Source organism: Saimiri boliviensis, chromosome 5 (assembly GCF_048565385.1).
Source record: "Saimiri boliviensis isolate mSaiBol1 chromosome 5, mSaiBol1.pri, whole genome shotgun sequence".
Lineage (NCBI taxonomy): Eukaryota > Metazoa > Chordata > Mammalia > Primates > Cebidae > Saimiri > Saimiri boliviensis.
In genome coordinates, this window is record NC_133453.1 from 89,809,952 (window position 1) to 90,324,023 (window position 514,072).

General features: G+C 41.0%; 2 protein-coding genes, 1 non-coding gene and 2 pseudogenes across 6 annotated transcripts; 3 read left to right on the plus strand and 2 right to left on the minus strand.

The window, feature by feature from the left end:
* Nucleotides 1–87,034: 87,034 nt before the first annotated feature.
* On the minus strand, nt 87,035–275,611 carry LYPD6B (LY6/PLAUR domain containing 6B). Of its 4 annotated transcripts, XM_039470206.2 has the most exons (7): nt 275,124–275,243; nt 182,241–182,311; nt 146,139–146,210; nt 97,634–97,785; nt 93,676–93,774; nt 89,312–89,442; nt 87,035–87,733 (listed from the first exon to the last, which is right to left on the minus strand). In XM_039470206.2, the coding sequence occupies exons 4-7, from the start codon at nt 97,746–97,748 to the stop codon at nt 87,569–87,571; spliced, it is 510 nt and encodes a 169-aa protein (XP_039326140.1). In that variant the 5' UTR covers nt 97,749–97,785; nt 146,139–146,210; nt 182,241–182,311; nt 275,124–275,243; the 3' UTR covers nt 87,035–87,568. The 4 variants fall into 4 exon arrangements, with proteins under 4 accessions (XP_039326140.1, XP_039326141.1, XP_074255808.1 ...); XM_039470207.2 differs by lacking the exon at nt 146,139–146,210 and having other exon boundaries at nt 275,124–275,244; XM_074399707.1 differs by lacking the exon at nt 182,241–182,311.
* On the plus strand, nt 229,552–246,247 carry LOC141584504 (thioredoxin pseudogene; annotated as a pseudogene).
* Nucleotides 275,612–286,864: 11,253 nt separating the features above from the next.
* KIF5C (kinesin family member 5C) lies at nt 286,865–441,095 on the minus strand. The gene is made up of 26 exons (XM_039469948.2): nt 440,556–441,095; nt 390,807–390,897; nt 383,431–383,504; nt 375,110–375,214; nt 370,861–370,909; nt 370,523–370,578; nt 369,738–369,825; nt 365,587–365,711; nt 362,728–362,832; nt 362,209–362,357; nt 351,696–351,844; nt 340,212–340,387; nt 334,467–334,535; nt 331,983–332,189; nt 329,765–329,911; nt 322,056–322,244; nt 319,484–319,601; nt 317,033–317,109; nt 315,862–315,971; nt 313,901–314,002; nt 313,615–313,675; nt 308,597–308,668; nt 305,565–305,669; nt 303,305–303,521; nt 302,018–302,131; nt 286,865–290,572 (listed from the first exon to the last, which is right to left on the minus strand). Exons 1-25 carry the CDS (start codon nt 440,679–440,681, stop codon nt 302,025–302,027), a joined length of 2,874 nt encoding a protein of 957 aa, XP_039325882.1. The 5' UTR covers nt 440,682–441,095; the 3' UTR covers nt 286,865–290,572; nt 302,018–302,024.
* A 48,371-nt stretch (nt 441,096–489,466) lies between these two features.
* Nucleotides 489,467–489,617, plus strand: LOC120364517 (U2 spliceosomal RNA; annotated as a pseudogene).
* Nucleotides 489,618–507,071: 17,454 nt separating this feature from the next.
* Nucleotides 507,072–507,178, plus strand: LOC120364375 (U6 spliceosomal RNA). The gene has a single exon (XR_005579637.1). It is a non-coding gene; the product is annotated as a U6 spliceosomal RNA (small nuclear RNA).
* Nucleotides 507,179–514,072: the final 6,894 nt, after the last annotated feature.

Genomic DNA, 514,072 nt, shown 5'->3' on the forward strand with positions numbered 1-514,072 from the left:
GCTCAAGCAATCCTCTCATCTCAGCCACCCAAAGTTCTGGGATTATAGGTAAGAGCCACTGCACCCAGCTTCTGTGATTCTTTAATTATGTTTTGAAATTTCCAGGAAATCTTTTCCACAAAGTTAGATGTTTTCTGTTGGTCTAAATCAGTGACACAGCTGGTCACTGATGTTCCTTCAAGTGTGGTACTTACATGTACTTACATGAGGATAGCTCTTATTGCTGACCTCCATAAATAGTTATGTCTGCTTAATGTAAATGGTACTGCAGGTGGACTGTGCTTTTAGAAAAATTGATTTTGAAGATATAGACTTACATGTTTACTTAATGTGGAGGTTTTAAAAGAAATCCTTCACTTTATAAATGTATTTCATATCCATTTCCTAACACATTTATAAGATTTTATTTATAAACAAAATTTAGGGCATGCCAGCTATGTAAAAGTTAGGGACCCGGCACAGTGGCTCACACCTATAATCCCAGCACTTTGGGAGGCCAAGGCAGGCAGATCATGAGGTCAGGAGATTGAGACCATCCTGGCCAACATGGTGAAACCTTGTCTCTACTAAAATTAGCTGGGCATGGTGATGCATGCCTGTAGTCCCAGCCACTCAGGAGGCTGAGGCAGGAGAATCGCTTGAACCAAGGAGGCGGAGGTTGAAGTGAGCCAAGATGATACCATAGCACTCCAGGCTGGTGACAGAGCAAGACTCCGTCTCAAAAATAAATAAATAAATAAATAAATAAAAAATAATAAAAGTGGTGCCTTGGCTGTGTTACATTATCTTATCTGAAATACTTAAAGAGCACTTACAAATGTTTTTATCACTTTCCTTTAACTTACCTACTGGGAGAGAAATATATAAAAACACTGAGAATCTGTTATGAATTCTCACTGTAACTAGGGGAACTTGCCCTTAAAAATTAAGATGTTTTTCTAAGATTACAGAGGAACTTGGGGCAGGACTAAGGCACGGACATGAAGCATCATGATTTTACCTTGGGGTGCTCTTCACTGGACTCCACTGAAAACAGGCCTATGATTTTTTTAAAAAATATAAACATTTCTGGCATAATATGATGTTACAAAACCAATGCAGATTTCCAAAATGTCTTTCAAATGAAGACTTCACTTTCAGCAGTGACACAGTTGCTTTATATTATAAAAATACTCCCTAGGTATTTTTTAAAATTTTGGCCTCTGTCATTAGCAATTACTATTGTCTGCCTATTTATTATCTTTGACAGATTGTAACTCCATTGCAATTGCTGGAATTGGATGGGGGACTTCTAAATAGCTTTATTTTAAACTGGGTAGAGACCTAAAATCTAGAGCCTAAGAAATTTGTCTGGGATCCTCTTTTCTATTATCCTAATAGAACAACTTTTGTATGTGACTTTGTTTGCAAAGCACCTTGCTTCAGTTGGTCAGCATCACCCTATTTATGGCTTTCATAGCTAAAGCTTTGAAGTGGTTTTGGTAAGCCCTATTGGTAGTTTGTACTACAAGGATTTTCATCCCTGATCCAGGACTCTCTGTTCCACACACATGTCACCAGGATAACATGCGTGATAGTCCCATCCTTCTCTGGCACTTTTACTAGAAAGCCATTTCTCAGGTCACAAAGAGTGAATGAAACCTTAGAAAACATCTAATCTACCCCCCTTAGATTTATGCAGGAGAGAAAAGAACCCTGGAGAACCCAGATCATTTGTCTCTGAGAATGCCACATTGCTTGTGTTACAAGATAAAATTCATCAAAATGTCCCTTATTTGATGCTTAGAGTAATTAAGACACGGGTGATGGAAAACAATTTAGAGGCCTCCTCTCCCTTTGCTGTGGCATTGGCAGTCTCATGAGGACCCCATCATGGTAGTGAAGGGCAAAGAATACAAGAGAGGAAAGGTTTTGTAAGACAACAAGCTAGCCTGATGGAAACAGAGATTGTTCATTCTAACTTGAGAAGAAAAATATTCTAGGAAAATAATTTCCAGAATCGTGGCCTAAAAAGATAGAATGATGTGTCTAAATTAGACTTTATCAGTTATTCAGAAGTAGTTCTCTCAGGGTGTATGGCATGTCCCATGTCAGAACCTGGCCTCCCAAAACCATGTGTTGTCTCTGTGCTCAGAGCTCAGACCTCCATTGATGTCCTCCTGGGGAGGTGACGGGAATTGTGTTGTCCAAGTGGGGAAAGTGTATCTGAAAAGGAACTCTGCTAAGTTTAGGCAAAATGAACAAAATGCCACCAGGATGTAGCCATGATGCAAAAAGAGGGGCTAAAAATAAGTCATGCCCTCAATACATCCATTCATCTTTGAGAAGAATTCAAAATAAACTTGCTGTCTTGCTCCTCTTCCATCTACAGAGGAGCATGACTGTTTGGGTTCCATGTAGTCTGCACCCAGAGTCTGAGCACACCCCGTCCACCTCCCCATTGATGTGCACCTGGTGATGGTTACTGGTCCAGCTTCACAGCTGCCTGCTGGCTAAGCTTTCCCCTGACTCTAGCTTCTCCCAGCCATTAAGAAGCTCTTGTCAACAACAAGCCACCCACATCACACAGTGGCATGTGAAGACCAGTTGTTTGGGGAGAGGGCTCACACTTGAGAAGCCTGGCACTGAGGTGCTTTGAGTGGAAAGGAGCTGAGTACATGTCAGTGATGGGAGAGAACACTTCTGGACTCACTCATGACTCATCCTGGCTCAGTCCTAGCACATGTCAGCACTGGGCTCACTCCTACCTTTATAGGCTTTAAACTCTCAAAAGGTTGGGCCCATCCTTGACTTTAAATGTTTAATTACTCAATAACCTTGTGTATCTTTTGCCACAGACCTAAATACTACATTCTCCTTGATGCAAGGCAGCCTGAGACCACGTGAGATGTACAATCAGACCTCCCCTGAATGCCCTTCTTTAAAGTCAGATCATCTTGACAAAACTGAAAGGTCAGCCAGGCACAGTGGCTCATGCCTGTAATCCCAGGACTTTCGGAGGCTGAGGAGGGCAGATCACCTAAGGTCAGGATTTCAAGACCAGCCTGGCCAACATGGCAAAACACTATCCCTACTAAAAAAACAAACAAACAAAAAATAGCCAGGCATGGTGGCATGCACCTGTAATCCCAGCTACTCGAGAGGCTGAGGCAGGAGAATCACTCGAACCTGGGAGGCAGAGGTTGCAGTGAGCCAAGATTGTGCCACTAGAAATAGGAACACTTTTACACTGTTGGTGGGAATGTAAATTAATTCAACCATTGTGGAAGACAGTGTGGCGATTCCTCAAGGACCTAAAAATAGAAATCCCATTTGACCCAGCAATCCCATTACTGGGTATATATCCAAAGGATTATAAATCATTCTACTACAAGGACACGTGCACACGAATGTTCATTGCAGCACTGTTTACAATAGCAAAGACCTGGAACCAACCCAAATGCCCAATGATGATAGACTGGATAGGGAAAATGTGGTACATATACACCATGGAATATTACGCAGCCATCAAAAACGATGAGTTCACGTCCTTTGTAGGGACATGGATGAACCTGGAAACCATCATTCTCAGCAAACTGACACAAGAGCAGAAAATCAAACACCGTATATTCTCACTCATAGGTGGGTGTTGAACAATGAGAACACATGGACACAGGGAGGGGAGCACTACACACGGGGGTCCGTTGGGGGAAAATGGGGGAGGGGCGGGGGGGTGGGGAGGTGGGAAGAGATAGCATGGGGAGAAATGACAGATACAGGTGAGGGGACGGAAGGCAGCAAACCACACTGCCAAGTGTGTACCTATGCAACAATCTTGCATGTTAATCACATGTACCCCAAAACCTAAAATGCAATAAAAAAAAAAAAAAAGATTGTGCCACTGCACTCCAGCCTGGGTAACAGAGCAAGACTCTGTCTCAAAACAACAACAACAAACCCTGAAAGGCCTATTTGGAGTATTCAGGAAAAAAAAACATAGTGGTATGTTTCAGCCAGGCTAGATCTGAAGATATTGAGAACAACCAGAGTATAGGTCTGGCTTCAGATTAGAGGGGAGAGAAGACTCCCCTGGGAAAATAATGTTTAATCCAATACTTGGAAAATGAGAATGTGTCAGGCTAGTGAAAAGAGTCTTCTTGTCAGACAGGCATCAGAAGATCATGGATGCTGAATTTTAGGAAAGCTGTGAGATCAGTCTTGAGAGAAAGTAATTAGCTGTAGGTAAATATAACTTGGAAGTTGGGTACCAATAGATCCATCCATGATTAATTTTTGTAGGCTGGTCTTCACTAAGGCTGCTTCTATAATTATTACTGTTCATCTTTGATGGTTGTAGCCCTCCAGCCTGTTAGCTAATATCTGCCCATTAGAATCATCTGGGGTTGGAGAGCTTTGAAAAACTAATGTTTTAAAGTACTCCAGACCAATTTGATTAGCTGGACTCAAAACCACCTTAATTTTAAAGATAGTGGGACAGCGAAGGCTTCTTTCCATAGAGAATAATTCTGGAGTACCAAGGCAACCTACTACGAATAGGATTTTTGCCAGGGTCCTCAGAGCCCTTTTTCAGTGGTCCTATCCAGTAAACAATAGGATGGACTAATAGTGCCCCAAATTCTCAGAAGACAGGGAATTAACCCTTTGGTACTTAGAAATGTTTTTTGTTTGTTTTGTTTGTTTTAGAGACAGGGTCTCACTCTGTCGCCCAGGTTGGAACACAGTGGCACAATCGTGGCTCACTGCAGCCTCCAACTCCTGGGCTCAAATAATCCACCTACTTCAGCATCCTGAGTAGCTAGGACTACAGGTGTGTGCCACCACACCTGACTAACATGTTACTTTTTTGTAAAGATGAGGTCTTGCTATATTGCTCAGACTGGTCACAAACTCCTGGCCTCAAGTGATCTGCCAGCCTTGGCCTCCTAAAGTGCTGGGATTACAGGCGTGAGGTGCTGCACTTGGCTGTGGAAATGAACATGCGATTCAGTCTAGGAAATGCCTCTTTTGAGCAAAACTCTGGATACTTTTACTTTATTTTTCCACCTGCTATCTGCTGCACTTTACTCCTGGTACTTACACAAAGGGAATAATAAAGTTGAAAAAACTGGATCTGTCCAACCCACATTCACACATCATAAAAGCAAAACAAAGGAAAATGGACCTAAAGCCTACTTCTCCCTCCAGCTACTCTCTCTCTTTAGGACCCTCTATAGCCAAACCTCTTGAAATACTTTTGTGATCACTGACCTCATTTCCTTACAGTCCACCCACTCTTTATAGCACTCCAATCTCTCCTCTGGCCTCACAGTGAATTCACCCAATTCACTAACGATGGACAAGCTGCTCAGCCCAATGGTCATGTTCAACACTTCGCCTTGTCCCTCTTACTTGAAATACTTCCATGGGCTTCCATGAACCACCCACTCCTAGGAGCCTTCCCACTTAGGAAACCTGCCTTCTATACAAATTTCTATGTCAGAGCTCCCCAAATTTGGTGCTAAGCCTCCTTCCCACTCTTTTATCTTTCCTAGGGGACTCTTCCATGCCTGTTATTTAAATTTCCAGCCACTTGTCAGTGGCTAACAATCTCTCTCCCTCAGACCCCTTCTATGAATTCTAGAATGCTCTCCCCAAATTATCTACTCAACATTTCATTTGTATGACTCCTCAGATTCAAGCATCTCAAATGTAAGATTGATCAAAACCAAATGTATCATCCACTCCCAGGCTCAGTGTGTCCATCTCAGTGAACAGCATTGACATCATCTAGTTGTGTGGACTGGATACCTGGGTTTCTCCTTCACACTTCCCTCTACTTCCCCTCCCAGGTCTAATCTGCTGCCAAATCCTGTCAATTTTTTCTCTTTCAAGTCTACCCACTTCTTTCCATGTCCACATCCACCCCTCTGGTCCCAGCTATGATCACATCTTGCCCAGCATCCTTACTGATCTCACCCATCCTTTCTAGCCATATGTCAATCAATTTTTCATAGCCAGAAGTATATTTTAAAATGCAAACCTGATTAAATCACCCATCTGCTTAATACCATTCAAGGATTTCATATTGTTCATGGCATGGAAAATGATGCCCTATGGCCCAGCAAGTCCCCCTGCAGTGGCCACACAGCCTTCCTCCATGGCCTCATGCCTGTTACATGCCCTGTGACATGAAATGTACCTGCCAATGCCACTCTGCTTTTCTTATTTTTTTTTTTTGAGATGGAGTTTCTCTTTTGTTGCCCAGGTTGGAGTATGATGGCATGATCACGGCTCACTGCAACCTCTGCCTCCCAGGTTCAAGCAATTCTCTTGCCTCACTCTCCCAAGTAGCTGAGATTACAGGCATGTACCACCATGCCTGGCTAATTTTTATATTTTTAGTAGAAACAGGGTTTCACCATGTTGATCAGGCTGGTCTCAAACTCCTGATCTCAGGTGATTCACCCGCCTAAGCCTCCCAAAGTGCTGGGATTACAGACATGAGCCACTGCACCTGGTCTCTGTTTTTCTTTACATTTCTCTTCTTTTCTTTCTTTTTTTTTTTTTTAAACACTGTGCTCCCTCCAGCCTCAGCTCTTTGCACAGTGTGCTTTCTTCTACCAGGTATACTCATCACCCTCTCTCTGTTGACTTGGTGACCCTCTTTATGCTCTCTGTATCTCAGCTCATTATCACTTCCTCAATAACATCTTTCCTGACACCCCCAGATTAGTTCAAGCCCACTTGTTGCCTACTCTCATGAAACCCTGAACTTTCACAGTGCTTTTTAGTTTGTCTTTGGGTATGTTGGGGAGGGAAGTGTTTGTGTCTGTAATATCAGTGCCTGGCTCTCCTTTTAGCTCTAATTTCCATGGAGCCAAGACCACTGTCCGCTTTGCTTATCATATGCAGTGATATTGCCATGCGCCACCCAGATTTCCCTTCAGGAATGACTTGTTTCCTCATTGTTAGGGTAGCACTGCTTCAGCAGCCCTCTGATAGTAGTCCTCCTCACGAACTGATGGGGCCAAGGAGAGTTGCCTCACCCAAGGCCATGCCCCCTTCTGTGGAGACCCTATATGCAGTCATGGAGCAAACTAACAATATAAAGGTCCAGACCGCCTCATCTACCTTGGAATACCTTTGAAGGCATATCCCATCTTCAGACCTCACAAGGGGTTGGTTGTGGCTTCAATGAAACTTCATTGCAGCCCAGCTCCCCTCTCTGTTCAAGCCTGCATTTGTCACCTCCCTTCCACAAGTGCCCATGCCAAGAGTGGTTTCTAATCAATCTCTTGCACACTAATCTCTGTCTCTTAAGAATCCTAACCAAAATGGAGATCCAAGATGGCCTAGGAATAGCTCTGGAGTGCAGTTCCCAGCATGAACAATGCAGAGGGTTAGTATTCATCACATTTCCAAACAAGCTTTCACTGTCCACAGACCAGGATATTCCTGGGCCAAAAAGCACCACGAGTTTTCAGCACAGCTGTTGCAGCCCGTGCGGCAGGTTGACACACAGAAACTCACACCAATCTGGGCGGCCATTTCAACTGGCACCTGGAATGTTTGGGAGACAGAGCCACCCATTCAACTGAAAAGGAGGGGGCAGAGACACAGAACCAGGTGATCTGGCTTGGCGAGTACTACCCTCACAAAACAAGCAATCTGAAACGCTCTAGATTGAGAGTTTTGTAGCAAGCACAGCTGGACCTGAGACGGTCCAGCTCCATGGGGTAAAGGGTGTCCACCACTACTGAGGCAGTTCACACAGCAGCTGGGCAGAGTCTGCAGCAGCTCAGCAACACTTCCGCTGGCAGACTGTGACTAGACTATTGCCGTGCAGAGCAGGGCATCTATGAAAAAAGGCAGCAGCACTTCAAGAACTTATAAATAAAGCTGACCTTACTAGGACAGAGATTCTGGGAAAAGAGGCGGTTGTGAGTTCCACTGCAGCAGACTTAAAAGTACCTGCCCAGCAGCTCTGCATGGAACAATGAAGCTCCCAGCACAGCACTTGAGCTCCTATAAGGGACAGACTGTCTCCTCAAGCAGCTCCCTGACCCCCATGTACCAAAAGAGACACCTCATAAAGGAGAGCTCAGGCCGACATCTGGCAGATACCCTTCTGGGACGAAGATAATAGAAGAAGAAAACAGCAGCAACCTTACTGTTCTGCAGCTGCCGTGGGTGATCCTCAGGCTAGCAGGGTCTGGAGTCGACCTCCAGCAGTCCTGCAGCAGAGGGGCCTGACTGTTAGAAGGAAAACTAAGAAACAGAAAGAAATAGCTTCAACATCAGCAAAAGGACATCCACTCAGAGACCCCATCCGAAAGACACCAACTACAGAGACAACAGGTGAATAAAGCCACTAAGATGGGAAGAAACCAGTGCAAAAAGGATGAAAACACCAAAAACCATAATGCCTCTCCTCCTTCAAGGGATCACAACTCCTCACCAGCTAGGTATCAAAGCTGGATGGAGAATGAATCTGATGAATGGACAGCAATAGGCTTCAGAAGGTGGATAATAACAAACATCTCAGAGCTAAAAGAACATGCACTAACCCAATGCAAAGAAACTAAGAACCTTGAAAAGTTAGATGAAATACTAATTAGAATAAACAACTTAGAGAAGAATATAAACAACTTGATGGAGATGAAAAACACAGCACGAGAACTTCATGAAGCATACACAAATTTCAGTAGCCAAACTGACCAAGCAGAAGAAAGGATATCAGAGATTGAAGATGAATTCAATGAAATAAAACAAGAAGACAAGATTAGAGAAAAAAGAGTGAAAAGAAATGAACAAAGCCTCCAAGAAATATGGGATTATGTGAAAAGACCTAATCTACATTTGATGTAAATTAATGTAATTAACGTCACATTAATCTGGATGTGACAGAGAAAATGAATCCAAGCTAGAAAACACTCTTCAGGATATTATCCAGGAGAAATTCCCCAACCTAGCAAAGCAGGCCACCATTCTTGTCCAGGAAATACAGAGAACATCACAAAGATATTCCTCAAGAAGAGCAACAACCCCAAGGCACATAATCATCAGATACACCAGGGTTGAAATGAAGGAAAAAAATGCTAAGAGCAGCCAGAAAGAAAATTCCAGTTACCCACAAAGGGAAGCCCATCAGACTCATAGTGGATCTCTCTGCAGAAACCCTACAAGCCAGAAGAGAGTGGAGTCCAATATTCAACATCCTTAAAGAAAAGAACTGTCAACCTAGAATTTCATATCCAGCCAAACTAAGCTTCATAAGCGAAGAAGAAATAAAATCCTTTACCAACAAGGAATTGCTGAGAGATTTCATCATCACCAGGACTGCCTTACAAGAACTCTTGAAAGAAGCACTAAACAAGGAAAGGAACAACCAGTACCAGCCACTCCAAAAACATACCAAATGGTAAAGACCATCAACACAATGAAGAAAATGTATAAACTAATGGGCAAAACATCCAGCTAGCATCAAAATAGCAGGATCAAATTCACACATAACAATATTAACCTTAAATGTAAGTGGGCTAAATGCCCCAATCAAAAGACACAGACTGGCAAATTGGATAAAAAGTCAAGATCCATCAGTGTGCTGTATTCAGGAAACCCATCTCACCTGCAAGGACAAACACAGGCTAAAAATAAAGGGATGGAGGAAGATTTATCAAGCAAATGGAGAGCAAAAAAAAAAAAAAAAAAGCAGAAGTTGCAATCCTAGTCTCTGATAAAATGGACTTTAAACCAACAAAGATCAAAAGAGACAAAGAAGGGCATTACATAATGGTAAAAGGATCAATGCATTAAGAAGGGCTAAGGATTCTAAAAATATACACACCCAATACAGGTGCACCCAGGTACATAAAGAAAGTTCTTAAAGACCTACAAAGAGACTTAGACTCCCTCACAATAATAGTGCGAGACTTTAACACTCCACTATCAATGTTAGACAGATCAACGAGTCAGAAAATTAACAAGGATATCCAGGACTTGAACTCACATCTGGACCAAGTCGACCTAATAGATATCTATAGAAATCTCCACCCCAAATCCACAGAATATACATTCTTCTCAGCACCGTATTGCACCTACTCTAAAATTGACCACATAATTGGAAGTAAATCACACCTCAGCAAATGCAAAAGAACAGAAATCATAACAAACAGTCTCTCAGACCATAGGGCAATCAAATTAAAACTCAGAATTAAGTAACTAACTCAGAACCACACAACTTCATGGAAACAGAACAACTGTCTCCTGAATGTCGACTGGAAAAAAAATGAAATGAAGGCAGAAATAAAGATGTTCTTTGAAACCAATGAGAACGAAGACACAACATACCAGAATCTCTGGGTCACATTTAAAGCAGTGTCTAGAGGGAAATTTATAGCAATAAATGCCCACATGAAAAGTGAGGAAAGATCTAAAATTGACACACTATTGTCAAAATTGAAAAAGCTAGAGGAGCAAGATCAAAAAAACTCAAAAGCTAGCAGAAGACAAGAAATAACTAAGATCAGAGCAGAACTGAAGGAGATAGAGACACAAAAAACCCTTCAAAAAAATCAATAAATCCAGGAGCTGGTTTTCTGAAAAGATCAACAAAATAGACCACTAGCCAGATTAATAAAAAAGAAAAGGGAGAAGAATCAAATAGATGCAACAAAAAATGATAAAGGGGATATCATCACTGATTCCACAGAAATACAAACTACCATCAGAGAGTATTAAAAATAACTCTATGCACATAAACCAGTAAACATGGAAGAAGTGGATAAATTCCTGGACACTTGCACCCTCCCAAGCCTAAACCAGGAAGAAGCTGAAACCTTGAACAGACCAATAACAAGGACTGAAGTTTAGGCAGCAATTAATAGTCTATCAACCAAAAAAGTCCAGGTCCAGATGGGTTCACAGCTGAATTCTACCAGATGTATAAAGATGAGCTGGTACCATTCCTTCTGAAACGATTCCAAACAATCCAAAAAGAAGGAATCCTTCCCAAATCATTTTATGAGACCAACATTATCCTGATACCAAAACCTGGCAGAAACCCAACAAAAAAAGAAAACTTTAGGCCAATATCCATGATGAATATAGCTGCAAAAATCTTCAATAAAATACTGGCAAACCAATTGCAACAGTACATCAAAAAGATAATCCATCATGATCGAGCAGGCTTCATCCCCAGGATGCAAGGCTAGTTCAACATACACAAGTCTATAAATGTAATCCACCACATAAACAGAACCAAAGACAAAACCCACATGATTATCTCAATAGATGCAGAGAAAATTTAACAGCCCTTTATGCTAAAAACTCTCAATAAACTAGGTATCTAAGGAACGTATCTCAAGATAGTAAAAGCTATTTATGACAAATCTACAGCCAATATCATATGAATAGGCAAAAACTGGAAGCATTCCCTTTGAAATCTGGCACTAGACAAGGATGCCCTCTCTCACCACTCCTATTCAATATACTATTGGAAGGTATAGCCAAAGAAATTAGGCAAGAAAAAAAGGGGGGTATTCAAATAGGAAAGGAGAAAGACAAATTGTCTCTATTTGCAGATGACATGATTATATAAATTTAGAAGACCCTATCATGTCAGCCCAAAATCTCCTGAAACTGATAAGCAAATTCAGCAAAGTCTCAGAATACAAAACCAATGTGCAGAAATCACAAGCATTTCTATACACCAATAACAGACAAACAGCCAAAGCCATGAGTGAATTCCCATCCACAATTGCTACAAAGAGAATAAAATACCAAGGAATACAACTAACAAAGGATGTAAAGGACCTCTTCAAGGAGAACTACAAACCGCTGCTCAAGGAAATAAGAGGGGACACAAACAGATGGAGAAACATCCCATGCTCATGGTTAGGAAGAATCAATATTGTGAAAATGGCCACACTGCCCAAAGTAATTTATAGATTCAATGCTATCCCCATCAAGGTACCAATAACCTTCTTCACAGAACTGGAAAAAAACACCATAAACTTCATATGGAATCAAATGAGAGTCTGCATAGCCAAGACAATTCTAAGCAAAAAGAACAAAGCCAGAGGCATCATGCTACCTGACTTCAAACTATACTACAAGACTACAGTAATCAAAACGGCATGGTACTGGTATCAAAACAGAGATATAGACCAATGGAATAGAACAGAGGCCTCAGAGACAATGCCACACATCTACAACCATCTGATCTTTGATAAACCAGACAAAAACAAGCAATGGGGAAAGGATTCCCTGTTTAATAAATGGTGCTGGGAAAACTGGCTAGCCATGTGCAGAAAGCAGAAACTGGACCCCTTCCTGACACCTTACACTAAAATTAACTCCAGATGGATTAAAGACTTAAACATAAGACCTAACACCATAAAAACCCTAGAAGAAAACCTAGTCAAAACCATTCAGGACATAGGCATAGGCAAGGACTTCATGACTAAAACACCAAAAGCCAAAATAGACAAATGGGACCTAATTACACTCCAGAACGTCTGTACGGCAAAAGAATCAATCATTAGAGTGAACTGGCAACCAACAGAATGCAAAAAAATTTTTGCGATCTACCCATCTGACAAAGGGTTAATATCCAGAATCTACAAAGAACTAAAACAGATTTACAAGAAAAAAAAAAAAAAATCCAAAAGTGGGTGAAGGATATGAACACTTTTCAAAAGAAGACATATATGAGGCCAAAAAACATATGAAAAAATGCTATCACTGATTATTAGAGAAATGCATATCAAAACCACATTGAAATATCACCTCATGCCAGTTAGAATGGCAATGATTAAAAAATCTGGAGACAACAGATGCTGGAGAGGATGTGGAGAAATAGGAACACTTTTACACTGTTGGTGGGAGTGTAAACTCATTCAACCATTGTGGAAGACAGTGTGGCACTTCCTCAAGGACCTAGAAATAGAAATTCCGTTTGACCCAGCAATCCCATTACTGGGTATACACCCAAAGGATTATAAATCATTCTACTATAAAGACACATGCAGATGTATGTTTATAGCAGCACTGTTTACAATAGCAAAGACCTGGAACCAACCCAAATGCCCATCAACAGTAGACTGGACAAGGAAAATGTGGCACATATACACCATGGAATACTATGCAGCCATAAAAATGATGAGTTAGTGTCCTTTGTATGGACATGGATGAATCTAAAAACCATCATTCTCAGCAAACTGACACAAGACCAGAAAATCAAACACTGCATGTTCTCACTCATAGGCAGGTTTCAAACAATGAGAACACAGAGACACAGGGAGGGAAGCATCACACACTGGGGTCTGTTGAGGGGGCCAAGGGAGGAACAGTGTGGGGGTGGAGAGGTTGGGGAGGGATAACATGGGGAGAAATGCCAGATGTAGGTGACGGGGGGGATGGAGGCAGCAAACCACATTACCACATGTGTACCTATGCAACAATCCTGCATGATTTGCACCTGTATGCCAGAACCTAAAGTATAAAAAAAAAAAAAGAAAAACATAAATTTTGCCAAAAAAAGAAGATAGGCATATGAGCAGTGATTATTAAAATAGACAATTATAAGAGAAAACAGGTGAACTGAGTTATTATTTTCATCACAAGTTTAGCTGCCCAAGCAGGTCAAGCCTGCAATCCTATGAACCAGTTCCCCAGAAGGGAAACACAAAACCCTAATCAAAGACTCACAAAACTAAAAAGCAACCGTTTCATCCTGCAAAATAATTTCTAAGATGACAGAAACTATGGCAAGAAGAAATGGGCTAAGATCAAGAATAGAGGAATGAGCAAAAGAGCTCAGAGAAAAAAGCATTGGTTATATTGACTTTACTCCTCTCAAAATCTTTGATGGAAAAGATCAGCTCTAATGGTCAGTTAAGTATTTATACTGATGCTACTGGAGGCTCTTTGAGGTTATAGTAGGTTATTACTGACCAGCTCAGGGAACTAGCTTGCAGGGACTGGCCTTTGTTTACACCTCCTTTATTTATAACCCCCTCCTGCTGCTCATGGGATCCATCAGGTGCCTATTCAAGGCATTGAATTTCTACAACCCCATCATCAGCATGGGGAGTTTTCTCTCCATGCATCTCAGGGAATTTTGCTTTATGACATCATTTGATTTTCAGTGTCCCATCTCCATTGATTTCCAAGGCAAATAAACCTACTAAAGCTCATTAGAAAACCAACACTTTGTGCAGTTACAAAATCACCCCTATCTATAGGGCATATGCTCTTAGGTATTATTAGGTATTATTCTACCACAACTGGATAGATTTTTATCATTGCCATGTTTATAATAAGAAGTAAGCATGTTAGTCCAGTCTCCATATCACATAAAAAAATGCTAAACATTACACTTGGGAATGGGTTGCTTCTTTTCACAAATTCATCCCTCTTTGCCTTTGTTCACAGTGCTGCCAAATGTTGTCCCTTCGTCTGAAGCTAATGGATGGTGCCTCCACTTTGTCTACTCTCAGCAGCTGTGACCATCATCTAAACAAATACATAAATTGAATTAATGTGCAATGAGTGCTCACAGTGTCCTGGACTATATTAAAAATGATGATTGATGGCTCTGTGGATTAAGTTCCTATTTTCTTTGAAGCTCAAAATCTGCATGAGGAATAGATTAAAACTATCTCACACATAGTTTACCTCCCTGCTGTGAACTAGCAAGATGGATAACTCATAAGAGTACTATATCTGATTATGGGGTTTATTTCTGTACTAACCTGTACAGGTATGGATGAAATTTTGAGAATTCATAAAACTTGAATCAAAATAACAAGACCACTATGTGAAGCTCTGATCCTGTCAGGAAGATGTTAAGTTTCCTCTTGATATTTCATTCCAGACTGAAGAAGCTATTTCTGTATTAGTTGGGACTCACAGAAGGCATGCTATGATGGGGTTTCTGAGGAAATTGTAATGAAATAAATTTTTGCAGAGATTTGGGTGTGATCAAGGAAACCTACAAGCAAACCTGAATATTCCAAGGATAGTACCAGGGCAATTCATTACCACCCTGAGACCTGAGCCCTGAAAGAGTGAGAGAAGATACATGTCACTGGATCCTGGGAGAACTGAAAGAGAGTAAGGGGGATTGCTGGGGAGGCACGATCATCAGGGAAGGATGCAGCTACTGCTAGGGCTGCAGTTCCAAGCAGAGGAGGCAGGGAAGACATACTCTGACCTCTCTCCTCCTACTCTTCCATCTGTCACATTGCTTCCCATTGGCCAAGTTCAGCCAGAAACCAGAGGGCAATGGAACCCAGATGATGGAGCCTGTGGAGGTCCGGATAGAGGAGGGTAGAGAAAGAATTTGAGGAAGAGCAAAAAATGAATGACCAACACAATCACCATCTAGACTGACACAAAATGCCACCCTCTATTGAGCTGTCTTTTCTTGATCTAAGACAGTATTTCCTCAAATATATTCCAGATAGGTGCTCTGTGTTGGGGGATTTGATGAGAGGAGAATTTCTTGTGCATACATTCATTTGGGAAACACTGGATTAACACACTAAATTCTGGATCAGCGCAGTAAACAGAACTCTTTACTCAAGACGTTTTCAAAGCTACAGTATGTACATAATTTTTTAAATAAATAATTATTGAGAGTTATGATGAGCTAGGTTCTGGGCCAGGTGTTAGTGATACAATGAATAGGACAGGCACCCACACTTGCAGTACTCACAAGCAAGTGGGAGGCAGACAATAAACAGCAAACCAAAAACTAATTACAAAGTGTCTGATCAAGCTTCCCATGGGGATGAAATGGGCAGCAGCATCTCTCACACATTCTTTAGCTTCAGAAACCTTGAGATTGCAACACTCTCTTTGAGAAAGACCACTCTAAGTTTTTATCGACTATTGGTTACATATTTTGGTCTGGAATTTACATGATTAAATGCTTGATGCCCAGTTTTTGATGACAGCTTTTCACCCTGCAGGCCTTACATAGTCAATCAAAGAACACATCTGGTGTGTATGGAAAATGGGTCATGGGAAGGTAACACAAAAAAAGGAGAAGCAAAATGAGAGAACACAAAAAAGGGGAATCTTAGTTTCAAAGCCATTTAAATCAACTTAGTATTTTTCTGACAAGGTAGATTTTTCATTGGAGTCCATCCTGTAAGGAAAGATAATATTGTTACTGAAATTACCATTAGGGTGGATGTGCATGAAGAAGGTAAACCTACTACCAGGTTTTAGAGCAAAGTCCACAAGGGTTCAACAAAGATGGAGAAAGCAACTTTTGGGGGTCATTTGTCCATAACACACATTTACATGACTTTTTGTTGGAAAGAAAGCTTTTCTTTTGTTAGAAAGAAAGTGTATGGCCTGTTTGTCATAGATATGGTTTGGTGCCCCACCTCCATTCTCTTGACTGGACCCGTGCAGGCCGCCCCCGCTGTGAATGTCGCTTGCTATTGCCTCCTAAGAGCTTGCAGCTACCCCTTCTCCAGCCTCCTCTGTCCTCCCACATTCAAGGGATATGTGCTTTTGAGAGTTTTATGCCAAAGCTGCCAGTGAATCAGGCCAAGGCTCCACTTGCCCTTGGCCATGTCCTTGCTGACTCTTTCCCCTTCATTCTTTCTCTGATAAATTATTCCCAAATAGCCTTCCCATAGTTGTGGTCTCCTGTTTTCTTCAGGCTCAACAGGAAACTGGAATCAGTAGGGATTTGGAAGAAGACACACAGCAAGGTAATGCCAGGACATGAAAGATAACATCAGCCTCTTTATACTCTGCTCACTAGTCTTTCCATTTGCCCCAGTGGAGATCTAGCTACATTTGCTCATTTAATATCTTTCCATTTTGATTTATCTTCAAAAAGAATATATGTACAAAAAAGCTTATTGAACTAGCTGTTCTCCACATCTATGAGAAGCTACTATCCACATTTATGACAAGCTAAGCTATTTAGATCATTTGTCACCATGATTCTCCTGTTGACCATTGATGCAAATTATAGGCATAAGCATCTATGAAGAAAATTTAAAATGTGAGCTTCCAAGACCAGCACTCCAGCGAACTCTTTAAAGTGATAGCAAAGGTTACAATCCTTAAAGAACCTTTGCCGCATATTAAATGTTGTTAGAATATATAAGCATTTGCATTGCATGTTATGATTTATAATACACTATCACAAATATTTCATTCATCCTCCCAGTAACTTTGTGACCAGAGTGAGTATTGGGGTCTCTATTTTATAAATGAAGAAACTGAAGTTCAGGAATATTATGTCTAATAGTTATTAAATTGCACAGTGAAAATTTGACAGTTTTTTTATTAGCAAATTTTGAGCCTTTCTACTTTATTGCCTGTTTTATCTACTTTATCACATTTGGTCATTTCTTAAATTTTTAGACATTATAACATCAGTGTATCATTTAGCTATCATAAAACTCTGTAGTGCTATTTGTATTCTAGAACACAGGACCTTCTAGAATTTCTATGGGATAACAAAATAGGCTGCATAATCAAACATTTATCCTATTTTTAGGAAGTTGAGGCATCGAGATCTTTATTTCTTTCCACTTCTTATAAATTTGACTTGAGTTTCTATAAAATTAATGTCCATTGATTTCTTAGAAAACAGTGCATTCCCTACACAGAGGGTTTGGTTTTCAGAACCAAACAGTACATCATTATTGATTATGTACTGCCTTTCCTTAAGAGCTGTTGAGAATGTGAATACTTTTCTAAACGGTTACTCAGACATAACACTTTAATTCATTTCCAAAATTCAGCCTGTCTCCTGGCTACCTACAACATAGTTTACTTTAGAAATATCAATATATTGCTTAAGCAAAAAAAAAAAAAAAAGTCAAGCAAGAAAATATTGCCTAAGTGTTAGGTTTTATAAACAGAGAAAATACATGGTTTTAACTTAGTAGGAGAAAATGGAAACCATTTCTTCTCTGTGGCTTAAAAGAATATACCCTCCATGTACAGTATCTTCTTGAGTTTTTGCAGTTAAAAGTGACCGTGGGAATGTTGATGAGCTAGAGAGAGAATACAGAAATATTGAGGGCCTCATGTATATCTTAAAAATTATCATTCCAAGTACCTTATGCACTTCTAACTCTGGGCATGCATGAAAGAGCCAAGCAAATTTCATGTAATTGCCATACTCTAACAGCTCCAGAGGGAAATTACTGATCACAGTTATTTACTTAAACAGAAATGGGAAACTAAAGTAACCTCAGGGTCACACTAAAACAGTCCTTGACTTGGGTTAAAACTTCAAAATTAATGGGAAAGAGCAGGCAGTGAGGCCATTGGGGTGCACTGAGCAGCCTCGCCATAATTAAAGACCCACAGGCAGACAAATGACATTACCCACTGTCTGGGAGGGGAGACAGTTTACCCACTCCATCAGAACTCTAAACATCAGTAGTTGTGAGTTCTTGCCACACACTTCTATGCCATTAAGAAAGCAAGCTTCCTTCAGTGTTGGTGATGAACTAATGGTCATGGGCAGTCTTTTAAAATTACTTTTAAATTTCAGCAATCATGTTATTAAAGGATTTAAATATTATCCCATGCTTAGCATAAGGCTTCAGGCACCACACACAAAACATATCCATGGACCAGGCACAGTGGCTCATGCCTGTAATCCCAGCACTTTTGGAGGCTGAGACGGCAGATCACCTGAGGTCAAGAGTTCAAGGCCAGCCTGACCAATATGGTGAAACCTCATCTCTACTAAAAGTACCAAAAATTAGTGGGCTATGGTGGCCTGTGCCTGTAATCCCAGTCACTATGGAGGTTGAGGCAGGAGAATCTCTTGCACCCAGGAGGCAGAGGTTACAGTGAGCCAAGATCACACCACTGCATTCCAGCCTGGATGATAGAGGGAGACTCTCTATCTCAAAACAAAAAACAAACAAACAAACCCAAGGTTAATACAAGAACAGCTAACTTGATTCTGATCAAGGCTACTATTCCCTCAGCTTTTCTGGTTTAGAGAGTGATAACAGCCCTTTAGAGAGCCATAATAAGAAGAGATTTTATTTTCACTGCACTTTCTCACATAACGTTTGCAAGGCACAAGTGCTCTGAGAAGTTGAATAACGAGAAAACTGAGTCAAAGTTGAAGAATTACTTGCCAGTTGAAGAATTTTTCCTCTATCAGAGAAACAGAGCCAACTTTCCCAGGTGCAATGGAGCCTACTTGTCAGTAGAAGTGTTTGGGATGAGCCAGCCCCAAAGATGCCCACTGTTCTTCAGTGAAACTGACTCTCAGCAAGCACCTGCAAATACTCATTTTTTGAGTTTCTGATTCACCAGCATCTTCGTTTGTCATGGATATCTACTTCATTTCCACTTCATACTTTTTTTTTATGTGCAATATCAAATTGCTTAGAAGTACTTACAGAATTCTAGATGTGATATCTGGAAGATTTGAATTTTTAAAGTTTCCCATTCCCAGGCACTAATGTTCACGCTATCTTCTTCCCAGTATAACTCAATTGGATGAATAGAGAAAACTAGGATTCAAATACCCATATCATGGGCAGACTACAGAAACATCTGTATAGAACAAGAATTTCTGACAAAATATATGCTTGCTTTCCAATTATTACATTGGTTTAATATTTTAAAAATCAAATATTTAAGTGAGTTCTTAAACATGCAATTCTAGCATACTCTGCTGAGTACAATAGCAATTTTAATATGCCACTTGGTTGATTAAGCCATGTGTACACAAGATCACACATGACACATTCCTTCAAGGTTGCCTCAAGTGCAAGGCCTACAACCACCTCCCCAGACAGTAGGATCCGAAGCCTATAATTTCTTCCAAAATCTTCTGTGGCTCTTTAAATGAAAGCTTTAGACAGTATACAAATTAAGTTACATCAGAAAGAGGCATACAGAAAAGAAGTTGAGGAGCTACCCTAAGATTAGTCTACCATTCTCATTTTAAAGAAATCTACTCTGTATCTTTACAATTAATAAAAGAAAAGGAAAATTACTCATTTCAGGAAAGTAAAATTGGATCATTTGTGCCTTCATGTTTTTAAAATGACTCATAGGTGTTTTTTTTTTTTAATGAGTGTTCTCTTTGTTTTTTTGAAATAAATATCATCTATTCTAAATGTAATGCTTCATCAATTAATCCAAGACCTAAGAGCATTAATTATCTTAGCAGCAAGTCAAACTAAAACACTGATTACAGACATTTAAACTTTGACCCTAAGAAATAGTTACTCTTCAATATGATTCATTTTATTTTTTTCTCCAGAGGTCTAATCTTTCAACCCTTCCCAGACAACCTATAATTCTGTTCCTTTGCCCTCTCTGAAATTACCCAAGTGCTGTCTGCCTTCAGGGGAAATTTATAGCCCTAATGGCAGAAGCGGTGAAGGTCAGCTGAAAGCTTTAGGTCTGTCTACCCAGAAACAAGGAATTCCTAAATAATTTCAGCAGTCCTAAAAATAATGACCGGTTTCAGCAACTCGATGACAGATAAACTACTACCCTATATAGCAAAAAAAGTTTGTTTCTCCACTGGGAAGAATTCATTTGCTGAGTTTTTCTGTATAATGACGATTACTGTGGGCAGAGTCAACGTGACTGACCATGTAACATCATAAACAAGCCATTAAACCACAACCGCATCTCCTCGAGTTTGTGGGGTGATTGTCATTGCTCCCTTTTAAGTGCACACAGTGATGGTTCTCATGCCAGATCTTTCACTTGCTTTCTTTAGGGCCGGGCAAGGCACTGTTTTGTCATCCATCATGAAATCTCTTCAGACCTGGCCTCCCAGCTTCTCTTAAAAGTTGTCTGGGCTGGGCGCGGTGGCTCAAGCCTGTAATCCCAGCACTTTGGGAGGCCGAGGCGGGCGGATCACGAGGTCAAGAGATCAAGACCATCCTGGTCAACAAGGTGAAACCCCGTCTCTACTAAAAATACAAAAAGTTAGCTGGGCATGGTGGCGCGTGCCTGTAATCCCAGCTACTCAGGAGGCTGAGGCAGGAGAATTGCCTGAACCCAAGGGGCGGAGGTTGCGGTGAGCCGAGATCGCGCCATTGCACTCCAGCCTGGGTAACAAGAGCAAAACTCCGTCTCAAAAAAAAAAAAAAAGTTGTCTGAGATGGTTTCAGCTAAGTTCTTTTGAGGATTTGGTCTTGAATTAGGTTAATATCCATAAACTTTGTGAGCTAGAAATTGACTCTGTTAAAGTCAATTTTCCATTACATGAGAGGGGTTTCTCTGTGGCTCTCCCCGACTTCCTACCCTGCCGGTGGGTCAGTGCATCAAACATTAAAAGACTAGATGGTAGGGGAATGACAATGTGAAGGGACCAGAGGTTGGTGAAAGTACCTGTAGCTCAATGTCCTTCACGTGGCATGACAAAGGCAGATACTGATAGCCGCTCATTTGGTGTTCACTAAGCCCATTTGTGATTAACTCCTCAGTACCTTCCATATTCTTCCCTTACTAATTATGTGCTTAAATTCTAAAAACAAACCTTGTCACAGGCATGGCACCACATTTGTGAACAACTCCACAACTATCTGTCTAAACAGTGGTTCTCTTAATCAGTGTTTCAGTCTCATGGACATAAGGTAGAAAAAGAAACACACCAGTAGCATAAACCAGGGATCTGGAATATTAGAGAGTTGAGTTCCCAAAACTTGATTTAAATGTGCAGGTGGCATCATAAAAAAAATATATATTTAAATAGAGAACTACTCCATACGGTCTCCTTTCAGTTTCAATTTCTAGAATTAGAATTATTCAAAAAGTACCAAATGAGACACCATCTAGAATTAGAATTATTCAAAAAGTGCCAAATGAGACGCCAAACACATACTGCTCATGATCTCTGCCCTCAAAAAACATTCAATTACACTATTTTCCATAAAATAATCACAAATCATTCTCTACCATTCCTCGGCCCTCCTCTGCCTGTCTCAGGGGTAACACTGACTTCCTCCCTTGGTGTATACAACGTCAGGGATCATCTGAGACTTAAAACGTCTTCCAGGAATTGTTCCTTCTTAAATTTCTTTACTGTTTTCACCAACCCTATTATGTTCTGCTTCTCTAGTTTTCTACAAACTTTCCCCAGTCATTTAGTATTGTTCCTTTTTTTTTTTTTCCCAAGCTGGATTCATGTACAAATTAAATGACACAAACTGTACATACATGCGTGAGCTGTTTGGTTTATTTTTGACCTTGCTTTGAGATAAAATGCATTCAGTTTTAACAACTAATTATTTTATATCATCGTGCTGGTATGTATACCCCCAGAATACACACAGAAGAAAATTTATTGGTTTTCTAAATACGAGGCCATTACCTCACTAATTGCTATGTTTGTTTAGAGCTACTTATGCAGGCCTGAAGGTCATAATTTAGCCTGGCTTCCTTAAATAAGTTTCTGCCTCATTTTTCTTCTTTCATTTAAACCTTCTTTGTCCCTTTTTCCACCCTCCAGTTTGATTATTAATCACTTGTCCTTGTTTTCCACCAAACTTAGATTAAATTTCTTAATAAGTCTCCCAAATACTAAATCAGCATTTCCTATGCAGCAAAAGACACATTCATTCGCGTTGTGCTGAGGATTTGCCATCTATTCAAAATAACATCTGCCTCCAAAAACAAAAGTCAGACATATGACTTTTGTTGGTTTTTATATTTTTTGTTTCTGGCTTTCTCAGAAGCTCTGGATTTATTGCCCCATGACTATGATTTCGTCCCTTCTTCATCTTTGTATTGTTGACCCTTCCATCTATTCACTGACACAATTACTTTTCTTCAAAAATGGAAATAAATCTGCCCAACTTGGGATGGAATTATAATTTATTCTTTCAGTTGACTTCCTTGATTAGTTCCTCACTCTTCTTTAAGAGAAGCGAATTTTTCACATCATCTCTTTGTCCTTGTCTACTAGAGTGAACACCCTAAGTAATTTGACAAAAGTCAAAGATAGTACTGGTTACACACACATTTTTCTGACACCCAATAAATTCTACACTAGTTCTCTAAGGTTTAATCAAGATAACCTTTCTAGTTCTTGGCTGAACAAATGAACTTTTCTTGATGTTTTCCAATGAAGGGAACTAGCATTTACTGAGTTCCTTCCCTGCATCTGTCATTATACCACATTAATTCATTTAATTATTGCAAATGGACTCATGAATTATGTACTATTATTCCTATTTTGCAAATAGGAAATTGACCACCTCACAGGTGAAGCAACTTTGCACAAATTACATAGCTGCTAAATAGCAGATGGAATTAGTACCTGCGCCAGCCTGACTTAAGAATAGCTGCTTTGTCTAAAATATATCACTGTCTCTAAACCAATTCTACCTTTCAAGAAACAAAAGAACAAGACCTACCAACCAACCTTCTCCCCAAGTAAGAATAATTAATAAATACAATTCACATTTTTTGGTAATGGCTCACCATAAGTTACTCTCAGGCAAGCTAGGGCAAGCAAGTCATTCCATAAGTGTTCATGCTAGAAAAAACTTCTTATAAAATCATTTGTTATCTTTAATTTCTAAAGTTTATTTAGATCTCTATTCATACTATTCTTATAATTTAGTATCACCAACACCTAGCCCCTTGAACCTAACCAAAAACTATTAGCTTGTTCTTAAACATTGTTGACTCTGAGTATATACAGCATATTTGTGTTTACAAAATAAGCATCAACCATCAGAAAATTTTAAAACAAACTTTTTAAATTTATCTGTATAATTCATCTAACATTAAATAATTGGATATGTATTTGAAAGCATCTGGATTTTCAACTACATGTCTTATTTTCTCCCAGCTCTTAAGCATATAAATTCTGCTTACCATTACCTCTTATTTTTTCTTCCTTTATAGAATTTTTTTGTTTTGTCTCCTTCAGTCCATTCCCACAAACTTAGCTCATAGATTTTTATCCTTTTATTGCTGTAAAACCCTCTGCCTCTAATTCATCCAACATACCATAATAACTATTGTAATCTTTTTAAAGCTTTGCTTTCAGCCTTTTACCTCCTTGAACAAGCATTTCCAATTTCTACCTGTTTCATCAAATATGAAATTATTCTAACTGCTGAGCTCTCAGAAATCATGCCCTGCTCCCATCACACTCGTTTCTCACTGTTCCTCAGCACAAAACCTTCACTTTGATTAGGCCACTTCTCTCTCTGGGTTCATTGTGAGTCTTTGCTATGTAGCCTAAGTCCCAGAGCTGAGCCAATGCCATGTGACTGTCTTGATCTAAAGCCTTCTCCACATCCTACTCCTGTTGTGTAACTGGATATGCATATGATGGAATGAACTGCTGGTAGACAGTCAGAGCCTAAAGACCGAAGATACCAGGTAGCCTGGAGAAGGTAGAGGGAGCTGTTCTGCCAGGGAAACTAAGTGTCAGTAATCCTGAGAGGGATGAGGAGTAGAAAGAAGGGGAAAGGAGAGAGGAAACTTATGGAAAAGGTGTTAAACTAATGTTACCTTTACTGGAACAAGGGTCTTAGAGAAGTAAAGCATGAGTCCATTTCTGGACTTTAGGAAGTAACTGGAGATCATCAGATGTCAATGAACTAACTGGAAAAGTTTCTATTTTTCTTGTTTAGAAGCAGAGAGTTTAGATTCTCAAGAGAGACTTACCCATACCTGTGGGCAAGGTAACTGAAGGCTGCAAAGGTCAGAAAATGATAATATCAGGGTACCAAGTAGAGCATTACAGCATTTAATTTTCCAGGGGTGATTCAGCAGCTTTAAAGAGGACCATCACATGAGACTGATTTCCCCTTTCATGGAGGGGAACGTTTGCTCAATCTCACAATGCCCAATGTCTTCCCTGTAACACCAGAACTGTTTCCAGGCTTATGTACAGCTGATGTCTTTGTTTATGAAAGTGTGTGATTGCAGGGGGATGGTCTTCAATACAAATCCTAAATCTGGCAGAGCTAGGCCAGAACTAGGTCTTGGAAATTTTTTTCTCTTGAAACTCATGAATCTTTTTATTCAACTGATATGAATCTGGATATCTGTGGGTAGAAATTAATCTTCCTAGAGCTTCAGAGTGCCAAGAGGAATTTTGTTTTGGAGTAGTTGGATGGCATCAAAATAATCCTAGAGTTGCTATTCATATTATTACCCAACATCTTCTCTGAAGAGGAAGGTGGGGTCCAGAAGTTTATCAGCAAATGCTAAATCTCTAACAATAGCCTTAACCAGTCTAGGCCTATCAGACTCACAGCAGATCTCTCAGCAGAAATCCTACAAGCCAGAAGAGAGTGGGGTCCAATATTCAACATCCTTAAAGAAAAGAACTTTCAACCCAGAATTTCATATTCAGCCAAAATAAGCTTCATAAGCAAAGGAAAAATAAAATCTTTTGCGAACAAGCAAGCACTCAGAGATTTCATCACCACCAGGCCTGCTTTACAAGAGCTTCTGAAAGAACCACTACACATAGAAAGGAACAACCAGTATCAGCCTTTCCAAAAAATACCAAAAAATAAAGAGCATCAACATAATGAAGAATTTACATCAACTAATGGGCAAAACAGCCAGCTAACATCAAATGACAGTATTAAACTCACATATATTATTATTAATCCTAAATTTAAATCGACTAAATCCTCCAATCAAAAGACACAGCTAAAACCCATCGGTATGCTGCATCCAGACCCATCTTACATGCAAGGATACACAAAGACTCAAAACAAAGGGATGGAGAAAGATTTATCAACCAAATGGAGAGCAAAAATAAATAAACAAATAAAAAGCAGGAGTCTCAATTCTCGCCTCTGATAAAATAGACTTTAAAGCAACAAAGATCAAAAGAGGCAAAGAAGGACATTACATAACTGTAAAAGGATCAACGCAACAAGTAACGATCCTAAATATATACACACCCAATACAGGAACACCCAGATACATAAGACTTATAAAGAGACGTAGACACCCACACAATAATAGTGGGAGACTTCACCATCAATATTATAAAGATCGACGAGACAGAAAATTAACAAGGATATCCAGGACTTGAACTCAGATCCGGAACAAGTAAACTTAATAAACATTTATAGAACTCTCTACTTTAAATACACAAAATACACACTCTTATCAGTACCACATCACACCTACTTACAGGTTTAAATGAAATATTCGTTGGCTGCTTGTTTGTTATTTTCTTCCCTCACTTTTTCCTGTCTCCACAATTATTGGTATAAAAGAGGTTTTCAATACCCATTTTTAGGCTGCATTCTAGCCTGGGCAATAAAGCAACACTTCTGCACTTCCGTTCTCTCTCCCTCTTCCTTTTTTTTTTTTTTTTTTTTTTTGAGACGGAGTTTTGCTTTTGTTACCCAGGCTGGAGTGCAATGGCGCAATCTCGGCTCACCACAACCTCCGCCTCCTGGGTTCAGGCAATTCTCCTGCCTCAGCCTCCTGAGTAGCTGGGATTACAGGCATGTGCCACCATGCCCAGCTAATGTTTTGTATTTTTAGTGGAGACGGAGTTTCACCATGTTGACCAGGATGGTCTCGATCTCTTGACCTCGTGATCCACCCGCCTCGGCCTCCCAAAGTGCTGGGATTACAGGCGTGAGCCACCGCGCCCGGCCTCCTCTTCCTCTTTCTTCCTCTCCTTCATTTTTCTTTCTTTCTCTCTTTTTTTTCCAAAAAAAAAAAAAAAAAAAAAAAAAAAAATCAGTCTAGGACTGGCCGTATTCTAACTTGGGACAGGAGTTTTAAACAGGCACTTAAATCATGCAGTCAGCATTGAGAATTCAGCAAAAGGTTTATTTTCCAGCGTGATGCTCCTGAGGAAATGTATAGGCACAGCTGATGAGTTCTGTCAAATTACTGAAACTCAGGCCAGGCGCGGTGACCCAAGCCTGTAATCCCAGCACTTTGGGAGGCCGAGGCGGGTGGATCACGAGGTCAAGAGATCGAGACCATCCTGGTCAACATGGTGAAATCCCGTCTCCACTAAAAATACAAAAAATTAGCTGGGCATGGTGGCACGTGCCTGTAATCCCAGCTACTCAGGAGGCTGAGGCAGGAGAATTGCCTGAACCCAGGAGGCGGAGGTTGCGGTGAGCCGAGATTGCGCCATTGTACTCCAGCCTGGGTAACAAAAGCAAAACTCCGTCTCAAAAAAAAAAAAAAATTACTTAAACTCTTAAGTCCCAGATTCCTCAACAATAAAATGTGTACAATTACAGTACCATGGTCTAATATTATTGTGAGAATCAAATAAGATCATACATTCAAAGACCTGAGCACATTTTCTGGCACATGGCAAGTGTTTTATTATGAGAAGCTATGTAACTTTTTTGATAATGCATCAATATCCCCTTTTTTGGTTCATTGTTGGGAAATACAATGTATTTTATAAGTAACTAAAACCTCATTTTGTATTAAAACTTAAAATTGCCAACTTTTTTAGTTGAAAGTATTTCTAAAATGTGTTTCATACATTGGTATTCTTCTTAATCACATAAAATTAGATCAGATTTGTTCTAGGAAAAGGGCAGAGGGGACTTTATGAAAGAATATTGTACTTTCTGGATTTTCAGTTGTATGTTTAAAAAAAAAATAGACCCCAAAGTAATGTGGAAAAGGAAAAGAATTTCAAGATTAATAACAAATTTGTTTCAATCTTAGTCTTTATTTTCATCTTCTCAAAACACCTCTCAAGCCCTGAAGGGAAGGAGTTAAGTTTATTTAACAAACAACTATTGGGTGTCTACTTTGTGCCAGGAATTGTTCTAGATGCTGAGTAAATAGTAGGACATAAAACAGGAAAAATATCCCTGTTCTCATAAAGCTTATATTGTAGTAGAGTCTTACATTCAGATAAACAAATAAACAAAATGCTTTATGTAAGGTATTAAAAGATAGTAAGTGCTGGGTGGACTGCTGCAGGGTATACTTTTCAGTGAGCAGTCAGGCAAACCCTCACTGGTAAAGCGGTATTTGATTAATGTCATATATTTGTTTAATATAGTTGTTGCCTGGGCATCCAATTTTAGGCCTGATATAAGTTACTGAAATCCAGATGTGCCTGTAGCCTTTGCCCTGGTTGAAACCGCCCCTTCCTGTGTGGTTGTTTTTGAGATAGCACCCTTATTCATCATCTCAATGACCCAAAACTCAACACTCTCCACAGACGCTGATGGTGATTTAAAAAAAAAAACCTCATGGCCAATGCCAAAGTCATGTAAACAAGTTCCCACTATGTGCATGTTTTCCTAAAACTAGACAATCTACAACTTGAGAAGGAAAGCCTAGAGGATACACCATGTGGAAAGGCATAGTTCCACAGATTCTTTCTCACCCTAGTTGCACTTTCTGCCACAATTGGATTCCTCCCATAAGCACCCCTAATTTCTCTGGGACATGTGCATAATAAATTTATTATGTTTTATGCCTTTTGGTTTCACCTCCTCATTGCATTTTACCTGACACACACAAGAACTTAGTCCCCTCCCCAACAGTCTCCCCTGGAGTGACTATCTGGACTTCGGCTACTCTCAAGAGAGAGATCTCAAGACACAATTAGAAAAGATCACAACAATCAAAGACATGAAGGAAATGCAGGAGGATGAGTATAGAATAATGGAGAAAGAGCATTCTAGGCAGAGGAAACAGTACAATTAAGGCCCTGAGGAAGGTAGAACCTCACCTGTCATCAAGGAACAGCAACAGGGAAGGAGATTGTGATGAGGAAGACAGAAGAGAGTGGTAGGAAATGAGGTCAGAAAAGATTTTTAGAATATGAAGTTTATTTTCAGAACTCTGGCCTTTCCTCTGAACCAAGAGAAAGTCCCTCCAGTGTTTTGAACAGAGAAATAATTTGACTTAAGTTTTCAAAAGGTCTTGAAACTCCAGCTGTTGAAAATAGACTCTGGGGGAAAGGGTAGGGACAGAGATCAGTATAGTCATCTGGGTAGGGGGAGGTGGGAGGTGGGAGATGGTGTGGCCAGGGAAGTGATTAAATTCTCCATGTATTTTGAAAGTAGACTTGCTGATGGAACTGGTGTAGGATCCAAGAAAGAGTATCCACAATGACGCCAAGATTTTTAGCCTGAATAATTGGAAGAATGGAAATATGATAAACTGAGATGGAGAAGACTACATATAGAAGAAATTTGAAGGGAAGAAAGGAGCATGGTCTAGGAATATGTTTAACTTGAGATGTCTATTAGATATAATAGACAATGTCAAGTAAGGCAATGTCAAGTAAGGCATTTGGATATCTGAATCTGGAATTCTACAGAAAAATCCAAAAACAGCTCCTCACATTAATAACCAATTTTTTTAACAAAATCATGAAAATAATTAAATAGGTAAATAGGCTCTACTGGAAGTGGATATTTACATAGACAAAAAGTAAACTTGGGTTCCTACCTAACACCATACCTATACATTAATCTGAGGTAGATTATACACCTAATTGTAAAAAATTGAAACTAAAAATTTTTAGAAGAAACATGGCAGAATATCTGTACCACCTTGAAGTAGTTAGATTTATTAGACTAGACATCGAAAAAAAAATTGTAGTGTGGAATATTTATAACTCAAACTTAATCAGAATTTGAATGTTCTTCTAAAAAAATAAAAATAAGTCTCAGTATAACAAAATATTTTCAATGTATCTGGATAAATAGCATGCATCCAAAATAGAGAGCTCTTAAAAATCAGTAATAAAAGCAAAGACCTGGAACCAACCCAAATGCCCAACGATGATAGACTGGATAGGGAAAATGTGGTACATATACACCATGGAATATTACGCAGCCATTAAAAACGATGAGTTCACGTCCTTTGTAGGGACATGGATGAACCTGAAAACCATCATTCTCAGCAAACTGACACAAGAGCAGAAAATCAAACACCGTATATTCTCACTCATAGGCGGGTGTTGAACAATGAGAACACATGGACACAGGGAGGGGAGCATTACACACTGGGGTCCGTTGGGGGGAAATGGGGGAGGGGCGGGGGGTGGGGAGGTGGGAAGATATAGCACGGGGAGAAATGACAGATACAGGTGAGGGGACGGAAGGCAGCAAACCACACTGCTATGTGTGTACCTATGCAACAATCTTGCATGTTCATCACATGTACCCCAAAACCTAAAATGCAATAAAAAAAATTTAAAAAAAAATCAGTAATAAAATGACAACCACATTTTTAGACAGAACTCTTGAATAGTCACTTGATTTAAAAAGGTATAAAAATAACCAATAAGCATGCCAAAATGAGCTCAGCATCATTAGTCATCAGGAAAGTACAATGATAACACCCAGTTACTACTTCAAACTCATTAGAATAGCTAAAATGAAATTTAAAAAATAATTTTTAACGTTCATGGGCACATGATGTATATATTTTGATATAGGCATACAATGTGTAAATAATCACCTCAAGCATTCATTGTTTGTGTTACACACATTCCAGTTGTATTCCTTCAGTTATCCTAAAATGTACACAAATTTTTGCTGACCATAGTCACCCTGCTGTGTTATCAAATACATCTTGTTTATTGTATCTGACTATATTTTTGTGCACATTAACCATCCCCATCTCCCACTCCCAACTACCCTTCCTAGACTCGTGTAACCATCATTTTACTCTTTCTCCATGAGTTCAATTGTTTTAAGTTTGAGCTCCTACAAATGAGTTAGAGCATGCCAAGTTTGTCTTTCTGTGCCTGGCTTATCTCACTTAACATAATCTCCTCCAGTTCCATCTATGTTGTTGCAAATGGCAAGGTCTGATTCTTTTTTACGGCTGAATAATACTCCATTGTGTATATATACCACACTTTCTTTATCCATTCATCTGTTGATGGACACTGGTTGATTCTAAATCGTGGCTATTGCTAATAGTGCTGCAGCAAATGTGGAAGTGCAGATATCACCGATTTCTTTTCTTTTGGACATATCCAGCGGGGTTGCTGGATAATATGGTAGTTCAATTTTCAGTTTTTTGAACACCCTCCATTCTGTTCTTCATAGTAGTTGTACTAATTGCCATTATCAGCAACAGTGTATGAGCGTTCTATTTTCTCCACATCCATACCAATATTTGTTATTGCCTATCTTTTGCATAAAATCTATGTTTACTGGGGTGAAATGGTATTCATTGTAGTTTTGATTTACATTTGTCTGATGAGCAATGATGTTCAGCGTCTTTTCATATAGCTGTTCACCATTTGTGTGTCTTCTTTTGAGAAATATCTATTCAGATCTTTTGCCCATTTTTAAATTGGATTATTAGATTTTCTCCTATTGATTGAACTCCTTATATGTTCTGGTTATTAATTCATTGTCAGACGGATAGTCAGCAAATATTTTTTGCCATTCTATGAGTTGTTCCTTTACTTTGATGATTGTTTCCTTTGCTGTGCAGAAGCTTTTTAACTTGTAATCCTATCTGTCAATTTTTGCTTTGGTTGCCTGTGCTTGCCGGGTAACACTAAAAAAAAAAATTTGCTCAAACCATTATCTTGGAGAGCTTTCTCAATGTTTTCTTTTAGTAGTTTCATAGTTTCACATCTTAGATTTAAGTCTTTAACACATTTTCTTTTTTTTTTTTTTTTTTTTGAGACGGAGTTTTGCTCTTGTTACCCAGGCTGGAGTGCAATGGCGCGATCTCGGCTCACCGCAACCTCCGCCTCCCGGGCTCAGGCAATTCTCCTGCCTCAGCCTCCCAAGTAGCTGGGATTACAGGCACGCGCCACCACGCCCAGCTAGTTTTTTGTATTTTAAGTAGAGACGGGGTTTCACCATGTTGACCAGGATGGTCTCGATCTCTCGACCTTGTGATCCACCCGCCTCGGCCTCCCAAAGTGCTGGGATTACAGGCTTGAGCCACCAGATCTAACTTTATTTTTCTGCGTATGGATATCCAGTTTTCTCAGCACTATTTATTGAAGAGATTATCCTTTCTCCAGTGTATATTCTTGGTAACTTTGTTGGAAATCAGTTTATTGTAGGTATATGGATTTATTTCTGGGTTTATATTTCTGTTCCATTGGTCTATGTGTCTGCTTTTATGCCATTACCATGCTGTTTTGGTTATTGTAGGTCTGTAATATAAAGTCAGATAATGTAATTCCCCAAGTTTTGTTCTTGCTCAGGATGGCTTTGGCTATTTTGGTTCTCTTGTAATTCCATATAAATTTCAAGATTTTTTTCTATTTCTGTGACGAATATCACTGGTAATTTGATAGCGATTGCATTGAATCTGTAGACTTCTTTGAGTAGTATGGATATTTTAACAAGAGTGATTCTTCTAACCCATGAACATGGGACATCTTTCCATTTTTCTATCTTCCTCAATTTCTTATATTAATGTTTTATAGTTTTCATTGCAGAATTCTTTCACTTAGTTGGTTATATTTACCTTGGTATTTTATTTGTAGCTATCATAAGTGGAATTCCTTTGATTTCTTTTTTCTTTTTTTTTTTTTTTTTTTTTTTGAGATGGAGTCTCACTCTGTTGTGCAGTGGCACAATCTTGGCTCACTGCAGCCTCTGCCTCCCAGATTCAGGTGATTCTCCTGCTTCAGCCTCCTGGGTAGCTGATACCACAGGCATATGCCACCATACCTGGCTAATTTTTGTATTTTTAGTAGAGATGGGGTTTCACCATGCTGACCAGGCTGGTCTTGAACTCCTGACCTCAAGTGATCTGCCTGCCTCAGCCTCCCAAAGTGCTGGGGTTATAGACGTGAGCTATCACACCGGGCCATCTTGATTTCTTTTTCAGATTGTTCACTTTTGGCATGTAGAAATGGTACTGATTTTTGTAAATTCATTTTTCATCCTGAAATGTCACTGAATTTATCTGTTCTAATAATCTTTCAGTAAAGTATTTAAGTTTTTTAAAATATAAGATTATATCATCTACAAACAAAAATAAGTTGACTTTTTCCTTTCCAATTAGGATGCCCTTTACATCTTTCTCTTGTCTGATTGCTAAGAATTCTAGTACTATGTTGAGTAATAGTGGTGATAGTGGGCATTCTTGCCTTTTTCCACATCTTAGATAAAAGGCTTTCAGTTTTTCCCCATTCAATATGATACTAGCTGCAAGTCAGTTGCATAAGGCTTTTATTGTGTTGAGGTATGTTCCTTTTATATCCAGTTATTTAAGGGATTTTATCATGAAAAGATGTTGAATTTTACCAAGTGTTTTTTCAGCATCAATTGAAATAAACACATGGTTTTCGTCCTTCACAGTATAGCTAAAATTAAATTTTGGCTGTTAATGCCAAATATTAGGAAAGATGCCAATGTCTAGAAATAAACTAAATGTGCATGAATACGTGCATGGATAAAACAAGTGTGAAATACTCACACAATGAAATTATACTCACCAATAAAAAGAAGCAAATTATTGACTCATGTAACAATATGGATGCATATCAAAACATTTTGCTTACTGAAAGAAGTCAGGCCAAAAAAAGTACATACTATAATAAAATTGTTTGCATAAATTATAAAAAAGAAAACTAACTTAAAATGTTAGAAAATCAGAAGCATGACTATTACCTCTTTAGTTAGATAGTGTTGACTGGAAATAACATAAGAGAATTATTAGAGGTTAAAGAAATGTTTTCTATCTTGGTTTGGGTGTCACTTACATGAGTGTATATACTTATTAAAACTCATCAAGCTGTTTAAGTTGTGTATGTCTTACTGAATAAAAAGTAATTTTTATTTCATTTTATTTTACTTTTTTATTATACTTTAAGTTCTGGGGTACATGTGCAGATCATGCAGGATTGTTACATAGGTATACACTTGCCATGGTGGTGTGCTGCACCCATCCCCCTGTCATCTACATTAGGTATTTCTCCTAATGTTAGCCCTCCCCAATCCCCTCACCCCCTGGCAGGCCCTGGTGTGTGATTTCCCTTGTGTCCATGGGTTCTCATTGTGTCCATGAGTTCTCATTTATTTATTTATTAATATAAATCTCATTTATTCTCATTTCCCTTGTGTCCATGGGTTATCATTTATGAGTGAGAACATGTAGTGTTTGGTTTTCCGTCTTTGTGTTAGTTTGCTAAGAATGAGAGTTTCCAGCTTCATCCATGTCCCTGCAAAGGACATGAACTCATCCTTTTTTATGGCTGCATAGTATTCCATGATGTATATGTGCCACATTTTCTTTATCCATTCTATCACTGATGGGCATTTGGGTTGAAGTCTTTGCTATTATAAATAGTGCCACAATAAACATATGTGAGCATGTGTCTTTATAACTGAATCTTTTATAATCCTTTGGATATATACCCAGTAATGGGATTGCTGGGTCAAACAGTATTTCTAGTTCTATATCCTTGAGGAATTGCCACACTGTCTTCCACAACGATTGAACTAATTTACACTCCCACCAACAAAAATTAACAGCATTCCTATTTCTCCACATCCTCCCCAGCATCTATTGTCTCCTGATTTTTTTAATGATTGCCATTCTAAATGGCATGAGATGGTATCTCAATGTGGTTTTGATTTGCATTTCTCTAATGACCAATGCCGATGAGCTTTTTTTCACATTTGTTGGCTGCATAAATGTGTTCTTTTGAGAAATGAATGTTCAAATCCTTTGCCCACTTCTTGATGGTTTTTCTTGTAAATTTGTTTAAGTTCTTTGTAGATTCTAGTTATTAGCCCTTTGTCAAATGGGTAGATTGCAAAAATTTTTTCTCCTTCTGTTTGTTGCCAGTTCACTTTAATGATAGTTTCTTTTGCTGTGCAGAAGCTTTTAAGTTTAATTAGATCTCATTTGTCTATTTTGGCTTTTGTTGCCATTGCTTTTGGTGTTTTAGTCATAAAGTCTTGCCTATGCCTATGTCCTAAATGGTACTGCCTAGATTTTCCTCTAGAGTTTTTATGGTGTTAGGTCTTATGTTTAAATCTTTAATCCATCTGGAGTTAATTTTTGTATAAGGTGTAAGGAAGGGATCCATTTTCAGCTTTCTGCATATGGCTAGCCAGTTTTCCCAACACTATTTATTAAACAGGGAATCCTTTCCCCATTGCTTGTTTTTGTCAGGTTTGTCAAAGATCATATGGTTGTAGATGTGTCATGTTACTTCTGAGGCCTCTGTTCTGTTCCATTGGTCTATATCTCTGTTTTGGTACCAGTGCCATGCTGTTTTGATTACAGAAGCTTTGTAGTATAGTTTGAAGTCAGGTAGCATGATGCCTCCAGCTTTGTTTTGTTTTTTGTTTGTTTGTTTTTGCCTAGGATTGTCTTGGCTATGTGGCTCTCTTGATTCCATATGAAGTTTAAGGTGTTTTTTTGTTTTGGTTTTTGTTTTGGTTTTTTTTTTTTTTTTAATTCTGTGAAGAAAGTCAATGGTAGCTTGATGGGGATAGCATTGGATCTGTAAATTACTTTGGACAGTATAGTCATGTTCATGATATTGATTCTTCCTAACCATGAGCATGGAATGTTTTTCCATCTGTTTGTGTCCTCTCTTATTTGTAGTTCTCCTTGAAGAGCTCCTTCATATCCCTGGTTACTTGTAGTCCTAGGTACTTTATTCTCTTTGTAGCAATTGTGAACGAGGGTTCACTCATGATTTGGCTCTCTGTCTGTTATTGGTTTATAGGAATGCTTGCGATTTTTGCACACTGATGTTGTATACTGATACTTTGCTAAAGTTGCTTATCAGCTTAAAGAGATTTGGGGCTGAGATGATGGGGTCTTCTAAATATACAATCAAATTGTCTGCAAATAGAAATAAGAAAAGAGGAAATCGAATTGTCTTTGATTTTAAAATAAGTCTACTCTGTACAGCTAGCCAAAGTTGGCCTCCCTGTCTTCCACATAAGCAGTTTACCTCCCTGTTCTACCATGCTATCATGAGATTCTCCTCAAAGAGAGCCCATAAGCAGAGTGTAGGCCTCCTAAGCCCTCTTAGGTGCTGTTACCTGTTCTTAGATCTTGAGATGTTGGGAGATGAGAGGGAAGAATTTATAGAAAAGGCAGAATTAGTGTTTATAGATTTGTCAGAGCCTAGTTATTTCTTCCAGGATTTTACCTTTCCCAGTTGTACCTAAGGTTAAAAATAACTTGATTTAGGTAGTTCCACATGATGCAGAGCAAGCTTATGAAATGTGCATGTTCCACAAGCTGTTTTCCAAAGAGAGGAATATACACTTGCTAAGTAATTGGCTCAGTTATTTTGTGAGCCAATTTAAAATTGTATTCCTTTTTAGATCGTCTCTATTTTGAACAGATCACAAATAAGGACTGAAATTTACTACGCAACATCCAGCTGGTAGAACAGGGTCTGGGTTTTCTCCATTTTTCATAATAACCCTGTTCAGTCTGAGAGACAGGCTCTGATTCTAAGAATGTGAGAGAATGCTGATTTTTTTATAGACTGAATTCTTTATGAGTATCAATCATTTAGTGAAAGTCTCAGAGGTTTTTGAGATCTTTAAAGAAGTTTGACTCACATTAAGTAATCCCAAATAACTTACTGAGTTTCTAAGACTACTTTGTAGTGTCTTCTCCCTCTCACCTTATAGTCAGGCTGATCACAATTATTTCTATTTTTTTCAGCTTCATCAAGACATAATTGGGAAATAAAAATTGTATATATTTAGAATGTACAACATGATGTCTTAATAGATGTATACATTTTGACATGACTACCACAATCAAGCTAATTAACATAGCGTCACTTCACATAGTTACCTTTTGTGTGTATGTAGAGAACATTTAAGATCTACCCTCTTAGCAAATTTCATGTGATACAGTGTTGTTAACTATAATCAGCATGCTGTACATTGGCTCTCTACAACTTAATCATCTGCATAACTGAAACTTTGTCCTCTTTGACCAGTATCTCCCTATTCCTTTCACCCCAAGACCCTGGTAACCACCATTCTACTCTCTTACTTCTATGAGTTTGACTTTTTTTTTTTTTTTTTGAGACGGAGTTTTGCTCTTGTTACCCAGGCTGGAGTGCAATGGCGCGATCTCGGCTCACCGCAACCTCCGCCCCATGGGTTCAGGCAATTCTCCTGCCTCAGCCTCCTGAGTAGCTGAGATTACAGGCACGTGCCACCATGCCCAGCTAATTTTTTGTATTTTTAGTAGAGACGGGGTTTCACTATGTTGACCAGGATGGTCTTGATCTCTTGACCTCGTGATCCACCCGCCTCGGCCTCCCAAAGTGCTGGGATTACAGGCTTGAGCCACCGCGCCCGGCCGAGTTTGACATTTTTAAATTGCACACATAAGTGAGATCTTGAGGCATTTGTCTTTCTGTATGTATCAGGCTCGTTTCACTTGGCATAACATCTTCTGTGTACATCTATGTTGTCACAAATGGCAGGATTTCCTTTTTTCTAAGGCTGTATAATATTCCACGCAATCATTTGTTGGTATATTCATGGTTCCAAGATCCTTGAGGTTATTTTCTAAAATTTGTTAAGGGCCGGAAAACTAGAAATCCAGTCAAGCATTATAAATTAAGCGCATATTCAACAATAATTGAAATTAGTATAATATTGATGCAGAAATGTATTCATTAATACAGCATAGAAATTGAAGAAAGTGCATATATAAGAATTTAAAATATTTTAAATAAATGAAAAAGGAGTGGATTATTTACTACATAGGCAGGGTTAAAAGACTAATAATTTAGGATAAATAAGGACATGTTACTATTTATAACAAAATTAATTCCAAGTTGATTAAAGTTTTAAATGTACAAAAATGACGCCATAAAAACAGAAAAATATAAGTGACTATTAATATATTCTTGGGATGGAGGTGTACTTTCTATCATACTCAAGGCAGAAATAAAGAAAAAGAAAATTGATTTACAACATAAAACTGTAATGATTTTATCTGTGTAGAATGAATAAAATTATAAGGCAATCAACAGAAAAATAGCTATACATTTATGGTACCCTAAGGATTAATGAGTTTAGTATGTTTAAAAATTCAATATAAAAGTTGCCCAAGTGAAAAATGGACAAAGAACATGCAAAGGCAATTCATGAAGGAAATATGTTTGCCAAGGGTAAGTATTAGAGAGACTCTCCTAAAGAGGTATGTGGACATGGGATTTATGACTACCATCTGGGTAATGTTATGCTTTTCCCAGCCCCCTTCATGGCTCCTGAATGGATAAATTTGCCAGTTAAAAGAATAGCAGAAGAGAAGGATTTTTATTGATGAAGCAATATTTTCACTGGTTTTCCATTAGCCCAAGACTACACTTATAAGACAAGTAGCTTAAGCTAAGAATGCAGACTATGAACATGGAGTAGATGAAAGTTCCTTGGTGTTTACAGCCTAGAATCCATAGCTTTGTTCTCATTTATGCAATTGGCCTAAGTTCCGTAAAATAAACAGTGCTATGAACTGAATGTGCTTACATACAATTTTTATGTTGAAATCCTGACCCCAATGTTATGGTATTAGGAATAAGGGCCCTTGGGAGGTAATTAAGTCATGAGGACGGAGCCTTCATGATGGAATTTGCATCCTTTTAAGAGGGATGCCAGAGAGCTCTCTGGTCTTCCTTCCACTCTGTAAGTACACAAGAAGATGGCCATTTGCAAGCTAGGAAGCAAGCCCTTACCAGAACCTGGCTATGCTGGCACCCTGATCTCAGACTCCCAGTCTTCAGAATGATGAGAAATGAATGTCTGCTATTTAAGTCTCCCAGTCTATAATTTGTGATAGCTGCCCAAACTCACTAAGACAAACAGCCATAGACACCAAACATTGTCTTCGATGTCTTTGGTGCTAGGATAAGGGTGTGAAGGCAGTTCAGTGGAGTGATCAAACAGAAGGGCCTACACTATTCTAAAGTCATAGCTACTTCATTTTGAATCCTGGCTCATAATTTGCAATCTGAGCTCTTAATCTCCCTGAGCCTTATCTTCCCAACTGTAATATAGGGATAATATTATTAACCACCTTCTAAATTTATTACGAACATTTAATGAGATCGTGCTTATAAAGCACTTAGCATATTGTCTGATAACATAGAAACTACTCAATATTGGCTTGTTGTGGAAAAAGAACCTTATCCTTGTTATGGAAAAAGAACTTTAATTCTCTACCGTGTGAATAAAAAAAAACGGCTAAAATATTACAGGATGATTCAGGTTGCCTTTATGTGGACATTCATGTGGCATCTTGGGACAAGTACAGTACTTGGGATCAGGAGATCTCATTTTAGTCTCGACTCTGCCTCTAACCACATGATCTCATTTTGGGCCTCAGTGTTCCTATCTGTTAAAGTTGTTGAACTACTTATTGCTATATACCCTTCTTGGTCCAATGTTACACCCTGGAGAAATGCAAAAGAACAGATAAATCAGGGTCTTTAACTATGGTTATATCTATAGTAGTAACAATTAGGGTCTTTGAGCTATAAGTCGAAGTACTTAAAGCCTAAAAGAAAGTATGTAGTTGCTTGCCAAATAGCAGGAAGTATATCAATCTGTTATAATACTGACTATGTCACATCAATCAGAAGTTCCAATTAGCAGTTAAACATCTTTGATTAATGTTTCAAAATAATAAAAGGAGTTCATTTAATGTGTTATGAGATCTGGAGAGCTCTTTAGTGGTGAAGTTTTGAACCACTAGCCTGTGTGCTTAGCATTAAGATATCCCAGCCACTAAGAGTTTTATAAGAAAGCAGAAGTCGGTGCTAATTTACAATGCAGAGCACGTAGCAATGATAATAATGAAGATACCCAATAGTGTTGACCATTTATAGCAAGCCCACAAGTATCTAAATATCTTGTGTACATTATCTCTTTTAATCCTCACAACAAACTCTTTAGTATTTCCATTTCACAAATAAGAAAACTGAAACTTGGAGTACAACTAGAATGTTCATAACACAAAGAAATGATGAATGCTTGCATGATGAATACCCCATTTACCTTGATGTGATTCTTACACATTGTATGCCTGTGTCAAAATGTCTCACATACCCCCAAAATATATATATACCTACTATATACCCATAAAAATAATTTTTAAAAAGCATCAAACTTAAGAATGGGACCTACTGGCATCTAAATAAATGAATCTATAAAACTGCAGTGTTTTCATATACACCGTGGGATACTATGCAGCCATGAAAAAGGATGCATTCATGTCCTTTGCAGGGACATGGATGAAGCTGGAAACCATTCTTAGCAAACTGACACAAGAACAGTAAACCAAACACCGCATGTTCTCACTCATAAGAGGGTGTTGAACAATGAGAACACATGGACACAGGGAGGGGAACATCACACACCAGGGCCTGTTGTTGGGTGGGGCGGTAGGGGAAGAATAACAAGGAATAGGGAGATTGGGGAGGGATTAACATTAGGAGAAATACCTAATGTAAATGACGGGTAGGGGGCAGGCAGAGATTCGGCAAACCACCATGGCATGTGTATACCTATGTAACAAGCCTGCACAATCTGTACATGTACCCCAGAACTTAAAGTATAATTTTTTAAAAATTGCAGTGTTTCAAGAATCAAGAAGTCTACAAAAAATAGTTTGAAAACATTTATATCAAATGTATCTCTTTTTGTACAAAGTATTGATAATATGCATATGAAATAGCTCTTACTGTTGAAGTCCCAATTTTTAGGGGGATCAGGGGTTAGTAAAACACATAAATAACATACTGTTGTCATCTAGAAAAATTAACTGGATTACCCCCCTTAAGAATTATTACTGGGACATTTTTAATCTACTCATGATGTCTTCTTGCTATTCTACACCCTCTAGGTTTGTAAGTTGACATAATTAGTGCAAAAGTACAAAAATAAAAACATGAATTTTAGTATTAACCCAAACAAAATATAATTAAGGAAGTAAATCTACAGCAGATAAAAAGAAAACCATGTAATGTTTTGCAACATCCAAGAAAATGGCTTTTGGACTATCTACTATTAGGAAGTATTTTGCTCATGTTCTCTTCTCTTTACTCATTTATATATTCATTCCCTAATTATAGGGAACCTGCCAAATATACAGACATGTGACCCTGAGTTAAGACAGATCATGGAAAACTGTTGGTGCTGAATTGATGTTGAACAACTGTTATCATGATTAACCTCTAGAGGTGTCCTTTGATCTCCAAATACAGCTGCAAAAAGTGAAAAAGAAAGAGAAAAGTCAACATTGGCCACCTAGGGCTTTATCTTTTGGTCAGAGGGTTCAAGGTGGATTTACCAATTCATCTTTCACAACTGATTCTAATTATGCCTCTGAGTCTCACCCACCATTGGTGTCATCCTAATATCCCCCCAAATGCAGAGATCACTTTGAAAGTGCCCTAAACAACTCTCTCTAAATTACTAGACTTACTCACAGTTTCTTTGAAAATGACTTTCATGTGAAAATGCTCCAGCAACATAAAAGTTAATCACCCTCTATCATAATTCGCATCTAGCAGCAGGGTAAAAAGGAAATTAAATTCTTCTTCATTCTTTCCTACAAAATGAATTAGAACCTCACTCAGTCTTCTCCACATTATAGGTAGAAATGGAGCACACCCAATTCTTCTCTTTTTACTTTTTTTCAGAAAGCAAAAGATTAAACACAGAGAATGCTGTCAAATTTTCCTAGTTGGAGAGGGATTCCAGGGAGAGTTGTATTTCTGTTAGAGGTGTATTGTGAAGGTCTGAAAATACAAGTTAATGAGAGGTTACTTCTCTAGCAAACAAGATGCGACTTATTTGCATCTTCAACATAAACCATGGAAAGCTACATAATAAGTCTGTTACCCTAGATCTTTTATTGTCAGTGTTCAGCAAATCCTTAATGTTCATTTTTTAATAATGAGGCTCAATCCCCAAGCTTTCTTCTATTTCAGACTTTTTCATTGACTGGCCTGAGTGTGAAATAGAAACCTTGTGCTTTACTAACTTCAGGGTGCTCAGCTTGAGCCCTATGAATAAAATATGACTCTGATCATTAAAATGTAATAAAAGCTGGTACTTTGAAGCCTTAACCTAAACAAGCTTGCTCTCTGATCTTGGGGGCAAACTTCAGCTGTTCTCTCAGCAGGGCCTCCTCTGCAGAAAGCCCAGGCACCCTAGAAACCACTGCAACCTGCTAATCTGTGACCTGCAAAGCTAAACACACAGTCAGAGCCATTTCCACAGTGAGATCTCCCAGTGCCTCTCAGTGTCTTGTCATTTTCAGGCTACCAGAGCCTTCCCAATTTCCTGCCAGAAAGAACAGTGCACGAGGCAGGTGTCAGGCTCAGGTTGTGGAGAGGTTAAGTTTGTAGTTTAATGTCCTTCATTTTTATCTTCCTAAAAATCTCTTTCCAGGAGAACAGAACAAGGTGACTTTTCAGTCAGCTCATTCTCTAAGGGAAGGTTGAGCAAATGTTCATGAAGATTGGTCAATAGGATTGAAAGAGAAGGCCCTCAAGTAAATAACAAAGAAATGGTTCACCATCATCAAGTTATGCTCTTGGAATTTCCTTTTTATTGGCGCTAATGTAACGTACTCAACACTGGGTGAGAAATAGCCTCAAACTACTGCTGTTGGTGCTACTGCCAGTACTCCCCAGAAAAGTTGTTGAACACCCAGAGAAAGCTGTCCTAAGACTTGTGCTCCCATGCTGCAGGGAAAAGTCCAACTTTAGCTCACATCCTAGAAGGTAAATCACTTCTGTTCAAGGGAGCATAGTTCAAGATTTCTCTCCCATTATCACAGCATGGACAGAAAACAGAACCACTTGACTAGGGAAAAAAGATTTTATTGAAGAAAAAGGAGGCAGTAAGTAAACAAATAACCCCAGGTGCTTCTCAGAGAAAGGGGAAAATAACTTAGCAAAACTAGTGACTAAACTCTTATTTTTAAAGTGAATTTGGGGCATCATGTAAAAAGAGTGATAACTTCTGGGGAAAAAATACATAAATAAAAAACAGAGTGTAAATTTAAGATCCCAAACATCCTAGTACTAGGGAGGTGTGACTATATGAAATTGCTGGGGTTTGAGTCTACCAAATACTAGTAACTGTCAAGTTTTTACTCACAATACACAGCTAGCAGCAGAGGAAAAAGTAACTGGTAGCCAAACCTCCTGCTAGCCCCGCCTTCCACACTAAGCAATATCTGAATTTGGTATGGGTTTTTGAAGCAAGCAGCCAATCTGTGATCTAACTCTTTTTTTTTTGAGACGGAGTTTCACTCTTGTTATCCAGGCTGGAGTGCAATGGTGCGATCTCGGCTCACCGCAACCTCCGCCTCCTGGGTTCAAGCAATTCTCCTGCCTCAGCCTCCCGAGTAGCTGGGACTACAGGCGTGCACCACCATGCCCAGCTAATTTTTGTATTTTTAGTAGAGATGGGGTTTCACCATGTTGACCAGGATGGTCTCGATCTCTTGACCTCGTGATCCACCCGCCTCAGCCTCCCAAAGTGCTGGGATTACAGGCTTGAGCCACCGCGCCCGGCTTGTGGTCTAACTCTTAATGTATGCTTATCTCAGATTTGAAACTCTGATGAGCAAATTTGTTTAAGAAGTTTGATCAATAGCTTGAATCTTTTAAAGAGATCAAATCAGCAGATAAGATGGGGTTAAGATGTTGTTTAGATATAACACTGTCAAAGTTCTGTGTTCAACTGAAATATTATTCTCCACATTAGCTCCTTACTAGGCAGGGTGCCCTAGTAAAGCATAGCAATCTAATCCCAAAGTTATGCTGATATCTGGGAAATATCTATATCATTGACTTAATTTTCCTCTTTCATTTAAGCTAGAGTCAGGAAGGCCGGCCTTCAAACCACATCTAATCCTTGTTCTCATTTCTTCCAGCCTACAAGATGATAAAATTTTTAACAGCACAGCTGAAACACAGAGAATAATCCTTCAGTGCTGGGTGTAATGACAACCTCATTAACACAGAAGTGACATTCAAAATGTTTGCCAACCAATAAGCATGGATTCCTGAAGCAGGGATCTAAAGACTCTCTGCTGGTCCAGGGATTAACCCTTTGGTCATTGACACTGAGGAGTTTGGTTCCTGAAAAGGGGCTAAGACACCAGGAGCAAAGAGGGCTGGGTGGGTGGGTGTACATCTGGGCTGACACCATCTGCTAACTCAATATTTCAACAGCCCCTACAACTATACCACTTCGTCCTGGCTGAATCTAAGAAGCAAGTGGCTCACAGATTACAGAAGAGAACTAGAATTGTGAAATTTGAATATCCATAGAATCAAAACTTTAAATGCCTTGTTTAATGTACCTGATAGTTAACCACTACCAAAACTTCCTTCAAAATGCCTTTGCTTCTCTTCAACCCATCTCCCCCTTTCTCTTAACTCTCTCTCATTTTTCTCCATTATTTATCTTCCATTTGATACTTTGAGTCTCCCATTACCTCTTCCCTTAAACAAAAAATAATAACTTTTACATTGCTGTCTTTCTTTGCTCCTTTTCTTGGCTGTTTTCCCTTTCTCTTCTACTTCCCCTCTTATCACTTCTCTCCATTCTCTAAAATGTACTAAACTACTTTTATTTTTGAAGTGTTTTTTCTAAGTCATTGTGGCTCACTCCACTTAAGGGCTATATGTAAGAAAATATATACATAAAAAGTAAAGTGAAAAATAAGCCTTTGTTTTCATTGTGTGCAAAAGAGGAAGGTGTCATTTCAAAATTACTAGTTTTAAGATTTCCCACTTTGGCCTCCTTGGGTGCATTATGAAAGACATCCTGTTCTTAACCTTCCCAAATCAACTGGCTAGACATTCCCATAAATCACTTACTTGCATTGTTCAACCAAGGTCATAAGTTTGGCCACTGGGATGCTTACCCCTCCTTAATCTTCCAGCTGCACCATCTACCCTAGTTCCAAATTTTCACAGCCTTGGCAGAACCTAAGGATAACAGTCATATCCCTTCCAACTGATAGCAGCCTAAGTAATAAAAATTAGTCAGCAAATTTCAAGAGATACTGCCAAGGCCAGAAGATGGCATGCACAAAATGAGGCAGAATCCTCCAAATAAAGCAGAAGAGGATTGTTGGTATCCCAAAGCACAGCAGCACCAAGTACATCTTGCCATCCTGGTTCTGTTTGCTTTAGGTTGATTCCTTGCCCTTTCCCCACTTTGTTCTGTTTCCCTGCTTCCCAGGACAGTTGGCTTCTGGCTGGGTTGGCCAATAGAAGACACTGTCCGGAGGAAGGAGAAGCCAGTATGTTTCTCCCCTTTCCTATCTATTTTGGACTCTTTCCCCTCTACTCTTCTGCTTTAGACATAACTCTGGCTTGGCAATCCGTTCCCTGGTTGGTTTTTCAGACTTTTCCATCTTTTGTGAAATCAATTCCCTGTATCAAATTCCCCATTTTAAGTGCTCACAATGGTTTCCATTATTCTGGATTGACTTTGACCTTCATACTTCTCCTTTGGAACAGCCACTTTCCTAACAGGCAGCACCACTCCTGCCTACCTTCGCTCCCCTAACACCCCTCACTCCACACTTGCACATACACTCAGTCAACACCTACACAAATATACACCTTCCTTTCTGGCATTCTAGTTCAACTCCTGACATAACAAGAACTCTAGACCTACCTTTTCTCCACTATAGGAAATACAAGGCCAGGGTCTGGAATCAAGCAGGGCTGTATTCAGAGCACAGCAGAATAGGAGCCATCTCACCAGCACCCATTGTCTGTGCCTAACCACAGCCAAGTCATTGTAAACTCACCAAACAGCAAAAACTTCCCTATAGCCCCCCAAACAGATGCCAAATAATCAGAAAACCTCATGAGCTAGCATGTGATATTTCATTTGAATGTGTTCATTTTATTTTTTGCAGGGGGAGATGGTCCATTTATTTTATTGATTTCTGAAAGGGAACGTAAGCCAAAAACTAGTGAAGAAAAATGTAACCACATCAAAACTTAAAACTTCAGAGCATCAAAGGGCACAATCAATGGAGTGAAAAGGCAACCTATAAAATGGAAAAAAATAATTGCAAATTGTGTATTCTGATAAGGGATTCATACCCAGAATACATAAAGAACTCCTATAACTCCATAACAAAAACCCGACTAGACTAAAAATTGAGCAAAGAACTTGAATAGCTGTTTCTTCAAAAAGATGTACAAGTAACCAAAAAGCACTGAAAAGATGGTTAACATCAATAACTATTCCTGGGCAAGACGACTGAATAAAAACACCTCCAGTCTGCAGGTCCCAGTGAGACCATCGCAGAAGACAGGTGATTTCTGCATTTCCAACTGAGATACCTGGTTCATCTCATTCGACCAGTTAGACAGTAAGTGCAGCCCACAGAGGGTGAACAGAAGCAGAGTGGGGCATCTCCTCACCCAGGAAGTGCAAGGGGTTGGGGAGCTCCCTCCCCAAGCCAAGGGAAGCCATGAGGGACCATACAATGAGAAATGGTGCTATCCAGCCCCGATACTACACTTTTCCCATGGTCTTCACAACCCATAGAGTAGGAGATTTCCTTGGGTGCCTATTCCACAGAGGCCCTGGGTTTCAAGCACAAAACTGGGCAGCTGTTTTGGGAGACACTGAGCTAGCTGCAGGAGTCTCTTTTTGTATCTCAGTGGCATCTGGAACACCAGCGAGACAGAGTCGTTGTTCACTCCCCTTGAAAGGGGGCTGAAGCCAGGGAGCCAAGTGGTCTTGTTTAGCAGATCCCACCCACACCCAGCCAAGCAAGCTAAGATCCATTGGCTTGAAATTCTCACTGCCAGCACAGCAGTGTGAAGTCCACCTGGGATGCTCAAGCTTGCTAGGGGGAGAGGTGCCTGCCATTATTGAAGCTTGGGTAGGTGGTTTTCCCCTCACAGTGTAAACAAAGGAAGTTCAAACTAGGTAAAGCCTACCACATTACCTCAAAGCCACTGTAGCCAGACTGTCTCTCTAGATTCCACCTCTCTGGGGAGGACATCTCTGGAAAAAAAAGGTAACAGTCCCAGTCAGGGGCTTATAGATAAAACTCCCATCTCCCTGGGACAGAGCATGTAGGGGAAAGGGCAGCTGGGGGCACAGTTTCAGCAGACTTAAATGTTCCTGCCTACCAGCTCTGAAGAGAGCAGTGGAACTCCCAAAGCAGCACTCAAGCTCTGCTAAGAGACAGACTGCCTCCCGAAGTGGGTCCCTGACACCTCCCAGCAGGGATCAACAGATACCACACATCATACAGGAGAGCTTTGGCTAGCATCTGGCAGGTACCACTCTGGGACAAAGCCTCAAAAAGAAGGAACAGGCAGCAATCTTTGCTGTTCTGCAGCTTTGCTGGTGATATCCAGGCAAACAAGGTCTGGAGTGGACCCCCAGCAAACTCCAGCAGACCTGCAGCAGAGGGGCCTGACTGTTAGAAGGAAAACTAAGAAACAGAAAGCAATAGTATCAACATGAACGAAAAGGATGACCATGCAAAAACTCCATCCAAAGGTCACCAAAAGCAAAGACTAAAGGTAGATAAATCCACGAAGATGAGGAAAATCTAGCATAAAAATGCTAAAAATTCCAAAAACCAGAATGCCTCTTCTCCTCCAAAGGATCATAACTTCTCACCAGCAAGGGAACAAAACTGGACAGAGAATGAGTTTGATGAACTGGCAGAAGTAGGCTTCAAAAGGTGGGTAATAATTAACTTCCAAGCTAAAGTAGCATGTTCTAACCCAATGCAAGGAAAGTAAGAACTTTGATAAAAGGTTAGAGGAATCGCTAACTAAAATAACCGGTTTAGAGATGAACATAAATGCTCTGCTGGAGCTGAAAAACACAAGAACTTCATAAAGCATATAAAAGTATCAATAATAGAATCAATCAAGCACAAGAATATCAGAGATTGAAGATCAACTTAATGAAATAAACTGTGAAGACAAGATTATAGAAAAATGAATGAAAAGGAATGAACAAAACCTCCAAGAAATATGGGACTATGTGAAAAGACCACATCTGTGTTCGACTGGTGTACCTGAATGTGACAGGGAGAATGGAACCAAGTTGGAAACACATTTTAGGATATTATCCAGGAGAACTTCCCCAACCTAGCAAGACAGGCCAATATTCAAATTCAGGAAATACAGAGAACACCACAAAGACACTCCTCGAGAAGAAGAACCCCAAAACACATAATCAACAAATTCACCAAGGCTGAAATACAGGAAAAATTGTTAAGGGCAGCCAGAGAGAAAGGTAGGGTTACCCACAAAGGGAAGCCCATCAGACTCACAGCAGATCTCTGCAGAAACACTACAAGGCAGAAGAGAGAGGAGATCAATATTCAACATTCTTAAAGAAAATAAATTTCAACCCAAAATTTCATATGAAGCCAAACTAAGCTTCATAAGTGAAGGAGAAAAAAATCCTTTACAGACAAGCAAATACTGAGAGATTTTGTTGCCACCAAGCACACCTTACAATAACTCCTGAAAGATGCACTAAAAATGGAAAGGAAAAACCAGCATTGACACTATGAAGAAACTGCATCAACTAATGGGCAAAATAACCAGCTAGCATCATAACAACAAGATCAAATTAATTCACACATAACAATATTAACCTTAAATGTAAATGGGCTAAATGCCCCAATTAAAAGGCACAGACTGGAAAATTGGATAAAGAATCAAGACCTATTGGTGTGTTTTATTCAGGAGACCCATCTCACATGCAGAGACACGTATAGGCTCAAAATAAAGGGATGGAGGAAGATTTACCAAGCAAATGGAGAGCAAATGGAGAGCCAAAAAAAAAAATAATAATAATAATAAGCATGGGTTGCAATCCTAGTCTCTGATAAACCAAACTTTAAACAAACCAAGATCAAAAAAGACATTACATAATGGTAAAGGAGGACATTACATAATGGTAAAGGGATCAATGCAACAAGAAGAGCTAACTGGCTGGGTGCAGTGGCTCATACCTGTAATCCCAACACTTTTAGAGGCCGAGGCAGGTGGATTACCTGAGGCCACGAGTTGAAGATCAGCCTGTTCAACATGGTGAAACTCCATTTCTACTAAAAACATAAAAATTAGCCAGGTATGGTGGCATGTGCCTGTAATCCCAGCTACTTGGGAGGCTGAGGCAGGAGAATTACTTGAACCTGGGAGGCAGAGGTTTCAGTGAGCTCAGATTGCACCACTGCACTCCTGCCTGGGCAGTAGAGTGACACTTGTCTTAAAAAAAAAAAAAAAAAAAAAAAGCTAACTATCCTAAATATATATGCACCCAATACAGGAGCACCGAGATTCATAAAGCAAGTCGTTATAGACCCACAAGGAGACTTAGACTGCCACACAATAACAGTGAAGACTAATACCCACTGTCAATATTAGACGGATCAGTGAGACAGACAATATTCAGGACTTGAACTCAGATCTGAAGCAAGTGGAACTAATAGACATCTACAGAACTCTCCACCCCAAATCGACAGAATATACATTTCTTCTCAGCACCACATCACACTTATTCTAAAATTTACCAAATAATTGGAAGTAAAACACTCCTCAGCAAATGGAAAAGAACGGAAATCATGACAAACAGTCTCTGAGACCACAGTGCAATCAAATTACAACTCGGGATTAAGAAACTCACTCAAAACCACACAACTACATGGAAACTGAACAACCTGCAACTGAATGACCACTTGGTAAATAACGAAATTAAGGCAGAAATAAATTCTTTGAAATCAATGAGAATAAGGACACAACATACCAGAATCTCTGGGACATAGCTAGAGCAGTGTTTAGAGGAAAATTTATAGCACTAAATGCCCACAGGAGAAAGTGGGAAAGATCTAAAATGGAGCCCTAATATCACAATTAAAAGAACTAGAGAAGCAAGGGCAAATTCAAAAGCTAGCAGAAGACAAGAAATAACTAAGATCAAAGCAGAACTGAAGGAGATAGAGTCATGAAAAATCCTTCAAAAAAAAAAATTAGTGAATCCAGAAGCTGCTTTTTTTTTTTTGAAAAGATTAACAAAACAGACCGCTAGCCAGACTAATACAGAAGAAAAGAGAGAAGAATCAAATAGACACAATAAAAAATAATAAAGGGAATATCACCACTGATTCCACAGAAATATAAACCACCATCAGAGAATACTATAAACACCTCTACAGAAACTAGATAATCTAGAGAAAATGGATAAATTCCTGGACACATACACCCTCCCAAGACTAAACCAGGAAGAAGTTGTATCCCTGAATAGAGTAATAGCAATTTCTGAAATTGAAGCAGTAATTAACAGCCTACCAACCAAAAAAAAAAAAAAAAAAGCCCAGGACCAGACAGATTCAGAGCCAAATTCTACCAAAGGTACAAAAAGGATCTGGTACAGTTTCTTCTGAAACTATTCCAAACAATAGAAAAAGAAGAATTTCTCATACTCATTTTATGAGGCCAGCATCATCCTGATATCAAAACCTGGCAGAGACACAACAATAAAAGAAAATTTCAGGACAATATCCCTGATAAATCCCAATGCGAAAATCCTCAATAAAATACTGGCAAACCAAACCCAGCAGCACATCAAAAGGCTTATCCACCATGATCAAGTCAGTTCCATCCCTGGGATGCAAGACTGGTTCAATATACACAAATCAACAAACATAATCCATCACATAAAGAGAGCCAATCGCAAAACCCACATGATTATCTCAGGAGAAAAGGCCTTTCATAAAATTCAACAGTCCTTCGTGCTAAAAATTCTCAATAATCTAGGTATTGATGGGATATTTCTCAAAATAATGAGAGCTATTTATGACAAACCCACAGCTAATATCATACTAATGGGAAAAAGATGGAAGCATTCCCTTTGAAAACTGGCACAAGACAAAGATGCCCTCTCACCACTCCTATTCAACATAGTATTTGAAGTTCTGGCCAGGGCAATCAGGCAAGAGAAAGAAATAAAGGGTATTCAAATATGAAGAGAGGAAGTCAAGTTGTCTCTGTTTGCAGATGATGTAACTATATATTTAGAAAACTCCATCGTCTCAGCCCAAAATCTCCTTAAGCTGATAAGCAACTTCAGCAAAGTCTCAGGATACAAAATCAATGTGCAACAATCACAAGCATTCCTATACACCAATAATAGACATTTAGCCAAATCATGAGTAAACTCCCATTGACAGCTGCTACAAAGATAAGAAAATACATAGGTATACAATTTGCAAGGGATGTGAAGGACATCAACAATGATAACTACAAGCCACTGCTTGAGGAAATAAGAGAGAACACTAACAAATGGAAAAACATTCCATGTTCATGGATAGGAAGAATCAATATTGTAAAAATGGCTATACTGCCCAAAGTAATTACTGAGTCAATGCTATCCTTATCAAGCTACCACTGACTTTCTTTACAGAAATAGAAAAAACTATTTTAAATTTCATACAAAATCAAAAAAGAGCCATATAGCCAAGGCAATCTTAAGCAAAAAGAACCAAGCTGGAGGGATGATGCTACCTGACTTCAAACTATACTACTAGGCTACAGTAACTAAAACAGCACCATACTGGTACCAAAACAGATATATAAACACAAATGTTCATTGCAGCACTGTTTACAATAGCAAAGACCTGGAACCAACCCAAATGCCCATCGATGATAGACTGGATAGGGAAAATGTGGTACATATACACCATGGAATATTACACAGCCATCGAAAACGATGAGTTCGTGTCCTTTGTAGGGACATGGATGAACCTAGAAACCATCATTCTCAGCAAACTGACACAAGAGCAGAAAATTAAACACCGCATGTTCTCACTCATAGGCGGGTGTTGAACAATGAGAACACATGGACACAGGGAGGGGAGCACTACACACTGGGGTCCATTGGGGAGAAATGGGGGAGGGACCGGGGTTAGGGAGGTGGGAAGAGATAGCATGGGGAGAAATGACAGATACAGGTGAGGGGAAGAAAGGCAGCAAACCACACTGCCACGTGTGTAACTATGCAACAATCTTGCATGTTCATCACATGTACCCCAAAACCTAAAATGCAATAAAAAAAATTACCTCAAGATGGATTAAAGACTTAAACGTAAAATCTACAACCATAAAAATTCTAGAAGAAAACCTGGGCAATACCATTCAGGGCATAGGCATGGGCAAAGACTTCATGACCAAAACACTGAAAGCAATTGCAACAAAAGCCAAAATAGACAAATGAGATCTAATTAAACTAAAGAGCTTCTGCACAGCAAAAGAAACCATCATCAGAGTGAAAAGGCAATCTACAGAATGGGAGAAAATTTTTTGCAATCTATCCATCTAACAAAGGTGTAATATCCAGAATCTACAAAGAACTTAAACAATTTTACAAGGAAAAAAGCAACCCCATCAAGTGGGTGAAGGATATGAATGGACATTTCTCAAAAGAAGGCATTTATGTAGCCAACAAACACATTTAAAAAAAAGCTCATCATCACTGGTCATTAGAGAAATAAAAATCAAAACCACAATGAGACACCATCTCACATCAGTTGGAATGGAGATCATTAAAAAGTCAGGAAACAAAAGATGCTGGAGAGGATGTGGAGAAATAGGAACACTTTTACACTGTTGATGGATACTCAGTTCAGCCATTGTGGAAGACAGTGTGGCAATTCCTCAATGATCTAGAAATAGAAATACCATTTAACTCAGCAATCCCATTACTGAGTACATACCCAAAGGATTATAAACCATTCTAGTATAACAACACATGCACACATATATTTACTGCAGCACTGTTCACAATAGTAAAGACTTGAATCCAGCCCAAATGCCCATCAATAATAGACTGGATAAATAAAATGTGGCACATATACACTATAGAATACTATGCAGCCATAAAAAATGATGAGTTCATGTCCTTAGCTGGAAACCATCATTCTCAGCAAACTAACACAGGAACAGAAAACTAAATGCTGCTTGTTCTCACTCATAAATGAGAGTTGAACAATGAGAACACATGGACACAGAGAGGGAACATCACACACACTGGGGCCTGTTGGAGGGGGGTGGTGGGAGGCTAGGAGAGGGCTAGCATTAGGAGAAATATGTAATGTAGATGATGGGTTGATGGGTGCAGCAAACCACTATGGCATGTGTATACCTATGTAACAAACCTGCACATTTTGTACATGTATCCCAGAACTTAAAGTACAATAAAAACAAATAAAAAAAAAAAAAAAAGACGTATGCTTTTCTAACTCATGAGGTCAGTATTATCCTGATACCAAAATCTGGCAGAGACACAACAATAAAAGAAAATTTCAGGACAATATCCCTGATGAGCACTGATGTGAAAATCCTCAATAAAATATTGGTAAACCAAATCCAGCAGCACATCAAAAGGCTTATCCACCACAATCAAGTTGGCTTCGTCCCTAAGATGCAGGTTAGTTCAACATACACAAATCAATAAATGTAATCCATGACATAAACAAAACCAATGACAAAAACCATATGATTATCTCAATAGATGCGAAAAGGGCCTTTGATAAAATTCAATACTCCTTCATGCTAAAAACACTCAATAAACTAGGTATTGATGGAACATATCTCAAAATAATAACAGCTATTTAAGACAAATTCACAGGCAATGTAATACTGAATGAGCAAAAGCTGGAAGCATTTCCTTTGAAAACCGGCACAAGACAGGGATGCCCTCTGTCACCACTCCTATTCAAGATAGTATTGGAAGTTCCGGCCAGGGTAATCAGATGAGACAAAGAAATAAAGGATATTCAAATAGGAAGACAGGAAGTCAAATTATCTATTTGTAGATGGCGTGATTATATATTTAGAAAACCCCACTGTCTCAGCCCAAAATCTCCTTAAACTGATAAGCAACTTCAGCAAAGTCTCAGGATACAAAATCAATGTGCAAAAATCACAAGCATTCCTATATACCAATAATAGGCAAACAGAGAGCCAAAACATAAGCTAACTCCCATTCTGAATTGCTACAAAGAGAATAAAATACCTAGGAATACAACTTGCAAGGGATGTGAAAGACCTCTACAAGGCAAACTACATACCACTGCTTGAGGAAATAAGAGAGAACACAGACAAATAGAAAAATATTCCATGCTCATGGATAAGAAGAATCAATATTGTGAAAATAGCCATACTGCCCACAGTAATTTATAGGTTCAATGCTATCCCCATCAAGCTACCATTGACTTTCTTCACAGAATTAGAAAAAAACTACTTTAAATTTCATATAAAAATCAAAAAAGATTCCATATAGCCAAGATAAAGAAAAAAGTAAAAAGAACAAAGCTGGAGGCATCACGCTACTTGACTTCAAACTATACTACAAGCTACAGTAACCAAAACAGCACAATATTGGTACCAAAACAGATATATAAACCAATGGAACAGAACAGAGGCCTCAGAAATAATGCCACATAACTACAACCAACTTATCTTCGTCAAATATGCCAAAACCAGCATTGGGGAAAAGATTCCCTATTTAATAAATGGTTTTAGGAAAACTCGCTAGCCATATGCAGAAAACTGAAACTGGAACCCTTCCTTACACCTTATATAAAAATTATCTCAAGATGGATTAAAGACTTAAACATAAAACCTAAAACCATAAAAACTATAGAAGAAAACCTAGGTAATACCATTCAGGGCATAGGCATGGGCAAAGAATTCATAACTAAAACACCAAAGGCAATTGCAACAAAAGCCAAAATAGACAAATGGGATCTAATTAAACTAAAGAGCTTCTGCACAGCAAAAGAAACCATCATCAGAGTGAAAAGGCAAACTACAGAATGGGAGAAAAATTTTGCAGTCTATCCACTTGACAGGTGTAATATCCAGAATCTACAAACAACTCAAACAAATTTACAAGAGAAAAACAAACAACCCCATCAAAAAGTGGGTGAAAAATATGAACAGATCCTTCTCAAAAGACGACATTTATGTGGCCAACAAACATATGTAAAAAAAAAAAAAAAGCTCATTATCACTGGTCATTAGAGAAATGCAAATCAAAACCCACAATGAGATACCATCTCATGCCAGTTAGGGTGGCCATCATTAAAAGTCAGGGAAACAACAGATGCTGGAGAGGAGGTGTAGAAATAGAAATGCTTTTACACTGTTGTTGGGGGGTGTAAATTAGTTCGACCATTGTGGAAGACAGTATTGTGATTTCTCAAGGCTCTAGAACTAGAAATACCATTTGACCCAGCAATCTCATTACTGAGTATATATCCAAAGGAATATAAATTATTCTACTATAATGACACATGCACACATGTTTATTACAGCACTGTTCACAATAGCAAAGACTTAGAACCAACCCAATTGCCCATCAATGTTAGACTGGATAAAGAAAATTTGGCACATATACACCATGGAATACCATGCAGCCATAAAAAAGAATGAGTTCATGTCCTTTACAGGGACATGGATGAAGCTGAAAACCATCATTCTCAGCAGAATGATCAACACTGCATATTCTCATTCATAAGTGGGATTTGAACCATGAAAACATATGGGCATAGGGAGGGAACATTACACACCAGGGCCTGTCAAGGGATGGGGGGCTAGGGAAGGAATAGCATTAGGAGAAATACCTAATGTAGATGACAGGTTGATGGGTGCAGCAAACCACCATAACACATGTATACCTATGTAACAAACCTGCACATTCTGCACATGTATCTCAGAACCTAAAGTATAATAAAACAAAAGACAGAAGAAAAAATTAAAGGCTTCAAATAGTTTTAAAACTTGCAAAAAAAATCGCTAATCACTAGGAAAACGCAAAAAAAAAAAAAATGAAATATCACCTCACAGCCATAGGATGTTTACTGTAAAAATGTACAAAATAACAAGTGTTAGCAAGGATAAGAAAAAATTGGAAGCCTTATTTCCTGTTGGTGGGCACTATGTTGTAGTGCAGGTACTATGAAAAACTATATATATAGCAGTTCCTCCAAAAACTGAAAATAGAGTGACCATATGATCTGGAAATTTCACTTCTACATATCCACCCGAAAGAATTGAAAGCAGGGTCTCAAAAAGGTACTTGTATACTTATGTTCATAGCACCATTATTCACAATACCCAAAAGCTGGAAGCAATGCAAATGTCTATCAACAGATGAATGTGGTATATGCATACAATGGATGAAACAGGAGGACTGAAATAAGCTAGTCACAAAAGACAAACAGCATTATACAAGGCACCTAGAGTAGTCAAGATCATAGAGACAGAAAGAATGGTAGTTGCAAGGGCCTGCAGGGAAGGGATAACAAATGGGTAGTAGTGCCAACTTCCCATTTTACAAGATGAATAGAGTTCTAGGCATTGGCTGCACAACAATGTGAATGCACTTAATGTATCACTAAATTTACACTTATAAAAATTGGTATGAAGGAAAATTTTGGTTACTTGGATTTTACCACAATTTTTAAGAATTTAAAAAAGGTTTTTAAAGGAAGAAAGTGAAACTACCATACACTTGAGAATTTATTTTAGAGCCCAAAATAATGGATTAAGAAATATTGGATTTCTGTCATATTATATTTTTTCTTCTTCAGAGATTAGGTAATTTATTGGATTGAGGCTTGGTTAGATGTGTGAAACTGGCCAGAATTTCTTAGATGAAGATGACTTTGAAGATGTGGTTTGCAAATGCTGATTTGGTTTTAGATTTTAATGGATAACACACACCAAATAAGTTTATTGCTATGCAGCCAATGCTAGCAGCTCTGTCCTTTGGTTAAAAAAAAAGAAAGAAAGAAAGCAATATGATATGATAAGAGGAACATTAAACCTGGAGTCAAATCTGGGGCAACCTGGGCATGATGGTTCATGCCTGTAATCCCAGCACTTTGGGAGGCCAAGATGGGTAGATCACCTAAGGTCACAAGTTCAAGACCAGCCTGGCCAACATGGTGAAACTCCATCTCTGCTTAAAACACACACACACACACACACACACACACACGAATTACCTAGGCATGGTGGCACATGCCCATATCCCAGCTACTCAGGAGACTGAGGCAGGAGAATCACTTGAACCCTGGAGTCGGAGGTTGCAGTAAGCTGAGATTGTACCATTGCACCCCAGCCTGGGTAATAGAGTGAGACTCTATCTCAAAAAAAAAAGAAAGGAAGGAAAAGGAAAAGGGAAAGAGAAGGGGAAGGAAAGGGGGAAAGGAGTGGGGGAAAGGAAAGAGGAAAGAAAGGGAAAAAGGAAAGGGAAGGGAGAGAAAGAAAGAAATCAATCAATCAGGGCCTGAATCTTTATTCTAGCACTTGTGACCCAGGGCAAGTTAAACTTCTCTAAGTCTCAGATTCTTCCTCTATAAAATAGGGCAGATAAATCCTGTCCCCCTCTGTGAATTCAGTAATTCACAGAGTTACTGAATTTCATTATTTCCTTGTTAGGAGCCTCCAATAAGGAAAATGTGTATGCATATACTTTATAAACTGTGAATGTGATTTCAAAGAAGGTGTTAATATTATTTCAACTTACAATCCTTGGTTTATGTTCTCTTTTAATTATTTTTATATCACTTTTCTAAATCAATCTGTTATTTATTAGTTAACTTAAGCAATTTAGCACACAATGAAGACCATAGTAAATGATTAATACCAGCCTTAGGAAAACTATCTTCCAATCTTTATTAATGTGCAGGCACACATCTCTAATTATAATTACCTGTTGCCTGCCACTTTATATTCTATCTTTTACATTTAACATTATACACCATTCTCTGGTATTAACATGCCATGTAAAATAACTATGTCACTGCAAACCATCAACATGCTGTAGTTTGCAACATGGTTCCTGAATGAGCCTTGGTCTTCAAATACCAACCATTAAACAGAAATCTTTAAAGGAAAACCTATGTGCTGGATATGCCCTCGTACAAAAGTACTAGACTACATGATGGGGCTGAGAGCAGAGATGGTATCTACCTCCTTGTCTGAGAGAATTCTGAGGCAGTAACTGAAGGAAGACAGTAATGATGAAAATATTTCCACAGGACAGACCTGAAGCCTGCCAACTTACTAACCAAGAAGCAAGACTAGATTTATTACAAGTCAAAGACCAAAACAGTCCAGCAGGGAGCAAGGAGACTATATGCCAAGTAGGCTACAATTTCAGTAGTGGAGTTCATGAAAACTTGGGTTTGAGTTCTTATTCTGCCTCCAGTGGGGACCAATTACTTACCATTGGTACTTCACCTCTGTAAGTCTTCATTGTTCCATCTATAAGTAGAGATAATAGTAGCATCTTACCCATAGGGTTGTTTGGAAAATCAAATGCGGTCATACCCATAAAACATTCAGCACGTGCTCAAAAACTGCAGATATGAAATTAAGTTTGGCACTATGTTTCTATATGTAATCACACACAATATAAAGGCTAAATGAGGTCTCTGTGGAAAGTACAGTCCAATCAACCTTGTGGGAATCAGATCTACTCAATGAAGGGGTGCCAACTGAATCCCTTTTTAGGGATGTTAAATGTTTTACAAAAGCAGCACTTTGTTTGCATTCAGTCAGTGAAAGGATAACACCTGTATCTTCTACTCTAAACCCCTGACTGTCTCCTAGGTGCAGATCCAAAAATTCCAATCATCTAACATTAATAAAGCAATGTACCAGCCAGCCCTACCTCAAGTCTCAGAAAATGTCAGGTTGTAATTCATCCTTCATTAGATAGCAGTCATTATTAGCAAAGGAAAATATCAAAGTCCGCTTCTAGATGTTGCAGAGTTGTTAATGCAAGGAAGGTTTATCCACATGTGAAAGCAAATTCTGCAGCCTGAGGAAGGAGGTGCCATGAAAGCAGCACTTTTCAAGGAGATTCACAGAGTTACTGAATTCTAAGGATCTGAAACTGTCCAACAAGCCATGACACCCAGCAGCTTCAGAATGTGTTTTTTCCTTTAATATTGACCCAGGATTAAAAGTCAGCTCCTTGCTTCACCGGGCAGACAAGATAGTTTCCAACATGTAGAAAACATTGAGGAGCTGATGTAAGGAAGGGAACTTTTACAATGTTTCTATTTTTTCCAAAATTTGTTCATTATAGGCATATCCTTTGCTCTCAGAATCTAACTCCTAGGTGTATACTCAACAGAGAGGCTTCAAATGTGCCCTGAACACATGTACAAGATAGTAATGGCAGCTTCATTCCTAACAGCCCCAAGGTGGAAACAATCCAAATGTCCATGATTGGAATGGATACATAAATTATAGCAGATTTATATAAAGGAATAATAGCAATAAAAATGAATAAACTACCACAATATACAATATAAAGGAATCTCCCAAACATAATTTTAAATCAAGAAGTCAGACAAAAAAGCATTTATACCATATAACTGCTTTTGTAAAAAGCTCAAAAATAGGGCAGCCTAATCTATGGTATTGGAAGTTATGACAGTGGTCACCTTTGGCTGGGGAAAGGGCAGGGGGAAGAAGGGGACAGGAACCGGGAAAGTGTCAGTGAAGTTTTGGGATGCTGGGAAGGTTCAATTTCCTGATCTAGATGGTAGTATACGAGTGTTAACTTTGTGCTCATTCATCAAACGCTTTGATTTGTGCATTTTTCTATATGCATATTTCAATTAAAATTTTTATCAAAACAGATATTTACTTCATTGCAGTCTTCTTAAAATTTTCTGTATTTTATGTTTTGAATTTTTTTTTTTTTTTTTTTTTTTTGGAGAAAAGTGGTCTATTTAAGCAGAGAAAGAGAAAAAGGAGAGAGAAAAAGATGAGAGAGAGAAAGCTTCCATGAAGACTGTGGAAGGGGACCCAAAGATGGAATCCCAGAGAGGAAAGCAGCTTCCACACTGAGTGGAAGGGGACCCCAGAGAGGGAATCCCTATTTTGAAATCTTAAAACATCTTTCTGGCTAGAGAGAAGCTGCCCTTCTTGCGGCTGGTCAATTCTCAGAGGTAACAAAGGGCCCAGCCTGGGTCACGTCTATATGCAAACTAACCAAACCAGAGCCACATCTCCTCTATCTGGCCATGTACCACAGGGAGTAATATTCTTTTGTTTAGTCATCCCTAGGCCAGGTGCCAGATAACCAGGCACCACACTTAAGTCCAAAGCCTGTGGAAATTATTCAAGCTAGCCAGTCCAAAATTATTTACCTGACCTTGCCTTGCCTTCTTCCAGGGAACCACAATGAAGGCAGTGGCCTAAACTCTTCTGCCTTCTCACCACCTGGTGCCTTTTTCATGTGGCCCTGTGTGATGTGGCATGACATTCCTCTTGTCTTTAGAATCTTCAAGCGTAACAGGCTTTGTCTTTCTGAACTTCTCCTATATCTCTTCTTATGGACACACCCATCTCAAAAAAGAATGAGACTGACCATCTCATAAAAGAATTCAATGTTTATCACATTGACTAATACATTTAAAAAACAGAGACCTTGTCTTACTATATAGAACTGAACAATTCAACCTAATTTTCTTATAATGAAACCAAGAAAATAAAGCCATATGTTGAAGTTGCCAACTGAGGCATTAAGTTAAACTTCCTTCTTTAGTCCAAATAACCTGATCTGAACCTCTAATCTAATAATTCATTATTACCATCTTTAAGTTACATTATTTTTATTCATCTGATTTGACAAGTTTCATATATTTGTTATTGCTCTGAAACTACTTTCTTTTCTCATATGTACTAACAATGTCTTTTAAGTCTTGCGGCGTATCCCACCTATCTTAATAGGCCAAGATTTAATCAAAAAATTCATTTTCATATTTCATAGTTGTGTTAATGTGTTTAATATATTCTCTCTGAAAGTTTCCAGCTTCAACAATGCTAATGTTTCAGACTCTGCTGATGAAACGCCAGTGTTGGAGTTTCTTTTTATAGATGTCTTTCTGGCTTCCTGATCATTTTAGTTGCCTTCTTTGGACTGGGTCCACATTATGTTTTTCCTAAGTTCTCAATGTGCAGTGATTACATAGCAGGTGAGGGAGCTCTGCATTGAAGAGCCTCCTTCTCTTGCCAAGCCTTTCCTGGGCCTTTCTGGCAGCTTTAAGGAAGAGAGCAAGTTGTCTGGTTGGTCTGGACCAAAGCTGTCAGCTCACCTTTCAAACATGTTATTTTCAAAATGCATTATTTTTATTTTCCACATTGAAGCCCCTCTGCCTCATTTGAAACACTCTAGAACAGATCCTTCTGTTGGCTTTCTAAAAAAAAAAAAAAAAAAAAAAGCTACTAGATATTCCTAGAGTTTGAGTATTTTTGCAAAGTTGGCAACTTCTGTTCCCCCATTTTCAAAATAATTATAAAAGACATAAAAATGTATAGGCCCAGCACCAGCTACTACATGACCTCACATTTAGCCTTGCTGGTCCAGAGAAGTACTTATGTAATTCTTAGTTTATATTTGATGGCATTCATCTGGTTTCTTATCCTTGATAGTATATTTTTCAAAGCTTACAATAATACATTTTTAAAAGATTTTGACATGAAATCTTGTCTGACCTTTCAAAAATCCAATACATATATCTAGTAGTTGACACATTTGAATAATGATAAAATAATAATTCACATTGGAAGCTTATCATGTACTTAGCCCTCTTGCTAAGTGATTACATGGTTTTTATCTCTTTTAATCTTTTCAAATATCTGATGAGATAAGTACTATCACCATTCCTGAGGTCACCTTTTTCTCCAATGGCATAGTCAGAATCCTGGTATGACAGATGCTGTCCACACTCTGAACACATTACTACCCCCTTTTCAGCTATTTACTCCTTAAATAATTGAACAAGATACTACAATTTGTATGAAACATTATGAATCTTCATGATCTCATCTTAAAATTAAAGCACCAAAGTGCATTTCAAAGCTAAATTGAAGTCATTTTTGGATTAGGAACACTCTTAAATAATCTGCCACCATTAGTATTGGTAATCAACATTTGAAGATAAATAGTAACAATTAGAAGAGTAATTGGAAAAAATATACTTGACCTAAAGTTTTGTACAAAGAAAGGAACAGAAGGAATCCCCCCTTTTGTCCCACTTCCCTGCTGCATGTGAATGTGGTTCTATTACACTGAAGATATTGCTAGCAAGCAAATATGTAGGCAGGCATATTTGATGTCATTATATTTATTACTTTATTTTTTTCACTATTGTCCTCTCAAGTGAGAAAATAATGGGACTAATATGCCAGCCACTTATTTAATGTTAATTTAATATATAAATTGTACTTTAATTTTATTATTTTATGTTTGAGATGGAGTCTTGCTCTATCTCCCAGGCTGGAGTGCAGTGGCGTGATCTTGGCTCACTGCAACCTCTGCCTCCTGGGTTCAAGCAAGTCTCCTGCCTCAGCTTCCCAAATAGCTAGGATTACAGGTGCATATCAGCATGCCCAGCTAATTTCTGTATTTTTAGTAGAGACGGGGTTTCACCATGTTGGCCAGGCTGGTCTGGAACTCCTGATTTCATGACCTGCCTGCCTTGGCCTCCCAAAGTGCTGGAATTACAGGTGTGAGCCATCACGCCTGGCCTGTACTTTAATGTTAAAGGACCATTATAAATGCCCAGAATCTGGTCTACAGAAATCTCAAGAAAGAAGAACTTAAATTTTCAGAGGAAAAGTTAAGGGCCAAGGAATCACCAAGAACATTATGCTAATGTGTACAAATACTTATAAACAGAGTCCACTAAATTAGAAGCTTTGAACTAAATCGGTAAGATAAGTGAGGGTCTCTATGACAATATTCCGCTAAGACTGCTCCTCTAAAACAGGCTCAAATGAGGACAAGGAGATTTTAAAAGGCTTAATTTGAAGCAAGCTCCAAAAAGAAGCCTGATAATGAAGAACTGCTGGACGGAAGTGAACTGGTATAAATTTCATTTTAGAAGAAGTATCTTCATGCTCAACATCATTAGCTCTGTGACTGAATCAAGAAGAACGCTTGAAAATTAATTACTCCTCTATTCAAAAATGGAGATAAGCCAACACACACAGGCCAAGAAAAAGCTCGTTAGCCAAGTGTTTTAATGTGAAAGTTCTGAGGTCATGGAATACTCTGTGCATACTCAGTCACCTTTGGGAATTGGGCAATGAAGAAAGAAAGCTGATGGGACCTAAAAGACATATTTTCATCTCAAGTATAAGCCAATTTCACCAAGGTTGAACTGTCTCCTTGGAGGGGATGATAAGATATTCACCAAGAATAGCCTTTTCCATGAAGAAGAAAGAAAAAGAAGACCTTAGATCTTTTCACTGCATCTGCCTTACTTGTGCTAACTGCAGTTGCAAAGGGGAGGAGGAGGAAAGGCAGGAACAAAGAAGGGAGGGAGGAAAAGAAGAAGGGAGTGAGAAAAGGGTTGCCAAAGATAACTCTTCCTTCTTTGTCCAAAAGGCTACCTAACATTTAGTGAGGCTAAGAGTACGGCATGTGAATGTCCCACCACCGCCACATTGTATTCTTTTACTCTGCTATATTTTTTTCCCACAGTGCTCATTGTCATGTGCTGGCTGTCATGTATTTTCTCCACCACGATGCAAGCTCCATACAGGCAAGGATGTCGTCTCACTGCTGCTGTGGCTCCAGATCCTAGAACAGTGCCTAAAACACTAGGTGCTCAATAAATATTTGTGAAATGACTGAAGAAATGAGCGAATTGATGAGTTAATTAATTAGCTATGGTACCAGAATATCTTGTTTTTTCAAAATGTTAATATCTGGGCTTCCTTTCCCTCATCAGCCATATTGATAGAGAGGTGAGATGATTCTGACATTACATTTCCAACCCCAAGTCAAATTTAGGACCATTTTCTTAAGCATACACATACACAAGTTTTTGTTGCAAAGAAATTCACGGTAAAATACACACACACACACACACACACACTCTAGTAGAAAGGAAAAGAACAGGAATGGGCCATTTTTAGAAAGAAGAGAAATAGCAAAAAATACACCCTCTGCATTAAATAAATAAAATTAAAATAGAAATGAGATATATCAATTTTTTAAAACTTTGTCATTGGGATGCAAAAAAACAATAATCACTTTTGCAAGTGTACAGGGAGATGAGCACTTTTATATGCTGCTAGTAGGAGTGTCAAATGTTAGGTATTCTCTTCATACCACATAGTCTTGGTAGAGCTGTCAACCACAGTGTCCATGCTTCTGCCACAGAGGTAAGCCCACAATGGTCATAGGATCCACCAGAAGGAAGATAAGAAGTTGTGCTGGGAAGACTAATTCTTTCCCTGATGCAGTTAACTCCAGATGTAAAACAATGTTCAACTTATTCAGACCAATCAATGACCCAAGGACTAATCTACCATTCTTCAACTCGCTATAAGTAGAGCACCTTCTATGGACTTTTGGAGGAGGAGCAAGGAAAAGAACATTGTTTTTTTGAAGAGGCAAAGCCAAGAAATAATGGAAATAAAAGCAATGGAAATAAAACTACCCTGTAAGTGTCCAGATCCTATCAAACTGAAATCCCATAGAACCACATCCTTATCTAATAACATTGTAAGGTAGAAAATAAAAAAGAAAGTGCTTATTGAATGATGTGCCAGGTATAGCTGTGTGTGCTTCCTTCTTTAAAGACAGTAGCTCTCCTTCATAAGTTATAATAGATATTTATCAATACATATGCTGGGAGAGACATGAACAATTCGGTGTTCAATATCAATACTAAAACAATTTTAAATGGATTTTCATTTGCTTTGGCTGAACATAGGTTAGATAATGAGTCATTTTTTCAATAAAAACCATATGGATATTTTTTGTTTCACTCATCTTTTTTCTAAAGTGATTTCAAGTAAGTAAATGGAAATGTGTTCTCCTTTCAGTACAATTTAAAGAGAATCAAGAGCAATGTTCAGTTTTTAACAAAATATCCTCCACTGAAATAGCACACCAAGAATGTCATATCTATAAAGAAAATGTGAATTCTGAACCTAGGCACTTTCAGTGATGTAAAAATCAATTGTTGAGTCCCCAGACCTGGATGGTGGCAACAAGGGTAGGGGTGATATTGGTTCATCACTTTGTAGGAGTAATGGCAGATTTGAATAATCTAGGGTAAAGTTTGAGTTACATTTTTTATTATTTTCTCCATGCTTCCTCTTTAGGAATTCTGAAAATTACATTTGGTTGAATGGGAATGAGAAAAAAGAGAAGAACCATGTCTACTGCTGAGTAAAGGTTTATGGAAAGGCCTTATTTCTGTTTTTCCTTTCCTTCCTACCCTTCCTACAAATAACAGAATGTTCTTCTGAAAGTAAATGAGAAAAACAAGTCTTCACTTTCACCATCAAATCCAGAGCCACTGAACTACCAAAATCAGTTGGCTCTAGATCTGATTCTTTTTTGGCACGTACCTTCATAGTCATAAAATAGTTTAATGATTGAGTTCCAGTCACCATACAATCACTTTACATTACTGGAGACAGAAAAGTCATATGATTTATCATTCAAACTAGACTATTTTTATTTTATCCATTTTATTTATTTTTTCATTTCAATAGTTTTTGAGGTACAGGTGGGGTTTGGTTACTTAGATAAATTCTTCAGTGGTGATTTCTGAGATTTTAGTGCATCCCTCACCCAGGCAGTGTACACTGTACCCAGTATGTAGTCTTTTATCCCCACTCCCTTTCCCCTGAGTCCACAAAGTCCATTATATCATTCTTATGCATTCTTATATTCTCATAGCGTAGCTCCCACATATTGGTGAGAACATATGATGTTTGGTTTTCCATTCCTGAGTTAATTCACTTAGAATAATAGTGTCCAATCTCATCCAGGTCACTGCAAATGTTGTTAATTCATTCCTTTTTACAGTTGCATAATATTCCATCATATATATATCTCACAGTTTCTTAATCCACTCATTGATTGATGGGCATTTGAGTTAGTTTTATGATTTTTCTATTGTGAATGGTGCTGCTATAAACATGAATGTGCAAGTATCTTTTTTGAATAATGACTTCTTTTCCTCTGGGTAGATAACCAGTAGTGGGATTACTGGATCAAATGGTAGTTCTACTTTTAGTTCTTTAAGGAATCTCCACACTGTTTTCCATAATGGTTGTACTAATTTATATTCTTACCAGCAGTGTAAAATGTTCCCTTTTCACTACATTCACACCAGCACAAACTAGAATATATTTAAAAGTGAATGAAGCACTACTCATAATTATACCAGAACAATATGCATAAGCCAGAGCTATCTCAGAAAAATTGGGATATATGCTCACCCTACTTATTAGAGACAAAAGCATTTCCCAGAAGCCCTGAGAGTTTGAAGTGGGCTCCCCTTCTCTGAACACTTTGCCACCTATATAGTTAGCAAGGAAGAAGATGGGTTTATTGTTGAACAGGCAACAAAGTGTATCCACCATAATCCCAGCCATCAGTCCAGCTCTATGATAGTGAAACTCTATTTGCTCATCAGGTCCTAGAAATAAAAGATTGCCTGCTTTTCTGAGAAAAAAGTTGTAGGAGGAAGAGATAGACCTTTGATGGTGGTAATCATCTCTCCCCCTGGCTTAAATCCTTACAAATCCCATTATTAGATACAAAACCCTTTACTGTTCCATTTGAGTTCATATTCTCAGAGTGTAAAGAGGAGTACCCTATCCTTGGCAATGCCTGCCCTTGGCTTTTCAGTGAGCAGACATTCATTCCTTAGCCCAAAGCCCATGTATGCCATGCAAGCAAACAGAGACACATTTAACTCTCACTGTCAGGTTGAATGGCATTTATATTCTCAAAGTTGAGAATTCCAGAATAAATATTTTAAGACTTCATTCTAGTTTCATTCTCCAAGTCATAACAATAAAATATTGTCTCTTACATAATAACCATTCCATTTACAAAAAAAATTATTTGATGCAACTTTAAACCAAAAAGCCTCAAAGTCCTGAAAGGTTATTGAAAAGGTTGGAAGCAGTCAAACAGATATGCAATTAACATCTTTGTTGTCCTTTTTTGATGGCATTTGAACTATCTGAAAACATAAAATCAACATTCTGTTCTAAGACTTTGTTTCTTATGGTGTGAACACATACAGAACATGCCTTAAAAACTAAATGCTGAGGGCATTGAACCATTTCAAATTCAGTATGTTCACAACCAAAGGGGAAATACTTGCTGTCAGTTCTTGACTTCCCTTCACATTTATACAGTATGATGGTTAAGGTCCAAAAGCCAAGACTTTTATATTTAGGATGAGAAAATTACTATTAACCCTCATTTTTCTATTATTAAATCTTCATTTCTATCTGGAGTAACTGACATTGAAGAGTAGAAATGAAAGAGAAATGTTTTTACATTTGCTTAAATCTGATGCCTGACATAAGAAGGAAGGTGAGGTTACAACAATCATTGGCTAGAGCAAATGGTCATGAGGAGAATGCTGTAGGATGCATGTGTGTGCATGCGTACATGTTCAGGGATGATGCTGGTCACTCAAGAAGAACTCTGACTCAATCGCCACACTTCTAAGAGCTTCGGTTCCAAGATCCCTGAAAACAGGAAGTTAACCTATATGTCAACTACTGATCCTCTCAGCTTCTGAAATATAGAAAACTTTTTAAAAAATATATATTTTATTGTGTTTTAGGTTTTGGGGTACATGTGAAGAACATGCAAGATTGTTGCCTAGGTACATACATGGCAATGTGGTTTGCTGCCTGAAAACTGATTAAATAGAAGGCAATAGAAACTGAACAAGATTCTCCATTTTTAAAATAATTACAACCCCATCATTCTAAACTGATGACTTTTACTTAGTTTTTAGTGTGGATTAAGAGCCACCACTCTTATTCATTTTTATTTATTTTTTTTAGATTCTCACTGTGTCACCCAGACTGGAAGTACAGTGGCATGATCACTGCAAACTTAAACTCCTGGGCTGATGGGATCCTCCCATCTCAGCCTCCCCAGCAGCTAGGGCTACAGCCATATGCTACCATATTCAGCTAATTGTTGTATTTTTTGTAGAGATAGAGTCTTATTATATTGCCCAGCCTGATCTCAAACCTCTGGCCGATGTAATCCTCCCACCTCAGCCTCCCAATGTGCTGGGAATACCAGAAGGAGCCACTACACCGGGCCAGCACCTCTCTTTCCATAAATATATAACATGTCCAAGAAAAGAGAGAGCTCCAACTCAACTTTGGCTTCTGTGGGCATTTACGAAGGAAAATTGATAATCTCTTGAACATGCCTCCCAATGGTTGTGTATATTCTCTCCCAATCAATCTAGTTCAATGTTTTGCCCAAGCACTAGTACGTCACTATTATTTTCAGCCACATTGGATTAGTTAAAACAAAAAAGAAATTAATTCAAACATTTAAGAAACATTGTATTTCTCATGAATTAAACAAAAAAGCAATGCTGCTTTAGTAGTGGTCTCCTTCATGGCTCTTCTTTTTTTCATGCAACAAGAAATGATGTGATGAAGAAGATATTAAATAGAGAAGTACTTTTCAGGAACAGCAACTTTCTGAATTTAAATTATTGTCAATGATGGGGAGAAAAGAGCAAGGCTGTTTTGTACCTGTCAGACAAAAGAATTTTCATTCAGTACATTGCAAAGTAAATTTGCTACAGTCTCCTACTAAGATCTCAGGTTGAACACTAAGAGCATCACAAAGTCCACCTTCCACCTTGGAAGACTGAGCTTATTTCTCTGCTTTGCAGTTCCTTATACAGAGATCGCATATCAAACATGTCATCCCAGGAAAAGCACCAAAGTGAAATGCAGTCAGGATCCTGTCCAAGTGTATTATAGGGTTGACAGTCAAACAGACACAGGTAAAATTTTTCTTCAGCAATGGTCTCAAAAAGCCACAGGAAGATGTTTTGCTTGTTTGCTTTTAACAATCCTCATTTGTGTAGCCTAAAACTGTGTATTATTTGGCAAATGGACAGATAATTTTAGTCAGAGGACAAATTCCATCAGACAATGGATGATTTGCCCCACACTTCCTGAGCCTCAATGGTGGTTCTCAGGAAAGGCACACCCAAGTCAGCATTTAAGGGAGAAAGAGTTGGAAAGTAAAGTAACTCCAATAACAGGAAATAAATTCCCTACATAAGTAAAATTGTTCTCAGTATACAAGTTCACTCTATTCTCTTCTGGATATAAAATAAGTCTCTCCTCTACGATTAAAGACACCACCAACTGGGGTGCTCTGAGCTAGCAACACTAACACTTAATTTAAGAACTTCATAGCCGAGTCACCCTTCATACTCACAGTTATTGAAATAAACCTTCTCTGCTTCTATGTGGCTCTTTTGTCCTAGAACTTGAGATCCCCTTGTACCCCAGTGTTATATAGCGACATGAAAAAATGCTAAGTTTTTAAAGTTAAATGGAAAAAAAAATGTGATACACAGAAATACGGTGATGGGGTCATTCTTGAGATGTGAATACTAGTACTGTGGGTAGTACCAATATTTTTTTCTCCTTTTGAACTATTCCTAGGGTTCTTCAACAAGTAGGTTATTCTCATAAAGAAAATAAATGCATAAAAACTAATAGTCACAATAATTATATTGTCTATATATATTATAGAGTCTCATTCTGAAATAAAGCATCTGTATTTTTCTAAAATTTTATGCAGTTCTCTTCAGCAAATTTATTTCCTATTCAACTTTTGTCTTCATTTTTTTTCATTTCATTAGAATTTCCAGGTTTCTTTTATCTTACATTGGAAAGGGTTCTCTCTTTGATCCTTTTTAACAGAACATTTACACATTAGTTGAATATGAATAAATTATACATATTGTGTTGTAACATATAAATATCTTCCAAGTATCTATGTATTGCTCCTTTACAGAAAAATGTCTTGAAGGTAGGAAAATTATGTTTCTGTGCATCATGTACAGCTGTAACTATGAATGCTAAAGTGGAAAAGTAATACAGGCCTATTCTTTTACCTGAAAGAAAGTTTTATTTATCCATTATCTGTTCAAATGTTTCCAAAACCCATCAGCTGAAGTCCCAGAGTCCTGACTGATAAAGTGTGGAAGAGATGTCCTCCATCTGGGCTATTCTGAGAGCAAGGTCTATCAACTTTCTGCCGCTTCCAAAATATAACCTTAAGAGTATGCCAGTGGAATACTTGATTTTTTAGGAAGACTGCACACCAATGAGCCTGCCAGGCCAGTTAACTACAAAACGTACTTCCAGCTAAATCATTTAAGCGTGCCCTCTGATGCACGGCAAGCCCTTTTAAATACAGTTTCCTCATTGAATTGAAATTATTCACACACACCTCTATCACTCCGGACATGAGGGCTCCATGAGGACAGAATTTCTCCTTTTCCTTCCTGCTCAGTCCTTATCAGAGTGCTTAGTGCAGAGTTAATATTTATTAAATATTCAAACTTAACAGTATAATTATTTGAACTTTTAGATGAATAAGGCTATGACCAGGAAAATGTTTTTTAAATCAGACCTGTGTGACAGACACAGATTAGCCAAGGCATGACACTTGGACATCTTCCTCTGCCCAGTCCTGCTCCCCCAAGCCCTTCCTCTCACAAGACTTGATCCCTAGTTAACACTGTGCATCTCAAAGTCTGTTTCAGTTTTGGCTTCCAGAAAATCCAATCTATGACTGCTGGGAAATAAAATAGAAGACAAAGTAGACTTCAAGGCAAAATAATGGCCTCTGATCTAATGTCACATTCTCAAAGAGGCCTTTGCTGAACCCCTCTCTAAAACAGGTCCCCTCGATCACTCACACATACTTCCTTCCTCTTCATTCCCCGCATATGGCCTTTTCTTCGTGGCAATATTTCTTCCTGAATTGTCTGCTTGCTTACTGTCTCCCTGTACTAGAAGATAAATTCCATAAAGCAGGGACTTTGACTTCTTCATTGCTGTATGCTCAGCACCTGAGAGCACTGACTGGAATATAGTAAGCATTCAATAAATATTTATTGAATGAATAAACTATTACCACATTTATTATCTTGGAAGCATAAAGGGAAAACATAGAAGCCAGGTTCTGTATGTTGAAATTTTGATAAGAGTTTCTTATGGCTAAACTTAAAAAATATATAAGCGATATTCTAAATCGTCTCAGCTGTTAATTGGATTCAACAGTTGTAACTATAAGCCTTTGTGCAATCATGGAAATAATTACAAATTCACAATTCCTGAGAAAATAAAAATCTGAGGCATTCCTAAGAGGATCATCATCTACCTTTCCCCACTACTGTATTTGGGTTTGTTTTTCACATCACCCTTGTCTTGTTTTGTTGTTAAAGAAAACTTCAAGAGTACTTGTTTTAGGAAGCTCTCATGTTGTCAGAGGCTAGAGACGGAGATTTTAACAGAAGGAAAATGCCATGCAAAGAAAGAGAAGGATATGACATTATTCTGTGTGGGCTCAGTCTATTCATTAATCCACTTTAAAAGTGTGCATTCACTTTTTAAATTAGGTATGTAAAAAGCACAGCAACATAAAGATAACTTGTAAAGCCTTGGAAGTAGATTCAACCACCTAGGAGAGAGCTGCTTTTCAACGCTGGCTGCTCACTAGAGTTTATATTGTATCCCTCTATGCTTCACCTCTGCCACTTCACACTCCTTACCTGGTATTTCCTTCCTCACACTCCTCACTTCACGCTTCCTGTTTCCCACTCACAAACGGAAATGTTTACCATGGTATAATTCTATTAGCCTTCCCATTTATACTATGTGCCATTGTTGTCATCTCTTTTCCTTCTATATTCATTATAAACTCCACCTTAAAATGCTGTTTTTCTGCTTTTATTTATTTACTTATTTACTTTTGTGACAGACTCTTACTCTGTCTCATGAGTTGGGGTGCAGTGGGGTGATCTCAGCTCACTGCAACCTCCACCTCCTGGGTTCAAGCGATTCTCCTGCCTCAGCCTTTTTAGTAGCTGGAATTACAGGTGCACACCACCACATTTGGCTAATTTATTTTGTATTTTTAGTAGAAATAGGGTTTCACCATGCTAGCCAGCCTGATCTCAAACTCCTGACCTTAAGTGATCCGTTCATCTCAGCCTCTCAAAGTGCTGGGATCACAGGCGTGAGCCACTGCACCTGACCTGTTTTTGCTTTTAAATAGTCAGATGTCTTTTAAGAAAATTATAATGGAAAACCATATTCTTTTGTTTAGGTGATAGATTGCATACATTGTTCAATATCCATAGAACAAAATACTACACAGCCACTAACCCCATCATGTAAGTAAAGTCAGTGATATTGAATATAATCCTTTTCTATTATAGTAATTGAGAAACGGTTACAGAATAAAATCTATAATATGATTTCAGTTATTACAGAATCCACATACATTTAGAAAATTGTATAGGAAACATATTCTTTAAAACCTTAACATCATCTGTTTTTGATCCAGAAACACTAGAATGTTTAATTTTTTTGTTTTCCCCCTGGTTTGATATTCAGGTTTATTGCAATTTCTAACAAAATCTCATAAGATGTTTTATTTCAATCATTTTGGGGGATACAAGTGGTTTCTGGTTACATGGAAAAGTTCCTTAGTGGTGACTTCTGAGATTTTGGCGCACCTATCATTGAGTCAATGTACACTGTACCCAATATGTGGTCTTTTATCTCTTAAGTCCCCAACTTTCCCTGTCAAGCCCTCAAATTCCAGCTTATCATTCTAATGGTTTGTGTCCTCATAGCTTAGCTCCCACTTACAAGTGAGAACATGTGACATTTGATATTCCATGTATGAGTTACTTCACTTAGAATAATGGCCTCCAGATCCATCCAAGTTGCTGAAAAAGACATTATTTTATTTCTTTTCATGGCTGAGTAGTATTCCATGGTGTATATATACCATATTTTCTTTATCCACTTGGTTGATGGACACTTAGGTTGGCTCCATTTATTTGCAACTGCGAATTGTGCTGTTATAAACATGCATGTGCATGCGTCTTTTTCATAAAATTTTTGTTCCTTTGGGTAGATACCCAGTAGTGGAACTGCTGGATCAAATGGTAATTCTACTTTTAGTTCTTTAAGGACTCTCCATACTATTTTCCATAGTGGTTGTACTAATTTACATTCCCACCAGCAATGTAAAAATGTTCCCCTTTCACCACGTCCATGCCAACATCTACTGTTTTTGACTTTTTAATTATGACCATTCTTGCAGGAGTAAGGTGGCATATCATTGTGGTTTTAATTTGCATTTCCCCAATTAATGATGTTGAGCAATTTTTCATGTTTGTTGGCTGTTCATATATCTTTTGAGAATTGTCGACTCATGTCCTTTGCCCACTTTGGATGGCATTACCTGGCTGATTTGAGTTCCAGCAGCTCTTTCTCTCTTCCCTCAACCCTTTTCTCTCTCTCTCTCTCTGTCTCTCTCTCTCTCTCTCTCTCTCTCTCTGTCTCTCTCTCTCTCTCTCTCTCCCCCCCCCCCCCCGCTCCCCCGCCCTCTCTCTCTCTCCCCCTCACTCTCTGGAAGGAGTCATAGGGACATGTTCATCCAGTGAACAGCAGCCCAGAAAAACTGGGAGTTAACACCCCAGGAGCAACACTCAACTCTTTGAAAATGGGTGGATAAATGTCTCAACTTCCTTTCTTCTCAAGGAGACAGTTCATAGGTGTGGTCCACAGTTTCTCAAAAGGTCCCAGGAAGACTGAACCTCAGGTGTCCATGGCAGTAACCTACTCATTTGCTGTCTCCTTCCTTCCCTACCTTATCTTGCTTCCTCACTCTCTCATGGGCCTTCCTAGAACTTTCTTCCCTTCAAACAAAGAGAGACAGAGAAGGGGGAAAAAAAACTGACTTGTACCCAAATCCTTGCCTCAGGGATTGCTCTGGGAGAAACAAAACTGAAAGAGGTGTACACTATGAAAAAGGATGCTTCTGTTTAACCTCTTCACACACTTGGCTTCCTACTAGATTTAACTCTTCAGAGAAGAGGACTCAGTATTCTTTGCATCTATCCTATCCTGATATTTAAAAATTAAAAAGACTTTATCAGGTCTTTAAATATTTATTGAGTAAATGAAGGAGCTACCTGAAAATGTCCATATAAGCTACCACATTTTCTGTCTTACAAGTAATGTGGGAAGTTTATTGGGTAAAAGCAAATTGGTGACAACTATTATAGCCAATGAATGGGGCCTACTTCTAAGAAAGATGTCCACTTTGCTAGGCCTGACAAGAGTTCACTGAAGAATTTCTAGTGCACACACAAGGGCACATGCACACTCGCACACATGCAGATACATGCAACCACACTTACATACCCATATATACATGCACACGACTTCTCCCAGCAAGGCAACGCCATTACTATGCATGCCAGGAACGGAAACAACACAGCTCAGGCAATATGCCTTTTCATTCCACACAAAAACATTTGACAGAGCCCATCTGGACTAGTGAAACAAGCTTAGAGAACTGACTAGCTGTTGTCAGAATGGAAAAATATCCGAGACCCAATATTGAAAGACAGTAACTTCTATCCCTTACTTCTTCTGCTAACTTTTGTATCTTTCTTTTTCTACCACCACCCCAAATTAACTACATCTCTAATGGGTCAAAGAATGGTCCAACATCAGTATGTTTTTCCATCTTAGCTAATACAGTATTTTTTGTATAATCATTTTTGAGGTAAAGACGCCATAATGTACCATCAGGGTGGAAGGCGGGTCTCTCGAATGTAGTAGATATTCCAGTGCAGTCCTACTGAGATGAGGCAGCTTCTAGAGCAGGAACAGAGGCCTGGGAGACAGGCTATAAACCCAAATGGGAAGAAACTCCTTCTATTTTGTGTGTCAGATACAGATGGAACTTCAAATAATTAAAGCATTAAAATGTTCGATACATTTCAGGTGGTTAGGGGTGGGAGGGGAGGGAGGAGAAATAAAAAACCTTAGACAAATTAAATTTAACCGAGTTTAACTGAGCAAGGACTTGTGAGTTGCTCAGCCTCCCAAACCAAGTTCAGAAAAACCTGCCCTGCTGCGTGGCCAAAGGTGTATGCACAGGAAAATGCAAGCAAGGTACAGAAAATGGAAGTGAAGTACAGAAACAGCCAGATTAGCCAAATCAGCCTTTGCCTTCCTTGAACGTGATTTGAACAGTTGGCCACTTGTGATTGGCTGAAACTCAGTGATCGGCACAAAAGTAGATTACAGTCTGTTTATACATCCAGTTTGGTTACAGTTCACTATGTACGAAGAAACCTTTACAATGTGTAAAGGGGCAGCTTTAGGCTAAAGTCAAGGCTCTGTAGAGTGACCCTGTGCAACCACCTTACAAATCAGTGGTCAGTTATTATGTGCTCTACTTCCTCATCAAGATGACCTAAGCTTCAGTAAAGTTGTGCTCAAACTTTGCAGTGCAGTCTCAGGGCGAATTAAGAGAGAGGATTAATGTAATAAGGCTATGCCCTGCCCTCTAAGTCCTGAGTGGTGTTAACAGGAGCAAAGAGCAGGAGAGCAGAAAACAGTGTGTTTAAATATTTGGGAAAACAGAACAAAAAGACCCAGGCAACCAGTTCTACAGAAAACAGCACTTCAGAGCAGTTTTTAGAAATGACAAGAATCACATTGTGATCGTCAGTCCCCAGCCCTTTCAGCGTGGTCATGGCTGACCATTCACGGAAGTCTTCAGTTACGTGCTGCTGGAATCTATTTTTTCTGCATCATGACGACACCAGATTCCCCAAGACACTCCCTTGGTAGCAGGCTAGCCAGAAGTGACCTCTCCCTCTCTTGAGAGTCCATTGTAAATACTGCCCAGACATTTCTCATCTCCCAACTATTTGCCAGGAAAAAATAAATATCACTTATTGATTACAGTGCTAGTTTATTGCAATGACCAAGGTTAATTATTTGTTCATTTTAACTAGACTGATGTGTTTACATTAATCATTAGGGTCCAGGAACAAATTTTATGGAATTTGAATTTTCAAACACCTTGAATTTCTCCTCAATCTTGGCATTTCAAAATATAATTCATCAGTCTCTGAATTCTTTTCTGCCACTTGGACATCAGCCTGTTGGACATTGCCTTTTACTGTAAATCCATTAGGGCTAATCCATGTTAAATTTAACATCCATGATATTAAATTCTAGTTCTTCTCCACATAAATTTCTAGAGCCCCTTTCCCTATACCAACCAAAACAAAACCTACCTGTAGATTATTGAAATGCATTAAAAATTGAATATTGGATTAGACTATGTTTCTGAAATGTTTATATTACGGCACTTTTCTGAAGAAGCTCTTATACACTGATAGTCCAAATATCTTGACCTTCAAGAAACATGAGTGACAACCCTGTAACCAGCCCTTGGCCTAATTCAGTTGAATCCCAGAGCTGACATTATTTATGGCAACATAAGCAGTCAGTTGGAAGAATGCCCAGGGACCCTGGCATCATAGGAACTTAAATAAATCAAATGATCCAGAAAACCAGGATTATGTGAGAGCTCCACTTGAACTGCCAGCTCCCCCATACCCATTGGCAAATCCAAAGGGCAGGGAGGACCTTCATCTATTACAAGGGAGATCAGGGCCAGGGAGAATGAGGGAGCCCAGCCAGGCATGCCCAGTGTTTAACGACATAGAGACCTTGTAATATGGTAGGGGGCGGAAAGAGAGCATGCCCTCCGGAAATGAGAAATGCTGATGAGAGTGTTTCCAGCACAAACTTGGCTTAGAGAATCCAAGCTGTTCCTCAGAACCTTGCCCTGAAGCTCCACTAAAGCATACTTGCATATTTAATCACGTTTTGGCTTTTATTATTTCTATCATTTTACTAAATACCTTTATCCCTGTGGCTTGTTTTTTAAAAAATGTGGTTATCTTGCATTCTCAAACATTTCTCAGAAATTTGCCCTTAGGATACATAAATTCTACCTGAATATTAAATACAACCTTACCATCAAAAAATTCAGGATAAAGACCAAAAGATCTAATTGAATATTGACCACATAAAAGCTATCTTGTTTATTCCTTTTATATTCTTTCTTAAAGCAAATTTAAGCAATCCAGCCTGTTTTTCATGAGACAGATCTTCCAGCAGTATCAGCATGAAATTAGAAATGCTGCATTAGGATATTTAGATCATAAGTCTCCAAAACTGGAACCACATCTGTTTGCTGGTTCAATGAAGGCTTGGAAAGACCGATGAATATTACATCAGCATAACAAACACCAGCAAATATGCAGTGAGTTACAACTCGAATGCATTCAAGACAGACTGCACTTCCTTAAGAGTAAATTAGTCACTGTACATCTAAATAATCTCTAATGTTCTAATTCTCTATTCCAGGCAGAGTGACCTGGACTTGTAGCCTCTTGCTTCATTTCATGAGTAGGTGTTGATTTGAAAACTAAGAGCAATTAATAAAAGGGGCTGGTCCCAAAGGAAAAGCAAGCATTCTGGGCTGTCAACTCTCTGACCTCCTTCTTTGTGTCTCTGGATATTACTCTTGTAGAAACACAGCCCCTACAGGCCAGAACAATGGAACAAAGAGCATTTCCCACCAGTACTTATTTTCACAGTTTCGAGTCACTGAAAATGTGGTAGCTGGCAAGTCATAGTCTTATTAGTTAAAATTCAAATGCTGATAGAATAAATTTGAAGATAGGAAAGGTTTGAATATGGAAGTGAGAAGAGAGAGCATGAGAGAAAAATGTCCCTACATTGCCACATTTAAGTTTTAAAGGACCCTCAAAGGGGTATCCCCACTTATTACTGGAGTGCTGACCAATCACAGTACCTAACCCATTCACAGCCACTGTTAAAGGAAATTGCCCACCTAGCTGCTGTGGGCAACACCAGGGACCTATGTCCCCCTCACCTGGAAGCCATGCTGCCATGCCCACTATCAGACCAGTTTCCTGGAGCAGAAGCAGCCAGCCTCTAGACTGGACAGGGGCCTCGGTAGGAACCTAAAGTGGACATGACTTTCAAAACAAGCAAGCACGAAGCAAATCCAATTATGCAGTAGGAGCAAATGCAGAACAGGTGCAAGATTAAAAAGCGACAATGGCCAAAACAGCCAGAGTCATGAGGGGTTTAAACATCTGAATAAGCAGAAGCTACATCGCAGAGGGAGGGTCAGGGAGTCAGTTCCTGGGAGGAGGGATAAAATTAGAAGACACCAAAAAGAAGTTTAATTGGAAAGTAGCCACATTAAAGGTATTGTAGTAGAGAGAAGATCCAAGCTCTTCTGCCTTACAAGGGTCTTGAATCCCAGTGGGCCTTTAGTTTCAGTCTGAGAGAGAACTGGCTAAACCACATTCTGTTCTGCCCAGGAGGCCTGGTTTCTACATAGCCTTGTAGCTGAGAGACTTGCTTTCCTTTTTCCCCCACATATAAAAACTAAGACTCTGATAAGCTGAGCTAATGCTTTTCTGGTGGGCATATTAAAGTCTCCTTATGTAACAAGCATCAAGGACAGCATAGGAACACTCCAGATGAATTTACTTTTAACTTCCAAGTGCAATAGAACTGCTACCCATCAACATCTTTGAGAAGCAAGCAAAAGAAGGATAATTAAACCCAGCCTTTCAAATAAGCTTAGTTGCAAAGGTTACAAAACACTGAAGAGTTGCCAAACTTGGTGAAATCAATTTCCATTTTGTTGCAGTATGTGTCATGCAGAGACTGCTGAAACCAACAAAATGAAAAGCATTAATAATTGCTATTAATAGCTTATACAAATTAATTTATTTGCCTAAAAAAATTAGCCAAACAATTTGCTAAATGGAATCCTGCATTATATAGTATGAAGCATAGACTTCCTATTGTTTTTGAAAATAAGGCATTTGAAGATGAGGAAATCTAAGCAGTTGATGAAAATTCAATGAGACTCTCATTGTCAAGAAGTAAATTTAATGGAGTGTAGAAGGGACATCTTAGTGACATCAAAACCACAGAAAAGGTAGTGAATAAAATATAACTGATTTAAAATGAAATGGAAATAATCTAAGTTTGTAGTTGTTTTGCAGCACTTGCTGACTACCAAATACTTAAAATAGTCACTATTTGATTCTCCTGCAATGCCTAGGAGGGAGATGGAGAATAAATAATAACTACAAATGGGAAATCAAATGCTAGTGAGTTAAGTACTTTGTGAAAAATATTTCACAGATTCAACTCAAAGAGGTATTTACTGTTGGACAAAGCCATGGTTTGCCTGTTGGTTTAGTATAGGAATCAGTGCTGGGCATGGTGGGAGGCAGCAGGAACAGGGAGTCAAAGACCCTCTCTGCCCAGTTTTTTGTTTATAATCGCATCTCATCATATGCGCAGGCCATGTTCACTTCTTCAAGGACTGAGTTACAAGATTTGATGACTGTTAGACTCGGCTTCTTCTCCATTCTTCCTGTTCTTCCACCGTTAATGTTTATTAAGGATTCCACAGACCTTGGTTTCTAACTGCTAACTACAAAGGATGAATATATCACAAGTTGGCTGAAATTACAGTCTTAGAAATTTATAAAAATGCAAAACTTCAGTTACATGGGGCAAAACCAGGAGCCAGGAGACTCTGACTCTCAAATGGGATAACAAGAGAAGGCAAAACCATTTCCTAGTCACATCTTATAAATTACTTGCCCTCACACCTAGTGACCTATACAACATCCTCTACCCTACCTCCATTCAAGAAAACCACAAATAGTAAGCTATTCTTATTCAACTACTTGACCCCAAACGCCTACCGTGAACCAAACATCTAGTGCGTTAGGGCATAAGTCATTCAAATCCTAGCTACTTATACACTCTCAGAACAGAGCTGCAAGAGCCAAAGCTCACGCCCTAAGAGTAAACTATTAGGCCAGGCTTGACCCCTAGATTTAAGGTACTGCTGAACGCTAGCAGAGATCTCAAGAGAGCAAGTATTGCCAAGCCCCTCCACCTGTGTGGTTTTCTTTTTCATCTGTGCAAATCTGAGATTACAATTCCCCTCAAGGCACTGCGGGCCTCTCTGAGTAAAAGAATTAAATGCTTATTAGGATTCTGCACGTGTGCCCTGGGAACTGCATCCCACATACCATGGCGCTGTCCTTGCATCGTTAGTGCAAACACTTACCCACGTCTGACACGGACATCAAACCACTTCAGGTAATTGCATTTCCAGAGCAGCTGATAATGAAACGGGAAGATTCAGCCTTATCTTTTGCCTCGCTCAAAAAGTAGATACAATCTAGCATTTTTTTTCCCCCTTCACTAATCAGTCAAAAAAGCTTTCCCTTAACTTTTGACTGTTTTCTCTCTAATCATGATCTCTGAGTTTTTAACCATGTTCATTTGGTTGCAATATCTGCTTCATTATCTTATTTAATCATGGATTATCTTTCCAATTAATTAAACTCACTTTTCACTTTGAAACTTTGCATTAAAAAGAAAAATACAGATGTCATGTAGAATTATTCCACTAATCTATTACATCAGCCAAATAATAATTCCTTGCCCTTACACAGTTAAAAATGAGACATTGTTACAACCATAATCAAAATCTTTCTCTTTCTTCAATTCCTGAATTATTCAAGTCAGGTAAGTAGAAAAGTGCCAGATTCTAAATACCTCTGAAAGAAAAAAATCCTCCAAAATCAATGTTAGACATTTAATTTAGGATTAATTAAAGGAAAAAAAATACCACCAAAACAAATGTGAGTGTATTCGTCTGTTTTCACACTGCTATAAAGAAATACCCAAGGCTGGGTAATTTATAAAGAAAAGAGGTTTAATTGGCTCACGGTTCAGCAGGGCTGGCGAGGCCTCAGAAAACTTGCAGTCATGATGGAAGACGAAGCAAACACCTTCTTCTCAAGGCGGCAGGAGAGCAAAGAGCAGGGAAACCCGCGGATTTTAAAGCCCTCAGATCTCGTGAGAACTCACTCGCTCTCACGAGAACCGCCTGGGGGAAACCACCCTCCTGATCCAATCACCTCCCTCCCTCCACATCTGAGGATTATGGGTCTCTCCCTCCACACGTGCGGACTATAATTTGAGGTGAGACCTGGGCGAGGACACAGAGCAAAACCAAATCACTTCAGTGGGTTTACCTATGTTAGTCAAAATACTGCATTAGTCCTTATTTTACATTTCCGCTTACGTATATATTCATTTCCTTTGTTGGATACGATATCTATAAATGAATATATATATACATATATGTATATATATATTCATTTCTTTTGTTGGATACGATATAAAATGAATACACGATATATATTCATTTCCTTTGTTGGACACGATATAAAATGAATATATAATATTAATTATATATTCATTTCCTTTGTTGGATACGATATAAAAGGATTTTCCTTGAGGATCTGTTCAGATCTCTGACAAAAAGGCATCTTCTCAGTCCATGAATAAACTTTGGTTTAAATTTATTAGTTAAAATGAGGATAAATCTTAATATTCAGGACTCATCTCTGACTCAGGATTGATTTCACAGTACATCTAGTAATACACAGAAATAACAAATGACTGACTACTTCAGAGAATTCTTCAGAAGACATATGCAAAGAGAAAAAACAAGAACATACAATCTTCAGGAACCACTGGCTTCTTGATTGGTTTACAATTGAGCCCTAAGGAGAGTCGTGCATGAGTTGGATTAATATCCATTCTAGACACTGAACAGTGAACAAATATAAGGACAAAACCAAAGAAAAATATATGAAGCTTCTCTTTAAAGCAGTTTTTCATTTTCTGCCTCTGCTCACCTGAGGATGATGGCAACAGGTCTGTACAGGTAGGAGCCTATGATCTTGCAGTGGTGTTTCGGAAGGTTTAAGGTTGATTCATTCAGCATGCATTTATTAAGTACCTAGGATATACCATGTGTTTTAGGAGTCAATATCTTGCCCACCCTCCTGTTTTTACAGGTTTCCCCTCATATCTCTCTACATTTGTAAGGTTGTGCTGGCTGCATAGAGTGTATTCTGTGGAAACCGGACGCTCAGTGAAGCAATGTTTCTCTCATGGAATAGCTTGGGAAGCGCTGCATACTCTTCCCCCACCCCTGCAGATTTACCATGTACATTAATCGAAAGAGAGCACAGTGGGAATTACAGCAAGCATGGGAGCTTCTCCATCTGTGTCTGTTTCTCACTAGCTGTGTGCTTTGGGCAAGCCCATACAACTCTCAGAGGCAAAGGCTCCCTCTCTTATCTCTGACTTGATGGCATTGCCTCAGCCACTTTAGCAATAGTCTCAACACACAGCCTCGCCTTGTGGGAATCTGTAGTATATAATTCTGGCTGCTTATCTAGATGCATTTCTCCCTGACTCCTTTCTCATTCTTGCTTTGTTCAGATCTCTAGCCTCCACCGTGAACCACACATGCAGCGGGGACACTGAGCTTCCTTTAGCTGAACTAAGCCAAGGGTGACCACAGCTTTCTGGCTGGTGATTTGCTGGAAAGCTGGGTAAAGGCCTTTAGACCTTTTCTTGGAGAGCTTCCAGAACCATCCCCCTGCCTGTTTCCCTGGGCACTGGGTGGGCAGTATGGCACAGCTATAGCCATCTAGTTACCAAAGGATATGAGGGAAGTGAGAACCAATAGAACAGCACAGGATGGGGCTAGAAGCACTGGACTAAGCACCTTGAAGTCCCCTTTCTCTCTTTCTCTCTGAACCTCCAGTAATGTAAGCCAAGAAATTCATTTATGCCAATTTGGGACTCTCCGTTATTTGTAGTTGAAGTTATCTGATGGATACAGTATTCTATAAAAGATGCCCTCCCTAACTGAGGATCCTCAAAAATCTAATTAGAGTTTATCTTCAAGACCCAAGTGCCCCATGTTGCGTGTCCTCTTTTGGAAAATACTTGCATTGGAACTGGTTTTGGGTCTGTGCTTAGGCCCTGTGGATGGGCTCACCTTGACCTTCGCTTTGCATGGGTTCTTACTGCCACACTCAGCTGTGATACCCAGGGACTCCAGTCAGTGCTCAGAACCCTTGACATCCTGCTTGCCTGGAAGGACCCCAGAATCCCTTCTCTGAGCGCCCACTCGTCCTAGGCAACACAGAGCCACTCTCAACGTGGCAGCTCTGTCAATCCAGTGTCCTCCACATGTTCCCAGTCCCTTAGCTGGAACCAGTTTTCAAGAACTAAAAAGTCCTTGTATGGTGGTTTAGGAGACTGTGAGCTCTCCACGCAGAGCTCTACGGCCTTACGCTGAGAGCCTGGGTTATTTTTTCTAAAAAATGATACCCTAAAACTACCAGGGTGAGGATCACCAATATCAGAATCAGATGCTTTTTAAAAATGAAGAGTCCCAGACCTGCTAAATAGTATTTCTGGCATTGAGCTGCAGAAGCCCTATTTTTCACGGCCCTAACCATGATGATCTCAACTCTGGATCACCCTAGAGACAACTCAGCTTCCATTCTCAGCATCTGATGAAATAAAAGCCAAGGCAAGGACTGAAGGGGGCTGGGCAGGAGATAAAATTGTGAGATTGAAAGGAGAGTGGGAAGAGTAATAGAAAGATGCTGGACTGTTTCAGATACACTGTAGGGGAATTGTGCCTAAAGAAGGACTCAAATCACAATTGTTTTTCACTTTCTTGGACTTCTACCTTTGTACACTTGTGAGCATTTGTCTTCTGGCATGACTTGCAGCCAGACACAACCAGCATCACCATGTAACCCTCTACAAATCCTAGAGTCGACAACACAGAATGAGGCAAAAAATAAAATGTCCAAGATCTGAAGGTCATAGCAAACTTTGTAGCTGGTGATCTACATGTCACAAAAGCTTCACCTAAGGATCATTTTACAAATGTAAAACGTATCTTCCCGATTCCGTGCCACATCTCACCTTCCAAGTCCACGCGTGCCCTCATTGCTCATTTCATCCTTTGCATGGCTTTATAAGTTCCTTCCCAGTTTGAAAGACAAACCAACGCACCTTCACCTTCTTTATTTTTCTTATGAAATATATCTTACCCAGTGATTGACATGACAGAATGCAGATTGTATGGAAAGTAATGCCAATAATTTCTGACTGCTTTCACTCAGAATTGAATTTAGGGGGAGTTTACTCATGGGTGGGGAAAAGGTGTTAGGTAACTTTTTTTTTTTTTTTTCAAGGAATGATTGATGGATGGAATTCAAAGTTTATTGTAGAATGTAGATCTATTCAAAGTGGATCTCTGACAGGCCATTCCCTCAGATCCTCCTCATATTCATAGCTAATCCCCTTGTCTCTTTTATACTAACATGTTCCTCTTCTTTCCTCACTCCACTACTACAATTCTCATTGACATTTTGACACCAAAGTATGTCTCATTTTCTTACTCACTAGAGGCAAATTAAATTAATCTGAGACCTGGGATGCTTGGCCATTCCAGGTCCCTATGCAACGGACTTTAAACATCTACGCAATGGACTCTAATGATTGAATTTATGTTTTGCATTCTAACTTTTAAATTACATTGAAGATACTACAGATTCAACTTAAAGTGCATAGAGCTTTCAGGTTAGAACTCAAAGGACAGGTGTTGGAGTCTGGGCCTTCTGATCATTAACATCACCTCCATCTTTTATTCTTTCCTTTGGTGGCTCCCAGAGTGGCTGTGTTTCGGAATCACTTGAGGAATTCTTTTTAAAACTACAGATTTTGTTTGACTCAATGTAGACATAAAGAATCTGACTTTGTGAAGTGGGGGCCCAGGAGTCTGATTTTATTTTTTTACGAACTCCCCCAAGTGATTATGCAGATACCAGGGCCACATTTACTGAAGACGTTTAGGGAGCACTTCTATCTGGTCCAGGGGTTCATAAACTTGCACATGCACCAGAAGCACCTGGAGGCCTTGTTAAGTAACAGGTTGAACCAGCAGAGTTTCTGATTTAATAGGTCTGAGGTGGAGTCTGACATTTGCATTTCTAACGAGTTACCAGGTGATGCTGATGTTGCTGCAGTGGGGCCACACTTTTAGAGCCATGCCTGTAACTGAGGTTGCTTGTGCATGAGTTTGTTACTCATTAGCATATCTATTATGTGGCCAAGGACCAGGCCTCAGAAGAAGGAACGATCCTCTCATGTCAGAGGTAACACCTGGAGGAGCATTATAATCACCTGAGAGCTTTTGTTTGTTTAAATTTAACTTTCAGATATTGGGGGTAGGCTTGAGTTTCATCTCCGAGCTACTGACTCAGTATCTCCAGAATGCCCTGGGAATCTGTTTTGTTTTGGAGTTACTCAGAAGATTCAGATTTATTACAAGGATTTGAAACCATTTCCTTAGATGAGCCAGTCTTGTGATTTCATGAATAACTTACACAAAAAATTTTTTATTTTATCTGAAATTCAAATTTGATGGAACATGCTATATTTTTATTTCTAACCCCCTGTTCACTCAGCGGCCTTTGCCAGGAGTTCGTTTCCTCTGCACTCCCTCCTTTGCTCAACATACCTCAATTTTAAATGCTTAAGGGAGCAGAGGTAAGACGTGAAACCCATATGAACTTGATGTTCAGGGTGAAGAAGAGAAAATTAAGATATTTCCTCAGGAAAGAAAAAAAACATGCACAAAAGAAACTCATTAATCTATACAGCAGAAACAAAATCAGGAAAAAAAAAAAGTGCTGTCTGCTAATGGTTTTCTACCAGACAATTTGTCAATTACACAGTCAAAAGAAACCCTGGGGAATAAAAAGATGCCAAAGATGCTATTAAAATTTCCAAGTGAAGCCATATATAATTAATTTCAAACAAGTATAAGCTATGAAAACGCAAATACTTCAAGGTGCTGAGTGAAAGATTGGATAAACCTACATTAGGCTTCAAAACCGATGCTTCCAGGTGAGTCCAAGTTTGGGCCAGAGACAGGGAGGTAATGATGTCTGCTCCCTCCCTGTTTGATAGGACGCTAAAGAGCCTTAAGATGAAATGCTCCCTGTGCGTCAAGGATGAGAAGAAACATAAACATAGCTCAGCTCCTGACATCAGTACATAACTACTAAGATGGAATCAACTACATGAAACAATCAAAACAGAAGAAAAATTCACTGACTCAGAAGACAAAGAAAACAAGGGAAGTGATTTGGCAAACCATTGTTCAGTCTGAGTAACCACGATTAGCACCATGGTCCCTGCAAATAAAGCAGCTTTCTCCTTAAGCAGTCTTGACATCCCACAGGTTAGGGGTCAGCAAACTTCCTGAAAAGGGCAAGATAGTAAAGCTTTTAGACTTTGCAGACTGTACAGTCTCTGCTGCATCTCTGCAACCCTGCCATTGCAGCACAAAAGTAGACACAATACATAAACAAGTGGCTATGGCTGTGTTTTAATAAAAACTTATTCACAAAAATGGGTGGTAGAATGTATTTGGCCTATGGGCCATAAGTTGCCAACTCATGTCACAGGTGAGCCCATGTGGCAAGGATAACGTCATTAATAGAGTCTACAGAGCACCCAACATTCTAATAATGGATATTTCATTAGGAGAAAACCCCATTCCATTAACTCATCACTATAAATACAAGGGCAGAGTGTTTAAAGGTCATCCTGAAGTGTGACTGAAGGCAGGAAATCAGAATTCTAGAAACGGGAGGAAGATGCTCATTTGAAATTCCAAGATTGCATTATAGGTGGAAAGAGAAGAGAATGGGACCAAACATTTTAGCATGTGTTTACAGAAGTTCTCTTGGTAAACATGGCATGCATACAGAATATGACTGAAAAAGGAAAAGGGGCACCCCCCCATCCCCACCTTGCCACTTGGTCTGACTAGAGCTTTTGAAACTGCTACTGCTCAGGGTGCATCATATGACAAGGTGTCATCTTTCTTTGTTAGGTTTTTCAGATATTCTCAATTCACTAAGTTGGCTTTAGCATCTTAAAATGCATCCTTCCTCCAAAAGAAAAAAAGCTAAGTAGCTTTAGCACAGTATTTTATAGTTTAACACATATCACCAATGGTGCATGGATACAAACGTGAGTGACCTACTTTATGATCCTGGTAACTGTTTTACCAGAGGTCTCCACGTTGGTCAAGAAACACACATGCATGCATTTACACTGTAGAATTTAAAAGCTTTATTTCCCCCCACAATTAGCAAATAGATTTCATACTCATTCAACTGAAAGTTTTCTTCATACAGTTGCCTTTCTCATTGACTATGCTGTTGGTGGGGAAAATTGCTTGCTCGTGAGGGGGAGGGTTAGACTTCATAGAGACGCTCTGAGCTAATCACATAAACAAGAGGGTTTGACCTGGCAGCCTCTGAGGGAGCCAAAGAAGTCAAGAAATCCTTTCAGCTAAAGGCCTAGCCAGGTGGGACTAGTTGCCAGGATCCTCTAGCTCCCTTTGACCAGGAAGCCTGGAAGTCAGACCATCTCCTCAGGCCCCACCAAATTCCCATCCTCAATCCTGTGGCCTCACGTGGGAACATTTTATCAAAGAAAACCTTTTTTTTTTTTGCCTTGGGGTCCAATGCGCACTCTTCACCAAGTGCAAGACTGATCTTCACTCCAAAGTTCACCGTTTGCACAGTTTTTGGCTTGTGCGTTAGAGGCTGGTCTCTGTCTCTCCTAGGAATGGTGGCATCATAGCAATGGAAGCACAAAGACCCCGGCGAGCACTGGTAGGTAAGGTGTGGGGGCACTGCTGCCAGATGTTCTCTGGGCGTGCATTACAGCAAACACTGCATTAGTGTGATTGGTGGGTAATTCTACATTGCAGATCATTCCTTCACAGCAAGACCTACACTCCTGTTACAAAAAGGAGAGAGGAACAGACAGTGAATAACAGGAACAGGGAAGGGGCAAAAGAAAGGAAAATAAAAGAAAGGCTTCTTCAGCTCCATCTGAACACAGACAATTGTAGTTGATTGTCGAATTTTGCCTCATTTAGGCTCTTGGGTACCCTTCCCCCACCAATGCCAATGGAATGGAAAGGAAAAACCATGCTGAGTCTTCTGTCCTGTGATTTCTCCTCATCAAATGCAAGCATTAGCAAGGCAAAGAGGAAGAGAAACTGACTAAGTCTGTTCGATTGAGTCCACAAATCTTCTAAAGGTTTGTGAGGGAAAACATCGAGGCAAAGCTGAAAGCTAGGAACCTTTTGGATTAGTCATTGATTTTCTTCCTCAGTGCTACTCGTTAGGGGATAATAATGACTCTATTGTCTATGCTAACACCTGATTCTTATCATTACAGCAGCAGTGGTTTGCTAATTATGGTTGCTGAGTGGTGTAAGAGGAAAAAAAAAAAAAAAAAAGCTTGTCCTTAACAGGTGTTTTCAGGGAATGTTTTCAGGTAATACCAAAGTGTGCCAAGTGCCATGCCTCAACCTGATAAACTCAGCCATTCATAGAGGCTTCTAGGGTGGCTAGGTACGATAAAGGCATCAATTCTAGGTATCCATATCAGTGGTTCTCAACCCTGGCTGCACATCAGAATCACCTCAGCGAACTTTTTAAAAAGATCCTGACATCCAGGACCTACCCTGAGGTTCCGTTTCAACTGGTCTGGAAAGCCTGTGGACCTGCATCCCTCAATAACAAGCAGAGCTTGTAAAAGCTACCCAGGTGATTCTTGTGTAGCTAGAGCTAAAAGCCACTGATATAAGAATCATTTTCTGTACTTACAGGGTAAATCAAATTCTAAAACCTCATGAAATGAACATACTTTCAAGTAATTTTTTTCTCAAGCATTTCAGAATTCCAAGCATATAAAGGAGTGAAATGCTCATTTATAATGATAGAATGAGAATATTAAAGCAATCAATTGATCTAAAAGGCACCTAGAGTTCATCGTATTAAACTGAGGCTAATCCTTCAGACTCCCTTCCTCATCTAAGCGCAGACAGTGGATAACACAAGGTTCCCTTCATAAATGCTGTCACCATAGTCCTCTCGCCACCTTCCAGGGTACCCTTCCAGCATTCTTGGTCACTCCTGGCCACGAACAGAGCAGGCGAGCTGGACCCTGTAGGGTTCACCATTTTCTTGTGGATGGTTTGCTTTCGTGCCACCAGAGCTGGCTTTACACCGTTCACCCACAGTCTGAGGTTTAGGGTCTAGCTCTGGAGTCTGAGAAATGCCATGTGTTTGTAGTAACATTATTTTTTGTTGAAGGAGAGAAAGTCTTCAACTGTTCTTTTGTCTCTATTTTATCTTTGTTATGGAGTCTTTCCTCAAAATGTAAACATGGTCAACATATTACTTATCCTTCCTGCCTCTCCCATGATCTATGACTTATAATTACTAGCATGAATGTTTAGAGAATAAAACACACACACACACACACACACACACACATACACACACACACACACACGATCCTTACCGTATGTTCAGAATCTCGGCTGTGGTGGCAACCGACAAAATGACATTCACTTCTAGAGGCACACTTTTTGGTGATGGATGTGCTTCTTCCATGGCTGGTGAAGTGATGAACTGTCAAACAGTACTGTGTATCTAGGCAAGAGGAAACAAACAAAAAACAAAACGAAAAAGGCAATTTCATTATCCACATTACAACAGAGACCTCTCAACAACTACTGCAGAAAGGACTCAAGTTCAGGATGATCCTGAGGTTTCTGGGTGAGACATTTCATAGCAGTGAGCTCTGAAGGTTCTTAGGTGGTATTTTTGAAAAGACACCAGCTTCTGAAGCACATGTGTGTTTTGCAAATGAATGTAAATGGGTCCCCATCCTGTGGTGTCAGAGCGGAGGAAAAACTGCAAGCACATTATCAAAACATGGGTCTGCTCATTTGATATGAAAATATTTATGTCTCTGGTTCTCTCTTTCTCTCTTCTCCTGAAGCACGTTCTCAGAATCTAAAATAAAATGACAATGTGAAGGTAAAATGCAATGGGGTCAGAATACTTGTTGCATTATTCATCATTTTTCTCTTATATACTAATAGGCCATGTGGTGAGCTGGAGTGAAAAGCAGGTGCTTCGAATTACATCATGATTACCTTCCTTGCTCATGTATTAAATTGTAAAACCCATAATTAATTTTGCACCAACCTAATAATTCCTATTCTGGTTTTAATTCTACTAACGTGTTAGACTTTTCTCATCAGTGCATTTCTATTTTTTCTCCTCCTCATTAATTAGCTCTTACTTTTTCTGTTTCCCACTCACCACACCTCCTTCTCATTATAACTATAGTACCCCATTGCTACCCAGAGTTATCCTTAAGGCTTTAACCACTCACATTTTATTACTTAGGGTTCTTTCAAGAAGTTTCATTCAATGTTCTAGGACATTCTTCTTTGGTTCTGTGTCTCTTTCATAGGTACCAGAGGACAGTGAAATGCTTCTTAGTTTATTGATCAGAGATTACAACAGCAATGTCACAGAATGAGGAAAAAATTGGATGAAAGTTGAGAAGACTGGGTTCATGGAACTGCCTTCATCACAGGTGAGAAAGTCATGTTAGATCTTCTGAGCTCATTTTTTTTTTGTAGCAAAACGATGATAGATAATAAGTGCCTTGATGCTTTGATAGGGTTGTAGTATGCTTTAAACAATATGAACAGTAGCAAGCCCATATTGCATGTGCACCATTAGCCAGGTACTCTTTCTTCTAACGCGTATTCAAGCAGTCAATCCTCATCATGTCTTATAAAGTAAGTTATATTAGAATCCTCATTTTACAGGTAAACTGAGGACAATTTCTTGCCCATAGGAAGAAAATAGTGAAAAGTAGGATTGTAACCCAGGAGGTTTTCTAGGGCTTGCACTCTTAACCAGAACATTATTCCACCCCTTAGTACACTTGATATTAAACCAGGCAGCAATTGATACAGTTTGAATCTATGTCCCCACCCAGATCTCATATCAAATTGTGAGCCCCAGTGTTGGAGAGGGGGGTGATTAAATCATGGGGGTGGATCCTTCATGAATGGTTTAGCACCATCCTCTTAGTGCTGTTCTTGTGATAGTGAGATCTCATGAGATCTGCTTGCCTAAAACTATGCAGAACCTCCTCCCTCTCTTTCTTGCTCCTGCAACCACCATGTGAGGTGCCTCATTCTGCTTTGTCTTCCGCCACGATTGTAAGTTTCCTGAGCCCTTCCCAGAAGCCAAGAATATGCCAGCAACATGCTTCCTGTATAGCCTATAGAACTGTAAGCCAATTAAATCTCTTTTCTTTATAAATGACTCAGTCTCAGGTGTTTCTTTATAGCAATGCAAGAACGGACTAATACAGTGATATAATGTAGAGTGCCCTACAAGAGTAGGTGACTTCCAGATTCAGAAAGAAAGGGAGCCACTAAAATTCAGGAGTAGACATTTCAATTTTTACTCCAAACAAAGAAGAATCAAAAACTGGTAGCTGCGTATGTTCATACAGAATGGCACACATGCTAAGGCAGCCCTAAAATGTCAGCATAAAAGCCAAGGTAAATAAAACAAGAAATGTCATTCTTGTCATATCCTGTTACACTGAGAACTTATAACAAGACCGACAGACCACAAAAGTGAAGCTGTGAAGTGAAAAGGAAACCTGAGATGACAAAGAACAATAGCCGTAGGCCTGTTTGTCCCAAGAAATGGTTGACAATCACTCCCCAAAATGACAAAGTCAAAAGTAAGAAATTACACCCTCAATTAGAATTCCAGGTGGTTAGTATCTTTGGGACCTGCCTGTCTATAGTCAAGAACGTCATGTCATGCCATGCTGGAATGCTGGGCCATTCTGTATTGAGCCCATTAAGAATCAGCCTCTCAGATAGATGCGGCAAAGCTGACGCTCTTCCACCCTTCCCATCTCTGCTGTTTTCTTGGTAGTGGAAAGCTGCAGTTTCTTTTTTGGTTCAGCCATGTTTCAACAGAGAAGAAATCCTAAAACCTAGAAACAGCCATGCGTCTCCTTTGCCTGCATGCTAAAATGGCTTTGGTCAAGTAATGACAAATTGAAACATTATGCTTAAACCTAGTAGGAACAGTGTTTCGGTACAATTCAGAACAATGGCATGATCCATGAAGATAAGGCCTAACAAGCTGGACATCAGTGATGCAGTTTACTACTGTTCTCATCCTTGCCACCCAGGTTTCAAGGCAACTTAAAGCAAATTGTTAAAGGATGATACTCTCTGAAATAAATTAGTAAAGAGAAACATCAACAAAGCTTGAAAACCTTGAAATAACAAAGATAAATTTCTCTTGAAAATGTAGAAATAAATCCCAAATAAACACAATCATACATGCACATATACTCATAAGCACACTCACAATTTAAGGATGATCCCTCAACAGAAATGTAAACAAACCTCAAAAAAAAAAAAACACACACACAACATATTTTGGTAATTAATTATTCTTGAAAATAAATTTTAAAAAATACTGTCCTTATGGCTGTCACAACCATCTGTGCTAATTTATGGCATAAGATTCTCAGGGGTAGTAGGATTCTCCAGTGTGTAGTATGTATTGGCTCCACACATTGCCTTTAACTGGAAGAGGTAAGGCTGTGCCACTACTGTAAATAATGTGGTATTGGAATTTCCAGAAGATTCACGATAACAGTAGATTAGAACTAGTTATCTCTAATTCTGTAACAGTTTGTTTTTCTTGGTCTTTTATATCTGAAAAACCTAAAAAACAGTACATCCTAAAATCTGAACAACCCGATCTCCTCATAAGTAGGGTTTTAACATTTCAAATAATCCATGAGCACAGTCTGTCTTCTTTGCTTACAGTTCGTATACATTCAATCATTTGTCTCTCCATCTCCTCTGCTCCTACCAACCTAGTCCAAATTCTCATCTTCTGTCTGAAGATGAGAGTCCTCATTTGCTGTTCCCTTCTACTCTTGTCCCCAACCCTCCATTCTCCACACATCAGCCAGAGTAACGTTTTGGAACACAACTGCTATGTATTCCCTAGCTTAAAACTCTCTACCACCTTCTCATCACCTTTACAACAAAATCCAAACTATCAGAAAAATAAGCTCCTGCGTGTCCTGGCCCTTGCTTCCCTCTCACATCCTTCCTCCATCTCCCACTAAGCCTCTGCAATCAGTCTCCTTCCTGTTCATTGAAGAGGCCAAGTCAACTATCACCTTTGAAAACTCTGCATTTGCGACTTCCTCTTCCTGGCATCTTCTTCCTATAGATGGCAGCTTGCTGTGTTTACTCAGGTCTTAGTTCTAAGGTACACTCCTCAGGGAAGATTTCTCTGACTATCCTGACTATCTAATCAGAGGTTTCCATTCGTTCTGTCAGCAAATATTTACTGAGTAAACATGGGCCAGGCACTGGATTAGGCACTGGGATATATCAGTAAACTAAACAAACTAAAGAGATACTTGGAAGTTTGTTAAATGAATGAATGAGTTTCCTAAATACCAATGTATCTCAAGACTACGGAAATTATCCTTTGTTTTGAGATGGTATTACTTTTCTAGAGGTATCATCAAGCATTTCTGAAATTCCGAGAATGCCTTAATCAATATTGTGGTTCTATGTGCTCTCCCTTGTAACTAACATTTAAGAAATTCTTCCTTAAGGCATTCAACTTCAAACTGAGGCTTTGATACCAGTTTCTAAGAACTCTCAATATAGTCTGATGTCAGGATAGTCTCAGAAAAAAAAATATATATATATATCTGATTCCTAAAGAACACTGTCAAGTCAGGAGAGATGCAAATGAAATGAGATCACAGAAGTCTTCCAAACTCAGCACACTTACTTTGTGGACACCATTTGTCTTCTGCCCATCGATTGCAGTTATAATTATCCCCTGCATTTTCACAAGTAAAGCACTTGAAGCTATTTGGAAATGGTGTAGCTTTAAAGAAAAAAGCAAAGTGAAACAGTAAGTTACAGAAGAAAAAAATTTCAAACATTGAATATGGCATAAAATTAGCAACTTTTAACAGATGAAACAAAACTTAGAAGCTTTTATCCTTATAATCTCTGTTTCTAGGGAGCTAGATTTATCCATCAGGCTTTTGGAGAATTTTCTTTATTCCCTTTTGTTTAAATATTTCTTCTAAGAATTACTACTATAGAGTAATGAAAGTGATCCCACCGCTGCTTTGAAAGATGCATAGTATTTTTAGTATTTTTCTATTATCATTTATAATTTGGGAATAAGTAGGGGTTGAGGAGGGGATCCAGGGCGGCAGAGGTATTGGAACACATGTGCCATCCCTGAAAAGAATTGGAGTCAGATTAACCTGAGTTTGAATTCTGTTCTTCCCACAGAATAGTTGTGTGATTTTTTAAAATTCTAAGACACAATAACATTTATATTAATAACAATGAAGATTCTCATGACTTGCAGAGGTATAATGAGGATTAAATGGGAGGTTGTGAGAAAAATACCTTGTAGAATTTCTAGCACATCATGCTTGTTTCTGTCCATGTGCACTTCCAATACAGCTACCTTTAACCTCAAACAAGAAATCTCATCTAATATATGACAATTATTACAACGTTAGACCTTGGCCAGGAATACATTTAATATGAGGATGACAGTAATTCTTAAGCCCTTACAATTAGGACAGATTGTTATAGAAAGAAGTATTTCTGAGTTGCTGGCAGTCTGGACTGAGAGCAACTAGTATGTTCTTCTTGTCTTTATGATTTTTTTTTTTTTTGCCTTGTATCTTGTAATTTTAGTGGACAAGAAGAAAAAAATCAAGTAATTTGACAGTTCTGTATAGACCAGGTATAGAACGCTGTGTAAAACTTTCAATTTTCCCATTTTCAGAGAATAAAACAAAGACACTGTTTCATTCTCTATCACAAAGACAGTAACCATCCGAGTAATATAACTAGAAGTTGGGGTGAAAAATCAGGAAGCAGTGGGTATTTCAGATAAAGGGGAGGATATGCATGGTAGCATAAAACAAGAAAAAATATTAAAAGCTGAAATGTGGAGGAAAAGAAGTTAAATATTAAGAATATATTTAAGTTTGCCTATGTTCAGAAGTGTATTAGCAGGTAAATAAATAAATAATAACATCCATTTTCACCAAATAAATCAGTACAGTTAAAAAATACTAATAGTCAGTGCTGGTAGGTAAATGGTTAAATTATAAATTGGCACAACCTTTTTGATTTAGTAATTCCAATTCCAATTCCAATTCCAGGAAATCTATTCTAAGGTCATTAGCCAATTGAAGAGAAAAGTGTATTTAAAAAAACTTTCAATGAAGAATTATTTAACATTTAATTTGCTTGTGACTTTTTTTTCTTTCTGATATAAAGTGTGGGGGAATAGTAAAATAAGCTACAGACCAGCCTTATGAGTTTTTAAACACAGAAGGCATTAAACTATCTTCAAGGACATTGGGAAATAGTCAAAATACGTGTAAAAAGGAAAAAAGTGTAAAACTAAATTTGTACGATCTCAGTATATCACATATTTAACTACACATACACAGAAAAAAATGCTGGAAGGAAATATTTCAAAATGTAAAGAAAAGCTCCTTTGAATCTTTAGGTTATGAATATATTTTACTTTCTTCTATCATTTTCTGTCTCTTTGGAATTTTCTATAATGAACATGTATTACTTTTTTCTTTTTTAAAATGATTTTTTCTCATCAACAGATTGTGCTAAGCTTAAACATTTCAAAATTTGTAGATAAGTTACAGTCATTGAAAATGATGTCTGTGCCATGTCTTTCAGCTATCAGTATACAATTATTACCAATTTAGAAATTTATAATGGTAGTTCAAGGTGTGTATGTGTAGTATATGCATGTATATGTACATGTGTGTAGTATACATGTGTATGCACACAGAGATTACTGTCCCAAATAATAAAACACAACATAAAGAACAGTAGTTATATAGATCTCATTTAGGAGTAGTATAAGGGGAGAAGGATTTTATACCTGACTATGTATAAACAGTATCAGAGAGCTCCTTAAAAAAAAAAAAAGGGAAAAAAAGATAAAAGATATAAATATATTCTACATATCACCCTCTTGACTATTAAATCTCTGGAGAGGTGATTAGGGATATGCAATTAAAAAGCCTTTCATCATGATTCTGATACTCTTCCAGGTGTGGGAACTACAGGCATTCACATGTACACCAAACAATTTTTTATTTATAGGAATCACTCTCTAATAGAGTATAACAAAGAAGTTTTACTTGTCTGAAAAGAAAGGAGGGGTGATGACATATGTATACAATCACATATCTATACATATGTATATAAAATGTATTAATATACATATCCTGTCAATGATATACACTAATATTTGCCTATCTTTAAACTATTAGTAGAAAAGTTCAGTAACCTTTGCTAATGGGATTATGCATTGTAGTAATGAAAATCCAGGTGATATTTCTAAAGACCAGCATTTGGGTTGGATCCAAGTCTTTGCTATTGTAAACAGTGCCAAAATGCATAATGGCCAAGCAAATGCCCATCGATGATGGACTGGATAAAGAAAATGCGGCACATATACACCATGGAATACTATGCAGCCATAAAAAAGAATGAGTTCATGTTTTTTGCAGGGACATGAATGAAGCTAGAAACCATCATTCTCAGCAAACTGACACAAGAACTGAAAATCAAGCACTGCATATTCTCACCCATAAGTGGTTATTGAACAATGAGAACACATGGACACAGGGAGGGGAACATCATACACTGGGGCCTGTTGGTGGGTAGGCAGGGGATGGGGAGGGATAGCAGGGCAGGGGGATTAGGGAGGGATAACATTAAGAGAAATGCCTAATGTAGGTGACAGGGGGATGGATGCAGCAAACCACCATGGCATGTGTATACCTATGTAACAATCCTGCACAATCTGCACATGTACCCCAGAGCTTAAAGTATAATGAAAGAAAGAAAGAAAGAGAGAAAGAAAGAGAGAAAGAAAGAAAGAAAGAAAGGAAGGAAGGAAGGAAGGAAGGAAGGAAGGAAGAAAATCCAGGTGATATGTCCTTCCAAATTTCAAACATAAAAACCTGTTTTCAAAATTGTTAATGGCTATTTGAAAGAATTAATAAATCATGCAGAAACATTCCACAGCCAATTTTCTTCCCCAGTGAAGACATAGAGAAAAAACAATAAATTTCCTCTACTGTGCCATGATTAGGAATGGTGTTCAAAAAGCTTTTTTTACAACAAGAATGCTTTTAAAACTTCAGCAGGAAGACAGACCACTTTAAAGAAATGGTGAAAATTTCTCAGCCAGGCGTGGTGGCTCATGCCTATAATCCCAGCACTTTGTGGGGCTGAGGCAGATGGATCATGAGGTCAAGAGATCGAGGCCATCCTGGATAACAAGGTAAAACCCCGTCTCTACTAAAAATATAAAAAAAAAAAAATAGCCAGGCATGGTGATATGCACCTGTAGTCCCAGCTACTCAGGAGGCTGAGGCAGGATAATCACTTGAATCCAGGAGGCAGAGGTTGCAGTGAGCTATCGCGCCACTGCACTCCAGCCTAGGGGACAGAGCGAGACTCCATCTCAAAAAAAAAAAAAAAAAAAAAAGAAATGAAGAAAATTTCTCTTACCATATGATTAACCACAGAAGTTATGGAAACTTTGTTTTCTTCTAGGTATAAATCAAATGTTCTGGGAAAGACGAAGTTACAATAAATGGAAAAGGGGGCTTCATATGAACACTGTGACCTCACAGCCATAAACTAGGATGGCAACCACCACTACTTACGATCAAGAGGAGGCCTCACATTATAGAAGTTGATATTCTTGGCAAATGCCCAGCTTTCTGAGAAGATAACGATCTGGACAACAGCTACAGCCAGAGTGTGACAGAGGAGCAACATGTTGACCTTGTGTGCTGGGTGGTCCAAACTCTTCTATCTGCGGTGAAAAGACACGCTGGGTCAGTTTCTTTACATTTTACACATCAGTGGGTGTGTGTTTTGCTTCTGTTTGGAAAGCTCCATTATTCAAATATATCCAACCATCTACCTGTTTGTAGGGCCAGGACCTGTGAGTGAACTGCATTATTTTTGATCAGATGAAAAGTAAGTAATGACCGCCTTCTACTGGTCAGGTCTCTGCACTAGCCAGGTGTACTTTAGCAGAACACTCAATGGCCTTTTGAGTTCAGAAAGAACAAGCAGCCAGAGCTGGCCTGGCTGCACCCCCTTCCCTCAGTGCCTGAGGTTAGCTGGTTTCCTCTTGCTGAATCACCAGATCTCTTAAATTAACCATGGTTCTGAGGCAAGTGAAGCCAAAGTCACTGGACCACCTATCTGTCAGTTCCATTTCCTTAGTAAACATTTACATTTGATAAATTTGCAACTCTTTCAAAACCTGGAAGAAACAATAAAAGTGGGAGCAGTGAGAAGGACAGCAGGGAAAGGAGAAGGAGTTTGGGTCATGAAATCTCCGCCAGAGCCCAGAGCACACAGATACTGAGAAGAGAAACAAGAGTGGCTGTGAACTGCCAGCCCCTTCTGTTTCTGTCACCTTGGGCATAAGAAGCTGCCAGGAGGTTCTAGAAGAAACAGAATAAAAGTTATCTGAAAAGCTGACAACCATATAATATTAGTCCTGGTCCACAAATACTACTCATTACATTTATATAGACTTTAAGTAGACAGGGAAAAAAGCCAACGAAATGACAGGCATGCACATTAGCACTAAGTAAAAGATATGACATCTTACGCCCCCGGCTCTACTCCCCCAGAAGCCGACCTGGTAGCAAAAAAATTTATAATGTCACCACTGACAGTTTTCCATTGACAAGGGGGGGTGTGGGCAGCAGACAAAGTGTGTAACTGGGAGTCCAAAGACTTTGGTTCAGGTGCTGGCCCTGCTATTTATTAGCTGCCTGACCTTGGGCAAGCTCTTTAAACTCTATTAACCTCAATTTCTGCATCTGCAAAGAGGCTTATTAATACCTACACTGCCCACACATTTAGGTAAATGTGAGCATCAGAATATAGGTGAAGAAAGGATCACAGGATTGTGTACATAAAAGAACTCATCAAAAAAGTTCTGTGAAAATATTGGAATACTAGAGTTCAATAATATTGGCTGAACTCCTTCTTGCTGAATCAGCTGGTTACAGTGGGTTTAGGGATTTTTCCAAAGGAAAAAGGTTTGATCTCTGCATATACAGGCATAATCCTTCACATGCACATTTTGTTTGAAGCCAGAGCAATAATGCATAGATTCTGGGAATTTTCTTCTCTCTCTGATTGCGGGTATTCTGATTTTGCATGTGTCATGAATATGCCTACCTATGGGGATGGAACTGAATTGTTAGACGATATGTAGCCACAACATCCTCTCATCCCTATTGATGGTGTTTGCCACTGATAGTACTGAGTTTCTAAGAAAGTACTTTGAGTTATAAAACAACAACAACTTTCATGAGTAGGTTTCAAAAAAAAAAAACAATAGCTAAACTTTCTACATGACATGATACCTCATGTACATAATCATACCTAGTGAGTTATAAAAATATATATAATTCTTTCCCGATTCATTTTAGAAACGAAGATTGACCTTTCAGTTATCGGATTTCCAAATTCTATTCTTATGCTCTTTCTGAAGAAATGGACAGTTAGCAAACAATATTATCCCTTACATTCAAGTAGTTACACTGATACAGATTCTGCTTCTCCTATTCATTTATCTGAGTTGGTCTATTCCATAGTCATTATTATACACTTCCTTTATAACAGTGGAGACCCTTTGAGTGGGGAGACTAATCCCTTTTTCACAATCTCATAATAACTGTGTCCTAGTAGCTATCCACAGGTGTTCTTGTGATATGGAGATAAGGCCTAAGACACAGATTTCAGTGTCGTGTTGTCTATATTCAAATCTCTTTTTCACCACTAAGCAACTAGGGGACCCTAGGCAAGTTGCTGAAGAAATCCAAGCCTTGGCTTCTTCATCTGTAAAACAAGCATAGGATAGTACTTACCTCATAGTTTTGAAGTGAGAACTGAAAACGACCCAGTGTATAGGCACTAAGCACATAGTTTGCATGCACTGAGTCATCGAGCTGAGCACATATGCTGAGCACATGGTTAAAGCTCTATTTACTGAGAACTTTCTCCTCAATAGTAAAGGGCATTGGCTCAAATACCTGCATCCAAAACTGCTATGTGGTGCAAGTTACTTAACTTCCCTGTACCACAATTTTTGTATCTATAAAATGGGAGTAATAATAATTCCCACTTCATATGGTTGCAGGAATTAAATTAATACCTACAAAGCACTTAAACTAATTAGCTATGTGTGTGGAATTTTGCTAATTTTTACTAAGTGAACACTTACTATTATGAACAAATCACCAGTTTGGTATCACAAACCAAAAATTTGGTTTTCTCATGTAATCTCAGTGTGAGACAAAGCCCCATTCATTCATTCATTCAACATGTTGTTATTGATAGCTAGTAAATAAAAAGTTATTGTTATCACTGGCTCTCCAACGAGGTCTTGACTCTAATGCAAATTGTACTTTAGAGGGAGAAGACAGGCAATACATGTGGACAAAACTTAATTTCAGATAGTCATAAGTTTCATGAAGGAAACACAGTAAGGTGAAACATCACTGAACAGAAGGTACTGCTTTATACAGACAGTGGCCCCAGTATGTCTCTGTGAATAGGTGACATTCGAACAGGTAAATTAAATGATGGCAAAGAATCAGTCAAGCAAAGAATCAAGGGAAAAGTAACCAAGGTCCTAATATGGGAAGAAGCTTGCCTCATGGGGGGAACTCAGAAAGCAGCCAGTGTGGCTGAAACATGAAGAGACAGGGGACGAGACAGTCAGGGAGTCGGCGGGGCCAGATCACACAGATGCTTACAGGCCATGGCAAGAGTTTTGAGTCTAGCAAAATCAAGAAATTGTTTAATTTAGACCATCTGGTTGTGAAAAATGCCAAGAATGCTTTTTCTCTGTCAAGTAATTGGTCCCAGATTCCTAGCCTTATTTCTGGTTCCTGGATTAAAGGGATACAAATGATAGTGAACATAGAGGAATACAGAATTCAGATATACCGCAAAGGTCTCTCTAAGCATAAATGATAGACAACTTAAAAACAACTGATTGAAAACAACAAGAATTAGACTTCTTTTCTGGTTCTTCCATCCTTGAAAATAGCACTGTAGGGACCCTAGTGTCACTGTCATTGTACAAGTGAGTAATCTGTGGTTTAGTGTCAACAGATGTAAAGATCCCAGCACGCTGCCCAGAACATAGCATCCTCTCAAAAAAACTTCCACATAGCACAGCCTAGCCTGCTAAACTCGAAAACTAATGAGAATTATACCAAAAAAATTGCTTCTATATAGACAAAATGTATTTTCATTTCCATTTTTAGCTAAAACAGCATAGAATTATTCTATCAAAATTCTGCAAAACTGCCAAAGTTTTGCCTGTCAAGTGAGAAAAGTACTAAATAAAAATGTCTTCTATTTCCAAAGCATGCTTTCTAATCTATTACCATCTACTCCTTCTTCCTGAGCACCTATATCTATCTCTATCTGTTCTTCAGTGTGTAGGTTTGTGTTAACATGACTGTTTTTATTTTTCACAACTCAAACACATTAGGCTAATAAAAAAGTAAATGACTAACCATAGTAGCTGACAGTTGTTTTACATTTAGAATCATTTCACAGAGACTCTGAACTAAAAATTATCTGCTGAGACTTTGTTGAGCAGGCTTTCATTGCAGTCTTTGTGGCAGAACAAGGTTTACAAAAGAGCTTATATTTTGCTCTGGAGAGGAAGAAATCTTTCATATGGATTAGATTAAACCATTCAGGTTAGTTTCTCTGAAGCTACCACATAGAGCAGTGTTACTTCTGCATACGGGAAGAGAGGTGGCCTATGAGCATCTTCAAGGTTATTTGCAAAATTATGTGTCTAGACATGTCTCCCCTCTGGGTGGAATATCTCAAGGGAATCCACATAATTGATTCTGGAGATCCACATAATGGTTAAGAGTGGCTGCTTGCTGTTTCAGAATATGGCTATAATGATTTGGCTTCCCGTGACTTAGACATTTTCATATTTTGACTCTAAAAGAAAAAGTTCCACATATATATTAGGTATTTGATCCACTTCATGAACTCAAGGGTAGCTCAAAACATTTTTCCCAACACAGAGTGTATTACCTTCATCCATCTTTCCCACATAGTAGGCCTGGTCCGAAATCCTTCATTGATGGTACTGATCTTTCCTGAGTTTTATGAGTCCTCCCTTTAGAAGATATATTAATACTTGCTTCAGAATGCAGAGTGCTTCTTTGCCAGAAAGAAGGAATTTCTGCAAGGCATATTTATAGGGATACAGCAGGGATGAGGAATTCTCAGGCTTCCAGAGAACAGCAGGTAACCAGATTTATAAAGTTAGGAAACCCCACCTGAAACTTTGGCCTACTACTGACCAGAATCAAGGACTTACCTGGCTCTTGGTCCAGAAGCATGACTATTTCCCAGGTCTAAACCCTGGTAATCATCTCATCCAACATGTGGCATTTTATGCTTTCAGGGAAAAGACAAAGTTAATGGGGTCTTGAGGAAGCAACAGGGTCTTCAAGAAGCAACACATCTTTGACATCATAAACTCTTTTGAGGAAGGAAAATGATCCACATTATTTTTTGTTATATTCCCCAGGCCATGCTCAGTGCCTGCCAGATACTCAGTAAATACTTTATGAAATAGAGCCAACCTCATTAGCAATGACCTATAGAGAGTGCCTTAGTTAGTAAGCAAGACAAAAGTTGTGGGCAGTAAAGAGTAGGTAGAGTATCCAAAGATGATAAAGAAATGATGAAAGGAGAATTGAAAAAGAAGAGACTAAACAAAGGTGGCAAATACTGGCATTTCTTGCACAATTGCTAAAAAATGAGTCAGCAAGCATAAGGCCAACTTCAGCTGCCAATAAAACAAATGAAATAGATAATGTAAGGGGAACAGTTCTACTCAGTCCAACATGCCTATCAGCACTTACATTCGCACCTTCCTGCAAGCACCACTTCCCTCACAGAAAGACATTTTAAAGACGATCTTTAACAGTTCTGGCTTCCTGTGTAAAAAGAATAGAAGGCAAAGTGGAAATTCAAAATGAGAGCTGAAATTTTACTCAGAAAGAATGGAATAGACAAAAAACCTCCTCTTACAAAGGGAAATTAGCCAGAAAAGTTGACTGTTTACAAGAGTTTTGCTACTTGCTTCTGGCTGTTAGGCCAGGTTGGCAACTGGATATATTCTGGTTTCCATTAAATTTAGGAAAAGCACTGGTAGGGCTTAGCCAAGACCAAATGCTCACTCCCTTCCTTGTAGAGGAACTGAAGATTCAGTTCCTAACCTTCCCTGGGCATTGGAAACCCAGTTCCTATGGCTTCAATTTCTGTCTTTGCTAATAGGTTCTCTATTTCTGGTACATGGAGAGCTGATTTTCCCCACACGTTTAAATATGAATTATTTTAATTTAAATATATTTAATCTAACACTCTATTCACTGGAAGCAGAATGGGAGAGAGAATTCAGTCTTACAATCAACCCCATCATCTCGATCTGATGATATTAGCTCTCTATAGAGCAAACAGACTTTACTCTTGGGTAACAACATTCAACACGGAAAAATAGAGTCATGATTCAGCCTTAGCTTTCACTACAGCTTGTTCAAATCTTGAAAGTAGTATAATTATAAGTTGTGCATTTGTACCAGTTACTGTACTGAGCACACTGTCCCTGTGCTCTCATAAATTACTGGGACCAAAAAGTCAACATGAGCCACTGATAAGAGGTGACTGACAAAAACTAATGCAATCATCTTTGAGAGGAGGAATAACAATGAGCTTTAGATTCACAAAGACCAAGAAGAAAATTCTGTTTTACATTTATTAGCCAGGTGACCACAGAGTTAAGAAATAGTGTGCCCATTTGCCAGTAAGAAAAATGAGTCTTAGAGTCACACAGGAAACTAAGTTGTGGTGTGGATTGAGCACAATTATGTAAGTAAAATACATTTTACTTAGATGGGGTTCAAGAAATCTTAGGTGCCTTCTTCTCCCATTTCTCCCTCCTTCACCCTTGCTTTTGACATTATTAGCAGCAGAATAGAGATCAGATCAGGGGCATAAATATTCAACTTCATTACATATTGGCTGGACAAAATCTGGTCAACAGGATTGAGTTCTGTGTGCTGATTTATCTTTTTTTGTTTTTTTGGAAGTATCAAAAAAATTATTTATTTTTTCAACAAGTAAAATATTTATTTAATTTTTCAGTGAACAGAATACAAAATGAAACCAAAATGCTCCTACTTGTATTTACAAGGTAGCTGTAAAGTTATATTGTGACTTGCAATATTATTATTATTTTTTCATAAATATATTTTATTGCATTTTAAGTTCTGGGATACATGTGAAGAACATGCAAGATTGTTGCATAGGTACATGCATGGCAGTGTGGTTTGCTGCCTCCATCCCCATCACCTATATCTGGCATTTCTCCCCGTGTTATCCTTCCCCAACTCCCTACCCCCCACTGTCCCTCCCCTAGTCACTCCCCCACAGACCACAGCGTGTGATGCTCCCCTCCCTGTGTCCATGTGTTCTCATTGTTCAACACCCACCAATGAGTGAACACATGTGGTGTTTGATTTTCTGTTCTTTTTTTTTTTTTTTTGAGACGAGTTTCGCTCTTGTTGCCCAGGCTGGAGTGCAATGGCGCGATCTCGGCTCACCGCAACCTCCGCCTCCCCTCCTGGGTTCAGGCAATTCTCCTGCCTCAGCCTCCTGAGTAGCTGGGATTACAGGCACGTGCCACCATGCCCAGCTAATGTTTTGTATTTTTAGTAGAGACGGGGTTTCACCATGTTGACCAGGATGGTCTCGATCTCTTGACCTCCTGATCCACCCGCCTCGGCCTCCCAAAGTGCTGGGATTACAGGCTTGAGCCACCGCCCCCGGCCTGATTTTCTGTTCTTATGTCAGTTTGCTGAGAATGATGGTTTCCAGGTTCATCCATGTGCCTACAAAGGACACAAACCCACCGTTTTTTTATGGCTGCATAGTGTTCCATGGTATATACATGCCACATTTTCCCTGTCCAGTCTATCATCAATGGGCATCTGGGTTGGTTCCAAGTCTTTGCTATTGTAAACAGTGCTGCAATGAACATACATGTGCATGTGTCCTTATAACAGAATGATTTATAATCCTTTGGATATATACCCAGTAACGGGATTGCTGGGTCAAACGGAATTTCTTCTCATTTCTTAAGAAGATTTAGAAATTCTCTCTATTGCAACCAAGAGGAAGTTGAATGACTGCCGAAGTCCCTTCCACTTTTAATATTCTGTGATTTTTACGGAAAGAGATTAATGAAGAATTCTAGTTATTCTATAAAGGGTCATAAATGTAATACAGCAGTCCTATCACATTTCAGATTCCTGCTGTACTGCTTTAAATAATATAAACTTACAAAAAATCTCATCAAGCACAGGATCAAGAACTCATAGAAATAAGTAACTCATTTTTAAGTGTAAAGCTGTATGTTTTGCGATGCCAAAGATAGAAGTTTTTCTGCTTTCCACTACAGGCAACCTGATCAAAAAGAATGTCTAAAGCAGCAATGAAGTTAAAATAATTTCATTATGCAAATCAATTTTAAATCTAATCATGAATGAATACACGGCCCATTAGTGTATAATTTGGGTGGAGAAACAGTTCAATCAATTTTAAAGACATCTTTTTAAATGTGGTTCAAATTTTACAAAGAAGCTAAAAGACTCTTCTAAGGTAACAGCTCTTCAGCTGCATTTCTGTCGGACAGAATTTTACACATTTTTGGAGAGGGCTTTCATGATACCAGAAAGGTATCATGGTAAGAGCTCCACACACAAAATTTAAAAGCGGTCAGGCACAGTGGCTCACGCCTGTAATCCCAGCACTTCGGGAGGCCAAGGCGGACTGATCACGAGGTCAGGTGCTCAAGACCAGCCTGACCAACATGGTGGAACCCCATCTCTAATAAAAAATACAAAAAATAGCCACGCGTGGTGGTACATTCCTATAATCCCAGCTACTTGGGAGGCTGAGGCAGGAGAATCGCTTAAACCTGGGAGATGGAGGTTGCAGTAAGCCAAGATTGCACCACTGCACTCTAGCCTGGGCATCAGAGCAAGACTCCACCTCAAAAAAAAAAAAAAAAAAAAGCTTAGATGTTTAGGAATTAGAAACTCCCTTTAAAAAGAAATCAAGATTGGTTTGTCATGATTTATCCAACTATTTGGACAAATGGTAGAAACCTAATAAAAACATGTTGATCACATTGGAGAGTCTCCTTCATACAGGTGGAATAATTTTTACCCTGTTTGCTTCCATAAATGATTTTTGGGAGGCTTATGCCAAGTCATATATGCATGAAGGCTCTTAAAGTACTGAATAAAAGCCATATTGGATGATAGAATAGAAAAGATCCTAATCCCTTCCATGAACAAAGCACTCAGCTGTGTGTTTCCCTTTGGTCTGCACTTCCTGGAAGCCAGGAGAGACATGGGACACATTGATTCTCACTATTTGAAAAAAGAGAACTCTTCCTGATACTTAATTCTCAAATTAATGAATCATACCAGTTACAATATAGTGGGCACCAAACAACATATGAATAATGCCTGGAATTTGTTTTGAGGATCTCGAAATGCATCTATCATTTGGCCATTTCTTTAAAAAAGCCAAGGACATAACATTGAAAGGTAATTCTATACAGATCCTTCTGCTATCAGGAATGTAAATGCAAGATTTGTTGTTGTTGTTTTTTCCATGAGAGAGGAGTGTTTTATACTTGAAAGATATAGCTGGACAGATGTTCGGCAGGAAAGCTGCTCTGTTTACTCAAGTCATTTCTTTTAATAACCAATCAAGCTCTCCCAAGAGAAATCAAGGCTGAAATGTTCGTCAGTTAGCTAAGGGTCCACTGCTTGACATAGGTTGAGTGGAGGGGTGTCTCATGATGCCATTGCACTCTCTAATACATGGCACTCAATTGAGGAAATTCAGCATTCAGGGTCACTCAGTGTGTAAGGTGACAGCTAGCACTTTTGGACTTCGTTTTGTCTCAGCTGACATAGAAAAATGATCGTAAAAATAAAGTACTCATACAGATGAGTTTCTCACTTGAAAAACTTCTCTGTATATGTGTATGGATATGTATATATGCGCATACACACATACATACATTCATTGAATGAATGTATTGCTTAAATACTATGTGCCAGGTTGTAAAACTGTCCCTAGAACTCTGTTTAACAGACAGTATTCCCTATCATCTCAGCTGCCTTCAGCACCCACATGGTAGGTGCTTTCAATTGGGAGAGATGCACAATGCAGAATTGTTACTATGCATCTGTCTGGTCTTTTTATTCTGTCCTAGGGTTTTATGTCACTGAGCATTGTTTACAAAGCCCCCACTTGCTCAACTTTATTCTTGAATCTACATCTAGAAATATATTACCCAAGTAAAGAACATGTTTGTAGCTATCTATCATTTTGAAACAGGAGGGCATTTAAAAACAAACAATAAACTGCATGCTATAGCAAAAGAGAATCATGCTGACTTTTGCAGAGTCACAAAATCCAGAACAGATTATTCAAAGAACTCTCTGGAAGCTGACAATCTTATAAAAGCAATCCTAATAAAAAATTTCTGCATTCTGCATATATAACAAAGTTACAGCATGTCACTTGCTCCATAAATTGCCACTATTACCACTTGGAGCAGAAGGAAATGTACACATATAAAGATATATATATATATATATAGATATAGATATAGATATAGATATAGATATAGATATAGATATATATTTCATATTCCCAGAGGAAACTGAAAAATGATGTACATTAAATAGTATTTTAATTGCAACATGAAAATTTACATTAAATGGTTCACGATATGGTTCATGGTCTCACAAGGGTAAAGTCAAGTATAAATGCTGCCTAGTATAATGGCAAGAAACCAGCCTTTGGAGGCATTCAGGCCTGGGGGCAAATTCTAGCTCTGTCCTGGATCTACTGCCTCTAGCTGATCACTGGATTCCTCTAAGACTGTTTCCGTATCAGTAAAATAGAGATATCAGATACCTATATTGCAGACCGTTTTGTGGACACTAAAAGAGAATGAAAAATAAGCCCCTAACTATTTCCATTTTTGTGAAATTATTAAATCAATTAGAAAGCTCAGTGTAGAGATTTATTGTTCCTCTATGGATGAACATACAGGCCAATATCATTAAGGCCACACAAGAGCAGACAAGACTTAGGACTGAAATTCAATATACATATTTTCAGCTCTCAAATTCTATGATTATCTAAGCACATATAAGAGCAGAATGTAAAATTCCTCGGAAGACCAATTTTAAGAAAACTACTCTAGCACACATGTGAGAGCAATATTTAGGCCTCAGTGGAGCGTTTCCATTTATCAGCTTTCTGATAAATCTGTATGATTTGCCTATACTCATAAATAACAAACAGTAGTTCTCATAGCATTTGTTTTAAAAAGGAACAGGCTCTGTGCTTTCACACGTATCATTGTTTTATTGCTTCAAGCGTGTGCCACACTTCCCATCCTGCTTTGAAAGCCCAGTTCAAACCAGTTTTCATTCACAAAATCTTTCCACACCTACTCCAGCCCAGGAGTTAGTCTCTAGCCTGATAAAAGCTTGGAGTTTGCTGCTGGACACAGACCGTCCTTCCCTGCTTAGCAGTGGGTGGGGCAGAGATCTGGAGATGGGCTGAAGATCTCTAAGTTAATACAGACCTCATGCACTTGCAGACATTGCAAATTTTTAAAAAACAACTTTTCCAGCTGGCACTATAGGGGTATATCACCACACCCAGCTAGTTTTTCTACAATTCTTAATATTTTAGTTTCACTACAGAACCAATAATATAAGTAGAGGAACAATCTCTCCTACCAAGTATATAATACCCAAATAATAAGTGTCCAAGAAAAACAGCTATATGCTATTGGCTGTACAGTTTTTCAACTAAAAGCTGCCTGAGAGATTCCATGATTATCACAAGTAATTTGATCCGCTGAAGATTTACACTGGCAAAAATATAGATGTCACACTAGTATGATTTAGAAGTCAAAGTATTAATATTTATCTAATTAAACCTTAACGAAATTTCATATTTCTCTATTGGGGAAAGCATTTCCTAAGGTGATTTTTATGCTGCTATGTATCTTCTAGTTCATTTTTGTTCAGCCCCCACCCTGTCACAGTACTTATCAATCTTTTTTTAGTTACCAAGATTAAATAAAAATTTTTAATCAACTAAAAAAAAATGACTTTTCATCTTTTTACCAACAGAATTGCCATTTCCATTTTGATTGTGCATTTACGTGAACACTCTTTTAAGTTTTGTAACAATCTTTTAACACTCTTTTAAGTTACCCTTGTGGAGCTTCCAAGAACTCCATTTTCAGCAACTGAAGGTCTGTTCAACAATGGCCTAGTACATTCACCTGTGATTCAGCACACGCTGTGTTGGGCCTAAAATACACTACAACCACACGACCTTCCCAAGCTGTCCCAGTCTGTGAAAAGGAAACAAACTCTCCTTGGCTTCCCTCTTTGCTTCTCCAGAAACACCCTCTATCCCTCTCCACCCTACACTGTGCTCTGGGAAGCTGAGCTAAAGAACGCTCACATAATTCCCTTTCCACTGGCTGCTGGTTTGGTTTGTCCCGTAGCAGGTGCTGGTAGACTGGAAGATGGAAACACAGTGAGACTGGGTATTTATTCCCCTGACTCCATCCCTGTCAGGTTATCATTTTGTCCCACAGCTCCTAGCAGGTGGCCAACTCTGCAGCTACCATCTCCTGGATTCTGGTAACTGTTTTCTCCTCTTGTCTTCTAGGCCTATAATACAATACAGTGGAAAAGCTTTTCTCTAATGCCAACTCTGGAATCTCCTACTACCCCTAAATGTGGCCCACATCATTGTAAACAGTCCCTTTAATAACTCTCTCAAATAACACCGGGTTGTTCATACCAGGCGGTTTCTGCCATGACCCCGACTGAGCCTTGAATCTAGGCTAGAAACACCAGGAAAAGAGCCACTCTGGACCAAAGCATCGTGGTTTGTTTTAGTAGAGGTATTACAGGCAATGCTGCAGTGAACAGAGTAGCTTCTTTACTATGAAGCGTATGGGCAATTGTTATGATATATTAAGTTATAGGAAACCAACAACCAGATTTATGCTACAAAACAATCAGGGTAAGAAGGAAGACATTAGTAAGAAAATGAGAATATTAATGAGCAGTATACCAGAAGATAAATCTAGCTGAAGAATATTTTATAATCTCATACAAATACCACCACCTTACCCTAAATTTAGCTTTTTCTGCTTCTACCATCACTAAAGCACATCATTAAATAAGCGGAGATAGATGGGCAAGATTCTTGAACTTCAATAAAAGAGCTCAGAAAGATAGACACACATTAGTATGGACATAGCACTGAAGTCCACTGAGGCTATACTATATTCTGGGCTGTAGACTTTTATTGTACACTATAGTACCTATCAATACACGCACAGAGATGTAAGTTTATTTGAATACAATAAATTCACTGAAAACGGGAATCCCCTATTTGTGTGATGAGGTTTGGCCCTATAGTTTCCTTTCTAAGATCTAGTATTTCAAGAAACAACGCTAGATTCCTACTTGAAAATAGGCTTCTCACTTAAATTAAGAACCTACTCTTGAACTGCTATCTGCTTATTATTCTAGTGAACTCTCATCTTCCACAGTCCTAGACCTTCTCACTGAGACAATGTTCTCTGGAGCCTTGTGTGTCCAGGGAAGCCCTTTCCTGCACCTTCCAAATTTACTCGTACCCACCTTTCTTCATTTTCTTTCCTCTTCCCCCTCTTTTACTCCTTGCTACCCTCACTCAAATCCATCTCAAAGAGAAAAAAATGTTTAAAAAAGAAGTTCAGCTGGAAATGCACATTGAGATCTCATTCATATTCTGTACTGATTTCCAGACCATAAAACTCCTAGAGGAAGTGTTCTTTGATAATGCCTAAAATAGCCCCTCTTAGCTTGTGTTTTGAAAAAAGCACACCTTGGATGTACGTTTGAAAGTAGCGGCATGTAACAACAGAAAGAGGCCCCCCAAAAAGGGGTTTTTCTCTTTTTTATTCCTTTTTTATTAATGAATGTAGATATTCTTCTCACTAAAAGTGCCTAAAAGAGACTGGCCAAAGGACTTGGTGAGGGGGCCATCTGGAAGGTGAGAGGACTGGGGAAGCACCGATGACCTGAATTGTTCACAGTGTACGGGATGTGGAATCACTGTACCTGATGCGCAGCTCACATCCACTGATGGCAAAGATGACTTCCAGTCCACACACTCCCAAGTCTGGCCACTGTCTTCCTGTCTTCTGCTATGGGTAATAATCACTCCAGCAGCGAGCACAGCACCTGCACTTCAGGGCTCATCACTCCTTCATGTAACACTCCCTCAAAGGCCCCCAAAGATCGCCCATTACAATTTGTGCAGGATGGACACTTGGAACATAATCATTGAATAAATGCTTTCTTGGGGTTGACTTCACCATTCTCTTCAGTTTGCAAAGCCCACTCCCCTGGCTCTGAGGCAGATCAATTTCCATTTACTATTTAGTGTCTGCATTTGGGCAGTAGGCAGTTATCCCAACTTGAGGTCTGAGAGGCCTCAAATTAGCACATTCACAGTTATCCCAACTTGAGGTCTAAGAGGCCTCAAAATAACACATGATTCATCTTCAAAGAACTTTCCCATCCGAAACTAATTAATCCTCTCCACATCCCTGTGAGGTAAGGGTGTTGTGATCATCTCCAGGATATAAGCAGGAAATTGGGGATGAGGAGGTTAGAAGCTGTGCCAAGAGTAATTAAGGGTGTCTGCAGGGGAATGAAGTCATGATACACCAACCCCAGGCCATACCTCTACCTTTCACCATGCTTTGACCATCTGATCATTCTCTGGGCTTTGGTGAAGATGTAGACAGAGTCTAGGAGATATGATCATTTAAAAAAAAAAAGAAGGAAAAGAAAAGAAAACCCTGTATTATGACTTGCCCCTGCTAAACACTTGAGAGGTCTTTCCTACAATAAGTCGATATTAGAAGCCACTTCTTTGCTAATATCAAAGTATCCAAGAAAAAAAAAAAGAAGAAGCCATTTCTCTTAGTTTTTGTTTGTTTGTTTGTTTGTTTGTTTGTTTGTTTTTTACAATAAAAATGTGTCTTTAGGTAATTTTAATACTATCTCCTGGAAAGAAGTCTGAGAAAAATATACCTTCATCTGTCTTCATCTGTCTTTCTGGGAAGGGGAAGTGCACAGTGAGGCTCACTATCATGTCTTCAGAGGCACAAGTCAGTGCACTGGCAGACTTGAGGTTCAGGGTTGCTGCCTGGCCAGACCTGTGATCTGCCTGGAGCAGGATGATAGCACAGTCCTCCTTAACACATGTTACCAGGCCTTGCTTCTCTGCAGCATGTCTTTTAGCAGCTCCCCAGAGAACAGCATAAAGCAAACATTACAGCCATCTCTACCCCAGACCTTTCTCACTTTGCTGAAGAAGAATCAGGATTGGTGATTTCCCAGGGAGGAGCAAGCTTCAACCACCAGTACTGTGTCCTTTTTTCTTTACTGGCTCCTCTTCCTCCTCCCACCTGCCAGCTTCAGGTTTTTATGTTATTACTATTTACTTTCTCATGGTATGTTAGGATATAACTAATATATAACTATATAATAGCAGGATGCTATTACTAATACTTTCATTAGGGATCACATTCACTGTCACACATTTGACTCCCATTTCTTTATTGCCAATTTCTAAATCACCAGGCCTCTCCCTGACCTGAAAAGGCTTCATTATAAATTATAATTTTCTTCAACTTTTATATAGTATGAGTGAGAGTAGGTGACTATTTCATTCAGACAATGACTAGTCCTACTAGTGAAACTCTATAATGTGCCAATAATGAAAACAGTATAGACAGGACTAGCATATGAGCAGACAGACAAATGGAACAGAATAGAAAGTCCAGACATAGCTCAAATACATATACGAATTTGTTATTTCATAAACATAAACTAGTAAAGTAGGGATAGACTTGAAGAAGTTGAGTTGGGACAACTGAGTGGCCAGGAAAAAAATTAAGTTGGATACATACCTTATACTGTACACACAAAACCAAAGCCATAAAAATTTCAGGAAAGAACATTTGAACACAGAATAATTTTATTTTTTTAATTTTTTAATTTTTTTTTTTTTTTTTGAGATGGAGTTTCACTCTTGTTACCCAGGCTGGAGTGCAATGGCGCGATCTCGGCTCACCGCAACCTCCGCCTCCTGAGTTCAGGCAATTCTCCTGCCTCAGCCTCCTGAGTAGCTGAGATTACAGGCACGCACCACCATGCCCAGATAAATTTTTTGTATTTTTAGTAGAGACGGGGTTTCACCATGTTGACCAGGATGGTCTCGATCTCTTGACCTCGTGATCTACCCGCCTCGGCCTCCCAAAGTGCTGGGATTACAGGCTTGAGCCACCGCGCCCGGCCTGAATAATTTTATTAAATAATTGTACATGACTTTTTAAGGAATTGTTGGTATCTTAATGGTTTAGAGGGTATATTGTAAGAAGTCCATCCTTACATGTTTTTGGTACATATATAGGTGTACTTATGAAGAAAATAATATATCTGGAGTTTGCTTTAAACATTCTCAAAATGAGTAAGGAAACAGATAGTAAGATTCGCAAATATTCCTAATTGTTGAGGCTGAATGATGGGTAGCTGCGGTCGATTATACCATTTTCCCTATTTGTATGTGCTTAAAATTGTTCATGATGAAACGTGTTTTTTCAGTGCCAAAAGAAGATATGAGTGATTTCCTCGAAGTGGGGAGAACATCTTTCTAACCATGATTCAAAACACGGAAGTTATAAAGTTAAAGTTTGGTAAGGTCAACTATATTAGAAAACTTCTGTAGGTATAACAAAAAATTCATAAGCAAAGTTAAGAAACAAATAACAACTTGGAGAAAATATTTTCAACTCCTACACAGACAAAACAATAGATAATCTCACTAATATGGAAACAGCTACTAGAAATTAATAAGAAAATTATCAGAAATCCAATAGAAAAAAATGGCAAAGAAAGGTAAAACACATTTCATAGAAAAATCAATCAAATGGCCCTTATCATGAGAACAGTTGAGCATCTTTTTGAACAGGTAAAATGCAAATTAAAATTATACTTTATAACTTCCAGATTTAGGCCAAGCTTCCTAACACTCTCCTTTTGAGGAGACCACAGGAAATCACATTTTCATATATTGCTTAGGGGAATAAAATCCCTATGGAGCAATTTGACAACATTATTGAAATTTCAGACCCTTGACCCCAAAAATCCTACTCTAGGTGTTTTATTCTACAGGCAGATCTGCATACATGTATAATGATATGTTAGCATGATATCACTGTAGCACCGTATATACACCATAGATAATAGTAAATGTCTGAAAACAACCTGTGTTCATTAAAAGGAATATAGCTACATGCACACACACACACACACATACAAACACATGCAAACACACACACACATTACCTATTGTGTTATCTATGTTACCTCATATGTTATCTATTATGTTAGAGAGGCAACAGTGTGAAAAACACTATCTGTGTTTACTCATATATGGATAAATATACTCAGTAAGAATATCTAGGAAACTAATAAAAGTAATAACCTATCAATAACAAGGTCTGAAGTTGAGGCAGCAATTAAGAACCTACCACCCAGAAAAAAGCCCAGGTCCAGATGGGTTCACAGCCGAATTCTACCAGACATACAAATAGGAGCTGGTACAAGTCCTTCTGAAACTATTCCAAATAATCCAAAAAGAGGGGATCCTTCCCAAATCATTTTATGAGACCAACATCATCCTGATACCAAAACCCGGCAGAAACTCAACAAGAAAACTTCAGGCTGATATCTATGATGAACATAGATGCAAAAATCTTCAATCAAATACTGGCAAGCTGATTGCAACAGCACATCAAAAATCTTATCCACCATGATCAAGTAGGATTCATCCTGGGGATGCAAGGCTGGTTCAACATAGGCAAGTCTATAAACATAATTCACCACATAAACAGAACCAAAGACAAAAACCACAGGATTATCTCAATTGATGCAAAGAAGGCCTTTGACAAAATTCAGCAGCTCTTTATGCTAAAAACCCTCAATAAACTAGGTATTGACAGAATGTATCTCAAATAATAAAAGCTATTTATGACAACCCAACAGCCAATGTCATACTGAATAGGCAAAAACTGGAAGCACTGCCTTTGAAATCTGGCACTAGACAGATACCATCTCATGCCAGTCAGAATGGTGATGATTAAAAAATCAGGAGACAACAGGTGCTGGAGAGGGTGTGGAGAAATAGGAACACTTTTACACTGTTGTTGGGAGTGTAAATTAGTTCAACCATTGTGGAAGACAGTATGGTGATTCCTCAAGGACCTAGAAATAGAAATTCCATTTGACTCAACAATCCCATTACTGGGTATATATCCAAAGGATTATAAATCATTCTCCTATAAGGACACATGGACACGAATGTTCATTGAAGCACAGTTTACAATAGCAAAGACCTGAAACCAACCCAAATGCCCATCGATGATAGACTGGACAGGGAAAATGTGGCACATATACACCATGGAATATTATGTAGCCATCCAAAATGATGAGTTCGTGTCCTTTGTAGGTACATGGATGAACCTGGAAACCATCATTCCCGGCAAACTGACACAAGAACAGAAAATCAAATACCACATGTTCTCACTCATAGGAGGGTGTTGAACAATGAGAACACATGGACACAGGGAGGGGAATACCACACACTGGGGTCTGTTGGGGGGAAATAGGGGAGGCACAGTGGGGTGTGGGGAGTTGGGGAGAGATAGCATGGGGAGAAATGCCAGATATAGGTGAAGGGGAGGAAGGCAGCAAATCACACTGCCATGTGTGTACCTATGCAACAATCTTGCATGTTCTTCACATGTACCCCAAAACCTAAAATGCAACTTAAAAAAAAAGTGATGGCCTACAGATATAGAGGCAGGGATAAAAATATATATACAGGACAAGGGAACAGAAGTGAGAAAGAGACTTCTCAGAGTATAACTCATTTCATTGTTTTGATTTATAATCCATGTGAATGCATGACTTACTCAAAAATTAAATTAAAACAAAACAATTCCATTGGCTGTACAGCTTATGGTTAAGCTCAATAGTTCTCCTAACGGACCAGTGACTTGGAAAATCCAAACAGCAGATGGTACAAAATAGCATTTTTCTTTGGCTTTGAAATGCATCATTTAGAAACGGGTGTGGGGGGTACCTGACAATTCACCATGCTGATTACATTTCGCAAATTGCACTGGTAAAGTCCCCTGAGATCCTGGTGAGAACATATTCACAGTTGTCTGAAATTAAGAATGAAGAATTAAGAATGAAGGTAAGCAAGATGAACAGCCAGGAAGCACTACGCTGCTTCCCCAACAAGTTTATTTTCATTCGCCTATACGGTGTTGTGATTTGCTGGCTATTAGCAGCACTTTTCTCTTACGCTATAGACCAACAGGCACCAACTGTTTATCCCCCAGGTGTATTTCTATCTTGCCCCTACTCCTGACTTCAGATTCCATGTTTAGAAGGATTAATCTAAACTCTATGTAGAAGATAATTCATTGCCCATTTTTAAGATGAAAAACACATAATTGTCATAAAAAGTGATCCACGTGAGATAACTAAATTACTATGTAACATTATATATATATACATACTCATTAGCCCATATTGTTTTATTGCCCCTGAATGGACAATTTATTTTCTGCTTTTTGAAATATTAAAAATAGCTCCCTATCTTCCATGACTACATTTGAGGTTCTGGGACCCCAGATTCAAGAGGAGGAGGCCTGAGAATGCTTATCCTTTTGCCCCTGGCATGAAGTCTTTGTAGGAAGAGGGGGCTACCATCCACTCCAATAGGAAAGGAAGCAATGGTTCATTGTACATATATGTTAAGGAGGAAATTCCTGTTATTTAGCTTAGTAAAAAAGCTGGGCTATTTCTCAGCATTTCAGTTTCCTTACATGTAGAATCAGGTTTTAAAAGTTAGAGTATAACATTGAGCAAGTCATTGAATCTCCCAGTGCCACAGTTTCCTCATTGTAAAAATGTCAAAATAATAGAAAACAATGACCTCAAGTGAGTGAGTTAATTTGTCTCAAGGCACTCGGACTAATACCTGGAAGATAGGAAGAACTCCATAAATACTAGCTACCCACATGTAACATCTTAGAGGTGAGTATGTTTAAAACTACCTCTCTGGAGCCAAGCGACCTCCTGAAACATTATGAAATATATCCTCTGTCACCATTTTCCTTAGACTAATTAGCTATAATTCAAATGGAAAAGTATTGACTTTCACAACTTGAACTTTACTGGTGTTGAGTGATTTACATAATCCTGTAGCTAGGAGGTCCCAGAACTGCATTCCTTTCTTTGGCAAATTTGTATGTCTTCCTCCAAAGGCAATATTTATTCATCACATCTTGTCTGAGTAATGACTGTGGGCTGGGGTTAGGTGTGAATGTCAATCCTTTTCCCCACCCTCGGTGCAAGGGCTTGGAACATGGGAACAGAGGAAGACACCACATTCAGATAAAGTCAGAACCAACCAGCCCATGGCTTGACAAGAGTTTAGAAAAGATCCAAGGTAGGGCCTAGTTGTAAGTAAAAAAACAAGGCCTCCAATTAGCCTTCAGAATCTGACACTTCAGAGTCTCTACTTTGTATCACGGGGTTGCGGGGGGTGGGAGGGTGGATATTAAATTAATAATCTAGAAGTAACTGAGAGAAAATACTGTTTATAATCAGTAGTTTAAATGTGTACTTGTCTCTCTCCTATACTGTCTCTTCACACCATCCAAAGAAAAGACCATTTTACAAAAATGCTCACCCACGTCATTGAATCTTAGGAAGGAAAATGGAACCAAACTGTGTCCCTGACGGGAAACGAGAGGAGTAATGAATGTTTTCCCAGATAAAAGTTTGAAAAATATGTTTTGTCACATTCAAAACCTTCACCCATTTATTTCTTTCCTTACATTTTCCTTACTTAAAAGGCACATTTTAATTAATTTCATGAAATAATTCAGCGTATACCCTCCAAGGCAAGGTTGTTCAACCCATGGCCCGCAGGCCGCCTGCAGCCCAGGACGGCTTTGAATGCAGCCAAACTCACATTTATAAACTTTCTTAAAACATTTTGAGATTTTTCTTGCAATTATTTTTCCCCCATCAGCTATCATTAATGTTAGTGTATTTTATATGTGGCCCATTCTTCTTCTAATGTGGCCCACAGAAGCCAAAAGATTAGACACCCCTGCTCTAAGTAAACTAAATACATTTATTCAGTTACTCAACAGATATTTATGGAGCACCAATGATGTGTTGTGTCAGGCATCATTTTGTTCATTGATGCTGCCTGAGTTCCTGCTCTCAGGAAATCTTACTTCCCAATATTCTGCTGAAAATGTCTCTTCTACATTTCCTTTGGTTTACAGTGATTCTCATCTTCTTCTGTACAATGCCTTTCTCACACCTAGAAGATGATCATTTTAAAACAATTGTATCAAGTCATGGGACCATGGCAGAGCAGGCTAAGAAGTTATAGCCATATGAGCATAAATATTTAACTATATGCAATACACTTCATTTGGTGCATTATTCAAATTCTGGGCTTATACAAAAATGTTTCTGGAAATTACCAGCTGCTTCCTTTTGTGATCTCAGTAATTCTTAAAAAACAAGACTCAAAGGACCTACAAGAATACCTCGGAGATACTGTGGTTTTGATTCCACGAGTCACACAAATGTGTCGGTTTCCTGAGGCAGGCAAAAGCTATGTTTATACCACACTGGAATCTATTAAGTTGTACCTACCTTAATTTTAAAATACTTTAAAATGCTACCAATCATCTGAACCTTAAACAAGCTGTAATATTTTTGGTGGTGGAGGGTCCTGGCTCAGTGTTGATGGCTGCTGACTGATCAGGGTGGTGGTTGCTGAAGGTTGGGGTGGCTGTGGAAATTTCTTAAAATAAGTCAACAAGGAAGTTTGCTACATCAATTGAGTCTTCCCTTCATGAAAGATTTCTCTGTAGCATGTGATGCTGGTTAATAGCATTTTATCCACAGAGCATTTTTCAAAATTGGAGCCAGTCCTCTCAAATCCTGCCACTGTTTTACCAACTAGCTTTCTGAAATGTTCTAAATCCTTTGCTGTTATTTCAACAATGTTCATAGCATCTTCACCAAGAGTAGATTCCTGGTAAAGAAACCACTTTCTTTTCTCAGTCATAAGATACAAATCCTTATCCATTCAACTGTTATCATGAGATTGAAGCAATTAACTCACATCTTCAGTCTCCACTTCTAATTCTAGTTCTCTTGCTATGTCCACCACATCTGTAGTTACTTCCTCCACTGAAGTCAATGTCATCTATGAGGGTTGGAATCAACTGTTTCCAAACTGCCGTTAATGTTGATATTTTTACCTCCTCCTAGGAATCACAAATGTTTTTAATGGCATCTAGATGGTAGATCCTTTCTAGAAGATATTTTATTTACTTTGCCCAGATCCATCAGAGGAATCAGTATCTGTGGCAGCTATAGCTTATGAAAAATGTATTTCTTAAATAATAAGACTTGAAGGCTGAAATGACTCCTTGATCCATGGGCTACAGAATTGGTGTTGTGTCAGCAGGCATGAAAACAATATTAATCTCCTTGTATATCTCCATCAGAGCTCTTGGTTGACCAGGTGCATTGTCAATGAGCAGTAATATTTGGAAAAGAGTATTTTTTCTGAGTATGAGGTCTCAGTAGTGGGCTTACAGTATCCAGTAAACCATGCTGTAAACAGATGTGCTGTCATCCTGGCTTTGTTGTTCCATTTATAGAGCACAGTCAGAGGAGATTTAACATAATTCTTACGGACTCTAGGATTTTCCGAATAGTCAATGAGCACTGGCTTCAACTAAAAGTCACCAGCTGCATTCACCTCTATCAAGAGAGTCTGTCTGTCCTTTGAAGCTTTAAAGCCAGGCACTGACTTATTCTCTCTAGCTATGAAAATCCTAGATGGCATCTTCTTCCAACAGAAGGCTGTTTGGTCTACATAGAAATCCTGTTGTTGGCCAAATGCAGTGGCTCACACCTGTAATCTCAGCGTTTTGGGAGGCAAGAAAATTGCTTGAGCCCAGGAGTTTAACACCAGCCTGGGAAACATAGTGAGACCTTGTCTCTACAAAAAATAATTTTGAAAAACTAGCTGGGTGTGGTGGTGTGCACCTGTAGTCCTAGCTACTCAGGAGGCTAAGGCGAGAAGATCACTTGAGTCCAGGAAGTTGAGTCTGCTGTGAGCCACGATCACAGCACTGCACTCCAAGCTGGGTGACACAGTGAGAACTTTTTTTCCTTAAAAAACAAACAAATGAAAACCCTGTTGTTTAGTGTAACCACCTTCATCAATGATCTCAGCTGGATCTTCTGGGTCACTGGCTGCAGCTTCTCCATCAGCACTTGCTGCTTCACCATGCACTTTCATGTTATGGGCATGCCTTCTTTCCTTCATCCTCATGAACCCGCTTCTGCTAGCTTCAAAGTCTTCTTCTGCAGCTTCCCCACCTCTCTCAGCCTTCACAGGGTTGAAGAGAGCTAGGACCTTGCTCTGGATCAGGCTTTTGTTTAAGGGAATGTTGTGGTTAGTTTGGTCTTCCATCCAGACCTCTCACACTTTTTCTGTATTAGCAATAAAGGTGTTTTGTTTTCTTATCATTCTTGAGTTCAGTGGAGCAGCACTTTTAATTTCCCTCAAGAACTTTTCCCTTGTATTCTCAACTTGGCTATTTGGCACAAGAGGCAGAGCTTTCAGCGTGTCTCGACTTTTGACATGCCTTCCTCAATAAGAGTAATTATGTCTAGCTTTCAACTAAAGTGAGAGATATACAACTCTTCCTTTTACCTGAACACTTAGAGGCCGTAGGGATATTACCTGAACTAATTAGGGGGAGAGGGACGAGGGAATGATCAAACACTGGCACAGTCAGAATGTCCACAGCATTGATGGATCAAGTTCACCATCTTATATGGGTATAATTCATGGTGTGCCAAAGCAATTACAATAGTAATATCAAAGATCACTAGTCATAGATGAGCAAACAGGTATAATAATAATGAAGAAGTTTGAAATATTGTGAGAAGTGCCAAAACGTGATGCAGAGACCCAAAGTGAGCACATGCTGTTGGAAAAATGGCACCGACAGACTTACTTAAACCTTTCCACAAACCATCAATTTGTAGAAAATGCAATCTCTGTAAAGTGCAATAAAGCCAGATGCAATCTGACAAGATATGCCTGTATTTTCCATATCAACCTCCTTCTACTTACACTGATGTCATTTGCCTCCTTTTCTGCCAACCTCAAACTCACTAGGGAGGAGAATCAGTTGGAATTCCCTCTCCTTAATTGCTTCCTTTCCTTTTTCTACAAACCTTGCATTATTCCCCGCCTAGAACCACCTAAGCCAAAACCATAGTTCATTGAAATTAGTGTGATTAAGCAAATTATAAGCCAGATCAGGGAGTTGCTCTAATTACTCTAATCAGGGATAGGTTCCCAGCTCACAGGAGACCTGACTGGCCTAGAACTCTTGCTTCCTACCAGTGGATGGTGTGTCAGCAGATGGCAATCGCTGCTGCTATTTCACCAGCTTAATGGGAGACTGTTCCAATTTTGGGGTTCAGACCCTTATTATTCTTCAATTTCTTTAATTGGCCCACTGAAAAAACTTTTGCTTTTAATCCCCGAGTGCTCTAGAAGCCCATGCAAGAGTTGGGCATGGTGCCAGATTCTTCAACAGGAAGAAGAACACGTGTATGGGAGCTGCCGGTCTCCCTCTCTTACCATATTCAAGCTCCCTGATGGCAGGAGTCACCTTTCATCCCTAGAAATGAGCCTGACATGGGGCAGAGGCCCAAATGCTTCCTGAATATTTTGGAATAAAGAAAGAAGAGAAAGCAAAGTCATATTTTCTTTTAAGAGACACTTTATGGGACAAAGAATTTAATAAGAAAAAAATGCTTGCACAGGGAACATGCCTATCACATACTACATTTAAATGAGAACACTGAGAAGACAGACTTAGGAGTGTTCTAAGTCACATGGCCACCACTCCATACACACTTGACAGCAATGCATATCTAGTTTCTCATTATTAACTCCAAACAGTCAGAGGTGGCAAGTCTGTATAAGAAAGAGAAAAACATAGAGGTTGGAGTGCAGAAGGAAAGTACCAGGCTGATATCAAATCACAAGTTTACATCAGGAAAACAACAGCCAAACAATATCAACATTCTAACAAGCTTGATTTGGCTATAAAATTCTTCAAGGAAAATTCTAGAATTTCAGGATTATAATACCTTAATGAGGCCTACTAGGTGGTGGTATATTAAAATATATCTATCCCTTCTTATGCTTCTATTTAACTTTCTACACATTTTGGCAGTGGTAGCTCATGAGAGAAAACTGAGAGATGTTTCAAGAGTTCCTTGAAGAGGCTGGTTCCTGGGCCCTGCAGAAGGACAGATCTAAGAGAACCTGGCAAAGTTCACAGCTGCTCCACGGCCACACATTGATGAATGTAATCCATGTCGTTGACCTCCTTTCATGTGGGTAATTATGTTGCACACTGGATTAGAAAAGCCAGGTTTTGGCATCATCAATTCAAATTTACCTTTGGAATTTCTCTTAGTGGAGAAAGCATTAATCAAATAAACTTTTAAAACTGAAAATACAGGTATATACATATATGTGTATACATCCACATATACATATATGTATACGTATGTATCTTCCTCCTTTATTCATTGAATAAACATTCTTGAGCACTTACTGTGTGCTATGTGAGGAACTGGAAATAAAAATTTAATAAGACAAGGTCCATGCCTTGAAGTGATTTGAATATAGTGTGAAGGCACTCCATGTACAAACTGCAAACATGTGGCAGTTGCTATAGGGACAAAGAATTATGGAGCATTAATAACTCTACTACATGTACTCTACTAAAATGCCAGCGATTTCTGTAGCTTATAGTAGGTAGATAAGCATATTATTTATGCTGAAACCATGCAGAGATGTTCCCAGAAATAAGCACATCTGCAGAAAACAAATCTATACACATTGTAGATTGGCCAAGCAGAACAAACGTCTCAGGAAAATATATACTTACATATTTTCTTCAAAATACAAAAAAGAAGGCAGATGCACCAGTTGGGATTTTCTGCAGATGTCATCAGAATAAATGGATGGGGAGAGACAAGTGCTTCAGTTTGCAGCATGACCCGGTATCTTGCTGAGGCTGTCTATACACCCTCAACTAGGAACTGGGCAATCTCCTATGTACAGGATTTCCAGCAAACTGCATAGCTCTCTATCTCCATTTTTGGTTTAGAAATTTCACCCTTCCAACAAAGTTTAATTCTTCCAGAAGCATAAGGTACAGTAGATACATCAAGGTTGAAAGAGGGAAAAAAATTAAATTTTACTCATCACCAACTTACTCTTCGCAAATTAAATCTTCAATGTATTAAGTGGTACCTAGAATGCCTGTTTCACTGATAAGAATTTATCACAACATGCTCACCTTATTTTCCTAAAGGTATTCTAGTTATCTAAAATAAAAGATATCTTTCCCTGTGATCCAAAATGAAATAGTTTCCCCTTGCATGAGGAAGTATTTACCACCCACCTACTGAAGCACTAAGAGCACTCACTTTTATAATGGACATAACTTAATACACGAACCTTTGCTCATGGAAAGTATTTGACTAGAAAAAGTTGAATGCAAATTATGTGGGCTGTTACAATACATAATCCCTTGACCCTATCGAAGGGCTATTTTGCCATTTCTGAAGGAGCAGCCCCTTCAGTGAATAACAGCATTGTCTTGATAGTCTGAGATGCATTCTTACTCAAGGGACTTTCTCCCTGTTGGTTGAGAGCAACCACAGAGTTTTAGAGAGGTAATGCTGACTCAAGGACTGATAGCTGGACTCCTTCTAACCAGTCCTAGGACTGAGTTCCTAATTTTCAAGAGAATATCTCACCCAAGCAACTTATTTTCGCTGCTTCTTAAGGTCTTCCATGTCTGTTTTAACCTTAGAATTTCAATATTGCTTTGGGAGGATGGTCAGAACTTCAAGTATTCCTCTGATGATTAAATGGCCGCTGCTGCCAGCACATCAAAAATAGTAGGTGTTGGAGAATATCAGAAATCAAAGTTCTATTAAATAAATCCATATGAAGTATGCATTGTGTGGTCAATGCTTTGATAACCACCATGGAGTTTTTGTTTGTTTGTTTTTGAGACGGAGTGTCGCTCTGTCACCCAGGTTGGAGTGCAGTGGTGTGATTTCAGCTCACTGCAACCTCCACCTCTCTGATTCAAGCAATTCCCCTGTCTCAGCCTCCAGAGTAGCTGGGATTACAGTTGCATACCACCAGTCCTGACTAACTTTTTTGTACTTTTAGTAAAGATGGGGTTTCACCATGTTGCCAGACTGGTCTCAAGGTGAACCTGACCTGAGGTAATCCGCCCGCCTCAGCCTCCCAAAGTACTGGGATTACAGGCGTGAGCCACTACCCCAGCCAGAGTTTTAAACTATATGAAAACTCTTTGACCCAAAAATCTGGTGATACATGAAATAACTGGAGTAAGCACAGGGCAGGGTATGATGTAGAATTAAAATGAGTGCTATAGGGCACAGAAAATGGTAATGATTATACCTCATAAATACCTGACTATTAAAGAACAAAAATTTAAAAATATAAAGTGCTTAAATAAGATGAAATGCATTCACATACAATACCTTTTTGACACAACCACATGGTGAGGTAGGTGAGGGAGATATTATATTATTATTAATTTTTTTTTGAGATGGAGTCTCACTCTGTTGCCCAGTCTGGAGTGTAATGGTGCAATCTCAGCTCACTGCAATCTCCTCCCAGGTTCAAGCAATTTTCCTACCTGTCTCTTGAGTAGCTGGGATTACAGGTGCCTGCCACCACATCTGGCTAATTTTTTTTTATTTTTAATAGAGACAGGGTTTCTCCACGTTGGCCAGGCTGGTCTCGAACTCCTGACCTCAGGTGATCCACCTGCCTCGGCCTCCCAAAGTGCCAGGATTATAGGCATGAACCATCGTACCCAGCCTAGATATTATATTATTAACCCCATTTACAGATGAGGAAACTATCACTAAAGAGGTCAAGGTGCTTAGGCAAGGGCACCTTGCAGATACACAGCAGAATTCCAGATGGCAGCCATGCTGCTTTCTCCCGGCTCGGTAATCTTGCTGCCACATCACGCTGCTGCCTTTTGCTCGTCAAGAAAGGAAGAAGAGGGAATAACTTGAAGGGTGAACCATAACGGACATTGTTGAATAACAAGTAGGATATAAGATTTTCATGGGGAAAGGCAAATTGTGAGATGGGCAAAGAGCATGACCACAGGTTTAGAGGCAGAGAATAGGAGAAGAATGATTTCATAAAATGGATATGTATTCAAAGGAAGTGTATTCGAAGGAAAATAGGATGTGATAGGAAAATGGAATTACCCATGGAGGATTCAGAAAGTCAGGAGTTGAGTTTGCATCTTGCAAGCAATGAGACTGTTTCACAAAGGAGACTGCCAGGATCAACGCAGAGTTTAAGGAAGTTGATACGGTGTTCTGTGCTAGACGAGTTCGAGGGATGGAAGGTGGGAGGCAGAGTCTGGGTTTCTGGAATCCAGCAGGGAGTGGTTGGGGGCCTGATGTCGTTCTGAGATACCAAGGTGGATATGCCTGGCAGAATTCATTACAGATGCATTTGTCACCTGACGTCACTGAACAATAGCAAAGCTGAAAATTCTGGCTCCAAGGAACAGGGGATGATTGGTGTTTACAAACTTAACGTGGATTAAGCCATTTTAGGTTGGTTCACTTAAAACCTGTAAGATGCCCTGTCTCCAGGACTCAGGATTAACAAAGGTAAAATTACCTGCATTTTCAGCCTCTGTTTAATGTGACTTCCTGAACTCAGCCAGCCTGTTATTAGGCTGGAATGGAGGGGGCCTCATAGCCTTGTTGGAGTTCCAGTAGATGAAGAGGATTTGAGTGGGGTGTGGGATAGATACTCTGGGTCCCTCACCCCCATTTAATAGATTTGATTTTATAAAATTCCTTCTTTTAGGATCTTTCACAAAATTTTATTTGGGTAATAGCTTCCATGCCTTAACACATCTGAAAAGCCAACAATCCTCCCAGCCCTAGCCATAGACAGATTCGGAAGCAGGACCAGAGAGGTACAGGGTCTGGTCCAAGGTCACAGAGCAGGTGAGGCCCACTGAGGGGCCTTTATAAAGTATATTAAATTAGGCAACTGAGGACTCCAAGAACAAAAGTCATTTCGTGTACTTTGAAGCCCCAGGGCCAGGATTCTTTCCAGGCCCTTTCTGTGCCTGTGGCAGAGCTGGTTCCAAGATGCCCTACACAGGTAGCACACACAGCCAGGATCGAGGATCAGGATGTAGCTCTAAGCCACACGCAGCCAGGCTGGGCCTCAGATCGCGAGAAGTGGGACCAGGAGCCTGTTTCAGGGTTGAGCCTCCTGCACACAAATTAAGCTTAGGATGCTTCCAGTAGGAAAGAGGGTCTAGTTAACACTTCCTCTGACTCATTCATAGTTCAACACTTGCTGATTTCTTTTTTTCCTCACTTTAGTTTCCTTTTGGGTGCTAAGACTAAGGCCAAAACAAAAGTCCACCTCTACCACCACCCACAAAAACCACCTTAAAAAGAGGGCTGTTGTGCCCTGGGGAAGATAAAGAAGTGCTGTAAGTCTGGAATTCTCACAGTTACCAAAGAATTACGAGGGAGAAGCAGGGAATCGTTAAATCCAGCTGGTTTCACTTGCATAACAGCATAGAGCATTGTACCGCTCCTGCACTGCCTGCTGAATCAGGAAGTTTAGAGAGAAAGAAAACCAGCAGAGCCCCTAGGAAATCTGTCTTTTTCTATTCCAATCCTAAAAAAGTATTCCCCACACCTTTTCACGTAAGGCGAACCGTCACCTTAACTATGTTTATCGAGACAAAGTGCCTTTGCAGTGCTAGAGCATTTCTCTTCTTTGACAGCAAATACTGATTAAATCTTCCAGGAGAAGTTAGGTAAACCGAAACCCAGTTTCTTGCTGGTTACAAAGGGACAGATTTTCCATTTCTGATAGTTCCTTTCCTTTTCTTATTGTCAGGGAAAAATAGATAAAAGTGATCAAATTTTGTAGAAAATTTGAAGATATGGCTCCTGGAGATATGGCTGTTTATGTTTTAACCTAGGTTGAATGATTTCCTGCTGCTTTTCTGAATTATCTAATCTTACTAAAAGAATTCCTAAACCAACTATGCTACCTACTACTAATTTAGAAAAACCAGGGAGAATGTAGTTGATACACAGACCGACAGTGCCAGGTGAGCACTCCACTGGAAGGGCAGCACGTCACCCTTTCAGGATGGGGAATGCTGAGGGGCCTGTGACTTTGCTTGCAGTGATACTAGTGGCAAGAGACTGTAAGTTATGAATTAGCAAGTCTCTGTACACTAATTAACTCCTGGATATTCTGAATGCCTGGTTTAAAAGATAACAAATCAAAATGACCTTCCAGGCACTCACCAACCCTGCTAACAGAAACACCCCAGTTAGAAATCTGGGTGGGGAAACACGTTTGTGGCATATATGCTGATCTGAGCAATAGAGTCTGTCTTTTTAATCACCCCTGTTAGGAATATAAAACCTCCTTAAAATAAGTCACACAGCTTTCTATACATCATAAGTAATTCACCAACGTAAAAGCTCCAGATTTTATCATTATCGGCACTGTCAGCTAGCTACTAAGAGTTATTGAGATGGGTAGACTTGGTTTGAGGGTTAAAACATTGTGTGTGCTGTCTCTGAAAATTATCTGCAGAACTGCAGAGCTTTCTAATTCATACTGAAGACCCATCATTATGCCAGGAGAAATTGAGGCTTTCAGGTCCCCAGCCTGATAACTCAATACACAAGCCTCCCTTCGGGTTCTTCCTGAAGGACCAGCATTTAAGCATAACCGTGGGAGGTGGGAGCAGGCCAGCCAACATGGACTCCTCTCCTGCCTGCAGCTAGCTAGTGATTCTGAAGTCAATGTGTACAGCTGGGACTTTCTTTCCCCACTCCCAAACTTGGGAATCTACAGATTGGCTAATGAAGGAAAAATAAGTAATCTCCTGACCACGGTAGTAGACAAAAATGAAAACTGATAGACATATACTTTTATTCTTGAGCTCAATTTTAAAAAGCAATCTTCATCCCACCAAGCTCTAAAGGGCTGCCTCTCATTCCATCAGGGAAGGTAGAGAGCATGTTTGTGCAGACCGGCCTGGCCTCTGACAGATTTATTGACAAGACCCACTGGCTACAGTAAGTACAGGGATGCATCATTTGTTGAGAAAGAGAAGGATATATACCACTGACAGGTTTTTAGGAGCTCATAAAACAGCCGTTAGGCTTAGAAGATCGTGTCTACAATGTATTAGGATCAGGAATAAAGCATTTAAGGCATTTCTCAATTTTAACAGAAAACAAAATTTCGAAAGCAAGGTGAGTTAGCTGCCAGTGTCTGAAGTTGATGGAAACTCAGAGCCCCTCAACTCTGACAGGCTCTGCTCTGTGAACGGGGAGTATGCTGCGCAGTCTCAGTCATTTTGTTGTTTTGTTGCCAGCTAAAAGGACACAATGTTTCGGGGAGCACTGTTGAGTCTCATGGAGGTGGGGGGAGTAAAGTGATAGGAAACTCACTTTTAGTTAACTTTTCACTGACCTCTAGATCACAGTGGTGGACAGAATGTTGTCATTACAAAATTTTTAAATAAGTTTCTAAAAGATGAAAAATAAATATTAAAGCCCCGACATGATTGGATGGCAAAGCGGAAAGAACAATGGACCGCTGTCTCTATGCTGAATCCACATAGAAAAGTTGTGCTGGAAGCCTAATTGCTTCTTGGCCTGAGTATTTAAACCTCTGGCCCCTAATGGAACACAAGTTATTCTTAAGGCTTAGTGTATTTTAGACTTAATTGGAGTCAAGGTTATTTTTCTCAATTTAAGAACTATTAGGAACTGTTTAATTTGAAAAAAATACTTCCTGGAGTCTCAATGTTCTCATCTATAAATAAGGACAGTAATATTTAAATTTCAGGGATATAGTACAGAGTAAATTATCCAAAAAATACAGTGAAAACTAAATTAATTAACTATAGAGTATGTTTTACAATGCCTAGCGTACACTAAGTGCTCAATAAACATTACCTTGCTTCCAGTTCTATTCACTTTCTAGTAGGGAAAAAAACAACTCTTGCAGAAAGGATACAATGCCAGGTTGTATAAGGAGAAGATGCAGTTAGAGCTTTCTTGTTGTTCAGGTGGGAGATTTAGTTGAACCACCATCAGTCCTATAAACAGGCTCTGCACATTGCCTGCTAAAGCTGCTCATTGCAGGGAATGCATAATGAAGCACTCGGCAGGAATGAGATTTGCTCACACAGCATTCGCCATCTACTCCAATCCCTTGCAGATCCCATAGCAAAGCATCCTGCTGTTGACTCCCAAAATGTTGGGCCTCTAAGCCAAAAATCAATATATGAGTTGTTTCATTACCCCTGGTAATTTACAGCCATTTTCTTTACAAAAAGCATTTCTACTGGCTGCCAAAGAAACAAGCTGAAGTGGGATTAAGAGACAGGAGAAAATAACCAAATGGGAGCAGAACAAAGATAATCAAATAAACATTCAAGACACTAAAAACATAATCCCAGCCAGCTTTGTGAGTTACCACCTTAGCCACATGGCTACATATTTGATGGGAAGAGAGATCCAGCAATGGAAAAATGAAAGCATTTCCCCACCAAATGAGTAGTTGAAAATGCATTTGGGGAAGAACGGCACTGGGGTTCCAGGCTGACTCTCTCCATGCAATGTTAATCAAATATATTCAGTCCACATGTTGGGGGCCATTTCTCTAACCACAGATGCTGCCACTTCCACCTGCAATCTAAAAACCCAGGCTGTGCAGTTGGGTACTCAGTTTGTCATAATAATAACTGAAACACCATTTTTCATGCTCTGCAGGATGCAAACACAGCTGAATTGATCCACTGAAATCTTCAAAAACAATTCAACTGAGGATGAAAGCAGGTAAGACATTTCGGAGAGATGTTTGGATAGTGGGTGTGTGTACAGGGAGAGGCACTTTTTGGTAGAGTTATTACTGGTTTAAAGCATGGGTGCTCCTCTAATTTTAAAGTTTGTCAGGTATGTATTCTATATGGCTGCACAAGACATCTTTTAGAATCAAATCCACTGCCTTCTGTAGAGTCTTCGGGGTGCTACCATGCTAGCATGTAGGTGGCCCTCAGGCAGGTCTTGTCAACTGCCTGTAGTCACCTGTTTAGCCTGAACACCCCACCAAACTAAAACAGCAGACATAGTTTGGAAGTCTGTGAATCAAATGGTTGTAGAAAGGGCAAGAAAGTCAGTAGATAACATGACCAAGTGCAAACCACAGGTCAGGGGTTAGGAGGTCATGGAGGCAGGCAGAGAGGTCTGTGCAGGGAGGTCTGGAGTCTAGCTCCAGGCAGCTTATCAATGGAGACTTTATTCCTTTCTTTCAGTACCCTGCCACACTTTCTGAAACTAATCATCCTTATTCTGTAAGGCCCAGCTCAAATTTTGTTTCCTTTGTCCTGAGCTCAGCAGGTGGTTATCTGTTCTCTTGGACATATCCATACCAGGTATTATTTATTCTCTTATGTTTATAAAACTCCATCTTTATTATACAGGTAACAAACAAACACAATTGTGTGCATACACATACACACAGTCACATGTCGCGTAATAATGTTTCAGTCAAGGATGAACAGCATATACAACAGTGGTCCTATAAGATGATAATGGAGCTGAAAAATTCCTATCCCCTATTGGCTTTGTAATCATAGCATTATAGCACAGCGCATTACTCACCTGTTTGTGGTGATGCTGGCGTAAACGAACTTACTGTACCACTTGCCGTATGAAACTATAGCACAGTTACGTACAGTACATAATACTTAATAAATGATTGCATTACAGGTTTATGTATTTACTTACTTTTATGTGTTTAATATACTTTATTATTTTAGAGTATACTTTTATTTATTTGTTTTAAAAAGTCAACTGCAAACAGCCTCAGGCAGGACCTTCAGGAGATATCCAGAAGACGGCATTGTTACCATAGGAGACGTCAGCTCCATGCTTGTTATTGCCCCTGCAGACTTTCCAGTGGGACATGATGTGGAGGTGGAAGACAGTGATATTGATAATCCTGACCCTGAGTAGGCCTAAGCTAATATGTGTATTTGTGTCTTAGTTTTTAAGACAAAAGTTTAAAAAGTAAAAAAATAAAAATAAAAAATTTAAAAATAGAAAAAATGGTGTATAAAATAAGGATATAAAGAAAAAATACTTTTGCATATTTGAAAAATGTGTTTTAAGGTAAATGTTATTACTTAAGAGTTAAAAAAGTTAAAAATATTTCAGTTTATACCGTAAGAGTTACAGTAAACTAAAATTAGTTATCCAAAAGAGAAAATATTTTTAATAAATTTAGTGTAGCCTAAGTATAGTCTTTTTAAAGTCTACACAATGTCCCACCCAGGCCTTCACATTCACTCACCATTCACTCACTCACTCATTTACTCACCCACAGAGTAAGTGAAGTTGCAGAGCAACTTCCTGTCCTGCAAGTTCTATTCATGGTAAATGCCCTAGACATGCAGACCACTTCTTATCTCTTATACAGTATTTTTATTGTACTTATTCTTTGTTTAGATATATTTGGATGCCCAAAGTCTTCCCACTGTCTTACAGCTCCCTGCAGTATTCAGTATAGTCATATGCTGTATAGGTTTGTAGCCTAGGAGGAATAGGCTATACCATATAGCATGGTGTATACTAGGCTATACCATTTAGGTTTATGTAAGTGCACTCTATGATGTTTGCACAATGATGAAATTCCTTAACAATGCATTTCTCAGAACATATCCTTGTCATTAAGTAACACCTGACTACACACTCGCACATACACACAGAGAGGGAGATGAAAGAGATTATGCACAGAGTATTATAATTATATATCTCCTACCTTCACTAGACTATAAACTTAATGCTTTTATTTCCAAATCTTATTTTAGGTTCAGTGGCACATGTGCAGGACATGCAGGTTTGTTACACAGGTAAACGTGTGCCATGGCGGTTTGCTGCACAGATCGCCCCATCACTCAGGTATTAAGCCCAGTATCCATTAGCTATTCTTCCTGATTCTCTCCCTCCTCCCACTCCCCACCCTCGGACAAGAATCCAGCAACACAACAAAAACCAATCCACCACAATCAAATAGGCTTCATCCCTAGGGTGGTATGACATACACAAATCAATTAATGTGATTCATCATATAAACAGAACTAAGGACAAAAAACACATGATTATCTCAATAGATGCAGAAAAGGCCTTTGATAAAATTTAACATCCTTCATGTTAAAAACTCTCAGTAAACTAGGTATTAAAGAACCATTCCTCAAAATAATAAAGGCCATAAATGACAAATCCACAGCCAATATCATACTGAATGGGCAAAAGCTGGAAGCATTCTCCTTGACAACTAGCACAAGTCAAGGATGTTCTCTCTCACCACTCTTATTCAACATAGCATTGGAAGTTTTAGCCAGGGCAATCAGGCAAGAGAAAGAAATAAAGAGTATTCAAATAGGAAGAAAGGAAGTCAAACTATCTTTGTTGGCAGATGACATGATCCTTTTTCTAGAAAACACCATGATCTCAGCCCAAAAGCTTCTTAAGCTGGTAAGCAACTTCAGCAAAGTCTCAGGATGCAAAATCAACATGCAAAAATTACAAGCATTCCTTTATACCAAGCTGAGAGCCAAATCATGAATGAACCCCCATTCACAATTGCCACAAAAGGAATAAAATACCTAGGAATACAGCTAATAAAGGAAGTAAAGGACCTCTTCAAGGAGAACTACAAACCACTGCTCAAAGAAATCAGAAATGACACAAACAAATGGAAAAACATTCCATGCTCATGGATAGGAAGCATCAGTATCATGAAAATGGTCATACTTCCCAAAGTAATTTGTAGATTCAATGTTATTCCCATTAAACTACCATTGACATTCTTCACAGAATTCGACTATAAACTTTTTGAAAGCAGGAACCACATCTTGTAAATTGAGTACTAGACACAACATTGAACATTCACAAATGAACAATTCTCTGAATTAATAAATAAAGGTGCAGATTAATATGCAGATAAGTAGCTGGTTTGTAAGCAAGTAGAAAAAAAAGGAAGTGATTAGTTAGGTTTAGCATGTGTATCATAACATGAAGTTGAGCCAAACAAATCTCCCTTCTTTTGTGACATGGTTACAGGATAGTAAATCAGTAGAATTCCATACACAACCTAGATTTTGGCAAAGCAATACATAGAATATTTTATCCTTAGGGAAATTATAGCAAATTATGAGCTGCCAAATAATGTTTTTTAAATAGGTGAGTCTCAACTCTAAATGTGCTAACAGTATCCTGAAGAACTCTGTCATTTATTGTATTTAACATTTTTATCAATTACTTGAATGAAGAGAAGATGGCTTTTTAATCAAACTTACTGATAGCACAAAGCCAGGAATGTCAGCTACGATGTTTCAAGCAGAATAAAGATGCAAAAAAAAATGGTTTGACAGACTAAAGCATCAAGCTGAAATCAACAAGATGTTAAATATAAAGTTATGTTTCAAATAATCAACAACACAGGCGAAGAATAACCAAGACCTTGCTAGATAGCAACTCATCTATATGAATTTTAAGTAATTACAAATACCATGTCTTTTTAAAAAAATATAGTAATAGTGAATTGAACCTCATCCTAATCAAACAAAATTCTTCTTCACAATTGTATTAGTCAGGGTTTTCCAGAGAAATTGAATCAATAGAATATATATATATATATATATATATATATATATATATATATATATACACACACATACATTCTATTAAAAGATACTGGCTCAAGCAGTCAGGCAGAGAGAGGTAATTCAATCCTTCTCTGCCTTTTCATTCTGTTCGGATCCTTAATGGATTGCACAGTGCTCATCCACATAAAGGAAGAGGGCCATCTACCAATTAAAGTTTAGCTCATCTCTTCTAGAAACATTCTCACAGACACACCCAGAAATAATGTTTTACTAGTTATCCGAGCATCCCAGACCATCACGATGAGTGTGATCTTCTTTGGAATATTACATCCAGTTCTGATTAGGAGATCCACAGAACAGATGTCCTGGTTGTACCACTGAACAAGGCACAAACACATGCTGCATCAACTCTGACCTGAAATCACCTCTCCAAGAAGAGCTTTGTCCTTACAAATCCATGCATGTAGTCAGGTAGGTTTTGAAGCCCATGGTGACTGGTCTGAAGGAGGAGATCCTGCTACTGACACCTTAATGTAAGGAGGCTGATATGGTTTGGCTGTGTCCCCACCCAAATCTCATCTTTAATTTTAGTTCCTATAATCTTCACATGTCATGGGAGGGACCCAGTAGAAGGTAACTGAATCATGGGGGTGGCTACCCCCATGCTGCTATTCTTGTAATAGTGAGTTAATTCTCACAAGGTCTGATGATTTTATAAGGGGAGTTCCCCTCCTTTTGCTCATTCTTCTCCTTCCTGCCACCATGTGAAGAAGGACATGCTTGCATCCCCTTCCACCATAATTGTAAGTTTCCCGAGGCCTCTCCCACCATGCTGAACTGTGAGTCAATTAAACTTCTTTCCTTAGTAAATTACCCAGTCTCGATATATCTTTATTAGCAGTGTGAGAATAAGCTAATACAGAGGGATACGTAAAATGAGGCAGAAATAAGCCAAAAGGGCAGAGGATAGAAACCAGGGGCCTGGGAGCCATAAAGCAGGGCACTCAGATTGAAGACATGCAATTCAGGATGGAGGGGAATCACAGTGCCATGGGCTGTCACACAGAGCATTGGTTTTTATTGTAGATCCTGGGAAAGAAACCACAGAGCAAATTTCAGTACTAGAGTGTTTTTCCTTAAACCAACACAACTACATCTTCAATAGCAATACTGCCAATGTTCCTATATCTTTAAATAGTGGAGAAGAGCATTGAAAAATAATTTTCTTATTCAAAACCTTTCCCTGCAATCCATATGTTATTGTAAACATATGGCCTTTCTTGAGTCTTCCTTTCCATATACCCCTTTCCTCTCCACCCATAACATTCACAGATACAAACTGACAACTAGAAAATAGGCTGGGGATATACGATTTAAAAAAAAAAAAAAAAAAACAGTTCAAAAAAAAGCTCTCACATAAGGAATGAGAAAAACAGAATTCCTATCTTTGAGTAATAAAAATTGAAAGGGAAGGGGAATTTTACAGACCCAGAAAGTGATGAAATAAAGAGAAAGACATCAAGTCTACCCAAAAGGTAATAAAATATTTTATTTGTTTTTTGTTTGTGAAAAAGAAAATAAATCATTAAAATGACTGTCAGAATGCCTCAAGGAGAAGGGCATGGAATAGGACTTGGCGATAAATGTTGTGGAGAGTAATAAAAGAGTTGGTGTTGTTTCCTTAGCATTTGCCTGGGCTCAGCCTTCCCATTTCAACACAGGAATTGCAGGCAACGGTAAAGTCAACCCGCTCCTGGCCTTTCCATTCAGGCCTTATCAGAGAATCCCAGAGTGGCTGCTCCCACCTGCAATCAGGTCCTATCTCACACTGACCCTACAGGACATGCTGTCAAACTGCCAGGGCTTCAGGATCACCATTTGTTTTATTTTCACAGCCACTAATTATTTCATACATGCCTGCTTATAAAACATTTATTTTTCTTAGTTCTAAGGATTCAAGATGAAGAAGACAAGGTTCCTGCCCCAAGGAGCTCTGTCTAAAGTCTAAAGGGCCTTGGATTAATTCTGATGTTTAATGATGTATTTCAAGTGCCTGAAGACAGAGAAAGGTGACAGAATAGCTGTTATAATAGTGATTGTTGGTTTTATTTAAACCTAGGAAAGATTAGGTTAAGAATTTGTAGAAAAGAGGCATGATTTTCTATTAGCCCACAAACTTACATTCAGCATTTTGCCTGGAGTATTTTCTTTTGATTTTCTACATGCCAGGTTCTCCCATGAACTACGATGTTTCAAAATACAGCTCCTACTCAAAGCTATGTGTCTCTAGATCTGTAATGAAGACAAATATTACGACTGCTGAAATAAACTGAACCTTGAAATGAACTGAACACACATGCCTATCAATGTTGATTTCTATAACTACCTATACATTCAAATTTAATCCAGAACAATCCAATTTGGGAGACATTTGTCTCCCAAATCAGGCACGACAGGACCTAAGAATAGCACAGAGAACAATGAAGTGATAGAAGACATATGGTATTTGTAAAATGGAAATGACTCCAGCTGCCTTTCGATAGTCCTATCTATGATGGCACATGTCAAGTGTGAACCCCCTCTCAGCACTGTCACAAGAACAAGGCCTGAAAAAAGATTTACCAAAATCCCCACTGAATACTGAGTGGCTAACATGCAACATGACTATGAAATTACAGGCAAGAGGTACAGGCAAATCGCCATCCATTTTCATAGCTGTATCTTTGCCCTTGTGATCAACCAGACTAGCTGTAGGGTCTGGTCACTCATATAATCGTTCTGTACTGACCAATAAGATGGCCACTTTTGGCAATACTGACCAATACAATTTCTCAAATAGAGACATGTCTGAAGACCTGGGCCTATGAAATATCTTTCTGGAAGGTGCCACAACTTCTGTGTCCAAGGCACATTTATATAATTCATATTACTAATCAGAATCCTTGGCCCTAGACTCCCATTGCCTGGAGATTCTTATTCAGTGGAAACCAAAATGCACCAGCTTGGATGACTCAGGGGGAGTGGTAATGATGGGATGAGTAATCGTTCTCTTGAAGTTAGGATAAGAACAGTTGTTCATTACCTGACGGGACAGGTTTCTCAGGCTGGCAGGGAACAGAACAAATAAATCAATGTCGCTTTCCTCCCTAACATTTTAAAACCCTGTATTTAAAGTCTGCATTTCAGCTCACAACTCAAGGAAAGCAATCCCCAGAACTATCCATTTGGTCTCTGGTGATAACAGGAATCGACTGAAGATAGATGAAAAACGGAAGAGAAGAGATTTGTAACTTTAGTTTCAGGAGAGAAATCCTACAGGAACACTAGCTGGTTTTCTCTCTTAGGTCACTCACTTGGTTATTTTAGGAATCCCTTTTATACAACTAATGCAGTGTCTTTTTGAAGCAAGCCAGATGCACATGTTGACAAGGAACGGTAAAACCCTCTAACATGGAAGTCCAGTTTAAAGACTTGACCATTGAGAACCTTATCCCCTTCAGAGTCATGCTCCAATCAGACTTCCAGAGTAACACTTCTTCCTGTTTGGTCAACCAGGACTACCAATGCCTGCCAGCTTTGCTTTTTAGTAAGTTTGGTTGATTAACATGAGTTTGCCTTTGGCTTTTGCTAACATTGCCAATTTTGGGGAATCAGTGGTGCCCAGGAGAAGGACATGAGTGTGATGTGTGTGCTGAAAGTGGACAAGTGAGAGACAGCTGGGTCTCTCACCTAGACCCCCAAGAGTGGGTCCATGAATGAATTAGGGATTCTCATTTCCTAACTAATCTGAATCTTCTTACCATTTCCATATTGCATTACTCAATTTATCCTTTTGGAGGGGATATGTTAAAATATAGTTTAATTACAAATGAAGTACTATTAACAAACCTATAGAAAATACACTGATTTAATAGAGAACAAGTAACTGTCTACATAATTGTTGCCCATTAGAGTTCTGTTAGATAATACCTAAATAGGTTCTTACCATGTGTGGTTTGGGCAACAATCTGTTTGGGTACACTGCTAAGTCTCCAAAGTAAACTTAAAAAGGCTTGACCACACACTTGATCAAGGGATACCTGAGGCTTAACACAAAAGAGAAGCTGGACCCCTATGATCAGAGTGCATGCTGCAAGTTCCATTACTGTCCAAACACAGTCATTCGTCATCTATCCGGTGGCAGCACACTGGCGGTTATGTGATCTGCTGTCCAGTAATAACAATCTTTACCCTTTTTGTTCTAGCAAGGACCTACATTCAGAGAATAGGCATGGGGAAACACAGCTGATAACAGACAGAACTCAATATTCACAGTTTAAATATGGAAATGATCATGGTGAGAACAGGCAAATCGTGCATGGGCTTGTCATGTTTAGACACAGAAGAGGTTTTCATCTCCATTCTAGAAAGACTTCCTGAGGATGAAATTTCAAGGGACGCTTCAGGTTAAATTTGAAATGCAATGCTTTGGTTGGATTGTTGATAACAAGCTTTAAAGAAGGTGCCACTGAGGATTATGAGAATGTTGCTAAAGTGGCTGCTACTGTGGACTGGAACCTGATGGATGCATGTGCAAATGAGTAAATATGCCTTTGACCATTCAAAGCACCATCCCTAGCTTGTCTTCCTCGCCAAAAGCCAGCCTAGAGCAAGGTTCTTTTTTTCTTCTTTTTCCTTACTGCAAACTCCACCTCCCTGGTTCAGTTCAAGTGACTCTCCTGCCTCAGCCTCCTGAGTAGCTGAGACTACAGGCAAATGTCCCCATGCCTGGTTGATTTTTGTATTTTTGGAGAGATGGGTTTTCGCCACATTTGCCACGCTGGTCTTGAATTCCTGACCTCACGTGACCCACCTACATATGTCTCCCAAAGATTATAGGCATGAGCCACCATATCTGGCCCAAATTTCTTTAAAAACAAACAAACAAACAAAACTCTTTCTATGTTTATTATTGTTAAGCAATCATCTTCAGTGCAAAGAAAAAAATCAAAAGGAGGGGCTTCCACAAACTTTCATGTATTGTCGTTCCTCCAACACTGGTCATAAAACCAACAAGAAAGGTGAACAATGAAACCCAGAAATCCTAGGGTGAGTCAAAATTGCAGTGATTTAAAGGAACTGCCACATCTGAAACATCCTCTATGGGGATAAGGTGAATAAAACCTCCCTTTCAGGAAGCAGGATGACTTACTCATGCACATGAGGACCCTGGTGAACCACAATTTTCTGAGCCCACTAAATCATGCCTGCTTCCCCACTGTCCCAGAAGACCCAGCTGTCTCTCCTCTATACCCCACTGCACAAATACCACACTCACATCCTTCTCCTGGGCACCACTAGTCCCCCAAAATAGGCAATGTTAGCAAAGCCAAACTCATGTTGATCAACCAGACCTCCTAAAAAGCAAAGCTGCAGGCTTTGGTAGTCCAGATTGACCAAGCAGGAGGAAGCAGAAAGGATACTGGTATGTTTGCCAGATACATCACAGAAGGCAATTAAGTTTATGGCAGGGAAAAAAAAACAGCTCCAAAGTCCTCTGAAACAAAAGATGCTTCCTGCCTGTAGTCTGTTCTGGGCCATTCTGTCATAACGGCAGGCTGAGCTATTCAGTGGCAGCAGCCAACAGTAAAACACTGCTTGGAGAGAGAACCAGCCCAATCTCGGCTGCCGAGACCTGCCTGTCAGGTTTTCATTTCTATGCTAGGGGGATAAACTGTCCCAGCTGGTTTGAATAACAAAAGAGGAAAATGAGCATCTACAAGAAAAAAAAATGTTTAATGCAGAAGAGGATTATAAAGTCTTCAAGATTAGTTGAAGGAAAAGATTATGAAGTTAACAGAGTTTCCACTGGTATGGGAAAATATCCCTAGGATGTCATGGTTGACAAGCAAGAAAGCTGTCCTTCTGAGAAGTTCTTGATGTGGGAAGGTGAGCAATGATGGAAGGGGCCAGGCAATCTGCAGCCTGGGTCTCCCTCGTCCCCATCCCATGATATTTCCTCTCTAGTGGGGCTGTACATGTCCAGACTGCCCTTTTTCCAGCTCAGAGTCTAGCTGGAGTTCATATTAGGGTGAACATGCAAGTTCTCATGAGTGCAGAGTTGTAGCAAACACTCTCAATAGCAATGAAACAGACATCGATGCCAACCTGAGCCCACCTAAGATGATGAGGATGTCAGAAGGAGGCCAGTTGTAGAGTCAAGAGACAAGGATGGGATTTAAAGGAGAGAGAAGATGCTAGGCAACCAAAGTGACTTCCCTGAAGCCTTAGATTGGCAGTCTCTCCCTCACTCCAGAGCTAAATGGAGAGTGAGGTAGGACGATCCTGAGACACAAGTCTAGTCCTGTCTCCTAAATGTGTCCATGCCCCTCAAACAGAAAGGGTTCCCAATTTACAGCTGAGAAAACCGAGGCACAGAGAGATTAAGTAACTTCTTATTGCAACTCATATGGGTACTATGAGCTACTTTATTCATGGCTGAAAGGATGACCTCAAAAATGTCAGCAAAATTTGTCATTTTTCTTAGACAAACCACCTGTTCTACCTGGACACTGGACTGAATTAAGTTCAACAAACACTGGATTTAAAAGGCTATCAACCCACCCTTTGCTTGGGACAGTCCTCAAACAAAAAGCTAAATAAACACAACATTCTTTTCTCTGGGGCTCTTTCTGATTACTTGAAGCCTAAAAACAAGAGGCTATCTGAAAAGTTGTAGAAGGCATTATCAAAATCCTCATTCTTCAAATGCCTGCAATCAAAGAGAAGAATAAGAGCCCTCTGCCCCTACCCCTACCTCCAGGAAATACCACTGGGCTCAGGAGAATTACTCTGTGTTCCATGGGATTGTGAGTGTCTTTATTACATCTAATTAGGATCTCCCACAATGTGACAGAACCATGTTTGGTCACTTGGGTGTACCTAGGAAGGCCTAGCAACCATCTCTAAATAGCCAATCCCCCTGTCTCTAGAAAAACTACACAGTCCAAGAGAGAACTCTGCTAAGAGTCACAAAGATTTAATTTCCATTAACTCAAGAAGCATTAGGGTTAACATGTAGACTGAATCCTGACGTCCTGGGGTGGAATCCCACTTAGCTGCTATATGACTTCGAGGGGAGTTATTTAACCTCTCTGTGTCTCAGTTTTCTCACCGATAAATTGGGGATAAAAATAATACCTAATCATAAGATCTTGTCATGACCAAATGAGTTATGAAATATAAAGGACTTCAAATAGTGCTGGACATACAGTAAAAACAGTATTAGTGTCTGCTTGTGTTGTTATTAACTTTATTATATTCTTAGGTATATTACCAAAGACTCTGCTTTCCAGACTTCTCCCAGATGGACTGACAAGACTATCCCTTTTCCAGGATTTTTCGAAGACAAAATAAAATAATTTTAAAATAATTTCAGATTGCTTTTATATCAAAGTTAAGAGCCTGCAATAAATGTAAAATGGCTATGAATTCTTTGCAGCTACTCTGAGTTAGAGGTGGAGTCTATTTCCAATTCCCTCCCATTGAATCTGGGCTGGCTCTAAAACTTCCTTTGACCAACAGAATGTGGCAGAAGAGAGGCTATGTAATTTTTGAGTTTAGGCTTCAAGCTTATGGCTTTTTCTCTTATCCTTTTGCCAGAAAGTTCTGTCACATGAAAGAAGTTGAGCTAGCCTATTGAAAGGGGAGACCATATGGCAGAGATGAGTCATCCCAGGTGAGCTGCCCTAGATCACCTAGCTCCCCAGTACCAGCTAAGTGCAGGGTACGAGTGAGCCCAGGTGAAACTAACAAAAGAACCACCCAGCTGAGGCCAAATGGCAATGTTAGCAAGAGTGCCCAAATTGCTGACCCACAGAATCATAAGCAACTAAAACAAGCCACTATGTTTGAGGTAGCTTGTTATGAAATAGATAACTGATACAAGGCCCTACACAAATGTTTTATTATCAATAGCATTTCAAACACACACACATAAAACCAGGCCACTTGGTTATTTGCCAGCAGGTTTACCAACCACCACGTGGTGCTTCCAAGCTCTCATCTCACCGCTGCACCTAGGGCCAGTGAGGCAGCACATTCACTTGGAAAAAACTAAGACAAATTAGTGATCAGATTTGGAAAGATGGAGGCAAGCTTTCTGCACCAAGGCAGGGTACCAAGTTAGATTCTTGTAGAGGAATATCATAGGAATGCAGGATTTTGTTTGTTCCTTTTGGTCTGCGATACAATACGAAGCCAGAAATGCATGAATTTGGCTTCCTTGGAAGCAGTGTTATTCCAGAACAAGTGAATATTGCACAACAGTGTGAGTAGACACCTTCATGGCATGAGCCAACCAATTCAACTAGGGGAGAATCAGGGGAGCCAGTCAGAACCAATCATGTCATTTCCATGGTCCAGATCTGTGGCTCCAAGAATGCAGGAAGCTCTGAATGCCTCCATTTTATTCCGCTGGTCAAAGCAAGTGAAGGACTTCAGGATATGCCACTCTAAAACATACTGTACTCGTATGACTATTTTGAGCTGAAGGCATTTGAAAAAACAGCAAATGCAGAGAGAGGCTTTCTCTGGGCTGCTCTTATCTGCCTAAAGACAGACAGATGCTCCAAAAGGAACTTGGTTGTCATCAATTCTCTCCACAGAAGCTTCATCAACCAGGGGAGATTAACTCTTATTACAGGTAAGAAGACTAGAACACACACCCGATCTAGACAAACTCTGTCACAGACCACTGTGTATCTCCCATTTATTCTTCTGAGGGCCCATTCATCTCCCCCAAAAAATCATTTACTCTTCCCTTAGTTGCCTATATCCCTCCTCCCGTCTCTCCTGCGAAGAGAGTATATGAGCTCCAAAATCTGACTTCACTTTTTTCCTTATGCCCTTATGCATGTAATAAATTTGCATACCTTTTCTCCTGTTGATCTGCCTGTCGTCAGTTTATTTCATGGACCTAGTTGTTGACCCCAAAGGTTAGAGTAAAAGTCTTCCCTTCCCACCACAAGAGAATGATTATATTCTAAGCTGTGATTTTACTGTGACCTAAACCAAAGGTTATTTCACTCTAGGACACAGAGGGAAAATTTAGCCAGCTCCATAAATCAGTGTTCCCACCCCTGTAACATGAGGGAAGAACTGATACTCAACTTTATAGGGAAATTGCTCTGAAATATGTGATCAAAGGCTCTGGAAGCTTAAGTCCCCGTCTGTTATAAACAAAACTACCACATTTAAATGAAAATGATCTTATTCAGTTATTTGGTAAGCTGAACAGCCATGGGACTAAAGGTTCTTACACAAGCCCAGTAGCCTTTGTCTGTGCAGTACCTGTTTGTTCTTGTTTGTTGAGCTCATTCTTTGTAGTATCTATTTTGTGGATATGTCAGCATGGAGGAAAAAGTTGTTGAGGGTGCAGAAGTGGAAATGGCAAGAATTATATAAAAGTAAGACACTTCTTCTAAGAGCTTACAGGTCTGATCATCTTGAAAAGCAAAATTCCCTGCTTAAAGCATCTCAGAGTAACTCCACTGAGCCCAACCAAAATTGCTGAATCTATTGAAAGTGATCAGGTTATGAATCAAGAGAGTTCAGAACACTCCTGACTGTGTGGAATTATAGATCAGATGTGATGTTCACAGATGAAGATGCCATAAAATAAAGTAACTAACCCAAGAACTTGCAGCTAGCTTTGGTACAGAGCTGGATTTGAGCTCCAGGCAAGCAGGACCCCTGCCCCACCCCACAGAGACCCCTCTCAAGATACAAGGTATTTACAATGTGAGGGGATGCAGGTACCCCGTAATTCCAACTCAGTTGCTCAGAAAAAAGAAATCAGCTATCAAATAAGGCGGGGGCGGGGGAGGGCAGAAACTCTGCACTTACCATGTAGAAGCAAGTCAAGATTCTAACTTCTTGTGGTATAGGCTTGAAGTTCTCTAATCACACACATTTAATAGAGTACTCAGCAGCCATTAAAATAGGCAAAAGCACAAGAAATGACTTAGGTTATATTTAAAGTTCAAAACTTAAGTCTATAGAGAATATGTGAAAAAACTATATAGAAAGGGGAAAACAGCAGCAAAATACACTAACGTGTTCATGACGACAACTAGCACCTTTTAAAATTGGGTGATTTTTATTCTTAATTCTTTCTGCTGTTCTCCATAGGCCAAATATGCTTTAATGATCTTGAACTACTTAAATGCTCTTGAATCTTTTGACTACTTTTGTGCAGAAGAGATAGAATGTCAACTGCAGGTAGTGATCAGGGGCAAAAGGCAATGTGAGCAGCGATGAGTGTGAATATCGAATAAAGCACAGCCACGTGGGATTGGCCCCATTTTGTGCTGTTCAATGGGTTACATCGCAGTTCTTCCACTTTTTGGCTTGACTGTCTAACTTTGGGCAACTTATCTAGTCTCTTAGGTCAGCGTCAGTTTCAACTGTAAAAGGTGGATATTCATAGACCCTTCCTCACAGGAATGCTGTGCAGAGTGAGAGACAGAATCCATACAAAATGCCTAGTATCTGTTAGAGAGTAAGAAAGCACAAATGTTAACTGTAGTGATGGTGGTGATAGAGATGGTTAATACTAGAGTTACATTTTGTCAACATGGTGATCATGATGATCCTGACACTGTTTAACACTGTTACTAACAAAGAATTACATTTCCTTCCTTTGGAAAATGACCCAATGTTCCCATATGTCTTAAGACTAGACCGTCATTCCCCTGATCTTTGTGTCTTTTGGGTTTCTTACTAGCAGACTCTCAAGTTGAAGTTACAGCTCACACACCACCCAATACACCCCGGGGAAAAGAGTGATGATAATATCCAAATTCCTGCTTGTTGTCTTGGGCCTTATTAGGGTCATAAAATGTTATCCATTTAGAAAGGCATCTTAGTAGATAGTTTACAGAATTCTGCTTTGTACTTGAAACATATAATTATCATTCACAAACACAGGCACTAATAATTCAATCTGCTCTTTAGGCAAGAAACATAACATAAACATGGCCCTGGCCAGATCAGCTCATAATCTCAGATAATTTGCTTTGCATGTTTCCTCCCTCTCTTCCACCGATCAGATGCAAAGTGGGAGGTCTGTCTGCAAGGCAGAAGGCCTCTGGGCTGGTACTTGATAGTCTTGATAGCCAAGAAGACTACTCGGACAACCAGGGCCAGTCCCCAAAGCCTCACACAGGTGGCATTTGCTGCCTGCCCTCACAAAAACCGAATCTCTCATTTAATGTCTTCACCTAGAAAAATGGAGTCAGGCCTGACACACTAACCTGGTGAACCTGTGCAATAAGCACCATACCTAAAACCAAAAGGCAAAATGCATCAAGTAAAAAGCAATCATCAGTTGAACACATAACGTTCAATGTGCCCACATCCATCTATGCTGTCTCTCTTCATTGTTGGGGCAAGACTCTCGTCCTGTTTTGGATCAGTAAATATTTTCTAAGGCTTAACATGTAAAGGTCCTATAATTAAAAATGCTCAGTAATTAGTGCACACACGTTCTAGGTGTATTCAGCAATGTCACTTACTGCAGACACTTTTGAACATTGCTCCACACCCCCAACATACCCCCTATCTGCCACTGAGGTTACTCTGAGGAAGTTCTCTTTCAATTGACCAAATTAGCTTCTGTAGTAAGCAGAGAAGTCTTTGATCTACTGACCATTCACTAAGCATGGGGACCCCCGTCTTTGGTTCACCAGAAATGTAACTTAAGCTCAAGCCAAACTTCCAAACCACAGGACCACAGTGAGCAGTGAGAGCTTAGGATGGAAAACCTGGCAAACTGCCGAGGAGAGGGGAAAAAGACAGAGTCTCAGGACTTTCAGAAGTCCACTCCCAACTACCTAACCAGAGCTCCCAAACGAAAAGCCGAGGGCCGCTGTAACAGCTGCCATTCTTACCTTGAGAAACAGAATGTGGTTGTCAGGCTCCTCTCTGCAACAGTGAAAAGGTTTGCACTCAGAGTAATCAGCCTACCAGAAATAAAAAAGATAAGGTAAGAGCCACTGCTGACGATGAGTTACGTTCCTGAACAACTGGAATGTTTTCTAACAAAATGCAGGTTTCTCGATATTCGGAGACACTTCAGAACAGGACAGCAAGACAGTCAATTGAACAATCTCAAGGTGGGGCCGTTAACATTACAGAGAGTGTGAACTAGCGTTTTATTAACACACCTGGGCCCCATCTAATTAAGGATGGTAATAACTGGTGAAATCATACACTTCATCACGTCCCTCCACAAAAATGTCTGTTTACCAAAGAGCTGGCAGAACTCTCTATAACACTGGCATATATCAGGGTATTTGGCAGGTCGCAGCATTCACACATTCACACATTCAACACATCCACAATGAAGACTCTGTACCATTTAACCTGGTTTGGAAGACAGCCCTACCAGCTGATGAAATAATGACAACATGAGTCTTGAACCCAGATGAGGCGGTGGGAGGGAATTGGAATGTTTCCCTATATGCAATTCAAATGAGCAAATATAAAAGACAAAAATTATGCCCAATTTTAAGAAAATTCTATTATATATTTATATATATATTTTTGTAAGAGGTCTCACTCTGGCCCAGGCTAGGATACAATGGTATGATCGTAGCTCACCATAGCCTTAAAATCCTGGGCTCAAGCAGTCCTCTTAGCCTCCTGATAGATGGGACTTCAGGCATGTGCCACCGTACCTGGTTAATGTAATACTTAATTCTATGTGTCGACTTGGCTAGGCTATGGTGCCCCTCTGTTTGGTCAGAGCTTAGCCTATGCTGCTGAAAAGGTATTTTAAAGATGTGATTAGCATTTTAATCAGTAGATTTTGAATAAAGCAGATTATCTCTCATAATGTGAATGGGCCTCGTTTGATCAGTTGAGGCTTAAGAGAAAAGACTGAGGTCTCCCAAGAAGAAATGTTGTCTCCAGCCTCCCTTTAAACTCAAGATTGCAACAGTAACTCTTCTTGGATCTCCAACCTGGTAGCCTGCCCTGTGAACCTCAGACTTGCCAACCCCAACAGTTGCATGAGAAAATTTCTTAAAATAAATCCTTTTCCCCCTACTCTCTTTCTTTCTACACATATACAGACACACACACACACTCTCTAGGTCAGGGTTCTCTGAAGAACCCTAATTAGTACTAGTATGCCATCTAATTTCAAAAAAGGAATGAGTTAATTTACAAAACATATATACTATCTAAAGAAGACAACATAAAAAGAGGCTATAAGAACATGAGAAAAAGTCCACAGAAATGTATGTTGTAAGGTGCTAATTATTACTGATATGGTTCATAAATTAGGCTGTAAGCATGCTAGTAGCCAAAGCGAAGAAGAAAATAGACACACTCTGGTCACACTAAACATGATATAAAATACCATATACATACTCCTCATGAGTGTTAGCTTCATGTCATTGAGAAATTTTTTCCAAGTTGTTAACCTTCCCTACCTCAGGCAAATTCTTAAAGGATCCTTTACCACCCACGTTTGAAGTGCAGAGTAATTACATAACAATGTCTCTAAGTATACACAGTAGGGAGTCTCCTACAATGTCTTCTTAACATCACATATGACACCAAAGTAACATTCACTAAAGTGATCTAGCAAAGAAAAAAAAAAAAACCACATAAAAATCTGGACATCTGGTTTGATCCAGGGCTAAAAGTTACAATTTCTGGAAAAACTAATGAACTCCATATCCTTTGAGATATTTTCCATAAATTTTATTATTTCTTCCAAAAAAAGTTGGGTAGGAACTGGGCTACAACTGTCTGAGACTACAGTCCTGGTAACAGCCTGGAGTAGAAGTTTTCTCTATTGCTGATTAGTAGCAAATCCACAGAAAAACTGCCCTCAGGCAGGTTTTTAAGCTCAAGTAATATTATGTCTAAGTAACAAAAAGTTTAAATTTATATATTTGTATGTATATAAGTCTCAAATATCCTTTCTGCATTGGCATCAATATTTTAAAAGTTTTTTATTATGGTAAAACAAGCAAAATAAAAATTTATCATTGTAACCATTTTTAGAGTGTCTAATTCAGTGGTATTAAGTACATTCACAATGTTGTATAACCATCACCATTATCCACTCCCATAATTTGTTTGTCATCCCAAACAGAAACTCTTCCCTAATTCCCCATTTCCCCTACCCACAGCCCCTGGTAACCACTATTCTGCTTTCTGTATCTTTGAGTTTGTCTATTCCAGGTATGTCATATAAGTGGAATCATACAATATTTCTCCTTTTTGTGTCTGGCTTATTTTACTTAACACATTGTTTTCAAGTTTCATCCATGTGGTAGTATGTATCAAAATATCATTCCTTTTTATGGTTGAATAATATTCCATTGTAAGCATATACCACATTTTGTTTATCCTGGAATCAATTGTTACATAATTAATTCACCAAGTAATTATATAGTACTTACAATGTGAAAAGTCTTCTTTTTAAAAAATATTAACTATATTCTTAAGAACCGTATAAAAGAGGTAGAAGAGCTACTCCATGAGGAACCAGTTAATTATACAAATCCTAGTTTCAGAATCACTAGCAACAGCAAGAAAATAAAAGTCTGTTAAATAGTTTTTCTTCCCTAAGGGTTTGGTAAATCTCCCCACTCTAATCTTAATTAATGTGCTTCATATTTAATGCTGAAGCAGAGCTACAATATCCCCTGCTACGTGTAACTCTTCATACCATGTGCCTAAAGCTTAGAATGTGTCATTCCTGACCTCCCACCCAGTGATAATGAGCTTTTATCAAAAAGCTGATGTCAAGAAGTCAGACACTGCGGTACCCTGAAGCATTGGCTACTATCCCTTCAGGTAAAATATCATCCAAAAGCTTTTCATTTCTAGAGCATATAAATAAGGTAACCAGCATTCTGTGTGCAAACGTGGGTCTTCAGAAGAACACAGCTCTCAGCAAGAGAACCTAATAGTTGAAAGAAAAGGAGAGAGGCTCCACTGTTCCCTGGTCTTAACCTTCAACCTTCTGTATAGAAGAGCAGATGGCATGAAGCGGGAATGTCAGTGCACACCTGAGTTCACAAAACTGGCACCGTGTAACTCATCAAAAGATGTCCAGAGGAAGCCGACCAGAAACAACCATTTTTGTACACTGGCAAAGGAATTGCAAGCAAAATCAATAGCCATAAAGGATTCAGGCCACTCTGTTCAGCATAAACTTCGCAGCTGGGAGGATCTGCTGTCATCTCAGATGGTTAGCACTTGGCTGAGTTGAAGTCCATCCACTGCTTCTGTGTTCCGTTAGTTGGGAACGTATCATTCAAACCACAAAAGACGTTGTAGAAAATTACACAAAATTAAGTCTTGGGTTCTTCCTGTGTGTTTTTAAAGACTAACTTCTAGAGTAACAAGGTGTTTGGGTTTTTTTTTAAGACCAAATGAATACTGTTAAGATTGTTCATTTTAGTATGTAAGTAACCAGTCCTTTGCCTCTAAAACAGGAGACATTCCCACAGGGTGCTGACCCTGACAGACTGAAATGAGGATACTAATACAAAGGATCTCAAGTTAGCCTAATCAGGAACCCCCAGAATGAGAAGGCACTCAGCTCTCTGTCCCAAGTAATTACTTACCCCATCTCAAGGCATCAGTAATACACATTCTGGAGAGATGAGACGTACAATTTGAGGACTAAACTTTTAGCTGTGAATACCATTCCTACCCCTTAAGTGTAATTAAGTTAATTCAGGCCTTTCTGATGTACAACTCTCCCCAGACAAGTCCCATTGGCCTGAATACAATTCTCAAAGGTGAGAATCCCAATAATGCAATCAAGGTGTATCAGTTATGAGACTGAACTTGACCTTGTAGAATAACAATTCCCTTCTGCTTTGGGATGAATTGTGCACCCTGCCCCCACCCCACCACAGCAAGTTCATTTGTTGAGGTCCTAATCCCCAGTAACTCAGAATGTGACTATATTTGGAGAGTCTTAAGAGGTGATGAATTAAAAATGAGGTCATATGGGCGGCCCCCAATCCAATCCAGTAGTTGACTTGTGACCTGATAAGAAGAAATCAGGACACACACGTACAGATGGAAGAAAATCTGAAGACAGGGAAAAGACTATCCACAGGCCATGGAGACAGCCCTCAGAAAGACCCAGACTTGCTGACACCTTGGTTTTGCACTTTCAGCCTCCAGAACCGTGAGAAAATAAATTTCTTTTCTTTAAGCCACCTTGTCTGTGGGGCTTTGTTGTGGAAGCCTGAGCTAAGAAACCTTCCCTTTATCTTTCCCCTCTAATTACCAGGATTCCCAAGGAAGAGTCTGGAAAGGTCACAGAGACACTCTGTGTCCTACTTAAGAACCTCACTATCATTCATTCCCTTATCCCCAAGCAGGGTAATCTCTAAATTCAAAGAAAGTGACAAATAGGAACACCTCACAAACATCCTGAAGATCTCAAATCTGAAACAGGAGACCACTGCCTTCGCCATGCCCTCGGCTTTCCATAACATGGAAGCGTTCTGCACCCTTTTTAAATGTTCTGTGCTGACGAGATGTTGCCCTGCAAACAGCATCCAATCCTCATTCCTCTTACCTTGACACCCAGGGCTGGCTCAGATGCCTTAACCAACCAGTTTCCTCTTTCTGAAAAGAAAGGAAAAGTAGGGGCAAAAAATCTTTGCACATTACAGAAACAAGTCCAGAGTAAGAGATTATCAGCAACGAAAAGATTCCCAGTTGCCTCAAGGCTTGATTCACAAGTAATCACTTTGCTTCACTGGAAGGGTTCACACAGGAGAGGTGATTGATGTCCTTCGTTAGTGCTGGGAGCCATGAACACCAGAGTTTAATTTCTACAGCCTCCACAGACAACTTTTGACCTATAGCATAGGAGGGCATTAGGTCTGACTCCCCATCCTATGGTTCCAAGGGGATCGCAACGCATCCAGATGGGGAACAAAACAAAACGGACTGCTGGGAGGCAAGTCATAGTGACAGTGCTAGAACAAGGGATCACTTAGCCTGTCCTCATGTCCCAGGTCCATTCGACTCCCTGTTCTTGCTCACCAGCCTCTGGAAAAAGCCAATACAAGCTTGGCACAGCTTTACCAAGAGGTATCTACAAATGAATATGAAATTTCCTTTGTTATTAGAAGTAATGCCCGGCAGCGTTCCCTGGGGCAGCAAACAAGGCCCTTGGTTCTCTCCAGGTTGCAGTGATGAGCTGGGAGTTCTTGTCCAGGGCACATTCAGCCGCCGGGCAATACTGACACTTGCACCTGCCAAGTTCCAGCAGTGGAAGGAAAAGGAGAGGGCCTGATGCAATTAGCCAGGTGAACAGAGAATTTGTCAAACCATTTAGATAAGACAGTTCATGAATGCATTCAGTTCACATGACCAGGAAGGTGATTATGCTTCTACCCGCTGCTGATTCTGCAGGCTGCAAAGCATTTTCCCAGCAAGGAAGTAAGAAGTGAAAGGATGATTTCTCAGCCTGAAAACTCCAGGGCTCTTGTGTTAATTTAGCATGCATCATGCCTCAAGCCAAGAAGTAATTTAACTTTAAGGGATCAAGGAACACACCCTTGATTCTGAGTGACTTTGTCACAGAATCTCAAACTCCATGGTAATTTTTTTAAAACAAATTTCAAGTATCTAATAAAAAAAGAAACAAAGTTTCCATATGCCAGTTCAATATTCCTTACTTCCCTTACCAATTGGTTATGTATTAGCTTTCCTAAAGGGTTTTGTTTCAATTATCAGATTGTGAGTATTTCAGGAGTTCATATAGAATCCTATGATCTTGTATCTCTTTTGGTCCTTAGCATAGCATTGGACACAAAATAGAAACTCAGTAAATGCTCAATTACTGATTGCTTCCTGCTTTTGAATTAGGAGTTTTTCCTGGAGGGAAGCAAATCAACGGAACCGGAACCTGCCTCATTTTTAAATAACACCACTCCGCCACTCTTGCCCCCGACCCCATCCCCATCACCAAATGTTGCTAATATCAGCAACAGGATCTTCTCAATGAATATTCATCTTTTCAGTGGATCATATAAGGATCATAAGGAGTTTAGGATGGAGCTGGTTGGTAAATTCTTGTCCACTGTGTTTAAATCTGAACATAATCTGAATTAGTTTCCTAGGTCTGCTATAACAAATTACCATAACACTGGTGGCTTAAAACAATGGAAACCGATTCTTACATTTCTGAAGGCCAGAAGGCTATAGTTAAAGGTGCTGGCAGGGTTGCTTCATTCTGGAGGCTCTGTGTTCCCTCTCTCTCTCTCCTCCTAGTTTCTGGTGGTTCTAGCAATCATTGCCATGCTTTGGCTATGTAATGCCAATCTCTGCCTTTTCTTCACATACCCTTCCCCTTGTGTCTGTGTGTCCCCTCCTTTCTCTTACAAGGGCACCAGTCATTGGACCTAGGGTCCATACTCAATCCAGGATGAGCTCATCCTGAGATTCTTAATTACATCTGCAAAGGTACCAGGGGTTGAGACTTGGATTTTTTTTGGGGGGGGGGGGAGATACAAATCCACTACAATATTCTAAACCAGAAGATGTCTTCACCACAAAACTCCATCTTCTTCCCCATTATCTTCATATTATTAGAATCACCATCCTCCTAGTCAAGAGCCAGGCTGAATTCTTGAGTCATCTTCAAAGCCTCTCACCTTGTTACTCCTCATTGCTAATAAATTCCATAATCCGCAGTAATGAAGGAAAACTGAATCAGCTGTGCCCTGCACAAGTGATCGTGCCTGTCCTCTCTTCCATGCCTGCTGTCACAATCACCCAAGCCCCAGCTTGGATCACCTGTCTTGGACCAGGTCAAAACCTCTTCTTAACTGTTGTCCCAGCTTTCTTTACTGATCATACCACATACTGATCCTGATCGTGCCATGACACTGTCCACAAGCTTTCAGTGGCATCAAACCAAATAAAACCCAACCTATTCATAATCAAGCACCTAGATCTACTAGGATGGGTACCAAACTCCTCTCCCAAGCTTATTTTCCACTGCTCTCTTCCATTTGGTCCAAGCCCTGGTCAAAATAGATTACTGACTGTCCTTAAATAGAGCCTCCAAGTCTTGCAAGACTCTGCCTAGGATTTATTCATTAATTCAAGAAGGCCCTGTCTCAACCCATGCTCCTTGTTAATGTCTTACACAGAAAAGCCCAGCTCAAGACATCTCATCTGTAAGACCTTGTTCAGCTTTTATCAACCACACCAGATTCCTCCTTTTAAAACTTAGCAGCATGCCAGACAGAGGAGGGATTCTTGTTGTCTCCTCCCTTAGGGTACTTACTGCTCCATTAGGGGATTTACTGCTCCCTTAGAGCACTTGCCATAAGCCTCATGGCAGAATATGGATGGAACTGTTACCTACCGCAATGCCTAGGTGACTTAGCTGGACCCCTACCCCATTTTTGTTGCCCAATGCAATGTTTATCCAACATAGCTAAACTCCTACTGAGCTTGAACACTGCTTATTTTTAGGAAATAGTATGTCTGTGGTCAGAGGTTCCATCTTAGGCAGCTTACCCAACCTCTGAAGAACCTCTGGCTTAATTATAATCCAATTTCCATACTGATGGATACTCCCACCAGTGCCAAGACAGTTGACAATCACCATGACAACAACTGGATGAGATCAAAAAAGGACAAAATGGACGAGGCTCTTTGATTCCTAGAAAATCTCTCTCCCTTTCCAAGAAAAAGCATGAAGATGCCTCCCATTGTTCTTCACGCCCAGCCCCTTCATTAAGGATGCCCTATATTCTGTAACTTCCCACTTCTTAAGAACCAAGAAGTTGATTTGTGAGCTACACTTCCACTTGTCCAATTCCATGGCCATTGACTAAAGCCTCCAGTGCTTGACACTCACTTTTGATTTTATGTGTTGGCTTCATGACAATGAACAGGAACATGCTCCTTTCTGGGGTAACCAGGACCGCAGGTAATAGAACTCTGCTTTACTTATATATGTACACCATGACCTAGCACAGGGCCTTGCATATGTCATGCACTCATAAATATCTTTTATCAATATAAGATATACAGTATAAGTGAATAATACAGTCCTTCTCTTTAAGGAGCTTGAATTTGGAGACAGGGGAGAATGAGATAAGCATATAGATCATAATCACTATGATCTATACCATAATATTCTGAGTATCATAAAAGAAATATAAATGAAATTCTGTAGGGAACACAGAAAAGAAAGCTTTTGAAAAGAGAGGAGTTTTATGAAGGAAGTAGATTTTAAGATAGATCTTGAAAGAGAAACAATATTTCGATGAGTAAATGTCAGAGAGTGAGGGAAAAGAATTAAACACAGAAGCAAAAGCATCTGCAAAAGACACAGAATGGTGAGTAGTGGAAAGCCAGGCTAGAAAGTGAGGCTAGCATCTGGAATGCCACCATAAGGAATTTGAAATTGAGTCTGTAGGAGATGGGAGCCATGGAAGGCTTTGGAGCTGAGGTGTAATGTGCCACATCTGCATTTTCAGATGACCATTTACATGACATTGCAGAAACCAGGTTGGGATGTGCATCAGAATCACCTGGAGAGTTTCCAAATTGCTTAATATATACAGAAAAGTACAAATAACAATACAACATTTCTCCATACATAACAAAATCATGTTGATGTTTTATCACTTTTGCTTAGAATTTTAAGAGAAGTAAACTATATCTCTACTTGAGTTTCCCTTTTTCTTTCCCCAGAAATAAACACTTTCATTTCATGATTATCTTTCTAGTCTGCATAGAGAGAGAGAGGAAGAGAGAGAGAAAGATAGATGTATATATCTAACCTCTGCCTTCCAGGTTCAAATGACTCTCCTGCCTCAGCCTCCTGAGTGCTGAGACTAGAAGCATGCACCACCATACCTGGCTAATTTTTTGTATTTTTAGTAGAAATGGTGTTTCACTACATTGGCCAGACTAGCCTCAAACTCCTGATGTCAAGTGATCCATCACCTTTGACCTCCCAAAGTGCTGAGATAGCAGGCATGAGCCACCATGCCCAACCTAAATAGCATTGCTTTTTGTGCTAAAATTATATAAATGGTTCATATAGTAAATATTATCCTAAATTTGCTTTATTCACTGTAGAGCATTTTTCAAAATTCAGATTCCTATATCCCACCCAGATCTAATTAATCACAATCACTGGGCAGAGTTGTCCAGAACTCTGCAATTTTTAAAAAATCCTAGTTCATTTGATGCTACTAGATTTGCAACTGGGAGTCAGTGATATAGAAAATGAACTGGAGAGAACAGAAAGTACAAGTAAAAAGAACAGCCAAAATGGTTTGAAATCAAGCAAGCAAGAGTGAAGAAGTCCTAAGCAAAGAAGGCAGGGGACAGGTCCCAGGACACTGTGAGGATAAAAGTGACAGGACTTCATAACTAATTAGATTTTGGGGTGAGAAAAAGTTGTAGCTAAGAAATGGCCCTAAGGATTTTAACTTGAATGAATCAGATGACAGTGACACCATTAACAAAAATGTAAAAAACAGGAAGAACAGGCTGTGGGAGACAGAACTGAGTAAGTTTCAGACGTGTAAATCTGAGGCTTCCACAGGACCTTTGTGTCAATATCTCCAACAGGCATTCATAAGAACTAGGCTGGGTCAAGAGAGAGGAACTGGGCTCACGACAGAGATCCAGAATTCTCTGCTTAAAGGTAACAGCTGTACACATGGAAATGAGCATGTTTGGTTCCGAAGAGAGAGAGAGACAGAAGCCTAGCACAGGTCCTTCAGGGATGGGTATGTCTAGGAGAGACCCCCATGAAGTAGCTCTCAGATGAAGCAAGCCTATGAAATTGACTGTGGCCGGAGCAGAAGTGCAGTCGGGATCGATCAGGAAGCCACAGGAAGGATCAAGGTCAAGAACCCACAGTCACACAGTGTGAGGCTGAAGAGGGCCGCTGAGAGCAATCATTAAATTAGAAACGTGGCGAATCAGTGATCTTTCAAACAGCAGCAGCAATAATGTGGGGAGGAGTCAGAGTGTGACACGGGTTTGAAACACTGGAAACCGCAGTGTTAAACCACCCTTCGGGGTTGAAGGAAAGCAGAGGCCAAAAAAATTGTTAAAGGGTAATTATTTTGGGGTTTAGAAGAGGAGATTTGAATATGTTTCTAGGATGTAAGGAAGGAGCCAGTGGCAGAGAAACTGTAAAGAGATGAGAAAGTAAAAACAGATGAATTAAGGTCCTAAGGAACTAAGTGGGGATCAGATCAGGAAGGAGGAAAGGTCCTATTAAAACTGGCAAACCAGTAACATGCTTCCGCCTTGCCCATCCCAAACCCCACTTAAAACAATGCTGGTTAATGCTCTTAAATTTTTCCTTACTAACATAAAGAGAACAAGAAAGAAATAATTACAGAGGACTTTGGAAAACAGAGAGTAGAAGGCCAATTGGTTATTAACTTGGCTTATTATATTCTTTGCCCTGCCAACAGCTTGCTAACAAGACACCAAGAAGCAAGCTAACTTGTTCTATAGAATCCCTGAGGAGCTTGGCACCTAAGAACATGCATTGGCAAGAAGGCAGGGGTGAATCTTAGGCTGAAAACAAGGTGATTTTTAAACAGTAGACAATGCAACTTAGACCTCCAGAGCATCTCCTGAGCCCTACATAGCATGGCACTGATCCTACAGAAGACTAGGGCTGCCTCCTTTGGAAAAAAATTCACTAGAGGGTTCTCTGGACTTGAAAACATCAGGCAAAATGAAGCAGTGGTTGAAGTATGAGACTGAGACCTGGGAGATTCAGCCACAGTCTGAACATTGAAGCACCCCATTCCTGTAACAGCAGCATCCAGCTGCAGAAACACAAGCCTTCTCCCTGTGCCCTCCTTCACACCCAGCCTCCCTCCTCCAGGAGACTGGAGAATTCTTCTCTGGAGAAACTACAGTGCCCCAGAGGACACCATGTATATCCACCATCCAGCGCCTACAGGAGAGCCCCACCCATTCATACTGAACTTTTAGCTAAAAGACAGCCCAGGATCACCAGACATCGGAGGCAAACCTCCCACATGAAAAAGTGGGGCCAAAAATAACAAACAATACACGGAACTCAGAGACAATAAGGAATATGAAAACTACATATATATTTTTCTCCAAAGATAAAAATGTCATCTAGTTATTGTTTTATAGATGCAGTATTTCTTTGTAAAAGGAATAATGAAAATAGGGTAGGACTCTTAGAAGTAAAAAGAAGTTATCATAAATTTTTTTTAAAAATCAGTAGAAGGGTTAAAGATAAAGTCAAAGAAATCTTTCAGAAAGTAGAAACATTTGTGAAGAGAAACGGTAAGAGGCACAGAAGATCAGTGCACGAGCCAGATAAGTTCCAGAAACAACCAAAAGGAAGAAAAATATAAGGATAGAAATAATCAAATAAATATATATTTTTAATGTTCTACAACTAAAGTACCTGAGTCTCCAGTTTGAAAGGGTTCAGAGAAGGCCCAGCAAAATGAATGAAAAACTACACGTAACATGTTAACTTTGTGGTCTAAAGCGTTTAGCTATCAAGCCAATTCCTTAGTAGACCAAATCTTGTTATCGAAGTGTTCCCAAGTTATACCTTGATGTTTAGAAGAAAAGTATTTGTTATACCTTGTAGGATCTTCTTTCTGAACTTTTCATCCCCTGTAGTTGCCAATTCTGCATATACTAGTCCTCTAGAAATAGGTTAAACTGCAGCAACTTGATGGAACTCTCCATAGGGCTTGTTTTCCAAAGAAAAGTATTGTTTGGAGGAGCAGTTATTAGCCTACATAAGCATATCATAAGCTGTTCAAAAATAAGTCAGAGCCAGTCTTGTAGATGGAAATGTAGTGCTCGAGTCACATTGTGCTTAAAGTTGTAACAAATACAGATGAGTTAAAAGAAAAAATAATACATGTACATTACTGTGAAATTTCAGAACCAGAGAAAAAAAGAAAATTCTAAAAGTTTCTGGAGAAAGGGAAAAAATTACAAATAAAATGTCACAAACCAAAATGACATCAGTCTTTTCCATAGCCACAAATACAGAAAAGCATGGAGAGTAACTATAAACTCCTTAAAAAATAAAATAAAAAGTATTTCACTCTTTATTCAACCTTTATACTTGAGAGAGAATTTTTCTGATACAGAATTAAAGATACTTTTAGATCCGCAAAGGGTCAAGAATTTACTTCCTATTAAAAGATACATAGGAAAAAATCAGAGTGGGTGCACCAGCAAAACAAAAGAGTAAGCAAAGAGGATAACAGAGGATTCAGAAAACAAGAATATCAGAACAAAGACCCACCACAAAGAACCACCACAACTCCACACCAGGCATACACAGCAACTCATCCACATTAACACAAGAGGACTCAGGATTCCAAGCTGCTCTATAGCAATGATGTTTACATATGCTCGGCCAATAATAACCTCCAGGTAAAGTGAGAAGATATACAAGAAAGAGAGTAGGTGATCACAGTACATTGTTGGGTAAGCAGCGACAAAAATTGCAGAATTATAATAATGTCAATTGTTACCACTAATTTAACTAAAGCCTTTTGATGTAACAAAAAGTCATAGATCTCATGCAAAACCGATGAGACAAGAGTGGTCTATACACGTTATCTAGAAATGCAGAGAGCAACATCAAAAGAAACAGCTACAACAATAAAGGAAAGTGGTCTCTACAGAGCAGGACTAAGGGATGGGAATCACGAGGCTTCTGTTATATGCCCTTTAGAGGTTGCATGGAGAAAACGAAAGGGGAAGGATTGATTCATGGGTACTTTCTGAGGATGGACGATATGAAGGGAAGTTCAAGATGTTCTTCTACAGTTAGAAGTAGGGGATGTTATGCATAGGGAATGAAGTGGCGGGGGGGAGGGTGAGAAAAGCATTTAATCGAGGAACCCACCTTATGATGCATGTGATACATTTTTGTTTCTTGTGCTGAAGTCTTCCCTGGCTGCTTAGAATATAAATTCCTCAAAGGCAGGTACTTCCTTTGTACCTTCTATAGAGATTTGCATTCAGTAGTTATTTTTAAAATGTAAGTTGAATGTTTGAAAAATCACCTAAGATAAATAGGGCTAGCAATTACTATGCAGACAGGACATAGGGTGTGTCTGTCTGTCCGTCTCTGTCTGTCTCTGTCTCTGTCTCTCTCTCTCTCTCTCTCTCTCTGTGTGTGTGTGTGTGTGTGTGTAGGATTTGAGTACAGGAGACTAATCTTTGCTCAATAAACTATGAATGAAAGAAAAATAGCATATAAAAATCACACACAAAATAAACTCTTGGAAATCTTTCTAGAGAGCTTAGTTTCTTGGTTTGGGCTTTGTTTTTACCTACAAATGAAGAAAATAACATGTGAAGACACATAAATGGTCAAGTTCCTTCTATTAGGTTGGTGCAAAAGTAACTGTGGTTTTGCCATTACTTTTAATGGTGAAAACTGCAATTACTTTTGCATCCACCTAATAGACCTCTGGTCATTCCTGAGTCACTCCAAATGCCGGGAATGTTCTTCCTCCCCCCGCTGTTGTCAATGTATCCTTTAGGTTTCAGTTTAGCTGCTTTCTTAGAGGTCCTTCCATGCCCCCTTCTGCTTTGGTCAGTTCCCTGGGTTCTCTCCCTCGTACACCTCTACACAGCACTTAGTATTATTTTCTTTTTTTTTTTTTAAATTGCATTTTAGGTTTTGGGGTACATGTGAAGAACATGCAAGATTGTTGCATAGGTACACACATGGCAGTGTGATGTGCTCCCTTCCTCCCCTTTACCTATATCTGACATTTCTCCCCATGCTCTCTCCCCAACTCCCCACCCTCTGCTGTCCCTCCCATATTTCCCTCCAACAGACCCCAGTGTGTGATGCTCCCCTTCTGTGTCCATGTGTTCTCACTGTTCAACACCAGCCTATGAGTGAGAGCATGTGATGTTTGATTTTCTGTTCTTGTGTCAGTTTGCCGAGAATGATGGTTTCCAGGTTCATCCATGTCCCTACAAAGGACACGAACTCATTGTTTTTGATGGCTGCATAACATTCCATGGTGTATATGTGCCACATTTTCCCTGTCCAGTCTATCATCGATGGGCATTTGGATTGGTTCCAGGTCTTTGCTAATGTAAACAGTGCTGCAATGAACATTTGTGTGCATGTGTCCTTACAGTAGATCGATTTATAATCCTTAGGATATATACCCAGTAATGGGATTGCTGGGTCAAATGGAATTTCTATCTCTAGGTCCTTGAGGAATCGCCACACTGTCCTTCACAATGGTTGAACTAATTTACACTCCCATTAACAGTGTAAAAGTGTTCCTATTTCTCCACACCCTCTCCAGCATCTGTTGTCTCCAGAGTTTTTAACGATTACCATCCTAACTGGCGTGAGATGGTATCTCAATGCACTTTTGACTTGCATTTTTTTAATGACCAGTGATGATGAGCATTTTTTCATATGTTTGTTGGCCTTGTGTATGTCTTCTTTTGTAAAGTGTCTGTTCATATCCTTCGCCCACTTTTGAATGGGCTTTTTTTTCTTGTAAATCTGTTTTAGTTCTTTGTAAATTCTGGATATCAGCCCTTTGTCAGATGGGTAGACTGCAAAAATTTTTTCCCATTCTGTTGGTTGCTAATTCACTCTAATGACTGTTTCTTTTGCTGTGCAGAAGCTGTGGAGTTTGATTAGGTCCCATTTGTCTATTTTGGCTTTTGTTGCCAATACTTTTGGTGTTTTGGTCATGAAGTCCTTGCCTACGCCTATGTCCTGAATGGTTTTGCCTAGATTTTCTTCTAGGGTTTTTATGGTGTTAGGTCTTATGTTTAAGTCTTTAATCCATCTGTAGTTAATTTTAGTGTAAGGTGTCAGGAAGGGGTCCAGTTTCTGCTTTCTGTACATGGCTAGCCAGTTTCCCCAACACCATTTATTAAACAGGGAATCCTTTCCCCATTGCTTGTTTTTGTCAGGTTTGTCAAAGGTCAGATGGTTGTAGATATGTTGTGTTGCCTCCAAGGCCTCTGTTCTATTCCACTGGTCTATATCTGTGTTTTGGTACCAGTGCTATGCTGTTTTGATTACTGTAGCCTTGTAGTATATTTTGAAGTCCAGTAGTGTGATGCCTCCTGCTTTGTTCTTTTTGCTTAGAATTGACTTGGCTATGCGGGCTCTCTCTTGGTTCTTAGTATTATTTTTTATTATGTATTTGATTCAGTGCCTGCTTGTTCACTCAATAAGACTACAGGTTGTAGGAAGTCTGTGAGACACATGTTCATCCACTGTCCCATAGTCCTAGTCTTTGCAGGTCAGCCAGGCACTCTTGTCAAACTTGTGAGCCACTGCATCTGGCCTTCCTCAGCACTGCTGTGAACAAGAGGAGGCAAACTGGCAATGTAGAGGGTACAATGGCCCAGAGAGGGGGTTAATTTGGCCAACACAGTTTTTTAAACGGAAAAATTCACACTAAAGTCTATATTTCTAACTTCTATTGAAAAAGCAAAAGGGCTGGCCATTTCTGACTTACACAATAACACATGTCTGGAGACTAGAGTGAGAAAAGAGACTGGCCAAAAACGTATGAGCCTAGACATCTTCCTAAGGACAAGGTTCACAGCTATTATGAATTTGCAAAAGGTCTGTGACCCAGAAGGAGGTTAAGAGCCTTGAAACAGCCCCTCTTCCTATCCCAACATTTTATCATCTTCAAAGTGTTTTTCCCTCTGCTCCCCCCACATCTGTAGTTTGGCAAAGATCCTAATTTCACTCCTTTAATCTCTTTTCAGTCACTCCCTGCAGCCCTTAATCATTTTTATGAGTCTTTCCTAAAATCCTTCAATTTGTCCAAATCCAACTGTGAAGTTCTGCATTTCTTTTCCCCAGGAAGATGTAACACAGTTTAGAATTACTAAGCAAGGGTTCTCCTAAAAGCTTTTAGAAGAAATATCCAAGATTTGACATGCTAAATCAATTTTCACATGCAGCTGCTCAATTCAGAAAGGAAAATGCAGGGCACTCCAGAGAATGGGAGGCACTGGAATCTTGAATAAAGAAATTTCTTTTGCCTGCTTGTGTACTGAATTTGACAGGCAAATGGGTTAAGAGAGATTTGCTTTTGCAGCCATCTTGAAGTATCCCAAAAACAGAAGAAGAATGGAAACTATACATAGTTCCAAACACATGACTGAAATCATCTCTGACTATACACACACACTCAAAACACACCACACACACACACACACACACACACACACACACACACACATACACACAGAGGCCCATGTGTATAAATTTGCAGTCAGCCAATTAGCCAAGCCTGCCCTACTCAAGCTTGAAGCTCTTATAGTCACACCAAAGCATCACACAAGGCTGGGCATGGTGGCTCATGCCTGTAATCCCAGCACTTTGGGAGGCCAAGATGAGTGGATCACTTGAGGTCAGGAGTTGGAGAGCAGCATAGCCAACATGATGAAACCCTGTCTCTATTAAAAATATAAAAATTGCCGGGCGCGGTGGTTCAAGCCTGTAATCCCAGCACTTTGGGAGGCCGAGGCGGGTGGATCATGAGGTCAAGAGATCGAGACCAGCCTGGTCAACATGGTGAAACCCCGTCTCTACTAAAAATACAAAAAATTAGCTGGGCATGGTGGCGTGTGCCTGTAATCCCAGCTACTCAGGAGGCTGAGGCGGGAGAATTGCCTGAACCCAGGAGGCGGAGGTTGCGGTGAGCCGAGATCGTGCCATTGCACTCCAGCCTGGGTTAACAAGAGCGAAACTCCGTCTCAAAAAAAAAAATATATATATATATATATATATATATATATATATATATATATATATAAATTAACTAGGTATGGTGGTGCTTGTCTGTAATCTCAGCTACTGCTGAGGCAGGACAATCACTTGAACCTGGGAGGTGGAGGCTGCAGTGAGCTGAGACTGTGCCACTGTACTCTAGCCTGGGTGACAGAATAAGACCCTGTCACAAAAAAAATAAATAAATAAAACACAAACAAAGCATCACTCAGTATGATCTGACTGGAAGTAGTCATGATACATAAATAAATTCCTATTAGATGAGAATTCATTTCAATTCCTTCCAAAGCTTTTCAAGAGGCAGAAAAGCCTGTCTTTCAGAGATACTTTCCCCTGGGTTAATGACTTGGGTTACTCTGTTTATCACAAGTTAAAGACAGCTTAGCAGTTAGATTGATAATAGTTCTTCCTCCTCAAATTGCTTCACAATGGGATTTCTGCTTTGTTTTTTATTTTTGTTTTTGTTTTCTTTTGAATATGTAACATTTCGGCCACACAATTAACCCCAAACCTCCTGGAAGCAGAGTAGGCATTGGAGCTTTGGGCATAGCAAGGCTCAAAGAGAATCTGAGTCAATGATTAGGAACCACTGATAAGCTGGGGATGTGCCTCTCTGCCCTGGAGTGTCAGACTCTGTGGGGAGCCCTTCACCTGACCATCCCCAGCAATCCCACTGGAGAGATGAGGCCTCAGGAGAGGGCCCGTATTCGTGATTCAATTCTAGAACTTTCCACGTGTACACCTCAAGTTTCTTTTACCCTACCTGTGTTATGAAGAAATAAAAGAAATAATAATTTATAGAAGATTCTACAGTGTTTGAAATATGTTCCAGCAGGTAAGCACAGGGCCTTCTAATTCCACAGCCAGCAGCCCTGAAGTCTCTGATGCCTACTGTTTGTTACTATAGGAATTTTCCTGGAGGTGCTTTTCCTTCACACATCCTTGCGGTTGTTACTATTTGGGGTTTCTGAGGAGTGGCCCCCAACAGCCATAATTCGGCCAAGACTGTCTAAACTGAGAGGGTCTTTCATATCTAGGGCTTCTCTTTACTGGCCCTTCCAAATGATCTCTAACCTGATTATAACACTTACCTACATAAATGCCTCCAAAGGCTCCCACTGCTCCTCAGACAACTGCAAACTCATTTCACAGAGCCTGGCGTGGCCCGGCCCTGCTGCCCACCTCCCATCCTGCCATTCTCCCTCATCCTCTGTTGGCTCCGGCCACATGGCTTTCTTTCTGCCACGTGGTTCATATTTGCCACGCTACATCCTACTGCAGAGTCTCTGGATACGATATCCCCCACTACAGTGCCCCTTCTTCCCTTTCTTTTGCTCTTAACTCTTAGTCTCCTTCCTATCTCAGCGCATGTACCAGTAAGCCTGGAGGGCCTGGCCTCTCTCACCGTGGTTAACTCTTCCCAATAAAGGTTCACAGCACAGTCTACTCTTCACTCTCCCATGAGCACACTGTGTCACTGCAGTTTGACCCATGCTTGTATAATTACATGATTAATATCTGTTCCTCGCACTGGATATTAAGCTCTGTGAGGGTCGGACCATGTCTGTTTTTGTTCCCTCATATTATCATTGGCATAGAATAGAGGCTTAAGAATATCAGATGGACATGCAGATGAAAGCTTGAATATCCCGTCTCAGCAGGACGTTGTATTCTTCTTCCCTGTCCCAGTTTGCACACCTTATCCTCTCGAGTTTTCACCTCTGGCCATATGTTTCCTCCGTCCAGAAGGTCCTTGCCCCCAGCTGTCACCTGTTGTTTCTTCAGAGGTCTGCCTCCCCTACTACTGGGAAAAACCCTTGTACACCTTCCCAGATTCCTGAAAGCACTGCCTTTATGTCTCTTTCTTTTGACTGGCACCCTCACTTACACTGTGTCACTACTCTGTTTTGCATTGACCAGAATATGATATACAACACCACAGAGCTCCCTGAGACATCTCTGAGGGGCAAGGGATGCCAACTTCAAGTGAGGTAGCGTTAGCAGCTCATGGTACAAAGTGTTGCTGATATTAAAAGGGAGAAGGGAGGCCGGCAGATACATCCACCCCTCTTTCTCTCTCCTATGGGCTGCTTCAACACATAGCCCCTACTTGTGACCCTCCTGCATTAGCTGCAGAAGAGACAGATGTGGTTCTTCAGGCTTGCCGGAAGTCATCGGTCAGTGCAATAAAGCATCCCAGTATGCTCACTGTATCTTTCCCTGTCTCACTTCTCTTTTCCCTCACTCTCGCCCCCTGGACTTACACCTTCCAAATAAATTGTTAACATCTTAATCTTTTTCTCAGACTCTGCTCTCTTGAGCTGCCAGGCAGATATCCTCTGATATCCCAGGACCCCTTGAGAGTGCAACTGTATATATAGTCCCAGCACACAATGCAGTAGTTTGAGAAGAGTTTCTCCCTAAGTATCCTATAAATGGAAGAAGTTATTGGAAACTTTGCCTGGATTAAAGGAAGGAAGCTCATAATCCCTCTGCTTGATTCTGTAGTAAGAACCCACCATCAGTGGTACCAAGTTTAATTCTGAGAAGCCTAATTTAAAACTGCATTTCTCAACATTTTCAAATGACGAACCACATAGCATCTGATGGAGGCTATGAACCCCTCTTACCAGAAAAAATGCACATATGCATCTGTTCACTCTCAGTTTAGGGGGTTCTCAGGACTTCTGAAACCCCATCCGTAGATTTTATATTAAGGAACACAATCAATGCACAGTGATAAGTAGAGCAGTTAACACCAGGTTTCATAGGGAAAAGCAGAAAGAATAACCAAATCTTAAATAAAAATTGGGAATGGAAGATATGAAAGTTGGTATATTTGAAGGCATGTCAAGTGGAAAAGGCACTAAATGTCTGTTTCTACAGTATCTCCTCTTCTGGAGGTGGCTTCTCTAATTTTCCCAGTAAGGTGTTGTTGTCCCTCCTCTGAGTTCCCATAGCCTCATGAGTATGCTGTGATTCTTACTTATAAAATACTACTAGTCTTCTCCAGGCACAGTGGCTCATGCTTGTAATTCCAGCACTTTGTAAGGCTGAGGTGGGCAGATCACTTGAGCCCAGAAGTTCAAAACTAGTAGGGCCAACATGGTGAAACCTTGTCTCCACTAAAAATACAAAAATTAGCCAGGCGTGGTAGAGGGTGCCTGTAATCCCAACTACTTGGGAGGCTAAGGCAGGATAATCGCTTGAACCTGGGAGGTGGAAATTGCAGTGAGCTGAGATCATGCTGCTGTACTCTAGGCTTGGTGACAGGACAAGACTCTGTCTCAAAAAAAAAAAAAAATAGGAAAGAAAAAAGAAAAACTAGTCTTTCATCTAAAGGGCCAGATAGAGGCTCTACTTTGGACAGAAATGCCAAAAAAAAGGCAGTGCCCAAAGACCCCATCCCAAGTATTGTTTTCTTTCTTCTTCATAAAAATCATTCTGAACTCATGGGCCATACAGAAACTGGCAGAAGGCTGGCTTCGGCCCACAGGCCATAGTTGCCATTCTCTGCATTAAACTGAAGCCATTGATGAACGAATCTATCTCCCACACCATACTACAACCTCCTCTGAGGCAGAAGTCATCATCTATTTTGCCCTGGGGGCTCAGTCCTAACACAGTGATGAGTACACAGTTGGAGCTTAATATATGTATATTAAATGAAAGAATCTGCCACAAAGACCTCCCTTATCAGGCAGTTTGAACTGATCTCATCTCATCTCTCAGGACCTGCTGACCATACTTACCCAATTATGCTGAGTTATGTGGCTCTTCACTGGCTAGAGAGACCTAAAATGAGAGACTTAGAAAAACCAGAGAATCCTTTCATTGCCAATTTTTAGGTTATTTTTTTAGTTTCTGATGTGAGAAACATAAAATAACCACTCACTATGTATTTCCATAGCTAGCCTTTTAAAAGTAATATTAAAAGTGGGGATGATGCCAAGAAATCTGTTAAATATTCTTGTGCAGCTGTTCACATCTTAGCATTTAATTAGTTATAATTGCAATTTAAAAACAATTAAACTCTGTGGGAGTTATTTACTGCATCTTATGATAATTCTGTCTTTATGCTTCTCAGAAGAGACAATTGGAAGGAGAGACCTGGGTCTAGAACTTCTGCGATTGATAAGGCAAGTTATTGTTGCCCATAGCTAATTTCCCTTGTCATTCCTTTAGGGTAATGGTGGTGTGATTTCTCTTTTTTTTTTTTTTTCTTTTTTTTTTTTTTTGCATCACATGTTGCAATTATAGAACACAAATTTCTAAACTTTTCAAATGATATAGTCAAAACATGGTGTAGACTTGTAGTTTTCAGCATAAGTAGATCAAGAAGAACTACCATTGCTCACTGAAGCTCCCTGCCCAGATTATAAACTCATTGTCCTAAAAAGAAGTTTACCTACAATGAGCCAAGAAGTTGAGATGCAAAAACAAAGGGACAATTAGAGTGTGTTAATGGTCTCATCTTATAGAAAAAGAAAGCTACCAATTAAGTTAAACTTGGCTGGGAAATAAATAAATTCATGAATATTTTTTAAAGTGTAGTCCATAAATATAATATCCTCGATGGGCTCATGGGAGAGATAATGAAAAAAAGGAAAAGAACTAAGGAAATCTGAATAAATATGGATGTTAGCTAATAATAATGCATCATTATTGGCTCATTAATTGTGAAAAATTGATACTGTAAGATGTGAATAATAGCAGAAACCGAGTGTGAGGTATATGTGAACTCTTCATACTATCTTTTCAACTTTTCCACACATCCATAACTACTCTAAAGTAAAAAGTTTATTAAGTTTTAAAAGTAAGAGTACTCCCTAAAGAATATAATTAAGATATGTAGCTTGTAATCAAATGAAGAAGGAAAAAGCTGATTAAAAAAATATATTTAGTTCAAGGGGCAGAAAGCTGGGTACAGTAGTATGCACTTGTAGTCCCAGCTACTTGGGGGGCTAAGTTGGGAGGATTGTTTGAGCCCAGGGGTTCAAGGCTGGCCTGGGCAAAATAGAGAGATCCTGTGTCTAAAATTAACACATATTTTTTAAAAAAGACAAGAAATAAGAAAGAGTTGTCTATGGGGGGAGACTTTGATAAGCATTATATACAACAAACACAAAAGAAACTGGCAAAAACAAGGTTTGCATTTTAAGGATGCAGCATCTCCTATCCTGTTACCCTAATTTAATACTCGGCTGGCACCCTCCAATTCCCTTCTCACTCATATCTTCTTTCACTGGTATCCCAGGCCCCTTATCAGTGATCTGTGATTCAATCAACCAATTAACAAATATTAACTGAGCCCTGGTGTAAGACCCTCAGTAAATGCTACAGGATCCCATTCCTGAAAAAAGCAAGGAGGCTGCCCATGGGCCTTCTTCAGGTGCGCCTCCCAGGACCAGTGCAGAGCCAGCTGCACCCAGCTGGTGTTCAACATACATTTGTCCAGATTGTCTACCCTGATGAGTCTGCACCCGGCTGCATGATGAAATCACCCAGGGAGCTTTTAATAAATGCCAATGTCCAGAGCCACACCAACCAAGATTCCAACTTAACTGGTCTTAAGGTGGCCAGAACACCAGTATTTTTTAAAAGCTGAGCAGAAGTTTCCAATACACAGCAGGATTGCATATACAGGAATCTATAAGGTAAATGATAGCAGACCAAGTCTCAACGTTATCAGTTAATTATTGTGACGGTACAGGTGTGAGAGTTCCAAATTAATACTATTTTCTCTCCAGCAGCTACTAACTCATTGTGCAGACAAGACCGGAGTTACACAGCTGCAAGCCAGGGAACACCAAAGACTGCCAGCAAGCCACTAGAAGCTAGAAAGAGGAAAAGAAAGATTTCTCTACAGATCTTAGAGGAAGCATGGCCCTGGTGACACCCTGATTTCAGACTTCTAACCTCCAGGACAATGAGACAATAAATTTCTGTTGTTCTGAGCCACCCAGCTTGTTTTACTTTGTTAGAGTTGCCCTGGGTAATTAATATAGCTTCCAGTTAGGTATGGGGGGTAAAAGAAGAGTAAGAGAAAACTTAGAAAAGAAGAATAAAAGAAAACTTGATAATTCAACAGAAGGTTGGAATTTTTTTAATAGTCAAAAGAAAAAAGTAAGAAAGATTTCATACAACAAATGCAAAATAACATGGCAGAAATAAATTCAACATATCAGTAATTCAGAAACTATGGACACGTTACATTCACTTGGAATGCAAAATGTCGAATGGCTTTACAAATCTGATTCATTGCTATGTAATTCCTAATGACATTTCCAGAAAAACAGAACAATATGATAAAAAATATGTAAAAGATATAGAAAATGAAAAAGACACACAAACTTTTTTTTTTTTAAAGCTGACATGGTAATACTGGTATCAGAAACAAAGGGAACAATTTATAGTGGCAATGCACCAAGAAGATGTCCCTAAACAACATAGCCTGCAAAAATTTAGAGGAAAAACTGACAACTATAAGGAGAAATGGAAAATCCCACAGTGGAAAGTTGGTTGGACTACAGATGATATGAACAACGTGACCAGCAAGATGAATCTAAAAATATGCTTAAAACCTTACTCCCTATGGACAGAATTAACATTCTTTTCCTTTTTTTAAGTACATGGAGTATACATAAAATTAACCATGTACTAGGTTTCCAGGAAGTCCCAATAAATTTCAAAGAATCAGGGTTACTACAAACAACATTCCTTGACCAAAATGCAATATTTTTTTCTCTCTGAATTCAACTTAACTTGGAAAGAAATGTGAGTTAAACTACAATGAAATTGGATTTTTCAATGATATTGCAAATACAAAAGAATAGTAACACCCTGTGTTGGTGAGGATGTGAGAAACGGGATGCTTGGCCATGGCAGAATGTATATGAACAGAATTTGGAAGTAGGTATCTATATACATTTCCCCTTTGCTTCCAATCCACTTGCAGGAATTTTTCTTATAGATACACTTAACAAATGTATAAGGATTTTCATCACAATATTGATTGTTACAACAAAAGATACAAAAACCTTAATGTCCATCAAAGTGGGAATGACTACAATCTTCTCCTATAGTTAAATATTAACAAGAATTAGGCAGCTCCATGCTTCCTAATATGGAAGTGCTCCAAGACCTGCAAGATGCAAAGCAACATATATAGTCACAATCTTAGTATTTATAGAAAAAAAGGAACATTTACATTCTAACAATTCACTATGGATTGTTCCCTTTGTCTCTGGTATCAGGATTACCATGTCAGCTTTTGTTTTTAATTGTTTGATGTGTCTTTTTTATTTTCTATATCTTCTATATATTTTCTATCATTTTGTTCTGTTATTCTGGAAATGTCATTAGGAATTACATAGCAATGAATCTGATTTGTAAAGCCATTCAACATTTTGCATTCCGAGTAAATGTAATGTGTCCATAGTTTCTGAATTACTGATATGTTGAATTTATTTCTGCCATGTTATTTTGCATTTGTTATATGAAATCTCTCTTACGTTTTTCTTTTTACTATTAAAAAAGTAATGTGCTTCTAGAAAGAAGTACAGGGAAACAGGAGAGACCTACTTTCACTAAATACCTTTTTGTAAGACTTGCATTTTTACCATGTTTATGAATTACTATTTAAATAATAAATAGGCAGATGCCTCTAGTCATTTTATTTATTTATTTTAAATGCAACATCTAAATAAAATGAAGTCTCTTGTGATAAGCCTAATAAACTTAGTGCAGATATTCCAAATTCCTTTGCACAGTCCTTTTAAATTTCTTTATGGATGAACTGTCAGGGCTAACTTGCCTGTGCACTGAAACCGGCAAACACATTCAACAAGGCTTTCAAGGAGGTCATTACCTGATTGGCACATGCAAAGGTACTCAGAAAAAACTGCAGGGCAACAACACTGCAGACAGAGGTAAGTCTGCTTCCTTTACTAGCTAACCAATGTGATGAACCCTGGCTATCTCCCTGATTTCTCTCCCTCTGTCCTCCATGTGAGTGCATCAAGTACATTGGGGCCCTGCCTCAGGACCTTTGCACACATGGTTCCCATCTCCTTGAATGCTCTGCCCCAGACAGTCACATGGCTTACTTCCTGATTTCACTCAGCTCTCTGCCCAAATGTCACTTAGTCAGAAAGGCCTGTCCAGACCAGCTTATCTAAAAAAATTCTACCCTGTCAATCTCTTACCTGGTTCTAGTGTTTTCTTCATTACTCACCACCACCTGATGATTTTTGTTGGCCTTTCACATTAGAAGGTAAGCTCCATGAGGACAGGGACTTTGTTACTGTTATCTACCAGTGCCTAGTAACACACAGTAGGCACCAAATAAATATGTGTCTCTATCATAAAATTTGCAGATGGGAAATCTAAACATTGTTTTCTCTTTATGTTTTGGGCAAACTCCTTCTACAGTGTTTGTTTATTTTTGCAAACTGCAGCTTCCTCTCATCTTTTTATACCTAACTAATGATCAAAGATAGAACAAATGGAGAAGAGTTTTCTCTGGAGAAAGAAAACTCAAGGATAGAGAGAAAGAACTTGTGCCATAATGCTGGATTTTGTGAAAATTCACCAGGCCTTTATTTTCTTGGTCACCCAATCGTAAAAGTGAGAAAAAAAACCCTTCTTTCAGCCAGTGTGGGAAATACAACACCAATGCTACAAAAGTACTAGTATTCTAAATACAAGGATGAGCTTAAAAAATTATTTGAATCTAAGAGTATGGGAGGGACATTGGCCCTCATGGTCCAGCAGGTTTGAGTCAGATCTACCTAAGTCCCCGACGATCAAGGATTCAGCTGCCATGCCCTGAACGGCCACCCCCGATTCCCACAAGTTCCACTGTCTATGAGACTTCTCCCATTTACCTTCTCCGGACCGCATTTAGCACTAACCTATGTGAAGGAATCATGGGGACAGAAGGAAGTCTCCTCACCCTGCCACTTCCCAGCAGCCCTGCCCTGAAGCCACGCCCCACACTTTGGTTCTTTAATGGAGCCCCAGGTCATGCAAAGCACTGAGCCAAAAGCTCGCTCATTGCCTTGGCATCACCAGCACTGACCGAGAAAAAACAGTGTTAGGTGTGGGCTTCAAGCCAAATACTCAGGGTCCCCAGCCCTTTCCCACCACAGCTTGTCACCCAGGAAATACAGAACAACCTGTCCAATCCCTCCCACATGCACATGGTCCTTGGGAGCAGGTTATATACATTTGTGAATTTATACAGAGCCTGGTGTCAGCCCAATAAACTACTTCTGGAATTCAGTTCCAGTAAAGAAAAAAATCCACCCCCAATCAACGTAAAGAAAGGAAGGAAGCAGGAAATTGTAAAAAGAATTCAGTCTTCTCTTCTTCCCACCCATGGGCTTTTCCAGTCCCTAGAAAGTGCTTCTTACAGTCTAACCTAATTCCTTCTTGAACCAATGTAAGACTTATCTGTCTCCCATTTTCATGGGAAATGGAGAGGAGTTTGTAACTATGATCCATATGACATTATCTTCAAATACTTAAGTTCTCTCTCTGTCTTCTCTTCTCTAAGATAAACAAGCTCTCTTTTTTAAGTCCACAATAATCATCCAATTTATTTCATAGCCCCCTTGATGTTGAAACACTGCAAATTTGAATGAGAGATTTTTTTTAAAGTCGTTACATTGCTGTAAGTTCTGCTCCTCTAATTCCTATACTTTCCCCATTATGATACCTCTTTGCTTGTTATATTTTAAACAGTGCAGGGAATGAGAAAAGATTTGCCTTGCTAGCTGTCATCACTGACCCTGGGTTGCCTTTGAAGCGTATGCTTACAGCATTTACCTAAAATTATTAAGTGCTTCAGTGGCATTATTACAAGATGGAACAGGAAGAGTGCCAGCCTAATGAAGTGGCAGATTATATCTGATGGTCTCCATCTGAAAATCAGCACAGGCCAGGCTGTGTGCTAATCAAGCCACCAAGGGCCCTTCACCCTTGGACAACAGCAGCCTTTGAGTACACCTGAGAGGAAAATGAGCTGCCCTCTTTCTAGTGCTAATAAGCTTAGTGGAGAACAGGTTATGTTTCATGGGAAAAGCTGTGCTCTCCCCTTCCAGGGCAAGCATCCAAAGTATAGGGACTCCAGGAGGCAATAAACCATTCTTTCCTGAGCTGGAACTCGAACCACTTTTCTGGAAGGCTGACGCTGTGACCTTGAGTTCAGGACTGCCAGCACTTCACAGTGCTACATGTCATAGGGTTTCCATGTATCTTTGAATGAGCTATGAAGATTTACATTTGGTTCTGAACTTCCTAGTAAACAGCAAGGGGAATATAGTTTACACAGTCTTCATATTATATTTTTTAAATATTTTTAAAATAGAGACACACATATATTTCAGAGATTCATATTTTCTTATACACAGATAAGCCAGATGTACACTTAAATGAGCCCTTTGCAATCTCTCCGAAGCCCCTGTAGGTCCCTTACTTGCAAATAGAAAACCACTGGAGTACATAAGACAGAAGAGAATTTTGCTTTAGAAAACTGCCAAGATTGTTTTGGAGAATGTTAAACACATTCTTCTGTGTGTTCTTAAAGTTCTCTGCTAACGGCCATGTGCGGTGGCTCACACCTGTGTAGTGCCAGCACTTTGGGAGGCCAAGGTAGAAGGATTGCTTGAGGCCAGGAAGTTCAGGAGTTCAAGACTAGCCTGGGCAATATAGCAAGCCTCCATCTCTGCAAAAGCAATCAAAAATGAGCCAAGTGTGGTACACACATCTGTAGTCCTAGCCACTTACTTGGGAGCCTGAGGTGACAGGATCGCTTGAGCCTAGGAGGTTGATGATACAGTAAGCTACAATCATACCACTGCACTCTAGCCTGGGTGACAGAGCAAGATCCAGTGTTACTTAAAAAAAGGAAACCTCCTCTGCTGAAAACCCATGCAAAAGGCCAGTGCCCTTTTCTTTATTTGCTGGGTGGAAAGATCTGTTGGCCACACATGGATTTTCCCATCCACATCTGCACCTGCTTATGTGGCAAAGATCAAAGTCAGTAGCTTCTTCTCTACATCTTTAACAGCCAACATGAACATACTATGGAGTCACCTTCATTCACAAGGAGTGAATGTTCAGCAATACATAAATTGTTTCTCAGCAAGTGGTCAGATTCCCCTTGCTAATAATGTGCAACTAATTCTAGACTTCCTTTCTCAGCCTAGGTTCATATTTACCAATGGCAAAAGTCTGAATCCATATATTCAAACAAGAGTTCAGAGAATAGAAAAGAGAATGTAATTTGTGTTTTATAAAAAAGTAATTTCATTGAATAATGTCATCACACAAACTCAACTCAGGAGGAAAGAAGCCACAGTATATTATTCTAGCTTCTCAGCAGAATAATATATTTATGGAGACTCAGAGGAAGCAATAAGGCTTCTGAATTTTGGAATTTAATGATACTTTGTAAAGAGTGAAAAGATTCACTCCTAGTGTCAGCCAGGTTGAAGTGAAACAGACAATTCTACATGGCATTAAAGGTAATGGCGTTGATATATCGTACCAAATTGCCCCAGAAATATTGTATTAAAATTCAAAATATATATTCCTTTGACCCAGCAAGTTTACTTCCAATAATCTTTTATAATGAAATAATAGAATATTTCTTTGTAAGGTGCAAAGATATATGTATAGGAATTTATTTATAGTACAGATGTGTTGTTTATGAAAGAAAAAATAAAAACGATCTAAATATCTACTAATAAAAATTTGATTAAACAAACTCTGGTGTATTTAAAGAACTATAAGGATTGTTTCACTCTTGTATGCATAAATATTTATTGAGCATCTGCTATGCTGCGCATGGTTCTAAGCACATGAATTATATCACATAAAATATACAAAAATCTCTGCTCTTGTTGAATTTATATTCTAGACAAAATGTTTTTAAATAAAATTTTAATTGGTAAAATTTGAAATGCCTATATATTTTTAAAATAGAGACACACATATTTCAGAGATTCATATTTTCTTATACACAGATAAGCCAGATGTACACTTAAATGAGCCCTTTGCAATCTCTCCGAAGCCCCTGTAGGTCCCTTACTTGCAAATAGAAAACCACTGGAGTACCTTAAAAATAAAATAATAGCAGCCTGAACTTTGGAACACACTTAAGTGGATTCAATCATGGCTTTGACATATACACTAACTGCATGAGCTTAACTATTTAATTAACCTCGCACATCCAGTTTCCCCTCTTTGACTCATAGGATTACTATAAAGTTCAAAGAAAAAAAATAACTAAAACCCTTCACACAATGCCTAGAAAACAGCAGATGCTCAATAAATGTCTGCTGTCCTCACTCTCTCCTTAGACTGCCTTGGAATTCAGAACACAACTACTCACTGCCTTTCTCTACTAATTTGTTATCCAACTTAAAAGGAAATGCATCCATCCAAAACATTTAAATGAAGAATTATTGTTGCTGGATCAAAGGATTTTTAATTTTCCTCTCTGTCCTCTTTCTCTATCTCAACCCATATATACACAGCAAAAATCAATCAATCGTCTTTCCTTCAGCAACTACATCTTTGTACTTACTAGCACAGTTCCTTCTTCATAGAAGAAGCTGCCTAAAAATATTTTTTAATTGGGCCAATATTCATTAGCCTACTTTCACCAGTATTCACATTTGTTTTCACAAAATAATTATTTTCTCACAAAGCTTTTAATCCAGCGAGGGCAAATGCCTCTGCAGAATCTGGGGGAACCACATCCTTCTGAACGGCAGCACACTCACGATTCGTTTTCTGTTGGACGTTTTTCCTTAATTCGTACACTTCACCTAATGCTTCAGCTCGTGAGCACAGTAAAATCTTTCCATAGAGTATCTATTAGACAGTTGCAATCACGAAAATAAAATCCAGCGACACAAAATAAGATGGCTCGTGGACCCATTGCCATCTGGGAATGAGATGTTCTAATGGTGAATCTGCTAAGAAGCTAATGAAGACTCGGAATCTCTGGATGCTGGAGTTGGCCTCTGGCTGTAAGGTACTATCAAACGCCATGGTAATTCTTTCATTTAGTCCAGGGCACTGGTAGGTTATGAAATATTGAAAATGATGTTTCTTATGAAACTCACTGCCTTTATACCATGTTTCATCAGATACTTTCAGAAACTTAGCACCAGTGGGAGAAAAATATAACTTCTGAAATAAAGCTCTGTTTAGACTTCTAAGCATATGAAACTGTGAAACCAATGCATTTTTTTTTGCTTTGATTGCCAGAAAGTTCCAAATAAGATATAAATTTTAATAACTCATTCATTCTTCTATGTAGTCAATAAACACACTCGAAGCCCCTATGACGTGTCAGCCACCATGCAAACTGCTGGTAATTTTAGGCTCAAGAACACAGCGTCAGCCCTCCAGAATGTCATGGAAAGATACTGTATTAGCAGGTAGCCATGACTATGATTAGGCATCCATGAGATATTCTGGAAGCACAGAGAAAAGGTCCCACTCCCAGCCTGGGGTGGAGAGGGATGGCAGGGAGAATCAAGGAAATTGTCCCCTTAATATGACATAGAATATCAGCTCTGGCTCTTAGTAAATTACCTCTCATTTGATTTCTGATGCTTCCCAATTCTTTCCTTAAAAATGTTTTAAGCCTCCATAGAAATAGTTTGGAAAAAAATACACATTTTTTTTCCTTTTTTTTTTTTTTTTTTTTTTTTTTTTTGAGACGAAGTTTCACTCTTGTTACCCAGGCTGGAGTGCAATGACGCGATCTCAGCTCACCGCAACCTCCGCTTCCTGGGTTCAGGCAATTCTCCTGTCTCAGCCTCCTGAGTAGCTGGGATTACAGGCACGCGCCACCATGCCCAGCTAATTTTTTTGTATTTTTAGTAGAGATGAGGTTTCACCATGTTGACCAGGATGATCTCGATCTCTTGACCTCATGATCCACCCCCCTCGGCCTCCCATAGTGCTGGGATTACAGGCGTGAGCCACCGTACCCAGCCCTTTTTTTTTTTTTTTTTTGAGACAAGGTCTCACTCTGTTGCCCAGGCTGGAGTGCAGTGGCACGATCTCGGTTCACTGCAGCCTCCACTTCCTGGGTTCAAGTGATTCTTCTGCCTCAGCCTCCAGAGTAGCTGGGATTACAGGCACCTGCCACCACCCCTGGCTAATTTTTATATTTTTAGTAGAGACGGGGTTTCACCATATTGGCCAGGCTGGTCTTGAACTCCTTACCTCAGGTGATCCACCCACCTTGGGCTCTCAAAGTGCTGGAATAACAAGTGTGAGCCACTGTGCCAGGTCAAAAATATACATTTTTTTATTCAAATATACTCATATTTAAATATACACACAAAGCTCACTAAACAATATCCTTTTAACCTAAAGGAATTCTCAAAACTTACAAAAAAAAAATAGTTTACAATGGACATTACAAAGGGATCCTGGGAAAATCAGTCATAACTACAAGTAATTTTTTTTTTTTTTTTTGAGATAGAGTCTTGCTTTCTCATCCAAGCTGGAGGGCAGTGGCGCAATCTTGACTCACTACAACCTCTGCCTCCCAGGTTCAAGCAATTCTTGTGCCTCAGCCTCCCAGGTAGCTGGGATTAAAGGCATGCACCACCATGCCTGGCTAATTTTTTTATTTTCAGTAGAGATGGGGTTTCACTACATTGGCCGGGCTGGTCTTGAACTTCTGACCTCAAGTGATCTGCCTACCTCAGCCTCCCAAAGTTCTGGGATTACAGGTGTGAGCCACTGAACCCGGCCCTACAAGTAATCTTCAAAGAGTTGATGGTTGCTGTAAATATTTTCCATGATTCTAAAATAACTTTGTCTTTAAAATATTTTATGAATATAGCATATTCTTAACCTTGCATACCTCACTATTCTTCACTCCAGCACAACAATTCCAAAGATCTTGATCAAGTAGCCCTGGGCTGGTAGACAGTGATTGACAACCCAGATTGACTACATGGTCTCAAGATGGATCCTGGCTTGCTTCCAGATTTGACTAATGCAAAGCTCTTGCATTCCTTTGCCTCCTCCTATACCAACTTTTCCCTCTGCCACATCATATACTAAGAGAATGGGGTTGTTGGCATAACTTCAAGTTATATCATTGATTCAAATCTATCTCCAAGCAAACCTACTTTTATTTCAGATGAATACTCTCTAGTGATCTGAATTGCAGGAGCAGTAAAACAACTCTACATTTATGTAAGCATTCCCATCCCCCAAGGAATAGTTTTCCAGGCCTAAAGATACCTTAGAAGCGATAAAGAGTTTGGTAAGCCAGAGTCTTTTTTGCGGCCTTCTAAAAAATCAGAATTCCATGTAATTGAGATATGATGAATTTGGAGCTTAACAACAAGAACTGCTTTAATAAAGTACAATCTAGGCATAATTTTCATTTAATAGTGGCCACCTCATAAAACTATGGTTAAAATGAGAATAGCCAACTTACAAATCTGAAGCGGCGAGGTAGTAAGCTGTGACTGCAGAGAAGAGCCGCAGGGAGAAGCTGACTCCATCCCACTGAGTCCTATGCCTGATCCTTCTCGAGCTCAAGTACACAGGGCTCTCTCTCCTTTCTTCAGGTGTCTGCTCAATGTCCCCTTCTCAGAAACACACTTCACAAAATAATACCCCCAGCATTCCCCACCCCGCTTCCCCACTGGCTTGCTTTGCTTACTCTTCTTTCCTTCTTCCTCACCTTCCTTCATTTATTTGTTTTTACATGACACTTGCCACCATCAGAAACATATTGCTTGTTGGTCTTTCCACTCCCCTCAACACAACATATCCCCAGCGAACAGGAACCGTGATTTGTTCGCTACCATATCTACAGCATCTGGCACCAAGTAGGCATTCAATAAATACCTGCTGAATAAATTTTCTTTCTTTTACTCTTTCAGCTCACATACATTCTCCCTGTGCATCTCCATACGGACACCAAAGCACAATGAAGGTAGAAAGAACATTCTCTGACCTCCTCTTCTCCTTGATTCTAGCAAAGAAAAGGACTCTACAAAAAGTCAATGTCAATTGAAGCAAGTGCCCTAAAAAGTTCTGCTAATCCTGCAGTAATGCATCTAGGACTATACCTTACAAGACCAATGTGTGAATGTATTTCAACTTAGTGGTTTTGATGCTCTTGAGACGCCCACTCTGCATGGTTCCCAGAAATATTCTCTAAGAGTTTCCCAAAGGGAGGAGAAATCAATAGCAATGCCTAGTTATGATTTTGAAGTCAAACAGATTTACTCTGGCTTCACTGACTCCCTTTCCAGCACCTAAAGTCAAAGGGCAGAAAAGAAGGAAAGGTACTAAGACCCAGTGATTATTAATAAAGTGATATTAATGCATATATTGCTTAGCACCTTTCCTGAGTCTTAATACCTCATTAAACTGACCACAGAGCCTTAGTACCTTTCCTGGGTCTTAGTACCTCATTAAACTGACCACAGAGCCCCAGTTTCCCAAGGTTACTTTGCAGTTTAGAATCTCTGTAGCCAAAGACATTCAGTGTCCTGAATAAGAGTCTATGGGACCCTTTAAATCTTAAGTTTGGCTCAAGAGGAAGCAACCCAGACGTACATAGAAATGAGAGGCTGTGGGCCACTTAATTCACTGGAGATCTAGAACCTAGTAAACAGAAAACTCTGAAACAAAATTAAATCAGCAGTACAGTTTCTGATCCATAATTGTTCTTGGTCTGTTACCACAATGGAATGCACCACAGAAAAAAATTTTGAATAAATAATAAATAATAGCATCAGTTCCTGGGAGCTGAGGGCCTTGGGCAGACTTTGAGACTTCTAAGTCTCAGTATCCTGTTTTGGTGCTCGCTACCAAAGTGTCCTACTAAACTGCCTGCCAAGCAGCAATGACGCAGAGCCCTAACAATTCATTCAACAAGCTACCACAAACAGAAGGCTAATTTATGGGGCAGGGCCAAGCGCAGTTAACAAACTGCACATCTGTAAGATGGAAATACGTTGTCCCCAGTCTTGAGCAGGAACTCTCCTTGCTAAGTAGCTCCAAAAGCACTTCAAAGACTTTCTCCTTCTTGGTGTGTAGCTGCCAATGAGTTCACTTCACTTCCATCTGTGGAAAAGGAGAGGGAAGCAAAATGTGGGGCTTTGGCCCTGCACCCACTAGAGCTGCCAGGGATTGAGAAATCAAGCTGCCTCTAACCTCTTGCCTGGAGAAAGGACCTAAGCAATCATGTTCCACTTGGCGTTAACCTATGTACCTTTCTGTGTCCCTTTCCTTTTGCCCAAACTGAAACCAAATCATGGTACACGAAAGGTGAGTCCAAGTATGCATGTAATAAATACTTGCTAAATGGATTTTCTTCATTTCACTCTTTTAGCTCACATACATTCTCCCTGTGCTTCATACTGACACCAAAGCACAATGAAGGTAGAAAGAACATTCTCTGACCTCCTCTCCTCCTTGATCCTGGCAAAGAAAAGGACTCTAAAAAAGTCAACATCAATTAAAGCAAGTGCCCCAAGAAGCTCTGCTAATCCTGCAGTAATGCATCTAGGACTATACCTTACAGACCAATCTGCGAATGTATTTCAACTTAGTGGTTGAAATGCTCTTGAGACACCCACTCTGCATGGTTCCCAGAAATATTCTCTAAGAGTTTCCCAAAGGGAGGAGAAATCAACAGCAATGCCTAGTTATGATTTTGAAGTGAAACAGATTTACTGTGGCTTCGCTGACTCCCTTTCCAACACCTAAAGTCAAAGGGCAGAAAAGAAGGAAAATTTGTCCCAGGTTCCTGCATTCCATCTAAAATGCTGCTTCTGTTTCCTGCACACAGGGAATCTGGCATGGCCCTGAAAAATTTACCTTTTCAAAACCCCCAAAAACTAAACTTCATGTTAGGCCCAGCTCTTCTTTAAGCCTTCAGTGAAATAAATTCTGTCTGCCCCAGTTCATTTGATGACATGCAACCAGCCCTAACTTGCCTATGATTGTTTAAAAAAAAAAAAAAGTGAGCATGACAGTATAAAAAGGACCCAGCATGCATGGCTTTGCTCAGCCCCATACTGAGTAGCTTTGGCATGTCTCTTCCCCTCTCCCAGTCGCAGTTTCTCCATTAAAAAAAAAAAAAAAAAAAAAAAAAAGCCCAAATAACATGACTAAAATGATTGCCTGAGAGTGCTGTCTAAGATTCTGTGGTTCCGTGGATTTTTCTGAGATGCTTCCCTCTTTGAAAGAAGTATTTTCATCATCTATTCTTTCTAGCCTCTCATTCTGTTTTAACTCCCAAAGACTTTGCTGGTCAGATGTCCTTTGCTTTATGTTGGGAAATTTTCACTATGACTCTTCAAATCAGTCACACAGGAGACTAACTTAAGATCCAGAAAAGAGATCTGACAACTTTCTCATCCCTTGATCATTAAAGTTAGGGAGGAGAGAAATGGTGCTGACCAGCCACACAAGCCCACTATATACTTGCTTTTGGGATTCTGAAGATGGTCCCTTTCTAACTCTGGGCTTACAAATAAATTATTGTGCAGAAAGCTTGCAGCTTTAAAGTAATTACTGGCCTATATCACCTTCCCAAGACACTTCACTCTTTCCTCTTTCCCTCCTCTTTTTCTTTCTCATACTTGCTTGCTCTTTCTTTATTTCCTTTTTTCCTTCCCTTCTCCTTATCCCTTGTCTTTTTACTCAGTCCTGCCAGTACAACTAAGGAGGTTATTTAGGCCTATTGGTAATCCATAGGAAAATAAAATCAACAAAAAATTGCTGCTTATCTTCAGTGAACAGAAGAACCACAAAATCAGGGCTCAAAGCCATCTGAAGCACTTTCACATTGACAGCATTAAGAAACCTACAATGTAAAAGCATACAAGATGAAATGAATCCACAATCGCAAATTAAACTCAGCAGCTACCTCTATGTCAAAATATTCTGAGACACAGCTTTGTGTCAAAAGTTCTTTCATAAAAAGTCAATATGATTAGGGGAAGATACTGAAACCACATTATTTAACCAATGAACAAGCAGCATAATCCCTGAGATTAATGAAACTCCAATGCTTAATATATTTTTGCTAAGCATGAGTAGCTCATGTGGTGAAGATTTATAGTTAAATAAAAAGATCTTCTCTGCATCCACTTGTGAACATAATACTCACAACATCCATGTGATTAACAAGAGCAGCCTAGTCCAGGAGGGTTGCCAGCGGCCTGCAGAAGTGTGGCATATCTAAACAAATGAACATGAAAAGGTATCATTACGATGGATACTGTAGACATTTGGGATAAAGAGATTTTAAGTAAGTAGGGGGTTTTAGGCTGGGGACACATTGAAAAGAGGTCCTTAGGCTTAATAACGTTTCATAACCACAAATCAGGTACAAGAAAGACTCAGATTTTGTACAGCATCCTCTTGTCCTTGGGTAGAAAGATTTGGCAGGACGTAGATGGAGCTGATATACATTTTCAGTGTCTGCAGGGATTAGGAAGGCGAATGCAGTCAATACTCCTTTCCTCAGTCACAGAAAGTCACTTAATCCAGCTCTGTTATTAGTTAGTGGGCTAGGCCTAATACCCTCTTTTAGATGCAGAAGTTTTTGGTTATGAACATACATCTTGAACTTTACCTCCAGGTATAAAACAGAAGTTGTCAGGTACCTAAGAGAAATAACTAACTTTTGTCCCTCCCGGATTAATTACTCCATGGATACATGCCTAAATAAAGACTCATTATGATATGGCTATAGGACCCAAGCCAAACCACTCTGTCCTCTTCTCCTCCACTTCAAAAGGCATTTAAGGGGTTTTTTTTTCCCCTAGAATAATAAAAATGTCACACATCTGGAAATGTGCCATATTGAGAGTGAAGGCTAGGGGAAAGATCAGTAGATTGGCACAAACTATCCTCAGCAACAGCCTCCTGGGGGAACAAAGCTTCCTCTGTGTCCTGATCAATCCAAGGCTCAGAAAGCCACAGACTTAAAAACGGGAGGAAAAAAAAGCTGTCATTTGGAGTTCTGGTCCACTTGGGCTCTTAGGGACCTACAGGGAAGAGGGGGATGTGCCCACTTAATTGGAGCACAAAGCCTGCAGTACCTAGGCTCCTGGAGCAAAGGTGAGGACCTGGGATGAAGTGGAAGCAGACGTCCAGGCACCTGTGTATCTACTTCTACCTTCTTCATTCCCAGATACCCTGGCCCCATTGACAGGTCCCAGGTTGACCTCCATTCAACAGCCAATACTTACAGAGCTTCTACCTTGCACCAGGCAATGAATGAGAATGAGCAATACAAAGATGAATTACACAGGCTCTCTGCTCTGCCTACAAAGCCCCATCAAGAAGGCTGCATAAAGTCCATCATCAGTCTCACCTACCTCATCACAGCACCAGCAACTGGGGATGCTGCATTACATACACACACCACAGGAAAAGCTTTACAACTCTAAACAGCACTTAGAACTCCTCACCACCTCCTCAAAGGAGACACTTGCCTATTACACAACTGCAGCTGCCTTCCGTTGACTTAAAGATTATCTCCAGTTACAAACCAAGCGGAGGAAACCCATGAAGCTTATTAGTCACTTGTACTTCAGCAGGAAGAAGGTCACTGCATCCTTCCCAAAGAAGAGATTTTCAGATAGAGAGTTTGAGGAGAAGTTCCCTAAAGAAGTATGGATTAGGACACTTATCCAGAGGGAAGCCCAAGCCTGGCCCTTGTCGGAAGCGATTTAGGCCACATTCTCAAGAAACATCCTGCTTCCTATATTTTGTAAATTCCCAAACTTGTTGAAATCATTTGTATCCTAAGCAATTTCACCCGCTACAGCTCTTACATTTATATGTTTGCTTTAGCATCTTAAAAGTCTATAGGAGATGGCTTTCTCAAGAACTGTCCTAAACATATAAATGTTGGTTATTCTTACCTTGCATGTCTCTGTCAGATAACCAGCAGAGGACCTTTTCGTGTTTAAACAATGTGCTGTACATGCTGAGTTTTAGGAAGCATGCAGTCAACTCCCCAAATCTCACGTGCCCTTTGCTATTCATTCACTCAACATTACATTTCAACCAGTCACGGATTACGCATCATTTTTCATCAGAAAAGAGATGAGGTTCCCCAGGCACATTCTCCTTTTCCTCATTTGTGAAGTTAGGGCAGATGGCCTATCTAATTCTCATCAGATTTTCTTATGGTTACAACCAAGAGGATCAGAACACTAGGTAAGATTTTTTAAAAACAGAGCAGTCTCTTAAAAGCAAAGAAAAAGCAGGTGATATGTTCTTTCCTGTCATTCCTTGTGCACCTGAGCAATGAACGATATGTAACCTTCTACAATGCATCCTGTTGCTATTTTCTTGATATAAAGGCTCTGTAATTTCCCTAAGAAATTTTGACTTGTTTTGTAAGGTTATTTTTTGAGAGAGAAAATTTAGGAAATGTTCACATTGAAAGACGTTCTTACCGCTATTCATTGGGAAATGCTTAGTGCCTCACACATTTCTTTCAATAGTCTCGACCCAGTGAGACAAAAACACTAAAGACTGTCTTGATTAACACCAAATAAAACCCACTTCTATCTCCACTTTCCATCTTTGTGAGACTCTCCCATGTAATTACAGAAACTGCTCAACAATAATGTGGAAAAGATGCAATACCAATGATTAGAACTAGGACAAGAAAGTAGTTTTCAGAAAGTATCCCTAAAGTCCATGATCTGGATCTATAATTTGAACCAAATAACTGCTCTGCTAATTAAAGACCGACCTGTCAGGAGATTGAAAATGCTATTTGATGGAACATCCCTAAATGCCATACCCAGATCTCTATCAAAACATCTAGAAAATGCGATTCAATTCCAGGAAAGCTTATTACATGCTAGATGTAATAAGCTTTGTGACTAGGTACGCAAATAAATATTAGACTCAAGCTTGATTTTCAAGAGGCAAATAATGACAACATCAGATCCAAGAAAAAAGAACAAAAAGATTTTAGAAGCAATACGTGACGTTTTTTCTTTTAAGAAATCTTGTGAATGATGTATGTTAGCTGAAAAACATATCTTTTAAAGGAGTTGAATATCCAAATGTTGGGTCCCATCTATTTCTTTAAAAAAAAAATCATCATTTACCTATGCGGTACTATATTTTGAAGATACACCTCTGGCCAATGACCTTAGGGTGATCGGTCCAAAAAAAAGATCATGAGGTAGAATGTGAAAGGGTGCTGGGTATTACGGCCCCATTGTATACCTGTTACCCGTAAACCAAGAGTAGAGTAGTCCCAGGCCTCATTTTACACTTAGGCTCAAGTTAGCTGTAACTGAAAGGAGACAAGGAACTGGGGATGTTCTCTAAAGAGATCCATTTTTCTGCTCATAGCACGTATTCTGCAAGGTCTTCTTGCTACAATATAACAAGATCCTGGGTGAATACAATAGCCTTACAATGCATTTATGACCACCAAAAATTTAAAGAAAATATCCCAAGAAAGTACATAGATACACACACATTCATATATATATATACAAGGAGGAAGGGAAGGAAGGAAAAAAGGAAGGAAGTATAAAATCAAAATAGGAAGTGGCAAGCACATACACAAGCCAGGGTTGCCCTGGGAGCAGGCTCTAGAGCAGACCTCTCGAACCAGAGACTGAGCACCAGGGCCCTTGCATGGTGGAACAGCCGAACCTGAGACGTGTGTAATAAGTCAAGAACCTTAAAGACTGCTAAAACAGTCCCAGGTCAGTCCTGATCCCAAGTTCCAGGACACAAGAAATACAAATCTTCTCTGGTGGAAAGCTCTCAGTTTGAGCCCTTGATATTGCTATAAATTAAATTGTATCAAATATAAGCTCACACAAAAATGTTTTCAAAACACAAGAACACAAAACAATGTAAGTGAGAGTTGGCATAAATGATAACTGAATTACACCCTCGATTACCAAATATCTAATATTCTTAAACATAGAATATTACTACATGTAAAATATTTCAAATAATAAAATATGAAATATCAAAATGAAAAAACAAAAAGAGACTTTAAGAAAATGACCAGCAAGATTTGCAAACTAGCCAAAGAGAATCACAAAACAACAGCAGTATAAAATCATTAAAACTGAAAACTCAATGGACAGATTAATCCACAGACTTATATAGCTGAACAGAGAATTACTGACCTGACAAGACTTACAGAAAAAAAATGATCAGAGTGCAGTACAGAGAGAAAGATAAAGAGATGGAAATTATTCAAAGGCTATTAAGAGGCATGAAGCACAGAAGAAGGAGGTTGAACACAAGTCTAATGGACATCCTAGAAGGAGAGAATAGAGAATGGAGAAGAGGCAATTTTGAGACACAATGGCCAGAGTTTTTCTAGAACTAGTGAAAGACACCAATCCAAAGATGCAGAAACACACTACATCCCAAGCAGACGAAACCAGCAGTACAGCTGACCCTTGAACGACACAGGTTTGAACGGCGTGGGTGCACTCATTCTGCCTCTGCCGCCCTTGAGATGCAAGACCGACCCTTCCTCTTTCTTCTCCTCAGCCGACTCAATGTAAAGATGACCAGGATGAGGATGTGTATCCACATATTCCACTTAATCAATGGTAAATGGGCTTTCTCTTCCTTAGGATTTTCGTAATAGCATTTTCTTTTCTCAGGCTTACTCTACTGTAAGAATACAACATATAATACATATAGCATACAAAATAAGTATGAATTGACTGTTTATTGTATTAGTAAGGCTTCTGGCCAATAGTAGGCTATTAGTAGTTAAGTTTTGGGGGAGTCAGAAATTATATAAGCATTTTTGACCATGCAGAGGGGTCAGCACCACTAATCCCTGCATTGTCCAAGAGTCAACTATATTCCACATCTAGATACATTGAAATGATACTACAGAATACCAAAAGCAACCACAGTATTAGGAAGGCAGCCAGAAAAGAGATCAGCATTAGACTGGCAGCTAATTTCTCAACAGCCATAACTGCAGTCAGATGATAGCAGTTATCTTCTTTTCATTTTCACTTGCATTTCTTTAATTATAAAGAGTTTGAGCATCTCTTCACAAGTTCAAGGATCAGTTATACTTATGCATCTGTAAACAGACAGTAGTTATCTTCAAAGTGGCAGAAGAAAATCTAAGTCTTAACTAGAACACCCAATGAAGAAATTTTTTAAGGATGAGAAATAAACATATTTTCTTATAAACAAAAACAGAGTTTACTATCAACAAAACTTCACAGGAATTTCTAAAGACCATACTTTAGGAAGGAGCGGATAAGCCCAGAAGGAAGTCAAAGAGCAAAAAAGTTGGTATATAGATAGGTAATTTTAAATGAGTATTTAAAAATTGTGTCTGTAAAACAAAACTAACATTTACATTGTGATGGTAAAAGAAGTCATAACTGAAATATCAGACAACAATAGCATATAATTCAAGAGAGAGAGTGATTGGAGTTAAAGTACTCCAAGATGCAGAGTTGTTTGAAAATGGGGTTAGGATATCAACTTTATTCACAGTGGGAGAAAATGGTATCACGACCCTAATTCACCAAGACCCCGCACCAGGACTCCCTCACCACTTTCCTTCCCAGCCTAATGTATCCTCGCCAAGCCTGCCTTCCCCAGTTGTGATGGGGGAGAGATTGACTTGTTTCCTGACAGAACTAAATTCTCCAGAGGAGGAATCCCATGACCCCTGGAGGCAGGGTGGCTTCTCTAGGTACTTAGAGAAAAAAAAAAAAGCCTCCAGGAGGAGGAAAGAGTGTTTTGGCAGCTTAAACTTTCAGCTGTGTCTAGAGAGTAACGGAATCTGTAACTTGCAGGCCAGGTGTGGCTTTGTTTGTGAAGGGCTTTGTCGGGGCCAGGCAGTATTCGACTTTGGCAAACAGGCTTGGAGATTAGTGATTTGTGAAGTTCCAGCACTGACTGCTAGGTAAGATGTGTTTGAGTTCCTGGGTTTTACCAATCCAGAGGTCTGGGGTGGTGGAAATGAGGCAACATGAGAAGTTTCTGTTTCACTGAAAGAACCCGATTTCCTCCTGGAATTTTTCTGCTAGATGTAGTCTGACCACATCGACCCACATCAACTTTCTTCTTAGAAAATAATAAACCACAGAAAGACCATCCTTCAAAGCCTTCTTTGTAACCTAGTTGCTGAGCCTGGGTCTACCTGAGTGTTAGGCTCTAGGACAGTGACCCACAGAAGCGTCTTGTGGCCATTTCTTCATCACGTTCCCTGACAACTTGGACAGTGGGCTTGGTACAGGGAGGGGGAGGTGCGGAAAGAATTGGAGCTGAACAACATTGCAATTGGAACTCTAACTCGTGGAATCGGGCTCCTTTTTACATAATCCTAAAGCAAGCAAGTAGAAAGGTCAGTTGGCCAGGGAGAAACTGTGCAACACGTTTAAGTGCCAGTTCTAAATTATTTATGAACTATATAATATTTGCATGGGCTCTATTTCCAACAAACTCCATTAAAGGAATTAGTGAGCAGTGGCAATAACGGTTAATAGCTGCCCAGCTAACACAACTTCAGAACTGTTAGAAGTGATGCTACTCTTGTGGGTTGTTAAGGACAACCCTAGTCGAGAATGCTGAGTTACTGCAGCATGCACACCTGTTCATGGTATCATCACTTAACATCATGGGTTTCAGAACCCCTGCCAAAAAAACAGATCATGCACTTACCACCAAACACACAATTACTATGTAATTACCTGGGTTTCCCACCTGTACATAATTGCCCTGAGCATTGATAACAATTATCTGCTATATGCAAAGAGGAGATGATGTTCTCTGCCCAGTGGAAAAACTCATTGATAATTACAAGGTAGTTGGTCTCAGCCCCAAAAAGGACTATATATCGGCATCTCTCAAGAAGTGTTGTATTTTCAACAAATCAGAAGATTAGCGAGTAAATATTTATGAGAGTTTATTATGCTGCTTGGTTATGGTAGAAATAGGAAGAATGGCCCTTGGCTTCCATAGGAGTTGGTCCTTATCTAGAAAAGCATAGAGTAAAGGAGCCTGTGGGGTCTTCTTGGATAACATCAGGTGAGTATCACGTTTCCTAAATGTGTGCCACTAAATCATCCAAAACTTCATGAATTCTTGGGGTGAAGAATCATGGTCTTTTACAGCATTTTAAGATAGTTCTTTTCTTCCTCCCTCCCTTCTCTTTTCCTTCCTTTTCTAACAAAGAGGACACAAAGGCCAACATTACCAGTTTGGTGCCCTTTCCTCCACATAGTAATTGGCCAACTGCAGTTATGTACAGATCTCTTTTTAAAGAAAAATCTTCCCTTGAATTTCCATAATGTTAACTCTAATTATCATTATTAGAGTGTTACTTAGAAGACAACCAACATGAAACCAGGTCCAAAATCCTTAGACATACTACCCTTAATCTACCCAAACCACAGAACAGGCGTATAAATACAACCAAAACCATAAAGCCAATAGCGTTCAAGTTAATAGCATGAATTCAACAATGTTGGATGTTCTGCTGAAACCACACTGCTGCCCAGATGAGATGTATGGTACTGATCACTGTGGTATAGATTCTCTGGAGCTCAGCAAGCATTTGTTCCATGTTCCACGTGATGACTGAATTCTCCTGCCACCTTCCTTTCTGGAACTACTATGAAACCTTTCTTCACCAGCCTGCTGTGTGGGCATTTGGTCTTTGAATGTAAACAGGGCTTTGGGATCAAATTAAATCTACCCTGATCTTTTCTTAAGAATGCTCCACATTGAAAGGGGTCCTGCTTGACGCTAATTTGAACACAAACCTAATGTAGGTGCAGGTACTGAAACCACGTCACAGTACTCAGTTACAAGGCAGTCATCCAAATGATTCAGAATATGCCTATCTTAAATTCTTACTGCCATCCAAATAAAAGCAACATGTGAAAATCTGTATAGAGGAGTCACAAATCCCCAAAGTCCATAAATGTTCAGAGGCCCTCAGCCCCCGAAGCAAGAAACTGCTCTGTGGAATGCTGTCTGGTGACTATGTGCTTATATAGACAAGCTGCCCTGAGTACACACTGAAATGAGAAACACACGTCCATCAAAATGTGGGGGTGGGGTGGGGTTAGGAGCTGGAGCAGTGAAACAGCTATTATAAAGAATTAAATCAGAGCTAACACAAGATGACTAGAAAGACAGCCACAGAGCAAGCACAGAACCCATGGACTTGACAGTCTCAAGCGCTGAGCCCCAGCTCTCACGCTGTGACCCGGTTTTCATAGTAAAATGGATGCAGTATTTAAGGCCTTTCTGGAAGATTGCAGTCCAGAGGGATGTGGAATCTCATGCTTGAGATTCCACTAAATAGGTCCCCCATGCTGCTATTGAAACAAACTTCCACCATTATGGTGATAGTCTCTTTGGGTCTGTTTGTTTCTCGTTTGGGGTTTTTCCACTTGCCCCTTCACCTCCACCAGCACTGGATCCATTACTGGCCCTGCTCTGTGTTCCAGGAGGGTGACTCCTGAAGGGAGCACCACCCAGGGTCCTGTGCCAGGTGACTTTTGTTTGGGTTCTGCCAATGCGAGACACTAGCATGGGACTGGAGGGAGAGAGGAAGGGGAGGCTGAGGGGTTCCCTCCCACTCGCTGGGGGCTTCAGTGCAGCATCTCTAGTGAAAGCTTTGTCCCTCTACAGCCCCGGCTCCAGCAGGCCCTGCTTCTCCATGGCTGCAGCTCTAAGTGCTCATGGAACATTATTTTCTTCCACCACCCCTTCAGCCCAGGGCTGGCCATGAGCCCTCAAGAAACACTATGTCCCTCTCTCATCCCTTCAGTCCAGAGCGGGACGTGACTTTCCACTGCTCGAGTCCCTTGTTTGCTCTTTAACCCTGAACGCACTTCTGTGAGTATAGCCCTTCATGACATCCTCTTCACTGGAAACAATGGGGTGAATTCTGTATTCTGCTGGAACTGTTACAATCATCAAATCTGGTCAGTCAAATCGGCACTATGCGAACTCCTAAACACAGATTAGAGTTTTGAAAAATAACCACATAAAAAATGTAGAAAAAGCACTCACCATCTCTCAGGGAAGCAAACCCATAAAGATAAACAACAAAAGTGAACTGGACCCTCTAAATCCACTCTTGAAAAAATTTAGCTTCAGAAAACAATACCTTAGGAAATTAAAAAGCCATCTTCATGAAGAAAACTAGTATAGTGTCATCTACAGCAGAGAAGGAAATTTTAGAAATAAACTATATGTCCTGGGAGGGAATTGTTAAATTATGACATATCAACTTAATGGACTATGACGCTACCTTGAATTATTATTAAGATTTTGCCAGGCAGGGTGGCTCACACCTGTAATCCCAGCACTTTGGGAGGCTAAAGCAGGTGTATCACTTGAGGTTGGGAGCTTGAGAGCAGCCTGGCCAACATGGCGAAACCTGTCTTTTCTAAAAATACAAACATTAGCCGGGTGTGGTAGCACACACCTGTAGTCCCGCTACTTGGGGAGCCAAGGCAGGTGATCCTGATCTTAGGAGGTGGAGGTTGTAGTGAGCTGAGATGATGCCACTGCCCACTCCAGCCTGAGTGACAAAGCAAGACCCTGTCTCAAAAAAAAAAAAAAAAAAAAAAAAAAAGACTTTGTAGCATAGCAGCAAAAAATGTTTATATTAATAAGTAGAACAGATATTTGGATGTGCATCAGAATTTTAAATTACATAAAAATATATAGGCATGTTCCTAAAACTTAGATGACATTTCACAAAACTAAATCCTACATTGGAGAACTCAAAATTCTAAGTACTACGCATGTCTTTTCTAAAATATCCTTAAAAATAAAACAAAGGAAATAAAACAAAGGACATAATCGAGACCTCATGGCTATAGCTCATGACAGCAGAGGTGCATTCTGGGAGCTCAGGGCCTCCCAAAACTATACCCTGCCTTCCAATCAATAAGCAGCCTTAAGCAGAACATTTAGCTTCAGTCTCCATTCCTTTTCTCTGCAATAGGATGACTACTGACCCACTCACAATAATGTGAATTTAATAAAGCCTAACAGGACTGCAAATTGTTTTTTGCTTTCATCCACATGCCTCACTATACCTACTGTCTATGTATCCTGACTCTAGCTGGGACAATTTTAAATGAAAGCATTTCCTTAGATAAGTTTTGTTGTGCAGTGCTTGTGATCTCTGTTTCAGACATTGCACACTTTCATTAGGAAGTGGTAGGATGAACATTACCATTTGGGGGCCTTCATTGGAGGTTTTAAAATATGTTTCATGCACCTCCTTAAAGAGATCCTATCTAGCACAGTGATAACAGATTGATGACCATGACCTTCTTCATACTCTTCTAACTCCTTTTAAAATGAAATCAAAGCTCTTGCTGCTGGTGTCTACGGGCCCAGTGCCAAGGCAATGTAATGAAGGCTACATATCATCCCTCACCCTCAAGACCGTCAACTGAGTTCATCATTAATGTGTTCACGCCACCAAGGTACATGTCAAAAGACAGGAAAATCCAAGAGAAATGTACTTTCCCCATTCCCAAGGCCTATTTTCTTTAAACAGTGATTGTCAGAAAGACAATGTCTTCATGTGGAAGACAAATATGATATCACAATGACATTATGACAAAATGCTTTTACAGACATAAAGCTTCTTATGCTGGTTTGATAGCTTCCTAAACTGTACATTTTAGCAGAGTTTTTTAAACTAAAACATTTATTGGTCTAAAATATATATTAACTTGAAATATTGCTATTCCCATTTCATAGCCAAGTGATAATAATTTTCTTTAATTACACATTAACTCCAATGTATTACCTGGATAGGCAGTTATTGTTTTAACAGGGTCAAGATTAATGAGCAGGTGTTCCACTATAATCCGAATGAAAAGAAATAGAGGAATTACACATGATTCATTTTCTTACTTCTCTGAGCTAAATAATATTAATAAAACTGCCACCTTACATTTATAAAGCACTTTTCAGTTTCAGAGTATTTTTGTATCTGGGATTACATTTCCTGCATTTTTTACCTTTGATAGATCCTTTCAGATAATATACAACTCTACCACTTTTCAACTTTCTGATGCCCAAACATTGTGTTTGTGTGTTTATATCAATGGAATACAGTGAGAGACAGTAGATTAACCACAGCCTTTAGAAACAGACAGACCTGGGTTCAAATCTCAGCCCAACCATTCACTACATGACCTTGAATAAATTATTCTGAGTATCAGTTTTGTCATAGTTAAAATGGGGTCAGTGAAAGAGCTAAATAAGATATCACTTATGCAAAAGATCTGGGACAAATCTGGCACATAGCAAGACTCAAGAAATAAAGTGGTTATTGCTGTTATTAGCAGCTATTTCTACTCTGTCTTAAACATTTTCCTGCCTCTCTCTGACTTGTTTTCCTCAAAATATTTGGATTCAGAGAGGTATGCAGGAAGCAGAAAATCATGAATAATATTAGTCCCAAAAAGTGTACCAGAAGGAACTATATCAGGACAATCTCAGGGTGTCCTCTGCCCTGAGGGCCTTAACTCGAGTGAAGAGTCTGCAAAAATTCATCCATTTTCTTTCTGCTTAACTGAGTGTAAAGTTAACAGTGCTTTGTTTAAATCTGGTATTTATCGATTGGCATTCCTGTGTTCTCAGTTTAAAAGCATATCTCAAACCCAAGAAAACATCTCAAATAAAAAGCGTTCTTTGGTTACTGTGGGTAGCCAGCCTTGGTAACAGTCCCCAGTGACTGCACCCCGGGTACTCACAGCTATGTTACCAACCCAGCACCAACACACACACTGAAGCCCAGCTAGTCTGTTACACAGCCAATAGAATTAGGTGGAAATGATGATGCATAATTTCTGAGGGTGTCATAAAAGACATTGGAGTTTCTACCTTGGTCTCTTGGATTACTTGCTCTGGGGAAAGACAGACACCAGATCTTGAGGACACTCAAACAGCTCTGTAAAGAGATCCACATGGAGAAGCACCAATTTGCTAACCCCAACTGCTAGCTTAGAAATAAATGCTCCAGCCTTTGGGTGACCATGGCCCTAGCCAACAGGTGATTACAACCTCCCGAGAGACCCTAATCCAGAATTGCCCAGCAAAGCCACTTCTGAATTCCTGAATTCAGAGAAACCATGAAAGATAATAAGTGATTATTGGTTCTTTACAACACTAAATTTTGGAGTACTTTGCTACATAGCAGTTGATGACTATTACAATAACAAGGATAATTTGGCAAGATTAAATTGGAACAACTTAACCCTTCACCATATAGCTACATAACCCAAAGAACATGGACAAAAATGACAGATGAGCAACAAGGTCCTGCTATACAAAGGAAAATGGCTTTAATATACAGACCAGGCTCATATATTAAACATAACCACTTCACACATTGACAAACCCCCAAAATGCCACACTAATTCCAAAAGGCTTTAAAATAAGGAATGAGGCCAGGCATCATAAATCGCACCTGTAATCCCAGCACTTTTGGAGGCCGAGGTGGGCTAATCACTTGAGGTCTGAAGTTCGAGACCAGCCTGGCCGCCATGGCAAAACCCCATCTCTACTAAAAATATAAAAATTAGCCAGGTGTGGTGGCATTTGCCCGTAGCCCCAGCTACTCGGGAGGCTGAGGCACTAGAATCCCTTGAATCTGGGAGGGAGGCAGAGATTTCAGTGAGCCAAGATCAGGCCACTTCACACCTGCCTGAGTGACAGAGGGAGACTCAAAAAGTCTCAAAAAAAAAAAAAATGACATACATGATTATATAAAAATGTAAAACATCTATGAAAAACTATAAATATAGTAAATATAAAGACTATAAAGTAAAAATCTAATAACAAATGAGGAAAATTATTAGCAATGTAGGATAGACTGAAGGTTACTAAAAGAAAATGTATAAATCAATAAAAAGAAATAACTCAATAGTAAAACAGCAGACATGACTGAGAGATTCAAGTAAACAAGACGAGGCCCTAAGCCTGAGCTCTGGGGCACTAGAGTATTTAGATACTAGGAAGAGGGAGACTGCAAAGGAGACCAAGCAGTGGCTACTAGGACAGAGGGGAAACTAGAAACTTCCGACGTCCAGGAAGCCAAGGATCAAAGAGTTTTGAAAAAGAGAGAATGATGAAAAGCTCCAAACCCTGTTTACAAGGTCAAGGAAGATGAGAACTAAACATTTACTAGATTTTGCCACATGAAATCGCTGGTAACAGCCACATCATCCAATTTCTCTTCCTATTGTCTATAAATGTTTGTTGAGTGCCTATTATAGGTCAGGCACAGTACTTGAATTGAGCTCCCATCCTTTTATGTTGTAACTGCCAATATGCCATGTCTACTAATACAGTTTGTTCCTTCAGGTTCCTTCCAGGACATGAGAGACACTTGGGTCTGGGGGGATGAGAAAAGAGTCAAAGTGGTCAGATTCAAATCTACTAGGTGTCAGAAAATGGCATAACAGCAAATCAGTAGTAAATAATATTAGCAGAAGGTTAGGAGATATCTCACTAATAATCACAATTAGCAACTTTAAGAATTCTTTATACTAAAGCATATAGTTAGGCTAGGTTCTGCTGCCATAACAAACAACCCCTCAATCTCAGTGATCTGGCACAGTACAGTAGTTCTCCCCTATCTTTGTTGGAGACATTCCAAGACCTCCACTGGATGCGTCGAACTGCAGATAGTGCCAAACCCTACATATACGATGTTTTGTCCTATACGTACATACCTATGATAAAGTTTAATTTAGAAATTAGGCACAATAAAATATTTAAAACAATTAAATAGAACAAGTATAACAATATGCTATAATAAAAGTTATGTGAATATGGTCTCTCTCTCTCTCTCAAAATATCTTATCATACTATTCTCATCCTTCTTGTGATGATGTGAGATAATAAAATGCCTGCGTGATGAAACGGAATGACATAAATGACACAGGCATCTCTCTCTCTCTCAAAATATCTTATCATACTATTCTCATCCTTCTTGTGATGATGTGAGATAATAAAATGCCTGCGTGATGAAACAGAATGACATAAATGACACAGGCATTGTGATGTAACGCTAGGCTACTATTAACTTGAACACAAGCACTGCAATACTGCCTCAGTAGGTCTGATAAACAAGATGCCTACGGGCAGGTAAAAGCATTGATATAAAGCATATATAGCATATAAAGCATGGATACACTGGACAAAGAAATGACTCATGTGACATTGAAAGATTTTGTCACACTACTCAGAACCGCTCCAAATTTAAAATTTATACATTGTTTATTTCTGGGATTTTCCATTTAATATTGTCAGACTGAGGCTGACCATAGGTAATGGAAACCTTGGAAAGTGAAACCATGGATAAGAGAAGACTGATATATTGGTCTATTTCTTGCTTCCTCAAAACCTACAGTGGGTATAGTCATCTCTCCTAGATAAGTACCTTTCATGTGTTGTCTTAGCTTCCAGATAGCTCTAAACTATGAAACACTTGCAACTCTAAACATTTCCACAATCACCACAGCACAGGAAGAGAGTCCTAACAGGTATCATATAAGCAATTAAATAATCTGGCTCAAAAGTGGCTCATGTTCAACCACAACTCAATGGCCAGCAAGAGTCACATGACCTGTCCAATTGCAAAAGTAGTCAGGAAGAGGAATCTTCTCATGAAGATAAACTAGACGTGGGTGAGCATTCTAAGTCTCTACCACAATCACAATTCTAGTTTTTAAAGGATCTGACATCTAATCATCCATTTGACCACAAAGATATCCCAGTAAGGTAAAGAACTTCTTAGAATTTCCAGATGTGGAAATTGAAACATCAAAAGTTTAAACAATTTATCTAATTAGTGGTAATATTTAATTTAAAGCACTATAGGCTGGGCATAGTGGCTCACACCTATAATCCCAGCACTTTGGCAGGCCAAGTGACAGGATAGGATCACTTGAGGTCAGGAGTTCAAGATCAGCCTGGCCAACATAGTGAAACCACAGCTCTACTAAAAATACAAAAATTAGCCAGGTGTGGTAGTGAGCGCCTATAATCCCAGCTGCTTGAGAGGCTGAGGCAGGAGAATCAATTGAACCCAGAGACAGGGGTTGCAGTGAGCTGAGATCTTGCCACTGCACACCAGCCTGGGCAACAGAGAGAGACTCCATCTAAAACAACAATAATAATAATAATAATAATAATAATAATAATAATAATAATTTAAATCACTATGTGAGGATTGCCTCCCAGCTTTATGAGCTTTCTTTACACAAGTCCATGTTAACATTAGCTAGGGAAAAAATTAGGATCACTGGTATCTGTAGTCATTATGTTATATCTAAAATATTTTACAGAGTAGAATATTACATGATTCTCCGAGAACATTATACAAAAGAAGACCCTTTGAAATAGCTAGAATTAGTCCTTTCAAACATAGTCTTGGCAATGACTGGCTGACATTAAAATTAAAGCCAAAGAGGCTTAGGATGGAAGAACGCTTGGGTTTTCCTAAGAACACTTGAACCTCCTGTCTCTGCATCTATCACTAAAGATTAGCCCTTAGAACAGTAGTGTGTGAACCACCTTCATGTTAGAAATGAACTTTAAATTTCAACATTCCCTACCGTTTTAATTCGGAGGCTGCTGACAGCCCAGCTCTAATGGAAACTAGTCTTTATAACTTCTGTGTTAAGCCTTAAGGTACAATTTCCTTCTCTCAGACATGGGGGGTCTTGATATGGTTTTAGGACAGCAGGGAAAAATAGCATTGGGGGTTCCCTTTATCATGAGTGATTTAATTCAGCAGCACCAAATGCTAACACTTTCCCAAAAGAAATGTATATCCTGGATTCCTAGATCAAAATGAAGTATCACTTGGCATTGAGATAAAAGCATTGCTTATAATGATAAGACTTTTCTCCAAAGGTTATGTTCTCAGAAAAAGAGTTGAAAGAGTGATTAGTTATAAGCTCTTATTTTTTTTTCAATCCTTAAATTCCATACCTTAATCCTTATTTTAGAGGCAGGTATGTGAATAAAGTACTAAACAAGAGCCTTAACTGGTATCAGGTCAAGCCCTTGAAGTTCTATCCACAGCTTCCCTTCCCTTTGCTTTGTTGAGCTTTCAAGGGGAAAGAGGAAGAAATGGAATGTCCAATGTCAAGATAAATGGGCACATACCCAAATCTAACAGTTGTCAACCACCTACTATTCTGCCTTAGAAACAGACAAGCGTTTTCAGTTCAAAACTCTACACCTTCTTGCATATACCTTACAAGGCACTTTATGTAGTGAAGATAATTTCATCTCCTAAAAAGTAAGCATGGAGCTCATGCCAGGAAGACAACTGAATTCAGTTTTTCTGGCAGTCAGAAAAAGCCCTATCCAGAGAGTGCGGAGAAGGTGAGAAGGTGCCAGATGAGTGTTCCAATGGAAACAGCAAGAAATCTGGGTTTTACTCCTAGATCAGTCAATTACCAGCAATTTCTACATTTTTTCTTTGAAACCCACCAGAGAATAGAGTGAGACTCAAATAGAATTGCATATACACATGAAAGCACTTTACATTTGAATAGTGCCTTACAAATTACAACATATTTCACTTAATATTGTTAACCCTGGTCTATATGAAGAGCCCGTCCTTATATAGGATGGTTAGCCAGGACAGAAAGCTTTGTAGTAGAGTCTCTTCCCATCCCAAATGCTATTTATCTTTCTTTTACATCTAAAAGCTGACCTTGATATCCTTTTACATCTAAAAGTTGACCTTGATATCCTTTTCATCTCATTGACCCTCCATCCTACACCCCATCATAACACACAAATCTTTGAGCAAGCCCATCCAAGAACATTATTGTGTCCTGTGAAAATTTTTAAGGGTTCCACATCCCTTAAGTAGGAGGATCATATACTTCAACACCCAAACTAGGACACTTCTGAAAGTGAAAGGGAACTCTATGCATAATGACAGACAATAGAGAAACTAAAACTATCTTTACAAGCCACTTCCTTATAAATCTTTAGGTCTTTGCTGAGGTACAACTTAGGGGGCAGATGAAACCTTAAAGGAGATTTATAAATAAAATTTATAAATGTTTATAAATAAACATTTTCATTAATTTATTTTTTTGATGTGTTCCATTTTCTCCATCTGATTTTTCTGACAGTGGGTATCATGTAAACTTTCATTCCTCTCCTACTGTACCTTCTAACTGCCTTCTCCTGTTCAACAAGTCAGTAAACAGGGCAGAACAAATACATATCACCTGGTGTTTCTATTTTAAAAGAACTCTTTGCTTATTTTGGCTTATTGGTTCTATAAACATAGATATTATACTGAATGGAAAATAACCATCAGTTATATTCCCATCACCTAGAACCAAACACTGCTAACATTTCAGCAACAGATGTTCCAGCTTGTTTACAATAATTAATTATACTAGTAATGTATGAATATTTTTGTCCTTTTTAAAACATTGGAAAATATAGAAAGTTTGAAGAAATAATAAAATAATGGCTCAAGAACCTACTAATTTCCAGGCACTTTACATTAAGTCATTCCATTTAGATCTCATACTAACCATTAATGATGGTAGTATTTTTATATACATATTACAAAAAAGGAAATCAAGGGTAAGAGAAATTAAGCAGTATGTATGGGAGTCAGATTTTGGTCCCAAGTACTTCCAGATTCAAAAGCTCATTCTATTTCTACCATATGATATTATTTTTAAGGTTTTATGCATTTCTTCCTGTCTTTTCTCTGCATAATTTTTGTTTGTTTAACCTAACGTGCTATGTATATCACATTCTATCTTCATATGTACTTTCACATATTCAACCTTGTGAAGATTGCATCTCAACAAGAGCACTGCAACTTGATTGGGAAGAAAAAATCAAACAGTATATAAAGTTATAAAAGGCAAAGTACAGTTTTCCTCTATCTTCTCCATACCAAGGTCCACTCTGTCTTTCAGAGGTAACTACAGGGAACTTTTTTTTCACATCTCCTCTAAGACACCTAAGTAAGTCAGACATGCATCTGCTTACAACCCATTTCTGTGTTCCCCTTTACAATACAACCTCAATGGCTGCCTATGCTCACTGTTGTCACTTCCTCTCCTCCATTCTCTCTTAATCCACTCCAATCAGACGTTCATTCTTACCACTTCAACCAGACTGCCCTTGTCAGGTCCTAATGTCTTCCACATTGCCAAATCCCAAAGTTCTAAGACCTTATTTTCCTCAACTTTGAGCAGCAACTGACATAGTATATCACATCCTCTTTCTTGAAACACTTTCTTCTCTTGGCTCCTAGGATATCACTATCTTGGATCTCATCATACCTGTTTGGCCATTTCTTCTTGGTCCCCTTAAATGGCTCTTCCTCCTCTTCCTGACCTTTAAATGTTGGACCACTCCAAGCTTTAGTCATCTCTCATTCTCTGTCTATGCTTACTTTCTATGTGGTCTCATCCAGGCCTAACCTTCAAATGCCTTCTATATGCTGATGATGCTCAAATTTATATTTTTAGGGCAGACTTCTCCCCTGAACTTCAGATATGTGTGTTCAATTGCCTCCTTGACACTTTATAGAAAATCTCAAATTCACCATGTCAAAACTTAACATCTAATTCTCCCCTCCCAATCTTCTCCATCCCAGTAAATGTCAGATGAAGAGACAAACAACAATAACAAAACCTTGAAATCATTCTTAAGCTATCTCTCCCCACCCCTGATCCCACGATCTAATTCATCAGCAAATCTTGCTAGCTCTAACTTCTAAATACAACCCAAATCAGACTGATTACTCATCACCTTCACCATTACCAACTCCTTTGGCCTGGATGATTATAGTAGCTTCCAACTTGATCTCCCTGCTCTACCCTTTACCTGCAGTCAATTCTCCACAAAGCAACAAGGGTTCCCTTTAAAAAGGTAAGTCAGGTCATGCCATTACCTTTCTCAAAACCACTAAATGGTTTCTATCCCCCTTTTAATAAAACCCACAGTTCTCACCACCTTCAGAAAAGCTTACATGATCCTTCATCCTCCTGGTGGTCCCTCTGAGATCACCTCCTACTATTCTCTCCCTTATTTTCTCACCACACCCCAGCACACTAGCCTCCTTGCCCATCTTCATGAATGCTAAGACCATGCCCTCCTCCTATAATTCCACCTCAGTACTTCATATTCAATTTACCTGTAATGCCCTTCTACCAGATAGCTACCAGCCCCTCTACTTCACTTCATTCTAGTCTCTGCTTGAATATCACCTTTTCGAGAGTTCTTCCTAGACACAGAATACTGTATCCTATTCCACTCCCCACTATTCTCTCCCTTTACTCTGCCTTATTTTTCTTCAAAGTACATATTACTACCTGACATATTATATAACTATTGTCTGTCTCCAGCCATAGAATATAAACTCTTTGAGAGGAAAGATGTTGTTTTATTTGCTATTCTGTATTTGATGTCCATCACGTTGTCTGTACTCAAAAAACAGTCATTGAATAAATGAAACATATTGATAATCTCTATATATTTTTACATTAAGATGGAATTACATAATACATAAGGTTATACAAATTGTCACCTTCAGTAGTCAGATTGAAAGACCTCATAACTCATGTGTCTTATGATATAGTATTCAGAAGGGACTTCCCTCAATACTGGGGAGTACATAGCCCTAGACTAAATGCTGCTATAATCCTGCCTAGCAAACATTAAAAGAATATCAAATTTTCCAACAAATTTAACTGCATCCTAAAACAAAGTTCAAGAATATTTACAAGAATGCAAAAATATCCAGCACCCAACAAGGTAAAATCTACAATATCTGGCATCCAATCAAAAATTAGTAGGTATGATAACAAGCAGAAAAACAGAACCATAATGAAAAGAGAAAATGAATCAAAACCACCCAGAACAGACACAGATGTTAGAATTATCAAAGTCATTGAAACTATTATAACTGTACTCCATATATTTTGAAAAGTAGAAATATACAAAAACATTTAAAGCCCTGAATCAAACATTTGCAAATAAAAAACCTCTGCAATGTCTGAGATGAAAAATACATCTGATGGGATTAATGGTTAATTAGACATTGCAGAACAAAAGATTAGGTGACCTGGCAATATAGTAATAGAAACTATCAAAAATAAAACAGAGAAGGAAAAGAATCTTTTTAAAAGAGGAGAATATGGCCAGGTATGGTGGCTCACGTCTGTAATCTCAGCATTTTGGGAAGCTGAGGTAGGTAGATCACTCGAGATCAGGAATTTGAGACCAGCCTAACCAACATGGTGAAATGCTATGTCTACTAAAAATATAAAAATTAGCTGGGCATGGTAGCAGGTACCTGTAATCCCATCTACTTGGGAGGCTGAGGCAGGAGAATCACTTGAAGCTGGGAGGTGGAGGTTGCAGTGAGCCAAGATCGTGCCACTGCACTCTAGCCTGGGTGACAAAGCTAGACTCCCTCTCAATAAATAAATAAACAAATTGGAATTATCTTAATAACTGAGAATGGAGAACAGAAAACGTACTTGAAGATACATAGGTTAAAATGTTTCCAATTTGATGAATATTATAAACTTAAGATTTGAGACAGTAAATGAACCTTGTGCACAAGAAACATAAATCAAACTATAGCAAGGCACATAATAATAAAACTACTCGAAGCCAGTGATTAAAAAAAGAATTTAAAAGTACCCAGAGAAAAAGGGGACATTATGCACAGAGAAACAAAGATCAGGAGGACGACAGAATTCTTATCAGGAACAATGCAAGCAAGAAGACAGTAGAACAACATCTTTAAAGTGCTGAAAGAAAAAAAAAAAAAAAAAACTATCAACCTAACACATATTTCAAAAGCCAAAGTGAAATAAAGACTTTCGGACCTACAAAAGCTTTAAGATCTGCACTACAAGGACTATCAAAAGAAATCTTTCAAATTAAACTGACACCAGGTGGAAATATGAATCTACATAAAGGAATGAAAAGTACCAGAAGTTGTAACCACATAGATAAATGCATAAAATTTTTACTTATTATTTAACTCTTTTTAATAAATACCTGACTGTTTAAACAAAAATAATAATGTATTGTGGGGATCCTTACATATGTATAAGTAAAATATACGATGACAAAATAATATAAAAGCTAGGGGCAGGGAGAAGGAATTTATATGCTAAGTGAAGTGAAACAATATCACTTTAAGGTAGACAATGGTAAGTTAAAGATGTATGCTATAAACTCTAAAACAACCATTAAAATAAAACAAACGTGTAACTATCAGTCAATAAACAAGCTAAAATGGAATTATTTTTTAAAAACTGAATCCAAAAGAAACCAGAAAAATAAGAAAAGGGCAACAAAGGCCAGGCGCAGTGGCTCAAGCCTGTAATCCCAGCACTTTGGGAGGCCGAGGCGGGTCGATCACGAGGTCAAGAGATCAAGACCATCCTGGTCAACATGGTGAAACCCCGTCTCTACTAAAAATACAAAAAATTGGCTGGGCATGGTGACACGTGCCTGTAATCCCAGCTACTCAGGAGGCTGAGACAGGAGAATTTCCTGAGCCCAGGAGGCAGAGGTTGCGGTGAGCCGAGATCGTGCCATTGCACTCCAGCCTGGGTAACAAGAGCGAAACTCCGTCTAAAAAAAAAAAAAAAAAAGAAAAAGAAAAAGAAAAGGGGAACAAAGAACAAAAGAGGTGATTACAAAATAAATAGAAAATAAATAAAATGAAAAACTTAAATACATCAAAAATAACATTCAATATATGTTCTAACACCCCCACTGAAAGTCAGAAGTTGTCAGCTAACTAAAAAAGAAAGACCCAATCACATGCTGCTTATAGGAAACACATTTTAAACATAAATAGGTTAAAAATAGAATGATGGTAAAAGACACATGATTCTATCACTAGTCAACAAACAAACTGGAGTGACAATGTGAACATTAGGCAGTATATATTTGAGGACAACAAAGATTTTCAGGGATGAAAATATCCACTTCATAAAGATAAAGAGGATATGACAATCCTAAACATTTACAAACCTAAAAACAGAGCTCTACAATATGTGAAACAAAAACTCATTGAACTGTAAGAGGGTATTCATCCGTTTTCATGCTGCTGATAAAGACATACCTGAGACTGGGAAATTTACAAAAGAAAGAGGTTTAATGGACTTAGAACTCCATGTGGGTGGGGAAGCTTTACAATCATTGTGAAAGGCAAGAAGGAGCAAGTCACATCTTACAGGGATGGCAGGAGAAAGAGATAGAGCTTGCTTGCAGAGGAACTCTTTGTAAAACCATGAGATCCTGTGAGACTTACTATCACAAGAACAGCACAGGAAAGACTTGCCTCCATGATTCAATTTCCTCCCACCAGGTCCCTCCCACAACACATGGGAATTCAAGGTGAGATTTGAGCGGGGACACAGCCAAACCATATCAAAGAGGACAGAAACAAATCCACCATTATAAGTAGAAATTTAAGTACCTCTCTTTCAATAATTGATAGAACAAGTAGAAAAACAGTAAGTAAGGATATACTATCAACTAACTTGATTTAACTGGCAGTTGTAGATCCCTCCACCCTTTAAAGCAGAATGCACATTCTTTTTACATGTATGTGGAAAAATGACCAAGATAGAATATATTCTCTGCCAAAAAACCAGGTCTAAATAGAGTTAAAATATTCAAGTCATAGAAAATATGTTTTTTGAATATAACAAAGTTAGACTAGAAATCAGTTACAGAAAGATAGCTAGGAAACCCTCAAATATTTGGGAATGAAGCAACAAATCTACATAAACCAGGCATCAAAAAAAAAGTTTAAAATAAAATTTAATATTATGAATTAAATAAAAATTAAAACCTCATGTCAGAGTTCATGGGATATTGCTAAAGCAGCACTTGGGAAGAATGTTATAGTACTAAACGTCTATGCAGTCGTCCCCCCCTTATCTGCAGGTTCACTCTCTGCAATTTCAGTTACTCATGGTCAACTGTGATCTAAAAATATTAAATGAAAAATTCCAAGGATAAACAATTCATAAGTTTTTTAATTGCATGCTGTTCTGAGTAGAATAATGAAATATCACACTGTCCATCTTCATCTCACCAGGGAGGTAAAACATCCCTTTGTCCCACATATTCACACTGTGTACACTACCTATCCATTAGTCACTTAGTATCTTTCTCAGTTATCAGATTGATTACTGTGGTATCTCATCATATAGGCATTTTTTTCACCTCACATCATCATAAGAAGAAAAAGGATAAGCACAGTACAATAAGATTTTTTTAAATTGCATTTTAGGTTTTGGTGTACATGTGAAGAACATGCAAGATTGTTGCATAGGTACTTATATGGCAAGATTAGATACAATAAGATACTTTAAGAAAGAAAGACCACATTTTTATAATTTTTATTATAGTACATTGCTGTAATTGTTCTATTAGTTATTCTTATTAATCTCATTACTGTGCCTAATTACAAATTAAAATTTATCATAAATTCATATGTTTAAGAAAAAACATAGTGCATATAGGGTTCTGCACTATCCATCGTTTCAAGAATCCACTGGGGGCCTTGGAACATATCCTCTGCGGATAAGGGGGGATTGCTGTCATGAAATAGAAAAAAAAAGTTATCAAATCAATGACCTCAGCTTATAACTTAAGAAAGTTAAAAAAAAAAAAAAAAAAAAAAAAGGCAAGGAGCAAGGAGAATTAACCCCCAAAATAAGCAAAAGAAACAAAATTAAAAAGGATGAAGCAGAAAGAAATAAAGAAAATAGAAAGCAGAAAAACACTAGAGAAAATAAAACCAAATGCTGGTTCTTTGAGATCAATCATTTTATAAACTTCTATACAGATTGATTAGAAAAATAAGGGGGAAAAATCACAAATTTTCAATATCAAAATGGAGGAAGGAAAGAGTTAAGAGCACCACATATTCTACAGCTATTGGAAATGCAGTAAGGGAATATTACAACAACTTTATACCAATAACTTCAAAAACATAGATTAAATATAAAAGTACTTAAAAGATACAAACTACCAAAGGTTACTAAAGAAGAAACTGGCAACCTTTGAATAGCCCTATATGCATTAAAGCAATTGTATTTGTAGTTAAAAATCTTCCCATGAAGAAAACACCAGACCAGATGACTTCATTGGCAAAGTCTATCAAATGTAAGGAAGACATAATACCAACTATATACAAACTTTCAGAAAATTAAAATGGAGAAATACTTTCCAACTTATTCCATGAAATCAGCGCTACTCGAATACCAAAGCAGAAAAATACATTATAATAAGAAAACTGCAAACAAATAGTCCTCATAAACATAGATGCAAAAGTTCACAACAAAATTTTTGTGAATTGAGTCTAACAATACATAAAATAATATATCATGACCACACAGGTTTTACTGCAGAAATGCAAGGCTGGTTTAAAATTCATGAAAAAAAATCAGTGTAATTTACCATGTTAACAAACTTAAAAAGGAAATCTATATGATTATTTCAAGAGACACAGAAAAATAATTTGGCAAAATTCAACATCCATTCCCAATAAAAACTCTCAGCAAACTACAAACAGAATGCGATTTTGGGACCTAATAGAGTAACTATGAAAAACCTACAGTTAATATATTATTTACTAGTGAAAGATTGAATGCTTTCCCTTATGAGGAGAAACAAGGATGTCTGCTCTCACCGCTCAGTTCAGTATTGCACAGGAGGATCTAGCCAGTGCAGTAAGTCTAGACAAAGAAACAAAAGGCATCCAGACAGAAGTAAAACTAACTACATCGGAGCATGCCATGATAATCTGCATAGAAAACCTGATGGAATCCTCAAAAAGGCTACTAGTACTACTAAGTGGCTTTAGTAAGTCTGTAGGAGACAGTAAGATAAATACACAAAAATCAACTGCATTTCTACATACCAGCAACAATCTGGAATTAAAAATTTTTAAGCCATTATTGTTTATAAATACCTCCAAAAATAGGCCAGGCACAGTGGCTCACGCCTGTAATCCCAGCACTTTGGGAGGCCGAGGCAGATAGATCACGAGGTCAGGGTCAAGACCAGCCTAGCCAAGACGGTGAAATCCCCTTTCAACTAAAAACTCTAAAAATTAGCTAAGCACAGTGGCAGGCACCTGTAATATCTCAGCTACTTGGGAGGCTGAGGTAGAAGAATTGCTTAAACCCGGTGGCAGAGGCTGCAGTGAGCTGAGATTGCATCACTGCACTCCAGCCTGAGCAACAGAGTGAGACTATGTCTCAAAAAAAAAAAAAAAAGAATTGGCTTGCCACAATATCACTTTTTATCAACAATATTACCTCATTATTATTTTAAAATAAATAAAAGAATGAAAAACAAGTTTAACAAAACACCAAAAATAGAAACACTGAGGGGTAAATCTAACAATAATGTGAAATAGTTATTCACTACACAACACTGCTGAAACAGAGTAAAGAAAACTTAAATAAATCCTGAGTTATTACATTGTTCATGGACTGAAAGACACATATTATTATACTAAAACTGCAATCCTCCCTTCATTATTATACACACCATACAATCAAATTCCCAGCAAGCTTTTCTTTGTAGAAAGTAACAGGCTGATTTTTATTCCAAAATCCATATCAAAATGCAAATGGACCCAGAATAGTCAAATCAACTACTTGATTTTAAGACTTAACACATAGGTGCAGTAATCAAGACAAGGGCAGCCCATTGATCCATGGAACAGAATAGGATACAGAAATAGATATATATTGACAAATATATGGATGGCTGATTCTTGACAAATGTGTAATGGCCATTCAAAGGAGCAAAGGATAGACTTTTCAGCAAGTACTGCAGCAATTGGATATATATTTGCAAAAAGTTGAACCATTCGGAATAATAATTGTTGAAAGTTATGGATATGATAATTATCCCAATTTGAGCTTTACACTATATATACATGTATTGAAACATCACATTGTACCCCCAAAATATGTATAATTATGTGGCAATTATACATTTTAAAATTACATTTTAAAAGAAAAACAATAACTCAATTATTCAAAATGAATCATAGACAAAAAAGTAAAACTTAAAATTATAAAACATCTGGAAGAAAATACAGGAGAAAATCTTTATGACTTTGGGTTAGGCAAAGATTTCTTATGTATAACACTAAAAGCAAGATTCAGTAAAAATTCTGATAAATTAAATTTCATCAATGTTTAATCCTTCGGCTCTTTGAAAGACATTGTTAAGGGAATAAAAAAGACAAATCACAGATTATAATAAAAGATTGGCAAAGTATGTATCTGATAGAGGATTTACATATGGAATAGATAAGAATGCTCAAAACAAACAATGAGAAAACAACACAAATTTTTAAATGTGCAGACACCTTACCAGAGAAAATGGTATACAAATGGTAAATGGCACATAAAGAATGCCTGACATCATTACTCAGTTGGGAGATGCATCCTCACCAACACACAGTATGTTAGCCATTTTATCTCTTAAACCTACAAGATAAAATAGCTAACATACTAGTGTTGGTGAGGATGCAGAGGAATAGAACTCTGAATATATTGCTTTTGGAACATAAAATAGTATCACTCTTTGAAAAACACTATATACACAACTACAAAATGTTCTAGCCATTGCACTCCTAGCTGTTTATCCAACAGAAAAGAAAATATATATCTGTACAAAGATCTGTACACAAATGTTCATACTAGCTTTATTTGTTATAGCACAAAGCTGAAGCCAACCCAAATGTCCATCAACAGGCAAATGGATAAACAGATTGTGGCATAAAGATAAAATGGACTGTTAAAAGACAAACAATAACTTAAAATGGATCATAGATGCAAAAGTAAAGACTTGAAATTATAAAACTTCAGTAAAAAATAATGATATGCATGGCCAGGCATGGAGGCTCACACCTGTAATCCCAGCACTTTGGGAGATCAAAGCAGGCAGATCACTTGAGATCAGGAGTTTGAGGCCAGCCTGGCCAACATGGTGAAACCCTATCTCTACCAGAAATACTAAAAATTAGCTGGGTATGGCAGCATGCATGTGTAATCCCAGCTACTTGGGAAGCTGAGGCAGGAGAATCACTTGAACCTGGTAGGCAGAGGTTGTGGTGAGCTGAGATCTTGCCACTGCACTCCAGCCTGGGCAACAGAGCAAGACTCCATCTCAAAAATACATATATACATATACAACATGTATGAATCTCACAAAAATGATCCCAAGTGAAAGAAGCCAGACAAAAATGAGTATACATCATATTCTTAATATAAAATTCTAGAAAATGCAGATTATAGTGGCAGAAAGTACTTCCCTGCCTGGGCAACAGGGCAGGAAGAGATGGGTGGGAGGTAGATTTCCAAGGGGCACAAGAAAACATTTGGGGGCAATTAATGTGTTCATTATCTTGACTGAGGTGATAATTTCACAGATCTATATTACATATGTCCAAACTTAGCAAATTGTAGACTTTAAATATGTGCAGTTTATTGGAGGTCAATTACATCTCAAAAAATCTGTTTAAAAATAATAAGATGAGGTTGCCTATTTGAGGGTGCCCTTTTGCCAACCTAAATTTTGGCCTCATTGCAAAAATTTTCTTGAACAGCATTTAGGAACAGACTGACATTGTTAAGCTTAATGCTCTGTGAAATAGTCTAAACTAATTGTTTCAAAAGCCTGTGGCAGCAGTTTTCTGAGATTATATCAGAGGACACTTTTCTTCTTTATGTAAACATAAGTTAGCATTGCCACTAGATACCGCGCAATGCTTTCACTGCATTCATCTCCACCGTGTTTGTGCCAACTGCTGAATGTGTTATTTCACCTAACGAGGACCAAAAACAATGCCTGGAATTCCCCCTGTCATGCCTGTCATGATACAGTGTGACTTCTGCAGGCAACAGTTCAAGGGAGACAGCAGATTTGAAGCACAGGTTGACTGGGTGGTGTATGTGTACGCAGAGTACGTTCATGTGTGGGAAGGCTGAGAGACAGTGAAGGACACAGACACAGAGGGACATATAAAAGGACCGAGTCAAGTATGAATTAATAGATATGTTCCCCTTCTGGAAATTCCTTCCTTGGCTGGGCATGGTGGACTTTGGAGGCCAAGGGTGGAAAACTTAAAATTATAAAACTTCTGGAAGAAAATACAGGAGAAAATCTTTATGACTTTGGGTTAGGCAGAGATTTCTTACATATAACACTAAAAGCAAGATTCAGTAAAAATTCTGATAAATTTCATCAATGTTTAATCCTTCGGCTCTTTGAAAGACATTGTTAAGGGAATAAAAAAGACAAATCACAGATTATAATAAAAGATTGGCAAAGTATACATCTGATAGAGGATTTACATATGGAATAGATAAGAATGCTCAAAACAAACAAGGAGAAAAAAACACAAATTTTTAAATGTGCAGACACCTTACCAGAGAAAATGGTATACAAATGGTAAATGGCACATAAAGAATGCCCGACATCATTACTCAGTTAGGAGATGCATCCTCACCAACACACAGTATGTTAGCCATTTTATCTCTTAAACTCACAAGATAAAATAGCTAACGTACTAGTGTTAGTGAGGATGCAGAGGAATAGAACTCTAAATATATTGCTTTTGGAACATAAAATAGTATCACTCTTTGAAAAACACTATCTACACAACTACCAAATGTTCTAGCCATTGCACTCCTAGCTGTTTATCCAACAGAAAAGAAAATATATATGGATCACTTGATGTCAGGAGTTCAAGACCAGTCCGGCCAACATGGCAAAACCCCATCTCTACAAAAAAATACAAAAATTAGCCAGGTATGGTGGTAGGCACCTGGAATCCCAGTGACTTGGGAGACTGAGGGAGGAGAATGGCTTCAACCCAGGAGGCAGAGGTTGCGGTGAGCCGAGATTGCACCACTATACCCAGCCTGGGCGACAAAGTGAGACTGCATCTAAAAAAAAAAAATCTTCCTTGTAGAAAAAATATGAGGCCAATCACTTGACTTCTAAATAGCTGCCCTCCCTCCTAAATCTTCTGGTCCCACCCTCAGGAATTCAAAATCCACAAATCGATTCCTCAGCTTTTGCTTATGGAACAAGTCTACAAACAACAAACACACGTGCATACTTGTGCATCCGAAGCCCAAATCCCTCCAAAAACAGTGCAAATGTTTCCTTTTATTTGCTTCTTAGCAGAAGTTGTCAGGAACCTGTATTACTGTGAAGACCTCTCTTCCTCACTCTCAATGGTTCCGTCTCACACTGTGTCTCTTTACACTATTTCACTGTTTCCTAAATTCAGCTCTGCCAGTAGTAGCTTGGATTTGATTAGAACAATGAAGATGGCCCATCATTATTGTTTACCAACTACTTTTAAAAAGTGATTTATTTCATATATTTATTTTTTCAATGTGCCTTTAGTTCTTTAAATAGGAAGCCATTATCCCTTGGTAAAGGTAGAAGGTAATTCTAAAAAGAAATACAATGAACATTCAAGCTGTGAGTAAATGCCTACAGAATTTTCCAGAAGCCTCCAGGTCTATATGCAGCTCTTTCTTTGCAGCTAGTATGTCTCACTAAGGCATCTCTAGCACTTGCTGATACCCTTTTTTAACAAAGGGCTACTTTACTTTCTTCTTAACTAATAAATAGGACTGAAAGAATTTTAAAAAGAGAGTAACTGGTTACACTTGTTGAGTGTGCACCACCTGAAATCATCTCAAGCCATCCGAGTTCCCGCCTCTGAGAACTCATTGAGAGCCTGTCTCTCTGAGCCTTATGGCCAAGATGTATTCAGCGTTCACATAAAAGTCTGACCTACTCTGAGGACCTGGGTGTAAGTAAGCATTAGGACCCCACCAGCCCACATGCGCCTTTGTCCAAATGAAAAATAGTGCCAGCTCTGGGCAGATGAGCCCTGCTGTGTTCGAGGTTTGAAGAGAGGTGCCTGTGGGAGGATTTGAAAGGACCTCCCTTGCTCCAGGCCAACTTAGCCTTCTGCAAGGCAGCACGAGGTGGATCTTGGCCCTCCTTCAGCCCTGGGCTGCATGCCCTTGAGCAGTGATCAATAGGCTCAACTATGCATGATGGCTTGCCAAGCATTATTTAAGCTTCAGCATTTTCACCAGTTACTATAAATTCATAATTCAGTGGCTTTTAGGGCTTTTTAGGGCTACCCGTGATGTCCCTCCTACTGCATCCAAATTCCTTTCTATTTTCTTCCTTTAGTGGGTGCAGTTCCTCAATATGGGGATGCAGAAGGGGGCTCTATTGGAGAAAAAGAAAACATTCACAGTTCCCTTGCGAGTTCCAGATGTTCCCTGGTTTGGGCTTATCCTTGCTCACCTTGTCACCTGCTACATTCAAGGCTGGCTCTGGAGGAGAAGCATCCCCTCATGGAGATGGCCAGGTTTCTTTCAGTCGTGCTGATATTGAATAGCTGAGAAATTAGCCCAATTTGGAGGTATGTCTCTTTTGCCAATGGCATACACTGATGAACATCAAGTCAAGGTAAATTACTGAAAGCAGCAGAACTGACAAGAGGGTCTGTTGTTTAAGTAAATACATTCTGACTGTCTGAAGACACAGCTCTGACCTGTAAGATTAGAACACTGACAAGGGTTGGCTCAAGCAACAAGAGGTGGATTAAAAATGCTGCAGAGAGCTGACGGCAGGAGGGGCTGGGTTAGTATTAGCACAGACAGGAAGCAGATTTTTTTTTTAATTTGTTTTGCTTCTTATACTTTGAATTCTAGGTCACTTACAGCTCAGCCTGCATGATGATTTTTAAAAGAGGTTTCTAAAACATAAGTTCAAAAGTGAATTTGTTTAGCCTTTTACAATAGCTTACGTAAAGCCACCAACTTAACAAGTCCACATAAATAAGTCAGACTTGGTTCATAAAAACCAGTGGGAGTTAGAGGGATTGATGAGAAGGAACTACACTTGTCCAAGCACAGGAGCATTGACTGGTTAGCTCTCTTTGAAAGTAAATCTAAAAGGTCCTCTAGCTCAGTCTTAGGGCTCATGCCCATTGGTGACAGGGCAAGGGGATCTAGAAGATAAAAGCAAAGGTCATCTGTGCCAACCCCTACTAAAACAATGCCCCACGCCCAGAGGCAAACGACCCCTTCTGCCTCTAGTCCAGATTTTTTTCTGCCAAAGCCAAAGGATAGATACCTAACAAAGATCCTAAAGGAACTACTTTTGAATACTAATTTTGAAAGAAGAAAAGAGAAAAAATAATCCATCTAAACCAAAAGTGTCAAAGCAGCATCAACTCATAAGCCAATGTCAACTGATGAGCAATGACTGCTTTGAAAACTGAGTTAAGAAGGGTTCTGGGGTTACACCTGGGACCAAAAGACAAGGGGCTATGTTTGGTGATAACTTGAAAATATGGAATGACCCAGTTTAGACCATCACATTCCACCACAGCCCATCCCTCCCCAGCAGCCCTTGGCCAGCATCAAAAATCAATCTTTCCCTAAGAGGAAATAAGTTGGTATAAACGTTCTCTTTAGAACAAAAAGATGAAACTGAACATGATGACAAACTGCTCATTGAGACGAGCATCAATGAAGCAACGATGAGACCCCCCGGGCTGCCAGAACAGCTCTGTCAGGCCCGCGTGACCCCAGAAAACACCTCCGAACCAAAGCCCCTGGCTGCCTAGTTTTTAAATATCACACTGCGGTGTCGACAAGCTGACAAGTGGTCTAACTCTAATCATAGACAGTCTGGTGTAGTTTCATCTTAAGTGCTAGTTCTCTTTTCACTTTTGGGACAAACAAGGTCTTAAAGGTCTCTGGGTTTAAAACTCATATTCATGAATATCAGCCCACTAGAAAAGGAGACATTCAACCCTAGAATAGGCATTGCCCTGGTGCCATAGACAAAGTTTTTGGGAACTCTTGGAGGCCTGAGATAGGCCTAACTCCCTGCTGGTTATGATGACTCACTTCATTATACAGAGAATGTGGTATTTGACAGTCTTAGCGTTCCACTGGCTTCCAGGCATGAGCATCTCAGAGCACAGATTCCTCCTGCTGGCCCTGCTATGACCCTCCCATGAGGGGGCCAAGGATCCTAGGTACAGGAACTTGTCACAGCCTGGATATGACACATTTAACTCCTGCCCAGCTGAGCTTGTAAGGGTCCATCAGTCTCCAATGGAGGTGACTCTGAGTTGCTAGTTTAGCAAGTAAAAATATAGGAAGCTCAGCCGAATCTGAATTTCAGATAAACAACAAATAATTTTTAGTTGTTATTTACTATGATTCGGCTTTAGTTGGTGGCCTGGCATTTATCTGGCAGTTCAGAGACCTACACTGGTCTGTGAAGAAACAGATGTAAGACATGTGCCTCTGTCGTTTCCTGAAGGGATTTACTGACCCCTCCCTAGCTCAATGGGCCACGACAGCCAAGCTTGGTTTTTTGCAGATTTCACGAAAAATGGAAGGTGGACCTTCAAAAGCTAAGCTCATCAACAGTTGTATTTGGAGGGTGTTAATGGTCATTGGACATCAGGGAACATTTACTTAAGCAATTGTTTTGGCAGCTGGTCAGGAATTCAGGAAGCATTCTAAGCCACTGATCATTACTGTGACAGTTCAATATGTGGGAAAGGCATTTGGAAGCCTTGTAAAAGTGCAGGATGTGGTAGCACATCAAAGCCCTGTCATCATGCATTTGTCTTAAACTCTGCACCATAAGGGAGTATGATTTTTAAAAAGAGAAAGAAACAGCACATGTACATATACATACGTAGATATAGAAAACAAAGTTTCAATGTACTCATACATACAATAGGTAAGCTTAACTTACAGAAGCAATGCAAGAAATCAAAGCCATTTTTTTTCTTTTTCTCTTTTTTTTTTTTTCTGGAGACAGAGTTTCACTCTTGTTGCCCACGCTGGAGTGCAATGATCTCAGCTCACTGCAAACTCTTCCTCCCAGGTTCAAGCAATTCTCCTGCCTCAGTCTCCCAAGTATCTGGGATTACAGGCACCCACCACCATATCTGGCTAATTTTGTTGTATTTTTAGTAAAGAGAGGGTGTCACCATGTTGGCCAGGCTGGTCTCAAACTCTTGACCTCAGGTGATATGCCCACCTCAGCCTCCCAAAGTGCTGGGATTACAGGCGTGAGCTACCACACTTGGCCCAAAGCCATTTTTAAAAATCTCCTTGGTCATATCATATACGACTCATACAGGGAAAGCAGAGGTCAACAACATGGATCAAAGTCACTCTAAGAATGTAAAAGTTAGAAAAACTTAAGAAAATTTAAGTCTTAGAGATTCAAAATTGAACTCAGAATGTATAAACATAGCACGTACTCAAAAAGGTGTGCTGAAATCATTCGGGGAGCACAGGAGGGCTGGGTCTATTATCTCCTAGAATTTTCTACCTCAAAAAGTGGACAAAAGACAAAGTTATAACAAGTAAGTAATTATTCAAAACTTTTATTTTCAGGATCTTTAAAAGATACTGCCCAAAGTAATAAAAAAAGTATAATATTTCACTCAATGATTTTCAATTATATTAACTTCTATTTCCTCACTAAATACACCGTATGTCTATGCATTAAAAATCATTTGAGTACATGATGGAATGACAAAAATAGCCCCCAAAACTTGAGTTTAGATTTAAGCACACTCACATTCTCACTGAAGGATCAACAGCCATTGACTATTCCCAAAGTTAGTAAAGCAATTGAATTTATTTAAGTTTTTTTATTGCCTATGCTATAACTTTGTATAAATCTCTGATAATATTGGATCCAAAAATTCTGCCTTCTCTTTTACAATTATTCCTAGTTACAGCTACTCTGTCTTCCGAAAGAAAGTGCAAGGATCCTAGGCCAGAGGAACGTGTCACAGGCTGAGGATGACATGTTTAACTCCTACCCAGCTAAGATTGTAAGGGCCCGGCAGTCCCAAAGCGGAGGTAACTTTCCCTGAGTTGCTAGTTTAGAAAATAAAAATACCAGATGCTCAGTCAAATCTGAATTGCAGATAAACAACAAATGATTTTTTAGTTGTTATTTACTGCAATTCAGGTTTAACTGAGCGTCCTGGCATTTATCTGGCAACCCTACTTCCCTCCACAACGTGTTTCTGTGTGTGGTGTATACAAAAAGATATTCCTCCCTAACATCCTGTCGGGAAGACTGCAATGTAAGCAGATGTAAAGTTGAAGAACTTTGCCAGTGTCTGCACGTCATTTTTTTTTTTTATTGCATTTTAGGTTTTGGGGTACATGTGAAGAACATGCAAGATTGTTGCATAGGTACACACATGGCAGTGTGGTTTGCTGCCTTCCTTCCCCTCACCTGTATCTGTCATTTCTCCCCCCACCTCCCCACCCCCCGTCCCTCCCCCATTCCCTCCCAACAGACCCCAGTGTGTGATGCTCCCCTCCCTGTGTCCATGTGTTCTCATTGTTCAACACCCGCCTATGAGTGAGAACATGCGGTGTTTGATTTTCTGCTCTTGTGTCAGTTTGCTGAGAATGATGGTTTCCAGGTTCATCCATGTCCCTACAAAGGACACGAACTCATCATTTTTGATGGCTGCGTAATATTCCATGGTGTATATGTACCACATTTTCCCTATCCAGTCTATCATTGATGGGCATTTAGGTTGGTTCCAGGTCTTTGCTATTGTAAACAGTGCTGCAATGAACATTCGTGTGCATGTGTTCTTATAGTAGAATGATTTATAATCCGATCTTCGACAAACCTGACAAAAACAAGCAATGGGGAAAGGATTCCCTGTTTAATAAATGGTGTTGGGGAAACTGGCTAGCCATGTGCAGAAAGCAGAAACAGGACCCCTTCCTGACACCTTACACCAAAATTAACTCCAGATGAATTAAAGACTTAAACATCAGACCTAACACCATAAACCCTAGAAGAAAATCTAGGCAAAACCATTCAGGACATAGGCGTAGGCAAGGACGTCATGACCAAAATGCCGAAAGCATTGGCAACAAAAGCCAAAATAGACAAATGGGACCTAATCAAACTCCACAGCTTCTGCACGGCAAAAGAAACAGTCAGGAGAGTGAATTGGCAACCAACAGAATGGGAAAAAATTTTTGCAGTCTACCCATCTGACAAGGGGCTGATATCCAGAATTTGCAAAGAACTAAAGCAGATCTGCACGTCATTCTTGAAAGCCTCATACTTTAAGGGCTTTCAAAGTGGCTTCGTCCTGCACTTCCAGTAGGAGAGGTTCTCTCGACAGGGGCGGTGGCGCAGGGCGGGAGCAGAAGACAGTAGCACGTGGTGCCGTGGGAGCAGCGTGCCTACCAGTCTTTCGGGATCCACTCCTCTCATAATGCACAGCTCCTATGGCATTTTATGAATAATAATAACGTGTTGCTACCTTTGAGCACCTGTTTACTATTGGCCAGAAGCTAAAATTGGCAAATGTGCTTGGATGCCTCCCATTGAGAATGGAGATTTAGCTCCACATTTTGAGACCAGCTCAAAACTACTCCAATAAAAACGAGTGGTTGTAAAGGTTCCATTCAGACTTTTAAAAACTTATTTCCTTTGGGCCAGGAAAAAGCAGCCGACCTTTCTTTTTCTTCATCTTGAGCTTAAAACATTTTCTCGGTTCCCTTCTGCTCTTGATGAGACCTTTATCCACCCGCAACTATGACTCCCTCAGTCAGCAACTTGTTATCTTTTCCCACCTGCAGAGAGTACGTTTAGGAAAAAGACAACTAAGAAGAGAAAGAAAAAAAAAATCAACCACCCAGGGATATTCAGAGGTTTAATTATTGCCTGGAAAGCAACAGCCTTTCACAGCATCTTTAAGACTGATTTTCATAATTACTTACTGATTAAAACTGGGACTTGCAACAGAGTAAACTCATTTCCATATTAATATTAAGTCATGATTAATGTGGCTCAGGACCCAATTCAGGTTCTGAAAACGTGAACTAAGTGGAAACTGAAGAAATTTAACCCATAGGGATAAATTTGCTACTTGTCTCTCAAATGATTTTCCATTCAATAACCAGCATTCAACAAACTTACATTAGTGCTGTGATAACTCACAGAGGGAGTTCAGGCAGTTACTTCACACCATCCTGAACACACGACCTCCACAGACCTGACCCATTTTTCTCTCCCTGTCCCTCCCCACTGGTTCTAATGCTTGTTTTTGTATCATCTCTATTTCTCTGTGTGTCTCTGTCTCTCTTTTTCTCTCTGTCTGTCTCTCCATGTCTCTTTCTGTATTTCTATATCTGTCTTTGTCTCTCTCTGTGAGCCATTCTCTCTTCTTCTCTCTGTCTTCTGGTTGTGTCTCTCGACACTCTCTCTGTGTATCTCTATGTATGTCTCTCTCTCTCTCTGTGCTTCCCTCTGCCTCTCTACGTGTGTCCTTCTGTGTTTGTCTATGTCTCTCGTCTCTCTCTCTCTGTCTCTCACTGCTCTTCACTGTGTGTGTGTCTGTCTCTCTCTGTCCCTCTCTGTGTCTGTGTCTGTGTGTTCTTCTCTGTGTCCCTCTCTGTGTCTGTGTCTGCATGTGTGTGTTCTTCTCTGTGTGTCTGTCTCTCTCTGTCCCTCTCTGTGTCGATGTCTGTGTGTGTGTGTTCTTCTCTGTGTCTGTCTCCCATCTCTCTCTGTCTGTCTATCTCTGGTCTCTCCATCTGTCTGTCTCCTGTCTCTTGTCTTCTGCCTCTCTCTGTCTCCCATCTCTTTCTCTGTCTCCTGTCTCCCACTCTCTGCCTCTTGCCTCTTTCTCCCTCCTTCCAACACCCTCCTTGCGTCACATCTGCACCCTCTCCCTTTCACTTACTTGAGATCTCTTGCTCCATCCTGTGCTCTCTCACATGGCCCAGTTCGTGGTTTTGCTCTCACTCCCTCTCTTCCTGCCCCCACAGAATCCAACAACTTCAGCACCAAACATAAAGCAATAATTAACTAGATTAACTAAGAGTAAATAATTTTTATTGTTTGATCCAAATGCGTACAAAGCTCTAAGCATTGCTGTGCTTAACCAAAGTCCCATGTGGGGAAAAAAACAGCTATACTCACTGTAAGAATTAGATGTCTTCACCTGTATTTATTGGAGAGTACAGACTCACAATGAATGGACTGCATAGTACCCTTTTTAAAAAGGGTAATGTCCTTCCGACTTTTGCCTTTGTTTTATTTTATTTATTTATTTAGAAATGGAGTTTCACTCTTGTTGCCCAGGCTGGAGTGCAATGGTGCGATCTTGGCTCACTGTAACCTCTGCCTCCTGGGTTCAAGCGATTCTCTTACCTTAGTCTCCTGAGTAATTGGGATTACAGGTGCCTGCCACCATGCCCAGCTAGTTTTTGTATCTTTAGTAGAGATGGGGTTTCACCATGTTGGTCAGGCTGGTCATGAACTCCTGACCTCAGGTGATCCGCCCACCTTGGCCTCCCAAAGTGCTGGGATTACAGGCATGAGCGCTGGCACCCGGCTGCCTTTCTTTTAATATATTAGCTATGGTTTCCATGCCATAATCTTCAAAAACAAAAATTCTTAAACATTAAAGATCCCACAACAAGCCAGAATAATAATATTATAATAATAATTTCTTATTGTTTTGATAGCAATTGTTGAAGTTGCTACTTGTTAGATGACTCATCCTCCTTAAAATTCCTTCAGTAAGAGGCAAAGCAATGCCAAGCAAACAAATGCAGCCACAATATGATGGGGGGCTTGAGTAACAAGTCAGGTCTATCTGTTGACAAGAATGAGAAATGAAATTTGGGAATGCTAATGGTGCTTATATTCATATTTTCTATAAATATTTAGTTTTAAATATTTTAAAATTAAAATCTATTTTTGTTTATTCTTCTTCACAAAGAATCATATTTTCTATATTTAGTTTTAAATAATTTTAAAGTAAAATCTATTTTTGTTTATTCTTCTTCACAAAGAAGAATCTAAGGCTAATGAATGCTCTGAATACCGGTCTTACAGGAAATGTGTAATTACTCTACTGCTCTAACAGGCACCACATCCAGAACCTAATCCCTAAATTGTTAACCATAGGGCAGCAGTCTCTGGACAACCTGTTCATTTCCACCAGCCTGGGGTTCAGGAGGATTTTTCAGACAATCCTTTGGATACTTGGTTTAACAAATCTAATTATGATCTTTAGGCACACAATGTTTTCCTCAACATTATATCATGTCCCTGGCATTCCCGAAGCTAAGTTACAAGGCTTTATTCAATTTTTCAAATTTTTTCCAGAGTCCAATCATTCCTACGTTATTCACCCGCATTTATTTAGTAAAATTGCATATCGATAGTCAAATCCTTGCTTAAACATTTAGAAAAGGGAAAAAAAAAGGTGGTTTTACTCTATGAACTATCTACTATGTCTATTCATTCATACACAAGGACCAAAAATAATTAAACCAGTACCAAAAATTAAGTAGATAATTATTATCTTATTTGCTGGAGAAACTCTTCTCATTTATTATACTGTGCTTATTTTATCCATTTCTTGTTCCACCACTTTCTATCCACTCCATAATATCAAAGTGATATTCTATTTGAATACATCAGGTATTAAAAAGGAAAAGTCAAAAAAGCTCTGGTTCCATTATAGTTAGAATGATAAAATTGATGTAAAAGAATTTCAAAGTGTTAATAAGAATTACAGATGAAGAAGTAAATGCATCACCAAGCTGGTAGAAGAGCTGGGAATAAATGTAAGAAAATGATTTAAAGTGACCATCATAAATTGGAGAAAAATCAGATTATTCAAAGAGAAGAGCTGAATAAGCAAAATAAAATGCAAATTCTTAATATACAAAAGAAATGTACAAGGAAATTCTAGGGGGAACAGAAAATCACAAATTGTTTTTAACGATCATAGGTAATGAAGGCAACATGATATTGGAACATACATGCAGAAACAGGTAATAAAGAGACTCAGTTCTGTCCAGATAGTGAATAGGTACAGCTCAAAATGTCAAATTCAAAGGAAAATTCCTGAATTTGATCTTTAAAGAGATGGCCCATAGGCACTTAAAAAGTAAAGATCATTGGAAACCACCATGGATTGTCTCAGAACGGACAGGAGACTACCCTTACTTCCTTTTTGAATAGCATGTCCAGTCTTATAAATGGAAACACTGGCAGGACATCTGACAGTTGATCGTGTGATCCCTTTAGACCAGGGCCCATTCCTGCCCTGGCTGCAGCAGCAACAGGCCTTTCTTCCACATGTGCATCTGGACCAATTCAGACTACATCAAACATCTGCTTGAATCTTGGAAACCGGCCTCCACCATCAATGCCTTACATTCTCCACTTTGATCCCGGCCAAAAATGTAAACTCCTACCTATGCATTCCCAAACTCTCTTCCTCATGCCTGTCCTCCCTGGCAACCATATTTCTCTGCTCCCTGCCCTCCAAACCTTTCCACTGTACCTTCTGACAGCCTTGTTCCAAGTCAAACAGCCCTTAAGCATCTATAGCTCTTCTCAGAATACTGTTTCCAACTCCTGACTTAAATTGAAATCTGACTGCCTTTTAGAGATATTGTTCATTTCTCTGCTGATGCCAACTATTCCCTCCTCCCAATCTAAGACATGTCAATTAGTTTGTCTGTGAGTGACAGAATCCCCAATATAGCAATGGCTTTAGAAGATAAAACAGTGTATTTCTCCCACACATAACAGTAAAAAATACCTTGAGGTGGGCTTCACAAACTAGGAAGAATCCAGGTTTACTATTATCTTGCTGGCCCACCATCTTCAGCAGAGTATTCTGCCTCATGGTACAAGAAGGTCGTCACTTCCCAAGAGAGGACAAATGTAGTGAAGTTAGCAAGAAGACAGAGGGCTTGTTTTTTCTCTCTTTAAGGAGGCTTTGTGTCAGTTGCATGTACTACATCTGCTTACACCCTATTGGTCAGAATGTAATCACATGACCACACTAGTTGCAAGGTGGTCTGGGAAATGTAATCTTGCTCTGGGTAGCCAGGTGCTCAGCTAACAATTATGTTTATACTTTCAAGGGAGAGAAGATATGGAAAGTCAACTCACAGTCTCTGTCTCAGATGTGAATATCTTACTCCCTGAGCTACTTCCAGATTATATGTCTGTCTTGGTTTATAAAGACTGCCTCATCACTTCCACATGCTCACTGATACGTGGTCTGTGGTCTCCATGACATCCTAAGTCTAAGGCAACTCTCACTACATGCACAGAGCATACTCAGCGTCCCTGCAACACAATTATTCTACTTACTCAATGTTGAGACTTCCACTTCCCTTCCTGTTCTGCCTTCACCTTCCCTATCCACACATTAAACCCTGTCATCACTTTTGACATCTTAAATTCACCCTCCATCACCACAATCACAACCACCAATCACAATTTCCTATCCTTCCAGCTTTCTCACTCTCTGCCCTGACACACATCAAGACCTCTACTCCTCTAATAGCTACATTTCTCCCAATCCATTAGGCTTTACCTCTCTCATTCTCCCTCTCCTTCCTTCCCACACCCGCCACCCACCCTTCCACTTGCAGCCCAATCTGGACAACACAGTTGTTCACAAGAACTATCACCATCAGCCCAGATTCCCATAGAATCACATCCCACCTTGCCAGCAAACCTCCATCTTAAATTAATTGTTTCTAAAGCAGTAGCCCTCAAAACTGGCTTAAATTTGTCACGTTATCTTAAAATCATCCTTTTATGCCACTTTTTCTTCTACTAAGGCCTGTAATTCCTCTATATTTGCAAAAGTGGCACAGTATGTGATTCACTGGAGACATCTAATAAATGTTGATTGGTTTATGTGTGGAATGATGGATAGATAAATCAATTGATGACAAGAAGAATATAAACTGGACTATAGCAGACTTAGGTAGATTTGTAGATTTGTACCTACTTAAAAAAAAAAAAGAATGCCAATCATGATGACTATAAACCCAAGGGAAGTAATGAGAGGTATTGTTCATTACTCTATCCTTGGATTTGTCCTACTCAGACATATGAATGAGGACGCTGTTGGCATGATCATTAAAAATACCAGAGACCTGACACTAAGAGAGTAAAATAAATGCGGTATTCCAGAGCAAGATTTGAAGGCTCTCAATAGGCTAAAATAATGGTCCAAATCTTTACTCTTGATATATGTAAATATATGTATATTCTAGGAAAATAATCTTTATATATAATCTCAATCTTTACACATAATCTTTTTATTCTTTTATATCATCTTTATATATAAATTTGTATATATTAAAATAAGGACAAAAGTAAAGTCCTTCATTTCATTTAGGTCCTTTACTTAGATCCAAAATCCCAACTTCACAGAGGCAGCAACCAAATGGAATAAACAGAATCATACACATGAAGATATATCCTACAGGGTTTCACTTTATTGCAAGGTTCAGTATAAATCAATAGTTTCCCAAAAGCTAATGCTACTTCATTCTGTCTTAATAGACATAAGACATCAAGAAGTGAGACCTACTTTAGTCTGTGTATAATCACACTTTAAACACTGTCTTTAATGCAGAGAACTCACATATTTTCAGAATAATTTTAATGAACCAGAACAAATTCAAGGGAAAGTAACCACACAAAACTCAGGGAAAGTGCGCATGTGAAATCACTGTTGTAGCTGTTGCTATGCTTAACGCACTGACATTGCCAAATGCTGTGGTTTTACACCCTTGTGATTTCAAAATGATCAATGCCTGTCACTTAGTAGAAATCTATTAAATAATTAAATGAATAAAGACAAATGCTTATAGCTCTTATATCAAGTTTTTAAAGATTTAAGACCCTTCAATTTGCTTAATGTAACCAATATCTTTGAGTCCTCTGCCTGAGTTATCACCCCTAAGAGTCTGAGATTGCTTAAGAAAAAAAGGGATATTTTTTCAAAAAAACAAAAATACTATATGTCTCCATTTATGTAATTCTTATAAGCAGAATTTTGGTAAGTCTAGTTTAACATGAACAATCCTTCAGGAAGAGACTAACAGTATTGACAATATTAATTAAGATCATTTCCTAACATTCTATGAATACCTCTGACCTCTCTCACTTGAGCCCAAAGAAAAGAATTCTAAAATGGAATGGAGTGATTCAGAAAAGTTGATTCAATTGTATTATTCACATGCACATTGATTTCATTCGGCCATATAAGTCATTATGATCCTCTGTTCAGTTGAAAACTATATCAGAGCCATTCTTGGAAAATCAGTCCACTTGCCAAAAGGGAATATAATCGTATGTAAGTCTGTTATGTTAATGGTTAAGCTGGATTTATGCCCTTCAAAAGGTGAATTCACATATATCTGAAATACAAAGTCTTTTTTAGGTATGTCACCTGTTATCATTAATTCAACATCTTGTGATGACACAAAATCCTCACCGCATTCGAGTAATAGTAAAATACACAAAGAGAACTACAAAACTGACTGAACTTTCCAATACAGAAATCAATGCAAAGCCATAGATTTTGGGTTCCCAGAATAGGTTGTCTCCATCCCTATCACAATATTAGATGCATTTAGTAGAGGAAGAACATGAGGTCAGATCTGAGTACAAAGGGCCAGATTTCTACCACAGCTGTGAAAAATAAATATTTGGCTGCAATAACAACGTTCCAAACACTCACCCATCCAGCCTCTGCACAATTAAGCAATTTGATTTTTTAAACAGATTTACTTTTTTAATGCTTTTTTATTGAGCCACTGAAATATTTTGAACTAAATACTTTCAAAGGCTTACAGCTACAGGATGAACAAGACTGCACAGCAACAATTAAAACCAACCAGCAAACAGAAAACCAGGAGTTCTTAATAGACAAATGGAGCTGTCAGAAATTTACTTCCTCTATTTATTCAAAATGAATGCCTTCCTTAAATTTTCTACCACATCCATTGAAGCATAGTATTTTCAAACAATAAATACATAGAGTATGAATTGATCTCCCTGAAAATATATCAACATCAGATTTGAATATTTTAATTATTTTATAGATTCTTTTGTCCACATTAAGCATAAAAAGGAATGGAAGAAAACATCACTAGATTAAAGAGCTTAGCTATGAGTTAGACCACTGGCAAACGCATGGAATGCATGTTAACAATCATCCGTCCACAACCTGCAGACACAACTAATCCTAGCACTTCCCACTATATCCAGAGGCAGCCTCCCTATCCTCAACCCAGCATTCCAACTGGCCCCTTCCAATGTGAAATCAAATATGTGAGTTAACCCCAAGTTTGATACACCATAGATTTCTATACAAGAGAGAAGATGAACTAATCTCCTGGAATGTTCATCCATGTTTGAAAGACTCTTTCATGTTCCACTGCATGCCAAATGACTCTTTCAATATTTAAAAATAACATTCACAGAAGTCTAAATTTGCACACAAATTTATGTATAGCCAGGCACTATACTACACACTTTACATGCATTCTATCTTTTCATCCTCATTACATTGGGTACTAGTATTATCAGCATTTTAAGGGAGAGGAAACTGAGTCTTTGAGAACTCTTCAAAAGGAAGTATATGGTAGTTCTGTCCAGTCTTCATTCCAAAAATTGGCTTTTAGTCACCACACTGAGTACTGTCTCCCCTTTTCTTCTCAAAGTCTCAAACCGTCTATTTTATAAAACCTTTAACAGGAGAATTCCACAAACTTTATTTGTCCTGTGTCTCTTGGCCCTAACAAAGTTAAATACTACTGGAAAAATCCCCTAAGCTGTCAATGCCACAGCATTTTGTTTAGTTGTTGCATATGGTCCTACCACTAAATCTTTTAATATTGTATTTAAATTTCATTGAATATTATTATATATGCTTAGAATTCCCTCATGATAAACTTTTAGGAGGGCTGTCATGTGGTAGAGCTATGCAGAAATGATCATGTCCCTACACCATTAAAAGTGGAATGGGCACCACCAGCAAGGGGCAGGAGGAGAGGCAGTGTGGCTGGGACTTGCTCCTGGAGAGCAGTACTTTCCATGTAACTCTTGGTCCAAAGAAGAAAGAAGCAACCAAACCAAGAAGACAGCAGTACGCTCACACAACCAAATTTGGAAACTAGAAAATCAAAACACTTGGACAAAATAACATGTATGATAGGAATGTATCTGTCTGGATTTTCCTCCCCCGGCCAGCATAACTGTATTCTGGATTGTTGTACCCTAGCCTACACTGAAAACACAGACCATAAGCAACTAAGAAAACATCCCCAAATCCTAAATATTTCAAAGAAAACCTCTAAAAGAGTTATAGGTTAGTCTATTTTCTAGATGCCTTAGAAAGTTCTAGAAGTCACTCATCATCACAGAGGAGAAGCTTAGGACATACTTGACACTCACAGAGAACATAACAATTCCAAAGGTGAACAGTAGGGGACAGAAAGTCAGGGAGGGGGACAACAGAAGGGGGTTACTGGCCGGGAGGGAGCAAGGAGATATGAACCCTGTGCTTATGAAGGCCAAATGTGGATGGGAGTTGAAAGGGACCAGAAACTAAAGCCCTAAATTCTTTACCTGCAAAGAGAGAAGTTGGATGAGCTTCACCTCCTAGGAGTGGCCCAGAATTGCAAACCCTGCCAATAAAGCAGTAGTTTTCAAATTCCATTTGCCTAAAATCTCCTGAGGCACATGTTTAAAATGCAAATTCCTGAGCTCTATTTACATAGGCTCTGATTCAGTAGATGCACAGTCTAGGGCCTAGGGATGAACATTTTTTAGAGCACTGTGTGTGATTCTGATACAGGTAGACTAGGCTGAGAGGCTATAGAATATCCTTTGGGCACTAGGTCCCAATTCTGCTTGCTGCACCAGGTAACTGTGAGTACTTGTTAGTAGGCAGGAAAAATTCTGGCAAAGTGCCTCGGATATGGAGAATTTGCATAACAAATATACAATCTGCTGTCAAAGAAGTATAATTTTTGTTTGTTTCTTTGTTTGTTTGTTTGTTTTGTAGAGACAGAGTCTCACTCTGTTGCCCAGGCTAGGGTGCAGTGACACGATTACAGCTCACTGGAGCCTTGAACTTCTGCGTTCAATCAAGTTTCCTGCCTCAGCCTCCCAAAGCACTGGGATTACAGGCATGAGCCATCACACTCAGTCATATTACAACTATTAAAGAATACTTAATGACTGCTTCCTTTACATATCTAAAAAATCTAAAAAACTTGCAGAAGAAAAGGAGAGCATGAGATAAGTATTTTTTTCTCAATAAACTCCATTATTATAGATCACTCCTTAACTTTGCGATTGTTCCTATTTCTGATACTTTTTTGCCAGGGGACGGGAGAAGGGAAAGTTGCACACCAGAGCACAGTTTAGGAAGCTTGTTTTTAACAGTGTATGTTACAAGTATATTCATGATTTTTAATATTGGAAAAAAAAATAGGATCTGTTTCTTTAGCTCCTGTTATGATCTGACTGTGTGCCCCCAAAATTCACATGTTGAAGTCCTAATACCCAAATGCTTCAGAATATAACTGTATTTGGAGATAGAGTCTTTTTTTTAAATACCTTCTTACTTCACTGAGAGGAGATAGGGTCTTTGAAGGGGTAATGACATTAAAACAAAGTCATTAGAGTAGGCTTTAATGCAATACGGTGGTTATCCTTATCTAACAAAAAGAAAATTTAGACACAGATGGTTTCAGAAAGAAGTTGATGTGAAGACACAGAGAAAAGACAGCCATCTGGAAGCCTGGGAGAGAGGCTGGAGAGAGAGGCCTGGAAGAGATCCTTCCCTCACAGCCCTCAGAGGAAACTAACCCTGCCATCACCTTGATCTTAGACTCCCAGCCTCAGAATTGTGAGAAAATAAGTTTTTGTTGTTTAGGGCACCAGGTCTGTGATATTTTGCCATGGCAGCTCTAGCAAACTAATACTCCTCCCCATAGAAAAAGGAAAGCTGTCTTTGTTCATCCAATACTTTCCCTAGGACAGTGCATCATCCCTTACCCCTTGTCTTGGCTCTGATGGGAGGGCAGCCTTGCTCAGCGTTGACCCCCTGAAGTAAACCAGCAAAATGAAGGAGACAGTATCACCAGGTTTAAAATTATCTCTTTGTGATACATTGAAGCTCATGGAACTACAGCTGCTCAACTTCCTGCAGCTCCTTCTCCCTTCTTCAGTCTGGAAGAGCAGGATGAGAACTGGGGAGGTGAGAGCTGCTATGAAACAAGACCCAACATCCACAAGTCCAAAGACCAGCCCACTCCTCTCCTTGCCTTTCTGATTAGGGGAAGAATGGATGGCTGCTTTCCATTCTCCAGATGTAGCCTCCTTTGGTTTTATTATTATGAAATGGCTTCAGATGCTGATAGGCTATTTTACACTGGGACGAGTTCACACTGGGGAAGTGTTTACGTGTATAGCAGTAGGGGAGTACATTCTGGAAACATTTGATTTTGGAAGAAAATGGGCTGTATTCCATCCTGGTCAAAACACTTCATCAAAGGTGCATGCATGCATTGAAAAGGCTGAGCCTTCTACCTGCCAATGCTCTGGATTTTGGTGGAGTTGTTCTTAATGGAACTTTCTCCTGCTATGTGCATTAACTGAGGCATTGATAGCCTAACTTCCTCTTGCAGGTAATCCAGTCCTCACTAATCAGCCTTCTGAGCAGAAGACTGCCTTCCCATCCTCTCCCGCTAGTCTGTGATCATTCTTCTTCCATATTAGCGCTAGAAAAGTTGGAGAAAGGATAATGCTTCAAATCACACAAAAACGACTTAAGAAAAGTTACCTTAAAACATACGACTTACTAGACGAATTCTTCAGTCTTCACTTTAGCAATATTTATTTATCACCAAATTCTTTCTAAAATTCTACAATGTTATAACTGGCTCAATGAATGTTGATTCTTAAAGAGAACTAACTCCCCACATTCACAGCCATTGCTGGGACATTCCAGTTTTTAAGCTTGTTGCCAATAGTTAATAAACTACTTTAAAGGACTCCACTCTCATGCAAGCAGAACTTGTCAATTACCTAACAACTTCCTCAAAGGCAAAATAAATCCCAAAGAAAAGTCAAAACTGGAAAAAAATAAACAATTTTACTGAGTCACCCTTCCAACTCCAGATGAGGCAGGGGACCAAACTCTTCCCTTCGTTTCTCTGGAGTTTTGGGTTTCGGTTCCCACTGAATGGGCTTTGCCACCAACTCAGGGTGAAAAGCACACGTAGCAGACAGACCTGGCAGACGAGGAGATGAACAAAAGGCCACACAAAGGCACACTCTCTGAAGATACTGAGGGACACTAACATGTGGGGTTTAGGCTCATGGATTGCAGCGCCAGATGGCCTGTTTGCAAGCCTAGCTCTGGTAAGTCTGAGATGTGTAACTGCGCAATGGACAACCTCATTGTGGCTCAGCTTTCTCATCAGTATGGGGAGTATAACACATCAGCACCTGTGGCAGAGGGTGGTCAAGAGGATCAATGTGTGAACAGCTAAAAGAGCTTGAGATGCTGGCTGGCACATACTAACTGGTAAGCAGTTTTTGCTGTTGTTGCCTTCCCTGTCCTTGAAATCTAATCTACACTTCATCTGGAGTTGATATCCTTGTCTGTCTATGGCTACTCCTTCCCAGCCACTAACACTAAATCACAGTTAGGCTGACTTTGAGAACCAAGAATTCCACAACTAACTTTGAGACAAAATGGATAAACAGAAGACACTCAAGGGCAGACTAAGGCTAAGAGCCTATGGGAAAGATCAACTAAGAGGGAAGAAGACACAGGGAGAACAGCTCACATAACACCACAGGTCAGCAGAACATCCTCATTAATCTGAACATTGCTCCGTGTAATCTTAGATTTTAAAATATGAATGAACTCATGTTTTTTTAAAATACGTTTCCTAGCTCTGTCCATCGGACAGAACTGTGATGACCCCTGTTAGCAACAAGCCCACCTGGTATCCACATCTGGGTTTCTTAATGCATTCTCCACACAGTGCGCCCAGAGATTCTTGGAGTAACAACTGATTTCAGTTCCGGGATGGAAACGTGTAAGATATCCCAGGACATGTGGTGGTGCCAGAAAACAAGGCACTATCTGTCACAGGGGCTCAATTTGAAGGACAAGTAGAGTGTCAAAAATAATAATGTCTGTAACTGATCAATATTAAATGAATAAAAATAAATGCATAATGATACTCAGAAAAAGCATGAGTGAAGGAAACCCTTTTTTACAGAGGAATGCCAGTAACTCAGGTAGAAGGAGTGAAAGAATTATAAAATCTTAATTTTACAACTCCAGTGGAGTAGCTAATGCAGGCTACTTGATTCAAAGGAAACTTAAAAACTGGATCGGAAAGTTGTTGGGAAACAGCATATTTGCACTTTGCAAAATATCACCCCACAGACTGTTACTAATTGCAATTTGTTTATTTTTATTTTTATTTTGAGACAGAATCTCGCTCTGTCACACAGAATGGAGTGCAGTGGCATGATCTTGGCTCACTGCAACCTCTGCCTCCTGGGTTCAGACGATTCTCCTGCCTCAGCCTCCCGAGTAGCTAGGACTACAGGTGCCTGCCACCATGCCCAGCTCTTTTCTTTTTTTCATATTTTTAGTAGAGACGGTTTTACCATGTTAGCCAGGATGGTCTCGATCTCCTGACCTTGTGATCTGCCTACCTTGGCCTCCCAAAGTGCTGGGATTACAGGTGTGAGCCACTGCACATGGCCAAAAGAGTATTTTTACAGTGGAAAGATCCAGTAGTCATCAGCTCAACATCAGTAATATTGAACAGCAGGGCTTCATGCCATACGAATTTCACAGCATCACCTATGATGAACATTCATCATCGGATGAACAAAGACAGCTTTCCTTTTTCTATGGGGAGGAGTATTAGTTTGCTACAGCTGTCATGGCAAATTATCACAGACCTGGTGCCCTAAACAACAGAAATTTATTTTCTCACAATTCTGAGGCTGAGAGTCCAAGATTAAGGTGATGGCAGGGTTAGTTTCCTACAGCAAGTAACTATAACAAAACTGTTTAACCTGAATCTACTCACCCCTGTAAACCTAGCTTCCAGTTTACAGGAAATACACAGGATAGAGGAAAAGTAAAGAAACCATCAAGAAATCCGTAATATGGGGCATTCTCAAAGACAGCTAGGCCAGACTCTTCAAAAAGTTCAAAAAGAAGGTATAGAAGCTGTTACTGCTTAAAGAGTAGCCAAATGTAATGCATGAATCTTGATTTTATCCTAGTGTTGGAAAAAGCTAAGATGTTTTCAAATAAGCAGGGAAATTTGAAGATGTGCTAGATATTATTAGATAATAAAACAGAATCATTGTCAACTTTCTTACTTAAAATATTACGGAAATGTAGGCAGACTGTCTGTTCTCAGGAGATGCATCTCAGGTATTTAGAGGCAAAATGCTATGATGTCTGAAACTTAAGAGAGAGAGAGAGAGAGAGAGAGAGAGACAGAAGAGCAGACACAGCAAAATGCTAACCGTATGCTGGTGCAGCACACAGGCATGGTATGCATGAAGTGCTTTCCTTTTTTAGTAACTGCTCTGCAGGTATGCCCCCCTGTGCCATTTCATTCCCATTCAAGGGCACTTTATTCAGCCTCTCCAGACTTTAGCCCAGAAACATGGATTTTTGCATTGGCTTCATTATCTGACAGCAGGAGCATCTGCTCTACGTGCTGGCATCAGGTTTCCTGTCCAGAGGCACACCCAGGTGCAGCCAGGGAGTCTGTGACAAAGCTGTTCCACACCCTGAATTCCTTATTTCCTACAGGCAATGGGGTAGAAAGAGAAGCCTGAATTATGGCTGTACCCAGGCAGGTTCCTCTGACAAGTGTTTCCAGCTGCCTTACTACATGGTGATTATTAACCACATAATGGAAGTCCACCCAGCCTGCACCCTCCACTGCCACAAGAGGAGTCCCAAATGATTTCCAATAATAGCAGTGCCAACCACAGTTCTTTAGTACTCATTCATGCCAGACACCATTCTAAGTGCCTCACATTTACCATAATTCATGGATTTCCAGATGGGGTTAATCTTCACCATAGTATCATTAAGTACTACTATCAAGTACTGAATGGAAAACACTCACTGTTGGCAAAGGCCAAAAAAAAAAAAAACAAAACTGCAGTATAATTTACATTCAGAAAGCTAAGTCATCTTTGCTAGAAAAGGCAGGAATTGGTACTGGGGATGGGAAGAACTTCACTATTTCTCTCCTAAAAACCATTCATGTAAGCCCCCCTCAAATTCTTGCATGTCTAGGCATCCGTAATCATTTATCATGAGAAAGAATATATCACAGTCAAAACCACAGCTTGCTTCCTGACGTGGGTTTTGTCCACCATGGCAGTCAAAGGAAGAGAGGTGAAGATCTATGACCTCATCCAGCTGTTCCTCCCAAGGCCTCCTTAATCGGTCATTTTGCCAGTGCTCACATCTGCCTTTTCACATTAATGTCAGAAAGTTCAAAAGACTTAACCAGATGTTTCCCTGCTCAGAATTACTGCAGACAGTTATTAAGGGGGAGAAAATAAGCTTCAAATATCCCATGGAGAGAGAATAAAGTAGGGTGAGGAAACCTTCAAACATCGAGGAAGTTAGGCATTTGAATCTGTGAGAGCAGCAACATGAACATGTATAGAAAGGAAGTGTGGGGAACCATGTGGAAAGTGACTGCAGCACTTTACTGTAACTACATAGAAGACAGGATTTTGCATTACTCAAACCGGAAGTCTTCCTTGGGATATCATACAACCATCGGAATAAACGAACTCTCACTATAGGCAACAAGATGGATGAAGCCTCACATAATGTTGACCTAAAGAAGTCAGACACTAAAAAGTACATATTCTAAGGCTATATGATATTTATTTAATTTTTTAACTAAAAAAAAATTAAATGTGTTTTAAAATATGTACATAAAATCCACCTCAAGCAAAAAAATGCTTGATGCTGATAGACTTCAGAATAGCAAGGAGGGTGTAGGGATTAGGAAGGACATGGCAGAGAGGTTTGCTGGTCAGGTTCTGTTTCTTAATCCAGATACCAGTTACCTAGGTATGTTCCATGTGAGAATTCATTAAACTGTATACCTCTATCTGTACACAGAAAGCTGTTCCACACACTGAGTTCCCTGTTTCCTACAGGCAATGGTGGGGAGGTGGGTAAGGTAGGCCTGAACTTTTATGAGCTTTACATTAAACATCAGTAATATCTAAATTAAATTTCTGTATGTATGCTATACTTCAATAAAAAGTTTAATTCACAATATGAAAACAATTTAATATCCCTACACCAAGAGATATCTGACTTCTACTTCTGAAACAACCTCAGAAATGATGGTATTACTTAAAATCATCAGCTTAAAGAAAGTGAAGAGCTTAAGGCAATTGGGAGCCAACATCTAGTCTGTATGCAGAGTGAAATTGACACAGTCTCTACCACAGCCTTACAAATACCTCTACAGGCATTAGCAACAATTTCTGGGGGAAGTAATTACAAAGGCCTTTGATCTCTATTATGTCTTCCATCTGGGATTTCAAGAAGCCAGTAAACAAACAAGGCCCAGCAGTCCTCTGACAGAGCCACCTGTCTTCATCTGTTTTACAGCACCAGGTCCAGATCCAGTCACCTTTCCATGGTAGCAACTAAATTCAGGAAAGAACCTAGAGGTTACTAAGGTCCTCGTATAAGAACATCATGACTTAAACAAGACTTATATTAGTTAACTCTCATCTACTCTTCATAAACAGGATCCCAGTCAGAGAGCAAATCCACATGTCCTATGTTGGCACTGCCTAATACACTGGATTCCTTTTTTTTTTTTTTTTTTTTTGAGACAAAGTCTTGCTCTGTCACCCAGGCTAGAGTGCAGTGGCATGATCTTGGTTCACTGCAACCTCCATCTCCCAGGTTCAAGCAATTCTCCTCCCTCCGCCTCCCTAGGAGCTGGTACTACAAATGTGCGCCACCATGCCTGATTAATTTTTATATTTTTAGTAGAGACAGGGTTTCACCATGTTGGTCAGGCTGGTCTCAAACCCCTGACCTCAGGCGATTCACCTGCCTTGGCCTCTCAGAGTGCTGGGATTATAGGCATGAGCCACTGTGCCCAGATAATATACTGGATTCTTAAAAGTGAGAAAGAATAGAGAACTTGAGAGAAATAGAACAGCCTGCTACATAAGATCTCCTGATTTTATCTGACCTTCTTGCCTACCATTATAGATTGAATTGTGTCCCACCTCACCACGCAAAATGTACCTGTTATAGTTCTAACCCCCAGTACCTCATCAGAATTTGGAAACAGGTCCATTGCAGATATAATTAGTTAAAATAGGGTCATACTGGAGTAGGATGGGCACTGATCCAACACAACTGGTGTCCTTCCAGAAGGGTCAATTCAGACACAGACACACACAGGGAGTACGCCACAAGCTATGAAGTTATGTGCCATGAGCACAGGAAGTACCAGAAGCCAGGAGAGAGGCCTGGAACAGTTCCTTCCTTAGTGCCTTCAAGGGAGCCCAGCTGTGCCGTCGCCTTGATTTCAGCGTAGCATCCAGAACAGTGAGATGATCGATTTCTGTTGCTTAAGCCACCAGTTTGTTACTCTGTTAAGACAACTCTAACAAAAATACACCTCCATAGCCCCCTTTGGCGATGCTGGTAAACAAATTGGTGCTATCCTTGTCTCAGAGATCAGGAAAGAAGTGCGGAGAAATCAAGCAGGTTGCCTTAGATCACAAAGTCACCCAGTTTAGAATGCAGGAATGAGACAAACTCTGCTGCAAAAGGTTGTGAGCAGGAAAGCAGGAAAGAAATGACAAACTCACCTTCTCTGGAGGCCTGTGAACCCCTCTGTGTGGGTTGGTTTAAGATGCTCTTGTCTAAAGGGAACTCTGGGGGCTAGAGCACATCCCAGAAGGTGCCCTCCTACCCCTACAAATCTAAGCCAACACCAGGACACCTTCCCCCATAGACTTGTAATTCCCATTGCGAGAATGAATTACTCTTCAAACACCTGAATCTGCTAAAAAGAATGTAGTTACTGAAAATCAGGCAAGAAAAAAAAAAAAAGAATATGAATAGAAATGGCATTTTAATAAGTAATGAGACTTCAAGGCAGGCTGCTAGTTCGGAATCACTTCTGAACTTTAATATAGAATTAATCTACACTGTCTTCCAAAAACAGCAGTCCAGCAAAAACCTTGCAAGACCGTGACAATTTTAAACGCAGCCACAGAAAATAAAAAGGAACCTCTAAAAGTGATCAATGTTAGAATGGGTTTTATGAATTAATCTCTGGTTATTATGGATCGGCTATGGCCAAAGCCCAAATTACATTAAACATCAGCAATATCTAGATTCAATTTAGTATTAGCCATAAAAGTACAACTAGAGTTAAATTTTATGAAACATAAATGCTCTCATTTGAGAGAAATACCTGCCATAGCTGGATACCAGTCCAAGTACCAAGCACTGAAGTCCAAGTACCAAGCACTGAAGTTAGACCCATGGACAACAAAACACAAACCAGCCTCACCCTCACAGAGCTTAGAGATGAGCTCACAAACTGGACTTCAGAGGTAACTCACACCATGGTAATATTTGCTGGTCTTTTTTTTTTTTTTTTTTTTTAGAGACACGGTCATTCTGTTGCTCCAGGAGTGCAGTGGCATGATCATAGCTCACTGCATCCTCAAACCCCTGGGCTCAAGCGGTCCTCTGCCTCAGCTTCCTGAGTAGCTGGGACTACAAGGCATAAGCTACCACACTCAGCTAATTTTTATAAATATTTTAGAGATGGGGGTCTTGCTATGTTGCCTAGGCTGGTCCGGAATTCCAGGGCTCAAGTGATCCTTCCACTACAGCTTCCAAAGCTACTGGAACTACAGGCATGAGACACCATGGTGGCTATATTGGTTGGTCTTTAAAGGTAGAAATTAGGTACCTCATTAGCACAGTAGGTAGAAGATCAGTCTCATAAAAGTAAAAATTCAGTGGTAACAGTCTTAGAAATTTCTATTTGTTCATTCAGATTTTAAAATGATCCGGCCCTCCATAACTAGCTTTGAAAGGAGTTCCTCTTAGGTACACCGTATGGGAAGAGTGTTCCCCCTTGTGCTGTGTGGCAAGCATGGAAGCAGACCAAGGTGTAGCTTGAGAAAACCAAGGTCACTGATTTAACCCTCAAAGGACCGGGTAACTTCGGAGACTATACTCATTATTCTGGCTGGCAACTCCAGGTTTTAAGCCACTGGTTTACAGGAAGAGACTATGCTCTCCAGAATTCTCAGATGTTTCATGTGCAGAACATTTCATGAATGGGAAGGGAAGCAAAAGCAAAAGCAAATACAAATAAAGACCCCATTATAGCAGGAGATCATGGCACCTTCCAAAGGGAGGCAGGGGTGCAAGGTGACGGCAGTGTTCCTTCTGCTGCTGCATATGGGATTCCCTCAGTCATTCAGGAACCCTCCCCTGGCCCAACAATGTGGCACTGTGACCTGACATCCTCAGCCTACCAGGCGAATTAACAGTGTTGACTGTCACATTCCTCAAGTGAATCCTAAGATTCTGAGTATTCAGAAACAGCCACTTTAACAACGTCTGCCCTCCAGGAAACAGCAGCAGCTGCTTCAAGGGGGCAGCTCAGCTTCAGCCCAAAGCTATACCATTAGGACTTGATGCCATTCCAACCCGCCTTCTTTCTGAATGGCATCAGATCACTTTCAGCCAAATGAGAAATTGGAAGAATAGATGCCCGTGTGATTAACTTCAGTTTTTACATTATTAAATTTGCAATTGCCATTAAAAAGACGCCCAGCACTTCAGAGGATCAGAGCTGGCACACTGTGCTAATGGTGTTGAGTTTTCACTGTGGCACAAGTGAGCTTAAAATTGGGGCAATTATAATTGTTTGTGTTCATGTGGATATGCTCAGCTCACCAACTCTAAAGAACAAGATACCATACATGAAAAAGTAAGGATGAAAACCTTCAAAGCCACTCTCTTCAAATCACTTTAAAAGCAGGCTGAAAACAAACACTTTGAAGTTCTGCTCCAGCAGAGTCCTGGGGAAATTTTAAAAAGAAATTAAACTGTAGTTATAGTTATCACTTCTTATTACATGCCACATTGTCTTTAAGAAAAAAAAAATCAAAATGTATTAAAATAAGGTTTCAAAATACAAAAGGATCATATTTGCAGAGTTAATCAATCATGTCCAGGCGGCTATTTAAGGCAGGACAGAAAACAAAGCACTCACCTCCCCAGGCTGCAGGAAAGCAAGTAAGTTTCACTGCCCTCCAGAGCTTTCTACAAAGACAGGACTGGGGGCTGCCTGTGCTCTGGGCCTGTTCCCAGTCTGATCCTTTGCCTTATCTTTGCAACTTCCTGGGAATTAAAAATGAGCTGCCAGGGTGTTCTGTGGCATTTTACAGGCCACTGGTCACCAAGTCGTCCATGGCCATGCATTCTAGCAGCTAGCAGTTTGGCTACGGCGGGAGGCACATTTGTCATCCCTGCAAATTACAAATCCTGGAGTGCATGCAGGGCTGCGGGGCTACAAACCCTGCACCTACTGGGCTAGGAATGTTTTCACTTCTCCCTACTAAGAGTTTCCTTCCTCTTCCCCGCAGAACCAGCTCCAACTCCAGCACATCTTAACCTTGGCAGTACACAGCCAAGGCATTTACAAAAATGCCGGAACATCTGAGGTTTAAAACATTCATGATAACAACCTCCACTAAATGAAAGCAACCAACTTTTCCAGCCACTTCAACTCTTGGTCTTTTTTAGCGAGGACTTTTTTCTCTACTTTTTAAAGTAATATATCCACATTATAGCCCTTATATTAGATCCAGAACAGTTTTTTAAAATGTCATCACATACAACCACTGTTAATACTCTCTTCTTTTATTTTTTTTTCATAGAATTTTATTTCTCCTCATACTTCACTTAAAACATACCTTAAATATTATTTTTCCCTCAAAATGTACATAGTACTGCCATTTCCTTATCCATTCTTTTCTTGTTGGACAAATAACTCACTTTAGATTTTTCTTTATTATAAATTATACTTCAAAGAACTATCTTTATGACAAATCTTTTTCTGTGTGTCAAGCATTCCCTTGGAAATAGATTTCTAGAGTTAGGCTGAAAACTAATACTTCCAAGAGCTGTTCTCTCAGAGTCCTGAAAATATCTGTTTAAACTATAGTTATCACATCTTATTATATGCAACATTCTCTTTAAGAAAAAATCAAAACATATAAAAATAAGGTTTCCAAATACAAAGGAATGATATTTGCAGCCAATCTATTTTATCCAGGCTGCTATTTAAGGCATGCCAGGAAAGAAAGCCCTCACCTCCCGAGGCTGCAGGAAAGCTAGGAAGTTATTCTAGTGCTACTCTGGTAGCTAATAAGTTTCTCCAGTGTTAAATCCTGATATTTCACTTTCCTATATTCAAAACCCATCCTCCAGCTCCTCTGGATTCTTCTCCAGGATCTCCTTCTCTCCTAGATTGGCCTCAAACTCCATCAGCCTCCTGCCTCATCAGCTATAGCTATAGCACTGGCCATAGTTTCTAAGGCTTTTTGTCTTTGCTTTTGTCTCTGCATGTTTTCACTCAGCCACCAACACTGCCGACTACACTCAGAAAGGTATTCTGCTAACACTGTTTTTAAAATTATATGGATTACATATTTGTTTATCTTACCTGCTTTTCAGAATATATGACATTTAGTGATCAGAAGCATTTATTAGGTATCTACTGCAGAAAAACAAAAGTAGGATGGTCACATGACCAACTTCCTACTTTCTTTTTCATTAAGATTTTCCACAAATCTGGAGTCAAACCCAGGTCATATTCAAACTATGCACATTAGCTATGGGTTTTTTTAAACTCCCATCCTCTATTCCTTCACTTACAAAAAAAAAAAAATAAGTTTTCTTTTTTCTTTTCTCCATGAGAAGTTTGACAACTTTTAAAGAGTTTAAAAGCATGGTTCGTTGATTATTGTTTTTTTCCAGTATCCTGTGAACTACTTAACTTCATCACATGAACAGATTTAACGCAAACATACACATTAAGTCTACATTGGTCAGAAATGTGTTCAATAAAATGTACACATTGCAAAATGCAACATGAAACCACAGCCATAAACATATAGACCCATCTAAATAGAAACAGTCGGGCCGGGCGCGGTGGCCCAAGCCTGTAATCCCAGCACTTTGGGAGGCCGAGGCAGGTGGATCACGAGGTCAAGAGATCAAGACCGTCCTGGTCAACAAGGTGAAACTCCGTCTCTACTAAAAATACAAAAAAAAAAAAAAAAAAAAAAATTAGCTGGTGGCGTGTGCCTGTAATCCCAGCTACTCAGGAGGCTGAGGCAGGAGAATTGCCTGAACCCAGGGAGGCAGAGGTTGCGGTGAGCCGAGATCGCGCCATTGCACTCCAGCCTGGGTAACAAGAGCGAAACTCCGTCTCAAAAAAAAAAAAAGAAACAGTCGATCTAAACTTCATTGGCTGTGTCTACATTTTTCTGTTACTATGATATTTGTTTACCATTTATCCAATTAGCACTGGCACTGCTCACAAGGAAGCAACAGTGAGTGCCAAAGATTTGAGAACAATTTATAAAAAGGGAGGGAACGAGAGGGGAAGGAAGATTTCTGAATTTAAAAATCAAAAGCATAAAGTTTATGGGGCATCTAGGAATTATGTACTCACTAGATTTATAATAAGAGTTTCTAAAATACAGGTCTATATGAATGATTGACTCACTGTGTTTTGTGAAATACAAAGTCTTTAAAAAGAGAAAAGTCACTCTGCTTTTCTTAAGATTATTAACACTGACTGAGCACACGATATAGTATATTAACAAAATATATAAGAAACTGCTAATATGGGTTGCCTTGTGGCAAAAAACTAGCTGCCTGCAGGAGGAGAGATGGGGTGGGGGATTCTCACTGTACATTCTTTTGTCACTTTTAAATATTGAACCATATGAGTAAATTATCCATTCAGAAAATAAATTGTATTTTTAAAATTTAAAGCATTTCATAGGATATTCTGGAAGCTCAATAAATGTTAACTCAAATTAATCCATTTCCCAGAAAAGTAAGTGGTATGCCTGGAGAGACCACTTAGTTAACATTTTTCTTCAAAGAGGGAACATACCTTCATTTAGCCACCTTCTAAGATCATGGCAATATTATATTTTTATTATAATAACATTTTTTCAGCCCAATTACTCTTCTCTGAGGCTGGAAGGGCCCATCAGCACACCTTGATTCACAGTTGATTGCCAAAAGCCTCTGTGTGTTCCCTTAGAAGTCATGTTCTTGTTGCTGGAAGCATGGAGAAAACCTCAGAGAACTTCCTATCACCTCCACCTGTGCTCTGTACATTGGAGAATCAGGCCTATATGTGCTAAAATTATTCCTATTTAAGGACATGAAAGGTGATGTTTTTAGATCTATATAGAAGTAACTGCAACTAAAATCAGAAATCAAAGGAGAGAGTACGAGAGAGCACCATGTGTGTGTGCTTGTGCATGTGTGCATGCATGCGTGTGTGTGTATGTGTGTGTGTGTGTGTGTAAGCACGTGTGCCATCACAAAAGTGGCTCTGTGGTCAACCCTTTGAGTAAACATTCACTTGAGCCTCTGACATGAACCCACAATGATCTGCCCCACCTAGACACTCACAGGCCTCCACAGCAGACACGTCCTCTTTATGTAACTTGCTCATGTCTTGGCTATAAGACCCTCTGAAAACACTCATTGCATTTGCAACTTCTGGATTAATACTGATCCTTAGATGCTCGTATGGGCTCTGATTTTCTGTTGAGTCTCCATAAGCCAATGGACCATAGTCTGTTGAGGCTTTCTTCCCCAGACCCCTCACTTCTGCCCTCTGTCTCCCTTAGTGCGGCCGTCAGCCTGCTCTGGGTCTCCACACCCTCACTCCAGGTTGCCGTCCCCTCTCTCTTTCATTTCACTTCTGCTTGTAACTCAGAGGATCAGCAACATGGGCTAAAGGGAAAGGATCAGAGACAGGCAAATCCAGGCTGGAGGGAACCTGAGTGCATCACCCTGCCTCCAGACATTTGGTGATGGTCCAGCAGATACCTATAGAAGTGCAGGCACCTGCGCTCACTTGGGTCCCCAATCTGTCATCCAAGGAGATGCAGCAGTGGTAGGACCATACGCAAAAGAAAGCACTGAGTGGAAGAAAAGGAGCCCTCAGCAGCACAGCAGATCTTCCTAATGCTCTACTCAGCACAGAGTCCCACACAGCTGCAGGACACAGCCCAGAACCCACACTGCCTCCCAGCATCACAGCAGTGGGCTTGGACAGGAGATGGCAAGAACAAGGCAGATCCCAAGACCCAGCCGGCATATCAGTAACAGCAGGAGATCAAAGAAGAAACTCAGAAACACGGGCTGAGAAAACACCATGAGGGCGGAGGGCACGTACCTTCTCTCACTCAGGGCTTCCGCTGGTTTTCCACCTCCAGCTAATGGGTGTGAAGCTGTCAGGGTGCCTCTGCCCACATCAGCGATGGGTCACAGACCAAGAGATATACTGGGCAGGGCCTGCTACTGAAAAGCAAGAGAAGCTACAACCGCACGGGGTTGCAGAAAGCAGTGACAGCTGCCAGCCTGCCCTCCTACTCACTCAAAAACTCTCTACAGCTCCTTCTCCCTCATCATTATCATCTTCATTAAACTCAGCAGTGACTGGGCACGCATTATCCATGAAGACATCACCTCTTACCTTTCTCCCTGCTCCCTCTTCTCCAGCCACTCTGGTCTCCTTGGTGTTCCCTGAATAAACGCGGTTAAGTTCCCACCCCAGGGCCTTTGCACTTGCTGCTGCCTCTGCCCAGAAGGCTCGTCCCACAAGTATCTTCACAGCATTTTTTCTCTCCTCCTTCCGTCTTCACTCAAATGTCTCAGGCTTTCCTAATCACCCTATTTAACATTGCAAATCCAGGCTGGGCACAGTGGCTCAAACCTGTAATCCCAGCACTTTGGGAGGCCAAGGCGGGTAGATCACGAGAGGTCTGGAATTTGAGACCAGCCTGGCCAGCATGGTGAAACCCCATCTCTACTAAAAGCACAAAAATTCACCAGCCACGGCGGTACGCACCTGTAATCTCAACCACTCAGGAGGCTGAGGCACGAGAATCATTTAAACCTGGGAGGTAGAGGCTGCAGCAAGCTGAGATCACGCCACTGTACTCTAGCCTGGGCAACAGAGTGAAACTGTCTCAAAAAATAAATTAAAAAAAATAAATTACAAATCCCCTCCTTCACCACTCCAGCATTCTCCCTTTCCTGTCTTATCCTTCATAGCATTTATTACACTGACATCCTGTATGTTTACTTATGTGTTCGTTTATTGCTCTTCACCAGAGGCAATGTGCTGAAAGTCAAGAAAGGGTAAAACAGTAAAACATTAGGAGACTGACGAGGATAGATCACTTGAGATCAGGAGTTCAAGACCAGCCTGGCCAGCATACCAAAAACTCTGTCTCTACCAAGAATACAAAAATTATCCAGGTGTAGTGGCCTGTGCCTGTAATCCCAGCTACTCAGGAGGCTGAGGCAGGATGATCACTTAAACCTGGGAGGCAAAGGTTGTAGTGAACTGAGATCACGCCACTGTACTCCAGCCTGGGCGACAAAACAAGAAAGAAAGAAAGAAAGAAAAAGAAATGGCAAAACAGCACTCAAGGAGAGAAAAGGGATGTCACCAGCAAAACAACCACAGCCATCATGCCCCTTTTCTTCTTCCCATTGTGAGCCATTTGCCTCCCAGTCTTTAACATCTGGGCTGACAGACCTTGTCCTTGAAGTTTTCCCTTGTGGCTCTTTGATTCTCTGGTCTTCTCTTTCTCCAAACAACATCGTTTATTCTATGCAAAACGTCACGCTAATCAAAAGCACCTGCCCCCTCGGGCTACTGGGAGAATTAAATGAATTAGTTCATTGAAAGCTTAGAAAAGTACTAGGACAGTGCTCAGTCATCACTAAGTGTTCAGGAAATCACAGCCATTGTTACTATTTAGTATATGTACCTTCTATCATATCTACTGATTCAAGCCTCATTTCTACAGCTAGAGTATAAGCAAACTGAAGGCAAAGAGCTTATTCTACATTGTGGGATTTCCCAGAGTACTTACTCCAAGTTTTTAATGATTATTTGACAACTGATTGAAACAAAGAATTTCAACTTTTAAAGATTCATTTGAAAATCCTTAGAACTTCTATTTAAATGGTGATTCCAATCCTGACCTGGTATGGAAATACAGCAAATCCCTGAAAACAGCATTTATAACAGGAGCTTTGCTATAGCATGAACAGCAAAGCCAAAATACTATACAAAAGATCAAACAAATATTGACTCAAAGAATTTTCCCCAAGGCAACTGTTATAGTCTTATCTTGAATGAATGTTTGCACAGTTAATTAAGTATTGCTATGGACTCAGCAAAATCCCAGGCAGACCCTGCCAAGCCGAGTTTTACATTCCCACTGCTTTATCGCTATTTACAAAGCCACGCACAAGGCCCTCTCCTCCTAGCCCCTCACCTATCAGTCCTCCTAATGCCGGGTGTGGAATTAAATGATAAGTAAGTCATACACCTTTTATCCATAGACAAAAGATAATGGAATCTCAGTGCCAAGGATTCCATTTACCTATCCCACAGCAAATATGTTCTGTCATTACCTTCCCAGAAATCAATCAGGCTGCATCTGTTACTACCTGTTGACTTCTTGGAAATGTATGAAACAGTACAATTATGTAGAGAGAGAGGTGTTTACTGGTTTCACAGAACATGCCTCTATACACCTGATACTAATGAAAGTCTACTTCCTATGGTTACCAACCAAGAAGCCTGCGAGAACGTCTCAAAATCACAGGATGTTCTGTATAGTGAATAAGCTGATTGCTAGCTTACAATGGGTTGTCTAGATATGGAGGTCAGTTATGATGAACAGAAGCCAACAAGAGTCATTCACAACCATTCTTCCTTCCTTCCTTCCATTTATTGAGCCATCATTTATTGAGCACTTATCATGATCCAGGCACTATTCCAAGCACTGGGAATATCATGGGAAATACAATTACCATACTCTCAGGAACATTTATGAGGGAGGAAGATCAATAAAATAAAGAGGTCAAAAATTTATAGTGTGTTAGATATTAATAAGTGCTAAAGAGAAGAAACATTAAGAAGCAGGGTATGAAATCCCAAAGCCCCCGCAGAAGGAATAAACCTGCAGATGAGTAGCCAAAAATATCCTCAGAAAGAAGCCACTATTTGAAGAAAGTGGAAAAGCCAGCCTTGCAGGGAAGTGGGGAAGAGTCTTGCAGGAGGAGGAGAGTGAAATGCCCAGGTCCTGTGGCAGAGCATGGCTGGCATGTTGAGGAACATTCAGGAGGCCAGTGTGGTGGATGGAGCCTGGTGCTCACTGGGAGACAGAGAAGGAATAGAAGCAGGGAGCAAGACCCTACAGCACTTTGCTTCCAAAACATACACATTTTTACTAATCTCAGAAAAGTCACCTGTTTACCAAATTTTCATTTATTCACAACTCTCCAGCTGTTCTTCTTCCAAGAATTTTATATACTTCATGAAAAACAATTCACATACACACACATGTACATACACACACACACCACCCACCCCTGCAATTTTAAAAAAAAGAAAGTTTTACAGCTAGCCAACATATTTGCCTGGGGAAAGCTCTTAAGCTTCTATTAATAAAAATGAAAACTGTTCATGGCTTTGAGTGCAAGCTTCTGTAGGACTGGGACCAGGCCTCACGGTAGGAGACACTGCTCAGCACCATGGACCACTGGGCACTCGGCGATGCTGTGGAGAGATGTCATGTGGGCTAACAATAATAATACGCAGAGTTATAGGAGATGGGAATGTTGAAATTTATCCCAGGTACTTTTTTAAACGTGGCAATGCTTCAAAGTCTTTGGCAAATTTAAATGCCAAGCTGGCTCATGCAATATCCAGACCACACATCCTTCCTGCCCAACCAGCTTCTCAACATAAATAAGACACTAACAGCCAAGATCTGTGACACAGCAACAGGCTTTGGGGTGGTACCTTAAGATCTACTATCTTCCAATTCTACTCAATCCTAATCAACCTAGTTTATCACATAAACAGTTTTCCATTACAAAACATTTCTAAGCAGTTCTACTGCAGTGACTCCACTTTTCTTAGGTATACACAGTCTCTATGTTACCAAGGCAAAAAGTAGGACTACAAGACATGTCCTGTGTAACAAAAATTAGTTATTATGTTACATGGATATTTTGTGTAATGGTAAGAAAAACTTAAAATGTCAAAAAAAGTTATGATTATGAATGACTAGCCATAATTCTGTCTCCATCAAGTTCTCCCGAGGCCACCCCCACCAGCTCACCCACAAAATGGACACATTCCTGTGGCTGAGTCACTTTTCTGGCTCTCCCTGTTTGGAAGTTATACCAAAACTTAAAAAAAAAAAAAAAAGTATACATAATAAAGAACTTCGGGGTGGGGTTGTGGGGGAAGCAGCTGAAACTTCAGAAAGGTGTGGATAGGTAAGTAAAAATTAGTTTGAAGAAGCCATCTGGAATAGTGTGGAACAAGAGACAGAGGAGATACTTTTTAGAAATGTTACTTAGAAGACCCCAGCAGCCAAAACGGTAGAACAAACTGAGCACAAGTTTGCATTTCAGGAAGGCTTGGAGGCTGCAGGCGATAAACTTGGAGTAGGTGACTTCTCAGCACCATGGTGTGGGCCTTGCAAAATGATCAAGCCTTTCTTTCATCCCCTCTCCGAAAAGTATTCCAACATGGTATTCCTTGAAGTAAATGTGGGTGACTGTCAGGATGTTGCTTCAGAGTGTGCAGTCAAATGCATGCCAACGTAGTTTTATAAGAAGGGACAAAAGGTAGGTGAATTTTCTGGAGCTATAATAATAAAGAAAATCTTGAAGCCACCATTAATGAATTAGTCTAATCATGTCTTCTTGAAAACATAACCAACCTTTGGCTATTTAAAATTTGTAATTTTTTTATTTATAAAAAGTATAAAGTATGGAGACTATATATCCAGCTGCCTCTGGATGATAATAAAATATTAACTCGGCCGGGCGCGGTGGCTCAAGCTTGTAATCCCAGCACTTTGGGAGGCCGAGGCGGGTGGATCACGAGGTCGAGAGATCGAGACCATCCTGGTCAACATGGTGAAACCCCGTCTCTACTAAAAATACAAAAAATTAGCTGGGCATGGTGGCACTTGCCTGTAATCCCAGCTACTCAGGAGGCTGAGGCAGGAGAATTGCCTGAACCCAGGAGGCGGAGGTTGCGGTGAGCCGAGATCGTGCCATTGCACTCCAGCCTGGGTAACAAGAGCGAAACTCCCTCTCAAAAAAAAAAAAAAAAAAAAAAATTAACTAAAAAAAAAGTGTTACTAATGTTCTCTGAAAGATGTAAATGGAGCTTGAAAATTCGGAAATATTTGTTGGTTACTTTAGTTTCTGAACTGTGTTCCTCTCAATGGTAAGTTGTATCAATTACTCTTGGAATAACTAGACTTAGAGAAAGAGTCTAACCTGCGGACATAAGAAATGCACCAAATTTTTTACTTGACATAATACATTCTGCACTATTGAGGGCAATGACATACTCCAAAACAAAGCATAGTAAAAAGGCTGCAGGAAAAATCACAACCAGATTTCTCCTGCCCTGCCTCAAACACAAGCCAGCTATTCTACAGAGGTTAAAAATTACATGCTGATTTCTTCTCCAACTCCCTTACAAGGCAGAGATTTGGGCAAAGATACATTCTAGCTTGCATTTTTCCAGTCTCAGCAAAGAAGCCCAAAAAACCAAAACCTCCATCGTCACAGTGGTGAGGTGTTCCCCACTCACCTTGGAAAACCAGGACTTTCTGTTGAGACCACTCCCTCCCTCTCCCCTCCTATCAGGCCAGTTTCCATCCTTCCAAAGCAAAGCTTTTCTACCCTCCAGAAAGTTTTGGTCAAAGAAGATTCATATATAATACAGACTATATGCTACCAGTGAGTAGTCAATTAAATTTTCTGTTGCAGAAAAGAAGAGAATAAATTCTCCATTCTGATGGCAAAATAACTATTTGAGACATTAATAATTATACCAGGAACCTTCCTAAATTGTATAAAATTTAAATAAAAATTAGAGGAAAAAAAATCTTTTAAAACAAAGATTATCTAAGAGAATTCCCTTAAACCAAAGGAAAGAAGCAAAGACTATGTAGTACCACTTTGTTGCCCTACAAGGATAATATATAATGCCTACCATCAGAAAAAAAATGAAGTTTTAAAAAGTTATACATAGAAAAGATAAGAAAATATATATATACTTTTAAAATGTTAACAATAAATATTCTAGAGGGATAAATTGCTTTTTACTTTTCTGTATTCTCTGACACTCTCATAGCATGTACTCATTGATAATGGAAAACAACTTTTTTTTTTTTGAGATGGAGTCTCACTCTGTCACGAGGCTGGAGTGCACTGGCCTGATCTTGGCTCACTGCAACCTCTGCCTCCTGGGTTCAAGCGATTCTGCTGCCACATCCTCCCCAATAGCTGGGACTACAGGTGCACACCACTTCGCCCAGCTAATTTTTGTATTTTTAGTAGAGATGGGGTTTCACCACATTGGTCAGGATGGTCTCTATCTCTTGACCTCATGAACCACCAGCCTAGGCCTCCCAAAGTGCTAGGATTACAGGTGTGAGCCACCACACTCAGCCAAAAACAACTTTTCATGCAACCTCTCCCAGATAAATCATTTACACACTACATACCAGTGCTTCTCAAACTGGAGCAGTCATAAGAATAACCTGGAGAGTGTATTAAAATACCAGTGATAGGAATAGCAGGCAGCCATTAAAAAGAAGGAAATTATGTCCTCTGCAGGAACCTGAATGCAGCTGGAGGCCATTATCCTAAGCTAATTAACATGGAATAGAAAACCAAATACTGCACATTCTCTCTTAGAAGTGAGACCTACATATTGGGAATAAAGATATACATGGAAATAAAGATAGCTACAATAGACATGGGACTACTAAAGGGGAGAGGAAAGAAGGGGTGCAAAGGTTGAAAGCTAACTATTAGGTACTATCTTCACTATCTGGGGGTCAAGATCAATTGTACCCCAAACCTCAGCATCATGCAATACACCCATGTAACAAACTTGCACATATACCCCCCAATCTGAAATAAAAGTTGAAATTATTTTTAAAAGGAAACACATAATGATAAATAGAACATAGTGTCTCTAGACACAAGACACAAATGGGTAGCCAAAAATGGTACTGCCCAATCTGTACCATGGGCCAGTGAACTATAACCCAAGAACTAGCAGCTTTTTTCTATAAATAAAATTTATTTTATTACAGGCTCAGGCCTTTAATCCCAACACTTTGGGAGGCCAAGGTGGGCAGATCTCTTGAGCTCAGGAGTTAGAAACAAGCCTGAGTAACAAGACGAAACCCAGTGTCTATAAAAAATACAAAAAATATGGCCAGGCACAGTGGCACGCACCTGTAGTCCCAGCTACTTGGAAGGCTGAGGCAAGAGGATTGCTTGAGTCTGGGAGGTGGAGATTGCAGTAAGCAGAGATAGCGCCGCTGCACTCCAACTTGGGCAACAGAGCAAAACCTTGCCTCAAAAATCAATAAATAACCAAATAAGTTGTGTTGGAACACACACACACATACACACACACACACACACACACACACACACACACACACACGACCCCCACAGGTGACAGAACCTGATAATCTGCATTTTAACAAGCTCTCAAGTGGTATTGATGCTGCCAATCAATCCGGCTCACTTGGAGTAACCAGATTTGATGCAACAGGAAGTGACTGCAGTCTAGCTTGAGTTCTCTCCTAGGAAGCATGCCACGCTCATTCTAGACTGAGCAGAAGAAGTGAACTCAAGATTCCACCTTCTTTCAGAGTTCTAAAGCAGGAGCACAGACTCATTTCTCTCGAATCAATCCTTGGTGATTGAATACTTAGTCATGTCCTTACTAGGGGGTCAGTGAAATTAAGATAATTGTGATTCCAGGATTAACAAGCTTGTTAGAGCATCTGATGGAAACAGCGTTTGGATCCAACTTGGCAGACTGCCTCTACCCTCTCTAGAATTCTCTATACACTTAGCCAGTCTTTTGACAGCCTTCAAATATCACATTGTTTCCTACAGTAATTTTGGGTGTCTAGTCCATGAATTCAGTAACTATCACTTAAAAGGAGACAAAGAAGGCAGACATACACTCCATGAGCTGCCCAAGAGGGAGGGAGGGTGAACTTACAAATAGTCCAGGCAGTCCCTGCCCTGTTACTCCCAACTATGCACTCCCCAGACACATCAAAGTCCTCTGGGTCCCAATGCCAAAATCATACTCGGAAACTACACAAAACCTCAGTAAGAGACTACAGTGCCTAAGAAATTACTCAGGCCCCACTCAAACTCCTCCACCTAGCCAGCCCACGAAAGCACCAGAGAGTGACCATCATGTTTCCTTGCACCCTACCTTAGGGTGCAAGAAGGTAACTGGCTGAGAGGCCTCCATGTTCCAGGCAGTAACAGCCCCTGAGAGGAACTAACTTAATTAACCATTGAGATGAGCACAGAGAATTCCCACCAGCCTCCAAGTCCCCAAACTCCACATCTGCCATTTATGCCCAATGCTGTCATTTCCTGCCTGCAGTGAGCTAATTACACGCAGTGGGAATTCTGGAGCTGCCGGTTCTAATGTTTATCCGCTGTTAACTTGTTGTGTGACCTCAAAGATATGTCTCTAGTGCCTTTATTTCCTCTGCTATAAAAGCAAGATAAGGGAATGACATGCTTGACAAAGTGTCCTAATATAATACTATAGTCATTGCCATCCTCAGGATGCTCACAGGAATTGTAATTAACATGTCTCTTTTACTGAAGCCTTTAAAGATAACTGATGACATGTTGTCAAAAGTGTGGGATCTCAAATGATACTTTCTCTTTTGCTAAAACAGGTTTTAGTGGCAAATGCTACCTATAAAACTGTTGATAAAAGCAGTATCAAACGTGCTTCTTTGTAAATCACTGTATCATTCAAGGGGGTGTCCATAACCATAACTCTAACCGTGACTTCATAAGTAGAAAAGATGCTAGAAAAGTCACCCTAAGTTAGTTTTCCATAACCTTAACATACAGCATTGAAAACATAGGCAAAATAAGGCTTCACTTCTAAAACTATGTTTTAGAAGACGAGATAGTGACACAGTCTGTGCTGCTATATCAGAAAAGCTGGTTATAAAACATTTTGTATAAAAAGCAATCAGTATAATCAGATATTGTAAGTCTATATGGGCATGAAAAAATATTCAATAAATGGTTGCTATTATATTCCATATCTATCTGTTACGGCCCCGGCCCTTTTCTTCCACATTTGACTTAGTGATATATTCCAGTTACAATATATTGTTAATCATTGATGTGTCCCAAATTTACTGTGAATTGTCCCAGTCTTTTATACAGAAGTTTTTAATTCATGTTCTTCACATGTACCCCGAAACCTAAAATGCAATAAAATATATATTTAAAAAAATAAGTTTTAAACTAAAATATTCAAACTTCTTGCCTTTTTCCCTGATAGTTGCTTCTTTTGATTTAAAGCTATAGAAATTGTCATTCCTGCACAAACCTAACACATATATTTTCTGCTACTTTTCCTATAATTCGATTTGTAATATTTAACCCTTTGGAGTTTATTTCTGGGATATGGCATGTTTGGTGGGTTCTGCATTGATACTTTATTATGTTCAACCCTTGTATTGAATAATCCTTTCTCATTATTTTGAAAACATTAGCACATTTGAGCTACATGTATTTGGCAAATTATTCTAATTCACTTTTAAAATATAAGACATAAACATCTCAAAGTAAAAACCCAAATGTACATGGCAGCTTTTTAAGAAATATCAGTAAGACATTATCAATAAATCAAATCATTATCAAGCCATTTCAACCTCAGTGGAGCATCAGTCAGCTAAGAATTCCTGTTAAAATCAATCCTCCCTATTCAGGAGAAGATTTTGACAATGTAATTGCAGGGTATATAAGTATATGGTAGCTGAGTCATCAACTAGTGTTTGAATTCAAGTGTTATGGGGAGGGGCTACTTCCTGGGTGGCAATGTTATTCTGACCCTGAAACAACTGAAACTAACACCCCTTGACCTGAAAAAAATACAGGCCAAGAAGTAAAATTCATTGTTTAATTTGGTCAAGATTTAACACCATTGTTTTCACTCTAATGATTTCCCTCCAGATATCTTAGAAACCTGACATAAACAATATGTACCATATAAATTTGCACTTTCAAATGTCTGCATCTTGTCATTCCCATTAAGATACAAGTTCCTGAACTGGAAAGGCTGTGCTTAATAGGGAAGGAAGGAAGAGAGCGAGAGGAAGAGAGGGAAGGAGGGACTTGGTGAACCTTGCAGCTCCTTCTTTACTGAGTCTTGCTTACAGTGGACACTCAGGAAAGTTTACCATTAGACAAACTATTTCAGGACTCCAGCCACAAATGATGCTTAACAAAAAAAAGAACACGTATCACTGTACGTTTTCATTTGAATTCATCTCCCCTACTGATTACAGATTTTTGCCATTAATTCACACCCTGAAGCACAAGACATGATGATATTTTTCTTCATTTGCATAGCTACGATTCGTCATTATTCAGCCCTATTTTTTATTCAACAAAATAGCATTGCACCATTAAGATTTCTGCATGTCTATTCTTGCAGTGGTTATTTTGAATGCTGCCTTTTAGAAGCAACTACTCAAAGAAAAAAAAAACATCACATCTAAGGTACACATTTGGCTTCGTTTTATAATTTAAGCTTTCCTTTTCCTGTTGCTTTTCCATGTAGGGGAAGAAAGGCTGAGAGAGGTTCCTCTGGAGCAACAGAGTTGAGGAAGTCCTCATGTTTGTAATCCCTGCTCTTTTTTTTTTTTTTTTTTTTTTTTTTTTTTTTTTTTTTTTTTGAGACAGAGCTTTGCTCTTGTTGCCCAGGGTGGAGTGCAATGGTGCGATCTCGACTCACTTGAACCAAGTTCAAGCGATTCTCCTGCCTTAGTCTCCCAAGTAGCTGGATTACAGGCAGCTGCCACCACACTCGGCAATTTTTTTTTTTTTTTTTTTTTGCATTTTTAGTAGAGATGAGGTTTCACCATGTTAGCCAGGCTGGTCTTGAACTCCTGGCCTCAGGTGATCCACTCACCTCAGCCTCCCAAAGTGCTGGGATTACCAGCATGAACCACCGCACCTGGCATAATCTCTGCTTTTAATCCCTTTCTCCAATAAATGAACTAAAGAAAGCACTACCATCATCATGATCATCATCAAGGCTACAATTTACTGAGCATCTTCTAGATGCCAATCACACTGCTACATAGTTTACACATTATTTTTAGTGCTTGCTGTTTTTGTTATCAAAGAGATTCTATGATGTTTCTTCTTCCTATTCCTGAAAAAAATGCTGTTTAATCTTACACTTAAGTATAATTTTAGAGATATTGTTTAACTTTTTAACCTAATAAATAACTATCATTATAAGAAATCTGATGCTTACTTTTATAATGTACTTACGTTCTCAAATATAAAATAGAAAGGTATACCCTATAAAAATGTCTTGTCCATCCCCACTTCTCTCTTTTCTGTCTGGGAAGAATGGATATGTTTGTCACACAGCATCAGGAGTCCAAGGAAAAGGAGGGAGATTGTTTTACATGCTGGCAAAGGAATGGCATTTGACTCCTTCCATGCCCCCATCCTCCCAAGCCCCAAGGAATCCAGGAGAACTGAGAGGTAGAGTTACACCACCAGTAAATACTAACTGGGCTGCCTCCCTCTGTCCTTTCTCCCAGCATTTGCCTAGGGTGTCAACTAGAGAGTCAGGCTTGTCTCACAGGGGGCTCCCAGGGAGTAGAGGGAAAATTCCAAGGAGTCCGCCCCAAATGCAATTCCTTCAATTATACTGGGATAGAGTCACCTAAAAACACATATCAACAAACACATATCTTATTACTAAATCTAAACATTAAGTCTTATCATAGCAGTTCACATTCACTACAAACCACGTTCAAGGAGGCACTGCAAGGATCGCTGGAGCCCAGGAGGTCAAGGCTGCAGTGAGCTACGATGGCTCCACTACACTCCGTCCTGTGTGACAGAGCAAGACCCTGTCTCAAAAAAAAAAAAGAAAAGGAATGCACTGCAGCCTGGTAAGTCTGAGAAAGGCTACAGAGCATGCCTGCAGAAACACCTCTGCTCATCTCTAAGCTTTCCATTAAGTGTTACTGGAGATACCACCATCCCCATCTCATTCCACAGAATCTAGATCCAAATCCACACTAGCATATTTCCCCTTCTCTCCCAAAGAGAAGCAAGAGAAAGAACACATTAGCTAGGCCCAAAGGTCTTAGTGTTAAAGGACTGAAGGAAGGTCACGAATTGAAACCAGATTCTTGGGGTGCCAAGCATGCCCAATGTGGGTGTCGACTGCCCCTCAAGGAAACTCCCTCTGGGAAGCTACAAAGAGGCAGAGCAGGAGACATTAGACGTAGCCTGTGCCCCATATTGTTGAGCCCAATCCTTCACCTCTCCCTGTGCTCCTATCTTTTTACTGATGACTCCATAGCCCCTTCCATTATAGGAGAGCAGTACAAAGTCCTGCCTACCAATTCTGGGCTTTCGTCGGTGGGAGCCTAGGCCTTAGGAGTATTGCAAGTTTCCTCTTACCCCTGACAGCTGTGCCATTGCCTTGGGAAGCTGCCCCAGGATGCTGCTGCCCTCAGCTCGGATCCCAAACTGAAGGCCCAGCCAGGTCTCAGCCAAACCCCAGGAAACTCACAACTGCAGGAGTAACAATACATAATTGTTGTCTTAAGCCACTGTGTTTTAGAGTATTTTTACATGGTATTCTTACGCCAGTAGTTAACTAATACACCATGTAAGAGACTGCTCACAGAAAATATGATATGCCCCTTCCCAGAAAAAGGATAACTAGATTTTTGTATGTGCTGTTGTTATGAGAGGTTTAGGCGAATTCACTTAGTCATTGCTCGCAACAACCCTGCAAGACAGATAGGATTGTTATCTCTACTTAAAGATACGGCAGCAACGACAGTTACGTAACTTGCCCACAGTTGGAAAGTGGTCAAGGCAGAATTCGAACCCCAGTCACCTGGACCAGAGCCCTTGCACATAACTTCTGTGCTAAATGGCCTTCAAAGTGCCTGCCTGGCCCACCTTGCCTAACCCTTTGCTGCGGGTTCCCAGGCCCTCTGGATAACATTCGACCTGACCGGCACTAGTAATTAGTGCAGTAGGCAAGGCCCTGCATAGCTCAGTGCCTGATTATCCTACCCAGATGCCTGCCCGCTCCTCCTACTCCTTCTCCCTCCCTAACCCCTCCCTCAAGGCCTGCCCCAACCATGCTGAACCTACAATTTACCAAATCCATCAACTCTCTCCTACCCTCGCCCCAGCCACTCCTTCTGCCTGGACCACCTTTAGGTCACCTTCTGGGACACAGGCCCAGGGAAAGCCTCTGAAGGAACCATTTCCTATCCCCAGCCAAATACACAGGCTGCTTTATTCTGAGTGTTCTCCCAGACTCCAGAAACTTCTCTGTGGAGTACTAAGGACTCCAAGCTCTGGCTGTCTGCTTAGCTCTTGTCTGAGCAGGATGAAAGCCCCTTGAGAGCATGGCCTAAGACCTGTTCATCTTCAGCTCAGGGGTCACCAGCGTGCCTGCCCACATAGTGAGCACACAGTAAAAACTGGCTACATTAAAAGGCAGGTAAAAGGAACAATGATGTAATGAAGAAATGGATATAGAGACAGGAGATTTGAAATTTCATTTTAAAATAACCAATTCTTCATTTCTAATAACATTAATTAAACTCTCAACACCCCTGGGTCTCCAGCTATATATTCTTCAATTGGAATTGTTCTTTCATGATGGTTTCCTCTGCCAAGACTTTCCTTGTCGGCTGATATATTTCAACAGGGTGTCTTGGGACAAGTGACAAAAGGCACTATATTGGCTTGGAACCGCAGGAGGAATTAAAGGCCTGCTTACTAAACATTCATTCCTGGCAACACAAAACTCCCTGTACCATGTTTCCAAAGGAAATGGAGGAAAGTGTGTGGCAGAGGAAGCCACATTATCAAGGAGTGAAAGGAAAAGATTCCCATGACAGGGAACAGATAGGTAGGTACTTGATAGGGAGTTGAAAAGACTTATTAACAGGAGCTAGCAAGTGACCAGTGGGGAGGCCCAACTCTCAGAATCCCTGTGCAGCTGACAGGTGGTTATTACTGCCCTGCTCTCAGACTCAGACTCCCTTCAAAGAGTGAGGGCTCAGTAGCCTGGCAAAACCTACAGACAGCTGACAGGGCACAAGATGGAGACCTCAACCGCCCTCAAAATCTTACAAGAGACAAGTCACAGTCACGGAGCAAAAAGGGAACTATATCCAAGAAGAGTGAAATGAACTGGCTGGGCGCGGTAGCTCACACCTGTAAACCCAGCACTTTGGGAGGCCAAGGCAGATAGATCACCTGAGGTTAGGAGTCTAAGACCAGCCTGGCCAACATGGTGAAACCCCATATCTACTAAAAATACAAAAATAAGCTGGACATGGTGGTAGGCGCCTGCAATCCCAGCTACTAGGAAGTCTGAGGCAGGAGAATCTCTGGAACCCGAGAGGCAGAGGTTGCAGTGAGCCAAGATCACACCACTGCACTTCAGCCTGTGCAACAAGAGCGAAACTCCATCTCAAAATAAAATAAGATAAAATAACAGCGTGAAATGGACTGTTTCTGGAGTCAGGGGCTGTGTAACACACAAATTCCTGTCCTCACTGACAGCCTCATAATCACTAACGAGCAGTGTTTCTGTTGCTGAAAACACACATTCCTTATGTTACTTGAGAAAGATGGGGAGCCCCAGAAAAATGGATGCTCCTTGGTCTCTTTTACATTAAGCTTCAACCAAAATGTAGAATTATAGACAACCGAATGTAAGAATCAGAAGAGATCTTTGAGATCAGGCCAGCTAGTAAATTCCAAACACTTTGTTCAAATAAAACTTACAGAAGCACAAATATAGGAGAGGAAACTGCATGCGCTCCCATTGGGGTACAGGGGCCAGGAATCCCAGCTGTTGGTACAGGCACAACCTCTGAGATGGCTTGATGGAGGCTTGGGAATTTGGTTGGAAAATCGTGCATTTAGTCTAAACCTGCATTTTGCAGATATGAAAACTAAGGCTCAGAGGGCCAAGGCAATTCATGCAAGGTCACACAGTCAGAGGGCAGAAGGAACAAGAACAGAACTCAGGTTCCTGACTGCCAGTACAAATGCCTTTTCTTCTACACGTTGGAGGCCACTCCGTTTCCTAGGAATCAACCTCCACTCTTTCCCTGCCTCTGTCCCCATTAGCAAGTCCCAAGCCACTCTACTGGCTTAGGCTACCGTAAACAGTAACAATATGTCTTATGGATGCATTCATCACATGTAATAGGGAAAACCCTGCTATGACCACCAATCCCCACCCCAGCTCACCCCTGACACGGTCACATCATCAGAGGCTTACAATGACCTGCAACTTTCTCAGGATCCCCTTCCCACCCCCTTTCCTCTTCTGCTGTATTTCTTACAGCACTGAATTAAAGGACTGCCTGCAATGCTGTAATTCTTCGATTTGCTGGATTCATCCCTACATAGTATTTGTGTTTGGTTTTAAAATGCTGTTTGCCTCACTTTTAATTTCCTTTTAGAAATTAATAAGTGCAAGGAGAGAAGCCAGCATTTACTCGTAGGGACTGGAGGGAACTTTACAATCCGTTTACAAGGCACAAATAGAGTAGTTATTTTCCTATTTCCCTTCTGATTGAATTGGCTGCTGTATCATATGCAGTAAACGCTGTGAACTCTAAAGCATTTTTACATCCTTATCTCATCCTCTCACATAACCAAAAGAAAAAATGCATTGTAATAATAATTTTTTAAAAAAGGTGTGGGGCAGGGGCAGGGGTGGGAGACTAGAACTTTGTATTTAGTTTAAAGTTAATTAAACTTGAAAGGTTTGTGGAGACAATTCATTTTCTTTTGTAGACTGAGACCATAAAGTTTGCATTCCATTTTACCAACAGAATGATAAAAAGTAACCTGGTGTTATTTTCATCCTAATAATAATATATAATAAAACTAGAATAAAGGGTTTCTTTCTAAATAGAAAAGTAAAAATGAAAACACATGTAGCATACAAGTCTGAATTGACTTATCAAAAAACTAAGTAAACTATTTTAAGGTCTGACCTATGTAATTGCTTTTCTTTACACTTCTCTGGAAAGACAACTTTGCAATAAGCCCACAGGTTTGCCTTTATAGATATCCGAGATGATCCTCTGAATTAACAAATCTAAAATAGATGGGGTATACTCTTTACAAAGAAAGTTGAATATGCAATTAATAAGAACAGGAACTCTCCTTGAAACTTTCTGAGTAACTCAGATTCGGAGTCGGATAACATCCCCCTCCTTGTCAGTTCCCCATCATAAGCATCTAAGGGAAGGACAATGCTGAGTAGTCTTCACAGGTGAGGAGAAGCAGGAATCCTAGACGAGTCATATTGAAGATGAACGCAGGGCTGGTGTTAGATTACCCAAACCAGACACAACAAGTGGAGCCAGGAGTGGGCTGTTCACAGATTGCCTCCCTACAGAAGATGTCATACGTGTGTGTGTGCATGCGTGTGTGTGCATGTGTGTGTATAAGATAAAACATTTTAGAGAAATAAGAGCTACTGATGAAAGAGAACAAGAATTGTTGAATAAGATAAGCAGTTCCTCCTCTTGGAAAATGTGGACTTACTGGAAAAAAGGAAATTCTTTGATACCATGAGGTAGAAAGTGAATCTTCAAGCAGCAAATTGAGACCTCAAAATCCCGATGGTGAAGCCCACATCGGTCACCTGTTTCCTTCTGACAGTGGCTACTCTTTAATGGAAACCACTTGCCAGAATATGTAACTTCCTAATCCCTGTGTGTCTCCCCAAAAAGACTCCTCCATGAATGCCCCAGGGACATGGCCTGTGTTTCATTCATCTTTGGGATCCCAGCACTGTACCTGGAGCATAGTGTGAGCACCCAAAGTTGTGAAAAGGCAGGATGGAAATCTAGTACTTAAATTTTATTTTAAAATATTGAATGCTTACATATTAGATAATGTTAGTCAAATTCCTTAGCGTCTATATATTACATGAATAGGTTCTTCCATTAAAATACTTCTTTTCTAGTAGCCATTATGCCAAGCCTCCCAATGCACAGGACAAAGGAAATATTTCCTAGGAGAAATCAGCTAGTACCTCCTGCTCTATCACTCAGATTCTTAGAGGATAAAAATGGTCATAGAAAAACAGCATAAATCACACTGGCCATCTCACTATCAGGAACATCAGTCGGAGCAAGGCAAGGATGTCGCTCTCACCACTATTCAACATTGTGCTGTCTTTTCTAGCAAAGGCAATCAGGCAAGGAAAAGAAATAAAATGCCTTCAGATTGGAAGAAAGAAGTAATACTACCTCCATCTGGAGATGACATGATCTTGTATGTAGAAAACCCTTAAAATTCACCAGCAAACTCTCGGAGTTAATCGACAAGTTCAGCAAGATTTCAGGATACAAGATCGAAACAGAATTAACTGTATTCCTATGCACTACCAGTTAACAACCCCAAAAATGAAACTGACAATGTCATTATACCACATCAGAAAAGATAAAGCACTCAAGAATCAATTTAACAAGAGAAGTACACAGGAAACTATAAAACATCATTGAAAGGAATTAAAGAAGAACCAGAAAAGCATCTCTTTTTCATGATTGGAAGACTTACATTGTTAAGATGGCAATACTCTTCACATTGATTTACAAATTCAGTGCAACCCCTAGCAAAATTCCAGCTGGTCTTTTTGGTAGAAATTAATAAGCTAAACCCATGGATATGTAAGGGACCCAGAATAGCCAAAATAATCCTGAATAAGAAGAAAAAATGTTGAAAGACTTAAGCTTCTGAATTTCAAAACTCTCACAAAGCAACAGTAATCAATAGTTTATGGCACTACCAATAAGGATAGATACACAGATCAATGAAATGGAATTGGGACTCTAGAAATAAAGCCATGTATTAATGGTCAATTGACTTTGACAAGGTTGTCAAGACAATTTGATGGCAGGAAGAATACTCTTTGCAACAAATGGTTCTGGGATAACTGGGAAGCCACATGCAACCGAATAAATGTAGACCCCTAACTCATGCTGCATACAGAACTGACTAAAAATAGATCAAATATCTACATAGAACAGCTAAAATTATAAAATTCTTAGAAGAAACCTACATGACCTTGGATTAATCAATGGTTTCTTAGATGTGATGCCAAAATCACAAGCAAAAGAAAAAGAAAAAAAATAGATAAACAGGACTTCATCAAAACTAAAAACTTTTCTTAAAACAGGATGTCACTCTGTCAGTCAGGCTGGAGTGCAGTGATGCAATCATGGATCACTGCTGTCTCAAACTTCTGGGCTCAAGAGATTCTCCAGCCTCAGCCTTCTGAGTAGCTAGAATTGCAGGTGCATGCCACAATTCCCAGCTAATTTTATTTTTTCTTTTTGGTAGAGAAAGAATCTTGCTGGGTTGCCCAGCCTGGTCTTGAATTTCTAATCTCAAGTGATCCTCCTGCCTCGGCTTCCCTAAGTGCTAGGATTACTGATGTGAGCCACTGCACTGGTCAAAATTAAAACCTTTCGCATTTCATGTTTCAAAAGGTTCTTCTAAGAGAATGAAAAGACATCTTACAGAATGCAAGAAAATATTTGCAAATCTTATATCCAATAAGGGTCTACTATCCAGAGTAAATTAAAAAGGATTATAACTCTACAATACAAAGACAAAAAAAAAACTTAAAATGGCAAAGTATTTAAACAGATATTTCTCCAAATAAGATATACAAATATCAGAAATCACTGAATCATACACTTCAGGTAAATTTTATGATATGTGTAAACCACTGAATCATACACTTTAGGTAAATTTTATGATATCTCAATTAAATAATAATAGTGAGATACTTTCATATACTGCTGGTGAAAATGTTCACTGGTAGAACTTCTTGTAAGAGAGGTTTGAAAATGGGTATTATATTTGACCCAACAGTTCAAATTTAAGAATTTAACCTCAGTAAATAAGAGGAATGTTACAACTTTAACCGTAAACATGTTCTCTGCAAAGTTGTTTATAGTATTAAAATATCGGAAATGTCCTAAAGGTGCAATGAAGACTTTGTTAAGGTATTTATGGTACATTCATTCAACAGAATACAATTCAGCCATTAAAATTATGTTTATGATATACTGTTAACAAGACAAAGGAACATAAAAACACAATGTGCAGCATGATCCTATTTTTGGTTTTTAAAACTATGTATATATCTATCCTACCTCCATATTAGAGAAATAATAGAGCTATTCTGTCCAACACTATAGCTGGAAGCCACATGTGAATATTTAAACATAAATTAATTAGAATTCATCAAAACTAAAAAATTCAACTCCTCAGTTGCACTTTCCATATGTCAGGTGCTCAATAACCACCCAAGAACTCTGGCTACTGTATTAGGTGGCAGACAGCATTTCCATTACGGTGGAGGCCTCCACTGAAACAAGCCAATAGAGAGGAATGGACACTAACCGGGCTTACTGGGGCTTTCATTTTCTTCTCTTTATGTTTATTTTACACTTTTTCTTTAACAAACATAAATGTTTATAATACAAGAACATTGTTATTTTATTTTTTTAAAGAGTCAAGGTAAACTAAAACAGAGAAGAAGGGGACTCAAAAAAACACTAATAGGCATAGATGTCACCCATGTGTTGTGCTGCAAATTGAGCAAGTCCCTTCGATCTGGACAGCAGTGGGGCTGGTGTTCGTCACCTCCTTTGCCCAGGCGACACCTCTGCACCTACCAAGCTGTGGGTGGTGGGGAATAGGGAGCAACTCCAGACAAGATCACAGATACCCACTGTCCTTACCTGAAGGTCAGCAATTTTTCACAAATAAATTCTCAGATTGTTGCATGCCTTTGATAGATTACCAAAGTGATACAATGGCTGCTTCTGTTCATTTTGTCCAGATTTATAGTAGCTTTTCATTTGGCCATAGCCAGAAGTCCTGCCTCCTAACATAGATCTAAAAAATAATAATCCTGGCTGGGCGTGGTGGCTCACGCCTGTAATCCCAGCACTTTGAGGCCAAGGTGGGTGGATCACGAGGTCAGATGATCGAGATCATCCTGGCCAACGTGGTGAAACCTCATCTCTACTAAAAATATAAAAACTAGCTGGGCATGGTGGCACACGCCAGTAGTCCCAGCTACTCTGGAGGCTGAGGCAGGAGAATTGCTTGAACCCAGGAGGCAGAGGCTGCAGTGAACCAAGATCATGTCACTGCACTCCAGCCTGGCAATAGAGTGAGACTCTGTCTCAAAAAATAATAATAAAATAATCCTAGTATTGTATGAGGTTTGGGAGAAGAGGCATTCTCAAACTCCCAGGTGACAGAATAGATCAGTTCATGCTTTCTGGAGGACAACATGGAAAGTATACATCCAAAGCCTTAAAAATAATATAGCCCAAAGTGCTGGGATTAGGAAGACAGATCACTTGAGGTCAGGCGTTCCAGACCAGCCTGGCCAACATGATGAAATTCTGTCTCTACCAAAATTACAAAAATTAGCAGGACATGGTGGCACATGCTTGAAATCCCAGCTACATGGGAGGCTGAGGCAAGAGAATCAATTAAACCTGAGAGGCAGAGGTTGCAGTGAGCCAAGATCACATCACTACACTCCAGCCTGGGCGACAGAATGAGATTCTGTCTCAATAATAATAATAATAATAATAATAATAATAATGCCCTTTACTCAATTACGTCACTTCTAGAAACTTATTCTATTAAAATAATCATGGATGTGCTCAGAGATTCAACGACAAGAATGTATATAACAGAGCTGTTTGTAATAGCAAAAAGCTGGATTCAAGCTGAAAGTACAACAGATATACCCTCATGATTAAATATAAAAGCCATTTAAAAAAAATGTTCAAGGATATTTGATGACATAGAAAACGTTTTAAATGTGAGTTGTAATGTAATGTGAAAGGTATTTTATTTTTGTAATATATATGTATACATATACACACATATGTTTAGATGAAATTAGAATGATTAAGATTAAATTGTAAACAGTGACAATTTCTGTATGGTAGGAAAATACCTGGTTGGGGTGTTAGTTTTCACATCTTCTATAATGAATATGTATCATCTTTGTAATAAGAAAAAGTTATTGTTTTTAAAAAGGTAAAATCCTATTAATTAAGACAGGAAATATTTGAACTTATAACTTGAAATAAAATAAAACAATTTCCAAGGCAGTGAGTTACACAAACTGGTAGATTAGAGAAGGGTACATTTCAATGATGAGAGAGTCTTTGAAAGTTAAATGAGAATTCTAAGCAAAAAGAACAAAGCAGGAGGCATCACACTACCGGACTTCAAACCATACTACAAGGCTACAGTAATCAAAACAGCATGGTACTGGTACCAAAACAGAGATATAGACCAATGGAACAGAACAGAGGCCTCACAGGAAATAAAACATACCCACAACCATCTGATCTTCGACAAACCTGACAAAAACAAGCAATGGGGAAAGGACTCCCTGTTTAATAAATGGTGTTGGGAAAACTGGCTAGCCATGTGCAGAAAGCAGAAACAGGACCCCTTCCTGACACCTTACACCAAAATTAACTCCAGATGGATTAAAGACTTAAACATCAGACCTAATACCATAAAAACCTTAGAAGAAAATCTAGGCAAAACCATTCAGGACATAGGTGTAGGCAAAGACTTCATGACCAAAACACCAAAAGCAATGGCAACAAAAGCCAAAATAGACAAATGGGACCTAATCAAACTCCACAGCTGCACGGCAAAAGAAACAGTCAGTAGAGTGAATCGGCAACCAACAGAATGGGAAAAAATTTTTGCAGCCTACCCATCTGACAAGGGGCTGATATCCAGAATTTACAAAGAACTAAAGCAGATCTACAAGAAAAAAACAAACAAGCCCATTCAAAAATGGGCGAAGGATATGAACAGATACTTTACAAAAGAAGACATACAGGAGGCCAACAAACATATGAAAAAATGCTCATCATCACTGGTCATCAGAGAAATGCAAATCAAAACCACATTGAGATACCATCTCACACCAGTTAGAATGGCGATCATTAAAAAATCGGGAAACAACAGATGCTGGAGAGGATGTGGAGAAACAGGAACACTTTTACACTGTTGGTGGGAATGTAAATTAATTCAACCATTGTGGAAGACAGTGTGGCAATTCCTCAAGGACCTAAAAATAGAAATCCCATTTGACCCAGCAATCCCATTACTGGGTATATAACCAAAGGACTATAAATCATTCTACTACAAGGACATGTGCACACGAATGTTCATTGCAGCACTGTTTACAATAGCAAAGACCTGGAACCAACCCAAATGCCCAACGATGATAGACTGGATAGGGAAAATGTGGTACATATACACCATGGAATATTATGCAGCCATCAAAAATGATGAGTTCACATCCTTTGTAGGGACATGGATGAACCTGGAAACCATCATTCTCAGCAAACTGACACAAGAGCAGAAAATCAAACCCCGTATATTCTCACTCATAGGTGGGTGTTGAACAATGAGAACACACGGACACAGGGAGGGGAGCACTACACACTGGGGTCCGTTGGGGGGAAATGGGGGACGGGTGGTGGGGTGGAGAGGTGGGAAGAGATAGCATGGGGAGAAATGACAGATACAGGTGAGGGGACGGAAGGCAGCAAACCACACTGCCATGTGTGTACCTATGCAACAATCTTGCATGTTCATCACATTTACCCCAAAACCTAAAATGCAATAAAAAAAAAAGAAAGTTAAATGAGAAAAACTCTTAAGTTTTTTCCCCATTCTATGAGGCTACCAGTTTAGATTATAGGCACTGTGTACCCCTGAAGGCCCAAGTTGGAGAGAACTGATTCTATAGGGTGGATGTAAACAAGCAGAGATTTCATTTGGCCATTCATATTGGAATAGCATCTCTGTGAAAGGCAAGGTTGAAAGTGATACTTAGACCAGAAGTTTTCAATGCAAATGAATACCATACTCACCTAGGGAGCTTATAAATCACAGCCATACTTAATCTTGATATATATCAATTAAAACACTGGGGCCCAAAATCTGTGTTTTCTTTTCATGCTTCTCAAGTAAGGGCTAAGAATCATTGATTTATATGTATGAAATGTGTAAATGGTATTTGATAAAACATAAGTGGAAGGGAAACACCACCAGTATTTTACAAGAAGATCACCAAAAGAAAGAGCTTAAAAATGTGAAATCAGACCTTTTGATTTCTGCTGAGGATGTAGAGAGCTGAAAAGAACATTATTACCACGCTTACAAAAAATAAAAACCAGGTAAAGCACAAGAGCATAACCTTCTCAAATCTATGAGAAAACTGAGGCAAAGGAGAACACACTAGCCCAAAACCTAGAGAGGCACTTGCAGGAGAAGACGAGACATGAGCACTTGTCTACTTGAGGCAGATATATCTGGACACTGACTAACAAGCATCAGGTCACAAATAAAAATGGACTACCACTAGGAGAGTTGAAAGAGCATGGAGACAGACCATCTGGGCCCAGTACCATAGGAAGATCAAAGGATGGGAATGGCAAAGGCCTTTGGCAAGCCAGCTCCAACCCTAAACACAAGGCATCACTAGAAGAATTTGAAGTCTGGGAGTACACTGAGAATAACCAGAGGAATGAGAACCCTCAAACCTAGTTCATCTTCTGACTAGATTGATCAATCTTCACACTAAAGGCCTGGTACAAAGAAAACGGTGTGTCCATTTCCACACATACAACCTATCTCCATATCTAATGTCCTATATAAGATGTCTAGCTATCAACAACAACAAAAATTCCAGGGCATGAGAAAAGCAAGAAAAGACCACACTGCCAAGAGACATTGCAATGAATAGAACCAGGCCCAGATGTTGAAGCTATCAGACAAAGAATTTTAAATAACTAAAGTTAATTATAAATGCCCTTAGTGGAAAGGGTAAACAATCTGAAAAATTGGAAATTTTATCAGAGAGAGAAACTTCAGGAAAGAATCAAATGGAAATATTTGAAAGGCTATAACAAAGTAACAAATAAAAGAGTTAACAGGCATTCTTCAGGGGACTTGATATAGCAAAGAAAAAAATCAGTGAACTTGAAAATAAATCAATACAAATTACCCAAACTAAAAAAAGAAGAGAAAAAAAAAAACATGAATAAAACAAGCAAAAAGAATGGAGTGCCCAAGAGCTGTAGGAACACACCATAAATACAAACCTAGGTGTAACTGAAATTTCTAGAGAAAAGAAAGAAAATGGGGCAGAAGAAATATTTGAAAAAAATAATTGCTGAGAATTTTCCAAAGTTAATGACAGATACCAAATCACAGATACAAGGAGCTCAAGAATATCAGGTATGATAAATATCAAGAGTGTCCATACATGCATACATGTGCATACACATGTGCTTGTGCACACACACACACACACACACACACACTCCTAGGCATATCATATTCAAAGAGCTGAAAACCAAAGACAAAAATGAAGTCTTGAATGCAGCAAAAGAAACATGAAACATCAAAGAAAAAGGAATAAAAATAAGAATTACAGAAAACTTCTTGTCAGAGGCATGCAAAAAGAGAATGAAGCAACATTTTTAAAGCCTTGAAATTTTTTTTAATTGTCAACCCACTGCTTCTCAGCCTTTTGGCTAAGATCAAGTGTAAAAATTGTCAACCCAGAATTTTATACCAAGTAAAATATCTCCAAAAAATGTAGGGAAAAATAGACATCAAAGACAAACAAAAACTTAGAATTCATTGCCAGGAAGCCTACACTACAATAAATGTTAAATTAAGTTATCCAGGCAAAAGAAATATATTGCCAGACAGAAACTTGGATCTACAAAAGGAAATGAATGATGGAAATGACAGAAATGAAAATCAAACAAAATTATTTTTTCTCTGAATTTTAATTGCTATAAAAGGTAACTGAATATCTAAAGCAGGAGTGAGAAAAATATAACCTGTAAGTCAAACCTAGCCCATGGTCTGTTTTAGCATAACCAATAAGCTAAAAATGTTTTTTGAAATCCACTTTTAAAGGATTGTTTAAGAACAAAAGTATATGCAACAGAGACCATCTATGGCCTCAAAGCCTAAAATAATTCCTTTCTGGCTCTTTACAGAAAAAGTTTGTTGACTCCTGGTCTAAAGCAAAATGTCTTTTGTGTATAGCTGATATTTTAAAATGATAATGACAATAGCATAAAAAATAAAAGAGAAAAACTGTGAATATACTGCTATAAGACTATAAATGAAACAGTATAATATTACTTGAAAGTAGACTCTAATTAATTAAAGATATATATTGTTAACCCTAGAGTAATCACTAAAATAATTTAAAGAGGCATAGATAAGAAGTCTATTGCACAGATAAGAATATTAAAAAATGCTCAAGACCAGGAGGTTGAGGCTACGGTAAGCCAAGATTGCATCACTGCACTCTGGCCTATATGACAGAATGAGAACCTGTCTCAAAAAAAAAGAAGAAGAAAAAAAAAAGCTCAAGAAACAAGAAAAAAAAATAACAAATAGAAAAAAAGTAGCAAGATGGTAGATTGTAATTAAGCCATAGCGATAACATAGTAAATGTGAATGGTCTGACATACCAGTTAATGGACAGATATTGTCAGATTAGTTGAAAAAGTAAGATTCAAGTATATGTTGCCACAAGAAAGCCATCTTAAATATACAGGTTATTTTATAACCTAAATATAGGTTAAAAGTAAAAGAACAGAAAAAGATACATAATGCAAACATTAATCAAAAGAAAGCTGAAATATCTATATTATTGACACCCAAAGTAGACTTCAGAACAAGAAGTATTAATTGAAATAAAGAGGGACATTACATAATTAGAAAGGAATCAAGACGTTCTCCAAGAGGACATCACAACCCTAAATGTGCATGCACTTAACAACAAATAGTCAGAATACATGAAGTAAAAAGTGATAGGACTAAAAAGAAAAATGGAAAGGTCCATAACTGTAACTGGAAACTCTAACATTCCTCTCTTAGTTATAGAGAAAACAAGTAGAAAATTAATAAGAACACAGAAGACCTGAACAACCCTATCAAGAAACTTGACCTAATTGATATTTCTGGAACATTCCACCCAGCAATAGCAGAATACACATACTTTTCAAGTGTGCATTGAAATTTACCAAGATAAACCACATTCTGGGTCATAAAACAAACATGAATAAATTTTAAAGAACAAATCATCCAAGTCATATTCTATGATAACGAAAGAAACTAGGAAACAATAACAGAAAAACTTCTAGAAAATCCCCAAATATCTTAAAATTAAATGATATACTTTAACATAACATATGGGTCAATAGGCAGTCTCAAAAAATGTTAAAATATTTAAACTAAATGAAAATTAAAATACACATTTTAAAATTGTATGATGCAGCTAAAGCAGTGCTTAGAGGGAAATACATAGCATAAAATACTTCTATTAAAATAAAAGTCAGTAATATAAGCCTAACTTTAAAAAAATATAAGAGTATGTTAAACCCAACCAAACAGAAGGAAAGCAATGATTGAAGCAGAAACCAATGAAATTGAAACAGAAAAATAATAGACAAAAGTAAACCAAAATCTGGATCTTTGAAGAGATTAATAAAATTGATAAACCTCTAGACAGACTAAGAAAAAGACCGAAGACATAAATTAATAATATCAAGAATTAAAGAGGGAGTATTATTACTGACCATTCAGACATAAATGGCTGATAAAGGAACACCACAAACAATTCTGTATCAGTGAATTTGACAACCTAGGTGAGGTGGATGAGTCTTTGAAAGATACAAAGTAATGAAACTGATCAAGAAGAAATAGATAACCTGAATAGTCCTATATCTATTTATAAAATTAAATTTGTGTTAAAAACCTTCCAGCAAAGAAAACTCTAGGACCAAATGGTTTCCAGAGAATTCTACCAAACACTGAAGGACTAAATAATATCAATCTTACATAGTCCCCTCCAAAAACACATTACAACCAAGTGGAATTTATCCAGAGAATGTAAGGCTGGTTCAACATCTGAAAATCAATCAGTGCAATTCACCATGTTAAATATTAAGAAAAGTCAAATGATTCTGTCAGTTGATGATAAAAAAGCATTCAAATAAAATTCAAAATCCACCCATAATTTTATTTAAAACTCTCAATAAACTAGGAATACAAGGGAAATTCCTTAACATCATATTGTATCTACAAGAAACCTCAACTAACATCATACTTAACAGATTTGTTGCTGCCTGCTCCATGGTAAGAAACAAAGCAAAGATGTTCTCTCTCGCCACTGCTACTCAACATTGTACTGCAATTCTTAGCCAGTGCAACAAGGTGGAGGAAAAGAAGGATGAAGGGAGGAAAGAAAGTAAGACAAGGCATTCACGTTAGAAAGAAAAATTAATCTGTCTTTGTTCACAGATAATATGATTGTCTATGTAGAAAATTCCCAAGAATCTACAACGATCCACCTAAAACAGATTAGTAACTTTAACAAAGTCACAGGATACAATAACAACATACAAAAATCAACTGTATTTCTATAAACCAGCAACAACAGCAACCCCCAAAATGAAATACTTAAGTATAAATCTAACAAAATATGTGCAAGATCTATAACCTGAAAACTACAAAGTGCTCATGGAAGAAATCAAAGACTTAAATAAATGGATGATTATACCCTGCTCATGAACTAGAAGATTCAATAATGTAAAGATGTCAATTCTTCCCAAATTAATCTGTAGATTCAATGCAATTCCATTCAAAATCCCAAGAGGATTTTTTGTAGATATTAACCAAAAAACTCTAGAATTCATAGGGAAAGGCAAAAGAACTAAAAGACTCATAACAATTTTGAAAAAGAATAAAGTTGGAGGGCTTACACTACAGGCTTCCAAACTTATTTTAAAGTCACAGTAATCAAGATACTGTAGTGTTGGCATGAAGTAAACAGGTAGATCAACAGAATTGAACTGAGAATCTAGTAATAAACCCTCACATTTTGGCTGATTGATGAGTGACAAAAGTTCTAAGACAATTCAAGGGAAGAAAGGACAGTCATTTATTTCAACAAATGGTGCTGGAACATTTGGACTTCCACATACCAAAAAGAAAAGACCTTTGACTCATAGTTTATCCTTTATACAAAAATTAAAGCAAAATGGATCATTATACCTAAGTATATAACATAAAATTGAAACATAAAACATGAAACTTCTAGAAGAAAATAGAAAATGTTCAGGACTTTTTGGTTAGTCAGAGAATTCCTCAATTCAACAACAAAAGAGTTGGATTCATGAAAAAACTGATAAATTGGTTTATCAAAATTAAAGCTTTTGCTTTGGGAAGACACTGCTAAGGGAACAAAAACGACAAGGTAGCTGTTGGGAAGAATAATTTACAAATTACATTTCTGACACAAGACTTATATCCAGATTATTGTACTGAACAACAAGAAAATCCAATAAAACTAGGTAGTTAAAATTACCTCTGCAAACACTTCAACACTTTAAAATTTTATTTGTATTTCTATGTTTTTTCCAGGCAGTAATGGGTCCAAACATAACCTCTCATCAATTTGTATTTGTAGCATATTATTTAACTTTGGAATTAGACTTTTGATCTGTTAACCTTTGGTGTGCTTTATGTTAAACCCCCAAAAAAGTTAGTTTTCTTTAAATTCACGGGATAAATTTCATATAAGTCCTTAGGAAAGAGACCACTTTTTCTGTCAAATAAAATTGGTTCTTTAAACACACACACATAAAAAAATTACAAGTTTCTGAGGCATCAAAATTTATTTTCTCATCTTTTAAACAACAAACCCTGAGCATCAATCACCACATTTGTAATCATCATATTTCCTCCTTTCCCTGTTATCAAAACTAAGCAATTCTGGAACATAATGATGAAAGAAATAGCCCTTGTTTTCCCTTTGTTCATATTTCTTCATTTATTTCTCATCATCTGGTACCATGTTTTTGTAAGTCATTACAAATCATATTTTGGAACAATGTGAGGTACAACAAACAAGCAAAGAAATTCTGTATGAGAGAAATCCTATAAAGTTGGGTTATTTAATATTTAACCATCTTTTTCCAAGTGAACGCCTGTCCTTTTTGCCCAAAACCTTACCTACTTAGATCATACATCTCTGCTGGAAACAGGAGAGAATAAGCCGTGATTTCCAGCACTGTATCCAGTTTATTTCTAATGACTGCACTCTTGTCTGGATCTATTTTATTTTTTATTATAGTACTTCTCACCGCCTGACTTATTAGACAAAACACAAATAAATGCCTCCTTCCAGTAGACTTTAAGCTCCAATCTCCAGCACCTAGAACAGTGTCTGGCACACAGTAGATGCTCAATAAATATTTGTGGAATGAAAGACTGCCCAAGGCATTTCTCTGTACCTCATTCCCTCACATTCTTCCAGTGATCTGGCCAGCCCATGGCAGCATTGCTGGTGAAAACAGGAAAACATGCTGCCCTCCACTTTGCTTTCTTCCATGATTAGTGACCATGTCTTTTTGCCAATTTCTTTTTGCTAACTAGAGATTGAGGATAGAGGATCATGAGAAACAGCATCCCTGATTGCCCAATCTAATTCCAAAAGTCCAACACCAGTGTCCACCAATGTCTACCATACAAAACAGAAACAAAGTGCAGCACTCACTTCACATTTCAGATGAAAACAGGATACATGATTTCAAAGCAGTTCATGGTAGAGGCTGCTAAATCCAATTTCCTACTAAATTCAACTACCAAAGCCATCACTAATTGGACTTAGCATCAGGAAAATTGTTTTCTAGTCCAAAATCTACCATTAATTACATCTTTGCCAAGTCCCGGCCTGATAGTTTAAAGACAGTTAACAATACTGAAACAAAGATATGATTTAGAGCAAGTAAGTGTTCTCAAGAGAGGACAGGGAGAGTTACCAGGGAAGATAGGGAGCGGGTAGCCCAGAAAAATCATCTGTGAGACTTTTCAGACTACACAGGGTTTAAAACTGCTCTGAAACTCTCCCACCTCAAACCACCCCTTGAGAATTACCACCAAAGAGTGAGCCACTGTTGCTCTCACTATTGGGAGTATGGAAAACTCAGAAATGCTTTTCCAGAGTTCAAGTGTACGCTTGCTGAGGAATGGGACCAAGATGTACTATGCTTCTTAGTGACATCCATGGAATCTGACACAAGGTAATCTCGTATTACTTACTTTTCCAACCTCAGCTCCTTTTCTCCCCTCAGCCACACCCTAGGCGTCTCCCATGGTATTGGACTTCTGATTACCAATCTATGCCAGACCTTGCATCATCTGTCCCCACCTGTGGGAGACAGGATTGGGTGCCTACCTAACAGCCTGACCCGCAGTCTCACTTTCCTCCTTGCTAACAGAATTCTGATTGTGTTCAGACACAGGGCATGGATGTGCTCAGGGCAGGTGAGCTCTCCTGCAGCTCTAGAAAACAGCTGGGGCAAAGCAATCATAGGCCCTCTCTTCTCCTTTGCCAGTGACTGGTTTCAGAGTAAGCATGAAACCACTCTGGCCAGTGACAAAGAGAACTTGGGAGAAAATTTGTCCTTTGTTATCTAGAGAAAGCCTAAGCAGCAAGCCCTGCCCTTCTTTTTTCTACTTTGAATGTTGTCACATGAAGGTATGATGGAGCCTAGTCACCCTGGAAAACCAAGATAATTTTCTAGAAGCCACCCAAGAGCTGTGGCCAATTTGAACAACCTACCTTCAGATGTTCTAAGCAAGCAGTAATCTAAATAACATGACAACAAAAAGAATCTTACCACACGGCCTGGAAAATCTCTCAGCTTTTTCTCCAAGAGCAGCCCTTCGCATCTCCAATTCAAAGCTCAAATATAGTTTCTTTGGGGAGTCTTCACTATGTCGCCAAATAGATTATGCTATCACAGTCTAGCTGGAGAGACAGATGTACAGATAGCATTGTCTATACATCTATGTTATTTATACATCTGTCTTTCCAACTAGACTGTGAGCTTCTCAAAGGCAAGCATTTTCACCCTTGGCAGATGCCCTGGTGTATGTTGAGCATTTATTAAATGTCGAATGAATGAAGAAACAAAAAACAATGAAGGAAAGGATGGATACACAGGATGCCTTCCATGCATTAGGTAAAGACTTGACTGACAGAACATGGCTCCCAGGCTGTCTACAGTCTACTGCAGACTTCCTTTAGGTGCTGGCAAGCAAAGACAGAGAAAGCGCAATGGACATGTCCTCTTTTGTCAGACTTCTCATTGGGAATTGCACCCTCCCGCCGGCATCCCCTGCAGCTGAGGTGGGGCAGTCTGTTACAGTGGGTCATGTGCCCACTCCTGTTGTGGAAACCCACTGCCTATCTGCTGAGATGGCTTGGCTCTGCTTTGGTCCAGTATGTCTATGATTCCTATAAGGGACCAGGCACAGTGGTTAACACCTGTAATCCCAGCACTTTGGGAGGCCAAAGCAGCAGGTCAGGAGTTCCAGACCAGCCTGGACAACATGGCGAAACCCCATCTCTACTAAAAATACAAAAATTAGCAGGGTGTGGTGGTTACAGCTACTTGGGAGGCTGAGGCAGGAGAATCATTTAGGCCTGGGAGGTAGAGGTTGCATGCTGAAATTGATCCACTGCACTCCAGCCTGGGCGACAGAGTGATATAATCCATCTCAAAAAAAAAAAAAAAAAAAAAAAAAAAAAGGCCGGGCACGGTGGCTCAAGCCTGTAATCCCAGCACTTTGGGAGGCCGAGGCGGGTGGATCACAAGATCAGGATATCAAGACCATCCTGGTCAACAAGGTGAAACTTCCATCTCTACTAAAAATACAAAAAGTTAGCTGGGCATGGTGGTGCGAGCCTGTAATCCCAGCTACTCAGGAGGCTGAGGCAGGAGAATTGCCTGAACCCAGGAGGCGGAGGTTGCGGTGAGTCGAGATCGCGCCATTGCACTCCAGCCTGGGGAACAAGAGCGAAACTCCGTCTCAAAAAAAAAAAAAAAAAAAAGATTGCTATAAGAATGAAGAAGATGGGATTCTCCCTCTCCCTCTCTGTCTCTGTCTCTCTCTCTGAAAGGGCAGATAAGCCTGAAGGTGCAACTGCTATTTATTGCTCCATACTAAGCACCAGTCGACACAGAGAGAAAAACAGCTAAGATATACCTGAGAGAACTGGCCCTGGAACCTCACATGAGCCTCTGTAACTCGCTAGAGCTTTAAGCTAAAACGCTCAACCTTTTCATTTATGTGACCCAATCAATTTCTACACAGTATAAGGCAATTTTCAAGTGACCAAAACCAACACAAAGCAAATAACTCTGACAAATCCGACAGGTAAGGATGAGAGCGGTCTGACAACGCCCCCTCCATCTGCAGGGCCTGTGCACTGGCAGCCCTAACCTTGGCCTCTGGGATGGTGTCAGCAAGCAAGGCACCCTGGAAGAAGCCTAATCATGACAAAGCCAAGGTGAGAAAGAATGTCCCCACCCCACAACACACGCACCACCACCACCAGGGTTCCCTCTTAAAGGATGATAACCCGAGCCTCCTGGATCTTCCTTCTGTTCAGAACAGCGTGGGGACCTCTGCGAGGCACACAGTGTTACATCAACACAAAAGCGAAAAAATCAAGCAGTGTGTGCTCTGCACTCCATGAACATCAGATAACCTAAGGCTGCTGTGATGATTAACAATACCTATTTTACTTTAAGGGAACTGAGGCTCACAGCAGTTAAGTAACTTACTCAAGGTCACATAGCTAGTTACTGGAATTTTAATGGTATTCAAGACTTTTCTCACTTTCCCGCTCTCTGATCCCCTGGCCTTGGGAGTTGGACAGCACCCCTCCACCCACCAGCTCCCCTCGAACAACCTAACCCCTTGGAGTCAGCGTAGCCTCCAGACCCAGCTTTGGGGAAACCCCAGGTAACCAATGTGTAAGGTCGGTTATTCAACAACAAAAGTAAAGAGCCGGGGCAGGGGGAGAGGCTGGCACCCGCGCGGGCCCCGCGTGCAGCGCCGCAGAGGGAAACACCAGAGCTCGCTCGATCGCTCTTGGCCCCATGGTCCGCCTTGAATCCCCGCCCCAGCTCCGCGCCTGTTCGGCCCCCAGTCTCTCCTCTCCCCTCGGCTCTGCCGAAGTCACCCGCCCCGCAGCGCCCTGGGCGATTACAGACCCAGGCAGCTCCAGCCTGGCCCCGGCCCCCAGCTCCGGCCCCGTCCAGCTGTTGGCAGCTGTTCTCCCCGAGGCGGCGACCGGACCCCGACCCGCCACTGCGCCACCGCCCCGCGAGCTCCTGGCCGCCCCGGCGCGCCCGGCAGGGGCGCAGCGCATCTCCCGCCGCAGCCGCGCGGCCCAGCACTCGCTCCGGCGCGGGGTGAGCCGTCCCCGAACCCACCACCGCCCTCGCCCGCTGCGCCGGCCCCGCTCACCTCGCCGCCCACGCCCGCCGGGCCTCTCGGCGCCCTCGCCCGGCTCCCAGCGCCGGCTCCCCGCGCGCCCGCCTGGGGCTGGCGTTGGCTGCGGCCGCGCGGGGCGGGGCGCGGCTCCTCCCAGCCCTGAGCCACCTGGGGCGCGGGAGGGGGCCGGGCCGGGACAGGTGAGCCCCGCCCGCGAGGGAGCAGCCCCGGGCCCGGCTCCGCTGGGAAAACGCAGGGCTCCGCCGCGGGGCTGCAGGGAGGCCCGGGCGGGCGGCCGTGTATTAGCAGCCGGCGCTCGGGAGGCGGCGAGGAGCTTGTTCCCATCCAGCCAGCCCCGCTCGGGAAGTGGAACCCAGCACGCGAATCGGACCCGACCGAGCTTAAGGAGCGGGGAGTCCACCCGCTTGCTTTCTGGGACGTGGCAGCGCAGAGTGCAGACCCTCGGGAGTGAAAATGACTGGGCCGAGGGTGCGTGTGAGTTAGTCAGAACTGGAAGAACTCAAAGACCTTTTTTGACCATTCCGTCCAATCTTGCTCACCCCTCAAATGATTCCCCCGCTTTTTAAATAATGAAATTAAGCTATAAATAAGATAATTCCATGTAGTGATGTCCTCGACACCCCCAGACGGAGCCCCAGGAGGGGCAGGAAACTTACCTGTCCACTACTGAATCACCAGAGCTTTGAAAACTCAGGGCATTTCATACCTGATGAACAGACTAGGTGTCGCCCAGTCTTCTGCGTCCAGCCTTAAGCGGGTCCCCTCGGTCCAGAGCTGCTCCAACATCATTCCATGCTTACTAGGGAGAATCTGGAGCCAAGCTGTCAGCTTCCAGGCCACCTGTTCTCTCTCTACTACTTACCCCACACCCACTGCCAGCCAGGCAGCTGGCTTGTGGGAGGTCTACACTCCCAGGGCACCTTAGAAGCCATCAAGCAAAACTTTAACTTCTGAGGATGCCATAGGCAGGAGAACTCCGAAATATAACACTGTCTGGCCAGCCTTGCACTGTGGAAACAGCTCAGAGTATGAGCCGCTGACCCAAGATCCCACAGCTGGTAGCAGAGTTGATCGGGGGTCTGCATTTCTAAAGACAATGGTGGGCTGGGCGGGAACCTTTGAAGGGCTGCTGGTTATGCCTGCAGTGGGGAAACCTGGGGACAGAACTTCTGCAGAAATGGGGTCTGAGTTTGGTCCTCTGCTGAGACTTCTAATCTGTTTTTCCAGACCTCTCAGGTCAAGCATCACCTGAGCCACTTGCACTTATTGAGGCCCCTGACAACTGCAAAAACAAAAGCAATGGTATTTTTAGGTGTTCCATTTAACAAATGGTTTTCACACACACACACACACACACACATACACACACACCCTCATACGAGGTAATGTGTCATGCTGCTTGCTACTCACATGTTAATTTCAAGTCTCATTAAAAAAATCTATTCCATGAAAAAATTCATTTCACTGCAGGAAACACTGTACAACTTTAAAGTTGTATGGAGAACATTTCTTCGTATGACTATTTCAGTACACTTCTGTGACTATATATTAAAGCTCTGAGGCCAAAATGGGAGGATCTCTATTAAGGTGAGGTCAGGGCCAAACAGCCTGCTCCACCCCTTCCCTGACAACAAGCCCAACACTCCTAAGGTCTAGACACCCCACCCCTTCAGTGGGTTCTGCACAGATGGGTATTTCAGATCTGGTGTTTCCTGGCTGGCCACGTCACACTGGGCAAGGCCAACCTAGAAAAGGTTATATGGGATGCCCCACCTAGGTGTGCCCTACCTCAATTGCTAATCCCTCTATGGTGGCAAGGAGTCTGGTGTCCCAGGGTGGGGCTGTGGCAGGGCCTGCCCTTTGGGACAGCCACTTGCACCAGCAGGAGCAAAGGAGCCCCTCTGGGTCTCACTCACATAAAATGGGCCTAGACGTTTTTATGTGTTGGTTTTCGTCAGTAGAGCACGTGATTCCCTGTGATTTCGGATCCTCTTGCTGTGCGTGTGATCTTGGCTGGGCCAGTCTGCTAAGTGATGCCACCCAGACAGGACTGAGAATCATCAGGAAGGTACAGGTTCTGCCCCAGTGCTTGCTTGCACGTGACCCCTCCCTCCCTACCCCACTCCGTCTCCCAGACTTGCTGAGCAGCCTTGGGCGTGTTCTTCATTTGTGCATTTCTCCCGCTTGGAAAATGTGCAGCCATGAAATCAGACAAGGTCACCACTTGAAGTTTATTCTTTAAAAGCGGTATCTGAAATGAGAAGCTTTGATACTGTTGTGAGGCTAAGTGAAATAATCCATGTAAAGTGCTTGAGCACAGCGCCAGCACAAAGCACCTGCTCAGTAAACAGTAGCTCTGCCTAGCAGTGCAAAGAGAGCCGGCCCACATCTGATCAATGTTAAAATGCTAGAAATAGGGACAAAACCATTGATAGGCTTTGTAAGATTCTAGAATGAATGAATTAACCCTTGCAAATAACTGTGTTTATTGTTATTCTCTACTGGTCCCTAAGAGAATATTTGAACTAGAAAATCTTCAGCTTCTACTTAATGTCTAGTTTTCTGATAGTATAATGAAATATATATTATCCAAAGAAGCAACAATCCAAAAAACTTCTGAGCCTTAGGATATATTTACCTTCCTAATTTTTTCTGTCTTTACTTAGGACTCAAATGTCTATTAGCACTGTGTATCGAGCTAGGGATGGGGAGGATGGGAACCTGTAATCCCAGCTACTCTGGAGGCTGAGGCAGAAGAATCACTTGAACCCAGGAGGCAGAGGTTGTGGTGAGCCAGGATGGCACATTGCACTCCAGCCTGGACAGCAAGAGTGAAACTCTGTCTCAGAAAAACAAAACAAAAAAATACTGTATATCAGTTTCTGAGGACATTTTTTAATGAGACAATATGTGTAGCATCCTTGGCACATAGTAGCGGCTCAGTTAATTATGACTAATATAAGGAGGTATAGGGAAGTGGCCAGAAATATTAGGAGCAGAAAGTGCTATGAATTCAGGTAGGCAAAACTGATCACCACTTTATCAGGTAGCCCAGAATTTAAATTCACACTGCCTCTGGAATCAGACTGTTTGAGTTCAAATTCAGCCACAACCTACAATGCATGTTAATCTCTCTGTGCCTCCGTGTCCTCATCTATACAACAAGATCATATTGGAGTTTCATAGAAAAGCTGAGAGACAGCCGGGCGTGGTGGCTCAATCCTGTAATCCCAGCACTTTGGGAGGCCGAGGCGGGTGGATCACGAGGTCGAGAGATCAAGACCATCCTGGTCAACATGGTGAAACCCCGTCTCTACTAAAAATACAAAAAAAAAAAAAAAAATTAGCTGGGCATGGTGGCACGTTCCTGTAATCCCAGCTACTCAGGAGGTTGAGGCAGGAGAATTGCCTGAACCCAGGAGGCGGAGGTTGCGGTGAGCCGAGATCGTGCCATTGCACTCCAGCCTGGGGAACAAGAGCGAAACTCCGTCTCAAAAAAAAAAAAAAAAAAAAAAAAAAGCCAAGCTGAGAGACAGAAATAGCATAATAACTGACCTTTAGTGAACAGCTGCTTCATGTCTGGCTCAGATGAATGCTTGTATTCTCTTTCAAGGGCTGACCTTAGAATAGGAATTCTTAAATCAAGGGCCACAGACCCTGCAACTGAATTTGATATTCTGTGTCTGCATACATTTTTACTAAAGCGAGCATCTACAGCTGTTGTTAGACTTGCAAAGACATCTGGGTCTCGGGAATAGTTAGGAGTCACTGCCTTCCAGACATAGCTGGGACAGGAGTTTTGGAGTTGGAAGATGTGTTAGAGATTGCGCAGACCACCATTCTGCATTGAGGGGGAGGATCACTTGGGTGTCTGCTCATGTCAGAGTTCACGCCTAAACATTCTCATTTGGGAGAGCAGAGCAGCTTTTGAATGAGCACTCCAGGGGCTACTCACCTACAGGCAAGCCTGGGAAACTGATCCTACCCAATCACCTAACCTTCTCATTTCACAGGTCAGGAAACAGGCCAGAGATGAGAACAGCTCGAAACAGCTCCCACCCCACGTTGGCCAAGGAGCCTCCCTTACCTCTAAGTCAAGTCTTCACCCCACCTGAAGAAAGGAGGAGAAATGTCACTGCTTCTCACAACCCCAGTTCACACAAGGAGCACTCTGAAAATAAAATCGGGCTTCTCTTAGGTGGATAATAAATTGTGCAGCTGGCTAGGCACAGTGGCTCACGCCTGTAATCCCAGCACTTTGGGATGCTGAGACAGGTGGATCACTTGAGGTTAGGGGTTTGAGAACAGCCTGGGAAACATGGTGAAACCCCATCTCTACTAAAAATACAAATATTAGCGAGACATGGTGGCGGGTGCCTGTAATTCCAGCTACTCAGGAGACTGAGGCAGGAGAAGCACTTGAACCCGGAGGCAGAGGTGGCAGTGAGCTGAGATCGCACCACTGCACTCCAGCCTGGGCAACAGAGGGAGAGTGTTCCCACCACCCTATCCCCCTGCCCAGAAAAAAAACAGTGCAGCCTCTGTGTTAAATCTTAAGCAAGCCTAGACCCCTCTTGACCCAGGATTGCTAATACATCACTCCAGCCAGCGGGCAGGGGTGTGTCCTCCTACACACACACACACACACACACACACACACACACACTCCTCATTGTATGCAGCATTACTGTTTGAACAGCTGAGGCTATTCAGCGATCACGTTCAGGTAATAACCTGCAAAAATGTAAACGTGTTGTCTTGCTTCCTAAAGCCACACACTAATTAGACTCTAACCAGGGGACTTCAGTGATGCCATTTAGTTGTGTGAGCCCTGTAGTGGGAAATACTTCTTTCCATGCAGATCTCAGCAGGAACTGAGTCTGAAGCAAGAACAAGGCAGGCAGCAGCCGCAGCAAGAGCGGTTATCAAAGTTATGCTTCAAAAATGTCTGTGCTACCTGTGACACTCAAAAAAAAGTCAGCTCCAGAACAATCAGACAAAATTCTGAATCACCTCTTATCGACCAGTGAAATTCTCTCCAGGCTTACCAAGGGCAGGCAAAGATGTGTGTTTCTTTGGGTTTTTGATGTTCACCAGTCGCAGAGTCCTGATGTAGCAAGAAGTTGAAATAACTTTCCCGAAGTGAGTTGGGCATACCTCTCACGTACGAGGCCAGCAAGCAGCTTTTCCAAAGAGGCAGGCTGCAGGAGCTCCATTTTGCCGAGATGACTCTAAGAAGAGGCAGGTGGCCTGCTCAGACCTGTGCCTGACCCTGAGGTTGGGCAGCAAATCAGCTTCTCCATATTTATCCCTCAGTATTACTTTTTACACTCTCAGGTCCTGTAGATCCGCTTAAATTTGCTTGGCTGTTTAAAACACACCAGCCGGGATGTACTAGTCCTCTTTTATCAGGGTTTAAGAGCAGGCACTGAAGCATGGGCTACAGAGGTATGGGTCTGCTCACAACATTGCTGGCTACAAAAATGCGCAAATGCCTTTGGCATTGTATTTCTAAATCCAGGAAAGAAGTTGTTTATTATTCCAATTTGCTTCTTACTTCTGAAGTCAACACAAACATACTCATTTTTTGTTTTTGTTTGTTTGTTTGTTTGTTTGTTTTGAGAAAAAGTCTCACTCTGTCACCCAAGCTGGAGTGCAGTTTCAGCTCACCGCAACCTCCACCTCCTGGGTTCAAGCAATTCTCGTGCCTCAGCCTCCTGAGTAGCTGGGATTACAGGCATGTGCCACCACACCTAGCTAATATTTTTTGTATTTTTAGCAGATACGAGGTTTCACCATGTTGGCCAGGTTGGTCTTGAACTCCTGACCTCAAGTGATCCACCTGCCTTGGCCTCCCAAAGTGCTGGGATTACAGGCGTGAGCCACTGTGCCTGGCCCTTATGGTCCTTTTAATTTGATAGGTAAATGAGGGAAAGAAATACCAGTGTGGAGAAAGTTATTCGTGTAAAATCAGAGTTCTATTAGCACTAACACACCAAGCATAATCCTTCCTGAGGAACTTTGCAGCTGCTGTTCCATCTGTTTGCACCTACCTCCTGGTCTCTGCATGGCCAGCTCCCTCATTCACTAAGGCCTTCACTGACTACCCAGTCAAAACTAGACTGGAGTTACTTGCTATAACAGTACCCTGGTTTCTTATTTTCATAGCACTTGAATATACTAAGTCATTTTAGAAGGTGTTGTTCACTTGTTTATAATTTGCCCCTAAGGAAATGAAGACTGTCTTGTTTTATTCACATCTCTCTCCAGCTCTGGAAACAATGCTTAGTATAAGGTAGGTGCTCCAATACTTATTGAAATAATGAATAAACACTAATGTTTTTACAGAGGCTTTTTCGGTTCATTACATGGAGATTTCAGCTGCTCCCATATAAGACAGCTTAGATCTGGGAGTAAACTCGGATCAGGAAGTGAGGCAGGATGTGAACCCAGTCCCTCTGCACTCCTCCCCAGAGAGCTCAGCCTCTTGGTTAAGAACATGGACTCTGGAGCCAGCTCCACCACTACCTTGCTTTGTGATGTTGGGAGACTCACTCAACATCTCCACACCTCAGTTTTTTCATATGGGGTGAATAGCAGTACCACCCTCACTCATTCCTTGTAGGAGATTCCAGAATGCATGTGAAGGACTAGCTATTTTAGATGCATTGTGAGCCAGGTGCGACACTAAGAGAGATTAGGTAACTTGTTTGAGGCACTTGGTTGATAAGCAAAGTGTCAGAACTACTGGAACTCCAGTCTGCACTGCCGAAGTTCGCGGTTGATCATAGGGCACCTGCCACAGAGTACTCACTCAACAGATGACTGGCAAAACATTTCCACACAAGTAATGTCAATACTCGGGCTAATCGAGTCAGGAAGGTGTATTGCCAGTGCGTTGTGACTAGCTTTGGTCTTTGCCTGCTGAGGGTTGGTGCAGCAGAGTGAGGAGAAGGGTGACGTGCTGGGTTTGGGCTCTCTCCTGATGGTGTGCATGGTGCAAAGTGAGTCATCTGACTTCACTGGGTGGAACCAGATGATTCCCAATGTCCCTCATAGTCTTCTCTAAGTCCTGGTGATGTACTCCTTACTTCTTTAAGAACTCCCCAATTTATTTGTTCAGTATAGGAAAGGGAAAGCTATTTGGAAAGCACCATTTGTTGACAACTCATAGGGAAGATTGGGAGCGACATTCTACAGCAGCTTCCAGCCCTTACCTCTGAGACAGACAAGCAGGGGACTGTAAGAGACGGAACGTGGGCTCTACGGTCAAAACTAAGTGGCCTTGGACACGCGACTTTAACTCTTTGGATTTTGATGTTCTCATAGATTTCCGACAGTCTAAAGGGAGACAAAGCATTTAAAGTAGAGGCCCTGATAATAGTCATCTAGTGTTTAGGAGCGGCAGGACAGAGCAGGCTTGCACTCAACAGTGGGTTCCTGCCTCTGCTATGTGTTCTGGGACAGGAACATTCCAATACCTGGGTTATGGAAGGGAAGCAGACAACTTGTTTCCAGATGCTGGCAGAAGCCAAGTGTGCTTTTGTGTGCTGGTTTGGCTCAGTGAATCCTTGAGCATCTCTAATCTCCCTTTGGGGAACTTGTTAAGCTCCTACAAAGATTCTGCCAGGATTTAGTCTCTCAGTATTAACTGTGATTACTGGGCTTCTGGCTCCATGTATGGGAAACTGAGTGGACTTGATTCATGATCCAGCATCAGGACGTTGAGTGAAGGGCACTTACCTGCGCCCTCTGGTGTGAAAAGCCACAAAGCACAGAGCGTGGAAACGAGCCTGGAACCCTACTCCCTGCACCACACCGCAGAGGGTATGTCATACTCTCTACCCGTGAAATAGCCTAAGAGTAGGGTTCCCCCAAGAGGAAAGAGGGTGAAGAAGTGGGTACAATGAACTGGATGTTGGTGTCTCACCAAAATTCATATGCTGGAATACTAATCCAATGTGATGATATTCGCAGGTAGAGCCTTTTGGGGGTGATTAGGTCATCAGGGCGAGTTTATTGGTCATCACGAATGAGTTCAGTACCTGATAAGAGGAACCCCAGGGAGCTCTCTCCTCCTTCCACCATGTGTGGACACAGCAAGAAGTCAGGAGTCTGCAACCAGGAACAAGTCTTCACCAGAATGGTGCTGGCTGGTACCCTCAGCTTGGACTTCCAGCCTTCAAAACTGTGAAAACTAGATGTGTGTTGTTCATAAGCCTCCCAGTCTATGGTACTTTGCTACAGCAGCCCCAACTGATGAAGACGGTGGGTAAAGAAGGAACCCTACGTGGAGAGCTACAAAGAGATCTGATGCCATCGGGCAGAATCAGACAATTCCCAATGTCTCCGCATGTTCTTTCCTCCTCTACTCTAAGTATTGGTGATGCTAGGCAGAAGACAATAGCTGGGGTCCAAGACAAACATACTTTCTCCTAGGAAGTTTTTAACAAAAACAATACCTTATATTCAAGTAGCGCTGTTATAAAATGTCTTCCTACAGTTTCTCATCTGATCCCTGAAAGGCACTGTGAAGAATGGAGCATCATGGGCTAAATTCAGGTATGGAGATGAACTCGCTGAGATTCTTACATAGTTAAACCCTAGCAAGTGGATGTGAAGCTGAGAGTCAGAACCAGGTTCCGCATGCATCATTATTTCCATGTGGAATTACTCAGTAGTACCGCTGCCTACCAGCCAGTACTCCAGAGGTATTTTGCTGTTGCATATAGGTCCCAGAAGGGGGCTACAGGGCAGCAAGAATGCTGGGCTGGAGGTTAAGGTCTGTAGGCAGGCAGCTAGGCACTGGCTGAAGGAGTCAACATCTGGTTACCTAGACACATCTGCCACCAGCCTGTGCTTCTAGGTAGCCCATCAGAACACCCTCAGACAGGAGAGGCACAGATAAAGGGAGGAGCTCATAAGGGAACCCCACTGTTTCAGCCTTCTGTGGTTGAACTCACGCATGCTTGTGTGGTATGATAGGCATGTTTATTTTTTCTAAAACCTAAAGTTCTAAAATGAAATCCTATTAACCATCATGATGGGGCTGGAGGTGATGTAGGGGACAGCCTCCTCTGAGGCTTCACCCATCCCTGGCGATGAGAGGAAACCCATCCAGTGCCCTTCAGTCCTTCCCTGAGAGCCATTTCAGGTGGGGCAAGAGAGTACTGAGAGCTTTTTACTGAAGCAGAATATAGGTTATACATGTTTTAATGCAGACAGAGAGAATTTGTGTCTTAAAAAAAAATCCACATGGATAATAAGTTAAATTCTTATGACTCATGATTTGAAAACTGACAGAAGTAATGACTACGCTTAGCTTCTAAGTATGTTATGTATGAAAGATTCTGACAAGGGCACTACTGAAATGCAGCCTTCCTGTAGAGTTCAGTGTTATCAGGTGCCCTTGCTGGGAGGCATCCTCCTTCGTTACTGTTTTCTTTTCTAGACACATTTGATTGCTTAAAGTAACTCAAATCACAATGAAGTTTCAGATTCCAGTGAAAGGAGAGAATAGAAAAGTTGCAAAGGCATACAGCTTTGTATAAATTCTTTACAAAATGGCTTTTGAGGTTGGCTGCTGCTTATCACTATTATAGAGAGACGTACACATGTGTGTATATACACATGTACACACACACACACACACACACACACATATATATCTCCCAATCACTATTCAGAGAGGCAGTATTATTTGCTGCTGCAAGCATGAGCCTTAGAAACAGACTGTGTGGGTTTCAATCCTGGCGCCTCCTCTTGCCAGCAGTGAGACCTTGGGCAGGCTACTTAACCTCTCTGTGCCTGTTTCCTTACCTGTAAAGAAGAGATAATGGTGCATTCCTCATGGAGTTATTAGGAGGATTAGATGGATTAATACATGTAGAGCACTTAAAACAATGTCTGGCACACAGCCAGAATAGTGCCCTGGAATTAATTGACTGTTTAGTGTAGCTTTCTGAGCATTACAAGATTCTGATGCTCTTTCATGTCATCCAGAACAAGTTTGTCAATTTCTCTAATGTCATTTACATTCTGAAGGAATAAAATATTGTTGTAGGCAAATCTTGATCAGCTATACTATGAGAATCATTTGCCATCTGGGCATGGGGAAGGGTGAAGATTTGAAAGGTGTTCAATGGGAAAGAGGGCCTCCTGGAAGTCCAGAGCAAACTGCTCTTGCACTGCGGACGCAAAGCAGATAAAGAATCCCGACCTTTGCCATCCAGGGTACTGCAGGAAGACAGACCACCAACAGTGGTTACCTACAGGATCTTTTTATTATTTTGAACCCAACTAACCACATAGAAAGATTGGTGTTTTCTTTGCAAATTGGACGATGAACCACCGAACACCAAAAGGAAAGTGAAAACCCCATGGCTCAGGACGCCTTTGTCAAGTAAGCCCACATTTTCAACTAATGTGTCACCCAAGAGGTGCCTCCTATTTCTGTTCAGTGTATTATGTACACAAGACAAATAACAAGACCCGACCTGTCGCAAATGCTAGAATGAAACCTGCCAATACACACATCACCAGTAATTGCCTTTGCAGATTATTGCTCCAGTTCCACTTTCTCCCACACATGCTCCAGTTCTGTGCTTCTGAGGCAAAGCCAGAGCCCAGTTCAGAGCTTGGCGAAACAAGAAACCTCAAGAAAGGCTCGCAGGAACCAAGAGAACACTGGCGTCAATGCAGTCCAATCGCATCGCAAAGCCGCTGTGTTCTGGGATCTGTGGGGGTCATTTCCCATTGATATTTAAATTTGCTTTGTAATCTGGTTCTTTCAGAGAACTGCATTCCCATCTAAAACACACAGGCATCAGCTGAATATTCAACTACCACTTTTGAAACTTACTACATAAGTCACCTTTAACAATCTGATATCTGGAAACTTCCTCTTCAGAGTTCTTAGAGTAACAATTTCAAAAAAGATGGATAAGACAGCATAAAAGCACACCATTTGCAGTGCCCTCAATTACACGTTCACTTGGCATCTATCCCTTCCATTTTTAATCAATTAAGGGAAAGAGGTTTACTGTCTGGCTCTCGTGCACCATTAATCAAACCAAGCACAGGAATGAGGAGGCTTTACATACACAATGTCATGCATGGTCACGTGATTCTAGTGACCCGAGGAAGGGAAGTCTCCTTGTTATGAGAGCAGATAAAAAATAATTCTGTGTCCTGGCACTGGTTATCCTCCAAAGGATTCATGCTCTGGTGTCCTCTCAAGAGATCTCAGACCTGTACATTAACACTAAGAATCCATAGGTTAAACAGGAATATAAACAACCCAGTCCTCGAAAGATCCCGATACTCTTTCAACATATGCAAACAGGGCTGCATTCATTAGGTGGAGAATTAACACCCTTCCTAGGCAAGAAGAAATTCAGATATTCAGCAAATACACTGCTCCACTGAGCTTTAAAGTCAATCCTACTTTTTAAAAAGCTAATAAGACACTTTTTTTACATCAGTTGCTATCTTTTCAGAACAGAAGTGACAAATGTCAAGATTTCTTAGTTCCGAAATGAAAAAAATTTAAAAAAATAAACTTTTTTTAGAGTATTTAAGCAAAGTCCAAGAAAAAATGGTCAAGGTCAACTTTGTTTATGCTGTATATTGGAGCAGCTGCTCACTTGAAGTGAACTCTTTTGAGGCCAGAAAACGGCTCATCCCCTCATGGGCACTGACATCTTCAATGACTGTACCTTCAGGATGACTCAAATAAGGAGAAACAGACCAGCCAAAGTTTAATTCAATTTTATTTCCACTTTTAGTATTTTTCAAATTATACAACATGCAGTCTGCCAGAGTACCCATACATCTTCATTTTAGAACCTAGAAGATTACCAAAATTTTCCATGGGCCAGCGGAGGGTAACTTCCACATCTTTTGTTCCATGGACTATAGTACAGCATCATTATTGATATAAACCACGATTCTCCCCTCAAACCCCCAAACAAGTTTGTCCACAATTTTTTTAATGTGAAAGCTACTGTACAAATACATAAAGCCCAGAAAACACACATCTGCAGTACACAGGACACACTTTACAAACTAGACATGTATAATTCTACAGAATGCCCTATTCCCCTTATATCTGCACACAATGAACAGTATTTAAAATTGATACACAATTTTTAAATAAGTAAGCAGACTTCACGGAGCGGCGCTTCCTTTGGCAGTTACCCAGCCATTATTCAATGCTTGGTTTAAAAAGGCTAAATTGTTAGTGTTAAATGAAGCAATTTTAGACTATGATGGTTTCTTTAGCTTGCTCAAGATTCTGGGTGAGACAATGAAGTGAAATCTTCCCCTCACCCTCTGCCAATGAAAAACTTTCCCAATATGTCATATAGCTAGAGTTCAAATGTCTCCTGCCCTACTTAAAAAAAAAAAAATGCACTTCGAAAGAGGGGATTGTTAAAAACTTTTATTTGCTTTCAGTTATCTCTATAGGAACTAGCGCTTCTTCATGTAAACTTTAGGGCTTTAAAAAGTCACCACATGCTACATTCTAAACAAACATTTTTATTTCTTCATTTATCCCAATATTATCTATAAATTCTGATTTTCTTAATCACATGATTCTATTTCCTTTAAAAGTCTTAATCTGAAACTCTTAAGCGTTCTGTCTACTGCCTGTTTAACAAAAGTGTGCAGCATTTGAAGAGATGATATGTTTGCACAGAATTATCTAGTAATTGACAAAATCATATTTGGCATTATATATTTTAGTTCCCAACCATAAATCTTGATATCTCAAACATTCTCCTAATTTACCAATCCCCCATCCTGCAGATAAAGATTACTTGTAGAAACCATCTGGCTGTTCTCTTAGAGCATCAAAGAATAAACTTTCAAGAAATAGCATGAAATGTAAAATTATTCATAGAGGAGAAAAAGGCACACATACACACTAGTCAAAAACTGCATATAACCAAAAACATAATCATGAGCTTAATTATTCAGAAGTGTTGTTTTTACATTTAAAGTACAGGGAGTAACAGTCTAAAAACCTGAAAATTGCACAATTGTGGCTTTTTAAAAAAGTGGCCTGCAGAGAACATGGTCCTGATATAATAACTGGCTTATTATACATAGCAATATATAAGGACCCATTTGAATAATCCATTCCAATAATTTGCCTCCCTTTTAGTCACAGTACAGGAAAATTAGATTAGAAGTCCTATAAAGATTGAAGCTAGGTGAACTGACTGGCTGATCAGCAACTAGCAGAATGATCTTTAAGAGACATCAAAGCCAACTTTCTCTGTGAATAAAAGTAAAGCGAATTTTCCCAGTCCCTTGTAAAGATCAAGGAATAGGGAACTACAAGTGAATGTTTCCCTTTGAAACATGAAAGTGTTAAGCAATTCTTTAGAAGTAGAAAGGGGTTACCCAGGGAAAAAAAATCACTCTGGAAAGAATCTAAAACAATCTATTTTATGACGGATATTAGCAAGAACCAAAAATTATCACTGACTTTTCTTCAATTTCCAAACAAAAAGTAATACAATTGCATAATGGAGAGTAGTAATATGACAATTATTAAATGGCAATTCTTCTCAAACACCAATGTTTTACTTTCCCAAATCAGAGGGAAACATATTAACAAGGTGATGCGGCATATGTTATTACCTGATTAGCTTTGCAAACGCTGCCCTCAAGGACCCTCCTATCAGACTGTAAATAATGATGGAGTAGGTATATTGGGCTGGCACTGATAACAAAATCAAAGAAGGAAAAAAAATTAAACAAATGCAAAATTGCCATCTTCACGAAATAAATACTTCAAGAGAATTTGTCCTCCTCTCTCCCCTTATCCCCCGACCCAAAACAAAACACACATAAACAAAGTGCAACATTTACCAAATAAATTAAGTCAAAGTGGGTTTGCTTCGCTAGGGAATTTTTATACAAGAAATGTTTGGATGTCCATGCACAGTTCTTAGCACTTTACACACACACACACACACACACACACACACACACACACACTTGAACTACCTTCGACCTACACAGCCATGAGAAAAGCCCAGTCTCTCCTGGCATATACTTCATTACAGTGGTGAAAGCTTCAGGGTACAGTGCCAGCTCACCCATCTTGGGCCCACATCAGGAGAGGATAGGAGCTTTCACTGAGATTGGTTTCATTGTCATTGACCTACCCCCAAATTTGTCAAAAAAAAAAAAAAAAAAATTAGCAGCACACAAGACCAACTTAACTGAATCTTTGTCAGTTTCTCTGAAAACTTTACTACTTGGAAATTGATCTTCTTAATAAGCACAACTGGAAGTAAGGGTTGATTCACCTTTAGATTTATGTATTTGAATAAAGTAATAACTAAATATAAAATATCCAACTATATGGATTTTTTCTAATTGTGTCTAAGAAGATGAAACCTATTTGGTGTCAAAGAATTCAAATAAACAGTCTGCAATGATGGGTTAAAATAATAACTTATTCAAGGCAACTTATTCATAGACAAGCACAAGGAACAAAATCTTCTCAAGTACTTTCTCCCCAAGGCTTCCTTTTTCAACTGCTGGAATGATGCTGGATTTCTTCGGCCATACCCCCTCAAACGGAAAATGGTTAGAGAAAGAGGCCGTTCCTGATGCAAGCTCCAGAAGGATCAGGGAGGAAGAAGTGAGGAGAGGGGCAGCCACATTTCCACGTATCCAACTCTGCAGCATTTTCAGCACTTCTGAAAGAATGATGTTCAAACCAGGCTGGTCAAGACTAGTTGCTGCAGGTTCAAAAGCAAGCAGCTCGGAGGTGAATTTTATGACATTTTGCATTTACATAGATGTATTTGAATGAACAAATTCTACATTGCCACTGTCATTGTTTTTCTGCCCCAAAGAAATTTGCTTTGCATTTTAACAGGTGCCATACTAAAAGGTATATTTTACAGATCCAAAGATGTAGCCAGGATATTCAAAATGTGTCTTTGGGGTAATTTGTTTTGGAAAAGTGTTCAGAATGAAAACTTTGAACCCTATAGCAGCACTTTTTGTTCCTTAAAAATATAAAGTAACGTGTTTATTTTACAGGAAACCAGACAGTTGAGGCAGAGCTTGGTCACCTGCCTCCACGGCACTTGGTTGTTCCCCTCCAGGGAATGGCACATCAGGGCGTACCGATGGGATGGTGCCCTGCCCAGAGGAGGCTCCAGGGACCACCCAGAAACCACCCAACATCCCGGAGGCCGGGTCAGCGGTAATGGTTCTGCGTAGTAACCATCTCCTTCAGATTTCTCAGAAAGAGAAAAGTCCGAGCACACATCTGTACACACAGAAACTCTACACAGCTCAAAGACCTGAAACTGGTATACTGCAGATGGCTGGGGTAAGCAAGTATAAAAAAAAAATGGAAACTGTAAGAGGGAAAAAAATAAAGGAATTGGTGATTAATGTAGTCCTTGACATGCTACGTGGAGTCGTATCTGTTGAAAGAGAACCAAAGAGAGAACATAGGAATTAGAGAAGACAGTAGAAATTTACTCATCAAAAAAAAATTTAATTCTAGATGTTTAGACCAGAGCTTTCAGATACAAATATAACACGAACCACATATTTTTTTTTTTTTTTTTTTTTTTTTTTTTTTGCTTTTGTTTGTTTTTGAGACAGTTTTGCTCTTGTTGCCCAGGCTGGAGTGCAGTGGGTGTGATCTCAGCTCACTGCAACTTCTGCCTCTCGGGTTCAAGAAATTCTTCTGCCTCAGCCTCCCAAGTAGCTGGGATTACAGGGGCGTGCCATCATGCCCAGCTAATTTTTGTATTTTTAGTAGAGACAGGGTTTTCCCATGTTGGCCAGGCCGGTCTCGAACTCCTGACCTCAGGTGATCCGCCCGCCTCGGCCTCCCAAAGTGCTGGGATTACAGGTGTGAGCCACCACGCCTGGTCTAGCCATATATTTAATTTCAAATTTTCTAGTGGCTACATTAAAAAGTAAAAAGAAATAGGTAAGATTAATTGTAATATATTTCATATAGCTTAACATATTCAAAATAGTATCATTTCAACATGTAATTGGTATTACATGTTGAGATCGTTTACATTACAATATTACTACTGAGATCTTTTTTTCACACAATAGTGTTTGCAATCTGGTATATATTTTCCACTTTCAGCACATCTCAATTTGGACTTAGCCACATTTTGAGAGCTCAAAAAACACATGTGGCTAGTAGCACGTGAACAGCACAGCCTCCTACTTCCTGATTTTAAGTATTTAGTCCTGACAGTCTCAACACCTCTTCCATAAGTATCTGTTGAGGCTGTATATATTCACAGTAACATAATGCATTTTCTCATTCCTATGGGGGAATTAAAACATTTCTCATTTTCCTGCACTTAGGATAGCAAGCAGGTGCAACAGGGCCCCTAACCCAAGCTCTCTGTAGAAAGACGTTCCCAGTTCCGAAATGTATGCTCCATCTCCAACAGATAATGAGATTCACCAAAAAACACACCCTTCCATCACATTCCACTTCTCACCAGAGGTTTGGCTAGTGCTGGGCACATCTCCAGGTGAACATCTAGACCAGCCTGAGTGGCCTCTGTCAGCCTGTACCCAATGCCTGTTAGCTCAGCTTTCAGAAGACACTGAAAGGCTCTGCTTCCCATCACCAGCTTGAAGCCCTAGATCTGAGATCTTGCTATATGTGCAGAGCTCATGGTATTCTAGGGGATGGGGACAGGGATGACAAAAGAGGGAGGCAGAACCTCAGCCTTGAAAAATACATGGAATTACCTAGTACTGGAAATATGACAGCCACAAAGAAAAGCCCAACTTCTTTTTTGATTAAAAAAAAAAAAAAAAAAAAAAAAAAAGCATCCATAACGTGACACATTGTGCTTTCCGTTTTGCCTCTAGAAGGCTTATATCAAAATTTGGTGCTCAACTGTGGTAAATGTCTCAGATTCCTGCTACCATGCTTTTTCTTCCTTCACTCTCCTGATTTATATGCTATAACATTGTAAGCAACCTCACATATTTTGTATCGATAAGCAGGATGTAAGTTACATATAAATGGAAAAATTCGCAGTCTGGAAAGGGGTTATAAAAGTAGATAAAAGCAAAGTAGGTGAAAAAGGAGAAGAAATACAGAACAGAAACTGAGTAGAAAATAAAAAAACATAACAACACATTCTTTTTAAAAATACCACCTCTTGGCTGGGCACAGTGGCTCATGCCTGTAATCCCAACACTTTGGTTTGGGAGGCCAAAGCAGGTGGATCACTTGAGGTCAAGAACTGGGGACCAGCCTGGCCAACATGGTAAAACCCAAACTCTACTAAAAATATAAAAATTAGCCAAGCATGGTGGCATGTGCCTGTAGTCTCAACTACTTGGGAGACTGAGGCAGGAGAATCACTTGAACCTGGGAGGCAGAGGCTGCAGTGAGCCGAGATCATGCCACTGCACTCCAGCCTGGGTGACAAGAGACTCAGTCTCAAAAAAAAAAAAAAAAAAAAAGAAAGAAAAAATATTCAGAGAACTCATTTGGCATAATCTTCCACAATGGCAAAGCTACTCAACTAAGAAGAGCTTAAGCAACCCTAGATGGTGATATTCTTGTCATTTTTAGAAGTCACAGAGAGTAAGAGGTATCTCTGGGAAGAATATGGCCTTTCTAGTGAAATTTTGGGCTTTTTGTCAATATTAGAAGTGAAAAACCTAAAAGCATGGGCACAGCTGTTATTGAATATCCATTTTGAGCTGAAAGCCGTTGGAGTGCTGCCTGAATGCCACCACTGACATCGCCATTTCACTCTCTCACAGGTTCACCTCCCCAAGCACACTATCCCCCTGGTCAGATCTGAGATCCCCCTGGTGGGATAAGATGGCCGTCCTGCATGCCCAGAGGCAGGGAGGTGCCGGCACATACCTTGGATTGTGGGATTATGGCCTGATGCAATGTTTGCAGCCAAGCTGTGTTGACACAGCAAGCACTAGACACACAAATGCAACAGGGCGGCCTCCGTAACTCCAGCAGACCATGAAGTGACACGATTTCCCCTGGAAGGGCTTTCAGCGAAAGCCCCCGATCCCCGCTGGGCAAGATGCAGCAAGTTTTGGCTCATAGTTTGGAAGAAACACAGGGCTACAGAGGCAGCCCCACCTGCTTAGTTTAGTCACCTCAAGGAGCGTGAGAGAAGAGAACCGAGATTTTGACAAGTTGCTGATAGGAAAAGCACCGGAACTCTGCCAGTAAAGGTTCTTTCTTTACTACAATGCAGCGTTCCTCCTCATCCCCAGTTAAGGATCTCTATAGGCCTGTCTGCTGTAAAGTCTTTCCAGCAGGCCCAAGAAACATGAATTCCAGTAGGATGTTCCCATCCATCCTCCCCACTATCTGGATCTTCATCTCCTTAGATAAATTCACGGGAGAAAATAGACATACATTTTAAAGGTGAATGGTTCAGCCCTGAGGTAAAGCATTTCTGACTGCTCTAATCCCAGAGTACTGGTGAGTCTGCAGAATCTTTAAAACCCAGTCCTGCTGACTCTCTCTTTGAGGGTTCCGAGCAGTCACTCACTCACTCAGAGGCAGGGGACTGGACCAACTGACCTGCCACAGGACCTTCCCTGGCACTCTGCCAAACTGGAGATGGTAATTCAAAGTGGCAACGTGTGACCAGATTTAGGAGGAAATAAAATCACCTTTCTTTAGAAAGGGAGGGGAAGGCTGAAGAAAGAGGCTGATTATACAAGGGTTTTGCAAGACGTATTTAGAGACTGTTTTCACCTCCAATTTTGGCTTTTGCAATTGCTTGCAGTGGATTTAAGCTTAATCCAAACAATACATAGTTTTATCTTTCCTTTTGCCTTTTTATAATTCAATCCCCATATTATAAGAATTACCAATGTACTTTGCTTATCACTGCTGAATAGAAGTGGATTTATCTCATTGGAGCTTTGGTACAATTGCTGTGGAAGATCCATTTTAGTCGCTCTGAACCTCTGACTCTGAGAACCGTGAAGCTGAGGAGTATTAAAGCGAAGGAGGCTACTGTGCTATAGACAGAATCAGGAACTCTTGCCTCCAGGTGATCCCCAATTCCTCCCTTTGGGTTGAGAATTCGAGTTTCAAAGTCCCTCTGCCTCAGCAGTACCCACCTACAGTTATTTCTGTCCTCTCTCCCTGTCCTTGTCAGGTGTGTCCCCATGACCACTTTAACAGTAGCTAACATGCATGGGGGCCTAATTTTGCCAGATACTCTTCTAAGACTCTTTTCTCTCTACTTTCACATTCTCTCATTCAATCTCAGACACGCCTGTGATGTGCACACTATGATCCTACCTTCCCCACGCCACAGTTTTCTTAGCTGTCCAGTGGCCAAGAATCTTGTCTGGCATGGCAAGAGGAGATTCTCTTCATACACTTTGACCAAAACAACACACCATAACAGACAGAATGCAGAAGCAGATGGGGGGGTCCAGCTGCCATCTATTAAATAGCCAGACATCAAAGAGATTTGCGAAAATGTAAAACAATGCCATTTGGCTATTTTTTTTTGTTTTGAAAATAGTTATTTTCATTACGAATCGTATTTACAGTAACATGTACAAGCTTATTACTATTTGTAAATGAATCTGGCAGTATTCTGAATTTTTTGCTTTAATTTCTAATATGATCCATATCAATAAGTATAACCCATATATATAAAAACTCATTGATCCCCTCCTTTTTTTTTAGAAAGATCGCCATTCTGTCACCCAGACTGGAGTGCAGTGGCACAAACATCACTCACCACAGCCTCAAACTCCTGGGCTTAAGCAATCCTCCCACTTCAGCCGCCCAAGTAGTTGGGACTACAGGTGTATGCCACCTTACACAACTTTTAATTTTTAATTTTTTTTTTTTTTTTTGTAGAAACAGTCTCACTATGCTGACCACTTTGGTTCCAAAGTCCTGGCTTTGAGTGATCCTCCTGCCTTGACCTCCCAAAGTGCTAGGATTACAGGGGTGAGCCACCAAGCCCAGTCCACTGATCTTATTTAAGAGAAGAAAGGGTCCTAAGGCCAAGAACTTTGAGAACTGTTGCAGAGAAGATCCTTGCTCTTAGCCCGGGATCTACCACTCACAGTGGTGGTACCTTGACAGCTCATCTGCCTCTTTGGGATGCAGAATGAGGAGACAGGATCAGGTGATGAGGACCACACAGGTGGGCACTGAGTGCTTGTTCAGCGCCAGGCACTAGGCTAATCTTCATGTATTTGTTTTTATTCGTTTATTTATTTTGAGGCAGGATCTCACTCTGTCACGCAGGCTAGAGTGTGTTGGCACCATCACAGCTCACCTCAGCCTCAAACTCCCCAGCTGAAGTGACCCTCCCAGCTCAGTCTCCCAAGTCACTGGAACTACAGGCATGCACCAACACACCTAGCTAATTTTTTTTTATTTTTAGTAGAGACAAGGTCTTGCTATGTTACCCAGGCTGGTCTCAAACTCCAGAGCTCAAGCCATCCTCCCACGTCAGCCTCTCAAAGTGCTGGGAGTACAGGAGTGAAAGAATCGAGTCACGCCACAACACACGAAGAACAGGCATCCCAAACTCTGCAAGAAGCAATGAACTCCGGAGTCGCACGGCACCTAGCTCTCCATTTTTAGAAAAAAGCCCATTTTTCATTAAATTATGTGAAGTTTGGTGGTTTGGACTTTTTATTTGTGGTTTTATTTCAATTTAATTTCTGAATTTGTCTTGACAGTTGTATAAGATCTGTAAGTAGGGAATGCATACTGTTTAAAATGTGCAAATACTTACGTATTATAATAAAATAATTTAAATAAACTCTGAGGATCTGTGAGAATTTTATCCCTTTAAAAGTACGCTATTTGCTACTCAAGTTTGAGACAAAATGGTATAAATACAGGAAAACCAAGAAAAAGACCATTCTGCTTTCAGTCCTTCAGAAAACATCTGAGGTTTCAGCAATGCCCCACTGGCGCCATCTGGTGGAGACATTTGAACAAGTCCCCTGGCTTGCCACAGCAGTGCCTGGGAAGTGGATTTCCAGGGCCCTCAGAACCAGGGAGCTGGGCAGATGTTTAATCAGGTGTCTGTGTTAAGTGTGGGGCCGCAAAGAAGCACTCAGCACTGCCTGAGAGGTCGATTTTACACCGTCTCTGTTCTCAAGCCGGAGCCCCTGCTTCTTCATGTATTTGTTTTTATTCGTTTATTTATTTCCTACTCCCTCCCTCCCTCTCAGCTGATCACCTGGCTTCTTGCCACCATGAGAAAAGCTCTAAGGTGAGCTAGTTTAAGGTGAGCCGTATCTTGCCTCCCAGCTCACCCCATCTACAGCCCACCCGCATCTGTGCTTCCTCCTCTGCCCCACTGGGCTAAACCATCACCATCGCACACAGCTATGCTGTAGTATCTCCCATCTTGCAACAGAAAAGCAACACAACCCTGTCTTAACCCCACATGGCTCCATTCCTCTCATCTCCTTCAAATAAAACTCACAAAGTGAGTTCAGCTGCCGGCTCTACTTCCTCACCCACTCTCTCTAGTCCATGCTAAGGTCACCGCCATCTGGCCTTCTTCACAAACCCAGTCTCTGTCATCATCTTACTCAGGCCCTGAGCTGACCACCTTCCTTCTAGGGTCACGGTCTTCACGTGACCTCTGTGCCCCCACATGCTCCTCAGGCCCCTCGGCTGGTGCCACCTCCTTTCTCTGACCTTCCCACTTGCCAGTGCCTGAGCCTGGTCCTGCTCCAGCTCCCCTCTCTGCTGTGCCCCCCTTTTCTCTAGGTTGCCTCCTCCAGACCCGTGGCCATAAACATAATCTACAGGTCACGACTCTCCGGCCCTGGTCTTGTCCCAGCCTCTCTCCTGTGCTCCAAACCCAGAGATCCAACCACCTATTCCACACACCCACTTGGGTGGCGGGCTCGGCTGGATGCCTGAGAGGCAGTGCAGAAGCAACATGATGGAAACCAAGCTTTCCCACAAAACCTGCTCATCCCCTGATTTTCCCTAGCATGGTTAAAAAGGAACCAAGGTTTCCCTAACTGCTAGCGCCCACTCAAATCTAGGAACTACCTTGATTCCCTTCCTTCCTCCTCCTTTTGCTCTCAAACCCTCATCAGTAAGCCTGACAGCCGAATCAGCTCTAAGCAGGCACTGACTCGGACACTTCTCCCCTGCTGCCACCACCCCCGTCCAGTACTGGACCCTCCCCCGTGGCCACCTACAGGGACCCCTAGGTAACCCCCAGTTCTTATTGTTGCCCCACCCCTACCCCTTGTTCTCCAGGGTCCAGCCCAGAGTGGCCTTGTCTCATTATGAACCAGGTCCCACTGCTCCCATGCCCACGGCCCCACTGGCCCCTCACACTAAGTTACAATCTAACTTGCCCACAGCCTCAACACCCTCATTTACTTGGGTCCAACTCCCTCCCCATCTACTCTAAGGAAGATGGGCTCTCCCAGGTCATGAGCTACCACCTTATCAGCCTTGCTAACATTCCTCAGATAACCCTCATTCATTCCTCCCCTTGAGTGAGCATCAAACCACTCTCTCCCAAGTTTCTGTGTGCCTGGCATTTTTCATCACTCAGTTCTCAATGTAAATGTCACTCCCTCTTCTAAAACAGAAGGACTTCCTGCTCCATTCACCTGTTTTTGTTTTCTTCTGAGCACTTACCACTACTTGAAGTCACCTTGTTTGTTTTCTGTCCATCTTCCCCTAATGAGCATATCACTGCACAAGCACAGAGCCTTCTTGTCTCATTCACTGTGAAACCAAGTACAGAGCCAGGCCCTCGATGCCAGATCCCACTTGGCAGGTGAGAAAAACTGAAGCTGAAAGAAATCAAGCAACTTGCCCAATGTCACATGGTTGCACTACACTGACCCATATGTAGGTCTGAGGTTTGAAAAAGATCATCTCCTTCTCCTGAGGCAGCCCCTGTGGATTTGAACTAGATAAGATCAAAGCCAGCATTATCCTGGGTTCTTTTGATTTTTGTACATTGGTACCTTCAGTGGCTCTGAAACCTCAAGGATAAACCAAAATACTCATTATGGCTATAATTCTTGAACCTGAAATGAAGCAGAAGGAAATTCCAAAGATATCCAGCTGTAAGAATATGTGCTCTGACTCCAACAGGAGGGCTGGGAAGAGTCAACTGAGATCATTTCCACCCAGGGAAGAGACACTTCAGAATGAAAATTCCAAAGGTCAGGAAAGACTGTCTCCTAAAGGCTTTGATCTCATCTAAGCAATGAGTTCTGCAGTTCCAATTAATTTTCAAAAATGATTTACTATTTCTTTACCTTTCAACTGTAATTCCTGAATCTGTGGATTACTACCTATTTTTAATCTCCACTAACAAATGCCCAGTCATTTCTTTAAAATAGTTGTAGCTTGTAGATAAACTCTCTCTATATATATATTTGAGACAGGCTCGACAGGCTCTCACTTTGTCACCCAGGCTGGAGTGCAGTGGCACAATCGCAGCTCACTGCAACCTCCACCTCCTGGGTTCAAGCGATTCTCCACCTTAGCCTCCCAAGTAGCTAGGGTTATAGGCGTGTACCTACACACCCAGCTAATTTTTCTATTTTTAGTAGGGAAGGGGTTTTACTGTGTTGGTCAGGCTGGTCTTGAACTCCTGACCTCAAGTGATCCGCAGGCCTCAGTTTCCCGAAGTGTTGGGATTACAGGTGTGAGCCACTCTGCCCGGCCAATACTATCCTTAGAAGCCCTTATATCAGCTCATAGCAACAAACAGGATACTTAGTTAGACATGGGCCTTCCCCACTCAGTGGCTAGAATTTATTGCTATAGAGGGACTAAAAACCATTTGTTAACAACTATCTGAATTAAAGGACACTGTAAACCAAACTTTATCAACTACCATGTTCTACAGTGCTTCTCTATACTAGCAGGTAACATTTTTATTGAGCAATTGTTATGTGCTTAGAAGCATGACCTCATTTAAGCCTTCTGTCAATGCCAATGACCATGATAAAAGATTTTCCCCATTTCATAGATGAGAAAACAGACTCTGAGGTTAAGTAACTTGAAGGAAGCAGAAAGCCTGACACCTGAACTCAGGTCCCTTGTCCAATGCCAGTCCCCTCGGCCATACTGTCATCCTGAGAGCTGTAAGAGGGGGCCTGTTTATTTTGTGAGCTGATGAGAGAAGCACCTAGTTACAGAAGCTGTATGGAGAAGGTGTGTCAAGGAGGCTTCGAATTCAGATAAAACCATCAAAACCACTTGGAACACTTTGAGTAAAGAAACAAATTGCCGGCCAGGCGCAGTGGCTCACGCCAGTAATCCCAGCACTTTGGGAAGCTGAGGTGGGTGCATCACTTGAGGTCAGGAGTTCAAGACCAACCTGGACAACATGGTGAAACCCCGTCTCTACTAAAAATGCAAAAATTAGCTGGGTGTGGTGGAGCATGCCTGTAATCCCAGCTACTCGGGAGGCTGAGGCAGGAGAATCGTTTGAACCCAGGAGGCAGAGGTTGTAGTGAGCCGAGATCGCGCCATTGCACTCCAGCCTGGGTGACAAGAGCAAAACTCCATCTCAAAAAGATGATGGGCTGACAGGTACAGTAAACCATCATGGCACATGTATCTGTGTAACACACCTGCACATGCAGCACATATATCCCAGAACTTAAAGTAACATTTAAAAAAAAAAAATAACTGCCACAATGGGTGAGGGTGGTTCTGCCACTTCGAAGGTCTTGAAAGTCCACCAGACCTACTGATTTTCATGCTTCAGTATGAGAAGAGGCTACACTGGTGATGAACGGCCAGGATTTGGTTGTTTGGAGCCTACACAAAATGTGGGACTGGCAGACCTTTGTTGGACTCCTTGAAGAAGGTGACTGTCCCATTGCATAATCTCTGGAGTCCAGAATCCCTGGACCAGTATATTTAGTAAGGTCTTGTCGGGAACCATACCTACACATGTCTCTGTGTGCTTTCATCAGATGAGGTAAGGCCTGCATTATATCTAGCCCAGTGCTGCGGCATATCAGGTGACCTATAATGCACAGCGTGCCAGCTGCCCACCCAACCTTCACTCTCCCTGTCCTCACTCAAAGAGCATTACCCTTCTTTGGAGTAGCGAAGTGCCCTGCTAAAAGACTACCTTTTCCAGCTAGATGTGGCCATGTGGCTCAGGGCAGCCCAGGGAAAGGGAGGCATCAGCATTGCATGGGGCTTCAGGAAAGCTACTTAAAAGGATTCTTTCAGGATGGCTGCTTTTGCCTCTCCCCTGCTTCTTCTCTGGTTGCTAAACTTGGAATATAGGCATGGTGGCTGAAACTGAAGTCATTTGGTGACCTTGGCTGGCCTTGAGCTCAGGAGGCAGGCACTTGCTTAACCCAGTTAAGAAGCTAGGTTTCTGTTACCACTGTGGAGATGCTCAGCTACTGACACACCACCTTCAAATTTCCTGGACATAAGACAGAAGTAAACTACCATCCTCTATAAACCATGGAGAGTTTTCAAACTCTGGTGAATATCAGAATCACCTGGAATACTTGGTTGAAACAACAAACAAAGCCAGGCCCTTCCTCCCCTAAGGAGCCTGGGAATCTGGGTGCTAGAGGGTGCTCACAGCCACCAAAGTTCGAGGACCGCTGCTTCAGGCTTTTCTGTTCTAAGCTGCCCACCTGGATCTTAGAGTTCCCTTCAGGTATCAGCCTCGATACTGACAACACGTAGTCAAAAGCAACTTTCTAACTTCCAGTTTCATTCTACTTCTGATTGGAAGCAGAGATTAGACATGAATGGGGTGGCCCACTGCCAAGACCATTTCCCATCTTCCTGTCTAGAAGACGGCAGATGCTGGCAGTGGGCTGCCTCCACCTTCCCTCCTATTCCTGCTACTCTGACCAGCCCCCGGCCTGCTCCTTGGCACTGCCTGGGGCAGCACAGGTGAAAGCTGTGTGGGAGCAGTCACCAAAGCATTTCCCTTGGATGTTTTAGCCTAAGCCTGAGCCATGCCCAGACCCGGAGTGACGGCTTCAGCCCCTCCTGCTGGCCTTCTTGCCTTGAGGCAAAAAGGAATGGATAAGGAAAAGTCCAGGCTTCACACTGGGCATGCTTGCTTGCCTTGGGAGCCAGCTGCCCTAGCAAGGGCTTACAGTCCAAGGACAATGTCCAGAGACACCACTTCCCAACTGCATATTCAAAGTCAGAGTTTTTCTAAACAAAGTTTTCTGGTCACCTCATCTGTCTGCCTGCCCAACTAGTAGCCTCTTTTCTCCATTTCCATCATAAAGGACGGTTTTCACTCTCTCTCTCTTCTCTTTTGTAAAGCATATCACTTGTTCCTTTTCTTTTTGCTGGGAGAGCAATGTCAGGCATGTGGGTCGCGGGCAGAGAAGCTGGCAGACCACCATCTCAGAGAAAAAAGCGCTCTGGGCCCACCTAAATATATTCCTTAAACCCCGACTTATTGAGTTCAGATAGTAAACATAAAAACATCACTTTCTATTATCTTTCTTTACATTCTGTTGCTGAGACTTAAAGCGACCCCCAACTTCTGTCTGCTCTGGCTTAAAGCAGTTGACCAACAGGTAATGCCCTTTGGGATGCCAACTATAGAGGGGAGTCCCATCAGCAAAACAAAGCTCAGCTGAATCACTCACCACACCTACCGCTGGAGGGGACGGGGCCAGGCCTGGGTCCAGGTCCCATGGGCCGCAGGCAGCCTCAGCTAGAAGACCCCAGGGCTCTCGACTGAGTGAGGGTAAGTCCAGGTCTCTGTTTACCTGGAACCCTCAGGGCCTGCCCTGGAGTAAAGCTGAACTGCTCTCTACCGAAGGTCCACTGTCAGGCAGGGGCTTTGGAAATGCAAGAAGGCTCTGCCTCCAGATAGAGAAACCACCCTTGACATGGGACTCACTTTGTATTTATTTCTGGTAGTGAGTGGAGTTTGAAGAGCTGCCTCCTCCCCCTCGAATGGCATGGACAGCCGTTGGAGATGAGGCTGGGTAGTGTCCGGGCCGGATGGGCTTGGCTGTATCCAACCAGCAGAAAGAAGAGAGAACAGACATTTAGAAAGGCTTACAGCAGCCCAGATACCTACAGGTCACCTGTGACAAATAAAATTCACAAGTCTTATCAACAGTACAATTCTTATCAATGACCAGATCTTTCCGAAAATGGGAAAACTATCAGTACAGTCAGCAAACCCAAGGCATCCAAATATTTAAGGGACAGAGAGAAATTATACATCAATTAGCTCATTTCTAATTTGGGCCAAGAAAAGTTAGGAAAAAAGATTTTCAGTTTTATCTGAAATAGATCATTGGTTCCCATGACTGTCAAGGGTGTCTGTGTAGCCCCTGAAATTGAATGCAGAATTCTGCCTGTGATGCTATTTTCTGGGGAGAGGGTCTACAGCTTTTAATAGATTCGCAAAGGGTATGAAATCCTACAAATGCGATGAACCACTAATCTATGATTTAAAACTAGAAACATGAAGCTGCTGGTTTACAATATATCTGCACAGCAATACCTGATGGAAAATAAATTACACGCTATTGGAGGTGTTTCAACTAACGAAAAAAAAGAGGCTGTTTAGAGAATATCCCGAAATTGTTTTTATCGCTATGGCTCTATCCTGGGAACTACAGCTCTGGCTACACCCTCATTTCCTACATGGGCAAAATGCCCAAATCCATACAGGTCTTGAAGGACCTGAGACGCTAGACCTTCCCAAGTTCTGTGCCAGCCTGTAGCCATGCCCTGTCACCGATGCCAGCCTGGCTCTTCCAGAGGTATTTCCAGATCGGCACTTGGAGGCTTTCCCTGGGGCTCTGGCGACATACAGGCTCCTTCATGGTCCCACCAGGTGCAGAAAACAGGGGCCCTTCACACCTTGCAGAGAAATATCCTCCTGTTCCAGTATTTTATCTAAGAGTATACATATTTATAGCCCAGCCTAGGCCTATACCCTTGGCTGCATTCTCTCCGCCCAGCTCAGAAGTTTTGAGACCACAATGTATGCTGGAATATCTCAGAGAAGAATAATGGGGGTGTCTGACAACCCCATTTCCCCGGGGGCGGGGAACAGGGTGCGGTGAGGGCTGCGTCCTGCAGGGCTGCGTTCTCTTAATCTTTTAGCAAATCTTAGCTGGGAGACTGCAGCAGCTTCTCCAACCCCAGGCGCCACGGCGCATGCACATACCGATCTGGGCTGAATGGGCCCTCCTGGCCATGTTCTTGGCCCGCACAGCCTCCTTGATGCGATCCACCTCCTGCTGGTAGCGCTTGCGGTCCCGCATGGCGTTCTCCTTGGCCTCCTTCAGCGCGCTCTCCAGCGCCTTGACACGCTCAGCCGTGGCGCGCAGCCGCTTCTCCAGCTTGGGCAGTTCGCAGCGCAGGTCTGCGTTGTCCCGGACCAGCTGGGGCGGCAGGAGGCAAAAGGCAGAGAGTCAGCAGGCAGGCTGCGCGGTGCAAACCGGAGCAGCCAAGAGCAGCCCCTGCGGCTGAGCAGGCGGCCCCCGCTAGGTCGTCTTTGACGCGCCATACAACCATAGAAAGGAAAGGAAAACTCGGACTGTGGGACTCTGGGTTGCTGAACACGTGATTCACGGGTGCAAGGAATGGGGGTGGTGGGGATACAATTAAAAGCTATTTCCCACCACAGGAAACCTTCGGTCTGAGGCAAGATTTTCCTCCTCTTTTGTCTGGGTGTATGCAGGAGAAAGGGGAATTGTGTGAGAAAATTGACCATGTATGAGAATGGTAAATTAGCATGAGAAAGCCGAGACACTGAAAGCTGCTTCAAAAGGACTCAGTGAGAAACAAGCATGTTCCTGAGCTCTCAGAGGGCTTCCTTCCATGCAGGACTGCTGCTTACACTGGCATGGGGTTTGGACCCAGCTACGCAACATACCCAGAGGCCAAGAGGTTAAGAGGAGACCGCCTTTCTGCTGACTGAAGAAACAGGCCGGCCCTAGGTAGGAGTGGGCTCAAGGGCCAGCTCTTTATGGGGACTCTTTTGTGGGCTCCTGGCCATCTGACTTGGTGTAAGTCTTTTGACCACAAGCCTCAAGTTTCTCATCTGTAACACAAGTGTACTATATAATAGGGGGTCCAGGTGGCTGGAGAAAGTTTTGAGAATCAGAAAGTGCTACAGCAAAGTGAGCTTCTGCTGGGTCTCCTGCTTTGTTCTCCAAGTACCAGCTCTAGTGCCTGGCAGAGAGTAGGTTCTTAATAAATGTTCATTCAATCCATGAATAAAATAATGAATCTTAGCCAGGCACGATGGCTCAGGCCTGTACTCCCAGTATTTTGGGAGGCAGAGATGGGCGAATCACGAGGTCAGGAGTTCGAGACCAGCCTGGTCATCATGGTGAAACCCAGTCTCTACTAAAAATACAAAAAATTAGCTGGGAGTAGTGTCACATGCCTGTAATCCCAGCTACTCAGAAGGCTGAGGCAGAAGAATCACCTGAACCCAGGAGGCGGAGGTTGTGGTAAGTGGAGATCACATCATGGCACTCCAGCCTGGGTGACAGAGCAAGACTGTCTCAAAAAAAAAAAAATGCATCTCAGAGCCCTATCTCAAGCTCTCTGGTAGTTTCTGCTTTTGTATTTCTCATCAACAATTTGTTTGAATGGCTTCAACCATCTTGACGCTATCACCCTCCCTCTGAGTAGAACAAAACGCCATCATCAGTAATACTGATGAAGACTTAAGAAGTCAAAGAGAAATGACATCTCCTCAGTCCTGTGGTTCAAAAACTTGGGCCGTTTCCGTCACATCCCAAGTCCTAAAGAAGGAAAACAGCCATGCACACACCAACATTTAAACGGAAAGTATCCAAGACAAATGGCCTGCCAAAATCACTGATGGGTTTGGACCCAGTTATCACTCTCTGTCACTCTAGACAAATGCCAGCGCATTGCAGGCATCTGAGAGAGCGTCTGAGAGCACTAGGAATGGGCAGCTGAGCACAGAGGGTGCTGGTTCCAGTCCCAGTCCTCCCACCGTGCAATGAAGCAAGGAATGTGTTTCCCCTTCTGTAAAAATAAAGGACTTGAACCAGCTCAGTGGTGTCCACTTTGCATTCTGCGGAGCCTTAAGGTCCACAGAGGTACCTCAGAGCTAGATACAGAGGCTAGTTGGTGTCCAAAGTCAGGGGTGGAGGCAGGATGAAAGGACAGGCCTCTGAACACTTCCCTCTCCAACCCCAGAGAGCTCAAACCCAATACTTTATATTTGGCTTGGATAAAAGAAAGTCCTTTATATAAGAGAAGTCATTGAGAACTAAAGGATTTGTAGGGAACCTTTGCAGCCCTTATGTCCTCTGATGGCGTACAGTTCTTTTACCTTCAATCTCAGCCCCGCCTGCACCCCGTGGCCAAACCTGGTGGGGCTTGTTTCTCTCCAAACCAGGAGAGAGGGGGTAAGCAGAGGGGAGCAGGCAGAACTCTCCTACCTGCTTGTGAACCTTGGTGAGCTGCTCCAGGTTATTCTCCAAAAAGGAAATTTTCTGCTTCTGGGCAGCACTGCCCCCTCCATCATCGCTGTCCAACTCCACACTCTGCATCAACACGAAGAGGTCAGAAGGACAGGCTGTCACGCGCCCACCCTCCATCCCAGGATAACGTGGATGGAAAAAAAAAAAAAAATCCCCATTCCCACCAAAGAGTATTTTGAAAGCAAAAATAGAGAGGTTCTGAAAGTTTAGACTCAACAAACCCCCCCCCAATTAATTTCCCTTATTAGTACAAAAAATGATTTAAGGAGGAGCTACATTTTAGACAACGAGAAGAAAAAAAAAACTTCAAATCTGCTTTTGAAAGTTACAGAGGAGGCCCGGTGCGGTGGCTCACACCTGTAATCCCAGCACTTTGGGAGGCCGAGGCAGGTGGATCACCTGAGGTCAGGAGTTCGAGACTGGCCTGACCAACATAGAGAAACCCCATCTCTACTAGAAAAAAAAAACATACAAAATTGACCGGGTGTCATGGCGCATGCCTGTAATCCCCCAGCTACTTGGGAGGCTGAGGCAGGAGAATCGCTTGAACCCAGGAGGTGGAGGTTGCAGTGAGCCGAGGTCACACCATTACACTCCAGGTTGGGCAACAAGAGCAAAACTCTGTCTCAAAAAGAAAGTTACAGATGATTTATTTTCAGTAAAATATACCTCTCCCTTTCATGTAGTAAGTAGAGACTTCTTTTCAAAAGAAAGCATTCCAAAACTCATTAAGAAACAACGACCGCAACAACATAAACCCAAGACTTAAATTTGACTTCAGCCATCATGATGAGATAACAAGTCACCAAGCTTGTAAGCAAGTGTCTGTGATCCCACTGAGAAGTCTTAATGGCCTCTGCTAGTCCCTTCAGCTTCCAAATCTATAAGATTCATTAGTGAATCAACCCCAAATTAATCACAGCATCCTTGTGCTGGGTGAATTCTTGAAATTTATCACATCTTGAAATTGGCAAAACACTGCACTCCTGGCAAGCCGAGTGGCACAAATAAATTGGGAAGTACAGGTGCAAATACATCCTGGTCTTCCAAGGTGGCAAAGCATGTTTGCTCTGACTACAAAAGAGATCATCATCCTTTTTCTGAAAGGTAATTGCTGCATGAGCATCTCAAACCTGCAGCTCTTCAGTCTAAAACTGAGTTCCCCAAACTTAAGCCTTAGCACTAGGCTCCCCAGGGGAGGGTTTATTGAGACTTAGATTGCCATGCCCCAGCCCTTGTCTCTGATTCAGTGAATCTAGGGTAGAGTACGAGAATTTGCAATGTAAACAGTTTCCTAGGTGATGCTGAGGCTGATGGCCAGAGAACCACCCGCAGAAAACTACTGGTCTAAAAGGAGGGCTTTCCTAGAGAGATTTTTTATCACGAAATCTAGAAGTCTGATCTCAAGCTCCTAACCCTCTCTGAGACCAGAGCCTCCTATGTATGGTCATGGCTTCCACCTCCTTCCTCAGACTGAAACTTTTCAGTCCACGTCATAACCTCTGGCCAGGTGCCCTCCCCGTCTAGTCTCCCTGCCCATCACTTTGCTCTGGCTTCACTCTCCTGTCTGGTCCAGGCCCCCACGGTCATTTGTATTTTGGATTGTACTCACCATGTACTTGCCTGGCAGTTGCCATGCAGGCCTTAAAATTGCCCAGCATTCTCTGCCTTCTTTATTTTCATTTCCAGAATTCTAAACTCGCTTGAACCATGCTGTCGGGGGCCACGCCAAACCCATGCTTCTGACTCAGCACCAACATCACTGCTCAGTAACCCTTCTACTCTTCCATAGCACGTCCCCTCCTCCGCTGCCTGAACTGTGTTCTAGTCTTCTTGGGCTTCCCATTCTCTTTCCTACTTTCCCACCAAGGACTGAGCTTCCATATAAACGAAGAAGACCCAGGTCATCAAATGTGACTTCCTTCCACTCTCATGTATTTCCCCACCTATCCTTCCAACTTGACTTCTCCCCTCCTCCTCTCTAGGAATTTGTGTCCCTTCTCCTTACCAAGCCTACCTAATACATCCATCTACACTATTAACCCTCTCCCTCTTGGAGCCGCTCCATCTTCGTAAGACATTTGACCTCTTTCCCTTGGCTCCTTTACCCTGATACATTCACACATATGTGCACACACAAACATGCACACACATTTGCACACATATACACACACTTTTCTTAAACAGACCTTCCTTCAATCCTACTGTCCCTCTACACATGGTCCAGTGTGCTGCATTCATCACTTTTAAACACTTTGAAAGAGTAGTCCTCTTGCTGCCTTAACCTCCTACTCCTTCCTTAAACCTCTGCAAGCTCCCTGGGGGAGTCACCGTTACAGAGTGTCTCCAGATTGCTGGTGTAGCACGTGGACCGAAAATGCTCAGATCCAGAGACCCTGGGTTCCAGACCCATCTCTGGCTCTTCCCACCAGTGCAATATTGGTGGGAATATTGCACTGGTGGGAAGTTATTTAACATCTGAGCCTATCTCCACATCTGCAAAAACAGGAACACTAAGCACCACTTACATAATTGCTGGGAAAAGCAAATAAAATATTGGATGTTGAAGTGCTTCATAAACTCTGACCTAGCCCCTAATGGCCTCTTAACAAACAAGTAAGAGGCTCTCTTGGTCCAACTTCTCCAGGCTTCCGGGCAACGCTTTCTGAGAAGACTGCTCTAAATGTTTCTGCATCAAGAGCAGTTGCCCTCACACACTGGGGGCCAGAAAAAATATGTGTTCATTTGAAATGAAGGCCAGGGAAAGCATTCTGACTTCCTTTTACTAAGAAGGAAAAATCAGATGGGAAAATGTTCCCAAGTATGTTTTGCCTCCAGCACGTTCTTTTAATAACATTCTCTGGTGTGAAGTAATTAATTTTTAAGCATAACCAGCCCTGACTTAAGCAAGTGATATTTCTTCTGAAAATAATTCTTCCCGGCCATCTTTGATTTTCTTCTCAGTCCCATTCAGACAAAAGAGAACTCACTTTTTTAACTCGGGTGGTCAGATCCTGGACAAAGAGTTTCCGAAGGTTGTGAAGCGTCTGCAATTCTCGAGACTGGAAGAGAAGATTTGAAAAGGCCACTTCAGTGTAGAAATTCACAGAATTGACAGCACACCAGGCACCAGATCATCTCCCCAGACTCCTGCATGGACACCTCCCAAGCCCGCCATGGACGCTGCTGGTGCACCCCCTTTCCTGTGATGTCCCCCTACCATGCCCACCCCTGGACCCAGTGTTGTTACTGGAGCACCCTGAGATGCAGAGCCTGAGAACCCAGACCACAAATTGTAAACTAGTAACAAACTCTGCTGATCTGCTGTACTCACAAGGGAACCATACATTGCCTCACCCACAAAAATCCAAAGGTTTCCTCTAAAAAATTCCTACTGGGCCATGTTGTATCAGAATAGATTCCTTTTTTCTTTATTACATAAATGTTACAATGTAATACCAATAAGTTTAAATGAAAAGTTAGCCACAATATCTCACCCTAACGGACCGGCATTTCTCATGTTTCCTCATAGGCTTCAGGTGAAAATCCATACGCTTGTTTGCTTTACAGGACTGAGCTTACAGATGAAGCATTTCGAGGAGTCTCCTCCTGGGTGGCCCTGGGCAAGCTAGCTCACCTTCCTGTGCCTCAGTTTTCTTATTGGTAACATGAGAATAAAAGCAGTGGTTACCTCATCACTGCTGTCAAGATTAAATGAGATGAACCTTATCATGCTCCTAAAACATTTGCTGGCACATATTAAGTGCTCAGTAAACATGACTGGTATGAATTTATTGATGCATATTTTGTATCATAAAAGCCATTTCTTCATTAGGCTTGTAGTGCTTCCTTTTATTGTTGTTGTTAAAACTTTCACTGTATTTAACTTCTTTGGGGCATTTTTCTCCTTCATTTTGGATTATTTTCTACAAATGAACCTTTAGGAATTAGATTACTGAGACAAGAGCCTGACCCAAATCTGGTGATCTTTGTTAACAAGATCAGAAGATCAAATATTTCCTTCAGTTCAAGACTCCATATATTTACTATAGGAGATATGATGAGTTTCTTGCAATATATTTTCCCATAAAGGAAGAGGAGAGAGCTAAATTCTGCATGCAAACTTTTCCATTTGTCTAAATTGACCTACTCTAACACAGAATTTCAAGGGATGCAGCTCACACATGCTCACATGTAAAAGGAAGAAACAGAGTATAAAGCTATGGAAACACTAAGTTTCTTGCAATAAATGTTCTCTGTTTATTTAAGGTCTTATTACTGGGTCCAATTCTGTGTTGAAATAAGAAGGACTTGAAGTCAATTGTGTTTTTGGATGAGGTAAATTACCTTCTGCAGGAAACCAAATGGATCTGTGATTATGAATAATGTGCACACAGGACCTGTCTGAGGCTGCGCCGCCCTCCAGCCCAGCGCAGGGGTGCAGCACTCACTGTGTTGCAGACACACTGTCCCAGGCCCTGCCGGAGGGAGCTCAGCCTGGACACCCTGCTTCTGATCACCTGCACCCACCCTGCATGCTCACCCATGCTCTCTCTCTTGCTCTCTCATCAGTGGTTTTATTACTGATTGAACTGTAATGACAGTTCACAATTTGCGTGAAAATACCACCACACCAAAGGGGAATGAGAGCAGAAGGCAGAATGAGAACAGTGCTCTGTCCGAGGGCCAGGCATTTCCTGGCGAATAAATACCAAATATAGAGTCCTGAGTTTAGCAACTTTCTCTCATTGTTGTCTGTTTTTAGGTGGATTCAATGATAAACAGTTTGGGAAGGGTAGTATAAAACATTTAAAAATCATTTGTCTTTTTCATTTATGCACACTGTGCTTAGGCAACTACCATTCGGCCTCCTGTGGCAACCATATATTTTTTTTCTTCCTTCAAACTCATGATCATCCCTCTGGCTCCCCATGCGCTTCCTGTTCACATCACAGGTTGCCGCCCTCCAGGCCAAAGCTCAAGGCTCAGCTTCCTGTCACAGTGGACAGCAAGGGCGGGACTAGCAAGGAGGGGAATACAAGTCCCATCAATGCAGCCAGAGGAGGGCTGCTGCCCCAAAGCCCAGACAGTGTCCTGTTCCAGCGAGTCCGCTGCCCGGGGCCCAGGGATGCCCAGACGGCCCGTGGGCCTTTTCCACCACCGTCCCCTGGAACGGGCTTCCCAGGTATTCACCCCCTGGCCAGCAGGTTCCATGCTCCGCCTACCCTACCCAAACACTCCTGGAGGCAGAACAGTCCCTGCGCCGAGGAGGGTGGCAGAACAGTCAGCCAAGGACAGCTCGTCTATTTCTGAAGAACATTTACGGCTCGGGGAGGATTCCAAGGCTGAGTGAAAACATCCGAGTCTAAAACGGCATACAGTGCAGGGCTCCAATCTTGGATTTTAAAAGTGTGCATGCGACGCGTGTGGGTGGCAAGTGAGAGTGAGGGAGAGAATGTGAGTGCCATGAAGCCACTGGGTCTGTCCACGTGCACGGCCGGGCGAGGGTGCCCGTGGAACTGTGCCCAGCGTGGGATGGACAGCGGATGGGCGGGGAGATGAGAGGAGCTAGTGAGGAAAATACGTCATTCAAAAGACGCAAAAGACCACTCGAACTTCAAAAAAGGCAAAAGAGCTGATAAAACATTCTTTAAATATCACACTCCCGAGAGTATGAGAGCAGAAAGCATGTGAGTCCATGAGCATGGAAATGTGTGTGCGTGTGAGCGGAGGCGGGTGTGAGGGTGAACGAGCGCATGAGGGTGGCGTGTGCGAGCGCGCCTGCGTGCGTGCAAGGGGGAGTGTCCCGAGAGAGCATCTGTGCAAGATGTACAAGGGAGTGTGAATATGGTGTGGGTGTGAGTGAAGGCAAGCAAGGGGAGTGAGGGTGAGCAACTGCACGAGAGTGTTGTGTGTGTGCATGTGCCAGTGAGGAAGTGTGGGCCATCGCTAGTGTGCATGCTAGTTGTGTGTGTGCATGCAAGTGTATATGTCCTGTGTTTTTTTTTTTTTTTTTTTTTTTTGAGATGGAGTTTCCCTCTTGTTACCCAGGCTGGAGTGCAATGGCGCGATCTCGGCTCACCGCAACCTCCGCCTCCTAGGTTGAGGCAATTCTCCTGCCTCAGCCTCCTGAGTAGCTGGGATTACAGGCACGTGCCACCATGCCCAGCTAATTTTTTGTATTTTTAGTAGAGACGGGGTTTCACCATGTTGACCAGGATGGTCTCGATCTCTCGACCTCGTGATCCACCCGCCTCGGCCTCCCAAAGTGCTGGGATTATAAGCTTGAGCCACCGCGCCCGGCGTCCTGTGTGTTTTAAGTGCTCGTGTGTGGAGACGCATGCAGGAGTGAGTGAGACTGAGCAGAGGCATGAGGGCCTGAGGGTGAGCAGCGGACTGCGTGTGTGGGCAAGGGCCTTTGAGTCCCTGTGTGAGTGTGTGATGTGCTCATGTGCCTTGAGCTGTAGGTGTGAGTGAGACTGAACGAGGGCATGGATGGGTAGGGACAGTGGGGTGAGAGTGCCTGAGAACTCACAGGTATGAAGGAAGAAAGCATCCAAAAATATTTCATTGATATCAGGGATCTCTGGCTGGTGGAAATAGAGTGAAATTGTAATGTTCAATATTTTTCTGAATTTCTATCATTATCTATAATTAGGATTATCACTTCTCTGGTAAAACAGATGTAGATAAAGCAATTTTATGGCTTCATTTCAGGTTCCCTGGCTGGCTCCCTCCACAGGCTCCTCCTCCACACTTGAAAGACCCAGCTCCCTTTGGACACAGGCATCTTCTGTCTCCAGTGGCTGGTGCCCGCATTTCCTCTCCCTGGCTTCGGGGTGCAACAAATACTACTAGTCCAGGGGCCAGGGCACAGTCTCAGGGCCAGACTCAAGCAACCGACTGCCACCAGCGTGGGGTCACCAGGTCCTTGGAGATGGCTCAGTCCCTCACAGATCCATATGACACACGAACGGAGCCAAAATGGATGACTGTATCTAAACAACAGTTCCTCTCTGTCGTTGAATCATGTGAAATGTCTGAATGTGTTTTCACCAAATGGAGAGGCTATGTTGGAATGGTCTGTCTCAAAGCGCAGGCTGTGGGGCATGGAGCCAGGCAGCTATCCCACAGAGCAGCTGAAATGGAAGCCGACCAGAGGAGATGACGCCAACGAACCCAGACAGAGGACAGAGAAAATCAGCCAATGTTTCAAATAACCAGCCCTTCCAAAGGTAAGGCGGGCCTGTCACTCCTCCACCCGAAGCCCTGCCAGCCTCAAGGTTTTACCTGGCCTGAATTACTACAGGCTTTACCTTGCTCACCTTGTATCCGTGTCCCTCCCTCAGCTGCAGCCACACAGACCTCCCTGCTGGCCCTCAACATGACAGTCCTGATAGTGCTGGGCTTATCTCCAGGCCTTGGCATAAGCTATTGCCTCTGCCTGGAACGCTCTCCCCCACACATCTCTATGGCTCACTTCTCCTGCTTTGAGTCCCTGCTAAAAGGTCACATGCTCAGGGAGCCTCCCCTAGTCACCACCCTATGCATGTTCTGATAGGGTGCAAGATTTGCTTCCTTATTGTTTATCGTATCTCCCAGCTAAGGGTAAGCTTCACGAGGGCAGGGATCTTATCGTTGTTGTTTATGGGTATGTTCAAGCACCTTGGAGAATGCCAGCCCTTAGGAGATGCTCAATAAATATCTGTTGAATGTTGAGTGGAAGTGTGTCACAAAGTGCGGGGCTGTAAAATTGCTGAGTTGCGATTCAGCTTAATTCTCACTCTGGGGCTCCAGGTTACTGCTCTAAGGATGAAGGGATTGGTTGATAGATTCTGTGAAGAGTTGAGGAATAAATTCTACAAAGCCTACTTTTCCACAGAATGTCTTATCTAAAATATTACACAGAAAGCTGTGCATGGATAAAATTTTGGAATAAACAATCCGACAAATCACAAACGAATCCAGTCTTGGAGACAAAAATAAATTGGGAAACATCTTGACATACCACTGTCTCCTCCAGCCCTTTGAGGTCTTCTCTGGCTTGTTCCCTTTTATCATTCAGCAATCTGGAAGAAAAATAAATAAATAAAAATAAAAATAAATAAAAAATAAACATAGATCACCAGAGGGGACTCAGAGGTTTCAGCAGATACTATTTGCATCCACAGATAAATCAACTAAACCAACCAACAAGCATACAAATACCCATTGTCTGTTTTTAAATTAGCCCAATCTAACCAGAATATCACAGGGATGAGAGAAAATAGAGGAAATATTTAGAGTGCACTCACAAGAGCTTTTCCAGTTTCATTTCTCTCTCTTGGTCCTCTATTTTCAGCTTGTTATAATCAGAACTGAGCTTCTCCTGTTCCAGTTGCAGTTTCTGATTCAAACTGAAATTGAGAGGAAAAGCAATATATTCCACATCAGTCTGAAATTCTGAGTCATCCGGCTAAAACCATGGTTCTGTTCCAACCCCATTAGGTCTGTGCAATAAAAGCAGTAATTCTGCAGGATTTGGAGGGATCAGACAACAGCCACACAGCTTCCTCCCTGCCCAAGTGAAAACTAATTTCTGGGGTGCATCTAAGAGGCATGAAACATAAGGCTTTGAGGATGTATTTATAGTTTGCTTGTGCAAGAGCTTCAGGGGAAAAACATGACATGGGAGAAGGGCTGATATTTTAAAACAGAGAACCCATGTCAGAAGAATTCTGCTTCCTGGGCCTCTCCAACGGCATGCACTCACTCAGGGAACTTCCTTTGGCCATTTCCATCTTCCTTCCTCTCTGGTCTGATGTTCTAAAAATATCTCCCAATTCCAAATGCCTCACTGATACAGGCACAGTTCCTGCCCTCAAGGAGTGGGTACAGAGAGAGAAATTATGAAGAGAAGACAGCCTGGGCTCTGCTGCAGACAGAAACTTTCCATGTGGTTGAGGGTGTTTGGTCAACATTTACATCAGCCCAGGACTCATAACACCTTTCCTAGAGCCTCAACTAAGCACCTGCAAAGGAACAGCTATGCACTACCAGAAGGAAAGCCCAGAGTCCATTTGAAAGGCACAGCCCTAGGAAGCTGCCCTACCTCCTAACTCACTCACCAACCCATCTGCCCCCTCCCTTCCAGGTGAATATGTGAGGGTGATTAATCAGAATAATGAACATGAGACATCCCTGAATGGGAAAGCATAACTTGGCAACAGCAGGTGGGTGGCCTGGGAGGAGAAACGGAGGGGGGAGGCTAAGTGTCTTCCTTCTGGGACTGGGCACCCAGCCTGGGTCACACCATTTAGACTTTTGCTTGGGTTACCAATCTCCTCTTTTAAAATGCAAATGCTCCTTTCCAGTGGCTCACACACATTGAAAAGGGACTTGGATCAGTAGTCTGGAGAATTAAAGTCTAACTCCAATCTGATTCCCTATTTAGCAATGTGACCTTACGTAAATCATTTCACCTTGCTTCCCATATAGAAATGTTTCTTCATCTACAGAAAGCAAGAGGGGAGGGCACAGGGCAGACCCTGGGTGGGGTGGGGGCGGGGAGGTCAGCATTTCAATATAATTGGTTTTCTTTGTAATCCCGGGTCTTTTATTCAGAGCACTCGAAAACATTATTCTGAAGGGGCAGAGGGCATGTCAGAGGCTGCCAGACAAGGCAGGAGCACAGTATGAGGGGGTGTCACTACGTCACTAGAGACAAACTGCAATGATGCCATCCTGGTGGCAGTGCTACAGGTCACTGGCACCTCCGCCTGCACAGACACCTGACAGCATGGGGCCCTAAGAAGTGGGCACATGGAACCAGGTGTTTCGGGTGGCGCAGTGAGTGTGTATGTGTAGGGGAGAAGGGGAGGCAGCGGTGCTTGACTGCCTTCTCAGGAGTGTTTATTAACCTTCCAGAACCCTGTAGTCAGGACCAGTTTTTTTTGTTTTTGTTTTTGGTGCTTTCATTACAGACACTCCCCACATCTACTGGGGCATGCATCCATCCAGTGGAGTTACCTATGTGACCCCGGCCCTAAGGGACTAGGAAAGGCAGCTGGGCCCGCCTTCCACCTGCCATGCCAGGCTCGGCTCCAGATGGGAGAACAGACCTTGGAAGCAGCACGCCCAGCCTGCTGTGTCACCAGGGCAGTGCCCATGGGGCAAGGTGAGCAGGGCCCTTGGCTAAGAGCCACGTCCTTCCAGGATGCCCTAAGAGGACCAAGGCATGACCACTCCACGCCCCTGGAGCCCTGGGCCAACTCACTCCCGAATTTCATCAATGATTTTCTGCTTCTCCTCAATTTCGTCTCGGAGTCTGGACAGCTGCTTCTGGTGCGCTTCCCGGTGGCTCTCCATCTGCTGCTCCAGCGCCTTCTGCAACCCAGGCCAAGAGAACATGTCATCCACTCGCTGGCACTCAGCCCACTCTGTGACAAGCCCTGGATCCACATCTACCTCCTACCCTGTGTCCCACAGATGTCAGATCCCAAAGCTGGGGGCACTCCTGGCTCTTGTGCCCCCAGGACCCAGCCTTGCTTTATTGGGACAACAAAACTCAAGATCAGTTATAAAACCAAGTGGGTCCTAGGAGCCAATTAGTCCACTAACTAAACAAAAAGCATTCCCTTGACCTTCTCCAGCCCACCCTGAGCTTCTCCAGCCAAGACAGCCAGAAGCCACCCATCTCTTCCTATCCAAGTAACCTGAGACAAGCCTGTAACCTATGTGATCGGCACCCCCTCACCTGTGAATTGAGATAAGAGCCCCTGCCCTTCCCACTGCACAGATTTATGAAGATGTCCAAAGGAGACCTTTCTGTCAAAGCACTCTGAAAACAGGAGAGGGACTCACACAAGGCATGACTTTATTCTGCTGGCTGGAGCAGGCACATGCCGTGGGCATCACTTTAACTGTGGGCTTTGACTCAGTGAGGCTCATAGTTTGCCTACAACTAATCGAAATCCTTCATCTTTTTCTGTCTCATTTTATTCACCTAAAAGTCTTACTTCCCAATTTTCCTTTACCCTTTAAAATGGGGCCAAAATAAAAATCTCTATGTTTAAGATAGAAACTCAAATTTGGTGTGTTCTTTATAAAGGTTGGAGGAAGAAATTCTTAGATGTTAACTCTGACAAAAGAGCCCATGCCGTGATTTGGGGTGCTACCCTTTCCCTCTTCATCAGGAATGGAGAAGACAAAGGTATTAACACAACTTAACCATCCTCTACAGACATCTTGGGGTCTCTGGACCTGTTCATTTCTAAGCCAGGCCACACTCTGAGATCAACTCTGAATACCCAACAGTGGACCCTCTCCCCTCCTTTCTACACTGCCATACACGGATCTAAAGGTGACAGATTTTCCTAAAATAAGCACTTCCAGTTCAAATGCGTCACATGCACCCTGGGCTTGCTGGAAGGGGCGGCCACACACACCTTCATTTCCTCCGCATCCTGCAACCGCGTCAGATGTTCCTTCTCCTTATCCTGGAAGCTGACTTCGTGCATTTTTTCTGTTTTGAATTTTAAATGATTATTTAAGATTTAACTGGCAGGACTCACACCCAAAAGCAAAAATTAAAACACACACACACACACAAAAAAAACAAGAAAAAATGGCAACAGAGCAAAACATCAGCTTATGTCAGCAGTTACAACCATGTGCCGTAAAGGGACAGGCAAGGACTTCTGGCTAAAGCCAAGGCGGACCCCTCCCATGGCATTCCTTCCACGGGGGAGCGCGGCAGCTACAGGGGAAAATGCTCGCTGGGGACGGCCCTCCTAGGACTGCACTTCAGCTTCAGGTCACCGCACACCTGGGAGGGCTTGTCTCCCACCTGGTCTCTGTGAGCAGCCCAAGGTCATGTGCATAAACGAGCCTTGCAGATGAGAAAGCCCTCTGTGACTGTGAGGTGGCCTGTGAACGCAGGCCACAATGAGAGTTCCAGGAAGACCTCATTTACCTCCCATGGGTAGGCTGCTTATTCTCTAAGAATCTGGGGCAGAAAAACATCCTCTAAGGATAAGAACAAGGAAATAGAAGTATAGTATAACACTTCTGAGATTAAACCCGAAGGCCCCACGTTTGGGGCAGGGCTGCAGTGTGGCACTCCTGTCTCAGCATATGCTTGGTTAGCAGTGCTCCCTGAACGCCAGGTGCAATGAGCCGCCCCAGCTGCGGAGCGGGGGTCCCAGGGAGCAGAATGGTTCACAACAGTGACATTTAACTCATTATTTCTCCATAGTCTGTTCTACCGTAAGTTTCCTCGTCTCTATTTTATTTCAACTCAGTGGCCCCAGTGCAGAAACCACTGGATACAAGAGAGAAACATTATTTTCCACGTGCAGTTTTTCATGGTGCACCTATTCCTAACCACACAAAGAACATGTGACAAGGTTAGAGCTGAGAGTGGGTATGTTCACGTCAGACACAAAATGTATTTACTGAGCAAACTGTGCAACAACAATACAGGATAAAAAAAACTGGTAACAGCATCACCAATCCCAACTACCTTATCACAACCAATTTTATTTTAAACATTAATTTCTAGGAACACAAACATCTATTCTCGCCCGCCCCCCCCCCCCGCCCCCCGCCTGAGACGAAGTCCCGCTCTGCTGCCCAGGCTGGAGTGCAGCGGCGAGATCTCAGCTCGCTACAACCTCTGCCTCCCGGGTTCAAGTGACTCTCCTGCCTCAGCCTCCCAAGTAGGTGGGATTACAGACATGCGTCACCATGCCCAGCTAATTTTTGTATTTTTAGTAGAGACAGTTTTTCACCATATTGGCCAGGCTGCTCTTGAACTCCTGACCTTGTGATCCACCCATCTCAGCCTCCCAAAGTGCTGGGATTACAGGCATGAGCCACTGCACTCAGCCACATCAATTCATTTTTCAGAGTTATAACCGTAGTAAAGATACAATGATATATTGTAATTTTCACCTAACATTGCATCATAAACATTGCTGCACACCTTCATGTAAATCACGTGAAAAATAAAACGTTCTATTAAATAACACACCAGTGTGTTAACTATTAGACCTTTAGATGGCTTCCTTTTTTGCTGATCTAAAATTCTGTAATGAATATGAGACGTGATAATCAAAAGGTATGAAAAATGTTACAATTATTAATATATATTTTCAAGTGGCTTTCTGAAAGAATTCTAACAATTTTCATTGCAACCCATAATATGTATGTTCTAGTTTCACATTGCATAGCACATCCATTCTTAATCCTTTTCTAGTTTCTGCATTTCTAGTCCCTTCTCTTAAATGTCTGCTTCTATTCATTCATATTCATGAAGTGCTTCCTATGTGTGAGGACTTCTCTAAGCTCAGGAGGTCACGAGGCTGGCTGGCAAAGGGGAGAGCTTGTTCAAGGGGATGCCAGGAAAGCCACAGCAGTTCAAACTTTATATTAAGAGCAACAGCATGCCATAGAGGGGTTCGAAGCATGGGGTTGGACCAAGAGAGAATGTGAATTCTAGAATCCTCCCTTGGGATGCCACACGGTGGCTGGCCCAGAGCAGGCTGGGGGTGGGGCATGGGTAGATGGATGTGGGCACAGTCCTTGGTTAGCCTGGACAGTGAACCAGAAGCGCCTCTGGCAGGTGGAATGGACAGGCTCTGGGGACCAAGGAGAGTCAGGAGATGGGGAATGGGGGATTCTGATTTGGGTAGCTGGGTGGACTGTGGGGAAACGTTAAGATGAACAGATTCAGTGGAGGGGATGGTCTCTTAGAAATCTCTCCTTTTTTTCTAGTTATGCTATTGTTTGCAAAAGACCTAGAAATGCTTTAACTGAAAGAACTAAACATCATGATTCCAGCCAACCAGAGGCTGTCTGACTTAGGCCAGGTGTTTACGTGGTCGACAAATATTTACCTTGGGCTCGGAGCTTGGCCAGCTCTTCACTGAGCGAGTCCTGGGACTCTTCTAACTGCCTCCTCTTCTGTTCCATGTTCTGCATGTAGTCTGTCAGAGACTTGATCTTGGCTTCGTGCTTTAAACAAGCAAAATGGAAGAGTGAATGACTAGCAAGTGGTCACCCAGGCTGTCCTAACTTCCAGGCAGATGGAAAATGTATACAGAACACTCTCCTCTCCAGATCTAGGGAGCTCGCCCTTAGGATGAATGTAAACAAAGATAGCATTTCAGCGGGAAAAACTGTATCAGATTCCTTAGATCACATCAGAAAATAAAAAGCCATAGTTTCCGTTACTTTCTGCTACTTTTGAAACTCAGGGAATAATGGAATCTTTGCCATGCAGGAATTGTAGCAAAGTCCCAACCAGCACCTAACGGAGGCTGTGTTTGTTGTTGAAGCAGAAAGAGAACTTTGTAACGGGCACTCTTTAAACTCAACGATATTCTTGACTCTGATCTCATACAGCAAAGTCAGCGGTCACTCTGAGACCTGGACAATTCAGAGCACCCCACTGGGCGCTCCTCTGGCTGCGTCCCGCTCCACTAAGCAAAGAGTTCACAGGCCAAGGGAGCATGTGCACCTGGGCCTGTGTTCCTGTAGGCCAAACTCAGAGTACTGGAGACCTAGAAACCCTACTCCAGGTCGGAAGGCCAGAGCTGGCACTACCTCATCCTCACCCATTTGTACAAATGACATCTAACAGTTTCACCAGTTCACAGTGGGTGCAAAAGGGACCTGGACGTGGAACTGGCATGTCGAGCTTGGAAGAGAAGAGAGTGGGCCGCAGGCCATTGGGTCTCTACTGGTACCCTTGCCTTGGCCCCCAAACGTTAGAGGCAGGCTGGCCAAAGCGTATTCTGTTGGTATCATGGATGACCTAGAATCACATATGAGGTGCACTGTTCCCTGATGTATGTCATTTTTATTTTCATTTTTTATAAATAATAACTATATGATTATAAAAAATAAAGCTCTAAAGCAAATCCAGAAAAACTGGTGTAAACCGTAAACCAATGTATCGACTATTTTCCCCGGATATTCCTGATCTTATCTGCAGGAATTCAGAGCACAACATAAATCCAACTCAGCACTTTCATTTTCACTTAACTTTATATAATTAGACTTTCCCAATGGCTAGGTTTTATACATTTTTTATAAGAGCTGCATAATATTATTCCATGTAACTTTCTCTTATTAGTCTGTCAATGGATATTTGGGCAATTTATTTTATTATAATGCAAAATAACACTGTCTTCAATACCTTGCGTATAAGCTTTTAATATTTTTAATCAGGAAATGAGAATACCATATGAAATAATTTCTTTTCGTTTTCATTAACAATGAGAAATACTGTCAGTGAAATTGCTGGACTAAATTATACTTACATTTTTATGGTTTCTGATTTCCACAGTGCTTTTCCAAAGGACTGACCAAATTATACTTTTATCAACAATGTATGAATATATCAATTTTACTATCACACATTAGCACTGAATAATCTTTTCAATACATTTTCGCTTATTATGTTGGTTATAAAATGGAACCTTGCGGATCCATTTTAGACAGGGAGGTTGGAGTTGTTTCTATGATTACACATCATTATGGTTAAAAGCATACCAGAATAAAGTAGGTTTCTGTCTGCCTCCGTATTATTTGACACACCAATCCGTGTTGGTATCTGTTTCCTGTTTCCTCGAAATGACTATTTTAATGCCTGGCATAATAAGTAGCATACAACTAGACCCATCCTGGAAACGTCAGATCCAAATACTAAGCTCAGATGACAGTGGTAGTCCAGAAACTGGGTTGCTGTTTTCTGAAGCTACCTTTACTAAACTGAAAATGCCACTCCAATAGGAAGAAGAGCAGCCTTAGGCAATAAGCAAGTGAAATGTGCCCTCGGGCTTGAAACACTCTTGAAGACATGGGCTTTGGGTCCACACACATTTTCGTTAGAGTCCAGCTCTGTCATTCACTGTTTGGACAACATATTTAATCTAAATCTCAGCTGCCTATCTGAAACAGAGGAATAATACTAAAACTTACCTACCAGGAATTTTTTAAGATTAAGCGAGAAAAGGCATGTGAAGTACTTAGCACCGTGAATGGTACATAGTAAACGCTCAATAAAATGCCACCTGCTACTATTACTAGCAGTTTCTGTTTTTTAATATTACAGTGGACCTATGGTAGAGATTTAAAGATGAAGGAATATTGCCTTAACTTACAGGAGTTTTAGAGATTCCACCCCATCTTTTACGTTCATTAGCCAGCTAGCCATCCATCTATGGATGGGTAGATAGATATATCCTCTAAAAAGGGAAAGGACTCAATGGAATTCATGTAATTCGCAAGACAAAATGTAGTCCTAGGAATAGACCTGGGCTGCCATCCCCTGGGGATGCCAAGCTTACGCAAAGCCAAGTCCATCAACCAAGGCTGCGGCGCGATGTCAGCACCAGCAAGGGCGTGGAGGGAGCAGATCACAAGAGGACAAGAGTGTGCAAGGAGGGGGAGAGAAGGACCCACCTGTGAGATGAGCAGCTGGCATGCTGCCAGCTCCCGCTCACTGGCGTTCATCTTCCTGTTGGAGTCCATCTGGGCGCTCTCAAGCTGTTTGCTGCGGTTCACCAAGGACTTGACCTCTGACTTCATCTTGCTGATGTACAGGCGGGCCATGGTAAACTCCTCCTCGATGACTCCATTCACATCTGCCAACTGAGCAGAGGAGGGGACAAGCTCAAACACTGCCGACAATTTCTGTAGGTTCATGGATTCCCCTGAAACCTGCCTCTGGATCCCCAAGATGTCTGTGGATTTCTGGTTCAGAATCCTAATTAAAGGACAAGCTGAAACTACTAAACATTCAACCCAAGTTCTCCTAGACCTCAGGTGAAACTTTCAGTTGAAACCCCCTACTAAATATAATCCTCAATTAACTAAGTTTTTCATTGCCATCGATTTTTAGGAAGAGAGATGACAGCATAAGAAGAAACACTGAAGATTTTTAAAAGGAGATAACCTCAAAAAGGTATTCCATTCAATGTTTTACACCTTACATCTCTGTAACAGCAGTGAGACCCAATGTTCCTAAAGGTGATGCTGAATTCCTATAAAAACTCAAATCAAAACTTAATTAATGTTCTCTATAGTATGTTTATTCAGGTAGAGAAGTGGTATAATGCCTTGCATGTTTCTATAAACAAGGATTGAAATAAAAAGGTGTTTCGATGTAGTTCTCAATTAAATAGAAAATCAAATGAATAAGAATGTACCATTAATTAACAAAGGGCTTGGAGAAAGGTTTCTCAGCCTCAGTTTTCATTACTACTACCAGTCTATTCTCCTTTGCCTTTTCACACCTGCTCCTTCCAAACGGACAGTAATCTAGCTCATTATTTAAGATAATCTGAGAACAACAGTCTAAGTCCACCTTAGAAGAGAAGATTCTGACAGCCAACATTCCTGCATGGTCTACGTTTGGTTAAAGTTTCAAAGCTCTACCGGAAACAAAAGTTGAAGCAAGGTATTTGGGATAGAACCCCATCTGATGAAATGTAAACGTGGTCTTGAAGAGCAATTGACTGATTGAGCAAGTAACTGTGTGCATATTTTGTATAGCCACCAGAGGGCAGCCTAGCACCTCAAGAGAAAACAAAGAGCCCTGTCCAGAATCCAGCACAGAAACACAGGCTTCCATTGGTCAAAAGACAATGAATGACTCCAACCATGGTTGTTTTTTTGTTGTTGTTTTTTGTTTTTGATGTTCCACAGTATACGCTGAGTGCCCACTTATGTGTTATTGCTGTCATTAACTCATCATATAACTATCTGTTCAGTAAACATTTGAGGGCTAAAAAAATGGAATCAGGTATCGGTCCTGAAATTTGGAAGCAAACATGGAGTCCACTGGACCCTGCTGAGTGCCTGTAACTTGGCATCGACCTTATCATAAGAATTCAACAACAATACAAATGGCCAACAAACATATGGAAAATGCTCAACATCATTAATTATCAGCGAATGCAAATCAAAACCACAATGCAAAACCACCTTGCTTCTGCAAGAATGGCCATAATAAAAAAAAAAATCAAAAAATTAATAGATGTTGGCATAGTTGTGGTGAAAAGGGAATGCTTCTACACTGCTGGTGGGAATGTAAACTAGTACAACCACTCTGGAAAACAGTGTGGAGATTTTTTTTTTTTTTTGAGACGGGGTTTCGCTCTTGTTACCCAGGCTGGAGTGCAATGGCACGATCTCGGCTCACCGCAACCTCGGCCTCCTGGGTTCAAGCAATTCTCCTGCCTCAGCCTCCCCAGTAGCTGGGACTACAGGCATGTGCCACCATGCCCAGCTAATTTTTGTATTTTTAGTAGAGACGGGGTTTCACCATGTTGACCAGGATGGTCTCGATCTCTTGACCTCATGATCCACCCACCTCGGCCTCCCAAAGTGCTGGGATTAGAGGCTTGAGCCACCGCGCCCGGCCCGGAGATTCTTTAAAGAACTAAAAGTAGAGCTACCACTCGATCCAGCAATCTTGCTACTGGGTATCTACCCAGAGGAAAAGAAGTCATTATATGAAAAAGACACTTGTACAAGCATGTTTATAGCAGCACAACTTGCAATTTCAAAAATATGGAATCAGCCCAAATGCCCATCAGTCAACAAGTAGATTCAAAAAATTACACACACACACACACACACAAACACACACACACACATTCATGGAATACTACTCAGCCATTACTCAGCCATAAAAAGGAACACAATAGTGGCATTTGCAGCATCCTGGCTGGAATAGGAGACTATTATTCTAAGTGCAGAATGGAAAACCAAACATCCTATGTTCTCACTCACAAGTGGGAGCTAAGCTATGAGAACATAAAGGCCTAAGAATAATATAATGGACTTTGGGGAGTTGGAGGAAAGAATGGCATCAGGGTGGTGAGAGATAAAAGTCTACACATCGGGTACAGTGTACACTGCTCGGGTGATGGGTGCACAAAGTCTCAGAAATCACCACTAAAGAATTTATCCATGTAACTAAACATCACCTGTCCTCCAAAAGGCTACAGAAATAAAAAAAATTTTTTTAAAAAAGAATTCAACAGTGAAAGTACATGTCAAGTGACTCCAGTGTCAATGGTACTGCAGAATATATGTCAACAGCAAGAAAACTGACAAGTATCTACTTCTGACTCTGCCTTCATGGAGGTCCTTGCTAAACCCATTTCACTTCTGACTGTCAAAGATCTGCCTCCCAACACCACTCTTCACTACGTTCCTTTTCTATTCCAGTGGTATTCTATCTCTCACACTGGGTGAGAAAAGCATGCAATCTTCAGTTCCATTTGTTCTGCCAGGGTCTTTGGTCCAGCGTAGGAAAAAGAAGAGAAATGCTCCTGAGTTTCCTGAGCCTGACCAGGTATATCTCACATCTTGTCTAGCTTCTGCAGAAAGATAAAGGAACACCCGTCTCTTCCAACTCACAGCCTATACCAGCTCCTGGTAGGAAAACGCTGCTGAGCCAGCAGCTCCAGCACCCTGGGAAGAGAATGAATCCTCCTTCTTTTCCAGGTCTGTCAAAGTAGGACACTTTGTCTTTTATGCCCAGATCCCATGTAAATTGAGGAAGAGTAAAAATATAGATATGTATCAAGATGGGCTTTCTCCAAAATGAGAGCTAGACATTTCTCCTCCCAAACCAGAGCTATAACTTCTGAAGCCAATTCTTGTCCTCAGAGATCTAAAAGGAGATTTTGAGTTTGTGCCTGATGGATAAAAACAAATGGTTTTCAACTGTGAGGCTTCTTACCACTGCAGAGTTCATATATTTAGCGGTTTCATGTTCAAAAGTTTCCAGTAATTTCAGGACACTGCTATTTCAAAAAATAATTAGTTTGCAGCTGAAATGTTATTTATAACTGTCCCAGAGTCTGATAATGCCCCAGCAGTACATATTAGATCATGGGATCCAGTATCAATGCCTAACCCAGGAGAAAAGACTGCACCATCATGAAATCTCGTGGAAGACACGGCCTGCTGCTTCTATCTGCCTATACAGGGAGTCGCCCCCACCTCCCCACCTCCCTACCCCGTCTCTCGAGCATGGAGTGGCTGTGCAAGACGACGAACTACTGCCATTTCTAGGCCACGCCCAAGGTAAGTAAGGTGCTTGTTCACATTTAAAAACCTAAAAGTTAGAATGGCACGAAGAAGTCCGTGTGGGCCAAAAGAAACTTAGGTGGCCAGTCCCATTCAGTTCATTTACTCTACCTCAACTTTCTATTCAGTTTCTGGCTAGATTCCTTTGAAAGTGGCAAGGTAAGGCAGGCGCCAAGAAACAAAAATAAAATCCTAAACCCCCAATAACTGAACAGACCCCCTCTTGGCCAAGGGGACCCCAGAGAAATGTTAAATACCGAGTTCTAGGCCGTGGCAGATGGGGAAGTTGGAAACGCCTGGTCATACCCTCTCCTTCGCTAATCGCCATCAGGCTTTCTTCCCTAAGAGTTAAACAGAAGCCAGCCCTTTTGAAATATTCGCTCTACCGTTTCACCGCTAATATCAACCATGGCCTGCCCCTGCCCCTCTTTTTTGCAATTTCAACACAACCACCAACCAGCATTCCTTCCCCAACAAGAGACCACCGACCACGAAGTGGTTCTGGTTCTGGCCAGGCTACGGCTGCACACAGCCAGCCTTCATGTCCTCTGCTTCACCCTTTGATGTATAAGGGCCTAATTGTAATTCATTTCAATGTTATGTCTCCAAACCAAAGTGAACATGGGACCCATGTTGCATACATGTTTACCCTGCTTCGCATGCACATACCACTCCTTCATGAATCTTCACAGCTCCTCCTGTAACCTGTTGCATATGTACATTCGCCCCCACACCCCCCACCTCCACAATTCAGTATTAATCCCTGTCTTATTCTTCCCATCCTCAAAGTGCTTATTTCTGGCTTCTGGACAGAGGCCACACTTCCCAGCCTGTAAGAATGGCCACCCTGCAGACTGCAACCCTTTATGAGAAATAAAGCTCTGCTTTCCAAATGTATGGATCTCACTATACTTCTGCTGACGGCCCAGTGCCACTGGTACACAAAAAGAAGAGAAAGCTCACTCATAAACTTGGATAAAGATAACACTGGGCTCATCTTGTTATATGCTGGGGTCATCTTGTTTTGTTGATGAAACAAAATGTCTGGACTCTGGAAATGTTTCAAGACATGACTGAGCTGAGTATATGGGCTTTTCTGTTTTCTGGCTGTTCGGAGCTGTCATATTCTGGAACTGTGGACTAGAGAAGTCTCCAACAGCCATCTTTCTCCCCATCCCAGAGTCCTACCAGGAGGGACCTTGTGAAAATTAAATGGCATTTAGGGATAAAATACAAAATCACTGAAACGAATTTCCCTGATCTGTTCATTTTCCTATATTAAAAGAATTAACATGTCAATTCATAGTCATAATCAATAAGAAAAGTACATGTATCTGTAAGGATAAATCTAAAACAAATGTGCAGAAATCATGTAATTTCTGAGTTGACAACTTTGATATTGTCTGAGCTTATCTTGTTGTTTTATCAATTAGAAAAATGAAGCTCAGAGAAGCAGAGTGACTCACCCAAAGTCATACAACTACTCCATTAGCTCTTTTCGTCCTAATGATTAACTCACACTTACAAGAAAAAACCCAGAATGATATAAATGAGAGCTATCAATGAAATTAACTAGGGCATCCAATGTCTGGAATCCAAAAAGAATCTCAAAAACATCCAATTGAGTATTTAAAAATAATCTCAATCTCAATCATACTTCAGATCCCCAAGGGTAAAGACTCTTTTTTTTATACTGAAGCACCTAGACACTCCTGATTTCATTAGCATTTTCATCAGCTCTATTTTAGAACTTAGCATAAAAATATGTTCTTCCTTTATCGTTATCAGCAGCAAGCATCAGCTTCCCATAAATCAACTCCACCTTCATATTGTGAGGCCATTAAATCACTTCACATCAGAATTTTATTGCTCAACACAAATGTGTGGTTCCAAAAATTAAATCTTCAAATATAAAATCGCCAAACTGAAGCTTAATAAGGTTAACTCTACAGTATCTGAGAAGTCTGTGCTAGAATTAGATTCACTCACAAGGATTTATGAAATATTCAGTTACCATACAGGTTTGATGAAAGAACGGTTAACAAGCAGTCATGTACTCTAAGCAGAGACCTCTTACGCCATCCAAAAAGAGCTTTCATCATTTCCCAGAAACCATCTATAAAAGGAAGCCTAATCTTCGGAGATTTTCCTGTATTTAACAATCTTAACTCACAACCTCAGTGTTCCCACTAAGTAGATTGATGTAGAATTCAGCCTTTTAAAGATAAAAATGGCTAAATTCAAAGATTTTGCTTTCAGCGAATTGTGAGATGTAAGGTAAGCAATGTAATACCATTCCCCAGCTCAACAAAATCAACATATATTCATCAGTGACTCTTCTGTATAAGATGCTATATTATTATAAAGCTATGGTAATCAAAACATTGTCGTATTGGCAGAAAGACTTGATCCATGAAACAAAATAGAGAGACTAGAAGGAGTCCCACGTACTTTGGAGACACTCATTATCTTAACGATGCTGATGGTTTCATGAGTGTACACATATGTTGAAATTTCACAGACCGTATACTTTAAATACGTACAGCTTTATGTAAATTTTATCTCAATAAAGTTTTGTTTTAAAAGTGTCTCTACCCTGTTTTTTGGTTAATGACAACAATGGCCTTTCTAAATTCCAGCAAATTGTTAACTGTTCTTGGCTGAAACCATTTTTAATTGTCTCTCTTCCCTCTATTCCCAGCTCCTAGGCAACTTTATACCACCCCTATTCTCCCCACATCTTACTTTCTTGCCGTCAAGAGCACCAATGGCCAGGCGCAGTGACTCATGTCTGTATTCCCAGCACTTTGGGAGGCCAAGGTGGGCAAATTACTTGAGGCCAGGAGTTTGAGACCAGCCTGGCCAACATGGAGAAATCCCATCTCTACTAAAAAATAAAAAGAAGAATACAAAAATTAGCAGAACATGGTGGCGCATGCCTGTAATCCCAGCTACTCGGGAAACTGAGGCACAAGAATCACTTGAACCTGGGAGGCAGAGGTTGCAGTGAGCCAAGATTGCGCCATTACACTCCAATTTGGGTGACAGAGCAAAATTTTGTCTCAAAAAAACAAACAAAAAAGCCAAGAGCACCAATGCATACAACCCCAGGGGAATCATCACAATTGGCTTATGACAATTACGGTAATCCTACTCCCCTTTGCCTTCCCAGAAACCTGGAGTGGTCACGTGATCCAATCCTGGCCAATGAAGTGTAAGGAAATGTCTCCTGGGGACTTCGGGGATATGTTTCCCTCCTAGATGAAAGCAGTTGGCCTTTTCAGCCCATCCTGCCTTGAATGTGGTTGAGTGAGGATGTGATGATTTGTGCTACAGCAGCTATCTTGCTACCATGAGGCACAATCCTCTGGATATGAAAAGGAAACAGGCTGAGGACAGGAGAAAGGAAATAGAGAAAAAGTCTGGGAATTTGACATTATTGAGCCATGGCACCAAACCAAAATTTGCTTCTCAATTTTGATTCTTCAAACATAAAGAATCACCTGGAGGATCTTGTTAAAGTACAGATTTTGATTCAATAGGTCTGAGGTGGGGCCTGAGAGGCTGTAGTTCCAATAAGCTGCCTGGTGAGGCAGATCGCACCCTGAAGAGCAAGATGTTAGGCTTCTCATATTGTGAATAATTAAATGTAGTTTTATTTCTTAAGCCATAGAATCCTATTACTTTCACGCTGACTTGTTGGAGAATTTTCACTCCACTGGGCTCTTTTAGAAATGGAAAAACACAATTATGAGATTTGAACTGTTGCTTAAGCTATTTAATCCCAAACTTCTGCAACAAAATAAGTCTGAGGAATAAACCAGTTTACACAAAGCCAACCAAGATTTGAAGACACTGCCTAGATTTCAAAGGTAAATTTGTTTTTCCTCCTCACCCTAACAACCATTCACTCAGTCATTCAATCAGTCCATTTTTCATTCATTCAAACACTACCAAGCATATGGCAGATGCAAAGCACAGTGCTAAGCAATGATGCTCAAAAGAATAAAGCACAGACCCTGCTAACTTGGTAAGAACAGGCAGAGAGGATAAAAGGGCTGGCTTACGGTTTTCACATCATTGGTGCCAATTATTCCACCTATCTCCCCCAAATCTTTCAACAGCAAATTCAGGATCTCAGTTGCTCTTTTCTTCTGGTGGTTGCTAAGCTCTTGCAGCTGGCTCAGCTCTCTCTGCGTGGTTGTCAATGTAGTCTGTAAAACAAATTTCAACAACAAATTCAAAGAGTTGTCCGTCGATTTCATACACTCCACATTACAAACAATAACACCATCATGTAGAATGGATTTCTTTTACATGACTTCAGCCTAAGAATCCTTTTAAGGCAAATGGTTGCATAGCAGTGCATTCTTGGATAAGAAGAGGAACTCTATATCCACAACTTACATCACACGGCCTGATATGTTATATGTCTACATATCAGATGACAATTTCCAAGTCAGGGAAACAAGTTATTAAAAATGAGTAAAGCCAAAAAAGAAGTCCTTAAGTTTATAACATGTAATTGCATCTTCCTACTTACCAGATATTCTATTTCAGCCCTCCCTGTTTCATTTCATGGTCTAAACTCACCTGCAAGTGTCCCCACCTCTACTCCTAAACAAACCTGCTCCCTGGCCACCTCCATATTTTCACCTAAATTGACAAAGGCAGATGGGTCTAAAACAGATGGCCCAGAGGAACAGCAACAAGTTTAGAAAACAACTTCAAAAAAGTTTTCTAATTTTCAGAGTGAAGCTGAATTAAACCCTCTTCATCTTTTTTCAAAATTAGGTTAAGTTCAATAGTTGGTTTCTTACTATACAGCAGAAGCTCTATTTTCTCGTCAAACTTTAATAAACCCATCTCTTTTTCATCCTTCCTGTATCTTGCCAAAAGGTATGTATTCTTAACTGATGTTCAACATCAGTAAAACAGCTATCTATTTATAAAATTCTCCCATATGTAGCTAGAGCATTCTTAAACAATCTAATAATAGTCTTCTAAACCAATCTCGTAATACTTTGGTTTCATGGCAAGTAAGAACTGTATTATGAAAAATTCTTAAAACAATTTCATCGTTTTAAGAAGCAAGTAATATGAAGGATGAATTAAAAGAATCCCATAGAAAACACTAAGCAAAGGAAATCTAAGTCTCCCCGTTTCCTAAGTGACTTCTGAATGAGTTTGTTTTATTTTGTTTGGCATTGCCAACTGCTTATGTCATCTTGTTTTTAAAATCCGCAGAGGCAGTAGTCCCCATCTTAGGAAGCTGCTAGAAAAGTCTTCCTCCATGCAGCTGAATGTATGCCACAAGGAGCACTTCCTGTCAGCCTCACAGTCAGCAGATCAGCACTCTCCTGTGCCATCTGCCACTTCTTTTTAAACTGGATGCTTTCCATAAAGCAGGCTGGGCACAAGCCCAGGACACCAGGCCATTGCGCAGAAGTGCTAAGGAAAGCAGGTTAGAGTCACTCAGCTTCTCTACCACTCATTCTCCAGGTAGAAAAGGACACATCCCACCCCATCATGCCAAACACTCACTGGCCCTGCTACCACTAGCTCACTGTAGAACCTACGGCATTTTTCATTTGAAGAATCTGGAAATAAGGGAATGTGCAGGCTGAAGCACTGGCTTAAAACAGAACAGCAAACAAACAAGAGCAGCTTAATTCCAGGCTCCTGAAGATAACAGCTAGGACAGGAAGCTCACAGAAAGGAATGGAATTCATTCAGGAGGACATAAGCAAGAAGAGTGAAGTCCATACCTTCCGTGGGACCCCACTGTTGCCAGTAGCAATGCTTGGAGATGTATGTATTGACCTTGTAGCCTATGCACAGATCTGTCTGAGTGTTTTCCAAAAACTGTCACTAATCCTCACACCATGCAAGCTGCGTGTTATCATTGCCATTTTTACAGATAAGGGGATGAATACTCACAAAGCTTAACTGTCCCAGCTAAGGTCTAAGAGTTATGAAGTCAGACTTGTAACTAAGATTTTCTGGCTCCAAAGTCTGCACTCTTTTGATTATTCCCACAAAGCATCCCCACTAGTGTTATAAATTCTCTGGATATAAAGCAGTCGTGATATGCAGTTCAAGATGAGTGGACAAAAGTCACTTGCATGAAGTATTTCAATTGTTGGTGGGACCTCAGAGAATACATCTAACACTAAATAACTATTCAGCCACCACCTCCTTATACCATGCCTGTCAATGAATAGCAATGTGAGTACAGGAATGGTAGCCAAGGAGGTCCCACCCCCTAGACACAAATGCTCCAACCGTTTTCTGGGCCAGCTCGTCTGTCAGCTGCTCATTGGCCCGGGTCTTATCCTCCACTTCCTGTGATTTCTGGTCGTAATTGACAGCCAGCTCCTCTAGGGCCTGGAGAACTTCTTTCACCTCATCCTTGGCTGCCTCATTTTCAATCTGGAGACGTGTCAGCTCCTCTTGTATCTTCTCATAGTCTCTTCTTGTGGAAGCTAAAAGCTGGGGAAATAGGATGGCATGGAACTTGTGAATCTAATGTTCAAATGTTTATGTTCTATGCTGTATCCAAAACTACATAATTTAAAAACCAGATACAAGAAAATAACTTGGGAAACTTCAGGATGATGGACAATCTCACAGTATGGTCCAGACATTAAAAATAAATAAATAAAAAGTCAGATATGTTCTTATTGCAAAAATCTGTTTTGTGTGCATATGTGTTTTGTTTTATATGTGGTTTTTTGTTGTTAGTTTAAAGCTGTATAGCCTTAACTCAAAGAATGAATTACACATCAAAAATCACAGTATTTTATAGCTCGTTGGCTATTCCATACTTTAAACAAAGGATTGCGGCCAGATGCAGTGGCTCATGCCTACAATTCCAGCACTTTGAGAGGCCAAGGCGGTGGATCACTTGAGGTCAGGAGTGGCCAACATGGCAAAACCCCATCTCTACTAAAAATAAAGAAAAAAAATTAGCTGGGTGTGGTGGCGCACACCTATAATCCCAGCTACTCAGGAGGCTGAGGCAGGAGAATCGCTTGAACCCGAGAGGCCGAGGTCGTAGTGAGCCGAGATCATGCCACTGCACTATAGCCTGGGCAGCAGAGCGAGACTTCATCTAAATAAACAAACAAACAAAGGATGCAAGAAAATAACACTTACATCGTTTTTAAATGTTATCAGGATTTCACATTGTACACTGGTTGACTTCACAATCAACTAAAACAGTGTAAAAGAGCAATCGGTCAGCCTTTTTTTTTAACATCCATCATGAATGTACAAAAGATGTACCCCAAACATTATCATTAGTTACAAGCGAATGTCTGGGCTTGCCGATGCTCTCATTATCTTTGTTCCTATTTTGATTTTCCTATATTGAACAGATATTGCCTTGATAGTACAGAAAAAGAAAAATGTTAAGAAGTTTTAACAGTAACAAGAAGGAAAGTTTATCCCAGGCAGCTGTGCCAATGTTGGGGAAACTGGAGTCGAATGGGGGTAGAAGGCAGGGAACAGAAGCAAATGGAAGGCCTCGACTATAGCTGAGCAAGATCAGTGAAATATAGTTCACCTGATCACAAAAGTGTAGATGATCTCCCTACAACGGGAAGTGTTTGGGAAGGGGAGGTAACCATTGTCCTAAAGAGATGAAGGGGAACAAAGAGGAAGAAAATGGTTCCAGAGGCCTGGGACTGAGGACAGGACTCCAGGCACCTGCTGTCATTGCATGGTGGGATCCAATCCACAGCATTTAAGCAACGAAGCAGAAAGCAGCTTAAAGCACAAAAGAGAACAACACTTAAACAGTCCTCAGAGAGGGGATTACTAATTGTGCACGTTTGATAGGCTGGCTGGCTATCCTTTGCTTAGGTTCTTGTTTGTAAAATACTTGGCAAAACACAGTGTAATAAGAACACTTACTGAAGAACTGAATCCCTTTTGGGAGAGACTGAAAACAAATTTGCCTCGTTTTCAGCGTATCAAATATATGCTAATACAGTACTCAGGCCCCATTCTCTTTGCCTTCTCCCTCTTCTACCTTCTAGTTTTGTTTTTGTTTGTGTTTCCCTACAGGACAGCAGGAGAACGTGGTATATCAAAGACCTGAGCCAGCCGACTGCAAAACTGAAATAGGACTCAAACAACAGGACACAGTAGTGATGGGTATTAGGAGGCAGAATCATCCTTTTCCAAGGCCAGACAAGGTGGCTCACACCTATAATCCCAATGCTTTGGGAACCAAGGTAGCAGGCAAGCTTAAGGCCAGAAGTTGAAGATCACCCAGAGCAACATGGCAAAACTCTGCCTCAAAATATTAAAACATTAGCTACGCATAATGGTACACTCTTGTAGTCTTGGCTACTTGGGAGTCTTAGGCAGGAAGATCACTCGAGCCTTGGAGGTTGCAGTGAGCCATGATTGTACCACTGCACTCCAGCCTGGACAACAGAGAGAGATCTCATCTCAAAAAATAAAAATAAAAAAGGATCATCCTTGCCTGATTATCCAACCACAGGTCTCTGCTCTTCCAGGACTAAGTATAGCCACTGGCTGCTCAATCTCAAAACACCAGGGGTTCTTGAAAGTCAGACATTTGTTTTCTAAATTCAGTGATAATCAGCTTGTAACAGGCAGTGAAGGAAAATCTACCAAGAAATTTCCACATGATTCTGTGATTATGAAAAGCTTCTTTACAAATTAAATTTCTAGAACAAACATCAACAACAAAGAGTAATAGAAGAACTTTGTGAAAAAAAAAATTGCATTCTTTACCTCATCCTGATCCAACATCTGTTGCTTCAGCTTTTCAGCCAGCTGGCTCTGCTGATTAATTTCATCATCCTGAAACGAAACATCATGTTTGTTTTTTTTTGGTTAGTTATGCCATTTTTGATATCCCGATCTCCCAATGACAGCCGGCTACCATACGCTTGCTGATAAGGAGGAAGGAATGGTGTGGTGTTGCTGCACAGAAAACAGACTGGTTCCGAGATTTCATTCAGTTAAAATACCTCTTCACCCACTTTCTCAGCAGGTAAAACATCTGAATATTCTGGAAACATAATATCCTGCACATTTAACCCAATTCCTGCTCGCTGAGAAATCAGATATCTGGGGTTTGGGAACTGGAAGGGACTTTGGAGATATCCCTCCTAATTCAAAGATGTTAACAGTGAAATTCCTAATTCAAAAAATAAAGGAGTGAATTTCTAACTATCTGCAACGTAATGTTATCGTCCCAAATCCTGTTGAGCACATCAGTAAACAGGAGTGCTGCCATCAGATCGGGAGGGAGAGCCAACATTTCCACTTCAAATCTCTCAGGGAGACCAGAAAAACATGAACTGGAGATTTGCCATTGGAAGACCTCCCTCTTGATTGGAAGTTAATTTTCTTACCAGTTTAAAAAAAAAATTAAAAAAGCTTTCGGGCAGCTGAGGGGCAGACGCATTCATGTTTACTCTCTGGGCTGTTGCTGAAGTGGGAAAGGCAAATTCTCTCTTCTCACTCTCATTTTCTGCCACTAGGTGTTGCTGCCACAAAAGCAAGGGAATTCGCTGCCCACCTCTCCCCACTCCCCTTAGACTCGATCCACCCCCGGTGCAGGCGAAGCAGCAGGCAGATGACGCCTAACTACGTAAAAAAACACAGTCTTCGCTACATTATTTTCATGACTTCAAATGAAACGTAAAACATAGCCTGTGAAGATGACAACCTGGCTTCTAGGGTCTAAACACCAAACAGTCAGATTCAATTGAGCATCCTTGGGCCCTCCTTCGTGCCAGGTCCTACCTAGGTGATTTCATCAGCAGCCCAGAAAAACGCACACTGTACTATGCTTTTTGCCTTTTCCAGAGGTGAGATCCAATCCAGACTTAAGGGCCTGGGTCACAGAACCTCCATGTTCCACAGGATATTCCTTGGTCTGTGTGGTGGTATCTATGCATACATTTCGATCAGGTTAATTCAATGTCACAAACTAATGCTTTCCATGGAGAAGGAGAATTCTAAAATCAGCCGTACGGGATCTGAATCTCCTCGTCCTTTATGTGGAACATCATTTGGCTTCGCTTCTCTGCTCAAAGAGATCCTGTTTCTACTGAACTCTTTACACCAATGTTTCTTTAATGGTTCTATTTTCTTGCACAAATCATATTTCTGGCAGGCGAATTAGGGAAATTATACCAGAATGAAACCTCCAAAAACTGGCACTCCTACAACTAGAAGACTATTTTGTGGATATATTTTCTCTTCTACTTTATAAACTTAGCATGTCAGTTACCAAGAACAATTTTGTGTTTATATTCCTAAGCACTTAAATATTAAACAACTTAGCATAAAGGACTCAAAGAGTTTACCATCAAGAGCTACCATCTCCTGCCCTGGGACAAATGGACAAGTACTACAAGTGATATAGATCATGAGAGGAGAGAAATGGTGGAGTGAACTCTGTTCTTATACTGTGTTTATTTCAAAGCCTGAAGATGCAGGCTTCCTCCTGACAGGTGACAAGCTGGGATGCAGTGATTTTTAAGGTACAGTGAGAAACCATGGGCCCCTGGCCCCACCTGGAAAGATGAAGAACAAGGATGATATTACAGAAGACATGGATCACTTGTACCAGAGACATTTCCCAAATTCCATTTACCCTTCATTAAGGCAACTTCTCTAAGGAATTAATAAGATCTACTGTGATTTTTTTAAAAGTCTTTCAAAACTTCCAGAATAATAAGGTGTGCTTATATCTACACATTCAAATGCATCTCTTAAAACATGCATAAGCACACTCACTCTGATGCCAGCACTAAAGATCTTGTCCATGGATAACAAATTTTAAAGCACTTTTCAGAAATTATTTTTATACTTGAATTTTCTTATACATGAAATAGCATGAGGCCAGGTACAGTGGCTCATGTCTATAATTCCAGTACTTTGGGAAGTCAAGGCAGCTGGATCACTGGAGTCCAGGAGTTCAAGACCAGCCTGAGCAACATGGCAAAACCCTATGTCTATAAAACATACCAAAAAAATTAGCTGGGTGTGGTGGTATGTGCCTGTAGTCCCAGCTACTCAGGAGGCTGAGGCAGGTGGATGGCTTGAGCCTCGAAGGCTGAAGCTGCAGTGAGCTGTGATTTCACCACTGCACTCCAGCCTGGGCAATAGAACAAATCCCTGCCTCGAATTTTTTTTTTTTGAGATGGAGTTTCGCTCTTGTTACCCAGGCTGGAGTGCAATGGCGCGATCTCGGCTCACCGCAACCTCCGCCTCCTGGGTTCAGGCAATTCTCCTGCCTCAGCCTCCTGAGTAACTGGGATTACAGGCACGTGCCACCATGCCCAGCTAATTTTTTGTATTTTTAGTAGAGACGGGGTTTCACCATGTTGACCAGGATGGTCTCGATCTCTTGACCTCGTGATCCACCCGCCTCGGCCTCCCAAAGTGCTGGGATTACAGGCTTGAGCCACCACGCCTGGCTTTTTTTTTTTTTTTTTTTAATTAAAAACAACAACAACATGTGGCTGGGAGTGGTGGATCATGCCTGTAATCCCAGCACTTTGGGAGGCACATCTTGAGGTGAGGAAATTGAGACCATCCTGGCTAACATGGTCAAACCCTGTCTCTACTAAAAATACAAAAATTAGTCAGGCATGGTGGCACGCATCTGTAATCCAAGCTACTCAGGAGGCTGAGGAAGGAAAATTGCTTGAACCCAGGAGGCGGAGGTTGCAGTGAGCCAAGACTGTGCCCCTGCACTCCAGCCTGAGCGACAGAGCAAAACTCTGTCTCAAAATAATAATAATAATGTAAATAACATGCAAACCCTTATAAATGTGAAACTAGTCAACCCTAGTTGTCCACAGGACACTGGTCACCTTTAATTATAAAGATGTTTTTGTTGCAATGGTAATTGGCATAAAAATAATCAACTTTTATTTCTATTTAAGCTTGGTTCATCTCAGGATCTCCAACAGCAGAGCTATACTGTAGAGGGGCAAGGACTAAGAGAGAGTGCCAGTGCCAACTTGTTCACCTTGTGTCTCTGCTGGTGGCCCCCTTGGGACCACACCCCTTCCACACTACATGCGAAAGTAAGCAGAGCCCAGCAGGAGACCGGAAGAAAGAAGGGAACTAATACTTATTGGGTACCTGCAATGCCCTAGAAAATTTTACTCCTCACCACAACCTTATGAAGTAACAGATAGGACCCTCACGATACAGAGGAGAAGAGCACCTTCAGCAGGGCCAGGCACCAGCCCAGGACCCAGCATTATTGTCCCAGGTCTGCTCAGGTCTCAGTGTCACTGTCACAGGTCTGACTCCACAGTGCATGCTTGCCCATCACACAGCTTGACCTTGGGAGACTACTTGTCCTTGGAGCCCTGGCGGGGAAGCACAGAGGGACAGAAAGGACAGAAGGGGCAGCTGGGAGGAAACCAGGTGGTCTTCGTCCCTCTACACCCAAAATAGATCCACTGAGGTTGACCAGGTCCTCATTTAAAGGGCTGAGGGCAAAATCGAATGAGCACTGGAGTGGGAGTCAGAAGACAGGTAACCTCATCCTAGCTCCGCTGCCTCTGCATGATATACACTTGGGTAAGTCATATAGCCACCCAGGGCTAGTGCCTCACCCAAACCTAAATACCACCTGTTCCACCATTCAGTAAAATAAAAAGGTGCCATATCCCACCTCATGTATTCTTCAAGCGTCAAAGCACCTACATCAACAGAAACATGGAAGAGCCTCCTAGAACCTTTGAGAGGAGGACCCCTAAGAATGACAGCTGGCAAGACATAATCAGGCAGTCTATAGGGTCACTGAGGGCTCACTCAGCCCTCACTAAGGCTGAGGCTTCTAAGCTCAGTCCTCTCCTACATCTCTCAGCATTATCATGTGATGGACCACAAATGCTGGCCTTGAACTGTGGGCCTTGCAGAGTCTTCAAAGCACATGCTGCAGGAAAATGACAGAACAAAATGACCTAGGCTGGCCAAGAGGAGACAGACACTCAAGCCAGCTCTTCAGCTACCAACTGAATGCCTTGGACATGCACTTTCATCTCTCTGTCCTAATCACTATATTTCGTAAGTCAGCTTTGAGACTTTAAAGTCTCTCTCTTGGATCAATGAAAGTTCCTTGTGCTGCCAAGGTAAATGATCCTGATTCCACCATGCAGGTGTCTATTCACAGAGAACTGAACACAGAATCAGCTTCTCACCCCTCACCCAGGATTCTCTGTGATTACTAAAAATGAGCCCATCAGTTGTAAAATGAGAAAAACAATGCATATGGTCTAATCTTCTTTACCATTTAAGCAATAGCAATCCCTTGGGGAAATCAAGAAATTGCATATAGTGTTAACTATTGACCTCCTCTTTCTTTGTTTGAGGTTTTGCATAAAATACCTGGGTAGAAATGGAAGATAATGGTATGCCTGGAGCCCAAAGGGGAAGTAACCCATCTTGTGGGTGTGAACATCTTATTAAATGTGTTTTCAGAAGGGTGAGATGACCCCAGATTAATGCTGTGGTTATAGTGCAAGCTCTTGGAATCACAAACAAGCAGAACTAGCTTCCTTAAGGCGACCAGTCACATTCAGCTTGCAAAGGTTATACCAGACTCTGAGCTTTACCCCAAAGAGAGAGGCCTATAAGATTAATGGCAATGTTAACATAACAAACCTGTTTCATACGAGCCAGGGGTGTCCCTAAGCACTCAGAGCTGAACCACAGCAGGAAAGATTAAATTAGACTAAAAATATCAGCAACCTTGATGAAATGAACTGAAAGGAGTTAGAATATTCCAAGGGCAACATGCCAACATCATATAAAACATCAATTCAATTCCCATGCCTCTGGGATTTCTAACCCAACCTTTCACTGGTTCTCCCAGTGTCCTCCAAGGCCTCTTTTTCTCTATGCCAACTTGTGCATTTACATGACTATTTGAGTCCCAAAAGCTTGTGATAAAATTGGACATCTCCAATTAGCATGTTCAAACTACTTCATTCAAGAAATATACCCGTAAAAAGAGCTTCATGAATTAGGTGAAGCCACCAGACCACACGACTATCAGTTTCTCATCCCAGGGCCTTATGGCTATGTAATTAAAGTACCCGCTTGAATTTTGGGAGTCACATTCTTGCCCCTAGCTGAGGCTACTGCTGGAGTTTCCAAGAGGTGAACAGGCCCAGAGAAGAAAGGAAGGGAAACTTAAAAATCACAGACACACACACCTCGTCTTTCATGCAATAATCAGCCCGGTCCAATGTCTAGAAGACAAGATTCTAAATAGCACCTGCCTGTCTAAGCCAACACTCTGCTCTTTCAATCAAGTTCCCCTTAACATTCCACATTAATCAAGCTTCCAGAGTCTGCACCAGCAAAGCGCTAGGGTAGGTATTAGGAAACCAGACATAAAGATCGAGCTGTAGCCCTACATCAGCTCCACAGGAAGCTGGGACCTGCCATCTTTCATCTGTGTAGCAGAGTGAGAACTGTACATTTCTGGCCACAGACCTTGTCATCCAATTGTCTGTAGAGACTGGAGATCTCCTCGTCGTACTTCTCTTTATCCTCTGTAGAGATGCCAGCAACAACAGGAGCAATATTGTCAATGATGGGGGTGTTATCACAAGGCTCCAGGTTCTTCTGGTCCTTGGCACTGATCTGTTCATCCTCAGGCACAGCTTCTCCTGCAAAACATAGCCGGGAGGAGTTGGGGATTAAAGAAACTGAGCACGCCACCTTCCAGGAAGTGTTCTAAAAACAATCAGTCCTGGTGAAAAATACACAGAGGACACAATAAAGGGCTGTTTTGTGGTTAGAGTTTGTATTCTTTCTATTTGACAAGAAAGGTCTTAGTTAGCTGACCGAAACTAGTCTAAGAAAAAAGAGAACTATGTAAAACCTCCTCTCTCAAGATGCATCCCTGAAGTAAACTTGTTCCAAGATAATCCAACGTGCAGAGATGCCTGAATTCTTCACAGTCATTTTGCTTTAGTTGAGGAATATCCTGGGGCTTTACTAGAGTCATCTTCTCTCTAGTGATTGATTAAGAGGGAAACAGACCTCTAAGGCATCCTAATTATGAATTAATTATGTCACTGTTTCATTAATAGAAACAGCCAAATAAAGAAACACACTGGCATTGTTTGATAGAATACTGTAAGGCTCAAATCCTCTGAATTCGAGAATCTCTGAATCTGAGGCCAGAAGAGAGGGTAGCCCTGAATCCAAGACCAGTGCTGTAAAAGCTCACATTTCAATACCCCTGTGTCCCCCAGGAAGCCAGAATTAATTGGCTCTGCTGGAAAGTTCAAATAGAATAATCTACTGTGATATCAAGTAGCCTTAAGGAAGAAAAGCAGCCAATCTTGATCATCTTGCAGAGATCCTACCCTACAACTTCTCAGTCTGCAGAGTAGCATTTCCTGGGGCCTTCACAGGAAGAATTGCCAAATTTGACAACTGAGGGAAAAGGTACAGCTCGTAAGCTGGCCAATGGCTGTCCCCAACAAGAACAACAAAGACATAAAGTGAATGAAAAAGATTCTAAGAAAACTACTGGCCCCATTGAGTCTCCCCAATATCTTCCCGGAAAGCAAAACCAAACCCAACATACTTTTCCATCACAGTCTTTACCGTCCACACCACACTCCTCTTGCTACAGACAGCAGTAAGAGGGTCTGCAGTATTCCAAGCCTCACCCCAGTTCTCACTGCACAAAATCCATTTTGTAAAAATTCCCCAGGAAAACGGCATTGAGTCAGAGAGAATTTTTCAAAAATAAATGATAGAAGGCCAGACACAGTGGCTCGGGCCAAGATGAGCAGATCACTTGAGGCCAGGAATTCGAGATCAGCCTGGCCAACATGGCGAAACTCCGTCTCTACTAAAAATACAAAATTTAGTATTTGTACAAAAATACAAAAATTTGCCAGGTGTGGTGGCGCACACCTGTAATCCCAGCTATTTGAAAGGCTGAGGAGCAAGAATCACTTGAACCCAAGGGGCAGAGGTTGCAGAGAGCCAAGATCGCGCCACTGCACTCCAGCCTGGGTGACAAGAATGAGACGTTGTCTCAAAAAATAAAAATAAACAGAATAACTGCGATCTCAACCTGTGGCTTCATTAACAATACATATCATGCCTCAAGGAACCCACCTGAACACTGTATACATTTATCTCAGTAGAAAGAAAACACTGTGATGGTTTAGTTCTGCTGCTTATGACTCCGTTATCTCACTGAATAATCACGAAATAGTACACAGGCCCTCCGTGTCAAGTAAAGTTAACACCCAGTGCTTTTACTTTGTATCACAGTTCTGTTTGAAGCAGCAACTTGAAGCAAAATGTATAATAAACTATTACTTTGCTGAATACAAAATTGAGCCAAGCCTTTTACCTTTTCCAACAAGACTGTGCTATACTTAAGCCTTTTTTCTAAAATTATTGACCTGAAACAAAACCAGAATATCAGAGTAGCCTTTGAACTGAACCTGAACCAAATCAATATTTCATTCAGTTCCAATTTCTGGCTTAAAATATCCATCAACCACCTTAATGTGCAGACTGGATTCCATCCAATTAAAGGATCTATTTTCTCTGCACTCTGCTAAATCCATGGGCTGTAAAAGCAGTACCGTGTTCCTTTTTTCTTTTTCTTAAACATATTAGAGAGATTTTCTAACCACAGAAATAATTCAGGATACATTCTCAACATAAACGACTCAAACAATGTGGGGTATGCAACTATAACTTGAAAGTCCTCCTTTACCCCTCCCTTCTAATTCTGTTCCTTCCCCAGAGAAATTCACCACTAACTCTTTGGTAAATGTCCTTCCTCTTCTTAGTTGTGACTGTACGTCTAATTTATGAGCTCTAGCCTCTGAAATTTGGGAACAGGGCAATCCAGTACAGTATGAATTTAATCTTTCAGCTTAAGCATAACAAAGATGAAATTCTTAGGTGTACTAGACCAGACACCAACCAGAAGATGGTCATATTATCAGGCCAACTCACTTAAAGTAGAGGCATGGTACAAAAACATCTGGAAGAGACATATTCCGTGTTCTTTGGTTTCAGAGGGCCAAAAAGGCAATGGTACCATTGGGCTAGGGTGAGCTAAGGAGCTGCCCAGTGTGTGTTTTGATTCAGCTGGGTGGGCAGGGGCCAGGAATAGACTCCTATAACCTTAGCAGATAGTGACCTGCTCTAAAAGTCATAGGCCTGACTTTCCCTAAAGCAGGCGTCCCCAAACTACGGCCCGCGGGCCGCATGCGGCCCCCTGAGGCCATTTACCCGGCCCCCCTTCTTCAGGAAGGGGCACCTCTTTCATTGGTGGTCAGTGAGAGGAGCACAGTATGTGGCGGCCCTCCAACAGTCTGAGGGACAGTGAACTGGCCCCCTGTGTAAAGTTTGGGGATGCCTACCCTAAAGCTTCCCTCTTCTCCCATTAAGGAATTACAGCATCACCAAGTAAAAGGGTTGTCCCAGATTGTGGAGATCTAACAAGCTAGCCAGTGCTGCTACCAGGCACTGTGAACGTAGTCAAGGGACTCTCTCATCTCTAGTGCTATGGCAAGACACTAAAGTCACATTGTATCTTTTAACAGGTCTCATTAATCACAAGCTCATCTCCTGCTTACCCTCTTGGTTTGCTTTTTATAAAGGAGAGGAAATAACTGCCTTTATTACAGGATTGTTCGAAAGATAAATGAAGAGAGTATATGTAAAAAGCACAAAAGGCAATATTGTTTAAAGTCCATCTCTTATCCCCTTCTCTCCCTGACAAATTTGCAACTTTGTAGGCTTGGCAGATAAATTATTATTTTTACTTATTCTGTAATTTGTGTTTCTAGGACCTTTATAATAACTTTGTGGTTGGAGCTCAGTTCCAAAAATAAAACATGGTATATAGCCAGGCAAGTCCCTTTCAGGTTTATTTTTATTATTATTAAAACAATATTTGAAACCTATAGCAGATTTTGTGGTTTCTCTTAAACAATTCTCTCAAAGCATTAACATGTCTCCTACAAAGCTATATCTAAACAACCAGCTCTTTCCAGTTTACATTCTAAAGGTCAGGCAGTCAGGATTATTTTTTACAGCAGCCATTTCAACGGAGAAGAACAAAGCCGCAACATGCAGAAACTAAAGCAGCACAGCTCCTGCCCATAGAGGAACCAAGAGCTGGTTTTCCACCACCACTGCCCTTCAAAGGACTGAGAAAATGACTTCCAGAAGTGTCCCTGGTAACTGCACTGTCCAGCTCACAAACACGTCTGGGGATTGTAAATTCCCAGCACTAGGCAAGACCTGACACCAGGCTATCTGTCTCCATGGCAATCTCACCGCGTTAATCGAGAATATTCCCTGCACTGCAGTGGACCGAGTCTCTGGAGAAACCCCCATGAGGTGATTACGGAATAACTGATTGTAACAAGGAAGACAGCTACAAACAGAACCTGGAGAAATAACGCCCTGAACGCTGATGGTGGGAGAAGGCGAAAAAGACCACCAAAGGAAGGTTAGCATCTATTTTTAGTGTCCCTCTTTGCATTAAAAGCAGATTTCTCTTAGTTTAGCCCCTGAGGCTTATACCTGCCGTCTACAGGAAAAGAACTCATGATATTGTAAAACATCTGAAAGGCTTCCCAATCCCATACCCTCTGCGCACTCCCCACACCCCGCAACACCCCCCCACACACACACACACACTGGAAACCTTCCCCTTGTTTAAATAAGCATCCTGGCATTTACTATTGTCAGATGTAATTACCTTTAAGGACTAAAAAGATTTGTGTTTACATAGAAGCATTCACTGAAGCATACCTATAAGGCTTATAGAACATTCTAATTATAAAATAAAAACTCCCAGAGGGCGTAAATAACATTTCTACAAAAAATAGAAATCCATCAATTGCAATAGATGAGAATGACAGACTAATCAAAAATTCTCATTAGGGCTATTAAAATTTCTAAAATAGGTTTTTGGGGTTTTTTTTTTAAAGAAAGAAAACCATTAGACTGCCAGTAATTCATTAAAATTTCACACATGAAATAGCAACAAGCTAGTTATCCTTTTCATAAGTTGAGTTCCTAAAGCCTCAGGAGAACATAGAAAGGTAATTGCATTCTCTCAGTAACTCCGGAGCAGAGATTTGCTGGTCACTCACAGCTTCCGCCAGAAACCACAGCAAATCTGGCAAATGAGGTGCTTTCTTTTAATACCAATTAAATAGGCCCAGTGGCAGACCTAATGGTAGGTAATTTCTATATCAAAGAAACTAAAAGGAAATCTTTAAGTTGCCAGATGGGTGACAGCAGCTGGCTACAAGATGTCATTATATAAATGTGATGTGTAAAAAAATATTCATTCCCTTATGAGATTATTTTGCATGCAAATAGCATCTTTCACCCTCATTCCTAAAAATACTGTGAGCAGCTTAAAACATCCTCTAATCCCTTCTAGAGTGATTTGCTAATAAACTGGTCGCCTGGGACTCTGCATCCCCCTCAAATTCATGACCTCCTGAACAAGCCACAACATTCTCTTAGCGGACAGACGGTACTTCTATTACAGAGTTTGGTTGTGCTCTCAAAAGCAAGCAGAGGGCCTAGTAAATTAGATATCTCCAATGAAATGCTAATTTCTGAGAGTCCATTATAATCATGAATTCAAGAAGGGAGCCAGCATCTTCGAAGGTTTAATGCTAAAAGAGCAAATTGTGTTTCAACTGCGGCGGTCCCCAAGCGCCACAAAGCCCCAAATCAGACTCAAGGCTACAGATTTAGCTAGTTACTGAGCCATGCCTGCTGGCCTCACAGGTTTTGAACTGGGAGAACAAATCTGCTTTAAAGACTGTGGATTGTTCCACACTTTCTCAGCCTGCGATGAAATCATTTCTTTGTATGACTTCAGCAGATAAGGTAAACCTACATCCACTGGTTTTCAATCTTATAGGCAATTATTCAAGAGAAAAGAATCTGCAGATACACCAGATCGTCAGGTCATTTCCCTGCTCTTCTGACACCTGGATTTTCAGGTCCTCCTTTTTCTGACTTAAATCCCTGTACAAAGTTATTTTTTAAGTGCAAAATTCAAAGTATCAGAAGAGAGAACATGTGAAGACTGACCTGGCAGCAACAGGGAACTGTGCACCCAGCCTTCACTCCTCCTTCCCCGTCCTCCTGTCAAGAGTTTTCCTGATGGATTGGGAGGAGGTTAGCATGAGCTGGAGCCATAATTCACTCTGAATCCAACTATCTAAATCTATCTCCATATATAGGATTGTTCGAGTCTTTTCCACACATATGAGCAACAAAGCAATAGCACTTTAAAAAAACAAAATTCCATTTTCTGGCAACTGCCCCACTCCATCTATCTGTTCCTTAAGCAAGCAGGCTGAACAAATCTCCGTGAGGCTAAAGAGCCAGCAGCGCCTCCAGATTCTAAGAAAGACCAGCCATCGATTACAGCCCACAAGATGTCACTAGTAGATTGTGGTGAACATTTGTTGCTTTTCAGCCACTTGACACCCATTCTTATAAAATAGCACCTCAACTTCCTTTTAAGGAATTGGCCCCCTCAACTACGTTCAGTCTTCATCAGACAATTTATCAAAGTGCCCTGCCTCTCCCCAGCCAAGGCACACCAGTAAGTACAGTATTCTCTCTTCTATCGTGGGCCTCTGCTTCACCAACATAATCACATAGAGAAAGCATTAATTCCAGGTGTGGCCACTTAAGAGACCTACCTGTTTCTGCTGCCTGTATCCCTGGAGCAGCCCCAGCCTACATCTGTCGGATCCTGGTGCCTCTGCTACGCTTTGGAGTCTGCTAATCATTCATATCCTTCTAATGCAATCTCTTTTTGCTTTAGCCAGGCAGTGTCAATTCCTGTCTCTTGCAAACCAAGAATCCTAACTAGCACCCTGGGGAATGGAACCAGGCCAATGCGCAGCTCTCCTTAGCCACATGGACATGCCCGGAGTTATCCTGCCCTCAAGGCAATGTCACAAAGGAATTAAAGCTTAGTGTAGTGTATGTGCTATGAGTCACAGGCCTTATTCTGACAATCAAGGTTCAGCAGTGCCCAGAGAAGAAAACTGCTAGACCCATATTCTGAAGTGGACCCCGTCTTAGTCAACGGGAGCTGCTATAAGAAAGTACCATAGACTGGGTGGCTTATAAATGACAGGAATTCATTTCTTATAGTTCTGGAATCTGGAAGTTCAGGATCGGAAAGCCAGCATGGTTGGGCCCTCCTGGTGAGGGCCCTCTTCTGGATTTGCAGATAATATCTCATTCTAGTCTTACATAGTGGAGAGCAGAGAGAAGCAAGCTCTCTCAGAACCCACAGGACACTAATCCCATCGTGAGGGTCCATCCTTAGGCCCCAATCACCTCCCAAAGGCCCCACCTCCTATTACCATCACCTTAGGGGTTAAGATTTCAACATATGAATTTGGGTGGACACAAAACATTCAATCTCTAGCACCCATCAAGCTACACAGGGTTGAAAATTGGTACAGGTGGAGGTGTAGGGGAGGGTGAGACCAACCTCTAGGCATGTAATAGACGGTGCAGTATTTCACCAGTTTTGAATGATTTAGGGCAGGGCACGCCCCATCCTGTGGCACAGCCCCATCACTGCCAACTGGATCAAACTTACCTCTTTTCACTTATCTCCATTATCTGCCTGCACCTGATCTGGAGTTGACTTCCTCCTTTGTTTTGCTATTTCATTCTATGTAACAGCAAATAGGAAAAAGTACAAGCATGTGCGTGCTCATGCACACACACACACACACTTTGCTACACACACTCCTTCCTTGCTGTCCAGCTGCTGAAGTATAGCAGCCAAACTCTTAAATTACAAATACCATACAAAGAAAGAAATCTCTCCCAGGGAGAGTGCACACAATTGACAAAGCCTCTTTAATTCATTGAGACCGCAATGTGGAACTATCATACCCAGGAAATGTTGAGGGGAACTAAGTAGCTCCCTCCTACAAGTTTAGAACCAATGTGTATGTCAAGTTTCAAAGGAAAATTGCCAATATCCTGCTACCCTGATTTTAGTGAAGGGCACTGCTTCTTTCCTACTCCACATCTCAAAAGCCCAGCTCTCAAGTTTACACACACCAGCCATGCCCTCATTACCATCTGCTGTGAAGACTTAGAACTGACACCTGGGGATACCATGGAAGGGCTTCCAGTGCCCCCTTTTCTGGTGTGATATTTATTACACTCCTCTAACTGGCCCTGCACACAAACCACTTTGCTAGCTCTACGAGCAGGTTGTGCAGATAAGACAAAGAGAATGAACTTTAGAGCCAGGCCCCCTCAGGTCAGGTCATCGCTTTACCAGAGACTGTCTACTTTGGGCTATTTTCTGGCCTGTCACTCATGGTCACAGGGCTACCTGAGGATTAAATGCCCAGCCCTAGAATGTAACAAGAAGCCTGGCCCAGGATTTGTCCTGTGACACTCACTGGCACATTGCATGAAATGCAGAGTTACTCCTTGAGGTAGTTCTGCCCCCTTCACGGGACAGAGGACCTCTCCCCGCCTCCTCACTGCCCCTACTACTCTCCTCACCTGAAACTCACATCACTAGAGTCAGTTCTCTACATTTAAGAACTTTGCCCCCAGAAATAAATTTGGCTGGACACAAAACATTCCATCTATAGCACCCATCAAGCTACAAAGGGTTGAAAAAATTGGTACAAGCGAGACCAGCCTCTAGGCAGGTAATAGTGCAGTATTTCACCAATTTTCACCAGCTCCCATGCAGGAGGATGTTCTCCAGCATCCCCAGTCTTAGGGAATGGTCTCACCTTCTATCCAACTCAGCAAGCCAAAAAACACACAGCTGTCATTGAAACCTCCCTCTCCCTTAGCCAACTCCTTACCACTCCCAGCTAATTTCTCCTCCTCACCTTGAAAGACAAATGTTAGCTGGGGAGGAAAGAAGAGCTGTGCAGAATCCCTCCAAACTCCTTCTCCCATCACAACCAGTGGTGATGTGGCAATGGGGGTCCTGGGAGCCTCTCAGACTCTGTCTTCTCTTCTTCGTAGTCCAAAGGGCCCTCATGCCTACCTATGCCTTCAATTATTACCGAAAGATCGATGACTCCAACCCAACCAAATCTTCTGAGTTCCAGACTTTCAATCCTAATTTCTCCTCTGAGTAATGTTTCCCTGGATGTTCCACAGGGACCCCCAAACTCCCTCCTCCCTCACCCCCAGTCTGGTTCTCCTCCAGCATCCTCATTCTTAAGGAATGGTCTCACCCTCCATCCAACTCGGCAAGCAGAAAACTCACAGCTGTCACTGAAACCTCCCTCTCGCATAGCCAACTCCTCACCACACCCACCTAATTTCTCCTCTCAGGTTCATCCATTTCTCTCCCTTCCTACTGCCCTGTCTCTTACTTCAATACTGTAACCTCAGCCCTGGAAGACCCCTCACCCCAGCTCCCAGTTCTCCTTTCCGTCTTGCAGTCCATTCTCCAGGGCAGCCGATGGATCTTCAAAAATGCAAATGTATGACCAGCTTAACACCCCTGACCAAAATCCTGAACAAGGACTGCATAGACCTTCATGGGAGAGCCCTGCCCATTCCTCCAGCCCATCTCAGGCCAGTGCTCCCCGCTGGCCTGTGTCCTCCACTCGCGGAGCCCCCACACCACCTCATGCCTCCTATTTTGCCCGGCTAACTGCTGCTTCTCTCAGACACTCATCTCTATGTTGCACATTCAAGGAACCCTTACTGGCTCCTCAGTCAAGGTCAGGGCCCTCTGTTGTACAACTCCTGGCACTTGTGCCTCCCCTTCTTGGTATGACTATCATCATACGCTTATTGGTCAGGACTGGCATTTACCTCCCTCCCCGCTCAGACCATCCTGAAGGGCAGAGACCACATCTGACCACCCACCCTTTAATCTCCAGCACCTGCATTAAGCATATGTTTGCTCCACATACATTTATTGGAGGTCTACTCTGTGCTAGAGTACATTATCATCCATTAGTTTTCCCAAATTATGTAACTTAAGGGTTCATGTAGGATCTCACCCAATAGGGTACAGAAAACAGTACATTTCTAAGAAGACTTGCAAGGTGTTCAAAGAGGGACAAATAGTTAAAATGATGCCCAAGTAAAGAGGCCAAGAATAGAACTGAGTGCCCAAAAGATGCTAGGCATGACAGTTAGTCAGGCAAACAGGGCAATGGGCAGATTCCAGAGAACGGCATTCGATGAGGGATGAAGAACTGCAAGGTTAAAGTTTGGCAAGAAATGGAAAAGGATGCGAGAAAGAAAAGGTTATTTGCCCACCCTGTAATGTTTCTAAAGCCAGCCCCTGCCAATCCTTTACCAAAAGGCTTTACTGAATGTCCTGGTCACCCAACGGAGAACTGACCTAGAGGATTCCAGAAATAAAACTTCATATAGCCGCTCCCCACCTTGCCAGCTACTGCTCCCTTCTCTCCCACTCCTGCCAAATTGTAAGGAATCATCCGCCAGCCCCAGGTGATGAATTATTCAATTATTCTAGCAGCTTTCCAAACACGTGTGCAGCTAGAAAATCTTTCGAAACGAAAAGAATCATGTTATTTAGGCTACTAGGTCATTTTTGGAACCTGTCTTGAAGTCTTGTTTGCCACGTAATTGTTTTTCTATTAAACAATAGCTCATTGACACCCCACCCTTACTAGCAAAAAGCAGTGGCAAACAACATGTAATCACAAGACGAGCTGCTGCAGTTACAGTCAGTGTTACCTCCCAGTCCTGCACAACAACCCCAAGCTCCTACCCCTACCCAAAGCCGAGGTCCTGCTGCAGCGCCTAAAATACTCAGTACAGCAGCAGAGGACCTGAAGAACAGCTTCCAGCTATCCGCCATTCCCCTACACACACACCAACCTGCCTTATTTTAGCTAAAAAGAAAAAAAAGCCTTCTACCTTCTAACCTACGTCACAATGCTAAAATCACTAAAATAATCTGTCTGCATTAAGATCTGGAAACCCCTCTTAACACCTCACCCACAACCCACCCACCCACTGCATGTCAGCTCTCTGAGATATTTTCTCCCAGTAGAACAAACCAAAGAGAATGTTTTGGGGAAGAAGGAAAACGAGTCACGAACCAAGCCTTTAAGACACCATTTTAGCACAGGGCTCCTCCGAGAGCCCTATATTTCTGGCTCTCAAGAAGCAGAGCATGAAGATGAGTTCGGCCAAAAAATGCAAGTATTTTCCAGAGGTAGACTTTTAACCCCAAACCAGTGATAAAACTCACATAGGAGAGAATGACATTTTTCATTTGAGTCAAAAGCAATCTGAGCCACCGAGTCTCAGGCACTTTTCCTCTAACCTACAAATAGGGGTACCAGAGAGTTATTACAATAATAGATAGAGGGCATCTCATTGGAAGCAGATTAAGGCAATCTTGCAAATAGTCACTGGTCCACACTAACAATGCATGCTAGCCAAATGATGGGATGGGGGTGGTGCCTGTGTTAGGGACTAAGAGCATCTTCCTGTTCACACAGGTTGTTGGCAGGAGGAACCAAGCTGCACATCACCCCAACTTTCCCAAGTGTCTCCCAGGATGCCAACAGTCACAAGAAAAAGAAGGCACACACTCGGCCAGGCACAGTGGCCCATGCCTGTAATCCCAACACTTTGGGAGGCTGAGGTGGATGGATCACTTGAGGTAAGGAGTTCAAGACCAGCCTACCGAGCATAGTAAAACCCTGTCTCTACTTAAAAGAGAGAAAATACAAAAATTGGCCGGGTATGGTGGTATGTGCCTGTAATCCCAACCACTCAGAGGCTGAGACAGGAGAATGGCTTGAACCCAGAAGGCAGAGGTTGCGGTGAGCTGAGGTCACGCCACTGCACTCCAGCCTGGGCGACAGAGTGAGACTCTGTCCTTAAAAAAGGAAAAAACCACACCCTCATGCCTCACTCTTCCTCTCCACTTCTCCTTACCATTCCTCCACCTGTTTAGCTCCATCTCCAGATGCTGGATAACATTCTTCAAAGTCTTGTTTTTCTCTTTCTCTTTTTCATATTTCTTCTTCCATTCTTCTGCTGTCAGTTCTAGGTTCACAGAGACTGTATTCTTGATGGTCTTAGCTCTGGGATTAAAAACATAAGGGACAATTCAGCTAATTATTAGCATTAGCTAAATCAATATGATTAAGCCTTAGATTCCTCATATCAAAAAGACTGGAAAAGGGGAAGAAGAAGGGATCCTGGGACTTTGACCAACCATCCTCCTAACTGGTCTAATGGCACCACTGCCCCTTGAGGCTCCAGCCTCATCCTTTTCTCTTCTCCTTCATCTCCCACTGGTCTCTAAATCTAGTGGAGGTTGATTTGAATTGTCTCAGGGTTTTTTCTGTCTCTTTTTCCTCTGCCACTGTCTCAGCCTATGTTCTCAGCCCTCCTTATGTTTATAGCCTTTTCCAAATGTTCAGTATCCTCCTTAAAGCCCCCTGCATGCCATCACCAGATTCACCTTCCTAAGTTGACGGTTTTTTCGGTTCAATTAACATTTATGAATTTGGGGTACACCATGACAGATGGACAAGATCTCTGGCCTCTTGGAGCCTGGAGTTTCTTATACCAATGATTCTTATACCAGACAGAAATAACAGAATCAATTATTTCTCTTCCTCACCTCTGGTACCCAGAACCACCCAACACACGCCTCATAGGTCAGGTGGGTCCCACAGCCAAGTGAGACTGGCCAGATGACACCATGGCTCCCTGCTAAGTAAACGCCCCCCGCCCCTCCCCACATCACAGCCCATCATCAATCACCATGTGGTGAGGAGGGCCCACAGTATTCAGATTTTCCTGAAAGTCATAAACCGTTTTTTTTTTTTTCTTTTTATGTCTCTCAGTTTTAAACTATTGATAAAAATAATGTGTGGGATAAACAAACATGCCTAATGGCCACCATCTTGCCACTTCCAGTATAGGAGATAATGCGATCTCCTCAGGCACATGGCCTGGGGGGTGGTGATGCCACAGGGATGGTAGCTGGAGAGTAACCCAAAGGTGCCAATCAGCAGCTGCACCAGGCAATACCAAAAACCAAAGGCACAACCCTCCTCAGCATGCGCAGAAACAAACACCTAAGTAGCCTCGTCCAATTAAAAGAGAGACTCCACTTAGGCTCACTTTTTAAGAAGGTAAAGCTTCATTAGGAAATATGTGATATCCTGTTTTATTTGCTCTTGACTTTTTCATTTTGAACTTCAAACAATTCTTACACCATCATATTTGCCAGCACAATCTGATTTGTGATTCAGGTTAATTACCGTTGTCAGCAAATGACATGATTTCTATTTCAGTGGAAGAAATTTAGCAGTCCTCACCAGCGCTACAGATGTCATTCCAAAAATTCATTCCTAAAGCAGACAACTAAATAACCCAACTGTCAAAAGAGGAGTTAAACAACTTCAATGTAAGACTCCATTTAAGAATTAGGATAATTCTCTCTTGTTCACCGTAGCTTGAGGCTGCTGTCCCTAGAAGTGCTTTGAGTCTAATTTTTCAAATAGCAGCAATTTTATTACTACTTTAAAGTCTGTTCGAGTTTGACACTCTCACCTCTCCTCCTAACATCCTCAGGCAGTGCTGTGGATGTTTCTCAGAGGCAAGCACAAACACCCCAAGCATCTATTATCAACTCAGTAAGACAAAAAGTGAAAAATAACTCATGTCTAAAATGCTTATGGATACTTAAGGGCACACTTCAAGGCTACTAATCTTACTTTTTAAATCATAAAGAGTCCCTTGACAATTTCACATGATACCAGAAAGAGAAAACTGCAGCCTTTATGCTGTAATCAGGCAGGTTTAGCCAGAGGCACATTTTGTGAGCAGATTCAGCAAGGTTATCACCATTGTTTGAACTGGTCCTCGTTCTCAAAGTGCTTTTTAAAATTGTCTAGAAAATCCCCACTTCTGTAGTAACTATGGTCCTGGCAGGAAACAAATGACCTGCTCAAACTGCATGATTTGGAGAGTGCTTAACAAAGTATGGAAAACTGTTAGGAAATAAGGAGGGATAATGTGGTACCCACATTAGTGATGGGGAAGCCATTACTACCCTTAGGCTGAAGGGGAGCCAGAAAGAAAAGGGTAGAAGGAAAAGATTACCTGGTAGGTATGAATTATAACAGCAGTGGTAGGGACATAGCCAACCAAAATGATCTGGCAGGGAGGAAGCCAGGAAATAAATACCTGGACCTCAGGCTCTTCTCTCCTCCTGATCGCCTGCCTGTGTTCCTTCCCCACTGGTTGTACATAACTGGAAGCCAGAGGAAAAGGAACTCATTGCAGGAGTCCAAACCAGTCACCCTCCTAAGGCACAGAGCAGGGCAGAGACGGTACAGAAAACATCCAGAGGAGCAGCTACAGATGCACAACGCAACTTCCATTTGGAATTCAAATAAAGCGGGAATCCATGTCCCACCCTAGAGCCCCGAAACTTCAATCAGCCCAAATGTGACAAGCAGGGCCTTTGCATCCACTAAAGGTAGAATATGAAGAAATCAGCTTGCACTGGTAGAGAAAGATGTTAATTCTCCTAAAATTGTCCTAGAGAATTAAAGTAATCCTCCCCAATCCCACAAAAAAAAAAAAAAAAAAAAAAAAAAAAAAAAAAAAAACCTAAGAGGTTTGTGTATAGAAATTGGCAAGCTGATTCTGAAATTTACAATAGAAATGAAAAAGATGAAGAATAGCAAGGACAGTTCTGAAGATCAAAGTTAGAGGACTGAGTATCAACACTTACTAATAAAGCCACTTATAAATTATACCTGATCAAATTGTCACAAACTTTGGAATAAAACAGAATAAATTGTCCAGAAACAGGCACTCAGATGACAGCCATCTGACCATATGACAAAAGTACCCACAGAGAAGAGTGGGAAGGGCAGTCTTCTCAATATATGGTAGTGAGGGGAAAGGGAACTTTATCCCCCAGCCCCAATGCCATATAAAAAATGCTATTCCAGAGAGATCTCAGACATAAATGTGAAAAGTATGACAATAAAGCTTCTAGAGAAAATATAGGACAGTATCTTCAAGACCTTAGGGTAGGCAAAGATTTTTTTTGAGACAGAGTCTCACTCTCTTGCTCAGGCTAGTGTGCAGTAGAATGATCTCGGCTCACTGCAACCTCCGCCTCTCAGGTTCAAGCGATTCTCCTGCCTCAGCCTCCCAAGTAGCTGAGATTACAGGTGCCTGCCACCACACCCAGCTAATTTTTGTATTTTTAGTAGAGATGAGGTTTCACCATGTTGGCCAGGCTGGCCTCAAACTCCTGACCTCAGGTTATCTGCCCACCTTGGCCTCCCAAAGTGCTGGGATTACAGGCATGAGCCACTGTGCCTGGCCAAAGGTTTTTGTAAAGAGAACATAAAAGAAAAAATAAATTTGACTTCATTAAAATAAAAAACCTCTCTTCATTAAAAGTAACCATTAAAAGAATTAAAAGGCAAGTTACAAAGTGGGAGAAGATATATCAAATACATATACCTGAAAAAGGATTTACGCAGGATAACTCCTTTAAATCAGTAAGAAAAAACTGGGCAAAGACTTGGAACAGGTACTTCATAAAAGAAGTGCCAATCAAACACCTCCTGAAAAGGTGTTTAACGTCATTAGCTTTCAGGGAAATGCAAATTAAAACTACAATGAGAAACCTTAACATACCCAATAGAATGGCTAAAAAATTTAAAACTGATAATGCCAACTGTTGTTGAGAATGAGCAATGACTATTAACAGTCAAGTGCTACTGAAAAGAGTGTGAATTATTACTGTCATTTTGGAGGAATCTTTAGTAGTATCTACTAAAGCAGAATATTTCACACATTATGACCTGCTCCCACCCAACAGAAACGAGGACACATATTCACCCAAAGGCATGACAACCAATGTCGTAGTGATTGTATTTATAATCTCTCCCAAATGAAAATAATCTAAATATCCATCAACAATAGAATGGATATATATAAGCCAAATTCATACAACAGAATACTTTATAACTGTGAAAAATAAACTACTACTATACCTAACAATGCAGGTGAAGTTCACTGATAAAATGCTGCTATTTGATTAATCCAAAGTGGCCTGATCATTCACAGAGAAATATGAAAGTGGGCTCTTCATTTCTAAAAACTCTCATTTTTTTCAGTCAGAGCCCCCAATGTGTATACAGCTATCAATGTCTATTCCACAAGTTATTACCACAGCAGGCACTGAGCAAAATCCTAACCAAAGGCTACTTTGGGAAAGAACTTCAATTCAGTCCTAAATTTATACCCTACCAGCAAGACATGCTTTTAAAACTGAGTCAAATTGTGAGGATGCCATTATCAGGGTGTCTGCTTTGCACCTTTTCCTTGTTTTGGCTTGATTCAGCAAGTCAAACACTACCTCAATAATATATGATCTAGGTGTCCCAGGTACCTTCTCCCCACAGGGAGAAGTTTTTTAAAGACCTCAAAGCTAATGAATGTTAACCACCCTTAGAAAAGGCAGACCAAGCCCAGGGGACAAAGACCAGAGGCCACAGTACATCTTCCATCTAGGTACTGCTACAGAGAGAGTTAAGTCAGAAAAGATTCTACTAAAGAACGGAAAGAGGAAACACTCTTCCCCATTCTTGAGCATCCTACTAGTTTCTTCCCAGCAGCATTCAATCCTTCTGTCACTGAATTTGCAGTTTACATGTTCAGAAGCACATGGCCAGCTTCCAAGACTGCTGATGGTACCCATCTCCACTATCGAGGTTAAGCACCCATTACGTGAGGGCACTGAGTCCTCCTCATAAGCTGGCACTTGAACAAAGCCCTTCTTGAATGGTGAGAAGACCTTGAACTGCTGCATTCTGATGAATCTCATGCCCGCCTGCTTCCCAACAGTTTCCTATACTCATATTTCCTGGCCACAGTCAGTTCTAAATGACATGAGGAGTGCCTACCATTGGAGTTTCTTCTAATTACTTTGGCTTCCCTGGAAGAAACACAAAGATACTTGTTTCTGGTACCTTCATACCTTTTGTTTCAGCATGCTCCTTCTCTCACCGGGTGTTCAGGATAATGCTGGCATTTGAGTAAGGAGCTCTACACAACCTCATACCTTCAGCACATAGAATAAATCTGTAATGTGTGATTCTGCACTGTGAATGGTGTGTGTGAGAGAGAAACGGAGATTACCCCACTGTGGGAGCAGGAGAAGATAGAGAGTATAGCATTCTTCACTATCAGTGAGAGCTCTCCAGAGAAACAGAACCAAGAGGAGATAGAGAGAGATGACAGATAAATACAGACAGATAACATATTATATACCCTATTGTATATATAAGATCCTATTATATATATGTATGTATATATGATACACTTTACTCTTTTATTTACTTAAGAAATTGGTTTACCTGACTATGGGGGCTGGCAAGTTTGAAAGCCATAGGGCAGGCTGGAAACTGAGGCTGCAGTTGATGGTACCATCTAGAAGCAGAATTTTGTCTTTTCTGAGAAACCTCTGTTTTAGCTCTTACGGCCTTTAACTGAGAGGATGATACTTGCCCTCATTATCAAGGGTAATCTGCTTTACTTAAAGTCAGCTTATTGTAAGTGCTAAGCACATCTAAAAAGTACCTTCACAGCAATGTCTCAATGTCCATTTGACTTGTAACTGGGCGCTATGGCCTAGCCAAGCTGACACATAAAGTTAATCAGAAGCTAATCGTCTGATCTGCTCTGAGTCCCAGTTCCCATCTAAAACACCCAAACCTTCTGGAAGCATCACTGCTCCAAAGCCCCTTCCCAGCTCCTGGTGAGGCCATTTCCCTGCTTGTGAGGGAAGGAAGGAGAAATTAAAATTTTGTGTCTTTAATTTTAAGTTCTGGTCTCCTGAGAACCATTCAGAAATGACACAGATGAGGACTTGGCATCTACATAAATGTATGTCACCCACAGTTATTTCTTCCCCCCAAGAGCAAAAATTAACCCTGGTGATGTTTCAGCAACAGACCCCCCCAACAGGAATGATTTAAGCCTCTTTTTGTTTTATGTCAAACTGTAGCCAGCTGTCTGCCTTGGCCAAAATGCTTAATGTACTCTCGTAGGTAACATGTTCTCATGCTCTGGTGACATAAATTTCATATGCACACTATTCAGGGTCTGCCTAATCTAGCTGCTACTGAGCTGGCAGATGACACAATTTAAATGGTGACATGACTTTTTAAGTGCACTCAGGAAAAGAAGAAAGAATATTACTTTCCCTAAGATATCAATTCTCCTTCCACATTCAGCATACAAATAAAGCCTTCGAATTATTCATGCTGGATCAATCCTGGTGCCAAAGATGTGCTGATTCAGACCTTCCTAACCACATTGGTCTGCCCCTCAGAGGGCCTCTTTCCCTTTATTACCGCCCTAAATCACGGTACATTAAATAGGCTTCCAACACAATTGGATGATTTGAGTTCACACTTCTAAAACATAAATATCTTTTTCAAATAGTGCTGTAAACATAGTTTGGAAGGGTAATTAAAGACTACAAAATAGAACTCTGGAAGCCAGAGGGAAAAAAAATAAAGTGCTCTAATTTGACTCTGGCTTTTTGACTTTCTATTGCCTGGGAATTCAAGTGCTGCCTCCTCAACTAGACTAAAAGCTCTTTGAGAGCATGGGAGATGGCTCTGACTTCTTTAATTGCATGATGCTAGGCATTCAGGGACTAAAGAAAGCAAGCCCAACTGAATGGAAGAGATAGAATATATCAATCAAAGAAATAAACACGGTAAATTTTTCCCTTTAAATTCCAGTATCTGACCTTGAGTCCTGAAGAATGCTAACAGGACTGTTGGTAGATGCCTTCAGGGATGTGCAGATTTAACTGCTTCAAAACACATACTACAGGCCGGGTGTGGTGGCTCACGCCTGTAATCCCAGCACTTTGGGAGGCCAAGGCCGGTGGCTCACAAGGTCAGGAGCTCCAGACCAGCCTGGCCAACATGGTGAAACCCCATCTCTACTAAAAATACAAAAAATAGCTAGGCATGGTGGCACACACCTGTAATCTCGGCTACTCAGGATGCTGAGGCAGGAGAATTACTTGAACCCCAGAAAAGGAGGTTGCAGTGAGCCAAGACTGTGCCATTGCTCTCCAGCCTGGCTGATAGAGGGAGACTCTGTCTCAACAACAACAACAGAAGAAACCAACATACTACGCATTGTATTATTCAGTGCAGTCAAGCAGAACAACAAACATGTACTCTCTTCACGTCCTTGAAAGAACCACAAAGGAATAACTGAGGAACCTCATGCTGCCCTAAGGTTTCGCCACCTCTGTAATAAGAATATAATGAACACTCATTACAATGAATTTGCGATCTGCCCAGCAGTCTTTTCTGAGTTCAAAGTGCTTAATCTCATTAGCTATCACATACCATGTCTAATCCGATGTTCAGTCTTGTGTCTGCTATATAATTGGGTTCAATGAGTATATTTAACAATACAGCAGGTATTGGCCCTGTAGAATAGTTCAGCACCCTTAAATAATCCATTAACTAACTCAGGGATAAAGGGAAAGAAACAAAACCTCACACATTTCCAATAATAGGCTGGAAAGCAAACCAGATCCAAACCCAGCCAAACTTCAGGATGTAATGGCGTCAAAGTTCAGCAACTGCCTTAATTTTCCAAGTAATTTTATGCAATGAGCTTTAGATTCATCTGTTCATTCATTTGATAAGCATTTATTTATTGACCACCTACTGTGAACTAGTTACGCAGAGTGGTTGATGAGAAACTAATGCTTGTGACAAACTCCGTCCCTGCTGTCACAGAGGGCAGAATCTAAATGACTCTGATAAAAGAATGTAGACCAACTTATTTCATTTGAAAATATAATTTGCATTACTTTGTATTTCCTGGAAGCCCAAATTATCTGCAGTATTTTTTTTATTTGTTCATTCTCAAAATGTAATTCCAATTCTACTTTATTTTATCCTCCCCCTTATAGGACAGTGCTGTCCCTTACAGTGCATTACATTCAGTCTAGTCCCATCCACTACTATGGCCTTTTCAAGCCTCAATACTGTGAGATTATTTAAGATGGAGGAAAAGCGGAACTTGCAATCACTGATAGCCTGCTACATGCCAGCCCTTGAGCTAAGTAAAAACGGAAGCAACTCACATAATCCTCCCGATATTCTTGAAAGTAGACATTATTATCTCTCTCTCTAGGGGAGAGAAGACTGAGGCTCAGAGAGGAGAAATAAACAAGAGAATGGGTCAATTGCAGAATTAGCTTCAGTGCTGGGTTTACTGACCCAGAGGGTTGTGCTCAGACACTGCATCCTAGGACATCCTAGATGTGTAGTCACTTACCAGCTGTGTGGTCTCAGGTATGGTATCCAAGGGCTTTACCCCTAAGCCTTGATTTCATACTCTATACGAGGATGAGATAATTGCTTTCAGAATTGCTATGATTTTGGCACACCTGACATATATTAGACACTAACTGATATTCAAAATCCTTCCCGTAGACAGCTGCAAATGCCTCCTGATGACAGCAGTGCCCTAAGGTGGCTCAGCCTTACAAAGATAGCCAGTGCCCCACGGTGACTCTGGTTTGAAAAGCGCCAGAGTATTTTTGCTTTGCTGGTAAGGATTTTTTTTTTTTTTGAAGAGATGTTTCCTATATAAATGCACTTAGAGCTGGTTTGCTCAAATATGTCTTCAGAGGAAATTGTTAACGCTCAAGTTTAAGACACTGGACAGGATGTGATCCTGTTTTCCATAAGCAGATGCTGGTTTGTGGGTTCCTGAGACCCATGAGGAAAGTAGGTGTTATCCTACTGCAACCCCCTTGGTCTAAGCATTTAACTAATCAAGGAAGTGATTTGGGAGGAAGTAAAGGATCCAAATCCAGTTAAAAGATATATTAGCTCTACAACATTTCAATCTACAACATTTCAATGTAATTATTATTTATTTAGACATCCCACAGGTGCCACGACTATGTAATTCTATGTTCTGTTGAGGGCTCAGGAAATGACTGGGGCTTAATTCAGTTTAAACAAGCCATAACAATTTCCCAGACAGAATGCCTACCCCCATCTGTCCTTTCTCTCATCTTAAACTATTCCTTAGGCATAACCACACAACACACACTCCCAGGGAGAAGGCAAGGGAAGTGCTCTGTGCCTCCATTTACAAATGAACTAGTTAAAGCGCACAGAGCACTGGTGACTTGTCTAAAGATCACGTGATTCTTCGGAATTGAATGGACTGATGGCAGCAGAATCCACATTTTCCAACCTCAGACCTAAGCTCAGCTTGCTGAGCACTGAAGATGTTCAGATCGCCCAATCCACAGCACCTCAAACACTCTAGAAATGAACACTGAGGCACAAGGGCTGAAGGATAGATCCTAAACACTGGAATTGAGGAAACGTGCCTAAAGGAGGTCAGGCCTTGGACAGTGGGAGGGGGTAGGTGAAAAAGAAAGTGATAAGAAAATAAAGGAAGTTATGAACCAAACCACACATGTAACCGTTGCTTTGCGATTATGGAGTTGTACTTGCTGCCCACCTATGGACACCTCCCCGGGATCTAGGACGTCTCGTGTGGGTATTTTCAAAGGTTGGAAGATGTCTTCTATGTCTCTCTTCAGCATACAGTCCAGACCTCCTACCTCCAGTGCTGATAAAGATTCCTTCCCCTTCTTTTCTATTTATACCTTTATTCCGTATTCACCTAAGCTTCTGGGTGTTTTATTAGCAACTGTGCAAAGGATCCCAAATATCAGAGTTAAAGGCAGTTACCAATCTTGAGATTTATACACTTGCAATAATTATGAACCCAGACTCCAGTGCCATGAAAAACAAAAGTAACACCCAGTGCATTTCCAAGTCACATCTGCAATAAGTTTGGTTGTTTTGCTTTGTTTTTATACACCGTACCTTTGAAAAGCTGGCATGTTCTTGTCCATTATTTTAAAACATAATTATTGCTTTGGCCTCAAGTTTACAAATCACCTGCTAGATGTAATTTAGTAAAAGGCTGCTTGTCCCTTACTTTATGATTCTCTGCCAATAGCCCCTTGCCACTCACTTTTTTTTTTTAGACAGAGTCTCTCTCTGTCGCCCAGGATAGATTGCAGTGGTATGATCTTGGCTCACTGTAGTCTCTGCCTCCCCGGTTCAGGCAATTCTCTTGCCTCAGCCTCCTGAGTAGCTGGGACTACAGGCACATGCCAACATGCCCAGCTATTTTTGTATTTTTAGTAGAGACAGGGTTTCACCATGTTGGCCAGGCTAGTCTTGAATTCCTGACCTCAGGCAATCCACCCGCCTTGGCTTCCTAAAGTGCTGGGATTACAGGCATGAACCACTGTGTCCCACCTTGCCACTAACTCTTAAGACCTCAGACCTAGCACAGAGGACGGGTCCTAAGAGACCACACATACCTCTGTCCAAACATCAGCGTGGACTTGGTCTCAGCCTCATTGAAAACAGAAGGAGAACAGCAAATGACAATGGTCGTTCTGCAGTTCCCACCCAAAGAGTCCTGGAGAATCCGAGTCATCTTGCTGTCCCGGTATGGCACGTGTGTTTTCTATTTAGGAAAAGAAAACATATCGGTTTTGGCAGCCCATTCTAAGAAAAACACAGAAGCAAGCAAGTCAAGGATGAAGACACTGAGCTTAGGAGCCAAGTAAAACAAGAATTTGTGGCCAGGTCTTTGGATCTTGCCAAAGTTTAGAATGCCCATTCTTTGATCCAGGTCATAGGAAATTAGCATCAGCATTCAGACTTTTTAGTGGACGGGAACTCCCAGCGAGCAGGCATCCACAGCCAGGATTCCCACTGTCCTTTTCCAAACAGTAAAATAAACCAGCCTCTGGGGCGTGTGGCAAAGGGACGACGAGGACCCAAAAGGTGGTTTCTCATAATATTATTTAATAGACGGGGGCAGGATCACTTACTGTCCCTTCTGCCAAAGCAGAGATTACATTTCCAAGAGCAGACAAAGACTTATTGATATTTTTAGCTTCGTCGAGAACAGCTCCCTCGGCACCAGTTTTGCTGACCTACCGGAGAGAAAAGAAAGCAGTGAGCAGCACAGGACGGCGGAAGCACAAAGTAGAAATTTCCAATTCACACAAGGGCAAAGGAGGACAGCCTCCTGGAAAGCAAGGAAAAATAAAAGTAGAGAAGACCTACTGTGATAAAAAAAAAAAAAAAAAAAAAAAACCATCCTTCTCCTATGAGGCTGGGGATTTGGTGTCTACCGCCGTCATTTTCCTCTCAATTAGGTTTTAGTGGAATAGCTGAAATACCTCAAGTGGTGGAGCTGCAGATGCTTCCCCAGGGGACATCCATCCAGGGAAACCAGGCTCCAGAAGTGCCGTCACCATAGGTAGCTCGGGCCCTGGGAGACCGAGCCGCAGTCCCCATGCCGAAGGGAGCCCAGAGGGAAGCATGAAGAGAAAATGTTGTCCTGAGCCACAGTGAATGGGCATACTGCAAAAAATGTAAGTTACAAGCTCCAAATCCAGGCAGATGACTAGAGGTGGTAGGGTTGGTTATCCAGACTCTGTTCCTTCCCTGCTTATTCCCACAGCAAGGAAAAAAATGAAAAATATCCAAAAAACAAAAAACCTGGGATAGACATGAAAAGTCTAATGTATATTGCATTGTAAATTTGTCTTTTTTCCTCTGCACCCAAAGGGACCATACACAGTTCCTCCTCTGCTGTGTTATCACTGGTAATTTCATCTTGACAGCATTTGCTCTAGGAAGAGGGCAGTTTACAGATGCTAGAAAAAAGGGGAACTCAACATGATTCATGTCTCTGCTGACTGGACAAATGATGCAAGGGGAGCGGCTGCTCTCTCAAGAAAGGAAGGGGGGAAGCAATGTTCAACTACGCAAATCTCAATCGCATATAAAGGAGAAACTCCTGACGACAGAGAAGAATTGAGGTCCAGGAGGAGGTTTCTTTCCAAATAGAATAGATTCTCAACTCCCTTGGAATTGTTTGTGTGGCACCTCAGCTTACACATAAAGGAATCATGTAGCTGTTGGGTCACAAATAGTAGCAGTCTATTCACACCGTGTTATTTTAAGATGCCTTCACATTGGAGCAGTTAACTCCAAGAAATAGACAAGGCAGGTACTATCTATCACCCTCCTTTGACAGACAGGAAACTGAGCCCCAGAAATGTCAAACTGCCAGCCTAAGGGAAGAGCACCATTCAGGGGAGATGGGAACTAAAGCCCAGAGTTCTCTTCTACAAGATCGCACTGACACATTCACAGGGACACATCTAGGGCAAAGGAAAATAGGTGCGTGTGAGCAAAAGAAACTATGTGAAAGGCACGACTTAAAAACGTCCCATAAATATCATTAGCAATAACCACCGACACTGTGCAGAGGCAGGCCTCCACTCTGGTCTGCGAGTATTAAGCAATGTTCAGGTGTATTTGGGCTCTAAATAAACAACAGTGCTCCATTATTTCCATTCTGTTGTGTGTCTGTTTTACTGAAGTTACAAGTCCATACCAGTAAAATTTTAGATTCCCAACTAGGAATACCCAGATGACTTTCTGCTCACAGTTTTACAAATGCATAGTAGAGGGCAATCCAAGAAACCATTACAGGTAGTGCTTGACTTACGACCGTGGTCGGGGCCGTGGAACGGTTGTAACACGATTTGGTCGTAAGTTGAGTAGGCTATATGTACAGTTGAAATGGTGCACGCGGTGATGGTAGTGCTGCCAGAAGCTGGTCCGCACTGTCGTATGCCCAGCTGGGCAACGTTTGCGCTGCCAGACGCGGAGCAGTCGTGGCTAGCGATTGCGGTCGTAAAGTCGAATGGTCGTAAGCTGCATAGGTCGTAAGTCGATCAATACCTGTACTTACATAAATGTTAGTGGCCATAACTTGGCATACGGGAACTCAGTGGTGTAGTGCAGTTAAGTGGGGCTCAATCATACAGTTAGGGAGACTGACCAAGCTCCAAGGCTGGCCCTGATGGGGACAATCAGCATGATGTCAGTGATGATGGAGGCCAGAGGGCATTGTGCACGTGGGCTTGCTCTGTGATGTTGCTCAATGGAGGTCAGTGCCTCCAGCCAGGGTGTGGCAGCAGAAGTCTCCACTGGTGCAATGGGAGTGAGACTGGAGATTCTGGGAAGCCTATTGCTCTGGAGTACAGCCCTGGCCAGGGCCTGGGAGGGCATGAGTCAGGGTATCGACAATAAAAGAGAGTCCAGACAAAACCAGAGAACGTTAACAGCTTGTGGCTAAAGCTGATTACAGGCTGCACTGCCTGAGAGAACCAAGGCCTCCCTCATGGGACATGGACAGCCCTGGCCTACTGCTGGGAGAGCCAGGGAATGCAGGGAGAGCCCTAGGTTCCAGATCTTCCGTCAGCAAAACAAACCTGCAGAGGCAGGACTGCCACGTTCCCATGGCAAAGCTTGTTCCTGGCCTATTAGAGTCAGGTACAACAGGATTTTCTCTTTTCTCAGAAGTTCATATCCCTCCCACATATGTGCAGCTGCCTCTGCCACAGGCTAAGTCGAACCAACACTTGCCTAACATCATCATCAGGGCCCATCAGGGATAAATCAGAGTTGGCAGGCAAAGCACCTGACCCTGACACCAATAGGAGACCTCAGGACAGAAAAGGGTTACATGTAATAACACCTTGGCAGAGCCTCAGAAACTTTAAATGCTCTTTAAAGCAGAAAAATAGAAGGGCATAAAAATATACCATTCCACACTGAAGCAAATAAAAGGGGAAAATTATAGATAATACAAATAAAGAACCAATTACCTTTTCACTCCCAGCCAAATCAACCAAATAAAGTTTCCCACTGAGTTTTTTTTCAGTCTCTACATTCTCTTGCTTAATATTTATCAGGAAGATACTGTGACTTCTAGAGCTGTGTTCATTCATGTCTGAAAAGGAAAATAGTTTACTGCTCTACAAAGAACATGTACATTTAGGTAGCAAACCTTATCTAAAAAACATAACAAGTCATGCCTAATAACTCCATTTCATTGAAGTTAAGTCCAGCCAACTTAAAAAATTATCTGAGACCTTGTTTCTTCTGAAAAACAATGCTCATTCTAGAAACAAACAAATTTAAATATCTTCAAGGAGCAAAGGAATTCATCTAAAAATCTTAGTTGACAGTTGAAGGTATCAGATTTTCTAGCTCTACCTGAAGCCCCATCCTCTAAGTTCCTATCCCAGCATGACTTTCCCCCTGAAGAATTTACTACTTCCTCCCCTGCCTCACTTTAAATCCCTCAGACTTTATCATGATTAATACATGATGTATTCTATCTTAGTCATGTGTATAAGCCTTGCCTTATCAGTAATATCATAAGCTTTCTTAAGGAAGGATTAAGACTTTCCTAAGGAAGGATTAAAACATACACTTCCATAACCCTATGCTAACTGCATAGAAGGTCTCAAATATTAAATATGCTTCATTAGGATGAGGTCCTGGAAATAAAAATCCTTGCAAATCCTCATCTTTGTCTGTCAAGCAGAGACCCCAGCAACAGCCCCATTCAGCCTTCACCAGCAATCATTTCTCAAACCATCTTACCAGATTATATGCAATAAGCCCTAAAGATTCATTTAAAAAAACTCTTAGAACTAATAAATGAATTCAGCAAAGGTGTAGGATAGAAAATCAGCATGTAAAAAATCAGTTGCATTTGTATATACTAACAATGAACAACCCCCCCAAAATAAGAAAACAACCTTATTTGTAATAACAACAACAAAAAAATAAAATACTTAGGAATAAACTTAACCAAAGAAAAGAAAGACTTATACACTGGAAACTACAAAATGTCACTGAAAGATATGAAGGAAGACATAAATAAATGGATTAGAAGACTTAATATCATTAAGCTGGCAGTATTACCCAAAGCAATCTACAGATTCAGTGCAATTTCTATCAAAATTTCAATGACATTTTTTGCAGAAGTAGAAAAATCCATTCTAAAATTCATATGAAATCTCAAGGGACCCTAAATAGCCAAAACAATCTTGAAAAATAACAACAGTGTTGAAGGTCTCACACTTCAACAATATGATGGATTTGGGGGACTTGAGGAGAAGGGGCGCTGGATAAAGGACTACAGATAGTGTGCGGTGCGTACTGCTCAGGTGATAGGTGCACCAGAATCTCGCAGATCACCACTGAAAAACCAAATACCACCTGCACACCAATAACCTATGGAAAAATGAAAAATAACGGTTCCTACAAAGCTACAGTAATCAAAACAGTGTGGTACTGACATAAACACAGATATATAAACTAATGGAACAGAATAAAGGAACCAGAAACAAACCCTCACATATATGGTCAAATAATTTTCAACAAGAGTGTTAAGACCCTTTAATGCTGGGCTCCTACCTTAGGGTACATGCAAAAATTAACTCCAAAAGGATCAAATACCTGCACGTTAAAACTATAGAACTCTTAGAAAAAAACATAGGAGAAAAGCTTCATGACATTGGACTTGGCAATAATTTCTTGGATATGACACCCAAAACACAAGCAACAAAATAAAAATAGATACTCCATCAAAATTAAAAACTTTTATATATCAAAAGACACTCACAGTAGGATCAAAAGGCAATCCAAGGAATAGAAGAAAATGTTATAAATATATATCTAATAAGGGATTGGTGTCCAGGATACATGGAGAACTCCTACAAGTCAACAGCAACAAATTAACCTGACTAAAAAATAAAGACCTTGAATAGACATTCCTCAAAGAAGATATACAAATGGTCTATACGCACATGAAAAGATGCTCAACATCATTAATCATTAGGGAAATGCAAATCAAAACCACAATGAAGCAGAACTTCACATCATTTGGATGGCTATTATAAAAAAATAATAATAATAACAAGGATGGCAAGGATGTGGAGAAATGGAAACTCTGGTGTTAGGAACAGAAAATAGTATCACTGCTATGGAAAATAGTAATAATAGCAAATAGTAGTGGTTCCTCAAAAAATTGAAAGTAGAATTACTATAAGATCCAGAAACTCCACTTCTGCCTATATGCCCAAAGGAATTGAAATCAAATCAAACTCAAATGTTTGCACACCTATGTTCATAATAGCATTATTCATAATCGCCAAAATGTGGAAGCTGCCCAAGTGTCCACTGATAGTTAAATGACTTTTTAAATGTTGTATATACATACAATGGAATATTATTCAGCCTTAAAAAGGAAGGACACTTGCTACAACATGGATGAAACCTGAGGACATTATGCTAAGTGAAATAAGCAAGTCACAAAAGGATAAACACACTATGATTCCGCTTACGTGAGGTACTAGAGCAGTCAAATTCACAGAGACAAAGTAGGCTGGGCAAGAGGAGATTAAAGAGTTAGTGTTTAATGGGTACAGAGTTTGGCTGGAGAAGATAAAGTTCTAGAGATAAAAGGTGGTGACGTTGCACATAGTGTGAAGGTACTTAATGTAATGTAAATGCATACTTTAAAATGGTTATGGCAAATTCCATGTTACGTGTATTTTGTTACTATAATAAAAGAAAAACCTTACCGGAATGATAAGAATAACAGCATTTTTTTTTTTAGACTAGCAGTTCCAAACCAAGGCACCAAAATGGGTTATCAGGTATGCCATAAATGATTTGTAACTAAAAATAGCTTCAGAAACAGAGTGAATAACTTCTTTGTAAATCGGAGATGCTACTACTATAAGAATATCTGCCTTACGTTCCTTCATGTATGTGTGTGTTTTAAGCATGAGAAAAAGAAGTGGAGTTTGACCAACACTATCCAAGTCTAGGCTCACCTATGAAAGTTGCTATATATATGAAAATCCTCTGATACATTGTGCTTGGATAGAGAAAATGTTGAGAATTAGAGTTCTGGACCACAGAATCAGAGAGCGTTGGGTAGAAGAGACTTACAGAGCCTAGACCAATCAGTCAACCAATGTCTGAATCTCTTTTACAACATAACAGTGAACTCACTACTTCTCTAGGCAGCAGGTCGCACTTGGGGCAGCTATAAAGGTTGGCGAATTCTCACAGGAGTCGAAATCTGCCTCCTTAGAGCTCCAACAATCCTGGGTGTTCTAAGCATTGAGATGGAACTGAACAAGCTGACCCTCTTTCTTAGTGTCAGCAGCTTCAACCCAGTATGATATATTACATTGTCCACACGCCCTTCTCCAGATTTTTTTCCCCACGCAAGCTATAAACCCTTAGTTCCATCAGCTTCTGTCCATATGAAGTCACTCTCACTGGTCCACATCCCTCTTAGTAAGACAGATAACTCATCTTTTCACGTACCCTCTGCTGCCCGAATCCCATATGCACTGCTTCCCTGAGATGCAATGAACATACTGAGGAAGAAACTGCAGAGCCAATGAGCTGATCTGAATGTGTCTGCTGGTAACACATTGGAAGGCCTTCCCTAAGGCTCTGCTCTCTGACTTCCTTTTGGCCTTTCTTTTTCTTTTTTACAGATGGCAGAAATCTAACATGGCTTCTTTCCACATGTGTGACGGCAAAGTATTAAAGAATTTGTTGGTTTGGAATTTTTTTAAATTAACCTGAACAATAACACGATTAAAATAAATAAACTGAGGAGCTTACTCGTTCCCTCCCTTTGGTTGGCTGGTTGTTTATCTTTCCTAATGTGCAGGCTTAGGCCGTTATGGGGGTCCAGGAAGTCTCACCCAACATCTCCAAGGCCTCAGAGCCCTGTGGACAGCAGAAGGCACCCTTTCCCATGACTGCCTAGACACACTCAGAGCGCACATACCCTGGCGTCTGTGTCTGAGCACTGCTCTCTAACCACCTTTCCATGCATTCTTCCATTTGTACCTCATCCCCCACCCCACCCCCGCCCCGGTCGGTGGGCAGACATCTGTCTCCCAAGCTACAGGGGAGGAAATGACACTGTGCTTACTTGTCACAGCCACGTGTCGGTTTGCTTTGCCTTCATCTATCACATCCATGACTTCCTCGGGGCTCGACACAAACCGCTCGGTGCACCCCTGGAAGAGAATCAGTTCAGATTCACCGTTAAAAGAGCTGGAAAGCAACAATAGTTTGAAAGACTGGAACATTTTCCAGTTTATCTTCTAGAGCTGCAGATAAATAGAAAGGCTAAAATATCGATCCAACAACTTTTCCTCCTTGCCCAGGGCTTGAATTCTACATTAAAGAGAAGTCTGAGCAAGCCCTAGGTAATCTAGAAGTAAACCAAAAAATGAATTGTCAAATTTTCCTAGGTTTTTGAGTCCATAGTCATACTCAACAGCAACACTTTAAGAAGACAGAAAATCAAAGAAGAGAATCAATGAGAAAAGAAGAAATGGATGAAGTTTTGCTTTGCCTTCTGTCTTTACTTATTTACCATTATGGCCATCGATAATAGACACTTTGAAGCTTCACAAATAATGCTATAATAGGCGTTTCCAACTGCAAAATATAAATAATTGCACTCAATATCAAAGCCCCTTTAAATGTGAATAATATTAAATAATGTTTAAATAATAATGTCATAAAGGAAAGGTACAATTGAAGATGGTAAATGTCAATTTTTAAAACCAGATGAATATTAAACTTAAGGAACCTGATTAAATACCTACATGCTCTTTACAGATAATATTCTGAGCATCTTACATAATAATTATTATGACAGAGACTGGAGAGAAATTAATTGTATCACCAATCAAGCCTTCCTCATACCTTTACATACGGGACTCTGTTTTTATCTTCATGAACAGCCAAGTTGGTCTTGGATACTATAAGAGATGAGAATGACAGTATGCAAAGAAGAAAAGACAAGTTAAAGACTCTATATTGGAGGAAAAATGGAAGTTTGTTACGAAGGACAGGTAAATCTAATCTCTTTGCAATATGCAAGTTTAAGCCTTGGCTGAGAATAAACATATACCCTGAAGGCAACAGAGTATTTCTATAAATGTTCATTAATTCCTTAAGCGGAAATGCGATAAATCATTTCAACCTCCCTGGACTTTTATTGGTTACAGAACAGATAAAGGACAAGCACTGAGGTTACTTACCATCAAGTAAGTCCCTTATTTTGTCCAAGTAGATCTCAAAATAGGAAACCTAGTTAAAAACAAATTGAGTTTGGAATAGACATGCCACAGTATATTTCAAAAATATTATTAGTAGTACTTATGAAAGCTTTTCCCATGCATGGCTAAGAAGAGTAAAAAGAGATGTTCAAAGTGAAGACTCAGAATCTGGCCAGCTGTACTGGGATTCTCCTGCTTCCTGCTTACTCTACGCTTCCCTAAGTGTGGACCACTCTCCACCCCCACACATCACAGCTCCCTTTGGTTGTCATTCAGGTGTTCTTAACATTGTGTGCCAGACAGCCACGTACAGGAGGACCCTAGGCTTCACTCTAGATGAGCACCAAGCAAACTAAGAAAACCATCAGTAGGCCTCACTTATCATATGATACTGACAGCATTATGAAGGAGGAGGGACTTAATCCAAATGTTCACATGCAAGAAGCCCGCAGAGGGCAGGGCTAGTGCGTTTGGAATTACAAGAGTTCAGAAAGGTAACTGGGTGAGAGCCGGTGACGGTGGCAGCTCTGGTGCATTCAGGAAAGATCTAAACAAAATGTGTCTTGATAAAAGATGGGTAGACCGTGAGAGGAAAGGGAGGCCTTCCCATCAGTCTCAAGGCTCAGCCGCAGCACCACCTACATCAGCATCACCTAAGAACCTGTCTGAACTGCAGAGCCCAGACCCCTACTGCAGTCCTAAAGCCTAGAGAGCAGGACCTAGGAATCTGGGTCTCAATTCTCCAGGTGATCCTTATGCTGGCTGATGTCTGAGACCTGCTTTAACTAAATATGTGGTCTTAGGGACTCGATTCACACCTAACCAAGACCCTAGGCCTCAATTGTCCCATCTGTCACATGAAGCCATAGGGCTTTACGATGTAAAAAATCTCCCTCTAGGATTCTGTACTCTGTTTACATCTGCTTTCTGCCTACCCAATAAACCTTTATCTGACCTATGTTCATAAATGCTTTTGAAATCTAAACAAGGGAATGGACAGAAAGGGAAAGAGTTGTAAAGTTGTAAAGCTGGAATGTGACTACTCAGTGAAACCGCATCCCTACATCCCGGCTCTGGACCTGTCATGGGGAAGCGAAGACTCTAACCCAGCACTAATCCCAGCTCCGACTCAGCCCTCATCCATTATCTTTAATGTACCTCGGTCTGGAACTACCTGACTGGAACCATCCCAGCCTGGAATTATCCCGGCTACTCTGAGATGTGGAGTCCTAGCTTGAGCCCTGGAATCTGCAGCTGGGCATCTCTCCTGGTTGCCTGTATCCCTAGCAACATCTGCCTGCATGAACACCTGTCAGATTCCCCTGTCCCTGTCATGGACACACCTATGTGACATTTGAAAGACTCACATCTACAGCTTTCTTTAATCTCTCGTGCTGCCACGCTCCCTGAATCCTTATAGGTCTGTTTAGCCTCCAATCCGGGCATTGCTAACCCAGCCCTTCCTGCAGCCAACTCAGCCCTGGTTCCACCCATTCTATTTATTTCAGAATTGTCCAATTTTCATTAAGACTTTCTAGTATTTTTGAGATCTTAAACAAGTGGCCTTATTTCTAAAGATTGACTACAGAGAAAATTAATTACATCTAAAACAAAAAGTCACAAAATAGATACTGGCAAATCTGGCAGCTAGAATTATATTCACAATTAATGTAAACAGAAACAGGATTCTGATTTTATTAATTTCTGCTTTTGGTGCACGTGTGTGAAGGTGTGATTTTGCTGTTTTGTCATTTCCAATACTTTGTGAGACCAGGCAGAAGAAAAAATAAATAGGCCTTGTTTGGCATTAAGAAACAGGATGTTCAGAAATAAAGTTGAAAACCTCTGTGGGACTCATTTTAAGGAGCAGATTTTCAATATTGCCTTGATCAGCCCTCTCTTTCTTGATTTAGCCTCTCATTAGTCAGTTCAAAATACAAAGTAGTCAGCAGCTAATTTGCCCATTTATAATTATTATTTATAAAACAAGTAAGCATAACTACAAATGCAACACAGAAGGCTGGACTGTTAATTCAGCCCTAGAGACTTAGAGTGTTGTTCCTCTCCTCCTGCAACTTCATGCTAGGGCTGTTTTTATCTTAATAAGATTCTAACACAAGACCCTATTTTGAGGGCAGTAATTGGTTTAACATCTTATTCCAGGATTATCACATAAGAACCCTGCAGTAGTTTAAGCTATTTAAATGCAAACAGCCCTAAAGAAGCACTAAGCTTCTAAATCTTGATCCCATCAAAGCAACAAGCTTCTGTATCCTTAGATATAAAGAACTTTGGCAAGAAGGAGAAGCAGGCTTTAGCCAACAAAAGGAATCCTAAGGAAAAGTGATTTTCTAGATGTGATTTATAATTGGACAAACAGTTGTTGCCTTCTTTTTATGTCATTTACAAAAGGTATGCAGTGGTTACTAAGGGGAGAAGTTTAATAAAATTGAAAAGGGATCGCATGTGCAGTTGGTCAGACCTAGGGTCTATTCTTAGCTTTGTCAATAACTTGGTGTTTAAGTTGGGCCTTCTAACGCTGTGTCTTTTTTTTTTTTTTTTTTTTTTTTTTTTCTGCTCTGTCACCCAGGCTAGAGAGCAGTGGTATAATCTTGGCTCACTGCAACCTCTGCCTCATGGGTTCAAGTGATGCTTGTGCTTCACCCTCCAGCATAGCTGGGATTATAGGCACACATCACCATACCTGGCTAATTTTTTTGATATTCTTTTTGTATTTTTTTTTTTTTTTTTAGTTGAGACAAGGTTTCACCATGTTGGGCAGGCTGGTCTCAAACTCCTGGTCTCAGGTGATCCACCCACTTCAGCTTCCCAAAGTGATGGGATTACAGGTGTGAGCCACCATGATCAGCCTAATGCTGCATCTTTAAACTTCCCTTCCCTCATCTCTGAACAGATGGGCCTGGTGTGCTAAGATCCCAGCCTGAAGGGGAATCTCTTAGCAGTTCTGCTCAGCTGAGTCGTCTTAGAACTGCCCCTTCACCTTCCACAGTGGGGACCCCCAGACGGCCTGTGCATCCTGGACACAGCTCATCAGGCAAGCAGGGGCACCTGCTGTGGGCTGGGCCGATGAGCCTCTTCCCAAGGGAATTTGGAGTTGGAAACAAGGGAATGGTGGAGCAGCAGCTGCCTGTTGCCAACACCTTCTCCCACCAGAAAGAGAGAAAGATGCTCCAGAACAAGAGAAAGAAGTCAAGCAAGAGGGCAGAAAAGCAGGGACTGTAACGGGTGTGGGGTTTCTTTTAGAGGTGATGACATGCTCAAGAATTAGATAAGGTTCATCATTGTACACTTTTGGGAATATATTAAAAACCATCAAACTACACATTTTAAAAGGATGAATTTTGTGTTATGTGAACAATATCTCAATTGTTTAAAAAGAAAATCAGAGCTTAGATTTCCTGCCCTCCACACTTCATCCCCCACAAAATGTCCACTGTCAGATTCTTACCTTATAACATCTTCTTTTTGCTTAAACAAGTGCCTTTCAGTCACTTGCAAAAGAGGTGTTCCAATGAATATACCCTAATACCAAATTTTATTATTGAACAGCTACAGTAAGAGAGTAGAAATACCTTTTTTAATGCAAATTTAAGTCATAACAGAGATTCTGGTTTAAAACAAAAACAAAATACAAAGAGGAAGATCAAAAGGAGAATTCCTTTTCCCAGCATTTCTTAGAGTTCTCTGTGACACTCTAAGGAGGAAAATGTGTCTATATTCAAATAAGCAGGGAAATGTAATCTAGTACATGTCCCCTTTACAGAGCACATTAAAACTTGTGATAAACTTCACATCGTTCAAGAAAGCATTTTCCCAGCTCGTTCAGCCTTACAACCCTTTTCCCTGCTAGCCCACCATTAATAATACAAAGGACCGTGTTCCACAGAACACATTTTGGGAAATGCTGCCCAAACCTGAACACAAACACTTTGAGTTGTATCCACAGAAATCCAGAGGATAAAGGGTAGAATTCAGGCATCTATCAAGATGACTTCATCCTAAAGAAGGCTTTCACTTTCATTATCTGGATATTTCAAGCAAACCCACCAGATAACTGTTAGCCTAGGTCACTAATAAAGAGGGCTCTGCTTACCACAAGAATGCCATTTAAATTAGTAAGATCATCTTTTACATCTACTTGAAAGGAGGAGGGATAAGAAACGTTGCTGGGGCCTAGTGTCTTCTCTAGGAACCAATCAGTAATACGTACCTTTATGTGAAACTCCAGATTCTCATCCATGGAGTAGATATGGTCAAAGATATCATGGGCAATTCTTGGGATGATCCCCATGAGCTGGGGGTCATGCAGCTTCCCCTAGTGGGTGAGAATACAAACATAGACAGTTAAAGGTTGCTGGGAGACATGTGAGAGACAGGAGGAACCATCTCTGGGTTCCTTAGACAGAATCTGGTGGAGCGGGAAGCACCCACGTGTGTCTGCCAGCTCCCTTGGGCATCTACCTGACTTGCCAACAGACCAGAAGTTGGTGGAATAACTCAATGTGTTTGTCTGTTTATCCAGCAGGGAAACACTTGTTCTGCTAAGTTCTGAGGTCCCACAGTATTGCCTCCAGCTGCCACTCAAAGCAGCAAATCAGTCTATGTGGTTAGTGTGGTGTGAGGAGGAGGAGGGAAAGGGAGCAGGAGAAGGAATGAAAATATATGGGTTTGGATTTTGAGTATTTACAAACTGACCGGGGCCTGCAGGTCCAAGTAAGGTAATCTCCTTTAATGAAATCACCTTCCGAACTGATAGACATCATCTCATTAATGTCATCATTGCTCCAAAATTTCTAGGAACCTTATTCTGGCAATACTTTCAGTATCATTTAACAGATCAATGAAGAAAATACATTTTATCGATTTCTTTTAAAAATCTGTATTTACCAGTCTGAATTGTTCCAAATAATTTTTAGCTGTTTCTAACACCTAAGTCTACTTTTAAGATAGTCTCACATTCTTCTTTCCCTCTTTTCTACTTAACTCATTTTATCTAAGGGGGTGGGGACAGATAAATTACTCTGCTATTTGAATAATACTAAATCCATGTTTAAAGTCTAGAATTTGCCACCTCTGAAGACTTTAGAAAAGATGCCACAAGGATCTCACAGCAACTCCTAATGAAGACTTCCAGAAGTATTTAAAGCAACACACAATCTCCAGAGAGTCTCTGCATAAGCCCACCATCAAATAAGCACTTAAGTTCTCATACGTGTTAAACAACCCATCAGTGAACAAACACAGCATGAAGGTTTAAAGTGATCAGTGCCAACGGTACACCCAGAGAATTTTCAAGGGTTTGTTTTTTTTTGTTTTTTTTTTTTTTTTTTTTTTGAGACAGGGTCTCACTGTTTCCCAGGCTGGAGTGCAGTGGTGCAGTCTTGGCTGACTGCAACCTCCACTTCCCAGGCTCAAGTGATCCTCCAACCTCACCTCCCTAGTAACTGGAACTACAGGTGTGCACCACCACGCCTGGCTAATTTTTTGTGTTTTTTTGTAGAGATAAGGTTTTGCCATGTTGCCAGTGCAGGTCTCCAACTCCTGAGCTCAAAGTGATCTGCCCTCTTGGCCTCCCAAAGTGCTGGGATTACAGGCATGAGCCACCACATCTAGCAGTCTGGCTTCCAGCAAAGCTCCCTCATCTGGGAAAATGGGTACCCCTCTGGAATGCCCTTATCTATTAAGAGTCTAAATAGTTTGATGTATTGATATTGCTTTTTAGTTTGACTGCATACTTCCTAAAGATAGAGATGGTCAATGCATGTATATTTCTCTCCATTGCTTACAAGATTTAGCATTTATTACATGTAATTATTGTAGAATTTAAATTAAATAGGATATATGAAGCGCTTAGTGACACAGGAAGGGCTCAAATAAATGTTACTATTATAGCACTTAGCTCATAGCAGGTTCTCATGAAGAAGTTGTTGGAGTTTATTTCACCTGAAGAGTCTGGAACACGTTTCTATCCCTGACAATTAATATATATCTTAGGAAAGAAAACAGTGCCAAATGACTGACAATCTCAAATCCTGATAACTTTTAAACTGTATATTCCATCATAAACGTGTAACAAATTAGACAATGGACCCCACGTGCTCTGAACTGTGGAGGTCATTGGCAGAAACAATACCTATGGTGAGAACATCACTTCCATCTGGTCAAATGTCATGACTCCACTCAGCCAATCAAAAGACGTCCTCTACTCCAGCCCTCCAGAGCTTTTTAATAATTCATGATAATCCTTTAGCTTCTCCTCAGCAGCCCACAGCCAGAAAAGAAGAACTGATAATTCGAAAATCATTGATAATTGACTCAAATCTATTTTCCTAGATGCTTTCCCTTTCAGTGGATTTATCTCCCCATTGATTCCTGGCTGACATCCCTTTGTTTGCCTTTGTCAGAGCAAGAACCAAGAACCAGAGATGAATCTAGGACACTCTCTACTTTGTGTCTTTCTGAAGTCCTCACCCTAAAATCAATGTAAGAAAAGTGATTGTTCTCATAATAATGCCTCCCATCCCCACAGGAACAGAAGCGATACTCAAATCTACTGCAGGCCTAGGAGCTGTGCTGCTTGACCTAACTCAGACACCCAAGAGTGTTAAGGGCTTTATGTGCAGTGAACTGGGCCTGCTGAAACAATCTGCAGGCATGTGTATGCAAAGGAGGATATACGAGCATGTGGAACGTGTGTGTGTGTGTGTGTGTGTGCGTGTGTGTGGTGTTAGAGGAGCATATAGATGTGTGATGTGTGTGTATGTCTATGTGTGATATAAGTGTGGGGTGTGAGGGGTATGTCTGCTTGTGTGGGGGCATGTGATAGATGTGGAGTATTGACATGTGTGTGTGATGTGGGGCATATATGTTTGTAAGATGGATGTGGGGTATGTGTGCAGTTATGTGCTATAGCATGTGTGTGGTATTTTGTGGTGTGTGTGTATTGTGTATGTGTGATATGTGGTGTCTGTGTCTGTGTGATGTATATGAGTTGTGTGTGTATGTGTGTATGGGAGTATGTGTGTGTGCTGTGTGTGTGATTTATGTGGGGTGTGTCTGTATGTTTGCATGTATATGTGGGGGGTGTCTCTGTGTGCATGGTGTGTGGTCTGTCTGTGTGTGTGTATGTAGGGGGTTTGCTGTACAATGTGTATATTGTGTATGGTGTGTCTGTGTGTATGTCTCTGTGTGTATAATGTATGAGGGAGTGAGCTATATAGTGTGTGGTGTGTGGTGTGTCCATATGTATGTGTGTGATGTATACATCTCTGTATGTTTATGTAGGGGTCATGTGTGGTATATACTGTGTGATGTGTGGTGTGTTTGTGGTGTGCACATATCTGTGTATATGTATATGATGTATGTGGATGGGTGGTATGTAGTGTGTGGTGTGTCTGTGTGCATATATGTGTGTGATGTGTATATATCTGTGTGTGTGTGTGATATGTATGTATATGTCTGTGTATGATGTATGGGAGGTGTGCGTGGTATGTGCTGTGTGGTGTGTCTGTATGTGTGTGATGTGTATGTCTGTGTGTATTTATGATGGATGTGACGGTCATATGTGGTTTATGGTGTGTGGTGTGAGCTGTATGTGGTATGTATATGTCTGTATGTGTATGATGTATGTGGGAGGGTGTGTGGTATGTGGTGTGTCTGTGTATGGTATGTCTGTGTGCGTATATGTGTGATGTGTATATGTTTGTGTGTGTGTATGATGTATTTGGGGGTGTGGTATACGGTGTGTTATGCGTCTATGTGTATATTGTGTGTGGTGTCTCTGTGTGTGTATGTATGTATGGTGTGCATATGTCTGTGTGTGTATGATGTATGGGGGGCATGTGATATATGGTGTGTGTGTGTGTGTGTGTGAGATGTATGTGAGGAGTGTGGTATGTGGTGCTTGTGTGTGATGTGTCTGTGTGTGTACATGTATGTGGTATGCATGTTTCCTTGTGTGTGTACAATGTATGTGGGGGTGGTATGTGATGTCTCCGTGTGTGTATATGTGTGTGGTGTGTATGTGTATGATGTATGTGGGGGTAGTGTGTGGTGTGTGGTGTGTCTGTCTTTGCGTGATGTGTCTGTGTGTGTATATGTGTGTGGTGTGCATATGTCTGTGTGCATGTACAATGTATGTGGGGGTGTATGGTATGTGGTATGTGATGTGTCTGTGTGTATATGTGGTGGTGTGCATACATCTGTGTGTATGTATACGATGTATGTGGGGGGCAGTGTGTGGTGTGTGGTATGTCTGTGTGTGTATTTGTGTATGAGAGAGAGGTGTTCCTTAGAGGTCATTGCTGCTCCTACACTGAACCTTGCAGATGAGATGCACAGCCCAGACACACAATGCACAGTTGCCATGGGCAGTGAGAAGTGGGAAAACAGCTGAGAGCTATAGAAATTCAGAGACCAGAAACGCCCCAGAGTTTCAGTAACAAAATGGGTAATATGGGTTGGCTTCCTTGCGGGACACCAAATCTTGAAGAACGAGTAAGTATAGGGATGGGCAGAGAAGGCGAGTGGGAGAACAAAGAACAGGAACTGAGAAAGAACAGTGAATGTGTATTTTAGCTGAAGGATCAAAGATGAACTTGATATAACTCGATCAAGACAGTTGCAGGTGGGCAGTAAAAGAAAAAAAGTAAAGAAAAAAAAAGATGAACTTGAGGAGCAAAGAAATGTGTTGCTTCATCACCTTGTTTCTCCCGGAAAGCAAACAGGAGAAAGATCTTTATAACTGCATCCTCTATAATTCTATCCACAAATTCTATCCACAAAAGATCTATGGAATGTGATCTTTTAGAAGCACGTATGAAAGAAGAAACAAGACCCAGGCCACCAGCCATTGAACAAGACTCTCTTTGTTCCAGTCCCAGTTGCCTCCTCGACCTCCCAAGCATGGCAGAGTTTCCTGAAACACTTAAGATGGAAAAGCCGTCAGCCCATCAGTACATGAGCACTGTGTGCTCAGACAGGCTTGGTGGGGCGGCTGGGAAGCCTGCACCATTCAGATGACCTCCAGGCATCCCTTTGGGCAGAAAGAAAAGCACAAGGTGTCTCCATCCATACATCAGTGTGCAGAAGAGGATCACAAATTAGGGCACGGGGCCAAGAGAGGCCCTTCCCAGCATCACACACTGAACAAAAGAACAGTCACTCCTTCCACAGCTGGAGCTGGAACCCACGGGCCCTCTCCAGCGCCAACTCTGGATGTGGGCTGTGCAAGCCCAGGGCATTCTGCGTGTTGGTGTCCACCAGGCTTGGCATTAACACTGTCCAGCGAGTCATGTATTTACTGCAAATTTACCTTAAATGCTCCATCTTGAGACGCTAGTCTTCCCAGTTTTATGTAGGCTTATCTACATGTTTGTTCCCCTCAATACAAGGTAATGGAGTCACCACTGGATGTCAGACCAAAAATAGGGGGATTAAAGTGAAAAACAGCTTTAAAATGGGACTGCTCTGTCCACTCAGGAGCACTCAGGGAGTTAACATCCCCTTCTAAAAGCCTTTGGAAGATCAAAATGTATAATCTGAATACATAAAATCCTCCTTTCAGAGAATACAGACCCTGTAGGGCTTTTTTGATTTAATTGCATTCCAGGGTCCTGGATTTCTTGGTCTCCTGCAGTATCTATGACTTCGGCTTGGGGCTCCTCCCTCCCTCTGTCTTCCTCTGAAAATGTCCCCTACCTTTTCTCCAATCTATAATTACCCTATAGAAAGAACTCGATTAAGTGAGGGGGTGGGTGGCACTAGGAAAAAACTCCCATCCACATCAACTCTTTCCAACACAAGTATGTGATCTGAAAAAGTCACAATAAAGAAAAGCAGCTCATTACAATCGACCTTTTAAAACAGACAAAGAGGAAGAGGTGACAGAATTTAGACAACCAGAGGGGAAACCTGTCCAGAACCCAGTTCCTTTCAGATCCCCCATGAATCCTTGCTGGGCAGGCATTGCAGAGTTTACACTGTAAGACACAGAGGGCTTGAGAGCCTCTAGTTTAGCAAAATATCTCCAATATTAGATTTTTGTTTTTGTTTTTGAGACAGAGTCTTGCTCTGCTGCCCAGGCTGGAGTGCAGTGGTATAATCTTGGCTCACTGCAACCTTTGTCTCCCCAGTTCAAAAGATTCTCCTGCCTCAGCCTCCTGAGTATTTGGGACTACAAGCATGGGCCACTGCACCTGGCTAATTTTTTTGTATTTTTAGTAGAGATGTGGTTTTGTCATGTTGGCCAGGTTAGTCTTGAACTCCTGATTGCAAGTGATCTGCCCACCTTGGCCTCCCAAAGTGCTGGAATCACAGGCATGAGCCACCAAGCCTGTAAGCTGACATAGCTTTTTGCCATCACCCTACATTCATGTCTTCTCCCAATGCGATTTTACACTGGGGAGCACTCTCTCTCTCAAAGTCTTACAGTTTAAATTTCTGGCATTTAGCAAATACCTTATATTTTCTAATCCCAAAACTTAAAAGGTCAAGTGAACTTTTAAGGTGTGGGAGATTTTAAATAATGAGGGTTGCGTTTTTTGTTTTTTGTTTTTGTTTTTTTTTTTTCGGTTTGGTTTTGTATATCGTTTGGTAATTAAAACAAAACAAAACCCTCCAGACTGACTGAATTCCTCACCAGACACAACATCTCTCTTTCAAGTGCTGTCTAACCTACGAGGGAGTTTTTGTCCACAGCTACTGGAGTAGGTGGGACCCAGGAAATGTAGAACTGGAACTTTTCTATAACCTCAAGGTCAAGAGTGTGGGGCCCAGTAAGAGAGGGAAAGGCAAGGGGCTGGGGCTGGAGCATGGGGATGGCAAGGCTGGTGTTTCCAAGACGTTCTGCCATAGGGTGTAAGAGGAGGAGATGGGCTGATGCCACTCAGGTGTCAGGGGAAAGACCTGCTCAGTCAGAAAGAAGTGACAAATAAACCTCATGTGTCCTTTAATCTGTGCAGTCTCTGAACCACTTTGTCTTCAGCAAAATGGGTGAAAGAGTCAGCACCGCAGAAATGAGATCCCCCGGCACTGTACCCCACGCCCGAAATCAGTATGAGCAGAACATCAGAGCCCGGAGGATTTTAGCCTCGTGCCTTTGAAATCTCCTCTTCAAGAGGAATGATTCATAAGCTAAACTGATTCTGCAGCAGCCGTCTCAATGCTATTCCCAGGAGGGCATCGTAAATGAAAAAACTAAGCTGGAGGGATTAAGGATTCATCTTACCCTGCTGCTGAATTCCCCAAACTTCCTCTGTGCAGTTTCTTATATAACCACACTCACCACCTCTCCTCACCTGTCAGGTGGGCCTCACCTTTAGAAGAATTATCAGACCCTGAAGGTCCTATAGGATTCAGTGATATATACACACACACATATGTGTGTGTGTGTGTGTGTGTGTGTGTGTGTAATATGTGTATATATATAATACACACACATACGCATATACATATGTGGAATAGGTGTATATATATGTATACGTATATGTGTATATATATACATATGTGTGGAATATACATATATATACACATATTCCACACACACATATATATATGTGGAAAAAGGAGGCAAAGGAGTTCAATTTTGTCTGCAGACTTGCCTTGTTTGGAAGACAGACTGAAGTCACAAATCTCCACAGCTAACAATTGGAGCTGGGGTCATACCCTGAAGCGCCTTCAGGAAGCAGGTATGTAAGTTAATGAGGAGGGATGCTGAATATAAGCTCATCTTCACCCCAGTGTGCATGAAGTGGGCTGGGTGTGAGTGCAATGGACAGCCTAGCCTCATATACATGGGGTAGTCAGGGCTAGCACCACAGGTACCTGATCACAAATACTAACAAATATCTAATGAATATTTTACCGAGCCTCTCCTAGGTGACAGCAGCTGTTCCCTGTACTAGAAACGTTAACAAAAAAGTGAACAGGACAATGAAGTGAACAGTGAAGCTTGAATTTTATATTATGGTGAAATTCACCCAGTGCTGCCAGATCTTCAGAATATTCAACCTAAAATGGAAAATTCGAATCGTGTGAAATCACCCCATTTTTAACATCACCTACTATTTTTTTTAAAAATACTGTGCAGGTCAAACAAAAATATGTCTGTGGGCTGAATGTGGTCCACAAGCCAACTTTTAAAAATCTCTGACCTACAGTTTTTTATTTATTCTAAGAGACCTACCTCCCGGGGGCCTTCACCAGGGTAAATGATTTTCCCAACAGGCTTTCCCAGTTAGATTGAGGCTGAGGTCCAGAAGGATGAGCACTCTACCACTTAGCTTATCAATGATTGTTTCTGAATAGAATTTATTATTACTGTGACAAAGTTATCAATAAAGGCCTTTAGAAAATACTGAATTCCTAAGACTTTATTTCTTACTGCTATTTTAAAACTTCTCCAAGATATAACTAATTGGTCAAACATAAACCATCTCTAATTCCCAGTAAAGGAAGTCATGTGCACCTCAAGTGTTGCTGGAAGCATCAGTTCCATTCAGTCATCTCCATTAGAGCGCACTGTAATCTTACCTCCATGGTGTGTGTTTTTCCTGATGAAGTCTGCCCATACGCAAAAATCGTCCCGTTATAACCTTCAAGGACATCTGTGAACAAGAAAAAGAAATTAAAATTAACTCATTACTTTGATCATATGCTGGTGTAGGTTGCATATTTTAAAATTCCATTTTCTAAATGGCCCATCTCATCTTTCATACAAATGATATATTTCAACTCCATGTGCATTTTAAGTAGAATTACAAGATAAGAGCAGAAATGCAGGCCTCCGTTGTTCTACAAATAGAAATAGACTCACATTTCACAGAATATATTAATGAAGAAGGAGGCAGACACACTTTCTCTCAATGACATCAAAATGAAGGCAGAGGCACAGAGCAGAAAACATTTTTAGTAGAAGGATAGTTGAGTTTTCTTCCGTAAGTTGATCTCTTGAGATCAGTTGGGGAAAACAACAACAACGACGACATTATTCTTACGCCCTAAGTTTCTGAGTGAGATGAAGAATAGAATTTCTTTCCTGAAGATTCAATGTGGGTCAGTTTAAATGCTGGCCCAGACTAGCTCCTTGAGGAGGTTTCTTCTGAAAGCCCCACCAGAGCTCCTTCAGTCCAGAGGTGGGGGAGGAAAAGGGCCCTCTATAAACAGAGCCTCACAGTGAGAATCCAATCAGCCCAGAAACTAGCTGGGTCCTCACTTATTTAATGTCTCTGTGTTTGCACTGACAGTGCTAACAAGCCAGCCCAGGCCCATCAGCATCAGAAATTTCTTTTAATTACACAAGGAGAGCACTGTGCAAACCCCTCCACACTGCAGGTCGGTGCCACATCACACAGGGACAAGGGGAGGCTTGAGGGTGGAGGCTGCTTTTTGCTGAAGAGCTGAAGATTATCTGTGGGAATTCTTTCAAAGCAGCAGAGGTGATTAAAATATATTTAGCACTCATTTCCCTCCTGCTTTCCTCCTTCATCCTCACAAATATCACTGAAAAAGGAACAATGCATCATTAAAATCCTTGATCCTCCATTCTGTATAAGGGAAAGAAGTCTATTTGCACAAGGTGTGGAGGCAGGGAGAAGAGCCCCACACTGAGGTGTCCTATTCAGGGTCATGTGAAAAACCAAGCCAGGAAATCAGCTCCATCTACTTCAGGCTCTAAATAGATTTTTTTCTTTTGGGGACATGGTTCGGGGGGGACACTCTGAATATTATGATGCTGGTTTGTTTTTGTTTTGCTTTGTTGGGTTTGCTTTTTTGAATTTTTTTCTTAGTCTGATATCAATTCTGATTTGATCCTTTTTTTTTTTTTTTTTTTTTTTTTTTTTTTTGACAAGTCTCACTCTGTCGGAGTTCAGTGGCAGGATCACTGCAACCTCCGCCTCCCAGCTTCTAGCGATTCTCCTGCTCAGTCTCCTAAGTAGCTGGGATTACAGGCATGTACCACCTTGTCTGGCTAATTTTTGTATTTTTAGTTGAGATGGGGTTTCACCATGTTGGTCAGCCTGGTCTCGAACTCCTGACATAGTGATTCGCCTGCCTCGGCCTCCCAAAGTGCTGGGATTACAGGTGTGAGCCACCGCACCTGGCCTGATTTGTTACATATTTTTTTAAAAAAATTAAATATATATTTGACTGATCTGAGGCTGTTGAACTGGGATAAGAACAGAAAGCAATATATTCTTTGTGGAAGCTAAGAAAAGAAAAATTAAGTGGCAGGATTTTTTTTTAATTCTAGCAGCCCTCAAGAGTTTGTATCAAGACATATTGGGGGTTGGGGGCGACAAGGGACAGAGAGAGAGAGAGAGAGGAGGGAGAGAGAAAGAATGTTCACAAGTATCAGACTTCGGCTAATGGTTCCCCTCCTAACAGTGGGAAGCAACAATTTGAAGCAGCCAGTGTAAGGTTTGAAGGTTCAAGCTTCATTTTTCACAAAAATGCCAACTTACTCAAAGAAAAGATTCCTCAGGCCAGAGCAGACAGAGCACATTTACACTAACGTGAATATGATATGCTTCGAGGGACCCAAAGGAACAAGGTCCTACCCTTAGGTCAAACTTTAAAAATGTCATATTCATAACACAAGCAACTCCAGCCGATTGGAGTGCTGGCTACATCACAATATTAAAGTTTGCTTTTATTCGAAATTACCAGTTATCAGAAATTAAGCATTCCCCATACAAAAAAAGAAAAGAAAGAAAACGAAAACACCTTGTCTTAAGCCTCTGTGTATGATACACTCTGGAACCCACTGGCCCAGGTGTTAGAACAGCACTGAGGTTGCCAGGGCCAGGGGTCCAGCCATCCTGACCGCTGCCGGTGGCCCTGCAAATGCTACTGTTCCCACGCAGGAGGCCTCAGGGAGGTGGCTCTGAGCAACCCGCCACAGCCAAGGACACTCAGCTCAGAGCTCAGCTTCTTCCTCCTGCATTAGGCCACACCTGGGGCCTTCCAGATCTCATCCACCCCTCTGAGTCCACCACTAAACAGAAGGTACAATCCCACTCACTCTTAGTCCATCACGGCTCACCTAACTCCTGCCAGGAGGGACTGGGCCAAGCACCTGAAAACTAGAGCTCATCGTTTTGGACTACGGGGCTGAGTGAGGAGCGTGCGAGACTATACTTGGAGAATCTGTTTCTCGCTGCCATTTCGTCACTGAGCACATTTTTTCTCCTTCTTTTTTTGTAAGAAAAGGAGAACATATAAAACCCCACTAGAACGAAGTCCTCTCGGCCCTGAAGGCTTTACAGTCACGTGGCGGCTCCGGCTGCTGGAGAGCCTCTCCCGGGTGGAAGGAGCCAGCGCCGCCCGCTGTCGGCTCCGCGCTGCACTGGAAGGTCACCTAAACGGAAAGGCTCTTGGAAGCCAGCGCTCTCTGGGTTTTCGGGACTTGTTTTCTATTTGTTGTCTGTTTGCTTGGTCTATGTTTTCATTTGTGGTGAAGGGAGGCGGCCGGGGATGGGGAGCAGGAGCCCGGCGCGTTTCGGTGGCCGTGGAGACCACAGGCCGCGGGGGAGCCGTCGCGGGAAAGGCCAGGCCCGCGCTCAGCACTGCGGGGCCCACCCCGCCCCCCACCCGACTCCTACGGAAGTGCCCACAAAAGCCACTTTCATCACGTCTAGTGCCCGCTCGTGGGCCCACGGAATGCATTTGTTTTAGAGTCTCTGCAGGAACAATGACTGTTTCCACATGCCGGCCGCGCTCCGCAGACAGAACGTTTCTTTGTGTCGGTGCCTGGTGTGATGTGACTTCCACTGGCACCGCAGAGCCCGCAGCACCCCAGGCCACAGCGCTCGTCCATCCCGCAGCCACATGACCCCAGAAGCAGTTTCCACCGCAGGTGCCCAGAGCCTTCTCCCCTCCCAGAGGAGGAGGAAAGATAGCAGTCAATACTTAAAATGCTGCTTGCCCCCACCCCCCGATTCGCTGAGTTCTGAATCCAGGTCTTGCTAAAGCAAAAGAGTTAAGGCCATTATCAGATTAGAATTTGGGGAGGATGTGATCACACCTACGCATCAGTAGTCCTAAGGAGGAATGGGGGCGCTTTCGGGGACACGAGGGTTTCTGGGGATGGTGGCTGACAGGCCATCCTCACCAGTCACCAAACCACTCAGGTAGGCCATGACCAGAGGATGCAGAGGTGATCCTGCTGACCACGCAAGGCCAGTCCCCATGCCGGCCAGCCAGCCTGAAAGGCAGTCACTGTGCCCAGGCAAGGACACACTGCATCTTCAGAATGGAAACGCACCTCATCATTGGCAGGCCACCAGGGCCACCACAAGGTGCAGAAGCCACCATCCCTGTCCCCTATTCTCTACCCTCCTCCCGCAGCATTCCTAGCCCTGTCTTTTGCAATGCTTAGTTAATAGTCCATATGGCCTGACAGAATAGGAACCACTCATAACACAATTGTCATCAAATACTTGCTGCGTGCCCACCAGGAAAGGGGGACAGGGGAGTGCAGAAGAATATCAGTCAGTCCAACAAACCCAGGCTTGAGTCCCAGTCCATGGCCCCCAAACCAACTAGCCAAGTTACTTCACTTCTCTGAGCCTCAAATTCCTCTTCTGTACAATGAGGGAAATAACGCTCACCCTTCAGAAAGTTGTTATGATTTCAAATGCAACAACATATGTTAAGTACATAGAGAGTTCCTGATAAATCACAGCTAAAAATATTTTTCTTCTTCAGAGTCATGTATAATAACAAAACAGATCTGATATCATCCTAAGCTTAAAACTCTTCATTGGGTCCACATTGTCGCAGGATAAAGTCCATCCATTTCCATCAAATTGCTCCAGCCTAACTTTCCAAGCCTCATCTCCCATAATGCCATTCTGCACCCTGTGCCGCTCCAAGTTGCCCAAGCAGAATTTTATCTTTATGCTTTTGTGATCCCCTCTGCTTGTACAAGCCTGCTATATTCTATAATCCTCAGGACCCAACCTTTCAGAGAAACCTTTAATTCTCCATTCCCTCCCCCAACCAAAATCAACACAAGTGAATTCTGCTGTGTTTCTGTGGTATTTTGCATATACCCTTTCTTAAGCACATAATGCCTATGTGTGTGATAATTTTGGACACATTTGTCTCTTTCCCTGTACTCAAAGCTCCTTGCAGACAGTCTTACATAGCATGGCCACTCCAGTCCCAGCAGTGCTTACCCCATAGTAAGTACTTAATACTACTTACATAAATGAATGATTAAAAGAAACAAGTGAATGAAGTTTAAAGGAATCAGAACTGGAAAACAAGAAACACCCTTCTCTAGCATCTGTTTCATCCATATCTAGTTAATTTGGAAGGCAAATGACTGGCGTGGCTTCTGTAGGCTAGCACATAGTTATAGTACTTCGATAATAGCATCCAGTTACCATGGTTTTTCATTCCTAGGCTTCTCATTTATTGTGCTGGTAGTCACAAACCCTATAACCTCTTCTAGAAGAAATGAAGGAGAATTCTACATACTTTTTCAAGCAACATTTTGAAAAACACACACCAGATAAAGATGGGAGCATGAGCGATGCCAGGACTCTACAAACAAACATTTAAAATATTTTTTTAACCCAGTGAAGTGGTAAGGAATGAAAAACCAGAGAGAGAATAAAGCCGTTGAGTTAAATGGAGCCTCCCAGATGCTCCAAATCATTAAGAGTTTAGATGAGCTTGAAAGGAAAGCTCCTTAGTCTACCCATTATCAGGAATCACGGGGACTATGGCACCTTCAGAAGTCATCTGATTTAATTACTGTCCTCTAGAAAAAAAGGGCTCCATAGCACCAGTTCCCAGTCTTGATTTAAATAGGGTTTCTCGTGGCAGGAGATACCTCAGCTGTACTTGGTCATCTAGTCCAAGGAGTTCTTTCTTACATCTCTGTGTTTTAGCTTACTGATTCTGAAATACATGGCCAATTCTCACACTAGTCTCAGAGGATAGTTTTTAAAGTTCAATCAGATGTTCATCATTCCCTAATAATTCCTTTTTAAGGGAGAATAAGGCACTCAATATTGCTACCAAATAAATATGATCATACATATTTATGGTAGTCTAGAAATGTCTGTTTATGATATCATGTTAGGGTCTAATTTTATTCTACTAGATGGTTTTCTTTTAACTCATCATATATTTGGTCTCAAGTTATCCAGAGTTAGGCTGTATCTTCACAGGAACTGCCCATTTCTGACATTTCATACTGTAGAGAAATCCAAACATTGAAAGAGACCCAAACTTCTTTAGTGAATAAAGACTCAAAGAGTATTATTATAGTTTGTTAATCACAGGTTTTTTTTTTTTAACAGAGTGCATCCATTTCCAATTATGTCAGCTTAAAGAGGACAGGATGTATTTATATGCCCCTCATGTTTAGCACAGTGTGTGGCAAATACTATTTGTTTGTGATAATGAAAGGGGAGAGAAAAAGAAATTCTGGCACATATGCAATTAATCTTACTTTAATAAAAAAATATATGAATGAGTCCAATAATAGAGAGAAAGCAGGGCTGAGTAGGAAAAAACCAAGAAAGATATGCTGCAAAAAACAGAGGAAACATGTTTACATAGAAAGAGAAGCAGAAGAGTAAAAGTAGAGAAGATAAAAATTACCACCCAATAAAGGTTCATACTATTCGGAAAGAGCTCAAATTCAGGCATTTTTTTTCTCATTTGGTTTCTATAATAATCTCACTGTGAAGACCTTCAAAATTAATTGATGTCTGCAGCAAGAACGTGAATAACTATCTACCTCAGCAAGGAACATTACATGCTGACATGCGTCTCCCACACAGGTGTCCAGGGTCAGAATTAATCGAACAGATGTACCCAGAGCTGATTTTCATGAATTTCAAATACTTAGGTTAGTCAGCTTCTAAAAACAAGCAGATCCAAAGAGTCATGGTGGGGTTTTTTTGGTTTTGTTTTTACTTCTTGGTTTTTAAATCCAGAGCTGCCTATACAGGGGGCAGCATCAAGACATTTGAAAGCACAATTGTAGCATTTACATTTGAAGGCAAGGATTTGATGATGAAAAGCAAAGTAGCAGGAGATGCCCCCCAGCTCTGTCCAGATGGCAAGCCTGCCAATGCAAGCTCCAACCTGCCCCTGATTTGAAAGGGAAAGGTAGAGCAATGTGTAAATTGCTTCATCCCCCTGCTGCTATTTTGACACAAATCCTCCAGGGCCAACGCCAGTCCTAGAGAAAATGACTGATCTCTAAGACGTAAATGTAGGCTTGAGGCTACCTGTTTGGAGGAACAAATGTCAGGATCTGGGTAGGGTGGTTGAAAAGTGGGTTAGGAGAAATAAAACAAAGTGAAAAAAAAAAAAGAAAGGAAGTGGGTTAGGAGAAAGCATAATTAAGGAATGCTGAATAGCAAGACCAGCTCAAAAACCAACATGGTAATGTGATTTTATAAAGCTAGAAAATTTCTAAATGGCAAAAATTTTCCATATTTAAGGCTTCTTGCTGAGAGATATTAGTAAAAGGGAGACAGATGTGCAGAATAAATCAACCAAAGATGTACAACTGGAGCATCAGGAATATATATTTTCACCCTCAAAGGAAAAAGGAGTTCCATACCTGCAGCAGTATTTTAAAATTATTACAGAAATAGTGTGAACACAGCTTACCTTGCTTTTAAGCTTTTAGGTGACAAAATTTTAAAGATGGCAAAAGAAATTTTTTAAAAAGCCTTGGAAAGGGGGAATAGAGAGATTAAATAATTTGCCTGACATCAGAACAAATCAGGGTTAGAACCAAGGCTATAGAATTAAGTGTTTCCGATTAGCAGGCCTCTGCTTACAGTCAAGGCACATTTATTCTCAGGCTTCAAATATGGCTTACTGTTTTCAATTACTCTGAATGGCCCAGGAGGAAATAAAGAAATAGCACTTACCTTTGACAATTTGCTTCGCACATGCATTGTAAACCTGCTCTTGGGTCGTGTTGGGAGGTAGCACTCTGTCGAAGACATATGGCTTCCCTTGCTAAAAAAGAAAGATAAAGGAAAGAAAAGGGTGGAAAAAACACATTAGAAGTGTAGGAATAAAAAAGAGCAAACATTAGTAGTTAGGCCATAGGCACTAAATCACCAACCCTATTCTTTAAGGCAGTTCATTTACCAAGGGTAGGGAATTTTTATAGTTTCAACGACACATACATTGTGTGTATGTACACTGTATGTTTAGAATCTGAGATTTTTAAAAAGTTAAAATTTACTTTTATTTATTTATTTTTTTTAGACGGAGATTTGTTCTTGTTGCCCAGGCCGGAGTGCAATGGTGTGATCTCGGCTCACCACAACCTACACCTCCTGGGTTCAAGTGATTCTCCTGCCTCAGCCTCCCAAGAAGCTGGGATTATAGGCATGCACCACCAGGCCTGGCTAATTTTTTTGTATTTTTAGTAAAGACGGGGTTTCTCCATGTTGGTCAGGCTGGTCTCGAACTCCCGACCTCAGGTGATCCATCCACCTCGGCCTCCCAAAGTGCTGGGATTACAGGCGTGAGCCACCGCACCCAGCCAAAATTTAACTATGTTTTAACTGAAAGGTAGGCTGAGACTCATTCATTCGTTCAAACGAACATTTATTAAGCACTTACACACAGCCTGGCACTGGGTTAGATGCTGAAAAAGAAAAATCACAAATGGTCCTGCTCTTGTGAATCATTCAGTTAAGTTAGGCAGATAGCTAATAAGCAAGAAAGCAAACACATAGGAAAATGCAAAATGCCTAGGCATAAAACAGTGGGAGAGACGGAATGCTAAAGAAGGCAATTTGGAAAGCCTGCTGAAGAAGGACCACTAAAGCGGATCTTTACAGGATCAGGAAGATGGAGGCTCCTGAAGAGCTATAAAAGCACATCCCAGGCAGGGTCCCAGCAGACAGCAAAGTGTTCAAGGAACTGGAGGGCAAAAAAATCAGGAGCCAGTTCGTGCAGGGCACAGTTAGCCAAGGTGATGTGCTTAAATATTAGTCAATGGGAAGACGGTACAAACAGATATAAGTAGCTGCTCTTATTAGGAAGATATTTCTTTGTGTCCAAAAGCATTCTTGTGTTTCCTTTCTTATACGTAAGTGATGCTTTAACTGGGTTGAGGCTTCCCAGACAGAGGGAGCCCTCTGTACAGTAAATCAAGAGATTTTCCCAGGTGTGGGGTCTTCGGATTTGATGTGATGCTCAAATGTGTGTTTCAATGAAGTAACTAGTAGAGGGGAAGGGATGAAACTGTACTGCACACTATATGAGCCCTGACACCCTATCACTGTATGCTCAATAAGGAGTTACTGGCATTTAGATGCCAGGCACAGCACTGAGCACTGGGGAGGTGGTGAGTGGGATAGACACAGCCCCTTCCCTAGGCGAACACATCCCGAGGGCACCTCTTCTCTACCACCACCACCCAGGCAGTGGGCAACCGTGCTCACCCTCTTCCACAACCGGACTCACTCAGGAAGCCCTTCATTTTCATGTCCCCCACATGGCAGAGGGGAGGGCAGGAGATGAAAAGGGAGGAGAGAAGAGAGCCAAGAGCCTCCTTTTCTCCCCCTCTGCAGCTCCTATGTGTGGCTCTGGACACTAGGAAGCACCCAAGGACAGTGGGACTCCTCCAAAAGATAATTGCCCATGTGGGATCCAAGAGCAAGGCTTGTTACATCCTGTGACCTTCACACAAAGCAAGTACACAGCTGTCAGAATGGTTTAATGTTCTACTCATTTATTACTTGAGTAGAGCTGGACTGGAGGTAAAATCCTATGTCTTAAGCTTTAGTCTTTGAAAACTGGATAGCACCAACCAGGTAAATAAGTTACTTCCACTTTGATCTTAGAGAAACGGAGAATTTTCAGGTACTATAAAACTTTGTTTTGATGTAAAGCTGCAGAACCAGTCATTCTGCTAAAATTATAGAAAGAAATTGTTTTCTGATGTTTTGTTCGCAGTAAGTTTCCTTTAGTCGGTGAATCAAAGATTCGGTTGAATAACCAATAGACTGTTCCTCACCATAGTCTATTGCCACCTATCAGCTTACTACATTCTTATTAAGCTTTATCTATTTGTAAAATTCAACTAAATATCAGTAAGGTAAAAGATATTAGAAATATATTATTGCTTTGTGCCCAAAAGAATTCTTGTGTTTTCTTTCTCATATGTAAGTGATGCTTTAACTGGGTTGAGGCTTCCCAGACAAAGGGAGCCCTCTGTATAGTAAATCAAGAGATTTCCCCAGGTGTGGGGTCTTGGGATTTGATTTGATATTCAAATGTGTGTGACGCTCAAAGGTAAAAGGTATGAATAAATAATTGCAGAGTATGCGTTAAGTATTTGTCATCCGTTGGACTTTCTGGAATAAAAATGTAGCTTTGCTTAATTTAAAACAAATTCACCATTTATCCAAACAATGAGAATCACCAAAATAAAGCACCTTGTTTACAGCTTGATCCTGCTTTGGGTTTTAGAGAAAATATACTAAATACAGCAGACAAAATGACCTATTAAATTATGGCACATGGCACCAAAAAAAAAGGACTCCTCAGTTTTGCCCGTCTATTTAAAATGTTTATTAGAATGCACTATGCTTTCACTTTAAGAGAAGTAGAGAGCAAGAAATCTCCATTCCTCATTTAAATAATATAATTTATCAAATGACAAACAAATAATACAGTGATTCTTCATAATCTAAAGTTAACTCCCAAACAGAAGTTGCCTTCAAGTCATTATGATTTATACTAAGAAAAGATAAAATTTAGAAAATGATTTGCTATGAGATATCTTGTTAGGATTAACACGTTATGTCGTTTAAAATGTAAATATTTTTACATGTCCTGTCTTGCACTAAGTTAGTTATAGGCTTTTATTTAGGTCAACCTTAAAGTTTTGAAAGAGATTGATCAGAATTTATTTACTGAATATTTTCAAAGAACTGACTTGTGGCATAGCTGTACCAGCTGTGTATATAATTGTCATTTTAAAAAACCACTAATTGCTCTTTGCTGGTTTAGTAATGGTATGAAAATCTCACAAATCCTGATTGAAACTTGAACAAAGACCCTTCCTCCATATCCCCCAAGGAGGCAAGATTCTCCATTTTTTATTCTATCGTGGCTAAAGGTTTCTGCAGGCATGAACTGGGCCCAACTTGCTCTATTCATCACTGAGTTTACAGCTACAGAATATACTTTTCAAAAGACATTTAATGCAGATTCTGGGTACTAAGACTTGAAACCTAATTATGAGGTCACAGTCACTCTTTCTGGAGACACTATTCCTTTCCAGGTGTCTATGCAGCACATGGTTCTCTCCAACCTCGGTGGCTACCTCCATCAATGTCCTTTGCTGGCGTTTCTTTCAAACTTGTAAATAGTGGTGTATTCAAGACCCAGACCTCTGCCTCCTTTCTGTCTATACTCTTGAGTTTCATGTAATTTAAATGAATATTTCAGCCTTCATCTCTCTTCAACATCCAGATTCACATGTCCTCTAGACATTTTCATTTGGGTGTCCATGAGCCATCTCAAACTTAACCAACTAAAAAAGAGCCATCAAGCCCTCCGTATCTGAGTAAGGATTGTACCACCAATCACCAAGTTACTCAGACTAAAAACCTAAGCACCATTCAATATGTTCGATAGATTCCATATCCAAAGTATATCCCAAATCCCATCACTTCTCACCATCTATACCACACAAACTTAGTCCATCATTTCTCCATCAGTCTCTTCTACACAACAGCTGTCACCACCTGACTGGTCTCCCGTCCTTAACTCTTGCTCCTAACAATCCAATTTCCATTTAGAAGCTAAAGTGAGCTTCCCAAAACTGTAAATCAAATATCAATTCCTTACCGAAAGCCTTCCAAAGGCTCCTATTATTCTCAGATTAGACCTTCTTTGCCCTCAGCTGCCTGCATTATCCTCCCTCTCACTGCAGTGCGGCCCCACGGACTTTTCTCTGTACAACGCTTATTCCCCAGTTCTGAGCCTCTGCTCTTAACTCTTCCTTTTCCTTAGAATTATCTCATGGCAGATCTTCATTTTCCTGTCTCTTTATCACTACTCTTTAGAACTCAACTCAAATTTTTCCTTCCCTGAAGGCTTTCATGATTCTAGGAGCCCCACCCCAACCCAGGCATCACTCTCTATTACATTATCTTATGTAGTTTGCTTCATAGTAATTAATATCTGACGAATTGTCAATCAATCTAATTATCCACTACAATTACAGCATTTTACCAGCTAAAACAGAAACCATACAAATCTCAAGTCCTAACTCCATATAGGCAAACCTGCTTCAATTTATGAAGGAAATGTGGATGAGACACACACATTTCACAAACATTACTACTGAAAATAAAGTCTATAAGCTTTGCCATGAACCCTGTATGTGGAGAACAGTGCTAATTACATAGGAGCAGTATAACTAAAATTAATAACTTACCAGGATCACATACGAAAAATAACAGCAGATGGTTCTGACACTTTTATAGTTAAAATTTTTTTTAAAATCATACCACCAGAACTCTATCAAGTTGTTGAATGTAAGGTGTCTGGGAACCATATGGCCTGTCTATTAAAACATTTGACCCATTACCCAACAACTGTTTCCCAACCTGAAATGAATATTACTCTGGGAGACAACAGAAAGCAAAAGACTCACATTAACTTTTCAAAGATGGGCACCAGGAGGGATGTTAAGGAAAGTGAAATTAATTATCCCCAAGAAGAGATCATTAAGAAGTAATCCAATAACAAGCTCTAAGACTGATCACCAGTTGTGGCATAAGGTTGCCAATGGTTTGAATGATTTTTCTTCTCTCTTTACCAAAAAAGAAAGAAACAAAGGCTAAAATTTCCACAGAGAGATTTAAATTCATTCTGTGGAATTACCTTCTGACACTGGGGAGTACTATATTCAGAAGAGGAACTGATTACAGAGAACAATAACTAACTCTGTGTTCAAGTTGCTTATATGACTTCATTCCTGAAAGTACAGAAATGACAAATTCAGCCTGTGCTGCCACCTTAACACTGTCACCAATACCATCACCAACCATGATAACCAACACCCTTTAATACTCTAGCACATTTAATTCTCATAAGAACTCTATGAGCTACGTATGATATCATCATCCCCATTTCACAAACTGGAAAACTAAGGCCAAGCAGTATTATCTGCTCTATTACTTTGGGGAAATAACTGCCATGCCCTTCTTCCTTTACAAAGTGCTGTTTTCCTAAAAACCTTATGATTTGCCAGAAAAGCAGGAGATATCCAAAATAGCACATGCTAAGACTAACATGAAAGACTGAAGCAAAGTGATTATGAGGTAACAAAAGACAGACCCCCTACAGTAGCCTGCAGCAGTCAAGAAAGTTAACCATGAAACAAGTGCTGACATGAAACCATTGAGGAAAGAAAAACTGATGATCTGGAAGGAAGGCCTGATTGGGAGCAGGGGTGGGGAAGCAGAGGGCATGCCATGGCAAGCATTCTTTTCAAGAGAAGGAATTAGAAACAGACAAAGGCCAATCAGAAGTTAGGGAAAGACGGATGCAAGGCTTGCTATGGAAAGTTGAAATTATTTTTAAAATTCTAGAATTTTTCAGAGCCAAAAGGTCTTTCCAGGTCATTTCAACCCAACATCATGTCTTATAAATAAAGTGAGATCAGGAGAGGGTAGGTGGTGTGCATGCAGCCAGCTAGGTAGGCAGCAGATGTGTGCCTCACATCCAGACCTCCTGGCTCCCTATCCAGTGCTCTAGAAGTTCCACTTTAAAATCACTTGCTCTCTCCAAACACCAAGGAATAAATAAGCCTGAATTTCTGGTCCTTTTTCCCCTGGCTTTCCTTCCAATCAATTTCAAATTATTTTCAAATACAAAGTTAACTAATCCAATGAACGGAGTTGTTGCTCAAGATGTGGTCAGTGTATTTCTGTTTAAAAAAAAAAAAAAAAGGTTGGTGACCAATTTACACCAGGCATTTGCATTATGCTAAACTTACCAAGCAGTTATCCCCTAAATGAAGTGAAATAAAAAAGTTGCAATCATTCACAATGTACCATCTCAGGAACTTGGCATCCTGCTACCCTCATGATACTTAAGTGCCCAATCACATCTTGGGCCCCTCCAGAACCCCAAGCCTATGACTCCTGAGCTTAGCTCCACAGTGCACAGGGGCCATTTAGTTTCTAAGAGCTCCAGCAAAATGCACCCTGTTTTAAGGCCATCCTTGGCACTCTTTAAAAATAAACAAAATTTCAGGTCAGGAGTGGTGGCTCACACCTGCAATCCCAGCATTTTGGGAGGCCAAGGCAGGTGGATCACAAGGTCAGAAGTTCAAGACCAGCGTAGTTAAGATGGCGAAACCCCGTCTCTACTAAAAATACAAAAATTAGCTGGGCGTGGTGGCACGCACCTGTAGTCCCAGCTGCTCGGGAGGCTGAGGCAGGGAATTGCTTGAACCTGATAGGCGGAGGTTGTAGTGAGCCGAGATCGCACCACTGCACTCCAGCCTGAGCGACAGAGCAAGACTCTGTCTCAAAAAAAAAAAAAAAAAAAAAAAAAAAAAAAAAAATTAAATTAAATAAACAAAATGTCAATGTTCAGTCATAAAGTCTATTCAGGAAAGGTGAGGAGCCACGTCTGGTACAGGCACTTGTACACTCTCTAGCTTTACTGGTTACAGCTTTGAAGACTCTGGAAACTTCTGTGAAAATATCAATGGCAGGCCTGCAGCAGATGCTGTCAGGAGCCTGACTGTCCTCTCAATCTCCACCCCTTCCACACAGGCCAGTCTAACCTCCCATGGTCAGCTCCTGCATCCCTCTTCCTAAAGGCTTTTCTGGCTGCTGGAGCCCTCTTAGTCACCACCAACAGGCCACAGGAACCGTGTGGTGCTAACCCCAGCAGTTCCTAGGCAATGGCTATTAGGAGTTGGGGTGGGGGGTGTCAATGCTTTAGCTCCCATGTCCCAGGGTGGTGCTACAGGGGTGACTCTGCGGCATGCATTCCAAACTGGCACCCAGCCTTTCCCAGTGGGAAAGTGAGGCTCCCATTACCAGTAGTGGGAACTCACATGATAGAGCACTGTATATGGGTCCTTCACTCCCCTGCCTCATTTCACTCTTCATCAGCCTTTCCTAGATCATCTCCCAAAGAAACCTATACTTCCATCCTTGACTCAGGGTCTACTTCTGGGGTAGCCCCAAGTAAGGCAAAATTCAAGACATTTTGCTCCCAAAGGGACTTTCGTTCAGTAGGTCCTAAGAGATCTGGACTTGTGAAGTCACTGTCAAATACAAAGCCATCACATTTGGTTGATGCTCAGCCAGCAGATTGAGTGGAATTGAAATTCTTGCTAAAAGTCAACAAGAGGGAGCTTTGGGACACTATCCTGGAAGGGGAGTATACCTTTTCCTTCATAAAAGGATGCTTGTTGGTCACTTGCCAAGCAATGGTCCCACAGGGCCATATCCACCCAGGGAATTACCAGTTTCTAACTGACACAATTCTAGAAGCATCAAAGACTCTTGAAGGGCCTGGCCTAGCAGAGCACCTCATAGATAATGGTGCAGGGAAGGCACTCAGCAGATGTCTGTTGGTCATAATGATGACTAATACCTGCCAGATGGGCCCCAGGGAGGACAGAAGAGACTGCCACCCTCAAATGTTGTGTGATACAGGAGACGCACGCTGTATTTCTCCAGTGTGTCAGAAACTTCACTTATTTCCTACCATTCTTACTCCCCACCAAGATTCTAGCAGTCCTGAAGTCAGTCTGTCTTTCTACACCACTTCACCTCTTTACCCCATTTCCTACCTTCCCATTTATCTGAAGCTGGCCTGCAAATTGCCAAGGCAGGAAAATCCCCACTTTGCACACTGGGGCAAAACTTCCCATACCTGGCAGTGACCACCAGCTCTTTCCCATCATGGTTAAACCCTCTCCAGGGTCTACTCATTTGCACTGGCAGCCTCACAGGGAGACCCTAAGGCCATGCTGGTTTCTCCAGTCGGCAGAAGCCTCTACTCCAGCTTCCCATTCTCCTCTCCACTCCACTCCCTGCCCCATCTACAGTGGGATGATGCTGTCACTGGGGGTATAAACGCTAAGCCAGAGCTGGCCCTGGACATTCCCCTCCCCCTCCCCACACTGGCTCTGTGCCCCAAGGAAAGCAGCTGGTGCCAGTTCCGGCCAAAGCCAAGGCTGCTCCCAGGAGAATCTGCAATGAAACAAATGTCCACAAAGCAGTCACTGGCTTCTAATGGAGTTGCCAAGGCAATGCCAACCACTTCACATATAGAGAACGAACAAAGGCAACACACAAGAATGAATCTTGTAAGCCTTTCTGCAGGAAACCAGGCTAGAATTCTTTCCTTTCTGCCAAAATTCCCACTGTGTGGACACACAGGCACTGTCAAGATCGCAGACAGCTACAAAAGAACACTCTGAGAAGGCAAACTGCCCAAGCGATAATGAAGAAACTCAGAATCACTGCCTGGCTAACAGGCGTAATGAAGACAGAACTGTTAGTTCTGTTAAAGAGAATAATGGAACCTGTGCCTCAAAAATAAGGCTCTTATGTGTAAGCGATTTTCATTTCAGATCAAAATACAATGAACTCCTTTCTCTCCCACCCCAGAGCTCTTCTGCCTTTGAGTGCTGCATACTCTCACCTGCAGGGGGTAGAAGGAAACATCAGGTAACTGGTTCCAGTCCAGAAACTGGCCCCTCACCTGCTTTGAGACCTTCATCGATTTATCTACATTTTCTAAATCTCTTCCTCCTGTAAAGTGAAAGATCCGATCGTTCTGTTTCTAACAAGTTATCATGATAATGAGCAGTACAGGAATGCTGTGATTTTCCCATCAGAATAGCTCTGCCTTGACCTACAGCCCGAGAGAAGGTAAACTAAACAGGAGAGAGCTCCATGTTCTCTGCACTCAGAGAAAGGAGCAGAAATTGCTGCCATGGTTATTTCAGCAGATCTAGTTTTCTGCCAAGCCAAGTCTGAAAAAAAAAACCAAATCTCTCTGATGGGAGGTGAAAAAGCCATTTCACAGAAGGTAGAATGGAGGATCTCCTGTGCCAGATGGAAGATGACAAGGATAGCACTGAGCCTTCTCTCTCTGGGGCACACTGCCCTGGTGGGGCTTCCTGGCACAGCACACTACCATCCCCATCCGGTCTAACTGTCACTCGACAAACCTCTTCCAGTTACACTGAGTCTCATGATGGTGCTGCCAACACAGGGACACGTGGTAACACACGTAAAGTTCTCTTCCCTTTAGTTAAAAAATCAATAACAAAAGTTGTTTCCCAGACCTTCACTTAGTTAACTATGGTGCATACACAGACTTCTGAAAAACACTGCAAATATTTACTGCCAATAGAATTACATTTTTTCACTCCTAAGAAACAGCTTACGTAATTATAATTATCCCACGTACTGAACAGCAATTTTACTTTTATAATAAGTTAAGGCCTCCCAGTTACATTGTTCCTCATGATTTTGGGAGTGAGACAAGAATATCAACTTCACTTTCTGGGAATGGAGAATAATTTCCCATGGCCATGTGGAAGGCAAAACTTTGAGCTGAGACTGGGATCCAGAATTTCTGGTTCCCAGCCAAGCCTTCTACCCATAACACCATATTGCATCTTGTAACTCTTCCCTCAACTATAGATTTTCTAAGAATTCCACACATTTGAGTTTAGAACATGACGCAATACAACCTAGAGTGCAATGGCTTGCTTCTACATATTATGGATAAAATAACTCCCATAAATTACAAGGAAAATGTCCCACAAAAGAGAATAATTACATTAACCAAAACCAGCAATAGTCGTTAAGTTCAGGATGTCTGTATCACAATGAGTATTTAACAAGCCACTGCCATTCAATCATAGTGCGCTAGCACTATAAATGAGAGCTGCTGGATGCAAACTCCAAATAGGTCTTTAATAATCAACTATACCTAAATGGACCATCTGAACTTGGCCACACAAGGCTCATGCATCCCAGGGTGCCTCATCTCAGTTGTTATATAGGAAAAGGAACATTAGACCCACAGTAGCAATGGTGGGTTTCCCAATTGGCAGATGAAGTACTTGAGGCACTAAAATATATTTACAGGCCAGGCACAGTAGCTCACACTTGTAATCCCAGCACTTCGGGAGCCTGTGTTGGGATGATCACTTGAGACCAGGAATTTGAGATCAGCCTCGACAACATGGCAAGACCCCATCTCTATAAAAATTTTTTAAAACATAGCCAGTTGTGGTGGCATACACTTGTTAGTCCCAGCTAGTCAGGAGGCCGTGGTGAGAGGAACATGTGAGCCCAACAATTTGAGGCTTCAGAGAGCTATGATCATACCACCGCACCCCAGCCTGGGCCACCGAGCAAGACCCTGACTCCCAACATACATACACACATACAATTTTTTCTTTAAAATTTTTTTGTTACTGAATTCAGCCACAATTTTATAAGCCAAAAATCTTTAAAAAGTGGTTTTAAGTGTAGTTAACATACAAACACTGCACCTTTTAAGAGATTTCTAATTTTAGTTAGAGGACGGGGCACCATATTTTTCAACACTTAGGTATTAGAAGAGCCAGGTGGCCACACACAAGTGGAATTTGAAGAGCAATCTCTCCCAACACTTCCTTCTGCCAGCCTCTGCCCCTGCTTCCTGATGTGATATTCTACCATTTGAATTATTAATGGATTAGATATCTTTTAAAAGAAGACTATGGTTCCAGAAGTCTAATTTATCAAAATTAGCCCTCTAGACTTCTGCCAGGAACAGCAATTAGCTTATCAGATTCATTAGTTAATAGAACCAAGATAAACCAATTGTTCATTTCTAAGCAGTGAAGTGGGGATGGGGAGAAAAGAAGGAAGGGCAGGAGGAAGGAGCCAAGCAGAGAAAATCAGTGTGATGAGGGAGATGGCATGGGAGGCAATTGCCATCTCCTCCACAACCAGCCTAGGATGCGCCAGCAGATAACAGTTTTAGCCTAGTATCTCAAGCAGCTTTAGCTCAGCAATTTAGGGTAATAATTGTGTAATATATACCCAGGCTTAGGTACTGAAGGACCGCTTACTGGCACCCTCTCCCTTAAGAAGGGAACCCTGTGTTCATCTAAGTTTTCCTTCCAGTGTCTCCCTCCTCCCAAGCTCCTTTCTTGTAACTTAAAGCGTGCTCACATTTTCTTATTCTCTTAATTTTTGTATTTGTCTTCCCTCAAACTACTGCCCAGCTCTGGCCTCTTTCTCCATCAAACTACTTGGAAGGTTGGTTTTCTTATGCCTCTGCTTCCTTACCCCTCCCATCGCATCCTGCCACCTAATTTTTGCTCTCATTCATCTGCCTTCTTAAAGGGCTCCATGGCCTCTTAATCTTCAATTCTAAGACACTCTGATGGTCTGCAGTATCCTCGATATTCACAAGTGTGGAATGTGCACCAGCCCAGCCTTGTGAACACTCTGCTCTGCTGTCTCCCTGGATGCTGCGTGCTCTGGCTCAGCTTCCTTCCTCTTTGACCCATTCTTCTTCTCTGTCACTGCCAATGTTTCTTTTTCTCCTTCCCTCCAATTCCAAATGTAAGACTGTCTCCAGATCTCTCACTGGAACTCTTCTCTTCTCTTTTGCACCCTCTGCTTCCCTACTGTGTCGCATGGAAGGGCACAAACACTCCTGAAGTTTTAGCCACATGCTGTATGCAGAAGATGAACAAAGTCCATCCTGAACTCTGAGTCCCAAACCCACATTGTTAACTGTCTAATTAAAACTTCCAACTAGATGTCCCAAGTACCATAAACAATATATATTGAAAGGAGAGCTTACTGCCTTTCTTCTCCTCCTCCTTCTCCTCTACCTCTTTCTTTCACTATCCCCAGTCATCCCGGATAAAGAGCTCAGAGCCATCTCTCCCACAGTTGCCCCTCACCACCGTCACCCAATCAGTTGCCACAGAGTGGTCATTCATTTCTTCGATCTATCTCATTTTGCATCTCAACTATTCTTACCACTTTTTGCCTAGACGTGTGCAAAGGCCTTTTACATGATCCACTCGTCTTTCTTTTCTCCAATGTGTTCTACATCCTTTGCCAAATCCATATGCCTTTGGCCCAGCAACTAAAAGAGCTTGCTAGGATACTCTGTGGTATGTTATCCCCCTAGTGAGACGCGTTCTAAAACAGGGGACCTACCAATCCGCACAGGAACGTCTTTCCCTAGTGGACCTCACTGCTCTGACGATTCCCTCTAACTGGAATGCCATCTCAATGATTTGACCATGTTATCTGTCAAAACACTACCCATTCATCTGAAAGCACCATGTCATGGAAAGAAAGCAGGATCCAGAGTTAGAAACTGGGGTGGGCGAAGACTAATATATTCAACTGACTCTCATATGCTAGACTCGACGTTTTACCTGGGGCATAATATAGGTAGCTGACAACTATTCTTTAATGCAGTTACCACTCTTCATTGTACAAGTGACAAGACCAGGTTCAGAGATGTCCGTGGCTTGCACAGGGTCACAAAGCCCATACTACATTGGCTTCACATGGTAGTTGTGAGAACCAAATAATAAAAGGCATAAAACATTACTTTACAGATTGCAAATTACAAATTGCACGTATGTTATTAACATTATAACTTATCTTACCCTTTTATAGATTTTTAGTTATTTAAGGACATGTTTTCTATCTTACCCATCTCTGGATTCCCTGCAGCATTTGTGATAATTATTAAAAGTGCTTAAATTAATAGCTGTTTAATTAAATTGGATTTTTGATGTCATATTTTGAACTAATAGAATTTTTAAAATTTTACTCCAAAATTAAAGCTGACATTTATTGAACAGGTCCATGTGCCAGGCATAGACTCCCGTGAATCTCCACAGCAGAACTCAAGATTAGTATTATTACACCCATTTTACAGATGGAGAAATCAGTTCAGAGACAATACATAACAGTCGCACACCTGTGAGCAGGAGAGGCAGGAGGGTATAATTTCAGAGCTCATCATTTCCCACCATTACAGATTCTCGACCACAGAGATCCAATTCTCCTAGATTGACTAAAATCTAACATTTCTGCAACAGAGGTGATTCCCATTTCCTGTAAGCAGAAAAACATTATTTTCCTTCTTACAGCCAGAGTGCTGAGAGCTCTCTTTCAGATTCTGCTCAGCATTAATTACCACATCCTCATGAGCACTGGCATAATCGGCCCTCTGCCCCACACAACTAAACATCTTCCTTACAGTCTTACAGATTTGGGGTTTCTCTTCTTACTGCTTTATTCAACAGATATTGACTGAGAATCTTCCATGTGCAGGGTACCATTCTAAAACACTGGGAACCCAGCAGGGATGAGACACAAGTTTCCTGGTATTCATGAAGCTTTCATTCTGAGGGAGTGGAGCAAGACAAGCAATAAACAACAGATCAAAACAAAGATGACTCCTCTGAGTGTGGTAATATGTGGGTCGGAGAGGATGGCTCCAAGGATGGGACCTCAGAGCAGACGCCTGGAGGCTTGCCGGTCATGAGAGAGCAGGGGCAGGATGCTGCAGATAGAGGTGATCAAACGTGTGAAACCTTGAGCTGGAAAGCATGTGGTCTGTTGGAAAATGGGCTGATGTATTTGAAGAGAACAAGGAACAGAATGGTATGATGAGGTGATGGGAGAAGAGCCAGGCAGAGCCCAGAGCTGGAAAGCCCTGTAGCATGTACATTGGTAACATACCTTGAAGCAAAGGAATGGCCTGATCTAGTTTGTGCTCTGGCCGCTCTGTGAAGACGTGGTGCTTGGGAGGCAATGTGAAGTAGAACGAACATGAACACCAGTGAGGAGGCTGTTGTAGAAGTCCAGAAAGACACAGGACATCCTGGAAGAAGGAGTGGGCAATAAAGATGGAAAGTATAAGGTGGATTTGGATATAGAGTTGGGAGGTGGGTCCAAGGAACAAACATGGATGACAAAGATCCACACAATAAGCTCTTGCAAATGTCCATGAGTCTGATGCACTGGCCTCCATGTTGAGTCACAGACCACCTACCACTTACTGAAGCCAGCCCAACATCAATGCTGAGCAGACCAGGAAGGACCATTCACTCTTATTCTCAAAACACTCTTCAGAGATTGCCTCTCTTCCTTCAACCTCCAGGTTTGAGCATGCCAACTGTGGAGTCATCCACATAATCCAGAAATCAAGGCAGAGAGAGAACCCAGGGGCGCCTCATGTCAACAATGTTTCATCCTCACAAAAATCCCATGCCACTGGTGCTATCCAATTCTCCACCCACATGACAGGGAGAACATGTCAATTCTCCAGTGTCACTCAACTGGCAAGTGGCAGAACCACAGTCAAGCCCCAGTCTGCCTCACTCCAATACCAAGCTCCTTCAACCACACCACCTACGAAATCTAAAGAGACTTCACTGTGTCAAGAGCAAGCTTCACAGTGACTAGCATTGAGTTACCATGAGTTGATCACACCCACTCCTAAAACTTCTCTGAGTTCTACCCTTTGACTTCAATCTCTGCCACTTAAAAAAGTGCTCCCTGTGCCAGGCAATCTGTGAGATTCTAGGAAGCCAATAGTGGAAAGGATGCAGTGTCCAAGGCCCAAGGGCTCAGGGTCTAATGGGCGAGGCAAGGAAGGAGGGAACGAAATGTTTTTTCTCTTCCGGGTACTTTAAAGCTCTATAACTCTGCTCAGGTAAAATTTGGCTGATATTTTCAGGTACTTCACTGCTTTTTTGCCATAGTAGCCTCATCATGTAGATAATATCACAGATTCGTTCCATCTTATTATCCTATAAGAGTGATGTCTAATTTAAAAATAAAAATAATCAGCTTTAAAAAATGCAAAGTCTCAAAGTAACTCTTCTCTATTTTAAGCAAGCACTCAGACTATTAGCAGTGCTCATCAGTACCTCACTAAACAGTTATGACTGATTCCAAGTGCAAAGTGGGGAATGAGAGTAACAGACAATATTTACTGGCTGCTAAAAGCGGGTATGATGGGGAGCATGCTAGAGAAACTGTCTCACCGAATCCTCAGATGACCCCGTGGTGTAGGTAATACCGGAGAAACTGAGGCTAGAGTGGCTACATGACTTGTACAAGGCCACCCAGTAAGTGTGGGATAGAACAAGCGCCCATGTTCATAACCCCTCTCCTATTACGCTAAGGTCGGGGTGGGCCTTAAGGTGACCAAAGGGTTAGAAATGAACAACAGAGTGGATGAACCTAGCTTAATTTTGTCTGGAGGAGAGGAATCTTTTAGAGTGATTAAGTAAAACACATTCGGGATATTTTTTAAGTAAATGGAGACAGCTGTTCTCCATCTTCCCTGATGGTAGAAGAAAAGGCTTCCATCTTCAGCCTGGCTGGTGAAGACAGAGATAAAGAATGTGCAGACAGTGGGATCTTGCTGGGAAAGAAGGATTTCCCTACCTAGTCTTTCTCTGATACATTTCTTTGGAAAATGCATGCTGACCGTGCTTCTAACAGTAAGCATACGAGCTGCCTAGAAAGGTCTACTTTCAACTCTGGTAAAGATTAGGATGCCTTTTCCAGATTAATTCCACATCAGTGATTGTGGGCAATGCTGAAACAAAAGAAAATACAGGCTAGCCAAAACTTTTCAGGTAAATGGCGGCAGAAGCAACTGAGTGGCTGGACAGATTTGAGACAGGAACAGCCAGAGGACTCCAAGAGGGGACGCCCAGATTGGAGTCTCTAACATAGATATCCAGATGACCCCAATGACTAAGAATTGCTTTTACTCTGGACAGCTTGCTGAGCAGCCCCAGTGGATGTATGTCCCAGGTTGCTAATCACTTTGCCCCTGAGCCACAGAGTCAGGCAGGAGCCAGGAACACGTGGGTACTCTATCTTCCCTTCCCCTCACCTTCCTCCTTCAGGGCCACCTTGGCCACAAAGGCTGGCTCCACATCAGTCAGCTGCTCAGACATGCTATCTCCTCGCCTCCTCCTTCCCACTCTTCCCCTGACGCCCACAGGCTGGATTTGAGGTCAGGAAGCACTGGGCCTGGAGCCACACACTGAAAATTACTTCCGTTTTCTCCCTAGATTAGATTTGTTGCAAATGGCTCTGCTCCCGTATGTGCCATGATCCAATATACCCAGGAATAAAACCTAAGGGACATACGAATACAGGGAGCTAGAGTAGAAGAGACCTCAGCCTCCTAGGTTAATGCACAAAGCTTGCCACCGGTCAAGCAGTGAGCTGGGCCCTTTCCATGGTCATAAATCCACAGCTGGGTGCATTAATGCCACTGCGTCTGGAGCCCACATCCTTCACAATGAAGAGGTGAAGCAACTGCAGGCTGTCCTTCACGGGCCATATCCTCGAGGAGGTGGTCCTTGTGACACAGGTGGAGGTGACTCCACTTCCCCTCACATGGCCAGTCAGCCACTGTCAGGACAGCTCTGTCTACAGTGCTTCTTTTTAATTAAAGAAGCTTCACAAGACAGCAGCAGAGGGACCAAAACAGGGGACATTGGACCAATCCTTCCAAATGGGTCTGAAAAGCAGCTGCCACCTTCATTATCCTTTTCAGTTTTTCTTTTTCTTTCTTTTTTTAGAGATGAAATAAATGTCACCCAGGCTGGAGTGCACTGGAATGATCACAGTTCACTGCAGTCTCAAACTTCCGGACTCAAGTGATCCTTCTGCTTCAGCATCCTAAGGAGCTAGAGCTACAGACACATAACTCCACACCCAGCTAGTTATTTTAGTTTAAATTTAATTAATTTTTTTTTTTTGAGGCAGGGTCTCATTCTGCCACCCAGGATGGAGTGCAATGTTGTGATCTCGCTTACTGCAGCCTCAGCCCGCTGGGCTCAAGCGAGCCTCCCACTTCAGCCCCACCAAGGAGCTGGGACTACAGGCATGCACAACCACACCAAGATAATTTTTGTATTTTTTGTAGAGATGGGGTTTCACCATGTTTCCCAGGCTGGTCTCGAACTCCTGAGCTCAAGCAATCCTCCCACCTCAGCCTCCCAAAGTGCTGGGATTACAGACGTGTACCACCATGTCTAACCTAATTATTTTTATTTTATTTTATTTTATTTTTAGAGATGGGGTACTCACTATGTTGCCCAGGCTGGTCTCAAACTCTTGGGCTCCAGCAATACTCCCACCATAATTGCGATTACAGATGTGAGCCACCATGTCCTCCTTCTCAGTTTTCTAGCACTGTTAGGCCCTGAGCTCCAAGCCCATCCTCCAGTAAAGCACGTCAGTTACATAGATGCCAACTGAACTGTGGCATCTCCCTCCCATGGGACTTCCATGTGATCAGTGAGTCAGTATTTCCTGAGATTCCTTGGTCTCCACTTTCACAGCCTGGTTCCCTCCAGGAACTCATACTTGGGCTTCACTCTCCTTTACTTCTGAATTATTTAGACATCAAGAACTGGCTACAATGTACTTGCTGAATTTACTGGCAAAAGAGGCAGCTTCCCTTCCCTTTCCTCTACCACCCCTCTTTCCCTCTGGCCCCAAGAAAGTCTCACTCCTCTCCCCTCCCTCTTAGATAAACCCATCTGATACGGTTTGGCTGTGTCCCCACCCAAATCTCATCTTGAATTGTAGCTCCCATAATTCCCACATGTCATGGGGGACCCTGTGTGAGGTAACTGAATCATAGGGTGTGTCTTTCCTGTGCTGTTCTTGTGACAGTGAATACGTCTCACGAGATCTGATGGGTTTATAAAGAGGAGTTTTCCTGCACAAGCTCGCTTTTTTGGACTGCCACCACGTAAGACGTGCATTTCACCTTCCACCATGATTGCATGGCCTCCCTAGCCACGTGGAACTGTGAGTCCATTAAACCTCTTTGTCTTAAATTACCCAGTCTCAGGTACGTCTTTTTCAGCAGGGTGAAAACAGACTCATATACCATCCTCCCACTCCTTGACCCTGGCTCCATCTCTCCCTTCTCATATGCCTCCTCCATTAGCTAAGAGCACGATTACATGTGTGCTATCCTTAAAAACAAAAAACTTGCCATCCACCTTCCTTCTACCTCAATTCACTGTGCTATCACCGCACACTAAGCTTTACTAAGGAGCACACATTCCCAGCATCCTTCCTCTCATTCCTCATTATGCCAGTCTTTTTGCTAAATGGGAAGCAGCAAAGGCCTCCACAGCTGTCTCCTCAGGAAACCAATGCCTCTTCTCCACCATCCCTTTATGACCCTCTCCAAGCATCTGCCCCTCTCATTCCTGCAATAATTTCTCCCCCAACTCTGCATTTTTTTTTTTTTTTGGTGTTCCTCCAACTTCTTTAATTTCTCTTCTTTTTAAACAACAGCCTTCCCTGGCATTAAGTTTTTGTCCTTTTTTTTGTCTCTAAACCAGTGGGTCCTAACTCAGGGATTTGGGCGTCCCCATCACAATTTTTGTCATAACCGTGTACCATCCATTGTGCCTTTAAGATTTGTCTTTAACTTATATTTCTTTAGACATACTTTCAATGAAACTGTTATTTTACTATTGTAAGTGCAAAATCAGTACTACATGCTATAAACAGAAGGCAATAAAAAAGAGATAGAATGAAAACAAAGCGATAATAATGAGCTCTAGCTAGAAACACTACCTGTTAAGGACTCCAAGCTTAGGACCTGTTCTTTCCTTTTATTAAGAGGGAAATTCCAAAGTATTAGAGATTACACACTAGAATCAAACTGAGGCTTTCTCTTTGATAGATTCAAAAGGGCTGAAACAGGAATAAAATGAAAATAACTTTCCACTACCTGACACAATATTATCTGAGGCCGTGTCTGCTGTGTACTGCCTGAAATTATCCACTATTGAGATAATTTTCCTACTAAATACTAGAGTTAGTTCTCCTTCCTCTGTGGCTCTCTTCAGGGGACTTCAGGATTGTAACTTATTCAATGGTTGCCATATTTCTTAGCTCCATTCTGCATGCTTTTAGAAAATGAGATTACAGACATAAAATAGAAACATGATAGACAACAAACACCCTAAATGTCAAAACTAGTGCAACACAGCAGCAATCCATCCAAGCCTGAGCCCTGATCTACCCCAGATAGCTCTATCCATCAGGGCTGGAGCCTGGAGCGTGTCAGAAACTGCCCACCGTCAACACCTAATCAATAATAATAAATAATACAATAGCCAACATCTGAAAGGTTTACATGCCAAATGCAGCACCACACACCTCATATATGTGCTCTTCAATCTTCACAATACCCTCAGGAGATCAATGCCATTATTATTCCCAGTGTGAGGAACCATTCGAGAAGTTAAGGAACTTGCCAAATATCTCTTGTAAGTGGCAGACCCAGGATTTGCACCAGAGTCGTCTGATTCCGGACCCCATGCTCTTAGCGCTCCTGCTCTCCCCGACGCTGAGACACAGCAATTTTAAATCTCACAAACCTCAAAATAATAGCCTGCTGCTCTTAAGCACAATTAAGACAATGGGTTGACACAACAGGAAAACCATTCAACATGTAATCAGACATAATTACCAGTGTCCTCTATTTGTTTAGGAAAATAAATCTCTCGCCCTTGACAAGCTATAATTCTGGTGTGTGCTAAGAAGGTTCAAGTCTTCACTTCGATCTGTATACCTCTAGCACATACATATATTATTCATCAAATTTCATAACAAGTAGCACTAGAGTGGCTCAAAGATATCTTTAATATGCAACTTAGAATCAAATAAGATAGGGCTCAGAGGAATCTAAAACATCCTGCCCAATTCTTCATTTTACAGATAGGAAAACAGGGAAAATAAATTTAACTTCCCAAGAACATACAGGACTCTGCATTCTAGTTAAGTGCTCAGGGCACTTCACTGGTTAAACAGGTTAAATTCAGACCACCTAAGCTAAAAACCTGCCTTCACAATTTAGTAGCTATGTGACCTTGGGCAAGTTATCTAACCTCTCTGAGTTCAGATCAGGATGACCATACTGCAGCCACTCTGATAAGCTTCTGTGAGAATGAAATAACAATAAATGTAAAACACTTGGAACAGTACCTAGACACCTGGCATTCGATCACTACATCTAGCCAGTGATACTACTGCTTCAGACAGTGAGCCCCACCTGCGCGACAGGCCTTGGAAATACTTCCAGGTTTTCATCAGGGCTGCTGAAAACAGCAGTAAGGGTGTGTTCACATCTGCTAAGGAGCAGTTAAAGGGTGTCTCCAATGTCTACCACACAGAGCTAAAACTATAAAGCAAAAGAATTTAGCTGAGATTATTTCAAGGAGGGAGAAGGGCATGGGAAACAAACCTTAGTGCCTTGCCTCATGAGACTTAAATTCTGCTGGAATGAGCTTCAGTGCCAGTAGCCATGCTCTTGTAGGCAGACCTGTTTATTTAACATGACAGATAATCATGCTTCCAGAAGGACAAAGTTTTTAAAAGCAACATGAGCAATTATTTATTGAGCATACACGTAGTATAAAGCACAGGGTGTATGAAATACAATGAAATCTAGGGTAGGACTATCAAAGCAGCCTTGGCAAATACCTAGAGCGAGGGCTTCCCTTCTTTCTTGAACTCCAGGCAGACATCACTCATCAGCCACAGCACACTTGTCTGCAGAGTCCAAGCGCAGCTCAAGGGCAGCCTTACAATCTCTCTCAACCCAATGCTCCATGAAGCCACTGCCTTTAGCCATTCCTGAATTTAGGAATTAGAGGAATAAGCAGCCGAGGAGAGAATGAGGCACAGGACTAAATCTCAGCAGGGGCCAAGAATTATTTTACTTAGCTTCTCTTGATTAGGCGTTGGAATTTAAAACAGCTAAGAATATAATACATAATACATCTTGTGTGTGTTGCAGGGAAAAGGTTTAAAGGGCCCAAGCTATAAAATATAACCAGTGTGAAATGCTCTTTGCCAGAATACGCAAGCACAATAAAATATTCTCATTTTCCTCAGGGTTCCGTAAGAAAAACTAGCAGCATCTGCATTTGAAAGAAGGGATGTGAAGGAACAGAAATGGCAAAGTACTTATTAAAGATGTTCCACAGCTGAGCACAGCTCACACCTGCAATCCCAGCACTTTCGGAGGCCAAGGCGGGTGGATCACTTGAGGTCAGGAATTCAAGACCAGCCTGGCCAACACGGTAAAACCCTGTCTCTTCTAAAAATACAAAAATTAATTGGGTATGGTGGCGTGTGCCTGTAATCCCAGCTACTTGGGAGGGTGAGGCAGGAGAATCCCTTGAACCTGGGAGGCAGACATTGCAGTGAGCTGAGATGCTGAGATTGCGAGATTGCACCACTGCACTCCAGCCTGGGCAACAGACTAAAACACTAAGACACTATCTCAAAAAGAAAAAAAAAAAAGGTTCCTGGCACAAAGAAGCTGTCTGCCTGCCTTTCTCCATCTTGAGCCATTCAGGGGGAGAACACAGGACTCGAAAAAACAACCACAGAAGAGAGAGAATCCAGGAACGTGAGTGGCACCTCTGATGGCATATTCGATCACAAAAGGTGCTGTTTCCACAGCTGCTGCATAGAAAGGAGGCACTAATGTGAGGGGAAAGAAAGGATTTCCATTTCATCATGGACCAAACCTGACTGTTAGACCCCAACTCACAGAGCGAGAAAGGGCAACAAACCCAGTGAAGAGGTCTCTTCCATGCACAGTTCATCCTCAGGAAGGGCAAGAAGTAGCCAATCCTATTTAATTCAAGTCAAAAATTGTCTTTAAAAACTAAACCTTCCTTACATTTGTTCCAGTGTTCTAGCTTCTGCAAGGGGTATTGATTCTTTAAGAAGAGGCTGTAACTGACATCTATCTCACATAGGCTGTCCTCCAGATTCCTTAGGACAGGCATCCGCAAACTTTTTACACAGGGGGCCAGTTCAATGTCCCTTAGACCGTTGGAGGGCCACCACATACTGTGCTCCGTTCACTGACCACCAATGAAAGAGGTGCCCCTTCCTGAAGTGCGGCAGGGGGCCAGATAAATGGCCTCAGGGGGCCGCATGCGGCCCGCGCAGGGCCGTAGTTTGGGGACGTCTGCCTTAGGAGGTGACAAACAGTATTTCTGCTGAAATGTCAGACATTGATGAGGGGGGTTTCCAGGAGGAAGGAGCTAGGAAGGCTGGGAGGGACGGAGGGACCAAGTGCTACGGTGACAGGAGTCATTGAGGTATTTGACATGGGCGTGCCACATCTGCTCAGCTGGTTCTCAGAGCACTGATGGGAGGAAGTTCTTAAAAATATTAAACTGACAAATAGCCTGTCATAGGGAATAACTGAAAGCATCTTACATCTCAGTTTAAAACCTCCTTAGTTTGGTTTCCATGTTGCTTTCCTTTTTCTTTTTTGAATGAGAAATATGTTTATGTAATTCAAACACCAAAAAGTATAAAGGATTTTTGAAGGCATAAGGTATAAAAGTGAAACATCTCCCTTACACCCCTGCCCACTATTCCTGCAGCTGCCAGCTGCTCACCACCTCCCAGCCCCAACGCTGCTGCTGGTGCCTCACCACTCTCTCAGAGTTCTTTCTTTGTGCACACAGAAGCAGTCAACCATAGACCACTAATTGTTCCACTTTATGCCATAAAAGGTGGCAAGTTATATATAACTGCCTCCACCTTGCTTCTCCCACTTAATGTATCTTGAAGAGTTTTCTATATAATAGTACATGGAAAGCTTTCTCATATCACTTTATTTTTTAATTTACATACTATGATAGATGTGAATTATTCCAGTACATAATTTTGACAATTAGATATCCTCACACAACAACCATCTAAGACTAATGAGGGCATTTGTATCATTTCCCTTTCTGGTCAACCCCATCTCAGCAACCACCATTTTTATTTCTGTCACTGTAATGCAATGTGGGTTTGTTGGGGTTTTTTGCATTTTATAATGATATTAAGATATCTGTTCCTGTTAGAGAGCAGCAAAGAATGTTCATGAGCTATTCTCTATGAGGAACCCTTCAACACAGGTCCCTGCCCCACCTGCCCCCTTCTAGACCAGGTGCCCACCCTGTGGCCTCACCCTTATACTTGACCTCCTACACTGAACCATAATTGCTTCCAAAATTTTCTCTTTCTCCCTCTGGTCTATAAGCCCAAGCTCCATTTCTTTGTCCCCAACACATCTCCAATACATAGCACCAATTAAATACTTGCTAAAACCTTTCCCAAAGGCAGTTTGTAATTAGAGAGTAAAGGTGTCGATCTCTGACCAATGTTACTATGGGAGTGACTAAATGTAAACTTCATTTTACAATTAAAGTAACTGCCAGAGAGGAGGCTGGAAGCTTGTAAAGGGGCAAACGAGGGTAGGGTAACAAGGGATGAGAAAGAGCCATCCCAGGGTTCTGCTGGCAGACAGGGAGAGGTCCCTGTGTCAACTGTCTGTGCTCACGGAAGGAAAGGAAAAATGAGGAACATTTTAAGACTTGCTTTCTAAGATTCTGAAAACAAATCAGAGGCCTTTCTTGGGCTTGGCACAAAACCATCACAGATAGGCATTCCGTACATGACTAGATCACTGGACTGTAAGCTTTAAATAGAAAATGGTGAGGCCAGGTGGGTTATTGGACAGAGTGTCCACAATGATATGCATTTAAGAATGAAGGGGGATTACTTGGTATAACCTCAGGAGTTTTTGGTTTAAAAAAAAACGAAAGAAAAAAAGGAGAAGAAAAAAGAATGAAGGGGGAGATAAACTATCATGAAAACCATCTGCTTCAAGGTCTGAGAAGTAGAAAGCACTGGCAAAATGGAGACATCTTTGGGAATACTGAAAACTGAGCTGCACAGAAGGCAAATGTGAAAAAAAAAAAAATCACAAAATCAGCAGAATAGCTTTCCAAGGAACAAACAAGCACCTGAAGAGTAGAAAAATGGTTCAATAAAGCTGACCAAACAGCCTGATTCTGGGGCAGCTACCAAACTTAACTGCCTCTACATCGGTTTGAGCCAAGCATGAAGTTGGACAGAATGAAGTGGCTGTTATCCCACTTGTTTTCCATGGGATCTGAAATCATCCTGCTGCCTTAATGTCCAGGCATCCCCTACATTCTGCTGTGAACAAAGAAGGTGTACACAGAAATAGAAGGAAAAGTCCAATCCCATGGAATTCAGGAGGAAGACATATCCATGACCTGGCTGAGGAAATCTACTGCAACTATTTTTAAGGAGTCTGTAGGTAAGTGGGGAGTATTAATTATCCAATTGTTTTATTTTTTTATTTTTTATTTTTTTGAGAGAGTCCCACTTTTGTTCCCCTGGCTGGAGTGCAGTGGTGCGACCTCAGCTCACTGCAATCTCTGCGTTCTGGATTCAAGCAATTCTCCTGCTCAACCTCCCAAGTAGCTCGGATTACAGGTGCCTGCCACCACATCTGGCTAATTTTTTATTTTTAGTAGAGACAGTGTTTCTCCACGTTGGCCGGGCTGGTCTCAAACTCCTGATCTCAGGTGATCTGCCTGCTTCGGCCTCCCAAAATACTCGGATTACAAGACTGAGCCACCGTGTCCAGCCTCAATTGTTTTCTTATGCCAAGTATAAGCACATCTAGTTGTTCTTTCTTAAGAGAATAAAATAAATCTCCTTAATTTGCTTTACTTCATCTGTTCCATTTTTGTTTATTCAAAAGCTGACAGTGTCAATGGTATTTAATAATAAAGCAGCAAGTAGCCCTGAAACAAAAATACCATTAAAAGAAAACAGTAAGATAAGGTTTTATATGCTTTGTCACTGAATCTTATAAAAAAAAGAAAAGATTAAAAGGTGTTCTATGCCCAAAGAACTATATAGGTTAATAAATTGGAATTCTGAAAAAAAAATCTATTTAATTAATATTCTACATAGCAAGCACCTAATACAATTCTTATTTTCGCAGAGATTGTATACATCATGTCTCCATTTCATATAAAATTTTCTCTGAATGCTAGATGTTTGGTTATTAATGTGAACATGAGCCCTTCAAAATACGACTGTTTTTCTCATCTTTACTTCTGGTAAAAACATGTGTTTGCTTTGTAAAAAATTAAACAATACTGTGTAGTAGGGTGGCATATTAGTTTCCATTTGCTGCTATAACAAATTAACAGAAATTTAGTAGCTTAAGACAAAAAAATTTATGATCTTGCAGTTCCGGATGTCAGAGGTCCAACTTGACATCACTGGGCTGATGTCAACGGCCTGCGGAGCTGCTTTCTTCCTGGAGGCTCCAGGGCAGGTTTCATTTTCCTGTCTTTGCAGCTTCTAGAAGCCACCTGTATTCCTTGGCTTGTACAACCCCTCTCCAGCCTCAAAGCAGTAATGGCCATCAAGTCTCATGAGCCCTCAAAGCAGTAATGGCCATCAAGTCTCATGAGCCCTCAAAGCAGTAATGGCCATCAAGTCTCATGAGCCCTCAGAGCAGTAATGGCCAGTCAAGTCTCATGAGCCCTCAAAGCAGAAATGGCCATCAAGTCTCATGAGAGCATCTGCTTCCTTCTTCCCCATTTAAGAATCCCTGTAATTGCATCAGACAATCTTTATTTGAAGGTCAAATGATTTAACAACCATAACTCCACCTGCAACCTTAATTCCCACTGGTCATGAAACATATTCAGGTTCCAGGATTAGGAAGTAAACATCTTTTGGGGCCGTTATTCTGCCTACCACAGAGGAAATAAGAGTTGTCTCATGAGATACTCAGCTCAGGGCTCTGTGGCCTTCTGCGTTTAACGATTGGTTTGGTGGTAACAGTCAACATGAGCCTGCCTATTCTACCACAGGGAATTGGCAACTCTGACTTTTTCAGACTGGAGAGAGCCTCTCAATCTAGGACTCTCCATTCCCTATGTGCCTGAAGGTTTCCATTCCTACGTGGACTGGACAGGACATTTGGCAGGAAGGGAGGGCTAGAAAAGAGACAGGACTTTCCACAGTGGTCCACATGCAGAAGGCCTCAGAGCCAGTCTTGATGGGAGGAAGGCACAGGATACAATTCAGGGCTCAATTTCTCTTTACTCACTCAAACCCTGTGCTTTCTGTGCTACCCAGCACCACCTCTCCCTGGAGTACACTGGATGATTTTTTTTTTTTTTTTTTTTTGAGACTGAGTCTTACTCTGTCACTCAGGCTGGAGTGCAGTGGTGCAATCTTGGCTTATTGTAACCTCTGCCTCCCAGGTTCAAGTGATTCTCTTGCTTCAGCCTCCTGAATAGCTGGAACTACAGGTGCAGAGCACCACATCCAGCTAATTTTTGTATTTTTAGCAGAGATAAGGGTTCACCATGTTGGCCAGGCTGGTCTTGAACTCATGACTGCAAGTGATCTGCCTGCCTCAGGCTCCCAAAGCACTAGGGTTACAGGTATGAGCCCTCACACCTGCACAGGATGATTTTTAAATACATTCTATATACACTTAACAAACAAGCCACTAATCTGGAAAATTTATTTCACTAGTGCCTAACATAGTGTCTGGCCCAGAGCTGGGACTCAAAAATATTTGTTGCATTAATAAATATCACATACTTTTATAACATCTGTGAGGTGGAGCATTGAGCTGAACAGGACTAGAGAATGATGAAAAATAAGATTTTGATGTCCTTTAGCCCTTCAAATGTGCTAGGGAAAATTGAATTTTTGAAAAGAAGTTATAATAATTCCCAAAATTCAAAAAACCCTAGTCTACTATGTGCTAGTTCATAAATTAAACTTATTAGATCAAAAGCAGCAGTTTAAAAACTAAAATGAGACAGAGTAAAATAGAAAATATTAGAGGATATCACACATATTAAGTGTCATTTCATAAAACTATTATTTCAGATGTGTGTCTGTGTGTTAAGTTGCAATGTATTTCTATTTCTTGTTAAAATGAATCATGATCTCGGCTGGGCACAGTGGCTCACACCTGTAATCTTAGCACTTCGGAAGGCCAAGACGGGTGGATCACCTGAGGTCTGAGATTCAAGAACAGCCTGGCCAACATGGTGAAACCCCATCTCTACTAAAGACACAAAAATTAGCTGGGTGTAGTTGTGTGTTTCTGTGATCTCAGCTACTCAGGAGGCTGAGGCAGGAGAATCGCTTGAACCTGGGAGGCAGAGGCAGCAGTGAGCCCTGAGATCACACCACTGTACTTCAGCCTGGGCAACAGAGTGACAGTGAGACTCTGTCTTAAAAAAAAAAAAAAAAAAGAAAGAAAGAAAGAAAAGAAGAAAAGAAAAAAAGAGAAAGAAAAATGAATCATGATCTCATAATTAAAAAAAAATGGAAAACTGCTGCTCTACTAAAAATGTTCTCATCACAGAATTCTGGAACAGGCTAGCCTTTTGCAGGATGACAGTTACCAAAAACTCAGTTCCAAATGGCTAATTTTTAACTTCTTAGGTTTCTATTGTCTTTTGTCCCAGACAGTTCCAGCAAGGCATAATGATGCTAAAAGAATTACCTCCCTATTGTTCTCTGTTCCAGCACACTCTCAATCCCTTACTGAAACATTCACCTGGGATTCTCTTTTCTCACTGAATAAAACAGGAGACACGTCAGCATCATGATGCTCCAAAGGGGAGGCAGTCAATGAAAGGGTCTGATTGCTGTAGAATTCTTTTTATGTAGCCATCCACCCCGTCGTGAAAGAAACAGCGGATATGCAAGCATCTTTCAATACTCAGGCTTCAAGGTCCAATAATGTCCACCCCTCCCCGGGAAAAGCTGGCATGCCGCTGACATGGTCCCTCTACTCCTTTGTTTGCAGGCTCAGCTCAGGTATGTGTTGTTCGCTGTTCACACAAGCCACTCTAGGAGGACTCACCAAAAGCTCTCCTCTGGGGAATCTAAATTTGGTTATTTAGAAAAAGCGAGGAAACCCTTCATGGGCTGAGGATGGGTTTCCTGACTTCAGAGAATGGGTCTGAGTTTTCACATCTCTGAACCCCCTGCAGCATATAATGGCTTTAGTATATACTACTCGTTTTGAACAGAACTGGGTCCACCCCAAAATTTAACTACTGAAGCCCTGCACTGGGGGTTAGCATAATGCCTAACACCCTGTGTGACCATATTTGAGGACAGGGTCTTTGGAGGGTAATTAAGGTAAAATGAGGTGAAACGGGTGGAGCTCTAACTCAATAGGTTTATATGTCCTTATAAGAAGAGGAAGAGACACCAGATCTCTCTCTCTCTCTCTCTCTCTCTCTCTCTCTCTCTCTCTGTGTGTGTGTGTGTGTGTGTGTGTGTGTGTGTGTGTATGTGTGGACATGCATGGTGAGAAGGTGGCCATCTACATGCCAGGAAGACAGCCCTCACCAGAAACCAACCTTGGCACCGTGATCTTGGGCTTTCAACTTCCGGAACTGTGAGAAAATGAATTTCTGTTGCTTAAGCCACTCAGTCTGTAGTATTTTGTTTTGGTCATTCAAGCAAACTAATACACTAGTTATATTGAATAGAATTTGCATAGGCTATGTTTTTTGAACATCCATTTGAAACATAAATGTTAAGAGAAAAGAGTAAGGCACAGAAAAATACATACAGCATTTTTATAAATATTTTGGACATTCAAGATCAAAAAAAGTAAGCAGTGTATCATTTAGCACCAAAAAATGTTTGCAGTAAAATCATAAAGAATGATAAAAGTAGGTCCAGGTACAGAGGCTTATGCCTGTAATCCCAGCACTTTGGGAGGCAGAGGCAGATGGATCACTTGAGGTCACAAGTTTGAGACCAGCCTGGCCAACATGGTGAAATCCTGTTTCTACTAAAAATACAAAAATTAGCTGGGCGTGGTGATGCTTACCTGTAATCCCAGCTACTAGGGAGGCTGAGGCATGAGATTCACTTGAATCTGGGAGGTGGAGGATGCAGTGAGCCGAGATTGCTCCATTGTACTTCAGCCTGGGCAGAGACTCCTCTCAAAAACAGCGAAATTCCAGGGAGTGCTTGCTTCAGAGTGAGGAGGATAACAGCTTAGATGAAGGGAGGCTTGCATATTGGTAAAGTGATGTTAAGTAGATGGTGGCCTCGTGGGTGTTAATTTCATTAGAACAGGCCGGGCGTGGTGGCTCAAGCCTGTAATCCCAGCACTTTGGGAGGCCAAGGCGGGTGGATCACGAGGTCGAGAGATCGAGACCATCCTGGTCAACATGGTGAAACCCTGTCTCTACTAAAAATACAAAAAACTAGCTGGGCGTGGTGGCGCGTGCCTGTAATCCCAGCTACTCAGGAGGCTGAGGCAGGAGAATTGCCTGAGCCCAAGAGGCGGAGGTTGCGGTGAGCCGATATCGCGCCATTGCACTCCATCCTGGGTAACAAGAGCAAAACTCCGTCTCAAAAAAGAAAAAAAAAAAAAAAGAACATCTTATCATTTGTTTTTGTTGTATATATATTATTTTATATGTATTAAGTATTTTAGAATAGAATTTATAAAAGTAAAGTATTAGAATGATATAACACCCATCAGTTCATACTTATTCTTGGGGAGAGGGAGAGGGAATAAGGAGCATTTCTACTTTCCAAATCTTAACTTCCTGAATTTTTTAAATCAATCTAAAATGCATATATAATATTTGGAAGAAAGAAAAGAAAATTAAAGAAAAAAGTAAAAAGAAACTTGAACACTTGTGATTACTTTCATACTCGCTTTAATCTTCCCTCCCACCTCCCACTTCCATTTTCCTGAATAAGAAGTTAGGATGGATGACTGACCATCCTTAAGAAAAATGCATTGGTTGATCTAAAATAATTTTGATCCTCAGACTCTATGGCGCAGCATTGATTTATTATATATATTGCATTAAACTTATTTGAAATATTTGGCTGAAATTAACCTGCACTCTTGAAATGAAAATAATCGCTACAGGGTTGTAATAATAATTCAATCACTCTATAGCCTGGTTATAAGAAAAGTGCCAGGAAACAGATATCCAGGGAAGGAAGTCTCTTATTTCTTTTCATTTCAAGGCAATTTAGGTAAATTATAGACATTTCCCTTTCAGAGCTGAGGAGTATCAATAGAATTTTAAGTGTGGTTCATTTATATTAATGTCTTCAGTTTTAACTTCTTGGACCTTTCTTTGTGATGCCAGCTTTCAGTTCACATTAACATAATTTTATGACTAGCAAGTTGCAAAAAGAGAAAGGTGTTTTGTATGTGTGGCTTCTACATTTTGTAGAAGAAATCATTTCAAGGCAATCATTTTCTTTACTTAGTGAATCTATAATTTCTTTCCTTTTGGCATTGCCAACTGGATAACTAAATAGAAGATAATGGAGTTTGGATACTCAATACAGAACTATTTTTATTCTGTGGAAAATGAAACCACTTTGCAAACTACTATGAAACCACTGCAAAATCACTTTGCCCCACCCTTAAGGTGTTTCATGCTCCATAATCCTTGAGTACTATTCAATCACTTGTCAGTGGTACTATATTCTGTGTGTGTTTGTGTGTGTGTGTGTGTGTGTGTGTGTGTGTGTGTGTGTTTCTCTCCATCTGTCTCCTCTACTAAAACAGTGAGTTGCTTGAAGGTAAGATAAATGAATTGTGCTCTCCTAAGAAATGCCTACATTTGCAGTTTGGTCCAAATACAGTGAATTGCACAAAAGCAATACGTGGGCAGCTTCTTTAGTCCTCAGGTGGAACCAACAATGGGAGGTAGGGAGGTAATGAGACTAAAATTAATCATGAAAATGAGAATGTAAGTGCCACAAGAAATACCCATTCATTCATTCCATCATGTATTATGCATACCCATTCAGAATCGTGTGCTGAGAATATGAAAATAAATCAAGCAAACCCTGACCTGAGAGGAGCTCACACTCCAAGTGGGATAATTCCAAGGAGGAGGGGACTAAAGAGAAATGAAAATACCTCACCGTGACTCTCTAGAGTGAGAACAAATTTAGAGGCACAGATAGATGGGAATGGCACTCCAAGAAGAGGGAAACTCATCCACAAAGGCTTGGACAAGTGAACATGCAGACCGAGTTTAGGATACAGTGGATAGTTAGATTTGAGAAAGGCAGAATCCTGACGCAAAGTAGAGTGATCAAGACAAAAGGCTAAAGGGAACGTAGTGTGGAGGGGTTTGCTGAATGACAGAAAACAAGTTGAAGAGTTCAAACTTATTTTAGTGAGCAAAGGAGAAGACTAAAATGTTTTTGAGCAGAGAACTGGCATAATCTGAGTGGCACTTTGGAAAGAACAGATTAGCAACAGTGTTTGAAAGAGACCAAAGGGTAGAAAGGGAACAGGGAATTGTATTCCCAAACTATTGCAATTCAGGTAAGAGCCAATCAAGGTCTTCAGGACCCATTCATGATTAAAAACAAAACAAACCAGGTATAGACTGTACTTTCTTACCTCAACAATAAATATTTACTAAAACTGTACAGCACACCTTGTTTTAAGATCAAGAACAAGACAAGAATTCTGAGTATCACTGACTGTCCTGCAGGTCCAATTCAATGCAGCAAGACAAGAAAAAAAAGAAATTAAAAGTCTACGTCTGGAAAGAAGGAAACAAAACTGTCATTATTTGAAGAAGATAAAATTATCTTCATGATGTATCTTTCAGAAGCTACCAAAAAATTTTTAGAAAACAGTTTAGCAGTGTGGCTGAATGAGCAGATGGAATTAGAAATCTAAGAAGCAGACATAAATCTCTCCACTTTTAAGACAGAGAAGAACACAGATTAAATAAAGGTTTTTATGAGAGAAGCATCATAATCTTTTCTCTGTGGACAGGTGCATGTAGATTAATAGTACATCTAAACATTCAGAAGTGTAGCCTAAGAGGTTTCCAAGCATGTGCATCCAACCCTGAGAGGAATGGCACTGTGTTCCACCGAAGGTCCTAAACAGCCTTTGAGATGGACATTAGCATAACCGAGAAGCCAATTCTGCCTTCATACATAATTCAAGATTAATGCAAGGGCAAGCAACAGAGGCGGAAAAAATTCTTCCACTGTTAAGTCTAGCCCAGGTTTAAAGCTGTCTTCTCCTATAGTATTTCCCAAACTTCTGTCTCAGTCTAATTGGTTGCTAATGGGAACAACAAAGCTAGGTACGCCTATTCCATTTACTGCAGGATTGCTGATTCAAAGAGGAAGGCTCCAAGAGTCAGAGAACGGGAGCAACACTTATCACACTTGATTGACATCAAATCCTTTTAACAGGTAACATTTCAAAGAACTAGTGCCTCAGAGAAACTCTAGTTTAGAAAATGCTGTGCGCTCCAACATTCTCAATTGCTGGTATGAACCAAAATTTAGGTGCAACATAACAAACGGCTAAAAGGAAGGATGCTGGAGCCCACTGTGTTGGTTTGAATCCCAGATCCACAACTTACTCTTCTGTGACCTTTGGCAACTTACTTAACCTCTGTATGCTCAAGTTCCCTCATTTGCAGAATGGTAAGAGGAGCTATGACAAGAGCAGTTACTTCACAAGGTTATATTAAAGATTAAAATGAATGATGCAATGGCTCACGCTATAATCCCAGTACATTTGGAGGCCAAGGAGGATGGATCACCTAAGGTCAGGAGTTTGAGACCAGCCTGACCAATATAGTGAAACCCCATCTCTACTAAAAATACAAAATTACCCAGACATGGTGGTGCATGCCTGTAATCCCAGCTACTTGGGAGGCTGAGGCTGGAGATTGGCTTAAACCCGGGAGATGGAGGTTGCAGTGAGCAGAGATCACACCATTGCACTCCAGCCTGGGCAACAAGAGTGAGACTCTGTCTCAAAATAATAATAAATAAATAAATAATGAAAAGAAAAGGAATGATTTCATATATGTAAGCCTCTTATTTAAGTGTTGTCACTACACTGTTAGAATTACAATATTTTGCAAGTGAGGAAGAATATGACTTTGTTGGTGTAAGACAAAAATTGCTCTTCATGAAATAGGTCCATAAAGGTCTATGAGAAGAGCAGTAATACATACACTGTCTGCAGTTCTGCTAATCAAGACATTCAGTTAATTGATATTTATACTGAACACATTAATGCCTAGATTTGCATTTGGTTTGAGGTTGGGTGACTAGAAAAAAAAAAAAAAGCAATCCTTAGCCTTAAAAAGGTTGGAGAATTTTCTCTAAATATGGTCCTTCTAAGTATTCAGGTTGAAAAGCACCTTTTCTCCAACCTTCTGTATTCATTTTCCTGAATAAAATACATCTTCTGAAAGGAAATTTAGCACTAAAGAAATTCTGCCAGTATTCCAAGCCATTTTTAGGGTTATTTTCTACCACCTCTTCCTTCAAAACAATAAGTGAGTTCAACAGACATGAAACTACTGCTGTACATGGAGGAGCCTTTGAAATGTGAAATATCCCAAATGGGACAGTACTTACCCAGAATGCAAAATTCTTCCAGAAAACATCTATCGCAACAGAAAAATGCCTCAAATTATACTTTACTTTTAAAATATAGCTTAATTTATGCATACTTCATTGTATGTCAATTCCTTGAAATCCGGTGATCTATAACATATATGATAACTAGTAGCCAGAACAATGTCATCTCCAAAGATTAATTAATTAAATAAAATATTAACATAGTTGTCTTTTTGGATGCTAAGTCAAGAACCCATAACAGTTGAAACTCATTTGGGCTACCAGCCATAAAACTGTGAAAAGCAAACTTCAACAGTACCCATCCTCATGGGAACCTCAAAAGGGTTATTTGAGGTCAAAAGACACAACATTTAAGAAGAAATGTCACATGAGAGTATTTCTGATTCAGCTATAGGATACAGCAGAATACCAAGTCAACTAAATCAAGTTTCAATTCCTCTAGCCCTCTTTCAAGCCCCTCCACATCCAATCCTCTCCTTTCCAGCTACCTTACTGGCTCCTCTATATTCAGGTCTCTCGAAAATGGCTCACATGCTTCCTTGTCCTTTCACACACAGTGATTATAGCTCTTTTTTTTTAGAGTCAGGCTCTTGCTCTATTGCCCAGGCTGACGGGCAGTAGTGCAATCATAGCTAACTGCAGCCTCCAAATCCTAGGCTCAAGCAATCCTCCTGCTTCAGCCTCCCAAGTAGCTGGGACTACAGGTATGCATGACCATACCTGGCTAATTTTTAAAAACTATTTTGTAGAGGCAGGGCCTTGCTATGTTTCCCAGGCTGGCACAGTAATCATCTTGAATGCCTTCTCTCCCCTGTAAAAACTCTATTCCATCTTTCCTTTTCTCTTTATGGCTTGCGTGTTCTTTAAGTTGTATACAAAAAAAGTGTCTTTATTTAAACATTTTTAAAACTATTATTTTAGCTAATACGTAGTATAACAGCATTATAGGTAAAGTTTTCACAAACCAGTTAGTTTTTTAAGTAAATGACACTCAGCATGACAGTCAAGGCACCAAAAAGGACCCCTGTGTTTGAGTGACTAAACCTATGCATTAAAGAGAGCATTTTGTACTCAAAGTAAATTTTGTAGAAAAGGAACCATGTCATGTCTTCACTAGTAAGATAAGAGAACAAATATACCCATAAAGGGGGCCCACAGCATTCATTTCTTCTCTTTTTCTACCCCAATTTCCTCCTCATATTGCCTTTCATTTTGTTTACCTTACTCAAGTTCTCCCCAGGCTTGCCAGTGAGCCCACAGGATGATGTGTCTGGTGGCTGAGCTCTTCTAGAACTAAAGACGTGCGGATCCCTGAGTACACATAACCATCAAAGCATGAAGTAATGTCTTGTGAGTGGTGTCACCACACCTCCCAGAAGAAGGATGAATTCCTACCAGAAGCAGTCAAACATAGTGCCAGATCATCTAGTGAAATGGATCTCCATGGGTGCTGCTATTAGTATACCAAAGGTCTGAAGCTCATTCAATGCAATAGCAGAAATAATCACATCTGTAAGAATGTGAGAAGAGCCCTGAGTTAGTCCCAAATGTAAATCACCATCTCCAACCAACTCCTCTGCCAGTTTATGGATGTTGAGGAGTGGAGTACATTAATCCCTCAAAGTCTTTCCTCCCTCTATATATCCCAAGAGACTCCCTGCCCACCAGCCTGACCCCTGGAGTGCTGACTGGCAACCATATTCCAAGTTAAAATAGTTTGCTAAATAGTTATACAATTAGTTTACAATTCATATATATCAGAGGAAAAACAGGATTTAAAAAAAAATCTCTAAGATACATGAATCCCAGACCATGGCTCTCCAAATCTTTTCAAAAATGAAAAGATTTCAAAATCTCCTTTATTTCAAAAATGAATTAACCACCAGATGGAACACTCATACATCCCTGGTGGTCATTGGAATTAGTAGACCCTGTATGGAAAGCAATAGAATATTTCATAGAATCAAATTAAAATGTTCACAGCATTGGGCCTAGGAAATCTGCTTCTAGAGAATTTATCCTCCAGAAATAATTCAACAAAAGAACACAGCTCTGTGCCTGCAGATGCTCATTAACCCATCACCCAGAGAAAGGGAAAATGGAGATCCCAATGTATTATGATGAGATGGGGTAGCAACCTGTGATCTGTCAGCCCACAGGACATTTAAGCAGTCACTGAAAAGTAAAAACATGAAGATACTACACAACATGGAAACCGTTTATGGAGTAATATATTTAGGTAAAAAGGTAGAACTGTATATCTATGGTTGGATTTTTTTTTTTTTTTAATATTAAGCACCAACCAAGAGAAGAAAGGCGGATAGAAAAAATTAAAATGAAAGCTGTCGGGTAGGGAGATTAGGGCTGCGTTTGCTGCTTGCTTTCATGTTACCATCACAGCGTTTCTGTCATTTACAAAGGAGGAAAAATCAATTCTGTGCCAACCCAGACAACAGAAACCTGAGTGGGGGTTGAAAAGAGAGATTTTTCAGCACAGAATCAGACTCTTTCTCGGAAGAGCTGCGTGGCCTTCACCTGCAAGGCGACCTCTTCCGCAAGCTGAGGCCAGAACAAAAAGAGGCACCTGTGAGCGACAAAGACGGTTTCCCTCGCCGCGCCAAACGGAGTGGCCACCTCCCACCACCAAGCCTCCTAATGCGCGCTTTTGTCCCGCGGGGCGGAGGGACCTCATTAGAAGGCGCTGGTGCTAAAGGGAAATGCATTTCCAGAACAGGAGGTTTCATCATTCCTAGCGCGAGCGACAGAATGGTGACAGAAGGTAAGCGGCAGATTTGCATCACCGCGTCTCTCCTCGCCTGGAAATTGGAAACAGGCCGCCTGCGGAGGCGACCCCCGAGGAGCCGCGGGCCTGCAGTGCCTTCCCGGGCCGGCGGCTGGGGGCCCCTTCCGGGGGGGCCAGGCACCAGGGCGGTAGGCGGCGTGCCACCTCTCAGAGACCAGGCGCCCCGTCGCCTCTGGGCATTCTCAATGTCACCCACTACTAACGCATCTCAAACCCGCTGCCGCAAACAGCTCGCGCGAACTTAAATTGCTACAGTGCTCCGCGGGCACCCGCGGGGTCGCAGGCCTTGCTGCGGGGGAAGGGGTAGTGATGGGGGCGGGGAGGGGCAGCCTCCAGGACACATTCTTTCTCGCATCTTTCCTCAGCAACATTCAAAACGCAAACATGTAAAGAGCTCTAGGGAACTGCAAAGTAAGCGAAGCGGATTACTAGCGCGGGGAGGCGGGGAAGGGGACGTGGGGTGAAAAACTGCCTACTGGGTACTATGCTCCTGTTTGGGTGCAAGATACCCAAGTAACAAACCTGCACGTGTACCCCCTGCATAGAAAACGGAAGTTGAATTTAAAAAAAAAAAAAAAAAAAAAAATTTTACATTTTCTAAACAGATTCCTACCCCAGCTTCAAAGTAAGAATCAAATTGTCCCTCTGTCTGAGGTTTCCCTGAACGTGGCTCCCCCCGTATCTTCTTTCTCATTGTCTCTGGGCACTGATACCAAGCCTTTTTTTTTTTTTTTTTTTTTTTTTTTTTTTTTTTGTGAGACGGAGTCTCGCTCTGTCACCAGGCTGGAGTGCAGTGGTGGGATCTTGGCTCACTGTGACCTCCACCTTCCGGGTTCAATTGATTATCCTGCCTCAGCCTCCCGAGTAGCTGGGACTACAGGCCAAGTGATTTTTTTAATTTGCTTTCCCCACATTGGACCTAGGTTATTGATGGCAGGAATCTTGTCTTACTTATCATAGTAAATCCATGATGCTTAGTACTGAGCTCAGCACATACTAGATCCTCCATGTATCAAAGTGAAACTGACATTAATAAAGGCAAAAAAAGAAATCAGAATGTCACCTCTAAATGTTAGAGCCATGCTGTCCAAGAGAAATACATGCCAGGCACAAATGTGAGCCACACATGTAACTTTAAACTTTCTAGTAGCCACATTAAAAGAAGTAAAAAGAAGTGAAATTCATTTTATTATTTAACCTAACACATCCAAAATATTATCATTTCAACATGTAATGAATATTTTAAAATATTAGTAAAATACTTTACTTTTTGTGTACTAAGCCTTTGAAATTTGATGAATATTTCATACCTACTGCTCATCCCAATTTGACTACCTACATTACGGGTGCCCAGTAGTCACGCACAGCTACCATTTGGACAGCACAATATTACTAAGGAAGTAGCTATCAAACAGGTGTGTATTTTTCCCCTTTCAAACTCTTTTGGATAAATGTCTAGAACAGAAAATATTGTTTCAGGCAGATCCTCAAGGCAATCTTTACCAAGAGCCATATTTATTAAGAAAATTTTAACAAACACATGAGCAAGCAAGGCTGTTATTCTAGGATATAGCCTAGGGTAGTCTGGGTGTTATTTCGCCCGCTTGTTTGAACAGATAATTAGCAGGTTGCGTTTTTTAGTGAAGTAATTAATTATCCTGGGAGAGCTGAACACTTCCTTCCCTTCTAAAGTCGACTTTACAACAAGTATCATACAAACAAATGATAAGTAGTTAGAAGGATTTGATGCTATCATAATAACATTAGTATCAGGGACCCAGGAGTGCCGGAAGCCTCCCCTAACAGCCCCCTCTTTCCCGCTGAGTGGGCAAGTCTGATCTACACAAGAATAGTGACACTCCAGGTGTCCAAGCACCACCTAGGTAGGGCACCCACACCCGTCATCCCAATACGGAACCTGGCCAAAGTCCCAGGTGAGGAGAGTTCCATGGGGTCTTTCCATTTCCTTACTTCCCACCCAACATTCTGCAGCCTTACCTATTCTAAACCTTAAGACCAGCCCAGTTGGGCCTGAATCTGTGGAGTAAGCTGAACTTATCCCCTCAGCAGCATTCAGAGAGGAGAGAGAAAGGTCGGCCCTGGAAGCCATCCCAGGAAGCCAGACCCTACAGTGGTCAGCCTGTCACAGAGGGAAGACGCAGGAAGAAATATTGACCAGATTGGCATTTGTCCCTGTCTATGGGGCAAGAGATGGCTATGAAAGGGGAACAGAAGTCCCTTCCCCAATGACTATCCGAAGTTTCTAATATTGATGGAGTTGTTTTGTGCCCAGATTCCCAGGTGAAAATCAATAATCTCTGAGGAGTGAGGTGCCAGACAGGTCGTTCCAAGAAAAACTATGATATAACCTCCTCAGAGAATTGAAGCCGACTGCTCGGCCTTTCCTCATAAGGCAAAATGAGACCTGGAAAGGGGAGAGACTACTAAGAGAGTAAGCCCGACAAAGGAAGAGTCTCCGCCATGCAGTACAGAACTGTGTAACCAAGATCTTCAAATAAATGCTTCTAAAATAATATTAGTGATCTGCAGCTCTTAAGAACATACCCTGCAGCTGGCCGGGCTCAGTGGCTGTAATCCCAGCACTTTGGGAGGCTGAGCTGGGCAGATCACAAGGTCAGGAGTTTGAGACCAGCCTGGCTAACATGGTGAAAACCTGTCTCTAGTAAAATACAAAAATTAGCTGGGTATGGAGGCACATACCTGTAATCCCAGCTACTCAGGAGGCTAAAGAGAATTGCTTAAACCCAGGAGGCGGAGGTTGCAGTGAGCCCAGATCGTGACACTGCATTCCAGCCTGGGCGACAGAGTGAGACTCCATTAAAAAAAATAATAATCTGGAGCTAAAGATGTTAAAGGTATAAATTACTGGGGTTTGGTTTTTTATTTGCACCTTTCCTCCAACTCCATCTCCCTTCCAAAGTTTTCCTTTAATGAGAAGAGGAATATGAAACATAAAAAGAGAACTACAAACCTTTTTCCTTTAAGTACTGTGTTGTGCTGAATTCTGATCTCACACATATACTTTCCCTTCAGCTCTGCGGACATATTTCCCAGCATTCAATTCGCATCAAGGATGGGTATGCACTGACGGAAAAGGTCATATGCAATACACCTGGACACACTTAAGAGGATTGCTCCAAATGTAGTTGATGGCAATCTAATAAGAGAGGGTACTGAAGACAAATGAGATGCATTTGCCTGTTTCCCGGATGCTTAACAAGCAAAGGCAAGGTGAAGCAGCAGCAGGAAGAAGGCCACAGAGCAGAAAGCTCTTTAAATAGCTTTCAGGTGACCTTGCCACACTGGCACTGGTGGATTAAAAAGGATAACTGGGACATGGACATGAGCATTGTGAAGGGAGACAGGCTAGGAATCTGTTAGCCCTGATGGCCCCGTGCATTCTTCTACCACCACACCTGACTCTACACTAGACAAGTCTATCATGGCAAAAGGCTCCTCTTGTTTCAAGGTCGACGTGTATGAGCATTTTTCTCCTCACTGGAAATCAACAGTACCTAGCCTTCTGATTTGAAGAAATCAACTGCAAAAAGAAAGGTAGAAAGCAATGGGGGGAATCTGCCTGGGCATTTGATAGTGAGGAATTATTGTTAATATTTTACATGTAATAGTGTTCTTGTAGTTATGTTAAAAATAAAGAGATACATATTGAAGTCTGTGGGTCAAAAGATATGAGATGTTAAGATTTCGCTTTAAAATAGTCTAGTGAGGTTGGGGAGAAAGGTGAGCAAAGAGCAAAAAATAAGACTGGCCATTTGCTGATGATCATGGTTAAAAATGGTTGATGAGTACATTTTGTTAGTCTTTCTACTTTGCCATATGTTTGAAATTTTATATAATAAGTTTTCAAAAAGAGCACCTAGGAACCAAGGGGTGAGAGAAAAAGCAAGTCTCTGCCTAGGACTTTTCTGAGGGGGTTATTTTTTTCCTTTCTCAGCTTACCATTGCCCAGAAGATGTCACAGGGCATTCAATGTGAGCACCAAGAAGAAAGGATACATCCATCCATCCTATTTTTCCCTAAGACTACAATCTTGGTCTCTCTCTCTGTCTCCAGAGAGAGATTTAGCTTTTGATCACCTCCAACAAACAACATCCTTTAGGATATTGAAACTGACAAGAGACAGCCTACAAAATCCTACGGTTTACATTAAAAGTCTGAAGGCATTGCCACATTCTGGATCTGGGGGTTAACAGTGCATGACGAAGCACATACCCTCGGTAAGAATTTAATTTAGCTCAAATATGAAGGAATGCCTTATGAGACAAACTGGCAGCAGTTCCACAGGGTGAGCAGAGAAGTGGGATTATAAAACAGAAGACAATTTGCAATTTCTAAGTTGCTCCCTTCACAAACTGTAGTGGATGTCTTAAAATCATCTTGTATATCCTTTTACCCAGTAATCTCAATTCTAGGAATGTATTCTAACAAAGTAACTGGGCAAGTCCATGAGGAGGTATATGGACTAATGTTTATATCAAGACTTTGTTTATAGTAGGGGGAAAAAAAAAAAAACCAGAAAACCTAAAGGTCCATTAGTAGGAAATAAAGTATTAATTAGGCATATAATGAAATTATATGCACTTTTTAAATGCTGAAAATGTATAGTACACTAGACTTCAGACATCAGCATTTAGTTTAGTAAGTATATTATTAAGTAAAAAAGAGTTTTAAAATGTATTTTATAAAATATCTTTGTTTTAAAACAAAGTGTGTTGGAAGAATAGAAAAGAACTGAAATATACAATAAAATGTTAATTATGGTATTTTCTGGTTAGTAAAAATTAAATGTAATTTTTACCTTCTTTATGATTTTTTCCATGGTCTAAATTTTTTTCACTGTGCAGGCAACATATTAGGACCCTCACATACACAAAAAGAAACTATTTATTTTTAGACAATAATAACAAAACCATAAAGATGTCTAAAGGAGAAAAGACAAATTGCAAGAGCTGGACAGAGGTCAAAGTGACAATCTAAGCAAATAACCTTTAACTCTGACAGCCAAGGAGGGTCAGCACCCTTTCCTTTCTTTCAAAAGACGTCTTATACTGAGCAACTACTCTGTTCCAGACCTTGGAGATGGAAATAAATGGGACACAATTTCCTGCCCTCAGAGTTTTCAGCCTAATTGGAGGAAAGGACAGATTTACTAAATAAATGAAATGCACTACTGGGGAAGAGCAAAGTACAGTGATGCTGAAGGGGAAGAGGCTGATTTCACCCAGCTGGAAGGAGGGGGAGAGAGGTACTGATCAGAAAAAGTGTCAGCGCAAGTATTGCAGGCTGAGAGTCTAAAGGTGAGTAAATGCTTTTCCAAAGCTCACAGGCCATGCAGGTGAGGATGGTCACCCCTGGTATGTGGATTGATGTGAGCAGCTGAGGGGAAAGGGATGGGGATCGAGCAGCCTAATCTTTTTGAGGGGGAACAGAAGCACAGATCAAATATGTGGTGAGGGGTAAGGCTAGGGAGTAGGCAGGCCCGAAGTATGGAGACCCTGGAATGCCCCACTGAAGCACCTGGTTTCCAACCTGAGGGCACAGAGGAAACTCTGAAGGGTCTGCACCTTCCCAAGATGAGTCAATCAGACAACAATGTGGAGAATGAACCACTACTGGGCCTTAACTGGATGCCTGACATGGACTAGCCACTGGGCTTACCACACAACAGCCCTGGACAGTGGAGAGTATTGTTATCTCTATTTTACAGGTGAGGAAACTGGAACTCAGTGTTAGGAATCTGCCTAAGTTCTCACAGCTAAGAAGTGGCAGAGCTCAGAGTTCATCCTAGGCTATCTGACTCACGCCTATGTTCCATGCCAGGAAGACACCACGATGAATCTAAAATTGTTTTCTCGAGAGTTCTCTATATTTACAAACAACCTCAAACTCCACGACTCGATTCCTGCTAAAAGGAGCTTGGTTGACGTGCAGCGAATGGATTACGGGGAGAACTTTCTCGGCAACAGAATTAGAACTTTATGAAAAAAAACCTGGAAAAAAGCAACATGAGACTGGATCCGTCAAGGGGCTTTATTTTTTTCAACTCAAGAGAAACCTTTAGGGAGTAGCCAATTTGTTTTTGCTTTTTTAATAAGTAGACACAGGTGGGAAACCTGAGGTAAGGACGGACTAAAGGGAAATCAAAGGTCGGGGGAGGTTTCCAACTGTGAATGGGAAGAAGAGCTGAGAATGGAAAACGCTGTTAAATAGGGGAGTCGGGCCAGACAAGCCCAAGTGGGAGCAGAGGGAAGTCTCCAGTGCTACACAAGTAATTTACGGAAATGCAAAAATTGGCATTTATGGAGTCTTGATTTCAGGCAGGGAAAGGGGAAAAAAGAAACCTTCAGTCAAGATACATTTACTAAGCAACTATACAACTACAGCAAAGGAGACGAAAACTTAAATTAAAAAAAAGAAAAAGCTACATGGGAAGGATATATACACACACGCACACACACACACACACACACATCTTATGTGTGACCACAACGGAATGGCTAACATAGTCTAGAACTAAATGAAACATGCGCTTTGCTTTCAAGGATGTTTAGATATACCAAAAATAAGATGAAAACAGTGGCTACTCCAACCAGGAGAATGGGGTGAACAACTGCCTAAGAAATGGTAATACAAGAAAGGTTTTCAAGGAATAGCCAGAATAGGGCAGTAATTTGGGGGCAGTAATTAGAAAAGCTAATGTTGATATGAGGAAAGACACCAAGGGAATAGAAGGCAATTAGCGTCTTTTGAGCATTTTCTCTGTGCCAGACACTCTCTCACCACTTCATTTCATTTCGTCCAAATGACCCTGTGAGATAAGTAATTATTATCTGCACTTTCAATATGAGAACATTCATGTCCTGGAAAGCTAAGCAACTTGGAAAAAACAAACAGCTAGCTAGTGAATCTACACTTGGTTTTGTCTCACTTTTCCTACTCCCTCTCCCCACCCCATTCACGGACTGTGTGCCCACTGTGAATAGTGAGTGGCCCCGGTTACATATGCCAGAGTACAGCTCTCTGCGGTGTTCACTCAGTCTCTGATTCCACGGGGTACATGTGAAGGAAATCACTAATCCATTTCAGGTGATATCAACATCGCTGAGTTTAGAGCACAGAGGAGTGAAGCACTGATACACCCTGACACTACTAGACTACAATGCACTTAGATAAAGTGACTAAATAAACTTACTTTGGTTTAAAATTCTGCTTTTAGATGGAAATGAAAAATGGTACAATCACTCTGGAAAACAGTTTGGCAGTTTCTTATAGAGTTAAATATATAGTTACTTTACAACCCAGTAATCCCATTCCTAGATATTTACCCAAGAGAAATAAAAATTCATACACAGAACCTATATGCAAAGGTTCACAGCAGCTTTATTCATAATCATACCAAACTGGAAACAATCCAAAAGTCCTTCAACAGCTGAATAGATAAACTATGGTATATCCGTACAATAGACTACTACTAAGCAAACAAAGAGATGAATTAGTGATACACACACATAAATAAATCTCAAAGAATTTTTAACTGTAAAAACCAAGACTCAAAAAGATAATGTATAATTCTATTTTATGACAATCTGTAAAAGGCAAAATTATGGACAGGAAGACAGGTAAGTGCTTGCCAGAGAAGCATAAGGGCTCTTATTTATTTATTTTGTGGAGTGATAAACTGTTTTTAATCTTGATAAAGGTGGTGTGTGGTAGACAGAATAACAGACCCAAAAAGACATCCATACCCTAATCCCTGGAATTTGTGAATAAATTACTGTTACATGGTAAATGGAACTTTACAAATGTAATTTCAGATACAATTAAGGTTGCTCAAAAGATGACCTTAAAGGAGGAAGACTGTCTCAGATTATTTGGATGGGGAGCTCAATGTAACCACATGGGCCTCCAAAAGTGGAAGGAGGAAGAAGAGTCAGAGACATGCAATGCCTGCAAGAGGGGGCCTTGACCCACTGCTGCTGGCTTTGAAGATGGAGGAAGGGGGGCAAGTAGCTATGACACAAGAGTAGCCTCTAGAAGCTAAGAACACACCCCAGGTATAGTCAGCAAGGAAATGGGTCCCTCAGTCTTACAACCACAAGAAACTGAAATGTGCCGCCCATTTGGTGAGCAAAGAAATAAATCCTTCCCTAGACCCTCCAGAAAAGAGCATGGCCCTGCCAATATCTTGATTGTGGCTTTATGTGACTCTAAACACTCAGAGACATCAGCCCACCTACTGGATTTCTGACCTATAAAAACTGTGAAATAAAATAAATGTGTTGTTTCAAGCCTCTTATGTTTGTAGTAACTTGCTATGGCAGCAATAGAAAACTAATTAATACAAGATAGTCATAAATCTCTATGTATTTGCCCAAAGCATAGAACTACTATACACCTAAAAAGTGGTATTACTGGCTGGGCATAGTGGCTCATGCCTGTAATCCCACCACTTTGGGAGGCCAAGGCAGGTGGATCACATGAGGTCAGAAGTTCGAGACCAGCCTGGCCAACATAGTGAAACCCCCGTCTCTACTAAAAATACAAAAATTAGCCAAGTGTGGTGGCATGTGCCCGTAATCTCAGCTACTTGGGAGATTGAGATAGGAGAATTGCTTGAACCCAGGAGGCAGAGGTTGCAGTGAGCCAGGATGACACCATTGCACTTCAGCCTAGGTGACAGATTGAGACACCATCTCAAAAAAAAAAAAAAAAAGTGGTATTACTGTGTGTAAATTTGAAAAAACAGAATCGTTTTAATGTTATTGCTTTGGAAGACCATTACTGTGGGGAAAAAAAAAAGTTTTAAGATGTAGCTGTATTTCTTCATTTGATCTCTAAAATCCTAACTCAGGCTTGAATTTGGTCTCCATCCAGGCCCCTCCCCCATCCATCCACTGCCAAGAAAGAATCTAAGCTCCTGAAGACCGAGGCCACTTTCCAGCTCAGGTTTGTGGCTGATGCTTTGCTCTGGCTTTTAGGCCATAACTTACGTTGCCTCAGGAGGAAGCACTCATCTTTAATAAGACCTGCTTTCTCAAGACTGCAAACAGAAAAGCCCAATAAGAGGAAAGTACAGTGTGAAAGTCCATTTCAAAGTTCTTTACTGAGAACTCACCAAGGCAGAGCTTCCATCAATTTAGTTGCTTCAGCCAGGCAGCGTGGCTCACTCCTGTAATACCAGCACTTTGGGAGGCCAAGGCGGGTGGATCACCTGAGGTTAGAAGTTCAAGACCAGCCTGGCCACGGTGGTGAAATACTGTCTCTACTGAAAAAACAAAAATTAGCCAGGTGTGGTGGTGAGCACCTGTAATCCCAGATACTCAGGAGGCTGAGCCAGGAGAATTACTTGAACCCAGGAGGCGGAGGTTGCAGAAGGTTGCAGTGAGCCAAGATTGTACCATTGCACTCCAGCCTGGACAACAAGAGCAAAACTCTGTCTCAAAAAAAAAAAAAAAAAAAAAAAAAAAAAAAAAAAAAAATACAGTTGCTTCAAAACCAATAGGCAGAGCCCAAAGCAATGGATGACTCACCAGGATTTTTAGCAGCTAATGGAGTACTCTGAGAAATGCTGTAAATCCAATATTTTTGCTGAAAAATTAATGTGATGGAAGGGAGCCTCTTTTCTAATCACTTACCCACTCCCACTCTCCACTTCTAGCTCACCATCAATGTCTTTAGCTCTTCTAACTTTTGCCAAAGCTCAATGTAGTTCTTTCTCAATTATCTTATATCATTTTAAACATTACATATGCTAGCTTACCAGGCCCACTCAGAGAAACAGCACTTTTCTTTAAAATTATTTTTTAACTACTCCCCACAGCCTACAGCCAATAAAAAGTCTATAGATTATGTTAAATATATACAAAGTACAGATTTCCAGAATTCACAAAGAGATTGATAAATATTTATTACACACGTTCTATGCACAAAGCCCTGGGAAGTATAAAGGAGCAAAACATTCAGGGTCCTTGTCTCTATACGTGGCTTACAATGTCATTAGATATGTGACCCAAGCTAATAATAATCCAAGGCAAAAAATTGAGCAGATCATGTACAAAACAAATGCTATCAGAGTTCAAAGTGGAGAGATTGTGGCTGGGATGGTCAGGGAAAGAGAGCTTTGCACAAAGCTGAAAAACTACAAGAGTGATAGAGATCATTTCTCCCAGACAGGACATTTTTATAAAAGAGAAATCTAGAACCTCTACCTGTAAAATCTCTTTCTTGGAATATATCTCCATAACAAACAGAGCTTTAAGGGAAAATATGACCCCAGTTTCAAAAACACAAAGAATTTCTGGCATCTGAATTTGGACTAACAGATAACTCCACCAAAATTCATTCTTTACTTGTTTGAAAGTGACACATTTCTGGATAGTCTGGGCTTCTTCGGTCATCTCCAGTCTGTGCCCCTAGAATTAAGGAAGGTTGTGCATATCTCTTCACCGGCAACTGAACCATGTGAGCTGGTTCCAACTGAATTGACTTGGGGCCATTCTACTTAACGTATATGGCATGATACAGACTGCCAGAACCCTCATTTCCATTAGTGCCACAGTATCAATTAAGAACAGGAAGGGTCCTGGCACATGCTAACCCAACCCCCAACACCCTTTAGTATCTGGCAGTCTTCTTTTCTGTACATACACTCACTAAAAGATACATAAACAAACGTTCATACCAGCACTATCCATATTAGCCCCAAACTGGAAACTATCCAAATATCCAACAACAGTCAGTAGACAAATTGTAGTATATTCGTGTCATGGAATACCACAAAACAATGAGGATGAATTTGACAAGCATAACATTTAATCGCAAGAAACCACACACAAAAGAGAACATACTCTATGGTTTTATGTATATCGAGTTAAAAAGAAACAAGCAAAATTAATCTATAGCATCAGAAGTCAGAATCATGGTTACCCTGAGGCAGGGGGAGTTAGGGACTGGAAGGGCCACAGGGGGATTTCTGGGGTCCTGAAATGTCTGTTTCTTAGTCTGTGAGATGGTTATAGGGAGCATTTACTTTGTAAAAAGCCATCAAGCTGTATACTTATGGTAACACTTTTCTATATAAATGCTTCATTTCAATAAAAAGTTTACCTTAAAAAAATTGAAAACTGTTGTAATAAAGGATTATACTAGGATGAGCAAAAATCACTTTACGGTTGAAAAGCAATGTGTATATTCACATCCACAATTTTTATTTAAGTTTCTTATTTAATATGGTGACTTGGCTTTAATTTATTTAGTCAACAATATATGCATATTTAGATAAGGAAATAAATATATACTCAGAGCAATGTCATAATATTAAAGAAGAAGAATTCTAAAATTAAGGGTCTCTGCTTTGCATACAGGTCAAAGAAGATTATTTATTACTTCATTGGTTCTAGGAAAGGTGGAAGGGGAAGAGAAGGGAGAGGGGGGAGGGGAGAGGGAATGGGGGAGGAGAGAGGAGCAGAGAAGAAAAACTTTTTCAGAATCTTCTAAACCTCTGGGAAAAAAGTAGGGTAACCAGAACATGTTCCAGTACTGCACAATTATTTGTTTGAAAATTGTTACAAGCCAAGGGGCAGGGACTAGATGTCCCCAGTAACTCCCACTCCGTCTAAACTACAACCTGGCTCACGAAGTAGCAGATCAGGCTGTAGGCAGATCCTGGCTGAGAGCTGTAAACCAAACAAGTCACTATCTACCCCAGGTACTGTCCATGTATATGTCACTAACACTTATCTACCATGAACTGCAGAATTTCCTTCCTCATCAATGGTAGCTTCTATCTTCTCTGCAAGTTTAACACTAAGCAGAAAGAAAATCCTGCTTTCCTGCCCTTAAAGGTCAGCTCACAAAATGACCGCCTATACACACAGCGTTTGGAGGTCAGACTTTCCTGATGACTGTGAAAATGGGGAAGAGAGAAGGGGTCCTCAAGGGGAGCTGCCTTTTAAAGCGAGGTACAGGTCAAAAGCCCTGAGACCAGAGCCTTGCCCAGGTTCCTCTAGCGTGGACAGAGCCCGCCTTACGGTACAGCTGGCACCTGCTGGTCCCCAGGGCCCTTCTCAGGGACTGCGGCAGGCAACCTTGGCAAAGATGCTGGGGACCGCCCGGGATGGAAAACGTCGGCCTCTGGCGCTTAAGAAAGGCCAGCCGGACTCCGGCAATACCCTCGGTAAATTGTCACCTGTCAATCACTTGACCTAAATACACCAGTCACTGGGGGAAGGGGAGGAGGGGGTTAGTCGGAGCATGCTCAGTGATCGGGATGACATCACTTAATCAATGCTGGGGACGGGAAGGCTGCATCAGCAGCCTGGAGCAGGCTGCCAGGAACGTGTCAGCGGGGACCGGGAGGCTCCCATTAACTCGGTCCGTCCCCACGCGGCTCGCATACAAAGGGGGAACCATCATCAGCCACACATGCTGCGGACAGCGGGCAGGGAAGGGGCGGGGGACCCGGCTGGTGTAATTCATTTGACAGAGTCCTTTAAGAACTAAAAACCATTGGTGCTCCCTCCCCCCACCAGCAGCCCCTGCTGTACAGAGGGAACTAAGTCAGGGAGAAAAGGTGGGGAAGGGAGGTCACGAGGGAGGGGGGTCCGAGCCGCACGAAGTAACTTCTGCTCTTGGCACAGAGGGTTTATCTCGCTGTGCCCTGAGCCTCCTTGCCCCACAGATGCGGACACAGCCTCCTCTCCACCCAGCGTGAGGCGCATCCGAGGGTCTGCAGACGTGGGAAGGAGGTCATCCCAGAGGGGAGGGTTCAAGCCCGACTCCACATCCAGGGCAGCCAGGCGTGAGACGAGGCGGGAGACACACCAGGCCTCCCGGGGACACCGAGGCCACCAGGACTCCCCCCACCCTCCGCCTTCCGCGCGCGGAGCAAGGTGAAACGCCGCGGGGAGCTCCGAGACGCGGCTAGAATTCTTCCTGTACTCTTTCTTTCTTTATTGCCAAGGTCGTGAGAAGAGGCGGCAAATCTCTTTGGTAAATCGAATTGATTGATGCCAGGAAGCATCTGAGGGTTGCAGAGCTCACACTTTAAAGGGGGCCTAGGCACCCGGCTTCAGGGTCACCCGAACACACTACCCACGCGGCGAGGAGAGCGTGGGGAACAATGGACCCACCCGGGCCCCCACCCCGCGAACAATGGCGGCGCAGAGCCCGTCCTCGCCCCCCACCCCCACCCCGGCCGCCCGGCCCGGCTCGCCGCCCGCGGCCGCCTCTCCACCCACCCAGGAGGGAACCATAGGGCGGGGGGCTAGGGGTCTCTGGCCAGGTCCACCCGAGAGGCCAGTCCCGCGGGGATGTCCGAGGGGGCGGCCTGAACATCTCCGCTGCGTCTGGGGCGTCGGGGCGCCGGGTTGCGGCGTGGAGCAGTAGGGGAGGCAGACGCCCCGGCCACTTACCCCGATCACCACGGTCTCATCGCCTTTAAATTTGGGGATGAATTTGTCCCCGCGGAGGATCTCCGCTTCGTTGAGGGGCCGGAACCGGCACATCACTTTGATGCTGCATTCGGCTGGATCCGCCATCTCGGCCGGCGGTAGGGAGGGGGCGCGGGGATGGGTGGGGGGCCGGGGCCGGGAACGACCGGGAGGAGGCCACGAGCCTCACCGCCCACAGCTAGGCCGCCTCCTGCAGCCTCCGACGACGCTTCTCAGCAGGTCATCGCGAGCCCAGCCGGCTGGGCAGCCCCGGCCGCTCCAAGCCCGGGAAGGTGGGCAGCCTCTAGGCTCCGGCCCCTACGCCTGCAGACCGGCCTGCCCTGGCCCTGCCCCGGCCCTGCCCAGCGCCCCCCAGCCCACCTGCCCGCGACCACGCGGCGGGCGGACGAGGCGATGCGCAGGGCACAAGCCTTCCCCGGCTCAGACCTCCCGGGCTCCTGCGCGCTCAGCCATCCTGCATCAGCACCAGCGCGCTCTGCAGCCTCCCGGCCCGCCCCTCCGCCCCGCCGCCCCGCCCTCCCCCAGCCCGCCCCGGGACGGTGACGTCACCGACGAGGTCCGCCCCGCCCCCGTCCGGCTCCGAGCGCTGCGCATCCCGGGACTTGTAGTCAGGCTACCTGCGTTGGGGGAGGAAGAAGGACAGAATGCGACCTCCAAGAGCCTGCAAGTCCCGTCTGCCTGCCCAAACCAGGAACAGGATGGAAGTCATATCCAATATTCCCGGTTAAAATCTCTATAGATAACTAGAGCTGTGTCATCTCATTACATCTTTTCCTGATCCCAAAAGAAAATCACTTGGAAAACAGCTCCCAATAGCCCCTGGGTTTCATTCTTCAACTTCTACCACTAGGTAAGGATGGATGTTTCTTCAGAGTTTGGGTTTGATTGGACTTGGTTTAGGTTGGCGACTAGTCCTAAACCAATCAACCAGAATCAGGGATTTTGTAAGATTCTGGAGGAATCTCGTGGTGGGAAGGTTCCCAAAAGAAGAGGGATGATATTCCCGGACATGGTGCTGGGCTGGCAGAATGACTGGGTGTCCACTCTATTTTTCCAGAACTTCCTTTTCCTCTAAGACCCAGCTTACCCTCTGTTGGAAGTAAATGCCCGGTTCTGCAAAGTGAAAACAGCACTCAGGCAAAAGTTTTCTCCACAGGGCAATTTACTTGTGTGGAAGGATGCATCTGGCAGATGGAGCAATGGCATGAGCACACTGAAGGGGAAGGGGGTCTTATTCCTAACACAGCTAGCCCCTACTGCTGTGTCTTTCCCCTCTTAGCTAGGGTTGGACTGCATAGTCTAAGCTAATTTCGATTGGCTATTTTTATTATTATTATTTTTAAACAGAGTCTCGGTTTGTCGCCAGGCTGGAATGCAATGGCGCGCAGCTCACTGCAACCTCCGCCTCCCGGGTTCAAGCAATTCTCCTGCCTCAGCCTCCCAAGTAGCTGGGAGTACAGGCACGTGCCATCACGGCCAGCTAATTTTTGTATTTTTAGTAGAGACAGGATTTCACCATATTGGCCAAGATTTTCTCAATCTCTCGACCTTGTGATCTGCCCATCTTGGCCTCCCGAGGTGCTGGGATTACAGGCGTGAGTCACTGGTGCCTTGGCTATTTCAACGAGAGCAAGGGTACAGCCAGAGTGGCGGGGTGAGGAGTTTGGGCGGGAGGGATGGTTACAGAGCAGGTGACTAAGGGTGCCTAAGGACGGAACAGGTGACTAAGGATACCTAAGGACAGAGGCTAGGAGGGGGTTGTTTACTGAAATTAGGGGCAAGGAAAGTAAAGAATGAGGAAGTTAAACTTTAAAATGGAGAAGAAAGAACAGGGAAGCTGAACATACTGACATATTGGTTCAGTGAAGAGGAACTCAGAACTCACTGTACTTAAGTTTTCACCCCTCGAATTTTAAAGGAAATTAACGAGTTAAACTTTGAAGAGGAATTTTCTGTATCTTACATCTCCTTCCTCAAGAAGCCTTTCCCAGCTAACTAAACACCTACAAAGAGTTGGTGGTCCTCCTTGATGTTCCCCCAATCTCCTGTGCCTGTCTCTAGCACTTCACTTGGGCAGTGATATCTGATTCATACCTCTGTGTCTGTAGCATCTAGCACGTAGTAGGCAGCATACTGGATAAGGAATCCACCCTAGGAAGAAGCAATGCCTGAGTATGAATCCCACCTCTGCCACTTACTAGATGGATGAGCCACGGCAAGGTATTTCATTTCCTTAAGACTCAGTTTCCTCATCATTGTCGTTGGGATAACATCATCCTGTGGTTTCTCTGGGAATGAAAAGAAATAATGGTTTTAAAGCACCTAGCATGGTGCCTGACATGTACACAGTATAAGCTCTTGAGAGTTAGATATTATTATTGGGTCCTGAGCAAATGAATATAAAACAAATGAGTTAGTTAATTTTAGGAACACACCTGTTGCTTAAATTCTGGTACACCTGAGAATACTAGTGTTCTCTGCCTAGCTGAGAGGACAGACCTACTAAAATCAACTTTTATGAACCCATGTAAGTAGTACCAGTTTTATTTTCTCTCCTCGCATGTAGTGAAAGTAGATTAAAAAGACCCAGCAGGGCACGGTGGCTCACGCCTGTAATCCCAGAACTTTGAAAAGCCGAGGAGGGTAGATCACAAGGTGAGGAGATCGAGACCATCCTGGCCAACATGGTGAAACCCCGTCTCTACAATACAAAATGAAAAAATTAGCCGGGCATGGTGGGACATGCATGTAGTCCCAAAAGTGCCACCTTCTCATCTGTTTTTAAATTAAGTAATTCTCAGGCCCAGAGACCCATCATCTTTAATGGTCAACTTCATAATGTACTGCAGAGAACAAGCCAATCCTCATTTTCCCTGTGCCCACCAGAAGATGCCCAGAACCTTGCATACATTGGCTTATCTGAGGAAGTCAGGATTATCTCAAGTGGACAGAGATGTGTCTGTGTGTCACGGTGTTCAGTCATCATTCCTTCATTCATCTGTTCATCCATCAGCTATTAACTGAGTAAATGGCATTTGCTGTCACTCTGTAAATTTAGATTTATTAAGTGAGCTCTTTTCAAGGGAGATACTATAGGGCCTCCCATTTGAAGGGAGGTTGCAAAATAAGTCATTGCAACCTCCCTTCAAATGGGAGGTCATTGCTAAGTCAGCTTAGAAACTAGTGCGAGTACAGAGGATGAGTTCTCAATGATGTCTGCAAAGGCTTAATATAGGAAATGCACTAAGTAGGATTCCAAACAATTGAAAAGGGACACCAAAAATATATATAAGTAACAGGCTGGGTGCGGTGGCTCATGCCTGTTAATCCCAGCATTTTGAGAGGGTGATGTGAGTGGATCGCTTGAGGTCAGGAGTTTGAGACTAACCTGGCCAACACAGTGAAACCTGGTTTCTACTAAAAATACAAAAATTAGCCAGGCATGGTGGCACACACCTGTAATTTCAGCTACTCTGGAGACTGAGACAGAAGAATTGCTTGAACTCAGGAGGCAGAGATTGCAGTGAGCCAGAATCACACCTCTGCACTCCAGCCTGGGTGAGAGAGTAAGTCTCCATCCCAGGAGGAAAAAGAAAAAGATAGGCAACAGAAGAAAAAACAGGTAATTTTAACTACATCAAAACTAAAGCTTTTGCACATCAAAGGATGCTATTAACAGAGTGAGAAGGCAACCCATGAAGTGGGAGAAAATATTTGCAAATAACATATCTGATAAGAAGTTAATATACAGAATATATATATAGAATACCTAAACCTCACAACCAAAACAATATATTAAAAAGTAGGCAAGGGACTTGAAAAGACATTTTTCCAAAAAAGATATATAAATAGCCAATAAGCACATAAAAAGCTATGCAATATCACTAATCATCAGGAAAATACAAATCAAAATCACAATGAGATACCACCACATACCCATTAGAATGGCTACTATCAAAAAAAGAAAAAGAAAATAAGTGTTAATCAAGACATGAAGAAATCAAAACTCTTGTGCATGATAAATGGGAATGTCAAATGGTGCAGCTGTTATGGAAAACAGTATGGTGGTTCCTCAAAAAATTAAAAATAGAATTTACATATGATTTAGCAATTCTACTTCTAGGTATATACTCCCAAAAATATTGAAATCAGGTACTCAAACAGATATCTGTACACTTGTGTTCATAGCAGCAATATTCACAGTAGCCAAAAGATGAAAACAACCCAAATGTCCATCAACTGATGAATAGGTAAACAAAATGTGGTATATAAATGCAGTGGAATATGATTCAGCCCTAAAAAGAAGTTCCAATGTATGCTACAACATAGATGAACATAGATGAACCTTAAACACATTATGGTAAGTGAAATAAGCCAGTCACAAATGGGCAAATGCTATGTGATTCCACTTATGAGGAATGAGGTACCTAGAGTAGTCAGGTTCATAGGGACAGGAAGCAGAATGGTGGTCGCCAGGATATGGAGGGAAGGGGGAATGGGAGTTATTATTTAATGGGTATGGAATTTCAGTTCAGGAAAATGTCTTAAGATAGATGATGGTGATGACTGAATAACAATGTGATCATAGTTAATGCCACTGAACTGTACGGTTTAAAATGGTATGTTGTATCTATCTTGCCACAATAAAAAAGATAAAAGAAGAAATAAAAAGCCAAAAAGAGGTGTTTCGGTCCTTGAGATGATGCGTTCCTCCCTTCTTTTACGATGTAGGAAGAACACGGTTTGGCGAGTTGTTCCCAAATCCAAGAATGGGTCTTGATTAGCCTCAGTCAAATGTGACCAGCCCATTCTTTTTCCCAGTGATTGGTTTGGAAATGAGCAAGATAAATGTCAAGGAGACAAAAGAAAAGTTTGCCAAATTTTTGGTGAGAAATTGTATAACTCCACCTTTCCATCTCCAGCTGGAGGACAACATCCAGCTCCAATTGCTATTGGAAATATTCTCTGACTTCTTGGAAAACTAGACCAGAGATGAAGCCAAAGCTATGGATGACAAAACCACAAGGCCAAAAAACCTGGGTCCTTGATGACATGATCAAGCCACTGGGATCCACCAAAACGAGAGCCCACTGTGCTCTAGACTTCTTGTTCATGAGCCAGTAAACTTGCCTGTTCTTTAAATCTTGAAAACAGCAAGTTACAGTAGAGGGGTCAGGTTAAGCTATGTGCCTAGGAACAGTGAGGAAACCTGAGTGACCAGAGTGAAATTAATAAATCATTGAGTCAAAAGGCAATTTGGGATCCAATCATGTAAAAAATCTGATGGTCAAGACAAGGATTTTCATCATTGGGCTAACCTGGAATCATCTTTGGACACACAGCAAATCAATTAATGTGGCAATTAGCAGTTAGTGCTGTTGGTCTTAAACTTTCTAGATCTGAGTGGTCGAAGACAATAGCTACTAGCCACAAGTAGCTACTGAGCACTTGAAATGGGACCAGTATGACTGAGGAACTTAATTTCCTTCATTTCTATTTTATTTTAATTAATTAAAATTTAAATTTAGGAGCTGATACCTGGTTCAGTTATTGGAAACTTTTAAGTATGTTTGAAACAACTTGGTAAATCCACATTTTCAACTGCAAATTTTATAAAATCTAAACACAGACCAAATATTTCTGATAAAAATGTAATGTCCAAAACAAAATGGGCTGTCAGTGTAAAATATAAACAGGACTTTGAAGACAGTGTGAAAATGACTGTAGCCTGTAATCCCAACACTTTGGGAGGCCGAGGTGGGTGGATCATGTGAAGTTGGGAGTTCAAGACCAGCCTGACCAACATGGTAAAACCCTGTCTCTACCAAAAATATAAAAATTAGCTGGGTGTGGTGGCGTGCACCTGTAATCCCAGCTACTCAAGAGGCTGAGGCAGGGGAATCGCTTGACCCCAGGAGGCAGAAGTTGCAGTGAACCAAGATTGTGCCACCGCACTCCAGCCTGGGTGATAGAGTGAGACTTGGTCTCAAAAAAAAAAAAAAAAAGAAAGAAAGAAAGAAAGAAAATAACTGTAAAACATTTCATTAATGATTATTTTTATTGGTTACATGTTGAAATGGAAACCCTCTGGATATATTAGGTTAAATAAAATATATTAAATAATTGTCACCTGTGTTTCTTTTTTCTTTTTTAATTGGCTTCTAGAAATTTTTGAATTATGTATGTAGCTCATGAGATATTTTTATTGAACAGCACTAATCTAGATACCACTGTAAATTCAATATTTATTGGTCCATAAATAAGATCCAGAAAATGTACTGGGGAGGATTATTGTGTCCTTTGAATGATCCTGGACCCTTGGACTCTGGTGATAATAAAAAATGGAATCTAGTTTTGAGGATTTTCCCCCATAATAAAAGTTTCTTCAGTGAAGTCTTTGCACCCCTCAGTCTGTCAGTGGTGCTTGAAGGAATTACAACCCAAGGCAAGGACAAAAACAGTCTCCTGCCCCACCTGCTACTGGCTGAGATGGGCATGGTAGCATCAGCAGCAAGAGCAGCATCAGCAGCATCATGTTGCAGGAGGACCAGAATCCCAGAGATGCAGCAGTGATTAGATTAGACAGAGAAGCCCAACCACAGCAAAGCTGAAAGAGGGTTTAGAATGCAACCACAGAGGAGAGGCGGGCTTCCCTTAGGAGGATGTGAGACCAATGCTTCTTCCCCCAAACATGTTAGAGGAAGGTGATTCTCAAAGGGAAAGGAAAAGGCAAACGTGCTGTTATATAGAGAAAGTCCATGGAGGTCACCCGGCCCTACTGCTCAGCACTCTCCTCCACAAGCCCTGCAGTCCTCACCATGCTTCAGACACCGTACACGTTCTATCAGCTCACACTCTAACATGCCCTGTGGACTTCCTCCTGCCTGTCTGCCTCTCTAAATATTAGCCATCCCTTAAGATTCTACCAAACTTTCTACAAAATCTTCGCAATTACACAGGTTTCCATTTGGGGTGATGAGAAAGTGCTGGAATTAGATAGACGTGATGGTTAGATAACGTTGGGAATGTACTTGATGCCAGTGAATTGTGCACCTTAAGATGGTGAAACAGTAAATTTTATGTTGTGTGTATTTTATCACAATTTTTAAAAATAGAATTTAAAGGAAGCTTTCTGAACGGCTCTGGCCCACAGGGTTCTCTTTCTTCTCAGGTCCTCGGTCCCTCTGACTCAGCACCTGATTTCTGGCTGCCTTGCAATCACTTTCATAATGTCCAATACTGCTAGTTCTTTCCACTTCACAGTATTCTTCTTCATGCTGTGGTGTGTGTGTGTGTGTGTGTGTGTGTGTGTGTGTGTGTGTGTGTGTCTTGCTTCTTTATGTTGTAGGGATATCTTATTTAAAAATATGGTAAATATTTTCTGAATGATCAATCCATATCCATCACAACCATGATAATGGCAAAGAAATGAATCAGTAATGAACCTGAGATAAATGATGTTGCATCGCAGTTGGAGTCTCTGGTTCAGGATCCTTTATTTTTTATTCCAGGTCAGCTGCTAACAAATTTTGTGACTTTGGAAAATGTACTCAACTTCTATGAATTTTTTTTAACCCCATCTGTTGAAATGGTGCTAAAAATATTATCTACTCTGGATAAGTGAGAATGAAAAGAGAAGTATTTGAGAAAATGCATTGGAAATAAAGTTTGGAAGAGGCTGTAAAGAGACTGGAAGAATCATTCCCCTACCCCCACCAAGAAAACATGAGAAAAGAAAACAAAAATCCTCTATTAATATAAAATTACATTATTATTCCAAGGTCTGGCATAATGCCAGGCACAAAGCAGCAGCTCAGTAAATATCTTCACTACATTTGTCATTCTATTGTTTTAACAAATGTGGATTTTCAGTCGCAGAAATGAATCCCTGAGGGTCTCAGTAAATGAACTATCTGCTTCAGGGAATGATAAAATCTTGCTACCTTGATTTTTGCTCACAGTTAAATTAAAAGGTGTAATAAGCTCTATCAGGAGAGCGCCTACCTGCCCCTCTCCTCCCTGAGCCAGCAAGTCCTCCCGGCAGAAAGGATTTTCAGGTCCTTTGAGAGTGGTTAATGAACTGGGAAACTCAACAGCTAGCACAGGACAAGGGGCTCAAACAGACCTGAAATTCCCAGCCGTGCTTTATTCAGCCATCTCTACCAGCAACACTTGCATGGCCCTAAAAGCTTCATTGTGAAGATAAAACACAAAATGGAGAATTACCTAGATCACTCAGGCAACAGTGAACAGTATCACTTTGACTTGCTTGAGCCTGGAAGAAATCAAGGCCAAGGCATGTGAATTTTTTCCACCTTTTTCTCCCCTGAGTGATCAGACTCATTTTCCAAGCACTGTTTCCCTCTATTCAGCCCATTCCTGGAGAGCCGTCTCTGTACCCGTCTCTACTGCCAGTAAGAAGTGTAAATTGAAGCAATTATCTGGATTGTTCAAGGAGAAAAAAGCCTCAGACATTCTTCTGCCTGAGTGATCTGGGTAATTGCTTCAATTTTCACATCAACTCCCCATCTTTGCAGCCTCTGGGATAGCCATTTAACTCAAACCCTGGGGTCTGCAGGTTACCATGTGGGTCTAATCATTTCTGATTGCCTGGGCCCAGTGCCATTCCTGTAAGTACAAAAAATATCTGACCCTAGTCAAGACTGAAAACCAAATGAGGAGATAAAAAATGTTTTTAAAGATGTTTTAAAAATCCCTTCAAAACTTGCAGAAATAATCTGTTGCCATGGAATAGAAAATCTGGATGTCTTTCAAAAGTTGTCGCCTCAGTTCAAGATGTCCAGATAATTTAGCCTCAGTGGGGAAGAAATAAAGATTATCATATCCCTTTAGCATGATGTTAGCTGATCAGAAAGAAAAAGCCCTTTGTCTTCCAGGAGAGCTGACACATTGACTTTTTGAGATTCATGTTACTAGGTTAAACCTCCAGTTTAGTATTAATTCTCACTGTAAAAAGAAAGTCAGGGATCTGGAAGAATAAGATGACAAACTATTGAGTCTAAGGAGGTAGAGGAAAGGAAAGAGAAAAGCCATGCTCTGTGTCCTGGTGGTAGGGTGAGGGCACCTGTGAATGAGCATTGGCAATCTCAGGGCAGCATGCAGGCATCAGGCATTGGGTCTGGTGAGGAGCTAAGATGCAGGAGGCAAGGAACTTCAAAGCCCCCTGCCTGCCTCAGGGCTGACCCTGCATGACCTGCATGTGTCAGCTATTCCCTCGTCTTACAGAAAGTGTGTCTAATTCATTCATGCCCCATTTGGATACAGAATTTAACATTTGTAGCTCTTCTGAACATCCACTTGCAGGGATGTATTAAGAAGTCAAGTAAACGTTACTAACAACGCACCAGGAAACACAGATGAGGGATTTCTATTGCACACCCTGCAGTCTCCAGAATCCTATCCCCATCATGCAGCCACAGAAGGTCTCTTTCTCTCCTGACATCCCACATGGCTCTTCTCTCCCAGGTCCTGACTTCCCCTGGACTCTTCCTCCCAGATGCAGACAGAGCCAGTCCTTGTATCCCAGCTCTGTCCCAAGTTGCAGCCCCAAACCTATCACTGTGCTCAGCAAAACTAAAGGATCTCCTCTAATCACCAGCTCCATCCTCCTCAGAGGCTGTGGGAAGGAAGAATGAATGGAAATATGTTTTCCATTGCCCAAAATGGCAATGCACAGCAGTATCCTCAGCAAATCAGTTCCTTGTATGTTCAGTAAAGACACTTGAGACTTCCAAAGTTGATGGGGTTCCCTATAGAGATTCCCCTTTACTTTTTGAAGCAGTAAATGGAATGGGGTTTTCTTCAACAGAAGGGAAAGAAAAATACCCAAAGACTAGAACTAAACACTTGTATTAGTTATGCATTGCCATGTAACAAATTACTCCAACACTTCGCAGCTTAAAACAACATTTGTTATTTCATATCAGGTCAGGAATCTGGGCACCATGTTTCTGGGTCCTGTGACTCAGGTTGTCTCTCATGCCACCAGGGCTGCTCTCATCTCAAGGCTCAGCAGGGGAAGGATCTGTTTCCAAGGTTACTCATGTGGTTGTTGGCAGGATTCAGTTTCTCATTGGGGTTTGGCCAGAAGCTGCCCTCCATTCCTCGTCATATGGGCCTCACACAGATGTGGGCATCATCAGGAACAAGTAAGAAAGAGGGAAGAGTGTGGTGACTGGCCTTGCTGAGCAAGCATCTGGAGGCATTCCAGTGGCTGAATGTGATTGGCGATTTGCAGCATCCTCACATCCTCCAAGAGGTCAAAATGCAAATCTTACTGAAGACCCTGATCGACAAGACCATCACTGTGGAGGTGGAGCCCAGTGACGGCCTCCAAAATGTGGACCAAGATCCAGCATAAAGAATGCATCCCCCCTGACCAGCAGAGTCTCATCTTTGTAGCCAAGCAGCTAATGGATGGCCGCACTCTTTCTGACTACAACATTCAGACAGCGTCAACCCTGTACCTGGTCCCCCATCTGAGGGCTGGTGAGTAATTCTTCAGTCTTGCATTCTCAGTGCCCAGTGATGGCACTACTCTGCACTACAGCCATTTGCCCTAATTTAAGTTTATAAATTACCAGTTTCAGTAAAAGCTGAACCTGTTCAAAATGTTAATAAAGGTTTTGTTGCATGGTTTTTAAAAAAGAGGGAATAAGACAGAAACCACAGGTTGGGTACGGTAGCTCATGCCTGTAATCCCAGCACTTTGGGAGGCCGAGGCAGGTGGATCACGAGGTCAAAAGATCAACACCATCCTGGCCAACATGGTGAAACCCTGTATCTACTAAAACATACAAAAAACTTAGCTGGGCATGGTGGTGCATGCCTGTAGTCCCAGCTACTCAGGAGTCAGAGGCAGGAGAATTGCTTGAACCTTGGAGGCGGAGGTTGCAGTGAGCAGAGATCATGCCATTGTACTCCAGCCTGGCAACTGGCAACAGAGTAAGACTCTGCCGGAGGAGGAGGAGGAGGAGGAGGAGGAGGAGGAGGAGGGGGGGGAGGGGGAGGGGGAGGGGGAGGGGGAGGAGGAGGAGGAGGAGAGGGAGGAGGAGGAGGGGGAGGAGGAGGAGAGGGAGGAGGAGGAGGGGGAGGAGGAGGAGGAGGAGAGGGAGGGGAGGAGGAGGAGAGGGAGGAGGAGGAGGAGAAGGAGGAGGAAGAGGAAGAAGAAGCTGCCACAGTTCTTCATAGCTTAATCTCATCTATCATTTTTGCCATATTGCATTTTCTAGCACACATTCAGAGCGAAGGGGTTACACAAAGGTGGAAATAATAAGAGTCATGTATCATCAGGGACATCTTAAAAAGCTGCCTGCCACAGCAGCCAGTAAGTGAATTAGGTGTTCCTTATGGATCACTTACACTGAAATAGAGCAGAGTAGAGCTAAGGCAGACAACTTTGGAAACGAAATAAACGCTTCCCTCAAAAAGCCTCATTCTAGCTGGGAAATATGCTATAGCAAAATTAAAGGCGAAATAACAGCCCTTCTAAGCAAAAACCCAAGATAGCAACTGTCAAAGGAAAAAATCAATATATTATGCCTCCTAAAAATATGAAGTTCTATACATCCAAAACCAAACACAATAATAAATTAAGACAATCAGTTAAGGAAGTCTTCTGCAACATATGAGGCAAAGAGTTAATCTTTAATAAAGAATGCTCACAAGAAAAATGGCAGTTGCAAATGCATAGTAGAAAAACCAGCCAAGACCATTAAAACACAATACATAAAAGAATAATCCTGAAATACGGGAATAACTACTCAGCCTTATTAGTAACCAAAGGAATACCTATTCCATTGGCAAAGATTACAAAGAATAATGCTTGATGTTCTAAAGTATGTCAGGAAGGCAGCCTTATCCTATCCTACTGCTAGTGGGGTATGTTTGTACAATTTCTCTGAGAGGGCAACATAAATCAAAATCCTGAAAACTATACAGGTACAGACTTCTTGCCCAAAATGGCAGAGGGACGAGGTATGCAAGCACTTGTTCTCTCAGGGGAAAAGAAGTAGGAAATTGTGTGGAGACATCTGGGGAGTAAAACTAAAAAACCATGTCAAATCATTGAGAGCCTTAAACAGCAAGTCACAGTGTCTGGGTGGCCTTCGGCCAGCAGTAAGTCACTAAGTCACTAAAAGTTTGTAAACAGAAGAGTATTCAGGCAAATGAAAATTTCTAAGCATAGTTAGAAACACCAATGAGATTGGAAATTCACGGACAGAATTGGACTCATCACTCTTTCCATAGGATCTCTGACCCTCCCACTTTGACTCACCATCCAGCAAAGCCAAACAGGTAGCCCTTCTTACTGATTGGAGACTTGGGTGAATAGCTCCAGTCTTTTGGGCTCCTTTGATCTTTGACATTTGAGGCCCATTGGCTTTCAAGCCAGACACAGACAGCCCCTCCCACGGGGCATGGAACTGGTATACCATGAATGGCAGCAAGAGAGGGGCATAATCCAGGTGTGTTGCATTATAAACAATAGAAATCTACTTAGGCTAGCTAAAGAAAAAAAAAAACAGAGAGAGAGTTAACTATAATTCTTGAAGAAATAAGCCGGACTGCAACTGAGCTCAAGAAAGAAAAAAAAGCTGATAACTATCCCCTTGGAGAATTATGAAAGGGCTCGAGCACTCTCTCTTTCTTTCTCTCTCAGTTTCAGTTTCCCTTCTGGACTGTGATGGTCTCAGCCCAGGTCGGGTGCCTCTGCCGGACAAATGAACTCTGATCAAGGGCAAGATCGTGTTCAACAATCATAGTTGTCATAAGTACTCCCTTAACCAAGTGAATTGGCCTGGGGGAGGGTGGGCAGGCAGTTCCCAAAAAGGGAAAATAACCATGATGTTGCTGTGAATGAAATTTGGGGATTAATGGAAGCATGAAAGAGACCTCATCTCTTCCCCTGTGGAATTCTTCCTGAAACAGATGCTGATGCAGCAACATTCAATATTGTGTGTCCTTCATAATAATACTCATTTCAGATTCTATTCTACCAGGGTCAAATGCCCCTACTTTCTACTCCTCCCTGCCAACTCCTACCACTCAAACACACATACAAATTGCTTACTGATTGCCAGTAACATCCAGCTCTTGTAGAACCTTGATATGGCTATTGGCCAGCCTACCATCAGCAGCCTCTGCTTTGGAAGCCAGCTGACCACTTGGCCCCACTGCACTACAGATGGCTTAGAACTCTGAGCATGACTTTATTTTTCCTCAAATGACCCATTCCTTATTTGATTGATTGATTGATTGATTGATTTTTGGGGACAGGGTCTCATCACCCAGGCTGGAGTGCAGTGGCACAATCACAGCTCATCCTCCTACTTCATCCTCCCAGGTAGCTGATATTACAGGTGTGGGCCACCATGCCCGGCTAATTTTTTATATCTTTAGTAGAGATGGGGTTTTGCCATGTTGGACAAGCTGGTCTTGAACTCCTGGCCTCAAGTGATCTTCCTAGCTCAGTCACCCAACATGCTGGGATTATAGGCATGAGCCTTTGTGCCCAGCCTCATTCCCTTTTAAGAGGAGAGGGAGTAATTGAATTACCAATGAATTAATTGAATAAGACATTCTAACTAACAAAAGAGATGAATTGGCATAATACTCAAAAAGCCCAATCCTTTCATAAATAGTGAAGCTTCCAGACTCTGCTAATATAAGCACATAACTGTGGGCAGGGCCACAGCTTGAACACACTTGGCAAACAATTCCCCCGCCCTGTTTGAAGGACTTATTATTCCTACAATGCACAAATTGGCAACATTCAGCTTCTTCACTCTTATTAGTGAAAACGAACTGTTTGTGCTGTTTCTTTGTCCATTTTTACTGGCATTCATCTGGGTACCTCAGCAAAATGCTAGCACCGGCCTCAAAACTTAAATCCTAGGTTCTGTTTTATTCTATTTAATCCATGCCATAAGCACTCAGTTTACGTATACATAAACATATATATATACAAACACATCTCAAATAAATGTCATTGTTTTAGTGTTTCCAAAAATGTATTCACTCATTTGACTATTCATTCCACAGATACCTATAAAGTGCCTATTGAGTGCCAGACATGTTCTAGATGCAAGGAATGCAACAGTGACAAGACAGACATGGTCCAAACCCTCATGTGGCTTTTATTCTACTGAAGGAGGTAAACAATGAACAAATAAGCATATGACATAATATGTTGAGCAGCAATAAATGCCATGAAAAAACGTAAACAAAGGTGAAAGGCTAGAGACGATGGAGGGGAGAATTCTAGTTCAGGTGATCAGGAATTAAAAGAAATTTGGAGATATGATTAATCCTTAAACAGAAAAAATGTAGGAAAAAAGCACACATACACATAAAAAGTTATTTGAAAAAGAAGGAACAGAGAAAGGGCAATTAGTTAGCTACTGCTGTGTAACAAATCACTCCAAAATTCAGCATCTTGAAAACAAACATTTTTCGTTTCTCACCAATCCATGGGTCAGCTGGGCAGTTCTACTGAAAAAGCCTGGGTTAAAGTGATCTTGGATAGGTTCACTCACACTTTAGGGGATCAGCTGGTCCGTCAGCCTGTTCTAAGATGGCCTTGGCTCTTCTCCACATGTCTCTTGCATCATTCAATGATGCTGGCCAGGTATGTTATCATGGCAAGGTAGAGGTGCAAGAGTGAGCAAGCCCAAGAGTGTGCAAGAGATCAAGTGGAAATGTGTATGTACCATTCACACCTCTGCTTTGCATTTGTTGACACTGGCCAAATCAAGCCACAAAGTTTTATAACAAAGGACTAAATTATGTCCCTCCCCACACCCATAAAATTCATATGTTGAAGTCCTAATCTTCAAGTCATGGGAAGTAATTGAGGTTAAATGAGTTAACGGTAGGGCCCTAATGTAATTGGACTGTAGCTTTATAAGAAGAGAGAAAGATCTCTCTCTCTCTCTCCCTCCCTCCCTCCATGCCATGTGAGGACACAGTGAGCTGGCACCATCTGCAAGCCAGGAAGAGGGCCCTCCCCAGAAACTAATCCTGCTGGCACCTTGACCTTGGACTTCCAGCCTCCTGAACTGTGAAAAAATAACTTGCTTTGGTTTAAGCCACCCAGTCCAAGATATTTTGTTATGGCAATTTGAACAAACTAAGGTGTGGACTCATGGACACCATTTATGGGAGGCATCCATGCTACTTTGTACCTCAGGAAGGAAGGAAGAAGAGAAAAGAAAGGAAGGAAAATGGAAGGAGTAGTAGGGAGGTGGTTGTGTGAATGGTTCTGGTTCTGCCTGCACTACTCTCTTCATATCCTATTCTCCTCCTATCTCAAAAATTCAGGCAAGCCTTAGTAATAGATTTTTTTCAAGTATGTCTTTTTAATTTAACTTTTAAGTTTGGGGGTACATGTACAGATTTGTTACATAAGTAAACTTCTGCCATGGAGTTTTGTTGTATAGATTATTTTTGTCATCCAGGTGTTAAGCCTAGTACCCATGAGCTATTTTTCCTGATCCTCTCCCTCCTCCCACACTCCACCACAATGTATATTGTTCTCCTCTATGTGTTGATGTGTTCTCATCATTTAGCTCCAATTTGTAAGTGAGAATATGCAGTATTTGGTTTTCTGTTCCTGCATTAGTTTGCTAAGGATAATGGCCTCCAGCTCCATCCATGTTCCTGCAAAGGACATGATCTCATTCTTTTGTATGGCTGCATAGTGTTCCATGGTGTGTATGTACCACATTTTCTCTATTCAGTCTACCATTGATGAACATTTAGGTTGACCTGAGTCTTTGCTATTGTGAATAGTGCTGTGATGAACATACATGATGGGTACATGTGTCTTTATGAAAGAATGATCTATATTCCTTTGAGTACATACCAAGTAATGGGATTGCTGGATCATATGGAATTTCTGTTTTTAGGTCTTTGAGGAATCACCACACTGCTTTCCACAATGGTTGAACTAATTTACATTCCCACCAACAGTGTATAAGCGTTTCTTTTTTCTCCACAGCCTCACCAGAACCTGGGTTTTGCTCTTGCTTTTTTGTGTTTTTTGTTTTTTACTATTTAATAAAAGCCATTCTGACTGGCATGAGATGGTATCACATTATGGTTTTGACTTGCATTTCTCTAATGATAGGTGATATTATTCATAAGCTTGTTGGCTGCATGTATCTTCTTTTGCGAAGTGTCAGTTCATGTTCTTTGTTCACTTTTCAATAGAGTTGTTTCCTCCTTGTACATTTGTTTAAGTTCCCTATAGATGCTGGATATTAGACCTTTGTCAGATGCATAGTGTGCAAAAATTTTCTCCTATTCTGTAGGTTTTCTGTTTACTCTGTTAATAGTTACTTTTGCTGTGCAGAAGCTCTCCAGTTTAATTAAATCCCATTTGTCTAATTTTTAGACAAAATTTTGGAGAAAGTTAGATCCCAATTTTTGCTTTTGTTGTAATTGCTTTTGCTGTCTTTATTATGAAATCTTCGCCTGTTTCTGTGTCCAGAATGGTATTGCCTAGGTTGTCTTCCAGAGTTTTTACAGATTTAGGTTTTACATTTCAGTCTTTAATCCATCTTGAGTTAATTTTTGTATATGGTATAAGGAATGAGTCCAATTTCAATATTCCAAATATGGCTAGCCAGCTATCCCAGCACCATTTATTAAACAAGGAGTGCTTTCCCCATTGCTTGTTTTTGTTAGGTTTGTCAAATATCAGAGAGTTGTAGGTGTGTGGCCTTAGTTTTGGGATCTCTATTATGTTCTATTAGTCTGTGTGTCTGTTTTCATACCAGTACCATGCTGTTTGGGTTCCTATAGCCCTGTAGTATAGTTTGAAGTCAGGTAACGTGATGTCTTTAGCTTTGGTCCTTTGCTTAGGACTGCCTTGGCTATTTAAGCTCTTTTTTGGTTGCATACAAATTTTTAAATAATTTTTTTTCTACTTCTGGAAAGAATCTCAATGGTGTTTTAAAAAGAATAGAATTAAATCTATAAATTCCTTTGGGCAGTATGGCTATTGTAATAATGTTGATTCTTCCTGTCTAAGACCATGGAATGTTTTTCCTTTTGTTTGAGTCCTCTTTGATTCCTTTGAGCAGTATTTTGTAGTTCTCATTAAGAAATCTTTCACCTCCCTGATAAGCTGTATTCCTAGGTTTTTTATTCTTTTTGTGGAAATTATCAATGGAATTGTGTTCCTGATTTGGCTTTTGGCTTGACTATTGTTGGTGTATAGGGATGGCAGTGATCTTTGTGCATTGGTTTTTTGTTTTTGTTTTTGTTTTTTAATTCTGAGACTTTGCTGAAGTTGTTTATCAGCTTAAAGAGCTTTTGGACCAAGACCATGGAATTTTTTATATATAGGATCATGTCATCTGCAAACAGGGGTAATTTGACTTCCTCTCTTCCTATTTGGATGCCTATATTTCTTTCCCTTGCCTGATTGCTCTGGCCAGGGCTTCTAACACTGCATTGAATAGGAGTGTTAAGAGAGAGCATCCAAAGGTGTCTTCTCATTTAATAGAGTTTGAGGATACCTATTGGCCTCGCTGCCCTGAAATATACAAACAAATATAAATCGACTCTAAAAAGCCATTTTATTTTATTTTTTTATTATTTTTTTAAAAAGCCATTTTAATATGCTTTGACTTAAGTTATTGCAAGATCTTATTCAAAAGAAAATGTGCCTTCACTCACTTAATAAGATCGAGCACAAGACTCTATCCTAGGAAACTGTATAACATTTCTCTAAGAACTCTTTCAATTCAGAAAAATAAATTATATTCTTGTTACCCTGGGAGCTATTAAGGTAGCAAGACATGATTCCTGCCTTCCTGGAGTTTACCATCTGCTGCAGGAACAAAGATAGGAAAAAGTGTATGTGTTCATCTCTGAGATGAATTTTGGGCTTTCCTATGCACAGCTGAAGGAGTGGACCTGTGGCAGTCACAGGGTAAAGCCATGTCCTTGTAGGAAACTTGCAGAATGCCCCCTGGGAGTGGTGGTGGGCAAGAACACATGTCTACTGTCAGCACCCTGGAAGAGGGAAGTGGGCCTTAGGCAGGTGGAAGAAAGTTCCAGCTTCTCCCTGGGCCTCTCTAGAAGCCCAAACTTCAAGGGTCCAGTGGCAGTGGGACTTGAGACAGTGAGGTCCTGCTGTTGCAAGCCCCTATAGAACCCAAAGCCCAAAGGCTCTCTCTACTTTTTCTTCAGGCATTACAAGTGAGGAAGGCAAGCTAAGGAGTATTGCCATCAGGAGAGCCAGCCCACCAAGGAGGGGTGGTGTATGCCTGAGTGCCCCAGGGAAGGCCACGCACTGGTATCCTCTGCTCTAGGCACTGGTAGAGTGGCTTCAATATATGCCCACTCTGTGGCCCTCCCTCCATACCTGCCAGACCGCAGGGACCCACCTGGTTCCAGGTGCTTCCTCTTTGAGGACCCTGGTGCCTGTACTAGCCAGTCTTACATTTCCAGGGAAAGTTTTATAAGGAGGCTAGAGGTGCATAAAGTGGACAAGGCAATGCGTGTTAGGTTGGCCTCCCTAACAGCAGAGACTGAGATGGAGATTCCTGCAGAGACATGAATTGGATAGTCAAGGAAGCTGGAGTGTGGAAGAGGGCAGGGAGGGTATGGGCTCTGCAGGAGGCCCACTGTCTTAGTTCAGCTATGCTGCTGTAACACAATATCACAGGCTGGGTAATTCATAAGAAACAGAAATTCATTTCTTGTAGTTGCGGAGGCTAGGAAGTCCAAGATGAAGGCACTGGCAGGTTTCATGCCTGGTTAGGGCCTTCCTGCTGTGTCCCCACATGGCAGAAAGGATGGAAGGGCAAAGAAAGGGGGACGAATGCTGTGTCCTCATGTGGCAGAAGTGCAAGACAGTGATCCCTTCAACCCTGAGCTCTTTCACAAGGCACTAATCCATTTATGAGGGCAGAACCCTTATGACTTCATCACGTCCCAAAAGACCCCATCACTTAATACTACCACAATGGGGATTAAGTTTCAACACATGAATTTTGGAGGGGACACATTCAAACTATAGCAACCTCCTTGAGGTCAAGTGATGGCTTTCTGTACCCTGTGTCAGTCAGTCATGAACTATGCGCTGCCCCCTCCCAGGTGGGATACTTCATTCTAGGCTCTTGGGAGGGGGACACTTCTCTAGAGAAGGGAGCGGCTAGGAGCTGTTAGTAGCCAATGCTCCCAGCAGCTAGTGGAGAGGTGCAGTCTGGGTGAGCCCCAATGACATCCACAATGGTGGGGCATCTCAGTAGAGAGAAGAACCCATATGTATAAAGAGTATGTCATATTCTGAGCTCAGTTCTTCTGGAGTACAAATTGCAAGGGTCTCAGTGAGCATCAATGAGATGACACAGTTGAAAATACTATATACCCTGATAAGACATCAGCTAAATGTCCCATATCTGTATCTTTCACAGGGTTGATACACAGGACCAGGTGAGACACAGCAGTCATAAAATATTATTTCATAAGCTAGAAAATCACTATGTAAGTGCTAATTATTTAAGATACTATTATTTTACAGTCATGAGTACATTCAACAATCATTTATGGATTATGTACTATATGCCAGATTTTGTTCTAGGCATGAGGGATATGGCAGAAACAAATACAGCTTTGCTCCATGCCCTTCTGGAGCTGATGGGTCCAGTGAGGGAAACAGATGTTACACAATCACACAAATATCTACCAAATCGCAACTGTGGTGAGTACTTTGGGAAGAAGAGTGCAGGATGCTATGCTAAGAGACACCACTGGTATAGTCCAAGAGCTGGAGAAATCTGGAAGGACTCCTGAACTAGGGCCATTAAACCATGATGCATAGAAGAACAGGTAACAGAATACACAAAGTGGGTTTTGAGGAAAAAAGAGAAGATTTTGAGTCTGGAGCAGGCAGAGAGGAATGGGACTGATTAGCTCGAGAACTGAAGAATGAACCATGGAGATTTTATTATATAAAATACACACACACACACACACACACACACACACACACACCATGGGGATTTGATTATATATATATATATATATTATATATATATATATATATATATATATATATGCTAATACTCTCATAAACTGAGACTTGTGATTCCTTTACTTCCTCTTACCTCCAGTTGATAACCAGCCGTATGTTTTCAATGGATACTAACATCTGTTACAAATTGTTACCATCAGTATAGCACTAGGTGATTTTGGGAAAGATGTAGTTTATTTTATTGCTCACTCATATCACAAGTCCAGTAATTTCTTTATCTAAGGCATCTTTCCCATATATCCCCCCTTTTTATGTCCTTAGTCATCATACTAGACTAAGTCATCATGACATCACACCTAAATTACTGTAATTTCTTCTTCACTGCTTACTCTGCTCCCATATTCTCTGATGTCATATTTATCCTGTTGAAAAACCACTGGAAAACTCAATTCCATTTTTATTATTTCATAAATTATAGCTGATGTGGTAAGGTAGCAAACAGAAATGGGAGGCACAGCTATAGAAAAAGTAGAAGCCAGATAATGCATAATTCCAGCAAAGATGATTACCTCCATCACCACTCCAAATCACAGAGAGTCAGCTGAAAGGCAAATAGAATCAATGTGAGAGTTCAATAAGGTGACCAGATGAAAAATAAATAGATGAAAACCATCTGCCTTTCTGTTTATCAGGAATATTTATAAGGTAGTTGGAATGCCATTGACAACAGCTATCAATCCTCAGTGCTATGGTGTCCATGTCTCCATTCCCCTAAAATTCATATTTGAATCCCAATCCACAGGTGACACTGTTAGGGCTGGGGCCTTTAAGGAGGTGATTAGGTCATGGAAGTGGAGTACTTATGAATGGGATTAGTGTGCCTGTAAAATAAGCACAGGAGAGCTTGTTTGCCCCTTCTATCATTTGAGAACACAGAGAGAAGGTGCAGTGTTTGAGGAAGTAAGCCCTCACCAGACACAAAATCTGTTGGTGCCATTGATCTTGGATGTTCTGGCCTCTAGGATGGTGAGAAATCAATTTCCGTTGTTTATGAGCTACCCAGTTTATGGGATTTTGTTGTAACAGCCCAAACAAACTAAGACACTCAAGTTTCACATAGAGGTGGAGAGAAAGGGATACTTCTCTTAAGGGAACAGTCAGAAGAGTAAAGGCCCAGTCTCTGGAGCTAGGCAGCATGGGTTTCAATCCCAGATCCACTTCTTCATGGCTGAGCAACTTTGGGAAATCTATCTAACCTCTCTTTGCCTCAGTTTCCTCATCTATAAAATAGAGATAATAAACTTTGTACTGCCTCAAAGTTACTATGAGGATTAATGAGCTAATATACCTAAAGCGTTAGAGTATGCCTGGCAAGGAATAAGCACTATAGAAGTGTTTGCTGTATGTATTAGACAGTGTTCGCTAGAGGGACAGATATATACATATGTGTGTGTGTGTGTGTGTGTGTGTGTGTGTGTGTGTGTGTTTGTGTGTGTGTGTGTGTGTTTAGCTCCTTGGAACTAGTCTCAAACACCTTCATTTAGAAGAGGATCTTTGCTTTATATTGCATAACTAAAATTTCCCACAGAATGGAATCCCAGAACCAAATGAATTACTCTAGAAGGGAGATTTTAGATGACAGGAGTTGTTTGCTTGTTTTTATCATCTTAATTATCAAGTTTTCAAAAGTGTTAGTATCCAGGTTTCAGCTTGGACATGCCAGATGCAGATACCCACTATCTTTGTATTCCAAAGGCCTTAAGATAATGTTAGTGGCTGCATCTGAACAGTTATGCCTTGAGTCTAGGGATAACAAGGCACAGAAGGTATCTGCTATGTGGAAGCAGGAAAGGGTGCAGCAGGGACCCCAAACTAAAGATGACTAGTAAGATTGAGTACCTAGTGTTATTTTACTGTCTTTGTTTATTTCCCTCTCTGGTACTCTGAGCTTTCAGTAATCTCCTAGCTTATTCTCAGTTGCGTCAAGTAGAATTAAGCCAAGAGTTATATGTCATGACACTTGGTCTGAATCCTCAACAGTAAAGCAGGGTCCCTGAGGCCAGCCTGTAGGTGGTAGGAGCCCTTACTGGGAGTAGGAGTCAGGGCTTTGAGGTCCAGCCAGCACTCCCTACTTGGTGACTCCTCGCCCATAGCCAGCCTTGGAGGATCTGCACTAAATTTTACTAGGCTAGCCATCTGGCTCCCTTACAGCACAAACCCAAATAGCATTAATACAAAAGAGAATGTTATGCTATGTATCAGTACCATGGAAAATCAGAGGTAACAGTTATGACAATTCAAAAGCCAAAGGAACCATTTCTAACTGTCAAGAGATAAGGCATTACTTCGCAGGAGAGATAAAATTTGAGAAAAAATAGTGGCTTAAACACACAAGGATTTATACTCTTTATAAGAATATGATCCAGGACTGATATGGCAGATCCAGGCATCCACAAAGAGCCTAGTAATCAATGCAAAAAGATTATATTTTTGCCCTGCCTCCATCTTCAAGGCTGACTCATTATGCAAGATGACTGCTAGCATACCAGCCTTCAAGGCCACATGCTAGGCAACAGGAAAGGCAAAGGGTCACACTCCTGCCTGATCAGCTCTCTTTCAGCAGCCCCCTCCAAAAAGCAGGCATATTTCCACTTACCACTCACCGACCAGAACTCAGTCACACAACCACACCTCACTGCTGTAGTCTTCTAGTTGGGTACATTGCTGTCCCTAATAACATTGAGATTCTGTGCTTAAGGAGGAAGGAGGAAATGGATATTAAATCTCAACTAGTGGTTCCTGGCACAGGAATTCTGAACGTGTCTAAACAAAGTAACAACATCAATCCAAATGCCCCAAAGAAGATCACCTCATCAGTGGAGGATAAAATGGAGGATTGGACAGAAATTCCACTTCCAGTTTGGTAGCATGCAGAGCTCTGCAGGCCCATTCTCTAGCAAAACAAGCAAAGCTAGTGACAACTATTCTCGAGAAACAATCATTTAAAGTCTCTGGAAATTGTCCTAAGGGCATAGAGCAAATAAAGAAATATTTATTGAAAGAAATGTGTTGATTTCAATACGAACAGATAAGAATCTGTAGCATTTGAGCCTTACTGTCTCCTGTCTCCCTTCCTTTCTCTACCGCATTTCAGCTTCACGCGAACTCCACTGCAAATAGATGGGGTCAAGAAGACAGGGCTCCCTCTTCCCTCACTTTCCACTCAATGGTTATCATATCTCACTGGAAAAGGCAGGCCACCAGCATTTCTCATCCCTTCCAACTGCAAGTTGAAGAAGCTAAATCCCTGATGAGCTCTCTTATTTTCTTCCACCCAGACTTAATCCATAGGATGGAGGACCTGTGCCAGGTAAAGAAAACCGAGAATACCAGACTGCAGATCACCCTCACCCATTTGCTCACCTGTAGGACAGAGGCAAGCCAAGACTAGAAACCATTACACCACCTACCCAGAGCTTAGAGCAGCAGTTCAGAGATTTTGCTCAAAGACAGTCCATAAAAAAAGGGAACTTCAAAGGTCTGGCCAAAAGAACTGACTTTATTTAAAACACTGTGTGGGATAGGGTAAGCCTATGAGTGCTCTAGAAAACAATAGCTTCTTTCAATTAAGAGCAAAAAGCAAAACCATAGACTAACTAGTTTACTAAATGAAATTAGGAAGAGAGAGGTGAAGAAGAACCCTCCTGGGGTCAGAACAAACCTCCAAAACTGGCCTCAAAAGCTAGCCCTGGGAGACTTCTGGGAAGATGATTGATTGTAAAACACTAGAAATCTGTCTCCCCACCTAGACAACAATTACAATGACAGAATCTGTCTGATGTAACTATTCTGGAATTCTGGATTGATGGCTTGGAACATAAATCATGGTGAATTTTGGTCAATTTCAGCTGTGAGCACAGCAGCTGTTAGCAGCCACTCATCACCCACCCTCAGCCCCATGTCAGAGAGTCCTGCACATGTTCCTGCAGCAGCTTTCACACAGCTAATGGGATCCAAGGTGGGCAAAAGGACACTGCTCTCCAACTCTCAGGATCTGTGCTCTGACACTGATCATTGCATTTGATTACAGAGATACCGACAAAGAAGCACTGGCTGTGGATGCACCACCCCAGTGTTGCAGGCCCCTCCCATTCCAGGTAAAGTGACTAAAAGATTTAAAGGGTCAGTGCTTCCTTCACTTTATTTTTCTCGTTTTCCCTTTTTGAGAGTCAGATACTGAAGATGGAGACATTCCAGAGTAACCACACATATAGAAGAAATTAGAAAGTCACCATGCCAGGAGAAAGCATAGGCTTGGAAAACAGCTGAGAAGGCTTTATGTTGACACTTTCAGCTGAGCTTTGGCACAGAGACAGCCTACAACAATAAAAATAAATAAATTAATTAAATAAGATAAAATTCAGCAAACCCTGGGGAGAAGGGAGAATCAGAATCTGATTTCCAGACTTACTACATTATAAAATCCAAATGTCCAGTTTTCAACAATAGTATTACAAAGTATACAAAGACACAGGAAACTATGGGCCTTTCAAAGGAAAAAAAAAATAAACCAATAGAAACTGAATCTGAAAAAATAACTGATGGTGGATCTACTTGAAAAATACTTTAAAACAATTATCTTAAAGATGCTCAAAGAACTAAAAGAAGACGTGGAGAAAGTCAAGAAACAATGTATGAACAAAATTGAAATATCAATAAAGAAATGAAAAACCCAAAAAGAAATTCTGGACCTGAAAAGTAAATAAATAAAATGAAGAATTCACTAGAGGAATTCACAGGCAGACTGAGCAGGAAGAATAATGAATCAGTGCATTTGAAGGTAGAACAATCAAAATCAAATCTGAGAAACAGAAAGGAAAAAGATTGCAGAAAAACAAACAGAGCTTAAGGGACCTCTGAAATGCCATCAAGTACTCATTCACCAGCATATTCATTGTGTGGGTCCAAGAAGAAGAGAGAGACGGAAAAAAAACCAGAGAATATTTCAAGAAATCATAACTGATGACTTCCTAAATTTTATGAAAGACATGAGCATAAAGATCCAAGATGCTTAACAAACTCACTGAGGCACATTATAATCAAACTGTTGAAAGACGAAAATAAAGAGATAATTTTGAAAGTAACAAGATTTCTCATCAGAAACTCTGAAGGACAGAAGGCAAGTGGGCCAATATATTAAAAGTACTAAAACAAAACAAAACAAAAACACATATAAAGAAGCCTGTCAATTAAGAATCCCATAATCTGACAAAATGGTCTGTCAAAAATCAAGGAAAAATTAAGACATTTCCCAATAAACAAAAGCTGAAAGAGTTCATTTCAATTAGATCTGCCCTACAAGAAATTATAAAGAGAGTTCTACAGGTTGAAATGAAAGAACATTAGATGGTAACTTGAAGCTGTGTAAAGAAATAAAGATCTCAGTAAAAGGAAATACATTGGAAATTATAGAAATTAGTATTATTGTAACAATGATATATAACTCCACTTTTGGCTTTCTAGGTGACATTAGGTATTAAAGCACTTAAAGAAACAAGTAGTCTAAAAGCTAGTATTATTGTAATTTGGTTTGTAACTCCAGTTTGTTTTCTGTATAATCTAAGAGACTAATGTATTAAAAATTATTAGTTATGTTTTTGGACGCACAATATATAAAGATGTGTGACATCAACAACTGAAAGAGGTAGAGATAGATCTATGAAAGGAGCAGAATTTTATATGTTATTGAAGTTAAGCTGGTATAAAATCAAAATAGAGTATTATAACTTTAAGATATTCAGTGTAAACCCCAATGATAACCACAAAGAAAATAGCTAAAGAATACACATCTATAAGATAAGAACGTAAATATTTCACTACCAAAAAATCAATTAAACACTAGACAGTAATATAGGGAACAAGGGACAAAAAAGCAATAACATGCATGAATACAAACAGCAAAATGACAGAAGTACTTCTGATACTTTTATGTACTTTAAATGCAAATGTAATGTAAACTTTACAATCAAAAGACAAAGGTTGGTAGAATGGATTTAAAAAACATAATTCAACTAAGTCTATGACATCTAGAAGGAACATAGTTCGGATCCAAAGACACAGATAGGTTGAAAGAATAAAGGATGGAATGATATTCCATGAAAATAGTCACCAAAAAGGAACAGGGGTGGTTATACTAATATCAAACAAAATAGACTATAAGTCAAAAAAAATAAAGATAGACATTATATGTTAAAAGTTTCAACATGGCAAAAAGTAATGACAATTATAAACATTCATGAACTTAATAACAGACCACCAGAATTGAAGCAAAAGTGACAGAACTAAAGGGAAAAATAGATAGTTCTACAATAATAGTTGGAGACTTCAATACCCTACTCTAAATAACGGATAGAACAACCAGACAGAAGGTAAGTAAAAACATAGAAGATTTGAACAGTACAACAAACTAAATCTAACAGACATATACAGAACACCCTACCAAACAACAGAAGACACATTATTCTCAAGTGTACATGGGATGTTTTCCAGGACAAACCATATGTTAAGCCACAAAGTAACTCTCAATAGATTTTAAAAGACAGATATTATACAGAGTATCTTCTCTGACAATGAGATAAAGTCAGAAATCAATAACATAAAAACTAAAACATTCACAAATTTGTACAAATTAAACAATGTGCTTTTTTTTTTTTTTTTTTTTTTTTTTTCTGAGACCAAGTCTAGCTCTGTCGCCCAGGCTAGAGAGCTGTGACCCAGTCTTGGCTTACTGCAATCTCTGCCTCCCCAGTTCAAGGGATTCTCCTGCCTCAGCCTCTGGAGTAGCTGGGATTACAGGCATGCGCCACCACACCTGGCTAATTTTTGTATTTTTAGTAGAGATGGGGTTTCACCACGTCAGCCAGGCTGATCTTGAACTCCTGACCTCAAATGAACCACCAACCTCAGCCTCCCAAAGTGCTGGGATTGCAGGTGTGAGCCACCATGTCTGGCCTAACAATGAACTCTTAACCAATAAATCAAAGAATAAATAACAAGGGAAATTAAGAAATTGTTAGAGGTGAATGAAAACAAAAATGTAATACATGAAAACTAGGACACAACAAAAGCAGTGCTAAGGGGGAAATTTCTAGCTGTAGGCACTTACATTAAAAAAATCAGGAAAGATGGCCAATCAAAAACCTAACTTTACAACTTAAAAAACTAGAAAAAGATACCTAACCTAAACCAAAAGCTAGCAGAAGGAATAAAATGATAAGGATTAGAATCAAAATAAATAAAATAAAGAATTAACAAACAAATTACTAACATTAAAAATGAGGGTGAAACATCACTACCAATCACATAAATACAAAAGACTTTCAGAGAGTACTATGAGTGAATGAATGTCAACAAACTGAATAACCTAGATCAAATGGACCAATTCTTAGAAACATAAAACTTATCAGACTAAACCACAAAAAACAGAAAAGCTGGATAGACCTATAACTAATAAGAAAGTTGCATCAGTAATCAATACTCTGACAAAGAAAAGACTGACCTAATAGCTTTACACTTGAATTCTACCAAACATTTAAAGAGCTAATACTAATGCTCAAATTTTTATTAAAAAAGTTGAAGAGAAAATACTTTCTAACTCATTCTTTGAGACCAGTGTTACCCTGATACCAAAGCTAGACAAAGATACCACAAGGAGATCACAGATCAATATGTTTTATAATTATAGATGCAAAAATCCTCCACAAAATACTCAACTAAATACAGTAAGCTGAATTCAGTAGCATATTAAAAGGATAAGACACCATGACCAAGTGGGCTTTATGTGTGAAATTCAACGATAGTCCAACATATGACAATTCATTAATGTAACACACCAGAAAAACAGAAGGAAAGACAAAAATCACATAACCATTTCAATTGATGGAGGGAAAAATTTGACAAAATTCAACACCTTTTCATGATAAAAACATTCAACAAATTAGCAATACAAGATTATTATCTTGACATTATAAAAGCCATATGTGAAAAACTTACATTAATATATCGTCCTTGAGCAAACATCATACTAAGTGGTAAAAGGCTAAGAGGTTTTCCTCTAAAATCAGGAGAAAACAGGGATGTCTGGTTTTGCTACTTCTACTCAGCATAGTACTGGAAGTCCTGGGCAGAATACTTATGCAAGAAAACTTAGTAAATATAAATATCATCCTAATTATAAAGGAAGAGGTAAAATTATCTCTGTTCACAGATAATATAATTTTATGTGAACAAATATCCTAAATCTTCCACACAAAAATTGTTAGAACCAATAAGTAGAATCAGCAAAGTAGCAGGATACAAGTTCAAACAAACAAACAAAATTATTTGCATTTCTATAAACTAACAATGAGCAATCTGAAAAGAAAATTAAGAAAATTTCATTTCCAACAGCATCAAAAATAGTGAAATAAAATACTTAATCAAAAAAGTTAAAATAATTAATCAAGGAGATAGACTTGTACACTGAAAATGACAAAATATTGCTGAAAGAAATTAAAGAAGACATAAATGGAAAGGCATCTCATGTCCATGGATTGAAAGATTCAATACTGTTAAGATGTTAATACTACCCAAACCAATCTATAGTTTTAATGCAATCACTATTAAAATCCCAATGTCATTTTTTGCAGAAATAGAAAACTTAATCTAAAAGACATAGGTTCAGGAATTCAGGAATCTCAAAAGAATATGAATAGCCAAAATAATCCTGGGGGGGAAATGCTGAGGACTCACACTTACTGATTTAAAAACTGACCATAAAGCTACAGTAACCAAAACAGTGTAGTACTGGCATAAAGACACATATAGACCAATGGACTAGAATAGAGAGGCCAGAAATACAGCCTTGCATATATGGTCAAATGATTGTCAACAGGCTGCCAAGGTCATCCAATGTGGAAAAGACAGTCTTTTCTTTCACACTCACACACACACACACACACACACACACACACACACACACATATATATATATAATTGCATTTTAGGTTTTGGGGTACATGTGAAGAACATGCAAGATTGTTGCATAGGTACATACATGGCAGTGTGGTTTGCTGCCTTCCTCCCCTTCACCTATATCTGGCATTTCTCCCAATGTTATCCCTCCCCAGCTCCCCGCCCCACTGTCCCTCCCCTAGTTTCCCCCCACAGACCCCAGTGTGTGATGCTCCCCTCCCTGTGTCCATGTGTTTTCATTGTTCAACACCCAACTATGAGTGAGAACATGCAGTGTTTGATTTTCTGTTCTTGTGTCAGTTTGCTGAGAATGATGGTTTCCAGGTTCATTCATGTTCCTACAAAGGACACGAACTCATCGTTCTTTATGGCTGCATAGTATTCCATGGTGTATATGTACCACATTTTCCCTGTCCAGTCTATCATCGATGGGCATTTGGGTTGGTTCCAAGTCTTTGCTATTGTAAACAGCACTGCAATGAACATTCGTGTGCACGTGTCCTTATAATAGAATGATTTATAATCCTTTGGATATATACCCAGTAATGGGATTGCTGGGTCAAATGGAATTTCTATTTCTAGGTCCTTGAGGAATTGCCACACTGTCTTCCACAATGGTTGAACTAATTTACACTCCCACCAACAGTGTAAAAGTGTTCCTATTTCTCTTTTCAACAAATGGAGTTGAGAAAATTGGATATCAACATGCAAAATAATGAAGTTGGATCCTTTCCTAACACCATGTGCAAAAATTAATTCAAAATGGATCTATGCACTGAATGTAAGACCTAAAACTAGAAAACTCTTAGAAGAAAACAGAAGAGAAAAGCTTCACAACATTGGATTTGGCAATGATTACCTGCATATGACACCAGAGACTCAGGTAACAAATGAAAAAATAGACTTCATAAAATTTGACTACATGAAATTAAAATATATATATATATATATTTAAAACACTAGCAATAGAGTAAAAGGGCAACCCAGAGTGAGAGGAAATATTTGCAAGTCAGCAATCAGAAATAACAAAAGTAATATTACAACAAATCACACTGAAATACAAAAAAAGATCCTCAGAGACTATTATGAACACTTCTACATATACAAACTAGAAAAGCTAGAGGAAATGAATAAATTTCTGGAAATACACAACCTCCCATTGAATCAGGAAGAAGTTGGAATCCTGAAGAAACCAATATCAAGTTCCAAAATCGAAAAAGTCAAAAAAAAAACCTACCAACCAAAAAAAGCCCTGGACCAGACAAATTCACAGCCAAATTCTACCAGATGTACAAAGAAGAGCTAGTACTAACTCTACTGAAACTGTCCAAAACAAAAACAAAACAAAAAAATAAAAAACAAAAAACAAAAACAAGGAGGAGGGACTCCTCCCTAACTCATGCTATGAAATCAGCATCACTCTGATACCAAAACGTGAAACAATGAAAAAGGAAAACTACAGACCAAGATCCCTGATGAACATAGACGCAAATACTCTCAACAAAGTGCCAGGAAACTGAATCCAGAAACACATCAAAAAGTTAATTCATGATCAAGTAGGCTTCATACCTGGATGCCAGGTCGGCTCAACATATGCAAATCAATAAATGTGATTCACCACATAGACGGAATTAAAAAAAAAACGACATGATCATCTCAATATAAATGGAAAAAAGCATTTGATAAAATCTAATATCCTTTCATGATAAAAAAAAAACTTCAATAAATGAGGCATTGAAGGAACATACTTCAAAATATTAAGAGCCATCTATGACAAACCCACAGCCGAAATCATACTGATTGGGCAAAAGCTGGAAGCATTTCCTTTAAGAACAGGAACAAGACAAGGATGCCACTCTCACCACTCTTATTCAACATAGAGATATCATCTATCATCTCCCACCAGTCATAATAGCTATTATTAAAAAGTCAAAAAAAAATGGATGCTGGCAAAGTTGTGGAGAAAAGGGAACACTTACACGCTGTTGGTGGGAAAGTAAATTAGTTCAGCTACTGTGGAAAGCAGTTTGGAGATTCCTCAAAGAACTTAAAATGGAACAACTATTCAACCCAGCAATCTCATTACTGTTTTTCTTTATATACACAAAGTAAAACAAATTGTTCTACCAAAGACACACATGCACTCATATGTTCATCACAGCACTGTTCACAATAGCAGAGACATGGAATCAACCTCGGTGCCCGACAATGGTGGACTGTATAAAGAAAATGTGGTGCATATACACCATGGAATACTGTGCCTCCATAAAAAGAACAAAATCTGTCTTTTGCAGCGACATGGATGCAGCTGGATGCCATTATCCCAAGCAAATTAACCCAGGAATAGGAAACCAAATACTGCCTGTTCTCACTTATAAGAGGGAGTGACACATTGGGTACACATGGACATAAATATGGGAACAATAGATACTGGGGACAACTAGAAGGGGAGAGAGGCTGGGGGTAGGGGCTGAAAAAATGCCTATTGGGTACTATGCTCACTACCTGGATGACAGGACCATTTATGTCCCAAACCTCAGCATCATACAACATATCACATGTAACAAGTATATGTATACACACACACCCACACACACATATACACACATTTCTGCATATATACCTTGTGAATCTAAAATACAAGTTGAAGTGATAAATAAATGAATAATTTAAAAAGAAAATATTTGCAAATTATATATCTGATAAAGGTATCTGAATATATAGAGAACCCCTAAAACTTAGTGATGAAAAAGCAAGCAGCCGGATGTGGTGGCTCACGCCTGTAATCCCAGCACTTTGGGAGGCCAAGGCGGGTGGATCACGAGGTCAAGAGATCGAGACCATCCTGGTCAACATGGTGAAACCCCGTCTCTACTAAAAATACAAAAAAATTACCTGGCCATGGTGGCGCGTGCCTGTAATTCCAGCTACTCAGGAGGCTGAGGCAGGGGAATTGCCTGAACCCAGTAGGAGGAGGTTGAGGTGAGCCGAGATTGCGCCATTGCACTCCAGCCTGGGTAACAAGAGTGAAACTCCTTCTCAAAAAAAAAAAAAAAAAAAAAAAAAAAAAAAATGAAAAAAGAAAAGAAAAAGCAAGCAAGCCAATTTCAAAATGGGCAAAGGACTTGAGTAGACATTTCTTCAAAAAAGATATGCAAATGGCCAGTAAGCACATGATAAGATGCTCAAAATCTCTAATTATTAGGGAAATGCAAATCCAAATTACAAAGAGATATTGCCTCACACCCACTAGGATGGTCACTATAAAAAACAAACAAACAAAAAATAAATAAAATAACAAATGTTGGCAAAGATGTGGGAAAATTGGAACCTTTGTGCATTGCTGGTGGGAATGTAAAATGAGGTAGCTGCTGTGGAAAACAGCATGGCAGTTTCACAAAAAATTAAAAATAGAATTACCATATAATTCAGTAATTTCACTTCTGGGTATGTACCCCAAAGAATTGAAAGCAGGGTCTTAAATAGAAATTGGTACACCCATGTTTATAGCAGCATTATTCACAATAGCAAAATATGGAAGCAATTCAGGTGTCCAGCAACAAATTTAAAAAGAAGCAAAATGTAGGATATACAGATAATGAAATAATATTCAGCCTTAAAAAGGAAAGAAATTCTGACATATGCTACAACATGGATGAACCTTGAAGACACTAGGCTAAGTGGAACAAAAAAAAAAACTCACAAAAAAGATAAATATTGTATGATTTCACTATAAGTGAAACTTAGAGTGGGTAGTTAGAATAGTCAAAATCATAGAAACAGAAAATAGAATTGTGGTTGCCAGGTACTGGGAGGAGTGAGGAATGAGATGTTATTTTTAGTGGGCAGAGTTTCAGCTTTGCAAAGTGAAGAGAGCTCTGGAGATAGATGACAGTAATGGTTGCACAAAAATATGAATGTACTTAACACCTCTGATCTGCACACTTACAATGGTTAAGACAGTAAATTTTATGGTATGTGTACTTTATGACAATAAAAAATTGGGGTAGAGTAGATGGGGTTATTAATTATGAGGCAATCATTTTCTGTGTTAAGAATAGTCACTGTAAGGGGTGACTTTGCAAATGTAATATAGAGATTACATGATAAATTTGATCATATGATCTCAAATAAAAAGGACTATATGCTTGAAAGAAAAACAAAGGTCAACCTGCCAGAATTCAATTAGGTCAGACTGTTAAGCAATTTATGGCAAAAACAATAAAGCAGTTAGCCAGTAATTAATGGAGTCTAATGGGCTGAGTGTAATACCAAATGAAACAGTTCAAAAGAGAGATCAGGAAAAGAGACAGTAGACAGAGCTCTGATAAAACCACTCTCAGCCAGGCGCAGTGGCTCGTGCCTGAAATCTGAGCACTTTGGGAGGCCAAGGTGGGTGGATCACCTGAGGTCAGGAGTTCGGGACCAGCCTGGCCAACATGGGGAAAACCCACCTCTATTAAAAATACAAAAAAAGTAGCTGGGCGTGGTGGTAGGTACCTGTAATCCCACCTACTTAGGAGGCTGAGGCAGGAGAATCTCTTGAACCCAGGAGGTGGAGGTTGTAGTGAGCCAAGATCTCACCATTGCACTCCAGCCTAAGTGACAAGTACAAAACTCTGTCTCAAGAAGAAAAGCAAAAAACAAACCATTCTCATCCCAAGTTAGCTATGTCTAGGTTAGCTAGCTAACCGCATCCCAGGTTAGCTAGCTGGAGGCCATACCCTCTGAGGAACAACACCAAAGTCTTCACATGGCAGAGTTAATACACTTTACTAAAACAGTTTAGCCAAGTCACAGAATAATGAAACAAGCAAACCACAACCAAATTAAGTCCAGTAAAAGAGAGAAGATAATTAATATCCAGAGTTGCTGTAGTATACCTGAAATTCTATTTTTCTTTTTTTTTCTGAGATGGAGTCTCGCTCTGTCACCCAAACTGGAATGCAGTGGCGTGATCTCAGCTCACTGCAACCTCTGCCTCCCAGGTTCAAGCAATTCTCCTGCATCAGCCTCCTGACTAGTAGGAACTACAGGCGTGTGCCACCATGCCTGGCTAATTCGTGTATCCTTAGTTGAGATGGGGGTTTCACCATGTTGGCCAGGCTGGTCTTGAACTCCTGACCTCATAATCCACCCACTTTGGCCTCCCAAAGTGCTGGGATTACAGGCATGAGCCACTGCACCTGGCCCTGAAATTCTACTTTTCAACAACACCAAAAAAATATGAGACATGCAAAGGAACAGTAAAGTATGACCTATGCACAGGAGAAAAAAACAGGCAAGAGAAATTGTGAGATAGACTAGATATCAGATTTAACAAAGGCTTTAAAGTAGCCATTATAGTTCAAAGAACGAAAGGAAACCATGCTTAAAGAGATAAAGAAAGATAGGAAAACAATGTCTCATTAAATAAATAACATCAATAAAAAGATAGAAATGATTGATTGATTGATTGATTGATTTTTGAGACGGAGTCTTGCTCTGTCACCCAGGCTGGAGAGCAGCGGCACAATCTCAGCTCACTACAACCTCCATCTCCCAGGGTCAAGCAATTCAGATTCTCCTGCCTCAGTCTCCTGAGTAGCTGGGATTACAGGTGTGTGCCACCAAACCTGGCTAATTGTATTTGTAATTTTAGTAGAGATGGGTTTTTGCCATGTAGGCCAGGCTGGTCTCAAACTCCTGATCACAGGTGATCTGTCCACCTTGGCCTCCCAAAGTGCTGAGATTACAGGCATGAGCCATTGCACCCAGCCTATTTTTAAAATAAAAATTCTGAAGTTGAAAAGTACAAGAAAAAAACAAACAAACCCATCCAAAAGTGGGAGAAGGATATGAACAGACACTTTTCAAAAGAAGACCCATATGAGGCCAACAAACATATGAAAAAATGCTCATCATCACTGATTATTACAGAAATGCAAATCAAAACCATATTGAGATACCACCTCACACCAGTTAGAATGGTGATCATTAAAAAATCTGGAGACAACAAATGCCGGAAGAGGATGTGGAGAAATAGAAACACTTTTATTTTACACTGTTGGTGGGAGTGTAAATTAGTTAAACCATTGTGGAAGACAGTGTGGTGCTTCCTCAAGGACCTAGAAAGAGAAATTCCATTTGACTCAGCAATCCCATTACTGGGTATATACCCAAAGGATTATAAATCAGTCTATTATAAAGACACATGAACACGTATGTTCATAGCGGCACTGTTTACAATGGCAAAGACCTGGAACCAACCCAAATGCCCATTGACGATACACTGGACAAGGAAAATGTAGCACATATACACCATGGAATACTATGCAGCCATCAAAAACAATGAGTTCGTGTCCTTTGTAGGGACATGGATGAATCTGGAAACCATCATTCTCAGCAAACTGACACAAGAACAGAAAATCAAACACCACATGTTCTCACTCATAGGCGGGTGTTGAACAATGACAACACATAGACACAAAGAGCGGAGGTTGGTTGTGGGGGACTAGGTAGGGACGGCAGCGGGGGAGGTCAGGGAGGGATAACATGGGGAGAAATGCCAGATGTAAGTGACCGGGGGATGGAGGCAGCAAACCACATTGTCATGTGTGTACCTATGCAACAATCCTGCATGATCTGCATATGTACTCCAGAGTCTAAAGTACAATTTAAAAAAAGAAAGAAAGAAAGAAAAGTACAATAACCAAAATGAAATGTTTGTCAGAGGGGCACAACAGAATATTTGGACTAGCAGAAGAAAGAAAGGGCAAATTTCATGATAGATTGATAGAGATTATACAATCCAAGGAACAGAAAGAAAATACAATAAAGAAAAGCAAGCAAGCCTCACAGAAATACAGGACATTTGTAAGTACGCTAACATATGTGTAATGGAATTACTAGAAGAAAAGAAAAAGGAGCAGAAAAAGTGTTCAAAGAAAAAATGATTGATAACTCCCCAAGTGTGCTGAAAAATAATTTGCACATCCAAGAAGTTCAATGAACCTTAAGTAGGACAAATGAAGAGATACACTCCCAGACACATCATAGTAAAAATGCTGAAGTCAAAGCTAAAGAGAAAAGTGTGTCAGTAGCTGTTCATCACTGGCAAGAAAACCCCAGAAAGTTGAGCATCTGACTTATCAGTAGAAACGATGAAGTTTAGAAGGCAAAATAATGACATATTTAACATAAAGAAAAAACTGCCAGCCACAAATATTACATCAGCAAAACTATATTTCAAAAATTGAGGTGAAATAAGTTTCTGATAAACAAATAATGAGCAACTTTATTGCCAGCAGACCTGCCTTACAAGAAATAAATGAGGTTCCTAGGGCTGAAAGCAACTGAACTGAGATGAAATTTTAAATCCACATGAAAGGGCAAAATGCAGAAGTAAAGGTAATTATGTAATTATAAAAGATAGCATAAATGCACGTTTTTAAAAACTGATTTAAAAAGTCATTGTATAAGATAATATGTGTATAACTGTATTATTGTACCTGTAACATATAGAAATGAAAGTAACCGTACAAAGGAGGTGGCTGGGAACAGAGCTGTACTGGAACAAGAAATTATGCCATTATGCCTGTAATCCCAGTGCTTTGAGAGGCCACGGCAGGTTGACTACTTGAGACCAGGAGTTGGAGACTAGCCTGAGCAACATAGTAAGACCCTGTCTCTACAAAATATTTTAAAAATTAGCCAGGCATGATGGTGCACACCTATAGTTCTAGCTTCTCAGGAGGCTGAGGTGCGAGGATCACTTGAGCTTAGAAGTTCAAGGTTATAGTGAGCTATGGTAGCACCACGGTACTCCAGCATGCGTGAAAGTGCAAGACCCTGTCTCTAAAGTTAAAAAAAAGAGAGAGAGAATTATACCAGATGGTAACTCAAACCCACAGGAACAAAGAGAACAGGAAATAATAAATAAGAAGATAAATAAAGCAACCTCTATAAAAATGTGCTTGCTTTTCCTCTCTTGTCAGCCCTTTTAAGTAACATAAAATGATATAAATCATTTTAACAATGTATTATTGGGTTTGTAACATATATAGATATAATATGTATAACAATAATAGCACAAAAACAGGGAAGAAGGAATAAAAGTATCTAGAAGTAACATTTCTACATCTCACTGGAATTAAGTTGGAATAAAGTTCAAGTAAATTCTGATAACATGTATACGGTGATGCCTAGGGATTACAGCCGAGATAAATGAGAGAATAGAACAGAAATAGAGAAAAGCAATGAAACCAAAAGTTGGTTCTTCAAAAAGATCAACAAAATTGACAAACCTTTAACTAGATTGACAAGGAAAAATAAAAATTACTAAAATCAGAAATGAAAGAAGGGATAACACTACTGATCTTACAGAAATAGAAATTTTTTAAAAATACTACAGACAATTATAAGCCAACTGATTGGTTAACTTAAAGGAAATGAACAACCTATAAAAATAGAAACTACTTAAAGTGACCTAAGAAGAAATTTGTTTAAATCTGCAGTAGAGCCACATAATGGAATACTATTCAGCAAGAAAAGGAAAGGAAGTATTGCTAAACGCTACAATGTGGATTAACCTTGAAAATGTTATGCAACATAAAAGAAGCCAGTAACAAGGACCACATCTAGTATGATTTCATGTATAGAAAATGTGCAGAATAGGCAAATCTATAGAAACACAAAGTAGGGGCCAGGACTGGTGGCTCACACCTGTAATCCCAGCACTTTGGGAGGCCAAAGTGGGTGGATCACCTGAGGTCAGGAGTTTAAGACCAGCCTGGCCAACATGGGGAAAACCTGTTTCTACTAAGAATACAAAAATTAGCCAGGCGTGGTGGTGGGCACCTGTAATCCCAGCTACTCAGGAGGCTGAGGCAGAAGAATTGCTTGAACCTGGGAGGTGGAAGTTGCAGTGAGTCAATATCATGCCATTGCACTGCAGCTTGGGCAACAAAAGCGAAACTCCAAAGAAAGAAAGAAAGAAAGAGAGAGGGAAAGAGGGAGGAAGGGAGGGAGGGAGGGAGGGAGGGAGGGAGGGAAGGAAGGAAGGAAGGAAGGAAGGAAGGAAGGAAGGAAGGAAGGAAGGAAGGAAATAAGGAAGGAAGGAAAGGAAAGTAGATTATTGATTGCCCAGGGCTGCAAGTGAGGCAATGGAGACTTGGGGAGGGAAGGCTAGTAGGTATGAGGTTTCTTTTGGGGCTAATTAAAATATTCTAAAATTGATTGTCATGATGGCTGTACAATGTTGTGAATATTCTAAAAGCCATTAAATTTATATAATTTAAATAGAGTGTATGGTATGTGACTATCTCAATAAAGCTGTTTTTTCAAAAATGACTTGGATGGATAGCATCTGAAGGTGTGGAGGCTTATGCAATAGTCCCTATGAGAGACTGAAGGCTTGAACTGGAGAGATGAATAAGAATGGAAATCAAGATGAGGAAACAGGCTGGTTTTGCTGGGGAGGGTATAGAAAATGAACTGCTAAATTACAGTGATTGCAGAACAAGAAATCTAAATCTTGCAGAATTTTAAAGGTCAATTAATTACAAGTAGCTTGGAGATTGTTTCCAAAAAAAGAAGTCTTGTTCAAAGTACAAGAAAATGCCTCTTAAGTATCTACACATATACACACAAAAAGCCATGCATTTAAAATAATTCACTAAATGGCTGTCAACACTGGGAGGGTACTGGGAAAGGAGAGCAGGGTCCATTATCAAGAAAGAAAAAGATGGTCCTGGTGAGAAAAACAGAAAAAGTCATCAAATGAGGCAGCGTCTTCATTAACCTATTAATTCATTCACCAAATATTGATTGAGCATCTATCATGATCCACACCCTAGATACAGCAGTGCTAAAGAACTGCCTTCATGGAGCTTCCAGTTCAGTAGGGGAAGACAGATTATGAACTGGTGCACAAGGCTGTATATACAGCATGGTCCAGTGATGAGTGCTGGGGAGAAAAATGAATCTGGTTAAGAAATAAATTAGTGATCAGACACGTGAAGCAGACTGCTGTGAAGGTGCAACACGGGAAGAGTTGAGACTTGAACAGGGAGACATGAGCCTGGTGACTATGTGTTGGGGAAGCATCTCAGGCAGAGGGGCTGCTGGAGCAATGAATGGAGTTGAGAGGGTGAGGAAGAGCAAGGCGATCAGCGAGAAGGCCAGTGAAACACAGGAAGCCAGGCAGAGAGCAACAAGACAAGGAGGTCAGCAGGGCCAGATCGCCCAGGAGGCTCTTCGGCCAAGGGTACAGTAAGTAAGAGTGTCAAGTATATTTTAAATGTGATAGGAAGGTTTTAAATAAGGAATGACATAATCCGATTTGCATTACAAAAAGAGGCGTGAAAGCTGGATGGGGGGGACAGAGAAAGGTTGGTTAATGGGACCAAAAAGCCCTTAGATAGAAAGAATAAGTTCTAGTGTTCAATTGCACAGCAGAGTGACGATAGTTAGTAATAATTTATTGTCTATTTAAAAATAGCTAGAAGAGAATATGTGAAATGTTTCCAACACAAAGAAACAATAAATGTTTGAGATGATGGATATCCTCATACCCTGATTTGATCCATACACATTGTTGCATGTATCAAAATATGTACCCCATAAACATGAACAATTATTACCTATTGGTTTTCGAAAGATGAGTGGAAAAGGAGGGGATGTTAGGTAAGTGCGGAAGCGGGTGTTATGGGTCAAATTGTGTACCCCAGTAATGACATGCTAAAGCCTTAGCTCCCAGTAACTATTGGTGTGACCTTAGTTGAAAAGAGAGTCTTCAAAGATGTAATCAAGTTAAAATGAGGTCATTAGGGTGGGCCTTAATCCAACATGACTACTGTCCTTATAAACAGAAGGAAATGTGTACACAGACACACAGGGAGAATGTCACGTGACAGTATGGAGACACATGGACACAGAGGGAAAATGGGCACATGAAGATGGGGGCAGAGGTTAGAGTCACAGGGCTGCAATGCCAAGAAAGCCTGCACTGCCTGAAGCTGGAAGAGGCAAGAAAGCATCTTTCCCTCCAGCTTTCAGGGGGAGCATGGCCCTGCTGGCACCCTGATTTTGAACTTCTGGCCTCCAGAACTGGGAGAGAATGAATTTACGTTGCTGGAGCTGCCCGGTTTGTGACGCTCTGTGAGGGCAGCCCTAGGAAAGCAAGGCTCAGGGAAACCAGTGCAGGTGCCCACACCAAAAAGTCAGATCTCAGGGAGGCAGCACGACACTGCCGGATGCCTGATGAATTTTGAAAGCAGACGCTGCCAAGAACTGCAAATACCTTGGGTTTGAGGGGCAGGTACAAAATAGAAATTCATTGCCAGAAACCTGCTTGAGGAACACTTTGCAAGATACTTCAAGACCAGTCAGAAGTCTTTGAATTCTGAATGCCAAAGGAAAGAGATCAACCAGTGGGATCTCTTGAGGTTCTGGAAAATTGGGAGATGTACCCGAGAATAAGACCTGAGTAATGGAGGCCACAAGTACTTGCCTCTGTTTCTGCAGGACAGCGTTAAGAAATTGGTCCTGGCCAGGCTCGGTGGCTCATGCCTGTAAATCACAGCACTTAGGGAGGCAGAGGTGGGTGGATCACCTGAAGTCAGGAGTTTGAGACCAGCCTGGCCAACATGGTGAAACCCTGTCTCTACTAAAAATACAAAAATTAGCTGGGCATGGTGGTGCACACTTATAATCCCAGCTACTTAGGAGACCGAGGCAGGAGAATTGCTTGAACATGAGAGGCGGAGGTTGCAGTGAGCCGGGACTGCACCAGTGTACTCCAGCCTGGGTGACAAGAGCAAAACTCCATGTCAAAAAAAAAAAAGAAAGAAAGAAAGAAAGAAAAAAGAAAAGAAAGAAAGAAAAAGAAAAAGAAATTGGTCCTGTTGCAATATATTTAAAACAAATTGACAAATTAGCCACAGGCACATCACTGCGTGAGGCTTTCCTACAAGTAATGACAACATTTGGGAATCACACTGGAAAGCAGTGGTCAGAGTGTGAGCACAAGTGTGGTCATTGTCCCCATCCCTGTGTGTAAGAGACTTCCTGAGGGTCCGGGGTGATAGACAGTGAGGGTCGCTTACATGAGCACCATGGCAACTGTGTCTCACTTTACACAAGGGAAGGTAGCCCCTGGCCACAATGGGGACATTTAATCTAAAGGCGTATCAGGCAGCTCCTGCATCTCTGCAGCAGCCCCAATGATGTAATGCCAACCTCCCATGCACCCAGCCCCAGGAATTTTCCCCTGGGAGGCCTGAGAAAGCAGGTGGTCTTTTTTTGGTGGTGGGGGCAGGAGCTTAGGCATCAAGGGCTTTCTGGAAAGTAGGAACAGGCAGAGTTTGTCCATTATTGAGTATTTGCTACATGTGAACCTTATGCTACCCATTTCATAGCATTCTCTAATTCATCCCTCATCACCACCATTCAAGTAGGGTTGTATTGCCACCATTTTACAATGAGGAAATTGAGGCCCAAAGAAGCTAAGAAACCTGTCCGAGGCTGCACAATAGCAGCACTGGACTTCAAACCCAGGGCTATATGACAGAAAGCCTTGGATCTTCCCATTACACCATGTGATGTGATCTTTCTTGCTACCCAAAGTGTGGTCCATGGGCCAGCAGCACCAGCAGCACCTGGTAGCTTGTTCAAAATGCAGACTCTCAGGCTCCACCCAGACCTATGGAACAAGAATCTGCATTTTGACAAGATGCACAGATGATCAAGGGCACAGTAGCATATGGGAAGCACTGCTCTACTTCATTTTTAAAAGGTCTTTGATAAGTGTCCACTCAAAAGTTCAACTGCCTCCTTTCACAGATAAGGAAACTGAGGGCCGGAGAGGACTAGCAAGTTGCCCAGTGTTCCTGAATCGATGCTCCTAACATCTTGGACCATCATGAAGAACCATGCCCAATGTACTGCTGTGACCAGAAAAGTAAATGATGGGAGCTGTCAATCAAAAGAGGCACTGAAATTAAAGAACTAACTGTCACATCTGTCACAACAAGGATAGTAGAGGCTCACCTGCGGTGTCCCAGTCCCTCACCCATCCCTAGTCCATGCTCCATTGTAAGAGGGATATTGACACCTTGCCTGTGAAGCCCTGCCACCCAGGCTGGGATGTTCTCACTTCTTTCTTTGCATCTTCAGTGCCTGCATGCCTGCCTCATACACAGTAGGTGCTCAATCCACCTTTGCTAACCTTGCTGACGATAGTGGATGGGAGATCTGCACAAGGAACGAGGTCTCAGCAAGAAGGGCTAAACTGAAGACAAAACCTGCACATTTGCCTGGGGCAGCCCCAACAGTCTTCAATCTCGGATTCCCTTTTCTTTAAAATTTATTACAAAGTATTAACCTGCTTCAGCAGCTCTGGTGCTTTTCCAAATTCTTTAACAGGAGTGTTAGCAAGTGTGCCAGCACTTTACTTTCTTGCATTGGCGTCATCTCTTCAATACCATTATTACTGCTGAAACTGCCAAGGCTCTTTGGCTCTGAGTTCTAATGGACATTGGGCAACTGAGCCTCAGAAGATCAGCAAAAATGGTTTCTGGAGCACAACTGGGCACCAGCGTTTAGATTTCCACATCCCCTGACCCCCACACTCTGCTTCTACCTGCTGTGTGTTCCTACCAGCTGCCTTCTTGTGAATTCCATTTGTCATCCAGCAGTGAACTACCCAGGACAATCTTCTACCCTGGTGAGGTCTCTGTGGAGTGACAGCCAGACTAAGGTGACCGAGAGATGGAGAAGCCAAGATCAAAATCCTATAAAGCCTCATGCCCAGCCCTGCCTCCTCTTTGACAGTCAAGAATGAGCCCAGAATTCTGCCTCTGGTCATAGGAACATGCCTGACAGCCTGTCTCTACCTCTGAAAAGGAGGGAGCATGAATGAGGGGGCCTCTGCCCTGGGCCTATGCACAGGCCCCCATTCCTTTATGCTGCTCATGGTTGGCTGTCTTTGGGGTGCTCCTGGATTCTGAGTCCAGCTGCCAGCTGGAACCTTGACATTTTTCTATTACCTCCTTCTCGATCTCAGATTCTGAGCTCAGCCCCTTGGACTTGCAGAGCTTTACACATCATCCTCTAAGTTTCTGGGCTTTCCTTCAGCAAGCCTCTTTGCTCAGGCTATCAGTCTTCCCCCTATCAACTAGCTCCCCAAGTCCAAGCCCAGTGGATGATGTAATCCATCCCTGTTCAACTTCTTGGCCAATGACCATGGTACAGGGGGCTGCCAGCTCTCTCCTCACCCACACATAACCATGTCTCACTATCAGTCATATTTGGGGGGATAGAGAGGAAAGAACAAATATGTGGTCATTTACTTTAAGCTGCTAATTAGACATGCCTTGAAAAACATAACAAGATACAGCCATGTGTATAAACTGATACATGGTCAGCTCTGTTGCAAGGAAAATAGCTCTCCTGGTCTAGATCTCTGTCCACTCATTTTTTGACCTAACCCAGGAAACTTGATCCAGCTGCAGGGTCATACATTGAGCTTCTTTTCCTGTGATGCTTATGACAGATGCACAGACATGGCCTATGACATCTGGGCATTTGGGACCTATAACAGAACGGTAAATAAAGTCCAGAGGGATAAAAACCACTAGCCCAAGGCCAAGTAGCCAGTGAGGTTTGACACCACTGATGATCAGTGGGTGTGTGTTGGGTGGAAGACAAATGGGAACCAGTCTCTGAGCTGTCAGCAAGAGAGGTCATGGGAGTTTCCTGAACAACCCAACATGGGTGAAGGAAGTTGTGAGTTCTTTTTTGCCACAGACTCTGTAGGCTGAGTGCTCCTTAGAGTCCCGGGAGTCCAGCGTCTCTTGCTTACAGCAGCAACCTTCATAGCAGGCTCTGGAGTGACTCCCCTCCTTCTCTATCTCACTCTCTGCTTCCTCCCTCCTGCTTCCTGGGGTCACTTTCCCATAGACAAGCTCCAGTTACATCCTTGTCTCAGGTTCTGTGTTCCAGAAAGCCCACACTAAGACAAATGCCTACCTTATGAGGCGGTTGTAAGGATTCATGGAGAAAGATCATGTGAAGCTCTCAGAAAAGAAAAAGAGTACCCAAGTGACCCAGAAACAAAAGCAGCCCGGCACTCATCCTCCAGTCTGATGCTCACAGATGGCCTCTGGGTTATTAGAAGCTTCTTTGACACTCACACCCAGGCCATACTGTTCTCCTGTTGGATATAAAGAAACTCAACAGAACACCAACATCAGACAAGGTCACTTGGATGCCATGACACAGTGGGATAAAAACAAGGTCACTGTGTTTTAGGCCGTTCTTGCATTGCTATAAAGGAATACCTGAGACTGGGTAATTTATCAAGAAAACAGGTGTTATTTTGGCTCATGGTTCCACAGCCTGTACAGAAAGTGTGCTGCTGGCATCTGCTTCTGGTTAGGGCCTCAGGGAGTTTACAATCATGGTAAAAGGTAAAGAGGGAGCCAGTGCATCTCTTGGAGAGTGTGAGCAAAAGGAGATGCCACATATTTTTAAACAACCAGATCTCACATGTACTGAGAGTGAGGATCACCCATTATTAGGAGGCCAGCACCAAGACATTCATGAGAGATCCTCCCCTGTGACCAAACACCTCCCACCAGCCCCACCTCCAACATTTCAATGAGATTTGGAGGGGACAAACATCCAAACAACATCACTGTGCAACCCACAAAATACATCTCTTTCTCTCCTCTCTTGGCTAAGATGAGTGACTTCTGTTTCTTTACCAATTACATCTTTAGCTTCACTTCAATCTATCCTGTCTATACATAAGATTTATTATAGAATTGCCCCACTTCCTGATAACATTCAAGCCACAGCAAAGCCCCGTATCCTTGACCCTCCCTTGAATTACTCAACCAAAACCTCTATCCTACTGTGAGTTTTTTCTCACCCTCCCCTTGAGAGCCCCTGCTGGCAGAGAAGTGCTGGACAGCACAGAGAGGAGTCACCAGGAGGAAGTCAGGTGAGGAGACAGGGCTCTCTCATCCCAGACCATTAGTTAAGCACCTGCTCAGCTATTTAGCAAGCATATATCAGCCACCTACTGTGTGTAGGGGGCTGAGCAGCTTGGGGTTAAAGCTAAGGTGCAGACCAACCAATCCAAAGGCAGGATACCCACCTTGGAGGGCTTTATAATCTAATGAGGGAAGAGAACATACACTTACAGGAAGCAGCTCAGGTCAGTTTGAGTTCCTGCCCTGAGCCCTTGGCTATTGCTGTTGCAACTCTTTACCAGGCTCTGCAAAGTCACAGAGTGTTTGCAGTTCCATGAGACTTAATGAAATACTTGAATTTACATATTTGCCTTGTTAAAAAAGAAAGAAAGAAAGAAAAGGCACTACATACTGCTAACAAATATGTCCTAGAAATATATTCTGGGTAATTTTCTGTGGTATAAAACACCTCTGACAATCAAGTTTAACATTATCAGTGATGTCATGTCGATAGTTTATACCCTTGATGCAATGTGGCAAGAATGGCATTTCCCTTATGTGGTCTTCCTCTCAAAAACCCAGAATGCAAGTCAAACTATAAAGGAAGCACCAAACAAACCTAAATAGAGGCACATTTTAGAAAATACTTTGTCAATATTCCTAAAAGCTGTCAAGGTCATGAAAAAGAAGGAAATTCACAGCCAAGAAGCGTTTAAGGAGACATGATGACTAAATGCCAGGCAGTATCCCAAACGGGATTCTGTGACAGAAAAAGCACATTAGGTTAAAAGTAAGGAAATTGGAATAAAATGGGAGCTTTAGTTAATAATAATGTATCAGTATTGGATCGTTAATTATGACAAATCTACCAAAGCAACGCGAAATGCTAACAATATGGGAAACTTCGTGTTGCATATACAAGAAACAGGAACTCTCTGCACTATCTTTGCAACTTTTCTGTACATCTAAAACTATAATAAAATTAAAAGTTTATTTGGCTCACACCTGTAATCCCAGCACTTTGGGAGGCTGAGGCAGGTGAATCACTGAGGCCAGGAGTTTGAGAACAGCCTAGGCAACATAATGAAACCCTGTCTCTACAAAAAATACAAAAATTAGCCAGGTGTGGTGGCACACACCCATAGTCCCAGCTACCTGGGAGACTAAGGCAGGAGGCTCACTTGAGCCTGGGAGGCAGAGAGTGTGGTGAGCTGAGACCACACCACTGCACTCCAGCGTGGGTGACAGAGTAAGGCCCAGTCTCAAAAAGAAAAAAGAGTTTATTATAATAAAGTAGACAAACTAGCAAACCTTTGAGTACCGTGTATCCTATGTGCTATTTCCCTGAAGGCAAATTCTGATCAGCTTAGTCCTTCCTACTATGTGTACAGCCATGTAGCTTTGGAGTGTGTGTGTACTGCAGGTGAATGTGTGTGTGCGCACGTGTGTTTAAAGGGCCAGTGACTGTACTTTGATTTGTTTTTAAGTCAGCCAAGCCAGAGTGATGGTTTTATGGGTGTACACAATGTCAAAATGTATCAAATTATGTACCTTAAACATATGTAGTTTATTATTTGCTTATTACATCTCAGTAAAGCTAAAAAAAAGAAACACTCTAAATTTTGATGCCAGAGCAAGTACACAGGAGGGCCCAAACTCAATTGCTTATGAAAAGACTTTGACCTTGGACTTTTTATTTAAAGGAAAATAAAGCAAAAACCTTAAAATTTGTATTAGTCAGCTAGGGCTGCCATACAAAATACCACAGAAGGAGTGAACTGAACAACAGAAATTAATTGTCTCATAGTTCTGGAGGCTAGAGGTCTATCATCAAAGTGTCTGCAAATTTGTTTCTTGGTGAGGCTGCCCTTCCTGCCTTGTAGTCAGCCACCCTGGTCCCCATGTGACCTTTCATCTGTGTGCACATGGAGGAGAGATCCCTGCCTTCTCTTCTTCCAGTAAGGAGACCAGACCTACTGGAGTAGGGCTCCATGCTCATGACCTCATTTAGCCTTAATTACCTCCTTAAATGCCCTATCTCCAATAATAGTCACATTGGTGATTAGGGCTTCAATATAGGAATTTGAGGAAGACCCAATTCGGTCCATAACATCCCTTCCCTGCCCCCCCATCCATGTCCTCCCCACATGCAAAATACGTTCACCCAATCTCGACAGTTCCAAGAGTCTTAACCCAATCTAGTATCAACTCTAAGGCCAAAATCTCATCTAAATATTACCTAAATCAGGTATGGGTGAGACCTGAGGTATGATTCATCCTGAGGCAAAAATCCTCTCTAGTTTTGAACCTGAGAAACTAGACAAGTCACGTGTTTCCGAGATAACAGTGGTGGAACAAACACAGAATAGACACTTCTTTCCAAAAGGGAGCAGGTGGGAAGGAGAAAGGGGTGACAGGTTCCCAAGCAAGTCCAAAGCCTAGCAAGCCAAATTCCTCTAGATTATGATTGGAAACTCTGCCTTCTGGCCCACTGGAGCAGCAGCATTACTGACATGTTGCCCCCACAACTCTTTATAAAGGTCCTGCCCTTCAGGCTCTGGGTGCATGCAGCCTGGCCTGCAAAAACAAAGAAGGGGTCCCACTCTGTGGCACTAAGGGGAAAACAGCCTTGTCTCCTCAGCCTGTGGTGGGAGTGGCAGACTGATGATCTCTGAATCCGCTTCAGGGTCATTCTGCTCTTCTCATGAAGGATAAAGACAAATTGCTCATTGTTCCATGCTGTAGAATCCCGGAAGTCTGAAAGCCTTCCTTTGTTTTGTCCCATCTCCAATCTCCTTGGTCCAAACCGACAGTGTCTCTTCTTGTATATGCCCATCTCTATTCCTGGTTTCTGCTGAGATGGCCAATTGACTCCATGGGTAATCTCCTGATGGAATGATTGTCCAGCCACATCCTTGGTGGTCACTCCAGAACGTGGTTTCTCATTTTTTGCAATATGGATAGGCAGAGAATTTTCCAAATCTTCCAGTTCTAGTTGCTTATTACTTAACACTTTCTTCAATTAATTTCTCTCCTATGTTACTATAAATAGTACACAGAATCTAGAATCCACCTTCAATAATTTGTTTAGAAATCTCCTCAGCTAAATACTCAATATTGTTACTCACAAGTGGTACCTTCTAGAACACAATTCAGCTAAGATTTTTTTTTGCCACTTTTTAACAAAGATAACCTTTCATCTAGTTTCCAATAATGTGCTCCTTCTTTGCCTCTGAGACCTCACTAGAATCACCGTTAACATTCATATTTCTACCAATAGTTCCTTCAAGGCAATCTAGGCTTTTTATAGCACGCACCTCAAATCTCTTCCAACTTCTGCCCATCACCTGTCACCCAGTTCCAAAGCCAATGTACATATTTAGGTACTTGTCACAGCAGCATCTTACTTCTTGGTACCAAAATCTGTATTAGTCAGGGTTCTCCAGAAAAATAAGCCCCAACAGAATCGGGGTAGGGAGTGATTTGTTATAAAGTCTTAGCATCAATTCTTGGCCTTTCGCCTGGGGTTGAGTATTTATTTGTATTGGTCTGTTCTCATGCTGCTAATAAAGACATACCTGAGAGTGGGTAATTTATAAAGGAAAGAGGTTTAATTGACCCACAGTTCCACATGGGCTGGAGAGGCGTCACAATCATGGTGGAAGGCAAAGGAGGAACAAAGTCATGTCTTACATGGTGGCAGGCAAGCAAGCTTGTGTAGGAATGTCCCTTCATAAAACCATCAGATCTCATGAGACTTACCCACTATCATGAGAACAGCATGAGAAAGACCTGCCCTCCATGATTCAATTACCTCCCACCAGGTCCTACTCACAATGCATGGGAATTATGAAAGTTATAATTCAAGATGAGATTTGGACGGGGACACAGCCAAACCATATCACTATTCTTATCAGTTTAATATCTGATGTGGCCTCTATTCAAAGACAATATATTAAATAAATTTTTGGAGCAGGGAGCTTGTTCTGTCCACTCCATCCATTGACTTGGTATTGCAATACCTCCAGGAATGATGCAACTTCCTCCACCTTCAAGGAATTAAAAAAAGAATTGGCTTACATAACTATAGAGGCTAGAAAGTTCCAAGATCTACAGGGTGAGTCAACAAGCTAGAGACCCAGACGGGCTAATGATGTAGGCCCAGCCTGAGTTCAAAGACCTGAGAACCAGGAGAGCCGATGGTGTAGTTCCCGAAGGGCAACAAGGCTCAAAATCCAAGAAAAGCCAATGTTTCAGTTTGAATCTGAAGACAGGAAAAATTCCCTCTCACAAAGGGAAGGGGCAGTCTTTTCATTCTATTCAGGCCACCAACTGATTAGATGAGGCCCATCCACATTAAGGAGGGCAGTCTGTTTTACTCAGTCTACCCATTTAAAAATTAATCTTGGGCCAGGTACACTGGCTCATGCATGGTGATCCCAGCATTTTGGGAGGCCAAGGTGGGTGGATCACCTGAGTTCAGGAATTTGAGATCAGGCCAACATGATGAAACCCCTAAATCTCTACTAAAAATTTTAAAAACAATTAGCCAGATGTGGTGGCAAGTACCTGTAATTCCAGCTACTCGGGAGGATGAAGCAGGAGAATCACTTGAAACCCAGAGGCAGAGATTGCAGTGAGCCAAGATCAGACCACTGCACTCCAGCCTGGGTGACAAGAGTGACACTCTGTCTCAATCAATCAATCAATCAGTGAATCAATGTCAATCTCATCAAAAAAATACCCTCACAGAAAAACTCAGAATGATGTTTGACTAAATATCTGTACACTCCAATGACACAATCAAATTGACACACAAAAGTAACCATCACAACATTTCATGAATCTTTCTCAAGAGGACGTCAAATTAGCCAGTTAAAGGGCTGAGCCTCAAACTCCAAATCATAGGCGTGCACAAATCTGCCATAATCTTAATAAGTTCAATCATAGGAATAATCATCCAAAGTTAGAAGAATTTTTATTGCTTGTGTCACTGAGAATCAAGATTTGGTGATAAGGAAGGACAGGATGAAGGAAACCATGTCTGTGTTTTCTCAAAGCACTGACTCCATGTCAATACCCTAACCGGTGTCTGGCTTGGCCCTGAATGTTCTGAAGGGTCATTTCTCCATGACAAGTTTCTTAGGGTTGGGAGATTGACGGCAGTTGGCCTTTTGTTGGCTCTGCCTGTGGCTCCCAGATTCTCACTGTCTAAAGGCTTTATTTAAAAACTCTTACCCTTAGGTGCTGTCATGCAGCTATATGACTTCTTTATGCCTCAACTGTCACTATCTACAGACTTCCTGCACATTTACTGAGGGCCTGGAAATTCAGTTTAACATTTTACTAATAATAAAAATAATAATGCCAAGTATAATAATAACAATGTAAATGATACAGGTATTGAGTACCAACCACACTGTTAAGTAGTATATATGATGTTATATGATACATGTCATTGTATCATATGTAAAAGGCCATGACATAGATACTATTATTGTCTTCATTTTACAGATGGTGAAATGGAAGCTTCCTGTCATTATGCTGACACCTGTTGTGTTCTATCAGTGATTTTAAAATCATGTCAGTCTGTTGTGTTCTAGTATCCTCACCTCTACTACATTTCAACAATGCCTTTCCTATTCTTATTCTGGGACCTGTGATCTCTTACAATTTCTTAAATTCCCACCCATGTGTACATTTATTCCTTGTCTGCAATAAATATCTGTTGAACACTTACAGAGTTCAGGCTGAGACAGGAGAAGGTGAGGGACAGAAAAGACAGAGTCCTAAGATTCTTCTCTCCACCTGTCACAATAGCCATCCAGTCACCTTTGCTGCTCTCATTTTTACTAACCATTCTTATCAGTCTTGCCAACTTCTGTGACTCCTCGACTTGGTTTCTTTCAGTGTGATTCCTAGTTTACTTCCATAGAATCATCAGAGTAGAGGTAAAAAGTGGGACCTGGACCCTACTCCAGAAAATTCACTTTGAAATTCAAGGCCAACCAGTCCCTATGTAGCTGACTGAAATTTGTAATCTCTTTTTATGGTATTTTAATAAAGTTTTCAAAGCTAATACATTTACATTAAAATTTTAAGTGATATCAAGTTGTATTCATCAGGGTTCTCTAGAGAGACAGAAACAATAGAATGGATGGATGAATAGAGGCTTGATTGATAAATACATAGATAAATACATACCTACATAGATGAAGGGACATTTATTAGGGTAATTGGCTTATATGATTATGGTGGCTGAGAAATCCTGCGACAGGCTGTCTGCAAGGTGGAAACCCAGGGATGCCAGTAGTGTGGCTCAGTCCAAGTCCAAAGGACTCAGAACCAAGGAAGTTGATGGTATAACTCTTAGTCTGAGGCCAAAGGCCTAAGGACCTGAAGGGAGAGGACTGCTGGTACAAGTTCCAGAGTCCAAAGGCTGGAGTACCTGGAGTTCTGATGTCTGAGGCCAAGAGAAGAGGGGTATCCCAGCTCCAGGAGGAAGAGTAAATCTGCCTTTCTTTTAACTTTTTGGTGTATCCATTACCCTATTCAACTAGATTGTGCCAACCCACATTAAGAGGGATCTTCCCCACTCAGTCCACCCACTAATGCACCAATCTCCTCTGGAAACACCCTCACCAACTAATACACCAGTCTCCTCTGGAAAATAATGCTTTACCAGCTATCTAGATATTCCTTAATTCAATCAAGTTGACACCTAAAGTTATCTATCATATAAGTAGGTAAAATAAGATGAGAGTCTGCCTTTATTCCCACTGAAATCCTAACAACCTTCTCGAAGTTAAGGGTGTGAGCTTCCATTTTTTCTTCTGTGCATTTATAAACAAATAGGGTCTCCTTTACACAAATGGAATCACTTGGAAAGTGAGCACAAGAAAACTTTCCCATTGTGTTGTTTCTGTATTTCCCTTCTGCCTTTTAATGAATTTCAAAGATCTTAGATCTTTTCCTCTCCTAATTACTTGAAAATTATATATTTTATTTTTATTTATCTGATGTTACACTTAAATCTTGACGATGATATTGAAGCATTTTTTTCTATCAATGTTGAGAATTAATCAGCATTCATAACACTCATACTCCAACAGGGTAATATTGTTATTAAAATTTGTCCCATTCCTTCTCTTTAAAATATTTCATTATGGAGGCTTCCAATACAGACAAGAGTAGATCAATGATAACAATGAATCCCTCTGTACTCCTCACCAGCTTAAAACGAGGAATGTGTACCAACTCATGGCCAAGTTTATCTCCCCATCTATTTGCTCCTCCCACATTATTTTGAAGCATAGCCCAGATATCATATCATTTCATCTATAAACTTTTTTTTTTTTTTTTTTTTTTTTTTTTGAGACAGAGTTTCGCTCTTGTTACCCAGGCTGGAGTGCAATGGCGCGATCTCGGCTCACCGCAACCTCCGCCTCCCTGGTTCAGGCAATTCTCCTGCCTCAGCCTCCTGAGTAGCTGGGATTACAGGCACACACCACCATGCCCAGCTAATTTTTTGTATTTTTAGTAGAGACGGGGTTTCACCATGTTGACCAGGATGGTCTCGATCTCTTGACTTCATGATCCACCCGCCTCGGCCTCCCAAAGTGCTGGGATTACAGGCGTGAGCCACCGCGCCCGGCCTATAAACCTTTTAATATCTATCTCTAAAAGATATAAGGGCTCCTGTTACATATATAAATACAGTATCACACCTAAGAATCAATTAATAATAACTAGTAAGTACTCAGAATTCCAATTATGTCATACATGTCATTATCATTTTTTTCCTATAGCTTGTTTGAATTAGGATTCAAATAAAGTCTACATATTGCAATTGGTTGTTATATCTTTAACATCTCTTAATGCATAGATTTCCCATCCATGTCTTTTTTCTTATAATTCATTTGTTTAAAAACACAAATTGTTTGTACTACAGTTATATAGATCATCCATGAGTGATTATGAAGCAGCTAGTCACTAGTCCATCAAGATGTCTTATTTAAGGAGAACAAGTTGGTGATCTTAGTGTTATTAATACAGCCCTGAAGTAAGAGCCAGAAGCTAGGTATAATTTTGGTCTAGAAACCCCAAGGTTTTATGGGACTAGAGTGAGGAAGGGAATATTTCCCAAGTCAGTTGTTGGTTTCTTGAAAGTTAGTAGTCAAGGAATTTATCTGGAGGTGATAAGAATGTTGATGAGAAGCCAGACACAGTGGCTCATGCCTGTAATCCCAGCATTTTGGGAGGCTGAGGTGGGTGGATCACCTGCAGTCAGGAGTTCGAGACCAGCTTAACCAATATGATGAAACCCCATCTCTAACAAAAATACAAAATTACCTGGGTGTGGTGGCCCATGCCTCTAATCCCAGTTACTTAGAAGGCTGATGCAGGAGAATCGCTTGAACCCAGGAGACGGAGGTTGCTGTGAGCTGAGATAGTGCCATTGCACTCCATCCTGGGCAACAAGAGTGAAACTCTGTCTCAAAAAATAAAAATAAAAAAAATAAAGAATGTTGATGAGAAATGATTTGACCTACATGTACTATGTATGATCAATGATTGTATAGTGCTATTGTACTAGATGATGTCCATATGCTAAAACTTGGAGCTTGTACAGCTTAGCTTAATGAATAAAAGGTCATCATAAACTTCACATATTTGCTTATATTTATAAAATCTAGATTTTGCTGATTGCATCCCATGGGTGTCATTTGATAAGTGTCTCTGTCCTCTGTATTAGTAGTTAGATTTGTAAGCTTGATCAGATTCAGGCTAGATATTTTTGGCAAGAATACTTGACAGATGCTAGTGGGTGTCTCCATTAGGAGGCACATGATGTTTGCCTGTCTTTCCTTTTGTGATACTAATGGCCTATCATGCTCAATGCCTAAAATTGTGATATTCAAAATCCACTGTTTCTTCATGTAATAGCTGGAATTCTTCAATAAATGTAAACTCAGCTTCTATTGTTTTACCTAGCAATACAGTTAAAGACAAGACAGGATAAATACTTAATTCTTTCCTGTTCTTTTGTTTCTTTTTTTAAGACAGAGTCTCGGTCTGTTGCCCAGGTTGGAGTGCAGTGGCACAATCTTGGCTCACTGCAACCTCCACCTCCCAGGTTCAAGTGATTCTCCTGCCTCAGCCTCCTGAGTAGCTGAGACTATAGGTGCATACCACCATGTCTGGCTAATTTTTTTGTATTTTTAGTAGAAACGGAGTTTCACCATGTTAGCCAGGATGGTCTCGATCTCCTGACCTCATGATATGCCTACCTTGGCCTCTCAAAGTGCCGGAATTACAGGTGTGAGCTACTGCACCCGGCCTCTTTCCTGTTATTTATCAGTTTTCAAAAGAATGGCTTAGTTCCCCCAGCATCTTCCAGTGGTAAATAATTATAATTATTTTTGTTGTCCTTGCTATTTTAATATAATATACTTATGCATTTTATTTATTTATTTATTTATAACATAGATGGGGTTTCACCATGTTGGTCAGCCTGGTCTTGAACTCCCAACCTCAGGTGATCCACCCGCCTTGGCCTCCAAAGTGCTTCGATTACAGACGTGAGCCACTACGCCCGTCCACACTTATGCATTTAAACATTATTGACAGCTTTAATCTACTATAGTCAGCATCCTCAGCAATGCTCAGATTGTCCAGTCTTTAGACAGCTGGAACCTTTTGGTTTGCTCCTGAGTACTGGCTAGGTTAAGACAAGACATCATAATGTTATGTTTTGAGGTTAGCCTGGTAAAAATACAAGTTGAAAATCCACATGGAATGGTTTTACCCTGTCAAAAGACTTTATCTGCACAAACCTTGGAGAATGGAAAGCTTTTTAACCTGGCAAGAAGACTACATGGGTAAAAAGTAGATCATACTCCTCTGAGGAGGGCATCCTTGATTAACATTACACTATATATAAAGTTATATAATTATATTTTATATTTATATAAAGTATATAAATATACTTCACGCCTTCTTTCAGGCACAGACACTTCCAATTATTCAGACAGAAGCAGCTGGCAGTGAACTTGACAGCCAAGTACCTTCCCATATCCATTCTTCGTACCCAACCACTGAAAATCTCTGGTATGAGATTGTATTTATTTTCCCTAAATAATCTTTCTTATCGATATATGATTTATAAATGCACAGGTTTAATGGTAAAGGCTGATGGATTCTGACAAGTTCACAAGTTAATGTATCTATCACCAACAACAAGAAACAGAACATTTCAATTCACAAGAACATTTCAAATGCCTCTTTCTGGTTAATCCCACCCATACCCTTACACAACCATTGATTTGTTTTCTATCACATAGATAAGATTTGTTGATTTTGGACATCACATAAATAAAATCATACAGAATAAACTCTTCAGTATCTGCCTTTTTCTCATAGCATAATGTGTTTAAGATTTATCCATGTTGTTATATTAATAGTTCATTCATTTTTAATGCTGAGTAGCAGCACATCACAATTTAATTTTTTCACCAACTGATAAACATTTGAGTTGTCTTCAGTTTTTGCCTGTAATAAAGCAGCTATAAACATTCAAGTACAAGTTGTTTTATAGACATATGTTTTCATTTCTCTTGGGTTGGGATTGAGCTGTATTTTAAATACAAAAGGACTTCAAAAAGTCTACAGAAAATGGTAATTAAAAGATTTTTTAAATAATAAACTTTATTTCTCAACATAAACTTCATCAAATTCAAGACACTTTTGTAAGTGATGATACCAGCCATTTAGCCCATCCCTGAAGAACTGAAGGCCCTGGGAATTTAACCAAGTCAATGCAGTCTTTTTGACATTATTAACTGAAGAAAAATGGGTGCCCTTTAAGGATGTTTTGATTAGAAAAGAAAAAGAAGTCAGAAGAACCAAATCAGGACTGTAAAGTGGATGCCTAATGATATCCCATTGAAACCCTCACAAAATTGTCCTTGTTTGATAAGAGGAATGAGCAGGAGCATTGTTATAGTGGAGGAGGACTCTAGGGAAGATTTGCCAGGTGTTTTTCTGCTAAAGCTTTGGCTAACTTTCTCAAAATATTATTATAACAAACAGAAATTGTCATTCTTTGGCCCTCCAGGAAGTCAACAGGCAAAGTATTTGAGCTGCCCAAAAAACTCTGGCCATATCTTTCATTCTTGACCTGTCAAGAGTGCTTTGCTTTGACTGGACCACTTCCACCCTTAGTAGCCATTGCTTTGATTGTGCTTTGTTTTAAGGATTGTACTGGTAAAGCCACGTTTCATCTATTGTTACAATTCTTTGAAAAAATGCTTTAGGACCATGATCCTGCTTGTTTTAAATTCCCACTGAACCCTTTGCTCTTGTCTGCAGCTGATCTGGAAACAATGGTTTTGGCACTCATCAAGTGGAAAGTTTGCTCAACTTTAATATCGGTCAGAATTGTGTACATTGAGCCAATAGAGTTGTCAATTGTCTTGGCTATTGTTTGTACTGTTAATCAGCAATCCTCTGCAATCAGAACACAAACAAGACGAATTTTTCCTTCACAAATTGATGTGGATGGTCTGTTGTTACAAGCGCTATCTTCAACATCATCTGGTCCCTTCTTGGTTATCTATTTGTAAACTGATTTATTTGAGGATATTGTCCCCACAAGCTTTTCATAAAACATCAATGATTTCACCATTCTTCCACCTAAGACTCACCATCAATTTGATGTTTGTTCTTGCTTCAATTTTAACAGAATTCATGTTGCTCTGATAGGGGCTCTTTCTGAACTGATGTCTTATCCTTCTAAGTGCCTCAAACTAGATCCTGTACAGACATGTCACAGCAAATTAGTATGAGTTTATATGGGGGCAAAACTTTTTTGAAATCTATGCATAATTTTTTCATAATATGCATTTTTCATGAACTTCTCAAAGACATTGTATGTGCTTTATGAGAAGCTACTGAACAGATTTACAAAGTGATTGTACTGTTTTACACTTCTGCACACAATGAATGACAGGTGAGTTACACTCATGTTGTAACCAATACTTGATATTGGCAGTCTTTTGAATTTTAGCTGTTATGGTGGGTGTGAGTGATCTCTCATTGTGATGTTAATTTGCATTTCCCTTACAACTAGTGACGTTGAACATCTTTGCATCCACTTACTAGATAATCTCATATCTTTTGTGAGGTGTCTAAGTCTTTTGACCCTATTTTTTTATCCTTTTATCACTGATTTATAGGGATTCTTTCTATATTCTGGGTACCAGTTCTTTATCAAATATATGTATTACAAATATTTTCTCCTAATCCATGGCTTGCCATTACATTCCCTTAGACTTTGTTTTCAATTTTATTTTTCACTATATTTCTAAACTCTAAGACTTCCCTCAATTGCTAACCTAAGCTCAAATAGAATACACCATGTACTGGGCACTTATTATGAGTCCTCTACTGTGCTAAGCTTTCTATACCTATTGACTTCCTCTGCTACTCACCACAATTCTGGGAGGCAAGTAACTGTCACCACATTGAGTTAATGGGGAAAGTTAAGCTAAACAACCTCCCAATATCACCCAGCCAGCAAGTGACAGAAAGAGTTTAAGCAATGGTGTTCAATACTGGCTGCGCATTTGAGTTACCTAAAATGCAGGCAAGGTAAAAATTACTAATGTCTAGGCCCCAATCTCAGAAATTTTGATTTAATTGCTCTGAGGAGACCTGGGCATGGATAACTTTTTAAAGTTCATTGGAATCACAAAATTTGGATATAAAACTGATAGACACAGACAGACAGATGATAGATAGATAGATAGATAGATAGATAGATAGATAGATAGATAGATAAAAATTAAAGGGTCATTGAGTGATTCTGGGGATCAGAAACTCTGATTCAAATGTGCTCTGAGCTCCCTGCTGTATTGCTCGGGGTTTGGTTCCTGAAGATTGCTCCATCCCCCAGTGCAGAAAGTGTTAAATGACAGGCAGTCCGGGAGACCATCTCTCAGCATCATTTACAGGCTGTGCAAAGTGAAAGCATGCCTGGCTGACGCAGTTATCACTGTGCAGACTGGAGATGCTTTGGGTTTTAATTTAAGGAGCTCTTTAAAAGCTGCTCTCTCCTCCACCCCCACTCTCCCAGGAGACATCATATCCAGACGTCAGCTCATGAAACCAGGTCCAATTTTGGAGGCTGCAGTGATCTGGGAACCATCCAACGTGTCCTTGCAGACAGGCAGTCACAACTCGGAAATGACGATTGCATCGAGGTTTCAATGTCGCATGCAAATGGCCTATCTTGCCGACAATTTTCAACTTGCTGTCATTTAATGATGCTTCCCCACTCTCCAAGGAAAGCTGGTGCCAAGTGGGGGAGGGGTCCCTGCTTTTCTTTTCAGTGTTCCACTCATACCACTGAGGCTTTCAGAAGCTGAGCTGGGAGTTCTGAAAAGCCAGTATCTTTATCAAGTGGAAGAGCCGGGCAGAGATAAGTTTCTCTAAAATAAGACCCTTCTTGATTTTTCTCCCTGGGACCTTTATAGCTCATAGCAATGATCCTCAAAGATCCTTTTTTGTCCTAGAATCAGAACCCTGGTCTCAGTCAAGGGTAGGGGGAATTTAATGAGTATTTCTGTGGAGCTTTGAAAATTACCATCATCACTTGAGTGACAAAAACATACAGAGGGCTAGGTATGATGGCTCATGCCTGTAAGCCCAGCACTTTCAGAGGCTAAGGCAGGAGAACACTCGAAGCCAGTAGCAGTAAAGAGCAGCCCGGGCAACAAAGCAAGATCCTGTCTCTACAAAAAAAATTTTAAAAATCAACCTGGCAAGATGGCACACACCTGTAGTCTCAGCTACTTGGGAAGCAGAGGTGGGAGGATCATTTGAGCCCAGGATTTGGAAGCCACAGTGAGCTATGATTGTGCCACTGTGTTCCTGCGTGGGCGACAAAGTGAGAACCTGTCTCTAAAAAAAATTAAACAATAAAAAATACCACGGAGTATATACAGCAATATTGGATATTTGTTCCTGGCCAACAAGCTTTCAGAGAGCAATATGTAAAAATTGCTGAGGGGGAACAAAACGAACCACATCAGAACAGAATCTCTCTGCCGAAAGCTCAGGCACCGTGCTTTGCAGAGGAATGAAGACAGGATTCGGGGGCACTTTGAGCAGCAGCTAAGGCCTGAAGCGCTGCATCTAGAGCAGTGATTTTCAAAGTGTAGACTCTGAGCCAGCAGCATCACCTGGGATGTGGTAAAAATGCAGATTCCCAGGCCCTGTCTCAGCCCTTCAGAGTCAGAAACTTGGTGAGGGTGGGGGGGAGGGAAGGGCAATAATCTGCATTTTAACAAGCCCTCCAGGTGATTCTAATTTAATTGAAAGCTTGAGAACCATTGATGTAGTCTAGACTCCAGAAAATCATCTTGGAAATGTTGAGCCCTGCTGCATTACAGGCAGGAGGGAGGCAGCACAAGGACCTTGCTTTAAGCTATTTGCTGTCATTTCCTCCCTAGTGTAAATGGGGATGGGAGTGGGGGTGGAGGGGGCGAAGGTGAGAACACCAGAGGCAGAGAGGCTGAGGAGGCAGAGGAGCACATCGTTTTTGCCTTGCCTGTGGAAGGAGGATCCACCCAGTGCAATGACAAAGCAGCTGTCTGAGTAGGATCCCGCCTTCTGTTTCAGATGCACGGGGTCTGCAAATGTGTCTGCAAGGGTTATGTGAACGGATATAGTTAGGGAGGTGAGATGGCTACAGGGAGCATCTCAGGATCAGTCTCAAGATCAGCCCTAACTGGCTGCTGTGTACAACCTCCACAACAGTACATGGTAACCTTGCTCAGGAAACAGGAGCTTAAACGCACAGAAGCTTCGTCTTCAAAGCAAAGAAGAGAGATGAAGGCGAATGCCAGGGTTGAGGGGGGCGGTAGGTGAAAGAAAAGATGAGCTCCAGAACAAGGTGTTTTAAGGGATTTGTTTTGATCAGGTCTGGTAAGACACACAGACACAGAAATGACTCACTGTAATTGCCAAAGCCAATGCACAGAGAATAGCAGGGAGGTGTTTTTTGTTGTTGTTGTTTTTTTTTTTTTTTTTTTTTTTTTTTTTCAGCAAAGGAAGAGTTTAATAATCACAAGGCCAGCGAAGTGGAAGAAAGAGAGTTAGCTCTTAAATCCATCTCCCCAAGAATTTGGAGGCCAGAGTTTTTCAGAAATCATTTGGCGGGGCGGGGGGGCGGGGTGGGAGCAAGCATCTCCCGCCACCTTTGTAAGCACCCAGTAGGGTGGGGGCTGAAATAATAGGGGTCGAAGCTATCTTCTCGTGCTATGTCCATTTCGGGGTGGGGGTCATAAGACCAGCCGAGCCAGTTTCATGGTACGGGTTACTGGTCTGGGTTGTGCCAGCTGATCTGTGCCAGAAGGCAAGATCTGAAAGGTACCTCAGATCCCAGTTTTCGTTTTTACAACAGTGGTGTTCTCTGTAGAAGCGTCTGAGGCAGTTACAAATCTTGTGACCTCCAGCCACATAACTACTAAACTCCATTCTATACTATTGGCTAATTTTGTATTAGTTTTACAAAGGCAATTTTGGTCCCTGAGCAAGGTGGGGGTTAAGTTTCAGGAAGGGGTAGTCGTGATCCTTGTTTTAAAGTTAAACTATAAGCGAAATTTCCTCTCCTAGTTAGCTTGGCCTACGCCAAGGAAGGAGCAAAGGCAGTTAGCTTGTGAGGTTAGAAGCAAGACGGAGTCATTTAGGTCAGATTTTTCTCATTGTGATAATTTCTCTCCATCAGATTTCTCTCATTGTCACAAATTTCACAAAGGCGATTTCATTGTGAAAGAAGAAAGGTTTTTTTGTTGTTGTTGTTTTTGTTTGTTTGTTTCTGAGACAGGGTCTTGCTTTGTCACCCAGGCTAGAGTGCAGTGATGTGATCTTGGCTCACTGCAGCCTTGAACTTCCTGGCTCAGGTCATCCTCCCGCCTCTGCCCCCCAAGTAGCTGGGACTACAGGCGTGTGCCACCACGCCAGGCTAACTTTTTTGTATGTTTAGTAGAGATGGGGTTCACCATATTGAAACCAGGTTCAAGACCACTGGGCTGGTCTTGAACTCCCAAGTTCAAGTGATCCTCCCACCTTGGCTTCCCAAAGTGCTGGGATGACAGACGTGAGCCACCGCACTGGCTGAAGGAAGAAGTTTATAATACTCACAGATTCTCTAGAAACAGGAGACATGGCCCACCGCACCGGGGAACACAAGAGGAAGCTCCAAGGTGGGCAGGTAGCAGAGGAGGCCAGGAGAAAATGAGAGCAACAGCCTTTACTGTGGTTTCCACGCGATGAGTGGGTGAAGAAAAGTGGGCGGGCTGGTCTAGTTTGAATCATTTCTGCAGCTGCGGTCGGGTACCGGGAGTCTGGTACCAGGAGCAGGACAGCCCAATAGCAGAGGTGGCTGGGGTTTAGGCTCTGAGTTGCTGGGTTTGCATTTGAGAGGCAGGCTGCCTCATAAGGTGTTTACCATATCTAGAAATGGGCTAATCCTGGCAGGGACACCCCCTCCAGGATTTTGCTTCTCTACAGAAAACAAAAGGCATGGTTCATCTACAGGGATAATGAAGTCAGATTCTTCCAGCTTGCTGTCTTAATTGGCCTAACCATTTTGTTACCACCTGGTCACACCTGTGCTGGCCAGCACAGGAGCCCCTAGCTACCTGGGGCTCTTGGATGCTTGAAATAGGGCCAGTGTGACTGAGGAACTGAATTTTACATTTTTATTCCAGTCTTCTGTTAAACAGACTTCATAAGAGTCTGAAGTATCTCATTTTTATATTGCTGACATGTTTAAATTATAATATTTTGAATATATTGTACATAAATTAAACGGACTATTAAAATTAATTTCATTTGTGTCTCCTTACTTTGCAAAACGTAACTTCTAGAAAACATAAAATGACATGTCTGCTTGTATTTTTCACTGGACAGTGCTGGCCTATACACTTAACAGTGACTGGAAGTAAAATCCTAAAATAAACCTTAAAAAGTGGCTTTTTTAAATTAAGAAGCTCTTTCAACTCTGCTCTGAGATTTGGGTACTCACAAAGCAGAGCCCAGTCCACGCCTTCCTCTGGCTGGAGGATGACATCCTTTCTGCTGGGGATTGGCACCCACCCGTCAGGATCTGGGAGACTCTGGGGTAGGCAGGAGATGCTGATGAGGCTGAAAAAACAAATGTCATGCTCAAGCAATTTCCTGAGAGAGAAATCTACCTCAGTTCCTGCAACCCAGCCATAGCCATGAGGTCCAGAAACAGTGTGTCCCATTTCTGGCTGCTGCAGACCCCTGCTCCACACTCCTGCCCTAGACTGACTGCTCCCTGGCAGAGACAAGGGCAAAGGGTCAGGCCCAGGGCAAGCCCCTCCAGCCGCCTCATGCTCTCTTCCCCTCATGTTCTTGTGTGGCTGCGAGCCCTGGGAAGTGTGTGTGATTCACAGACGTCCTCAAGGTTAGACTTTTGGAGGCATTGTGGTTGTAAATTGGTACAAGAGGTTTCTTGGCACCGGATCCAGGAGCTCTGGCCCTGTGTCAGCTGCAGGAAAGCTTCTCAGCTAATTGGGATGCTGGTGGGTTGGGGGATGGGGGCAGAAGAGGCCAAGGCTTTGTACCAAGGACAGAGGCAAAGCTGTCACCAGGCTCACTCATGAAAACCCTGGGGCTGAGCATGGCAGGGGTGGGGGCATCAAGGCTGGAAGAGTGACCTCACAGAGCACCAAAGGATGGGGTGCTACAGCAGGGAGCCATCTGCACAGCACACTTTAGTCATGGGTGTGAGGAGCACTGATATCTGTGCAAACAGGACCTGAAGTCCTAGGTTACATTTTGTAGTGAACTGGGGGTGAGACCCTTTGGCAGAGGGGCTCTCTTAAGTTGGAAAACAGCCATCTACATATCCCAGAAAAGCAATTATCTTGAAGAAGGAAAGAATGTTCTTCCCACTGGTATAGGCAATCCAGTTCATTCAGTCTGACAGATTTTCTTTTAGGCCTACTATGTACCAGGCACTGGAGTCCAAGGCACTTGTGGTCCCTCCCTGCACTCAAGGACCTTCGAGGAGGAAGAGGTCATTGTGTAATAAATCAAAGTACAGGCCGGGCACAGTGGCTCATGCCTGTAATCCCAGCACTTTCGGAGGCCAAGGCAGGTGGATCACCTGAGGTCAGGAGTTTGAGACCATCATGACCAATATGGTGAAGCCCCATCTCTACTAAAAATACAGAAAAAAAAACTTAACCGGGCATGGTGGCGGGCACCTGAGGCAAGAGAATCACTTGAACCCAGGAGGTGGAGGTTGCAGTGAGCTGAGACAGCACCATTGCACTCCAGCCTGGCCAACAAAAACGAAACTCCATCTCAAAAAAAAAAAAAAAAAAAAAAAAGTACAAGTGTTGAGAAAGGGAAGTAAGGAGAAGGTACCCTCAGCTGAAGGGCAGGGAAGGCCTCTTGAAGGCCTCTACATACAAGAACATGCAGCTATATTTTAGCACTCTAGGGGAGGCTGAGGGCAGAGGACAGTGTTTCCAACTGAGGGATTTGCACACAAAAAAGGCTCAGAGGCAAGACAGGGCTGTGCCACTACGGGTTAACGCATTCAGTAGCAATGTGTGGATTTATTAGCCACACCAGTGCCAAATGCGTTTTGGGATGATTTTACCACCCCGACCTGCTCCAGAGGTAAACACAATATCGTACGCAATAGCGCTCCCTTATTTATTCGCGTAGCATTCCTGGGACATCAAAAGTGTATCAGGCACAGGAGTTCATTGACAGAGGGCAGCAAACAGCCAGGGAACCCAGAGAATGGCAGGCCTGGAGTTGCAGAATTCGGGAGAGGAGGGAGAGAGGTGCTGGAGGGCCAAAGCTGCTCCGTCTTGGATGCTAACCTACCATGTTGGATTCTGATTAACTGCAGTTCCAGGAAGCCTCAAAGATTTCCGATTTATCCATTTTTCCTTGTGTAAGGGCAGGTACTTACCATAAATCCTGCTCTTCAGTCAAACAATCTTGAGGTCACTGTACTTCAACTGTCCTTGTCCTACACATCCCTTCTGAGGCAGCCATCTCCTGCGGCGTAGAAGCCCCGGGTCTGACGGAGAACGCATGGGTCCAGCATCTTGTCTTATTGCGGCCCAAGACATGGCTTCTGTTCCTAAGTCCCTATTAAATATTTTTCTAAGAAACTGGATTTGTCAGCCTCTTTTTTCCACCTCTCAATTTCCTCAGACTTTGGGGTAGGTTTGCTTAGGCCTGCCCATCATGAAACAGGTGCAAAAAAGACAAGCAATTGAGGGAGATGGCATTCACGTCCAAGTTTGTGACATGCTTTCCCTGAGACCATGAAGGTCCATGGCATACAACCCTGCGAGCCTGAAGGAAGAGAAAAATCATGGCACCTCTTTCTTCTGGGCTTCCCACATTTTTCCACTTGCCACATACTGGAAGCTCTGCCTCATATTGTGTCGTGTCTTTTTCTTTTTTCATTCTTTTGAGGTGGAGTCTTGCTCTATTGCCCAGGCTGGAGTGCAGTGGCACGATCTCAGCTCACTGCAACCTCCACCTCCCAGGTTCAAGTGATTCTCCTGCCTCAGCCTCCCGAGTAGCTGGTATTACAGGCAACACTGCCCCGCCCAGCTACTTTTTTGTATTTTAGTAGAGACGGTGTTTCATCCTGTTGCCCAGGCTGCTCTCAATCCTGAGCTCAGGCAATCTGCCCCCCTCCACCTCCCAAAGTGCTAGGATTACAGGCGTTAGCCACCGCACCTGGCTGTCTGGTGTCTTGACCATCTCTCCACTCCCTCTGCCTGCCCAGGGTCACATCAGTTCTCATCTAATCTAAAACAACAGTCCCCTCATTAAAAAATCAGCAGGGCATGGTGGCAGGTGCCTAGAATCTCAGGTACTCAGGAAGCTGAGGCAGGAGAATTGCTTGAACTAGGGAAGCAGAGTTTGCAGTGAGCTGAGATTGTGCCACTGCATTCTATCCTGGATGGCAGTGAGAGACTCCATCTCAAAACAAACAGACAACAACAAAAAAGCAGTGTGCTTATTAAAACACAAGAATTTAAAAAGATGGAAAAGTAGAAGCTGGGCCCTGAGGAGGGATTGGCTAGTGTGATCTCTGGCCAGCACTGGCTGTCTGGATAGTTGGTGTAATGAGACAATGATGTCTGTCCTCTTTTAGCTGTATTGAGGTGCCCTGAAGGAATAGGAGACAGGCAACTACTTTGCCGTCAGTGCAGAGAGGAGCAAGGGGAGGTAAGTGTTCACATTACGGAAACGACAAGCAATAGATTCATGAAGAAACCATAGTTTCCAAGTAACTTATGACAACAAAAATCATGACTAGCAGTAAGACTAACAACAAACATACAAAGGTATTTATGGGTAACTCCCATCCAATTTATCCAAGATTTAATACAATTCCAAGCAAATTGCCTACAGAGCTTTCCTTAGCACCTACAAAATAAATTTTAAAATTTACATGGAAAGACAAGTTACAAGAATAAGCAAGATTATTTAGAAAATATTATCTTTAATATACTAGATGTTCAGAACTATTAAAATTATGCTAATTAAAACAAAGGCAAGAATAAGGGGTTAATGTTATGTATTCTAACAATGTAGAAATAGTAAAACTAACAATAATGGGAGAGAAAATGGGAAGAAAATAAGCTTAGTGATAATCTCATGTAAAATTGCTGGGATTCAAAAAATGCCACTTATGGTAATATAAGGTTGAGGATTGTTACCACACAAATGTGAAAACAAAAAAGTTATTATTGACTAAAACTGGATGATAAGAGAGGAGCACTGGAGCAAGGAAGACAAAAGCTGATTCAATTGCTACTCACAGTAGAGAACCAATAAATGTTGTTCAAAGAGAGGTCAGACACGGTGGCTCATGCCTGTAATCCCAGCACTTTGGGAGGCCGAGGCAGGCAGATCACAAGGTCAAGAGATCGAGACCATCCTGGCCAATGTGGTGAAACCCCGTCTCTACTGAAAATACAAAAATTAGCTGGGCATGGTGGTGCACACCTGTAGTCCCAGCTACTAGGGAGGCTGAGGCAGAAGAATTGCTTGAACCTGGGAGGCAGAGGTTGCGGTGAGCCGAGATCACGCCATTGCACTCCAGCCTGGGTGACAAGAGCAAAACTCTGTCTCAAAAAAATAAATAAATAAAAATAAAATGTTGTTCAAAGAAAGGAGAAAGTAAGGGTATTATATACAGACAGAAATGCGAAAGAAACCACTAAAGCAAGCACAAACCTTCCTAAACACAGAGATGACTACAACAGTCACAACAATGAACAAAGAAAACAGACCACACAGTAAAACAAACATATGCACCAATAGTATACACACACATAAACACTAATATAATCATTAAATAAAATAATATGAAAGGACTCAGACAAAACATATCTCTCATATCAAAAAATGAAAATGGTGCTCGCTTTGGCAGCACATATACTAAAATTGGAACGATACAGAGAAGATTAGCATGGCCCCTGCGCAAGGATGACACGCAAATTCGTGAAGCGTTCCATATTTTTAAAATAAAATAAAAATGAAAATGGCTTTAAATGACCTATTAAAAGCAATATACCACTCTATGTCATATTCAGAGACATACCCAAAACAATGTTACTTGGAAAGATTACAAATAAAACAAAAATATGGGCAAAAGTATCTCTACCAGATGTCAAAAATAAAAATAAAAATAAAAAAGTGGGGTTGGCAGCTCCAAGTCCATCCCTCCATAGAAACATTCAAGAATCAAGCAAAAATTTTCAGAATCAACTTTGTCAGAACTCTAGAACAGCCAAAGGCTTACAATAACAAACAAATCCTGTATCAAGAAAAAGGCTACCCAGAAATAATAGGAAAGTTTTATGGTGTTTTTATTTGCTCTTCTCCCATTCACCTCCCGGACTCCTCAATGGTCTTGAAGGTGGTGGTTCATGTTCCTAGAGTGGGACTTTAGTGTCTGGTTCTTGAGGGAGTAGAGCAGACCTTATTTGTAAAGATTTGTTTTTCTTTTCCTTTCTTTCTTTTTCTTTTTTCTTTCTTTTTTTTTTTTTGAAAAGGTCTCACTCTGTTACCCAGGCTGGAGTGTAGTGGCCTGATCATGGCTCTCTGCAGCCTTGACCTCACCCCCCAGGATCAAGTGGTTCTCCCACCTATGCCTTCTGAGTAGCTGGAGGCACATGCTACTATGTCCAGCTAATTTTTTTTTTTTTTTTTTTTTTTTTTTGGTAGAGATAGGGTTTCGCCATGTTGCCCAGGCTGGCCTTGAACTCCTGAGCTCAAATGATCTATCTGTCTTGGCCTTTCAAAGTGCTAGATTACAGGTGTGAACCACTGAGATTTGTGTTTTTCTATTCTAACCTGTCTGGGAGTTAACCAAAGGACTGACACACAATGCTTGTTTTTGTTTTACCTAACTTGGAACCAGCCCAGGGCAGAAAAGGGGCTGACATTCCCTAAAAGGCAACTCTGTAAGGCAAACTACTTACATTCTCTGTAAGGCAAACTTACTTGCAGCTACCTGGGGCAAAAGATTATGGTTGAGGAAAGTCAAAAGCCTGAGTGAAAAATCTAGGAAGAGAGTTTCTTTGGGAAATTGGGGCACTCAAAAGGGCCCTTCCATACTTAGGAATTTAGAAAGCCAGATGCATGCCCAGAGCAGGATGCATAGTGAAAAAAAGACCTGAGAAGATGCTATATTTTTACTTTGGAATGATCTCCAGGCTCAGTGCAAGGAGGAAGTGAAGGCTAAGGCAGAGTTGTAAGTGGACTGGCCAAACGTTGAAGACATGCTCCAACACAGAGCCAATCTGCAATCTTCAAAGAGTGAGGAAAAGTTGGATTTCTCTCCTCTCATCTCTTTTTTTCCCCTCTATTTCTGTTTCTCCTTGTTTTATTTGTGGGTGGACAGTGTGCGGAATCCTGGCATCAAGGAGATCTCTTTCAAAACACTAGCAAGATAAAGAAATAGAAACTTCAGAGACATCACAGAGCATACAGACTATAAAAATAGTTAGAAAAGTTACTAAACAAATAGCTACAACTTACAGCAAGAAAGAAACCTTGAGGACAGAGAAAAATATGATTTCCATAGTTACCATATTCCAATATTCAAAATACCTAGTTTTTAACAAAAAACAATGAAGCATGCAAGAGGAACATATGGCCCATTCATTGAAGAAATTAACAGAAACTCTCCCTGAAGAATCATATATATTGAATTTATTGGACAAATACTTTAAATTAACTGTCTTAAATATACTTAGAGAAGTAAAGGAGGCTGGGCATGGTGGTTCACACTTGTAATCCCAGCACTTTGGAAGGCCGAGGTGGGTGGATCATCTGAGGTCAGGAGTTTGAGATCAGGCTGGCCAACATCTCTACAAAAATACAAAAATTAGCCTGGCATGGTGATGTGCATCTGCAGTCCCAGCTACTTAGGAGGCTGAGGTGGAAAAATTGCTTGAACCTGGGAGGCAGAGGTTGCAGTGAGCTATCATGCCACTACACTTCAGCCTAGGCAACAAAATGAGACTCTATCTCAGAAACCAAAAAAGCAAAACAAAACAAAACAAAACAAACCCAAACAAACAAAAAAAGAAGTAAAAGAAGTCATGGACAAAAAGCTAAAGGAAACTAGAACAAAGGATGAACAAATAGGGACTATCAAGAGATAGAAATTATAAAAGAAACCAATGGAATTTCTGAAGATGAAGAATATAATAATTGAAATAAAAAACTCACTAGGGGGCTTTTCTTTTCCCCCTGAGACAGGGACTCTGAGACAAGTCACCCAGGCTGTAGTGCAGTGACATGATCATGGCTCACTGTTAGCCTTGACCTCCTGGGCTCAGGTGATCCTCCTGCCTCAGCCCCCTGAATAGCTGGGATTACAGGTACATGCCACCATGCCCAGCTAATTTAAAAAAAAAAGTTTTTTTGTACAGACAGAGTTTCATCATATTGCCCAGACTGGTCTCAAACTCTTGGGCTCAAGAGATCTTCCCATTTCAGCCTCCCAAAGTGCTGGGATTACAGCCATGGGCCACCTTGTCTGGCCCCCAACAAGGGGGCTTTAATAGCAGATATGAGTAAGGAAAAGAGAATCAGCAAACAAAAGATGGATCAATTGAAATAATTGAGTCTAAGGAGCAGAAAGAAGAATGAAGAAAAACAAACAGAGCTTGATAATAGTTTGCATATTTTCCCCTAGCCAAATCTCACATTGAATTATAATCCCAAGCATTGGAGTTGGGACTTGGTGGGAGGTGACTGGATCATGTGGGTGAATTTCTCATGAATGGCTTAGCATCATCCTGTTGATGCTGTCTTCATGACAGTGAGTGAATTCTCATGAGATCTGGCTGTTTAAAAACATGTGCCACCTCCTTCTCTCTTGCTCCTGTTTTCACCATGTGAGGTATTTGCTTCCACTTTGCCTTCCCTCATGATTGTAAGCTTCCTGAGGCCGTCCCAGAAGCTAACACTGAAGCTGTGCTACCTGTACAGCCTGCAAAACTATGAGCCAATTAAATTTATTTTTCTTTATAAATTACCCAGTCTCAGATATTTCTTTAAAGCAATGCAAGAAGAGTCTAATACAGAGCCTAAGGGACTGTGAGACATCAAGTGTAGCAACATATGCACAATGAGAATTCCAGAAAGAGAGGAGAGGTGAGGAAAGGAGAGGAGAGGAGAAAGCAGAAGAAGAAGCAGAAGAAGTGAAAGTGGCTGGGTGTGGTGGCTCATGCCTGTAATACTTTGGGAGGCTGAGGCGGGTGGATCACAAAGTCAAGAGTTCAAGACCATCCTGGCCAACATGTTGAAACTCCATCTCTACCAAAAATACAAAAATTAGCTGGGCATGGTGGCACAAGCCTGTAAGTCTCAGCTACTCAGGAGGCTGACGCAGGAGAATCGCTTGAATCCCAGCTACTTCCGGGAAGCAGAAATTGCAGTGAGCCAAGATCACGCTATTGCACTTCAGCCTGGGGGACAGAGCAAGACTCTGTCTCACAAAAGAAGAAGAAGAAGAGGAAGAAGAGGAAGAAGAAGAAGAAGAAGAGGAAGAAGAAGAAGAAGAAGAAGAAGAAGGAGGAGGAGGAGGAGGAGGAGGAGGAGAGGTGGAAGTGGAAGAAAGAAGAAGAGGTAGTAGTGGTGGAAGTGGAAGGAGGGAGGAGAAGAAGGAGAAGGAGGAAGAAGAAGAAGAGGAAGAAGAAGAAGGAGTTATATATCCCAAAGCACTGAAAAATAGGTACTTAAATAAATATATGTACAAACATGTTCATAGCAGCATTGTTCACAATAGTTTAAAGACAGAAACAACACAAAACAGCCATCAACAAATGAATGGATAAACAAATTGTAATATATCCATATGACATAATATTACACAGCCATAGAAAGGAATGAAGTACCCACACACTACAACGTGGATAAACCCTAAAGACATTAAGCTAAGTGAAAGAAGGCAGACAGGAAAAGTCACATATGAGTTCATGTACACAAAATATCCTCAGAGACAGAAACCAGATTGATTGTTGCCAGGGCTGATGGGAAAAGAAAATCGGGAGTAACTGTTCTATTTCCTTCTAGGGTGTTGAAAGTGTTTTAAAGCTAGAATAAGGTTGTGGTTTCACAACCCTGTGAATTGTGTACTAAATACTACTGAATTGTTCAGTTTAAGATGGTTAATTTTATGTGATGTTAGTCACCTCCCTAAAATAAAAGCATATCAAGAAAATTCAAACATAGAGAAGTCCCTGCCTTAATATCACATATGGTAGAATTTAGACAAAATTCATTAGACAAAGAAAGATGGTCTAAAGAAGATGACCTAAAGTTAACATTGAAAAATTGCTATAGATGGAATGTTTGTGTTCTCTCAAAATCTGTATGTTGAAACCTAATCCCCAGTGTGATGGTGTTAGGAGGTGGGGCCTTTAGGAGATGGTTGGGTCATGAGGGTGGGCCCCTCATGAATGGTTTAGTGCCCTAATGAGAAACCCCAGGAACTTCATGGCTCTTTCCACCATATGAGGACACAGAGAGAAGACAGCTGTCTATGAACTAGGAGGTGGGCCCTCACCAGACACCACATCTGTGATTACTTTGATCTTGGAGTTTCCAGTCACTAGACCTGTGAAAAGTAAATTCCAGCCTTTAGATGTGTGAAAAATACATTTCTGTTGTCTGTAAGCTGCTTGGCCTATGAGAGTTTGTTATAGCAGCCCAAACAAAGACAAAAATAAAATGGAAGAAAGTAGAATTATGTAACAATGATGTAATACTGTCTCCATTAGATATTAAAATACTATAAAGCCCAAGTATTAAAGCAATGTGATATTGGCACATGAATAGATAACACCAATGGATCAGGGAAAAAATCCAGAAATAGATTAAAATGAAAAGAATTTAGAATGTGATAAAGGCAGTGTCTCAAGTCAATGAAGAAAAATATGAATTGATTAACAAAGGTTTGCTACAACTTTGGATAAAGAAAAAGTTGAATCTACACCTTTTATTCAAAGCCAGGATTAACTGCAAATGGATTGATATTTGAAAAAAAGTGAAATGATACAAGCCCTGGAAGATATCAAGGGGTAAATTATTTATAACTTTTGAGTGAGAAAAGCCTTTCTTACCATGACTCAATAACCAAAGCCACTGGAAACTTGGTACATTTGACTACATATTTAAAAAAAACAAAATTTGCATGATAAAAACACGATAAGCAAAGTCTGAAGACATGTATTTGTAAGCCCTGTCCCACAAAAAGTGCTGATTTTTCTCTTTTATAAAGCATTTCCAGAAATTGAGAAAAGAACCAATAATCTAATAGAAAAATTGATGGAAGGAAATAAGTGGCCGTTAAATATCTGAAAGATGCTCAACCACTTTCATTTTAAGAGATTAAACCTACACTGATGCAATTTTTTACCTTTCAGACTGACAAAATCCCAGTGTTTAAAACCACACTCTGTTGGGAGTGTGGGCAGGAATGCACACCCAAATATTACTCAGATATCTGTGAAGTGTACACGTACACCTCCATTCTGTTATGCAGAATTGCAAATGCATTTATCATCTAACTCACTAATCCCATTTGGGGAACCTACTTCCCAGGTATATCTGCTTCATTAAGCTGGCGTAGGCAAAACAACGGCCTGCTGGCTACATCTAGCCTGCAGTTTGTTTTCATACAGGATGTAAGCTAAGGATATTTACATTTTAAATAGTTGAATAAAATCCAAATAAGAATAGTATGTTCTCACATGAAAAATATATAAAATTTAAATCTCAGCATTCATATATAAATTTAGAATTTCACCAATAAAAATTTGGTGAAATTCTTTTCTTTTTTATTACATAAGCATCAACATCATACCCCTAATTGTACCTGCTGGCTCAGAAAGTCTGAAATATTTACTATCTTTCTGGCCCTTTATAGCAAATATTTGCCATTGCTTGCATTACAGCACTACTTAGAGGCACAAAGTATTGGAAACAACCCAGATAACCAGCAACATGGAAATAGTCAGTAGTATATCCCCACAATAAAATTCCATGCAGCTATTTTTTAAAAAATGAAGAAATTCTCATTTCACTGATAAAGATTTCCAGGATATATTTTGAAGTGAAAAAAGGTACAAAATAATGTAGGTCATTGCTCCGCTTTGTGTAAGAAAGTAGAAAAACTAGAATATATGTATAATGTACGCATTTTTTTAGCTTGTATTTGCATTAAGAACCATTGGAAGGACAAACCAGAAACTAGTAAATATGGAAATACGGATACCTATAAAGGTGAGTGGGCACAGTGGTGGGAGACTTAGGACTTAGTGAAGTGTTCTTTGTTTTTTTTTGGTTTTTTGTTTGTTTGTTTGTTTGTTTTTTGTTGTTGTTTTTAAGATAGCATCTCACTCTATCACCCAGTCTGGAGTGCAGTGGCATGATCTCGGCTCACTGCAACCTCTGCCTTCTGGGTTCAAGCAATTCTCCTGTCTCAGCCTCCTGAGTAGCTGGGATTACAGGCATCTGCTGCCGTGCCCAGCTAGTTTTTTGTATTGTTAGTAGAGACGGTGTTTCACCATCTTGGCCAGGCTGGTCTTGAACTTCTGACCTCGTGATCTACCTGCCTCGGCCTCCCGAAGTTCTGGGATTACAGGCGTGAGCCACCAAGCCCGGTGGCTTTTTCATTTTTTATTTTTTTTTGAGACAGAGTCTCACTCTGTCCCCAAGGCTGGAGTGCAATGGTGTGATCTCGGCTCATTGCAACCTCCCCTCCTGGGTTCAAGCAATTCTCCTGTCTCACCCTCCTGAGTAGCTGGGACTACAGGCACCAGCCACCACATCCGGCTGATTTTTGTATTTTTAGTAGAAACAGGGTTTCACCATGTTGACCAGGCTGGTCTCGAACT

Bases quoted from the DNA above. Each gene is read 5' to 3' on its own strand.
- LYPD6B (XM_039470207.2), bottom strand. From the start codon at position 97,748: ATGTTGCTCCTCTGTCACACTCTGGCTGTAGCTGTTGTCCAGATCGTT. The intron at 93,775-97,633 runs GTAAGTAGTGGT...TTTTCTTTAAAG, and splicing joins TGTGAGGCCTCCTCTTGATC to CTACACCATTTCCAAATAGC. The intron at 87,734-89,311 runs GTAAGGATCGTG...TTTTTGTAACAG, and splicing joins GCCGAGATTCTGAACATACG to GAGTGTAGGTCTTGCTGTGA.
- KIF5C (XM_039469948.2), bottom strand. From the start codon at position 440,681: ATGGCGGATCCAGCCGAATGCAGCATCAAAGTGATGTGCCGGTTCCGG. The intron at 375,215-383,430 runs GTAAGATTACAG...CTCACCCACTAG, and splicing joins GAAAAACACACACCATGGAG to GGGAAGCTGCATGACCCCCA. The intron at 365,712-369,737 runs GTAAGCACAGTG...TTTCCTTTTCAG, and splicing joins CCGACACGTGGCTGTGACAA to ACATGAATGAACACAGCTCT.